Source organism: Rattus norvegicus, chromosome 2 (genome assembly GCF_021556685.1).
Source record: "Rattus norvegicus strain SHRSP/BbbUtx chromosome 2, alternate assembly SHRSP_T2T, whole genome shotgun sequence".
NCBI classification, from domain to species: Eukaryota; Metazoa; Chordata; class Mammalia; order Rodentia; family Muridae; genus Rattus; species Rattus norvegicus.
This window is the reverse complement of record NC_141535.1, coordinates 61677922-62254637: the sequence shown is the minus strand read 5'-3', so window position 1 is coordinate 62254637 and position 576716 is coordinate 61677922. Positions and strand designations below refer to the sequence as shown.

General features: G+C 41.9%; 6 protein-coding genes, 3 long non-coding RNA genes, 1 other non-coding gene and 1 pseudogene across 18 annotated transcripts; 6 read left to right on the top strand and 5 right to left on the bottom strand.

The window, feature by feature from the left end:
* Positions 1-13407: 13407 nt before the first annotated feature.
* Positions 13408-14137, bottom strand: Setd3-ps2 (SET domain containing 3, actin histidine methyltransferase, pseudogene 2; annotated as a pseudogene).
* A 64820-nt stretch (positions 14138-78957) lies between these two features.
* On the top strand, positions 78958-97779 carry Tars1 (threonyl-tRNA synthetase 1). 2 transcript variants are annotated; one of them, NM_001399216.1, is given in 19 exon segments: positions 78958-79119; positions 81027-81107; positions 83821-84011; positions 84904-85027; positions 85251-85372; positions 85812-85929; positions 86125-86189; positions 86267-86345; positions 86934-87080; positions 87687-87785; positions 89112-89278; positions 90727-90889; positions 90971-91108; positions 91409-91486; positions 91614-91714; positions 91804-91908; positions 93256-93328; positions 95210-95324; positions 97330-97779. In NM_001399216.1, coding segments are annotated over 19 exon segments (2169 nt in total). In that variant the 5' UTR covers positions 78958-79065; the 3' UTR covers positions 97479-97779.
* Positions 97780-101830: 4051 nt separating this feature from the next.
* Positions 101831-107722, top strand: LOC147996118 (uncharacterized). Its single transcript, XR_015674197.1, has 3 exons — positions 101831-102014; positions 105861-105980; positions 106446-107722. It is a non-coding gene; the product is annotated as an uncharacterized LOC147996118 (long non-coding RNA).
* Positions 107723-119662: 11940 nt separating this feature from the next.
* LOC120101289 (small nucleolar RNA SNORA17) lies at positions 119663-119794 on the top strand. The gene has a single exon (XR_015679351.1). It is a non-coding gene; the product is annotated as a small nucleolar RNA SNORA17 (small nucleolar RNA).
* Positions 119795-122449: 2655 nt separating this feature from the next.
* Positions 122450-137532, top strand: LOC147996117 (uncharacterized). 5 transcript variants are annotated; one of them, XR_015674185.1, is made up of 5 exons: positions 122450-122715; positions 126427-126588; positions 127061-127091; positions 130536-130607; positions 137188-137506. It is a non-coding gene; the product is annotated as an uncharacterized LOC147996117 (long non-coding RNA). The 5 variants fall into 5 exon arrangements; XR_015674186.1 differs by lacking the exon at positions 127061-127091 and having other exon boundaries at positions 137188-137532; XR_015674187.1 differs by lacking the exon at positions 127061-127091 and having other exon boundaries at positions 126427-126604; positions 137188-137517.
* Positions 132607-440432, bottom strand: Adamts12 (ADAM metallopeptidase with thrombospondin type 1 motif, 12). Of its 2 annotated transcripts, NM_001106420.4 has the most exon segments (24): positions 132607-136319; positions 153551-153710; positions 158306-158449; positions 161651-161830; positions 177764-177916; positions 185854-186960; positions 197127-197337; positions 205359-205485; positions 211257-211395; positions 212316-212560; positions 223135-223255; positions 237980-238113; positions 245037-245206; positions 249379-249524; positions 250301-250393; positions 251523-251667; positions 252850-252993; positions 266564-266713; positions 269698-269822; positions 282494-282577; positions 284691-284887; positions 349394-349544; positions 433504-433871; positions 440067-440432. In NM_001106420.4, coding segments are annotated over 24 exon segments (4800 nt in total). In that variant the 5' UTR covers positions 440194-440432; the 3' UTR covers positions 132607-136140.
* LOC120100741 (uncharacterized) lies at positions 440329-456887 on the top strand. Its single transcript, XR_015674194.1, has 3 exons — positions 440329-440709; positions 440880-440949; positions 456605-456887. It is a non-coding gene; the product is annotated as an uncharacterized LOC120100741 (long non-coding RNA).
* An 11810-nt stretch (positions 456888-468697) lies between these two features.
* Positions 468698-470128, top strand: Rxfp3 (relaxin family peptide receptor 3). Its single transcript, NM_001008310.1, has one exon. It carries the CDS (start codon positions 468698-468700, stop codon positions 470126-470128), a length of 1431 nt encoding a protein of 476 aa, NP_001008311.1.
* A 6923-nt stretch (positions 470129-477051) lies between these two features.
* Positions 477052-511501, bottom strand: Slc45a2 (solute carrier family 45, member 2). The gene is given in 7 exon segments (NM_001107653.1): positions 477052-477770; positions 481369-481580; positions 483839-483962; positions 485160-485303; positions 495365-495690; positions 509212-509388; positions 511008-511501. Coding segments are annotated over 7 exon segments (1593 nt in total). The 5' UTR covers positions 511393-511501; the 3' UTR covers positions 477052-477545.
* Positions 511502-516953: 5452 nt separating this feature from the next.
* On the bottom strand, positions 516954-528990 carry Amacr (alpha-methylacyl-CoA racemase). Of its 2 annotated transcripts, NM_012816.2 has the most exon segments (5): positions 516954-517717; positions 521879-522065; positions 525713-525873; positions 527127-527270; positions 528714-528967. In NM_012816.2, coding segments are annotated over 5 exon segments (1149 nt in total). In that variant the 5' UTR covers positions 528961-528967; the 3' UTR covers positions 516954-517307.
* Positions 528991-535627: 6637 nt separating this feature from the next.
* C1qtnf3 (C1q and TNF related 3) lies at positions 535628-558154 on the bottom strand. Of its 2 annotated transcripts, none has more exon segments than NM_001134436.2 (6): positions 535628-536762; positions 539634-539733; positions 544808-544937; positions 548817-548971; positions 551435-551546; positions 557741-558154. In NM_001134436.2, coding segments are annotated over 6 exon segments (960 nt in total). In that variant the 5' UTR covers positions 558044-558154; the 3' UTR covers positions 535628-536602.
* Positions 558155-576716: the final 18562 nt, after the last annotated feature.

Below are 576716 nucleotides of genomic sequence, written 5' to 3'. Positions count from 1 at the left end.
GACAGAGAAGATATTGTATCTTGTGTCATGGTAGGACAAAAAGTAGATGGAGAGGCAATTCCCTGCAATCTGTATTAAGGAAATGGAATATAAAATGCACAGTCAAACAAATGAAATGAGAAAAAGACACTAAGGATAAAAAGTTGGTACATCATCAATACTTTCCCATTAATTTTGCTTATCCCTTCACAAATACCAACAACACTTGTGCTATTTCTGTGCCATGTGTTTTTTAAGGACAGATTCTGTCAGCTATAATTCTTGCATAATTACTCTGACTTCATTACCTAGCAGAGTGTCTGGTATGTGGCATGAGTAGAGCTCATCAGTCTACTTGAACTGAATTCAAAGTCTGACCTAGAGTTGTTTGGAAACTTTCTGGATAATATGGAGCACATATTAGCATAACTTCTCGGTGTACAGCCAATTACCGTCAAAGTAAACTTGGTGTACAATTGTTTCTTTCCCAGATCTTTCAACTAATGTGCTTTAAAAAGGATGAGTTTTGCATCTTTCAAGCAGCAGGAGTAATCTCAAGGGGTGGGGGAAAATCATAATGAATTGCCTCTTAAGCTTTTACTTTTTTATATTTCACTGATGCAAAGTAGATATGTAGTATCCCAGAAACTTGGGGAGTGGGCATCAACTATGCCCTTGAAAGAAAAAACTTTATGACGTATGACCCTGGACTCTGCCGAAGTTCACATCCTGTAATGTACACTAAGGAACAGCTTAGCTTTATTACTGACTGCATCTTATCACAGGGACACAGGTTGGAAGGGACGTCTCAGTGTTAGAGAGCACTGGCTGCCCCTCCAGAGGACCCCAGTTACAGTCCCTGCACCTGTGTGGCCTGGAACTTCAGTTCTAAGGATCTGACCCCTCTTCTGACATCTTCAGACACTGCACGCACAGAGACACCGACCGCATAAAATAAATGAAAAATTAACCCGGTTTATTATTTTTGACCGTAGTTAAAAAACAAGGCAAACACCATGGGTTCTATAACTTGGGAAGATTTGTGTCATTTGAAGGTTGGGGCCAATATACAAGACTAACTTGGTTATAAAAGCAGTTTAAATAACAACAAAAAAGGTGTCCATATAGAACCACAACTGGGAAATGTGCAGAGGACTATGCTCTCACTTTCGAATAGCTCGTGCACGTTAACGGTAATCAAGAGAGGGAAAAGTATAAAAATACCTGTTTCTACTAATGCAAATAGTGTTTACGATCTTATTCATAAGCTTTTAAAGACGTTGTTAGCACTGGGTACCAAGTCCATTTCTTGCCAGGTCCTGGCAGCGAAGTAATTCTCACAGTTAATAAAATGCATAGTGAGAACAGGATATGAATTGATGCCTCCTGAGAATTATTGCACTCACGAATGAGCGTGCCAGCATAGCAGTTTTGGGCACCTCCAAGGGCAGAAAGCACCTGAAGGCTAGTTTAACAGAGGAAGAAGCTGCGGAATCACATAGACCACCTTCCGGGTGGCTGGCATGCTTTGCTTTCTTGGGGAAGCCAAAGGTCCCTGAAAGGAGGGGAATATGCCAGGAAGGCATGTGGAAATGAAGGGTTTGTGCGTGTGTGTGTGTGTGTGTGTGTGTGTGTGTGTGTGTGTGGTGTGTGTTTGTAAAACTGTAGTTTGAGGTCATAGCATAAACTGTATAAACTAAACGGACCCAAAAGAATAATATAAATGGGAAATTTTTACTCATTCTTGAGTAACATCGTAAACTCTTTTCCTGTTCTTTTCAGTGTCCCCAGAGGTGACGGGGCACTTCGAGAACCATAGATTCTCACATTTGCTTACAGTATATTTATCCTGGGGCTGATTGTGTCAGGTATTAATCCAGGACAAGTCAGGAGGAAAGGGTGAGGAGATGACCAAACCCTTCCCAAAAGAGCAATGAACACCGAGGAAAACAAAGGCTGTGAAATGAAGGACGGAGACATATGGATCGCAGAACTTGTGGATGAGAAATCGCTCCATCACTACAAACACGCTAACTGTCATGCTACCAGCAGTGTGGAAAACATAAGGAAGAAAAGATCCCAGTTTGTTATACTCTGTACAAGAGAACATACCAATGGGTAAATTTCCATTGAAAATATGCAAGTGACAGAAACATCTAGAATACTGAGAAAATCACCACTGAGAGGTGGGACTCGAGTGGAGAAGAAACACCACACGAAGGCTTCCATTGTAAGCCTCATAGAGTTATGTCATCTTAAAAATGCTTCTCCGAAAACGACACCCTTCATAATAGACCCAAATAATATAAAGTACCTCGGTGTGACTTTAACAAAGCAAGTAAAAGATCTGTACAATAAGAACTTCAAGACACTGAGGAAAGAAATTGAAGAAGACCTCAGAAGATGGAAAGATCTCCCATGCTCATGGATTGGCAGGATTAATATAGTAAAAATGGCCATTTTACCAAAAGCAATCTACAGATTCAATTCAATCCCCATCAAAATACCAATCCAATTCTTCAAAGAGTTAGACAGAACAATTTGCAAATTCATCTGGAATAACAAAAAACCCAGGATAGCTAAAGCTATCCTCAACAATAAAAGGACTTCAGGGGGAATCACTATCCCTGAACTCAAGCAGTATTACAGAGCAATAGTGATAAAAACTGCATGGTATTGGTACAGAGACAGACAGATAGACCAATGGAATAGAATTGAAGACCCAGAAATGAACCCACACACCTATGGTCACTTGATTTTTGACAAAGGAGCCAAAACCATCAAATGGAAAAAAGATAGCATTTTCAGCAAATGGTGCTGGTTCAACTGGAGGTCAACATGTAGAGAATGCAGATCGATCCATGCTTATCACCCTGTACAAAGCTTAAGTCCACGTGGATCAAGGACCTCCACATCAAACCAGACACACTCAAACTAATAGAAGAAAAACTAGGGAAGCATCTGGAACACATGGGCACTGGAAAAAATTTCCTAAACAAAACACCAATGGCTTACGCTCTAAGATCAAGAATTGACAAATGGGATCTCATAAAACTGCAAAGCTTCTGTAAGGCAAAGGACACTGTGGTTAGGACAAAACGGCAACCAACAGATTGGGAAAAGATCTTTACCAATCCTACAACAGATAGAGGCCTTATATCCAAAATATACAAAGAACTCAAGAAGTTAGACCACAGGGAGACAAATAACCCTATTAAAAAATGGGGTTCAGAGCTAAACAAAGAATTCACAGCTGAGGAATGCCGAATGGCTGAGAAACACCTAAAGAAATGTTCAACATCTTTAGTCATAAGGGAAATGCAAATCAAAACAACCCTGAGATTTCACCTCACACCAGTGAGAATGGCTAAGATCAAAAACTCAGGGGACAACAGATGCTGGCGAGGATGTGGAGAAAGAGGAACACTCCTCCATTGTTGGTGGGATTACAAACTGGTACAACCACTCTGGAAATCAGTCTGGAGGTTCCTCTGAAAATTGGAAATAGTTTTACCTGAGGATCCAGCTATACCTCTCCTGGGCATATTCCCAAAAGATGCCCCAACGTATTACAAGGACACATGCTCCAGTATGCTCATAGCAGCCTTATTTATAATAGCCAGAAGCTGGAAAGAACCCAGATGCCCTTCAACAGAGTAATGGATACAGAAAATGTGGTACATCTACACAATGGAATATTACTCAGCTATCAAAAACAACGACTTTATGAAATTCGTAGGCAAATGGTTGGAACTGGAAAACATCATCCTGAGTGAGCTAACCCAATCACAGAAAGACATACATGGTATGCACTCATTGATAAGTGGCTATTAGCCCAAATGCTTGAATTACCCTAGATGCCTAGAACAAATGAAACTCAAGACGGATGATCAAAATGTGAATGCTTCACTCCTTCTTTAAAAGGGGAACAAGAATACCCTTGGCAGGGAAGAGAGAGGCAAAGATTAAAACAGAGACTGAAGGAACACCCATTCAGAGCCTGCCCCACATGTGGCCCATACATATACAGCCACCCAATTAGACAAGATGGATGAAGCAAAGAAGTGCATACTGACAGGAGCCGGATGTAGATCGCTCCTGAGAGACACAGCCAGAATACAGCAAATACAGAGGTGAATGCCAGCAGCAAACCACTGAACTGAGAATAGGACCCCTGTTGAAGGAATCAGAGAAAGAACTGGAAGAGCTTGAAGGGGCTCGAGACCCCATATGTACAACAATGCCAAGCAACCAGAGCTTCCAGGGACTAAGCCACTACCTAAAGACTATACATGGACTGACCCTGGACTCTAACCTCATAGGTAGCAATGAATATCCTAGTAAGAGCACCAGTGGAAGGGGAAGCCCTGGGTCCTGCTAAGACTGAACCCCCAGTGAACTAGACTGGTGGGGGGAGGGCAGCAATGGGGGGAGGGTTGGGAGGGGAACACCCATAAGGAAGGGGAGGGGGGAGGGGGATGTTTGCCCGGATACCGGGAAAGGGAATAACACTCGAAATGTATATAAGAAATACTCAAGTTAATAAAAAAAAAATGCTTCTCCGAGTCAATATTTCTCAATGCTTTTAATAAAACACAGTTTACCAACATACACTGAAAGCTTAGCCACCATGAAATGAGACAGAGAATTATGCAAATGAGTTGGAAAAGGCATGATTACCATATTCAAAAACAATTGCTCTCAGTGCTAATTAGAGGGCAGAGCACAACTGAAAAGAAGGAAGCAAATTTCTTGCAAAGCTGCATGGACATGTATAACTGTTTTTGGTTCTTTTTTTTTTTTTTTCGGAGCTGGGGACCGAACCCAGGTCCTTGCGCTTCCTAGGTAAGCGCTCTACCACTGAGCTAAATCCCCAGCCCCAACTGTTTTTATATGTATGAATGTTCTGCTTGCATTATGTCTGGGGAGCAACTGTGCCTGGTCTGGTGCTCATGGAGGCCAGTACGGGGCGTTCAATCCCCTGGAACTGAAGTTACAGGCAGTTATGGGCCACCATATGGGTGCTGCAAGTCGATTCTGGGTTATCTTGAAGAGTGACCAGTGTACACACACACACACACACACACACACACACACACACACACACACACTATCTTAGTTAGGGTTTTACTCCTGTGAACAGACACCATGACCAAGGCAACTCCTATAAGGACAACATCTAATTGGGGCTGGCTTACAGGTTTAAGGTTCAGTCCATTATCACCAAGGCAGGAACATGGTGGCATCCAGACAGCTCTGGTACAAGAGAAGCTGAAAGCTCTACATCTTCCTCTGAAGGCTGCCAACAGAATACTGACTTCCAGGCAGCTAGGATGAGGGTCTTAAAGCCCACACTCACAGTGACACACCTACTCCAACAAGGCCACACCTTCTAATAGTGCCACTCTGGGCCAAGAATATACAAACCATTGCACACACACATACACACACACACACACACACACACACACACACACATGCATATGCACACATACACAGTGAAAAGTGAAAGGGTGCTGGCCCAGGGACAACATAAATGCCTTCCCATGCTCCAGATCAGACCCACTTTATCTGAGTCTGTAATGTTGACATCAACATGTACACATGTTCCTACAGTTTTACAAATAATTCTAGGGATACCACTGGGTGGGCACCATGGTATGTATGCACCTGTAAACCCAGTACTTTGGAATGGGAGGCAGAAAAATTACAAATATAAGTCTTGCCTAGGCTACATATAAAGAGCCGGTATCAGAAACAAACAAAAAAGGTAAAAAAGAAATTAAAAAAAAATCACTTAAGGCCATGTAAGGTAATCCCCGGATATAAGTATACTGAAGTCCATGTTAAGTATGTGGGAGTGAAGCCAGTACTTGACCACACGTTCTCTAAATGACGTTGAGCAAGTTCCTGTGGATCCTATGGGAGTCTTTCTTTCCCTGCTTGTAAAGTTCACATAACAGTACACCTCCTCACTCACAGGTTTATATGGATTAAACAGCCATGTAGCATGCCAGAGAGATCAGACAAAATTACTTAAAATACTATCTGCTTAGAACTTACCAACTCTGGACCGCGCTGTTCTCGTTAGTCCTAGTAACTAAATGAAGAAGGGAAGCATAAGTTCATCAACAACCCGGGTAAGAAAATTACTAACATTAAGCTACTTAACTTTCTAATACCTCAATCGAGAAGGTGAGGAGGATGATCTAGGATAAGAAACTAAAATATGAATTCCTTCACTCTAAAATGAAAGATAATCTAGTTGAGAGTGCTTTTAATACTTAGTCTACATGTTGCTAAAAAAAAGAAGGGAAGAAAGGAAAGAAAGAAAGAAAGAAAGAAAGAAAGGAAGGAAGAAAGGAAGGAAGGAAGAAAGAAAGAAAAAAAGAAAGGAAGGAAGGAAGGAAGAAAGGAAGAAAGAAAAAAGAAAGAAAGATTAAGAAACCTATCTGAGGGGGGAAAAGCACGAAGATCTAAAATCTGCCCGTCATCACGTTAACACCACCGAGTCAGGGGAGTACTAGCAAACGTGTGAGTGGAGCGGCTGTGTGCAGTAAATCCTTGGAGGACCGATCTGAGGGGGAAATAACCTCGGACATTTATGAAAGTGTTTTTCTTGGTTTGGTAATAAATGTTTATAGCGCTGAGTGTTTGCCAGCCTGGCTTTCCTTATACAATAGCTTTGTGACCATTTTTTTAAAACTACCATAGGAACCGGTGCTAGGAAGGAGCCGGGAGGATAAAACGAACAGTCGGTAATATTCTTTCAAAGGGCTACATGAATATTTCCAGATTTGATTGCTGTGAGTCACAAATTCCAAAGGCCTAATCCTTCTCCCTATCACAGTGCAGTCAGATTTCACCAGTCCCTGCGGAGAGATAGAGAAGCAGCGTTTTGCAAGCACTGGGAATAAAGCCATCTTCTTAGTCTCATAGGACGTGAAGACCGAGTTTGGTACCTGAGCGGAAACCATAGGAAAGGACTGCGTGCAAACCGGCCAGACCCGAATCTGACAGTGATTCCTAAGGACAGCTTTGGAAAACAGGAAAAAGCGCGACTGTAATGATTCATATTTTCACCTAAGATGGAATTTTTAAAGCAAACTGCTTCCAGCAGACTTCAGAGTATAACAATTCTTTTGGCGGATGCCAAGGGGAAAGGGGAGCCAATTGAAAGCATAAGTCTCGATGCTAACACGTGTCGTCCTTTCTAGACTTTGTTTTTCTCAAGAAAGGTTGAGGTGAAATTCTTTTTTAGTTTCCTATGGAAAGTCCGAGTTAAAGGGGCGATCCAAGCCTCACACTCCGAAGAACCGTCAAAGGAAATTCTAAAGGAAAAGAAAGTAAAGTTTAGGAGGAGCATGCATAGCCACGTGGACAGACTGTATCTTCCAAACTTGAAGCATGCTCAGAGCAAGAGGAGCGAGTATTCACAGACCAATCACGGAGCTGCAGGCTGTAGTGTGCTGGGTTTTACCAGACTGTAACCAGTGACAGTCTCAGAGCTTGTCTTGAAACCTGGTTCCAGAAATCCTGAGGATAGGCAAAGTGTTATGTGCTTATCTTGAAATGTCTAACACAATCTAATGTTCTGAATCCTCCTTCTCTGATTGTGGCACTCTTCTGAGGGATGTGGAGCCTTCCTTCTAAGACATGGGAGGCCTAGCTGGGGCAGGCAGGGTATTCTGGTGTCAGTCTGTTTACACTGCTTCCTGGTCTGCTAAGATATGAAGGGTTGCTCAACCTCATGCTCCTGGCACCAGGGACAGATGCACTCAACTGCCCTTGTCCACTGTGACAGACTGTGCCTCTCCGAAACCGTTAGTCAAAATTAAGCTCTGCCTTAGGTAGTCTCTGTCAGGCATTTTGGTGTTTGGTGACATATCTTTCCTTATACAATGGCTTTGTGGACATGTTTTTTAAACTAGTGGACGAACTGGTGCTAGGGAAGAGTTGGAACAACAAAACAAACACACAGTGATGTTCTTGCAAAGGACTGCATGAATATTTCCAGATTTGATTGCTGTGAGTCACAAATTCCAAAGGTTTAATCTTTTTCCCTACCACAGTGCAGTTAGATTTCACAGGTCCCTGCAGAGAGACAGAGAGAATTAATTCTTTGCAAACTTTGGAAATAAGGAACACAGAAAACCAATCCCAGAGAAGTAGGGTGTGGTGATTTAAATAAAAATATCCCCCTCCAATTAGGCTCATATGTTTGATTGCCTGATCTCCAACTGGTGGAACAGTGTGAGAAGGACTAAGGGGTATGGCCTTTTTGGTGTGTCACTGAGGCTTTAAGGTTTCAAAAGCCTCTTGTCATTTCTAGTGTGTTCTCTCTCAATACTTGCAGATCAAAATATCTCTCAGCTCTTCCTTCTACCAAGCCTTTTGTTCCACTGCCATGAACTATATGCCAAAATTAAAACTATAAGCCAAATTAAACACGTTCTTTTATAAGTTCCCCTTGGTCATAATGGTGTATCATGGCAATAGAGGATACATCTGTGTACTTCATGGACACATGCAAGTACTGTGTGGATGTATGTGCAAACGTCCAAGGATGAGATCAGAATGACCATGAGAGCACCAACAGTAAAATACATTCAGAGTATCAGTTAGGAACGGAAATAGAAGCGAAGATTCAGAGTTCAGAGTTTGCCCAGATGATTTTTGGATTTGCTTTAGTCCAGCTTTTCCTCACTAGGCTCCCCTTGGAATAGTCATGAGTAGACTGTGCCACTGTGAGCTGGAAGTGTGCGATCTGCCTTTTGATTTTGATTTTACGGGGGGTTACAGTTAAGAGATCATCTTGAGTCTCAGAAGAGACTTTGAATTGTGAATTTTTAAGCAGTGTTCAGACTGTGGAAGTCCATGGGGACATTTGAAGGAGGACTGAATTCAGTTTTGCATTGTGATATGGCTACAAGTCTGTGGGGGCCAGGGACAGGAATGTGATTGTTTGAAAAAGAGTGGGCCCCATAGGCTCGTATAATTGAAAGCTTCAGGACTGGGGCTATTTGAAAGAATTAGTGGGGGTGGCTTTCTTGAAGGAAGCATGTCACTGGAAGTAAGCTTTGATGTTTCAGAAGTCCAAGCCACCAGGCCCCAGAGTCTGTCTGTCTCTCTGTCTGTCTTTGTCTCTGTCTCTCCCTGCTGCCTTTAAATCCGTATGCAGAACTCTGCCAGGTTTGGCACTGTGCTGCCATGTTCACTGCTATGAGGATAATGGACTAAAAATGAAATGCAAACACCAATTAAATGTTTTTTTAAGAGTTGCAAAAGAACATGCTTCCTGAATGCATAGAGCTTCAGGACCTAATGTTTCCACTACGAGGTTTTGTATCGGTTTGGTCCAGTCTTCCCTTTCTGAATGAAAACGTCTATTTTTCTATTTTACGTTGGAAGTGTGTACTTTTTTTTTTTTTTTTACAAAGTCATAGAGAAGAGATCACCTTGAGTTTCTGTAGAGACTGTAAACTTTTAAACAATTTTGGCAATGTAAAGATTTGGGGGACTCTTAAAGTTGAAATAAATGCATTTGGCCAGGAGTCTTTGAAAGAATAGAACTAAAATATCATGATTTAAATCTGAAATGTCCCTCTGTGCTTAGATGTTGAAAATTTCGAACTCTTGGCTCCCACCTTGTGGTAGTAGTTGGAAGAGTACATAGATTAAGAGACAGCGCCTGGCTAGAAACGATCAAGCAAGCAAGCAAGCAAGCAAGCAAGCAAGCAAGCAAGCAAGCAAGCAAGCAAGCAAGCAAATGAATGTATGGGGCTTCGAGAGTTTTGCTTTCTCCTTGTGCTCACACACCTCCTCTGCTTCCCAGCCTATGCTAATGAATGAACATCCACTCTGCCTCATATTTGTATTGCCAAAGTCAATCTTTCTTGTCTTCCATATTGTAATGATGATGGACTGTAACCCTCTAAAACAAATCAAAATATACAGTTCCTCCCTTAAATCCTTCCTGCCAACTATATTAGTTATGGCAATTCAAAAGTGAGTATCACGGAAACTGAATGAATAAAGCAGTCTATAAAATCCATGTACTTCTTGCTGTCTTATATTATCCACTCATTTACGTCAAGCCTTCAACACCACCCCCTTTTACACATATTTACACATAAATGAGGACTCGAAGTCCTAAATAGAAGACCCTGTGTCTATCTCTATGGAGTTTTATCTTGTTCAATGTAACTGTAATTGTTCAAGCCAAAGGTGACTTGTGTTAGTTTGAAGGAGGATACTACCCATTTCCCTGATACAAATGCTATACCCTAGAGAAGTCTTGCTTTGTTTACTTCCCTCCTGAAATTTTGCATAGTGGTCTTCCAGATGATGGTTACTTTGTCAGGACAGATCTAGTACAGGCAATATTGTGGTGCAATAAAGACCTCTGGTGACCTATGGTGGATAAAGAGTGAGAATAAGAACTCATTTGCTGTTGGAAGTCACTTGTCCTTTCACGTGACTTATTGCTGTAGTCTAGCCTAGCCCGCTGAATCAAAGACAGCAAGTTTTATGACATAGCAACTGACATACAACAGGCCAGGTTGAGCAGTTCATTTCTCATAGATAATTTTAAAGCTAAATAACAAAGAGTTTCTCCCGTATTCAATGTTGGAAGGAACACTTTGGAACTCTTGCTTTAATTTGCCATTTCTACCCTCAAATTATAATCCTGCCAAAGATAACTGGCCTTAAAGTCCAAGATTAAACTTTAAAGACAGAGGCACACAGTGATTCTCAAAACAGCACATTACAGAATCATGTAGACGTCCAGATATGCCGTTTAATTATAAGTAATGTTATTTTGTCCTCAAAATACCATCACCACACAAAAGAATCCTGTGTTGTATTTTTTGTGGGTGGCCAGGGTGGAATTACATTATTGGGGGGGAAAAAAGAAAAATGTTCAAATAAAAATTACAGATGGAATTTCTAATATGTGGTAGGATGAATTTGGATTACAGTCAACTAGCAAGTCCAGAAACATACCAGCATAGTGATTTAATTTAACAAGTGTATCAAGAGCCACAAGGTAGAGTTCTCCTGCACTTAATACTCATTTCTTTGCCCATAGAATGATTGATGGCATCATGAATCATTAACCACTATGTGCTGACTTCTCTTAATCTCATCTGTAGTTCTATAATTTTCTTAATAAGATAGTAGGCAATTAAAATGCAAAAGTGTCTTAGGTTTTTTTTTTAAGCCAACTACCTCTCCTGGTAACACTTTAAAGCACATTGTAATGGGAATTCTGCCATCACCAACTAATTTACAACACAGTTAACTAGAACACAAGCAAATCTAAACTAAAGAGAATGTTAACAAAACTGAGCTTTTAATATATTAGCTCTAAGGGTGGATTTATTGTCGTGTCCTTGTAACTTCTTTCAAAGTAGCAATAAACACTGCTTGTTGGTAGTCACAAACTAAAATTAATATTTAACCCTCTACTATTAGGGGAAATGAAAGTTTTGATACACATAGTGACTTTACATATATCCAGGAAACACTCAAAAATATTTTAGCTCAATATCAGATGCCACCAAAATTAGGATATCTGGCTTTTTTCCCACTGGTTTTAAGAAAAATTGTATTTCTCTTTGTGTCCCAGCAACACCAGTATCATTATTTTCCTTTTCCCAAATAACTAGCTAGATGTAAAAAAAATATTAAAATGGGGCTAAAAATGAGCTTACATAATGCCAGAAGGTATTATCAGGTTGCTGAGGAAGAAAATACATCAGTGGTCTTACCTAGAGCCGTGCCAACATATTCTAATGCTGACCCACTAGCAAGATGTATCTACTGTGTAATAGTAGCATGATGGTTGCAGGGGTAACCAGCTACATTCTGTTTGGATAGAAGGAGGAATCTTACCACCCTGGTCCTATAAACCTGACCAAAATCCCATGACTGGGAAGATAATAGGCCCTGGGAGAACCTATTGCTGTCTTACTAAATGGTCATGCTATAAACATGCTTTCTAAATATTTGTGCTTGTTCTCACAGATGTCTGGTGTTCACAGCATGTACAGTGGGTGGTGGTGAATGCAGAGACTCATGATTAGTTAAAGTGCTGAGACCAAACAACTCTGAGTGCTCATCTGTAGATGGTCGTCCCACCATTCAAGGCTCAGGAGACTGAGAAGAGCGGAGAACAGAAAGACTGTAAGAGCCAATGGATGGGGAGGAGAGCACAGTGCTGATCTCTGGACATGACATGAACATATCTCCTAGAGCAGCTGTGTTTACTTGTACAAGACCCACTCAAGAGTCAAAGTTCCTGTCCAAATTCCAGCATGGATGGGTAGGAAACAGAGAGGCCCTAAACCAACAGAAGAGCTATTCAAAGCTGATGGTTAGATGGTAGATATATTTCCAGCTTTTCGAACATTCTCCACATTGATCTCCAGAGTGGTTCTATCAGTTTGCAATCCCACCAACAGTGAATGGGGGCTCTCCCCACCCCATCCTTGCCAGCATTTATTGTCAGCTGCTCCATTGACCTTAGCCATTCTGACTGTGGCCAGATGAAATCTCAAAGTTGTTCCAATTTTCATTTCCTAATTTATAATAACGACGAACACTTTGTGAGATGTTTCTTAATCATGTTTATTCCTTTGAGAACTCTGTTTAGACACATAGTCCAATTTTTAATTCAGTCATATGTTTTCTGTCTTTTGTGTCTTTTTTATTTCTTTATACACTTTGTATATTAATCATCTATCAGGTGTACAGTTGGCAAAGGTTTTCTCCGATTTTGTGGGTTCCTTCTACACTTGGTTGTTCCTTTGAAGTACAGAAAGCTTTTAATTTTATGAAGTCCCACTTGTTAACTGTTAGCATCTGAACGTGGCAACCAGAGGACCATCTTGGGTGTCCGTCATCAAGAGTGATTTACTTTGATTGTTTTGAGGCAGGGTTTCTCACTGGACTGAAGGTAGCCAAGTAGGTGAGGTTGGGTAGCCAGCAAGTCTGAGGGATCTCCCAGTCTCTGCCTATTCAGCACTGGGATTAGAAGTGATGAGAATTACCTGAAACAAGAAAAGAAAAACAGCTGGACTCAAAGGATGGTTTAACAAGTGTAATAGCTAATCGTGACTGTCAACTTGGCTGCATCGGGAATTGACAGGGACCCGACTTGTTAGTTACTCCTGTGTGAGAACTTTCTTAATCAGATCATTTGAAGAAAGACCCACCCCAACCTGGATGGCACTTTCTGGTGGTGGCTCACATAAAAAGACATGAAAGAAAAAAACTGTTTCCTTCTTGCTTGCCTTCCCTCTCACTAGCAAATCCACTCTCTTGTTGCTGCAGTTGGTATTAAATCCAACTTCTTCAAGATTCTGACAAGACCAGCAACTCTCCAGGAACCCTCAGAGACACCCAGCCTTGTGGACTGAACAACTACCAGACTCTTGCCTTTTCTTTTCTGTTGTAGGATAGATGTTGAATTCCTTGAAAACCATAAGGAATGACTTTATAGAAATAGGCGTACTGGCGTGCTGTGTTTTTATACTGGCTGAAGACAACATGGATGGCTTGTGTCGACTGAAGACAGTAGAGAGGGGTGTCATGTTCACTGGTGAGGGTCTGAGTGTATGGCTGCCAGAAAGAGTTGGGGCTGGCTCGCTCACACGGCAGATGAAAGGCCAGTGCAATGTTTCCCATAGCTTGGAGAATTCGGTCTTGGGAATACAGGGACCCCAATACTGAATTCTTAGCAGATTCAACAGTCATTAGTAACTTTCGTGGAACCCATAAAAATCATTCTTCTGCCTTGATGTCTCTTGTTGCTCTCAAACCAAAGCCCTCTTCTTTGAAGTTAACCATTTTAAAACCCTCAACAGAAGCCTGGTTTTCAGAGGCCCATTTCATTAGATCAGGGAAGTAATCTCCTCTTTTCCCATCAAAAGTAACAGACAGACCTTTTTGCTTCTTTCGTATTTTCTCAACCAGAGCCCGGATCTGTGTGTACGCTTCCCATTCTTTTCCTGGGCCGGGTGCAGGACTGCTACATTTCTGCAACAGTTCACATGTCAGGTTCAAGATTTCCTTTGGTGACAGGGTGGCTGTGGCTCCATTACCTGATTTCTGAGTTTTCACTCCACTCTTCTTATCCATTTTCTGACTGCCCGCTGTGCCTACACGCAGCGGCAGTGCCACACTCCAGCCAGGACCCCACTGTCCACCTCAACCAACCCCCAGGCGGCCGGGGCAGCCGGACAGAAGGGGCAGGACCTCGTTTGCATGTTTTAATAGGCTCTAGGGATCCGACTCTGGACCCTGTGCTTTCGTGACAAGGACTTAAACAACTGAGATATATCTCCAGCCTTGGAAATGTTTTCAGTAATCCTTGTTACAGTTTGAGTATGAAAGGCACCCGAGGGACACACACACACACTGGTCTTCAGCTAGTGGCACCCTTTTGAGCCGTTAGAAGGTAGAGCCTGACTAGTGGATATCAGCAGGGGTGGTCCTCAAAAGTTATACCCAGTCCTGGTTCTTATCTAGCACTCAGCTTCCTAATGCAGTGCCCTGTCACCTACCACGAGTGCCATGGGTGGAACTGCTCCCAAGACCATCCCGGGCTTCCCCACCACGATCGACTGAAATCTCTGAAAGTTTGAGCTAAGACTAGAACTTTCCTACTTTTATGGGTTTTCTTCCTGTCAGGTATCCTTGTCACAGCACCACAAGAATAACTATAGGATTTTATCATGAGGGGAGAGATCACCTTTGTGGTAAAAAATTAGAAATTGATCCCTTGATCATTTTTATATAAATAATGTATGTATTAAGAGATAAAAGAGACAAAAATAATGATATAGAATGATGGATATTTCAGTGAGAAGGTTAAAGGGGAACCAGAACTTTCTTCCTGTGTTTTTTTTTTTTTTAAGTTTTTTTTTTTTTACGTATTTTTTTTCTTTATTAACTTGAGTATTGAGTATTTCTTATTTACATTTCGATTGTTATTCCCTTTCCCGGTTTCCGGGCCAACATCCTCCTAACCCCTCCCCCTCCCCTTCTATATGGGTGTTCCCCTCCCCATCCTCCCCCCATTACCGCCCTCCCCCCAACAATCACGTTCACTGGGGGTTCAGTCTTGGCAGGACCCAGGGCTTCCCCTTCCACTGGTGCTCTTACTAGGTTATCCATTGCTACTTTCTTCCTGTATTTTATTCTGTTTTATTTTATTGAGATAAGATTTGGGTTGGCCTTGTTCTTGGGACCTTTTTGCTTCCCATGTGGGATTGCAGGCATGTATCTCCATGGTTAATTTTTGAGTCTAAGATTCTTTTAAAGTGGGTTAAAGATATAACAGTGAGTTGGTTTTATAACTTATTGCTAGCTTCTGCCTCCTTTCACCAAGTCTACCATTCAGGGACTCCTATAATGCACCATGTATAAAGAGCAAAGCCACTCTACATGTTCTACTACCACAGGTCATGTTAAGATGCTATGGGGTTGTTCCTGTCTAAAGAAAATGCAGAGACAGAAATGGAGCAGAGACTGAAGGAAAGGGCACCCAATGACAAGCCCATCTTGGGATCCATCCCATGGGCAGGCACCAAACCCTGACACTATTACTGATGCTATGTTGTGCTTGTAGACAGGAGCCTAGCATGGCTATCATCTTAGAGGCTCTACCAGCAGCTGACTAAGACAGAAGCAGGCACTTACAGCCAACCATTGGACTGAGGTCAGGAACCCCTATGGAAGAATTAGGGGAAGGACCAAAGGAGCTGAAAGGGATGGAGGCAACCCCATAGAAAGAACAACAGTGTTAACTAGGACCCCTCAGAGCTCCCAGAGTCTAAGCCACCAACCAAAGAGCATCCATGGGCTGGCCTGTGGCTACATATGTAGCATAGGACTGCCATATCTGCCCTCAGTAGGAGAGGATGTGCCTAATCATGTAGAGACTTGATGTCCCAGGGAAGGGTGATGCTGGGAGGGTGAAGTGAGGGTTGGTAGGTTCATGACGGGGGTTGGAGGGGGAGCACCCTCTCAGAGGTAAAGGGGAGGGGGTTAGAGTGAAGTACTCTGGGAGACGGGACTGGGAAGAGGGGCAACGTTTGGAATGTAAATAAATAAAATAATTTAATTTAAAAAGATGCTTCCGGGTTTTAATTTTACATATATACTCTCTGTAACTGAGCATGATGCAGGGCTCAAAGTAGACGACTGCCATAGTAGATTCTCTGGCTCCCAGATGGCTGCCTTCTTTTATCAGTGAGCCTTTTCCTAAAGCAAATAAGCAAAGAAAGAAATCCCACAGAAACTAAGAACAGCGTGGAGCTTAGGGAATCCAGGGAGTACTCAGCCTTATCCAGACAAACTAAAACACACTCCAAGGAAGAGATAAGGTTTGTGCAAAGGAAGCTAACACAATCACTTCAGAAAATCACTTAAGCTAGGTCACAGGAAGGTGGCAAAAGATCCAAGGTCAACCCTGAAGGAAATTCACACGAACTCGTGCCTTGATTCTACTCTTTTGTTTCTCTGTGGTCGGTAGGTATGGGAAGGGGCAGCAGGCACAGGTCACAGCCTATGTTTCTCCTGGTACTGAGTACTGCAGCTCCTTGGCACTCTGAGAAGGGGGTTATGAGAGGAGTCACTATAAATTAATAAATCTGGGGATTTTAAATATATGTTAAGTAGCAGGTTTAATAAAGTCACCAGATTAGGAGAAAAATAGTGTCTTTCTTAATTTCAGATAAATCTGAGTTTCATAAAAATAACAAATATTTTAATACGAGTATGTCCCAATTATTGCATAACAATCTTTGGTTATGTATTTAAAATTCAGATTTAATTGGGCATTCTGTATCTAATTTCTTCAATCTGAAAATCCTGTTCTTAATGCTGTTAGCCATACTACTCAGATTTAAAAAAAAAACTTTTAAATTCTCTCACTGGGAATGGATCCAAAGATAAAGAACATCCTTTCCCTAATCTCAGTAGGGTGAAGTATTCAAACTTGTAGATTTGATTACATTTCTGGAATAGTGCCATGTGTCCCAAATGAGAGAGTGACCTGCAGTGACTTCATTGGAGACCACGACGTGAGTTATAGCTCCGTGCTGATGAAACCAGTGTCCTTGTGATGCTCATTGCCCTTGCTCTCTGCTCGTCTTTGCTTACAGACTTAACATTTTTGGTTTTGAAATTTTAATGCACTGTGTACAAGGCATCCACAGAAACCTGTGTGGCTAGCCGTGGGTTGCATCCAATTTTGTAGACAGAAAAGGCTACTTATCAGGAAGAATGACTCCTCCTGTTTTTACCTCACCACAAAAGCCCTTCCTGGCCTTCCTCACTTGCCCCAGGGTCTTCTAAAGCTCAGCATGCATGACAACTTGCAACCCTTCCGAAATATATGGATGGAAGGTTGAATGATTGGCAGATGTGCAGATGACCTTAAACTATTAAATTATTTTATAAAACGTTCTGTTCTCCAATCTCAGCACCCAGGGAGTGGCTTTAGATCATGGTCTGTATAGTACTGCAGACCTCCACCCTCAAAATCAAGTACTAATTCTGTGATTGAGCATATATGTGGGTGTGGCCTGGGGTAAAAAAAAGTAACATAAGTGAACTCCAACCCTTCACTTCTAATGTCGGGACAATAGACTCCATTTCCCAAGGGGTTAAGGGAACAATTAAATTACAGTACAAAAAACTAAACTCATAGCGAACATTGGATAAATTGGAGCTTTTTTTTTAATAGTTATAGAAGAGAGGAAAGATTCCCTTCTTTTTTTTTTAATTAACTTGAGTATTTCTTATATACATTTCGAGTGTTATTCCCTTTCCCGGAGCTTTTTATCTATCCAGTGTTATTCCTTTCTTCACGTCCTCTCGGGAACCCTGTACTAGAGAACTCTAACCACTCTACTGCACTTAAGTGTTTAGACTCCTCCAAGACAAGGCTCACATATTACTATTTATTATAGAAAGAGATTTACAACGTGGATCAAATTGTGCCCATGTAAGAATCTGGGTGCATAGCTCAGTCATAGATTATGGTAAGATTGTGGAGTCTTGCAGATTGATAGATGGATAGCTAGATAGATAGAAAGTTGAGATGGATCTAGGGATGAGAGATCTGAAATAGAGATAGAGATAGGAAGAAACTAAAATTTGAAAGCTCAGCGATTCTTTTACAGTTCCAAGGCAGCCCACTGAAGAAGCCGGGATTCATCTTTAGACCTGCTCAGTAGCAGCCTCGACACACCACCCATATAACATGGAGTTTCTTTACCTTTCCATATCAATCTCTTGCCAAGGTCAAGGTGGGTGACTCCGTTTATGAAGAGAAGTGGCCGATAGGTCAGATACCATGAAAGGAGCAAGGGGGCTCATTCAGCATGAAGTGGGGACAGCTACCTCACACACATGGTGTTTTCCTCCCTTCAAACTGTTTCATATGGCGTTTAATAAATCCTTAATTCATCATATCTAACTTAATGACTAAGACTCTCAACTATAAATGAAAAATTCCCATTAAAAAGAAAGCAGAATGCTGCAGAAAACAAAGTCATCTTTACCTGGTCTCCTGTTCTATTCCAAATTACTGTTGATATTTTAGCTGTGTCCCTGGCCAATACTTATAAATATACATAGGCATATAAGATATACAATGTTACCATGTTAATTAGATAATTGGTGACTTTTTAAAAAACATCCATACATAAATACAAAATCTCTGTTTACTCCTCACAAACATCCTAACTCCAAAATAGGTCTTTCCAGACTTAATATCCATCAACCAAAGGTATTTCAAAGGGTTCATTTGTTAAGACCCACAAAGAAGCAGTTTTTTTCAAACATTTATCTTAATCATGCATGACAACATGTACCTATAATCTCAACAACTGTGAAGCTAATGCAGGGGCATCGTAAGTTCAGCACTGGCTACACACATCCCCAAGCTAGGAAGATGTACACAGTGCGACCTCGTCTTTGTAAGAAAAGAAATGGAAAGTGACTGTGCACTTTCTCCATGGCTGTGTGGAAATCGTCATTTTGGTGATATCTTGGCAATCATGAAGCTTATTTATTACTTGGTTTTGAGTAAGTCTATTGAAAAACTGAATTCCAAGAGAGAGTCTATAGAAGGAAACTGAAATACAGAGGAGTACCATAATCAAGAATGGTTCACATTTTTCAATGAAACCCAAGCCAAACATTGGCAGAATAGTTAAAATGTCTCCCTGTGAATCCCTGTGGAATGTAGTTTGAAATCATGGGCCAGCCCTCCTCTAGCAGTACATTCACATCCAGACCATGAACAAAAGGACATAGCTCTCTGGACGCCTGCTCAGTCTCAGAAGGCCTAGGTCTATATACCTCACTGAGGTTGAGTTTACTAGGGTCAATCTGGAACCCAGAGAGTTCCTTCCTTCAATACAGACAACATCCTGTTGTTGTTTCTTCCTGCTCCAAGAAAAGGTCTTCAAGATCAGTTTCCTCATGGAGACTGGGCCCCCCAGTACAATGGAGATGTCTTGTTGAGAGCTATTCATAGTAATTTCTGTCAGTAGTGATATGCCCTCTATTTCTGTCAAGATCAGAAAAAAAAACCCACTGGCCTCTTCATGGTAACCTTTTGATGTTTACTGAAGAATATGACTGACAGAAATGGATCACATATGAGCTAGGACAGTGGATGAGAAGCCCAAGAAATGGGAGAAACTGGGTGGATTATACTTTGTTCTCTGAAAATGCGTCTGCCCATCTTCTTTGTATGAGACAGGAAGTACGAATATACCTCTGTCCTCTGCTCTGACCTTCAAAGCTATCTTGCCCTTTTTGGGGCAAGAAAGGTTTCAGATTGAAGACTATCTAAATAAAATAAGTGATCTCCAACCCTAAGCTGTTGACACAGCTGCTTCTCTTGCAGTCTTTCATCTGTCCTTTAGTTGGCTACATCTGAGACATATGACCCCTGGCAAGTAGATAGAGGTGTAATGAAGAGAAGGGAAATTTGTCACTTTCGCACAATGCATCTGAGCTGGGTCGGAAGATGACATTACTTGTCACTAACCTCTATCAGGGGCTTCGAAACCACAAGGGCTTTTTTTTTGTTATTTTTTATTTACATTTCAAATGTTAGCCCCTTTCCCCCAGCCAACCACCCACTTTTTCCTGCCTACCCACCCCAATCTGACATTCCCCAACACTGGGGGTTCCAGACTTGGCAGGACCAAGGGCTTCTCCTCCCTTTAGTGCCCAACAAAACCATTCTCTGCTACATATGCAGCTGGAGACATGGGTCTGTCCATGTGTAGTCTTTGGATGGTGGTTTAGTCCCTGGGAGCTCTGGTTGGTTGGTATTTTTGTTCTTATGGGGTTAAAAACCACCTCAGCTCCTTCAATCCTTTCTCGAACTCCTCCAGTGGGGACCCAGTTCAATGGTTGGCTGTGAGCATTCGTCCCTGTATTTGTCATGCTCTGGCAGAACCTCTCAGGAGACAGCTCTATCAGGTTCCACTGGGGCTTTTATTGCCTTTGGAGGCTGAGGTTTAGCTTCACGTAACCAGGTGACTTGGTACTTCAATCTTGCTCATTCTTTGTCATCTACAATGCATTGCCTTTTATGACTGGGGGATTCCTTAAAGACTTAGAGGTGTGGGTGGTAGTAAGGTAGGGAAGGGGTAAAGTGAGGGAGTTATTTGCACAGGAGATCTGTTGGGAATTGGGTTGTTTATCTTTTCAGGGTTCTTTTTTAATTGGCATTGTCTTAGTTAGGGTTCCTATTCCTGCACAAAACATCACAACCAAGAAACAAGTTGGGGAGGAAAGGGTTTATTCAGCTTACACTTCCACATTGCTGTTCATCACCAAAGGAAGTCAGGACAGGAACTCAAGCAGGTCAGGAAGCAGGAGCTGATGCAGAGGCCATGGATGTTACTTACTGATTTGCTTCCCCTGGCTTGCTCAGCCTGCTTTCTTATAGAACCCAAGACTACCAGGCCAGGGACAGCACCACCTACAATGGGCTAGGTCCTCCCCCCCTTGATCACTAGTTGTGAAAATACCTTACAGCTGGGTCTCATGAAAGCTTTTCCACAACTGAGGCTCCTTTTACTGTGATAACTCCAGCTTGTGTCAAGTTGACACACAAAACTAACCAGTACAGACATGATGTTTTTAATTGCATTTTGTATTTACATTTTAAATGTTATTCCATTTCCTGGTTTCCCCTCCAGAAACCCACTATCTCGCCCACTCCTGCTTCTACAAGGTTGCTCCCTCACCCACTCACCCCTCCCTCCTGCCTTCCCACCCTGACATTCCCCTACACTGGGACATCAAGCCTTGACAGGACCAAGTGCCTCTCCTCTTCCCATTGATGCTCAACAAGGCCATCCTCTGCTACATATGCAGATGGAGCCATAGGTCCATCCCTGTGTTTTCTTGGGCTGGTGGTTTCGTCCCTGGGAGCTCTGGAGGGTCTGGTTGGTTGATACTGTGTTCTTCCTATGGGGTTGCAACCCCATAAGAAGGGGTTTTCAGAGGTTCTTAACATTAAGCTTTTTTCCCAGCCCATTGACCCTTATGCTAGCCCGGATGGCTCTGTGTTCTAATTACATGAAAGTATCCTAGGAGAAACCTTTATCATAGTGCTAGGCTCTGAAATATGATAGCTACACACTACATGTTGTCCTCTTAATAGCGATCATCTCTTGAATATGTTATGTGTCAGACACTGGATTCCCACAGTTATCTTACCAACCTTGCACTGTAACCCTTCCTCAGCACACAAGAAAAACAAAGCTAGCAATCTGAGCTGCAGAAGAACAGAGCAACGGTCCACACTGAACTCAAACTCCTGTGCGCATTTCCTAATTCACACTTCCCGTGGAATTTCCACGATAAGAAAACTTTAACAATTCCTGCTTCCTATAGAAATGCCAGACTTCTGTGACTCCTTTCTAAAATATTAAATTAAAATTTTCTGGGCAACCCAGTAGTATTGTCTCTTTCAAATTTTCTTTTAGGATTGAGAATTGTCTCAATGACAAATGGCTGAGTCTGTTCACTCTATTTTCTGCCCAGCTCTAGACCCCTTAAAACCAGCCTTCATGAACCATGGTATTCAGTTGCCTCCCCTCTGGTTGTCAGTCTGGTGTAGCCAATGGGAGGTACTGAATGGAGTTGAGGGTTGAAAGACACTGCTGATGGTAGTATGTATCTTGCCCTCAGATTCAAGCACACCTAGACACAGCTGAGCTACCATAGTGAGTTCCTCTACAACAGTGGCTCCCAACCTGTGGGTCACGACCCCTTTGGGGGGGTCCTATTTCAGACGTCCTGCACATCAGATATTTATATTATGATTCGTAGCAGTAGTGAAATTACAGTTATGAAGTAGCTATGGAATAGTTTTATGGCTGGGGGTCACCATGACATGAGGAACTGTATTAAAGGGTTGCAGCAGTAGGAAGGTTGAGAACCACTGGTCTAAAACAACCACAGTGCTGTCTAAGACCAGAGCAACTCTCTTTAAGATGAGGCCCCTCCCTTCATTGCTCAGTCCCATGGTCTCTCCACCATTTCTAGTGTCAGGGCATTTTACTATCCCTGGTTACATTTCCTTAAGCGTAAGTCCACCTATTTCCAACTATAAAATAATTGCTAATGCAGAAAAAGCCACAGGATAGCTTAAAAATTTATATAATAGAAAGGGGTCACCAAACTTTGTCAGATACAGGGTTAATTGTAGTTACAAAATAATTCTTAAATATTCCTGATCTAGTCCATTTAGAGACCTTATTAATTTCCTGCAAGGACTCTGGTTGATACAACATAAACTGAAATCTACTCTTTGAATCATTGTAAATACTTGATTTCATGTATGCATTTATATATTCATCAAATATTCATTCATTTATTTATTGAGGACCTATTGTTCACTCCATATTGTGTTTACAATGATTATAATATTCTATTTCCCAATAGATAGATCTCCTATACAAATGATTCCTTTGTCTTTATCCCTTCCTTACCTTACAACCTCCCACACTCCTAGTTCTTTAAGTAATCTCCCAGTCATAAAAGGTAGTGCCTTGTGAACAACAAAGACTGAGCACGGGTGAACCACCAAGCTACCTAGTTACATGAAGCTAAACCTACTAAATACCTACTAAGAACCTATTGTGCACTATATTTTATGTTCACAGTGTTTGACAGATATAACCATTGCTTCCCTAAAGCATAAAATATAGTAAAGTAGATGAAGATCAAACAAATGACCATACAGACAAGTGGGTAACTTCATTGCACCATGTGCTTTGAAGTCGTCCATGACCAAGTGGCTTATGTGGGGTGTCAATCCAGTTAGGGAGATCTGAAAAGGCTTGAGTGAAAAAGGAATCTGGGAATATCGCAAAAAAAAGACAAGTAGGCAGGGAAATGGTTAAAATTTTTACATGAAATGAAAGAGCAATGTTTTTCAGGGCAGAAGATAATATCATGAGAAGGAAAGCCAACTGACCAACAGAGCATCATGATCTTAATATTCTGATAAGCACTAGGGCTCTGGCAGGGACTGTCATGCCTGACTCTATCTGCCACGCTGCCACGTGTGTCTTTTCTGAGTCTATTGACTCTAAGTGACAAAACTGGGATTCAAATCTGGTCTTCCATAGCCAGGGCTTGAGGTGTTTTCTCTCTGTCACAGTTGTCTTCTCTCTCTCTCTCTCTCTCTCTCTCTCTCTCTCTCTCTCTCTCTCTCTCTCTCTCTCCCTCTCCCTCTCTCTTCCATAAGCATGGCAGCATTACTCACTGACTCAGACTGAGAAACAAGTACTGTATTTGCAGCACAGGGCTTCTGTTCAAGCCTTACATCTGTCATTTAGTCATTGTGAGTCCTTGGATAATTCATTCGCCAGATCCTGTGAAATGGGGTGCCTGCCTTCATTCTTGGCTATTGTAGCAATCAAATGTGCTTATCAGGACTTTTAAAGATGTTAGTCTCACTTTTTTTTATAGATTGTCATTTTCATCTAAAACGATGGCATTTAAAACTGAAAGTCTCTTCCTATATGAGAAAAAATGAGATTTTTTAGAGAAATTAAATGATATGTCCCTAGTCATACAGCGAGTGAATACAGGACTGATTTCACAGCACTGGATTTCTGCTTCAGGGCCGTTTGCTGCATGCCATCTAAACTCACATCATACTCTTCCAACAGGGAAAGAAACATGAGTAACCTTAAATCTCAGCGCTGCTGGCAGGTCACTGTCACCAGTTCTGTCCAAGTTTGCAGAGAGGTCTTGCCGCTGACCTAGTACAGACAGTCTGCAGTTCAAAGAGCACCTAGCCAAGTTTTAGATTGCTTCATCGGCTCTGGGGTTACAAGTCACTCTGCTACTATAGGGCTGGGAGAACAGAGAAAGAAGTGGAGGCAATTTCTGCTACAGATCCAACCGGGGCAGGAGCCAATGGCGCGCATACTCAGTTGAGGTCTTATTTGCAAGCTCTCCATCGGAGGCCAAAGAAATCGTGCTTCCATGCATGGCAATTGAGGAAGAGAGTTACTCTGAGCCTGTGAAGATTCAGGGAGAAGGCAACCTTCACTGAAGAATTACAAAAAGGCAAATGTCATGTATATTTCCTGCTCTCGGAGCTCTGGGCAAACTGAGCAAAGCGATGTGGTTGATGAAATAAAGCTGGCTTTGAAGTCAGACATTTTGGACTGGGAAACTAAGTCTTCCACTCACCAACTCCAGCATCTCTGCTCAGCCTGGCTTTAATCTCCAGTCCCATGATAGAGCAATGATCCCGTGTCCGTGTACGGGTCAAAATTGTCGCAGGACTAGTTCTTCCCAATGCATTGTGGGAAGAGCTGCATGTCACTTCAAATCAAGCGTGTATTGCTGGAATGGCACCCTTCAGAGATGGCATTTTCTCCGGTATGGCAACAGTTGCTCCGCAGACTGGATTCTGACGGCCGCAGATGGCGCCCTTCACCGACTCAGCTTGAAACAAACCTGAATTTGAATCCTGGAGGTTACAACTGCTACATGCAACAGACTAGCAACGAGGAAGATTTGCTATGCTGTTCTCGGGAAGTCACAGAACCTCTCCGCTAATGGCTCACGTTTATAACAGGGATATGCAACTTTCTCTCAGGGTTGTAAGAATTTCCGACAGTCTCAGTAAATCACCCCGCAGTTCTTAGCACATAGTTGGTCCACAAGCAATGTTATTAAAACAATCAAAAAGAGACCCAGATAGAAGCAAGATATCCTTAACCAAATAACCAGTTTGCAGGCTCTATCCCGCCATTCACCTCAGGTCTGACAGCCAGGGCACACAGTCAAAAGATGGAAGAATGCCGTGACTGCCTGTAGTCATATTCATTCCCTCTCCCACAGACAGAACACGCGCTATGGAACAGATACTGTCCTAGCATGGGGAATTCACAGGAGTCCTCTGGACTTTACCTGTTCTATCTAACACGTTTGAGGGGCTACAATCTTCAGATTACTTCACTAAACCCTCCCAGAGGATAAAGAGCTTAGAATCTTAACTCATCCCATTTTAACTTTTGCCAATCCTGGGGACAATTTGTGCATATATTAAAAGACTTAATTCCTAATGTACTCTTGCAAAAGAGATAATGTTGTTCCTATATATAGCCATAGGGAGAAGGATCAAGTCTAGGAAGGGTTGTTTGTTTGTTTGTTTGTTTAGCATTCAGCTATTCAGTGGCATTGACAGACCTAGAATCTGCATGCACTCAGAGATTCTTAGTTCTGCTCTCAGATACTGAGGTTTTGCTTCCCCTAACCTCCATTTGGCAAAAGAAATTTGAATCGCCACCTTAGCTGGCTAAGTCCTCTGTGAAAGTTGTGCAGCCAAACACCTGGGAGTGAAATCATGTTGTGACAACAAACACAGTGGGATGAACGGGATGCTCCCCGCGCTGCCGCACAACACGGCTTCTCCGATCGTTGTGCTCTATAACTCCACATATGCAAAGAGACCCATGAGCACGTCTAATGTGGCATTTGATTACCCTGACCAAAGGAAAGACCAAATCAAGTGGTACCTGGCTGTCCAGGGCTAGATTGGATTGAGTCTCCTGGCAAGCTGAGCCATATCTAACTCCTTATTCCGACTTTCCTCTAAGCCCATATACTGAAGTTGAGCCAGTAAAAACTATCAGAAACCTATTTTTTTGTGGAAGCTTCTCCTGATGTCCTATTAAAATCTGCCTGCCTTTGTCTCTTGTTTGTCTATTAACCTACTATCTTCTGTACTCCGAAGTCCTATGGGGTCCCATGGCAGGGCAGCCTCAGCCTGAGTAAAGATAAGAAATGACAAGGTAATACAGGTGGAAGCGAATCATGGAGAACCCAAAATGTCAAAGAAAATGTTGGTTTTCCTCTGTAGCCCAGTGTGGTTGCTGAAGAACGTGAGACACAAACCTGAGTTTTAATCTCGGAGGTTGTGTAGGAAGGTTTGCTGTACGGTTCTCGGGAAGTCACAGGGCCTCTCCGCTAATGACTGTCTCACATTTTTCTCAGGGTTGTAAGAATTTCCGACAGACTCAGTAAATCACCCCACAGTTCTTACTTAGCACATATTTGGTTTACAAAATAAAATACAATCACATACTCATCTGAGTTATTAAAATAAAGAAGTATACTTAGAAATCTGTATTTGACAATGCGAAGTGTCAGGTAAACTGCCCTGCTTCTATTTCTAGCTCTGTGGTTCACCACTTAGATTTGCTTCAAACTCCCAAAAGAAGCTGAACTCTAGCTGCCCACACGGCTCATGAGACAGGGAAATCGTCTTTGCAGCATCACTACTTATAAAATCTTTTGGGAATTCTTCCAAGCTGTTACACTCATGTAAGATGACCCCTGTGCTCTTGTAAACCAGAACAAAAGTACTCTGAATTACGTAGTACTCCTTCCACAGAGGAGTAGGTTTGATCAAATATTTGCTGGACTAAGAAACTGAGATGTATTTTAGTTCTCCTTTCTGAAGCCAGGAGACCCAAGGTCTCCATAGTTAGCAAATCCACTATTCATTACGACTAGCTAACAACATCCTTTTCCTGAGTGGCACGTGAAATTCTGAGCTGTGTTTGATGTTATCTGTAAGGTATAAACTGTTCTGCAGGAGTTAAAGAATGAGTGGTAAGGAACAACCTCTAAGTATTTCCAAAATGACATCACAGTCATTTTCTACCAGTCTTGACTCTGACTCACCAGCTGAGCTTGTCAGGGACTTTGCATCCCGCCTGGCTGTCCCAAGCCAGTGTGAGGTCAATAAATCTAGGCAGCTCTTTGTAGACTAGGATGTCTTGAAGAAATAGTCACCATTTGTTTTTCCCTATGCTTGCCCCATGAGCCACTTGGCCCCTGGTGAGCCTTCTTAAGTTCTTTCTGACCCTCAGTCTCCCAACAGCCCTTTATGGCATATCACGATTACTTGTATCACATATGAATTTCCCCTTTCCTCTCAATTCCTCCCCAACTATTATTTGTAACCTACTGTATGTAGACCATCAACCGTACCAAGTCACATTTTGCATGTTCTCTGTTATAGTGCTTCTCAAAATTTTTTCTTTTACTTACACTCAAGAATGTGAGAACTAATATCCATTCACAATGTTAGCCATCCCCTAAGTTTTTATGAAATAATTCCAAAGAATGGAATTTCCTTAGGTTGTAAATTATGCTTAAAACTAAAACTATTTCATAAATTACTGATAAATTATTGAATAGAGTCTAATACCACAGAGATTTTACATCCATCCATTTAAAAATAAATAAAAAGTCATTTCTTCATCTGATATACAATATAGAAAATAACCTCAATGAATTTGCCCAAATTAAGTATATCTTTATGGGTTTTTTTAAATTGCCCTGTAAGAGTTTTCTACAACAAAATTGTTTGTGACCAGCATTTGTTTCTAGATTCTTGTATCCATAAATTTTCTTATATATAATTTATCTTAGACTAAAGAAGTCATTACAAATATGAGCAGTACATGAATGTATCAAACAACATAGATATTACTATTTTATAAGTAATAAACATAAAGAGTACATTTTTATTGACCAAACACATATAGATAGATAGATAGATAGATAGATCTTACAGTCTAGTTATTCTTTCCTCCAATTTTCTCTTTTCTCCCTCTTAGTCTTTCCTCTTGACATCTCCAGGATTTATGACTTTTGGGATCTTTTGTGATCCATTTAGTTTATTCATGACCATTGAATTGGTACTGTCTTTGGGACCTGATGTCATTACCAATGAGTACACAACTGAAGGCAGTGACCTTCCCTTTGCCCTGAATCCATCTACCTGTAAAAGATAGCTCATCTGTGAGAGATAGCGCTCCTATAGCCTTCCCTATCCACCTTGGGTACCTGTGGATAAGCTTCTTCTTACGCAAACCCAGTGCATTCATCTGCAATTATTGAGAGTCTGAGGTTGAAGGCTGTGTGTTGCCTGTATGATGGCATTTTACGGTCCTTCTCTCTATCTTCTCCCTCTTACATCCTTTCCAGCCTTCCTTCCACAATGTCCCATAAGCCTTGGAGAAGAGAGTCTTATTTAGGGATATACACCTTATAGTCCCTTGTGCTCAGCGTCTTGTCCAGCTGCAAATCTTAGCATACACCACAGTTCAATGGAGAAGAACTTTTCTTAATAAAGCTGAGAGTGGGACTATAATATATGGGCTGTAAACCCATGTATTTAGAAGATGCTCAGATGTGTCAATTTAGCTAGATGATAGAATTATGTTCTCTCCTAAGGCCTATGAACTCTCCCACCATGAATTTTTGAGGAGGTTTAAAGTACCAGGCATGGATTCTGTCCTGTGGAGTAGACCTCAAAGTTAACCAGAGGGCAGTTGTTTACCCCAGTACTCTTGTGTTCCTATTGCACAAGGGAGCAAATTTCCCCTGGCAGGTTGATGTTGCAGTTCATAGCGTTCATACCTAGGGAAGATCACCGCTGTCTCTCTTCCCCCAGCAGCCTTTATAACACTGTCTGGAACTATGAAAGCTAGCTCCTGGGGAGGAACTGTACCATACAGCTTTTAATAAAATAGGAATCGTTCAAATGAGTTTATAATAATAGACATTATTTTAGTAAGATTGGGAATAAATTTTAGTGCTATAGTTTTTCACTGTTATAAATGTAATCACAGAGAAAACAGCTATATAAATACATATGGAAGGAATTTTATTATACCGTCAGAATTAAATTATCTAGACTTTTGGGTTACATAACAAAATTTTATAAAGATCAATAATTTATCCACTGACTGTTTAGTGTTGAAAGGAAAGAATTGGCAGCCAACCACCTGAAGTAGCAAAAACAATTTTTTTAATCTGTCAGAATAATCTGCTTTCTAGAATCTGGGCAGCACATCAAAAAAGCATTACTCAAAGCAAGTGAATAATTGATGTTCTTATTTGAATTTTAGGAAATCTAAAAGGTCTGAGAAAATAAGAGTAACGGTGGCTCAAAATTACATTTCTACACATCACTTAAATGAATTTTATATTCCTTTATGTTTAAAATGCAAGACCTTTGCTATGGATATTGCTGTCTTGAATATTCACCCATTTAGAGCTTAGGCACTGAGCACTTACTCTGTACCAGTGTCTAGTTCCTGAATATAGAAACGCCTAAATCATGTCTTTGACAGGAAGTACTCCAAAAGAGGTGGAAATCATGGTGGTCTGAATGAGAATGGCCCCCACAGGCTCAACTATTTAAATATTTAGGCATCAGGAAGTGGAAGTGTTTGGGAAGGATGAGGAGGTGTAACCTTGTTGGAGGAGGTTGTTTCACTGGGGCTTCAAAAGCCCACATTAGGCCCAGTCTCTCCCTTTCTACTTGCACCTTATAGATCAGGATGTAAATCTCTCAGCTACTGCTCTAGTGACATGCCTGTCTGCTTCCTGCCATGATGATAGTGAACTAAGTCTCTAATACTGTAAGCAATCTTCCAATGAAATGTTTTCTCTAAGAGTTGCCTTGGTCGTGGTGTCTCTTCACAGTAATAGAACACTAACCAAGGCAGAGGTTATAGGTAAAGTAAATTGAGGAGGAAAATTAAATCGCCTCTTGGACATTTTATTTGAGATATCTTTTAGACATTCAAGGGAAGCTAAAAGTATCCAACTGAAGTCTAGAGTCTCAGTAAAACTTCAGTGCTGATTTGTAGATAGGAAAATTGCTCTGGACAAAATCACAGGATGAATGTAGACAGGAGACACTAGAGACCAGTGACGTGTGGTGAGCAAGATGAAAGGGAAACATGACACAATGACAAATAGACAGGACGTTTCCAGATGGCGGTGGTTTTCATCTATGTCATATATTTCAAGTGCAAGTGCACAATAGCTAGAATTGCTTCTGCCTTTAGTAAACAGGATTAGAGAAACATTGACAAGAACAGCTTCAGATCATGCAGGGGATTGGTCCAGGATTTCTATCACAACACATGGCATCTGGGCATTCAAAGAACCAACAGAAAGTAGAAAGATTCTCGTCTTTACTTCTCACTCCTGCCCTGAAGACACCATAACTGGTTTCTCTGACCTTCCTCTAAAAGTAATAGTGGTCCATCTCAGGGGTGTCCATGCTGAACCTGGAGGGAAGCAATGTCTTTTCCTTTGAAGACATGGAGCACACAGAGAGATTTCAGCCATCTTTTCTAAATCACCCCTGGTTTATCGCCACCAGAACGTATTTCCATCCTCTAACCATATTTCTGTGTTATCTGAATGAATACCCAGACATCCTTGCTTCCTTAGGTCTTCATTTCTAAATTTTCATAAATCTTTTAAAACAGCCTTTACATTTGTATGATTTTCTCATTTATATGTGCATTGTTATAGGAGTTGTGGCTGATCATCATGATCATGAGGAAAACTTCTAATTTTTTTCTCCTCCTATACAGAAAGATTAAATGGAGTGATTTAAGGGAACAAAAGAAAAGAAACTGGAGACAATAAATGAAGCCAGTTTTTTGAGAAGTCTGGCTATAAAAAGGAGCTGAAGAACGTGGTAGAACCCAGTAAGAAATAAGGAACTCAGAGATGTTCTTTTTAGTGTTTGGAGCATCAGAAATAGAAGTACATTTATATACTCATTCATTTACATACTCATTAGAAATAGCCTGAGAGTTGAAAACTAGGAAGCTGGGAAAGAAGAGAGAATTCTTGGAGCATTATTATTGCATGGACTAAGGGGTGGGATCTTTCATATATATATATATATATATATATAACCTTTGGTCATCCATTTGGGTGTGGAGAGCCTAACAGCAATGACAGAATGGTGACACACCAGCAAAACGATGTCAGTAGATAGGTCAACAGAGAACTTGTAAGAGGTTATGAAAATTCACCTAGCAGACTCATCACTGGCCTTTTTGGTGATTTGTTGTGTTGTTGTTGTTGTTGTTGTTGTTGTTGTTGTTGTTGTTGTTGTTTTGGTTTGGTTTGGTTTGGTTTTGTTTTGTTTTGTTTTTGAGAATAAGAAAGATACCAGTGATTTGAAGACTAAGAGAATGTATGAAGCAGTCATTTGGGAGAATGAGATTTTGAAAAGACTAAGAAAAAGTGGATTATGTGGCATGAAGTCTTTGGGGATGCTAGAAACTCATGGGCATGGCTGTAAACTGATGCCTGTAAGCAGGAGTGAGCCTTTCTCCCAGTGTGTTAGCCAACTGGATGTAAGCACTAAGTTGAAGAGGAAGTAGACTTACAGCAGCTGTGATCGTGACTTGTATAGAAAAGGCATAGAAAGGAGACAGGGTGGGGAGAAGTGTTGGTAGCATAAAATAGAGAAAAATGACTGTAGGCTAAAGCACTTAGACAGTTAAACACTAGCAATATTAATGTGCTTAGGTTAATATTTTCTTGTGTTTCCACCCCAGTGTTTTGCTCTCATGTAACTGTGCCAAGAGAAGAATGGAAGGACTGTTCCTCACACCCACTCTGCCGCACAGTTAGAAGCAAATCATTTCAAATGGGTCAAAAGATTCAGTTCCAGCCTCACATTTAATTGTTCTATGACACAAAAGTCACAGAAAGAAATAAGGGGAAATCTACAAGAAGAGAAATCTAGTCAATGTTTGGCAGGGATTGGAAGAGAAAGGTTTGGCTGCAAAGTGCAAGGCGGGAGGTTTTGATATAGCAGACATGTTGCACACTCTGAACAGTGTGATTGCTCCAGAACGTAGAAATGTATTCGAAATTCATTGAGCTATACAGGAAGACTGACAGGTCAGCAACCCTAAAATGAAAATAACCCTGCTTGAAAAACATATGTAATAATCACATACAGAGAGAGAGAGAGAGAGAGAGAGAGAGAGAGAGAGAGAGAGTTATGCGAGTGCACACAGATGTGCACACTCACAGGCACAAGCGCACACACTTGACTAATGTAATAAAGAGACACAAAACATTAGAAAGCCTCTCGTGGAAGGAAACTACAGTCTCCAATATTTCAAATCGGCCCCTTGCTGAGTCTACAGTTCAAACCAACGACGTAATTTGGTGAGAACAGAAATGCTGAGAAAGTCGCCCTTCAGTTATCAAATAGTGGAACAACATTTGAAAAAAAAATTTTAAAAGGGGGTGGGTACAGTACCCACCTCTCCATGAATAATTCTATCTTAACATAGTAAACATAGATCAAGAAACACTAGGAATCTAGAAATTAATTCTCTGAAATTTCCTCACCCCATTGAACCACTGAAAGTCTGTGTGCACACTAGTAATAAGATAATCACTTATTGACAGATGGTCTAAACAAGGGTTTCAAATGATTTAATGCATCGACCATGCATCGGCGTTTCCTGAATGCAATGTACAAAGGAGCAGGTAAGGAGAGAAATGTGCAGTTTGTGGAGCCTCGGTTGTGCGAGGATTAGACTAGGTGCCTTCTCACACTGCCTGACTTCAGTCCCTACACTGATTTCTAAGAGGAAGAAAGAACATGTTTACACTCTCCTCACAATGAAAGCATGCAAATGGTACCACACTCGTAGTTTTTAATTTAGATAAAATTTGGCTTAGTCTCACTTCAGGTGGGTGGAAGTCAGACATTACTTAATTCCTCTTCCTTCCCAAAGCAGTCCCCAACTTCTATCTATGCACAGCTCTGTGCAGGGGATTGGTCAGGGACTCCATTGTGCAAAGAAATGCAACTCCTGTGTAGAGTTGAAGCACAGAGGATGAGACACGTAAAGAACAGTGAGAAGTGTGTTATAAAAAGACAAAATTACCTCTTAATCTTCCATTGTTTGTAGCAATAAAAACAAAACAAGAGGAGTCAAAGCTGAATGAAATGTACAGGTATAGAGACAAATCTTACACATAGTTTAGAGGGAAAAACTTAAAATTTGGGCCAGACACCTTTAACTCAGCATTTATGAGGCAGAGGCAGGTAGATCTCTGTAAGTTCCAGTCCAGCCTGGTCTACATAGTGAGTGCTAGGACAAGAAGGACTATGTAGAGTAGCCTTATCTCAACAAGAACAACAACAACAAGAGAAAGAGAAAGAAACAAAGTAAAAAGAAAATGAAGCAAAGAAAACAAACAAACAAAAACAACAACAAAAACACAACAAAATTAAAATTCAAGGGGTGGAAGTAGTTTGACCAAAGATATATATATGGTTTACTGGTACATAATGCAATTAAATATGGAATTGGGATCTTGATAAAAGAAAGGGATGTCTAATGAAACTCATTAGTTCTTGAATATTCAGGTATCTCATGGCAGGCCTTGGAATCTCCTGCAATATTGGCTCAGAACAAGGTAGAGACTGTACTTGACCACACATAGCTGGAGAAAGTGGAAAACAAGAACCCAGAGCGGGATGTAAGTCAGTGGATGCAAAGTTCCTGAAGGAAACTTCAGAGATAATGGGGATTCTGGGGAAAGTGAGCTAACAAGATTCTTACTGAAGATAAGCAACAATAGGTTATCACCAGGGAGTGAAAGAACACGAGGAATCTTACCAGACATTGAAGGAGATCAGTAACCAAGGTTAGCCATTTTTGCCAAGCTAATAAGGCTCTTTGGTGAACCTAACCGTTACAGAGAATTGCATAGACCAGCCTAGTAGGTGGTTCAATCATTTAGTTAAGAGCTTGGCCAAAACAAAACAAAGAGAAGAAAAGCACACAAACATAACCTCACATCCAAATATGAATATAACAGGAAGCAATAATCACTATTCCTTAATATCTCTCAATATCAATGGCCTCAACTCCCCAATAAAAAGACATAGATTAACAAACTGGATACGCAATGAGGACCCTGCATTCTGCTGCCTACAGGAAACAAACCTCAGAGACAAAGACAGACACTACCTCAGAGTGAAAGGCTGGAAAACAACTTTCCAAGCAAATGGTCAGAAGAAGCAAGCTGGAGTAGCCATTCTAATATCAAATAAAATCAATTTTCAATTGAAAGTCATCAAAAAAGATAAGGAAGGACACTTCATATTCATCAAAGGAAAAATCCACCAAGATGAACTCTCAATCCTCATCTTCGGTTGGTTTATATACAAGTGTGCAATTTCTAGGCTTGAAAGTAAAATGATGCTATCTGGTGCTGGATAGAGGAGCCTTATTTTTTATTATGGCAGCTTGCTATTTTTGTAACATGGTGATTTGGTTGAACACAATAAAGTACAGTAGTAACTGATAAAAAAAAAAGAGCTTGGCCAAGTAAAGAGTCTTTTTTATTAGTCTCCTCCCAATAGTTCTGCTATACAACTTGAAGGGACCAAAAGGCAGCTTATTAAACTACAATACCAAATGAGTAGCTCGACTAAAGTTAGAATTGTATACACAATCGCCTGCCAGTTCCACTGTGCAAAACTAAATTGACCATTGTTCAGTGCTGCGACTCATGACTGCCGTACATAATCACATGGTGCTGAGTTTTTTCTAGGCCACCAGAAAAACAGAAAGCTTTTGAATACCATGACAACCAAGAGCCCGGAATGGCAGCAATTTACATGGCCTCGCTCCAATTTTAAATATCACAGTAATTAAGCACGCAAATGTTCACATTTTTTCTCTGATTTCTCAGCAGCTGTCACCCGTGAGTTCAAAAGGGCAAGGCAGGCCCTCTTAGTGGATATCAGGTTGTATGGTCATTAAGAATACCCTGAAGAGTTGGGGGTGGCTGGGGAGATAGTTCTATAAAAAGATGTAGTATGGATGTAAGAGACAGGTGTCTGATAATGGGTGGTTGTAGATGTGCTATGATCTGAATGGTTACTTCCTCTCCAGAGTTCATGGAGAAATTGACTTCCTCCTTTCCTGGTTGTAGTAAGAAGTGAGGCCACTATAGTGAGAAGACGTTATGTGTGTAGCTCTCTGAACAACACCAATAAGAACAGCATGTGCTATCACTTGACGTTTTTCATCTTAGCTACTCTTATGGATGTAAGATAGAACCTCAGAGATTTTTAATTTGCATTTCCTCAAGTGACAGCACATGCTGGTGAGGACGTGAAGCAAGGGGAACACTCCTCCATTGCTGGTAGAAGTGCAAACTTGTATAACCACTTTGAAAATCAATTTGGTGGTTTCTCAGAAAATTGGCAATAGTTCTATCCCAAGAACCAGCTATGCTACTCCTGGACATATAGCCAAGAGATAGCCTACTATACTACAAGGACATTTGCTCAACTATGTTCATAGCAGCTTTATTCATAATAGACAGAAACTAGAAACAACCTAAATGTCTCAACTGAAGAATGGAACTTTCAAATAATATACTTTTTAAAAAATGAAAGTGCTAGTGAAATTAGCTAAAGGGGTACTCAATGAAGGCAATATGAAAGACACAAATAGAGCGTTAGCTCCAGTTTAGGAAAGTGATTCCTTCCACAGACAATATATTCTCAGACCTACTTAGAGAAAAACCTCATCCTTTAGGCCTAAGAGAGTGAGCTTAACAAAGCAACTATGCCAGACTGTAATACAGTAACATGTGCATACGTACAATCTACACAAAAGAGCAGGAGACGCTGGGAAGGACATCTACAGCAAGAGAATGCAATATTTTTATAGCCTTTTGTCCATAGCATTTTATACCTGCTGTGCCAAATCGCTTCTCTCTCTCTCTCTCTCTACTAACCATTGTTAGAATTCTAGTTTGATGCCATTTTATCTGGATTTTGCATTTCTAAAGCTTTTTCCATATTCATTTCTGTTACATTATCATAGATACTTATCTTCATTAAAAAAAATCACCTATAAGAAAGGGCCAAATTTAACCCAGGCTACTACATTGGCAGTAGTGCTTGGGTATCTTGCAGAACTCATCTGAGCCTCAGTTTCTCACCTGAGAATGTTCCTCTGAACAAGGAAAGGCAGTTTTATTAAAGAAATGGTCAGGGCCTAGAGAGATGGCTTAGCACCTAAAAGCATTTGCTGTTCCTGCAGAGGACCTGGTTCGGTTTCTCAGAACCCACAAAGTAGCAAAATATTATTTTAACATTTATTACTTATAACATTTTATATTGTGAACTATGTATGTTAACTTTTCTTCTAAAAAATCCTAATCCACACTAGGAATGCCTTCTGCATTTGGTGACCAACGGGATTCTTGTGGGCAGGACTCTAAATTCCATATTTGTTTGTTTTTGTTTGTTTGGTTGGTTGGTTGGTTGGTTTTATTTGGTTTGGGTTGGGTTGGGTTTTGATTTTTAAGATAATGAAAGACAGGGGCTGGAGAGGTGTCTCAGTGGTTAAGAGCACTGACTGCTCTTCCAGAGGTCCTGAGTTCAATTCCCAGCAACCACATGGTGGCTCACAGCCATCTGTAATGGGATCCGATGCCCTCTTCTGGTGTGTCTGAAGACAGCAACGGTGTACTATATATTAAATAAATAACATTTAAAAATAAATATGCAAGACAGAGTGTAGCCTTGGCTGTCCTGGAACTTTCTCTGTAGACCAGGATGGCCTCAAACTCAGAGATCTACCTGCCTCTGCCTCCTGAGTGCTGGGATCAAAGGCACTGATGCACCACCACACTTCTAAATTCATTTGTTTTACAGGATATTTTATTTATTTACATTTCAAATGTTATCCCCTCTCCTGGTTCCCCCTCTGGAAATACCCTATCTCATCCTCCCTCCCCCTGCTTCTTCTATGAGGGTGCTCCCCCACCCACCCATCCACACCCACCTCCCTGCCCTCACATTCCCCTACACTGAGGCATCAGTCTTCCCAGGACCAAGGGCCTCTCCTCCATTGATGTCCGACAAGGCCATCCTCTGCTACATATGCAGCTGGAGCCATGGCTCCCTCCATGTGCACTCTTTGGTTGGTGGTTTAGTCCCTGGGAGCTCTGGGGAGTCTCTTAAAGGCACATTTTTTTTAATGTATCTGTGACTTTGGATACAGAGATATTTAGATATTCACAGCTTTGTTGTTAATTGCTCTGTTGTTAGGGGATCGTGACCCTCCTACTACAGAAATACTGTCCTTTAAAATGGTAGTTCTGTCTTGATGCTCTGTGGGCCTTCCTAGTCCAGGAAGTACTCAAAGTGTTTGTTGCTAAGAGCAACAGGAAGGATCTAAATAAATGTATCAAATTCCCACATTACAAACTGGCAGTAGAAGAGTCAGACAGACAGATGGGGAAATGCATGGTAACCGAGAAAACAAGACCTTCCTATGGCATCAATAAACACTGCCTTCTCACATAGCTTGGATGCCTACGCCCTTGGCAGAATACAATTTAGCTTTCTTTGTTCTTTTTTTTTTTCATTATTTTTGGGCCAGTGAGTCATAATTACTATGGTTCTAACACCTGTCACTAGAGAAAGGGCAAAGGCACCAAAGACAACAGAATGGTTGCCTTGGGCGTTCTTTTAGTGGTTTGGTATTTGGTTGAAGTAGGTTCAAGAATGCAAGTGATGGTTTTCTAATGTATGGAATGACTTGAGTTGCTCTAAGTGCTGAGCTCTCTGAGTTTAAGGGAGTGGGAAGGAGAGAGGAGCTGGGTTATTATTACTTATGGCAGAAAAATCAAGTCATGGAAGACTTATTCTGTGATAGTCAAAGTCAGCCCCAATACCAACTACTGTAGTCAGCATGAAACTATGAAAAAGAAACTCACCTAAGCAGTGAGTAACTGGAATAGAGGAAAGGCTGAGAACTGAAGGCCTAAATAGAAATGTGAGATGACACTTAATAAGACAAATCATACAAGAAGATAAGTCCTTAAAGAAGCATACTGTTTCTATGGTAGCATAGAGACCACAATTCATTGGTCATGATACTCTGTATACACCATGCCACTAAGTCACTAAAGGCTTTATTGGGTAGCTAGACTAGATTTAAATGATAAGCACACAAGCAATGCTGAACAGCCTCAGAAAGTTACATTTATATATTTATGTGTTTATACACATATAACAACAATTATCTAAGAAACATGTCATGAATTGGAGAGAAGAGGGGGCATGTGAGGGGTCAGAGGGAAGAGAGGCATGGAAGAGGGTATAGGGAGGGCAAAGAAAGGGGAAATATTGTAACTGTATTTTAATTTACATTTGTATTTTTATTTAATTAGTACCTCTGACTCTACGTGGTAGTACTAAGAGAAGTCGGTGGAGGGTGGTTACGGCATGAGGGTGAGGCTTGGGGAGATGGTTCATTGCAAGTGTGAGAACCTTTGTTCTCATTGCTAGAACTCAAGTAAAGGCCTGGTGTGGTAGCAGGCACCTGGGAAGCCATTTCTAGACAGGAAGGGAGAAACAGCCCAACCCTGGCCTCTAGACTTCATGGTTGTATGCACAGGTTACTGTAAGCATACACGTGCATGAATACACATGCACATACATACACACACATACATACATACAGAGAAACACATATATCATACATACATATACACATATACACACATACACACATACATACATACATACATACATACATACATATATACATATATACATAGACTGTTTTTAAAAATACGAGTGTGAAGCCCTGTGACCTGATTGATTTTTGTTTTGTTTTGTTCTGTCTTTAGTTTTAGTTGGACTAGAATCAAATCAATTTTTCCACATCAGATGTAGGCACCACATTCCACTGCAGGAGATGAAGTTAGTATTTTCTTCATCCATGCTTTGGCACAGGGTACACTGTCATGGCATGCAAGCCTAGACAACTAGATGGTTCTTGCACAGCATTTGCAGTCAGACATGAGGCCAGCGGCTGTAGCTCAGATACCCAGGTGCTCCGGTGGCTGCATTATTACTTGAATATTCATAGATTAACAATAGACAGTGTTTTCCCACTAAACTTTCTTGTATCATTCAGTAGGGCTGAGTTAGCCAGCCAATGAGCAAATTAATTCAAACTTTCCAACTTTCTTCAACAAAAGGAATTTTCTAAAATTCCAAATACATCCCTACCTGGCCGTCTAAGGGTTGCTTGTTTGGAGACACGGTCTCAGCATGTATCCATGCTGAACTCAAACTCGTTTCTGATCCTCCTGCCTCAGCAAGCGCTGGTTTTACAGGATTTGCCACTGTACCCGGCAACTTTCTGGTGGCTTGATCTTTCACTTTTTCAAACTCAGTGAACACAGAGAAACTTGAATTCTTGCTGCAGGTCTGCTGGTATTTCGCTTCCTGCGAACGCCAGAACCATGGAATAGTTCTAACTAAAACACTCCAAAGTCTCGTGTTTACTAAAATCATAGCAGGGAATGACAAGCCATCGTTACACAAACTCAAGGTGTAAAAACTAAGCGTGGATAGAGACTACACAGACGACAAAATCCAAACAGGAACCCTCATGGATGCTACAGGGAGATGAATAAAACGCCGTCCCCAAGTCTGTTTCTATTCCTCTGGTTTTACAAGTCTCCTTACAGATTTCTTGGGCTTTATTCTTTGGCATCAGACCTTCCCTGTCCCTGCCTTGTCTCATGGCCTGTCAGTTGCACAGCAATAAATAATTGGTGGGTTGCGAAAGAAGCATGTGTTGGATTGAGCCGATGTGTCTGCTCTCTGCCCCCCCCCCCCAGAGAGGATAGGGGAAGCTTTGATGTCTGAATGAGTTCCACGTTTTGACCTGGGGACCTCTCAATTCCAAGTAGGCCCCCTTGCCAAGTATATGGAACAATTATTTACAATTAAAGAGGCATTCCATACCTCTTTCAAAACTGACACGATGGCCTCGTTTCTAAGGGAAGAAAGTAAAAGCCCACGTATTAAATTCTTAATCCTGAGAAATAGAGTGGGGAAAGGAGTTGCATTGAGACTTATTCTTCATATACTGTTGCGGTTTAAAAACAGAAAACGAACACGCTAAGTAAGCTGATTTCTATCCTCGTGCAGACCTAAGTGGATTCCCGATGGAGGAAGTCACGGTGAAATATCGTGAACCCTCCTCACACAGCACTCAGCAGCCTGCTCAACTAGGACCCCAAACCAAGGATGTCGACTCTCTTGGGCAAGAACTTCACGTGGTTTGTGAAAGTGGTTGTGTATGGGACACAGAACACAGAACTTTTGTCACACGAGAATTATTACTTCTCTTTTCCCCTCACAGACTGTCAATCATTTCCATCGGTGGGCCTTCTCCCATACTCTCGATCCCTTCAGAGTAAGACCAGAAGTTTTTAAAAGGTGTCCTGTGGAACTCTAGTTTGTTTGTTTGTTTTTCTTTTTCCTTTTTTCGGAGCAGGGGACCGAACCCAGGGTCTTGCGTTTGCTAGGCAAGCGCTCTACCACTGAGCTAAATCCCCAACCCTCCTGTGGAACTCTAATCTTGACCAATGAACAAAGTAACGCGTAGGCTAATGAGGTTAGGATGTGCTACAGAATATTTCCTCAGTCAGTTAGCTGTTCTGCTTTGCAAAGTCCTGTACACAGTCAAGGATTCCCCAGGGCCTTTTTTTAGGTACAGTTTGCATTCTACATGAGTTTGTGTACTACAGGGCTCTTGTCCACCATGATGGTATTCAGAGATGGCAACATTTGGTACCGTGGTACATACCTATAATCCCAGTACTTGGAAAGCTAGAGGGAAAAAACTACTTTGAGCTCAGGAGCAACCTGGGCTATCAGTGAGTTCCAGGCCAATCTGAGCATGAGACACTGCTTTAAACAAACAAACAAACAAACAAAAATAAACAAATAAATATTTTTAAAAGAACTTCTATGAGAAAGCTTCTCACAGAAAAAAAATTCAACCTAGTTCGTCACTTTCAAAAGAAATGAGAATAGTCCTCTTACTGACTGTTTGTTCCAAGAGTGGTTTGGGACAAGATCACCTTAGCTGTTAGCTCTCTCCCTCTCACAGGTTCAGCAACCATAAATCTATCCACTGTGACGCAGCTAGCAGGGCTCATTAAAGGCTCAACAGATGGGATCATATGTCTGGGGCTTCCGGGTTCAAAAGCTGTGAGCTAAGTCAACCTCTCTAGATGTGTATAGAGTCTGGTATTTTGGTATAGTGAAAGAATATAGATTATTTTTAATTTTCTTTTATTATTGTATGTGCTTAAGTAGTTTGCCTGTGTATATATTAGTGTGCATGCTGTTCACAGAGGCCAAAAAAGGGTGTCAGTTCCTGTGGAACTGGGGTTACAGATGGTTGTGAGCCACCATGTGGGTGTTGGGAAACAGACCTGGGTCCTGAGGAAGAGCACACAATGCACTTAACTGCTGAGTCCTCTCTGCAGGCCTCGGGGGTCGGGGGTCGGGTGGAAATGGATTAATATAGGCGGAAGCAGCAAAACCTTTGGAACCAAAAAGCTTGTCATGCCATCTTTATATTGCTTGGTCTCAGACTCCCTCCCTGCTTTTAGAAATAAATTTATTTATTTAAATAAATTAAACCAATAATTAGATAATTTAAACAATTTTTAAATTAGTTGATTTAATTAATTCACTTAATTTGAAACAATTAATTAATTAATTGGTTATTCTCACAGCCTGACCACCACAGTTTTCCCTCCCTTCTACTTTTCACTCAGTTCCTCCCTTCTACTTTTCCTTTCACCCTCCCAATCCATTCTTCCTCCACTTTTCTTTAGAAAAGGGCAGGCCTCCCATGGATGTCAACAAGCCTTGGCATGTCAAGTTGCAGTAAGACTAGTCACCTCCTCTCCTGTTAAGGCTAGGAAAGGCAGACCAATAGGAGAAAGGGGTCCCAAAGATAGGTAACAGCTTCAGAGACATCTTGCTCCCACTGTTAGGGTCTGACATGAAGACCAAGCTACACAACTGTAACAATGTGCAGAGGGCACAGGTCAGTCCCATGCAGGCTCCCTCATTTGTCCCTTACATCTCTATGAGCCGCTATGGACCTAGGTGAGTTGATGTCGTGGCTTTTCTTGTGATATCCTTGACCCCTCTGGCTCCTACAATCCTTCCTCCTCCTCTTCTGCATGATTCTCTTAGTTCCACCTAATGTTAGGCTGTGGGCCTCTGAATCTGTTTCCATCAGTTGCTGGGTGAAGCTTCTCTGATAACAATTGGGCCTGCAAAAGGGGATATGGAGCCTGAACTGTCCATATCCTTGTAGCCAGGCAAGACTTCCAATGGAGGGATTAGGACACCAACACAGCCACAAAATCTTTAATCCACAATTTGTCTTGTTACAAAACTCACTGAGGTAAAGGTGGTACAGAAATTGTGGGAGTGGCCAACCAATGACTAGTCCAGCTTGAGACCCATACTATGAGAAGGAGCCCACCACCCCTGATACTGCTCAGAGAGCCAAGAGCCAGAGGCTTGATAGCCCAGAGACCTAGAATAGAACTAAATAGAACTGGCAAAAAACAAAAAAGTCAATGAAGTGATTCCTAATGATGATACTCCACTCTACTCATAGATTGGTGTCTAAGCTCCCTGGATTTTAATCCTGCACCATGATCAACAGTCAACCATCATTTCTCCTCCTCTGAACCACAGTAGTTCTTTATTTGCATTTGCTTATAAACATTTGTGATTCCCAATTAATGTTAAAGATGCAGACAGGTATTGTTATTATTTCTGTTTTAGTTTTTTTCTGTATACTGCTACTGAACAAAATCTTGGTTCCTTGGTCTTCAACTCCCATAGGAGATCTGTTGCATGAGAGCAAACTAGAGGTGTTTGATGTACGAACAAAGAGGTCAATCAGTTTAGGTACCAGTAGTTTTTAAATATCTGTACAGTTGTTTGAAGAAAAAAAAACCCAAAAGATTCTTAAGTTGTGTTTTTTAAATCTAGTGCTCAAAGTTAGAGTTTAGAAAGTAAAAATAGTAAAAGTGGACACACCATTTGTCTCTACTTTTGTCTTTGCGAAGTAGACAATTCCTGAGAAACTGCATGACATCTCCCTTTCATCCTCACATCTGGAACTGTGTTTCAGATATTCATGTGACTCATATACTGAAATTAAACTTGACTTCATTGGAAAATATCAATTTCAAGAAAGTTCTTATAGTGTGAGTGTAGGACCTTATGAATAACAGTTGGAGACCCAGTGTGATGCTACAGAGTCTGGTGCAAAAGTTTGTTGGCTAAAATGATTGTTCTGTTCATTAAATATTCTAATTATGTTTGAAATTTTACAAAATAAAAGCTATATACAAATGGTTACTTTTCAATGAATTTTAAACCCATAAAATGTAACCAATATAAATTTTTTCCAGGGACAAGTTCCCAAATAGGATATCCTATCCAAGATGGTCATCCCTAAAGATATGTACATATTAGCAACACTAAATGGACTCAATAGGTGAGGTGCATTTGTGTGTGTGTGTGTGTGTGTGCGTGTGCGTGTGTGTGTGTGTGTGTGTGTGTGTGTGTGCACGTAACTACAGAAGAAGGCATTTATTTGAGTAGGAAAGGAAATAATGTGAATACAATGCTCATGTAAAATTATTAAAAATAAAAATATGTAAATATGATTAATATTAGCACCAGGATACTGTAAAGACTTAGGTCTGGTTTTGGAATATGTGACAAGCAAGTACTGATCCTTAGGGGAAATATGAGTGATCCATAATTTGTACCTTCTGTAAGGTTAGAAGGCATTTACTCACCTTACACTGTTAACATTCGGAGCCGTACGATTCTGTTGCAGGAGGCTGTGCTGTATACTCAAGCGTGTTTAGCAAGATAGTCTACCCTACATCCAGGTTGTTCATTTTTAAACTCAAAGGCAAATTTATTTGAGGTGAAAAATGGGCAACAAGCTGCCAACCATGGCAGCTACAGGAGGAGGAAGATGAAGACGAGAGACGTGATATTTGACTTAAGCTGGCAAGAAGGTCAGGCCCATGTTGGGCAAACAGTCAGATGAAGAGGAGGGGAACGAGAGAGAGAGACAGAGAGAGAGAGAGAGAGAGAGAGAGAGAGAGAGAGAGAGAGAGAGAGAGAGAGAGAGAGTGTGTGTTAAGGAAAATGCACTTAGAAAGGAGAAAAAACAAAAGTTATAAATTTGTATTTCAGAAAATGGGCAGACTTATTGGGCTGTCTGGCTGTAGCTGTAGTGACTACACAGAAAGCAGGAATTCTGGGTAGGAAACACCTATTATCCCACTAAACTGATAATTAGTCCTCCTGTCTCTTCTGAGTATCATAAAGGTGTATTATCCTTCTGAGTGGTTGGCCTGCTCAACTGGAATAGTAGATCTGCACCCAGAGCAGAGATTTCTTTCCCTTAACAGACTCCAGTTTTACCTCAATATTTGCACCTCTGAACAGTTGACTCTATATTCATTGAGGGGTTGACATTAGTAGCCTATTTCTACCATTAAAGTCTGGAGACCCAATTCCAAAGCTGTTCACCAGAAGAGATTAGCATCTGGATACGATTTCCATTCCCTAACCTCACATACAACCTAAAGGTAGGGTGTTCTTTTAAACCAGAGCTTCCTTCTGACATTTCTGACTAGAAAAGCCAGGGCATTTCTGGAACTGTTGCTTCTTGGGGGGTGAGGAGAGTCCCTGAACTGAGCGGCCTGTCCAATCTCCTGTTCTCATTAATCCCTTTTGAAGAGGTAATCCTAACTTCCATTTAGGGAATAGATATATGAATTTATCTAGCTTCTTAGAGCTGAGTAGGGTCATAGGGTGTGGCATTTGGAGTGTCCCTCTAATAGAGATCTCTAGGGCACTCTGAAAGTCTAGACATGTATGTGTGCAAGAGCCAAGTACAGGGAGGAAAGAGAGTCCTTACCTCGCCCTTGCATAGAGTCATAGATCCTCTAAGTTCAAGCTTCAATTTTCCAGTTATGAGCACTGAAAGGTCTAGTCAGTGGTTCTCAACCTTCCCATTGCTGCAAATTTTTAATACAGTTCCTTATGTCGTAGTGACTGTAAGCACAAAAGTATTTCATTGATACTCCACAGCTGTAACTTCACTAGTTATGAATCATAATCTAAATATCTGATATTAGGATATCTGTTATGTGACTCCAGGGGTCATGGCCCACACATGGGTTGAGAACCTCTGGTCTAGTTAGTCATTTCTGTGTATAACTTGTGGAGAAGAACATATACCCAGTTGTAAACATTTTCTTCGTAAGAAAAGACACTGGAATTGTATAGTTTCAGATCTTTGTTTTACAGTCCTACAAAACACCACAAATACAGGAAGCCCTTGCTTATTTTGAAGTTAGTCCAAAGTATAACAATAAAAGTTCAATAGTAAGTCCTATGGTAATAGACAAAGTAAAATGTGAAGTATTTGCTATCTGTGAGCATCTTAATCAACCATTAAATATTCACGAATTGTTCTATTCTTTGCATCCAACTCCTGGGCATGAAAGGATAAAATGTTAGGTGAAAGCTTATATAAACGACAAATACAGTAAACAGTAAAAGTGGAACAATAAAGTTCTACCCACTTCTCCACAGTTTCTGCAATAATTGCTCTCTATAGCCCAGGCTAGGCTTGAACTCACCATGTAGCCCAAGCTAGCCTGAAATTCAGAGTTCTTCCACTCTGCCTCCTGAAGTGCTGGTATCACATATGGATGCGCCACAGTTGGTTCCATTGGGTTTTCATATAAACAAAGCAAAACCTGGGAAAGTAAGGCAAGCAAGACAAACTATGCCAAGACAACCATCTTTTTAAAAAGTCTGAGATAAAACATGTATGTATCTTGACCCTCGGTCAATGGCTTTGTCCAGTATGGAATATCAACTATCTGCCAAATACTGTGGTGTATTCAGAAGGAAAGAGAACTCACTAGAAATTATAGTGAAGAGAAAACCTGGAAAAGGAGGAAATTAAGCCAGGCCTTGAAGAACACAGATGGCTTAGGAGGGTCTGAAAAGCCATTCTTGTATCTTTGGCTAGGTCTGGTGCTAGCTGGGGATGACCTGAGGAGAGTCCAAGCCTGGAGACATGCCTGATGCAAACCAGCAATGAGATTCTTCTGTGGAGAGAACACAAGTAGGATTTGGGATGGTTTCCAAAATCTTTGCAAGGATTCCAGTTTACTTCCCTGGGTACTGTTCCTACTTTCCACCTCATTGTCCAACCACAGAACTCCCTACTGACCCAGAGAAGACCCTTAGGAGAGGCTTTGCTGGAAAGTTAGGTCCACATGATCATTCATCATGAAGCTGTCTATCCTCAAATGGCATTATCTTGATGCTGCAATTGTGAATTCCCACATAAAAGTCCCGGGAACAGAACCATGACTGACAAAAGAATGGAATTCAAGGTTTTATCCATAGACTCTTCCTTTGCCTCTGACCTTAAATGTAAAACAAGTCCTGGTTCCTTTCACCTGGTCCTCTAACTTTTTTTCTTTCTACTAGAGATAAATTTGATATTGATGATGTGAGTGAGTACACCGCACAAAACTAACAAGTAAATAAAACTAAAACACTCAGATTCCTTCAAAACCCTGAAGGAAATCTGTTGGCAGTCTTCTTCAGGAAGGAGCAGAAAGGAGATAGTTCAAAGATCATGGCAGCTTCTCAGCAAGATTGCCTAGAAAAAAAAAAAGAAAAGAGTGGGTGGAGAGAGACCTGGTCTGTATATAGATGTGTACACACATGAATATGTTGTGCCTTGGGTAGTAGGGAAAAGGTATTTTAGGATGGAGGACAAACATAGATTCTAGAAAAACAAAAAAGAGGAAGAGGAAAAGAAAAACGAGGAGGAGAAGAAAGAGGAGAAGGAAGAGGAGGAGAGGAGAAGGAGAAAGAGGAGGAGATGAGGAGGAGGAGAGGAAGAGGAAGAGGAAGAAAAGAAGAAGACAAAGAAGAAGAAGATGAAGAAGAAGACAAAGAAGAAGACAAAGAAGAAGAAGAAGAAGAAGAAGAAGAAGAAGAAGAAGAAGAAGAAGAAGAAGAAGAAGAAGAAGAAGAAGACGACAGCAGCTTTACACCATCTAGTTGAGGTTTTAAATTTTTTTCCAAAATTTTCTACAGTCAGATTTAATACATCAGGTAGAGCCACTGAGAGTACTATTATTTCCAAAGCAAGTAAAATGCCTTGCCTTTACCACTTTCTCTGGCTTTTCTGAGACGTTACAGTATTATAGTGCTACACTCACTGTGTGTGTGATCTAAAAATGCTTGCTAAATATCAACTATGTAACTGTCCTTACAGTAGCCAAATTTCACTTGTATAAACACATTTAGAGAGGAGAGCAAGGTCACAAACCTGAAGGAGACAAGATCCAGTCCCTAACTCAGTCCCTAACTCTAGGGACTAACATCTGGGTCAAGAGGAGAGGGAACTACAGCTTCAGGGAAATTTTTTCAGAGGAAGTCTATGAGACATAGTGACAGATAATTTGGATGAGAAAATATGCCACAAAGCACAGGAGTGTGGTTCTTCCCCCCACCCCCACCCCGTAGGAGGCACCCCTCCATTACTGTGAGCACATTAGGAAGTGTACAAGGGAGCTGCGCCCTCTGTCGCACAACAGAATCCTAGACAAGCTGGAGAGATTTGTTTTGGTTTGGATTCTTATTATGACCTCAAAGGTATAAGAATAGTGCTGTAAATGTGTGTGGATAAGTCTGGGAGGAAAAATGCCAGAACAATAACAGCAACTATTTATGGCTTTAGGATGAACCAAGTTTTATATAACCTCATGGACTGTCATCTATTTCCAAATGTTCTAGAGTGAACACATATGACATTTAGAAGCATAAAAACTTTTTTATTTTTTGGAGCGACAAGGGGGTTGTAGTCACACTGTCATCAATTTGTTTTGGACAGCATGAATCCTCTGTGGAAATGTTAGCTTTGTACTTTATCTAGAAGTGGGTTTGATGATCACCAGGCCAAAATGATACACTAAAATGAAATCTGTTTCTAATTAGCAAGTAAAGGCTCTTGTTGCCAAGCCTAGGGACCCAAGTTTAATCCCTGAGACCTAAACTGTGGATGAAGTAAATTTACCCACCATGTTATCTGATCTCTGCTCTTCTCTTTGCTGTGACACATGCACACACACACACACACACACACACACAGGCATGCTCGAGTGTACACACACACATACAAGCAAGCATACACTCTCACACACATAACATGTGCATACACAGCTAAGTAAATAAAAATATAATAAAACTAGTTTAAAAAAACACGAGATGAGTTGACAAATTTATATTGCTGGTATAAAATTACAATTTTTTTTTATGTTTTGCTTTTTCCAACAAAGTCCATTTTGCCAGAAATGACAAAGAAGACCATAATTATCTCTCTCTGGGAATAATCATTAAAATTAGTGCTGTAGTTTCCTAGAATATCAGTTTTAATTCAATAAGTGGATAATTGATCAACTCTCCAGACAATCTGGGGATTCAAATGTCACATATTTTTGCTCTGGTGTCTCTAAAGAGAGAGGAGATGGATTACACATGGAGCATGCTGTAGACCCTGCAGTCACTCATCTGCACTTTCTACTTCAAGGAGTTTCCCTTGAAATATTTGCTTTTCAAAACTTCAGTTTAATTCCCATGTAGTCATGTGTCTTAATCTTATATATTTAATTGGTTGTCCCAGAGAACTATAATTTAATGTAGTATCTGAAACATAATCTAGTTTCCCCCTCAAGTTGGACCTAATTGCAGTTTAAAAAAAAAAAAAGATTCCTCTTTCTAAAGCGATGCAGTAAGACGATATCCAAACACAAGTGGTGGTGTGGGCCCCCCAGCGTTAGACAAGTGAATGAGGCGTGGAGACAAACAATCTCCGAGAAACAGAGCTTGAAAGGCAATAAAACTCAGAGCGTGGTAGAGGATGGCAGGATGTGGGAGCTCTTAGGAACGAGAGCTGCTAGAAAGAGCAGCAGATATTTAGGAAGCTGTTGTCTCCAGTGCGCTACCCAGCTAAACACGCCTTCATGATGTGATGTCAGCGGCAACCATGCTTTGCATCAAAACCACCAAACCAACGCCATATGTTGGTTTCACTGAATCAGAACGACATTCATCCAAAAGACCGAGTTTTAATGTGATTATTTTTGCCCATGTCCCCCTCCCCACAAAAGTGACCCAATCTAAAACCTAGGGCAAGCTTTAGAAGTCTAATGACTCCACCGTGAAGATGACATACGAGGCTCCGTCTTAGAAGTTCATACCTGGTTTTATCCTGGAAGCCAGGACTTGGCATGTGTTTGCACCATTCAGATCTGACCGATTAATAGGTGACCACTGAATTGAAAATGTTCAAGTATCTTAGGTCTAGTTCATTTGGAATCTCTGATATTTAACTATAGCCTTGCCTTAGGTCCCTGTATTCTTTCAGAAGCCTTCTGTGGAGATGGCTTAGAGAATCTAAGAAGGGAGTTTTGCAAGACCCCTACATCATAGAAAATCTCGACATTGAAAATGTGGGCAACTCTCAGACCAGCTATTCTTCCATTCAACCTCAGTCAGAAGTATCAGGCAGGGTCAGCTGGAACCTAGGGACCAAAGCGTGAGTATCCCTTCCTTGATCAAATGAATGGTTCCGGCTGAGTACTGATCCAGCAGTTGTGTTGTAAGACTGCATATGCTTTCCACATTATGAACACCATCCAACCAAAGGTAAAGCCCCTGAGAGTTTGTCAGATCTATAGAGAGTATGGGAATGGCATTCACAATGCATTTCTATTCTCCACCTACGCCCCTTTCCTAAGTTTTCTTTCTTTTTCCATTTGCAAAACCCTACTCTTTCATTTCATTGCTTGGAAGGATAGTTGGAACAGGAAGTAAACACTGTGAGGGCTTTTTTTTTTCTAAGAAAGAGATGAGGAAAGGGAGAGACAGAGAGGCAGACACTCAGGTATAAGTACATAATGCCAGAGTAGGGGGGAAGAAAGAGAGAGAGAGAGAGAGAGAGAGAGAGAGAGAGAGAGAGACAGAGAGAGAGACAGAGAGACAGAGAGACAGAGAGAGAGACAGAGAGAGAGAGGAGGGAGACAGAGAGAGAGAGAGACAGACAGACAGACAGACAGACACAGAGATAGAGTCAGACAGACAGACAGACAGAGACACAGAGACTGGGATTTTAGTAGTCAATGCCCCTGAACACTTCTGTCTTTGCTTTCAAAGGGAATAAATGAAATGAAAATGCTACTAAATCCATTTGTAAAGTAGAGAATCCAAATCCTACCTTTGACATAAAATACGAATAAAAATGTAATAGTAAGATTTTTTTAAAGATATTTTGACCCATACTATCAAACTAAATCTAAGAACCATTTAGAAAACCTGCTTTGTCAAAAATCTTTTAATTTACAACGCTCACCGGTTAGAGTGATTAAGTTTTTCATCCTGTTTCCCAGCATTCTTGTGGAAGTTCTTAGATAGAAAAGCAAGTTTAAAGCATAGCATGACACAGCCTGAGGCAGATGGTTTGCATGCCAAAGTTCATCTGTGTTTACTGTGTGACTTTAAGCAGATTAACTCCTCTCTCTGAGCTTCATCTTCCTCATCCATTAATAGACAATGGTAACTGTCTCTTCCTCATTGTCTGTTCCTAGAGCTAAAGCAGTGGGTTCGGTTACTGGATGTGTTAAGTTTGCGATAAACCAGGAATCAGTAAATAACAGCCTGGGCACCATCCATGGATAAATTGTTCTGAACGTCAACCACCTCCAGTCCTTTACTTACCACGTGGAGCTGCTTCTGTGCCTTGAGGGCAGAGCTGGCTACTGTGAGAGAGATTCCGAGCTCTACAAGCCTGCATGTTTGCTAGCTTCTCATTTCCAGAAAGTTTTGTGCGAGCTTGGAATAGTGGTGCATAGCTGTATCCCACATTAGAGAGGCTGAGACAGGAGGGTCATGGGTTCCAGACCACCGTGGGCTATACAATCAAACCTTGTTTCAATGAAATAGAAAACGAATAAAGTTTTCCAATTCCTACACACACAAAAATTTTAAGTATTGATATAATAATTACTGTCTTCTGTATGCACTGCTACTAGAATCACCAAGTAAGGTGTTTGGGGGAGAAGGGGTTAATTCTTCTTCTCAAATTTATTCCCAAATCCTTAACTATGCTAGTAGAACAATAAGTAGCATCAACTTCAAGGAGTATGTTTGTTGGGGGAGGAGGAACCTCTCTCTCTCTCTCTCTCTCTCTCTCTCTCTCTATATATATATATATATATATATATATATATATATATATAGTCTCCACGATTGTCTTTAAATTAAAAATAAATTTGCTAAGAACCATATATTATCAGTGGTTCATCTTAAAACTGCTATCTCAGATATTTCTTAAAAATCATAAACCTTGGCCCAATGATCCCCATCTCACTTCCTTCGATCTGAGGTTGGTTTTCTTAGAAGTTGGTGAGAATAGAGAACCATCCTGGAGGGGTTGTGTCCCTGACTCAAAATTCACCAACAGCCTGGGTGGGCACTCAGCTTACCTCAGAAGGAATCTTTTCGGTCCAAGGGGAAGAGTGCAAACAAACTGGCCTCTGACAGTTAAACGTTTTCCAGAAAGGCATTCAAAAGAAGAGAAAGTAGGTTCACTTCCACTACACCCTGGTTTGCTTACTGATAAACACTGTGAATTTGACGTCAAGGTGTAGGTGTTTTCTGTTGACTACTAGCAGAACACGTTTTATACTAAAATAAAAGGTGGAAAGGAAAAGACTCCTGGCTGTTTTCTTTCTGAGGATGAAGCAAACAATATTGGAGTAAACATTTGCCCCTTCCTCTGGAGCCCTCGCTATCCTTTCTTCCCTTTGGCCGCGTATGGGTTATCTGTTAGGGTTGCAAACAGCAACCAGATTTGAAGAATTAGAGCTCCCCCCCTTTTTTGATTCTTTAACATTTTATTTCATTTAAAAATAAGGTAATTTTCTTTCCTGAGTGACTGGAGTTGAGGGGAAATAGAAGACCTGAAACACAGTTTTACAACCGAAATAGAAAAAGTGTTATGGAGTTTACTATGGGAACACACACACCACCTGAACCCAGTAACACGACCCGTGACCTTCTGGTGTAATCAAAGTAAGTGGGATGTAAGTGTTGTGTTCCCCAGCAATGAACAAGTAAACACGAAATTCTCACATTGAAAAAATGCACATGTTCCGGTTATTTATTGTCTCTAACTCCATTAACAATTTTACAAAACACAGGCTTGGCTTGAGGGGGATATAGAAATTCAATCGGCGTACAGATGTGGACACAGGTGATAGAGAATTTCTCTAGCTCTGGCTCTCTAAAACCAACTGGGAACTTCCTGCTACACGCAAATTACATTGTCCAAAGACTAAGTTCATCGAGAGGATCAAGGAAAGAAGGAGAAAGTCCTGACGCCAGATGACATAAGGGAAAAAAAAGAAAGAAAGAAACAGTTGAGCATCTCTGTTTCCCCCTCGGGAACAGACTGATAATAAAAGTGGAGCGCAGTGAAGTCTCTATTCAAGTTCTGGCCTCCTTCATCTTGCAAACTGAGTAGGAAAAGCAAGACAGAGGGAGAAGAAACACAAAAGCTGATCCCTTAGACTCGTAAACCCCCTTGCAGCTGGAGATCTGTGCTCTTAAATGCACTCGTGAACAGTCATGGCCGGAACTCCACATTGCTTCCAAGACTCCTCCTTTTCTCACCCATGGAAGAATGTCTTATTTCTGTTGTGGGTATCACTGGAGAAGACTACTCAGACACAGGTTTAAGCCAATAGAAAGTCTTTATTAGCTGGCTGGCGACGACACTAGGTCTTCCGGATCCCAGTGTACCCCCGGAGCTGTCTCAGAGTGAGGTTTTAAGCACAAAAATCAAGCCCTGGGCTGATGTACTTCAGTTAACAAGAACAAGTAGCCAGAAGTGAAGATACAGAAGCCAAAGAGCTTAGTGCATTTAGAAATGTTCCCAGAAGTCCAGTCTTTGATGGATTAGGGCTTTGATTTCTTTTGGCTGACTATGCTGTCTGAGTGCTGTTTTACAGCCCGAATGGCACGTCTACCATGGAGTCCGTGGTGCTAAAGACGTGAGGGCCTTCTAAATTCTGGGGGCCTGTTATAATTTCACAATCCACGGAGAAGTTGACCACAAGGAAACTTCTTGTGGTTCACGTCTGCCATCTGAGAACGCAGGAAGTCCGTTGTTCCCACTCTGTCCCCTCTCCCTTAAGAGCACGATTGTCCATGGTGGCCTGAGAGGGGAAGCAAGGCGGGAATGGCTGGGCCGTGGAGAGCACAGGCAGTGAGTGAGTGAGCAGGAAGCAGAACAACTGCTCAGGAGACAGACTTCATCGAACAGCCCATTTAATTGGCGGGAACAGAGGCTATTTCAGTCTTTGGGGTGGGTGGTGGTGAGTAGGGACTATGGGGGCCAGGGTGCTGGGCATACCTCATTTACATAAGGAGGGATCCCAGGTGCTGCCAGACATGGCCTTGTAGCAGGCTACATGAACTCCTCTGGTGGAGTAAAAGTAAGAACAAACACGGGTCTGGCAGTGAGGGCGGGGATGGGGTGGGGTGGAGGGCATGTGTGCCCTACTGACCTCTAGCCCACTCCTGCTCTGAACCGGCTCCTCCCAGCTCCATGGTGCCCTGGCCCCACGAAAGTGAAGGCAAGAGGATCTTTATGAGTTCAAGGTCAGCCTAGACAGTAAGTTCCAGGTCAGTCCAGACTACAGAGCAACACCATCTCTCAGCCCCAAAAGGAGGAAAAAAGGAAGGAAGGAAGGAAGAAAGGAAGGAAGGGAGGAAGGAAAAGAGCCCTCATGTACTCCCCCGATGTTCTTACATTATTTTATCTCTTCAGTTTTAAGCACTTTAGTTTTCTCAACTCATCTTCACCAGGGAAGGGTTTCCCGGGAGGACGTGTGCACTCCCTTTTCTGTCCGTCATCCCCTAAGAGCTTCAGTGCCATACAGCACTTTGCATTTTGTGTAACTCATTCATCATAGAGCCCCGTATACTTTTCTATTATTCCCCGCTTACTAAGATAATAAAGCCAGTGTTAGCACTCATTGTTTCTATTGCATGATCCATTCTCAATCCCACTGTGGGAAAAGAATTATTGTCAATTCACACATGCATGCACTGTTTATATGACTCTCCTATAAGCAAAACTTCCTGCTTTGGATACCAAAGCGTCAATTTAACCATTTCATATAAAATTGTTCTAAATAAAAACTCACATATCACAAAGGACAGACAGTGCAGATGCACACATTCTTAAACATGTCTGCAATATCAAGGTTCTAATGATAGCATCTGTATCTTTATATGATGATAATGAGGTTTTATTGTTTTGAGGTTACTTTTGTTTGTGGGTCCTGTTACTTTCTCAGATTCCATCATATCACTAAATTACTGTGAAACAAAATTAGATACCTGTATTTATTTTAAAAAGATGAATAGCATGAAAGCTAATGTTAAATCGTTTGATGAAGAAATACTACAAAAAAAGTATTTCCTTTCTCAAAGAAAGTCCTTTCCAAGTTTCCACCCATGGCCTCATTACAAAAAAACAAGAAGCTCCCAAAATCTAGACCTCAGATTAACCAGGTGTTTGTGAGATTCAATTCAATATCCAATTTCAATATCCTGCCAATTCCTAGCATCTCCAAGAGAATTTGCCCCTAACAAGTTTCAAGGAAGAAGAGTAATTCGTGAATAGCATGACTTTTGTATCCAGCGTTGTTACTGTGTTACTTTGATCTTGTTCATTCTTTCATTTGTTTTTAACCTCTGAGCCATCTCTCCAGCCCCTTCCATTTGTTTCATTTGTTTCATTTGTTTTATTCATTTGAATGATGCTTTGGCTTGCTTGAGACCGGATTTTGCCAAGTAACTCAAACTGGTTTCAAACTGTCAATTCTCCTACCTTAGCCTTTAGGATGCTGGGATGCCCAGATTCTAAGTGCCTGCCACCATGCAAGGCTGGAGAGTGCCTTAAGTCACAGATATTTTGAGCAATCCTTTTCCAAATTACTGGGGGAAAGGAGTAAAATGATCAAACTTGATAACTTACACACAGACTCAATCATTTCTCTCCAAGCATCATTCCTTTAAAGAGAGGCACATCCAGTGAAATACAAGTCAAAGTCTTGTACCAGGTACAAAGTGTTGGTACTAAGTAGCTCTGAGAACTTTTGATTTGCCTAATATAAATAGCACATTTTCTACAATTAATTCATAAAAACTGAAAAAAAAAACCTAAGTTTTTATTCAACTAGTCAGGTATTTTGACATTTAAAATACTGGCTGAACAGCAAAATAACCTGTGACAGGGGCGCCATCTAGTGGTCTCTTCATGAACTAATGGCCTAACTAAAGATCATCAGGATAATCCACTCCACAGTTACCAGTAAATCCACTCCAAGTTACAGTAAATGTAGGCTAACACTTAGGACTGTAACTAACACGTATCTGGGGGATCTAGTCTAAACTTCTGTAGTAGTTTTCTTCCTATCCTGTGACTAAAAAAACGCTTACAGAAGACAGGGTTTTATTCGTCTTACAATCAGAGCCCGTGCCTGAGGGAACTCAGGCAGAAACTCTGGCAGAAGTGGGAGCCACGGCAGGATACGCTCCACGACTTGCTTAGCCTGCTTTTCTATACAGCTTGGGACTACCCACCTGGGGTGGTGAGCTGAGTCCTCCCACATCAATCATTAACCAAGAAAGTGTCCCCCAACTTACAGGTGAATGCGATTGAGGCATATTCTCAGTAAGTTCCCAGATGATTCTAGTTTCATCCCTTTGAGTCGATGTAAAGCAAACTCCGAGCACACTGTCTCATTTTGTGCCTGGGAAAACTGAGAACTCAGGCGGCATAGATGTCCACCTTGAAGTTACTTGGCTTAATGACTCCAAATCAGGGGCACTTCATGTTTATAATTTTTTTGTTCCTCACAAAAAGACACACACACACACACACACACACACACACGAACACACACAGACACAGACACATAGACACACAAACACAACACACACACACAAACACACATACACACACACAAACACACACAGAAACACAAGACACACACAAACACACACACAAGACACACACACAAACACACATACAAGACACACACACAAACACACACACAAGACACACACACATTTGTGCACACACGTATGCACACGCACAAACTATATATTATATATAATGTGTGTGTGTATATATATATATATGTATATATATATATATATAGTCTTTTAAAAGCACACATATAATACCTGAGTAATCTTTGACTTCTTCGGGTTGCCTATAAAATATAGCTTCTGGTTCAGTAATTATATATGCATTGCTGCCTTTTGTGTTACAGGATTTTATTTCTTCAAGTGTACTGGAAACTCCCTCAAGTACAAATGACAGAGAAGCCTTGGGCAATGTATTAGTAAATGTTTGTTCCTTTAAGGTCATGACTGCACCAAACTATCAAGAATAAGGGTAAGGAATTCCTTGGTCAAGTGAAATTTGCAATAAGAGACAGAACCAAGTGACTTTCGGGGTTATCTGATGCAGGGTTGCTTCCCTTGGGCAACGGTTCACAGTTTCCCTCCAGATCTGATCTGCTAAAATGAAAGCAACCATGAAGGTGTGTAACCACTAGGTAGACGGTCTTCCTAAGCACCATTAGCAACCAAATTTGACAAAGGAGACCCCAAGACACTATGTGCCCTTCTGAGTCTGGACTTTAAAATGCTTGAGATGTGAGTTCTGCTACACCTTTCTTTTTCTTGATGCATGGAGGGGGGATATCTGTCAGCTATTGTCTTTGTTTTGTAAATAAAGTTTTATTGGAACATAGCTACTTTCATTTTATTTCCGTGTTTGTAGCTGCTTGCACACTACATCAGTTGAATATTTATAATAGTCTGTGTTGTCCTAGAACTCTGAATATTTATTTTATCCCTTTCAGAAAAAAAAAGTTTGTCAGTTCCTTCAGTAGTAATGGCATAAAGGTGGCACAGGAATAAAAAGGAAATTGTGTCACTAAAATAATCATTTTAGTTAATGACAAGAAAAAAAAGCCTAAATATCTACCTTAATATATTATATTTAGGAACCCCTTTCCTATGGCAAGTAAGGCTTTGCTACTCACATTTTATGAGCTGGATTTCTGTGTGTCTTATAACTCTTTACCTAGGCACTAATTTAGCCAGGAGATAGCAGAAATGTAGAACCTCGGGTGCTGTTGGGCTCAGAGTAAGTTTCACCCGGAGAGGGCTCTAGTTGACCTTCTAATCTGTCTCCCATTAATGAATTTCCCCAGCTATGTGCACCCTGGAATAATATCAATCCTCCACTGAAGTTCACATCAACTTTGCTAAAATTAGTTATCAAGGACATAATTAAAGGTAGCCCAAAGTCAGTAGAGGGAATGGAATGGGAGTGGAGTAGAGTGGGATGTGAAGGCTAATTCATGTGCCTCTTTGACTGTTGAAGAGACCGGCTTACTGTTCAGTGTTCCTCTCTGGACCCTGTATTAGGCACAGACCACACCCAGACACTAATTCCAAGCACAAATCAAATGTAAAAAAGACATCCTTTATCAATCAGGGCAAAAAGACAAGGTAGCTGTGGTGGTTTGAATAGAAATGGCCTCCATAGATTCCTGTGTATGCACGCTTGGCCATAGGGTGTGGCACTATTAGGAGGTGTGGCCTTGTTGGAGGAAGTGTGTCACTGTGGGGGTGGGCTTTGAGGTCTAAGAAGCACTTGTCTGGCCAGTGTGTCTCATCATCACTTCTGCTGCCTGAGGACCAAGATGTAGAGCTCTCGGCTCCTTCTCCAGCACCGTGTCTGCCTACATAGTGCCATGCTTCCCACCATGATGAGATTGGACTGACCCTCTGAACTGTAAGCCAGCCCCAATTAAATGTTTCCCTTTATAAAAGTTGTGGTGGTCATGGTGTCTCTTCACAGCGATAACACCCTAACTAAGACAGTGGGTGCTGAATCTGAATCGGGCAGAAACAGCAACAAATGGTTTTGTAAGTGTTAATGTTAACAGGTGAAGGTATTTGTTAGAACGATCTAGGACCTGTTGGCAAGTTCTGACTGAGTATTTTAATTAGGGCAGTCAAATTAATGGGTTTTGGTTGCTGAACCTTGATGACCAGTCTTAGGAATAAATCAGTGGCCATATAAGGGGCCAGACCTTGGTGGCTTTAGGAATGTAATCAACGGTTTGGTGAGGAGGAAAAGGATTGGCCCCATGTCTGCCATGCTTGGCCTGCTACAGCCTTTCAAGTGGGCCATGGGCTCTCAGATATTTTGCTAACCATTTTTCAGGGAATGCTTGCTTAAGACGAGATCAGGCAGGTAGAGGATAAGAAATTGCCTCCACTAATATAGCTGAGCTTCATGCAATCAAAGGAAGATACCCTAGGAGGGGAACTGAATGAAAGGAAAGTTCAGTTTGAGTAACAGAGCCAGGACACCTGCCTTTTCTCACCTCAAGTTTTGAATTGAAGCGGAAGTTCTTTTTGGGTTTTGAGTACTGGCTTTTGTACTGGAACTTGCACCACGAGGTCCCATGTTTCCAGTTTATTCAACCGCATAGTTACACGAACCAATTCTTTATATTAATATCTCTCATATATATCACATATCACATCTCACATCTCATATGTCAATCTTATATCATATATTAATTATATACAATATAGTATATATTAATTATATAATTGTATAATTACTATATAATATATTTTAATTGTATATTGTATAGTAGATATTGCAAATTATTTGTAATATATTATATAATGTATTATATACAATGTACACTTCCATCTACATAGGCATGAATAATATATAAATGCACACAAGTGTATGTGTCTGGATGTGTGCATGATATGTTCACACATAAAACAACTCCCATTTCAAAGGGAATAGCAATTTATTCTAGATCTACATATGAGTGATTGTGGCTCAGAGACAAAGATACTCTAAACACCATGTTATGACGTTCTCAACACGACAGTTTCATGAAATTTTATAAAAGAACAAGAGAAATCATAAATGAAAATACTTTGGAATGCCTTGGTGGAAATATCAAACAGATTGGACAGAACAAGACAGGTTAATCTCCATCACAGACCCTGGGTACCATCTGTCCGCATTCCTCGACTTTGCCGTCAGCATGTCTGTACATTGCAAAGAGAGGATCTTTACCTGATAGTCACAAGGATGTACAGGACAAACAGATAATTGCTCAATAAATGGCTATCCAGAAGCAAAGCTCAAGATCACTCGCTCTGGCCCTGCAACATTCCAGCTTTGCGCAATCACCAAAGGTGGAGTCAGTCTCTCAGCCTTGGAGAATGTTTAACACTGGTGTCACTTCTCTGGAGGGGGCAGGAGGCGGGGAGTACAGTTGACAGGTTTTATTGAATTTTTCTGGGGAATTCTCCATCCCCAGCTGCCACCTTTCCTTCCTCTCTGTTCCACTCCCAAGGAACTAAGCAGTGCCTCTCCCACAATCTTTTCCTCACGCCATACCTTTGTCTCAACCCTTTACAGGCAAAAGGACTCTCTTGCAGGACAACCCTTAGGCCATGGTAGCCATGAAGTCAGATCCTTCTAGCAGACTAAGCTTTCCTTTTTTCAGTGGGACCTCTAACCCTCCCCCTCCCCTTCTAGCCCATCCCCACCCCTAAATGTCCACTCCCAATACCTAGAGATCCCCAGTGGTCACACGCAGCAGGGACACTCCCTCCCAGGCAACCCACAGCTACCACATACTCCTAAGATCCGGAGAAGACAACAGAAACCAAGGGATGGAGAAATCACTTTACAAAAACAAGACCAGATATCAACACAAGGAGTTACAATCATCCCAAACCCAGATGCCTGGACAGCAGCATCAAAACACAGCCAACAATAACCAGGACAATACAACTCCACTAGAGCCCAGCAAACCCTACCACAGCAGGCCCTGGGAAATGCAATACGGCAAAAGCACAAGACAAGGACTTCAAAACACTATCGAGAATATGATCAGGGGCCTTAACAAGGATATGAATAATCCACTAATGAAAACTATGAAAACCCAAACAAATGGTGGAATGAAATGTAGAAAACCATTCAAGACATGTAACTAGAAATAGAATCAATAGAATCTATACAAAGGAAACTGGAAATGAAAATAAAAACTCAAATAGGAACCTCAGAAGCAAGCCTCACCAACAGCATGCGAGAGATGGAAGAGATAATCTCAGGCACTGAAGACAGGATCGAAAAAATGGATATCCTGGTCAAATGAAATATTTATATACATACGTACGTACATACATACATACATACATACGCACGCACGCACACACGCACACACACATACATACATACATACATACACACATACATACATACGGGACATTGTGAAGAGACCAAATCAATAATAAGAAATAGCAGAAGGATTTAAAAAAAAAACAGGTCAAAGGCATAGAAAATCTTTTAGAGAAGAAATTTCCTTGTTCTAAACAAAGAGGTGCCTATCATGGTACAAGAAAAATGCAAAATACCAAGTAGAATTTCCCAGGAAAAAAATTCCCAAGACATATAATACTCAAAACACTAAGCATATAGAATGAAGAAAGAATATTAGAAGCTGCAAGGACAAAGATCAAGTAACATATAAAGGCAAGCCTATTAGAATAACATCTGACTTCTCATTGTAGACTCCAAAGGCCAAAAGGGCTGAATGGATGCTCTACAAACTCTAGGAAGCACACACGCTAGTCCAAACTATTATTTCAATCACAGTAGATGGAGACAATATAGATCTCTCCTGAGAGATACATCCAGAGCATGGATCTCTGTAGATCAATGCTATCAGCAAACCACCGAACTGAGAATAGGACCCCCTTGGGGGAAATTAGAGGAAGTATTGAAAGAATTGAAGGAGCTTTCAACCCCATAAAAACAACAATGTCAACCAACCAGAGCTTCCACGGACTAAACCACTACCCAAAGACTATACATGTGCTGACCCATGGCTCCAACTGCATATGTAGCTCAGAATAACCTTGTTGTGGCACCAGGGGAAGGGGAAGCCTTTGGTCCTGCCAAGGTTGGACTCCCCAGTGCAGGGGAATATGGGGGGCAATAAAGGGGATGTATAGGGAGAACCCTATGATGCAGGAGGAGCTGAGAGCTCTACATCTTCATCTGAAAGCTGCTAGCAGAATACTGGCTTCCAGGAAGCTAGGATGAAGGTCTTAAAGCCCACACCGACCATGACACCTACTCCAATAAAGCCACACCTCCTAATAGTGCCATTCCCTGGCCCAAGCATATATAAACCATCACATCTATCTATAAATCCAGTTGTACAGAAAGTGCTAGAAGGAAAATTCCCACCTAAGGAGTTAAACATACCCAAGAAAACTCAAGTAATCTTAGACCAGAATATCAAAGGAAGGTAAAAATAAATAAATTAATTAAATAAATAAATCCAAAACCAAGCCAAACCAAAACAAGAACAAAACCCTTCACACTATATATAACAATGAAATAACGGGAATCAACAAACTTTGCTCATTGCTTATTTCCAACATCAGTAGTCTCGATTCCCCAATAAAAAGTCACAGACTGACAGACTGCTCTCAAAACCAGGATTCACCTTTGCCGCATCTGAGAAATGCACCTTAACGTCTAGGATATGTATCACCTAAGGGTAAATGGATGGAAAAAGATATTCCAAGCAAATGGATCCCAGAAACAAGGAGGTGTATCCATTTCAATGTCTGACAAAATAGACTTCAAACTAAACCTAATCAGAAGACATAGAAAAGGATACTTCATACTCACTGAAGAAAAATCTACCAAAAGAATGTTGTAATCCTAAATATCTATGTACTAAACACAAGGGCACTCAGGTTTATCAAAGTAACAAACACTATTACAACTAAGACCCTCAAGCAGAAATAGTGGGTGAATTCAATATTAAACTGTCATCAATGAACAAACTATAGGTAGGTAGAGAAATGATGGAGCTAAATGACTAAGTAAACCAAACTCAAACAGTATAATTGGTCCAGCGTAAACAGAGATAATTGTCAAACTCTGATGGCCACTAGAATTCAAGATCTCTTTTTACAACACTCTCAGAGCGTATTACACTCAAACATAAAAGAAAGAATTTACCTTCTTCTTAGCATCTCATTGACCTTTCTCCACAATTGATCACATATTTGGATATAAAACAAGTCTAAGCAGATACAAGAAAACTGATATTGCACTCTTTAGTCTCCCTGATCTCAATTGGGGCCCTTCCCTGGCTGTTAACAGGAAGGGAGGAGTGAGTCAGGTATGGAAGTCAGGAGACTCTTGAAACTCTGGATTACTAGTCATCAGGTCATCTCTTGATTTATAGAGGCTTCACAGAACAAAGACAGATTAATAATTATCCAAGAAGTACACATTACATTATTTATTATTCTGGGCATGGGTTTGATTGTTTTATGACATGTGCAGGGTTACAAGTGTAGTCACAATCAGAAAGTACCAATAGGACAGATTTTATTTTTATTTTCAACCTTGTAACCTAAATGTAGAACAATCTAAAGAACGTCTCCAGCAATGTGAACACATTTACCATATGACCGCCTGGTTTTAGGCTGGCAGTGTTTGCAGTTTCAAAGCACTCCAGACAGACAGCAAATATGTGAGCTGGTCTTTTTGTGACTAGCAAATACTGATACCTACTCCTTTTTACTATATTGTTCATCATCTATACTACAAAGAAGGAGAGGCTTATATAGTCAATCTATCTTATTTGCTGAGCTCTGTTCTTCCAGAGGTGTATCCCATATGCCCCCCTCTCTTTAACCTACATTTTTGGAGAGATTTAAGTTTATTGTGAAAGGAAGTCTTGAATCTGTTATCATTCCAGTGGCCATTCAGTTTGCCAATTATCCCTATTTACCCTGCGCCAATTATATTGTTTGAGTTTGGTTACAGGTAGACACCCCAAGAAGATTCCTGGAATCATTGCCTAATTTAGAAATTCCTAGCTTTTGCTTATTTATCCTAGCTGTTAATTTATCACAATTTCCAGGGAACAAGGTAGACTTCCAAATATGACCAGATAAAGTTATTTCACTAAAAGCAGAAGGGACAGTAAGCTTAGGATGTTCCTAAAAAGACTCAGATATAATTTTCTCAGGAAAAGATAAAAAAATGAATCACAATGCAGGAAGAGCCCAAGAATGCAACACCCCGAGAACAAAACCTAAACGTGAGAGATAGACTGACAGAGATTGCAGAGTTCGGCTCAGCTTTGCTGGAACTGCGTCAAACCTCTATGACTTTTGCCATTTGCAGCAGATATGACCATGCCAGACCACCATGAATACCAACATGGATTTCAACAACAGAAAGCTTACAAACTTGTAGAAACTGAAAAACTCACTACTAAAAGAAAAGTGGGTCAAAACAGAAATTAAAAACATTTTAAGAACTGAATGAAAATGAAAGTGCAGAATACTGAAACTTGTAGGACACCATGAAGGCTATTCTAATAGGCAATTTCACATTAAAATTTTGGAGAGTTCCCATACTAGCAACTTAGCAGCCCACTTGAAAGCTCTAGAGCAAAACGAAGAAATCATACTCAAAAGAAGTAGATGGCAATAAATAATCAAACTCCAGGCTGAAATCAATAAAATAGAAACAAACAAAAACCCACAAAGAATCAATGAAACAAAAAAGTTGGTTCTTTGAGAAAATTAATAAGATTGGCATACCCTTAGCCAACGGAACTAAAAGGCAGAGAGAGAAGATCCCAATTAACAAGATTAGAGATGAGGAGGAAGACATAACTTGCGGGAATCCAAAGAATCATAGGACATGCTTTAAAAAACTCGTACTCCACCAAATGGGAAAACCCATGACGTGAGTGATTTTCTTGAAAGATACGGCCTACCAAAGCTCAATCAATATCAGATCATTCATTTAAGCAAACCCATAACCTGTACTGAAATAGCAGCAGTTGAAAGAGTTTCAATCAAAGAGTCCAGGGCCAGACGGTTTTAATGTAGAATTCTATTGGACTTTCAAAGAAATATTAATGCCAATGTTCCTCAAATTATTTTATATAATAAAAGCAGAAGAAACATTGACCAATTATTTCTATAAGAACAACATTAATCTGATACCTAAACCATGGAAATAATCAACAGAGAAGTAGAATTGGAGACCAATTTCCTTTATGAACATAAATGAAATTTTTCAATAAAATACTTGCAAACCAAATCCAAGAACACATCAAAACAGTCATCCACCATAAAGTGGGCTTCACCTCCCCAAATGCAGATGTGATTCAGCATAAGTAAATTGATAAATATAATTCACTATATAAGCAAACAAGAAAAACAAAACGAAACATAGAAGATAGAAAAGGCTGTTGACAAAATCCAGAACCTTTTTTGGATAAAAGCCCTAGAGAGACTAGGGATACAAGGGACATACCTCAAAAGTATAAAGGCAATTTACGGCCATCTCACAATCAACATAAACCTAAATGGAGGTAAACTCAAAGGATTTCCACTAAAATTGAAAAAAAGACAAGGTCGTCCACTTATTCTCATCCCTCTTCAATATATCACTGAAGCAATAAGACAACTGAAGGAGAAAGGGGGCATACAAATTGAAGGGGAAAGTTAAAATATCTTTATTTGCAAACGATATGATTGAATACATAACTGACTCAAAAAATCCCACCAGGAACCTCCTACAGCTGAGAAACACTTTGAGCAAAGTAGCAGGATACAAAATCAATTCACCAAAATAACATTCCTCCACACAAACGGGCTGAGAAAGAAAGCAGGGAAACAATACAGCTCACAATAGTTTCAAAAACACAAACTATCTTGGGGTAACTCAAACCAAACAAGTGAAATATTGTGTAAGAAAAACTTTAAGACATCGAAGAAAGAAATTGAGAAGATTTCAGGAAACATAAAAATCTTCCACGTTCATGGAGTAGTAGGGTTAATACAACGAAAATGGCCATCCTACCACAGGCAATCTACAGATTAAAGCAATTCCCACTGAACTTACAACACAATTCTTTACAGAATTTAGAAGGTTAATTTTTAGATACACAACACACACACACACACACACACACACCAGACATACATACCACACAAACCCAAAGGAAACAAAACCTGATAGTTGAAACAATCTTGAATTTAAGGAAAAATGTTGAAGGTATCGCTGTCACCAATTATTTTGAATATACACCAAAGAAGGCCTTTCAAACATGGGTTTAAGCCAGTAAATGTCTTATTAGCTGGCTCGTGATGACACTGGGTGCTTGTGATACCAGTGTAGCCTTGAGCGTTTTTCAGGGTGAGCATTTAAGCACAGGAATCAGGACCTGGGTTGATAAGAGCAGTTAGCCAGAAGTTGAACTACAAAATCCAAAAGCAAGGTTAGTATATTTAGAGACTTTTCCAGAACTATGGACTGATGGATTAGGTCTTTGTTTTTGTTTTTGACGGGTGGTACTGTCTACATCCTGATCTTTACAGTCTGAATGGTACTTCCAACATGGAGTCAGTTGTGCTATGGTCTGGGGGACTGTTAACAAACTCAAATTGTACAGAGTGTAATAATAAAAACATCATCATGTTATTGACAGAAAAACAGGTACTTTAATCAATGAAATTGGACTGAATACCCAGACATAAATCTACACACCTATAGAGACCTGATTTTTTTTATATAAAAAAGTCAGAAATAAACACTGGAATTTTAAAAAGTATCTTCCATGAATGGTGCTGGTCAAATTAGATGGTTACATGTAAAAGAATCCCAATAACTCATGCCCAAAACTCAATTTCAAGTCCCGAGTTGATATATTTCAGTTAATCAGAACAGTTAGCCAAAAGTTGAGCTACAGAAACCAAAAAAGCAAGCATAGTACATTTACAAACTTTCCCGGAACTATGGACTTTGATGGATCACATCTCTTGTTTTTGTTTTTGGCAGGTGGTGCTGTCTACATCCTGAGGTTTACAGCCTGAATGGTACCTCCATCAACATCAAGCTAGACACACTAGAAGAGGAAATGGAAACTGATCTTGAACTTAATGGCACAGGGAAGAACAGAACACAGCATAGGCATTAAAAGCATCAATCAGTAAATGGAACCTTATGAGACTGAGACATTTCTGTATGGCACAAGTCACTACCATTTGGACAAATTGGAAGGTTTCAGAAGTTGGGAATAGTTCTATTCCCAAGAACAAGCTATACTAACTACCCTTGGGCATACACCCAAAGGATGCTTCATCCTGCTACAGAGATACTTGTTCAACCATCTTCATTGCTACTCTATTCATAATAGCCAGAATTTGGAAAGAGCCTGGATATGCATCAACATTTGAATGCATGAAGAAATCGTGGTACACTTCCACAATGGAATATTACTCAGGAATTAAAGAAGTAGAATCATAAAATTTATAGGTAAATGGATGGAAAAAAAATCATGCTGAGTGAGGTAAATCAGACCCCAAAAGACAAATGCAGTGTGTACTTGCTTATATATGGATCTTAGCTGTATATTTTCAACAAACAGACTATGCTTCATGTAATCACAGAGGTTAGGTATAGAGAAAGGGAATCAGGTAAGGGATGGATTTCCCCAGGAAGGGGAAATAGAATAGATAGTTATGGTTGGGAAGGAAACTGAATTGAGGATCAAATGAGGGGGCTAGGGGTGGGACAAGAGGTGAGGGAAAGAATTTGAAGATAGAAAATTAAAACCGAGGTCCATTTGAGGGGTTGTATGGAAACCTAATATAGTAGAAACTCCCTACATATATGTAGGAAGGTGGTGTAAATGGAATCTCTAAATAACAAAGGAGATGGAATCCCAACTGGGCATCTTTTTATCGTGTCTAGTACTGGGAAAGGATTATATTCAATTGACTTGTATGCCTTAGGGGCACCATCCAAACCCCATCCAAACAATCCAGGACATTGATAAGGCTGCTGGGTTTTCCCCGTGAATGGATGGTAAGGCCCTACTGCCTAAGACAGCACCCAGACGATTCATTAAACATGGAGAAGCTGGTGTCAATCTAGAGCCCTCACCCCTGTTCACTGTTCATGGTTCTGGAAGGTACTCTGCACACTGTCATGGGAGAAAAGCAAACACCAGCTCAGCTACAAATCCTTTGATCTACAACGGTGACCTGCATACAAGGTATGCTAGTATGATTGTAGCACAAATCTTCAGGGAGTAACCAATATCCGATCGGATTAAAGGTCCACTCTGTGAGATGGAACCCATCACTGACTCTACTCAGGTGGACAAGAACCTAAGGTTAGATAGGCCAGGGACCTAGGGGCAAACCAAATACTATTCTGCTCCAGGAACTTACCTTCAAAATGTCTTCTAACGACATTCCACTGTATTTATATTCCCATGTCTTGCTCAGCCATCATCAGAGAGGCTTTCTCCTGCCTTATATGGAAATACATATGGAAACCCACAGTTGAACAAGGTGTGGAGAGTGAGACACCTTGAAATACTGGGCCCTAAATGGGATACCTTCATCTATTCCCTGCCTTCAAGGCTCAGGGAACCCTGTGGAAGAGGAGGCAGAAAGAGTATAAGACCCAGAGGGGATGGAGAACACCAAGAAAGTAAGGCCTTCTGAACACAGCAGGGCTGAGGCACATATGAACTTACAGAGACTGCAGCAACATGTACAGTGCCTCCTCAGGTCATGACCAGATGTGGGCCTAGAACTGAAAGGAGAAGTGGGTGTGTGTGCCCATCACTAACAAGGAAGCTATCTCCTATTGATAGCCAAATGAAAAATTAGTTTTCTCCAGTGAAGTCTTACTGGGTATACAAAGCCCTCTTAAGACAAAGTCCCCCTGGCTGCGGCCGCCGCGGAGAGCTCATAAGCAACACCCCACGAGCAAACTTGAGCCTCGGGACCACAGGTAAGACCAACTTTTCTGCTGCAAGCGACCTGCCTGGTGAACTCAGGACACACAGAGGCAAAATTCCTCTAGGACTGGACACTTCCGGGGTTTACCGGGAGTCCCAAACCGGCGGATCCCGGCCTGCAGCAGCTCTCTGCTCCCAAACCCCGTGGGAGAGAGCCCTCACCGCCTGGTCAGGTGGGCACTCCTGAGGCTGCAGAGCGGAAGAGACCACCAACACTGCCCACCCCTGACCACATCCCTGGCCCAAGAGGAAACTGTATACGGCCTCTGGGTTCCCTTAGATAAGGGAACAGCAGCAGCGGGTCCCCTGCGTCTGAGACACCGCTGGAACCTGAAGGGACCGACCGGATAAACAGTTCTCTGCACCCAAATCCCATGGGAGGGAGAGCTAAACCTTCAGAGAGGCAGACACGCCTGGGAAACCAGAAGAGACTGCACTCTGCACACATTACTGATTCCAGAGGAAAACACCAAACGCCATCTGGAACCCTGATGCAGGGAAGCTCCCGGAAACGGCAGCGCAGATCTACCTGGTTGCTGCCAAAACGGAGAGCTCATAAGCAACACCCCACGAGCAAAATTGAGCCTGGGGACCACAGGTAAGACCAACTTTTCTGCTGCAAGCGACCTGCCTCGTGAACTCAAGACACAGGCCCACAGGAACAGCTGAAGACCTGTAGAGAGGAAAAACTACACGCCCGAAAGCAGAACACTCTGTCCCCATAACTGGCTGAAAGAAAACAGGAAAACAGGTCTACAGCACTCCTGACACACAGGCTTATAGGACAGTCTAGCCACTGTCAGAAATAGCAGAACAAAGTAACACTAGAGATAATCTGATGGTGAGAGGCAAGCGCAGGAACCCAAGCAACAGAAACCAAGACTACATGGCATCATCGGAGCCCAATTCTCCCACCAAAACAAACATGGAATATCCAAACACACCAGAAAAGCAAGATCTAGTTTCAAAATCATATTTGATCATGATGCTAGAGGACTTCAAGAAAGATGTGAAGAACTCCCTTAGAGAAACACAGGAAAACATTAATAAACAAGTAGAAGCCTACAGAGAGGAATTGCAAAAATGAATTCCAGGAAAACATAAATAAACAAGTAGAAGCCCATAGAGAGGAGACACAAAAATCCCAGAAAGAATTCCAGGAAAACACAATCGAACAGTTGAAGGAATTAAAAATGGAAATAGAAGCAATCAAGAAAGAACACATGGAAACAACCCTGGATATAGAAAACCAAAAGAAGAGACAAGGAGCTGTAGATACGAGCTTCACCAACAGAATACAAGAGATGGAAGAGAGAATCTCAGGAGCAGAAGATTCCATAGAAATCATCGACTCAACTGTCAAAGATAATGTAAAGCGGAAAAAGCTACTGGTCCAAAACATACAGGAAATCCAGGACACAATGAGAAGATCAAACCTAAGGATAATAGGTATAAAAGAGAGTGAAGACTCCCAGCTCAAAGGACCAGTAAATATCTTCAACAAAATCATAGAAGAAGGGTTGGGGATTTAGCTCAGCGATAGAGTGCTTGCCTAGTAGGCGCAAGGCCCTGGGTTCGACCCCCAGCTCTGGAAAAAAAAACTAAATAAATAATTTTAAAAAATCATAGAAGAAAACTTCCCTAACCTAAAGAAAGAGATACCCATAACCATACAAGAAGCCTACAGAACTCCAAATAGATTGGACCAGAAAAGAAACTCCTCCCGTCACATAATAGTCAAAACACCAAATACACAAAACAAAGAATATTAAAAGCAGTAAGGGAAAAAGGTCAAGTAACATATAAAGGCAGACCTATCAGAATAACACCAGACTTTTCGCCAGAAACGTTGAAAGCAGGAAGATCCTGGACAGATGTCATACAGACCCTAAGAGAACACAAATGCCAGCCCAGGTTACTGTATCCTGCAAAACTCTCAATTAACATAGATGGAGAAACCAAGATATTCCATGACAAAACCAAATTTACACAATATCTTTCTACAAATCCAGCTCTACAAAGGATAATAAATGGTAAAGCCCAATATAAGGAGGCAAGCTATACCCTAGAAGAAGCAAGAAACTAATCGTCTTGGCAACAAAACAAAGAGAAGAAAAGCACACAAACATAACCTCATATCCAAATATGAATATAACAGGAAGCAATAATCACTATTCCTTAATATCTCTCAATATCAATGGCCTCAACTCCCCAATAAAAAGACATAGATTAACAAACTAGATACGCAACGAGGACCCTGCATTCTGCTGCCTACAGGAAACACACCTCAAAGACAAAGATAGACACTACCTCAGAGTGAAAGGCTGGAAAACAATTTTCCAAGCAAATGGTCGGAAGAAGCAAGCTGGAGTAGCCATTCTAATATCAAATAAAATCAATTTTCAACTAAAAGTCATCAAAAAAGATAAGGAAGGACACTTCATATTCATCAAAGGAAAAAATCCACCAAGATGAACTCTCAATCCTAAATATCTATGCCCCAAATACAAGGGCACCTACGTACGTAAAAGAAACCTTACTAAAGCTCAAAACACACATTGCACCTCACACAATAATAGTAGGAGATTTCAACACCCCATTCTCATCAATGGACAGATCATGGAAACAGAAATTAAACAGAGACGTAGACAGACTAAGAGAAGTTATGAGCCAAATGGACTTAACAGATATTTATAGAACATTCTATCCTAAAGCAAAAGGATATACCTTCTTCTCAGCTCTTCATGGTACTTTCTCCAACATTGACCATATAATTGGTCAAAAAACGGGCCTCAACAGGAACAGAAAGATAGTAATAATCCCATGCGTGCTATCAGACCACCACGGCCTAAAGCTGGTCTTCAATAACAATAAGGGAAGAATACCCACATATACGTGCAAATTGAACAATGCTCTACTCAATGATAACCTGGTCAAGGAAGAAATAAAGAAAGAAATTAAAGACTTTTTAGAATTTAATGAAAATGAAGGTACAACATACCCAAACTTATGGGACACAATGAAAGCTGTGCTAAGAGGAAAACTCAACGCGCTGAGTACCTGCAGAAAGAAACAGGAAAGAGCATATGTCAGCAACTTGACAGCACACCTAAAAGCTCTAGAACAAAAAGAAGCAAATACACCCAGGAGGATTAGAAGGCAGGAAATAATCAAACTCAGAGCGGAAATCAACCAAGTAGAAACAAAAAGGACCATAGAAAGAATCAACAGAACCAAAAGTTGGTTCTTTGAGAAAATCAACAAGATAGATAAACCCTTAGCCAGACTAACGAGAGGACAAAGAGAGTGTGTCCAAATTAACAAAATCAGAAATGAAAAGGGAGACATAACTACAGATTCAGAGGAAATTCAAAAAATCATCAGATATTACTATAAAAGCCTATATTCAACAAAACTTGAAAATCTGCAGGAAATGGACAATTTCCTAGACAGATACCAGGTACCGAAGTTAAATCAGGAACAGATAAACCAGTTAAACAACCCCATAACTCCTAAGGAAATAGAAGCAGTCATTAAAGGTCTCCCAACAAAAAGAGCCCAGGTCCAGACGGGCTTAGTGCAGAATTCTATCAGACCTTCATAGAAGACCTCATACCAATATTATCCAAACTATTCCACAAAATTGAAACAGATGGAGCACTACCGAATTCCTTCTATGAAGCCACAATTACTCTTATAGGTAAACCACACAAAGACCCAACAAAGAAAGAGAACTTCAGACCAATTTCCCTTATGAATATCGACGCAAAAATACTCAATAAAATTCTGGCAAACTGAATCCAAGAGCACATCAAAACAATCATCCACCATGATCAAGTAGGCTTCATCCCAGGCATGCAGGGATGGTTTAATATACGGAAAACCATCAACGTGATCCATTATATAAGCAAACTGAAAGAACAAAACCACATGACCATTTCATTAGATGCTGAGAAAGCATTTGACAAAATTCAACACCCCTTCATGATAAAAAGTCTTGGAAAGAATAGGAATTCAAGGCCCATACCTAAACATAGTAAAAGCCATATACAGCAAACCAGTTGCTAACATTAAACTAAATGGAGAGAAACTTGAAGCAATCCCACTAAAATCAGGGACTAGACAAGGCTGCCCACTCTCTCCCTACTTATTCAATATAGTTCTTGAAGTTCTAGCCAGAGCAATCAGACAACAAAAGGAGATCAAGGGGATACAGATCGGAAAAGAAGAAGTCAAAATATCACTATTTGCAGATGATATCATAGTATATTTAGTGATCCCAAAAGTTCCACCAGAGAACTACTAAAGCTGATAAACAACTTCAGCAAAGTGGCTGGGTATAAAATTAACTCAAATAAATCAGTAGCCTTCCTCTACACAAAAGAGAAACAAGCTGAGAAAGAAATTAGGGAAACGACACCCTTCCTAATAGACCCAAATAATATAAAGTACCTCGGTGTGACTTTAACCAAGCAAGTAAAAGATCTGTACAATAAGAACTTCAAGACTCTGAAGAAAGAAATTGAAGAAGACCTCAGAAGATGGAAAGATCTCCCATGCTCATGGATTGGCAGGATTAATATAGTAAAAATGGCCATTCTACCAAAAGCGATCTACAGATTCAATGCAATCCCCATCAAAATACCAATCCAATTCTTCAAAGAGTTAGACAGAACAATTTGCAAATTCATCTGGAATAAGAAAAACCCAGGATAGCTAAAACTATCCTCAACAATAAAAGGACTTCAGGGGGAATCACTATCCCTGAACTCAAGCAGTATTACAGAGCAATAGTGATAAAAACTGCATGGTATTGGTACAGAGACAGACATATAGACCAATGGAACAGAATTGATGACCCAGAAATGAACCCACACACCTATGGGCACTTGATTTTTGACAAAGGAGCCAAAACCATCCAATGGAAAAAAGATAGCATTTTCAGCAAATGGTGCTGGTTCAACTGGAGGTCAACATGTAGAAGAATGCAGATCGATCCATGCTTATCACCCTGTACAAAGCTTAGGTCCAAGTGGATCAAGGACCTCCACATCAAACCAGATACACTCAAACTAATAGAAGAAAAACTAGGGAAGCATCTGGAACACATGGGCACTGGAAAAAATTTCCTGAACAAAACACCAATGGCTTATGCTCCAAGATCGAGAATCGACAAATGGGATCTCATAAAACTGCAAAGCTTCTGTAAGGCAAAGGACACTGTGGTTAGGACAAAACAGCAACCAACAGATTGGGAAAAGATCTTTACCAATCCTACAACAGATAGAGGCCTTATATCCAAAATATACAAGAACTCAAGAAGTTAGACCGCAGGGAGACAAATAACCCTATTAAAAAATGGGGTTCAGAGCTAAACAAAGAATTCACAGCTGAGGAATGCCGAATGGCTGAGAAACACCTAAAGAAATGTTCAACATCTTTAGTCATAAGGGAAATGCAAATCAAAACAACCCTGAGATTTCACCTCACACCAGTGAGAATGGCTAAGATCAAAAACTCAGGTGACAGAAAATGCTGGCGAGGATGCAGAGAAAGAGGAACACACTCCTCCATTGTTGGTGGGATTGCAGACTGGTACAACCATTCTGGAAATCAGTCTGGAGGTTCCTCAGAAAATTGGACATTGAACTGCCTGAGGATCCAGCTATACCTCTCTTGGGCATATACCCAAAAGATGCCCCAACATATAAAAAAGACACGTGCTCCACTATGTTCATCGCAGCCTTATTTATAATAGCCAAAAGCTGGAAAGAACCCAGATGCCCTTCAACAGAGGAATGGATACAGAAAATGTGGTACATCTACACAATGGAATATTACTCAGCTATCAAAAACAATGACTTTATGAAATTCATAGGCAAATGGTTGGAACTGGAAAATATCATCCTGAGTGAGGTAACCCAATCACAGAAAAACACACATGGTATGCACTCCTTGATCAGTGGCTATTAGCCCAAATGCTTGAATTACCCTAGATGCCTAGAACAAATGAAACTCAAGACGGATGATCAAAATGTGAATGCTTCACTCCTTCTTTAAAAGGGGAACAAGAATACCCTTGGCAGGGAATAGAGAGGCAAAGATTAAAACAGACACAGAAAGAACACCCATTCAGAGCCTGCCCCACATGTGGTCCATACATATACAGCCACCCAATTAGACAAGATGGATGAAGCAAAGAAGTGCAGGCCGACAGGAGCTGGATATAGATCGCTCCTGAGAGACACAGCCAGAATACAGCAAATACAGAGGCGAATGCCAGCAGCAAACCACTGAACTGAGAATAGGGCCCCCGTCGAAGGAATCAGAGAAAGAATTGGAAGAGCTAGAAGGGGCTCGAGACCCCATATGAACAACAATGCCAACCAACCAGAGCTTCCAGGGACTAAGCCACTACCTAAAGAGTATACATGGACTGACCCTGGACTCTGACCTCATAGGAAGCAATGAATATCCTAGTAAGAGCACCAGTGGAAGGGGAAGCCCTTGGTCCTGCTAAGACTGAACCCCCAGTGAATGTGATTGTTGAGGGGAGGGCGGCAATGGGGAAGGATGGGGAGGGGAACACCCATAAGAAGGGGAGGGGGAGGGATTAGGGGGATTTTGGCCCGGAAACCGGGAAAGGGAATAACACTCGAAATGTCAATAAGAAATACTCCAGTTAATAAAAATAAATAAATAAATAAATAAATAAATAAATAAATAAATAAATAAATAAAAGAAGTCAGAAAAAAAAGACAATGTCCCATGCCCAGCCCTAGATGGCCAACACAAATGAAATCAATTTTTATTGTTGGAGGTTTGTTTAGTTTTGTTTGATTTGGTTTGGTCTGGTCTTAATACTTTGGCAAGGCATCTCCCACCGTATTCTTTTGCTTGTATTTCTGATCCCCAGTTTTGAGTTTTTAGAGGATTTTTCTGTGCATGCCATATGCCATGCCAATGTGTGTGTCTCCTTTCTTTTCTTTTTTTTTTAAGATTTATTTATTCATTTATGTATTTTATTTACAGCATTCTGTCTGCATATGTGGCTGCACGCCAGAAGAGGGCACCAGATCTCATTACAGATGGTTTGAGCCACCATGTGGTTGCTGGGATTTGAACTCATGACCTCTGGAAGAGCAGTCAGTGCTCTTAACCACTGAGCCATCTCTCCAGCCCGTGTGTCTCCTTTCTATATGTGCCTCTTATGCTTTTTCTTGGCTCTCTGTTTTTCTGTTTGTTTTCTCCTATTCGGGTTTTTTGTTTTCTTTTTTCTTTTTTTTTTCTTTTCTATTTCTTCCTTTCTTCCTCTCTTTCTCTCTCTCTCTCTCTCTCTCTCTCTCTCTCTCTCTCTCTTTCTGTCTTTCTTTTTCCCTTTTTTAGATGCCTGATCATTTTTTAATGAGAGCAAGAAAGGATATGGACTTGGATGGATAGTGAGGTAAGAAAGACCTGGGAAGGGTTGTGGTATCAGAATACATTGCATGGAAATTTTATTTCCAATTAAAAACTCTCATGAATACAGAAGGAATTTCAAATACAGACGTCGTTGTGAAACGAGCTCCTCTGAAGAGTTTACCTCCTAAGATCTTGCCAGATTGACCTTCCTTGGATAAGAATTTCACAGTGTTATAGGCCAAGGCTAAAGTTCTCTTGGGGTGTATTTGGTTCCTTTTAATAGCCATTTTATAGCCATTTTTGCATCCAATCTGACATCTTTATGACTTTAGATAACATTCTGGAATATGTCTCTAAGTTTGATGATTATCCTTCACTAACCCTAAAGGTGAGACTGGGATAATGACAATGTCTAAACCCTACCAATCCCCTGCCTTGCTGCAGCAGGTCTACCTGAGGAGGCCCCTGTGCAGATCGTAATAGAGATTGTTCTCGACTTTCTTTTCTTCCCTAGCATATGTAGGTCCCTGGGTTTTATAAAATAAAATAAACTTCATATAACTTTTCCATGGTGGGACATTTCATTGTGTGTAACTTGAATCCACATTTCTGTGTTACTGTCATTCATACTTGACTCAAAAATGAAGTATATTCTATTTCTTAACTGAGAATGGAGTCCCCAGTGGAGGAGTTAGAGAAAGGATTGAAGGATCTGAAGGGACTTGCAACCCCAGAGAACAACAATGCCAACCAACCAGAGCTTCCAGGGACTAAACCACCATCCAAAGAGTACACATAGACAGACCCATGGCTCCAGCTGCATATGTAGCAGAGGATGGACTTGTTGGGCACCAATGGGAGGAGAAGCCCTTGGTCCTGCCAAGGCTAGATGCCCCAATGTAGGGGAATGTCAGGGTGGTGAGGTGGGAAGGGGTGGGTGGGTGGGTGGGGGCGCACCCTCATAGAAGCTGGGGAAGAGGGAATGAGATAGGGTGTTTATGGATGGGAAACTAGGAAAGGGGATAACATTTGAAATGTGAATTTAAAACTCCAATTAAAAAAAGAAAAAAGTTGTCTTAGGTCAACATTAATCATTCTTGTATTTCAGGGCTGGAAAGATAGCTCTGTAGTTAAGAGCACTGGCTGCACTTCCAGAGGACCTCAGATCAATACCCAGCACCCACATGGCAGCCCACAACTCTCTGTAGCTCCAGTTCCAGGGGATCTAACACCGGCACACAGACACACATGCAGGAAAAACACCAATGCACATGAAATTTAAAAAGCAAATTTAAAAATATTAAAAAATCATTCATATATTTCTACATGAAACACAGAAATGTTTTCATTGATAAGCACAACTCACTCTAAATACAGGAGTAAATGAATGCTCATCAACAGTGTGGGTGCAGACAGACTTACTAGGATAGAAAATGATGTGACCAGACAAAGAAAACTGGGTCCTCCTTTACACAATCATGCACGGTCCATATTTCAGTAGCACCTCTAGTCCATTTTTCCTTTGATGATGTCCAAAGATTGCACATCTGAGACTTAGTTCTTTATGCTAATATTCTCAGTTGTGATTTTTGGCCCAGCGAGACATTTGTTAATGGCTATTGGCATATGAGGTTATCAAAACTATGAGAAGGAAAGTATTGAGTCTGTGCGAGTTAGAGCTAGAGAGTTGTTTTAACATCTTCTAGCGCACACAATAGTCTACCACTCACAAACAGTTACTTAGTCTAGATATGATAGCGCTGAATTTGAGAAAACTCTGATCGTAGGCTTTTGAGACCTAGGTGAAATAACATATTTAAGTCTAGTCACCATTTGTTATTGAAAATAAATCCGGAGACTTTTCTAAAATCTGAGACCAGTGAGTGGAGAAGAAGCAATGGCTTCCAAGTACTTTGAAAAATGGTAAAGGTTGCCTGCAATGAGGAGGAGAGGGACAAATGCAAAATTTTACTAATTTAACAATATGAGTTGGAAGATAATATGTTTCTTGGAAACAGAAAGCTACTCCTTGAAAAGTTACTCAGGAGGTATTTGTCACATGCAAGTGGATCGCTGAGTTCGAGGACAGACTGGTCTACATAGTGAGCTCTAGAACAGCTGGGCTATACATAGGGTCTCACCACATCTCAACTCCACCTGGGTGGGCATGGTGGCAAACACCTTTAATCCTATAATTTAAGTGGCTATCGAAGAAGGCTCCCAGATTAGCCAGGTCTATATTGCAAGTTCGATGTTATCCCTGGCTGTATAGTGAAACAAACAAACAAACAAACAAACAAACAAACAAACCCGAACAAAGAACCACCCAAAAAGTGATAGTTGCTATTAGGATAAGCGGCCCAACTAGAACTTTTTGTTAAGCATTTTGCTTAAATAGTAAAAGGCTAATCTCGAGATCCCGTGATATAAATGACTTTTGTGTGCAGTCAGAGGTTATTTCCTCAAGTAAAAAGTTAAATTTGGGCTGGAGAGATGGCTCAGAGGTTAAGAGCACTGACTGCTCTTCCAGAGGTCCTGAGTTCAATCCCCAGCAACCACATGGTGGCTCACAGCCATCTGTAATGGAATCTGATGCCCTCTGCTGGTATGTCTGAAGACAGCTACAGAGTACTTATATATAGTAAATAAAGAAATAAATCTTTTTTAAAAAAGTTAAATTTATTTGTGTGCTGTCTATGGGAAAACTCCGTGAGACACTGAGAAAAGTTTGAGCAATGGCGCTTGTCTCACAAACACCAAATCAGTACCGTTTCTATGAGGAAGGCTGAGTCATTGCTTCAAATTGTCAGCCAACACTGCCAGGTAGAGTGCATCTGAGATAAGCCGGAGCCCCTATCCAGGTTGTCCAGTAGTTCCCGGAAACACAGCTCAAACGGCTCATATTCCTACGGTGGCCGATAAGGACCTGCAAGTGACAGTCAGATGAGCAAGAGTGCGCTTGCGCGCCTCACTACACACTGTGGAACTGAATAATAGGATTTCTTGAAGGGTTCGACACTCAGCTATTCTATTGGCTGAGAAAGGAGAGGACCCGCCTCTCGGCGTGGTTCATTGGCCTTGTGTCCATGCCGGGCGGGGCCTGGCGTCCCGTTGCATCAGCTGGTTAGCTGGTTCCGCCTGGGCCACGTGGCGCACGCGCAGTGCAGAATTGCAGGTCTTCCCCCGCCGGCTTTAGGGTCTTTTCTGCCGTGTAGTTCTTGGATTTTGTCTCTCAGCGGTCCTTCTATGTCGGAGGAGAAGGCTAGCAGCCCTTCGGGGAAGATGGACGGCGAGAAGCCGGTGAGTAGGCACGGTGGGGTCCACAGTGTGGTTTTGTCCTGGGAGCCGGCACTGCCCAGCGGGGCAGGAGTGGAGAGTAGCGGGGAGCCGTCGGTATTGGGGGCCTGGAGTAGTAAGTTAGAAACTCTTACCGGCAGGATGGTCAGAGGGTCGTCCTCGTCCTAGAGATCTTGAATTGAGACTGAGTGGCTTGCTCAGAGCTAAACAGTAAGCATTTGGGGCTTACACTATCGCACTTGTATTTTTATCCCTAAAATAAGCATGAAGAACATTGAAGAACTTTTTTAATCCTAAAACTTTGTGGAGCAAAAAGCTCTAGTTAGGAAGGAAAAGCCAGTCCCCGAGATCAGATCCAGTTTGCCCAAGATTGGGAGCTTTATAAGGTTGGATACCCCATTAACAGTCTGCTTTGAAATTAAAACCTTTGTTGGCCAGGTGCTGGAAGCGTCCTAGATAACTTCATACACATCCCCTTTCAACTTTGATTTGGGCTGTCATCCACTGCTTAGGAACATCAGTTTTACACTGACGTGTTTTCTGCCCCACCCGTCTTTTACAGCCAACTGTGTATTTGTCCCCTGTGTATTTATTTGCCCTGGCACTAAGCCAGGCAGCGCAGGTATCGACACAAGTGAGATCGATTCCTGACTTTGGGGGCTCCCAGAGAGCCTAATGTGCAAGACTGGAAAGTCATAGTTATCTGATTATCTTAGTTGAGTTATAGAGGAAGCACAGAACTTGTACAGTCAGACTGATTTATTGGATCTGGAAAAATGAGGTCAGGTAAATCAGACAGAGCAGGGCAGGGCTGTCCAGGTACAGGGGATGAATTGCGCCTCAGCTATATGGGAAGAGACAGGAAGGAAGTACAGGGATTGAGGGTATCGGTATTCTCTACATACGGCAGGGTTTTAAGTAGGAAGATTCTGGGTATGGACTGTATTGTCAAAAGTGACATGGCATTAGGGTTAAGGAACATGGGAAAGAGGTGAGGTTGTATGACAGACCTTTTCAATAGTCCAGGTGACCATTGCTAGGGTCTTCAGCAAGAGGAGTTTCCATCCCGAGAGGGCAAACCAAGGTGATGAATGATGGCTATACATAGACTTGGTTTCTATTTCCTTATGTTTTTTAAGGTGTTTTACAGTTTTATAACTTGGGTACCCCTTTGCTTCCTTCCTTCCTATCCTTTAATCTACTCCTAAACCCACCTCTGTTACTTCCGAGCCCCACTGGGTTCTGAAGAGTTATATGAGGCTGGAAGTTCCTTAAGATAATCACCCTTGAGCAGGCTTATAAAACTTCAGACTGGGATTTTGTGAATAAAATCACTTGAAATGTAAAACGTGGTGTTACTGCCTCCGTACTAATCGGGCATCTTTAACTTTGAAAGCTTACTCGGTGAGCTACAGAACCTCAGAGTTCTTGTGTCGTTGAGCTGCATCCTCAGCCCCACGGGTCACAGACCTTTTTTCCTTTCACACATAATCTTCACAGCATAAGAGGGAGAACTGAGCCCAGAAGAGCTGAAATGACCAACATGTGATTACCCAGTCCACATGTGTGCTTTAGTCTCCCTGGAGATAGCTGGTGGCTGGGTAGGTAGGTAGATAATCCCCTCTCCCCTCTTGAAATAACTCTTATTGAATAAGTTGCATTCTTTTTTTGTTTTTTAATTGCTTTATAAATTTGAGGAAGTGCACCTTGACAGGCGGTTCTCTCCTTTGTTAGGGCTCGTTTTTGTTGTAAGTTGTGTAACTTGACTTTACCAGTAATGGAATTTCCAATCTTTCAAAATGAGATTGTTCTTTTTGATTTTTTTTTTAAGACGATAACTTTCTTAGCTGCAGTTTTGGAGAAGATGTCGAGTTAGGCTGAAGTATGAGTGTTCTCTTTTGCTTCTTCAGGTGGATGCCAGTGAGGAGAAGCGAAAAGAAGGAGGCAAGAAGAGGAACAAAGATGGAGGTGGAGATGGAGGTCGAGCAGAGGTAATACAAGCCCCTTCATGGATGCTTGGGTCTGGAAGGCTGCCAGGGAGCAGGGGCCTGTCTCAGACGTGCTCTGCGTGAGGAGTGCACGTGCGAGCTGTGCCCACGTACAGGCATTCTCTCTGCAGTCTGCATGCTACAGATGGAGCTCAGATGTTAGGCCTGCTGTCCCCTATGTAAGGGTTCTAATGGTCACTGAAGACAGGAAGGTAGCACGAGTTGGAAAACCCAGGAAAAAGAGTTTGGTTTTTTTTTAAAAAAGAGCCTGAGAAGGAAAGAGGATTTGCAGGTACCTGCCAGTGCAAAGGGAAGTGTGTATGATGGTAAGATGACCTCAGGGTGAACCTAGACAGAAATGTGAGAGATGACAAGTGTACAGGAAGGGCTGCAGTTGTCACTGAGCTGCCAAGACTGGGTGCTGACTTTCTGCTCCCTTAAGTGAGGGGTTAAGGGGTAGAGACTCCATCTGGGTTCCTACAAGTACAACCAGAACCAAACAATCCAGTTCCTTCATTCCTCTTTTATTGCTTGGATCTGTTTCTATGGTCTGGTTTACTTGTATCCAGAAAATTATATAGTTTCTGGGCTCACATGACATGGAACTAGGAGTTTAAAAGCCGTCCCAGAGTGCACTTTGTTCCTGGTGCTTGAGGAGGTGGTTGTACGCCTAGTTCTGCTGGGTTTGAATTCGAACTGCGGTGAACTGGGCTTTGCTCTTTTGCATTTAGTCATTGCAGTTTTATGGGGACCTTAGAAAGCTGCCAGGATGTCGGAGCACAAAGGACTAAGCTTTTTAAAAGTTACCCAATAAATGGACTTTAAAGAGTGGGTTGTTATAAAGCTGGAGTAGTGATACACACCCTCGATCCCAACGTTTGGGAGCTGGAGGCAGGAGAATGCTGAGTTCTAGGCCAGCCCAGGCTGCACATTGAGACCTTGTCTTAGAAAAACAAAACACAAACCCTGCTTTTATAATGAGTGCCGAGTTGCTGAGCTGAGAACCGATTCAGTTTACAAAGGCTGGCCGTACAAGTGATGACAGCCTGTGATCAGCCAGTCCTCCCCATGTCACTGTGGAGAAACTGTGGGTAGTGAATCCTAAGATTTGTAAGTAATATGGCTGTCTCTTAATTTCCTTGTTATACTTTGGATTTTGGTGTATTGCCCCATCACAGATTGAAACATGGGCTAGAAAGGGAAACAAGCAGTCCAGTGACTGCTAAGTAGAGAATGTTAAGTGAGTCTTGTGATTATTATGTGTTTTAAATTATCTACCAAAGTATAGAGTGGACATGATGTGTCCACGACCTTGCTCTGGTCATTTGCAAACTTGTCTTGGTGCCTAAGGACAGAATGCAAATTTTTACCCGTCTGTACTTTGAGAGCCTGGCATGGAGCACAGTGCTCAGTTAATAATGAGTAAGTGTAACTAAGTTATTTTGTTTAGAAAATGCCAAGTCTATACAGAAGTAGGCTGTAGTAAGGCATGGAAGTTTGGGTGGGAAGAGCTAATCGGGGACACTGGATAGACGGGGTTGGGCCCGTCTCTCTACAGTGATGGGCTGAGGCCATTGTTAGTGTGTTTGTTCATCATCAGGAGTTATGACCACTGTGATCATCTGATGGTATTGTAGCCATGTGCCATGAGGCCTAGCAATAGTAGCTGATCTATATATATACGCACATGTAGAAAGTTGTAGCAGAGCCAAGCCATTTCTTCTTTATTGCTGTTAATGACCACGTTATTACCAGAGCATGGTGCAGCAAAACCGTATTCTCAGTCTTGGGAGGCTGAGCCAGGTTCATGAGTTCAAGGCTGGAGAAGGCTACATAGTGAGTTTGAGGGGGTAGGTGCTGTGGGGAGAATGACCTGTGTTGCCGTCATCTGGAGATGTGGTTATCAGATTCACTATTTGCTTAGACAATAGAAGCAGTCTTTTGGTTAATTCTTTGTCAAACTTTTGGGAAACTTTGGTGTTTTATATAAGATATTCTGATTAATTATATCACATATATGGACTAAAGTGATATGTGCTATTTTATTTAAATAATCTAAGATGATTTTGTCATCTTTGAATTGGGTAAATATTTCCTTTTGTAGGATCCTTTAAATCAAATACATTTTTGGTTGGTTGTGAGGAGACATAAAAACCCGTCAGCCACACAGACCTGATTAAGATTCAAGCCTGTGGTCCTTTATTGTCTCTCTGTGCACTGTTGCTCTTAGCTGAAGCTACACGCTCGGTTAGAGAAGACCTTGAAACTGACCATACCGGGTATGCAGTTGTTTTGATAGTGTGCTTGTTAAGCATGCTCGAAACCTTGACCCCCAGGAATGCCTAAACCAGGTATGGACGCATATACCTTTAATCCTAGCCCTCTTGGTGTTAGGAAGATCATGAGTTCAAGGTCATCCTTGAGACCTTAGGAGGGCATCCTAAGAGAGAAAAGGTCACTGGAACAAACTAAATTACAAAGTGGTAATTGGTTATTAATTCAAGGTGTAGGTTATTGTTTATGCTTTTTTATTTTTGAGTAAGCATTGCAGTGACTCATTTTCTTTACGGTAATTTAGGGCTAGATCAATGCCAGTGATTATTGGGATCCATGAAGCAATCTGAATTAGTCATCGTGGATTATTGTGCTGTGTGTTATTATTTCCTCTGAAAGCAAAGCAAGTGGTGCTGATTCTTCTTCGTCTGTTCTTTCACAGTTGAATCCCTGGCCGGAGTACATTAACACACGCCTTGATATGTACCACAAGCTCAAAGCAGAGCATGATTCCATCCTGGCTGAAAAGGCAGCAAAAGACAGCAAGCCGATTAAAGTCACCCTGCCCGACGGCAAGCAAGTGGATGCTGAGTCCTGGAAAACCACGCCGTATCAGATTGCATGTGGCATTAGGTGAGCCCTACATCTCCTTCTGTCTTCTGTGCTTCTACAGTATTTAAGTGTTCATTGTCCTGCCCGGCGCATCCTGATAGTATTCTTATGTTTCTGCTCAAGGCGTTTCATTTGCCGTAATTGAGATCCTTGAAAATCAGGGTGATCCAGACTCTGTTAATTTGCAAAGGCGCGTGCATACCTTGCTCTTCTCTCAGGACGTAGCTTGGTAGTCACTCTGGGGTCATAAAGCTGCAGAGGCAGGGCGGTGTCCGCTAACTTTGACTTCCGTGTCTCAGATCCGAGCTTATTTCTGAAGGTGGGTAACCTCACAGGGAAGTTAAAAACCTGCTGTGTATGCTCTGTGTGTATAAATGCAGTGATGAACTTTATATTCTTAAAGCTCCTTGAATTGGCAGAAGTAGGAAGAGCTGAGAACTGGACTCCCGCTCTGTGACAGCGGGAAAACTTTCTTAGTCTTGATCAGAGGCATAGGTGGTCACCTCATCTGGACAGGGTAAAATAGTCATGCATCTAAAGCTAGTTGTCAGCAAACTGATGACCGGCAGCAGCCTTCTGTTGAAGGGACTGAAGTAAACGAACAACCACGAAGCACAACCACGAAGTGCACACAGCGTAGCGCTCTCGTACCCTCGCAGCGCAGGGTTGTAGCCTGCCTCAAGTTTGACAGATTTAAATGTGGAAAAATGCTAACTGCTCCCTAAGTACATTTGTAGAGCCCTGGCTTAGAGGGTCTGTGTTGCATTTTAATACCTACAGTACCCAGCCCGGAAACACTAGAGAAGGAAGTGCTAAGTGTGGACACCTCCACTCCTAACACCAGTATTTTTTAGTTATTACCGTTTATCAAGTCTTGCCAAAGACTTTATTCTTTGTTGTTCTTGTATTTCAGCCAGGGCCTGGCTGACAACACCGTTGTTGCTAAGGTGAACAAGGTTGTTTGGGACCTGGACCGCCCGCTGGAGACAGACTGCACTCTGGAGCTGCTCAAGTTTGAGGACGAGGAAGCACAGGCAGTAAGTTGAACTTGGAGCAGAGACTGGACCAGGAGCTGATGAGGGGAGACAGGTTACGTGGTGTAATTGTGCTGTGTACGTGGATCCCTGGGTTTCAGGTGGGACCTGGAGGCCACAATTGTTTATGAACATCTTTCCCCATGATGGGATTCCTTCGGGTGCGCTCCCAACTGCCATGTATCTCCTGAGGCTGAAGCTGTCTCATTTTGCTTTCCGTTTTCAGGTATATTGGCACTCTAGTGCCCACATAATGGGTGAGGCCATGGAAAGAGTCTACGGTGGATGCTTATGTTACGGCCCTCCAATAGAAAACGGCTTCTATTATGATATGTACCTTGAAGAAGGGTAAGTTAAGAAACTGGGGAAGGGGAAATCTGAATGGCTTCAGGTCTGGTTCTGCATGTTACTTTTAAAGCACTGTCATTGAAGGAGAAGGATCAATAACTCACAGTATAAAGCTGCTTGTGACAGTTACTGACAAAACTGAAATATTGAGAGTTATATGTAGTGAAATCTCTGGGATAGATGGAAGCGTGCCCAGAGGCATGCTGAGAATTGAAACAGGTTCTCCTTTCCCTTTGTTATGATGGAGCTTGGGCAGATGTCGCTTGTGAGAAACTTCATAACAGCCGGGGTAGAAGCCAATGAAAACACAACTATAATTGATGCACAGTTTAATGTTGAACTCTAATATATGGTGCAAAGCTCTACTGTAAATACTAGGAAAGCAGTCCCTGCATTGACTCATGGAATATGCAAAGTTACGCTTTTTTTTCTCCTTCAGGGGTGTGTCCAGCAATGATTTCTCTTCCCTGGAAACTTTGTGTAAGAAAATCATTAAAGAGAAACAAACTTTTGAAAGATTGGAAGTTAAAAAGGAAACATTACTAGAAATGTTCAAGGTAATGTCGGTCATAACCACTATGATTTTATTAGCCAGTCCTTCAAGTAATGTACAAAGTTTCCTATAGAAAAGCTGAAATATCTTCAGAACATGAAATATCGGTGTGCTCTCGAAAGTGTTTTGAATGCACTATAGCTGCATGTTTAAAGATGAATGTGAGAAGCCATCGGGATGTCTTCTTTCTCATTTCCAGTACAACAAGTTCAAGTGCCGGATATTGAATGAGAAAGTGAATACTCCGACCACGACTGTCTATAGGTGAGAGTATGAAATGCTGTGGGACACAACTGCTGTGTTAGTCTGCCTTCCTTGACCTTCTTTAATTTCATCCTTAGATGTGGCCCCTTGATAGATCTCTGCCGTGGTCCTCACGTCCGACACACTGGCAAGATTAAGACTCTGAAAATACACAAGGTAAGGCATGCTGGGAACAGGGCAGAGTGCTGGTGCCTCAGTTCCCGTTGCCTTCTCCCACTTTGTGTTCTTGTCCCTATACAGAGGGTCACTGTTTCGTGTTTAGAGCTGCGTCCTCTGTGCCCCAGTTCTCATTACCAGAGCCAGCAAATGGGGACAGGGGTTTGAGATGTCACAAAATCCGCAGTCATAGGCCATGGTAGCTTCAGAAGCCTTGAGACTCAGTGTTGGAGTTTATCCAGGTTTTTCATAAGCAAACCCTGCCCATTTATGCTAACTTAGACGTGCTGACATGCTGTACTTAGGAGAGTTGTCTCTGAGTCCTGACAAGAGTCAGTCAATTCCACATGCCTTTCATTGTTTTTATGGGTTCCTTTCCATCTGTGAGGAGCCCGGGTGGTTGGAATAGTGTTGATGAGATTGTGATCTGTGGGAAGAACCTTCTGGAGAAAAGCAAGCAGAGAATACCATGCTGTGGACGAGTCTACCCACTCAGGGTAGACCGCAAAACAATGAGACATTTATTAGCACTGTGTGTTTAGACGTTTACAAGTTAAGTGCTGTGTCATTGTTGGTCCTTGCTTTTAGAATTCCTCCACGTACTGGGAAGGCAAAGCGGACATGGAAACGCTCCAGAGGATTTATGGGATTTCATTCCCCGACCCCAAACTACTGAAAGAGTGGGAGAAGTTCCAAGAGGAAGCCAAGAACCGAGACCATAGGAAGATTGGGCGGGTATGTGAAGGCCAGTCAAGTGCCTCATTAGGGTTTTCCTTCAGCCCCTTTGAGTTGAGCCTACAGCACTAAGTTTCAGTTAGAAGAGGACTGTGCTCTCTAGGAGCCGACTGAGAACAGTGCTAGGCACCCACGGCTTCCTGCAAGCAGCATTTCAGAGCTGGCAGAAGTAGACTTTAGAACCCGTCTCACTGGCTCCCCGGGATGCTGCCGAGTCTGAATCTGAGGGGTCAGCCTACTCATGCTTCAGGACAGTTAGCCCGTCACTGTGCGTTTGCCCCGGCCTGTCCTATATCTCTCTAGCTGCCTGTGACTGTCCTCTTTAAAGTTACATTTGATTCTTCACAACTTTTTTGTCTGTAAACTGGAGTTTACTCTAAAGGCCTGAGATCTGTCCTGCTGCTTTGACCACTAACAATAGACCACAGCAGTGAGGTGGCTGATGGCGATTGGGGGGGTTCCCTGAGGTGGATTTTAGCTACTTCTGTCTTCCATGTTTTCTTTAATGCTCGCACACTTGAAGTTTGAAAGACAGTGGCAGAACTCTGAACTGAGAGTCATCAATCATTTATACATTTATAAACAATCTTCCGCTGTTTTATCCAGGACCAAGAACTATATTTCTTCCACGAACTCAGCCCTGGAAGTTGCTTTTTCCTGCCAAAAGGAGCCTACATTTATAATACACTGATGGAATTCATCAGGGTAAGCCTTATTTGCTAACTGTCTTCTCAAGAGTTAGGATATAATTTTATTAGCCAGGGTCTGGTAAAAGAAGATAAATATGCATTTGATAGAAAAAGGAAATAGAAGCTTTTTTAAGTTGAAGTTTGTGATTGCAGAGATGGGCAGTGGTCGCTCTGGTTTGAGTGACTGCTGTTCTTCTAAGGACCCAAGTTCAGTTCCCAGCACCCACATCACATGCCTCACCCACCTCCAACACAAGCTTCAACAATTCTGACACGTTTGGTGGCCTCTGCAGGCACCTGCATACACATGGCCTTCACTCAGTTAGCACATGTACATGCATGCATAAAAGTAAGCTTCCAGGAAGTTGGGGCTGGAGAGGCTGTTCAGTGGTCACTTCCTCTCTTCTGGAAGACCTGCCGTTTGATCCCAGCACCCAGTCACCAGCGCACACAGACGTAGCCCCAGCTCCCGGGGACCTGTGGCCCCTCCTGGTCCTCACAGGCACCCACACTCAGATGACACACAGCCACGGCCATAGAGACATACACACGGATAAGCCGGACACACAACCACGGCCATAGAGACATGCACACGGATAAGCCGTTTCAAGTGTTAAAGGTCTCATAAGTTACTGAGTCATTCCAGTGTGGCTCTCTTCACGTTCATAGAGACACGCGGGGAAAAGCTGCTGAGCGTGAGGGGTCTGTAGCCGTCACCTGGGAATGTTTCTTGTCTCTTGAACCCTCTATCTTTTCTTCTTAAATTATGAACTATTTCTAGCATGTATTCAAGGAAAGCAATAACCCCTGCTACGTTTGCTTGTTGCCAGCTTTAATATATTTGTACTGGGCTATATTTGTCCACAGTTTTTGTAAAAAGAAAAAGGGACACATACTGTGTTTTAGGAGAGACCCCTTTGGAACTGTTGTGAGGTTGGTACGCCCTCTTCCTGTGTCCCTAACCTCTCCCTATCTCTCTGTCTTTAACTTGTTTTGTACTTGTGTGCACTTCAGCCCACATGAATGGTCGCATGTGTGCACATTAGATAACATGCTCCAGCTGTGTCTACTTGCTTCATACCATATTCTTCCATGCCTACTGTGGAGCGCTTGTTCCCAGTACAGCAGCTTATGCTCTTGCTAATGCACAGCCCTCCACAGCCTGGGTCCTGTACTGGGAGCCATACCGTGGTAGCATTAGTGCACCTCCTACAGACGGAAGTCCGGAGTCATGATATATGTGACTGTCGGTCCCTAAGTGGGACAAAGTTGCTCTGTATGTTTTTATTCCTTCTGCAGAGGTGAGCACTGATCTCCTTGCATGTGTGTTCTGCTCTAACAGAGTGAATATAGGAAAAGAGGGTTCCAGGAGGTCGTCACCCCCAACATCTTCAATAGCCGGCTCTGGATGACCTCTGGCCACTGGCAGCACTACAGTGAAAACATGTTCTCCTTTGAGGTGGAGAAGGAGCAGTTTGCCCTCAAGCCCATGAACTGCCCAGGACACTGGTACCAAGCAGCTTTGTGCTTTCCTTTCTTTTTGCTAAACCTACCTGTGTGTCCATGTTGAGTAAAGGCCAAATGTCTGGATTGCTGCAGGCTTCAGATGAGGCTGCTGGAGCTGGAGTTGCATGCGGTTGTGAGCTGCCCTGTGTGGGTGCTGGGAACTGAACCCGCGTCCCCTGGAAGAGTAGCAAGGCTCTTAGCCTGTGAACCGTCTCTCCAGCCCTGCAGCATTGCATTCATAGGAAAGGTTTTCTTGTGGCTTTAGCCCTTTGTGTGTGTGTGTGTGTGTGTGTGTGTGTGTGTGTGTGTGTGTGTGTGTGTGTGTATATATATATACACATACATGTACATATATGATATCAGTGTAGTAAGGAGACTAAGAAAGAGGTCTGAAGAGCCTGCAGAAAACAGGAATATCCATGTGATGAAAGAAGAAGGGAAAAGTGATGCTCAGAGGAAGGCAGGTGAGGTAGACATGTGAGGGAGAACACAGCGCAGGGCCCTCTACCTTTGAAAGTGTCATAGAAACCCAGTTCAGATGCTAACAGGAACAGCAGAATACTTGCTGATCATAATAAGACTTGCATGCACGATTGGTGTCATAATAGCTTTCATACTGATTAAATCCCACCCTTGATAGACATTCAGGAGTGGTCCCAGGGTTATAGGAGCAAACAGGCAGAGTATATCAAAGTGGGACATAGAAACATATTCCTACCTTTTCTTCCTTCTTGCTGAGAAATATATTTCAGCAGAACCCACCGTTGCTGAGTTACTGTCCTTGGAAATCCTTCCCTAGGCCTCTGCCTTGGATTGTGAAAGGCAGATGAAAAGTGACCTCAGGGAGGTCTGGGGGTGTAGATGAGGATGTGCAGCTCCGTGATTCAGGCAGGTGATTCAGGCTAAGAGGAGAAATGCCGGTAAGAAACCGGCTTGTGCATGTCAGGGAAACAGCAGTTCACTCAGTTTCCACAGCACTGGAAGCACCTGGGCCTTGACTAGAGCAAGTCTGATATTAGTGTCTGGTGTTAGTGTACAGCTAAAACTACTTCTTCATTAAGAGCCTTTCACTAAGTCTTCCTAGTAATTGACTGTAGTCTTCATATTAATGGGATGCTGAGTACAGGGTCTGGCTTAGACCTTGGCAGGACGTTGCCTATGCTCTCTTAGCCACAGCTGGCTGCATTGTAACTCACGCGGCTGCTTCTGTTGCTCTGTGACGCTTGGGCCTTGAAAGATGTTGCTCGTGGCTAAGATCAGTGGCTTTCTGGGAGCCTTTCAAGTTCTAACATGTAATGTTTGAGGAATTTTGTTCTTGTGAGGTTTTAAAATTGCTATTTTTATTGTCACCCGTGATTCACGAAGGCCTCACAGGCGCTAGGCAAGCACTCTGCTACGGGGCTGCTCCCTCACCCTGGGCACTTAAGGCTTTGCCTTGCTTTCTCCTTCAGCCTGATGTTCGATCATCGGCCGAGGTCCTGGCGAGAGCTGCCCCTGCGGTTAGCTGATTTTGGAGTGCTTCACAGGAACGAGCTCTCAGGGGCTCTCACTGGACTCACACGGGTCCGAAGATTCCAGCAGGATGACGCACACATATTCTGTGCCATGGAGCAGGTACAAGGCCGTGTGGAGCAAAATACTCTACAGAAGGGCTAAAAAGTGGAGGAAGATAACCATTGTTCTTTCTTTCTTAAGATTGAAGATGAGATCAAAGGTTGTTTGGATTTTCTTCGCACGGTATATAGTGTCTTTGGATTTTCATTTAAACTGAATCTTTCTACTCGCCCAGAAAAATTCCTGGGAGATATTGAAATATGGAACCAAGCTGAGAAAGTAAGTGATGTTTTTGGTGTATTTGAGAACTTACATGGCGCCAGGAGGCCTTCTGAGGTAGACATGAGCAAAGGAAAGTGGTGGTGCTTCTGGTGTCAAGTGGGCAGGTGATTTTTCTAAGGTCTTCAGAGAGGACCAGATGTTTTCATGCTTTGGCTACCAAGTCGTAGCCTTCAAGCGTGCTTTGGTTTGATAGGAGGAGGCTGTGAAATGCCCAAGAGACATTATATCCAAATCAGGTGGGAAGCGGGAACGTTGCTGGTGAACAAAGGGTTCAAATCCTTTCTGCTTTCTCTGTAGCAACTTGAAAACAGTTTGAACGAATTTGGTGAGAAGTGGGAGCTAAATCCTGGCGATGGAGCCTTCTATGGTCCAAAGGTTAGTACCCAGCACACTCAAGTAATGAGAGTTTTAGTTGTGTGTAAGAAACATTACTTTAAATTTAGAAGAAAAAGGAAAAAAGTTGAGAATGTCTGATCATCACTGATCAGCACTTGCTTTGCAGATTGATATACAGATAAAGGACGCTATTGGCCGCTACCACCAGTGTGCGACCATCCAGCTGGACTTTCAGTTGCCCATCAGGTTTAACCTCACTTACGTCAGGTGAGCTGCTGGTCTGCTCTGGCTTTCTTCAGGATTACATATACATATATGTAATCAAACAAGTAAAACAAACTCCCTTTCTCCCACAGCCATGATGGCGACGATAAGAAGAGGCCAGTGATCGTTCACCGAGCCATCCTGGGGTCAGTGGAGAGAATGATTGCCATCCTCACGGAAAACTATGGGGGCAAATGGTGAGGCCTGCTGTTTGTTTTCCCACCAGCTAAACCATCTAGAAACGTCTCCTAAAATACACCTAGGAAGGTGGAAGGGAGGGGATTCTAGTCAATCACTTCTAACCAATGACGTCTTCACTAGAAGGAATCAGAATCCAGCCCTTGGTTTTAGAATCAGAGTACATGTTTGGGGCTGGAGAACTGGTAGTTCTGAGTGGGACGTTACGTTAACCTCAGCACACACATACAGCGGGACACTTGCAAATTGGTTTTTATTAAACACTTGATGCATTTGAATATTGCATAAGGGGCTGGAGAGATGGCTTAGCAGTTAAGAGTCCTGGCTAGTCTTGGAGAGGATTTGGGCTCTGTTCCTAGCACCACACAGTGGTTACAACCATGGGGTCCAATGCCAACTTCTGACCTGCACAGGCACCAGGCGTACACTTGGGGTAGACATACAAAACACTCATACACGTCTAAAATTTTTTTAATTAAAAATTGAATTTGTAGAACTTGGCTATAAGCAATTGCTGTTCAGTGAGACCCATACATAATTTGTTTTTTGATAGCTTTTCCTGGCTTTGTAGGTTTTTTTCACTTGAATGAGTGAGTAGATTTTGAATTATCTTGTTTCATTTTACTGGTGAGAATAAGCCAATATTTTGCCATATTTAAGAAGCCAAGCAGTTTTTTAATTGAAAAAGAAGCAAAACAGGCCAAGCGAGCTGGCAGTTCTCGGTGATTTTCATAAATGTGCGATGCAGTTCAAGTGAGCCCAGGGCTGTCAGCGTCATGGTGCGGCCTTCTGTGTGAATAGGTGTGGTTCAGGCTTCTGTAAAGTTCCGTCGTGTGCTACTGTCACTCAGTAGAAAAAGTGGGTTTTCTTAGCTCCTGTATTACATTTTTCATACTTGTCAACAAAACGATCCTGTTTCAGTTAAAGTTCACAAAATTCAAATGGAGCCCTGTGCACATTCTCTGTGTGCTCATTTTTAACCCACACTCGGGTAAATTGGGGAAAGCCGACGTTTAATATAGACTGTATTGCTCGCTGCAGCTTACTTGATGCCAGAGGCGGCACACGGCCGCTGTGTCAGCCATGTGACACAGGGATTCTGCTGTGGCCCTTCCTGTACCAGTCTGCTGTACTGAGCGCTGGGCAGCACAGTGCTTACTTACTTACATACTTAGGACTAGTTTTCAACTTCCAGGCCATCTTCACTTTAATGGTTTTCCTTTAAAAGCCAAGTTACGACAGCTGGAGCAACCGACATGCCTCAGGAATGGACGGTGCAGGCTGAGCGCAGCCTTTCCTAGTAAATGTGCCCAGGCCCTCGCTCACTGTTGTTCTTCCTCCCTTAGGCCTTTCTGGCTCTCTCCTCGCCAGGTGATGGTGGTCCCAGTGGGACCGACCTGTGATGAATATGCCCAAAAGGTAATCCTTAAGTGGGGTTTTTCTTATCCTTTGAATCTGTTCTTAAGCTTTCGCAGTGGGAATCTTATCATATAGTTAACGATGGCCTCGGGCTCAGCTTCTAGTCCTAGTCCCTCAGTAGTTGTTATGGCCACTGTGTGCCACACACCCATTCTGCAGTGTGCCACACTGTGCTTTTGAGCTGTTGAACTGAAGTCACGTATTGTCAGAGCAAGGGCTCACAACATCAAAGACTGGAACTTCTACGTCTGGTAGGCCTGACTGTTAACATCTTTAGAGCTTTGTATGGTTCTGTGACCATGTATTGGCTTAGTGTTTCAGATATACTTGTATATCTTAATGTTTGGTGTTCTAAAGAAATGAATTCGGAAACATAGCCTAAACTGTAGTATTATCTTAGAATTGCATATCCCATTGAGGTGCCTGATATGTGCTGATTTATTCATTTGTTAATGTAAATTTCTTCAGTGGCTTGAATTTTTTCATTTTACTGTAACGACTGGCCAGTGTCTTGCCCTTCTAACAAGTGTGTAAACATCAGTGTGAACTTTGCACCTTAAAGACCAGAATAGTCATTCTGCATTAGTGATTACTTCCTACTAAAGAATTAGACATGTTAACAGCCGGTCAGTGAAGAAGGCTGGGCATGGTGGTAAGCCTATATTTTCACCGCTGAGTGGGTGAAATAGGAGTGCACACTTTCGAAGTCAGCCTGGAGTATATAGTGAATCTGTGTTAAAGGTGGGGGGTGGGCAGGCAGTGGCATAATGGCTCAGTGAGTCAAAACACTTGCCGAGCAAGCCTAGCAAATGAATTCAATCCTCAGAACGAAGGCACATAAAAAAGCCCAGGTGCACACACACATTTGCAATCCCAGCACTCCTGTGGTGAGATGGAAGGCAGAGGCAGAATTGCCTGCGAGCTCACAGGCCTCACAGTCTAGAGGGCACAGACTGCAGAGACAAGAGAGACCCTGTAGAAGTTGCTGGCAAGGAGGCCTACTATAAAGACACCTGCCACCTAGCCTGTGACCTGAGTTCAGTCTCTGGAACTTCTAGAGCAAAGAGAGGACATTGCCACAAGTTGTCCTACCAGAATCAAGGTGAAAGACAGCCAAGTCTTGAAAATTGTCCTCTGCTCCCATACATGTACATGACTAAATACAGTAACAATAATAAACTTTCTAAATAAAACTAAGTTGATCATTGAGCAGTATCGTCAACGTCAAAATAGACTGTGATTCTAGATTATCAGAATTATGCTTTAATCTTTTTTCTTTTTTGGAACCAAGGTCTCTCTCTTATGTAGCACTGTGTGTCACAGAACTTTCTGTGTAGATCAGCCTGGCCTTGAGTAAAGGCATATACCACCATGCCTGGCTGTGTCCTCTGATCCCAACTATATTTAAGAAACACGTAACCATTAAATCAGCTGATGAACAAAGCTTTCTAGTAAACCATTCCCTGTACTGCGTGTGGGGTTTTACATGCAGATGATACGCAGCTGGTTTCCTTACAGCCGTGTAACTGGATGAGACTGTAAGGGGCTTCTTTATCTTTATTTCTTTAAAAAGCAGATTTGATTTTCTGAGTTCCGACTTTTGAGGATTTTGTAAAATATGTTCCTCACAAGAGAAAAATGCCCCTTCTAGTTCAAGTGCTGGGAATCAAGTCTGTGCTGTGGAGCTGTGTTCCACCACCCCTAGCTCCAAACTTATGGCCAGTAGCTTTCAGAATGCGAACCTGAGTCATCATGTTGTGCTCCCAGATTCAGTATTTGTATTAGCATTAATTTTTAATGTTTACATAATTAAATTCATGACATACGTTCTGTAACAAAGTAAATATAGTTTCTCTTTTAACTCTGTCGGGTGGTTGCTAGGTACGGCAAGAATTCCACGATGCTAAGTTCATGGTGGACATTGACCTGGATCCAGGCTGTACCTTGAATAAGAAGATCAGAAATGCACAGTTGGCACAGTATAACTTCATCCTTGGTAAGAATCAAAGGTTCCTGACCTCCTAGGAAAACCTGCTGACGTCTTGAGACTTAAGAGTAATGAGTCTTGTCATGAATCTATTCAGTTCCTGTCTTAGGCACTATTGCTGGTCACTGCTGTGAGAAGACACCATGACCAGGATAACTTAGAAAAGAAAGCATTTAACCAGAGGCTTGGTTACAGTTTCAGAGTCTTAGTCTGTGGTCATCAGAGCAGGGAAGAGTGGGTGGGCAGGCAGGCAGGCACTGCAATAGCTGAAACCTTAAATCTGATCCACAAGTTGGGTAGAGAGGGAGACAGCTGATGTTGGCTTTTGAAAGCTCAAAGCCAACCTCAAGTGACACGCCTCCTCCAAGGCCACACCTTCTAATCCTTCCCAAACACTGTTACTACCTGGGGGCCAAGCAATCAAAAACCACACAGTTTCTTCTTGTATTTTTTCTTTTCTTTTTTATTTATTTACTTACTTATTTTTATTTGATATATTTATTTACATTTCAAATGTTATCCCCTTTCCTGGTTTCCTGTCCATAAGCCCCTATCCCCTCCCCCTCCCCCATAAGGGTGTTTCCCACCCATCTGCCCTCCCTTAACCCCCCTCACCACTCCCCTGACGTTCCCCTGCACTGGGGGTCCAACCTTGGCAGGACCAAGGGCTTCCCCTTCCATTGGTACCCAACAGGGCCATCCTCTGCTACATATGCAGTTGGAGCCCAGGGTTAGTCCATGCTTACTCTTTTGGTAGTGGTTTAGTCCCTGAAAGCTCTGGTTGGTTGGCATTGTTGTTCCCTTCAGTTCTTGCAATCCTTTCTCTAATTCCCCCAAAGGGGGTCCCATTCTCAGTTCAGTGGTTTGCTGCTAGCATTGACCTCTGTATTTGACATGCTCTGGATGTGTCTCTCAGGAGAGATTTATATTCAGTCCCTGTCAGCATGCTCTTCTTAGCTTTATCAATCTTCTAGTTTTGGTGGCAGTATATGTATGGGCCACATGTGGGGGAGAATCTGAATGGCCATTCCTTGAGTTGCTGCTCTAAACTTTGCTTCCATATCCCCTCCTATGGATATTTTTTTCCCCTTTTAACAAGGAGTGGAAGCATCCACATTTTAGTCATCCTTCTTCTTGAGCTTCCTGTGGTCTATGGATTGCATCTTAGGTAATTTGAGTTTTTGGGCTAATATCCATTTATCAATGAGTGCATACCATGTGTGTTTTTCTGTGATTGTGTTATCTCACTCAGGATGATATTTTCTAGTTGATTCCATTTGCCTATGAATTTCATAAAGTCATTGTTTTTGATAGTTGTGTAGATGTACCACATTTTCTGAATTCATTCCTCTGTAGAAGGGTATCTGGGTTCTTTCCAGCTTCTGGCTATTATAAATAAGGCTGCTATGAACATAGTGGAACACGTGTCTTTGTTGTATGTTGGAGCATCTTTTGGGTATATGCCCAAGAGAGGTATAGCTGGGTCCTCAGGTAGTTCAATGTCCAATTTTTCTGAGGAATCTCCAGACTGATTTCCAGAGAGGTTGTACCAGTCTGCAATCCCTCCAACAGTGGAGGAGTGCTCCTCTTTCTTTGTGTTTTTTTCTTAAACTTTTGCAGCCCTGGGACTTGGGCCCAGTGATGCACTTGCTGGGTTCCTGTGAGATTGATTTTAAATGTTCAGTGTGCTCACTTTACATGGTAGGGCAGTTTGTGGATGGGAAAACTGCTGAAGGGCAGTTCGATGTCTCCCTACACAGAATTGCCTTTATATGATGATTTTTTTATTAGGTTCACTCCCTTAACTACTCGGGACAAAAGTTTTAGGTACTTACAGTAGGTCTGTTTTAAAAATAACTAGAATGTGTTATAAGCCGGAATGTATGTGATCATTTGTCTATCTCAGTGTCTCTTCAGAGAGGTGTGGGTTTATTGGGATCACTTCCGTTGCTCAGGACAAATCCTCCCAGGTCCATCAGCCTAAGTCTCACAGAGCTTTGTGTCTTTGTTTCAGTTGTTGGTGAAAAAGAGAAAGCCAGTGGCACTGTGAACATCCGCACGAGAGACAACAAGGTCCACGGAGAGCGGACTGTGGGGGAAACAGTGGAGCGGCTGCAGCAGCTCAAGCAGTTGCGCAGTAAGCAGGCAGAGGAGGAGTTTTAACAGGCACATGGCCCGAGCTGGCTCAGTGTAGAGGAAGATGGGTGCCCATCACGTGACCTTGTGCACTGGGAAACATGGCTTCATGATGAGCAAGGAGTGGTTCTGCCGAGTCTTTGTGGATCAGCCTTTCTGGTCTGGACAAGTCTTAGAGAATGCTGTTAGATGGGGGCTAAGAAGAGAACCATTAAATGTCTCTCTCCAAAATGGAAAATCATGGAGGATGTTTTCTGTACCCAGGTTATTTTGTATGAATTCAATCAATTAGAAAATAAAAAATTTTTAAATGTGCCTAAAAAAAAAAGAGTTGAATTATGATAAGAATTTAAATTTGATACTATAGGTATCAAGACCTCTGTACTCATGTTTCTATAGAAGCAGTGGTCCATTGTACCCTTCAGTCTCCGTCTGAGGTCATAGCATGTGCTGGTTCCCTAATCAAAATGGGAGCTGGGTAGTGGCTTGTTAGTAACATTTTTATTTCTTTTGGGGGAAGACAGGTTTAAAATAACTTAAAACAATGATACTCAAACTTTTAAGGATGTGTCTTCAATGAAATAGCTGTGTACGGAAGACTATTCCGTGTTAAATAATCTATATGGTGGTGAATAATTTTCAAATATCTTTACTAGCAAATTACTTTATGGAGAATAACATAAGAAAGGGATTTCTTGCATGATTTTATAGTCATTTTCAGAAGTCAACGAAGATGTTCAGGTCTATAGCAACCCCAGAAAGTTTGCTGGTAATGGTTACGTCAAAGGGAAGCTGTTTTACACAGGTTTATCCCTAATGAAGGAGAAAATACCTTTGCTCTTAGTTTGTTCTTTGAAACTTCATCTGCCACACTCCCAAGTACCTTAGCGGTCACCTTGTGGTTGGCTTGGAATTTATTTCTGTGTCTCTTGACAAAACTTAACATTTAAAACATTTCATATTGTGTGAAGCCACCATTTTCTGGTCTGTTTATTGATTTGTCTTTGTTCAGTCTGATTATTAAAAAGTTGGTGTTCAGAGCTGAGGATGAATGCTGGGGGCATGCACACTTTTCCTCTGGACCAGTCTGCTCTGCCTGTCGTGAACCTTCCAGCAAATGGTTTGCTGTTGGTCTCTATGGGCCTGGCAGAGCGCTCACTGGTTCCCTTTCCCTTCCATGTGTGACTGAGTGACAGTGTGGTGTGTCAGACTCCTTCCCACAGTCAACTTCCTCAGCTTACATTCTATCGAAGGAGCTGGTGTGCCGAGGAACACTTGAAGAATGATCTGGATGGCCAGATAAAAGCAGAAGCCTCTGTGTGGAACTTTAAAAACTTGACACACTCCTTAGTTTTGTAGGCCTAAGCATGCTCTCTGTTTGTACGGTTTCAGCTCTATTAAGAAAATACATATTTACCAATGGAACTGATGACATTTAATTTCTTCTCCATGTTCTCAGGTTTTAAATTTATTTACTTGATTTTCCATAGGCATGAAACTAGAAGAAACACTGATTTCTAGTGTTCTGGGACGTTCATAAAGACAATTGTGTTTATTAGTTTAGATACTGTGTGACTCCATAGCACACTGCCCTCCTTTCAGGTATTGTTTGTGGCTGCTTGCCCACCAAAACAATAAGTAGTTTTACCACCTTGTGCGTGAGACTTGAAAGAATTTGTCCTTTTCCTGCTATGCTTGCTGCCTTATGTGTGCATAGGAAGTAGTCTGGCAAACTTGTTGCAATCTTGAATTGGCTGTGAAAATGAAAGGCATGTTAATGCAGTGAGGAGATACAGGCATTTGGGTCAGCTGTGTGCACTGGCATGTGCATGCGTGTAGTCCCATGGGTAGGGACAGGAGGACCCCACAAGCTTGACCCATGTGGGCAACAGTGAGATTCTAAAAACAGGCAACGTATTTGATGGTCTTGATGAACTTGTGTGGCCTGCCTAACTGTGGGGCAGAGGGAACACATGGGAAGTCCATTTAATTAAATTACTGTGGCCAGATTGCTGGTTTGGTCCCTGCTTACACACACGGCTTCATTAAAGATGGCCACTTTTCTGCCTTCTGTCTTCCTGCTTTTATGTGCTGTTGGATCTCACAGAAGTTTAGCTTCCTAATTTCACCTCTCAGCATTTCCTACCCCTGGCTCTTCTTATCGATAGACCTTTCCACCAAAATTCATTTTGCGTGTGTGTCCTCCTTATCCTATTGGATAAATAGTCATCATTTTTTTTCCCGTCCTAAAGGTAAGAGACCAGTCCTGGGTGAGAAAAGTGCTGTACGGAGTGGGAAGAATTGAAGCCACTTTCTTTGGTGATCGCCACTCCCAGCAGCTCCTGGTATATCCCACAGGTATAGCTCAAGACTCACTGAGGAGTACATCTTCAAATCTTCATACTTTCTGTGCTCCATCAACTGACTTGGCTTAATGCCTTAAATGTAGCTCATACTGATGCTACTTTTCATCCTTTTAAAGCTAACCATTTGAAAGCTCCTGGCCTTATGACACAGACTCACAGGTATGATCTGCAGGTTGCTATTCTAACTGCAACTTCCAGCTGAATGACCCTGAACACATGTAACTCCTCTGAGCCTCTTTTTTTTTTTTTTTTTCCCCATCTTTATTAAATTGGGTATTTCTTACTTACATTTCAAATGTTATTCCCTTTCCCGGTTTCCAGGCCAACCTCCCCTAATCCCTCCCCCTCCCCTTCCTTATAGCTATTCTCCTCCCCATCCTCCCCCCATTGCTGCCCTCCCCCCAACAATCACATTCACTGGGGGTTCAGTCTTAGCAGGACCCAGGGCTTCCCCTTCCACTGGTGCTCTTACTAGGATATTCATTGCTACCTATGAGGTCAGAGTCCAGGGTCAGTCCATGTATAGTCTTTAGGTAGTGGCTTAGTCCCTGGAAGCTCTGGTTGCTTGGCATTGTTGTACATATGGGGTCTCGAGCCCCTTCGAGCTCTTCCAGTTCTTTCTCTGATTCCTTCAACGGGGGTCCTATTCTCAGTTCAGTGGTTTGCTGCTGGCATTCGCCTCTGTATTTGCTGTATTCTGGCTGTGTCTCTCAGGAGCGATCTACATCCGGCTCCTGTCGGTCTGCACTTCTTTGCTTCATCCATCTTGTCTAATTGGGTGGCTGTATATGTATGGGCCACATGTGGGGCAGACTCTGAATGGCTGTTCCTTCTGTCTCTGTTTTAATCTTTGCCTCTCCCTTCCCTGCCAAGGGTATTCTTTTTCCTCATTTAAAGAAGGAGTGAAGCATTCACATTTTGATCATCCGTCTTGAGTTTCATGTGTTCTATGCATCTAGGGTAATTCAAGCATTTGGGCTAATAGCCACTTATCAATGAGTGCATACCATGTGTGTTTTTCTGTGATTGGGTTAGCTCACTCAGGATGATATTTTCCAGTTCCATCCATTTGCCCATGAATTTCATAAAGTCGTTGTTTTTGATAGCTGAGTAATATTCCATTGTGTAGACGTACCACATTTTCTGTATCCATTCCTCTGAGCCTCTTAGCGCTTGTCAGATGTGCACACTATATCCTATGGCGTGTAAGTGTTATGACAAGTCTTCCAGCTGTGTGTTACTCCTGCACCTGTACTTCTCCCCTGCATGTCAACTTCTCCACTGCTGCTGACCTCGGAACTCAAAGTACTATCATCTTTTTTCTCTAGTACATTCAGTTTCTGTTAGCGTTCTGAAATCAGCTTGCATAAAAACCACTCAAACCCTGCTTTCCAAAGACCCAAAAGATCCTGTGTGTTCATTGCACTGAAAGCTCAGGCTCTAACAACAGAACTGGTCTTAACAGTGAACGAGCTGGGTGTGATCCTTGCTCATCCGAGGAGGAAAAAGACCCCAAAGCACTTGCAATCCCAAGGCCTAGTTCTCAGGAGTGAGCGTTGGCTGTGGTGGGAGCATGGAGGCTGGGAGGAATGGACTGAGAGGTGTCCAGGGGAGAGGTACCTGGACCAGTGGAACACAAGCCGCCGTGGGTCTGGTGGGATGAGCAGACTAAGCAAAAGAATGGGGAGCTCAGTGCCAAAGAGAAAACGTGATTCTGATCAGATTCACGGCAGACTGGATGTGTGTTGATTTAGAAACATGAAGTTCTTTACTGGAGGCTTCAGTAAAGCTGGCTTCCCAGGGAATAATTTTTGAAGTGTGTTAGGTATCTACAGCAACATTAAGCTGTAATTAATTTAAGTACTCTGTACTCTGGCTACTGATATCCAGCATCAGGGACCCTGAGCGATTAGGTATTAAAAAATAAATTAATGTAAAGCTTACCTTCAGACAGCAGAGGGCAGTCTTGCCCTCTTTAGCCAGATAGATGCTGGCACCAAACAAGGTTGGTGCAATCAGTTTAAAATTACCTAATTAGTTTAATTAGCTCGAACTGCCTTGTCCACTCACTGGAGATGAGTAACGGACTCATCGTTGTATCATGTTTATAGCTTGAATTGGGGCTTTCTCCGATCACTCTCAGTAGCCTCTCACCATCATCAACCATGGAAAGCACTTAAGAGGCAACAAAGAGAAGGTAAGGGCACTGGGACTGTTCCTGTCCCTTCTGACGTGTCATGGATGAAGGAGAGTGATATAGCAGGGGTCCAGGGACAGTGGTTTGTAAGCAGAGAAGCAAATGCATCTGCAGAATAAACCTGGTGCTCAGTTCATAGGAGCAAAGCTGTCACAGAATATGGAGATACAACAGTTAACAGTGACAAAGGATCCCAGGAAGAATGCTGTGTCATTCGGTGAAAATAGTCCAGCAGAGAGGCCTATTTTCGGAGGTCTGTGGAGTGCTAACAGTGAATTATCTGGATCCTGTCCAGCAGAGCACTTGTAGTACCGATTGCCGCAAAAACATAGGAATCTACACAATGAAACATTCAGATGACAAGTCCAAAGGTCTCTGTTCTCCACTAGAATAAAATATTTTTTTCCACACCACCACCCCACCTTTTGGGGGTGGGATTAGTTTGAAACTAGGGCCCCTTGCCTACTACCCATGCACCGGTGAGCTATCCTCTAGCCCACTTTTTGCTTTGAGACAGTGTCTCATTAGCTTGCAGAGGCTAGCCTTGAGCTTGCTCTATACCAACGGCACATCTCAAACATGTAACCTTCCTGCCTCAGCCTCCTCTCAGATGGCTAGGAGCGTGTGCTTACGCTTCGGCTGAACCTTGAGGACCATTGTTTTCAGGGTCTCCCTAAGCTGTTCATGGTTGATTAAGATTGAGCTCTGTCTCATTGCGGGCACAGCTCTCATAATGGAGTAAAAGAGGGCACAACTTTCAGGTTAATGGATATAACTGGGTTTTTAAAAATTAGCTGCACAAAAATTCTATGACTTTATCATAGCTTAGTTCAGAAACTATTGGGAACTTCAAGTTGGCATTTTTTTTTTTTTTTTTTTGGCTCCTGTTCTTTGTGATTTTGCTTTTGTTGCTCTACAAACTATGCTTCATGCATTCCTATGTAATTCCCCTCACTTACAAAGAATAGTTCCACAGAAGTGGGATTGCGAGGTTAGAAAGATATCATTCTTTTTAGTTTTGTAAGCTCTATCTTACATGATATGGCGGTTTGAATAAGAATGACACCTATAAGGCCATAGATTTGACTGCTTAGTCATCAGGGACTGCATCTGTTTGAGAAGGATTAGAAGGTGTGGCCTTGGTGGAGGAAGTGTGTCACTGGAGATGGGCTAAGCCTGGTCTTGCTCTTTCTGCCTGCAAAGGATGTAGCTCTCAGCTACTGTTCCAGAGCTGAGGGCTGCCCTGCTCCACTGCGCCCCCACCATGATACTAATGGACTAACTCTCTGAAACCGTAAGCAAGCCCATCATTAAATTCTTTTTAAGAAAGGACTGGAAGAGCTTGAAGGGGCTCGAGACCCCCTTATGAACAACAATGCCAACCAACCAGAGCTTCCAGGGACTAAGCCACTACCCAAAGACTATACATGGACTGACCCTGGGCTCCAACCTCATAGGTAGCAATGAATAGCCTAGTAAGAGCACCAGTGGAAGGGGAAGCCCTTGGTCCTGCTAAGACTGAACCCCCAGTGAACTAGATTGTTGGGGGGAGGGCGGTAATGGGGGAGGATGGGGAGGGGAACACCCATAGAGAAGGGGAGGGGGAGGGATTAGGGGATGTTGGCCTGGAAACCAGGAAAGGGAATAACAATCAAAATGTAAATAAGAAATACTCAAGTTAATAAAGAAAAAAAATTCTTTCTAAGAGTTGTCTTGGTCATGGTTTCTCTTCATGGGAACAGAACAGTGACTAAAACAGATGGTCTGATAAATTCGTGGCAGAGTGCCTTCGTTCCACTTGCTCACAAATGCTACTAATGGATCATTTCCCAAACAAAACCTACTTTCCCAATCAGAAGTAAAAGGTACCAAGAACCAGTTACACTAAGTATTTTTTTAAAGATTTATTTATTTACTTAATGTATATAAACACACTGTAGCTGTCTTCAGACACACCCAACCCCATTACAGATGGTTGTGAGCCACCATGTGGTTGCTGGGAATTGAACTCAGGACCTCGGGAAGAGCAGTCAGTGATCTTAACTGCTGAGCCATCTCTCCAGCCCTACACTAAGTATTTAATACTGTGACATAAAACAAACATGCTGAGTGACAGAAATGTATATATGTTACTACAATTATAGAACAAAAAAATCACAAAAATTTCATTTAAAGATATTTTAGCATTTCTTTTAGTCTAGACTTGGCAGCAGTTCATTTCATAAAACAGAATAAATAAGACAAGGAGGAAGGCTCGAGTCTATAGACAGACAAAGGCTGAAACAGAAAACAGAAGGCTCATCTCAGTGTTAAGTTTCTTGTAAGGTCAGCATAGGAGACAGAACAAAAGGAAACTACCTTCCAGGTAAGGATTCAGGTGGCGGGAACTCGGTTACCCTGACAACTCCCTCTGATCTGTTTAGGAAAACTGGCTATTAAATGATAATCCTGATTTTCTCTACAACCATATAAGCAATTTCAAGAGGTGAAGGAATATCTAGTCTAAGTGCCTCTGCTTTGGTTTTAACTTGATCTGTTAGGGCTTGAAACCATTTGGTCCAAAAAAAAAAAAAAAAAAGTCTCTCTGTTATTTTTACTCAATTCCAATCATCAGACAAGAGATGTCAGGAACATGGCTGTTCTTAGAGTCTGATATTTATGATGGATTGCTGTCAGGAAGGGGGGCAACAGGGAGTGATCTGCACTATGTCCCCAGCCTCCCTGCCTGGCATAATCCTAGTGGAGTAAGGAGGTTCCTCCTGGGTGGACACTGCGGGATGTGAGCGTTCATCCACACACCCTGGGTACCAGGCTCTACCCTGGTGTGCAGCTCCCACACCTCACATGGGCACACACCTGGAAGAAGAACAATGCCAGCTGATTTTCATCTTGCACAGAAAAATATAGCAGGTCGTACAAATGTTTGTGATACATAATACTGCTAACTGGAAGAGAATATTGACTGTATTTAAAAACCATCATCCTCTAAGGAGGGGTCACAATGCCCCACTGCTAAGAGAACTTGCAAGGATATTTCAGTGTGTTCACTTTAGTTAAATAAGTGGCTAATAGGATCAGTGTTTGGGGACAACCTAGATAGAGATGGAGCTGTAGAGAGTTTTATAAGAACACAACAGACTCTAGTTCAGTAAATCACTGCTTTCTCACCCTTTCCTGGGCATGAAACCAACACACACACACACACACACACACACACACACACACACACACACACACACACACACACACACAGAGAGAGAGAGAGAGAGAGAGAGAGAGAGAGGTGTCGCACATTCACTTAGCTTTCTGCAGATCAACCAACCTCACAGGTCAGAAACATTTTCATAAGTTTGTATATAATTATAGCATGTATTCATCTGGAACTGCCTCCTGTAGCCCCCTGACCCTCCCTAATGCTTTTGTACTTTCAGTTACCAGCCCACTGAAGACATCCTGGCCCCTCTTAGAGTAACCATCCAACCCTGCCCATATTTCTTTCTGTCAGGACCTTCCATTTAAGCAACCCCCGTGCAGTTCTACCATGAGTCACTGCAGATGAGCCAAATTAACAGAGCTGTCACTTTATACCCCATGCACACAGAGGGAAAATGACCACCAGTAATAGGGTAGCACAGGCAGAAACCATACATACCTATTCTAGAACTATAAATGTATAGGAAATGTCCAGAGTGGATTTTCATTTTGAAGGAAGACAAAGGATGGGAGATGATAAACTGAGAGCTTTAGTTTCTCCTGCCCTCCCAGTTATTTCTTCCTTAACTCTCTCTTTTTCCAAAGACACCCCTTTTCACCTGTTATTTTCTCTTTATATTCATATGAAAATAGTCTAGGTAAAAAGACAATGAAGATCTGGGACCAGAAGGTCAAGATCCAGGCAGGAGATGAGGAGAGAGACAAGATAACATTCTGAAGAGAAAGACCTTACCAAGCCCAGAGGTGTAAATAGTGAGTATGTTCCATTCTTTTTATAGTTACTTCTTTTATTTTTGGGATTATGAAATAGTTACATCATTTAGTCGTCTTTTTTAATCTCTCTGAACCCAGCTGCATATCATTCCTTTACTTGCTCTCTTTCAAATTCATGACCTCTGCTTTTATTGTTGTTATGTACATGCACACATATGGATATTCATACACACATACATTATATATACGTATATATGCATCTTTATCTCTAAATACAACCTGTTCAGTTTGTAGAACGTTACTGACAGGTATGCTTTTGGAGCCTACAGTTTGGCATTGGATAAACAGTTGGCCCACTCTTCCCTGAGGAGCACTACTTATCCCACTCCTGTCTTTCCTGTTGCCTTTAGTGCTTCATAGGATTGAGATGACTTTAGGGGTGGTTCTGCTGATGCAGCTGAAAGGGTCAAAATGTCACCTTGGTTTTTTTTTTTTTTTTCCTAGAAGCCACTAATTTTGAAAACTTCTACATCTGGATCTAAGCACTCACAACTGGTCATGTTAACAGTAGCCCAAGGCCTTTGCTTATGTAATCTGGAATGAGTCAATGTTTATGCTAACATGCCTTGACATCACTCAAAGATCAATGGAAGAAACCAACACTTTCGTGGTTAAATCTTCACGGAGGCCATATTCTGTCAATGTCTCATGGGCACGAAAAAAGGGGGGTCGCTGAAGCTGAGGGTATAGATCTGACCTCCCAAGTCCCCCTCTGTCCCACGTATAAGCAGTTGGATCCTCTCCCTTCCTTTCATTTCCTGTATAGAATGAAGGATATAACAGTGGGTAAAGCTATAAAAAAAAAGAAAGGCAATTTGGGGGGGTCATGAAAAGAGAAAAAGCAGAGAGACACCATTCTATGGATCTAACTGAAACCTTTGGCATTGGTATAAGAAGAATAATCGGCAGCTGCTTGGGGTTCCTTTCCCTTCCCAGCCATGAACTTGCCATTGTTTAGAAATGTCAGCCGAAATTCTATTTACAGAGAAAGGACATGAACTAAAACCTCCTGTATAACCCCAATACCTTCCAGTTATATTTCGGCAGTTTTTAATTCCATTCAAAGTATTCCTGGAGCAACCTTGTATTCCTCTTACCATGAAGGGAAAGATCTTAGGAACCTGTGAGCTGCCAAAAGGGTATATGGGGCCAATGCTAACACAACTGTTTATTCTCTTTCCTGGTTTGTTTCCAATTGCTATGAAAAATATTATGACAAAAAAGAACTGGGGGGTGGCAAGGAAAGGGTTTATTTGACTGACAGGTTGAATCAGTCTATCACTGAGAGAATTCATGGCATGAACTTAAGCAGGGGAAGAGATGGGAGCCATTGAGGAACACTATGTCCTGGCTTGCTCCCCATGACTTGCTCAGCCTGCTTTCTTATATAATTCAGGATCATCTGCGTAGGGATGACACTACCCACAGTGGACTAGCCATATTAATCATTAATCAGCACACCACAGATATGCCTATAGGTCAGTCTGATAGAGGCAATTCCTCATTTGAGGTTTCCATATCCCAGGTGACTAGCGTTTGTGTCAAGTTTACAAAAACTAACCTGTACTCACACTGGGGCACATCTTACTTTCTGTGACCTATTGGAAAGCTCAAACTCTCAGACACATCTTAATTTCTTCTAAGAGTCTCTCTTTCTCTTAATCTTCATGATTAAGACTGTATTAAAATATCTTTAATAAAAAATCCCAGCTCTGCTTCCCAATACTGGCTAGTTCTGAAATTCTTTTCAACTTTGAAGCCACAAATCTTTCTTTGATTGGATAAATAAATAAATAAAAATTTTCAAAAGAGAAGAGGAAAGGACACAATCTGTAGGAGGAATGTAGAAACACATAGAGAAGCTATGAAAATGGCAACCACTCCCAGCTGGAGACCCAGGTCTTATTATGTGTCTGGGCCGTCTCTGCACATGCAATGGAATTAGAAACATGGGACACGTGCTCATCTTCCAGGACACTGAAATTCAACACACTACTGGATGCACTTGATTCACACACCTGAACTAGCACATCCTGGGTCAGAGGGTCACCCTGTGTTAATTTGCCATCAACCATCCCTTAGTAAATAATAACTTTCCAAAAATCCAACCTGGAAAGTACAATCCTTGCTTTGAGCATTGCTGTGAAACTGGACATAGCGTAGAGTTGGTCCCTGACTATGAATTCAGTTAGACAGGCTAATCAGTGAGATGCTCTTGGGATGACAAAGGGAGGTGGCTGGACAAAGCTCAGGCCCTTCTCAAATGTCTTCCAAACGGTGGTCCTTTAAACCACCGTTTCTTTTTTTCTTTTTTCTTTTTTTTTTTTTGGTTCTTTTTTTCGGAGCTGGGGACCGAACACAGGGCCTTGCGCTTCCTAGGCAAGCGCTCTACCACTGAGCTAAATCCCCAACCCCTAAACCACCATTTCTAAATCACTTTATATTCTTCTTCAAATTATAAGCTGATCCTTGACATAAAAAATTAATATCTGGGAGATAACTCTGAAAATTATTTTTAACAAGGTCCTTACATGATTTCTTCCATTTATAGAAACAAAAAACAGAACAAAACAAAACAATTACTTCACATGGGAATATAGATACTCGGCTCACAAATTCTACAGTGAAACACCTTTCTTTTATGAATACATTTGAGTTTCATATGCCTAACATTTCCTAGTGGTCATTAATGCTCAGTAATTTTCTAGGTAAATAGCCACGGTCAGAGCACAGCCTCTTACTTAAGCCAGTAAATCATTGTCTTTTTAGAACTGAGATTAGGGATTGCTTTCCAACTTCTGGGCTTTAGTCTTTAACTGGAATTTATTTCTTTTTAAACTTTTCTTTACTTTTGAACTTTTCACAATGAATACAATGAAATATGATCATATCCTATTTGTTCCTTCAAATCTCCCCAAATCTCCATCACACCCCTCTAGACTTCATGTGTTTCTTATTTGATAACCTACTAAGTTGGTGTTGCACAGAGGTATATACATGTGGGGCCTTGTAATGAAGCGTGGGAAACCGACAAAGTGTCCACATCGTCAAAAAAAAAAAAATCTCCCTCACCCAGCAATGACCTACTGCCAGCAACTCCTCAGTATGGGTGGGGCGTCAAGGTCATGTTCTATTGCATTTTTTTTTGAAACTTGAAAGTCACCTTTCTTCAAGGAAAGTACGTCATCAACTCTTCCCATTAGGAACTCTTTAGAAACACCCTTTCTTAAAGGTTTTTGGGCATCAGGCTCTTGCAAAGGCCACTAATCCAGCGCTCTGGGTTGGGGGTAGATATCTCGACTTTTCTTACTATCCCAGTGGATGTTGCTACAGGATGCACCCTTCAGACTGCCTGGACTGTCCCAGCTCTTCAAGTTGTGATTATCATTCTATATAATCATAATGAGGGCAATTTAATTTGGCACCAAAGATTGGAATGAATTAGTCTAAGGTTCATGAAGAATGCAGACTTGTCAGGGTAATCAAAATGTTGCATCCAGGCAGACAGAAATTCCAGGAAGTACAGATGCATTAGCTGGGGAGATGACGCAATGGCTGTTCCTCTTTCCAGATGCCCACTCGCTCACTGTATTAGTCAGGGTTCTCCAGAAAACGGAACTTACGGAATGAATCTATCTATGTGTACATAGAAAGGGGCACCGGGCCTGACATGGCTGTGTAACAGGGAGCATGACGCAGTTCCTGCCCCTGGAACATTGTCAAGCTGTAGAGCCCCATGTGTACTAATGGTTGCTGTTGCCCTGAAGTGGAGCTGCTGTCTCTTCTATTTGTTTTGCTTTCAATCTCTCTCTCTGGGAAATATATCTCTCCCATTACTCAGACCTAATCACTCCATAATAAATGAAACAGATGTGATTCTCATCTGTTTGGAGGTGGTCATGAGGCTGTGGGGGATGAGGAACAGGCCTTCTGCTTGGCCCTTAGAGCCATGGGAAAGGACCGAGACAACATAACCACAGAGCCCCCTCCAAACCCCCCCAAAAACCTCAAAACCCCTAAAACCCCAGGATGGCTCTTTATTGAAATTGCTCATTAAATGACTCAGCCTTAAATTTGAAATTATATGAGGAGATACACATCCTCCAGTCCAATGACTGCTGCATCAATTAGCCAGGGTGAACTTGGGGACATCAAAGTTAGAGAGTTAAAGTGGACTCAAGAAGAAAAGGCAAGGGGTTGGGGATTTGGCTCAGTGGTAGAGCACTTGCCTAGCAAGCGCAAGGCCCTGGGTTCAGTCCCCAGCTCCAAAAAAAAAAAAAAAAAAAAAAAAAAAAAAAAAGAAAAAAAAAGAAGAAAAGGCATGGATAAGAAAAGAAGGAGGAATCTATAAAAACAAACAAACAAAAACAAAACAAAAACTAACAACAGAGACCAAGCAAATGATAAATGAGTTTATCTTATAGAAGAAAGACTTATATATGATCCTGAAAGACCCCAGCTTAGCAGCAGTAACGCCATTTTGCAAGGCTGTACTTAAGATGACTGGTTCAGGGAAAGGTTAGAACACTGAGTACACAGCGGCTGCCAAGCAGGATGTGTTTGGTTGAAGGCCTGGCAACAGGACGACTTCGGTTGAGCACCTGACAATGAAAAAAAAAGCCCCGGGAGAGGTCCCACACCCTGGTGGGGGGCCGAGTCAGTCGTTATGTTCCAAGAAGGTAGCTAAGAAACTTGCCCCCGGGCTGAACCCTTGGGGGGCCGAGTCAGCCGTTATGTTTCAGGAAGGTAGCTAGGAAACTTGCCCCCGGGCTAAACCCTTGCCATATTAGAATCCACCAATTATATCCCTGTAACCATGCATCTGCTTCTGTATGCTTGCTTCTGCTCCCCAAAATCCTATAAAAGCCCATCCTTGGTTCCGTGGGGCGCGCCAGTCCCCCGAGTGACTGAAGCGCCCGCAGGTGCCTGTGCCTGTGTATCCCGACAATAAACCAAATCCTCTTGCTGATTGCATCCTGTGGTGTCTCGGTCTGGTCTTTGGAGTTAGAGGATCTCCATCCCGAGGGAAAGTTCTCCCTGAGAGCTTTTCAATCCAAGAAACAAATAGTATTAGAAAGGGAGTATGTATGGTTTAGTGGGAAAGGACAGGGCTAGTGAACTAAGCTAACGTTTATCAAGACTGTCAATCTTGGACACGAGGCCGTGGAATTGCTAGGATAAGGAAACAAAGATTAGAGAACTTAAACGATGATCTACAAGCCTATAAAAAGTTAGTACTTCGCTCTCCTGGCTACTTGAAGGGAATGACAATGTGTAGAGAGATATCAGAGAGTGAGCTAGCTGCTTTACTTTCATAAATTCTAAAACTTCGTAAGACATTATTGTAAACTCAGCAGTTTGTTACCTTTCTGTTCTTGCATGAAAACAGTCACTGTGATGTCTGCTGTCTGCTGCACCAGGACACTCAAGTGCTGTGCCCAGCTGCCCGTGAGGAAGAGCAGGCTGTGTAAAGACTTTGAGGAAATGTGCTGCTGCCTTGTGTTCAGTTTTATTTTAAGAAATTGGGGGTTGGGGATAATGATCTGGGATTTTTAGAACTTTTGTAAATTAAGGGCTTTATAAGGCTATTAACCATGGTTAAAGCCTTGATGATGAAGCTTTAGTGAAGGAAACACCGGGTTCAGGATCTTGGGTGAGAATAATGAGAATGACCAGCCAATGAGAGAGCACTTGAATTGACATCCTGCATCCACTACTGACTCGAGTCATCATTGAATCAACGCTGCTCCCACCCACCCCATTCCCAGGAACCTCCTCACTCTGAGACTGGACCTCGGCAAAGGGAGTTTATTAGAATGGCTTACAGGCTGTGCTCCAACAATGACTGGCTGTGAACCAATACTCTAAGAATCTAGTAGTTGCTGTGTTTATGAGGCTGGATATCTCAGCTGTTTTTCAGTACACACTGGAATCCCAAAGAAGCAGTCTCTAATGCCAGGGAAGGAATGAACTTGCTAGCAAGGCGAAGGCAAACAGGGAGCAAGAACTTCCTTCTTCCAAGTACTTATATAGGCTTCCAGCAAAAGATGTGGCCCAGATTAGAGGTATGTGTCATTCTGCCTCAAGATATGGATTAGAAGTGGATCTTCCTATCTTCTATCAGGCAAGATGCTCTCACTGATGTTCCTATCATGTTTGGATTATAGTTAATTCCAGAGAGAGTCAAGGTGACCACCAAGAGTAGCCAGCCAGCACGCTCACCCTCACTGCTCTCCTGCAAACAGAGCCTGCTGAGGAAAGTGAAATCAAACCAAATTTAATACAAGGCGTTAGTGCTCGATACTTGTCCTTATTCTTGACAACAGCTGAAGAAATCCGTGTTGTTGCTAACTGAAGGTCAACGAGGTTGGTCTGCTAAGGGTGACAGAGTGCAGGCAGTCATGCTTTCTGCTGTCTCATAGTCACTTGGCCTCTTTTTTTGGAGAAGGGGCTGACGCCAGGGGAACTCGATTCAACAGAGTGCACAGAACTTATCCTCTGGGGCTCTTTCCCCGTGAAGATTGCATCTCTCAAGGTGGCACACAAAGCACTCTGAGAGCTGCCTAGCCCTGGAGCCGATACCCTAATGAGGAATGCCCCAAGGCTGATGGAACCTTCAAGGCTCTGCACAGATTTTGATGAGAACAAGAGTCGTTCACTGGGGTCTTCTGCATGGACCTGAGTGCACTGGATGAAAGCAGAACAGGCTATGCCGAAGCTGTCTCTCTCATGGCATCTCAGCAGCTCCCTCACTAGAGTTCTATTCCCCTTGAGGGGTGGGGCTTCAACGCAAGGTATTGCTCATGTCAGGAAAGCACTTCACTGCTGAGCGACAGCCTCAGCACGCCGCCTCATTTCTAATGTTCTTAGAAAACATTACCTCAAGTGACCTCATACCGGGTCCTATGATATACATTGTGCCCAAGCTCTGCTGGTTTTATAGACATCCCAGGGCACTGGCTCTCATAGCTTTCCAAGCCACATGGTTTACTTTCTGGTGAACTGTCTGATTATTCTCGCTTGTTTTCTGGTTTAAATGCATGTACAAAGGGAGTTCCGTGTTCACAGCAACACCCGAAGAGGGAATGCTCTACAACTGCAAGAAAGTGTTCCAGCTCAGGCTCCTCTTTCCCTGGAGATTTAGAATGTAACACAGAAAAAAAATAATAGTTGTAGTAATAATAATAACAGTAATAATAATAATAGTAATAATAATATCAACAAGTGTTCAGTAGACCTCAGATCTTATTATTACATGCTATATTAATAAATAGGTCAGTATTATCATAAAGTAGTTACATATCCATTTTAAAGGTGCTGAAACTGAGGAACAGAACATTTAAGAGCACAGAACAAGGAGCAGAGATGGAATTCCAGACAAGGTCCTCTAATTTGAGCACCAAAAGCTAACTGGGAAAAGCTTCCCTTGGCTCCTTCTCACTCACTGCTTCCTCCTGCCCACACCCACATTCTTCACCTTTAGTCATTCCTTGCTAACGTTGACACCTTCCAGACCTGGAGTGGCAAAATCATTGAATGGAGGTTACTTGAAATGAGAGTAGAAGGATTTACTGACAAGGTTGAAAAAGATCTTGGCATTGTTTTGATACTACAAACAATCATCCCCCAGAGGATACTGGCATTTTGAAATAGCAGGGCATTAGACAGGATTATCTGTAGCCACATTTAAAGAAGCCCCCGGCAAGAAAAAGTTTGTTAAGGCAGGGTCTCACTTAGCTAGCTCTGAACCTAGTGTGTAGGTAAGGCTGGGCTTAAACTCACAGAGATCTACCTGTCTCTGTCTCCTGAAGGCTAAGATTAAAGGTAAAGTGCTATCAAGACTACCTTTTTTTTTCTCGACAGTGTCTTAATTTCGTATTCATGCTGGCATGGAATTTGCAACAGTCTTCCCAGCTCAGCCTTGTAAATGCTGGATTACAGATGTGAACATTTTGAAGATCAAAACGAAGAGAACTGCAACAGATATTTTGAAACAATAGTTTTTGTCCACAATGTTACAGTGTAATAGGAAGAGTACAGTCAGTTTGAAGTTGGACAGCTGGTGGGCAGATGTCTCTCTGCTTTGTGCTTTGTGTACAGGTCCAGAGGACCTCTACATAAGCTTGTGGTTTTAGAACTGTGTGATGGGTATTACCAGGCAATGGTGGATAAGAATCCTTCCTTATAATCCCCTGCTGTGTTTACTTTTCCTTGATAGGGTTGACATAGACACAGATGACTCCACTTTGATTCTGGTAACACTCATACAAGTGCAAAGATCTACTAGCCCCTCTAGCTTGATGGAAGTCAGTATGTTGTAAGATTTTTTAAAATGTCTTGGGGATTGGATGTTAGTCTGAAAGCCAAATGTCACACATGTCAGAGAACAGACAGGAAAGAACAAACAGCCGAAAGCTGTGTCCTAATAAATGGTAAGGATGGGGAACCTTATTGTGCCTGGCGTATTGAGATGCTTGGACCGTATATCTGGACTCACAGTGCAGATGACAATGCTTAGGTGAGAGAAACTGAGCTGCTCTGACAAGGGCAGTGGGGCCTCTGGTGAGCTGGAGTGGGATGAGGTGTTGGATGGATTCCTAGCTCTTTTATTTGCAAGTGCTCAATGAGAGGAAAAGACATCTCATCCTGTCATTCATGGGGCTGTAGGCTGTCAGCTGGCATAGGTGGATTGCATTGGTTCCTAAGACGCACTTTGACCAGATAGATCAATTCTATGTGGTCAGCATGTGTTAGTCAACTTAAAAGCAGCAATTCTTTTAAACAATGCCGTTCATTCACAGTTAGTGAAAGCAGAGTTTGGGAACTTAATTTTTGGGTATTGCTAGCCTTTTTATAAGCAGTGGGGCTGGGGAAATGGCTCGATGGTTAAGAACATGGATTCATTTGGCAGAGGGCCCAAGTTCCATTCCCAGCACCCACATCAGGCACCTCATACCTGCTTGTAACTCTGGCTCCAGGGGGATCCTTAAACCCAAGGCACATGCACACATTCCGACATACACACATGTACACATAAGTAAATAATAAATATGATGGTCTTAGTTCACAATTAGTGAAAACCATCAAGAATATCTCAGTTTGGAAATTTAACTTTTGGGTACTTTTCGCCCACTTATATGTTCTTTCTTTTCCTGGAGTTCCAGTGTGGAAATTGGGGGAGTTAATGATCACTGAGCAATGGAAACTGGCCCAGGACAAATGAGAGGTGGGTAGATGATGGCATGATAGAATTAGGGGTGAATAGAGGTTCTCAATGTCACTCAAAGCCAATGGACCATATGAACAAACACAAAGAACCAAGGATGGGCTCACAACTCCTAGCTCAAGGGGTAAGTGCTTTCTTGAGTCTGAAATGTTCCTGGTTGATTAATATGAATGGGAATCTTATAACCTTTAACCCAGAGATACTGGAAAATAATCAAAAGATTGTCATTTGTTCTGTGAAGACACTGTCACCATATCTGTGATATGGACAGTGAAGTGTAGCTAGCAAAACAATGAGGCTAATTAACAGAAAATCGTTGACAAAGATGCTTTCAACTTTCCAGCTCCTCGAATTTGCCATTTAGAAGACAGGCTTGACTTCTAATTAGCCTTTATTTCTAGAAAGTTCCTCCTTTAAAGTGAAGTGCTCAATGAGAAGATGATAACCCTTTAATCCCTTTAATACGTTAGCATATTCGTGTGACTTACATAAACAAGATCTTAAGGGTCTGTGAAACTGTCTCCCTGTGACAATGCAGACAAAGACAGGGGTTCATGTATTTCTTTAAGCTTCTCATCAAATCGACCCTGGGTTAGAAACAGCAAGTTACCAAAGCTACTTTTGCAAAAGCAAGGGGACAAAAGGAATCCTGGGTAAGGATACATAGCCCTATTATGATCAAGCACAAACACATAGATGTTCTCACATGTGTACCTGCACCTATGCGTGTACACACACACACACACACACACACACACACACGAATATGTATACACAAAACAATCTGCAAACAGCTTCCAAAGAGGAAAGCTGGTGAGATTTTTTTTTTCCTTTTCCTTTCCCTTTTCTGTAGCTCCAACACCAGCTGTTGGCCTGTTCATCATGTGGCTGGATGCCAAAATCATTCTGTTGCCTCTTCTTTATAGTACAGAGTGGGAGAGTTAGCATGAGAAGGGCTCCAAACTCCAATGCAAACTGATTCACTTTGGGATATCTGCATTATACCTCGGCACTAGTAGGCATTGGGTAGTTGACCCACTTACATTGCTTACTATGTCTTCCTTTGGGATTGTATAACATGGTTGTAGGGCCTTGGCTTGAAATGAATCATCGAGACTGACTGTGGACTGTGGTAATTGAGCAACCCAGTGGAGACAGTCAGATGAAAGCAGTTAGGATGTGTTTTGACAATAGGCTTTTATACTGACCTTCATCAGAAGCAACAAAAATAGGATTTATCTCAGGCCAGAGAGGATCAGTGGCAAAGGATTTTTGTTGCTGCTGCTTTGTTCTTGTTTAAGATTTATTTATTTATTCATTTATTCATTCATTCACTTATTTATAAGTGCTCTATCTGCATGTATATCTGTACACCAGAAGACAGCATTCGGATCCCATCATAGATGGTTGTGAGCCACCATGTGATTGCTGGGAATTGAACTCAGGACCTCTGGAAGAACATCCAGTGCTCTTAACCACTGAGTCATCTCTCTAGCCCTAGTAGTAAAGGCTTTTGGTCCCCTTCACAATAACAGCCCAGCGAAGATTAGACTCCTCAAATCATTAGTCAATACAGACCTTCTATCCCTGTGGCACCATTTCAGTTGCCCTCTCAAACGTTTCTCTTGTTAAATAGCTATGTGGCTACAACTTCTCTGCAGCTGCATCTTCCCTTCTTTGAAGGGTGCTGGGAAGCTATGACATCCTCATAGGGATCTAGGGAAGACAGGTATCTGCAGTAGTCAGGTAGTGATCACAGGAGGCTGGGCTCCATTCATCTGGAGTGATGCTAATGATCACTTAATTAAGAAGCCCGACACTGTTGTCACATGCTTCTCTGTTCACATCAGATCTGACTGACCAAGAAGAAGAGCCCGGGGGTTTCGCCAGCTGTTCATTTGTTAATTAATTCAAGAGATGTTTATTGTATGCCACGAAGCCTTCTATGCCCTGAGGATATGAAAGTGAGAACAGTCCATTGGCATTCACAGTCTCCATTCCAGAACTGATAACTGATCAGAATAAATGCTATGGAAAATACCGCAGGAAAGGTTGACAGAATCCTAGGGGATTAGTCAAGCTTACAGTTTTATGTATGGTAGTGAAAGAGGCCCCATTCTGAGGTGAGCCACCAAAAAACTCAAAGGGAATGAAAATCAGAAGGAGCCGAGGAGACATTATGTACATATCTGGGTAGAAATCCCTCCTGGGAGACAGAATGGGGCTTGCAATGATTCACTTATCGCCAACTAAGAAATGTTTGCATCACATCCTAGCCTGGTCTCTGGGAACAGGGCCACTCTTTGAATGAGACTTTTGGAGTTTGGACCATTTCTGCGTCTTAGCTCCTGCTACACTTTGGATATAGTTAAAATATGGCTCCCGAGGGCTCATGTCCGAGACTGTCCCTGAGGGGATGTATGAAGAGGGCAGAAACTTAATCTGACTGTGGTACTTAGAAGGGTTTGGATGCTGGTTGGGAATACAATTCTTTGCATGTGTTGCCTTGGAGGTTTTAAAAGAAGATCGCTAAACTCATTATGCACGTCTTAGCATCTTGCCGTGCGATGTGCTGTGCTACCTGGTCTTTGCCAGGAGTAAGGCCATCACTTGACGCTCCTCCACATTGGGTCTTCAGAACCCTGAGTCAGAATAAACGTTTCCTTATCATCAGCTATCCAGCCTCAAGCATCTGAGGGGAGTAATGAAAAACAGTTCAGTGTATGTTCCCAATATGAGGTATCTATTTCTTAGTACCTCAAATATTAGTTTCAGCCATATAAAATTACCAATAGGAAGCATTTTTTTTTTTTGGCTTTTGAAGTAGTCACTTTATATGAATTGACTTTATTTGGCAGAGCCATTAGGCATAATGAGAAAAAAGAAAAGAAAAGAGGTTTCTTATGCAAGCACCCATGTGTATATTGGAGGAAGGATTGGGTACATGTTAGTTCTCAGGAAAACTTTAGTTTCCTGAGAGAGTTTTAGCAGCTGATTCTCTCACACACAATGTGTAGGGAACTCATGTTTGTCCCTTTTCAATAAGTGGGCTTTGATGTCAGTCACCTTAGGTGAAGGGAGAGAGATGCTTTGAAGACAAAAAGTTGGGGTGTTCTTGGAGTTTCACAATGGGCTGGAGCAGCGCCTTCGGGTGGAGCTGTTCCGTTCTGTCACACCTTCCTTGTGTGGTTGGTTTGTGTGGGTATCCACGACACAGCTACTGATGGAAGTGTGCTTTGAACTTACAGGTCAACCATCTGTTCACCTTTAAGGCATGGATCACAAATGGGGCAGGTGATGTTGCCATCACAGAGCAGCTGTATGCAATGTCGCCATTTTTCTGTCTGAGTCACTTGCCAGCTCTGGCGCTGGACCCAAGATCATTCATTCAGTCTGTGGATGTCAGCTGCCATGGATATCAAACTCGCCAAGGCTTCAGGTTGTTCTGATAGTTTGTTTTAACGGCATCAGAAATGCAGACAAACACATCTGTGTCTATCCACAATGTCAGACTTTACCAGATAATAATAAAATTCATAATGGTAGCAATTTGCCAGATGCTCCCATTTTCCTTCATAATCCTGGCCAAATCACGTACAGGTCCCTTTATTCCAATATTAATTGAAATAACTCTTTTCCTAACTAACAGACACTTACATGTGAAGGGGTATGTATGTGCATGCCGTGGCACACGTGTGGGGGTCAGAGGACAACTTGTAGGAATTCGTTTTCTTTTTTCTACCTTGTGGGCTTCCAGAATCAAACTTAGTTTGTCAGACTTGGTGGAATGTGTACTCATACAGTGATCCATCTCACTGCCCTCCCCCATCTGTGAGGCAGAGTCTCAAGTAAACCAGACTGACCTCAAACTTCCTATGAAGCTGAAATTGACTTAACATCCTTAGCTTAGCCATCCAGTGCCGAGAATGCAAGTCTTTCAATTTCTAACAAATTGTATTTTCTAAAAATACAAATGCCCATGCTCTATTCCAGACCTCTGAGAGGTTCTGGGACACTTAACTGACCACTGGGTCAAGAATTCTGGACTCGAGAACCTCTCTGTGATCCTTAGATCCATCCATAGCAGGATTAAAAAAAAAAAAAACAATATCTGAGGTCCCCTCTGGAACTTCTGAGTCATAATTACTGGACCTTAAGGGGGAAAATATCTCCCCATATAACTTATGCAAATTGAACTCTGTGAGTGGAAGACTGGAAGTTTGCATCATTAAACATTTCCTTAGAAAAATTGTAGAACCAATAAATGGAAAAGAGTGGAAGCATACAAAAGGGCAAAGGCCAGACAGTGTGATGTTGACCCACAGTCACCAACAATTTGACCAGAAGACCCAATTCTTATCTAGAGTAAACAACAGAGGAAATCATCTTCCTGTAAGTCAAGATGGCAGACAGTCAAAGTGAAAATAAACAGACCTCTGCTCCCAGAGGCATTGCAAGTGGGGCTGCTGGGTCACATGGGTGTCAGTAGGTGGCAGAGAGGAGCGAGGCTCTGTCTACACTCGGTGTTCTGACCTATGAACATTGGAATGATTAGTAGCCTAACAGTCCCTTCAAGAAGTGAAACTGAGAGGACCTCCAGTCCAGTCCACTGTGCAGACCTTGGGGTGGGGTGAACCATGCTCAAGATAACCCCTACCCAGTGCCTTGATGCACAAGTGGAGCACAGCATTTCTGAGACCACACCTGAGATGACCCTAGATACTCAGAGACCCCAGGCAAGCAGAGTAAGTGTTGGAGAACTGGAAGAGAAAGAGAAACAGAAGGATGTGGGCACAATGAAGAGAGGCAGAACTAGAGATTCAAGGGTAGTGAGGAACAGCCTGATGTGAGTCACCAATGATGCCCCTGGGTCCTGGCCTATGTCACCACTGGGGACCATGATTGGGACCATGGCCCTGCAACAACAGCTGGAGGCTTAGGCAATGGCAGATGTTCCAGGTCTGGGCTGTTACCCAGTGACACATTGATGTATGAGGGCTCTACAGAACTGGCCACACCCGTTACCTCAGCATTATGGGAGAGCTGGCCCAGGGGGTATGAATGTAGGAAAGTTGACCCAGGCAGCTGCAAGACTTAGGAGAGTGGGCCCAGCACACTGAGGGAGTTGTAGAGCCCCAGGGATGTGAGCGTGGGAAAGCTGGCTCCACAACTTGTCTGGTATGTGGCAATGTGAGTTAGTGAGAGATACTGCCACTCAGCTGCCACAGGATGCTGGAGGGCTGGAGAGCAGGCCCTGCACCTTGCTTGCCTGAGCTGCACAGTAGAGCTGGTCCTGGCTGTGGAGTTGTAAGTGAGCCTGTCCTGAGGGTGTGAGGATAGGAGAGCCAGCCCTGTCTCTTGTCCGGTGTGTGGTGGCACAGATGAGGGAGAGGTGCCCTGCTTCCCTCCTTTGTCACTCACTACCTATGACAGGTGGGAAAGCTGGCCCCAGGGTCATGAGAGTGAGAGAACTGGCCATGTCGTTCACAAGCTGCAACACTCAGTCACAATTCTACTGCCTTCCAGGCAGGCCCTGCTTCCTTGCCTGGGGAGTAGGGTAGAGCTGACCCTGGTTGTCGAGATGGCCAGAGAGTGAGGGAGGGAGCAGGAGGCTGACTAGGCCCAGGTCCAGGGCTTTGAACTGGTCCACCCCATCATCTACCCCATCGATAAACTGCTAGAAGTCATGAAGAGGCCTGTCCTACAGATTTAAAACAATAGGACACTGGGCAACAACAGGATATCTTAGAGGCGTTCCAGTGAGGAGATCCAGTATGATAGTGTACGAGAAGCCAGAGTCCTCAAACTAGACCAATGACTCATTACAATGAATATTTGTAAGGAAAGAAGTGTAGATAAAGGGGTATACTGTGTGACACGCTTTGCACACTATAGATTCCACAATGAGATTATTTTCTTCTCTGCAATGGTGGAGGACAAGTACAAGGGGGAAGGGAGATGAGTGAGATTGGGGTGCATGATGTGACATTCACAAAGAACCAGTAAAGTGGTGAAAAAGGTTTTACTGTTATTTAGTTGGTCTCTATTTTGTCTACAGGATGAAGATTGGACCAGAAGCTAAAAGGCTTGATTAATGCGAGAGAGCAAGAGTGCCTTTAGCTTTTGCTACTCTGGCTGACAGACACAGTTGATGAGACATGCTGGGTGGACAGCACACCTCTGGAGGAGCCAGCATCCTGTGGCAGCTGAGTGACAGCAGGTGTATCTTGGGCCAAACATCTCTATCAGGACTTTTTCCTTTCCTTTTTATTTTCTTTTCTTTTTCTCAAACAATATATCCTGACTATAGTTTCCCCTTCCTCTAGTCTTCCTAGTTCCTTCCTATCTCCCCTGACCTCTGGATCTACTCCCTTTCTGCCTCTCTTTAGAAAAGAACAGGCTTCTAAAAAGATAACCATCAAGTATGACAAAATTTAAAAAAAGGTATTAAGATAAAACAAGAACTATCAGATATAGCAACGCAGCAGGGTGAAAAATGTCCCAAGAACAGGCACAAGTGTCAGAAACTCATCTTTTCTCACACTCAGCAGTCCCATAAGATACTAAGCTAATAGTTATAATATATATCAGAGACATCTCAGGCTCCTTTTAATACATCAGTTTGCATAGAAATAAAGAGGTTTCTATGGAGGCCAAATACTGTCCACACAACATCTTGCCAATCGAGACATAGATAACAGATGCCCTTGTCCCCTGGTCCTGAGTGTCCTTGGCATCTTATTCCTTGGTAACCCTTTAGAGGGTAAGAAGACACAGCACACTCCCACACAGTAGAACCACCCATTTGGTTTTATTGATATTTGAATCCTCAACTCTGCACATTATGCTTGATGAGTAACTCCTCGATAAGGAGGTACTGATTAAGTTTGGCTTCCTACAGTGAAATGTGAAAGATATTTGTGAGTAAATGATTCAGGATGACCTGTAATTGGGCTGCGAATTAGCTTCTTTGCCTGAGTACAAAGGAACAATAATTGGTGCTTTGAAATAGGTTTTACCCACATATGGCCTTGGCATACAAATTTTGCTCCTGGGATTATGGTGAGTCACATTCTTGGCAGTGGACAGAGCTGGTAGGTGGGAACAGAGACTCAGGGCCATGAGGTAGGTTGAGAACATATGTCAAAACTTGAATTCAAGATACATTGGTCCTTTTTTTGCTAATCCTGTTACAGCTAGTCATAGCCATGGTTTTATAGCCAGTCTTCTTGGATGGTCTCTGAAACCCTGAGCTGAAGCATGCCTTGCTTTTTGAGGCACCACTTTTCAGATAGTTCACCTTCAAAGTGAGCCTAGGTCCTATTTGGCAACAGGTTTCCTCTCCTGTGAGAATCTGTGCTCATGGTTGGAAGTTCTCACGATCCTCAGTCATCCTGAAAACAGATGAAGCAGCAGAGGCATCTCTTCTATGCCTGTTTTGGGAGGACTGGCATGCCAGAAGCATGGAGTACAAGCATCCATGGTCTGGTAAGAGCTTCATAATTATCTGAATAAACAAGGATGGCTGGGGTGTGTTGTAGGACATACTTAATCACACTTGGTTCCCCAGGCTAGAGAGGGGTATGGCCGAGAGCCTGTGGAGAATTGGGTCCTAGGAAGCCAGAGAAGGTGTTGCTTAAAGGTCTCTGAGGAACCAGGCACACACCAGATTCCTGGGTATTTCTATTCTTTCCCCTCATTCTGCCCAATGGTGGTGACTGATTTCCACAGTCTATTTGGAGCCAGAATCAATTAAGAGATGTCTAGGCACATCTGGTTTCTTGACTAGGTCCACTAAAGTGTGGAAACTCAGCCAAAATGTGAGCAGCACCCTGCACAGGGAGTTCAAATATGAAGAGGTCAAGGGGAAAAACTTTTGCATTTTGCCTGATTGCCTTTGTGTCTCACTGGTGTAAGTTCACCTACTCTGTTGCTGCCACCACTACTACCTTCATCATCAGAACCCAGATTCTTCAGGTTTCCAATGTGGACTGAAGACTTTGTGGCTCTGCAGGACTCTGGCAAACCTTCAACATCAGAAGTGGGGTAGTTGAGATCACCAGCCTCATTCACTGAGCTGTGATGGGGTCTCAACCTTTCCAGAGTGAAGACAGACAATGCTGTACTATCCAAACCATACTGTATAAGCCAACATAATAAACTTCTTTTAAGTTTATATTAATTCCATGGGTTTGTTCTACCCTTCTGAAGAACTTAACATATCATGTGATATGGTTCTGAGAATTACAATGAATTATGAATTTGAAAGGCGATGGGGCCAATGAACCAACTTGTTGGGAATCTCAGCTGGATGAACTTCCATCCTCCCATCATGCAAATGCATCTGCTCACCATTCAGGAGTCCTGAGCCTGTCTACCAGGTGCTTATGGGCAGTGCTAGCTTGGTTAGCCCATTAGCTTTGGGGGAAGATGTAGGGAGTGCTGGACAGCAAATAGAAGCTAGGTCTGGGACCAAGGCTGTTCTGTGACTTTTAAATCTCCAGCATACATGGACCTTCCATATCATCTTATCCTTAGCCTCACAACTGCCCAAGTAGTCCAGAGCAAGCATTGTTCAAAACTCAGAATAGGTAGGAGGCTGTCAACCTTCTGGAGGCACAGTAAGTAGCTTTAGAAAAGTCTGGAACATTCCTTTCTTCAATTCCTAGGCTGCAGAAATCTGGGATCTGCAAAGATAAGACCAGCACTCAAACGAGACAGGGCACAAGTACCCATGCTAGTCCACCCAGATGTGAAGCTGCCATGTCCTCAGACTCTTGTCTTGGTGACCAGACACAGCAGAATACTGGAATAGTACTCTTTTATATCTCTGGCACTTAGAATCCCAAACTCACTCTTAACACAAGACCATTACTACCATTTATATAAGCACATCCTCCATCATGGATAGGTTACTCTCTTATCGTGAAGCATGACATCTGCCTTTTCACCTTTACCTTTCCTTTGGTCTGTCCTAGTCCATAGTGAATATTTCCTCTCTCACCTTCAAGTTCCCATCTTTGTTTACTTGGCTGCAATTAAAATCTTCTTACTTGAGGTATCAACTGCCACAAGGAATAACTGACCAAATGATCTTGAGGTAAAGCTGGACCTCAGAATTGTGCTATGAAAAAACAGAAATATAAGCATAGGACTGCACTGCATAGATTAATAGCAGGGTTTTTAATTTGATATTTATCTAAGGAAATAAAATCTTCACAGGGGAGGCACCCAATTATATCAGCATTATATCAGCTTCATTTCAGATTCCTCTGCTCCTAGGAATCTAAGAATTTAGCTTAAAGTTAACCTTTCACTCTTCCAGAGCTAGGTCACTCTTTTTTTTTTTAATTAACTTGAGTATTTCTTATTTACATTTCGAGTGTTATTCCCTTTCCCGGTTTCCGGGCAAACATCCCCCTAATCCCTCCCCCTCCCCTTCTTCATGGGTGTTCCCCTCCCCACCCTCCCCCCATTGCCGCCCTCCCCCCAACAATCACGTTCACTGGGGGTTCAGTCTTAGCAGGACCCAAGGCTTCCCCTTCCACTGGTGCTCTTACTAGGATATTCATTGCTTCCTATGAGGTCAGAGTCCAGGGTCAGTCCATGTATAGTCTTTAGGTAGTGGCTTAGTCCCTGGAAGCTCTGGTTGCTTGGCATTGTTGTTCATCAGGGGTCTCGAGCCCCTTCAAGCTCTTCCAGTTCTTTCTCTGATTCCTTCAATGGGGTCCTATTCTCAGTTCAGTGGTTTGCTGCTGGCATTCGCCTCTGTATTTGCTGTATTCTGGTTGTGTCTCTCAGGAGAGATCTACATCCGGTTCCTGTCAGCCTGCACTTCTTTGCTTCATCCATCTTGTCTAATTGGATGGCTGTATATGTATGGACCACATGTGGGGCAGGCTCTGAATGGGTGTTCCTTCTGTGTCTGTTTTAATCTTTTCCTCTCTATTCCCTGCCAAGTTTATTCTTGTTCCCCTTTTAAAGAAGGAGTGAAGCATTCACATTTTGATCATCCGTCTTGAGTTTCATTTGTTCTAGGCATCTAGGGTAATTCAAGCATTTGGGCTAATAGCCACTGATCAATGAGTGCATACCATGTGTGTTTTTCTGTGATTGGGTTAGCTCACTCAGGATGATATTTTCTAGTTCCAACCATTTGCCTATGAATTTCATAAAGTCATTGTTTTTGATAGCTGAGTAATATTCCATTGTGTAGATGTACCACATTTTCTGTATCCATTCCTCTGTTGAAGGGCATCTGGGTTCTTTCCAGCTTCTGGCTATTATAAATAAGGCTGCGATGAACATAGTGGAGCACGTGTCTTTTTTATATGTTGGGCCATCTTTTGGGTATATGCTCAAGAGAGGTATAGCTGGATCCTCAGGCAGTTCAATGTCCAATTTTCTGAGGAACCTCCAGACTGATTTCCAGAATGGTTGTACCAGTCTGCAATCCCACCAACAATGGAGGAGTGTTCCTCTTTCTCCACATCCTCGCCAGCATTTGCTGTCACCTGAGTTTTTGATCTTAGCCATTCTCACTGGTGTGAGGTGAAATCTCAGGGTTGTTTTGATTTGCATTTCCTAGGTCACTCTTAAGAAGAAGAGGCCATGATACTTGAGCATATTACTTGAGCACAGTGGTGGAATATGTTCTTAGCTCATGCAAGACTCTAGGTTTGATTCTCATATCACCAAAATAACACACACCCACACATTCCCCCTCCCACCCACCCCCCCCAAATTGGAGAGACAAATATTAATAATATTGTCATTTTATATCAGCCTCCCCAACCTTTTTCGAGGTTCAGTGCCTGTTAAAGCAACCACCAGACAAAAGCAAGGACCTGTTCTTAATGTTATGTGCATCAGTAGTTCTCAAAATATTGCAGCAGAAGAACTACCGATTCCTGAGGCTGTATAACACATCCATTTCCCAAGCCACATGGGCTAAGGGGAATCTCTGGCTAATTTAATCTCTGATTCCTTAGCTCATCTATTGTCTGTAATCTAAAACGGATGCAAGACAATCAGCTGAGGACACACTGCCATGTTATGCAGCCTCTGTTTTTCGCTGGTCCCCACAGCTCTGTGTATTGGACTTGATTCCCAGCTACCCACACCAAGCTGGAGAGAGGTGCTCCTACTCATTAGGTGATCACCACTGCCATTGTTCACCACTCTGGTTCTTTCTCACAGGTCCTCGCTTCTTTTCCTGCTGAGACTCCATGCTGACTTTAAATGAGAAATGGCAGCTTTGGTTGGCAGGAGAACAGCCTATCTCCACTTCAGGGTGGCCACCTGGGTGCAGCTCATGAGTAGTTGGATCCAAGTTTATAAGCAAGACTATGAGTATGACAGGTACGTGTGGCATGAGGTAAGTTGTTGAAGATGTACATGAAGCTACACTAGGAGAGGCCCCATGCAGAAACCATGGATAAGTGATCTAGCTGACAGTTCCAGCTCAGGTACCAAAACATGTAAGTAAAATGACATGAAGATGATTTCAACTGACAGGAGCTCAAACCGTGAGGGTTTCCCAGAAAATCATCAGACATTATTAAAGATGAGCAAAGTTTGTCATTAACAAAGAAAGAATCTAAAGGCCATTGCAACAGGGGAGAGACTCGATTGTCATCCATGTACCCAACGTTCAGCTGTTTCGTTTGGATGTTTCAAAGAGGCAAAGTGGGAGAGTGGGAAATGTTGGAACTTGCAAGAATTCAGAAACTGAAAAACATTACAAAAAGCATGTGGAGAGGGGCTCCCTGTGAACTGCTATGTGTGCATGCTGACTGGCAGTTAGCAGAGTCACATTTCTGTTCTCTTCCAGGCACTGAAGAAGGTGAGCCCTATCCTTCCAGGTGATTACACTGAAAAGGAATGACTTTCAGGTCCCTGAGACCCCTGGGCTGTAGGAGACAGCCAAAGGCAAAAGAGAAGACCTCTTAGTTCTATGCTTTCAGTAAATACTCTTAGAAAAAGATTTATGCTAGCTGTCTTAGAACAAATAATAAATTCCCTTGAGTCCTTGAGCTTTGCTAAACAGTAATTTGGGTGCCTGGAGGTGTGGTAGCATACTTCCTTAGGCTGCTAGAAACCATCATGGAGTTTGATTATAATGAGTACTGCAGAGGTTTGGATGTTGCTGTTGCTCCTCCTCCTCCTCATCCTCCCCCTCCTCATCCCCCTCCTCCTCCTCTTCTTCTTCTTCTTTTCCCTCCTCCTCCTCCTCCTCTTCCTCCTCTTCCTCCTCTTCCTCCTCTTCCTCCTCTTCCTCCTCTTCCTCCTCCTCCTCTTCTTCTTCTCCTTCTCTTCCTCCTCCTCCCCTTCCTCCTCCTCCTCCTCTTCTTCTCCACTTCCTCTTCCTACTTCTTCCTTTTCTTCCTCCTCCTCCTTTTCCTCCTACCAGAGTAGTCTTCACACTACAATCCAGGCTTGCTTGGAACTCATGGGGATCTTCCTGCCTTAGGCTCCATAGTCCTGGCTTTGTAGACATGCGGCACCATCCTTAACTTCAGTGGGAGGATTAGTGTCAAGAGCTTTTGCCATTTTCAGCATCGTGGGGAAGAAATAAGCTGTCACTCTGTGTTCTGAAATGTCCTGCTCCGTTGAACACATGGCCACACAAAGTGATGGTTGATCTTACAACAGTAAGCTTGGGACTAGTTTATGCATCAGTTGAAACATAGGTTTGTAAAGTAAAAATCAGCCTGTTAAGGAGCTGGGATGTTATAATTTTGGAGCTCTAGTCTAAAGAATGCTCAGTGACTGGCTAAATGGGTTAAAAAAGGAAGACTTCCTCTGTTTAACTTGACAGTCTGCCTGTGCTCTAGGTTAGTGTTGGGTAGTGAGATCAGGGGTCTTATGGTGGGAAAAGCAAATCACTACCCACCAAAATTGTATCAACTATATGAGGAAAAGCTTAATTGGCTGATAATGAAGCTCACAGGGAGTTGTAGCACAGAACCATGTAGTACAGAAGGGCCAATAGGGGTCTACTGTGGGTTACTCCCACTGATTAGAGTCAAAGAAGTCACACCACAGAATGTCAGCAGATCAGATTTTGGATAGTCCTTATTTCAGCACCAATAATTTACACACAAGAAGCATAAAGCAGAGGGGACATGCATGCTCTTTTGAGCAGTCTCCATGATGGAGGAAATGCTTTAAAGTTTCATATTTTACAATGAATACTTTATACCTCATTGACTTAAAACCATTTTTCAAGTTAATGAATCAGTGCCACTTTCTGCAATCCTGACTCCATAATCCAGATCCCCTCACATCTCTTATATGCCTTTGTCCAACATCCTTGCAAGGCATGAAGGGATTAAAAACAAAGAAGCACATCTTTGTTGCAGAGTTGACCAAAGCCCATAATTTTCTGTGGTAGAATTGAGGCGTCTGCTCATTTCTCTGCTTCCAGTTTAGACTAAACAGACCATTTGCTTCCTCGGCACTCTATGTCTCCTTTAAGCACAGGAAAGAACTCAGGAAAATGATTAATATCAGACATTGGCTGAGTGGAACCTGAGCTCTTTGGGCTCATCTGACAGATCCTGTGTGAGTGGGCACCTTGCAGGGACATTTTGTTCTTAAGCAACATTAATGATTCCTGAACGTTGTGTGGCTGTTGCTGGAACCTGCAATGGGAGTTGAGCTCTGTGTCTTGGGTCTGAGTAGCTCATAAAGTTTAGCTTCCACAACACTGTTTTTCATTTGCTAAAGCTTCATCTGCTCTTCCTGCTTCTTAACGTTGCATTAATTATTTAATTAACTTGTTTTATTATAGTACAATAAGTTCATACCCAGCTCCCACTTTCCTCTTTCAATTCTCCCTATAGTTCATTCCAACATATCCTGCCCCTAGCCCCATGTTCTCTTTTCTTCAAAAAAAAAAAAAATCCACGAAGTCCCAATTAATACTGTCCATATGTGCATGAGTTTTGGGGCCATCCACAGGAGCACAAAAACACACCAATTGGAACACTCTAAAAAAAAAAACCTACAAAAAAAAATGACACCACCGACTACCTCCCCCAGCAGCTATCAACGGCCTGCAGCTCTTCAGTAAGGTCTGGGGCCTGGAGAGCAGCATCCCTGCTATGATGGAAATTTTGGTTGGTTTGTCAGTTTGAATCAGACATGACTACTCACAGTCTTGGGCATTTCAGCTTAGCCCCCAGCTGCTGGTGCTGTATGGGGAGGCTTAGGAGGAAGTGTAACACTGGGGGTGGGCTTTGAGAGTAAAAATGTCTTGTCTCCTTTCAGTCTTCTTTCTCTGTTTTGTTGTTGCCATTCAGGATATGAGCTCTTAATTTCTTATTCCTTCCATCACGACTGCAGTCTGCTGCCACACTGACCCCCACCCCCCAGCAACATGGACTCTACCCTTTGGAACCTTAAGCCAACACAAAGGCTCCTCAAGGTTGCCCTGGTCATGTTGTTACACCACAACGGAAATGTAATTCATCCAACAGCCAGCCTAGTACCTTCCTATACTGGGAAAGCTAGCCAGTAGGCAGGATATTTCTTGATCAGTTAGAGGCTGATTTCTCTGTGTCCTGTAGCCAAAGTATGTGGTGCCTTCAGCAACAGGCTCTCACCATTTTGCTATGGTGGGCTACCAGGGGTAAGGTAAGAGCCTGTGCTGTTTTGGGACTTCTGGGTCTGCCCTGACCAACAAAGAAGGCAACCTGAACCTCACACTGAGATTTTCACTTAATGATCCTTGTTCTCTGGGAGTGACCTTGTCCCTCCACAGAGGGTAGTTCTTCTTGAACTCTTGTTTAGAGTTGCAATTTAGAATTAGATTACTAACTAGAGAATTTTCAATAAGATTTTTATATACATCCTTGGTTTCAGTTGACCCACATGCTACTCCCTTCTCCACCCAGACTGGGTTTAATACCTCAACCCTCAAACTCAGGCTTCTTCCATATTGTATATATTCTACTATCCCTCTAGTGTATATGTTTAATTGAATTAATTAATTGAGGTCATAGGCTTTCATGTTGCTTTTATAAACCCTTCCTTCAAGTTAGCTCTTCCTATGCCTCCAGTATCCCCCACACTCCCACAACCTTTCCTACTTATGCCTCCTTTTCTCCAGGATCCTCCCTCTGTGCTTTTGTTTTGCCTATAATCTATGGTCTTATCTTCCTTAACACAGTCCTCCTGTTATTATATAAAGTACACACTACGTGTCAGTCAGGGGACTAGGATAGGAAATAAGAGATATGTCTGTTGAGGTTAATAAGCCATGTGCTCCACTTTTCTCTTCTTCTCCCACTTCCCTTCCTCAGCTCAGCACACCTCTATGGGGAAACCTTCCTCACAGACTCCTGCTGCTACTGTGGAGGCTGGAGATATGAAAGGTAGGGAACCTTTTGCCATCAGCAACCCACACATATTCTTCAAACCAATGTCCCCATTAGTAAAGCTGGTGTTTTGAACTGACTAATCATGTGTACTTTCTGTTTGATTAGAGACCTCAGTTGCAAGAGGATGATTAATTCAAACCCTTAGCATATCACTGTATCACTGTTCTATGTTTTTTCCTTTTAGTTTATTGCTCTGAGTTTAAAACCGAGATATCTCAATCCCTAGGCTAGTCCATGAGATCAGGGGCAAGCTCATGATTACAGCTCCCCTCTAATGTCAAGATGTTCTTTTCTTTTAAAACTATGTCTTTGATATTTCTTTGAGTATGTTAAACATACACATAGTGCATTTTCATTATATTTATGCCTGGCTCCTCTCTCTTAACTCCTCTCGGATCTAACTCCAACCTTTAGTCTCCCCCCCACCACACACACTTCCTATCCTTTTTATTTATCTATTTATTTTTAGCATATAAACCTCTGGTTCACTTCTCGCTTTCTATCAATCCAAAGTACTTTGAATCCATATGCAGTTTCTTGCTTTTGAAGTCTTTTTGATCTAGCTTATCAGTCTTTTCCTGGGGTCTAGATTTTAGAGTGCATTCATTTTTTTATTTAACTCCAATCTCTGTTCCTAATTCTAAGGTGATAATTGTCTTAGAGCAGTTTTTTTCCCAACTTTAAAACAGTGGATATTTTGAGATATGTTTGGTAAAAGGGAGGTCACCATTCTGTAGGATGCCCAGCAGCATCAGTGACCTCCACTGACAAGATGGTGGTAGCATTTCATTCATCTAGTCCCACTTGTAAAAATACAACACATTCTAGACATTGCCACACGTTTCCTGGGAAACTAAATTTCTAAGAGTGCAAGATGTGCAGGACACAGCAGGAGCAGAGTATGCCTTACTCATCCTAACAGCGTCAGGGGAGCCTTCCTAAGGACAGAGACATTTGGTCAGAAAATTGAAGGGTAAGAAGAGTTCCCAGAAAAAAAATAAAGAAAGAAAGCGTTCCCAGGTAGTCAGGAAAAGTTTTTTAAGGCACAAGCATAGAAGTAACCATAGTCTGTAATGCCACATTGATCAAACTTACCTTTCCTACCACCCAAAATACATCCTCAAAATTTCTAAGGGGTCACCTATCTAGTCCAGCTGTCTCTTTTTCAATGCATTTGCTTAAACAACTAGTAGATTCCTTTCTATATGAGCAAATTTCACCTTTGCTGCCTAAACTTAGCCCTGCACTGTCTCTGAGCAATGATTATCTTCTTCATGTAAACTCCTCTAGATGTGAATTACCTTTTTAAAAAGCATCATGTCTTCCCTTAGGACACCAAGAAAGGAACTCGTAGTATAAGCTGAGGCTCTGACTACACCAGATTGGGTATTTCACTTCAAATTGTCATATTTTTTTTCAGTTCTTGTATGTGCTAGTCTGAATGAAAATGACACCCATAGACCCATAGAGAGTGGCACTGTTAGGAGATATGGCCTTGTTGGAGTAGGTGTGACCTTGCCGGATGAAGTGAATCACTTTGGGGTTTAAGATGCCCAAATCAGGTCCAATGTCATTCTCTTTTCCTGCTGCTTGCTGATCCAGATGCCGAGCTCCCAGCTGTCCCATAGAGGTGTCTCAGCACCATGTTTACATGCATGTCCACCATGATGATAATGAGCTAAACCTCTTCACTGTAAAGCATTCTCTACTAAACGCTTTTCTTTGTAAGAGTTGCCATGGTCATGGTGTCTCTTCACAGCAGTAGAAACCTGAAGATACTGCACATTCATGAGAATAAACTTATGTTCTACTCACCTGGGTTATGACTCATTGCATAATGTGCTTGACTACAGGTTGAGGAGGAGGGGATCTGGGAGGAGTGTAGGAGGAAGAAATTGATAGTAACTTCTTCCAGTTGCTAAACTCCATGGCAACACTGTGGGGGTGGCGAGTGTCTCACAGTAGGAGTAAATGAATCACAAGAAAACATCAATGGGTTTGGCCATTTATTGATGCCACACAGAGACAGCCTGTGATTACAATCTGGTTTTAATACTGAGGTACTTACTAATGGGGTACAGGAGGAGTGTAGGAATCAGCTGGTGAAGCAGCAATATAGAAACACAGGGGAGACAATGAGTTAGCCATGTTATGTCACGCCATTATTTTGGAGGACAATGGTAGGGAGAAATGCATTTTCCCCCATCACATTATTTTTAGTGACAGAACTTAAAAAAATACTTGAATTAAAAAAAAATACTTGCATTAACAACAGGAGTAGCATCAAATGTATTAGATTGGTTATAGCACCAGGAAACTCAAGACATGTGGCCTGTGAGAGTGAATCACTGTGGATTGAGCACCAGAAAAGCTGTCCCAGAGCTTCATCTTGAAGTGAGAAAGGAGAAAACTAAGACTTTGCACTTTTCTAGGTTTGCAATATGTAGCTGTCAGAGAACTTCAGCTAACTGGATGGGAAATTAGGGTCTGAAATTATGTAATCTCTCAAATTGCTTCAGATTCTTGGTGGCGGTTGCTCAAAAGACTCTCAGAGCATTGCATTGGACAGCCAGCGAAGACATGCTGTCTCAGGAGACCAGAGGAAAGTGCCTGTGCTCTTGTTTAGGAAGACCTATGACTCAATAGTTATTCCTGCAAAGGAAAGCAATCCTTTGTTACAGGACATGATTCATGACTTGAACAAAGTGTTCACTATAAAGTTTCTAGGAATATTGTTTTCTTATGGCATAACACTTTTCTGATGTTAAAATTAAGTAGCTTATAACTTTTTGGAGAAGAACTAAGTCTATCACTCTGAAAAGCAATGTAAACCCAACATGATGAATGTAAGTACAAGGCTCCATGGTGGATCTGTCTGGCTCAGAGTACGACTCTAGTGTCTCTTGCTGAGCTTCTTGTTCACACCTTCAAGGTGTTGATGTGAAGGAGGAGATGGATGAAATAAACCAAGCCTTCACATTTGACCCCGTGAAGATACTATCCAGCTCTTGCTGTCAGTGTCATCCTGCTATTCAAGGTTCTTCCAGCATCTCAAGCATTAAAGATCCATGGAAACACTGATAGCCCACAGCTGAGCAGCTGACCAATGACTCCTACAGCAAACACTAATGACACATGGCATAGGACAGTCTCACCGTGGTAGAAGAAGAGGATGTCCATGATGCATGATCAGAGACCTATTTCCTGTACTTAAGAAAATGGAGAAAGATCTAGAATGGAGCACCTGGCCAGACTCTCCCCCGAGGCTCATGTTGTGCTCAACCACATGGGTCCCAAATGACATGGTCTATTTTTTTTGCACTGGAAAATCTGGCCTACTTTTAGTTTGTTGAGGTCAGTAGAAATCCAAGTTTGTTCCTGAGTTTTGTAAGCCTGGTCATACCCAGGACTCTGGTGTCATGTTCTTTATTCTGCTGTAGAACAGTACACATGGCTTATTAATTAACACTTTTGAAAGCCTATACTACTAGCCCTTGCAAAATTCCTCATTAGAAGGTCAAGTTCTCCTCTACTTTTTTCTCCATTTCTGCCACTAACAGATTAATGTAAGCATTTCTCTAAAATAGCTATTTCATCAGAGATTGTCATTGGCCAGCAATGTGTTTATGTAAAGACAGAATGCAAGAATGTATGCTTAACTATACATAATTCCCTGGCTTCAGTAAATGTGTATTTTCTCCTATTTCTGGTATACCTTGAATTTTATCCAAATCCCAGTGTTTTACTTTCCACAGGAATCGATCAGAATAATCCATGCTAGTGTCTTGAAAGAGTTTAAAAGTGCATCCTATATAATGCTATGTTCATGGTCTCAGAACAAATAAAACTGGCATTGGCCAGCAATACCATCTCACACAAAGCATATGTCTATAAGGAAGTTCATAGACACCTAGCCTTTCACATGACTATTTGTTAACATTCTGTTAGCTTTGCCACCATCTAGATATTAGCACCAAGTTCAATAGCACCATTCTGCTGAATGGACAGATAACTACAGGGAGCTGAGGGACACTGCACTCCAGAATGAAGATTCATATTGGTGCATAAGCCTTGAGTCCCACCGGAAGACATACATTGCCTCCTATCCTGTCAAGAGCTGGTTCTGGGGTCTTTCCCTGGGGCTTGCATCTCTCCACACATCCATTTTTCACTCAAGGTTCAGTCTACAGGCTCACCTGGAAATCTGCTCTGCGTTTGTGCTCACAGCCTACTGACATCAGTGAGGCGGGGTGATATCTAAAACAAGCATGTTTTAGTGTTCTGTTTCACTTCTGTTTCAGTGTTCTGGACCCTCTTGACTTGCTTGCTCTCCATAAGGTTAGTTAGCCTCCATTTTTGATTCTGTGTGTATGTGTATACGCATGCACGTGTGTTGCTAGACACCAAACTTACAGCCTTGCACAACTGTGATAAATATGCATTCTACCCCAGCTCTTTATCTCTTTTAAAAGTTACTAATAGACACACTAAGGCACACTTTTTAGAACTTTTTTCTTCTAAACTATAAATTTCTACTAAATTCCTAGACTTAGTACAATTTACCTGATTTTTAAAAGTGGTTTGGCCTATAACTTCACTTTTTCTCTCAGAAGAGAAACAGGGTGTGCAGACAGCCCTAACCCTACTTGTAGCAGGTTTGTGTGTAATCTTTCTGCACAGGGATGATGGGAAGACCTGAGGTCATGACTCCGAAAGGGACAGGGCACTGGCAGACAGGAACACACATTTGTTCTGTGACAAGCTAACAAAGCCAGTAAAGTTTGAGGGACAAGGACCATTTTCTTTCTTATGCTAGCTAGAAGTTGATTCTGTTCATTTGCATTTTAAGGACTTTTAATAGAAATTGAAGTAAAGTAAAAAATGACTTCTTGACCGCCAATCTAATGCCCCTAGGCTGCATCTGATGCCCCTGTCTCCTTAATCTCAAATCTCCATGGTTTGTCCCAAGATTCTAGGTTTCCAGTTGTGAAGTCCTACAGTGATGGAGAACAGACAGGGCACCATAGCTAGCATCTTTTTCCTGTCCTTATTGACTACTGAGATAGATGGTCCTAAAACTTGCCTCATGGCTTTTAAACAGTGGCTACCCAAGGCACCTAAGGGGGATATATTCATGAAGACAAATTTAAAAGATTATCTGTTTCCTGGGTAAGTGTGTCTCTGTTTCTTGAGGTAGTTTGGGAAAAAAACAGGTTTCTATTTTCATCTTTAAAGGGGGAAAGACATATTTTCACAGACTTGCCTAATCTGGCACTTTCCCAAGGAACTCATCTCAACTGCTGCAGCATCATTCTCTCAAATACTTCGTCTTCCTATTGGGGAGCAGCCAGCCCCAAGCTTTCTGTGAGAAACATTTAGTGACTAGACACACACATTGCGTTTTGTTTTGTTATGACCCAAAGTTGAACCTAGAATGTACAAAGTGAAATATTAGTGAAGTGGCCTTCTGGACCATGTTCTTGGGTATCAGGCTGTGGAAGCCCATGATGGTGGCTTCTTTCTGAACCTAGATCGTGTCATGATTTTGGAGCATCTGCTGTTTTCTTTGCCTCTGGGTGTGGATGCTCTGTGTCTGTGGACACGAGAGACAGCACTGGACTCGTACTGATGGCACCGAGCACTTCTTCATGGATTTTAGTGTCTGGCAGAAGCTGGTTGAAAGTCTGTCCTTCGTGCAAGTTAAATCTGTGGGAGAAGAGGACAGTAAGAAATAAATCATGAAGGCCATCAACACAGAGACCTTCAACTGGTCATCACACAGAGAATGAGAGGCTTTGGAGTGCTCAGCCCTCAACAGAGTCATACATCTCACAGTCCTTCCCACAAGGCTTAACGATATTTGAGGAAGAGAAAGAAGAAAACTAGGATCAGAAGGGATGGGAAACAGTGGATTCTGTACACAACAGGGCAATTGCACATTGAATTCACAGCATCAGAACAGCATGGACAAACCCTGTGCAAGCTCAAGCCAGAAAAATCCCTCAGGGTAGAGACAGGAAAAGGACATTAAATCTTAGCATGAGCTGAGGAGCTATTGACTTTGATAGCTGCTGGAAAAGAGACAGTTTTCTTTAATGATGTGATGCCTCATGGTTTGGGCACAGGCTAGGGTAGGTTCCCACTCGCAAGACCAGTTGGATGTTAATATACAGCTGGGTTCTGAAACTTCACAAGGGCAAAGTTAAATTCAAGGACAATTTGTCTCTCTCTCTCTCTCTCTCTCTCTCTCTCTCTCTCTCTCTCTCTCTCTCTCTCTCTCACACACACACACACACACACACATACACACCACACCATACCACACCACACCTCTGTGGAAAACTGCTGGGCAATGTGATGGCCAGAAGAAAAATGCTTACAGGTGTGGTTTTGGGGGGGAAAGTATGATAGCTCTGAGCCCTTATGATCTCTAATGTTGTAGATAAGACCTAGCACTCCTAGTAACCCATGTTCTACCCTTTAAATACACCAAACAAGAAAACAAAGCTGTTCTCTTTTTTTTCAGTAAAAGGAACCTAGACAGTCTGTGTGTCTCTCTGCCACTCTCTTTCAGGAACTCCAAGATTTGACATTTGATGCTCCAGCAGTGGCAGTTGGGCAACATGAATTGGACTCAACAGTGAAGATTAAAAGAAGATTAAAACTTAGGTGAGGGGAAAGGGAGAAGTTAATGAGGGAGCAGCTCAGGGAGAGAGGGTAAAAAATGTTCAAAGTATATTATACGAAATTCTCAAAGAATTTCTCAGTAAAACCAGTACTTTAAAACGATCAAAGGCTGTCCTTTGCAGGAGAAAGAGTGTAACTTCTACTAATGTAATACTTTGTGTGTCTGACAAGAAAGGATCCATAGCAGCTCATAATAGTAAATATTCAACAAATCATCATGTATCAGGCATTGTAGAGTGTTTATGTTAATCTGGCGTCATTCCTGTGTGGTCATGTTAGGTATTCCCATTGTACCACGGCTGCCTGGTAGACCAAGGATATCCACTCACTTTTTGTCTTCGGGTTCAGCTCTATGACTTGATTAAAGATGTTAGTAAATAAGATTCCTAGAGGGCCACTGGGTGTACAGGAGGATAAGCCTGTCCCAATAAGAATCTTGCTCACACAACTACCAGACAAAGAGGATGAGAGACACTGAAGCAAGTCTCCATACAACCTACAGCTTGCAGTCAGAAGTAGCCAGGCTAAATGGATACAGCATTGAATGGCTCAGTTCAACTATGAGTACAGAGGTGTTTTGCTCTGCAGCATTGTCAGGGAAACAACTGGACATGGCATTTTACACACTTCCCTGCATTTCATGTGTATCAACTAATTATTCCTTCCATTTCACAGGTGACAAAAAATATTCTATAGTAGGTAAGAACTGGCAAAGTGTTATCTAACTGGCAGGGCCAGATCTGTGCAGCAGACAGTGTTACTTTAGAACCCATTACTGCACTATTTAGAGTGCCCAGCAGTCATCCAGCACAGTTCAGTAGAGAGGGGGATACAAATACACAGTGTCTTCTCTTCTATCTAAAACTATGTAGGTGAAGACATGAGGCATGGCCAAATACCCCCATTATCCATATGCATCTACTGCCTCAGTTCTAACTCCTGTCCTAGAGCTTCAAAGACTCCACTTAGTTTTCTTCATCTTGTTTTTCTCACACACTCAGAAAGTTAGAGTAGATTACATAAAAGGTCATTCATATGAAGTCATGTTGTCTCTCTTCTTTCCATTAGACAAGCTTTACTGGTCTTGAACTTGAAGAGCCTCCCTCCCAGTGCTAATAATATAGATACATGTCAGTCACTGATCCCAACTTTTATGCACACACTTCTCTAGGTGATTTTCCAAACACATTGGTCCACATACTAACAGTAGTGCTAGTTCTAGAAGGAATTCATTTCTGGAAAAAACCCAGTGAGTCCCAAATCACATATTTTTCTCTTTAAACCACCATTCCAAGAGTACACAGGGATGAATCGATGGCTCTGACCACATATGTAGCAGAAGATGGCTTTGTTGGGTATCAACAAGAGGAGAGGCACTTGGTCCTGTCAAGGCTTGATCCTCTAGTGCAGGGGAATGTCAGGGTAGGGAGGTGGGAGGGAGTGGGTGGGTAGGTGAGGGAGCACCCTCATAGAAGGAAGGGGAGAGGAGATAGGATAGTGGGTTTCTGAAGGGGAAACTGGGGAAGGAGATAACATTTAAAATGTAAATAAAAATATCCAATAAAACATGTAAAAAAAAAGAAAGTGAAATTGTCTCAGACTTCTCTCTCTCTCTCTCTCTCTCTCTCTCTCTCTCTCTCCTTCCTTTTTTTTTGTAACAGAAAACTTTAATATACTAATAGTAGCCCTTCAGAAAGATGTTTCCACCAACAGATAGTGTACTGTGTCCACACATTGTCCTGTGTAGACAGAAAAGTCAATAACTAGAAATTAAGGTCTTCTTGACTCTGAACCTGTATTTTTTGCTGCTCTGTTTTTTTTTTACCTTCTGATTATAGAGGCACACACTGCTTTTTATTTCCTTAGAAATTATTTTGCTGACTGTGCCCCCCCCCCCTTTTTTTAAATCTGGGAAAAAATAGCTGTCTCTGTTAACTTTGTGAATCCTAATGTTTTTGTAAAATATAATACAATAAAATATAATTAACACTATCATATCAAAGTTGGAACAGGAAATAAAAGAACAAGAGAAGGAAAAGATCCTAAGAGCAGAAACAAGCATTAGAGAGCCACTGTTCACTCAGGAATCTCAAGGAAACACTAAACGGCCAGCCATAAACACACATTCCAAAGACCCGGTGCAGACCCTTGCATGTTTGCTGCTTCAGTCTCTGAGTTCGTAAGAAACATAATGATCTCAGAAACCCCAATTTGTCTTTATTGTTGAATCTTTCTTTTCTCAGCACCCCCTAACTTAAGCCTCTTATTAAAACTCTGTCTCTCCTAGATGGCATAGAAAAATTGTCCATGATTTTTCTGAGTAACACTACTGTAAAATATCCCTTCGAGTTCATCATCTCCCATGTGCACACCAGAGTCACAGGCATTCTGCATTGGGGCAGGGCTATACATCAATGGGCTACTGCTTAGAACAACCCATGTTTCTGTTTGTAGAACAGAGTCCACAATGAAAACCCAGAAGTCACAGAACTTCCCAAATTTCTTAGCATCTAAAGTCCTTGCTGGTAGTAAATAGGAAAAATGTATATTGAAGTGCTCTTTGCTACACGTTCTTTCCCATAACTATGTTAGTTCTCTGGAGTTGCTACAAGCAAGGGAGAAGACAGAAAAGGTGTGAAGGCTTGGGGCTTGCCTTCTACCTTTCCACACTACTTCTTCGGGCCATGTTGGCTCACACAGATCCTTTCTGTCTCAGTCTCCCAAACTTGGGTTAGTATTGTGTTATTTGTTGAGTCAAATGGTGGGTGGGCCTTTTCTCCTGACGGTTAGTATGGCACCTTCCTGAAGAGGTGTCTGTGATAATATCTCTAGGAGGCCTCACAAGTCTGAAGTTTAAGGGCCTACTAGTTGAAGTACTACCCTGTGTACTGCTGAATGTGGTTGGATCAGGGAGTAGGGCACTATGGATGTAAGTACAATGCAAATTCAGACAGAGGTGTTCTGCAGTAGAGTAGGCTCTGCATCAAACATGATTAATAATGTCCTTTTGAGAAGAGAAGAGAGGAGGGGTGGGCAGGGGAAGGGAGGAAAAGGAGAGGAGAGGAGAGGCATGGGAAGCAGAGAAGAGAAGAGAAGAAAAGACAAGTGAGGCAGGCATGCATAGAGAGAAGACAGCCATGTTGAGAAACAGGCACCAAGAGGGAGGATATCAGAGGTGTCAATCAATATTAACACCCGTGAGCCAAGGAAAATCAAGCATTACTGAAAAGCACCAAAAGCTAGGAGAGAGAGCATGGACCTGGTTATAACTTGATCTCAGATTCCCAAACTGCAAACATTTAAAAGAAAAAAATTCATGTTGTTAAGCCACTCAGTGTATTGGGAATTTATTGTAGTAGTCACAGGAGAATTAATACAACCTTCACTGTTAGCAACAACAATGACAACAGAATTCCCTGTGTTCAAGGAGATCTGTGCTGCATGGATTCATTTTCAGAGGAGTTTGTTTGCAGGCACATCTGTTCTTCCCTTTAAATTTTTTTTTTTATTTCTCTTCCTCTTCCTTCCTCTAAACCCTCTCATGTACCCCTTCCATGTCCTCCTTCCAGTTCATGGCCATATATACATATATGTATATATATGTGTGTGTGTGTGTATAATAGCTAATTGCTGTCACATTTCTAAATATAACCTGCTCAGTCTGTATATTGTTACTTCTGTATTTTCAGGGCTGACCTTTTTTGTACTGGACAACCAACTGGAATGCTATTCTCTGGGAAGAGCACCTCTTTCAGTTTTCCTCAGTTGCCTATAGTTCTTTGTGTAGAGCTGAGGACTTGTGGGTTTTTCTGTTTTCATGCTAGTATGTCCATTGGACTTGAGACTTGCTCAACAAGAGGGAAACTGTGCCTGGTACTGAAAACCTAGCTAACTACTGTTAGTGAAATTATGGTTATTAGAGGAGAATCTACACCACTAATTTAGTAAACCAGCATAAACCCTTAACAACAACTTATAAACATTTGTCCTGATACACACAAGTAAGTGCAGTCTTCACCCCTCATTGAGGAAACTTCTATTTTCAACAGATAGAGATCACTGCAGAAATTCACACCAAATCAAAATCCAGAATTGTCGAGCTCTGCCCAAATGGACAAACCTACAAACTACTCCCATATCTAAGGCTCAGGGAACATTGCAGGAGAAGGGACCAGAAAGACTTTCAGAGCCAGATGATCAGAGAGTTTGCTGTGAGATTAAATTTCTTAGCAATATCAGAAGCAACACCCATAGAGTGTAACCAACATGACAGGCCAAACATGAGATGAACAAAGATGACACCAATATCCTTTCCTTTTAATAACTGAGGGCTCCAAGGAAACTAAGCAGCCCAGTATCATGTGGCTGGAATATGGTGTCATCTCGGTGTTTCTGAAGCCTTCCCTCCAGGAGAATGAGTCTCTTGTGCTGGTGAGGCAGAATTGGGGGATTAACTTCGACAAGTGTCCCAGGCCCAGAAAACTCTCATTTGCTCAAAAAGAGCCTACTTGTCACATTATATTAATAGCTAATGACTTGAGAGATTTACTTAAGCCTGGTTCTGTTGCCTGATCTTGAGAATCCAAGCTGTCAGAGTCCTGAAAACACATCAGCTTCTGGAGTCTTACTTCTTCAGAGAGGAGATCCAGAAGTAACAGTAGAAGACAGAGAGGGCTGGTCCTGGTAGTTTGTTTCTGGTCTATGTCTAGCAAGTCATTTAGGCAATGACCGTGAACCTCACATCACAGCAGGGTTTAATTAAACCAGCTCTCTTCAATACTGTAAAACAATGAAGGCTTCTGTTCATCAGCCAATTGGAGCCCAGCCCTGAAGTACACACAATGCTTGTAATCATGGGGAGCTTGGAGAGCAGATCTCAATTTTCCTCTCTCTATTCAATAGCATACTTGGATATTTAAAAGGACAATTATCTGCCTGTTCTCCTGCAGGCAGCTGGGTCTAAGTTGATGAAACCGTATTCTGCCCATGAAAGAACATTTCAATGTTACTGATAGTTTCCATAAGAAGGGGTGCTCCCCAAAGACCGGACATCTTAGTCATAGCATTCAGCACTTGTGAGAAGTGTCTTCTGACCAACAGTGTTTGTGGAAGAAGTGAGTGAAATGAGTCCTAGCTAACTGGAAAATTCAGCAGAACGTTTACAGATTCAAATGTTGGGTTGTTATATTATTATTAAATCTTTTGTAGTCCTCATTACTCAAACTGAACAGGAAGAACAAAAACTGTAACAAAACTCTGGAATGTGGCCAGAAATATAGTGGTGGTGTGTTTGCCTAGCATATGGAAAGACCTAAGTTCAATATTTCTCACTCCAACAAAGAAAAAATTAGCTATAATAATTTTGATTAAAAAAAAACAGCCCATAGCTATTTGTAAAACGTTTTATAATCTGAATTTGGACATGATAGTTTTAATTTAGGTTTTAAGTTATACTCTATTGAATAGTAGGCATCCTTGTCTAGTCCCTGATTTTAGTGGGATTGCTTCAAGTTTCTCTCCATTTAGTTTGATGTTGGCCACTGGTTTGCTGTATATTGCTTTTAGTATGTTTAGATATAGGCCTTGAATTCCTGATATTTCCAAGAGTTTTATCATGAAGGAGTGTTGAATTTTGTCAAATGCTTTCTCAGCATCTAATGAGATGACCATGTGTTTTCTTTTTCTTTGAGTTTGTTTATATAGTGGATTACATTGATGGATTTCTGTATATTGAACCATCCTGGCATCCACAGGATAAAGCCTACTTGATCATAGTGAATCATCATTTTGATGTATTCTTGGATTTGGTACCTAGAATTGCTCCTGTCTAAAGGAAATACAGGGACAAGGAATGGAGCAGAGACTGAAGGAAAGGCCATCCAGAGACTGTCCCACCTGGGGATCCATCTGGAATGTGGCCACCAAACTCAGTCACTATTGATGATGCCAAGAAGTGCTTGCTGACAGGACCCTGATATGGATGTCTCCTGAGAGGCTCTACCATAGCCTTACTGATACAGATGAGCATGCTTGCAGCTAACCATCAGACTGAACATTGGGACCCCAATAGAGGAGCTGGAGAAAGGACTGAAGGAGCTGAAGGAGTTTGCAATCCCATAGGAAGAACAATATCAACCAACCAGACACCCAGAGCTCCAAGGGACTAAACCACTAACCAAAGAGTACACAGGGAGAGGACTCATGGCTCCAGCCAAATGTGTAGCAGAGGATGGCATTGTCTGGCATCAATAGGAGGAGAGACCCTTGGTCCTGTGAAGGCTCGATTCTCCAGTGTAGGGGAATGCCAGGGCAGCAAGGTGGGAGTGGGTGGGTGGGAGGGAGAGCATCTTCATAGAAGTAGGGGAAGGGGGATGGGAGAAGGAGAAACCGGGAAAGGGAATAACATTTGAAATGTAAATACATAAAATATCCAATAAAAAATTAAAAAGATGAATATAACCTCTCATATTTTGAGGAGATGTTGTAATCTCATAGCCAGCTCTAGCTTCTACAGCTTTCTTATCCCCTCTGACACTATGAATATGGGGAAGCAAGGGAGGACTCAACCTTACACAAAGAACTACAGGCAACTGCAGAATGTTGAGAACAGGAGAAATAGTCTTCCCCAGCGAAGAGAAAATCAATATCACGTGGTCAGTCCTGGAAACATGTACGTTCAAGTGCCATCATACAGACTGAGAAGGTTGTATTTATGTATTTAGGTATACACACATGTGTGCATATATATGTATGATACACACACACACACACACAACAACAACAACAACAACAACAACAATTTCAAAAATGGTGGTGAATTTGAAAGAGAACAAGGGGTGTACTTTGGAGGGTTTAGAGAGAAAAAATGGGAAGGACATTATATGTCATTATATTAACCTCAAAAATATTCTAAAATTCAGATAGTACCTAAAAAAAGTAAAATGTCCTATAGGAAAGTGATGTGTCTTTTGTGAATTCATCCTAGGTCTTACGTGATGGATATAGGGTATTTGCTGTGACGCCTAGATGGAGGAAAACTGGTATTGAATGATTTGGTTTCAAGCTTCTTGGTATGTAAGGCATCAGGCTAGGTGTTTGGCTCCTTAAATCAAATGATTTTTTTTTGCAACTGTTCTTTCTGGTTGCCTCTCTATAAGTAAGCATGAAGCTAGTAATTAACTTTTGTTGCCCTAATAATTACTGATGACGACAATTCATTCTTATTTACATCAATTTCCAGTTGTTAGTCATGATCTATTCCGTGTGAGATTTCACGATGAAAAATATAAGCTTTACATTTTGTTCGGTTTTAGTCATTGAATATTTTATTGTCTAGCAATAGAACAGTTAAAGATAATCTATATATAGTTAAAAGTAACCCATAATAACAGGCATAATTGAAGTAGACCGGATGGCTGGTTCAATTTCATAAAAACTACATCATGGGAGAGACTACATAGTGTCTACATCTTAAAAATCATGGTTTAAGAGAAAGTCATAGGATGAAGTGAAAATATCATCTCAAATGTGGCTTTTTGAGCTACAGTAGAATGCCCTTCAGATTCCAATAGGCACCTGGATCATCTATGGGATGTTTAAGGGCACAGTCTAATTCAGTAGGTTAGGGGTGAGGTCTGTGATTGGCTATTTGTAGCAAACTCTTAGGAGATATCAATTCAGCTTGTCTGGGCACCACACTCTATTGTAAGAGTTTGGCACCTCTGGAAATAAGCCCTCAGAGGTTTCTTTTCATATTTCCAGTGAGGACAGTGGAATCCACCCACAGGTGCAAAAGGTCAGAAAGCTACAGGTGACAATCATAATTTACAGTATTTCTCCCCAGCACATTGTGATCAGGATTACCAACCCGGGCTTCTTTCCCGGACTCCACACCTAAGCATGAAGCAAAGCACACGCCACTTGTAAGTGATCTGCAAAGCCCTTCACAAACATGGCCTACCCTAAGCTCGTGACTTTCTGCTATTCCCAATCCTACCCCAACAAGGTGACTTCATCATCTCTGCCACCTGGTTAAGAAATACAGGAACACTTCCTGGTTGCTGCCGCCGCAGAGAGCCCGTGGGCAGCACCCCGCGAGCAAACTTGAGCCTCGGGACCACAGGTAAGACCAACTTGTCTGTTGCAAGAAAGCTGCCTGGTGAAATCGGGACACATAGAGGCAGAATTCCTCTAGGACCGGGCACGTCCTGTGTTTACCGGAAGTCCCACACCCGCGGATCCCGGCCCGCAGCAAATCTCTACTCCCAGACCCCGTGGGAAAGAGACCTCACTGCCTGGTCAGGTGGGCACTCCTGAGGCTGCAGAGCGGAAGAGACCACCAACACTGCCCACCCCTGCCCACATCCCTGGCCCAAGAGGAAACTGTATAAGGCCTCTGGGCTCCCGTGGGGGAGGGCCCAGGAGCGGCAGGACCCCTGCCTGAGACACCACCGGAACCTGAAGGAAACAGACCGGATAAACAGTTCTCTGCACCCAAATCCCATGGGAGGGAGAGCTAAACCTTCAGAGAGGCAGACAAGCCTGGGAAACCAGAAGAGACTGCTCTCTGCACACACATCTCGGATGCCAGAGGAAAACACCAAAGGCCATCTGGAACCCTGGTGCACTGAAGCTCCCAGAAGGGGCGGCACAGGTCTTCCTGGTTGCTGCCGCCGCAAAGAGCCCATGGACAGCAACCCACGAGTGAACTTGAGCCTCGGGACCACAGGTAAGACCAACTTGTATGCTGCAAGTGACCTGCCTGGTGAACTCAAGACACAGGCCCACAGGAACAGCTGAAGACCTGTACAGAGGAAAAACTACACACCCGAAAGCAGAACACTCTGTCCCCATAACTGGCTGAAAGAAAACAGGAAAACAGGTCTACAGCACTCCTGACACACAGGCTTATAGGGACAGTCTAGCCACTGTCAGAAATAGCAGAACAAAGTAACACTAGAGATAATCTGATGGCGAGAGGCAAGCGCAGGAACCCAAGCAACAGAAACCAAGACTACATGGCATCATCGGAGCCCAATTCTCCCACCAAAACAAACATGGAATGTCCAAACACACCAGAAAAGCAAGATCTAGTTTCAAAATCATATTTGATCATGATGCTGGAAGACTTCAAGAAAGACGTGAAGAACTCCCTTAGAGAAACACAGGAAAACATTAATAAACAAGTAGAAGCCTACAGAGAGGAATCGCAAAAATGCCTGAAAGAATTCCAGGAAAACATAAATAAACAAGTAGAAGCCCATAGAGAGGAGACACAAAAATCCCTGAAAGAATTCCAGGAAAACACAATCAAACAGTTGAAGGAATTAAAAATGGAAATAGAAGCAATCAAGAAAGAACACATGGAAACAACCCTGGATATAGAAAACCAAAAGAAGAGACAAGGAGGTATAGATACAAGCTTCACCAACAGAATACAAGAGATGGAAGAGAGAATCTCAGGAGCAGAAGATTCCATAGAAATCATTGACTCAACTGTCAAAGATAATGTAAAGCGGAAAAAGCTACTGGTCCAAAACATACAGGAAATCCAGGACTCAATGAGAAGATCAAACCTAAGGATAATAGGTATAGAAGAGAGTGAAGACTCCCAGCTCAAAGGACCAGTAAATATCTTCAACAAAATCATAGAATAAAACTTCCCTAACCTAAAAAAAGAGATACCCATAGGCATACAAGAAGCCTACAGAACTCCAAATAGATTGGACCAGAAAAGAAACACCTCCCGTCACATAATAGTCAAAACACCAAACGCACAAAATAAAGAAAGAATATTAAAAGCAGTAAGGGAAAAAGGTCAAGTAACATATAAAGGCAGACCTATCAGAATCACACCAGACTTCTCGCCAGAAACTATGAAGGCCAGAAGATCCTGGACTGATGTCATACAGACCCTAAGAGAACACAAATGCCAGCCCAGGTTACTGTATCCTGCAAAACTCTCAATTAACATAGATGGAGAAACCAAGATATTCCATGACAAAACCAAATTTACACAATATCTTTCTACAAATCCAGCACTACAAAGGATAATAAATGGTAAAGCCCAACATAAGGAGGCAAGCTATACCCTAGAAGAAGCAAGAAACTAATCGTCTTGGCAACAAAACAAAGAGAATGAAAGCACACAAACATAACCTCACATCCAAATACGAATATAACAGGAAGCAATAATCACTATTCCTTAATATCTCTCAACATCAATGGCCTCAACTCCCCAATAAAAAGACATAGATTAACAAACTGGATATGCAACGAGGACCCTGCATTCTGCTGCCTACAGGAAACACACCTCAGAGACAAAGACAGACATTACCTCAGAATGAAAGGCTGGAAAACAATTTTCCAAGCAAATGGTCAGAAGAAGCAAGCTGGAGTAGCCATTCTAATATCAAATAAAATCAATTTTCAACTAAAAGTTGAAAGATAAGGAAGGACACTTCATATTCATCAAAGGAAAAATCCACCAAGATGAACTCTCAATCCTAAATATCTATGCCCCAAATACAAGGGTACCTACATATGTAAAAGAAACCTTACTAAAGCTCAAAACACACATTGCACCTCACACAATAATAGTGGGAGACTTCAACACCCCACTCTCATCAATGGACAGATCATGGAAACAGAAATTAAACAGAGATGTAGACAGACTAAGAGAAGTCATGAGCCAAATGGACTTAACGGATATTTATAGAACATTCTATCCTAAAGCAAAAGGATATACCTTCTTCTCAGCTCCTCATGGTACTTTCTCCAAAATTGACCATATAATTGGTCAAAAAACGGGCCTCAACAGGTACAGAAACATAGAAATAATCCCATGCGTGCTATCGGACCACCACGGCCTAAAACTGGTCTTCAATAACAATCAAGGAAGAATGCCCACATATACTTGGAAATTGAACAATGCTCTACTCAATGATAAACTGGTCAAGGAAGAAATAAAGAAAGAAATTAAAAACTTTTTAGAATTTAATGAAAATGAAGGTACAACATACCCAAACTTATGGGACACAATGAAAGCTGTGCTAAGAGGAAAACTCATAGCGCTGAGTGCCTGCAGAGAGAAACAGGAAAGAGCATATGTCAGCAGCTTGACAGCACACCTAAAAGCTCTAGAACAAAAAGAAGCAAATACACCCAGGAGGAGTAGAAGGCAGGAAATAATCAAACTCAGAGCTGAAATCAACCAAGTAGAAACAAAAAGGACCATAGAAAGAATCAACAGAACCAAAAGTTGGTTCTTTGAGAAAATCAACAAGATAGATAAACCCTTAGCCAGACTAACGAGAGGACACAGAGAGTGCGTCCAAATTAACAAAATCAGAAATGAAAAGGGAGACATAACTACAGATTCAGAGGAAATTCAAAAAATCATCAGATCTTACTATAAAAGCCTATATTCAACAAAACTTGAAAATCTTCAGGAAATGGACAATTTCCTAGACAGATACCAGGTACCGAAGTTAAATCAGGAACAGATAAACCAGTTAAACAATCCCATAACTCCTAAGGAAATAGAAGCAGTCATTAAAGGTCTCCCAACCAAAAAGAGCCCAGGTCCAGACGGGTTTAGTGCAGAATTCTATCAAACCTTCATAGAAGACCTCATACCAATATTATCCAAACTATTCCACAAAATTGAAACAGATAGATCACTACCGAATACCTTCTACGAAGCCACAATTACTCTTATACCTAAACCACACAAAGACACAACAAAGAAAGAGAACTTCAGACCAATTTCCCTTATGAATATCGACGCAAAAATACTCAACAAAATTCTGGCAAACCGAATCCAAGAGCACATCAAAACAATCATCCACCATGACCAAGTAGGCTTCATCCCAGGCATGCAGGGATGGTTTAATATAAGGAAAACCATCAACGTGATCCATTATATAAACAAACTGAAAGAACAAAACCACATGATCATTTCATTAGACGCTGAGAAAGCATTTGACAAAATTCAACACCCCTTCATGATAAAAGTCCTGGAAAGAATAGGAATTCAAGGCCCATACCTGAACATATACAGCCATATACAGCATATACAAAAAAGCCATATACAGCAAACCAGTTGCTAACATTAAACTAAATGGAGAGAAACTTGAAGCAATCCCACTAAAATCAGGGACTAGACAAGGCTGCCCACTCTCTCCCTACTTATTCAATATAGTTCTTGAAGTTCTAGCCAGAGCAATCAGACAACAAAAGGAGGTCAAGGGGATACAGATCGGAAAAGAAGAAGTCAAAATATCACTATTTGAAGATGATATGATAGTATATTTAAGTGATCCCAAAAGTTCCACCAGAGAACTACTAAAGCTGATAAACAACTTCAGCAAAGTGGCTGGGTATAAAATTAACTCAAATATATCAGTTGCCTTCCTCTACACAAAAGAGAAACAAGCCGAGAAAGAAATTAGGGAAACGACACCCTTCATAATAGACCCAAATAATATAAAGTACCTCGGTGTGACTTTAACAAAGCAAGTAAAAGATCTGTACAATAAGAACTTCAAGACACTGAAGAAGGAAATTGAAGAAGACCTCAGAAGATGGAAAGATCTCCCATGCTCATGGATTGGCAGGATTAATGTAGTAAAAATGGCCATTTTACCAAAAGCAATCTACAGATTCAATGCAATCCCCATCAAAATACCAATCCAATTCTTCAAAGAGTTAGACAGAACAATTTGCAAATTCATCTGGAATAACAAAAAACCCAGGATAGCTAAAGCTATCCTCAACAATAAAAGGACTTCAGGGGGAATCACTATCCCTGAACTCAAGCAGTATTACAGAGCAATAGTGATAAAAACTGCATGGTATTGGTACAGAGACAGACAGATAGACCAATGGAATAGAATTGAAGACCCAGAAATGAACCCACACACCTATGGTCACTTGATTTTTGACAAAGGAGCCAAAACCATCAAATGGAAAAAAGATAGCATTTTCAGCAAATGGTGCTGGTTCAACTGGAGGTCAACATGTAGAAGAATGCAGATTGATCCATGCTTATCACCCTGTACAAAGCTTAAGTCCAAGTGGATCAAGGACCTCCACATCAAACCAGACACACTCAAACTAATAGAAGAAAAACTGGGGAAGCATCTGGAACACATGGGCACTGGAAAAAATTTCCTGAACAAAACACCAATGGCTTACGCTCTAAGATCAAGAATCGACAAATGGGATCTCAAAAAACTGCAAGGCTTCTGTAAGGCAAACGACACTGTGGTTAGGACAAAACGGCAACCAACAGATTGGGAAAAGATCTTTACCAATCCTACAACAGATAGAGGCCTTATATCCAAAATATACAAAGAACTCAAGAAGTTAGACCGCAGGGAAACAAATAACCCTATTAAAAAATGGGGTTCAGAGCTAAACAAAGAATTCACAGCTGAGGAATGCCGAATGGCTGAGAAACACCTAAAGAAATGTTCAACATCTTTAGTCATAAGGGAAATGCAAATCAAAACAACCCTGAGATTTCACCTCACACCAGTGAGAATGGCTAAGATCAAAAACTCAGCGGACAACAGATGCTGGCGAGGATGTGGAGAAAGAGGAACACTCCTTCATTGTTGGTGGGATTGCATACTGGTACAACCATTCTGGAAATCAGTCTGGAGGATCCTCAGAAAATTGGACATTGAACTGCCTGAGGATCCAACTATACCTCTCTTGGGCATATACCCAAAAGATGCCCCAACATATAAAAAAGACACGTGCTCCACTATGTTCATTGCAGCCTTGTTTATTAATAGCCAGAAGCTGGAAAGAACCCAGATGCCCTTCAACAGAGGAATGGATACAGAAAATGTGGTACATCTACACAATGGAATATTACTCAGCTATCAAAAACAACGACTTTATGAAATTCATAGGCAAATGGTTGGAACTGGAAAATATCATCCTGAGTGAGCTAACCCAATCACAGTAAGACATACATGGCATGCACTCATTGATAAGTGGCTATTAGCCCAAATGCTTGAATTACCCTAGATGCCTAGAACAAATGAAACTCAAGACGGATGATCAAAATGTGAATGCTTCACTCCTTCTTTAAAAGGGGAACAAGAATACCCTTGGCAGGGAATAGAGAGGAAAAGATTAAAACAGACACAGAAGGAACACCCATTCAGAGCCTGCCCCACATGTGGCCCATACATATACAGCCACCCAATTAGACAAGATGGATGAAGCAAAGAAGTGCAGACCGACAGGAGCCGGATGTAGATCGCTCCTGAGAGACACAGCCAGAATACAGCAAATACAGAGGCGAATGCCAGCAGCAAACCACTGAACTGAGAATAGGACCCCCGTTGAAGGAATCAGAGAAAGAACTGGAAGAGCTTGAAGGGGCTCGAGACCCCATATGTACCTCAATGCCAAGCAACCAGAGCTTCCAGGGACTAAGTCACTACCTAAAGACTATACATGGACTGACCCTGGACTCTGACCTCATAGGTAGCAATGAATATCCTAGTAAGAGCACCAGTGGAAGGGGAAGCCCTGGGTCCTGCTAAGACTGAACCCCCAGTGAACGTGATTGTTGGGGGGAGGGCGGCAATGGGGGGAGGGTTGGGAGGGGAACACCCATAAGGAAGGGGGGGAGGGGGATGTTTGCCCGGATACCGGGAAAGGGAATAACACTCGAAATGTATATAAGAAATACTCAAGTTAATAAAAAAATAAAATAAAATGTAAAAAAAAATAAAATGAACATGTAATCATATGCAACAGAATACCATCATATTCTCTTCCTCATAAGACATGACATACTAAGCTTTTCTCTCTTCCCTACAGTTTTGCTGTTTTCCTTGACATAATGCAAACAGAACTGTACACTATATAATCTTTTGAGACTGGCTTCTTTCACTCAGCGTAACATCTTAGAGATTTATCATTTTTCTATATTATTGTATTGTCACTACCGTGCTTCTTTATATTGTTAAGTAGTATCTCATTGTGTAGATATATCAATTTATTTTCCAGTTTCTTCCATTAAGGAACATCTCATTTATCTCTTGTTTAAGGAGCTTGTCGATAGCTATTTTGCAAGCATCTATATATAGATTTTGCAAAGAATATAAATATTTTTTGTCTAAAGTAAACACTTAACAAATAATGCCTTCACTACACAGTAGATATAGACTTATCTTTTGAAGAAACTGTCAGTGATTTCTAAGATAACTGTATGATTTTGTAGTATCATAAGGAATATAGCAAAGGTCTAGTTGCTATACAGTCTTGTCAGGATGTGGTATTGTATTAGTTTTTCATGGTTGTCATTCTAAATGGTAATATTTTGCATTTCTCTAAAAACTCATAATGTCAAGAAGGTTTTTCTGTGATTAGTTGTCATTTGTTATATCTCCATTCGTGAAATATAGGTTAAATCTTTTGCCTGCTATGAAAAAAAAAAGAAATACAGGAACAGCGTTTATCTCCTTCCTCTGCCACAAAATCCAGACTCTTACAAGTAGCACCTGGATCTCGTCTCTCGACCTTCGCCTCTGTCCTTGTTCATCTCCCTTTACATGAATTAACTGCAGTCTTCTACCTTTAATTTCAAGATATCCTGACTCGTAGAAAGACTGTCACAGATTACCAGAGCACCTTTGTCTTTAGTATGGAGCTTTAAATGCTGGCAAATTCAATTCCCCTCAGGTAGCCCAAGAGAGCTTAGTGTACTGGGCCATCCTGGCTGTGCCTGTTTTTGTGATTTTTTTGTTTTTTTTTTTTTATGTTATGCTTCTTCCCTTCTTCCTCTCCCTAATTATCTTCCCTGAGATTATGTCCTTAATGAAATTCACTTCAGAGCTTGCTTCTGAGCAACCTGACCTAAGACAGTATATTTATTCTGTACTTGGATGGATTCCTGAGAAAGGGTAGAATATCAGACATCTGCAAACAAAGGAAAGAAAAGAAACCCAAAGTAATTCTTATCTGTGTGGGATGCCATCAGCATAAATATGCTCTGAGACAGGAGATCAGATGTAAAGATACAGTAACTCATCAAAGAATCAACCAAAATTTATTAAATCATATCACTTCCTCTGAAAGTTGCTGTCTAGCTTCCTCTGCATTGAGATTTTCTGTTCAGCCAAGGGGCCAGAGAACTATCCTCAAGCTGAATTGTGAATGATGCCTTACACAACGCAGTCTCCACCCCTGCAGCCCTGCTCCACCTGAGCAACCCAGTCACCTACCAGCACTCTTCCGGCAGGCTTGCTGGTTGCAGTTTTGGAATTCTGGGGGTCTGGCTTGGTGGTCACAGAAACACTGGTCTTGATCTTCAGTTGTACTGTTTTCTGAAGGGATGCAATGAACGGTCCTCTTCTGAGAGCCACCACCACAGGAAGTGGTGCACTGAAAGAGAGACACAGAAAGAGTTGAACTTCTTCCCCAGGACTGCTGAGGGAGCATCCCACCATAGTCAATGAGAGAAATCTAAATTCCCACGAGCCATTTGGAACTAGGTTTGCTGGGAGACTAAGCTGTAATAAAGTACTACATTGCTGTAGTTGAAATCCAAAGCAGTCCAAGACGTGCGTTTAGGAAGAGCCCTGCTTTCAAGGCTGTTGGGATGACTGTGGCCTCACATTATGGAGATGAGTTCTCTGTAAAATGTGTTCCTTTCCCCCACATTTGAGAATGCCCCAATGCTCCTATGACACAGCTACAGCATAGAGGTTTAGATGCTAATGCTAGTGCCGCAGATCCATGCTTACTATACCGTTCTTGACTCATCTAGGAGAAGGTACTTCAGCCAAGATGAACCAGTTAACCACTTCCTTGGAAATTTGTAAGAGAGACACAGAGAGGGATTCCATTTGAAGGTGAATGACGCACAAGAAGGTATGGTCGGTGGCTATGCATTCTGCCAACCATAGAGAATGAGAAACCAGATTTTCTGTTGCATCATGCAAAGTGAGTGTGATGGAGCACACATGTATGGAGGAATGAGGATGAAAGATGGTGTTTAGAGGGTTTATAGCCTTGATTCTGATGAAAACTCTCAATCTAAGCACTCCTCTCGACACCGTGAATGCATGAGAAGCATTCACCTTGATACTATGAAGACATGATGTGAACCATAAGAAGACAGGTTGAATTGAAAGAAAAAGAGAAGAAAATTCACTATTTAAGTCATAGTGTTTTCTGGTTTCTCTGGTATTCGTTTGGGTCTAGAGAAGAAGGGATGGCATTGTTAGGAGGGATAAGAGTAGAATGAAAGAAGTTGGCGAGAGATCAACCGGAAATGGACATAGGGCTGAATAAAGACTTCATGTAAATAGGGCGGGAACGGGTATATGGGCCTTTGAGTTTCAGGCTTGCTGTCCCATGATTGATCTCCAGCTCTACTCGTATGTCAGATGCTATACAACACCAGGGCTGGGCACATGCAGTAGGAGGGTTAGTCTCTGGTTTGTTGAAGCAACTTCCTTGAGGCAATTCTTAAGAATGTAAGAAATTATGACTATTTTATAAATTCTTTTATTTGTTGCAAAATACAAAGATCCATAAAAGTTCCTATTGTCAGCCTGTGCACAACACACACACACACACACACACACACACACACACACACACACACCCACACACACTTTCTGTTTAGTTTTTGAGACAAGGTCTTGGTATGTCGCTCTATTGATGATTCTGTCTCCTGCTCCCAGGTACTGGCGTTCCAGGTGCATGACACCGGAAACAAGTTTATTTTAATCTTTGTTATGCACATACTGTAGCAGCCTCAAGAACCTTCTCAAGGGTATACCAAACATCTATTGAACATTTTAATCTTAGCAAATTGAAACTGTATTTTTAAACCATTTACCACCACCGTCCATCTATATTCCAGCTCCTGGTAAACATATCTTTTGGATGTCCTTTGATCTCTGTAGGAATCTTACTAAGTAGAAGCACACAGTAGCCCATCCTCGACTAACTTATTTCTGTTAGCATAATTACTGCTAGTTCATCTATGATGCAGTGTGTAGGCTTCCTTTCTAAGGTAGAATGATGTTCTGTTTATGTTTGTTCCATGTCGTTTTTACATTCATCCACTGAGGGACCTTTATGCTGGCTCCATGCTTTGTCTACTATGAGGCAATACACACTTATGGTTTTTTCATTTGTTTAGCTGGTGGAAAAGGTGTGTATTTAGAATTAGCCAGTTCTCCTCAGTGCAGATGATCCCAATCTTCTTGGCAACATACAGAGCATCACAATGAGGAGCCAGTCAAACATACACCTTCTGTCTGTCAGGCCTTATCAGGGTATTGGCTTTGACCACATCAATGTCATAGAGTTTCTTCACAGCCTGTTTGATCTGCTGCTTGCTGGCCTTGATATCCACAATGGAGTGGCGTTGCTGTCTTGTTGCTGTCTTCTTTCTTCTTCATGGCTGACTCAATGGTCAGGGGGGATTTGTTGATAGCATAGTGGTCAAGCTTGCTTCTTCCGCACATGCCCTGTCAAGGGTGTTTGGGCTACCTCTAAAGCCACAGGGACTTGGGCTGTTGGGAGTTGGGTGATGTGCAAAGGTCTTTTTGTAGCCTGTGGATGCCCTTCATCACTACCTTCTTAGCTCTTAAGGCCTTCACTTGACTTTGGAGGGTCATGAGGTTCCTCCTTTGCTTTTGATGCCACCTTGGTGGAAGGTGGTTTGTTATTTCTTAGGCTTATCTTTCTCATCCGAGCAAAAGTTTTCAGAGTAGAATCAAGTTCCCCATTCTTTAGGTTTCACAGCAATGAACATGATGTTCCACAAATGCCCACTGACTGACTAGCTCAAAAAGTTGCTAAATGGGAAAGTCATTAAGCTTAAAGGACTCATTTGCCACTTGAAAAATGATTGGAGGCTCAGAACACTAGATAAGAGAATTTTCATGCAGGAATACTAGCAATCAACTCTGAACACCAAACCTCACACCTTACAGAGACCTCACAGATGACAGGATGGCAAATGTGACTCTTTCTTCATGTCTATTTGTCTATTTTATTTTACTGTACATAAAGCATGAAGCACGGGGGGGGGGTGATGGCTCTTGTTTAAATGTAAAAGAGTTTTCTGAGACTAAATCTGAATATAATTTTAATCAAATCTTCCACAAGTATTGGCAAGGAACAATGAAACAATGCCTACTCAGGTAAAACATTCTGTATCAATAAGTCTGTAACAAAGGTCGGAAGGAAGAAAGAGAATAAACAAACAAGAATCTGGGAAAATCGTGGACTAGCATTTTGGGAATTTGGGATTTCTGGCTTACTGTTTATCATCCTAGATCATTTAATCCCCCTTTCTTTTTCTTTACTCTAAGATAAAATTGTTGCATGAAGAGTATGTGTATTAGTTTGTTTCCTCTTGCCATGGCAAACACTGACCACAGTCTCTGGGGAAAGGAAGGTTTATTTGGCTTCTCTACTCATCATCTAGGTAGATGAAGCAGGAACCAGGAGGCAGGAATTGAGGCAGGAGCCATGGAAGCATGATGCTCCCTGGATTTCCCTCCAGCTTACTCAGTTATATAAAGAGACCCACTTGCCCAGAGGTGTGGGCACTGTTCACCATGGACTGAGTCCTCTCACATTAATCATTACCCTATTTCCTGTAGACCTCACATCGGATAAGTCAGAACACTGGCAGAATTTGTCTATGGGATGTGGAACTTTTATCCCATTTTGTAATTAATGCTAGGATGATAATCTTTCTCTCACTTATAGTTTAATTATTTTGTTTACTTCACCATCAAGCAGGTTGGCCATCTGGCAAACTGCTTTGTGGACAAAAGAAAGGCCTAAACTCACAAAGTCAGACTAAGCCTAAAGCTTCAATATGTGACTATAATTAATTCTAAGAAAGGAACCCAAGGGCTTGAGGGCCAAAAATAACCTTTCTATTGGCCTGGAGCATCTGGAATATTTTTGTTATCTGATCTTTTCCCTTTTGAAAGTATTTTTTCCACTCTCTTTTAAACTCCAGATAATGAACCCAAACTCCCAGCAGCTATGAAGCAACTTTTGACACACCTGGAAGTGAAACACACGGAAACACATGGCATATCAGTTACATGTAAACATGTGACATGTCAGGTAAAAGTAGTGAAGGCCCACCACGCGTCCAAAGGAAAAACGGGTAGGGAAGCTAAGGTCGAGGGGCTGGAGAGATGGCTTAGCAGTTATGGGCGCTTCCCACTCCTCCAGAGGACTCAGGATTGGGGCCTAACACCAACATCAGGTGGCGTGCAATCTAGCCGTAGGGTATCCCGTCCTTCTGTCCTCCAAGGGCACTGCACTTAAGCTTGCACACCCATACAACATGCATGCAGATGCATGATTAAAATATAGGACACCATTGCTATCAAGGGGGAAATGGAAAAATGGTTGGGAGAAATTTACTGGGGTTCAGGGCAGGAGGGCAACACAGAGGAAGAGGGAAGAGGGGGGACAAATGGCACCAAGGACATCTGAAAATGACATAGGGAATTATATTATTTTATGTTTATCTAAAATTACATATAACCAGTCAATGAATTAATAAGCACATGCACATATACCTATGTAATGTAATTGAAATAGTGTCCATCCAGCTCTCCCTGAGTCCCATTGTCCTTCTGCTCTGCACCTCCATCTGAACCCTTGGCAGATTGGCGTGCCTGCAACCCCCGCCCCCACCAGCCTACCTGTCTCACAGGAGGTCTGCCATAACTAGAGACACAAGTGAGACCCCTGCCGCAATACCCACACCACCTGGGGCACCAACAGAGCCCAGCAGACATGGGTTCTATCCCCCTATGTCTGAGCCCCATAGTCCTTTCAATCTGAATCCATGGCAGATTGACATGCCTGCCCCTGGACCCCAAAGCCAGCCTGCCTCCCAGGAAATTTAGAAATTTTAAAAATGTGCTATAAATTTTCTTTGTAGAAAGCCAAGGTGGAACAAAGCACCTATAACCAACTCTTACCAGTTCCCAGTTCCCAGTGGCCCAGTGACAGCAAAGGTGTCTGTTGCAGGGCACAGTGGATGCAGGTCTTTTTGTCCAGTCGCAGAGACCTCCTGGGCAAAACACTCCTCTCTCCTGAACACCGCCTCCACAGGACCTAGAACACTGACACACAGCACAGGCGGTTGGTAAAAAGTGGGTGTCGGAGCACTCAGTGATACGGGCAAACATCTGCTCTCCTGTCAGCTGTGTACTAGAGAACACAGTATTGACACGAGAACCTGGAGTATCTTCGCAGGTTCCTTAAAGGAGCGGTTTCTCAGTATAGATGTTAGGGTACCTGCATATCCAATGTAAAAGAGCAGACATGTTATCAGTTTTGCCCTGTGGCACAAGTTTTTGATAACAACAATGTAACGTTTAGGTTTTTAAATTTGTGATTATGGGGCTGGAGAGACGGATCTGAAATTAAGAGCATTGGCTGTTCTTCCAGAGGCCTCAGGTTTGATTTCCAGCACCCATATGGTGGCTAACACTGTCCACCTCAAGTGCCAGGAGATCTGATGCCCTTTTCTGGCCTCTGCAGGCACCAGGGACACCTATGCTGTAATACATGCAGGCACTCATATACATAAATACACTTTTAAGTTAATTTTAAAAGCAAGGAGACACATTGCTTACTTCTTAATGAAATATGATGGTCTTCCTTCTGCAATATATAAGATTTTAGAGTGGAAGTTTCCTTTAGTTAGTAAAATTGATGGGTTTGCTAAGAAATGTGATATACAGATTATAATATTCACACTAGAAACTCAAGTTAGCAAGGTGGATTGTTGTAGGGATATGCTTCTAAAATGTCAGCTTGTTGCTTATCAGAATGATTTTATATGATACATGGTCTCATGTGCATGATAATTATAAGCAGAAATTAACATCACTAACACACTGAAAAGTAATGCAAAAACAATGAGAAGACCTTGAAAATGTCAAAATCAGGTCTATCACATGAGTCACTATACATATGGCAGTGTCACAGAAAACAGGAATATTATATACACATAGTTATGTATGTTTAATAAATGCCCTGACATGTTACCTTCAGAAAATTCCAGCTTTGAAACACAACCTACATTCTGCCATCTTTTATTCAATCTGTTTGTAACCCCATGTGAGGAACCAAGTATTCCAGCTTGGGAGTCCATGGCTCTGCATATGTGCAGATGGGTTCAGGGCCACTTGACCAAGTAGATACCACCAATCCATCCTGATTATTTTTACCTTCTTTTCCTTCTACTTGGTCAAAATACATTGTATATTCCAAGCTTCCCAACTGAGACCCCCTAATTGGACCCTCTGGGGATCATCCCATCCCTCTATATGTTAACAAGATGATTTGGAAATGTACCAACATTTGATTGCCACTGATGTAGAGGCATTGCCATAGCTAAAATACATTGGCCCTTTAATTAGTCTGAGATGTCTGACATTTCCCAAATGGGCCCAGAATATTCTCAGGGCAACAAGCCATTAAATAGGGCAGCATTAAGATAGGTTAATGAAAAACATCTAAAGGTGTTCAATATTTGAAAAGCTCCAGGAGTTACCGTTCCCATATCTATTGTGTCTTCAAAGAGATGTCTTCCAACGATGTAGTTTTCTCAGGACAAAGACATTTAGAAAAGTTGGTGGTAGAAAGCCTTTGGGGGGACAGATTAATATTGGGGCTCCCCAGTTACTGAGGAAATACAAAAATAATATCTTTTCCTTAAGAAAGAAGACCTGGCTGATCATCATTGTGAGGACTGACTCAGGGTCTCACTATACAGCCTGACAGGTCTGGAATTTACTATGTAGACCATACCGGCCTCCAACTCACAGAGATTTGCAATCCTCTGCCTCTCCACATGGCAAGCTTAAAGGTGTGTGCCACCACTACTGGTCTTTGACTGATCATCTTTGATAGCCTGAAAATGCTATTTCTCTGGCCAGTATATCTCAACTTCTTTGCCTAAGCAGGTCCAAGTTAGGCTTAGTTAGCGTATGAGAGGAACTTGGAGGCCTGGGAGGTGTGGGAACAACAGGTACTCCATTCCAGAGTTTAGAAAGAAAAGGAAGGAGGGGAAACAGGGAACTAGAAGACAGTGTCTTAATGTCCCACACTAACCCAGGCAACACCACAGGGTGGTTCTGATACCTAGGCATCAACATGAGTTAGTGGCCCAGAGTGAAGTACAAAGTCCCAGTGGAAGTCAGTTATCTGTACTAAGTCTGTGTCTTCAGGCTCTGAATCTGAAATTATATGGGGTGAGAAGAACCTGACCATTATTGTCAGCCTGACTGCAGAAGGCTTGGACAGTCTATTATACATTGCCCATCAGAGTAGTCTATTTTGAACAGTTTCACTATATTCATATCTGTTACCTTCCTGTATGCATTGCAGGTACCCATAAAAGAGTTAATGACTCGGTCCTACTCCCTAGTTATCTCTCTGCTTAATGCTCATTGAGTCAAGTTCTATATAGGCACTGACTGCTGCTTGAATAAGTACTTTATCATTTATTTTCTAGTTGTGGAACCTCAGGTGTATTTCTTAGCCTCATTGAGTTAAAAAATCTATAAAATGGAATGAGTAAGACCTACTGCCTAATGTCATTGTGAGAATTAAAACAGGCAATAAAATACCCCATGTACACACTCACAGTGCCTTATAGTTTTGGCTTCTCATCTTTGGTGCGTGGGCATACTTGGGAGTATGTTTTAACCATTGGTGTGTTTATCTACTGGGAAATGAGACTATCATACTTTACCAGAGGAAAATAATCTTGTTTTCACATTCTAGACACCAAAATCCAGCAGAGATAACCATCCTACAAAAGAGACATGCACGCTTTCTTTTATTTGTGCAAACAGTCTTCCATGTATTTAGCTGAGATATAAATCTAAAATTATATGGGATGAGAAGGATCTGACCATTATTCTCAGCCTGACTGAAGAAGGCTTAGACAGGTGTGCAAGGCTATTATTATACATTGCTCATCAAAGTCGTCTATTTTGAATCATCTCATGTGTTCATATCCCCAGCAGGGCCTCTGATTAAACAATATGTCCATTGTGAGATCACGTTCTAATAAAGCACTTCGCTGTCATAGTTGAAAACGTACCATATCATTTTCCCAGTGGAATTTTTTCAGCTCCTGCAAGGTGGCTGCTTCCCTCATACAGGGTGGGGTCACTAAATGGAACTGAATCTTTGGCATGATTCCAGTGTGGTCTTCTGTAACTTCTAAACTCATGTGTTAACACAACAATTCATGGTCTATCAGACTCAGTCTCTGAGATGCTGCGTGTCCCTACTGAGCAGCATACCTGGCTCCAGGGTTCCACTTTCCACTCTTCGCAAGGCTCCAGATTACAGCTCATACTCAGCGGAGGAGGAACGCCGGCCAGGAACTGACAGTGAAATGGCCTTAGGCTCCGGTGATGGTCCACGCCGTCCATGCACTGAACCTCACGAATCTTGAAACCTCCACTGCAGTTTCGAGAGCACTGAATGGAGAGCAAAGTCACAGGTAACAGCTGAATTCTTGGCATCAAGGACCCCACACTCCATCACTGCAGAAGTTCAGGCTCCTAGCATGGGCTTCAAGCCCAGTCTGCATGTACCCTGCTTTCCTTCATATTTATGGAGAGGCAATCATATAAGCAGACCTCTTACATAGGGTCTCCTGGTATCAGAAACCAGAGTTTCAAAGTGTGAGAGTTTGGAAGTCTGTCAGCAGTGGGTGAGTACCCCAGTTTTGTCCCTGGCTGATTATGGATACATAATTTCCCACTGGATAGCTTTGAGCCTCAGAGGGCATATTTGTAAATTGGGATGTTTAACTCTCATCTCACAGGCTACTAGAAGATGAGAATCTGGAGAGGCCAGCACAGGTTATGGCCTAACTCAGATGGTGGCCATTTCTGCTAAATATCTGTATTTGCTTCAAGCAAATCAGCATCCAAGGCCTTCTGGGATAGGGCATTTTGGTCCCCAGGGAAGGACCACTCTGACAAGTCCCCTTCACTTCTCCCTCAGAGCTCCACTACAGAACAGTTTTATCCATGACTCAGAATATAGGATAGGTTATAATGCCTCTTAGGAAGGGATTATATTTTAGAAACAGACTGAGTAAGAGTTCAGTGATTTGACTCACAGGAGTGAGCAAAGCTGTCATTACCTGCCTCCATCACTGAATGTTTGCCTTCTGGGCACATGTTCACAGAAAGCCCACAAACCAGCCCTATTATAGCCCCTCCCCCTGGACTCCAACCTTTCGAAACAGTCCCTGCATCCTGCTCTGTATCTGCAAACTGCAGGGTTCACCTCCCAGCTTTCCATGTCATTTGGACCAGGGTAGCACTGGTAGCTTAGGCTGCCTGTGGCCACGACTTAGTCTCTCATCTGTCTCCCATTTGTTTTGAGCGCTTTCCTGATCCCTCACCATTTGCATTTGCTGTGTGTTTGGACCTGAAATGGGAGGACAGATACCTGGACTCATCAGTAGACTCTCCCAGTGTAACAGTGTGCCCTAATGGTCCTTACATCCTAGATGTCCCTTCTTCTGCTTTCCGAATTGTGCTACCACTCTTTCCTTTGTTCGAGCATCAGATTAAATGAGAGCATTTTTAACAGACCTTACTTACCACAGTGCTTCCTATGATTTGTGGGTATCAGCATGTGTCCACCACTGTGGCACACATGTGACAATCTGGGAACAGCTCTGGGAAGTTGATTCTCTACCTTTAACTTAAATGCATTCTGGGGCTAAAACCCAGGCCCTCAGGCTTGTGAGGCAATCGCCACTTCCCACTGGGCCATCTCACTACTTTTTAAAGCCAAGGTCTTCCTTAAACCAAACATGCTCTGGTTATTTGTTTCCACTTCTCCTCTCTCCATGGCATAGCATTTGAAACACACACAGAAACCTCAGTTATTTTGTCCATAGTTTCTAACACTGTCACCACCATGGAAGAAGTGCCCTAAGTGTCCATTCAGCACTGTACCACAGGCACTCAGCATGGGGCCAGACAAGCATGAATGGCCAAAATGGATTTGTTGAATCAAGAAAATGAATTCTGAGAAACTGCTAGTTTGACCCCCAAAGGGAAAGCCAATGTCTGCCTCCTTCCTTCCTTCCTTCCTTCCTTCCTTCCTTCCTTCCTTCCTTCCTTCCTTCTCTTTTCTTTCTTTTTTGTTTTTGTTTTTGTTTTGTTTTTTTTTTGTTTTTGAGATAGGGTGTCTTGCTATGTGGCCTAGCCTAGTCTGACATCCTGAACATCCAGCCTCAGTCTCCCGAGCACTAGGATTCCAGATATGTGTGCCTCTCTGCCCAGCAAGTGTCCTTACCTCTCCATTCTTCACAGTGATTTCATTGACAGTCTTGACTGAGAATGTATCACCAAGAAAGGACATATACTCCTGGAGGGTGTCTGTATGTTGTCCTCTGACCCTCCTCTCCAATCTGGAAATATGACACACTCCTGGATTTCCTAGAAATCATCATTGTAGGGTTGCGACTGAGTAGAGAAAATTCCTCACATCCCTTTCAGTAGAAGATTCCAAAGCTACGGCTCCACCTTCTCCCACTGTCCAGAAACCTGCACCAAGATACCTGGTAAAATCTTGACCTGTGTCTTTGTTTGTTTCTATTGTTATGATTACAATTCCATGGGGAAAAAGAGCAATTTGAAAGAATTTATTTTAGCTACATTTGTAGGTTATAGCCCATAATGACAGGACTCACAGTGTCAGGATTCTGAGGGAGCTGGTTACGCCCTATCCTCCGTCAAGAAGAAAGAGGAATGCTTGTGCTTAGTTAACTTTCTCTTCTTTCATACAGTCTAGGACCCAAACCTAGGGAATGGTGCCGCCCACAAAAGAAAGGGCTTCCCAACTCAATTAAGCTAATTAAGATAACCTTTGTGAGCATGCCTAGTCAGCTGGACCCTGTCAAGTTGTCAACACTAAACAGCATCATCTGTAACATGGCAAGACATGGGCTCGCTTGCCCAAGAGGTAGATGGGTGCTCTAATGTTTTCACAAGTCAAGTGTGATCAACACTAGCCTGACAGCTCCAACAAAACACACACACACACACACACACACACACACACACACACACACACACACACAAATCTTTATCTTCCTGTGTGTTAAGCACATGTAAAAAAAAATAAAAGTAGCTGCTAATTTATAATAAGCTCTGTTAGGAGAAGGAGGAGAAGAAAATTTCCCAAGAAATAAGTGTAAAATGAGATTTTTATTTTTTCATGTTCTATTTGTTGCTATAAGCCACTATTCCCCAATACAATCCTCAAATTAGCATTATTCTATTGTTGAAAGTTTACACATATTCAATGGGAAGTGACATTTACTAACATGCCGCAGGCAGTCACAAGGGAAGATGCTCTCTAAATCCATCCCTCTGTTTTGTTTTCATAGGGGTCTTAAGTTTCCATTAACAAGGCAGAAGTGGCAGCATATTGAAATCACTTCACTCCTAATGCCGTTTCGCTTTTGTGTGCAGGATGCCAATTGATGCACTCATTTTCTTCTTGCCCCACTTGCATTGCCTAGTATGGAGCCTGTCGGCCAGACTGAGGACAGGAGTCAGAATAAGGGAGCAAGAAAACTAGCTAATGCTCTGTCAAAATCAAGTAAGTCTGATGGTTCTCCAGTTACAGTGTCAGCCACAGTCACTGAAGTGTTTTGCAAACCAAATCAAAGTAAAATGGAAATAAATTCCATTCTATCAAGGATTTTCTGTTGTTTTGATGGTGGATGAGTGTGAGATATTTTAATCTATTTGCAATTTTTTATATTAAGTTTATAAAATTAAAGAAAGTAAAAATACCTTTATTGCTGGATTCACTAATAGAAAGAAAAGGAAATGCTCACCTCTTCTTCTTGGGGATGCTTTTGATATGTGTTATCTTTTCACACTAGATTCATACAGAGTCTTCAGAAACATACAATGAGGAAGTTAAGGAGCACAGGGTCAGGGGTCATCACATGGCATTCATTATAACCCTGGCACCAAATGGCTGCATGAGCTTGGATAAATGACTTCCCAAAAACTCCATTTTTTTCACTGATATCCAAATAAGGATAAGCTGGGTGATTAAATGGTCCCAACATTCCCAAGTGTGAGAAGATCACCTCAGTTATACTGTGTTGTGATTTGAGAACATCCAAAGCTTCAGGTCAAATATTAAACTAGGATATAGAATGTAAAAGGAAGTCTTGCTTTTTACTCTTTTTTTAAATGCTAAACACATTCACAAGACCTTTAAAATCCAGTAGTGACCCAAGAATATGTGAATGGCACAAACAGGACTTGTACGAGTTAAGAAACACAAGGACACAAAATTAGATTGGTACAGAAAGGGGTCTGTATCTGGAGGAGTCTGGGCACGAATAAGATCAAAATACAAATTATGAGTTTCTCAAACAACTAATAAAACTATTTGTAGTGACGTTTTTAAAAGTTATGGAATCTTTTTCTTTTAAAAACACAGAAATACTATAAAAATGTGCTTTCGTTTTAATACCAGGTTTGGAGATGTGGGGATGCTTCAGACAGTCCCCAGCATCTGACTATGATTTGCCTAGTGCTCTAGCAGAGGTGTGGTTTTTGCCAGTTGTAGATAGTTTCTAGGATTGTGTGATGTTCTGAATTCTGGGGACTTTCAATAGCATATGTGAATGCTAGGTCCCCGAGGGAGGACTGTTGATGTTGTTAGTAATTCAAGGGGCATTTGATGTCCTTTGTTAGTAGTCCTGCTCAAAGAAGAAACAAGAAAAGAAATACTGGGATCTCTCTCTCTCTCTCTCTCTCTCTCTCTCTCTCTCTCTCTCTCTCTCTCTCTCTGTCATCTTTTCTCCCCTATGTAGTGATGGGGCATGAAACTGGGAGGGTAAAGGGCAGTAAGAAGAAACCACAAAAGTAGCAAAGACCAGCTACAACTATTTCTAAAATTCTAATTGTCCCTCTGTTCCCTTACTTTCCTTCTTCCCAGTTATTGAAGTGTTGCCATGTTCCAAGCTCTGCATCAGAAAAGCATCAAGTGCTTTGCAATGGTATGCTGAGGGGATTCACCTAAATAAATGCTAGATTGTATTCCACAAGTCACTCAAGACCTTATGATGCTACAAAGAGGGTTAGTTAGCTTCACTGTGTAAACTGAAGAGAAGCTTTAATAAAGGAGGGGAGTGAAGGAAAAACGGGCAGAGGACAGAGAAGTAGAGAAAAGGGTATGTAGAAAGACTCAACAATTTGATACAACATGGCTTGTCTGCAAACAACACATTGGACAGAATTCAACAAGAGGGGTAGGGAGAGTAAGGAAAGGTAGGCAGAGGCCACCACGGAGGGCCTTGTGGTCTGCACATCAATGGTCTTGGGTCAAATTTTCTGTGTCCCAATTGCATGAGACAACTAGGTTGATATCTTGTTGCTTCCATTTAATTGCCATTCCTGTAACTACCTCTTCCTTATGGATCTCTGAATATAAGATGCTTAGTGGTGTAAAAAGAGTCTGGTGCTTTATTTTAACAGATTAAATTGTTAATACGCTCAGGGTCAAATAAATGAAGAGATTCTCAGTGTATCATCTGCCTTCTTGCCACTCAGTTATGCTCCTTGGGGGAATGGAGACACCTCTCTAATATAGAATTCTATGTGCTGGCTTTTATGCATTAAATTTTAATATGTTTCTAGGAATGTGCTTCGGAAGGGAGTAGGGATCTATGTATATTTAGTAAAAATCAATGCTATTTCTCATTTTATCCATTTGTAGAACTTCACGTTTATAAAATGTAGCAAAGCCATAGAAAATATGCAAACTTACAAGACATAACACTTGGACTAGATTGAGACAGAGTAGCTAACAAATATATGAGACCCGATGGTTTAAGGACAGTGTGTAGTCTCCTCTTATTTTTCAGCAAAGCTACAGATAATAAAATCAACTCTTGCTAGAAGGAAATTGCAGTGTTGCATATGTGGGAAGACGGATTGTCCCATGGGAAAACATATTTCTGATTCGTTTCAGGAAGAAATACGATTTGTTTGACTTAATTCCAAAAAGGACAGTGTTCAATCCAAGAACCAGGGAGACTGTCAAATCAGGAGTTTGCATAATTGAGGTGACACAAAAAGCATTCTTTTAGGAAGTGTATGGAGCTGAAAATCGGAAGTAGTTTGGGTGGCAGACCTACTGGAGGGGTTTTCAAGAGCATCTTTGTCATTTCTTGCATTTCTCTCACCATAAGAATAACTTCCTCTCCCCTAGGAATTCATTCTGAAATTGGTGCGTGTCACCTCACTGATGTGCACATTTATTACGCACCATTTCCTTCCTCCAGAAATGCTCTAATTGGAGGGATGAACTGTCCGATGAGCTATCCATTAGTTGATAATTTCTTGTAGCTGACACTGTGTAGAGCAAGCATCATAAACAGCCACTTTAAACCTCATTTCCCTCAACCGAGTGTATAAATTCCTTTACTATGTTAATAATGGCATTGCTTTTTTTTTTGAAAGCTTCAGCACCAGGCACCTGACGGTATAGGTGACTGCTGTCTTCTGCAGGCAGTTTAAGTGATCTACACTTCATGAACAGCTGGGCACTTTGGTTAGCACTAGGAACAAACAACTTCTCTAGTCAGCACTCCTCTGACAGGATTCACCTGTCCACCAACCCTTGTTCCAAGTCCAGGAAATCAGAGGTTAGCAAATACCTACCAGCCACTCTGACCTTCAATGTTTAGCATAAATCTTGCCCAGAGCTCCCCCAACCCCCACCCACAAACAGGCTTTTGCCACTTATGGATGTTTTGCACACTGCTTTAGTTTAAATCTAGAATGTTTTCCAAAGATCCATGTGTGAAAGTCTTGTTCTTCAGTATGATGCTAATAGGAGGTGGTAGAAGTTTAAGGAGTGGTTGTGGGCACAGGACCTTGAAAGGGATTCTCCCTTATCGGTTCTGTATGCGCCTCTCCACCAGCAGGTGGCAGCATTGCTTCACTACCTACTTCCTACCATCGATGTCACAGCCCAAAGCAAAGAGCTCAATCGTTCATGGATCGAATCCTCTACATTCACCTTTTCTTTTTTTATAAGGTGATTATCTCAGGTGTTTGTTGTAGAAATAAAAGCTATTAAATATACACTTTGACCCTTACACAACCCCAAAGGTTAAGTAGAAGCAGTATTATCAATTTATTTCTGACACACGTACATTAGTCCTCCTAGGCGGCTGGATGAATAAACACTAGAGAGAGGGCAAGACTACCAATCCAGATGTGCCTGATTATCAGTGCACCACTGCCGCTAGGATGGTTTTGTTTTATTTTATGAGACAGAGTCTTGCTATACAGTCCTAGTACGAGGTTCAGGCTGGACTTAAATTTATGATAATCCTGGAGCAGACTGAGGAGTACAGCTATGCACCACCCTACCCAGCTTGCCTCTAGGGCTTACTAAATTCTATAGAAATATCCTGGGGCAAAGTTAAGACAAGAGCCTTTACTTTATTTCAGCCAGATGAATTCAGAGAGGAAGAGCCATTTTTGTTATCTCTAGATACCAGGAAGGTAGAAATCTAAATGAGTGACCCCGTTTCCTGTCAAACATATGAAAAAAATGCACACTAGAGCTACTTAATTCAGACTTAACCATGAGAAGGGCACACTTAGAGCCAGAAGTCAGCCAAGTCAACCCAGCCAGTGATTATGATGGTGGGGAAATCCCTGGAGAGTAACTGGATGCCTCAGGCCTGATGCTGGTGGGCTCAGGGAACACTGCAGTTTAGCCTGGACTGTTAGACATTTAAGTCTTTATATTTGGGTAGAGATTTGAAGACTAATGGAGAGGTAAAGTTGAAATCGTAGTTTTGAGAAACTCTGAAAAATCAAACTGTCAACTGGGAAAACCAAACAACAACAACAACAACAACAACAACAACAACAACAAAACCAAACAAACAGAAAGAAACCTCCCTGGTTGATAGAGGAGAAAGAATTCTTGTGAAATCCCAGACATGAGTTCTGGAATCCTTCATCTGGACACTTTCCATTGGCTAGAATTCCCCAGGCCTGACTTGACCTCCTTGAGGGACTGTCTTTTCAGTGTTGTGTCATTTCTAAGGAAATTATTATCTTCAATTATAGGCATATGGAATTATGGGACATGGGCAACACTTGGCAAAATCTGAAAAATACTCTTTAGGTATTTTTGGATATGGAAGATGATCATAGAGAGGTGGTTTGTCGTTGTTGTGTTCTGGATTTGCTATTCGTTGGAAGGAAAAGAAACCTCAAAGGGATATGAATTCATCTTTTAAAAACTTATAGTACCAACACAGAAAGAGGGAGGCTGAAGTGTCATTAGGGCATGTCTCAGGGAGCCAGCCCTCTCTTTCCCAAATTCAGACTCTTCCTTTGGAGGAAGGGTCATTCAGGGCAACAATGATGTTTTATGCTCTTGTCTGAAGGGAAGTCTACCTAGGGGGTAAGTCAGTCTAGTGAAATACTACATGGTCTTCTGTTGAGATACAGACTTGCTACCAGAAAAAAGAGCTAACACTTAGACTTCAGAGGCTCCTGGGCCTCTCCAGACTTTCTAGCTACTTTTCTCTTTTGCAAAGTCTCTATTTTCTCTATTGTAGAAAATCTCGATCTCTGTAGAGGTGACAGACATTTAGGGAAGCCTAGTGTTGGGAATTTATAAAACACAAAAGGGGTACCCATAGCTCACACCTTCTCTTGCTCCCTGCCTGGCCCCAAACTCTGCTGCTGACTGCCGTGTCTCCCAAGGTCTGACTCAGTTTCAATCCAGGATGGTAGATGGCCTGATGAGGTGTCTTCAAAGCATCTGGATTAATCTGAAGACTTTACCTGTCCCTTTCTCAAGGGACCTTGTAGAACAAGGTTGTAAAATGCATACTAATATGGGGAACATACCTCTGTTTGTTTGTTCTTGAGAGCAGGTTTGGTATAGCCCAGCTGACCTAGAACTTAGGCTATAGCTCAGGATGACTCTTTTTTTTTTTAAAGTAGCAATGAAATAATTTTATTGGAGGGTATCACTACAAGTTTAGGAACTGCATTAAAGTGTTGTAGCATTTAGAGTTTGAGAACCATTGCTCTATATCCTACCAACTACACTTCTTCAAACTATTCCCATGACACTTCTGAAAAGGGTCCCACTTCTGAAAAGATCCTACTTCTTCAATACGTTCCCAATAGTAGCTCAGGATGACTCTTAACCCATGATTATCTTCCCTTGGATCCTGGGATTACAGACATGTACCATCATGGAAGATACTTTTTTTTTTTTATTAACTTGAGTATTTCTTATATACATTTCGAGTGTTATTCCCTTTCCCGGTTTCCGGGCAAACATCCCCCTCCCCCCTCCCCTTCCTTATGGGTGTTCCCCTCCCAACCCTCCCCCCATTGCCGCCCTCCCCCCATAGACTAGTTCACTGGGGGTTCAGTCTTAGCAGGACCCAGGGCTTCCCCTTCCACTGGTGCTCTTACTAGGATATTCATTGCTACCTATGGGGTCAGAGTCCAGGGTCAGTCCATGTATAGTCTTTAGGTAGTGGCTTAGTCCCTGGAAGCTCTGGTTGCTTGGCATTGTTGTACTTTTGGGGTCTCGAGCCCCTTCAAGCTCTTCCAGTTCTTTCTCTGATTCCTTCAATAGGGGACCTATTCTCAGTTCAGTGGTTTGCTGCTGGCATTCGCCTCTGTATTTGCTGTATTCTGGCTGTGTCTCTCAGGAGCGATCTACATCCGGCTCCTGTCGGTCTGCACTTCTTTGCTTCATCCATCTTGTCTAATTGGGTGGCTGTATATGTATGGGCCACATGTGGGGCAGGCTCTGAATGGGTGTTCCTTCAGTCTCTGTTTTAATGTTTGCCTCTCCCTTCCCTGCCAAGGGTATTCTTTTTCCTCATTTAAAGAAGGAGTGAAGCATTCACATTTTGATCATCCGTCTTGAGTTTCGTTTGTTCTAGGGATCTAGGGTAATTCAAGCATTTGGGCTAATAGCCACTTATCAATGAGTGCATACCATGTATGTCTTTCTGTGATTGGGTTAGCTCACTCAGGATGATATTTTCCAGTTCCAACCATTTGCCTACGAATTTCATAAACTCGTTGTTTTTGATAGCTGAGTAATATTCCATTGTGTAGATGTACCACATTTTCTGTATCCATTCCTCTGTTGAAGGGCATCTGGGTTCTTTCCATTTTCTGGCTACTATAAATAAGGCTGCGATGAACATAGTGGAGCACGTGTCTCTTTTATATGTTGAGGCATCTTTTGGGTATATGCCCAAGAGAGGTATAGCTGGATCCTCAGGCAGTTCAATGTCCAATTTTCTGAGGAACCTCCAGACTGATTTCCAGAATGGTTTTACCAGTCTGCAATCCCACCAACAATGGAGGAGTGTTCCTCTTTCTCCACATCCTCGCCAGCATCTGCTGTCACCTGAGTTTTTGATCTTAGCCAATCGCACTGGTGTGAGGTGAAATCTCAGGGTTGTTTTGATTTGCATTTCCCTTATGACTAAAGATGTTGAACATTTCTTTAGGTGTTTCTCAGCCATTCGGCATTCCTCAGCTGTGAATTCTTTGTTTAGCTCTGAACCCCATTTTTTAATAGGGTTATTTGTTTCCCTGCGGTCTAACTTCTTGAGTTCTTTGTATATTTTGGATATAAGGCCTCTATCTGTTGTAGGATTGGTAAAGATCTTTTCCCAATCTGTTGGTTGCCGTTTTGTCCTAACCACAGTGTCCTTTGCCTTACAGAAGCTTTGCAGTTTTATGAGATCCCATTTGTCGATTCTTGATCTTAGAGCATAAGCCATTGGTGTTTTGTTCAGGAAATTTTTTCCAGTGCCCATGTGTTCCAGATGCTTCCCTAGTTTTTCTTCTATTAGTTTGAGTGTGTCTGGTTTGATGTGGAGGTCCTTGATCCACTTGGACTTAAGCTTTGTACAGGGTGATAAGCATGGATCGATCTGCATTCTTCTACATGTTGCCCTCCAGTTGAACCAGCACCATTTGCTGAAAATGCTATCTTTTTTCCATTTGATGGTTTTGGCTCCTTTGTCAAAAATCAAGTGACCATAGGTGTGTGGGTTCATTTCTGGGTCTTCAATTCTATTCCATTGGTCTATCTGTCTGTCTCTGTACCAATACCATGCAGTTTTTATCACTATTGCTCTGTAATACTGCTTGAGTTCAGGGATAGTGATTCCCCCTGAAGTCCTTTTATTGTTGAGGATAGCTTTAGCTATCCTGGGTTTTTTTGTTATTCCAGATGAATTTGCAAATTGTTCTGTCTAACTCTTTGAAGAATTGGATTGGTATTTTGATGGGGATTGCATTGAATCTGTAGATTGCTTTTGGTAAAATGGCCATTTTTACTATATTAATCCTGCCAATCCATGAGCATGGGAGATCTTTCCATCTTCTGAGGTCTTCTTCAATTTCTTTCCTCAGTGTCTTGAAGTTCTTATTGTACAGATCTTTTACTTGCTTGGTTAAAGTCACACCGAGGTACTTTATATTATTTGGGTCTATTATGAAGGGTGTCGTTTCCCTAATTTCTTTCTCGGCTTGTTTCTCTTTTGTATAGAGGAAGGCAACTGATTTATTTGAGTTAATTTTATACCCAGCCACTTTGCTGAAGTTGTTTATCAGCTTTAGTAGTTCTCTGGTGGAACTTTTGGGATCACTTAAATATACTATCATGTCATCTGCAAATAGTGATATTTTGACCTCTTCTTTTCCGATCTGTATCCCTTTGATCTCCTTTTGTTGTCTGATTGCTCTGGCTAGAACTTCAAGAACTATATTGAATAAGTAGGGAGAGAGTGGGCAGCCTTGTCTAGTCCCTGATTTTAGTGGGATTGCTTCAAGTTTCTCTCCATTTAGTTTAATGTTAGCAACTGGTTTGCTGTATATGGCTTTTACCATGTTCAGGTATGGGCCTTGAATTCCTATTCTTTCCAGGACTTTTATCATGAAGGGGTGTTGAATTTTGTCAAATGCTTTCTCAGCATCTAATGAAATGATCATGTGGTTCTGTTCTTTCAGTTTGTTTATATAATGGATCACGTTGATGGTTTTCCGTATATTAAACCATCCCTGCATGCCTGGGATGAAGCCTACTTGATCATGGTGGATGATTGTTTTGATGTGCTGTTGAATTCGGTTTGCCAGAATTTTATTGAGTATTTTTGCGTCGATATTCATAAGGGAAATTGGTCTGAAGTTCTCTTTCTTTGTTGTGTCTTTGTGTGGTTTAGGTATAAGAGTAATTGTGGCTTCGTAGAAGGAATTCGGTAGGGCTCCATCTGTTTCAATTTTGTGGAATAGTTTGGATAATATTGGTATGAGGTCTTCTATGAAGGTTTGATAGAATTCTGCACTAAACCCGTCTGGACCTGGACTCTTTTTGGTTGGGAGACCTTTAATGACTGCTTCTATTTCCTTAGGAGTTATGGGGTTGTTTAACTGGTTTATCTGTTCCTGATTTAACTTCGATACCTGGTATCTGTCTAGGAAATTGTCCATTTCCTGAAGATTTTCAAGTTTTGTTGAATATAGGCTTTTATAGTAAGATCTGATGATTTTTTGAATTTCCTCTGAATCTGTAGTTATGTCTCCCTTTTCATTTCTGATTTTGTTAATTTGGACGCACTCTCTGTGTCCTCTCATTAGTCTGGCTAAGGGTTTATCTATCTTGTTGATTTTCTCAAGGAACCAACTTTTGGTTCTGTTGATTCTTTCTGTGGTCCTTTTTGTTTCTACTTGGTTGATTTCAGCTCTGAGTTTGATTATTTCCTGCCTTCTGCTCCTCCTGGGTGTATTTGCTTCTTTTTGTTCTAGAGCTTTTAGGTGTGCTGTCAAGCTGCTGACATATGCTCTTTCCTGTTTCTTTCTGCAGGCACTCAGCGCTATGAGTTTTCCTCTTAGCACAGCTTTCATTGTGTCCCATAAGTTTGAGTATGTTGTATCTTCATTTTCATTAAATTCTAAAAAGTCTTTAATTTCTTTCTTTATTTCTTCCTTGACCAGGTTATCATTGAGTAGAGCATTGTTCAATTTCCAAGTATATGTGGGCATTCTTCCCTTATTGTTATTGAAGACCAGTTTTAGGCCGTGGTGGTCCGATAGCACGCATGGGATTATTTCTATGTTTCTGTACCTGTTGAGGCCCGTTTTTTGACCAATTATATGGTCAATTTTGGAGAAAGTACCATGAGGAGCTGAGAAGAAGGTATATCCTTTTGCTTTAGGATAGAATGTTCTATAAATATCCGTTAAGTCCATTTGGCTCATGACTTCTCTTAGTCTGTCGACATCACTGTTTAATTTCTGTTTCCATGATCTGTCCATTGATGAGAGTGGGGTGTTGAAATCTCCCACTATTATTGTGTGAGGTGCAATGTGTGTTTTGAGCTTTAGTAGGGTTTCTTTTACATATGTAGGTGCCCTTGTATTTGGGGCATAGATATTTAGGATTGAGAGTTCATCTTGGTGGATTTTTCCTTTGATGAATATGAAGTGTCCTTCCTTATCTTTTTTGATGACTTTTAGTTGGAAATTGATTTTATTTGACATTAGAATGGCTACTCCAGCTTGCTTCTTCTGACCATTTGCTTGGAAAATTGTTTTCCAGCCTTTCACTCTGAGGTAGTGTCTGTCTTTGTCTCTGAGGTGTGTTTCCTGTAGGCAGCAGAATGCGGGGTCCTCGTTGCGTATCCAGTTTGTTAATCTATGTCTTTTTATTGGGGAGTTGAGGCCATTGATATTGAGAGATATTAAGGAATAGTGATTATTGCTTCCCGTTATATTCATATTTGGATGTGAGGTTATGTTTGGGTGCTTTCATTCTCTTTGTTTTGTTGCCAAGACGATTAGTTTCTTGCTTCTTCTAGGGTATAGCTTGCCTCCTTATGTTGGGCTTTACCATTTATTATCCTTTGTAGTGCTGGATTTGTAGAAAGATATTGTGTAAATTTGGTTTTGTCATGGAATATCTTGGTTTCTCCATCAATGTTAATTGAGAGTTTTGCTGGATACAGTAACCTGGGCTGGCATTTGTGTTCTCTTAGGGTCTGTATGACATCAGTCCATGATCTTCTGGCCTTCATAGTTTCTGGCGAGAAGTCTGGTGTGATTCTGAGAGGTCTCCCTTTATATGTTACTTGACCTTTTTCCCTTACTGCTTTTAATATTCTTTCTTTATTTTGTGCGTTTGGTGTTTTGACAATTATGTGACGGGAGGTGTTTCTTTTCTGGTCCAATCTATTTGGAGTTCTGTAGGCTTCTTGTATGTCTATGGGTATCTCTTTTTTTAGGTTAGGGAAGTTTTCTTCTATGATTTTGTTGAAGATATTTACTGGTCCTTTGAGCTGGGAGTCTTCACTCTCTTCTATACCTATTATCCTTAGGTTTGATCTTCTCATTGAGTCCTGGATTTCCTGTATGTTTTGGACCAGTAGCTTTTTCCGCTTTACATTATCTTTGACAGTTGAGTCAATGATTTCTATGGAATCTTCTGCTCCTGAGATTCTCTCTTCCATCTCTTGTATTCTGTTGGTGAAGCTTGTATCTACAGCTCCTTGTCTCTTCTTTTGGTTTTCTATATCCAGGGTTGTTTCCATGTGTTCTTTCTTGATTGCTTCTATTTCCATTTTTAATTCCTTCAACTGTTTGATTGTGTTTTCCTGGAATTCTTTCAGGGATTTTTGCGATTCCTCTCTGTAGGCTTCTACTTGTTTATTAATGTTTTCCTGTGTTTCCCTAAGTGTGTTCATGTCTTTCTTGAAGTCCTCCAGCATCATGATCAAATATGATTTTGAAACTAGATCTTGCTTTTCTGGTGTGTTTGGATATTCCATGTTTGTTTTGGTGGGAGAATTGGGCTCCGATGATGCCATGTAGTCTTGGTTTCTGTTGCTTGGGTTCCTGTGCTTGCCTCTCGCCATCAGATTATCTCTAGTGTTACTTTGTTCTGCTATTTCTGACAGTGGCTAGACTGTCCTATAAGCCTGTGTGTCAGGAGTGCTGTAGACCTGTTTTCCTCTCTTTCAGTCAGTTATGGGGACAGAGTGTTCTGCTTTCGGGCGTGTAGTTTTTCCTCTCTACAGGTCTTCAGCTGTTCCTGTGGGCCTGTGTCTTGAGTTCACCAGGCAGCTTTCTTGCAGCAGAAAATTTGGTCTTACCTGTGGTCCCGAGGCTCAGGTTCGCTCGTGGGGTGCTGCCCAGGGGCTCTCTGCAGCGGCAGCAACCAGGAAGACCTGTGCCGCCCCTTCCGGGAGCTTCAGTGCACCAGGGTTCCAGATGGTCTTTGGCTTTTTCCTCTGGCGTCCGAGATGTGTGTGCAGGGAGCAGTCTCTTCTGGTTTCCCAGGCTTGTCTGCCTCTCTGAAGGTTTAGCTCTCCCTCCCACGGGATTTGGGTGCAGAGAACTGTTTATCCGGTCTGTTTCTTTCAGGTTCCGGCGGTGTCTCAGGCAGGTGTCCTGCCGCTCCTGGGCCCTCCCCCACGGGAGCCCAGAGGCCTTATACAGTTTCCTCTTGGGCCCTGGATGTGGGCAGGGGTGAGCAGTGTTGGTGGTCTCTTCCGCTCTGCAGCCTCAGGAGTGCCCACCTGACCAGGCGGTTGGGTCTCTCTCTCACCGGGTCTGGGAGCAGAGAGCTGCTGCTGGAAGATACTTTTTAATGGTAGATTATTCTTTAAAGTATCATCATCAATCTTCATCATCACCACCACCACCACTGCCACCGCTGCCATTATTATTATTATTTACTATGCCTGTATGTTTATGTGTAAAGGTTGGAGGTTGGGATCAGGTCCCCTGGAGTTTCAGCCTCAGGTGGTCGTGAGCCACCCTATGTGGATATTGGGAGCCAGTCTCAGTTCCTCTGTAAGAACAGAAAGCATTCCTAACTGCTGGACCATTCCTCAGCCCCAAATTATTCTTAATGCTTCTGCTTTCTTTTCATTTTAGTCAAATGAAACATTCTTTGTGAAGAGCCATCGAGCCATGACTTAATTATATATGTGACAATGTATAATTATTCATTATACAATTATAATTTTCATGCAATGCAAAATCGAAATAATTGAGAAATATTGAACTGCATGCTAGACAAAGCAACTAATTTTGAGAACGTTTTCTTGAGCTTATCTCAAGACAGTAATGACACGCAGGTAAAATTTTGCATACTTATAACAAGTCTGACTTCTAGGTCTTCTATAACTTAAGAGTAAGCCAATGGTCCTTGCTTTCTAAAAGAGACATACAGAAGGGAGGCAGGGAGAGAGAAGGGAGGAGAACAGATGTTTGTGTCAAGGGTTCACATACCCCCCGCCCCCTTTCCCCTGAAAATACAGCATCAAAGATTACCTTGCTCCAGTTTCCCACTCGCCAGCCAGCACAGGGGCGCAGGTGGCACTTCTTAGCAGGGTCTGGCCTCTGAATGTCGGCGCAGTCAGCGTTCATCCCGGTGCTACACTCCACACTCCTCCAGTAGGCCCCCAGCCCACAGGTGGTAGAGCACTGCAGCAGGGAGAAAGAGAAGACAGACTGAAAGCTTTTCTTAGGACCACCCACCACCGTGGCCCTGGAGCCACAGGTTTCTGTCCCGGGTGCTAAGGTTGTCCCAGATATAAATAAACACGGAATTTGAATGTCTAGCTTTAATATCTGCAGCTGTATACAAAGGAAAGCAAATGAAAATACACTTTTCCTTGATACATTTATTGATACAAATGCCTGGGCCATAGGCACATGGCCACACTACTCCAGTTCAGAAAGGATGTCAGATGTGAGATGTGGCAATGACTTTTATCTACTTTCTTTCAATGGTAACCTTGTGGTACTGGTTAGTCCTATTATAGGCTAGACAATGACACTGAAGCTTAACACTGGCTTGCCCATGGAGGAAGATGGGGTGTTCTTTCCTCAGAGCCCATGTCATATATTCTGTAGTGCCTCTCAAACTCTAGAGTCTCTAGGTAACATCCAGGAACTTGCTCAATGCTTATTTGAGATTCTACATTTTCACAAAGGCCAAAGCATGCCACCACTGTTGACTCTGACCACTGAACTAGCAAAATGCTACCCTTCACTCCTTGATTCAGTGGCAGAAAACATGGTAGTGACCTTTTTCATAGGTAGAGTTTATTTTCCTCAAGGTGTTTCCTTCATTATCACAAATTTAGCTTGCATTCACCTTGAAGAGTACATGGTTTGTCCCATTTTATCCCCCCATTTCATATCCTCTTCTCCTGCTCACCCTTAGGAAAGGGTTGTTTCTGAATACATAAAAGAGGGATCTAAGCATATTTAAAAGAAAGTTTCTTTTGATAAATTATATACATCAAGAGCAGCCTTATGTTTCCTTGGCTACACATTTGCCCTCTATACAACTTGATGCTTCATCTGATGTAAATTTTGGTATTATAATATATATATATATGTATATATATGTATATACATGTATATATGAGTTTGTGTATATATCTACATATATGTATGTGTATGTATGTGTATATGTGTATGTTTATATACATATGTATAAATACACTTAAATGTATAGTCACATGTATATCTTAGGCAAATTACAGTCACAGAATGGGAAAAATAAAAACACCCAATGTCATAATCTAATTTCAATTTTCATTTATAGAAGCAATTTCTTCTCACCCTTACAATCCTTTAGGACTTGAGCTGAGTCTTTCTGGATTCTCTTTGAGCATAATTACACATCTGTCTAGTAGAGACAATGACAGCTAACATGCACTGACCATGTCATGGACTAAACTCACTAATGTTCTCCGTCATTCACCCTCGCACTCTCATCAGCGATGGAATCCAATTAAGGCTGTTCTTGTGTCTGCTTTTGTCTAATAGGACATGGTGGCAAATGCTATGCTAGTTACCAGGTTTTGCTTTCTGCTTTTGCTCTGGACTCTGCTTTTGCCGTGAGCATAAGCCTGGGCCACACATTTGAAGACAAGAGTCAACATGAAACGTAATCAGGCAACTCAGCTGAAGCCACCTCAGGCCAGCTTTCAGCTGACCCCAGCAGGGACCTAAGAGAACATGATGAGGTTGATAGAACCTCCTGGTGGAGGATACAACTGTGCAGTGAATAATCACAGTTTGGTTATTTGCTAATGGTGTGAGCGTTTGCAGATGATGGACTCCCCCGAGCCTGTAATCTGGTGACAACTGTAGAATCCCTCATGTTGAGTTGCTGTCAGGATGGAGGATCACTCCTGCACACTGCCCCGCACACGCTCACACAGACAGTGTGACAGCTTAATATTGTGACGTAGAAGGAAAATGTAACGTTTAGGAAAGCCTAAGGAAGTTGCTAATGAGACCACATTGCCAGACTAGTAATGATCCCATTAAATCTCAAGAGAGAGCCGTAGTCCTCTGCGCCATATTTATGTGGCAAGTCATATGTATTATTTCCGGAGCTTGAAGTTTTATTCTCCGCACCAGAATTGGTTTAATTTTCTTTGACAGTTTCTATTTAGGCATCCTGCAACGGTCCAAAAGTAAATCTGACAGAGGAAACCCACAGAAAATAGAAAAAGCAAAACAAAAATTGCATTCTGTAGATTAGAGTCTTTCTTAAATTTAATTGCTTTCAAATTGGAAGTAGGGGATGGGAGGAAACAAGAGGACCTGGAGGAGGAGGAGAAGGAGGAGGAGGAGGAGAAAGAGAGGAGGAGAGGAGGAGGAGAGGAGGAGGAGGAAGAGAAAAGGAGGAGGAGGAAGAGAGAAAGAGGAGGAAGAGAGAAGGAGGGAGAGGAGGAAGAGAGAAGGAAGAGGAGGAAGAGAGGAGGAGGAAGAGAGGAGGAGGAGGAAGAGAGGAGGAGGAGGAAGAGAGGAGGAGGAGGAAGAGAGGAGGAGGAAGAGAGGAGGAGGGAGAGAGGAGGAGGAAGAGAGGAGGAGGGAGAGAGGAGGAGGAGGAAGAGAGGAGGAGGGAGAGAGGAGGAGGAGGAAGAGAGGAGGAGGGAGAAAGGAGGAGGAAGAGAGGAGGAGGAGGAAGAGAGGAGGAGGAGGAAGAGAGAAGGAGGGAGAGGAGGAAGAGAGAAGGAGGAGGAGGAAGAGGAGGAGAAAGAGGAAGAGGAGGAGGAGAAGGAAGAGGAGGAAGAGGAGTAACTTCATTCTGTCCTGGGGCTCTGGTAGCAACGTGGTTATCTTAGAAGACAGACAACCATCACCTTCTTAGAGACATAACCAAAGGAGTGTCAGGATACAGTTACTCAGGATTCAAGTCCAGCAAATGCATTTTCAAACTGCATGCTTTTTTAAAAAATAGGGTCAGCCTAGCTTTTACATCAGTTATTAATTCTGAAACTTTAATTAGTAAAAGAGATGTGTTATGTACAGTGAAGGCCCTGGGCAATCTTTTTAATGCAGGAGAGAAGCTGACAGCATATCCTACAAGAGATTTCAGATCAAACTCTTGGAAACTTTAAAAATGATTTCCAGGTTAGGGATCAGAAAACTTTACAGAAGAGGAAGCTAAAACTGACCCCAAAGGACATGCAGGATGTTGAGGGCAGAGTGGGCAGGGTAGGAGATCCCAGGCAGAAGCCGCATGGATGAGAGCACTAGACAAGGACATAGAGGATGGATAAAGGAGATTGGGCACCTTAGAGTTCTGAAGTGTAAATTGGACACAGAATAGCATCAAGATTAGAAAGTCAGCTTCTGCAAAGATCCAACTCCAATTTGATGTTTCCTTAGACCGTTTCCTTTTTTTAAAATCACCCCCCTTATATTATTGAGCCAGTGCACAGATCATCTGATCTGTATGTATTAAAAGACAGAGGTTCGTAAGCAGGACATTGACTTAGTGAGAACAAGCCTCTTCCGTCTCTTGTAGTGATGTGTTGAAAGGGTCAGGAAAGGGATGCACAGGCCAGCAATGAGGTGAAGGCAGGTGTCTTGGGCGAAAGTACTCACCAAGGGTCCTGGACTCCTAACTATTGAGATGCCATTGGTTCATTTGGTTTGGGGATCCTTCCTTACACAAGATTTCCTGAATAATGTAGGGATTTTTATCATTTTTGTCTCTCATACATTAAGTGTGATCATTATTTAATAACAAACAAAAGTGCCTCCTGGCCCCCCCCCCCCAGCTTCCAAACCCTTCGTATTGCCAGCCTAGGAACCACCCAGCCTTCAACTAGCAGGAGACCAAAAGGAGATGACTGAATTGATGAGGTCATCTGACTTCAAACACTACTAACGCTTGTTCCAGTGAGGCGGAGTTAGATTAGTATCAGTAGAGATTCTTAGGTTTCTGAGACATTGTAATTGAGAGATAAATGATCTGTTTACAAGAACGGGCAGATATGAGCATCAGGGGTCCTGAGATGCTCAAAAACCCAAGGCTTCCACTCTGAATTCTGACTTTCTCTGGTAAATCCATATATGATGCATTATTTTTGTAAATAATACATGAAAGGAGTAGTTACTAAATCCTGTCATGTAAGGAGCCCCTGCCAAGTAGAGAACTCTAATTTTTATTATATTCTTGTTGCTCTAAAAGGCTTAAATGATCCAGTTGCCTTTCTAGAGCCAAACTTCTTAGGAAACAGCAGTTTTGGTAGCTATAACACTATTGCTAACCTTTTGGTAATCGTGACAAATTAATAAGACAATTATTTTTGTCAAAGTTGAATGATAACATTTGAGTCTAAATGAATTAAGTCTTGATTTATTATAATCAAAATGTTTAAGCCCCTGGGACCAAAAGTCATTATAGTTTATATCTACTCTATTATGCTTTCATTTTCTTGAACATAGTAACTTGAATTTTAGTTTATCGAATTAATAAACATTTGTCAACTGAATAGCGTCTATTGAACTTCATTGGGACAAAATCACTACTACATGCTTATATCCAGAAATGGCACAACTGTCCTGGGATTTGAGCATGGATAAAAAGGTAAGAGGGGGGTTAATCCCCAAACAAATACTTATTTAGTATTTCGTTACTTATTCTGAGGATGTCATTGAACATCCAGGATGATCTGGAACTAGCTATGCAGCCCAAGATGGCTTTGAATTCACAGTCACCAGGGCCTTTGCCTCCTGAGGACTTTTAATTAAACCTCCCATACTAACTTCTGAGCTGAGGAGGGCTGTCCACGCTTATTAATAGTCCTAGTGTAGGGCTTCCCCACAATCACTGGGATAGTCTCCTAAAGGGTCCTCTCTTCCTACTGCAGCTTCTGTCTAAGTACTCAGTACTAACAGGCTAAGTACTCAGTACTGTCCTCCCCAGTGTCACCAGAGACCTGCCAATGATCAAGTGCAAAGCTGACTCACTCCTAACTACAAACGGTGTCTTTGTATACGTCTTACTTATTAGATTATTCCTTACCAGACTTCCCATGGGGTATCTTTTTAGCCATCTATTTAAAACATGGGTGTTTCCTAGTTTTCCACTCTTGGGCTACAGGTCTCTGCAGTGTGCAGGTTGCTTTTGGGTAACCTCACTCAATTTCAAAGCTGTACCTACCACCCATTCTACCTCTGGTTATTGTCTTCCTCAAGAATCCCAGACCAATACACACTAAAACATGCTAGCTATGCCTAGACATCTCAGAGGCCGGTAAGGCCACACCCATTGAATTTCTTTGACACATCTGAAGACAAGAGCCTCTCTCTTTGCTTCTTAGGGATAAGGCATGATTTTATAAAGAAAAATACATTTTGAGAGTATTATTTGAAAGAAGTCATTCTAAGAGATCCCGAGAAAGCCAACTTTTCTTTAAATTTTCTACACTGAATCAATGGTGTTGATATCAGAGGGAATATTTGCTTTTTGTGAATTCAAAAGTAACCAGGGGGTGCCCTCTGTGTCATTATCAAATGTACTCTCGTGGGATTCATGATTTTCTCATCTGTCAACTTAGGGCTGTTACAAAACTGACTTTGCTTTTATATGTAATACGAGCAAAGAAACATCAAGAAAAAACAAAGACACAGAGGATGGTAATGGTTTCTGCTTTGCAAAGGAAAGGATTGTGGTTCTCAGCTATCCAGTCAAGTTCAGATCCCTGGTCCTTCAGTTGGTGTGATTCTAATAATTTCTCTCAGGCTCACCTGTAGTGTGTCATCAATGTTTTTGGGCTACAGTAAGTATTGCAGTAGGGAACTCATGAGAATTAGCTTGAAATCCTCTTCTAACCTACCTCCAGGCTTGTCAGTTTTCACTGTCAGCTCTTGTCACAACAATACTTTCAAATTTGTCACACATGAAATATGACTAAAACCTTGGCCTATGAGACTCATTCATCTCCTTTCAATAAATGAGATCACTTTGAGCACGAACATCTTTTTATCTCTGAAGCTGGAGTTTTGTGAATAGAGATAAGATGTTGATTCACCAGTGGAAAGAAATGGGATAACTCCCTTTAGAGCATAAACCCATGAGAAGACATAGTTCAAATGGAAATAATTACAGACTTGGCATAGAAACCTTTGCAGTTTTGAATTTACCCACATGTTGCGGGTAAAATCAATACCATGATCCACGGAGGTTAACTTACACAAACGAATGCTTCACTCTTAATTTGTAAATTGTTGCCAGGAATCAGCATAGAGACAGTAGGTTACAGTGAATAGAGAAAGTCCATCAAGCCCCTGAATGTGAGTCCTTGGACATTTACTTAGCCATTAGCATCTGAGGTTATCTACTTGTCCATCAGCATGCATGGGCTAGACATCATCTACTCTCTAGGACAGCCAAAAGAAAAACCAGAAGAGTTGATACATGAGAATGTTCTGGAAATTAGTATGCCTTTTAAATTGCTCTATGTTTTGTTATTATATTAATAGCTATATTATATTAGAAGCTTAATTAACTGCTGTAGTTTGCCTCTCTTTAGAAAAGAAAGTAAAAACAAAGTTAAAAAACTTGAATTATTTGTGTGTGATTACATTAATTTATAAATGCATAAACTAAACTTATTAAATTTTCAAATTAAAATAGGTAGGAAATCATTTTGGTATCTCAAAGGATTTAGAAATAGAAAACCAACTATCTAAAGCTTGAAAGTAGGGGCTAACATTTATAATGCATAGTTCTTCTTAAATATTACATTTTTTCAGTGAGCTATAGTGAATTTCTTAATGAGGCAACTCAAAACGAGCAAACAAACAAAAAAAAGAGAATTAGATAATGAAGTTTGGTAAATAGCTCTGTAAATAGATAAGGTTCATAATATGCAATTATATATTAGTAAAGCAGCTTACCTCTGATAGGTATTTCCTGTCAAGCTTATTATGACCACAAAAATAAAAATACTAAATATTCATATAAAATCAAAGAATAGATCTGTCCCTTTTTGATATATATCCCAATATCTTTTGATATATCCCTTTGATATGTATATATCAATGCATGTATACATACACACACACACACACACACACACACACACACACACACACACCTTGATAAAAGAATGTATTACACTTGGGTATAAAATTTTTTTTGACACAGTAAACTATAGAATTGTTTGAGAGAGTTTGTCTCAGACGTCCATTCCAATTGTGATTATTTTACAATTTTAAACAAATTCTGAGATTTAGCTTTCTGATGGAAATTTGAAGACAGATTCCTGTAGCTGTAACTCATCATAGGACCTCTGGAGTGCTCAGTTGAAGGGACACCAGAGATGTTCCACCCTAGACATGTCAGCCTGTAGCTTAAACACCAGACACAGAGAGGTGATGGATTCTCCATGCTCACATAGTAAGTGGTTCAGGTCTCCAAATAGACACTTCTTCTCATTTGTGTTTTATCATATATCTTTCCTCTAGTATTTATAAATTATATATAAATATGTACTTGCATGTACACATTGTTTTATAAATAATATGTTTATTCTTCTCCTTCCCATTTGGGGAGCTGGAATAAAGATGGTTGTAATTGTCATTACAAATGTTTTTCATCTATGTATCTATGTATCTATCTTCTATCATTCTACCTACTTATTTATCATCCCTCTACATCATCTATTATCTATTTGTCCACCTATCAATCATCATTATCTACCTACCTACTTATAACCTATCTACAACCTATTATCTATCAATTATCATTATCTATCACCTATCTACCACCTATCTTTTATTCCCTCCCTTTCCTCTCACCCTTTCCTTCCCTTCTCTCTCCATCACTTCTGTTCCTCCTTTCTTTACATTTCCCTTCTCTTTTATTTCAACAAAATCTTTTTATGTAACTGGGCTGCTTTCCAAATCTGCTCTGCATTCAGGTTGGCATTCAATTCACAGTCTACCTCTGTCTTAACCTCCCAAGAGCTAAGATTACAAATGTGTACCTCTGGGCACAATTAGACGTTTTAATGCAAGTTCATTTTGGAATTTGCACAATATACCATTCCTAGACATTTTTCCTAAGAAATCAGGTCTAAGGAAACAGAATCTCTTACTTTACTCCAATTTCCAACAATCCAATGTGCAGGGCTGTGGTCCTTCATGAGATGCTTGTAATTGGAAGCATTTAGCAAAAATCCCTCCTCAATCAGAGTGGAGGCATCTTCCTCAGTCAGGACAGGCCCAGAGCCTTGGGTTGGATTTGTACTATTTGCTGATGCCAATTGGTCATTGTTTCCTAACTTCTCTGGGGATGTTGTCTGGTGGTCTCTTCCAAGAGGGAGTGGAATATTCCCTGATTTTTCAGTGATCATCCCCTCATCCCTGGGTGTCTCATTTTTGAAGGATGAGGCAGGTAGTGAGCTTTTCATCATTGTACTGAAGGGAGGCCATGAGGACTCTTCTGTCACATAAGATGTTGGTGGAGGTCCAAGTGGTATTTCTGCATCCATCTCCATGGGAGCATCACGTTCAGGTACTCTGATCTTGTTCCATAGCACAGAATTTTTTTCCTCCTTGTTTAAAGGCTGGTCACTGTCTTCCCCTGAGCCACTATGTATCTCCACTTCCGGATCTGTGGTCGCAGTGCTATAAAATGGAGTTACCTGCCAAGTCATAGCATTGCTAGATGATAAGCCAGAATCACTTGTGGTTGCCCAAAAGTCACTCTCTGAAGTTGGACCTATAGCTGAACTGGAAACGTTTTCATCATCGGGCTGCATACTCCAAGACCAGGAAGTGAGGGGAGTCTGGGAAGTGCTTCCAACAGAAGTAGGGATGTGGGAGTCCTCTTCAGCTTGGGTTGAATTATTCTGCCATCCTATCCCATCTGGTTCTTCTTGGGATGTTATGGTGGAGCCAAGGCTGTTGATTGTGGGGGTACTTGTGCTCACAGACTCAGGCACTGTGGGTGTGGACAGTGGCGTGGGCCTGGATGTAGATGCTGGGATGGGCTTGAAGTGGTCATGTTCTGATGTTGTTGGATTTTTCCCACTGGGAACTGTATCTTTATTGGGTTTCAGAACTCTACGGCTGAATGGGCACTGCTGGAGGCCGCACAGAGCTCGACTGTTGGGTTTCCGTGTCTTGTCACAGGGTTCATTAAGGTTCTTGGCACATGTGACACTGCGAATCCGCACTCCACCACCACAGGAAACAGAGCACTGGAAAATAGAGATAGCTATTAGCTTGGTGGGAAAAGATGCCTTCCTTTTCATGGTCAGGCCTAGTGGTGATTGAATTATGAAGTTGATGCCCTAGCACCATTTGATTTCTATGCTTTTAGTTTTCCATTGTCTCCTAGAGACCAGCCTGGGCCCAGAGCCAATCTGAACAGTGCCCATGATAGAGTCAAACTGAAGGCTTTTTGGGTCTTGATAACTGGACACCACCATTTATAAGAAGTGCAATGAGTTAAATTGCTCCCCCATTACACCTCAGTGAGAGACTATGAGCTCTTCTTAGGGCTACGATGCTAGTGAATTGATACAAAAAATGTTCCCGGATTCTCAGAATCATACTAAGCTAGCTTTTGTGAAAAATTTTATATTTAGAAAATAATTATTAGAATTCATGTTTTTTTCCTCCCAGGTGAAAGTTATTTATCTATGGCAGGTAGAATTCTGATAAAAGTCAGATACTCACCATACTCAAATATGCTTAAGATCTAAGTGTTTTTCCCACTGAACTTGAAAGACAAAAAGTTAATCAAATGTGGAAAATACACTTTCTCAAAGAATTGGGTTCTTCCATCAATAGGATAATAATATGAAAGCTGGGAAAGTCCCGTGTTTCCCATTCTAACTTCCTTTTACATTCTGGAAGGTTTGCTGAAGCACAGGCATCTAGATTCCCCTTTTCGGGGCCAGGGGAAATCAACAGGGCACTCCATCCTCTGAGTTTAGTTTAAAACCTGTTTCATCCACTTCTATGCCTGCTAATTATACATGGCTGCTATGTAGCACAGGAAAATTAGTTATTTTGAACAGTCCATACTTTTGCCAAACTTGCTCCATTTTTACTTTTGCCAATGACATGCTAATTGAACCAACAAGTAGCTGGCACTGGAACATGGCATACTCAGGTTCCCTTGGCTCTGGAACATGACGTACTCAGGTTCCTTGGCTGTGCATTTTATATTGATTTTTATTCTCTATCTTGTATCACTGACATCAAAGCAGGCTTCTTAAGGGTATGCCTGCCTAATATCCGATGGATTTCACAGGGCCTCATAGCCATTATTCTGTGTGATATTTGCAACATCTCTGCAAGATTTACAAGGCAGGAGTGATTATCCCACCCCCACACCCCCAACACACACACACACAAGAGAGGAGCTGAAGGCCCCAGGACTCACTTGAAAGGCTGCGAGTCAGTCAGCTTCAATGAAAAATCAGGTTTATTTATACGCTTTCTTCACCAAAGCCATGCAACACAGGGTGCTTTTGATTTTGGAAGAGTAACCCTGAGGTGGGGTCCATTTTGTATTCATAATTACATGACAGGATAATTCTTACAATATTTGATCACTATATATATTTGCCAAGGGGTTGTTTTATTTTCTGGGAAAAAATAGGAATGGGGAAAATGGTACCTACAAGCTTCTGCATTTTTTTTTAGCTCAGCTTCCTTGCTTCCTCCAGTCCTATTGGTGTAAAAATCTCCTCCTTTATTTTGTTTCAATCAAGCACAATCACTCAGACATGCATAATTGCTCTGCAAAATCAGTGCCTTTGAAAACAAGAAGCTCCGATGAACGCAGGAGATTATAGACCAAGGCAACAGCCAAGTATAGCCTTAGGTTCATGATGCTGTCCACGAAGCACTCAACTGCCTGGTCCTGGGACTGGCCAGTAGTCACAGGGCTAATCCTCAGTGGGGACTATGCTTTACTCCCAGGACACATGCTATTTTCCCAATAAAGATGAGGTCATCAATAGAAAATATTATCTTCTGGTGCTTCAGTGGCCCCTTCTGCAATTCACCAGGAGTCCAGAACAAGCAAGTTGTAGGTATTTATTTTTCTGCTTTGTCTCGGATCTCTGTCACTTTTGAGCATGAAGAAACTTTATAGCTCATTCAATTTAGTTACCTCTCATTACATCCTAGTCTGAACTCCTTGGGTTTTCAAATCTTCACACTGTAAAATTTATAAATGCAACAAAGTAATTCTCAATGTGTGCCTGAACACATTTTCTCAAAGTCTGGCTTTGTTTTTTAGATAGGATTCGGAAACAAGGCTAATGGGCCCCTCTTGAAATTTTTCTCTCCAAGAGGCATCAGAATACCTAATGACCTAAGGTCATTATGTCTTCCCCAAGCTTCTGAATTGTTTTGACTTATAGGATTTGTAATGCCTATGGGGATGTGAAAGTGCATGATACATTTCAAATTTTTTATTAATTAAAAAGCTTTGAAATATGTGTTCTCTGTTTCTACCATATTGAATTATGAAAAAAAGCAAGGCCTATGAGAAATGGCTTAAGTTCTTCGATCTGCATATATATATATAAAATTTTAACTCACTTTTCTGGAAATTGAGAGAAATTGATACCTGCTTTTCAAGGCTACTGTGGGGACTATGTGATCCCAGTGAAGAAGAACACACATACAAAACAAAGTCACACACACACACACACACACACACACACACACACACCAGTCAATATTTATAGTATGAGCATCTGTAGAACAAATATGAGGCAACTGGTCTTTAGAAGTCATTGTTATTCTTACAATAATAACGATGCCTTTGATAATATTGACGATAACAATGACAACGGGCATTTCTACCACTCTTTTGGATTATGGTACACAACACTATCTTCTCAGAGGAGTAAACTAGACTCAGGCACACATCTAGAAAACTATCTAAAGACTGCATGATTTTAGGCTCAGCTACCCTGGGAAAACCAAAGCAGGCAAAATATGATCCTTTGTGTTTAGAGATTTGCTTTGTTTGTTTGTTTATCACCATGTCTGTCTGTCTGTCTGTCTGTGTACCTGAATTTTTATGTGTATGTCTATGTGTGAATGCTTTCTACAGAGGCTAAAAGAGGAAGTCATATCTTCTGGAGCTGGTATAACAGGAAGTTATAAGCTGCCTAACTTGGGTGCTAGAACTAAACTTGTGTCCTCTGGAAGAATCGGGGGGAGCATTATAAATCACCGAGTCCTCTCTTCAGCTCTGCACATGTGACCTTTTAACCTACAAAGAACTCAACAATCTTATTAATTGTGAATTTGGTAAACATACAAGAGAAACGTGAAGACAAGTAATAGCCATTAAGTGGTTTCTTGAGTTGAAATAGATGAGGTTTTGGTAGTTAAATATAGAAGAATTTTCTTAACTAGTAATGGTCTACAAAGGTGGGTTCTTTGGTCTACTACATCTTAAAACATCAAGATAGATATATAAAAGCTATAACAGTGGCAAATTTTTAAAAGCTAGAAATTTCTTATTAATTAAATTCTGGATGCTTGGCTATCCAATTCAAACATCAGTCATGGAAACCAAGGATTGGGATGGACACAAATGTTCTCTGGCATAGCCTTATGTACTTTCCTTTCCCAGGAGACACCCACTCTGTCAAGTGACCTGCAGTGGCCATTTCTTAGCCATCCTTAGCATGGGGCATGTTGTACCCAACAGGACCATGCTATCTATCAACTAGGCTGAGCCCAAACAGGAAGCTGCCTTTTCTCTTTGTCAACAGAACAAACAGTTCTCTTTGTATTCAACCTGGAGCTCCTTCAACTATGTTTATCTCCTCAGGAGCTGTCAAGCCGTTTAGATGAGATAAATGCAGCTTCGTGATACATACTTAAAGCCCATCTCAATTGGTACTTTTGGAATTCTCACAACCAGCTTCAGCTATGATTATCATATGCCCTGACCTTATAATTTTGAACTCTGTACCAGGAAAGCAGCTTGCTACTCATTCTATTTGTGTGCTCTCTGGGAGATCATTCTGCCTATCTACCATCCCTGGGTTAAAGCCTCTGGGGAAAGCCTGCTGAGAAAGAGGCCTGCTGCTAAGTTGGCCAACTCCACCTACCTGAGGTTCATAGGAGCAAGAGGAACTCACTGTTGGCACAGAGATACAGCACTGAGCTAGGTTATTCAAAACACAGCAGGAACTTATCAGAGGTTTGAGACTAAAGAGGCTTTGTAAGAAACGGCCAATATTTCACACATAAAACATTTCTATATGTTTCAGGAAGTTGTAAGTGAATGAGTGAGGTTCATACCAAAAATTATGTTTGACCTAAGCTAAAACATTGCCTGTTATTAGTGAAAATGTGTCCCCTCTCCTCTCCAAATGTAGGAACATCAGAGTCCAAATGACTTCTGCCTCAGACTGTGATCCAACTTAGAGACAGTTCTTTTATATGGAAATCAACTTAAAATGAGGTCTTTTGAGTAGGTGCTAACCCTGTGTGATCAGTATTCTTTTTTTAAAAAATACAGATTTATTTGTTTATTATATATAAGTACACTGTAGATGTCTTGAAACACACCAGAAGAAGGGATCAGATCCCATTACAGATGGTTGTGAACCACCATGTGGTTGCTGGGATTTGAACTCAGGACCTCTGGAAGAGCAGTCAGTGGTCTTAACCACTGAGCCATCTTTCCAGCCCCATGATCAGTATTCTTATAAAATTTTAAACAGACAAGTATCTTATAGGAAGAGTACTATAAGATTGCAGTGGTGTACTTACAAATCAAGGGACCCCAAAAATTTTTAGGCAACTACCATATGGAGGGAAAGGGAGTCATGAAATCATGCTCCCTTACAGAACTCAGGAAGTTAGCCTCTTTAAAAATTGATCTAGGATCTCTGCCTTCTAAGCTATAATACAAGAGATTTCTCACTTTTTGGACAGTTAGTTTTTGAGACTCCATTATGGAAACTCTAAGAAAGTAATTCCATATCTTAGATGAGTAAAAACAGCCACAATAAAAAAGAATTGGCAGAGCTGGGAACCAGCTTTCTGAGTAGTTCTTGCAAATAGGAGTGCCCAGGAACATTCCCCAGGAGCCAGAAGAACACAGGCTGCCATATTTGGAAAGAACTGGGATCCTGGCACTTGTAGAAGCTTCATTCCCAAAGAAGTAACACAGGTCAGAGCATCAACTCACGGGAGACCCTAAGTGAGAATCCTGGAGGTAAGGCTCACGAATGTCCCCTGTCTCTCTATGCTTTTCCTTCAGTTTGCAGGAACTCCTGCAGGACTTCACGGGTACTTTCTTGGCACTGTGTTTGCTCCCATGCCTTCTTTTTGAAGAGCTATTGGAAATTCATCTCTGTCAACTAATATCTGGTCTGTTTGGGTACTCTGTCTTCGTTACTGCTTGGATCTGAAGTGATTCTCTAGAACTATCCTCCCTTAAAGGCCTGATCCCAGCCTAGTGAACCATTCACTACAAAGTGGTCAGACAGCAGACACTTTATCCTAACCAATGGATAAATACCCTGATGGCTTATGGTAGGATAGCATCACTGGAAAGTGGTATTGAGCAGAAAGTCTTGTTTGTAGGAAGCAGATCCCAGGCCCAGGATTTGAACCGTGTATTTTTCCTTAGCCTTTTCCTATCATTGTTCTATAAGTGACATAAAGTGAATACCTTTCTCTCACCATGCACTTCCTCCATGATGCTGTTCCTTGCTGTGGGCAGAAAACCAGTGGAGCCAACAAGAAATATACTGGAAACTGAAGCCATGAGCTAATAAAATCTCCCTTTAACCTATTTTTCTCAGTTACTTTTATATTGTGATAAGGCACTATGACCAAGTCAACTTATAAAATAAGGCGCTTGCTGGGCTCACAGTTCAAGAGGGTTTGCGTCTATGACCATCATGGCGGTGAGCATGGTAGCAGGGAGACCGGGAGACCAGCATGGTGATGGGTAGTAGCTGAGCATGAGAACAAGGCAGGAGAGGTGATGGTGAGAGCTTTTAAAGCCTAAAGCCTGTGTTCAGTAACATATCTCCTCTATCAAGGTCATGCCTCCTAATCCTTCCCAAACAGTTCTAACAACTGAAGACCAATCATTCAAACATATGAGCCTGTGAGAGCCATTCTCATGCAAACCACCACATCTCTGTGTATGTATCTGGCTGCCATAATACTAGAACACCTTTACTAACAGATTTTGCTTAAAAGATTTCTAGAAACTTGGTTGATTGATTGTTTTGTTCATTTGTGCATTTTGTTCAGGCAGAGGAAGGGCAGATTATGGATATTCCTAGACCCTAAGCACATTTGTTTTTGGATGGTTTACTTTATGTCCCCTCAGATGCACTCTAGTGCACTTCTAGTCTCAAGTGAGAGATGGTATGTTGCTGTAGAAACCAATTGAAACATTTTTTTCTTTTGATTTTTGCAATTATTTGGTGAGACTAAGTCATTTTGTTTTGAGAGACTCAGATCTCAGCAATCATTATGTATATTGTGAATTCCTGCAAAGCGAGAAAAGATGACTCTCAAACTGTTTCCAAACAGAATATGTTTCTGATGAAATTTAGGAAGTGCCACATTGCTGTATTTCACAGACACTCGAGATTTATGGCAGTGTTCAAAGTAGAATCTTTGCTGCCTACATTCAAAGCCTCTACCACTGGGTCATATCCAGCTATATGACTGGAACCGGTCTCTAAGCATCTTGATGTTACATTCTCTTCTCCTGAGAAATAGGGATATTTTGCTAATAATAAGAAATCAAATATGATAGACTTTTGAGTTTTTGAAAGTAACATGTTCATTTGTTTTTAAGTCTAACACATTTCTGTAGGATTTTGAAAAACTGGCAGGTACTCTGAAGCATGTCTGTAGTGCTTTCTGAATTAAGGTGGCTCTGAGCTAAAGAATGGAGTAGTTTAGTCAAGTCCTTTGGGACTCTGGATACTCTGATGGACAAAAGAGAAAACTAGAGTATCACCGAAAGTCAGACTTTGCCTTCTCGTCAGATAACAAAGTCATCATTTACTGGTACACACTGTTTTTCAGGCCATCTGAGAAGTGCTTTTATGGCACATTTTATTCAACCTTACAAAACAGAGATGAGGAAAAGGATTAAGAGTTAATAGTTGCTAGAGATTACACAGGGCTGGAAAAGCTGAAAAAATATTACTAACCTTACAAAGTTCCTCTAATGGGAGAAAAATGATACTGGGTTATAGATGATGAAACTGAAGCCCCATGGAGTGAGACAGTTTACCTAAATTTTCCTGTGAGTTTATGCAGGATACTTGAGTCTTCATGGTTCTTTGGAATATTTTCTGTTCCCTTTCTTGTCCAAGGTACATTAAGCCAGACACATTTACTAATTCCATGGTGATTTCAAGGGTTTCCTGTTCATCAATCCATGAAAAAATATGACACAACTTTCTGCTGGGCCTATAAATGAACCATTCTCTATGTCTTGGATCCAGGACTAAAATCCTCACATAAGATGGGTATAGTGATATATTCCCAGATACTCAAGAGGGTGGTTCAAGACAAGAAGATCAAAAGTTAGAATCTAGCTTAGATCACTTAGCAAGAATTAATTTTAAAATAAACTTTCAAGTTTTGGAGATATGAGCTAAGTAGGAGAGAGATTGGTTCATACACACAAATAGACACACACACACACACACGCACACACACACACACACACACACACACACACACACACACACACACACACACACCAGAGAGAGAGAGAGAGACAGAGACAGAGACAGAGACAGATATAGAGAAAGAACAAATATGAAGCTGAGTGAGTTGGGGGTAAGGGAAAGAATAATATTAATATATATGTTAGTTTTGTTCTATTCTGCTTTGTTTTATTATATTTTTAGATGCCTGCTTTTTAAGGAGAAAGGGTATAGATTGGGTGGGAGGGGAGATGGGAAGGATATGGGGGGTTGGGGAAAAGGAAATTGGGGGAAGGGTATATTTTATGGAAAAAGACCTATTTTCAATAAAAAGAAAGCTAGATAAAATATATATGTAAAATGTTAATAAACAATGAAAAACTACACACAAATAACTGCCTAGTGATATTTTGGCATAGTTAGAATATCAAAGACATTAATTTTTGTCATATTTCAGCAAAGCTCATTGAGGGTTATTATCAAGACAACAGAAGGAGGGAAGAAGATTTCTCCAATGAATCTGGATAAATCAGCATCAATTTATCCACTAATGCTGATTTAGCTACATAGACTTTGCCTAAATACATCTCCTAACGGTGGTACCAGCTTGACTTTTCCACTCAGCTCAGCAAGAGGACGCTAGAAACTGGATTCCACATACGCTGTCAATCAATTACACAACGGCCTGTTTAGGAACTTCACACACTAGTACTTGTCACCTTATGCCAACTTTTAGGGTATTTCTTTCCAGCTAAGGCAGGTTATTGTGTGCTGTACCCATGGGCTCAGGAAGGTTTCCTCAGCCAAATCTGTAATCATAGTCTTTTGAGAAAGCCCTGGGATTCTGGCAATTAGTAAATTCGACTTGACAAGAATTATTAAGTGTTTTGGGTGCAGCCAACACATTTTTTTTTGGTAAACAAATTTAATGGATCTGTCACAATACCTCATTCAGCCTTATTTTGACAACACTATAATTTATAGCAGTCTAGGTTGGTGGTGAACAGGTCAGGACAAATACATAGTATGGTTGCTCCTTCCCAAGAATAGCGGGAAGGATATTCTGACTTGGCATTGATGTATGCAGATGTGTCAGTGCACAAATTCACAGTGCACTTGTATTAACTTCTAGATACATTACCTCTGCATGCATCCTTCATGATCTTTCTCCACTGCCCACCTTCCCTCCCCTGCCCGAATTTTCCTCTCCCATTTGATAGGATGTTTTCACAGTCTAGGGAAAATAATTTCCATTTCTTAACTTTAGCCCATATGCCTACCAAGACATCCTACTCAGAACTAGAAGTTAGATGATCTCAACTATGATTTCATGTTAAAGAAACTGTCTTGGGAAAGTTATCAAAGCTGTTTTGTTCACATGAGTACTCCGCTTTCAAATAAGTATCTTCAGAGAAGATAATTTTATTGGTGCAAAGTTTAGGATTCTTCTTTAGTTAATGTTTTCAGAGCATCTTTATAAGCTACACAAGAAATCTTTATGCATAATAAAAGAGTTGCTAGACACAAATGTTCTCTCTCTGTTTAGTACACTGCTTACTTATTCATCATTATTCATTCTGCCTATTTCCTAGAATGTTCTCCTGAACCAAATATGCTTCCCATTTGCCTGAAGGTTCGACCTCAGAAAAGCTTCTGAAAATTTCTAGCCATTGTTATGGGAAGCCTGTAGCTTCTCAAGAAATTGCACAGGGATATTTCAGTGGATAAAGGCACTTTCCCACCAGACCTGGGTTTGATCCCTGGCACCTACGTGGTGGGAGAATAGAACTGACAATGTTCCCAGTTACCCTCTGACCTCCACAAGTGTGTCACAGCACATGTGCACACATACACAATAAAGAAGTGCATTAAATTGTGTTTTTAATGAGAAAGAACATAATGAAGTTATGATAAAATCAGTATTGTCCTTCAAATTCTGATCTGTTCATTCCTAAAGGCCATTTATTATCTGGTCATTCCTTAGGTCATAACTGAAATGCACACAGAGAAGTATAAACAGGCCTTTGGAGATACTAAATGTCTTGAGGAAAGAAGAGCTTGGCTTTTTTTCAATCGCTCTTGTTAACAGGCAGAGCAAGGCCTGACAGACCCAGACTCCATAGTGACATAGAACATTAAAACCTGTTTTTTATTTGTTTTTCTCTTCATAACCTTCGGGGGAAAATGCAACGCTAATTTGAATGTATGGACTACTAACAGATATTCCAAACACGTTCTGAATGGATGGATGTTTTGTATGGTTTCAGAATCAATTGCATTCTTTATTTCCAACACAGCAACACTCCTTTGGGTTTTGCTAACTACAGCAATGAGCTTTCCAAGTGCTTTACAGACTGGCTTTGGGGGCTGTGATGTGTGTGGCTTTGGGGGCTGTAGTATGTGTGTATAACTTTGGTTTACTAGAACAGCATAACAATGGGCCAACAATGAATTGATTAGCTGTCATGAGCCCAGATCAGTGAGATCCACCTGATCCCTGGTTAATAGACGCTCACTCTGCAAGGGAGGGTAAACTCCTGTGAAACCAGAAACAGGAAATTCAGGAAGCAAGCCAGACATAATGGATGTTGTATAGTATGCAATTTTAGGCTGGGTCATTTGGAAGAATGAGTAAGAGGCGGATGAAGCAGGACTCTCATTGTCCCTTCAACCCTGGAGCTTACCTCACTCCAGTTGCCTACTGTCCAATCTGATGGACACAGAATGTCTCTGTTGCAGGAAACCAGTGTCTTGGGCTTCAGCAGGTGCTGGCAGTCTGTAGCTGGGAGAGCCTGCTCATCAGAGCCCATGGTCTGGATGCACAGCACTGTTCTCTTTTTTTCTCCGTACGGCCCACATGTCATTGAACATGCTTCCCACTCTCCGGCCCACCACCTGCAGGCAGACACAGAAGTGTGAAGACATCAGCAGAAGTATTCCCACATTCATTCTATCACAGCTGGAGAAGTAGGTAAGTGCGTATTACAGCGCCTGGAGGCTCTTGGAGATGATGCAGACTCTGTAGATGTTTTCTACAGACAGGGCCAGTTCAGTTATAACTTATAACCAGTTCAGTTATAAGTGTGACTTGTTCAGTTATAAACCCCAGAGCCCAGGAGAGACTCTGGCATATATAGTTGCTAAAAAAAATGGTTGGGGCATTTGCAAGATGGCTCAGTAATTTAGAGCATTTGTTGCTCTTTCAGAGGACCTGGGTTCAATTCCCAGCTCCCACATAGTAGTTTACTATTACTTGTAATTCCAGTTCCAGAAGACCCAAAGCCCTATTCTGACATCTAAGGACAAAAGGCACATAAATGCTGTACATACATCCTGACAGGTAAAACATTTATACACATAAAATTTAGATTTAAATTTTACTTTAAAAGAATGGTGTCTTTTAATGGAAAAAGTCGCTTCCCTTTTAAGTCAAGAAAACTGAGGTCCAAGGTTCTCTCTGTGAAACTTCAACCAAATTTAAGCTTCCCTTTCTCGTCCACTGGGTGAGGGTAGCAGTAATGACATTATCAGTACCACGGGTTAAATGAAATACCAATTCATGCAAAGTGAGGAGCACAGACCCCCCATCCCCAGATCTCAATTTCTTGTGACTCATTGGTGCTTTGACTGGAAGTGTGAAGTCATAGCGTTCTCTAGACTCCTGACTTTTAACCTAATGTTTTTCTATACCACTATGAGACAGATACAAACGCCACATCTTCATTTACCTAGCAATGTCAGATCTAGCTCATTGCTTTTATTTTGCCTCTGAATCTTCAACAACCTGCATGCTCAGTTACTCATTTGATAAGGGGGGGGGGCAACTTGAAGAAGACCATTTCTTCCATTTCAGAAGCGCCCGAGAAGTTAAGCAGTTGGATACATTAATATTTTCTTTTGTCTTGTCTGAGGACGAGTTGGTTGGTAAGCTCTTTGTTTCTGAGTGATTCATTGAACATTCCAGGGTAGACCCAATGGCTGCACCACTGAAGCGCTTTGGGGAAATGTCAGCGATTCCTACTGGAACCCACACATTCTTCCTTTCTCATCAATATGCAAACCTGTTCCAGCTTGGGAAAACAGAACTAGTCTCTTGTGCCAGTGTAGTTTGGCTCCATCATTGCTTTGTGGACACTCAGTGCTCCCATCTAAGTTCCCATGCAGTAGTAAAACAGGACATTTCTGGTTTTCACAGCACATGATGGGAAGCTTTCTGGTCTTGACCTGGAGACGGACACCCCCAGCCTTGAGACAGGTACAACCCTCTCCGACTCTCATAGTTCTAATTTCAAGTTAGAAAATGTAGAAGAAAGCTCTTTCTTGATTCTACTATTTTCTTCAGTAAGCAAGTAATTAAGAGCACCAGTTTATTCTTTGGTGTTTAATTCTGGTTGCCTTGTATGAGCAAAGAGCTAATACTTGACAGTGTGATGTGGAAGCAAATTAATGCCCACTGTATTAGTCTAATTACTTTGCCCCACCTCTGACATTTCCAAAGGAGGCCAGGCAGACCGCTGAATATATAAAATGTCATTCTGGAAGGGCCCTAATCTGAGCTGACTGAAGGCCTAATTTATCTAATTACTTGCTACAGGGCTTTCAGTTGTGTTATAATGAAGTGATAATGGCCCTTCCTGTTTTCCCTTTCTGGAGTTTCTTCCATGGTCCTCATGGAGTGATCATGTGCTAGTCCTGTGATTAAAATGTGTCACCTAGGGGGCTGGAGAGATGGCTCAGTGGTTAAGGGCACTGGCTGCTCTTCTAGAGAACCCAGGCTCACAACTGTCTGTAACTCCAGTCCCAAGGGACCTGACACCTTCATACAGATAAGAATGCAGGCAAAATTAAAATTAAATAAATTATTTATAAGAGAAAGTATTGCTTAAAGTTCATCAGTTAGAAAGTCTTCTATGCCCTGGTGTTGGGAGGTGGGACCTAACGGGGAGTGTTGAGTCCATGAGGACAGAGGCCTTAGGAATGGATTAATGCTACTGTTAACTGCTGCCTGTGGGCATGGCCTTGGTCTCCTTTACTCTTCTGCTGCATGGGAACACATTTCCACTCCCTTGGTCTTTCAGGTGTTGTATGAATATGGAACAAGAGGGACCTCACTGGTGCTACCTTGAGCCTAGAGTTCCAGTTTTTAAAATCATGAGAAATAAAACTCTGTTCTTTATAAATCACCCAGTCTATGGTACTCTGCTACAGCAGCACAAGCCAGACTAACACATCTTGTCATCTTAAAAGGAGACCTATCTACTTTTCGTTTCTCCTGTGAGTGTCTTCCAGGCTCAAGCTTCCACTACTGGCTCTTAGTACTCCCATGCTGGTTACTTCTTGTTAGCTTGATACAAGCCACAGTCATCTGAGGAAAGGGAACCTCCATCCCCATCCCATTGGCCTGTAAGCAGGTGTGTGGGGACATTTTCTTGATGAGTGGTTGATGTGGGAGAGCCCAGAATACAATGCTCCCCAATCTCCGGACTAGTGGTCCTGAGTTGTATAATAAAGCAGCGTGAGCAAGCCGTGGTAAGGAATCCAGTCAGTAGTATTCCTCCATGGTCTCTGCTTCAGTTCCTGCCTCTCAGTTTCTGACTTGGCTTCCTTAACAATTCACTGTGATGCGGAGTGTAAAATGAAATAAATCATTTCCTTCTCAATGGCCCTGTTAAAAACAAGACTCGGCTTGACCAAATGCTGTGCACTGCCTTGCAACCTCCATTTTTAGCAGAGACTTCAGCAAAGTCAGGTTAAGAATGTCCACCCAAGTAAACCATTATCCCTGATATCTGCTTGAGTTCCAAGGACTCCATTTTCCCCTATTATCACCCTGCTGTATCTTGGGAAAGAATACTACAAGGTCAGTTCTTTAGTCTATATTCTCTATATTTAGTCTATATTTGCCCTATATTCTTTAGTCTCTTTTTCTCTTAGTATTTACCCATCTATTGACCCGTACCCTGATACTCAAATACAGACTCCCACTTGTCCATGCTATAGTTGGTATGGAGGCCAGTATCTTCTCCACAGCAAATTTCCATTATAGTGGTCCCTATACCCATGATGGTGTTGAATAAAGAAATGATCCGTCTAACAACTATGAATGATGTTTTTTAACAGTTGAATCACGTTTTCTTTTATAACACTTAGCACACAACTGGTCAGTTGAGCATGTATAGTGTTCTTTTATCACTAAACATTAGTGGATCTCTTACCTGTTATGATGCAAAAATCCTTAGGACTGAATTTTATATCTCAGATTATTATTGTATCAACATTAGCAGAGCTTTAAAAGAAGGTCCATCTCTGACTAAACTCAGAATCTCATGTAGGGAGGGCCAAGATATCAGTGCCATGTAAGAACTATCCAGTGAATTATCTCAAGTCAGGATTAGAAAGTACTGAAGTTCTTGATGCCAAATAAATGGATATAAGTTTATATGTCTAAATTTTACCCAAACAATGGACTTTATTGTCTTAGTATGAGTCATAAGTTATATAGATATAGATATATAGAAGTGCACTCTAAGTGTGTGTGTGTGTGTGTGTGTGTGTGTGAGAGAGAGAGAGAGAGAGAGAGAGAGAGAGAGAGAGAGAGAGAGAGAGAGAGAGACTTTTTAAGAATCCTTAGTTATCTTGGCAAACTTTTCTCAGCTTTAGCTGGACTCCCACCCTGAGAAGGGGGCAGGATGGGGAACCACTGAGCCCCTCTGTTACCTGCAACTTCCCTGCCCCACTCCCACTTCCAGTGCTTGCAAGGGCAGCTCTGACTGCTATGAGCCAGGTCACACCACTCTCTTGCCCTCACTACTCAGGCAACTGAGACCAGAAACGCTGCGAAATTACCTATAATGCCGTGAAAGGAGTCTTGCACAACAAAGTGTAATGCAGCCTAAGCTCGAAAGTGCTGAATAAGGGAAAGCTTGATTGAAGTTGCATGCTGTTCTTTCATGCAGCGAAGCCTACGCATAGCTGCTGGGGTTGAGTGACTTGCTGTGATGTTTATCGGATGCTTTGGATGTGTGTGCTCATGGCTGTGACCTTGCAGCGCTCTCCTTTGTGGAGAAGCAGTCAGAGTGAAGTCAGCTAGAGAGAGGGAGCACAACTGACTACTTTCTGAGTCAGATATTCCAAAGAACTTCTTTTTTGGCAGCTTTGGTCCTCAAAACCATTGGCTGCCTCCTATTTGTTCTCAGGTATAGATAATTTGACACTTTTATCAAACATTAAAAAAAATCTCTCTCAGACAATTTTCTGGGGAGGGGAAGATCAATAAATGCTGAAATTGGACTTAAAACCAAGATATTATTAAAGAAAAACCATCTTGAGAAAATGAGAGAGAGAGAGAGAGAGAGAGAGAGAGAGAGAGAGAGAGAGAGAGAGAGAGAGAGAGATTAACTTTGGAGGGGGAAATGACAGCTGTGAGTGAAGAATGAATGAGAGTTTTTCAGACATCACAGGAATCAGGTGACCAAGGAAGGTGATGCAGAACTTCAGGTCAAGGGACTAGCTACTGTGTTGAGTTTGTCAAAATGCATGCTGCTAACCAAGCAACTTTTGTTTATTATATTTATATTTTTAAAGCAACTTAATTTCATTTCTTTAAGAAGTAAATTCCTTTAAGCCCTTTGAGAATTTGCACACAAAAACTTAGTTCTTATAGTGAGACTTGCCTGTTTGCTCATCAATTTTTATTTTGTTGATTTCATTGGCTCTTTCCTTCCTTCATTTCTTTCTCCTTTCCTTCCTGTCTTCTCCTTTCCTTCCTCCTTCCTTCCTTCTTTATTTTCTTCCTTCTTTCCTTCTTTCCTCCCTCCTTCCCTCCCTCCTTCCCTCCCTCCCTCTCTCCCTCCCTCTCTCTCCCTCTCTTTCTTTCTTTCTTTCTTTCTTTCTTTCTTTCTTTCTTTCTTCCTTCCTTCCTTCCTTCCTTTCTTCCTTCCTTCCTTCCTTCCTTCCTTTCTTCCTTCCTTCCTTCCTTCCTTCCTTTCTTTCTTTCTTTCTTTCTTTCTTTCTTCTTTCCTTCCTTTCTTCCTTTCTTTTGGGGGACTGTAAGTCTTGCTATGTAGCCCAAACCACCTTTAAGCTCATTCCTTTCCCCTGTCTCCTGACTCTGGCAATTACCGGAGTGTGTCACCATGCCTTCCCATATGTCACTTTGTTACCCTTGGTAAATATTTTAGACTATATAATGAAGTAAACAAATACAGTTGTAAGAAAAGAATTATATGTATATAGCATAGCAACAAAGAATTTTTATATAAATTACAATGTTCTCAACTAGCTGGAGTCAAGTAACTGCCTAAATGTCTATATCAACTGATTTTAAATATATTGTGTACATGCACATGTATGTATATGTGCATGTGCATACATGTACATGTATATTTATATGTGCACCTATTCTTGGATATAAACTCAGACTTGACCTGTTAATTTTGTTGATCTTTAGCAACTACAAGTTGGTCTCCTGGCATCAACCATGCATAGAAACAGTTTTCACAAAAGGAAAAACCCAGTGATACCATAGGATATAGACACCCATAAAAAATGTAACTTAAATTGAAGAAAATACACTGTCCAACGACAGGATCTTCAAGGACTTGTCAAATTGCTTATGCTTCTCTCTTCTTCCTCAAGTATAATCTTCTAATTGTTTCTAGAGAATTGGAGGAAATTACGTTTCCCACACAATGGCAGATGCTGGGGAATCTCTATTCTCTCAGATGTGTCCATCCAGGTGGCAGAGGCAGCACTGGAGGCAGACAGATCATCTGCTCATCAAGAAATCCTGGCTTTAGATGTCACCTTTGCTCTTGCTGCCCCTGTGCCACGGCGGTCTGGTACTGACTGTCCAACCCCTGGTTCTTATGTAGCTGCACCAGCCCTTCCGATCTAACTGCCGAGGCTGTGAGTATGAGAGGAAGCTGGAGAGCTGGGCAGTTGGAACATTTCTAAGTGTTTTGTGTATCAAGAAACAGAACAGCCCTCTGAGAGGCTCTATGCAGCAACTGACTGAGACAGCGAAAGATGCAGATACCCACAAACACTGGATGGAGGCTGGGACCCCTGTGCAAGAGTTAGGGGAAGGATTGAAGGCCTGTAGGGAGATGGCAACCCTACAGGAACTCCCACAGAGTCAACAAATCTGTATGCCTGGGAGCTCCCACGGACTGAGCCACCAACCAAGGAGCATACACTGATGTGTAGCAGAGGGCTGCCTTGTCTGGCCTCAGTGGGAGAAGATGTGCCTACTCCTACAGAGACTGGATGCACCGGAGTAGGGGGGATTAACTTGGGCGGTTGCTCTCTCAGAGTCGAAAGGGAGGGAGATTGGGAAGAAACATAGTGAGGGGGTATTGGGAGGGGAGTAACATTTGGGATGTAAACAAATAAATAATTTTTAAAAGTGGAAGTTCCATCTATAAGCACATCTTAAGAAGCATTGGAGAAGGAGACAAAGTTTAGAGCAGAAACTGAAGGAATGGCCATTCAGAGCCTGCCCCACCTGGGGATCCAGCCCATATACATACAGTTACCAAACAGACAATATTGTTGATGCCAAGAAGTGCATGCTGACAGGAGCCTAATATATCTGTCTCTGAGAGGCTCAGTCAGAGCAAAACAAATACAGAAGTGAATGCTTGCAGGAAACCATTGAACTGAGAATGGGACCCCCATTGGAGAAGTTAGAGAAAGGATTGAAGGAGCCAAAGGGGTTTGCAACCCCATAAGAACAATAATACCAACCAACAAGAGCTCCCAGGGATTAAACCACTATCCAAAGACTATACGTGGATTGATCCATGGCTCCAATTGCATATGTAGCAGAGGATGGCCTTGTTGGGCACCAATGGGAGGAGAAGCCCTTGGTTCTGCCAAAGCTGGACCCCTCGATGTAGGGGAATATTAGGGCGGGGAGGCAGGAAGGGGTGGGTGGTTGGGTGGGGAAAAGGGGATAACATTTGAAATGTAAATAAAAAATATCCAATAACAACAAAAAAGAGAAATAACATAAACATACGTCAAAAGAAGAAGAAGAAAAAAAGAACAGGAGAAGGGGAAGGAGGGGGAGGGGGAAGGAGAAGGGGGAAGAGGAGGAGGAGGAGGGGGCGGCAGCATTGGAGGAGAAAAGAGTATCCTTTCCTGTGTTCTGGCATGCTACTTTCAGATCCAAGAGATGATGAGATGCCAGGTTCACTATAAAGCTTCAGTGACAGAAAGAATTCTCAGTGTAGTAGGTGGGAGACCAAGCTCTGAATGAAGCTCTTGACTGCAAGCCCAGACCTGACGCCCACTTGCATTCTAACTGCCCTCTTTGAAAAGCCTGAAGCAAGAGTGGACACAGACAGTTCAGAGTATGGATATGTGAAAGTTCTAGATTCAGTAGGAGACACGCTGTTGGAGAACTAAACCACTTGGTGGTTAAACACCTTCTCAGTGAATGCTGTGAACATTTATCTTCCACAGTTTGAGACTGAGTCTTAACAAAGAAAAACATACAGTGTATCTGCTTTGTAAGAGGAATCTTTGGAAAGAAAATGTCGGGCTGGAGAGATGGCTCAGTGGTTAAGAGCACTGACTGCTCTTCCAGAGGTCCTGAGTTCAAATCCCAGCAACCACATGGTGGCTCACAACCATCTATAATGAGATCAGATGTCCTCTTCTGGTGTGTCTGAAGACAGCTACAGTGTACTCATATACAAAATAAATAAATATAAAAATAAGTGTTAAAAAAAAGAAAAAAGAAAATGTCCTCACAGCTTGCCACAAGCTGACAGCCCAGTCCAGAAACCTCTCAAAGCTTTCCTGCATTAACCAACAACACAACTCACAATTACCATGGAGTACTATTAAGTTAGGTGTCTGGCCAGGTGACACCTGTCGTCAAGGTCAAGCTTCATGTTGTCAAGGGTTACCTGGGTGGACAGTCCTTTTCATAGCACTTTTTCTGTCTCACGCTGGGCTGTGTTTCTGGGTTGCAGAAGGTAGTTTTCACTATTCCCTGGCCCTTCTTGACACAATGAGCAGTCTGCCGGCGGATACCTGGAGAAAGGACCACACAGGTTGAATTCTGAATATGAATGCTACTGTACAAGAAGCCCACATCCTCAGAGTGGCCCTGGGTAAAGACTGGAGGTGATAGTTCCAATCCAAAAGGAGCCTCCAGATTGGTGCCAGTCCCCAAGACATTGAGTGACTTCGACTGTAGTCTTTGAGTCTTCCTAGCTGAGAGACCCAACATACTGGAGTAGAGGATTTTCCACCCTTTTAATACCCTTTACAAATGCCTGTCTCCCAGGATCTGTGAGCATGATGAAGAGGTGATACTTCCTACGTTAAATTGAGAGTGGTTTCTCACACTGAAGAAATAACTGCATGGACTGAATGAGTTCCGGTTCTCTTCCCTTCCACAGTCAGGACCAATCCAGCTTAGCCTCCTTAGTGTACAGAGCATTGGCTCTGCCAAGGAGTTTTCACCTCCTCCTCTCCTGGGCTGCTGTTCCTTCCTTCCAGATCTACTCCGTTCCTCCCCGTTCCCCGCTCTGAACCCTTTGGTTGTGATTTCTATGGATAACTGTGGTTTCAATCGAGGTCTGGAAACTGGACTGCTATCTTTTTGTCTAACTGCTCCTTCTAATTCTCCTGGCCTAGGGACTGTAGCCTGGTTTCCATAACATTCCAGTGTTTGTGGGCAGTATTTACCTTCCTTGATTTCTCTAAGCCCTCCCATACCTGTCATAGCCAAGGTGGTGAGTGCCAGTCTCAGAACTGTTTCCTGCTGGAGCTTCTGAAAGATATCATGTCCCTTACAGTAATGAACTTAATCATTTAGAGTAAAATCCAAACACTATTACTCTTCAGTGGCACTCTGGTTGGTCTGAAATCCAATTTTGGAAGAGCGGCAGCTCTCTTTAATATAGGCCTGTTGTAAAAGCTTTAGTGGAGGGGTCAGAATCAGGTCACACTTTTAAGAATAATTACTATTATGTAACACTGCAAATTCAGAAAGTATGAGGTTAGACTGTATCTAAATGACTGTGATTTTCTGGGAAAAGGAAAAAAAATTATGGCTTGCCATTTGTTTTCTTGTTTTGTTTTTTCAAACCGGACACTGCCCACAGGGAACTTTCACTAATTAAGGCTGCCAATAAACCTGTGTGATGTCATAACACTAACTTATTTGTCATCTGGAAACAATTGTGTGAATTTTCTGCTTCTAAGATAGAAAATCAGGAGCGTGAGATAGCTCACCCGGTTAGCCCACTCTCAGCCATGCCTGACAACTTGATTTCCAGAGGCCACATAGAGAAAGGAGAAAATCGATTCCTGTTAGTTTTCTCTGATCACCATATATTCACAGTGACATCTGTGTGCCTGCATACAGACATGCATGTACATGTGTGTGAACACACACACACACACACACACACACACACACACACACACACACTGCTATTCCCAGAAGATTGTACATTCCTTTTAACTTCTTAATAAATTGTACTGGATATTGGTGGTATAGGACCAATTAAGTGCCTTAATTTAAACCTGTCACCTGTGCTTTAGAATTGGTCACCTTGGAAGGGAATGTGCCTTGAAGGAAGGAAATGTTAAGCTCCTTGTGAAAAACAAGTTCAAGAACAGTGACAGCCTATGGCAGTCTCCACTCCATATTGAGATTTTTTTCTGGTATACAGTTAGTTTGTTTAAGATGGTTTACATTTAGAATTCGAATTAGGATTTGTTAGATAGAACAACCAGAGACAGCTTTGCAAACAGGAGCGCAGCATTTCTGAAATGTCAAAACTTACAAGATCAAGGAAGCTCCAGGCGGTGCCTAACCACATCATCTGAAAGGACTCCAAGGAATTTCACCTCAGTCTGTGAAGGACTGAATAGATCTCTTTCCTTACACCCACTCAAGTGACAATGATATCAAAACATGGTAAAGTTCATGTTAGCACAGAAATTATCATTCTCAGGCTGCACATAAAAATGTTTTAATAATGTAAAATGATGGCAATTTTGTGAATTGATAGATTTGTCAGTAAAGTCCCTTCATAAATACCGGGACACAGAAATAGCACTACCTTCACAGGAAGAAGGAACAGGTGAGGGTTGAATATTGTTGATAAGTACAACATATCCCACCAACTTTCAACTTCGGTTCCCAGGGGACATTATTTCCTTGGCTCCCTAGGTCCCTTGGTTCCAGTTTCTTCAACCAGTGAATTCATAGCTACCCACCACAACACAAACTCAGTCAAGGAGAGCTTGCATTCCACTACTATGGTGGTGAGGGTGGGGGGGGGGAGAGAGAGAGAGAGAGAGAGAGAGAGAGAGAGAGAGAGAGAGAGAGAGAGAGGAGTAGCAAGAGCAGGTACCACATCAATCCCACAAGAGTCACACTGGATTTGAGTGTACCTTTAACATATATTTACTGAGTATTCTTTGGCAATCTCTGTAACTCCCAAGCCTTAGCTTCTAGCTTCTTCATCCTTAAAACACTGCCAAGATTATAATAGAGTGCTGTGGGAATAATAACTCTGCATACTATATATATATACATATATATACACACATATATATATTTAGTTATAATGCAAAATATATTTGATATATTATAATTTATAAATATATTTATATATCATATTTATTTATGGGGTATCAACTCCCTCTAAAGTCACTCCACTAAGCAGGTTTTGAGACCAAGGTTGAACATACACACTCTGCGTTGGGATATAGAGGAGATTTTATTTATCCAGTCCCCTTAAACCTGTTTCTATACTCTGTATAATTCGAATTTCTAGGTGGTTGAAACCTCAATGCTACAATTCTTCTTTTCCAGCTCAGAAACTTTTCAGACTTATTACTGACTCCAACCATTGATTAGATACAAGTAAATGTGCCCGACGTTATCACTTGCCATTGCTAACACCTTTACATATCCCAGCAGTAAGTCTGAAAGCCAATACGATTTCCCCATGGGGATGCCAGGGACCTGATAACGTAATTTCATAAATTGATTGTTATGTTAGATGAAACTTGGGGGGGGGGAGAAGGTATGAAAATTTGTCCAAGTAAAAGAATTGGCTATGCCTGAAGAATGTTTAACAGTGTTAGAGAAAATAAGTGTTTCTTTCCTGTGCAGGAACCGTTCACAAAATTAAGCAAAGTCAGTTTTCTGATGCAACTCCCTTCCTGTAGCACCTCTGTGCTAGTCAGGCCACCCGCACAATTAAGAAAATCAGAAAAGCCTGCAAAATCCCACGACACTTAACAGCCAGCAGGTGAAGCAGGCATTCAGGCAATCCAGTCTTTCATGGGGCACACTCACTAAGCATGGCGCAGACTGAGAAACTGCAAGCAACGGCAACATTAGAGAACAAAGCTAAAGGCTATAAATATGAGAGGGCGTAATCTCTGCAATGGCACAGGGTAGAAAAGCAACGTGGCGTAGGAGAGCCGCGCGACGGGAGACCACTGCCTTAGGCACTAGAGACGCACAGCTGAGAGGCTGATCTCTCTGCCCTCTCCTATGCACATGGTAAACTATGTGCCACCTGCACTCATTCGCATGTGTTAAGCCCACCTTGATAAATAGTTTTATTCTTTATGAAGTCTTGCACCGAAAAGTGTCTTCAAGATTTTGTTTAAACAAAATTAAATAAAACATTGTTCAATGTTAACTACCCACTGTTTTCACTTGGGAGGCACCGACTTAAGGGGCCTCAGGGATGCTGCTAGGGTACCCTGGTTTCCGTGGTACCCACTCTCATCCCGTTTTTTTTTGTTTGTTTGTTTTTTTTTTGTTTTGTTTTTTAGTTTCCCGTTCCACCTTATGGTCCCTTGTGTTTTCTCTCCTTTTCTCATGTTACTCTATATTTTTATAATGTAGAAAGTATTCACTTAAATATAATAACATAGTTGAACGGTTCAGTTTTCTGTCTTCTGTCTTACATTTTGCACTGTGTGCACTGGGTGACTGGGAAAATCCCACTAAGGCAGGGCAGTGCTGGAGGATCCAGCTTTAAAAAAAACCAATGTCTAATTGACATCAGTTAAGGATATTCTATTTCCTACCTACCTTCAGATGTGACTTTATGGTCATCGCAAAACCTGATACCGAGGTACGATACCTAAGCTCTTTATCTTGAAACACAACAGGGTGGAGGCTGCTCTCTTTTTTGGCGGAGTCTCTGATAACTAGCACTTATCTAAGTTTTAGTCTGTGTGGTCTGGGACAAGTAATTTAAGTGTAAAGTTTAAACATGAATTTTACTGAGAGCCAAGAAGAGGGAATCACAGGTCGAAAATGTCCTTGGAACTACATTCACAGTGACTTCATTTTTCTTATGAATGATCCTCAGGGAAAATATTTTATCTCCCCATTTATCTCCTGCTAAAATATCTCTGGGATTCTGGCCCATATTGGACCATAGGCCAGTGCAATGCTAGAGACAGCCAGGATAATCAAGGATGGATTGCCTGTGAACCCCTATGTACCATCAGCCAGACTGCACTTCTGGCCTAGATTGAGTTCTACTTTAGTAGTTTAAAAAAACTTATATATGTGCACATGCATGATCAAAATACATTATGTATGCATATAAAATATATACAAGCAAAACATATTTAAAAATGACCATTTTAGGGGCTAGAGAGAGGGCTCTGCCTTGTGTACTGCGCTTGCAGAGAAGCCAAGTTCAATTCTCTGCGTCCGTATGAGGCGGCTCACATCCGCTTTTACAGATCCAGGGCCAGCGAGTCAACACCTCTGGCTTCTTCAGGCACTTGTACAAATGTGCGCATTCACCATATTCACCAATATAAAAATAAACGTTTTATTCTTATGAGTACTAAAAGCTATATCTAGTTCTCCATGCTAAATCGAAGGAAAGCAGAATTGTTTAGGAACTAGATTATGTACAACCCAATTTCCGACTCCGAACTGTATTCTGTGATTGGTACCTGGGGTAGGGAAGTAAGAGAAGAGGCCAAGTAGCATTAAGAAGGAAGTTCGTGGAGAAGAATGACTTTCTGGTGCGTGCTGTCCTTCATTTTGATTCCCCTGGCTACATTACACATCGTGGCTGTCTGCTATGCAGGCGCTCTGGTTTCATAGGCAGTAGATCCAGGAAAGAGGCAAGGAGTTCCGGAACAGACTCAAGTGTGTCCCAAAGACTGGCTCAGAAATAAAACTTCTGTGTATGACATTATTTCTAAAGGTACTGAAATAGTAGAGAATAGACTTGTTGGGGCACCAGTGGAAGGGCAAGCCCTTGGTCCTGCCAAAGTTGGACCCTCTGTGCAGGGGAATGTGGGGGGGTCGGTAAGGAGGGTGGATGGGGGGAACTCCCGTATGGGGGAGGGGGTGTGGATGGGGGGTGCTTATGGAAACCGGGAAAGGGAATAACATTTGAAATGTAAGTAAAGAAATATATCCATTAAAAAAAAATAAAGCTACTGAAATGAGCGAGCCCCCCACATACCAAGAGGCCTGCCCACTGGCTTCAAGGGCCTTGGCAAACTTCATGAATCATTTAGGCAAAGCCTGTGCTCTCTTGCCTTCCTATGCTCCAGTCTCCCTTGGTAGTGGAGTGGTACCCACGTGATGAAAGCAGACCAATGAGATGCAAGCAGAACACCTATTCCTTTAAGCCACACCTACACGCTCACTGTTTAAAGGGATCCCTTGGGATGACTGAAGGTCCGCAGATACAGAACAGACACTGGCTTAGATCACCTCCTTCTCCTATTCCAAAGCTCAGGGGCGGCAGGGGTGGGGTTTCCAATCGGAAGCAGCTGTTTCTCACCTGTTCCACATGTTACACTGCACTCTGTCCAGCGGCCAAATTGCCAGAAGTACAGCAACTTCTCCACATCATTGTCAAGGCCATCTTTCCGGACTGTGTACTCATACTTGATACCGGGGTTAGTCACCTGGAATAGTAGCTAAAGTTCGAGAGAGGAGTTGAATTTTAAAGTCTGTCATGAGGATCGATTATAACGCAGATATTTATAAAATATACCCAGAGGGTAGGGCGATGGATAAGAAGGTAAAGCGCTTGCTGTGCACCTGTGGAAAAAGGCAGGCATGGGGCATGCACCTATAATCTTAGCACTAGGGAACCAGAGACAGGAGGATGGTCCCTGGGGTTTGCTGGCAAGCTAGTCTAACTGAATCAGCAAGCTCCGGGCTTAGTGAGAGACCTGTCCCAAAAAAGTCAAATAAAATAAGGCAAGCAACTGAGAAAAATATCCCAACAGACACTGAGTTTGGGTATATATATTTTCACACCGGCACATACATGTACGTAAATTCATGAGCACACGTACATAAAACAATACAGAATGCCTCTCACTTAGAAGTAGTTACAGAAATATTTGTTACAATGGATGCCACTAAAAGGTTCTTCACCTGTCTTTGTCTAGCTACACCTACTTTTGCTTTCTATATTTATACAGTCTCCTTCCGTTGTTTGTTGGCTAAAATACCATGGACATTTAATAAATAGCACATTTTAATCAGATGATCATTACACTGTGGAGTTCAGCTAAAAGGAGCCTTGTGTACTTACTAACTTTGTGGAAATGGGTAAATGCTTTAGTTTCCTGACAACCACACAATATCACCTCAGTTTGTCACCACTGCTGGGAAGCCACACTAAACACATAAAGAGTACGTCACCCTGAGGACTACATTCAAACCTCCCAGTGGATGGTTTTGAGGTCCTAAATGTTGTTCCTGGGGCTCTGAGAGTTCTAAAGAACAAAGAAGAAACCACACAGGCTCTCTGTCCTAATATCAATGTCCGGTTAGAGGGGGATGGTACTAAGCACAGGGCCAGCAGCTCCCTACCCCTCCGTATTACCTGGAGCCACACTGACTCGTTGGTGGGGCCTGGAGCCATAAGTCTCTCCAGATCTCCTTTCCTGTCATACTGGAAGACGGTCCCTGCCAGTTTATAGTTTCCATTCCACTGGATGATAAATCCTCCGTTGAGGTAATATTTTTCCGGATCTTCACTCCTAATGGCCAGGAAATTGCCGGCTGCCTTGATTTCCATCACTCTTATATCCCTTGCACCTTTGGGAATAAGTCCGATGTCAATGTAACCTAAGGACAAAAAGAGACGGTAATGAAGGAGGCGTGCTGGCTTCTCAGCTAACACAGCCCGCTATCATCACCTCAGCATCTCCGTTCTTCCATGCCCGTGGTGAGACTAGTCAGTGGCAGAATTCTCCAGAGCTTCACAACTTATTGTGTAAATGGCTCTATGAGGACAGGTGAGTAGATCCAGGTGGGACTTGGAAGGCTTGTGGCCCGGGCAGCATTGATTTCCTTGTGTGAATCTGTGCGAATGGTTCAAAATGTCTGAAGTCCAACCTAGCTTCCCGTGGCATCCCTCCCTTCCCTTCTTATTCACGTTACCAGGTTACCTCTCCCAAGCAACGCACAGACTTTTCTTCCTCATCACTGACATCATGTCAAAAACAGCTTCTTACGTATAATTTAATTCAAGCCGCTGTTCATTCAGACCTTCTGGAAGGGACCTCAGTTCCATTGATTGCCCACCTGGCTTGCTTCAGTCAGCCCAGGATGAACACCTCAGTCCAGAGCCCCGCTTTTTACACCATCACACAGTTCTGTCCAGCCGGAAGCCTTCCCTCCTCCTTCCCTCCTGTGTTTTGCAAAATTACAAATTTGTGACTTATTTTCAGGGCTCTCCTCCCGGCTTCTGGATAACCCATATCTATTTTAAAGCATTGATTGACTCCGGCTGCAATCTTCTCCTGCTTAATGGTTGCCATGGTGGGAGGCACACTGGTGGGAGAAACTGACACTCAGTGGTTGGCCCTGCCCACGAGCTCTTTATGCTTCTATGTCACTCATGCTTCGTAGGAACTGTGGCTTTATAGGAGGGAAGGAAAATGGTCTCTAAGTTGGCCTTGGATCCCAGTTGGGTATTGCTCTGAATTTCAACAGTTGGTTTACCTCCCTTGACTCTCATCTGCACAATGATAGGAACTGAAGGATGGTGGGTGAGGAGTCTTTCAGACCCACCATTCAAAAATTTCCTTTTTTACAGGTTGGTTTTAAGGCATGTTTAACCCTCTTAATTTTCCATGTGTGCACCCCCCCCCCCGGGTGTGCAGGCTCATGTATTATGGGCTTGAGTTTGAGTATCAGCTCATAGGCTCAGGGAAGCTATTGGATCCTAAAAACTCTTACCTAATCTGATACCATTATCGGGATGTAGTGAAAAGGGCCTTGTAAGAGTTAGTAGGTTACATGGGATGAGGTAAGTTAGTGGGTTACATGGGAAGTACTCTGAAAATCTGATTGTCATATGTAACATATGTCTGTAGCATGTTTCTCTGGGCCCAGAAACAATAGAGTCTGAACAAGCATGAACTGAAATCCCTAAAACCGTGAGCCAAAATAAGTGTCTACCCCCTTAAGTAGTTTTCTCTTGGGTGTTTGTAACAATAATGGAAAGCTGTGACTAATATAATTCCCATCTCTGTCATCTGAGCATGCCCATGTTGCTTTACTCTGGTAAGTCAAAACCTATGTGAGTCTTAAAATAGTTGGTTCAACTCCATTTGGCTTTCATGAATTTATCTGATACAGCTCATTAATACCACTAATTTGGGAAAAAATTAATCACATGTAATTAGAACTAATGAAAATTTGAAAAATGCCTTTGGGATATTGCTCTCTGCAACCATTGTCTGATTTAGGATCTTACATGCCTTCTCACTGCAGAACCAACCAAGGAAGAAACATGGCATTTAATATTACATCTAGCACCTTTGTTCCTGGCTTTAAATAACAAAGGAAAGTACAGAAATTATTTTCTAAGTTTGATTTTTTTTTATTTTTCCACATAAGTGAAATCTCCAAAATGGTAAATAACTATCACAGACAAACTAAAACTGGAGGAACGCTAAATGTCAAATAGAAACACGTAGTGATTATCTGTGCTTCTTCGGAATGTTTGGAAAGAGAAAAGTAATTGGTAGGGGACACATCTTCTTGCACCTTTCCCATAGTCAACATCCTCAACTTAGAGAAAACCTGAAAACATGATCTGACCTGAAAGAAGTCTCTGGATCCATGCAGACCACCCAGAGAAACTGCCCATCACATCCCCACCTACAACACTCAAAGTGTTGAGGAGAGGACAGAAAATCAGCCACACTTCTGAAGATATTTTTATCTAATATGTCATCTTACTGACCTGTTTTTGCAGGAGGGGGAGTTGATCTACTGGCCTGCTTGGTCCCTGGTCATTGGCATTTCTAATAAACAGGTGCTCATAAAGAGGCCACATGACTGAACCTCGGTGAACCCTCTACAGTGGTTTGCCTGTCTTTCATAAGATTGATGGTGTCTGCTAGTGGTAACTAGTATGACACTCACTGAAGGCTTGATACTCACAACATATGTGAGGAGCTTCCTGAGGGAACAGTTAAGTTTTTAGACGCATCTTCTGTCACCTCACCTGAGAGCAGTGGCATGCAAGTGTCTGGCTCAGATACAGTTCTGTGTTTCACATGAGTTGCAGGGTGAGGAGGAACTTCAGAAAAATCAATGTTCCTAAAAGCTTGCTCTGCCCTAGATTTGGAGCGCTAGTCTTCATTATTTCAAAAGTGTGACATTCTCCTAATACATAGCAAGACATCACAAGTACCTTACTAGAAGCTAGGAGGAAGGAAGGGTCACAAATGGATAGTACCTTCTTGTTCTTACTTTTAGGGCAAAGGGTTAGAGTAGTATTTAGCCCTGGAAGTATTTTAGCCTGGATATGAATATTCTGGAGTGTCTAACTACTCTCCCCTTTCAAACTAACCTAAGGCTTCCTGGGGGAAGCAACAGTGTAGGATGACTATGTCTAGTCCCCTTGGGTCCTTTGGTTCTAAGACAGTTACATTCCCTCATATCTCCACTGGAATGTTTTCTCATGCAATTCTATCTACTTGCAATTCATTCTCCAGGCCTTTATTCCCTTAATTTGAATTAATGTTATGGCTGGTAACACTGAGTTAATCTATAGCAAACAATTCTGTTTTTAGAGACATAGACTTGCTAAGATGTTGATCTTGTAATATTTTACCCATTCAAAATTATACAACTGTCTCTGTTCTATGTCAAAGCAAAGACAGTGAACATTGTGGTATAGCAGTCAAGTAACTTTAACCCTTAAAGCAATGTGATTTCTTACTAAAAGTATCCCCCCAACCCTCAATAGGCATGTTACTTATTCCTAAACCGCTACATCCTTTCTCCTTATGCCTGCACAATGGATGTACTTGCAGGGCTCCCCTCATTCAAATCTTCAGAATAAACACTGCTGCAGAATTGGGCAGATAGCAACAGCATGAGCTGTGTTGTCTATCTCTAATGTATACTTCACTTCCAACCAATCAGATGGGTGACAGAGACTAGTGAGAGATTTCTGTGAAAACCAAGCATATGTCTAGTAGTAGGTGGGGTCTGGTGGGAGGCTGGTGGGAGCTGGTGGGAGCTGGTGAGGCTGATGGCAGCTGGTGGGATCTGGGCTGCCAGGTACACACAAATTTCAGGAAGATGCTATTATATGCCAAGAATCTATCATTCTAAACATATAAATGCCAGCATCAAGAATTTCTATAGGGGGCTTCCTTTGTCTCTTTTCTATTTTCTAAATTGCAGATTTATTGTTTTTATTTTCCAAATTTTTTATCCAAATGATATTATAAATGGTGTGTATTCATCAGAGAAAACTCAGTTAATTTAAATATTGTGCTCTGAGTTGTATAATGTTACTATATGTAACAACAAATCTACTAAGTTTATATATTGAATGTGTATGTGTATGTAATTAAATATTCATTTTAGGGTTCCTGGTCTAGTTCAAAAAGTTAAGATGCAAATCTAAGAGCACAGTGATTACGATTAAATGAAGGAGGCAAGAGTCAAGGCCAATCTTGTAGGCACTGAGTTAAGTGACTCATTTAGCTATATGAAAGTCTTGGGGTGCTCAGCGATGGTGGCCCCTCATTCCCAGCAACAAGACAAAGAACGCAAATATAAGCAAGGCCAGAACTTAAGTGGCTGCAGCTTGGAACAGAAGTGTAGAGAAGCTAAAGAAGGGGAGAGAAACAATCAAGAACAATGATTTTAAGAAGTCAAGGATAGTAAACATGGTAGAAAAGAGAGCAGAGTTCAAAGACAAAGGAGAAGAAGAACCCAACATCAAAAAGCTTAAGCAGTAGAAACAAATCAAGGCTGAGGAAGCTGGACTCCATAGGGTCTAAGGGAATGAAAATTGATGATGAGGTTGGGGATATGGTTTAGTGGTTAAAAGTACTGCCTTTCAAGAAGCCTTGAGTTTCAAGCAGTATTACAGAGCAATAGTGATAAAAACTGCATGGTATTGGTACAGAGACAGACAGATAGACCAATGGAATAGAATTGAAGACCCAGAAATGAACCCACACATCTATGGGCACTTGATTTTTGACAAAGGAGCCAAAACCATCCAATGGAAAAAAGATAGCATTTTCAGCAAATGGTGCTGGTTCAACTGGAGGTCAGCATGTAGAAGAATGCAGATCAATCCATGCTTATCACCCTGTACAAAGCTTAAGTCCAAGTGGATCAAGGACCTCCACATCAAACCAGATACACTCAAACTAATAGAAGAAAAAGTGGGGAAGCATCTCGAACACATGGGCACTGGAAAAAGTTTCCTGAACAAAACACCAATGGCTTATGCTCTAAGATCAAGAATCGACAAATGGGATCTCATAAAACTGCAAAGCTTCTGTAAGGCAAAGGATACTGTTGTTAGGACAAAGTGACAAAAAACATATTGGGAAAAGATCTTTACCAATCCTACAACTGATAGAGGCCTTATATCCAAAATATACAAAGAACTCAAGAAGTTAGACTGCAGGGTGACAAATAACCCTATTAAAAATGGGGTTCAGAGCTAAACAAAGAATTCACAGCTGAGGAATGCTGAATGGCTGAGAAACACCTAAAGAAATGTTCAACATCTTTAGTTATAAGGGAAATGCAAATCAAAACAACCCTGAGATTTCACCTCACACCAGTGAGAATGGCTAAGATCAAAAACTCAGGTGACAGCAAATGCTGGCGAGGATGTGGAGAAAGAAGAACACTCCTCCATTGTTGGTGGGATTGCAGACTGGTACAACCATTCTGGAAATCAGTCTGGAGGTTCCTCAGAAAATTGGACATTGAACTGCCTGAGGACCCAGCTATACCTCTCTTGGGCATATACCCAAAAGATACCCCAACATATAACAAAGACACATGCTCCACTATGTTCATAGCAGCCTTATTTATAATAGCCAGAAGCTGGAAAGAACCCAGATGCCCTTCAACAGAGGAATGGATACAGAAAATGTGGTACATCTACACAATGGAATATTACTCAGCTATCAAAAACAACGAGTTTATGAAATTCGTAGGCAAATGGTTGGAACTGGAAAATATCATCCTGAGTGAGGTAACCCAATCACAGAAAGACATAAATGGTATGCACTCATTGATAAGTGGCTATTAGCCCAAATGCTTGAATTACCCTAGATGCCACAGAACACATGAAACTCAAGAAGGATGACGAAAATGCGAATGCTTCAGTCCTTCTTTAAAAGGGGAAGAAGAATACCCTTGGCAGGGAATAGGGAGGCAAAGATTAAAACAGAGACTGAAGGAACACCCATTCAGAGCCTGCCCCACATGTGGCCCATACATATACAGTCACCAAACTAGATAAGATGGATGAAGCAAAGAAGTGCAGGCCGACAGGAACTGGATGTAGATCGCTCCTGAGAGACACAGCCAGAATACAGCAAATACATAGGCAAATGCCAGCCGCAAATTAGTGAACGAGAACAGGACCCCCGTTGAAGGAATCAGAGAAAGAACTGGAAGAGCTTGAAGGGACTCGAGAGCCCATATGAACAACAATGCCAAGCAACCAGAGCTTCCAGGGACTAAGCCACTACCCAAAGACTGTACATGGACTGACCCTGGACTCTGACCTCATAGGTAGCAATGAATATCCTAGTAAGAGCACCAGTGGAAGGGGAAGCCCTGGGTCCTGCTAAGACTGAACCCCCAGTGAATGTGATTGTTGGGGGGAGGGTGGTAACAGGGGGAGGATGGGGAGGGGAACACCCATACAGCAGGGGTGGGGAAGGGGTTAGGGGGATGTTGGGCTGGAAACCAGGAAAGGGAATAACAATTGAAATGTAAATAAGAAATACCCAAGTTAATAAAGATGGAGAAAAAAATAAATTACAGAAACCAATTTAAAAATGTATTATCTAAGAGAAAAAAAAAGAAAGGCTTAAAATCTATATTATATCTTGGCTAGCTTGTATACTATCTGATAACTATCTAATAAAATACATATTTCCAGAATTAAAAAAAAAGAAGGCTTGAGTTTAGTTCCCTGAAACCCTCTTTCAGCCTTTGTGGGCATGGCACTCAGACCTACACACACACACACACACACACACACACACACACACACACACACACACACAACCAAAAGGTGAAAATAAATCTTTTGTTTTTTATTAGGCTGTAAATTTTTATGATGAATATTAGCCTGGAACAACTTTGGGGGGGGGAACCCAGCTTAATGGTCCATCAACTTCCTTTTGAAGCAGAAATTCTGTTTAATTTGTATCTACAGGTCAAATGCCAGAGCAGCATCCTTTCCCTGTTTCCTCACTGATAGAAAACAGGGATGGTAGCTGAGTCAAAGTTATATTTATTATTCTTCAGCACATACTCAGTTGTTTCTCAGTTAATAAGTAAATGAATGAAAAAGTCAGGCAATTTTAATATCTGGATGTAATATCTAAGATTTTGCCCCAGGTGAAATCTTCTAATTCCAGATACTTATTTTTTCTTATTGGATATATTTTTTTAAATTTACATTTCAAATGTTATCTCCTTTCCCAGTTTCCTGTCCATAAACCCCCTACTCCCCCCCCCGTTTCTATGAGGGTGTTTCCCCACCCAATCACCCACCCTTTCCTGCTTTCCTTCCCTGACATTCTCCTACACTGGGGAGTCCAGCCTTGGCAGGACCAACGGCTTCTCCTCCTTCTGGTGCCCAACAAGGCCATCCTCTGCTACATATGCAACTGGAATCATGGCTCTGTTCATGTGTACTATTTGGATGGTGGTTTAGACCCTGGAGCTCTGGTTGATTGGTATTGTTATTATGGGTTTGTAAACCCCTTCAACTCCTTCAATCCTTTCTCTCACTCCTCCATTGGGGACCCTGTTCTCAGTTCAATAGTTGTCTGTGAGCAACTATTGCTTCTGTATTTGTCATGCTCTGGCAGAGCTTCCAATTTCAGATATGTCTAATAACTGCAATCACAGTGCTACCTCACCATGTTAATGCTTTTCCTTTGCCATGAACAATGGAGGTACTATGAGGTGTTATAAGAAGAGGGGCCTTATGTACCCCAAGTCTGGCATGAAGTTGAGGTCAAGATGGTATCATCTGGTACATGGCACACATCTACTGAATAAGATATCTTTGCACAGAGATAGATAAGTATTTGGTTGTTGGAATGTCATTCTAAGGAGGTAACAGATATGGCCACTTTTTCTTAGAGATTCTGCAACTTCAAGTACAAAGATATCCTCATATATAGTCAGCCCTCAGGATATCAGGACTACAAAGAGAAAAAAATATCACTCAGGTGAGTAGGGACTTCAGAAGTTGAGGTTTGGGGGATGGCTTCCTTGAGGCTAATGGTGGTCAAGATCCCAACCCCATTTCTTGTCTCCTGAACCATACTAATTCTGCATCATCCTTTCTCTTTCTTTAACAACAGACAAAAGAAGTTGGCCAAGATTTCAGGCCTCCACAGCTGAAGGTAGTAACAGCAGCTACTTCCCCATTGAGGAAGAAGAGTGTGGAGAAAGAAGGATTGGGTCTGACTATCACAAACATTTTAATCGGAGACTACATTTTAATTGAAATATGTTTAAAATAATTCTTTAAGAAGAACTGTGAGTAAAAGAAAAGCACTGAAGTGACCAATACCCGAAAGAGTCGTTTTCTTTCAAAAGAGTTAAGAAATCAAAGCAATTGTGGGGGTGGGGGGGTGGGCTCTAACTTAGAACAGGCAATTGGTTGCAGTTCTCTATTAGCAAAAGGGTTTGGGATCATTCTTAAGAAAGAAAAAGCCTCATTTCACCTAAATTCCTATGAGCACTTGGCAAATACATACTCCAGATACAGCTCGTGGTCATCTGGAGTTGAGCCAGGTAGAGACAAAAACCAAAAGACAATTTTGTTCCTAGCTAATAATTACATTAAGTTAAAGAACAAAACATAAGGCGAGATGTGGCAGCAGCACAGGATGCCTGGAGAATAAATTCAGAGAACTATCTAATAAATGTGGCTTCCTCTCTAACTTTGAATGCCCCATGAATCCCCTGCACCAATTCAATGTAAATATATTTTACTACTCTTTTGCAGATACTCTTGTTTCATCTTCATGGTGGAAGAGTGGTAGGCAATATCCTTTTGCCCCCTGTGCCAAACTTCATTAATCATATAGCAAAGATGGGGTTTGTTAAGTATCCTATGGTTTGTGGGCTTGGACCTTTTCACTGCATGCTGCAGTCCAGAGAGACACTCAGTGTACATTCCCGGTGCACTGGGGAGCAAGTCTATGAGAAACCCGTAGGACCAGGCACTGTGAAGCTGCCACTGATTCAAGGGCGCCAAATACCCCCCAAGCATTTCAAGCAACAAATGGAAGAGAGAGAACTTAACACACAGGCTCAGAGAGATATCAAATGCTCAGCGATAACATGTGGCCAGGAGGACAGGCCAATCTATTGCTGCCCCTTACCCCTTTGTCATCTCCAAGAGACTAGGGAAGAAGAAAAACAAACAATACAATAAAGCAACAGCGGAAGAAGTCTAATTCACTAGTATATTAGAAGATTAAATAGAGAAAGTTTAAGAATGACAACTCAAGTCATCATGTGAGATGGGAGACAGGTAAGAGACCATAGCATAGCCAAGACCAAAGCTACAGATCTTTATGGAGAAATGAACCTGATGTTAAAAGAAACATGATTTTAGTTTGAGTTTTTATAGTTTAGGTTAATAAGACCATTTCTAAATAATAGAAAATATCTACAAAATGCCTTTGTTTAGATAAAAAAATACTGCCACCACATGAGCTTAATTATAACTTTAACACATACTGGATTATCATTTGCACCCCCAGCAAGTAATTAAAAAGATGTGTTTCATTATATAAAGCTATCAGCGAAGACAGGAGGTGCAGTCTACCCATGGTAATACTTAAAGGGAGGGAAAGAATCATTTTACAATTTGACATTAATAGGTCAACAGTCAAAATTGAAAAAATAAGAATAGAACTTAGGCGAATTTGGACTATCTGCTACTATGTTTACTATGGGGCAATGGTTCATGTAATCAACTGAAGAAAACACTCAGTTCTCTTGGGATCACATTTAAGCACTTCATCCTGAGTAGTTTACATATACAAGATGGGGGGGGGTTGATGTTTAGGACCTAGAAACCAATCTCCTTTTATATCTGACGTTGACTATCATTTCCAATTCTGATATTACTTTTAGGCAGCTGACAATGCTTCTTTCTTATCCAGGATGTGGATCCAAAACCCTGAGAATTAATTCCCACCACCACACCCTGATCCGTGAATCATCCACTTCAACACTCTACAGGTGGGAAAGGCAAATGTGCCATGTACTATGTCTGAGCACAGCTTGGTGACCTGTCCCTTCTTTGGAGGGCCTTCCCTTCCCTGATGTTCCCCGATTCTCCTATCCCCTAAATAATTATTTATATCTGAATTCTTGTTCCAGAGTCTATCTGCAGAGGCTTAATTAAATAACCCCGAGTTATCTTCATCTTAACTTAGGACTTTAGAAGCTAGAGATCATGACTGGTACGCAGTTATCATGAGGATTCCTGCTGACAGAGGTAAACCTTCATGGTCATAGGTGGTTTTAAAGTCGCGTAGAGTCTCACCACACTCTCCTAGCTCACTGGTAGTTCAAAGGACTGCACAAAGAACTCTGAATACAGGAAAGGAATAGTGAAACATGGGTAAAGGCAGGATGTTAGGTAGAAGAGCCCTCCTGAGACTCGTAAGAGACCACTGTGTTGGGTGCACAGGCTACAGATGTGAACAACTCTGTCTTGCCTCTCCTTTGACCTTGAAGGTACACCTCAGTACTTCTGCCTTCCCCCATATTGCTGGCTTCTCTGTCCTCATACACAGAGCCGCCATCTTCTGTGTATGTGAACTTATCTCTCCCTGGTTCTTGGTGTATTTCAGTGTCATTGTCTTTATCCTGTTCCTCTTATGATGTGTGTTCTCAAGTAGAATGCCCTCCTAAGGACTACTCTTAACAGCCACCAGCCTTTTTAGATTAGTGTGACACTTCCCTGTATTTTTTTAGTAACAGTAGTCCCTCTAACTACCAAAGGGAACTGATTCCTTGAATTTTTACAAGATACTTTTAAAACAAGAAAATTAATTTTGTTTGTTTGTTTTTTGTTTGTTTATTTGCTTGTTTGTTTGTTTCTCCAGTGTCCCTTGATACTTCAGTTACTTGGGGTTGTCTCTTACCGGATCCTTCCTTCTGTCTAAACACCTTCTTCACAGTCTGGCAGGCAGAGCCATCTCCAAGGCACACGCCACAGCGATCCTCTGTAGCATTGGAATCAATCTCATAGTCACAGCCAACCCTCTGCAAGGAAGACCAGACTGGGATGAATGACATAGCTAGAAGACATTATACCTGCCTCTACCTGTGACTTCTTTCCCACTTTATTACTCATAGTCTGAGTGTTTGTTTCCTTGTCCTGGTGACAAGCACAGGGATTACCAAAGCACCCTATGATTGATACAAGAAATAAAATCATCCCTCCTCAGCCATGGGAGAATTACTTCAGGACAATAAACACTTTTAGATACTCAGATGCTTTAGATAAAGGGCATAATGTTTGCATATAACCTGTGCACACCTTATATTCTTTACTTCATCTCTAGGATAATTAACTCTAATACCTAGAGGCCACATCTACCAGAAAACTACTTCTGGAACTCTCCTCTCTCTCTGTTCCCCCGAGATGCCATCTCCCAGTCTCATCCTTAGGGCTGCAACAGAACACCAGCTATAGGCATTAATGAGCCCTGACCACACCACCTGTGGATCCCACAGACTATTCCCTCCTAACCTCCCTCTTCTCACTTGTTGCTGTGTCCCAACCCCAACTCTAGCAGGTACCCTTGTTAACCACAGGGCATGCCTGTTTGCCAGAAAACTAAGTGGAGTACCCAAAGACCTTCTCCCTTTTTCCCTCTGCCCCTTGGGACAATTTCCAGGTTTAGGCACCAGTGCTAAAACAAAACATCAGCCGCAGCCTATCCACAACTCCTGTGGATCCCACAGACCATCCTATGCTAACCCCCCTTTCCAAACTTGTTGCTTTGCCTCAGACACCAACTTTCTGGTAACCCAAGGGTTGCTCCAGGACAACAAGTAGGCTGAAGGTAGGCCCTCAACTCTTCTACTGCTCCTGAGATCCAATCTCCCCAGGCTCATGTCCAGCCCTGTAGCTAGAAACCTGCTATGATCTCCCTTTCCTCTCTGGTCCCAGAGCCATTTTCCAAACTTCCTTTCCAGAACTCATCCTAGTATCCTAGCCTCCAACACAAGAAGGTACTCCCTTTAAACACACCAGCTGAACAGGCCAGAAAAACAAGCAACACATAGCCATCATATTCTCTGAAAATCCATAGAGGAACAGAAGTCAAGGAACAAAATATCCACCCGACAAAGCCAAACCCAGAAATCGCACCTAGACCTGTAATGAGCCCCAACCCAGACACCCAACCCACCTTCAAAATTTTTGACTCAAATGGTTCCCGTCTAAGAGAAATTCAGGGACAAACATGGACGAAGATGGAAGGAATGGCCAACCTGTGATGTGCCCAACTTGGGATCCATCCTGTGGGTGGGCACCAAACCCCAACCCTATTACTCATGCCATGTTATGCTTGCAAACAGGAGCATAGCACAGCTGTCCTCTGAGAGGCTCTACCAATAGCTGACTGAGACAGAAGCAGGTACTTGCAGCTAACCATTGGACTGAGGTCAGGGACCTCTATAGAAGAGTTAGGGGAAGGATCGAAGGAGCTGAAGGGAACACAACCCCACAGGGAGAACAACAGTATCAACCGATCCAGACCCCCTCAGAGTTCCTAGAGACTGAGGCACCAACCAAAGAGCATACATGGGCTGGTCCAAGGCCCCTAGCACATATGCAGTAGTGGAAGACCTCCGTGGGAGAGAGATGTGCCTAATCCTGGAAAGACTTGATGGCCTAGGGAAGGGTGAGGGGGACTTCACCTCTCAGTGGTGAAGGGGAGGAGGGATGAAGTGAAGGACTCTGGGAGGGGGGGCTGGGAGGGGGCAATATTTGGGATATAAATAAATAAAATAAATAATTTTTTAAAAACCACACAATTAATAACAGCCAAGGCAATCTGTCTCTGCTGGAGCCCAGCTATCCTACCACAGCAGGCCCTGACTAGTCAAACAACCTGAAACACAAAAAAAGACCTTAAAACTGCCTTTATGATTATGATAGAGGTCTTTAAGGAGGAAATGAATTAACACTTTAAAGAAATCCGGGAAAACAGAAACACAGAGTGTAAGAAATAATTGAAACTGTTCAAGATCTGACACTGGAAATAGAATCAGTAAGGAAACACAAACTGAAGGGATTCTGTAAAGTAAAAATTTAGAAATTTGAACAGAAACTACAGACGTGAGCTTTACCAACAAAATCTAAAAGATGGTAGAAAGGATCTCAGGCACTGAAGATATAATAGAAGGAATGGATACATTGGTCAAGAATGTTAAATCTAAAACCCTCCTGACATAAAACACCAAGGAAATATGGGACACTATGAAAAGACCAAATCTAAAGGCCCAGAAAATGTTTTCAGCAAAATCATAAAAGAACAAATTTCTAACCTAAAGAAGATGCCTATAAAAGTTCAAGAAGCATACCGAACATCCAATAGATGTCCTCTCACCACATAATAATCAAAACACTAAATATGCAGAACAAAGAAAGAATATTAAAAGTGCAAGGGGGAAAAGCAGGTAACATGTAAAGGCTGGCCTGTTAGAATTACACCTGATGCTGGTGAGGATGGGAGCATGGGAGACACTCTTCCATTGCTGTAGGAACTTGGACAGCCATTATGGAAATCAACATGGTAGTTCCTCAGAAAGATGGGACCCATCTACCTTGAGTTCTAGCTATACTACTCTTGGGTATATGTCCAAAGCATGCTCCATCCTACCACAAGGACACCTGCTTAGCCATGTTCATCAGAGCTTTATTCATCATAGCCAGAAACTGGGAACAACCCAGATGTACCTCAACAACAACAACAACAACAACAACAACAACAACAACAACAACAAAACAACAACAACAAAAAAAAACCAGACAGATAATAAAATGTGGTGCATTCCCACAGTGGAGTATTACTCAGCTGTTAAGAACTGCGACATCATGAAATTTGCAGGCAAATCAATGGAACCAGAAAAAAAATCATCCTCAATGAGGTAACCCAGACCCAGAATGATAAATATGGTATGTACTCACTTATAAGGGAATATTAGAATTTTTATTCATCAAAAAAGTAAGGGAATATTAGTTGTTAAGTAAGTGATAACCATGCTACAATTCCTAGACCCACACAGTTAGGCAAAGATAAAGCTCTCATAGACCTTGTGGACTGTCTTGGGGTGGGCGAGGATGGGAACTAGTGGATCCGGTTGGGAGTAAGGAGATATGGTGGAGGGAGAGAGGGCTGGAATTGGGGGGATGCCTGTGTGGTGGGGTGGAATCATGTACAATGGAAATTTTCTAGAATGTAGAACTCCTAGTAATGGGTGATATGGAGTCTCAACCGGCCATTTCTTGTCTCCAGGCAAGGATTTCCATTAAGGGATTGGTTTGCATTAAATTGAGTTATTAGCCAAGTGGAGTCACATGGAAATTTCCAATCAACACAAATTGTCGCTAAGACAAAAGTTTTCTCTCTGCAAACCTACAGCAGGGCCCCATTGCCAAGGACAGAACCCAGACAACCACTTGAACATGGAGACATTAAGCTGGTGCCTACATGGAGTGCTCACTCCTACATCCTAGCATCTTTGGTGTAGGAATGTACGCTGAAGTCTACCAAAAGAGAAAGGTGGGCATAATGCTGGCCGCAGAACCTTTGACGTACAGTTTGTTCTACTCATAAAATACGTTAGGGCAATGGTGGTCCAGAACTTGTAGGATTAGCCAACCAATGTCTGATTTGACTTAAGTCCCACTCCAAGAGAAGGATCTCATACCTGACACTGCTTGAATAACCAATTACTAGAGACTAGATAGCTCAGAGACCTAGGACAAAACAAAAACACTACTGATCTGGAAAAAAATTAATAAAATGAATCCTAATGACATTTTGCTATACATACATGGTTATCTACCTCTTTCTCTCTCTCTATCTCTCTCAATCTACCTATCTAATCTATATCTAATCTAATCTATATCTATATTACATATCTATCTATCCTATTAACTAGGATTTTTAATGGGATTTCTGTCTGGGAGAACAAGTGGGTCTTTGAGTCTTGTGCCTTCTCTTCAGACTCTTTTTCCCCTGTTGCATTGCCTTCCAACTTTGATATAGTTTTTGCTTCGTCTTACTATATTTTATATTTTATGTTTGGTTGTTACGCTTAGAAGCCTGTTCTTTTGTAATGAGAGACAGAAAGAGAGTGCATACGGAAATGGAGTGCATATGGAAGGGAGGGGAGGTGGGAAGAAACTGGGAGCCATGGAGGGAGGGGCAACTATAATCAGGATATAATGTATGAGAAAAGAATCTATTTTCGACAAAAGAATAAAATTTAAAATATCCAATACAATGTAGATGCCATATAGTTGTTATACTGTATTTTCCAGGAAGTAGTAACAAATAAAAGGTGCCTACATGTTTATTACAGATACTTTTCCCCAAATATTCTTGATGTAAGGTTCATTGAATCCTTGACTACAGTACCTATGGAGACAAGGAGTAGCTGCACTTGTTTGGAAGGGAGGGAAGTACACAGTTACTGAAGCTTCAGGTTTCCCTTGGTCAGAGTTAGAATGGAGCACAGTTTTGAAACACTCAAGTACAAAAACCATTTTTGGACCAACCATCTGGAGCTGGAGTTCGTGTAGCTGCAAGTCTGTGTGGATAGGCTCATTTATACTCCTCTGCTGACGTCCCCAGGGTGATGTAGTTGCACAATCCCTCCCACCTTACTACAGATATTCTTTCTGGTTCTTGACACAGGGTATCAGGAAAACCAGGAACCATTGGATGCATGAAATCTTTAACCTTGAGAACCATCATCAGACCCTAGTCCTGCTTTCCCCCACCCCCCCCCACAGGCCATGACCCATGCTTCTTACCCTCAGTGGTATCAGACATATTTTGTGTCCCTCCACCCAGCTTTGGAGGGATAATAACTGTTCCTCCTATTGATTAACTCAATTTTTCTCCTGTACTCTTTATGCAGTTCATTCCGTGTTCTGCACAGTAATCCTTTGGAACCATCTTCCCTCTGTTTCACATTTATTTTGTTAACATTGTCAAACCTTTCTTGTTCTAAAATCCCCAGGATGGAAATGGGTCTGAAGAAACCTGAGGATTTTTGTAGCCCCAAATCAGGCCATTAAGTTTGAAAATTTGTGAAACGTGAACTTCAAATAAGCGTCTCTGATTCAGGCTTTCTCTCATGACAGTATGAGGAGCACTATGCCATACTCTATACTTTCTTTCATGTGGGGTCTAAGGACTGTGTTTAGATAGAATATTTTTCTTCTCACAGGTAGTTTTCTTTCTAATTTTAAATCCACCCCAGATCTACTGGAAGGTTTGAGGCTTTATACCCTTGGCCAGCTAAGCCTTGAGACAACTCACTGACATCGAATCCTCAAGTTAACCAACTCCAATTGTCTTGTTGGTGCAAAGACTATTTGCTGCTTGATTTAGTTGAGGAACAAAAATCACTAAGAGATCTTCAGAAAATCAAAACTTAATTATACAAGTCACAACAGATAGAAGAGTGTTTGACATAGATGTTTGCCGTGGCTAGAAATAAAATGCCAACTCTCACACAAGCGATATGCTTATGCCAACCTTGTGCAATCTCTTATAAGCTGACCTTTATAAAGCATATTCCCAGTGACCTTCATTCTTCCACTGACTTGGAGTGAGCCAAGAAAACATATACTGAGACATGTTAATTTTAATTTTTTTAAAAAAAATTTCCACCAGAAGAAATACTCCTAATGTGAATAATAAAGTAAGACAAGCCAAAAATTATATACAAATGCCTCAAGTCCATGTGTTTCTACTTGAGTAGGTGGCCATGTATCCCCATCAATGCTGTTGGCATTTAGTCCAGGCTCCGCCTCGCAGTTATCTGGCACCAATCAGGTGTGCCTGACTCACTATAAGAGGGGCTCCTTGCCCCTCCTCACTCTTTTGCTCTCTTGTTCTTGCTCCTGCTCCCTATCCTCTCTCTCCCCATTTCCCTCTCCCCTCTCTCCACATGCTCAAGGCCAGCCTCTACTCTACACTCTGTCTGTCTGTCTGTCTGTCTGTCTTTCTCTTTCTTTCTTCCTTTCTTCCTTCCTTTCTTTCTTTCTCTCTCTCTCTTTCTTTCTTTCTTTCTTTCTTTCTTTCTTTCTTTCTTTCTTTCTTTGTCTCTTATACCCTCTCCACTCTCCTCACTGTGTCCCGAATAAACTTTATTCTATACTATACCATTGTGTGGATGGTCTCTCAGGGTGAAGGGTTGCCTCAGCATGGGCCCACAGAGGTACCCCCTTCCCCTACCCCTTAGTGCACTTCCACCAAACACATTCTTGGCTTTTCCCTTATTATTATTATTTTTAATAAAACACAACAAATACCAGTTTACATGACTAGAGGGCAAGAGTTGTAGTCATGAGACCTGCATATTTTCTTAGTATATTATGCTATGTTATGGTACATTAAATAGATTACTGAGGGAACCTTACTTTTTTAGTTAGCTTCAGATGTCTACTCAACCCAGCCCAGAGTTATCTGAAGGAGTATCACTTTGAGGACTCTTCTCATCAGATTGACTTGAGGGCACATCTGTGGGGCATTTTCTCCATTGCCAATTGATGTAGGAGGGCCCAGACCAGTGAGGGTAAAGTTATCCCTTATGGTACTAGGGGTTGTAGAAAATGTTAGCTAAGCATGAGATTCAGGGAGCAAGCCTGCTCCTGCCTTGTTTTGGTTTCGTTTGTAACCTCTAAGCTGAAATAAATCTTTTCCTCCCCAAGTTCTGTTTAGTCATGGTGTTTATCACAACAACAGAAAGCAGACAAGAACTCTCCCCTATCCCCAATTTGCTTCTCTATGAGCTAAAAATTGAAGGTAGTCTCCATCTAACATGAGTTCTCCCTGTTGCATATAGGCAAAGGGGGGCTCTGAAGAGAAAGAAATAGATTTGAGTCTGACAGCATGTGTTTGCCACAGGGTCCACTGTTGTTTGGCCTTTTTGTGGAATCAGAAGTGGCTATGCTGCTACGAGCAAACATGCATCATGACTTCATGATGGCCTTTCTCTAGTGCTATTACTGGGGAATAGATATGCACCCTGGTGGGCAGTGCCCTTAAAAATCAACCAGAACCACTTAAATCCCCTTTTCTGTCAGGCCTTGAGCTGGAAGAATTGTAAGGCAAAAGCATTATCCTGGTTATTAATTGGGAAGAATAGGTTCCTAATTCACCAGATGTTTAGTCTTCCATGTACTAGCAACTAATAGCAACCTACCCATTTTCTTTTTCTTCATAATATTATTTTATTATATTATAAAATAATAATATTAATATAATATTATTTTGCTTTGCAAAATTTCAAATAATCTATAGCTTAAATACCAACTGGTACTTCAACATAAGCCACTGTCAATACCACTATTCTTTTTCAAAGTTCTTGGGAAAATGTAGAGACTAGAAAGATGCTTATTCTAAGATGATTTTGTTCCCAGCCAATGAAAATGTGAGTATGAACAGAGCTTGCTTAGTGGAGAAGAGGTGCATGATATTTCACTTAATGAAAAGAACAACAACATAAAGCTTCCCTCGCCTTAAGTTCTCAAGGTTGATTCTTGCTGAATATTAAATAATGCCCCCCCCACTTGCACATGTTGCAATCTTTATCTCTGGTAGCTGTGAATGTGAATTTATGGGAGAGAGAGAATCATTGCAGAGCTATCAAAAGAGAAAGCGGCCATTCCACATCACACTGGCTCTAAACCCAAACACTGGTGCCTTGATGGAGAGTGCTGCAGACAGCACACGGGGTGAAGACAGTTCTAGTGAAGATGGAAACAGAAAGCAGGATGAGGGAGCTACAAGTTAGAACTGACGTGGGCTGTCAGTGATCATCAGATGTTTTGGACATCAAAAGAAAGAGTCTGGACTGAAGCCTTCAGAGAGAACTTGGCGATAGATATCTACACTTTGTTTCAGACTTCTAGCTCCTAGAATCCTCAGGCAATATTTCTTTTTGTCTTAAGTCATTGAACACTTTATAATAGCCCTACAATATAGTTTCATTTTTCCTGTTTTAGTTGTAGAAATAGTTCAAAAACTAAGTAGTTTCCCTGGTCATATCTGAAGCTCTTCTGCCTTAACTCTTTGATAGCTCAGCACTGCTGTAAACGTAGAGCCAGAACATTATTGTAGGATCCATGTCCCCACCCTACTCCTGTCTCCACCCATTGCTGTCCCTCCAGGCTCACTGTGCCCTTCTGCACCTCATACTACATCTTCCCCTCTCCCAAGGTTACTTTATACTTTGTTTCATGACACTCTCACAGGAGATCTCTAGGGGACCGTCCCCTCCCCTGTCAGTGGGAAAGGCATCCTCAGACCACCTGCCTTGAGGATACTAACAGGTTGAAAGATTCCAGAAAAATCTTTGTCAGAGTCTTCAGCCACATTGTAGCCACCTGCTCATGAATGACTTTGTTCCCAGAGCTTGAATTGGGACTTCTTGGTGGCAAAGCTAATTTTGAAATGGTGACTTGGTGTTTCCTGCTTTATGTTGGAATGGCTTGCCATCCCCTGTATTGTATGAAGATGTGTCCCTTTATTATCAATTGTTAACTGCTGTGCCCACTGCTGTGTTGTGCTCTGTGGTGTCAGGATTTTGGTATTGGCATTTCTAGTCATTGACTAGTGGTGGTTTTCTGTATGAAAATGCTTGTTTTTCCTCATCTGCCCAAATGGCTGTTCTGAGAAATTATCATATTAAAAAGCAGGTTGCTTTTTAAGAAACTGGATAATAAGGAGGGCCCAAGGAAGGGTATGTGAATCTCACTTAGAAGGGGAAACAAAGAGCCATCAGATCTGGATGGATTGGAGAGAGGGAATGGTGTGGAAAGGGTGTGAGAAGGGGAATGGGGATGGTGATCAGGTGTAGGGAGAGGACAGGATGGGAGAGGGCTGTGTGTGATAATGCAAATCAGTGGAAACTGTTTCTGGAACTAGCTGGAGTCCTGGGATGGGGGAGAAACCCTAGCTGAGATTCCTACCCATAGGGGATACCTCCTGTAGCCAGGCAGGACTTCTTGTGGAAGGAGGGGTACATCAACTCATCCACAAAACCTTCAACCAAAAATTCATTCTACCTACAAGATGCACTGATAAAGAGGGAGCCAAGATTGAGGGAACAGTCAATGACTTGCTCAATCTGAGACCCCTCCCATGTGAGAGAGCTAATCCCTGACACTGATAATTGTATGCTTGCAGACAGAAACCTAACATAATGATCTCCTGAGCGTCTTCATCTAGCAGCAGATGGAGCAGATGTAGAGACCAATAGCTAAACATTGGTGGAGCTTGAGGAGTCTTGTAGAAAAGTGGTGGACAGGATTGAGCAAACTGGAAGGGTCAAGGACACCACAGGCAGACCTACAGAGTTGACTGAGCCAATGGGGGCTCATGGATACTGAACCACCAACCAAAGAGCATTCAGGGGCTCGACCTACTGCCCTTCTGCCCCCCACACATTTGTAGGAGATGTGCAGCTTGGTCTTCACTGGGGTCCTCTAAGAAATGGAGTGGGACTGGACTGTCTATGACTCTGTTGATTGCCATTAGATCTCGTTCCTCTACCTGGACTGGCTGTGTGGGGTTCAGTCGGAGAGGAGGTGCTTGGAGGTGCTTGGCCCTGCTGGGACCGGAAGTCCTGGAGTAAAGTGGTACATGAGGTGGGAAAAACGGGAAGGGTGGCTTCCCCTTCTCTGAGTAGAAGCAAAGGGCTTTATGGAAAGGGATTTGTTGGGTAGGACTGCGGGGGGGGGGCTTTGACTGGGCTGTAGTGTGAATTAAAAAAATAATGAAAAATAAAGTAAGAATAAAAATAAAGAGCAAGCTACTGAGGTAAAGGTCAAGCAGGCCTAGGTGGCAAAGAGCAACCCAAAGAGGCGGATCAGGAGACTTCCTGCTGCTGATTGGTTCAGACTAGAATGTGGCTTTTTGCATAATAAACAGCTGACAGCCCAAGCTGGGGCAGGAAATACAGAGGTGGGACTTTCAGGCTGGTGGAGATTGGGAAGATTCAGAGAGATGCAGAAGGTGGTAGTAGGGAAACTGAGGGAGCTGGAAGCAGGCAGTGAGAACTACTTGGAGAGATGGGATGGAGGAGAAGTCAGGATACATTTAGATAGATAGCTGAGAGACTGTCCCAGCAAAAGGCTCCCAGCTTTAAAAAATGTAAATGGCTCTGTGTCTTAATTAAACTTCAAGAAAGCCCCACAATAGCTATATAAGAATCAAGGGCTTACAGTTTGTATCTGTAAGGAGACTTGTAACTTGTAAGGAGACGACTATTACTACTACTACTACTACTACTACTACTACTACTACTACTACTACTACTACTACTACTACAACCTAGATCTTGGGAGGATAAATTGTATGTAGGCTATATTTTATTGGACCAAAGCTTTTGACTATTAAAAACTTAGTGTGGATCTACATAAAGTAGGCAGTTATAGTTCATCAAAAGGACTGACATTTAGGAAGAGAAAGCCAATTGACAGAATTTGGCTTATTCTATTATGTTAATTTAGTTGATTTCAGTAGAGACAACCAAGACTCCTCATGTTTTGCTCAAAACATTGGTTTTCATATGCAAAATAAAATGGTATTTTTATACATGCAAAATTACTCAGGTCTAAAAGTCAGATTTCACATTACCTTTCTGGTGACTACAGTTCTCAGTTCTGGCTGTGTATGCTAATGAAGCTGGGAGCTTTTAACATATCAGTGTCTCTATCACAGGATTCTGAATTAACAGATTTGATATAAAGCCCAGAAATCAGTAACTTTAAAAAGCTTCCCTGATGCTTCTAAAATGTAGTCAGCACATCTATTTTAACTAGATTTCTGGCTTTAGATTTGGTCCTGAATTATCTTAACTGAAACATGTTTTGGGCTCTTTGTGGCTTCCATGAAAATTAATTGGTTTAACAGAAAATTTTGGGAGAATGTTTCTAAAATTACAGTCTGATCATAGCTTGTTATTAGCTTACTGGAACCTGGAAATCACCATCTTGCTTCCTGTGTTTTGGTCTCCATTCAGGTAAATGCAAAAGCAATTTCAAGGAGGGAAATATATCTTCTTGGGACACTAATCATTTATGCAAGAATTTTTCACTTTTCCCAGTGAAAAACATAGTTAAAATATTTGTAACATAAAATGTATTGAATTTATTGTATTTACTAGCACTTCTGTTAAAAAGAAAGACACCCAAGATGATATAGATGATAAATGATGGTGTTGAATGAATTCATGGACTTGACCATTAGCGCTAAGACATTGTGTCATGGTACCAATTTCTTTTACCTAACTAAAAGCATCTCCTCTTTAAACAGATTTATTCTTGGACATTAGGTCACAAGACTTATTATTTCCCCATTCCTTGCAAAATTAAATACAAGCAACAAGAAATAATTTTTAAGGGGCTGGGGATTTAGCTCAGTGGTAGAGCGCTTACCTAGGAAGCGCAAGGCCCTGGGTTCGGTCCCCAGCTCCAAAAAAAAAAAAAAAAAAAAATTTTAAAATGGCTGTAGTCTTAATAGCCTTTACAAATCAGGTCTAAATAGGTAGAGACTGAGTTGAGTAATAGGATACCAGTCACACTCTCTCTTTTTGAGTCACTTTTGTTGACAACAAAGAGGCCTTATAGAAAGCATTGTTAGGATCAGTTTTTTTCAAATGTAGTATTATGAAGCAGTCTAGGCTGCCTTTTCCTATAATGCCTCCTTCAATTGGACTCTTCAGTTTCTCTCTGCTCAGTGTGTGAAGCTATATCATTGTGATCATTAGGACATCAGTGAATTAAATATCAGGTGAAAAAAGTTATTCAGACTAAACTTTGGGTTTAATGAGTGCTGAGAGAGGTGTTATCTCCTTGTGTGTCTGGTTATTTATTAATAAAAACCAATTAGATTCAAGTAAATGCCATAAAAGTATAAATGTAGAACATCTGACTTCATAAATTAAGAAAAAGACATCAGCGCCCAGAGCCTGGGGTTTCCCACAGCCCTCAGACACAAAACCTGCCTGCAGAAAGCTGGTCTGCTAGGAGCGCTCTCACTCCAAAGATCACAGGCTCACAGGCTCATGGGTACACAGGAGGGACAAGTTCTAGTCAGAGACAACAAGACCAACTAACATCAAAGATATCCAGACAGCAAGAGGCAAGCAAAGGAACCTAAGCAACAGAAACCAAGACTACTTGGCATCATCAGAATCCAATTCTTCCACCAAAGCAAATATTGGATATCCTAACACACCAGAAAAGCACGATTTGGATTTAAAAATCACACCTCATGATGATAACAGAGGACTGTAAGAAGGACATAAATAACTCCCTTAAAGAAATACAGGACAACATAGGTAAATAAGTAGAAGCCCTTAAAGAGGAAACACAAAAATCCCTTAAAGAATTACAGGAAAACACAACCAAACAGGTGAAGGAATTGAACAAAACCATCCAGGATCTAAAAATGGGAATAGAAACAATAAAGAAATCACAAAGGGATACAACCTTGGAAATAGAAAACCTAGGAAAGAGATCAGGAGCCACAAGCACAAGCACCACCAATAGAATACAGATTGAAGAGAGAATTTGAGGGGCAGAAGATTCCTTAGAAAACATTGACACAATAGTCAAAGAAAATGCAAAAAATGCAAAAAGCTCCTAACCCAAAACATCCAGGAAATAATGAGAAGACCTAACCTAAGAATAATAAGTATAGAAGAGGACGAAGATACCCAACTTAAAGGACCAGTAAATATTAACAAGAAAATTAAAGAACAATTTACAAACTCATTTGGAAAAGGAAAAAACTCCAGCTAAAATTATTCTCAACAATAAAAGAACTTCTGGGGTATCTTCATCCCTGAATTCAAGCTGTATTACAGAGCAACCATGATACAAACTGCATGGTATTCGTACAGAGACCGGCAGGTAGATCAATGGAATAGAATTGAAGACCCAGAATTGAACCCACAGACTTATGGCTACTTGATCTTTGACAAAGGAACTAAAATTATTCAATGAAAAAAATACAGCATTTTCAACAAATGGTGCTAGTTGAACTGGAGCTCAGCACATAGAAGAATGCAAATTGACCCATTCTTATCTCCATGTACAAAGCTGAAGTCCAAGTGGATCAAAGACCTCCACATAAAGCCAGATACACTGAAACTAATAGAAGAGAAAGTGGGGAAGAACTATGAACACATAGGCACAGGGGAAATTTTCCTGAACAGAACAGCAATGGGTTATGCTCTAGTATCAAGAATTGACAAATGGGACCTCATAAAATCGCAAAACTTCTGTAAGGCAAAGGACACTGTCAATAGGACCAAATGGCAACCCACAGATCGGGCAAAGTTCTTTATAAATCCTATACTAATCAAATAATCACAATAAAAAAATGGGGGACAGAACTAAACAAAGAATTTTCAACTGAGGAATATCAAATGACCAAGAAGCACCTAAAAAAAAATCGTCAACATCCTTAGTCATCAAGGAAATGCAAATCAAAACAACCCTGAGATTCCACCTCACACCAGTCAGAATGGCTAAGATCAAAAACTCAGGTGACAGTAGATGCTGGCTAGGTTCTGGAGAAAGAGGAACACTCCTCCATTGTTGATGGGATTGCAAGCTAGTGTAACCACTTTGAAAATCAGTCTGGTGGTTCCTCAGAAAATTGGACATAGTACTACCAGAGGACCCAACTATACTACTCCTGGGCATAAACCCAAAAGATGTTCTAACATATAATAAGGATACATGCTCCACTCTGTTCATAGCAGCCTTACTTAATAGCCAGAAGCTGGAAAGAACCCAGATGTCTTTCAAAAGAGAAATGGATATAGAACATGTAGTACATTTACACAGTGAGATACTATTCAGCTATTGAAAACAATGACTACATGAAGCTCTTAGGCAAATGAATGGAACTAGAAAATATCATCCTGAGTGAGGTAACCCAATCACAAAAGAACACAAATGGAATGCATTCACTGATAAGTGGACATTAGCCACAAAGATTGGAATACCTAAGAAAAAACTGACAGACCAATCATATGAAACCCAAGAAGAAGGAAGACCAAAATGTGGATGTTTCATTCCTTCTTAGAAGGGAGAACAAAATACTCAGAGGAGGAAATACAAGGACAAAGAGAGGAGCAGGGACTGAAGAGTAGTCATCCAGAGACTTCCCCCCCACCCCCGGGAGCCAATTCATATGCTGCCACCAAATATAGTCACTATTGGTGATGCCAGATATGGGTGCTCCTGAGAGGCTCTGCCAGAGCCCTAATTATACAGATGAGGATGGTTGCAGGTAACCATTGAACTGAACAAGGGGACCCCAGTCGAGGATTTAGAGAAAAGACTGAAGGAGCAGAAGGAGTTTGCAACACCATAGGAAGAACAACGGTATTGGCCAATCAAACCACCAACCAATGAATACATATGTAGGGACCCATGATCCACATATGGATCAGAGGATGGCATTGTCCAGCATCAACAGGAGAAAAATCTCTTGGTCCTGTGAAGGCTTGTTTCCCCAATGTAGGGTAATACCAGGGTGTTGAAGCTGGAGTGGTTGGATGGGATCATTCTCACAGAAGCAGGGGGATGGAGTATGGGAGGGGTGAAGGGGATAACATTTGACATGTAAATACATAAAGTATCCAAAAATACTTTAAAAAAAAGTAAAAGACATCATTTTGTAAAGTTGTAGATTAAGGAAACATACCCAATACCTTACATATGCCATTAATACAGACATTTCTGCTGTTGCCACCTTCAAAGCACGGGGTGCCATCAATGACGGCTTCCAGCATTCTCTCAGAAAACTGTTCATCTATGGGTCTGCAGTACAGCTCACAAGGATGTGCTGAAATGAGAAAACAGATGAATCCTTTTGACTTAACTCTGTAGTTTCAACCCTTCCCCCAGATTCCTCTGGACTCCTGACCTACAAATATCATTTACGAACCCTTCTGTGCCTTTCTGAGACAAATGATAAAATGTAGACCTTTTTGTTCCTCTTTTTGTCAATAAAACTTTTATAATGGATTACATTTGTAAGGTTGGATGAAAAGACTATATGCCTTCTGTTGTAAATGAGAAGAGCTTTCAACCCTACACTGAACTGTGCACCTAAAAATAATAAAGCCTAGAGCGTGTAGTATTATCTATCAAATCAATAATGGTAAGTGATAACACAGGATCCAAGCAAGTGGATCCAAGCTGTCTGTAGCAGGCAAACTGATTCTAGGATAAAGGCAGTCCTTTGTCAAGGCACCAGCATCATCACCACCATCTTAACACATTCCCTAAAGTAGACCTATTTTCCCCAACTCCAAGAAGTGCTTAGACACAAATAGACAACTACATAGAAGGATATAGAAGCAAAGAGTATGAGAACTGCCAAATTGGAACTCCATCTGATCAGCACAGGAACCTATCCCTCTAACTTGGGTCCCACTTAGAAGTCATTCTGAGGTTCAGGATTTCATTGCCTTGAGAATGAAGGCAGGAACGTGTAATTAAATGGATCCACCTACAGATGCATACATGATACTCAGAAGGACAATGACTTTTAAAATATAACTGCCTCAGTTTTTTAATGATTAACATGTGAAACGGTATTTTTCTTTTGAATGTTTTATTTTGAGTGTTATATCTTATTGCAGTACTAGGAATTGAATTCAATGCCTCTCACATGCTAAGCTATACCATGAAGCTATACTCCAAGCCGAGAATTTACTTTAGGTGACTCGAGACTGTCATTAGAAATTCTTTTGAGAGCTCTCTTAGATCTGTGTGTTATGGGCATTTGTTGGCTTCTTGTGGCTGAGACCAGACTTACTCTGAATGGATGAACACACCAGATGCAAAACACACCTAGTGTGTTGGTTTAAGGATGTGGTGACCTATGTGACAAAAATTAAAGCGTACAACTCAAGCACAGATATCTGAAGCTAAGCATCTGAACACTAAATACTTAGTAGTTTGGACAAATTGGACAAAGACATCAGATACATCTATATAAAGCTTAAAGGCTGGGGTTATGTAAATAAACAATACAAACTGATGTCACGGTATTTAAAAAGATAGACAAAGTCAGAATATGTCAAAGAGATTGCTTTGCAAAAATCCAGAGAATAGAAGTAGAGACTAGCACTACTAATGACCAAACTGGAGTAGAAGCACATAGGGGCAGCCACATGGGAGTAATTATGCTTTCCTAGGGATGAGAATGTCTATTCCTATGTCCAATCTAGATATATGTGTGTGTGTGTGTGTGTGTGTGTGTGTGTGTGTGTGTGTGTGTGTATGTATATATATATGAAATGGTATTTTTCTTTTGAATGTTTTATTTTGAGTGTTATATCTTATTGCAGTATATATACAATAGCTCAACAAATGATTGTCATCATTAGAATATATATTATATATTATATGTATGTGTGTGTTATATACAATAGGAGCTCAACGAATAATTATCATCATTTCCATAACCTCATCATTGGCTTAAGGATTTCTGAAGTTCATTAAAAGTAGACTTGACATTTTATGCTTTTCATTTCAGTTTCTTCAAATTGTCAAGAGATTGGTAACTGCTGCTCGGGTCTTACTACAAACAAACACAACATCTCTCTTTAGATTATTCATTACCAGCCAAGCGTGCATTTAGTTCATACTTTGTTTTCCTATTTTCTAAGTCACTGACGTCTTGTCCATTTAGCATAAGGAAGATAGATCTTGCTCAGACAGCAAGTATCTCCACACTTTGTTTTACTGTAACTGTGGACCTTCATTCAATGATGCTCTGGTCATGTTTTAGCTGCAGAAGTCCTTCTGTTTACAGTTCTAAGGCTGTGGCTGGACAGTGTCCCCAGGAGCAATCTTCTCAGGGACATTCAGGTCCTGCCAGCTACTGATCAGTTATTGCCAGTAGAGTGTGGGAAGGAGTATATGCTCAATAAAATGCAGAAAGAAGTTCAGGCTTGGGGATCTCCTTCACAAAACTCTGGACTTGAACCATTATTATACAAATTTGATCCCCAACTCAAAGTACTGAATTTAGTCTTCACAGAGCGGGCTGTTAAAAAGATAGTGTGATTGTAAGCATTAGAGCATTAACTGCTGGCAGAGAGTGATTATTATTGAGCAACTACTGCAAGAGAATTTAATTCATTGTGGCCAATTAAATGCATTGGCATGATCAATATTGTTAGCGGAAATCTTCTGTACAGATCAACACAGTGTCATTTTAATCATGAGACATTAACTCAGGTGGTCACAAAAATAAATATTATCCTTGGCGAGAGAAGTCAAGAACATCCATTGAGCAATGGAATGTTTATCCAGAGAGAAACGCACAAATTAACTAAAATTGCATTTCTATAATGAGATGCTGTGCATTTATCTGAGAGGAATATGTGAACTTTCATTACACAATCAATGCCTAGAGAATCAAGAATGTTACAGAATTGACAAGGACAATCAACTCTTGTGCAGACAGAAATGCGCTATTAACAATGGTTACTTCTTGGAAATAGAGTATGTATGATGATGTAATGAAATTTGTTTCTTTTTCATTTGACTGTGGACATTAACAGCTTATAAAACATATATATTCCTTCCTTTCCAAAATAATGTCTCAGCTCTGAAACAATAGAGCTTGAGCACTCTCCTTTATTGCATGATAATCACAACACATCTCCATGCTGAGAGGTCCTTATTTCCAAACGTCCCTGCATTCTGCTTTTCCAGTATGGAATTGATACAGTTTTTAAAGTTGGACTATATGAACATACATGAAGTGTGCTGCATATACAAAACACAAATGTCTGTTGAGTTTAAGTGTGTGGTTGTGAAATCTCAAAAATATCCATTGTTATTTGTGGCAAAAAAAGCAGGTAGCATGTAGGCCAGCTACTGAGTTTTTAAATTTATTTATCTTTAAATTAGGATATAGCCTACTATATAACATTATGGCATTTCCAAACCAGGTGTGTCGTAGTAGATTTTCCTGTCCCCTTTTCTCCACTTCACTCTTTATCTCTGCTGCTTCCCACTGTAACCTCTCCCACTCTACTCTCCTTTCCACTTCACTAGACCAACTGCTTTTATCCTTTCAGAGTTTATATATACTTTAGACTAGAGAGAACCCTGATTGAAGAAGGAAGCGTAAATGGAAGGCTTAGTGCCCCTTAAACAATTTGCAATGCTGAGTCAAAAGTTCCATGTGTCTGTCCTCATCTTTTCTAGCCTTTCTTTCATGGTAATTTGAGGGAGTCCGTAGATATCCTTATCCCATGACATGGCATTCTAAATAAAGAGGCAAGGGTGACAATGGATGGTCTTCAAGTGTAGCCGAGATTCAAGGACACAGATGTCAACCTCACAGATTCTAAACCTTGAGTGTTGAATATTGTCATTGTCTCACATTATTCACTTGCCCTGTTGCATGTTTGTCAGAGTCATGTGATGTTTCACTATCGCTTTCAGAAGCACTTATAATTTGGCTGAGTGAAAGCACTAAAAACAAGTTACAGATGACTTCTGTCCCTCGTGCTATCTGGCTAACCTTATCAGCAAGCTCAGGTGACTGAGTGAATTTACTGAGCCAAAGTTTGAATTTGGTTCTGCAGAAATGCAATCACTCAATACGTTTTGGCAATGATCCTAAGAGTGATTGTTAGATACAAAAAATAAATAAATAAGATTTGTTTTTATAGACGAACTTATCTTCAAACTGTGTGATTCATCTGCTCTCCCAAAGAAAAGCTCAGGTAATGGAATGTAATTATTGAATCAAAGGTTACACTTTTGATCCTTCTAAAACAGGATGGCTCAACATTTGAGGGAAATAATCTTTAAGAAGTGATCATTAGATGTAGAAATGCCAAACTTGAAGTGAAAGATAAAAATAAGATGAGGAAAAGTTTGGATGTCTTTTATGTGGGTTGGGGGAGACAGCAATTATTCAGTTGAGAGAGTAAGTCACAGGTAATGGAGAAACCATTAGGCTAGATGACCAGATGACCGATGCTTCGATCCCAGATAAGTGGCTAGTGCATCCATCAGCATATTTCAATCCCAGTGATAAAAGCCAGTCACCCCAAATCACATGGAAGCTTTGTCAACTTTTATGACTTTAATGACTCATTCATTTAGTACCTACAGCCATCTGGGCAAACAGTAGGCACATGAGAATTGCTTATATATCTATGACAATCCAAGTTGAAATAACCCTTTTTATTCCTACTCAAGTTATTTGACCTAAAAGCATTCATTACATACATATACACATACATACATACATACACATACATACATACATGCATGTATACTATATACATATACAGTATAAATATTCATGTATACTACATACAAGTATGTATATTTTATATTGTATGTAGTGTAAGGTGGTGATGGGTGAGGGCGAGGGTATGGAAATTGTGTCCCTATTACACTAATGGAGCTGTTTTAATATGTTAGTCCTAGGGGTCCATAAAATCAGTGACCCCAATAGCTCCAACACAGTACAAATATGCAGGACATAGATATAGATGGCACTGCCTAGATGTACCTTAGTCATTTGTTATATAATAAGATGTCTCAGTTGCAGCAATAATCAATTGTCTCACCCCATCCAGCAAGAACCAGGGAAGGAAAAATGATAGCTATCGAGATGCTTTGAAGACTCAAAGTTGGCAAATCTCTATGGAGCTTTTCTTTCCACAGCTTTGATTATAATCGTCCTGACAGCCAACTGTCAGGTTCTTGCGTCTGTGACTCATGAGTCTCAGCACACTGGCATTTCAAGAATCTAATAATCACATAAAAGTTAGGTTAGCTATTCTTTTTAATTCCCTTGCCTCAAATACCCTTAAGTTAGGCAAATTTTCTGTTTTCATTCTTTGGTCAACATTGAAACCTAACATGAAATAGGATTTCACACTGCTCTGAGAAGTCAGCCTCCTTGCATGTGGGCTCCCATGGGGGAACTGGTGACAACTCAGCTGGGCATGTGGCACATGGTCTGGGACAAGATCTCTGAGCAAATGCAGTCTTGCTTAGGGATATTCTTATGCACTAGACGGAAAGGGAAAGTTGAATATAGAGAAGGATAGTGAGAGAGAAAAGAGGTAGAATAAATAAATCCACATAGATAATAATCTGGAAGGAAATGAAAAGACAAAAATTGATATAAATGTTTTCAAGGGTACATAAACATTGAACAAATAACCTCATGCCTTTGATCTCAGCATTTGGAAGGGAAAGACAGAGAAGATAGGTTCCTTGTAAGTTGAAGGCTAGCCTAATCTACAGAGCAAATCCAGGACATCCTAGGCTACACAGAGAAACCCTGTCTCAATAAATAATAATAAATATATGTCATTGTCGAGAATATTTGTACAACACACTATCATGTTTTACCTTATCGAAGTGAATATAATTACATGTTCAATGGTAAGGGGGGTATTATACATCCTCTTTGAGAGAGGTCAAAATGGAGCAGACCTAGCTAGAAATGGGGCTGCTAGATTGGTCTATACTTTTAGTGACTTCAAACTGCTGGACAAAGGATATGTTAGGTTGGAAGAGAGGGTTTATGTTTATGTCAACGGAAAAGGAGAAAAAGGTTTCTATTCCATTCGAAATTATAAAAGTCAGATTTGACAGAGGAAGACCTCCTGAAATTCTGGACTACAAGCAAGAAACACATCAAGACCGAAACAGGTAAGAAGGCGTTTCTCGGGAACAGCTCTGAAACTGGGAGACAGAAATGTCTCCAGTCAAAACTTCTACTTGTATAGCCAATAAATGTGTTGACTACATAAATCTGCTGGTTACAGAACCCTCACAACTTACTATGGCAAGGTGTCCTTTCTAATGGGATGGATGGAGATTTATATTGTAGTTTGATTATATGATCAAACTAACTTCTCAAGGTGGGGTTTTGGTTCCCTGGGCTTGGGGTCTGGGACAGACCATGAGGAAGAGGAGAGAGGAGAATAGGGAGGGACACCATGGACTAGGTGGATTGTGAGAGCATGGCCATGAGGGCTGGCCCGTCGAGGTAGAAACAGCCCAGGCTTTCACGGCAAGTTATTGACAGAGAAGAAGACAAAAGAGCATAGAGAGTTGATGTGCTTTTAAGACTTATAAACATAGAGGTTTGTGTCTCTTATTTGGGAATTAAATAATCTCAGGTGAGTAGAAACTCCCAATAACATTTACCACAACAGCTACCATTACATTCTCCAGTTCAGCTACGCCTCCATCCCTTGACATGCATCCCTTAGATCTTTGATTTTACTTTATAACCTGGTCCTATGTTGCACATATGAAATGTTGATCTCAGGTTTGGCATTAATTTCTGATGAAGACAATCTGACTATCTTTTTTGAACTCTTCTCTCAATATGGAATGACCTTCTAAACTGCCTTCCTTTTTTGTTTCCTTCACAGAAAGATCTATTATACATAAACTCATTAGCTACTTCCATGGAAGGCTCCTTTGAAGTTACTCCCATTCCACCTCTTTGGAATATTTACTGTCTAAATTCCTCCATGGCCCAGTTATTGAAAACCAGCCCCCATGTTTGAAGAATGTCATGTTCATCTCCCACAGGGAAGACTGGACATACCCAGACTTTACAATTTAGTAGTCGGCTTGAACGAGTCAGTGTAAGTGTCTTCTACAACTGAGAAACCCTGGTGCTACAGTTCTCTCTGTTGACCTTTGCAGGGCTTCTGAGAAACTGCAGACCTGAGATGCACATTTAGGGTCCCTTACCTGGATTAAACACTGGGAACCAGCGGTAGAATTGGTTTTTGTAGGGGACTGTGTCAAATTCACTGCACTGCATCTGTCGGAAAGTTGGAGTGTCTGAGCGGCAGGGGTGGACATTGCATAAGCGATAGCGTTTTCTTTCTCCGGTGCAGTATTTCCCTCCAAACTTTGGTCTATAGATGAAAGAGACAAGCTGTTCTTTACATTTCCCAAGAAGTCAACAATTTCCTTTTAAAATCCACCTAGTCATGCCACCTAGTCATGGCTATTCCTTATCAAAACATTCCTGTTTCTGACTTAAGAAACAGATAAATCAATCTAATTTCATATGTTTGGGGCTGTATATGTTTCTTATCAGCCTTTTTTTTCTTTTGGTCCCTATTTTAACATTATATACATGTATATGCCTGCTTTAATTAAATGAATACTCATTTTAAATGATTTATATTTTAATAGAAATATGGATTTCTATTAAATTTTATATACATTATTATAGAATTCTAGAATATTATAGATTTATAGAATTATTATGGAATATATGTTTTGAATGGCAAAATCACCAGAAAAAGTATCTGAAGAAAATAGAAAAATTTTACTTTCACGATGTATTCCCTTTCTGATTTGTTCTTAGCAAATAACAATGGTTACATTGCAGAATCATCCATACTTGGCCAATCTTGGATCTGGCTACCAGTTGTTCGCATTTATTTGTTTGTTCTTGAGACAGTGTCTTGTTATGCACTCCTGGCTGGGAGTGACCATGCTAGGTGCTAGGTTGACCATGCTGGTCTCAATCTTACAGAGATCTCTCTGCCTTCACCTTCTGAGTGCTGAGATTAAAGCATTCACTACCATGTCCAACCTACCCGGCTGCATTTTTATACGTGTTTTTTCTTTTTCAGTTACACAGCTATAAAAGCAGTCTGATCATTATCTTCATTCTTATGTTCCCTATGCCAATTAAAAAAATTCAACCCCCTGTGCACAATGTATACTATTAGATTATCTTAAATATGTTAGTTTCTTGTTTAAAAGATTTTTGAATGTAACCCAGTGCCTAAAAATGTCAATCAAGTCTAAGTTCTTGTGATTGGCACTCCAGGCTTTCATGGTTCTGTGGTAAGTGACTCTGTCAAGTCTTGCATAGTTTTTTGTATATGCTTCTTACTCCCTAGTGTTTTCCTATGCCCCTGAATGGACTTCCTTATTTTTAAGTCTTTCCACGTCTATATGCTGTCTTTCTTTGAGGAGCAAATAAATGCTACCTGCATCATAAATCCCCTCTGGATGCCAACCACAAGTGATCTCTTTCTCCTTTTAAAAGACACTTCATGTTCTAACTGTATTTACTGGCCTTTTTCTGAAGATGGTTCTTTAATGACTCAGTTCAAGTTCTAATTCCTTTATAGAATTTGTATATTACTGTGAGTACAACAACATCTTATGGTCATAGAGACGTAAACTAATGTGAGGATATAAGAATTTCTCACTCAGTATCATGTATATGGGAGAGCAGTATATCAGATCTGCTCTGAAAGAAGCAGAGGACAGCTGATAGATCACATTGAAGGTTCTCCAGTGACTCATCATGCCTTCTTACTTGCACCTTATTGTACCCAAGAGAGATACTATGACTATCACCGCAGTGTAACATCATGGGTCCAAAGACTGGAGCTTGTATCAACTTGACTTTCTAGTAGTTAGATGAATCTAAACAAGTTATCTTATTTTTCTGAGCTCCAGTTGTTTGTTATTGTGATTGTGAAGTGAGCATGCTAATCGTTGTTTTACAATAATTTTCACGGCTCAATGAGATAATGCATATAAATATTTAAAAAGTTGTGGTTAGTGCATTATTAGAACTGAAGGCACAGTAGACTCTTTAGGCATTATGAATACAAAGCAACCAACACTGAAATATAATGATGTTCTCAACAGATGCTATGAGGAAGAAAGCATCAGTACAAAGTCAACATAAGTCCTATGCTTCCTTGAAATTTTACAATTTTGTTAAACTATTAAAGTAACTTTTGGTTGTAAGTCTTGCCATCTCTCCAGCCCTTAAAAACTGCACAGAAGTGAGAAAATTTAGGATAGCAACTAAGTAGGTGTGTCTATGAGTACAACAAGGGTTTGGATAAGGTAGAGCATTACATGGAAGCAAAGTTGACCAGAATGAGTTCTTGGAAGGGATAGACCAAGAGAACAGTCTCAGAGAAAAGGCTGAAGATAGGATACATGAACAGGACAGATGCAACTATATGCTAGGGACAAGAAGTGCATTTCCCAGCTAATAGCAGCAAAGCCAAGGTTTGAGTCATGTGTTCTAATCTGTGGCCTGAGTTCTTATCCATGTTCTGTCTAAGCTGATTGGCAGCCCTGAGGGACAATCCTGCCAGTCTTAGTTGTATTCTTATTCTCTTTGATATTTGTGAGACTTACTCTACCTGCTCCCCATTTTTCATAGTGCAACTTGAGAGCTCAGAGCAGCTCACATAGCAGGCTTTTCATTTGTCTCTTCTTTGTAGGAGGTACTAAGAATTACCCTTACCTTCTGAATGCTAGTCTGCATTCAATGACAGAGACTCTGTGACTTGGCACCTGTCCATCTCATTTTCCTCAAACAAATATTACCAAGAGTCTCATCTGAGCCAAGATGTGCCAGTGTTTCACTATCCCTATAGTTGGTCTCACGTGACCAATGTCAAAGATAAGGTCAGGAAAGGTATCGACAGAAGAATACATTTAAAACACACACACACACAATTGCATAGTAAGTGTGGTTGAAGAAGGCTACAGTCTTCAGCATAAGTGGGTAGTTAACTCATACACTGACCTGACTTTGTGACTGGAATCACGGAGATCTTTATACACAAATTACCATTAACAGTGGTCTCAAAGAAGTCAAGAAAATGAGTTATGGAATTAGATGTCATTACTCACCCAAGGAGGCTAAGAAATTGCAGTCTTGGAGATGGGCACTAGGACATTATGTCCTCTAATGCTGAGCTAGGGAACCATTCTTCAGTTCCTCAGAGAGACCATCCATTCGCTAAAGACTATAGGTTATTAAACAGCTTCCCAAGGTTAGGGAGTGGTGCCTCTATACATACCACAACTTATTGCCTATATTTCCTGATCTCTAAAAGCACATTTCTGACCAAACTGATAAGAATCTGCTTTGTAAATAAAGTACTGTGTAAGACATTCCTGCTGCTGAATTTCTTTTTAAAATAATAGAATTTTATCAAAAGGCAGAATTTTAAGACAATTACATCATCCTCCCTCAAACAAATACTTACATGTATAAGTGATGACCTTATAAATAGTGTTTATTTATAATTTATAATATCATAGGTATTATATTAAGCTACACATAATTTTAAAATCCTCAGGAAAAATTTTATATATAGCAAATTGTATGTATATATAAAACACATGCACATATATGATTTACATATAGTACTATGCTTATTAATAAAAGGAGAAGGTTAAGATTTGGAACTTAGATACTGAAAGGCCTTGTAGCCACTTTTATCACTTGTCTTTTAAAATGTAGTTTTTATTCTTCACAGCAAAGACAACTCTAGGAAAATGAGCTTAGTCCCATCCCCACTTCTGGGCAGCATCAAATGCATCCTCAAAGAATGTATACTTAGAAACTTGTATATGAGGAAGTAATGAAACCAAGAATGCAATCTATCTATAAACATGACAATATAAACTTAACTTACACACATATGTAACAATATAAGATTACTATGTGAAAAAATAAACATTGGATTAAAAAGGGAAATTGAATTATGAAACCCTACATAGGACACATGGAACCCTAAGATTAGATTCATAAAGATATGTTGCTAGAACTTTAACAATAATTTACTCCAAAAACGTCCATGGCCAATTTTATAGTTATAAAAGGGTTGAATACTCTTATGTAATTGTATTTTCATTGTGATTGAAATCTAGCTATAATCATATCAACTGAGTTTTACTAATTTACTTTGTACTGAGAGAGCACAGTTATCTGGAAGGATTTAATTGCATAAGCCCCTGGAGAGTTTCACATACAAAGAAATTTGTTTCCTCATTTAAAAGAAGTTTCCTTTGCTCTACCAAAATGAAGGAGTAAACTTACTTAGATGTTATTAGGACTCCAATGCCAAGTTAAAACATTGAAAAAGAAGTACATTTTTTCGCCCTGTGTGAACCTGCTGGGTCTTTCTGTCTAAGAGAATTGATCAACTCTTCCTCAGAAACCTTCAAGAATGGTGTCATGCCATTCAAGAATAGCATCCTAGCATTTAGAGACAAAAAGATAGCAAGTGCTCAGGGCAGGCCTTACTCTGGGTTGTTGCAGAGCCTCTCTGCGCTCTGAGCTCCTGCCCCACATGTCCTCGAACAGTGTGACCAGGGTGACCAGCGTCCCCAGCCTCCAGGGATGCTCTCTGGTTTCTTCCCCACTGTGATACACTTTCCAGCCATACACCACTGCAAAGAAATGTGATAGGGAGTTCATGTGTCAGGAAGATTCTGTAGGAAGTTGGGCCAAAGACTTTCTAAGTCTAAACCCAATCCTTTCCAAGACAGAAGACTTTCTATGGCAATACAAAAGGGGCCACATAGAAAAGGGTTTAGACAGCCTCTTCAGATAAATTGGGTTTCTAGAATCAGATTTATCAGGCACTGTAAACTCAGGGACAGATGGTGCCAAACTCCTATACCCACGATGACACAACCCACTTAACGGGTCAGCATGAGTCACCATACCCTCCTGCAGTCTAGAGGAGATCTAATGTCTGTGAGTTGTGGATTTAAGACTTTTCTGCTTAGGAAAATAGAAAGAACTTTAAAATATTCAGTTACGCCAGACATCATGAAGGAGGATTATAAATGGACCCAATCTGATGTTTTGGGGGCCACTTGCCTGAGCTTTTCAATCTTCAATATTGAGGGAGGAATATCTAAAATGAAAGTTGATAGCACATTCAGAAGAAACCAGAAACCCTACAGAAGTTCCTCAGAAGACGGGCCTGATGCTCTGCAGGTAAAGTCCTTTCTCAGGGACTAAGCATAGTTCTGAGTCCTTTCTCATCGTCCCAGCAATGGCTGGAACGGAGAAGGAGATATGTTTCCAGTGTCTGGTCTGACTCTGTGAGTGCCATTGGGTGCTCCTCACATCCCCCAGCGCCTTCTTCCTACCTCTTTCCAAGAACTTCAGGCCAACTGCCCTCCCACCTTTCTTTCTCAGACCAACAACACATCACCTTCTTCTCACCACAACGTGTCCCATCTGCAGCAGCATCCAGCTTAGAGCGACAGAAGCCTTTCACTGAGCACCACAGTGTCTGGCAAACATTCTGGAAAACAAAGGAGAGTTTGCATTCTGTTGTATTTTCAAATCCTGCATGGAAGCATATCTGAAAAAGACCTAGTAACTTAGAAGATAAAAAGATAGCATGCACCAAGAATTGACCAATAGGGTTGCAGAAAAAGTTTCTCCACAGCCAAAGAAACTATGAGAAAGTGAAGAGACATACAGAATGGAAAAAAAATCTTTGCCAGCTATACGTCATACTGGTTGTTCATATCCATCTGTCTGTCATATATTTATCATCTGTCTATCTATCTATCTATCTATCTATCTATCTATCTATCTATCTATCTATCTAGCTAGCTATCTAGTATGTATCTATATATGCATCTATGTATCTATTTGTCTGTCTGTCTGTCTATGTATGTATCTATGTATCTATCTGTCTGTCTATGTATGTATGTATGTATGTATGTATGTATCTATCTATCTATCTATCTATCTATCTATCTATCTATCTATCTATCATCAATCTACCATATATAAAGTATTCTAGAGTAGACAGGGTCCAAATTGTAAAAGAATATGACATAGGGAGTTAGAATTGCATCCAATGGATAGTAGTGACTCTAAGAACAGAATAGCAGCATGATTGTATTTATGCTTTTAAGATAAGAATAGCAATTTGAATATCAAAAAAGACAAACAGAATAAACACAGTGGTGCTAATGAAGAAGGCAAGACAGAGATGTTAATTACACAAGAGCACAATGTCAAAACTTGACTTATCAACTACATATTGGAAATAAAGAAGACTGACTGGAGATGAATCTTATTCCTACCGGGGGATCTCCTACTCTTCAATAAAATAGGAAATATAGAAAAGGGGCAATTTTAGGGATTAGATTGACTGCTATGGAGCTTATAGGTGTTAAATACTATGAACTCTATAAATCACCATGGAACTGCCTCCATGCTGTATAGAATTTGTGGCTCCACACAACCCCAAGAAAGTGGAATCAAAGATTTACATAAATATAAGTAATTTCAAATATATCTTTCAGTTCTGGGCCTGATCCTCCAGTTTCCAAGCGTTTTCCATGCTTTCTCCAGCACACTGCAGATCTCAGGCCCTGCACAGACCCCCTGAAGGCATCAAGAAGTCCAGTACTCACTTCCACTTCCTGGCAGAATGTAGCATTTGGGCCGTATTGGAGCTGGCACTGGTGATGAACATCATAAATCACTCCAGGGGCAATGACATTGGACTTTAAGCCTTTCTTTCTGGGGATGTCATCAAGACAGAACCCCCTGCCTCGGCTGTAAACAAATCAACCAAAACCAGATCAGTTGCATATGGATCTCTCCCATCATCCAACAGACATTTTCATCCTAGCAGTTTACTCCTCATCCTTCCAGACAGCCTTATTCTTATAAGCAAGGGAACCCCCTGGGCCTTGGAAGAAAGTTAATAAAAGGAAATGCGAATCACATTCAACAGAAAAAGTTTAGTTGTTATCTAGGAAATACAAATAGTAGGTGTCCTAGTTAGGTTTCTGTGGCTGTGATAAAGACCAATGTTCCTATTGCTTCTTGTATTTCCAGGTAACAGACAATAAGTGAGGGAAGCCAAGACAGAAACCAGGCAGCAGAGACTGAAGCAGAAACCATGGAGAAGTGCTTGTTACTGGTTCACTCCTCATAGCTTGCTCTGCCTGCTTTCTTAAACAGCTCGGCACATCAGTCAGTAGTCAAGAAAATGGACTACAGCCTAAAGGAAATCTGTTGGAGACATCTTCTCAATTGAGGTTTTTCTTCCGACATAAATCTTGTTTGTGTCAAGGTAATAAAAACAAAAAATAAAACACAGGACCATGGGGCAATGGACAATCATGATATTATTGTTAACAGGCTTGACTGAACATTTCTGACCTGTCAGCCTCCAAGAACTTAATTTGAAACAGTAGTGGTTTAAATATGCTTGGCCCAGGGAATGTCACTATTAGGAGGTGTGGGCTTGTTGGAGGGCATGTCTCATTGTGGGCGTGGGTTTTAAGACCTTCATCCTAGCTGCCTGGAAGTTAGTCTTCTGTTTGCCTTTGGAACAAGCTGTAGAACTCTCCGCTCCTCCTGCACCATGGCTACCTGGATGCTGCCATGTTCTCGCCTTGATGATAATGGAATGAACTACTGAACCTGTAAGCCAGCCCCAATTAAATGTTGTCCTTTATAAAAGTTGTCTTGGTCATAGTGTCTGTGTACAGCAGTAAAACCCTGACTGAGGCAACACTTGAATGTAAAAAGCAGGTTGCGCACTTGCCTGTGGATAGGAACAGTAGTCAGAAAGAAAGCAAAGAGGGCATCCATTTGATGCCACCATGACACTATAGACTGGAAAATGAAACTGAGTCTTTCCCAGGCATTAATTTCTCTGTGGAAAACTCATCGACATGTATGACTTAGAGACCCAAGGGAGGCTGTCATGAAAGGGACTTCACTTACTCCAAGAAGCGAGTGATGTACTCCTTGCTGCATTTCGACCATGTCAGTGGAGTTGGGTCATACTGAATTTGTTGGGACATGATGTATGGGTGTCTGCCCACGGGCTCGCAGTCATTTTCCTTCCCATCATGTTGGATGCCGAAGCTGACCCAAAACAGAAGAACAGAAGCAGACGGGCATTAAACAGGCGAAACTCACAGGCTTGCCAAAGTGATTAAAAGCATAGGAAGCCACTTTTGTTCCTAAGGAGCTGTTTCCAAAGTGAGACTTAGAAGTTGGAAGGACGTAGCTAATTTTGGACTCAGAAGTTCAGGGAAGATGAGAGGCATGCCCTTAACCTCATTACATAACCACAAGAGCCATATGGAGAATTAAAAACAAACTTGTGCTTGGCAGAAAGCCTAAAGCACTCAGTCTGGCTCCTTATATTCTGAAGTCAGAAGGGTAAAGCACACCCCACTACACTCGCCTTCTCTACTGAAGCAATCCCAGAATCAACAAATCGAGTTTCCCTTCTCCCTTTCATTCAAGAGGAAGCAGGAAAGCAGTCTCAGGGAGACATTGGCCCAGGCTCAGACAAGGAAGAATGGATTTCTTTATTCCACTTCAACAGGTTTCCAAGGCCAACCCAGTGGGGAGGCCTCGCAGTTCAGTGGTTGAGATCAGAGGATTTGAAGGTAGAGATTCTGGACTGAACTTGAGCTCTGAAGTTAGATGACATTTGAATAACTGCAACTTGCCTTCTTTTTGTTTTTTCCTAGAAAATTGGTAGTCATGATAGTGCTAGGATCTGAGTGAGGAAAGATTCGAACGCCATTTAGCAAGGGCTGGTCTATAACAAGAGATTCATAAGTGACAACACATTTAACCTTGAAAAATAATTTTTCTAGGTCTGGGAATATGTCTCAGTAAAGCAAAGTTGGTAAACTCAAGCATAAAAACATTATTCTATCCCCCCACTCCCCTAAAAATGGTGTAAAAAGCCAGAACCGATGATCCCGGTACTGGGGAAGAGTGCTGGTGCTTACTGGTCAACCACACTGGCCTGCAAGTTGAGCTCTAGACCTCTGAGAGATCATGTCTTTAAAAAAATAAAGTGGAGAACAAATGGATGAGGAAGGTGTAGTTAACCCAGTATTGACCTCTGGTCTCCACACACATGTGTACATGCTTACACATACATTTACAATGTACATTGGTGCACACACATGTATGCACACACATGTGTACAATGCAAATAATAGTATTCCAGTTTAAAGTCCTTCTTTTAAAGAATAATTTTACAGGTCAAAAGACATACATACATCTTCTTGCCTTAAACGGGTATCTGTGTGTTTTCAGCTCATTTATTTGTTCCCTGGTATACTGTTACGGTTGACCAGGAAGACAGCTCCTAAGGACCATAATATGTAACTGCCTGCAACGCCAGAGGGTATCTAGGAAATAAACTGACCCAGACTTTTCTGTTTCCAAGCAATGTCCTCAGGACCATCCCAAGACACCTTCTTAGGTTCCTACAAAATTTTGTTCCCATGAAAGTCTGGTTATGAAACCGTTAGAGCCCAAAGATATTAGCTTAAAGTTCTGTTCTGAAATCAGGAAAGCATAACTTTTTACTCTTCTCATTCACGTGACTGAGAAACTTACATTTAACTTTAATAGAATACAATTGGTATTAGCAACTCATGCACAGAATAGACTTTGGGGATTTAGAGGTTTTCTTGTGTTTTATGTATTACAGTATTAGAAATGTACTTCCAAACTTAAATCACATTCTATGAATATAAAACTCATAAAGGAACCAGAGAATTAGTTAGCAAAGCTTTCACCATCCGTTTACAAAGGAAGTGAGATCGGGTAAAAGTCTCCTATACAGGCTTCTCCAGGCTGCTCCCCATTAGTCCCTCCCAGCTCTTGAAGTGCTTGCTGTACAAGGTCATGTATCAGTAGCTAAGGCACACACCATACTACGAGCAACAATCAAAAGACATTCACAGAGAAGGTAATTTTGAGGCAGGGTCTTACACAGCTCTGGACGCCCCCCAACTTGCTATTTTGCTAAAGATGCCCTTGACCTTGTGGCTCAGGTACCTCTACTCCTAGGTGCTGGAATTCCAGGTCTGTGCCTGCATGCTTGGTTCATGCAGTCCTAGGATCAAACTGAGGACTTCATGCTGTTAATTAAGCATTTTACCGACTGAGCAGCACCCCTGTCTCAAAGGATGATCTTTTCAGCAGAGAGAATTCTTTGTTTGTTTTATTGGATATTTTCTTTATTTACATTTCAAATGTTATCCTCTTTCCTGGATTCCCCTCTGGAAATCCCCTATTCCACCGCCCCCCCCCCCCCGGTTCTATGAGGGTATTCCGCAACCCACCTCTTCCCACCTCCCTGCCCTGGCATTCCCCTACACTGGGGAATGAACCTTCACAAGGCCATTCTAGCAGAGGGTATTCTAATGTACAAAAATATATGCCTGAAGTTTACTTTTTTCATATTTTCTAAGTACTGAAGCCTGAATCTTGTACATGCTAGGAAAGCACTCAACTACAGAACTACATTTTAAGCCATTTGTTTCTGAAATAGAATCTTTCTATTGGAGCCCAGTCTAACTGGAACTCACAATCCACTTGATCTATTCCTGCTGACATTATTGGTTGCTAGTCACTGACATCATGCTCCTAGTTACTGGCCGTTCTATACTTTAAATGTAGATGTTCTCACCAGGATCTCGTTTTTGTTTTCTGACATCTTTTGCACATTACATAACTTCCTCTTGATCTCTATTCTTGTTTTATGAAATGAAAGAGGTGCTATGAAACATAGCTGGTGGAGTCGTCATATGGGAGCAGTGAGTCAATAATACTGAAGGGTGAGAACACATGGGGATGTAGCCATTAATCTCCAAGTGATGGAGCCATTAATCTCCAAGAAGCCATCTGGGGTAGAAGTCAAACCGTAGTTTGGAGTAGGCACAGTGTACTTCTGGAACAATCCCTAGGCTTGCCAGGTTAGCCTATTTGGGGGAAGAGAGGTCTTCATTGTTTCAATTCCTTTAAAGCGGGTTGACTAAATTATAGGCTGAAGTAGCCTTGAACGTAAGCACTTACTTGGGTCTCACTAGTACTTTGTGAGGCACATCTTCTCTTTAACTCATAATGTTTAATCATTTTATGGAACTCGAAGAGAACATAAGCCGTGAAGGTGAAAATATAAATTTTTTTCAAGTCTTTCAGAAAATACTAGGTATGAACATTTAGAGGGAACATTCCATAAATGAAATAGATTACAATCTGGAAGCTGGAGTGATGATATTGAAACAGTGTGTGTGTGTGTGTGTGTGTGTGTGTGTGTGTGTGTGTGTGTGTGTGTAACCATTGTGTTTGAATTACTGAAGAGAAAAATATTTTATGGATAATCTACTTTAAACACACAAAGCCAAATTTCATACACTGCACTTACATATGAGAAAGAACATTCGGCATTTTCTCTTTCTGGGTCTCAGTTGCGTCTGAGTGATTATTACTAGCTCCATCTATTTGCCTCTAAATCTTATCTTCTTTGTAATTGAATAATAGTCTGTTGTGTACATGTATATTTTGATTATCCATACAATAGTTCATAGACATTTAGGCTTACTATCCATAAAGTCATGGAACGACTAAGAGGGCATGGGGGATTTCAAGAGAAGGTTGATAGGGAATATGAAGAGGGATAACTAACATGAGAAATCTTTGAAATGCTATGTGGAGACTTATTAAGGTAGGGACTTCCTGAAGCATGTAATATATGTTTACAAAAGGAAATTAAAGAGTTATTCTATAACAGAGGGATAATGCTTCTCCCCCAAACTACAGACTATTAAATAAAAACCCCAGTCTAGGTATGGGTTACTTCTTCACAAGTCTCTCAGATTCCCCCCAAGTGATAGGCTAGTAGCACTGTTCTAGAACACCCCCAGAACTGGATGGTAAGACTCTTCTGCTAAAGATGCCACATATTGGAATCATAGAGCATGAAGAAATCAAGCTGGTTCTAACCTGCGAGCTTTATTCCTACTATCTAATTTTCATGGCTTTTAATTACACAATTGAAGGGATACATTATTGAACAATTTACTTAACTGTGAGCTGCAAGCTACAATAACAACTGGCCTGGCAAGCTATGCCCATTGGTGCAACAGTGATGTGGATGCTCTAGGCATAACCGACACTTTCTGATTGGATTGAAAACCCACTCTATACGACAGAACTTATACTTGGCACTGTTAACTGGGATGACTAGGGAATAGGCCCTAGGGGAGAACCTAATACTATTTCCTGTTAAATGGACATAGAATTACCTGTCACCTAAGTTCTTATCTTTATATCCACAGTCCATTTCCTAACTCTCATTAAGGAAACATCCTTTTGCAGTAGATGGAATGGGAATTAGTATACAAATCCACAATGGGTCAACATGCACACATGAAAAGACAATGGAGTACTCAGCTCAAAATAGAGCATCTATACCACATCCCTTCACTCTGAAACTAAGGGACCATTGCAGAAAAGAGAATGGAAAGATTAGAAGAACCGGAAGTAGTGGATGTCTGCTGTGAAACGTTTTTTGGATATGACAGGGCCATTTTACGTGTGAACTCTCAGCAGCTCTGACCTCATGCACAAGACCTGTGCAACACTAAGCCAGCCAAAATATTTGCATGGATTGTGAGAATGGGGGTGGTGTAGACACACATGTAACTGAGAAGCTCTTGGCAACAGAAGGCTGCTGAGGAAAGGGGAGTCAGTATTCTTCAGAAACACAGTTCCTCAAAGGTTCCTTGTGTTCCAGCAATGTGGTCCTGCATTCATGCACATTCAGGCAGCAGTAAGTGGACTCAGCGGGTTAAAAAGGAAGAAAGAGCACATGACATTGGGAGGAAAATGTGGGAGGAGGCTCATAAATAGGGGAAGAATTGCAGAGGAGAGGATGGGGTGGATTTACTTAAAACACTTTATATGGATGCAAATATAACATATCAATTTAAAAAACAATAGAACTAAACTTTAAAAACACAAGCAGGACTAATACAGAGACCCAGAGACAGAGGGAGGAAGAGAAGGAGAAGGAGGAGGAGGAGGAGGAGGGGAGGAGGAGGAGAAGGAGGAAGAGGAGGAGGAAGAAGAGGAGGAGGAGGAAGAGGAGGAGGAGGAGGAGGAAGAGGAGGAGGAAGAGGAGGAGGAGGAAGAGGAAGAGGAGGAGGAGGAAAAGGAGGAAGAGGAGGAGGAGGAGGAAAAGGAGGAAGAGGAGGAGGAAGAGGAGGAAGAGTATCTAGGGAGCAGAAGATGCTAGTTTTCAAAGAGGATTTTAGGATTGTTTCCTTTTTTTTTTTTTTTTTTTTTTTTGCTAACTTGCCAACAGATCTAAGCAAAGTGGTGTTAAATATTAGATACAGCTGATTAGTAAACTCTAAGGTGCTACCAGTACACCACATTGTTTTACTGTCTGTCTTACTGTCTTACATTATACATTAAACACAGCCAGGAATGTAACCAGAAAGTCTCTAAGAAACAGTAAGGTATTTTTGTTAATATTTTTTAATAGACTATAGTGAGGTTGCTATTCTGGTGATGTAATACAGAACAATGCACAGAGATGATCATGTGCATCACCTGCTTTCTCTCAATAAGCATATCTTGCAAGATAATAATAACATAACATCCAGATCAGATTACTGATGTTAAACACAGAAAAAGCAGTATATTTTTATTACCACAGAAACCCTCATGTGACAACTCTGAAATTAATAATATTTTTATTCTTGAAATTAAAATATGTTGTGGTTTGCCCTGAAGTTATCTGTATTTTGATGCTAATTCTACTGCCCCAAGACAGCTGCCTAGTCACGTACTCAGGAATCAGGTGACTTCACCAGAACCTCCCCATTGAATTTGTAAAGTACAGGTGAGGCAGGTACAGAATAGAAGGAGGCCTGTCATTGGAGGAGAAGGAAGGATGGGCGGGAGAGAAGTTTGAAGGAAGAGGAGGAGACTAGAGGAGAAAGGAAGAGAGGAGAGTGTGAGAAGCCATGGCAGGTGATGTTAAGATTCTGTTCTGTGTATTTACAGGTTGTTATTAATGTTCCTAAGGGATGGATGGTACCGGGCTTTGTATGTTTAAGTGGGCAATTATATCTTACCATTAGGGTCAAAGGTTATTGTGTTGTGTGTTCTTTTATGTGATGGTTTGAGTGTAGGAAAGTGTGTGGTGGCAAGAGACACTGGGCCGCTATGGAGTTGGGATGTGTTTCTGCCAAGATATCTAGCAGATATCTTGGGGCACTGAGGTGCCGGACCTAGCGGGGTAAAAGACAACTATACATTTTATTTATATATTTTTACAACAACAAAAATATAATTGCATAATTTTTCTCCTTCTCCTTTTCCCCCTAACCCATGTACCCATCATGTTCACTCTGGATTCTTTCCCTCTAACTGTTGATATATATATATATATATATTTCTAAATATGTACATCCAATCTGCTCACTTCATGCAGTGATACTGGTATGTACACGATTTCAGGGCTGACCACTGTATGGGGCAACCAATCACCTACCTCTTCCCTTTTAATTCTGTCTTCCTTTCGTACAATTCTGTTTCTCTGCTTGTACAGTTCTGTTTCTACAGTGCTGTATAAATGGAATGACAGGCGCGATCCTTCACTAATCACCGTTCTTTAGAGATGTATTGAGGTTGTTGCATGAATTAGTAGTTCATCCTCCTCTTGCTAACTACGGGTATTCATCAGGTTCTCAAGCATTCATCTTGGCGGGTTCAAATGCCACCAGGTTCATTTTCAATTTGGATCTAAGCTTTCATAAACATTCATGAACAACCTTTTATGTGAGCACAATTTTTCATTTTTATTTTCCAGATGAAAACCCGGGAAAATAGCTGCTGGGTCATATGGTAATTGTGGGCTTCGTTTTAAACAGCCTGCCCAAGCGTTTTGCAGAGTGCTCGGTATACTCCATATTTCTACTAGCAGCAAATAAGACTTCCTCTGCGTCCTCACTAGTATTAGGTGTCATCGCTCATATTTGTTCCTTATTATCATTAATATTTACTAGTCATTTCCGTAGGAGTATACTAATACACTGCTATGGCTTTAATTTGCATTTCTCTGTAACTAATGATAATAACCATATTATTCTAATGTTGATTTCACATCTGTGTATTCTTTTGGTGAAATGTCAATTGATCTATTCTGGCCATTTTCATTTCTTTCTTTTATATGTAATATATGTAATTTATTTGAGTCTTTACAGATATCAAATTGTCTAGACAATTTGTTTTGACTGAATGAATGAGCTTGGGGCAGTTTGACTATTTATTATTCTTTTTCATTGCTATTTTATTTATTTTTTTACTTGGAAATAGCAGGTTTTCATATGGCATTTTTATATCTTGTGGGTTTTGGTCAACCCCTACCCCGACCCCTGTCCCTGTTTCTTCCTCTCCCACACATCACTGCCCTGCATCCTTAAAATTTCCACCTTTCTATCGTCCTTTAACTTCCATTTCATATTGTTGAATGGTTGAGTTTTTGAAAGTTTTCTTTATATTCTAGATTTTATCCCTTTTTATGACACACTGTATTATTTTCCTGGGGAATCCAAAAGAATTACTGAAACCTTAGTAACTTAGTAAGAGAAATCCATTCTCCCAAAGTTCTAAAGTCCAGAAACCCAGAATCAAAGGTAAGGTGACCGTGCAATGGGATTAAACGTACAGTCTCGGTGTCCATTTGCTCTAGGAAATAGGATTGTGATTCCCTTCTAATGTTTATGCCTTATCTCATCATTTTAATGAACTCATGTATTTTACTTTTTATATGTGTGTAAATTCCCTGGCATTCTCTATTCATAAAACAATCCTATATCAAATACGATGATTTTTATTTCTTCCTTTTAAAATACATATCTTCCTCATTTTTCTTGCTTTTTCATATCCACTAAAATGTTATTATATATTATCTTGAATAAATCTGATGAGAATGGCATAGTTACCTTCTTCTGAAGTTAGAACGAATTTATATAGTCATTCATTATTAAGTACAATATTAACTGTAAATTGTTTTGTAGATATGATTTATCAAGTTAAGAAGCTTATCTTCATTTCTAAGCATTTTAAAAACTGGGGCTAGAGATGTGGCCCAGCAGTTAAGAATGCTAGCTTTTCTTCCAGAGAACACAGGTGAGATTCCCAGCACCCACAAGGCAGCTCCCAATGTATAATTCCAGTCGAAGTAGATTTGAGGCTCTCTTCTGGACTTTATGGGATCAGGCATGCATGTGGACACAGACATACATGCAGACAAAATACACATCTACATAAAAAACAAAATATTAATAAAAAGAAATCATGATTTCCATTCATTTTCATGGCCATCTAGCCACCAGACAGAAACCTGGGGTAAGGGAGGCACCCAAGAATCAATGGCAGTGACCTTAGTTGTAACTCACTACATTGGGAATATGGAACTTGAAGAGGCCACTTTCTGTTGCCAGGCAGGAACCCCAGTAGAGAAAAAGAGACACCAATCCACCTTCAAAACCTTCAACCCCCAAATTATCCTGTGTACAAGAAGGGATATGAAGCAGGGATATGCACGGGAGACGAAGCAGACACTAAGGGAATGACCAACCAATAACCGGCCCAACTTAAGACGCATCCCATGGGCAAGCACCAATCCCTAACACTATTAATGATACTCTGTTATGCTTGCAGATAGGAGCAAGTTGGCCTCTAGGAGGCCCACCTGTCAGCTGACTCCAAGAGATGCAAAGACCCACAGCCAAACATTGGATAGAGCTTGGGAGTCTTATGGTAGAATTGGGGTAGGGGGAGCAAGGATTGAGGGCCGGAAGGAGATAGGAACTCCACAGGAAGACCAACAGAGTCAGCTAACCTGGACCCTTGAAGCTCTCAGAGTCGAATCCACCAACCAGATAGTAAGCATGGGATGCACCCAGGTCTCCCTGCACATATGTAGCAGATGTGGAGTTTGGTCTTCCTGTGGGTCCCATACTGGAGCGGGCCTATCCCGAAAGCAGTTGCCTGTAAATGGGATGCTTTCTCTAGCTGGGCTGCCTTGTCTGGCCTCAGTGGGAGACGGAGTGCCTAGACTTCCAGAGACTTGAAGTGGCAGGGTAAGAGGACACAGGGGGAGGGGAGGCTTCTCTTCACATGCCATATTGACCTTGGGAATACAACGGATCCTTTCTTTAAGCACAAAGAGTATTTGCACTTTACTATTATCGAGCTACATCTTCTCAACCTGCTCAGAGGAGAAGGGGAGGAGGATAGGGGAAGGACTGTGGAGGGTGACCGGGAGGGGGACAGTGAGTGAATGAGAATGGATACCTGAGTTCTAAGGGAGAGACTCTTGCTAAGGGCCTGAAGCAAGAAGAATTTCCTGTTACCCACAAGGCCTGCACTTCTACCACATGTCTGTAGTAAGAGGAGCACTCCCTGCTGCCCTGCAGGAATCAGAGTCTCCAGGAATCTGTGAGGCCTTCCTTTGTGGCACTGCCCAAATGCTGGGTATTGACTGCTTCTTTATTTTATCAAGTGAATGAAAGTCTAAGTTTCCTTCTTAGACTTTGCCAGCACAAGGAGGCATAAGGCCACTACATTCCTTCCCCATAAAATTTAGCTAAGCTATAGTAAATGAATTACTGTCTAATGTTTTTATGTCTCATTATAGAATGCCTTTCAGAGTCCTTTGGAGAAAGAGAATAGGTTTATTGGCACTGAGCTTTTGCATCTATTTTCAGGTTGCTGGCTTTATTACCCTTGAGCCTGAAATGTGAGAAACAAAGAAAATTTACTGTCATCTTTTGGTCTTTGTGGTTCTAATCCTAGCTTCCTTCCATCTCTTAGAATCTTCACAGGTTTTAAATGGCAGTACTTGCACAGGTTTTCTGAGAGCTTTCCTCAAGGTCACATGAGAATGCCCTGCCTTTTCCTACTATGCTGGGACTTAGAAGAAATACAGTCCCCCAGAAACAATATTTGACAAATGATTTAAGGATATTTTATGTAAAATGTTTCAGATTTTTCTTCTTCTTGTGTGGAATAACTCTAAAGCACACTTTTTTGAGAGTTTCCCCCATGGAATTAAGGTCCAGAAAAAACTAAGGTGATTGATCTGGTACAACTTCCTCTCCCCTCACTATTTTTCTCCGTTGGTATTTACTTTCCAAGTATTTCCTCTCAATTCTTCATCTCCAGTCAGTTCCTGCTTGACTGCACTCCCTAGATCCCCCATCAGGTGGTCTTTTGTTTCACAAGACTTTTTTTTACAAAGATTCATTTAGAGCAAGACCCTCATTTTCCCTGTAGAATATGGAAGAGAGCATCACCAGCAGTACAAGCACTGGATACAGAATCCCTGAGTTCAATTTCCAAACGCGCTGACCAGCTCTGAGCTAGCGTCCAGTTTAATCCATGTTAGTACAATAGCAAACTAATTCAGACAGTAACCAGTTCAGTCTGCTAAGCAGGCCACCATTTCTGATGAGCAGTACAGTAAACATGTACAACCTTCCTCATAAAGGTGTCAGACATATGTCTAGCTAGTTGTAACCAATGACTGCCTCAGAACTGGGGCAAAGCTGCTGTTGGAAGACTGACTTAGGCTTCCCTTCACATGCCATATTGACCTTGGGAATGCAATAGATCCTTTCTTTAAGCACAAAGAATATTTGCACTTTCCTATTATTGAGCTACATCTTCTCAACCTTCCTTCACATTGGATATATGGTTGCTAAGAAGGCTTTAAGCAATTACTTCTCAGCTTGACTTTCTATATTCACTTACCAGAAGGTGCTATTACACCGATGGTTCCTTGGGAGGCTTCATGAACTTCATCACCCTACATAGCAGGATTGAGGAGGCCTGTGAATAGCTTTCATTTTTCTAAGACCAAGATTGTTGCTTGTTTTTTCACGATTAGCATTTTGTTGTAGCACCTCCAGATCACAATCATGATTTAATTACAAGAAGTCCTCTATGTTCTCTGTCTGTGAGTTTTTGGCAACCAAAGATATTAAAAGATACTCCACTTGCCACTGGGGCTGTAAAGTGCAAATTCAAGAAATCATAGGATCTAAGATTTTGCCTGGTGCTGCCGATTCATTTAACAGACAGAGTTAAGTGTAGCAAGACAAAAGAAACTGTCTGGGGCCATACTACTGACTGGTGGAAAAGTCAGAGAAAGCATTCACCTTCTCCAATCATGGGCAAATGCTCTGGCCTTGTTGTGCAGGTAAAATTATTTTGCAAAGTTATCTGCTTTATGAGATCATGGTGAGTGAGCCCAGACCAGAGTCCAGGTGAGAGGAGAGGCCTCACCTGATATAATAGTCTTTAGGGTTATTCCCAATTCTGACTCTTTTCTAGTGCTACACTGAGCATGCCCTGTGTTTGTTCTTCTTTATAGAAAGGGGATCCCCATAGAAATAGTGGAGTGGATGGAAAACCGTGCAGGAGAAGGGGTGGTTTAACTGTTTATGGAAGGCCTCACTTCATGTCTCCAGTTAGACAACGCTCTTTCACTTGTGGTTAGCACATACACTGATAAACAAAGCCATAATAAGCTAAGATCTTTCCCTATGGGAGACTTTGAAGTCTCGCAAATCTAGACTCTTTATCAGGCCTTCACTCAAACATTCGCAAACCTGACTTCATGTGACACATCTAGTCAAAACATTTTTTTTGAAGTAACTTGAATGCTCTAACTGGTGTGTAACTAACTGGCGGGCTAACAATAGTGTCTAGGTCATCTGACTGCTGAGATCCCCTGTAGCACAATGAAAAGTCCAATGGTATAAAAAGGAGCTCAAAATGTAAAATTTGTATCTTTTTAGTGACATTAATATTATCATTCCACCAGCATACCAACTATAATCAGATTAAAGGATGTTGTTGTTTTCCTTAACTAGAAACAATATTTTATATAGTTTAAAATCCAGGCAGAATTTCAACTTCTAGTCAGTAAATTCCTTTAGTAGAGGCTCTAAAACTCCCTGCCAGTTACCCTGTAATGCCCTACCACTGGCCAGTCAAGTTATTCCTCATGATGATCTCCCAAGAAAAATCTCTTCAATTCTATAAAGGCCCTTTATTTTTTCAGGTCCCACTGTAGCTAAATCTCTGGAAATCAGATATTTTGCTCATTCCCTGTCCTCTGGAAAGATAGGACATGTTGTTCAGACTCTAAATTCTTTTAAAATGTTTTGCTAGAAGTTTCATCCTACGTGGAAGGAATATTAACAATAACCACCCCACTTAGGGCACATATGCCTGTCTTTCCCTTCTGCTGTTGTAATAAAATGCTCTGACAAAAGCAACTCAAACAAGAGTGGTTTCACTTTGGCTTACAGTTCAAAACTACAGTCCCTCATCACAAGGATATCAACAGAAGGTCTGATTATTATTATTATTATTATTATTATTATTATTATTATTATTATTACTTTACTCATTGCTGTTACAAGTACCTGAGAGGAGCAATATGGAGATGGAGGCATTTAGTTTGAGTCATAGTTTGAAGACCATGACGGGAAAGGCATGGCGGCAGGAGCATGAGGCAGCTGATCACTTGCACCTGTATCTGTGAAGTGGCGCTAAATGGGTGCCGCTGCTCAGCTCACTTTACCCTTTGTATCGAGTCACAGAGACTGTATGGGATGGGGCTGCCAACGTTCAGAGTGGATCTTTGCTCTTGAATTAATACTTTCTGGAAACATCTCACAGACACTCTGAGATATTGCCATGGTGATTCTAAATCCAGTCATATTGACAAGAAAGAATAACTATCATAGCATGCCATCCCTGAATCATTGTTTGACACTTTGGAACAAACATGGCTGCTATTGTGAAATTATATAGGGGCTGAAGATGATTTAGGTCTCTATTTTTCCCAAAGAGTTTTTAACCAATAAAGGGAAGTAATATTAGTAAACATAAAAAAATAATTTTGTCTGTTACGTATATGTAGGAGGGCATGCTCTCTGGTTGGTTATTTAATCCCTGTGAGCCCCTATGGGCTCAGGGTAGTTGTTTCTATATGTTTTCCCGTGGTCAACTATGTCAAGACAGGTTGGGAAGCCTCCACTTCTCTGAATAGAAGGGGAAGGGGAAGGGGAGAGGGAGGAGGTGAGAGGGTGGACTAGGAGGAGATGAGGGAGGGGAAGCTCTGATTGGAATATAAAGTAAATAAATAAACTAATAAAAATTATTATTCCAAGATAGATATAGAGATACATGCCTATAATTCTAGCATTTGGGAAGCAGAGACAGGAGAACTATAATGAACTGGAAGCTAGAATGAGTTAAACAGCTTTGAGTTTGAGGCCACTGTGGGCTATCCAGCGAGACTGTGTCTTAAACAACCTCCTCCCCGCAAAAAATGGATAAACCTTGCCTTTTTTAGGGAGTCTAGCTGATTCTAATATATAATAGCTATAAGTGGTAAAGATGAAGATTGTGAAATATACCATTATTCCTACATCTCTAGGATGAAAGTACAGAAGTCATGTGGGCAAGCCTGTGCCACACGCAAACTCAATCTTGTGACACTCAGTTTAAACTGCTTTCTACTTCCTTCAGGGCTACTGTCCCATGAACTTGGAAAGTGGATTTCTGCTGCTTTAACCTTTACCTGTGCCCAAGTTCATGCGCAATGGTGAAAGCCAGGGGGAGACCGGAGTCTTCGTTGATGTTACAGCTCCTGTGAGGCTGGCACATTCCTGACAGCTGGGACAGCCCCAGAGTCTCACAAGGGCGATTGACACCAGCACAGATGTCCTTTCTGAAAGCAGAGAACAGAGATGTTTAAACAACTCCATGAAACGTTTGAGAAAACTTCTATAAAAATCCATCTGTATAAATTGCTGTCTTTGTGTCTTTAGAGTGTGCTCTGAAATAAAGTCCATGTGGAACCAGGGATCAGCTTTGAGTTCATTGAATTTGTTCCCATTTTATCTGTTAATTAACTGAATTTTTCAGACTTCAAACATTTGGGAGATATGTAAAGCATTTTATTTTGAGTGGTTTTTGCTCATCATCTTGGGAGACTAATATGATTAGGCCAACAAAAGACCTCACTGACAATAAAAGTTAATTTGAACTTTGAATATGGAAGAGATAATTAGCAATTTTCTTTTCAAACATGAAACCCCCTTTGGTCTTTCTGAGGTCTACTCTCAAAACTCATTTTTTTTTCTTTTCCACAAAAAATGCAATTTCTCCCACTCTCCAACAAAGAGAGCAAATCAATTATCTATCTAGTCACACTCCACTAATAGAACTTTCACATTTGCACATGTGTATTCATGTAAGTGCATATAACATGTGTACTGTGACATCTAAACTCCCCCCTTTCACCAGGAATTAGCTAGAAAAAGGGAAGGAAAGATTCCTAGGATCTCAGAAAAAAAGTTCAGCTTTTCAAGAATAAAAGCGTGCTCTCAGATTCTAGAAAGGTTATTTCAATCACTGAGAAGAGTTTTGAGAGACTCATTAATTAGTCTTTAGACCTTCTTCAAGCAGAAGACTTTTGATTCCAGAGTTCAGCTGCAAAGGCTATTAGCTCTTGGGTTTTGCCTGGGCATCATCTACAGCAACAAATGGTCTCTTGCTTTTCATGTCTTTTGGGTAATAGAAAAATCCACACTTGGAGAACCTGTTAGATTTTAGTTCCCTAAATGGCAGTGGGTAGGGCTAGGGAGCAAGGGAAGCATCCATCTTTCAGAGCCACCCTAAATATAAGTCATATGTTCATTGTCAGCTTCTGTTGGAGGGTTGAGTGTTATAGAGATAGATCACGTGGTCTCTAGCAAAATAAACTACAACCTTGGCTGCAGGGTATGCTTTTTATTGTGTTTTCTAAAAGTGCAGATCTTTGGGAACCTGTTGAGGAAAATGTGTATGACACCCATTGCTCATCTATTAATAGTCTCAGCTTGATATGAAAGGACACTTGCATCTGTTACATAATTTTTATGGAGTACATACTGAGTGCTTAGAATTAAAGAAGGGGGAAATGAGAGATAACAAAGGAATTGGAAAGTATGATTATTGGGGTCAAGGAACTTTGCATTGCAAATGATTGACTTTATCTCTATCACACCCTGAAGACATATACAAGAAACTTTGTTTTGGAAGGCAGTGTATGTGGAACATACATGTAGTATATTCTTACAAATCTACCCTGTACTGAATGTAATTCTACAGCACACTGCCAATGTGGGTCTCAGAATGGTCCGTTAGTGGTAAAACGTAGTCTCACAGCCATTCCTCCCTCCTCTTAGCTAATTTTTTCAGTCCAGAATTTGTCAGTGTTGGTTTGCTTAGGGTGAGGAGTAAAAAATGATTTTGATCTTACTTCTTTCCTAAGGGACTTTTGATAAAGTCTGGAAATAGATTTTTTTCTAATAAGTTGTGTGTATGGGATACTGTTCTCATGAGTAAAGATCAGAAACTACATATTATGCACAGAAAAAGCTTCTACAACAAAGAATTGTCAAGCCCAAATAGTAAGTCCTAAGGTTAAAAACTTAAGGCCCTTGGAATGTGGTGTACTGTGAAAAACAGGCCACCCAGAAGAGTAGCCCTGACAATTTGATAGGACCATCCTAATGTAGAAGATGATAAGAAATCATATGTAATACATATGTCTGCCTTACTCTTAACTGATACTTCAACTATCAGTATCCTGCTTTTGAGTGAAAGTACTAAAACATAGTTATATGCAAATCTGTTCCAAGAAAAGCTTTGGGTATAAATCAGTAGCAGTGGATTCCTAGAATATACTGTATGTCAGGTTGACCAGTAGTCCCATGTGGGGTAGGTTTGTATGATGTAGAATATTAAGTACACAAATTCTTGTTCTCCTTAGCAGTAAAAGCAGGTCTCTTTTATTACACATCCCTAGATTTTCAGATTCTCTAATTTCACCTAAACTGCTTAGTAAGAACTAGTCTCTCTTATTATCTGATTCCTTATTATAAAAAAAACCTATAGCAGTAAGTCAATAAATATTTACTGAGCCAGTGACTAATAACATATTTCAAAGATTTTGAATTGATTAGGAAAATTCATTAGCTTTTCATAGTTTTGGATCTTGAAAATTTGGATTTTTTATAGTACCAAAAGATCCATCTGTACTCACAACAAAATCATATCTTTACAATGCTGTGGGCTGAACTGAGGGCCTCACTAATACTAGATAAGTGACATACTATTGCACTATATCTTCATATTAAAATTATGAGGGTAGAAAGGATATAGGGATAGTTAGATCACTCTGCTTACTCCAAGAAGGATGTGTGCACTGTATCCTTCATCAGTCAGGAGTAGGTTAGAACAGGTAAGTTCCTGTCCTATTGCATCTTGTAAGTTGTAGAGGAGAAGATGAAATAGAAATAAAAGAATTGGAAAGTTCACCGGCTGAAGATTATAGAAGTCTTCAATCAAGGATTTGAAATAGATTTCTTGGTACAAAAAGAACAGGTTAAAAGACAAAAATCTTTGTTAGGATAGTAAAAGAGACTTGTTTGCCAACAGATGTAGTCTTTAAGAAAGGAGAGCTCTATCATATTAACAAGCTTACTAACATGCCCTCTCCATGGTATGAGCCAGCAAGGGGCTCAAAGATCATAATTGCTGCTTTCACAAATGACCGAGAGCAGCAAAAAATAGTGAGAATCCCAGGAGAGTGAACACCTGACAAGACTTTCAGCCACTAGCCTTCCTTGGCCAGTTACCCATCTTTCCACAAAGCCTCTGAGCTACCTGGTGATAAGGACAGCCACATCATGATGGACAGGGTTGAGGTCACTCTTGGGATTGATGCTCTTCTGCCACTTGCAGAAGCTGGACAGTGTCTTCTCTGCATGGTGAACTATTTTCAATCCTTGCTGGAAAAAGAAGAGAAAGAGACTTGGCATGAACGATCTCTCTGCAATCCAGCTTATAGTCCCCAGAAGTGCTTCACAGGGGATGAACTCGGGATGGGTGCCCCAGGTATTTGGAAGATAGATAGCAGAGGCCAGTATATTCCCTTTGGAATGACACTCTGCTCTGAATACTGTCACCCCCTAATTTTATGAAAAAGACTTAAATGGGGAACCTTAGGACAGAAATTGTGACCATATCAAGTAGCCTTTAACCATAGATTTGAAATATAACAAAGACCCACACTAATTGAAGTTCTATTTCCATGGGATTTGTGCATCCTAAGCCACTACAGTTGCAAAGCAGCCCCCCTCATTTCTAATAGTAAATGAATACATTTTCCACAAGCTTCCATTTCTTATAAGATATCTGTGAAGCTGGATGCTGGATTCTCTCACATGTTACCTCATTTAATTTCACATCTACTCAGTGTTATCAGCAACAAAACATCATTATGTTCATTTTATAATTAAAGGGAATTAAATCTTAGAGATGTGAAGAACTAGATGAAAGTCTCTCAGCTTAGATGCATTGAGATTCCTAGTGACACTATGCTTGCAGCAGTCATCAGCCTCACAGAAAAGGTGTCTTGGCTCTGCCTCCATTATACAGGATGCTAGATCACCCACTACTTTTAAACAATTTCACAGTAGTGTTTATGGTTTTTTAAAAACAGTGAAATACTCAGTAATAAAACTACCAGCTATTCACAGAATTTGTATCCTGAAAATGTCAAAATGTAGATATAACAAATTAAAGAGGTAAATAAGCAAACTGATGTTTATGGAATCAAAGATTCAATCTAGTGACGATTCCGTCTTTCAAACAGATGCACAAACACAAAGACTGCAGCTTTGTGGCAATTCATGTTAAATGAATATTTAATGACATATTTAAGGTCATCATAAAATGTACATGAAATACACAGCCCTTAGGTTGATAAAAAGAAATCTCAGAAAAGAAACTCTGCTAATTAGTTGCATTCAATTCTAAGGTTTACTATATAGGTTCATAACCATGACAGTGTGATGTAGGGGTATGGTTAGACACAGATCAATAGAAAGAAAGAAAATTGGATCCTCCTAAACGTACTTAACTGTTCTTGTTTTGGTTTGCTTGTTTGTTTGTTTGGCAAAGGTAAAAAGGCAATTCATTGAAGGAAAGATAACTTTTAAAATTAATATCTCTGGGTAGCAGGAAAACAACTTGGTAAGAAATGGGAAAGAAGAGGCCATGAGTAAGCACAGGTCAATAGAAGACACAAACAACCAATGAGCACATTGAAAATACTCAAGGTTGAATATTTTTACGTATGGTCCCAGAGTTGGGCAACTGAGGTAAAGGAAAACCTTTAATTGGAGCAAGCCTATGCTACATGGCAGTGAGTTCTAGAGCAATTTGCGCCATATAGTGAAATAGGGAAAAAAGGAGACAAGAGGTACTAATTAAATCTATAAAGCCCTACCACCATGCACCTGTTAGGTAGTAATTGACAAAAAGACAAATGATACCAAGCACTATCAAAAATTAAAAGTAGAAGCTCTTGAGCAGTTTGTAGAAATATAAACTATTTGATTGAAAATAGAATTTAAGTTTCTCAACAAGTAAAAAGAGAACTGCCATTTGGCCTAGCAGTCTGTCTAGTGGACAAATACACAAAGTTATAAATTCTGTATGCTAAAGAGATACCCATCCCCAACCTCATTGCTGTAACAACCAAGATATGAAATCAGTTAATATGAATGGACACAAGGAATCTGCACAATGGAATAGTTTTCAAATAAACAAACCATTTTCTTCTTTGTAAAAGTATGGATGAACCTGAAGGACATCATGTTAAGTGAAACAAGCCAGGCAAAGAAAGACAAATATCACATGACCTCACTTACATGAGGTCTCTGAGAACATAGACCTTAGAATAGGATAACAAGGGCTATAGTAGGTGTATGCAAATACATTGGTGAAGGCTTCATGTTTCAGTTTGGGTAGGAGAAATAAGTTCTAGAGCTGGACTACATGATGCAGTTGGTCACCATTGTCAATAAGAGTATAAAATATACATGAGACTCACCATCAGAATAGATTTTAAGTGTTCTCACTGTGGGTAAAACATGAGGTGGTACACATTTTGATTCACTTTGTTTATTTACTCCATATGCTTAAATATTTTAAAATATTATGTTGTGCAGAATGCAGATATACAGTGGTTGTCAGCTTAAAGTTTAATAAAATTACACACACACACACACACACACACACACACGGGGAGAGACAGAGTGGAGAGAGTGAGAGCAAGAAAGAGAGAGAGGGAGGGAGAGAGAGAAAGAGAGAGAGAGAGAGAGAGAGAGAGAGAGAGAGAGAGAGAGAGAGAGAGGAAAAAAGCCATAGTCAAAAGGCAAAAAGACAGTACATCAAATTTGAGAGGAAATTTTCAAGTGCTATTTTTCTATGAGTTCCATTGAGAACTATATTTTTAAAAATTCCGCCCCTTAGACTGGAGGTTCATTGGCTAAAAGCCCACATTTCTCTTCAAGAGGATTTAAGTTGGTTCCCAGCTCCCAGGTCAGACAGCTCTCAACTGTCTGTAACTCCAGAGGAGTCTGATGCCCTTTTCTGGGCTCTGTGGCCCCTGCCCTCCTCTGTACATACTCACACAGGGACACATACTCATAAGCATAATTAAAAAGTAAAACTAAACAATCCACACACATTATAGCATATTAGGGATCACAGACTACATCTCCATACTTCACAATGGCTAATCTACAATTGGGAAGAATCTTCACTGTAGCAATTAGAATTGGTATCAATAAATTTTAAATGCAAAGCCACAGATAGATCTGAAGGTTACCTCACTTCCCAACACATGCAGTAGAAATCACATTCAAATGACATTACTCTGAATATTTCTGCATAGTTCAACTGATTATGATGATGATTGTATCTACAGTATTGTTTTGTGGGCTGTAGTCTTTCATGAATCTTTCATTATTTTATAACCTCAATGAAAACTCCATTTTCTCTGTAACTCCTTACTTTGCTTTAATGGGCAGATGAATACTGCTGATTAAATAGACTGGAAACTTAGCAAGGTCCTTCCGGTCCCCAAGAGTGTCTAGCATGGCCCTGGACACCTGTGCTTCCTATGAACTGCAGCTCTCATTAAACCATGGCACTGTCTTCTAAAGACAGAACTAAAAGCCTCACCAGCTCCAGGGCACATTCTCCTGGCAGCTGTCAATTGAGCTGGAGGGGCGCTTGGCAACTGTAAAAAAAGTCACACTATTGCCTAAAGGTTCAAAGGGAAGTCTGCAGACATCTTTAAGTTTGCAGAAGGCCTTTGAAAGCGTTCACCATTTATCAACACTTGGCCATTGCTCTGATCTCAAATATCTTTCCATACCAGCTTTGTTGCACGGTGTTCAAGATGTGAGGAAGTGAAGGCAGCATGACAGACCCTCAGTCCAGGGACCCTGAGATGAATGAGCCGTGTTAGGGGATTTAGTGATCTGTGTCATGATGTTCGAAAGTGGCCCTGGCATCTACTTATACTTAGGGTCCTTGATGACCATGATTATTTCAGAGTTAGAGGAGCCCTGAAGGATTCCAACAACATAACTGTAAGCTGTGTCCTCCTTGCCCTGCGGATCAATCTCTACTCATCAAAGTGCAGCTTTCCCACTGATTACTCAGGGGAGTTGAAGGACAAACAGTTTAATTCTGTAGCAACCCAAGTTCTCTCCTTCTTTGCTTTAAGGACAGAAACTAGGGCCAACTCAAAATAAAATCTAGTCAGGGTAAACCAATAATGAAATGTAGATTCTCATAGGTATAAAGAAAACCAATAAACAGATTTTAATATTAGTTTGAGGATATAAAAGCAATTATGTAAAGGTAATTGCTATAATTTAGTTGGTATTATGTGCTTTGAACAAGTAAAAATGAATAGGTGGGTGTTCAGATAACAACAACACTTTACAGACCTTACCAAATTATTATGTTCATTTCTAAAATTCTCCACCAAAAATAATAATCTTTCTTCTCCCAGACTCTTTTTATTGTTAAGTTTTTGTTTATTTGACACAAGATCACATTATGTAGCCTAGGCTGGGAGTGATCCATGATCGTCTTGCCTTAGCCTCTGGAGTGCTAGGATTACAGTTGTGTACACTTGGTGATTCGACAATTAAACACACCTGGTGATTCAGCCACAATGTCTTTCTTTTTATTAGCTGTAGTGACCATACCATCTAGTTTTAAAAATCTTCTGACAGTGTTTGCTACTGCTCATGGGTAACCCTTACCCAGCCAAATTTAACCAGTGACACTTTCCATAGCCATCCCTGTACCGCTGGATCAAGTCCTGGCATCACAATGGATGTGCAGTTACATTAGGCATGCTTATGAGAAATAACTCAATCTGAGGAAAAGTTCTACATGTGTGCAAATGTGTATGAGTGTGTATATGTGTGAGTGTATATGTACATATACATATACATATCAACATATTTAATAAGTTTTAATGGAATTATCCTACAATAGAAGAATGATACCACAACTAGACAGCACATGCTAGCAAAAGTAAGAAGAAAGATTGAAAGAAAGAAAGAAAGAAAGAAGGGAGAGAGGGAGGGAGGGAGCGAGGGAGGGAGGAAGGAAGGAAGGAAGGAAGGAAGGAAGGAAGGAAGAAGAGAACAGCACCAGGAATAGGGTTTTTTTTTAAGTCGTTTGTTAATAGGTCCCCACAGACCACCAACATTACAGGGTATTACCAGCACTCTCCGTTACCCCTGCAGACTTGACTGTAAAATTCTACATCTGAAGACACCACATAACTTGAATCATAGAACAGGGAGATGCCAAGCTGATACTGACCAGGAAGCTTCATTACTACTGGTAAAGTTTCAGAGGGCTGGAAGGTGCTATGCAGGCTACTGAAGGAGAAAAGAGGCATCAATGTCACCCAGGGAGGAACCCTGTGAGCTACAATCAACCTGAAAAATATGCCCATGGATACAGTAGTGTCATAAATATAATAAGAGTAATCTAACACTTTTTGGTTGGATCTAAGGTATTCCCCATAAAATGTAACTCATGCTTGGCATTGTTAGTGGGGCCAAGAACTAGTGGCTAGATAGACCATAGGCCCTAGGGGAGAACCTAATATTATTAGTTTAGTACATAGTATTAAAGTGACTTCTGATGACGTGTATTGTTATATTCATAGATTGTGCATTTCTCAGCTTTCATCAGAGATGCCTCCACTTACAGTAGAGGGAAATCAATATGTAGCGCTTCCTCTGGTCAATGTGCATAGAATAAGAGTCTATAGGGCACTCAGCCCTAAACGGAATATACATATCACCCCTCTCACCCCAATGCTCAGAGATTTGCACAGTGCCCTGGTGGTCTGTAGGGACACATTAGCAAGCAACTTAACGGAAAAAGAGGTGGCGGAAAGATGTGAAGAGCAAGAAAGGGAAGATAATTTAAAGGAAACAACGTTCCACAGACACAACAGGACAGTTGATCATAAGAACCCACAGCGACTGCAGCAGTATTTGCAATGTCTGTGCAAGGGCTAATGGGAGAGGCATGGTGGGAGAGGGATGCTAGACACGAAGTCCCACCCCTAGCAGAAAAACTGCTGGGAGAGGGAGCTTTAGTGTTCTTTCATAGTGTAGCCCTGACAAGTCAAGCACTCTTCAGCTGAGCAACACACTCTGGACTTGATGAGTCTTTTTAGAAAGAGGAAAAACATTCTAAACTGGCTGGGTGGGGATGTGAGAGTGGAGAGGATAGATCTGAGAAGAGCTGTGGAGGTAGCTGTGATCAAAAACTATTGTGTTGAATTCTCAAAGAATTAATAAAAATACTGAGGCTCAGCCAGAGCGTGACAAATACAGAGGTGAACGCTCGCAGCAAGCCATTGAACTGAGAATGGGGTCCCCATTAGAGGAGTTAGAGAAAGGATTGAAGGAGCTGAAAGAGCTTGCAATCCCATAAGAATAACCATACCAACCAACTAGAGCTCCCAGGGACTAAACCACTACCCAAAGAGTACACATGGATAGACCCATGGCTCCAGCTGCATATGTAGCAGAGGATGGCCTTGTTGGGCACCAATGGGAGGAGAAGTCCTTAGTCCTGCCAAGGCTGGATTGCCCAGTGTAAGGGAATGTTAGGGTGAGGAGGTGGGAAGGGGTGGGTGGTTGGGGAGGGGGGACACCCTGATAGAAGAAGGTGAGGGGGATGGGATAAGGGGCTTAGGGATGGGAAACCAGGATAGGGAATAACATTTGAAGTGTAAATAAAAATCCAATAAATGCACACACACACACACACACACACACACACACACACACACACACACACAAAGAAATCTAGAGTAAAAAATTCATAACTAGTTATACCATTATTATTAACATTTAGGAAATAATAAATGGTACAGAAACAGCTGGATGGGTATAAGCAAAGAAAGAAAGAAGGAAAGAAAGAAAGAAGGGAAGAAAGAAAGAGAGAAGGAAAAACAAAGAAAAATCCAAGAGTAAAATACCTTTCTCTTTCAACTTCAAATCTGCTGTAAAAATTCACTCCATAGAACCATACATAAATGTAAAATGTGAAATTATAAAACTTGGAGAACAGGGTTGGGCATGGTAATGTATGACTTTAATCTTGGCACTCAGGAGACAAAGGTGGGTTATTTCCATGAGTTTGAGGTTAGCCATGTCTATACAATAAGATCTCAACAAAGCACAGAACAAAAAGAAGGGAGAAAATCTTCAAAGCCTTCAGGAAGCTTTTCCCTCATGTCTGTGCCCTGGAAGCTTACACTCCACAAACAGTAAGTTGCTTGCCGTTAGCACTCTCCCAATTCATACTGCACAAGTTTTAAAATTTCCTTTCTTTAAAAAGTTTTCTCTTCCTAAGATGCTTTTCTCTAGCCTCCTACCCTTCTTGAACTGTCCAGTCTCCAAGCATCCTTTGACATTCAGTCGGGGCATTTTCAGAAGGCCTTCTGTTCCTCCTCCCTAATGAGCATGAGCTTCCTAGAGATAAATCTAAGTCACACACGGTTCAAATCACCTGCTAGGTCAGGTTAAACTTAGCAGATTCTGTGCCTGTTTTCTTTCTGAGTGTGTCTAGGATTAGGGACTTGTTCCTTTCATTTCTCAGCCATCTGGTGTATCCTAATAAACATTAAGTTTATTTGAAAAAATGAGGAACATATGCCATCTATTAAATAATGAAGAAAAGGTAGAGCCTGAAATGAAGTAAGAGTGGTCGGTGATGGGATCTGTGGTGAGGCAGGTGAGAAGCCTCTCTGTTGAGTATGAGGAAGAAAAGAGCTAGGAGCAGACATTTGGGAACAAAGCAGAAAATCTATAGTAACAGTCCCTTCTCGGGACTAGAGATTACTGGGAGATGATTCTGCATGGCCATTTCGTTCTTCTGCCTATCCTCTGAGCAAGGGCACAGAAGCTCGGTTCTTCTCGAGGAGGTTACACAGAAAGTGTTGCTGATTTCACTGGGGTATTTTGCATGATTATATGTGTACATGTGTATGCATGACCGCATGTGTATGTGCACATGTATGTGTCAGGGTATGTGCACATATGTGTGTGGAGACCTAAGGTTCTTCTTGGGTTGCTGTCTACCTGATTTACTAGGGCAGGGTCTCCCAGGTAATTTTTAGATGGACTTTATGTGATAAGGACTTTAGGATACCATCCTGCTTTTCTACACGTCAGAAGTCTCCCAGAGACTTCCACTTAGCACATTTTTTCTAGTCTTTTTAATCTCTAAGTCTTGCATTAGGTTCCATCCTAGAAATACCTGGTCATTTAATTTCTTGACTGCACTTCATAGGAGACTACGGAAAGGTTATTAGTTGTGCATTTAAGACCATGTGGTTGTGAGCCAGGTCATCAAAATTAACATCATGTGTTCTCATACAAGTTGTTCTCTGACCGTCCCATCTACACAATAAATAGATGAATAAAAATTATAAAAATATCATGTGTCCCTAACCACATATAAGATATAGTTAAGATTAAAATAGTTTAGAATAAGCATTGAGATATTTGTGTTAAACATTTCCATAAAACAACTTGTATGACTTATTATTTGAACATAGTAAATTAAAGCAACCATTCACCCATAATCTCATTCCTTATTTCCTTTGTAAACAAAACCAGATTTTGCTTTTGCTCATTTCTTTGAACCTCATCGTCTCAAACTGACCCCGATTACTTCCTGCCCTCCTCTTCAGATACCTTTGATCACATGAACCCTGCAGGAGGGCGAGCTAAGCTGGAAAGTCCCAAAAATGGAAGACAGGAAATGATTTTTTGCAAGAGCACTTTTGTTATCAATTGTTTTCTTTCTTTGTGAGCTCTCTGCTAAGAGGGAAAAAACCAATCTTGTACTAATCTCCCTAGGGATCCCTGGTAGCAGCTTTGGTATGCTGCGCTCTAACCACACTCTGCTAAGGATGCTTAGGCTGCTGAGAAAAAAGATGATGGACAAAGAACAGGCAGAGGACCAACATTTGAATGCTTGTTATGCCTAAGAAATAAATCATGTTACTATCAGAAGGAACCCTATTAATCTAAGCAAATGGGTCAAAAGTTATCTGCCAATATATTGGACATTTATCATGAAAAAATAAGTATATTGGTTATTGTAACTCCACACAGCCACCAAGTCAAATGTCTAAAAGTCAATAGGCTATTAACACCACAGTGAGCCTAACACAAAGTCATTTAGTAGATCAAGAGAAAATTCTCCAGGAAAGTAGTCATGTGCTACTCTGCTTCTCGGTCCTCCCCTTTCTCAGTCACAAGTCTTGACACCTGCAGGGTTCAGTCCTCATTTGATAGTGACCTGGGATCCAGGTGACTTCATCAACTTACAATATTCCATCTTTGTCATTGTTGCATGCCCCCTCCACCATGACACCTCTCTCCTTTCTTAGAGCAGGAGATGGAACCCTGACCCTTACAGACAATTGGCATGTCCCCCACCACTGAGTCTCTAACATCTTGTAATCCTCTCAATTTTGGGTTTTTGTCTTCTTTCAAGAACTTCAAGGTCTTTATAAAATATAAATAATAGTAAAATACTTCTATGAGGAAGAGGAGGCAGAAACATTGTGAAAGTAAGAAATGGTGGTTGTCTCCAAAGAAACAATATTTTCCAGGCACCACAGGACTGGAATACATACGAACTCACAGAGTTTTGGAGAGTATGCACAAAACCTGCACAGGTTAAAACAGGGAGTATATGTAAAGTTTCACGCCTAACCAAGAAGCTACTTAAAATTAATTTACAACTTACTACTAATACACTGGGAAATGGAAAATTAGTTTTCCTTAACAGAGTATCACTAGGTATATCAACCATCTTTTAGAGTTGGCCCCATGGCCAGGAGTAGTTGGCCAATACACCACAAAACAGACTCCATGTTTTGGTGTGTGTGTGTGTGTGTGTGTGTGTGTGTGTGTGTGTGTGTGCTTTTTGTTCTGTTTTGTTTTGGTATACTTTCTTATTCTTGGTTTTCTTTCCTTTTAGTATGTTTTTCTGTTTTGATTTTCAATTTTTTGCTTTTTGTTTTCTTCTTGTTTATCTTGAGGCTTGTTTTTGAAAGAGATGGGATGGGGAGAGCACTGAGGATCTGGGAGGAGTTGAAGGAGGAATTTTTACAAAATCAGAATTGGAAAGAGGAGAAGCAATGTGATTTTGACCAATGCAAAGGTGTAATGGCCAATAGGAGCAATTTCACTGGCAGCGGGAAGCCAGCACTCAGGTATTCCAAGGGAACTCTTTCCTGCCTGCATCCTGGGTCCTTTATCCTTGAAGCCACATTGTTAAAGTCCTGTCTGTAATTCTGCTGGCACCATAGAGGGTGAAATTTTCCCTTCTCACAGCTAGAGAAGCCTTTCTTTTAATGATTTAAAAATCTCCGGCCACCAGACCTATCTGTATCCTAGCATGTCCACACATTCGACTACTATGAAGGAGTGAAAATTGGTACTCTAGAATATCAAACTGCAATTTTCAAAAGGTTAATAGTAGAAGTCTTTGCTGTTTGTATGTTTGTTAAGATAAGATCTCACTTCTAGCTTAGGCTTTGAACCCATGGCAACCTTCTTCCTCAGCTTCACAAGTGCTAGGATTCGTGGCATGACCTACTGTGTCTGCTAAAATATAACTCTTCTATGAATACACGGTTAGCATATGTCAAAAATTTATTTAACTGGCAGATAAAGAGACAAGTGAGATGGTAAAAACTGGTGCAAAGATGCAAGAAAGTAAGTTAATGCAGCTACAACCAGTGGTGTACGTGCTAGACTGAAACTGCTAAATGAATACAAGGTCAGTTAATGTTGACCAGCCAGTAAAGGCATGTGCTTAAGGTGACTTTCGTTATTGGACGTGAATGTACTTTATCTCTTCTGGTCAGAAAATACTGTGTAGCATCCTACCAACTTTCTACAAACCAGCATTTAATTCCACCACCTCTGAGTCCCCATCAATAGCACAGAATAACCAAAGTCCCATCCATAGAGGCTTACACAGACACAGGTAGGCATTTTGCTGGCTTTCCAAGTTTTGAATGAATATTGTTAAGAACAGGATCACAGAAAAAGAAATATTATATGAAGTGGAATTCCAGGATGCCCAAAACAGGCCCCAAGTAATGAAGTAAAATGGGGAAGGGGGTGGGGGAGGAAAGAAATCAAGGATTCAAAGGTAGTTTACAAATAGCCTGTTAACTGATGCTAAAGATTGGTAATGTTAAGAAAATAATAGGACTTGTCTGACATTTGGTGCCTGGTCTCTTGCTGAAGTAGATGTGACTAGGGTTCTTCTGACGAGATTAATTTGTACAATTCGAAAGGCATTTCATGTGCTTGCTCGTTTCCTTCATTCATTAAATTTCACTTTGTAGCTTTATTCATGTTCTGTGTACCATTTTAGGTACTGGAGATGTCATGGAATCAAGACACATCGTTTCTGTACTCACACTGTTCACATGTTATAAAAGTGGAGATACACAAAAGAATGAATAGATATGAAGAATCTTCATGAGTTATAAGAGCGCTACCATTCTGTGAAGGAGAAGGAGGAAAAGGAGCTAGTTTTGAGTAGGATGGACATTGAGGATTCTCTGAGGAGTCAGTACTTAGACAAAGGCTTAAGTATCTAAAGGGTGTCAGCATGTGCAGAGCCAATGGACGAATGTTTGGGATCAATAAGTATAAATACCATAATGTTGGAAAATGCCCACTGTATTCTAGAACTCATTCAGACTCCAGAGTGTAAAGGCTGGAAACAAGGGAGTGAGTGGTCCAAGGAAGATCTGGAAAAACTGAAGAGACAGGTGGCTCAAGATTATGATGAGCTCTGTAGACCAAAGATTATGATGTAGACCAAGATTACGATGAGCCCTTAGACCAAAAGCATCTGAATCTACGTTTTTAAGAAGTGGAGTCTTTTATGGGTTCTTGAAGTTACTATTTTAAAACCTCCACTATGGTTATATATAAAATGATCTTCCCAGAGAATGCATTATGGAAGTAGTTGGAAATAGGAAAAGCACTTGAGAATTCACTGTAGTTGTTCAGGCATAATATGGGAAGACTTGAGTCAATGTAATGGCCACAGACATGATGAGCCCTGGGTATGTTTAACTACGCTTTGGAGGTGGAACCACTACGGGCTTTGTCGTTAGATTTGGATGATATAGTAAATAATTGCTAGACAGACAGACAGACAGATAGTTTGATGAATAGATTATAGATAATAGATAAAATGAGGTCAGTATGATAGGGCACACACTCAAGAAGGAGACAAACAAGTTTCCGTGAGGTTGAGGCTAACCTGTTTTCAGAGTGAGTACTAGTCCTGCCAGAGACGTATAAGGATATCCTGTCTCAAACACAATGAAAACAACAGTAAGAAGAGTGACTCTCTGGTATATGCTGCTCGTGGAAGCCAGAGCATTTTGACTGAGATGGGAAAGACAATGGTACCAGGAAGGAAAGGCAGGAAGTAGCCATGAAATCTACTTTGGAACTGACCATATTCCAATATTGAATGAACTCTGATCTAGGCATACCATCCCAGCATGCTGATGGTACGTAAGTATGAGACTATTTGAAATATCCAACAACAATACAAACCAGAAGGCTCGTATCTGGGAGATGTATGTTGTATACCACAGATAAATTAATGGCATGGGAGATATGCATCACTGCACATGCTTCCTAACTTCCACTGAATGTCTCCATCTGTGTATGAGTTACACTGCTCCCATTGCAGAACAGTCCTAGTGCCTGCTGTATGGCTGTTTGTATCTTATTAGATGCAATTGTAATCAGGTCATTTTAACACCCACACACCCCTATCCCCCCCCCACATACACATACAATATTTGGAAAATGTTCCCCATCTCCCACTCAAATATTGCTGAAGTCTGAACAAAATAATACAGAAATGAGATTTTTCTTCCACTTGGACTTCAAAAAGCCCGTGGAGAGACCTCTTGCTTGCTTGTCAAGAGTTTTCTTAAAAGAGGGAGGAAATGGGAAGGCATGGGAAAGAATAGAGGGAAACCATTCCTTACCTCCTCTTCTTCAAGTAGAATGAGCCGAACCACAACAATGTGCACTGCGTTTCCAATGCTTGGGTTATGAAACAACCCAGTGACCTGGGGTGAGAAACAGAAATCGTTAGCTTTCTATGCAGACAGTGCATACCTGTCAGAGGCATGAATAGCTCCAGAACACATAAACACCACAGCATAGAATATGGATTCTTGGTGCAATTCTGAGAAGACTAAATCTCAGTTCACATTGTAATATTTAAAGGCGCCTCCTTCAGGGTGATGGGTTGGACATGTGTTTGAGAAATTCTTGTATTTTATTCCCTGTTATATTGACATCATCATTAACAAAGATAGAAAAATAAAAATGGATTAAAACATATTTTTTTCAAGTAATAAAATAAGAATTTCTGCAATCAAAACGAGGATGGTGTGAATAGAAGCATAAAATGTAATTTTCGTTTATAGGACATTCAAAATATTGTGACTAGTAGAAAACTGCCTATATTCATGTATCATCAAATAAAAGTAAAAGTCATCTATAATTCTCCCATCCAAGATAACCTATGTTAAGTGGTGTTTATATCTCTTTTTAGTTGTAAACACTCACCTACATGCAGAATAGACAGTGAGAGAGAGAGAGAGAGAGAGAGAGAGAATCATAAATAGAAACACACCAAGTACTTTTTTTAAACTTTTCTGTGATTATTTTCATAACAACATTTTAATTCTCCTCACCTGTGACGTGAGTTTTAATTGCAACTAATGGGTTTTTTCTTCTTTTTTTCTTTTTTGTTTTAAAATTTAAAATCTAATGGCATCATTTCCTCCCTACCCCTCTTCTCTTGTGCCCCTTCCATGTCTGACCTCCTAACCTCAAAGTCCTAGCCTCCACCTCTTTAACCATTGTTGTTTCTTTAATGATTGCTACTATTTGTATATGCAAGCAAATCATCACACATTTACAACCTGATGGATCCACATATATGTCTGCACATATATGTTTCTAGGCTGCTGACTTGGTTTGGATAGCCAATGTAGGGTCTTATTCCTGTGAAGATGGATTCTCCTGCTTTGAGCAACTATTATTTGTCTATAGCTATTCATGGCTACCACTTTAAACCTCCCTAACCACACGTGGCTAGTGAGGTCAAGGATAGTAGATGAAATCCTTTTACCCGTTACTTCCCTTAACCAGTGTGATTTCTAACTGCATTATTTATACTAACTACCTAATCTTTAGACCCTCAGAGACATGTAACTCTTGATCCTCATCAAAGAAGCTTCTTTTTGCAGCAGACAGAGACCTTAACATAAAGCCGTAACTAGTCAAAATGCAGAGAACCACTGGTCATGGTTGTGCAACCCCAGTTGGTCATTCTACAGCATAGTTCTTGTATCAAGGGTCAGAGAACATTTTGGAAAAGAATATAAATCAGAGCACCAGGACGTCTGCTGTGAGGTTGTGTCTTCTAACCATGACAGGCAAGTTACACCCACAAAATCCCAACAACATGGCTCCCTAAACAAAGCCTTTCTTTTCTTTGGCCTTTTTCTAACCCTGGGTCTGCTTTCCTTTATCAATTAATCACAGAATTGATTTTTGCTATCTCTGTGGGGTAAGCCACCTGTTTGGAAAGTAAAGCACAGCAACAGTGAGAACAGGAAGGTGAAACTTGGGATGGCAACGTGCACCCACTCCAGCTGGAGCTCTTGCTAGCCTGAGGAACTCATGCTCAGTTTTGCTTGCCCAAGTTTCCTCATAGACTAAGACTAGCGGGAACTGAGGGACCAAAACCATTCTAAATGTATCAAGTCACTAGACAAGTAACTAACAGATAAATGCAAATGATGAATTATAAATTTTCTAAAAGTACATATTTTAAGGAACAGAGTAATTCATCCCAAATTTCCATTAGTATGTACTTGGAAAAGTAATAGACTTTGTGCATGTGCGTGCATGCCTGTGAGGTGCGTGTATGTTAAAGAACAACAACAAAACATTTATTCTTAAATGTTGTTTGCTTTTGTCATTTGAGACAGAATAGCACTACCTAGTGTAAGCTACCCTCAGACTTGGAATCCTCCCTCACTGGCCTGCCAGATTTGGGACTTACAGGTTGGTATCATCATACCTGGCAAAAAATTTTTTCGATGAGGAGGAAGAACATTTTAAGGACATCTCTTTGGTCATTGCTGTCCCCTCCCACAGTCATACCATATTCATGATAGTGAGGATGTACGACTCCACGTTCTCACTTCCATGGTACTCTACCATCTTCGTGTCAGCTACCACGAGGGTCTCCACCCATCTCTCCTTGCTTATGGAGCGTCGGGAGAGGCTTCTGCTTGGCCAGTTCTTCCTCTCCCACTTCTCCCGCTGGAGCTCTTGCTTCACAGAGTTATCAAGGCTGTCTGAACATTAAACAGAAGACACAGTGAAAAATCTAATTGTTTAAATTTAATTATTTTGCATATAAAACATTGACTTATATTCTTAAAACTTCAGGGCTGTGTGTTTGATTTATACTTAATAACTAGTGAAGTGTTCTCGTGTACATGTGTGAAACAGAAGATAAGATCAACTCAAATGAGCCTGAGTAAAATTAGTCAAGCTGGAACCTTATGGGGATGTTCAAGAAGTATTTCTTTTAAAATGTTGACTCGTTTCAGTGACTAAATCACTGTGAAAGCATATTACAGTCGGTCACAGTGGGTACATTTGTAATCCTGATTACCAAAAGTTAAGGCAGGAAAATTGTGGATTGATGTCTATAAGCAGATGAGGGCAGGCACAAGATAAGGCAAGGCTTGTGATTGGTTAGTCAGTGAAAAAGGAAGGCAGGGACAGGGTTTTTGTGAGGTAGGAGAGATGAGATGAAGAAGAAGGAGGAGGAGGAGGAGAAGAAGGAGAAGGAGGAGGAGGAGGAGAAGAAGGAGACGAAGGAGAAGAAGGAGAAGAAATGAAGGAGGAAGAGAAGGATAACCCATGCCCTGTGGCTTTAAATAGCCACAGGTAGCGATAAAAATCTTATAAGGGATGCATAATTATAGGGCAATTTGTCTTTTCTAGGTGGGCAGTTTATATCAATATCAATTGGCTCTGAGTTTATTGTATGGATGTTTGGTGGAGTGAGAATTTATTGATATAAATCTGATTGATAAATTAACAAGCTTATTGAGTTTTGATTTTACTGGGATACTGGGACTTGTGACTATAACTACAGGGGGAAAATCCTGGGAATGTGAGCAGAGTTCACAGTAGAGAGTCTCAAGAAGGTGGCTGCTGTCGGAGCCAGAGAGTAGCCTGCACCAATGTGAGGCTAGCCATGGAGGCGGAGAGACCACAGAGATAGAGAGTGACAGGAGGTAGCTTGGCATGGTGCCTGGTGCCCTGAATCTGTTTTTCTTGATTACTACTACAGAGAATGGCATTTTCAAGGCTATCTCAGGCTATCAAAGAGAGTTTCTGTTTCAAAAAAAAGGTTTAAAAGGCTAGGGGTATAATTCATAAAGTGTTAAAAGGCTAGGGGTCAGTGGTCAAACGCTTTCTTAGCATGTGTGATGCTCTGGGCTCTAAGGGTGCATTCTCTCTGTCTCTCTGCCTCTCTGTCTCTCTCTCTGTCTCTGTCTCTCTCTGTGTCTCTCTCTGCCTCTCTGTCTCTCTCTCTGTCTCTGTCTCTCTCTGTGTCTCTCTCTGTCTCTCTGTCTCTCTTTTTCTCTCTCTCCCTCTCCCTCTCTCTCTCTCTCTCTCTCTCTCTCTCTCTCTCTCATAGGAGTTTTTTCTTCCTTGTTATTTTTTTCTAAATTATTCATTGTTTACTACAGGCAAGGCAGTAAGTATACTAGGACTTAAATGTCAAATTTTAGTCTCATGAATATTTGACATATATATTCCTCTTTCCATTTTACAAGTGAGAAGGCTGATGCACAGAATAGCTGGTTAATAAATTTACAAAAATTACAGTGACCAGTCAGTCAGTAAATGACCCAGGATTTTTTGTCTCACATTAATGCACTTTCACGTTTAATACAGTGTTCCTGTGGCTATAAATTCCTGTAAAACTGGAGACGACGTAAACTAGGAAAGTGCAGAAGGCTCGTGCATTCTGAGTCGAGAAACCAAAAAGGATCCAAGGAAGCACAGTGATGTTATCAAGGTGACTCAGGCTTTCACGTGGGAACATTTGGTATGTGAGGATCACAGTCTAGAAAGCTTAATCTAAATGAAGCTGTAGATTAATGGGGGAAATTAGAAAAAGGCTGCATAAATCAGCCTTGAATGACAGGATAATGCAGAGATCACTCGATAACAGAGAGGTCTACAGAAATTCAAAATGGAGTAGAATCACTGCTTCACCCACTGGGAAATAAATGCTAACCCCAAGTGATGGTCTAGTCTAAAAAGCTACCATAGATGGTGGATTTAGGCAATTGAGGAAAGATAACATGATAGGGGACATGTAAAAAGGGGCTGGGCTAAGCAAGAGGTAATGAATGACCCAGTTTTCTTAGTTTGGGTTTCTACTGCTATGATGAGTCACTATGACCACAACAACTTGGGAAAGAGAGGGTTTATTTGGCTTCATACCCATGTTGTAGTTCATCAATGAGGACACCAGAACAGGAACTCAAACACATCACGAACCAGGTGGCACGAGCTGATGCAGAGGCCATGGAGGATGCTGCTTACTGCATTGGTCAACATGGCTTACTCTGCCTGCTTCCTTACAGAACCCAGAATCACCAGCCCAGAAACAGCACCAGTCACAATGGGCTGGACCATCCCCCATCAATCATTAACTAGGAGAATGCCATACAGACTTAGATACAGCTTAATCTTATGGAGGGATTTTCTTAATTGAGGTTGCCTCCTCTCGGATGACTGTCATTTGTGTCAAGTTGACAAAAAGCTATTCAGCACACTAATCTTTGAAGATTCCTCTTAGGAAGACATTCTCACCTATCTCTTGCCTCTCCCTTATGCACACTCCATAGCCCCAGAACGAACAGAACATGAGAGTCAAGAGGCAAACCTCATATTCCCACCTTAATCTCTGGTGAGCCTCAGAGGCTTGACCGGAGCACCCCAGTGTGTGAGGAGCGCTTACAGGCTCAGGTTATCTCGTTCTGCTGGGAGAGTCTCTCCTGCCATGAGCTAAGATCTGCTTCTCTGCAATTTCCACTCATTAGTGTTTGGAAGCATCTAGCATAAGCTGCCACCTGAGGCTGTGCCTCATACTTTTAATTGAGACAGCTAAAACCAGCTTCTCGACTTTCTCCCCAGTGCTCATTAAGTTGGCGTTGATTCCTTGGCTTCACTGTGTATGTGAAGGTGGTACACATTTAAACAATACTGATAAAAGACAGGAAGCACCACCAGGTCTCAGTAAGCCCAGATTCTGTGATTTAGGGCTTTGCTTAAGACTGACAAAGCTATACTCTTAGAAAAACAATCCAAGGTTATGTAAACATGGAGGGGAGTCCAGTAGAGGGTTAGAAGCAGGAACATAGTTAAATTCTTATCTATGGAAGAACAATTTTTTATTTAATTTCTCTGACTACTTTGCATGGTGAAGTATGGGTTCCTAAAGAACTCTCGAGATGATCACCGATTTCTAACCTTTCATACCCGTCCTTATTCCCTGCTGGCCTCTCCTTTCTTCTTGGAAGCTCATGAGAATATTTTGGAATGCTATTTTCAAATCCATGAAAGCCAGGCACTCAGCCACAAAGCCTCTCCTACCTCTTTTCTTTTTTGGAAGAGGTTCTAGCAGGGTTGGTTAAGTAAAAAAGAAAATCCTACCCACAAGGGTTAGATGTAAGCACTTTTCCTTGATTCCCTGCCCCATCCTTAGGCACATGCCACTAAACTGCAAGAGTGCACAGGGCTTTTCCACTGAGCTTAAGTACTGGAGTGATGGAGGAGATTCTCTTTGTTACTGCTTTTATTAGAATTAATTAAGTGTAAACAATACGAAGTCAATTAGGAACTTTTCATACATGTATGTAATTAATTGCTTGCATTAACTCTCAAAATTTCTTGTCCCCCTCACTCCTACTGGTCTACTTCTGCTTCCTAACCAGTTTGTCATCACATCTTCTCTCCTCCACTCCCTCCCTCTCCCTCCCCTCATCTCTTCTTTTCTTTATCAGCATTCTTCTCCATTATCCTCATCCATCTAGGGAATAAGGCTTGACACATGGTCCACTGGGGGCCATGCCACACCCAAACTCTGATAGCCCATTCCTTGTTTCTTCAACTTCCTGGTGAATCTGCTTAGTAAGAATTTTAGTCCCAGTAGGAGACTAATCCCCACAAGGAGAGGCAACCCCTAAAAGAAATCTTGGGCTCCTCGAAGAGACAGGTAATAGGTGCCTCCCATCAGTTATAAATAGGGCATATTCTTCATTTTCATTTAGCTCACTCACAGAGAGCAGGCATCTGTAAGAGACATCAGCAGTAATTTAATAGCTCCCCCCTTCACAGACTGTTATGTCTGGAAAGCTGCACTTCCCCCAGTGACATGCCATGTAGCACTGTTGCCACTAAAACCAAGCAAGTCTCGGTGGAAAGAGAAGTTTGTAAACCATGTACTCGGTTCTCTACTGAAGACTTGCAACAAGGTTGTCTTTCATATACTGACAACTCGATACTTCACAGGAAAGGAAATTGTGCAGGATCAGATTAGTTTTGCAATCAAGTTCAGCAGTAGACATTTATTGATGAGGACGAGAAGACCATAGGAAGCTTCTCCTGCTCTCCTGGGTGAAATGTGAGTCTCCGAGTTACTCAATAGCTCCCCAGTCACTGAGTCGAAGGCAGTGTCAACAGGGTTTTGTCATTGTTTAAGCATGTGGGATTCATTACCCACTTGCTTGACTATCTAGCTCTTTGTCTTTATTCTGCCCCCAGCTGCCTTCTTCACATCTGGTCTCCATTGTGAGAACTGTGTCAGCACATTTCTATAAGAGGGTAAGGACGGGGGGAACACGTGTGGGACAAGATATCAAATCAGTTGAGTTGCTTTTCGTGTCTAGAGTTGGCGATGCATGAGATGGGCAATTTATAAAACAATAATGTATCCGATTGTTCTATATTCTCATCTCCTTCTGATTATTGACTATATGAGGGCTCTTAAAATGTCTCTTTTGTCTGTATTCTATTTAAAGTTGCTACGTTATGAAGTTTCCTAGTGTCCATCATTTCCTTCTGCCTCTGAGATGTATTCTCAATGAAGCATGGGCAGCATCCAAACTTCTGAGCCCTGGAGGACTTCATTTTGTTTTCCCTGATGCTTATACAGGCTCCTCACCCCTAAGTCTAGGGGACATCTGTTTGGGACATCTACGAGCTGCCAATGCTTAGGCTTACAATGCCGTATTTCTTCAGACAGCTGTAGTCACTTCAAGGAGCAGTAAGTACTTAATGCTCCATTACACAGAGAAAGCAATGAGAAAACCTGTCAAGGTGGAGGGTCTCCTAGGTGTTGGAATTCATCAGCGTTCCAGGTTACACCTACAGGGATTCAGCACAATAAACAGTAAATATAGAAAGGTGCCAGCCAGCTAGCTCCCAACAGGCCTAAATGCCCTTCCTTTATTCTTTTATCCTAAGATTGGCTCTCTTCTACCCAGAATAGCTCCCAACGCTGGGGTCAGGACACCTTCGAGCAGTGCTTGTTTTGGCTTTACAAGACCAGGAGGTTGTCTCCGGAAATTCACAATTAAAGGGGCATTTGCTACGGATTGAGCTGCTCCAGGACAGTTGACCTTCAAGGGCATTGTTCAGGATGGTGTGGATTAAGAGGGCTGAGATTCAGTTGCTTCTCACTCTAAGTCCTTCCTTGGGTAGTTGGGAACTCATTCTTTGAACTCTCACACACATCACAATTTGAGGGTAGATTAACTCCCTTCCCATCTCCAGGCCACCAACACAATGAAACTTGTCATGGATCAGCTAAAATGCCATCTGTGCTGCCTGTTTTCCATGCTGGTACTATGTCTTATCCACAAATCCCAGGTGCCTTCTTCTTCACCATAGAGCATTTGACCTTACCTATCTGTCTCCCTCCCTCTCTTCCTCATGACCTCCTAACTAGTGTACTAACTGCATTCATTTATTAGAGGTGCTTAGTTTAATTTTTTTACATTATTCATTTACTTATGTATTTTGTGCACATGCATGTATAAGGTGACACTCCTTTGGAGGTCAGAGGACAAATTGTAGAAGTTGGTTCTCTCTTTCTACCATGTGGACTGGGGATGAAACTCAGGTTGATAGTCTTGTCCAAAAGCACCTTTACCTGCTGAGCCACCTTACATCCTCAAGCACTGTATATATACTTTTATCTACTACTAAACATGGTAAATATAATTAGCTTTGCCACTGCTAATTTCTTTTTTTTTTTATTAACTTGAGTATTTCTTATATACATTTCGAGTGTTATTCCCTTTCCCGGTTTCCGGGCAAACATCCCCCTCCCCCCTCCCCTTCCTTAGGGTGTTCCCCTCCCAACCCTCCCCCCATTGCCGCCCTCCCCCCATAGACTAGTTCACTGGGGGTTCAGTCTTAGCAGGACCCAGGGCTTCCCCTTCCACTGGTGCTCTTACTAGGATATTCATTGCTACCTATGGGGTCAGAGTCCAGGGTCAGTCCATGTATAGTCTTTAGGTAGTGGCTTAGTCCCTGGAAGCTCTGGTTGCTTGGCATTGTTGTACTTTTGGGGTCTCGAGCCCCTTCAAGCTCTTCCAGTTCTTTCTCTGATTCCTTCAATAGGGGACCTATTCTCAGTTCAGTGGTTTGCTGCTGGCATTCGCCTCTGTATTTGCTGTATTCTGGCTGTGTCTCTCAGGAGCGATCTACATCCGGCTCCTGTCGGTCTGCACTTCTTTGCTTCATCCATCTTGTCTAATTGGGTGGCTGTATATGTATGGGCCACATGTGGGGCAGGCTCTGAATGGGTGTTCCTTCAGTCTCTGTTTTAATCTTTGCCTCTCCCTTCCCTGCCAAGGGTATTCTTTTTCCTCATTTAAAGAAGGAGTGAAGCATTCACATTTTGATCATCCGTCTTGAGTTTCGTTTGTTCTAGGGATCTAGGGTAATTCAAGCATTTGGGCTAATAGCCACTTATCAATGAGTGCATACCATGTATGTCTTTCTGTGATTGGGTTAGCTCACTCAGAATGATATTTTCCAGTTCCAACCATTTGCCTACGAATTTCATAAACTCGTTGTTTTTGATAGCTGAGTAATATTCAATTGTGTAGATGTACCACATTTTCTGTATCCATTCCTCTGTTGAAGGGCATCTGGGTTCTTTCCAGCTTCTGGCTATTATAAATAAGGCTGCGATGAACATAGTGGAGCACGTGTCTCTTTTATATGTTGAGGCATCTTTTGGGTATATGCCCAAGAGAGGTATAGCTGGATCCTCAGGCAGTTCAATGTCCAATTTTCTGAGGAACCTCCAGACTGATTTCCAGAATGGTTTTACCAGTCTGCAATCCCACCAACAATGGAGGAGTGTTCCTCTTTCTCCACATCCTCGCCAGCATCTGCTGTCACCTGAGTTTTTGATCTTAGCCATTCTCACTGGTGTGAGGTGAAATCTCAGGGTTGTTTTGATTTGCATTTCCCTTATGACTAAAGATGTTGAACATTTCTTTAGGTGTTTCTCAGCCATTTGGCATTCCTCAGCTGTGAATTCTTTGTTTAGCTCTGAACCCCATTTTTTAATAGGGTTATTTGTTTCCCTGCGGTCTAACTTCTTGAGTTCTTTGTATATTTTGGATATAAGGCCTCTATCTGTTGTAGGATTGATAAAGACCTTTTCCCAATCTGTTGGTTGCCGTTTTGTCCTAACCACAGTGTCCTTTGCCTTACAGAAGCTTTGCAGTTTTATGAGATCCCATTTGTCGATTCTTGATCTTAGAGCATAAGCCATTGGTGTTTTGTTCAGGAAATTTTTTCCAGTGCCCATGTGTTCCAGATGTTTCCCTAGTTTTTCTTCTATTAGTTTGAGTGTGTCTGGTTTGATGTGGAGGTCCTTGATCCACTTGGACTTAAGCTTTGTACAGGGTGATAAGCATGGATCGATCTGCATTCTGCTACCTGTTGCCCTCCAGTTGAACCAGCACCATTTGCTGAAAATGCTATCTTTTTTCCATTTGATGGTTTTGGCTCCTTTGTCAAAAATCAAGTGACCATAGGTGTGTGGGTTCATTTCTGGGTCTTCAATTCTATTCCATTGGTCTATCTGTCTGTCTCTGTACCAATACCATGCAGTTTTTATCACTATTGCTCTGTAATACTGCTTGAGTTCTAGAACAAAAAGAAGCAAATACACCCAGGAGGAGTAGAAGGCAGGAAATAATCAAACTCAGAGCTGAAATCAACCAAGTAGAAACAAAAAGGACCATAGAAAGAATCAACAGAACCAAAAGTTGGTTCTTTGAGAAAATCAACAAGATAGATAAACCCTTAGCCAGACTAACGAGAGGACACAGAGAGTGCGTCCAAATTAACAAAATCAGAAATGAAAAGGGAGACATAACTACAGATTCAGAGGAAATTCAAAAAATCATCAGATCTTACTATAAAAACCTATATTCAACAAAATTTGAAAATCTTCAGGAAATGGACAATTTCCTAGACAGATACCAGGTATCGAAGTTAAATCAGGAACAGATAAACCAGTTAAACAACCCCATAACTCCTAAGGAAATAGAAGCAGTCATTAAAGGTCTCCCAACCAAAAAGAGCCCAGGTCCAGACGGGTTTAGTGCAGAATTCTATCAAACCTTCATAGAAGACCTCATACCAATATTATCCAAACTATTCCACAAAATTGAAACAGATGGAGCCCTACCGAATTCCTTCTACGAAGCCACAATTACTCTTATACCTAAACCACACAAAGACACAACAAAGAAAGAGAACTTCAGACCAATTTCCCTTATGAATATCGACGCAAAAATACTCAATAAAATTCTGGCAAACCGAATTCAAGAGCACATCAAAACAATCATCCACCATGATCAAGTAGGCTTCATCCCAGGCATGCAGGGATGGTTTAATATACGGAAAACCATCAACGTGATCCATTATATAAACAAACTGAAAGAACAGAACCACATGATCATTTCATTAGACGCTGAGAAAGCATTTGACAAAATTCAACACCCCTTCATGATAAAAGTCCTGGAAAGAATAGGAATTCAAGGCCCATACCTAAACATAGTAAAAGCCATATACAGCAAACCAGTTGCTAACATTAAACTAAATGGAGAGAAACTTGAAGCAATCCCACTAAAATCAGGGACTAGACAAGGCTGCCCACTCTCTCCCTACTTATTCAATATAGTTCTTGAAGTTCTAGCCAGAGCAATCAGACAACAAAAGGAGATCAAAGGGATACAGATCGGAAAAGAAGAGGTCAAAATATCACTATTTGCAGATGACATGATAGTATATTTAAGTGATCCCAAAAGTTCCACCAGAGAACTACTAAAGCTGATAAACAACTTCAGCAAAGTGGCTGGGTATAAAATTAACTCAAATAAATCAGTTGCCTTCCTCTATACAAAAGAGAAACAAGCCGAGAAAGAAATTAGGGAAACGACACCCTTCATAATAGACCCAAATAATATAAAGTACCTCGGTGTGACTTTAACCAAGCAAGTAAAAGATCTGTACAGTAAGAACTTCAAGACACTGAGGAAAGAAATTGAAGAAGACCTCAGAAGATGGAAAGATCTCCCATGCTCATGGATTGGCAGGATTAATATAGTAAAAATGGCCATTTTACCAAAAGCAATCTACAGATTCAATGCAATCCCCATCAAAATACCAATCCAATTCTTCAAAGAGTTAGACAGAACAATTTGCAAATTCATCTGGAATAACAAAAAACCCAGGATAGCTAAAGCTATCCTCAACAATAAAAGGACTTCAGGGGGAATCACTGCTAATTTCTTTACCCCAAAGCTCTGTGCTTTACTTAAAGTTCTTCACCTTGCATCAGCCTATTGATTGAACTGAGGGAGCAGCTCCCTGAGAGGAAAGACTTGGCAAGAACTGGATCATGTCTCAGGGATTTTTTATAAATCAAGTTTCAGCATAGAACTAGGAAGCTTTAAATCTACAATAGGTATCTGAAGAATGAGTATGTGGGCTTCTTCACTTCTCCACAGCAGTGGAGGGGGCACATTTGAGTGATGCAAGACTCACCAGTTAAATAGTTCAACAGCCAGTTAAGCAGGTGTCCTAAGACAATGGTGGCTGGACTGGACCCAACATAGTCCTGATGGCTGGTTTTAAAGAGACCTGAGTCTCCCTCACACAGGCCAGCTCAACTTGGACTGGAGGGTGATAAAGTGCCACGTTGTCCTGTAGCAATTTCCTCTGAGATATAACATGTCATTTTGAAGGGAAGATGCTTAAGACTCAGGGTGTTCTAAAGGGAGATGAAGCATTCCATCCTGCAGGGAAGCACCGTATACTTCAGGAAATGAGCAAATTGAAAGCTATGAGATGCTCCTGAATCTCACTCACCAGGTATAAAGGTTTTTCTGTACCTAAGGTTATGTAAGCAGTAGGGACCACAGGAAGATACTCTCTGTACCATCTGAGCTACCTGGAAGAGGCTCAGGACAACTCAGCTTCCTGGAAGAGATGGTCTCTAACTGGTCTCGCTCCCTGAAAGTTGTGCAGTGAACTCCAGGTTTCCAGCTTTCACAAGCTGCCATCCATGCTGGGGTGGGCTTTCAGGGATGCAGCTGCCTTAGAATCCTCTTTGCTCCTGTAAGTAGCCCTAATAAACTCACTGACTCACCAAGCCGTACTTTGAGGGCATCTTCGCTTTGTTTTGTGTCCATTCTCTGTTGGTGGGAAGAAAGGATTGTTCATGATACCCCAGAAATAGTGTCACAGTACACATCAGCACTAGGTGTGCCCTGAGACTTTATTCTCTTTGTCTCTCTACCTCCCTCTGGGGAGGAGTTACTGACAGAATGAGAGTGTGTATTTCACTCTCAATGGGCAGATATATGCAGTGGTCTGGACAGTCCTCACATAAATGTCTTGGTATGGGGAGAAAACCATTCAAAGAGAAATAGCCATATTATGTCAACCAGAACATCCACATAAGATATGCCAAGCCCATAGGTTAACAGTCAGGGGTTGGCTATGATGGACATCTAAATTTTACATTGAGCTGGCCCCATCTTCAACTGTCCTGAAAGATCCTTCAAACCACTCAGGAACACCTATCCACCATCTAGGTTTAGTGAGCTAAATGTTTTCTTAGTGAGTAAACCACTTCTCCTAGCTAAAACCATGCTTTCCGTGACACAGTCTCCCACCTCTGAGCCCCAAGTGCTAAAGAAAGCTGACAATGAACATCCCCACCTGTCAAAGTCAGGCAAACTCTGTGTTCAAAAGGAAATGCTATTCCATAAGAGACTTCCCTGGAGAAGGGTACTTTTGGGGGTGATTAGCATTAGATTAGCAAATTAGTATCAAAACAACATAATCTCTAAACTTAGGAATGGCAATAAAAGAAACAACAAAGATATGAAGAGAATATGTAACATATCAAAAATAAAATCATGCCAAAAAGACATGTTGACATCATTAGCTAAAAGGAGTGTGTGTGTATGTGTGTGTGTGTGTGTGTGTGTGTGTGTTGCATTAATATCAAAGGAAAAGAGACTATCAAATTGAGAGTGTGCAAAGGAACATGGGATAAGTGGGAGGATGAAAGGAAGGGGGAAAGTAATACAGTTCTGTAGAAGGTTAGCTTAATGCTGCTTGTATCCTAGTGCTAATATGGGTTCCTCAAGACCTGGTTGCCCCAGAAATGAGAGAGTCCACAGGTAGACTGCTAAGTGACCTTGCCCCAAGTTATTTCTGATGGGTGAATAAAGATGCTGACAATGAATAACTGGAAAGAAGAGACATGGGTGGGGTTTAGAATTCCCTAGCTGGAGGTCAGGAGAGGGAGAAAAAGGTGAATGAAGGCGAAGCCAACATGGGTTAGATGAGCTCAAGAGAACATAGCCCTAAGGGCTGGCCAATGGAGTTAAGAGCAGCCTAGATGAAACATGGCAAGTAATAAATTGGGGTTATCTATAGGAAACTAGATTCGTGTGCTGTTTAAAAGGCTTATTGTAAATAATAAAAGTTATGTGTCTTTATTCATGAACTGAATAATCAAGGCTGGGTAGAAAACACAGATTGGTGGGTTCAGTCCCCAGCTCCGAAAAAAAGAAAAAAAAAAGAAAGAAAGAAAACCCAGATTGGGATTAAAAAGTTCTACAACATTGTTTTAATTCAACTAAGACATAGTTAGAAACACACACACACACACACACACACACACACACACACACACACACACACACACACACTGAGATATTGCTACATATCTACCAAAAAGGCTAGAGACAAAAAGAAAAGATGCAACATCAAATGCTACTGAGGACGTGGAAACTGGAGTTTCTAACACCCTCACACACTGTGGGTACAAAATGGTGCAATTATTCTGGAAAACAGTTTGGTAGTATCTTATGAAACTACACATTCAATTGCCACAGGTTCAGTAGAGTCTTGAACATTTATTCCAGAGAAATGGAGATGTGTGCTAATATAAAAAGAAAATAGTGAATGACTATAGCAACTTCAAGCATGATAGCCAAAGCCAACCCTGTGATTGGGGTCTAAGACATTGTAGTGCATAGGAGACTACTGTCCAGAAAATGATTATGAATGAAACAAGCCAACTCTGGAAGATTCTATGCTATGTGTCTGTTTAAACAATATTTTAATGACCAAATGTTATACATTAAAATTAGTGATTTTCAGAAAAGAGCACAGAGAAATAAGGAGCTGTGGTGAGAAGACCAGCATAGCTTTTCAACGGGAGTCTTGTCAGGGTAAAAGCTCAGTGTCTGGACTGTGGTATGAACAAAACTACATATTGAACAAAACTGTAAAGAGTTAGTTATACACGTGATCCTAGTGGGTTCTATCAGGGTCAGTGTCCTGACTGTGAGACAGTATTGTTTTATAAGATGCTGCTACTGGAATAAACTCTAGAGGGTCCATGAAATTTCTGTATTATAGTTATGACTGTTTTTGAGTCTATAATTAGTTTAACAAAATTTTCACTAAGAAAGCTCCAAGCTCATATATTGATAGCAAAATCTATGCCTATTTCAACTGTCCCTAAATATTCTAACTATCCTAATACTAATCCAGAGCCAATGGTTCAGCACTACAGCTGATGGCAAAGAGTCCTGACCTTGGGTCTATATTTCATGCTTAAATAAGCTGAACGCCAAGAATAGCAACCTCAGGACTGAAGAGGTGATGGAGAAAGTGTCGTGACAAAGCCACTATACAAAATATAATCCCAGGCCTGGTAAAGTAAGTGTGTGTGTGTGTGATGTATTGATAATTTAAAAGAAGATAAGTTTAATTAAATATAATTTGGCTACAAATACCCTGGCTGAAACAAAATTTTCCAGGGTCGATTTCCCAACATCTGGCTCTTAGAACCTATGTTCTTTTCTGGGTATTCCAGTGAGAAGAGGGCACAACTCTTTCCAAAATTTTAATCTTCCTTCCCACCATTTTGGGCTTTTAAAAAATGTAATCTGATGAGTCCCTCTACACCTCCACATCAGCATAGGTCACACAGACCAGTAATCGCTTCCTCTGACAACTTGACTATACAGACTAACGCTGGAAGCAGCTCTGATAAGCCATTCAATTCTCAATTTTAGAGTCACCAAGAGGTTTTCCTCAGACCTTAATGTTGCATATAGCTTAAACCTAGTGTGTGTGTGTGTGTGTGTGTGTGTGTGTGTGTGTGTGTATGTGTGTGTGTTTATACATACATATACACACATATACACATACATATATGCTTACGCAGGCCAGGGCAAAGGCAGTTTATGATTGCCACACACCATGGGACCGACTACTACATCTAGACCTTTCAGATGGCCAGAGTTAGAGTTGGACCTACTCACCTGGGCACTTTGCAAGCTAGAAACTGACTTGTGGGAACTCAGCTGAAAAAGGCACAAAGCACATGTGACTGACGGCACAATTCCCCACAGCCCAGCTTAAGCCCTCTGAAATGAAGATGGAGAAATCTTCTCAGCCACAAATCCTAAAGCTTGTCCCTTCCAATACCCCTATAAATGTCAACTGACAGCAACCTTTCAGGGGTTCTTTTGCTTGGATTGGCTCCAGTGGATTTTCCGAGCACTCACAGAAGGCTAAAAACCCCCACCCTACCCCACCTATGCCCCACAAGAAGTGTTATTAATGTAACACTGCAAGAGGACAAATAAAGCATGGTGTTCCAACTAGTTAACCTATTACCCTTTATGGGAGAAAGAAAACTGGCCAAATAGTAAAGGTATTGATTTATGTAAAACAATGTTGAGCTTCCAGTCTAGAATATGCCAGCTTATTTGGTTTGCCATAGAATTTCCTGAGATTTGCGCTCTCTCTCTCTCTCTCTCTCTCTCTCTCTCTCTCTCTCTCTCCCTCTCTCTCTCTCCCCCTCTCTCTCTCCCTCTCTTCTCTCTCTCTCTCCCTCTCTCTCTCCCCTCTCTCTCCCTCTCTTCTCTCTCTCTCCTCTCTCTCTGTGTCTCTCTGTGTCTCTCTGTGTCTCTCTGTGTCTCTCTCTGTCTCTGTCTCTCTCTCTCTCTCTCCCTCTCTCTCTCTCTCTCTCTCTCTCTCTCTCTCTCTCTCTCTCTCTGTGTGTGTATGTGTTTATGAGTATGTAAAGACTCATGTATTCTCTACCACCCAAGAAGCCTGTATATCTTTCTTTGAATGAATTAACTCACTCAACAAAAGAAGCGACGTTATAAAGACCCAAGAAAAGTGGCCAAATATATTGTATTTTTTTAACTCAAAAATGATAAACTCTACTAGGCAGGAGGAGTTTCTTTTCCACTAACTATGCGGAGGTTTTTCTACTACAAATACCAACCTTTCATTCAGCAAACACTCCTTTGAAAAGCAGACCCAGACCACCTCACAGAAAGCTCCGAACTTCATGGATTCCTGAACCCCCCCCCCTTCATACAGATGTGAGACTCTGGTGTCTCGGAGTGGGCACTTATCCACCAGAAGTCCTCACCGCCAGCTGGTCGCAGGTTTTGCCATCTTCAGTGCATCCCTACAGCCTGTTCAGCACATGTGGGAACATCTTGGGATACAATTTCAGTTCCCCTGGCAGCGTACTCAGAAGCCAGCTTGTTGAATCAAATTGCAATTTGACTTTTATATTTTTAAGAAATTACAGTGTGATTTCTGCAGAGACTGCCATCGATTTACTTCCCCACCAGCTGTGTAAAAAGTCTCCCATTTCCCCCCTCTTCTTTCCAGCACTTAGTAGCTGTTTTTCTTTTGATGAAAGCCATTCCTAGATGTGCCAAGTGGTATTTTAGTATGGCTTTGCCTTGCATGCTCCTGATTACTGAGGCTGTCTGCTCTTTTAATGTATTTATTGGCCACTTCTGTGTCTTTAGATGAATGCCTATCAAAGCAGATTACCGGGTTCCTTAAATGATGCTCGTTGGGGATTTTCTGTCTTCTTTCTTTTGCTAGCGAGCTGTGGTTCCAAACATTCTCCACCATTGCTCTGCTTGCCTTACTTTCCTTTCCATTGCATTCACATATTACGTGAGATGAAGTCCCAACTCATTCTTTCCCCATGGCTTTCCCGTGTATTTAACGACATAGTTCACCCAGGACTATCTCATGGAACTCTACAGTGCATAACGCCATGGCAATAGTGTCTGTGGAGCACAGAGTGAGCTGGGAGCAGCAGTTCTAGATGATGCTAAAATGTGACTTGAGTTTTCTGGTAGCTGAGGTTAGCAAGATGTGCCTAACATAGAACCCTGCATACAATACCAACTCAATGTCAAACCCATGCTTCCCCAAAGCCTACACTCTCCTTTAAACTAACCGTGACTTCTGCCCACTCAACTCCCCAGCCCTATCTCCTTTTTCCTTCTCTTCTTCAGGCTCTTAAATCTGTTTATTTTTATTTCTTGACTATTTCTAGATGCTGCTTGTCCTGCTTGAAGCACCCCACCCTTCCCATTTACTGTATTAATTTCCGGCCTCTTATCACTTGATTAAGCAAGGCTTGGCAGATTTCTCTGCTGTAAAGTTGCTATTCGTCAAATTATAATTAGTGAACACTTCATAAGGAGACTCTGAAATTATTAAATTATTAAGAACACTTGTTTCTCATTATTTCCTTTACACAATAGTCTCTGTCAAAATGGGTGATCCTTGCTTTCAAAGCTATAGCCTTGCTTTTTATAATTGTTTGTTTGTTTGTTTTTGCCATTTTGTTTATATTTGTTAATAGGAATCCCAGTGTAAGGAGTAACTGTGTCATCACCATCATTCTTTAAGTGTTGCATTTGTAAAATATGAATACTTATTATCTACATTTATTTTATTTGATAGATTATAACTCCATCTTGCCATTTGTTTTAATTTCATTGATTTCGTAGCCTGTGCTTTGGCTGCTGGGGCCTCACTGATTTGACCCTATAAAATGTCAACATGGTCCATAGCCCTGCTGCCTGGTTCCAGATTCCTTTTGTATGTTCTATGCCAGCCCTCAAAACAGGTACTTCTATAGCAAGGGGGTTTCTTTTCATAGAGAATGGCATTCGAACTCGTTATTTTACTGCCTTTGCCTCTTTAACCTATCCAACCAGTGTGTGCCACCACAACTGACAAGAAGTGCAGTAGAAACCAAGAGCTGGAGAGATGGCTCAGCAGTTAAGAGCACTGACTGCTCTTCCAGAGGTCCTGAGTTCAAATCCCCGCAACCACATGGTGGCTCACAACCATCTGTAATGGGATCTGATGCCTTCTTCTGGTGTGTCTGAAGAGAGTGACACATACATAAAATAAATAAATCTTTAAAAGGGAAAATAAAGATAAATAAAGAAACCAAGATCTGTGCACCAGGCTTGCTCATGTAACTGAATGAAAACAAGGTTTTTACTCTCTCAGTAAAAAGCCTGGGAAAATACACACACGCGCCTCTGTGTGTGTGTGTGTGTGTGTGTGTGTGTGTGTGTGTGTGGTATTCACTCTATAAAATATATATAAGGCATGCCATGTCATCCTTACCCATATAGCACCATTGGAAACAGCAATTTCAGATGATGATAAAATGTGACATCAGTATTCTATTTGTAGTGTGGGGTTAGCAAGGTGCATCTACTGTAAAACTCAGCAAACAATAAGCACCAAATACATGTGAACTCCTTGCCTCCCAAAATCCTACACTCTCCTCTGAACTACCTCTGTCTTCTGCCTACCCAACTCCCCAGCCCCTCCCCTCTCCTCCTCCTCCTCCTCCTTCTTCTCTCTCTCTCTCTCTCTCTCTCTCTCTCTCTCTCTCTCTCTCTCTCTCTCTCTGCTCTTATCTACATTGTTCTTATATACATGAATCTGTACTGTCACCTTTGATTCTTATCCGTCACCAAACAGTTTACTTAAGGCTCCCCCTTTTCTTTGCATTTCTGTTCTCTGCTGTTGCCTCCCCAACTCTTGACATCTACAATATATTTACTTATTTCTTAGTCATTTGGCACTTTAGGTTTTAGAATTGCTAAGTGACACCTCTACACAAAAGCAAATCTACTGACTGGAGAACACTTTATATACAGCTTCCTGTTGGCTTCACAACACAGTCAGAACCACGTGAAGCGAGGTGAGTTCTTTACTGCACTGTGCTAATGTGATTTATTTATAGTGCACTTAGATGTATCTGCCCCTGTTTGTTTTCCATTTTCACTCAAACAATACCCTGATGTGCTTTAATTGCCTTTTTAAAGAATGTCAAAAAAGAAATAACTCTGTGGCTGTTGAATTTAAACTTATCCACAAATGAAATGTAGAATTATACTCAAAGAGGAAAAGAGTATAATTGAATTGTAGAGTAGTTTAGTAAGAGGTCACATAGAAACGTAAGCCATATTGAAATTAATCTACCACAAAAAATATGTGAAACAAGTATTGGGGGCTTGCGGGGGAGTGGAGAAGATAGAATGAGAGATTCACACAAATCAAGTCTTAGATACCAGTCCTTCCCATTGACACTGAGAAAAATTTTAAACTCTCTGGAAATAATTCTTCATTTTTAAATTGAGCTAAAATTTTGTGTTCTTCTCTTTCTTTTGTGGTTATATAAATATCTTATTAATCAATCGCAAATTTTAGATCGATGTGCTGAAGACCAAGTACAATGAACTTAGTATCTTTAAAGTCTTGCAAAGGAAAAGACTTCTAGCATGATCCCTGAAACAGGTCTTATCTGCATCTTCAACTTGCCTAATAGGTTTTTCTAATTCATATTCAGTTGCTAGTGCTTCTTAATCTTTAATTATCAACTAACTTATGCTCCTTTCCATCTGCCTTTCGTTTTTCATTGATTAATTTATGTAGTCATTTTACATCCTCAAATCCCCCTCATCTCCTAGTGTCCCCCTTTCACAACTCCTTCCTCCATCCCCTTCTCTGAGTAGGGATTTGCCCACTGGGTATCACCCTTACCCCTGGTGCATGAAGTCACTGCAGGACTAGGTACATCCTCTCTCACTGAGAACAGACGAGGTGGCTCAGTTAGGGGAATGGGATCCACATTCAGGCAACAGATTCAAGGACAGCCCCTGCTCCAGTTATGGGGGAACCCATGAAGACCAAACTGCATATCTGCTACAAATCTGTGGAGGCCTAGTTCCAGCCCATGCTCACCTTTGGTTGGTGGCTCAGTCTCTGGGATCCCTCAAGGATCCAGGTTAGTTGATTTTATTGGTCTTCCTGTGGAGGCCCTATCTTCTTCAGGTACCTCAATCTTTCCCAGGAGTGTGTGTAGGTGACTAGCTGAGACTCCTAGCAGTGGGGATATGGAACCTTAAGTGGCCACCTCCTGTAGCCAGGCAGGCCCACCAATGGAGGAATAAGGACACCAACTTACAAAAGTTTTGACCCCAAATTTGTTCTGTCTACAAGAGATGGAGGCAAAGGGATGGAGCTAGAACATATCATTCTGTGTGAGGTAACCCAGACCCCAAAGGGCATGGATGGTAGGTACTCACTTATAACTGGATATTAGTCACTTATCCTCATTACAATCCTCAGACCCAAAGAAGTCAAATAATAAAGAAGGGCAAAGGGAGGGTGGTTGACTCTTTCTCAGAAGGAGAAACAAAATATGAAATAGATGGAAGGAGGGAACTGGGTGGGAGAGGAGGTGGGGCAAGGAGGCGGCAGGCATCAGGTGTAGGGAGAGCAGGAACAGAAATCATCAGTGGAGGGCATCTCTAGGATGTGCCAAGATGGGGGGATGAGGCCCCAGGGTGCTTATGGGGCTGACTCTAGCTGAAACTAGAGTCTAGCAATGGGGAGGGAATATGGATCCTGAAGTAGCCACTTCCTATAGCCAGGCAGGACTCTAAATGGAAGGATAAAGATAGCAAACCATCCACACAGCCTTCAACCTAAAATGCGTCCTGCCCACAGATGGGTAGGGTCAAGGATATCACAGGGACAGAGGGAAAGGCTAACCTATGACTGGCCCAAATTGAGACCTACCCCATAGGCAAGAACTAATCCCAGACACTACTGATGAGATTCTGTTATTCTTGCAGACAAGAGCCTAGCATAACAATGGCCTGAGAGGCTTCATCTAGTAGCCAATGGAAACAGATACAGAGACCCACAGCCAAATGTTAGATGGAGCTCGGGGAGTCTTGTAGAAGTGTTTCTTCTCTTTTCTAACACATGACTGTGTCATGGAAAGTTCTGTGTGACTATGAAAAATTTGGATCTGACATCAGAAATGTCCTTGATGGTTTGTGGGGTGGAAGAAAAATCAATAATATCTCAAATGGCCGGTTTCTCTGGCACTGTGTGGAAAGCATGATGACCTGTGTATTCAGCTGATGTTGAATGCAATTTCTGGGACTGGAGCAGCCTGTCAAGCAGTCTTTATTGAGCATCCACCATGGACCAGTCATTGTGCTTAAAATGGAAGGATAACAACAAGAGTGACACAGTCCTTTAAAGCTTGGTCCTAATTGGAAAGACCTGGGTAGAGGAAATGGGCCAATTTGCAAAATACTTGCAGTACAAATGGGAGAATCTGAGTTCAGATCCTCAGTAATGATGTAAAAAGTCAGGCTTGGCACTGTGCATTTATAATCCCAGCACTGAGGGTATGGAGACCTCTGGGGTATGCTGGCCAGACTGTATAGCCAAAACAGTGAGACAGAGGTTTATTGAGAAACCTTATATCAAAAAATAAGGTAGGGAGTGACAGGAAAGTTACTGGACATTGGCATCTGGTCTACACACGTACAATATGTCACACACATGAAAAATACTCACTAAAAGCAAGTGAGAAAAACAGAACATAAATTATAGACTAGCATATATACTATCAAATTCAGAAAGTAACTGCTTGAATAAATAATAGTAGAAGGACGTGTCTTGAGGAGGGTGATCAGGAAAACTCACTATTGAGAAAGTGACATTTAAGTGGAGATCCAGATGAGGAGCCCATGTGAGGAGGCCATTTCTACCTCTTCTCTCTTGTGCTTAAGATTCAATTACAGACCTTTAATCTCAACACTCTAGAGACAGAGTCAGGCAGATCTACAAGCTCAAGGCCAGCCTGGTCTACAGAGCAAATTCCAAGACAGTCAGGACTATGCAGAGAAACACTGTTTTGAACCAAACAAAACAAACAGGTAAACAAATAGAAAAGAATCTATTAAAACTGTTACCTTCCATACTTTCAAACAATACTATCTCCAGAGATGGATCCCAGATGTCAATGTTCACAGCCACATCCTAGCCTGGACCAATTGGCCCCATTTGGGTTATCCACAGAATATTGAGACTGACCCCTTTCTAACCATGCCCCAATTTCCCCATCCAAATTAACAGAACTTTTCAAGACAGTATGTAACCAATCCCTCCCAAGGGGGAGGAATCTTCAGTGACCTGGCCCTGCTGCTAGATATCATACAAGCCTTTCTAGCTGACTTGCTGTTTTTGCTTCCTTTCCAAACACATGTGAACTATTTTGGATCCACAAATGGCTCAGGATGCTCCAAATTAAAATCTCGGTGAGGTCCAGCTGGCCTGGTGGGGACTGCAGACCTCAGGGTTTGTGCAACACAAACAGATCTCAGTACTTTCCAAACCCACTGCAGGCTCCAAACACTACCCCCTGCTGTCACTCTCCTGCAAAATGGAACCGTGTCAACAAATAATACACAAGCACATCCTTCCACAGTTGAGAAATGTACACGTGAAGCCAGTAATAAAATACAACAATGTCCTTCCGACATCCTTTCTGAAAATGTCGGCAGTTTTGGGTTTGTTGCTCTTATTAACATGATTCTCAGAGAAACAAGTAGTGCTTGGTACAAAGATACTGTAGTGAGGGCTGAAGCAACCAAGGTCTTCATCCATGTTTTGGTGATTAGCATTACCTAGGAAATTGTGACTCTGGGTATTTTAGGAGCTGTATTTTGCCATGCCTCAGTTTCTTTATCTAGAATAGGATGATATATCATTTTCTGGAATTTTTTCAAGTTGTTTTCTAATTTAAAATATCTTCAAACAATGTCTTTCCCCTTCACTAACTCCTCTTACCCAACAAACTCCTCTCTTTCTGTGTCTCTGTCTCTGTCTCTGTCTCTGTCTCTTTCTGTGTCTCTGTCTCTGTCTCTGTCTCTCTCTCTGTCTCTGTCTCTGTCTCTCTCTCTCTGTCTCTCTCTCTCTAAAAAACAAACAACAAGAGAAAATTGCAACAAAGTATCAATAGGACAAAAAAATACCAACACAACACAAAACAAAAAGTAGACACAAAAATTATGGAGCCTGCTTTATGTTAGCCAGCTCCTGAGCATGGGTCTGACCTAGAGTAGAGTTGATATGTGTGGTGACTGGAGAAAACTGATTTCCCCTTGCCCATCAGGCATAGCTTCTTGGTTAGAGGTGGGACTTAGTGTCCACTTCCACTTTCAGTGTTTGGATTTTGCCTGGTTTGAGCCTAGCAGTTTTATGGATGCCATCAGTCTCTGTGTGCTCATGTGTGTATCAGTCTTATGTACTTATAAGGATTAAATGTGTTGAAATATAGAACTAGAATGGCGCATACTACAAACATTCCATTAGTGTTGATGTAACAGGACTGGAGAGATGGTATTGCCTGCAAAGTGCTTGTTGCACAAGCCGAAGTCCTCACATACAAAACCAGGCATGGCCCACAATCCCTGAGATGCCAAGGCAGAAACAGGAGGACCTGTGAGGCTTGCTCACCAGCGTTTTGATCTGAATTGCTGAGCTCCATGTTCCATGAAGGACCCCGTTTCAAAAAGTAAGGTGGAGAATGGTCAAGGAAGAGATCTAATGTCAACCCGGGTTCTCCATACACATGTGAACGCATGCAACAGCACACAGATACATACATTTAAAAGGGTGAATAAAAGGAATTGGATAAAATGTAAAAGAACCGATCTAACAAAGGTTGGGTAGAACAAAGAAAAGCTGCAACATTCTAAAGGCAGTGCCTGGCTCTGGGTGAGGACAGAGGGCCTCGGTATGTCATCCGAGTCCTGGCAGAAAACGTGTGTTCAAATGCTCTTGGGAGGAAGGCTTCCAATGCCGACATTATACCCTTGGGGATAAGAAGACCTGCACAAGGCAGAGAGGAAGAGGATAGCCTCTTTAATGGCAAATTACCTCGCTTGGGATGGAAGGATAAGGGACAATCTCAGTAATGTGATTTGTGTGAAATAACTTTACATGTGAAAGATAAGAAAGATGAGGGAAAGACTTGGTAAGGAAAGGTACAAGAAAGATAAGGAATGACTTGACTAGGTAAGGAATGGAGGTAGCACCAAGTCTAGGATCACGTAGTAGCTGAGGGCCTGTGCTTACTCACCTAGGTCACTGGGAAGGATGGGGCACTTGGAACTCCCAGCTCATGGGGGAAGAGTTTGGTCTCTCTTGCACAGTGTTCTTCTGCTTGGCACTGTGTGTGGCTTGACCTAACTCATGGAAAAGCAGAGCTCAGTCTCACTTTCAAAATAAGGTGAAGGCTTGGTAAAGACTTCTGTCTTGGTTTAAACAACTTCTAGCCAAATAATCAAAATTCCAAACCAAGGATGTAATCAAAGGCTCAAACTCTGAAGCTATATTAAGAAGGGGGAGGAGTCAAGTCCTGAGGACCAGCAAAATGAATGGAAATATTCAACCTCAGGAGGTGGAAGTTTGGGGGACCCTCTAGAATGTACCAGAGACCTGGTAGGTGAGAGACTCTCAGGACTCAAAGAAGGGACCTTAGATGAAATGCCCAACAGTGGGGAGAGGGAACTTGTAGTCTACCTCTAGTAAAAAGACAGGGCATCAAGTAGAGGAATGGGGTGGCTATCCCACAGTCAAAAAAAATTGATCCAAAATTGTTTTTGTCTAAAAGAACTTCAGGGACAAAAATGGAGAAGAGACTAAGGGAAAGGAGGTCCAGTGACAAGCCCAAATTGGGATCCATATCAAGGGGAGGCTCCAAGGACTCTGGTACATTCTAGAGGGTCCTCTGACCTCCCACCTCCCAAGGTTGCATAGCATTACTAATATTATGGTGTGCTCACAGACAGGAGCTTACCATGGCTGCCTTCTGAGAGGTTTAACAATCATCTGACCAAGACAGACTCAGATACTTACACCCACCCAACCAATGGGCTTAAGTCAGGGGTCCCTGTGGTTAAATTATGGAAAGACTGAAAGAAATTGATGAGGAGGATGCTCCCATAAGAAGACCAGTAGTCCCAACTAACCTGGACCCCTGAGATTTCTCAGACACTGAGCCACCATCCTGGCAGCCTACACTAGCTGGTTTGAGGTCCTTGAAACATATACAGCAGAGGACTCCCTGGTCTGACCTCAGTGAGAGAAGTCACCTAACCCTTGAGAGACTTGAGGGCACAGGAAGTGGGGGTCTGGCTGTGTGTGGGGGGAAGAAGAAGAAGAAGAAGAAGAAGAAGAAGAAGAAGAAGAAGAAGAAGAAGAAGAAGAAGAAGAAGAAGAAGAAGAAGAGGAGGAGGAGGAGGAGGAGGAGGAGGAGGAGGAGGAGGAGGAAGAGGAAGAGGAAGAGGAAGAAGAGGAGGAGGAAGAAGAGGAAGAAGAGGAGGAGGAGGAAGAGGAAGAAGAGGAGGAGGAGGAAGAGGAAGAAGAAGGAGAAGAAGAAGAAGAAGAAGAGGAGGAGGAGGAGGAAGAGGAGGAGGAGGAGGAGGAGGAGGAGGAGGAGGAGGAGGAGGAGGAAGAGGAGGAGGAGGAAGAAAATTAAAACAAAAATCTGAAGCTGTAAGTGCTGAACTAATGCTTTAGAAACCAGGGAGTATGTTCCCAGGATTCTCAGTTTGGAGCTTGATGTGAACTGCTGCAAAGGGAACAGTCAGCATTATCAAGAAAGCCAAATCATGAGCTATATTTACCCCCTTTAGCATACATTGTTTTATCAAGATTGATTGTAGATGGGGGTACAGTCAGCAATGGCAGTAATTGCTATTAGCTGATTGCTGAGGAATTCAAATTCCACAGAAACACAAGCAGACCTCAATAAATAGAAACCAACTGAGGTCTTAATTAGTTCTCAAGTTTTAAAGAGAGATTTAAAAATATATACACTATCTTTAATAGCCTGTATTAAAGAAGCTCACCTGTAGAACCATTTGGTTTATGGTTTATGTTCAGTGTTCAATAAATTAAATGAGCAAGTCCACACCATGTTCTGCTAGATAGCTGTGCTAATTCAAATATACAGGGCATGTCTAATGCAGAAGGGCTAAGCTAGTCTTCAGTAGCTTTAGTGCATTGAAAGTCTTCTCAGCTTAAGGTATCTCAGAACTATGATCCTTGGAGCATTACTCAGTCATAAATTGAGAAATATGGTTTGGCTACAACTTGGAGTTGTCTATAGCTCCTCTGGGAAGAAATGGTGAATGCAGAGACTTTGAACTGATCAATGTGCTGAGAAAAGTGCTCTGCCTTACCTGACATCTCTACCATCTTTCTGGGAAGATGGGGCAAGAAGAATGTCAGGACTAGAGCACAGACATGAAAGGTGTGAATCGCTGTCTCGTGGATGTGGACATGAGCTAGTGAGGCTGTCATAAGATGGGGAGGGTGGAGGAAGGCAAGGGTCAACTTTCCTGGACATTTCTCACTCCAGGGAAGCACCTACATCATCTAGCCTGGTCATATCTCTCCTTCAGATGAGAATACGATAGATTCTGCTAACCTGTGCTCCAGGCAGAGAAAACAAGAGGGAGGCCTGCTGAACTGCATGTTTACATTTAAACTTTGAATTATTAAAACGTTAGTCTCCAGGGTATTTTGGTTTCCTTTAAACAACTTCATAAATGAGAAACCATGGACAGGAGTCAAAATAATAGTCTGCCTTTGGCACTATGTTATCTCAAAAGAGTGGGGAAGAGATGTTCCAACATTTAAAATGGTTGCTTACTCATATTCATATGTTGCCTTTTCAAGATAAGACCCTAAACTTACAGAAATGTCATTGCTAAGTCATTTTAAAACATTGAATTATCTTTGGTATTTACTATTTATAGACAAAATACCAACAAATTACCTCTTTATCTTGGCAATGCTTTTCTATTGCTACCATACAGGAAGGATGCTGGGATGGCTGGCCCAGTTCTGCATGATTGGCATTACTTACTGGACCAATGGTATTGTTAGAATCCCTCATTATGGGTCAAATCAAGTCGTGTCAAGACGGCATCCATCTTTTGCACATGCATGATGTTTTTAGTATTAGCAGTTGCTAATGTAGTCATGAAAATGATTTTATGATAAATGTTACTGATGATGCCATGGCAGTACATTATATTAAGTCATGCAATGTATTAGTTGTTGTCAATACAAATGCCTGAGAGACAATGCAATTTGTATCATACATGGCCCAGGATGCTTTATGGCTTCACTGTCCAGTTTAGTTTTGGAAGTTATTATAATGTGCCAGCAACGTGTTTGACTCTTTTGCACTCTTACATTGTTGGTCATCATATGATTGAACTTCCCAATACAGTAGTTTCTGATTTCCTTTCACACTTGGCTAAAGCTTCTGAGAGATGTATAGAGCCACGAAACTGCATTTTGAGCCAGGAAAAGTCTTAGAGTTTGAGTAGCAACAACTCTACCATGTACACTTACCACTCCTCTAGCTAGGTGCATGGCTTCTCACCACATATGAGCTGATCTGGCAGAACCCAGACTTGGACCAAGGACCAGATGGATCCTTCTTATTTCAGAATCAGAACTCTCTTTAAAAAATTGACTGACGTAGAATTAGTTCAGTCATTCAGAAATTAACTACACAGGACCAAATGAAATCAGGAAATCAATTGATTCTGGTTATTTACAAATATATACTTTGAGAATAAAGCTTTTTAAAATAATATTATTTCCTGACAAGCTTCTAAAAAGCCTCTCTGTGTCTTTGACGCATTTTGGAACTTCATGCTTTTGCAAACTGAAATGGTGCCTTTGTTAAATGGCAGTTTGTTATACATAGCAGCTCAGAATTTTGAAGAACTAGTTTTGCTGAGTATTTTTACTTTATGTAGCACAACAGGTACTTACACTTGCTCAGAATTATGACGTTTTATGGAGCTATAATTGGACAGATTGATTTCCAAAGCTAGGTCAAGCATGAGATGTTAATATCAAGTTAAACCACTTTTTATTCAATATGATTTTATTAAATTTATTAAAAAGAAAAGGTTGGCCTAACTCTGTGGAAGTGATGTCTTCAAAGTCATGTTGGTGAATAGGTATCTAGTTAATGACTGACAGGGCTCCAGACTTACAGTCAGTAGAAAAGACAATTTTGGCAGTCTCCAAACTTCAGTGGTTTGGGGAACCCTGCAGAAAGGATAGTCCATGTGGACCCTCATCACGGAGTGAGTGAGACAGGAACAGCCTTTCCAGAACTCAGTGCTTTGCAGATGTTCGCACGTACATGAACTTTGGGCTAGTAACTGCCTTTCTACACATTTACTTTTAAAGTCATGATATAAATTATCAATTTCATTTGAGACCAACAATAAAGTCAGTGGTCAGATGTCTGAGGAGGCTCTATGAACCACAGACCCATCAACTTCCAAGACTCCCAAGAAGGTTCATCTTGCAAAGTGGCTTTCAAAATTCACCAACATAATATTTCTGCACTGGATAAACCTTCCCCAACTGAGTTTTGTTACCTTTACTGATTGAAACCTAAATTAATGTATGATCTTTCTGACATCTGTGAAAAGCAGAAATATCTCCAGTTACATTAAAAGAAGTTTGTAGAGCAGGAGAGACGGCTAGGCAGTTAAGAGCCCTTCCTGTTCTTGTAGAGGAGTTGGTCACAGTTTCTAGAGCACACGTGATGCCTCTTAACTATGTAGATCTAGCATATGGTCTCTTTGGTCTCTGAAGGCACAAAGCACTCATGTGGTATACATATTCACATTCAGGAGAACCTCTCACACACATAAAATAAAATAAATAAATATCTAAGGCATTTTATCAGTAGACATATAAAAATAACTACTACTTAAAACCATTGAAAATTGATAGTCAATGAGAAATACTTGTGGAGAGTGGAGGAAAGGGGAGAGTGAAAGTCCTTACATAAGTCCATTTGAAATGTTGAAATGGTATTTGCTTACTGCGAATATGATGACCTTAGCCATCTGTGTCCACAGCATCAAACCCAGTATCTTTGTTAAACACATTTGCCAAACATTCCACGGTTAACTACACTACTTATAACAACAAGCAAGCAAACATTCATGGTGGAAGCTAGCCAGAGGCTTCTACAATTATAAATAATCCTCACTGCTGAGAAGAGAATAGACTTTAGTTTATGGATGAGAATAGGAAATATTTTTCTGGCATCAATATTGTCAAGACTTTTGAATAGACTCCTAATAGCTTCCATTCCCTACCACTATCAAAAATAAATAAGTAAGTATGTAATTTTGAATTGATTTTACTTATTACCCAATTCCACTTTAAGTGTTTCTGGAATTAGAATTATATTTTCAAAATGTATTCCAAGTTTATCTAGAACTAGGTCACTGTGATTTGGCTCTTAGATGGCCACCATCAACAGTGCAGGTAGGGCAGAGCGCTACTATTTTTTCAGTGCTAGAGACAACACAGTGTGAGCACGCTTCTAAATAGTTCCAGAAAAGTCAGAACTAATTCTCTGTTTAAACCAGTGGAAATTGGATAGTTCAAGGAAAAAAGGAAGCCGAGGTAATTCTTGTCAGCCAGACAGAAGTGGATAATAACAATTTTGCCTCTGCTTTGAAAATCATCTTGTATCACCTCTTTGCAGGGAGTTTCTATGCTCCTGCCGTGGGCACATTTCACTTGCAGTCTCTCATTCTGGTTCTAGAATATAGGGAGATGACTTTTAAATGGAAAGTGAGTAGAGCCCCACACAGAGCTGGTAGTGTCAAAGTTGACAAAAGCTGAACATAGCCACTGCACGAAATATGTGTTTATCCTCCAGAATTTGTGTGTGGCCTCATAAAGATATATAATAAGACAGAGATGACATTAGCCAAGTAGCCCAAACTACTCATTGCCTATCAATCTTAGGATAGAGAAATCAAATATAGAGAACTCATGTGGTATAATTCTCTACAAGGAGAATCTGAAACAGTGTCCAACGTGACAGATAAATGTGAGAAAAAATTATCACAGCCACAGAGGTGTTTTGAATTATTCCAGTTACTTTAGGTAAAACCAATCTAGTCTGTTAAAAGTCAGGGTGGTGGTCAGCTCTAACGAGATGGATGTCCAGGTGAAAGAGGCATTGTAAGGCCTTGAGAATCGGTTTGGCCTAATTGATATTGTTTAATCGAGATATAATTACACTGACCACCCCCTCCCCCAAAGCCCTCCCATCCCTTCTTTCTTTTCAAATTTATAACTTCTTTTTCTTTAATTGTCTTACACAAATGTGTGAATAAATAGAACATGATAAGCTGTTTAGTGTAGTTATGTGTATGCCATTTTAGGGTTGACAACTTGTTATTGGGTAAACATCTCTCTCTCTCTCTCTCTCTCTCTCTCTCTCTCTCTCTCTCTCTCTCTCTCTCTCTCTCTCTCTCTCCAGTCATTTTCTGTAACTCTTTAACTAGGGCATGATCCTTTGAAACGTCCCCTATCTGTATTGACATGCCAAGTGCTGGTGCCCTTGCTCAAGTTTTCTTTAGGCAGCCATGTTGCTGAGATTTCACGGGTGTAGGTTCCCTGTCTCACCAGCCTCACAGCCCACCTTCCCTCATGTTCTCTGAGCCCTAAGTGTAGGGATTTTGTTGGAAATAGAATGTCAGCTGGGGTTGGACATCCCACCATCAATTATTGCATTTGGACTAGTTGTAGTTTTCCATAATGGTCTTTCTCTGAGTAATAATAATAATAATAATAATAATAATAATAATAATAATAATAATAATCTGTTTGATGAGAGCCAAGGGCTGCACTCATCTATGGTTACGAAGGTAGGTATTTAGAATGCAGTTAGGAAGCATACTGGTTTAGGAACATGGCAGTCATAGATCTCCTCTAAGATCCATTATCACACTGGCCACTTATTTCCCTCTTGTTAGAAGGTCTTATGTCTGATTTTATAGCTGTTGGTTATCTCTAGGGTGCAAGTGCCACTATTGCACCCTAAGGAACATCTTGTCCCTTTCACTTGTTGTAGTTCATGGGCATCACAGCTGGGTAAGAATATCAATTGTTTCCCTTGCTTAGTAGTACAAATAACTCCTTATGGTATCATAAAATCTAGTCACTGGGAGGGGTCTTTGTGGTTAGATCTAGCTCAATTCCTGTGTGCTTTTTGTCTGAATTATGAGATATCTTCAGGGATTTCAATTTCCAGGAAGCAACCAGGGGCAATTTGAATGCCCCTAACCAACAATTCGAGAGGAAGATTCATAAGCCTGATACAGGAGTTTTGTTAAAGACTCTGTTTTCCATGGTTACTAGCTCTAGGAGTTTTTAAAGAAAATTGTATACTGTGCACTTAGCACTTAAGATGTAACAGCGATGCAACTGAATAAAAAGAAAGTTAAAAAACAAAACAAAACAATATGGTATTGTAAATAAGAACTACTCCCTGTCCCCACAGGCTCATGTGTTTGAACACTTGGTCTCTGGTTGCTTCTGCTGTTTGGGAAGGTTGTGGACATTTGGATATGGAGCTTTGCTGGAGGAAATGTATCACTGAGGGCAAGCCTTGAGTTTGCAGCCCTGCAACACTTCCAGTTTACTCTCTGATTCCTGTGGATAGGCAGACTCGATGTCTTTCTTCTCCTGCCTTTCTTACACTTACTGTAATCTTGGCACTCTGAAACTGCAAGCCAAGATCGATTCCTTTAGCAATAGTAATATATTACAGCCACAGAAAAGTAGCTAACAGAGCAAGCAGCCAGCTAGCCATCCAACCAACCACCAAACCACCAAACCACCCAACCACCCAACCAAACAAATGCCCACATCCAATCAGTGACCTGAAATGTGTGTTTGGATAAGGAGACAGGGTAAATGATGAGGACTCTGACTTTCCCTTCCCTGCAGGCCTGATATGGATACAGAACAGCACTCTGTGGTCTTTTAACTTAATGGGACCCATTTTTAACATCTGGTTACTAGCTGCTACAATATAAAAGTTGGCATTTCTGAGGCTTTAGCCATGGAAGAATATGTGAAAACACTGATGAAAGAGAATCTCATCCACGGCCATACCTGTCCAAAGCAGAATGAGACTTTTAATCAGGCATCCTGAGCTGGGTACATTTCACTGTTTTGGGTCCATTCCACAGCCTCTCCCTTCACCACCTGCCTCTTCCCTTATTTATTTTCAAAGAATAGCCTCTCCTGAGAGTGAACCCTGGCAGCTCAGCCTGCCTCTTACATTGAACTGGCTTTCTTTCAGTGATCTTTGGAGTCTCCAAAGGTCTCAAACCAAATGCTGCAGTCTCCACACACAGGGATCCCAGCCTGAGATTTCATTACATAAACAAGCAGCAAGATCAGTGGGCGAATATTGTTCTTTTCATTCTGCTGGCAACAGAGCACGATTTCTCCTGTGACCTGGCTTTGATAAAACTTTCCTTTAAAATGAGATGAAAGCATGTTGTTCCTGGTCACAATGTTTCCCCTGGGGAGGAGCACAACGCTGTAACACGGCTAACACTGCAACCACATTTCCACTAGGCTTAAATAGTATATTTTTATGTTTGGACCCAAAGAAATATTATAACCAAAAAGGGCTTCTGAGAGTGCATAGTTCTTAATACATCCAATAATTACCTGGGTTAGCTTTTTGGCCTTCAACCTTGCTCTTAACCTAATAGGATAGCAGAGAGACAAAACCACCTATTTTAAGTCAGATGATCTTTAGTACTAGCGGTGGCCACATATGTTTGAACCCACATGATTTGTGTAGGTATCTTCATTCCTACTCTGGGATTCTATCTTTCAGGATTCAAAGTTCAGAACAGCACAACAAGTATATAAGATGCCAAGTCCTGGGGCAAGGCAGAAATAATGAACACTTGTCAATGATTCATGAGCTACCACAACTCTCATTTTACCTAAGGGCCATGCATGGGTGCCTGCGTGTTTACCAGACTCTTCACCTCTTCCTTCCCTATTTTTCCTCACTATGTTTAAGATGAATGACAAAGAAAACCTGCCTGGCTTCTTCAGACACGATGTGAGAAAGACAGACACTGGAGTCTGTCTGGCTGGAGTCACTGATATTTTATTGGTGGTGTGTGGCCATCCTTTCTCCAACTCTCCCCGAGCATGAGACATGGAGTTGGAGTGAGTATTCATACAACACCGTTCCTTTCCTGTGACCTCCAGTGGAATCGTGGACTGCTCTGCTGGACCTCAGTATAAATGCCTGGAGGTGGTCAGCATCTTCTGAATTCATAGGTAAGATGAGTGATAGGACTCAGGACACCTTTGCAAAGAAGAAACCATATACCATCAACAACACACCACACTTGATCTTTGTGGACAAAGAATGGATGGAGATTTTGGAAGGTACCTTGTAGTGAGACCTAAATATCATAAAGTTATCTACTTGAAGTAACTCCCATTACTAAGCCTGATGCTGTGGGTGCAGCTGAAGGTTTTCGTAGTGATGGTCACCATGTTTTGTTAACTCTATGGTATGTGGAAGTTTGGTGGGACAAGGAACGTGTTGAATAAGTAAAGGCAGACTCATAGTGTAAATACATATGCCTGAATTAAAGCTATGGCACACTGAAGAGTGGTTAACAGAACTGCACTAATAAGTGTAGTTAAAGCAGGTGTGAGGTCGATTGGTGTTAAACCAATGTACCTTTCCCAACTAAGTCCAGAAGTAGATGACTGGCTTTTTCTGTAGCTTTGAATTTTAAGTCCATTCTTATTATATTCTTTTTTAGAGTTAAAGTTTTAATGTTTTAAATATAGTGCTTAAGAATTTCAAATATGTACAGATTGAATTTTAATCAACTTCACCCCATCCTTGCACCTCCAACTCCTCCAAGATTCCTATCACCACCGTTTTCCCTCCAAACTTCATGTACTCTTAAATCCATGGAGGTCCACTTAATTAATGCCAGCAGTGCCTGCACAGGGTGAGCCACTGGAGCATCTATGGGGTTTGCATCTGTGAAACAAACTGATACTCTTCCTCCCCCAGGAACCATTAGCTCTTCACTTAGGTGTAAGCTATTGGCATGAGCCCCTGCCCCATTCATGCTGAGATTTTTGGCTAGCTTGGTTTTGTAAAGGTCTTAGGAATGTAGTCACAAGCACTGTGAGTCAGGGTTCAGATCCTGTCATAGTAGGAAACATTGTTTCCCTGTAGACCTTTTGAGCCCAAATGAAAATACAAGGTCTATCCTACCACAAAACTGGAATCAGAGGGTCCAAACAGAAAATGGAAAAAATCTGATGACGCTCCAGCTAATGGGGAGATTGAGGAACACTGGAGCTCCACAAGACCAGCCCTTCCCTTCAGCTGCTGAGAATTAAAACCCACGTAACATCCTCTACTTCTTTATGTCAAATAAAAATGGAAAAACGAACATTTCTAATTGCTATTTTAGCAATAGATTGCACTATCCTATTGCTTCAGACCAAGCAAGAGTGCTTCAGCTGAACTCTCTGGACATGTATGGCACTGGAAGCTATGCCCGAGGACCTCATAAATAGTTTAGTGTTCACACCTGGAAGCGTGCTCGTCAGAATTTGTTTCAAACCTTGCCGAGCCCACTGACGTAGAGCTACTACAGTATCAAACAACCTTCCCAGTGCAAGCCATGTCCATACCTAGATCACCAGCCTCAATACCACCCAGTCCAGGTCCCTAAAGCCCCATCAGTACCTTTCAACCTCCTGTGATGTGATGCCCCTGAGACTCATTGGCCCCAAGTTCTCTCAGTTTAGCTGTGAATCATCAACTCCTTTCTCTGATGGGTATGCACTCTTGCTTGTTTCTGGAAGAGCTAATAACTGGCACCTCAGGGCTGTGCTTCTACAGAAACTCTGCCTTTAGGATCCACAGTTATCTGCAACTGCTTCAGCTGGCTGCTGGTAGCTAAAGACCATACATGAGCAAACATGTAGCAGAGGGCTGCCTTGTCTGGCCTCAGTGGGAGAGGATGCGCCTAATTCTTTAGAGACTTGATGCACTGGAGTGGGCAGGGAGGGAAGGAAACGGGGAGTTACTCTCTCAGAGGCAAAGGAGAGGGGATGGGGGTCGGGACTCTGTGAGGTAAGAACCAGGAGGGGGCAGTGTTTGGGATGTAATTGATTAATAAGATGCAGAGTTGGAAGCTCTAAAGCAGTGCTTCTTAACCTGCGGGTCACCACCCCTTTGGGAGTCCAATAATCCTTTTAGAGGGGGTATATATCAGATATCTATGTTATGATTCTTAACAATAGCAAATTCCAGTTATAATATAGCAATAAAGATAGCTTTATGGTTCGGGTCACCACAACATAAGGAACTGTATTAAAGGGTCATAGTATTAGGAACCAGTGCTCAAAAGCTGCACTCTCTTTACCATTCAACCTTAAAATCCACCCTCACATATTTCTAACGCATCCTCTCTGTGGTCTGACTCTTTAGAGACAGCTTCTTGTTCTCCGATTGTTTAAGGCCAAATATTTGTTAAAAGCTGTTTGTGCAAGATTCAGCCTTTTCTCCTCTGTCTTTCCTCCAAAGAGATTTTTCTCATTATATGGAAATGCCATGTACAATGTCAAACTGCTGCCTTCCTGGAGCTGAGAAACTCTCTGAAGTACATCAAGCTCTGCTTTATGAGCTCTTAGGAAGCATGTATGTATACACACGCATGTCAGCCAAACAGCAGAGGCAGGGGACAGGTGCGAGCTGGAGTCCCCAAGGAAGACAGCGCACAGCTGCAGCTATGCATGGATGACCTTACCAGATGGATCGCTGAACAAGCCTGGCTTTGTCAAGTGCACCAATGCTGTTCCAGCACATTTTGAGCACATCCTTAAGAACAGCCTTTCTCAGAGTGGGCTCCAGGAGCAACAGCAGCAGCACCCTCTGGGACCTTATTAGAAACACAAATTCTTGTCTTCCACTGGAGACCTACTGAACCAGAAAGCACAGTAATGGGGATGGGGGAGAGCACCTGGCAATGTGTATTTTAACAAGCTCTCAGTAGGATGCTGGTGAATCCTCAAGGTCAACAACTACTGCTGTTTTAGACAGCACACCCTTAGCTCTCTTACTTTGCAGATGAGGAAACAAAACAAGCCCAGAGAAGTTGGGCCACTTGTTCAGACCACACAGCTTCTAAGTGTTAGGGGAAGGCTTTGAACTTAAGCCCTATATCTTATTATAGGTGACTTTCAATTCTGAGACCTGAGAAATGGCTGATAAGGGGTCAGTGGGAAGTATCCATAGGTTACTTTTTTACTGCACCTTTGAGGCAGTGGTAGGTAGGAAGAGGAAGTAAGTGTGCCTGGGAATAATCCACATGCCCCCTACTTCGTGAGCTCATCATGCCACTCATACTGGAGATTTTCTGGGTGAGACTAGGGCACTGGGCTATAGATAAGAGCTCCTTTGGCTGCTGACTCACTACTCTAAAAGTACATGTGCCTTGTAAACTGAATAAGTATCTGTTTCTATTCCAGTCTTTTGGTGAGATGATATGGTCACTGGGTGAATGCAGTCCATTAGATTCACAGTCAGTTCTTGACCTTGAGTGAAGGCACTGATAAATGTCTGTGGACTAAGCCACAGCATCAAGGCTGAGGCTCTCCTTACAGTTCGCAAAAAAAAGAATGCTGAACGGAATGAGCTCGAGGTCCTGGTTGCTCCTGAAGTGTACGGGCAATGATTAATTGAATTGTGGACATTTCATCTCCCTGGAACAGCCCTGAGATGGTGCTGTCCCCAAGAAAGAGACTGGCTGTCTTCTGTGCTTCAGATTCCCCGAGACAGAACTTACTCCTGAACACATGTTTCCTACACATCAGTCCAGCTGGAAGCCCACAGTTTTCAGAGAAGCAGAAGACAGAGGGGGCAGAAAAAAATGCTCAACGTGGAAAGGGCATCAGAAGCAGCCTGGTTCCTGCTGTTGCTGTGTACTATGGAATGGATGAGACCTGAGACCCCAGGCTTCAATGACAGATAAGCATCCCCTCCAGTCTGTCAGCCCCTACTTCTGCCCTGCCCTGTCTGCATGATTATGTACTTACATTTACAAAATCCCCAACTGGCGGTCCTTATATCCTCTGCTCCTCATCACAGTGTGTAGTGAGTCATCATGCCCAGGAACCTCTCTGTCAAGCCTATGGCCCTTTAAATCTCCCTTCTCACCGAGGGAGAGGCGATGTCCCTGCTGTTAGGTTCAACTCTAAAACCCTTTAAACCCTGTTTCCACCCCAGGCTGTAAAATGGCTTGTTCACCCCTGTGGAGGCCTCCGACAACATGTAAGGAGAAAAGGCCAGTCAAAACAGAAACTGGAAAGATTTCTGAATCAGATGTGATTGAAAAATGCCAACTAAGATCTTCACGATGGTTTCCCTTATAAAGTATCACTTATAACATATCATGTACATGTATCTGTATTTATTTGTATGTATGCATATACATACATACATACATACATACATACCTGACACATGTGTACATGAGTAGGAAAACCCATGGACACCAACTACAGATGCTAACAGTCGTAAGTCTGTGTGAGACAGTATGAGAGTAATTCATATTCTTTGTACTTGTATGATATTTCCAAATGCTATGTTATGCAATGTGTTGAAGGCTAAACAATGTAATTATTAAAGCATTTGTTTGGACATATAGCAAATCACGAATCAGGTATTGCCTAACCAGTGTGATTTGGGAACTCCATGGGAGAAATGCAACGAACAGGCTTTGATTGAAAGAAGTCTCATAGAGAAGTAACTTGTCCTATTTGGTCTTCCCTGCTAGAAAACCCAGAGTTATAGTTCAAGTTATTTGGTTTAATCTGATGAACTTAGGTTCTGTTTTTCTCTATAAGTGTTTATGATGAGTGGCTTCCTATTAAATTTCACTTATGTTTGCCATTTAAGCAATGTGGAAAGCCCCATTTTCAAGTTCTAGCTGCCCTTTTCAATTTGCTTTAACTGGATGGACACAACAGGATCCTGAGAGCTGGCCATTTATAAACATTATAATTGTATTTCCTTTTGTTCTGGAGGCTACAAAACTAGAATAAAGGGGAGACACATCTGCTGAGGGCCCCCCATGCTGTGTGCTCCATGTCAAAGGGTAAAAGAGCAAAGGATGATGCTTGAGGCTTCAGCCCTGTCATGATCAGTCCACACATGAGAGTAGATCTCCCTCCTGTGAACACCTCCTGTCGTTAGGCTCCGCCTCCCACAGCTGCTGTTCAGAGACATGTCAGGTGGGAATCCTACTAGGAAGTGTGTGATCCCTCAGAAACCTGGATGTCCAGGACTCCGTTGAGCAGGATGTGGAGATGGTGTCTGATGCCATATAGAAAGATAGCCTCGGGTTCCCTGTAAATAAAGAGACACTGCCAATGTCTGAGGCCTTGGAGAAGTGCAGTTCAGAGCCTGTGTGAGTGTGTGAGTTATAAGCTAGTGGTAAGGAAAGTAGCTCTTTTAATTATATATTTAAATACCCAAATGCAGCGGTCAATTTTGATTGTCAACTTCGCACGACCTAGAGTCTCCAAAGAGGCAAACCTCTGTGTAAGTCTTTAGATTATGTGATTTGGGCTGAGAAAATGAACTCTAAATATGGATGGTAGTATTCTACAGGCTGGGGTCCTGGGCTGAATGAAAAGGAGAAAATAGACTGAGCACAAGTGTTCAGTGGTCCCTGATCCTTGATCGTGGTCACAGGGTCATCGGCTGCCTCACATTCCTGCTGCCATCTTACCTCATCGTGATGAACTACACTTTCAGTCTGAAAGCCAACAGAATGCTCCCCCTTTTTTAGTTGTTTTTTGTCAGATGCTTTGCTATAGCTAAAAGAAAAACAACTGACACATCAACTTTTACCAAATATTATAATAATTTTTTCTATGAACAAAAGGTCCATTCTAAATCTTCAAGCAGAAATCATGGAGCAGAAGGTGCCTTTCTCCCAAACTCCTTTATTGTCCACACTAAGGTGTGTGTGGGGGCGGGGGGCAGCCTTTCAGCAACAGCTTTGGGTCTGGGAGAATATTTGTGTACAAAGGAGTATATACAGTGTATGCCCAAAGCTACGGAAAGAGCCTATGACATTATCTAAGTATGAATATCATATAAGACCACGTGTGTGTGTGTGTGTGTGTGTGTGTGAGAGAGAGAGAGAGAGAGAGAGACAGAGAGACAGAGAGAGACAGAGAGAGACACATAGAGAGACAGAGAGACAGAGAGAGACACATAGAGAGACAGAGAGAGACAGAGAGAGACAGAGACAGAGAGAAATAGACAGAGAAACAGACAGAGAGATTTCCTGTTTAGAGAAAAAGGTAGGTGGGGGAGCCACAGAATCCTTTTCTCAGTCTCCTCTGTATCTCTTCATCATGTTCTATGTGGTTTTCACCTGGTTAGAATACAGGATTTAAATGTCCAACTTCACCTTTCCTCTAGAGCCTTGCTCCTTTGTCCTAGTCACTAATACGGTAAATTGAAAATGTATAGTCCTACTTTATAGAACATGATGGGAAAATACATTAAAAGTGTTGATCTGCCAAAGGTAGATTTTTCTTGGAAACTATTCAGAAAAGTAAGCTAAGAAAAAATTCTAGCTAAGTAAAAATTCTTAGCTCAGTAAAAAGGCAGGCATCCTGAGCAAGTGTTGGAGAGGCAGAAAAATTTGCATACACATTCCAACCCCACAGGCAGCTGTGAATGCCTCTGGCTCGCTTTGGCTTTTGTTTGTTTTTTCCATGCATCATTAGGAGTATAAGATGTGAAGGCTCAGGACATTACTATGAGACATGAGGGTCATATATAGAGATGCAGCTCAATGCCACACATACAACAAAGGGACTTTGTCGTTATTCACATCAACAAATTCTTCCCTCTGCTTGATGTCTTTTTTCTTCCTTCACAGCAAAGTGGATATTGAAACCATGGCTACACACAAAGCACAGATGCTTCTGCTGCCTCATCCCATAGCCCTGATCATCCAAATGTGCTCAGACATGGTCCTTCTCAAGGGCCTCAGAAGGTAAGTGTGGTAAGGAAGCAAGATGACCCACCACAGGAAAGAAAATGCTAGAATGCTGGGGTCTGGGACACAGACGGTGTAGCGATTCAGCCCCTTGCCATTTTTAATAATGTGAGTTTGAGTGATTTGTTGAACTTCTGGGAGCCTCAGTTTTGTTAGTTGAAAAGCTATAATAATAGTGTGTTCACATAAAGTGGCTTTGTACCCTAAATAAGAGCATAAGAGCGATTTGAATCCTAATACATATCTAGTCCCCACCCCCCAACCCCCACCCCAAAAAACTTTGGCAATCAGCCTAGAACAGACTCAACTCAGCCAGTGGGTGTGGCGTCAACACCATCCGGTTCTTATACTCCAGGCAAAATCCAAGGTAGCTCTGTACCATTGGCTTCAGTATTGGCAGGTGGCATCCTTGTGAGGGAGTCCCCAAGAAATGGCTGCTAATGACATTTTCACCCTGGCCAAGAGGTTTATCCAGAAGCTCCTAGCATGAATAATAGAGGTCGGCTTGTTCTGAACCTTCCCGTCTCCTCCTTTTCATATAAAAGCACTGAGCCAAGGCCATGTGCACTTGTTCACCTGAGGTAACACTCAGGATTTACCTTAGGATCCGTGCCCAGATCCTGGATACTAAAGCCTAGATATCAACACAGACACAGACACAGACACAGACACAGACACAGACACAGACACAGACACAGACACAGACACAGACACAGACACAGACACAGACACAGACACAGACACAGACAGACAGACAGACAGACAGACACATGCACACACACTCACACCCTACATGACACACAGAAGTACACACAGAGAGACACATGCACCACACAGTTCTTAGCTCCCAAAGGGAACTGAGCAGATAGGGAAGGAGACCCCAATAAGCCAAGACCCAGCATCAGTGGAGGCTGTGATTTCCCTCCTTTCTGTCCCACCCTTATTCACAGGACATGCTATCTGCTGTTAGCAATCTGAGAAACAAACCCTCTCAATGCTTCAATAGAAAGGGCCATCCCTTTGCCAACACCAGGACTTTGGAACCAGGACTGGGTCGGGGGAGAAGACACTGCTCTGCAAAGCCATTCTTGGGAATCATATCAACCAAGGACAGCAGCCCAAGCCCTGCAAAACAGCAGTGTTAGCCTGACAACAGAAAACCTAGGAAATGCTCAGCATCTCTCTGTTGTAATTGCATTGAGACCCAGTTTTCCGAGTTTTTGAATAATAGTCATAAACTTTAAAATATTTAAAGACTGTTAACATCTTCTGAAGATTTGATTTATGGCACTAGAACGTAAGCCGCACTTTGAGTCCTGTATAAAAACTCAGCCCTGTGTGAATTTTCTTTTAATGAGCCATTTCCCTGATTCATGAATAAGGTTTGCTGCTTATGTTCAGGAATAGCATGGACATGGGGAGCCACTGTACGGGACGAAACCACAGAGAGCTGAAAGCAAGGCACCCGAGTGACTAGGGGAACCACCCACTGGGGGTCTTGTCAGTCTTGAGAAACAATTTGGAATTTGGCTGAAGGAAGACCCCAGGGTCACCAGATGACCCCAGTTGCTATAGCAGCATTTTAATATCTACCTGGCCTTGGAACCTTGCTGCTAAATAACTCGATTCCTGCTAAGACTTAATGTTACTAATGGCTTCTTTTCATTTTAATTTTTAATTAAGGCATTCTATTGATAATTCCTTAATTGACACACAGTAATTTTAAATATTGGTAGGTTACAGTGAGCTATTTCAACACATGTATACAGGGTGCAGTGGTTAAATCAGGGTTAAACCTGCACGTCCAGCGTCTCATTTCCCACTTGTGGGGAACAGTCAAATCCACTCTGCTAGGCATTTTGAAACATACAACAAAATACTAACTAGAGTCACTACAGTGTTCTATTGAATACTACACAATGACGTAATTTTCCTCTCTAACTCTGTTCTTGTAGCAGTTAACTGCCAACCCTCTTGTTATGGCTGCCCGCGCTGCTTTTTAATAACAAATTCAAAATAACAATAATTACTGTATATTGTAGATTTGCTTTAATATGTTTTTTACATCCTTTAGTTCTTTAATTCTCACAAACATTTACTGATAAGAAACTTAGGCACTGAGAGGAAAGTACTTTTCCCAAGGTCCTTTTTGATTAACAAATAATGGACGACATAAAGAGTGATTAGAATATGTGTCTAGATCACTGGTTCTTAAAACTTTGCATGCAATATGATTATAAAGACAACTACTTACAACAAAATGCTCCTATCCACGTCCAGAGTATTTGACTAGGTACCATGGGGGTGAATGTATCTTGAAAATCTGCTATCAAGTGATTGCTGACATCACTGGCCCAGGACCACATTTGGACAACCAGCGATTTAGACTAAGAGTCAGAAAGGTTGTCAAAAAGGAGTAAGTGTGCTTTGCTGTCTTTCAGAGTTTGCAGACTGAGGGTAAAAATTGACAATATAATATATATCCTTATGCAACAAGTTAAAATGGAGCTGTCTTATTCAGTGTTCTAATGTAAAAAGACCACGGCAACTCCTATAAGAGAAAACATTTAATTGGGGCTAGCTCGCAGGTTTAGAGGTTTAGTTCATGATATTCATGGTGAACACATGGCAGCACACAGGCAGACATGGTACTGGAGAGGTAGCTGAGAAATCTCCAGACAGAATGACAGGCAAAGAGAGACACTGGGCTTGACCTGAGCATTTGAAACCCCAAAGCCCACCCACCAGAGACAAATACTTTCTCCAACAAAGCCACACCTCCTAATCCCTATCAAGTAGTGCCACTCCCTAATGACCAAGTATTCAAAAATATGAACCTATTTTAAAAAATATAAAAGCCACTCTTCACTATAAGACAGTATAAAACAAGGACCATGCAGAATTCAGCAGGCTCGTGATTCAGGCTCTAGGTATTTTCAGCCTTGGTTCCAACTAGTCCCAACCCAGAGCCCATTTTCTGTCCCCCTGAAAGATAAACTTACCTAACTATCTAATGACCTTAGCTTCCTGATATTAGAGCTTTCATTCCATGTCAAGTATGGGTGATGAAATACGAGAGTGCTAGAGATGGCGCTAAGGACAGGGAACCTCTTCTACAGTATGTGCTATACTGCAACGACCCAGGGCCATCCTTGCCGCTATGAAGTTTACATGATCTGTGTGGGTTGATGATGTGGAAAAACTTATGATTCGCTTCATCTTTCCCACCAGAAACATTAGAAATGATTGATCTAGCTCAAACTCCTTCTTCATAGCCAGCATCACTCTAATGCCAAAGCCAGAAGAAAATACAACAGAAAGAGAGAACAGCAGAGCAATATCTGATGAACACAGGTGCAAAATTTCTCAATGAGTTCCTAGTGAATGGAATACAGGTACATAGCGAAAAGGTAGGGTAACCGTGCAAGCTGACTTTACCTCACAAATGTAGGAATGATTCAACAGATGCAAATCCATCAGTGAAATAAATCATAGCAATGAAGACATAAGTCACACGATCATGTCAGTAGATTCAGGAAAGGCCTGTGACAAAATACAACATCCCTTCATGCTAGAAGTCCTAATGAGAATAGAAATGAAGGGAATATGCATCAATCTAATAGCAGTAAACGATGACCCATCCGTAGCCATTTTCGTCATGGAGAAAAATCTTAAAATAACAAGATAAACAACTGACAAAATGAGTTCATTAAAACCAAAAAGCGTCTGAACACCAAATTAAATAGTCCAGTGTAACTGCAGCCCACAGGATGGGAGAAAATCTTTGATAGCTATGCATAAGAATAAGATTATTATCTAGATTCACAAATTCATTAAAAAAGATCCCATTAAAAAGACTAATATATCAAGAAAATCTGGCTTACAGATCTGAACAGAGAGTTCTTAAAAGAAGAAATACACAAGAAAAATAGGTCATCAGTTTGGGAGGAAGTTGGGAAAAGTGGGTATGGGAGAGATTGGAAGGAAGGGACACACGGGGAGGGAGTAGGGTAAAAGACGAAAGTCGTATAATTATAATTTAATTAAAATAAAAATATTGATGATAAAAAAGAAATACAATGACAACACTACATTTTTTAAAAGTGATAAACATTGTTAACCTTCAGGAAAATACAGATCATAACTACTTTGAGATTCCATCTTATATTAGTCAGAATGGCTATCATAAAGATATAATAACAAGTATTCGTGTGGATGTGGGGGAAGAGGAATGCTCATCCATGTTCATAAAACAGACTGATGCAGCTATTAGAAAAATTAATATTGAAATTTCTTTTTTCAGACTCTTATTGGATTTTTTAATTTATTTACATTTCAAATGTTATCCCCTTTCCTGCTTTCCCATCCATAAACCCCCTATCCCATCCCACCTCCCCCTTCTATGTGGGTGCTCTCCTACCTATCTACTCACCCCTTCCTACCTCCCTGCCCTGACCTTCCCCTACACTGGGGAGGGGTCCAGCCTTGGCAGGTTCAAGGGCTTCTCCTCCCATTGGTGCCCACCAAGACCATTCTCTGCTACATATGCAGCTGGAGCCATGGGTCTGTCCATGTGTTCTCTTTGGATGGTGGTTTAGTCCCTGGGAGCTCTGGTTGGTTGGTATTGCTGTTCTTATGGGGTTGCAAACCAAAAGGAGCTACTACATGACCTGGCTACAGCTTTCCTGGGCGTATATCCCAAATAATCTATGTTCTATTAGAGCTCCTTCCTCACACATATTCATTGAAGAGAATACTTTAAGGTAGAAAAGATGGATCACACAGGTAACATGGCATTGGAGAGGGGACGTTTAGGGGCAGATGGGTTTAAGTGGTGGGAGGGGTGGAATGAAGGGACATAGGATAGGAGAAGGTGAGGAGAGACGATCAAGATGTATGAAAGAGTCATAGTGAAACAACATCTTGTAACCCAATTAAAGTTTCTGTAACATTTTAAATAGTAGGTAATGGTTAATACAGACATTCGTAATAAGAAAAAGTTCATGGAATACATGATTCTGATGAGTAACTGTAGGTGGGTCATCCCTATGAAGCTCTCCCAATCCAAGGCTCAGGAAACATCATGGCTGAGGAGGCAGAAAGAATTAAGAGCCAGAGGATGGGGAGGAGAAGAGAACTCTGTCTTCTGGACATAGAATAATCATCTCACATATGAACTCCCCGCAGTTTGGCTCTTGAACAAAATCCCAGTGTGAACCTGGAGAGCCTGGAGGCAGCTCCACGAGCTGATTTTTATTGCCAGCAGATGATGATTAGACTAGGGACCACTTTCCTTTGAGAGTGACACACACACACACACACACACACACACACACACACACACACACACACACATGACGTGCTTATAAGCAGCACTGATTGGATTGAGTGGGTTATTAATTATTGAAAAGACCTGGAGGGAGCCATGTTTGAGGACCCAAGAAAGTCAAATGACGTGACAATGGGGTGAAGTTCACATACCATTGTACCAGCATATATGTATATAGTTCATAAACTATATATGTTGATGAAACTTTTAAAATATAAAAGTATTATTGAAAATTTAAGCTCAAAAGTAAAGCAATAAAACGAAAGCTCTTTACTTGGTGTTATTTTAAGAATTAATTCTTGTGGCTTTAAAAAAAAAAGTCATGTCAAAAGTTAGGACAGTCAAACTAATGTAATTTGTACTTGAAGCATGCACCTCTTAGAATATTTGAGATCACCCAAATGTGGACTCTGCAGGATGCTTAGAAAATAAGAGATGTGAGGAAGGCATTCTCCCAGTGATCCTCACCATTGTTGGGTTTTTCAGGAGAGAAGTCCAAGGTCCCATAGTCCCAGACATTATAAATAATTTCTGGTCTTATTCTATTCATGGAGAGCATTGCTCACACAGCCTCTGTACAGGGATCCACTGGGAAGCAGCAGCATAACTCTCACTGCCTCTGCCCACATTCCTAGAGTTATGGCCTCAGTGGCCTCCAAGAACTCTTACATGCCTATTCTATTGGCACCTTCACACTGCTTCATTCTGTAAGATGTATCCAGTGTTTTTTCACTAGAAAAGATTCTATATCGTATTCCAGCAGATGGAAAAACAAGTCTCATAACCAGCTGCCAGTATGTGTCCCTCTAGGTGCTAAGAAACCAAGGGAACAACCGAAAACAAGACAATCTCTTTGCTAGGGCAGACTCAAATGGTCCTTCTTCTTAGCACTTTGTAGTCTCGCACAAATGTGGGCCTGATGTGAGGAAAGAGCTGCAGCAGAGAAGAAAGAACATCAGAAGAACTTGCCTTTCCTGGATTGTCTTGTAAGACACTTTGTGAAACATTAACCATCCTGTGCTAGCTTAAGCCTTCAGTGCCATATGCAAAGCCGTAGGGTCTGTATGTGATTTTTGTGCTTGCCCTTAGAGAAGGATGGTTACCTGGGTTGGAGAAAGAGAGAGTAGGAAGTTGTTCACTGGGTAAAGAGTTTCTGGTTTGCAAGACAGAAAGGATTCTGTAGATAGCATGCACAGCATTTTGAATATTCACTCTTTAAAAAGATCAGAAGATACGTATGTGTTTGTGTATACGCATAGTTTTTCACCACAGAAATCTAAAAGTCATTTTGCTCACATATCTGCATTTCAGAATACCCACAGTGGTGTCTCTAGTAGCTTGCTGAAATCAAACTCGTGTTTCTGCAAGTGAAGGAAAACCACATTCTAAGTTAAACTCTATTGGCTGGGATGGATAAAACAATGACCAGCTTCATATGACTCTCACCAACAAAGGAGTTTGTCAGGTAGGCATGAGAAGACGTTGGATTATATAGGCAACTATAATTAAGAACAGCAACTTGGAAATTAGGAGGCCAAGTCCTCCATTGACCCCATCTCACCTCCTCTATCTATGTTAGAACTGGAAACAGTTCATTATCCACAGTGTAGACAGGAGAAATCACTATAGGGAGAAACAGGTAGGAAGTTCATCTGGTTCCAAGATCCTCTAAAGTGTGGCTTTGAAGTTCTTTGTTTCCACCTCTGAGTCTTCGTGCCAAGCTACCATGCACTCAGCTAAACTCCTACAGCTAGAGGTCTCCCAAATGCTGCAGAAAGCATCTGAGAAGATGCCTCTCAAGCTCAGTGCTAGGGAGAATTGTATAGAATGGGATCACGTACATGTTTGAAACAGCTGTGCCCCTTTGGACGATGCAAGCTCTGGTCTGCTACTTCTGAGCAACGTTCTCAGACCCTGAATCATGAGGGAGAAAAAAAACCCGGCTCTGTCTTTAGCAGAACTGTCCTTTGATCTTTTTGGTACTGTGGTTTAAAGATTAAAACATCTTGAGCCCAGGAGCTAGAGGAAGCTTTAGCCTCCCTTCTCTCCAAAGCTGATAGTGGCCTTCCATTTGAGTTGGTCCCAGGGATGCATATGTGCAACTTAAAAGGGACTTTGATGCCTGCTAAACATGCCCTGGACTTGGGAGCAAAAGAGAGTTGAGTCCTTAGAGAGCTAAAAAGAGAACTTTTGGTTCTCACCTCTTGAATATTCCATGGTCTGCCCTCTCCTGGATTCCAAATATATTCAACAGACCCATTTCTGTCCCCTGCATACTACTGAACACCTAGGAAACATCTACTGTGTCAGTTTTTATGTCATGGTGTGCACCTTGCTGAAGAAGCATGGAGTGAATCCTAGGGACCCAAGGGTTGCAAACCCCAGATATGAAGAGCTACTCAAAAGCAAGAGTTACAGTTCTAGAGGATCTGGTACCAGTAGATGGAGTGGGAAGGAGGTAACTTCTGGACAATAGGCTCTGGTCTTTTCCCTTGTCAGTTCAGCAACAATGAATCTTCAACAACTGCAGGCCAGGGCTAACAAGAGCTGCATGGTTGCATGGTTGACATTGGCATTAGTCTTAGCACAATCCTGCAGCCAGGGAAAGTCTTTCTTTTTAGGGATTTGCTCTCTCTCTCTCTCTCTCTCTCTCTCTCTCTCTCTCTCTCTCTCTCTCTCTCTGTGTGTGTGTGTGTGTGTGTCTGCCCTGTTAGATTAAACAAAGAAGTCCTGTGTCAACTGGGAGACCACATGAGGCTTTCAACATGATGCATTCAAACAGACTTTGCCTAAAATCCTGAATCATCACAGCTGAGCAAGCCACCTTTGCCTTCTGGAGCCACAGATGTGATGTGCTAGGACGTGCTTCTAAATACATGCGTGCACATATATGACATACATTTAAATGTTAATGCATATGCCATGCATGGATGTACACATCAAATATAAACACAGTAAGACACATTCCACACATATTTGCACACACAAGTATAGATCCCTTAAAATACACACAAATAAAGACATCCTGATAAGCAAGTAGATAAGCACATATACCTCATACTAAAAGCATATAGCATACATATAAACACACATACCACATGTATACATCCATATAGAAGCATAGCACATTCACACATATCTCACTGGGGTAAAATTTAGGTGAACCACCACGTCCGGGGTGTCAAATAGCAGTGCCACTGTATCTGACTCAAGCACATACAAGGTCTTTTTAAATACTGGACTTCAAAACTTCTAAAGAAATCTGGTATTTGTGTAGGGGTCAAGGGAAATGGGCACATAGTCTGACAGAGATAAGAAGAGATGCTCTAAGAAGCGAGCCTCTGTGGCTGCAATCCCAGGCTCAGACTTCTGGAAGAGCCTGAAAGCATGGCCTGCGCTCCTGTTTTCAGTGTGTGTTTGGGTTGAGCTAAGGGTTTGATCTAAGTTGGCAGCAGACCTAGGAGTCAGATATGTGGTTCTAGGAGGGGTACTGAAAGGTATAAAGAGCATTGGCCATTACAAATCCACTTTATACCACACTAGCTTGGGTGAAGTGTATCAAGACTTTGTTTCTCGATACTGCAGAGTAAAAGCAGAAAGTCACGACTTATCATACTTAAGAGAATCTACCTTTCTACCTTTCATATTACCGATGAGGACATGGAAGCCAGGTTTTATACCATTTACCTAGGGCAGAGAATGGCTGAGGTGGCACCAGGTGTAGTTCTCACAATTGCCAGTGCATTTAGGAAGCTCTAAATGCCTGTGTCTATACATAGGTAAGACTAACTCTGACTATACATAGGGCTATATAATAAGAATCACTTTCTATCTACGGTTAATCACATAGCAATCTCAGGCATATCATTAATGTCCATTAAATATACTTGGGTTTTTTGTAAGTAAAGTATTGATGGGGGAACCATCATACAGTACGCAAAACACAGTGCAAAATAAAACACAAGGCATGACCAGGGCAGGAAGTCAACCAAGCAGTGGGCCACCCTGCAAGCCAACAGAGACAACCTTCAGAGATATTCTTATTCTTATTATTATTCTTATTCTTATCCAGAATGTACCTTGACAGAATTCAGGTGAAAGGTGAACCTAATTACCTGCTACATCCTAGCCTGTAATGTGTGGAAATGCCTGCCATGCCTTGCATTAAGACACAGAGGAACACATGTTCAATCTTGACCCTCCCTATATGTGTGCCCTGGGACCTTGAAAGACCAATGATACAACACAGACTGCCTTCTTTGAGAGACCTGATCATTATCCTGGAGTGTTACCAGGATCAGAGCAGAGAGGAAGTGGCCAACATGAACCAAGAGCCAAAGGGCCACATAGAAAATGCTTGAGAATCTGACTTGGGAAAGCAGGGGAAAGCAGAAGGCGGATGATCTAGACGTATAGCAACCTATTATTTGGTCCATAAAACGCATGATTCTCCAAATACTGAAAAGTTCTGCAGGCGTGATCTTAGGCAAAATGACTTCCTCAGAACCAGTTGTCTCTTTTATTCGAGGTCCATGTCAGGAAAGGACCGCACTGATTATATGTAGCCCTTTAGATACACACTCATAGCTTGTCACAAGGTTTTCTGTTTGTTTTTTATAATGTGTTCTCCATTCTTTCTCAGTCATTGTTAAGTCTATGAGGGCAGGATCACACTGGACATGCTCAGGGCTTTTGTTCCCAGCTAAATCAACATTTCTTGAAAGAAAAGTCAATCGATGACAGAAAAACAAAGTAAAAATACTGTAGAACTTTTTAAGCTTTAGCAGGATAGTTCAGAAAGCGCCCTAAGAATCCATTACTTTGTTTTTGTTCAGCAAGTTTAGAGCATAAAGCACTTTGATAATATTCTTAAATATTTTTACCTCAAATCTAACAAGTAAGCTTTCCTCCCTCTGAAGAAATAGTTTCATGGTGATTTATGAGATTTCCAGCTGCTCCACAGAACAGGATTCTGTGGGGGTGGGAATGCTTGTTTTCTCAAACACTGTCATTAATCAGACCATGGGACAAGCACACAGTTAACATTAATTGCTGCCAAGAGACCACTGCTGCTTTGACTTGGGGACTCATAGTAGTCTTGTAATGTTGGGTCCCAGCTCAGGCATGATCTCTGTCTATTCACACCTGCACCCTCTCACTACACATACAGACCCATGAGTCATCTGGTGAACAAACATGTATCAAAGAAACAACAAATAGAAGGCCACACTCAGCGCAATGATGTGTCTCAAGGTGGAAATTAAATACAAGTTCAGAGGTATGATCATTAATAAAGTATCATTTATTCACTATTTACTCATTTGTCTAACATTTACCAGGTGTGTAGGATGTCAGGCTTTGTCCCATAGCTGAAAATACTGCAGAGAACAAAAGGAAAGAAGTATTCTCCCACACAAAACTAAATTCTAGACATTAGAAGGTCCCATGAGCAAAGAGCATTGGGTAATCACTAGAAATATTACAGTGTAAAGGGTTTACAAAGTGATGGAGGCAAAAGTATCTTGGGTAGTGATCAAGGAAGGCTTCTCTGACTGGGTGATTTTGAGAAGGCATGTGGATAGCCCTAAGAGTATATAGGCATCTACAGGAAGGGCTTTTGCAAGCAGAAAAAGCAGCCAGTGCAAGATGAACACTGGAGAGGCAAAGAAGAAGAGGAAAGTCATCTGCGAGGAGATAGAAGATGACTAGAATGCAGGAGGGACTGAAGCAGGGCCAGCAGCAGTCCTCCTAGGCAATCGATGGGGACAGCATTTGAACAGGACTAGAAGCATGCTAAGATGTTGATGGTGATACTAGCCCTGGATGACAATCTGTCCTATGGCCCACAGAAACCTGACAGCTATGCATAGTCTAGATTCAGAGGTCATTACTATTTTATAGGGTTGCCATGGTCAGCAGCTGAGCCACCAGGACCTTCTAGTTCATCTTCCAAGGTTCTTCCCGAGACACACACACACACACACACACACACACACACACACACACACACACCTTTTCCTCTGTGTTGGAAAATGCTCTTGAGGTCTCCTTTTCATACTTCTCTGCCTGGCCCAGGATTTCATTCACTGGGTATCTTAAATGTCTCATACTAGGTATAAATAGAAGCTTGCAAGTACATACAGTTACTCATTTTTAATCTATCTGATCATCCAGACATCCAACTATCTCTCCAAAGGTTTACTGTTTCTTGGCAAAACAAAAATCATAATGTCTCCGGGATTGTTCAGTTGGTAAAGTGCTTGTTCCAAGAGGAGAGATCTGAATCCCAGCTCCCAAACCCATGTAAAATAAGCCAGGGGTGGTGGTGATACATTTATACTTTCAACACTGGAGAGAAAGAGACAGGTAGATCAGTGGTTGGCTAGTCCAGTATATTCAGTGACTAAGTCAGACAACAAGTGACTTCATCTCAGAAAAGAAAGCTATATGACGTGTAAAGAATGGCACTCAAAGTCATCTGTTGGCTTTCGTGAGTACGTGTAGACATGTGCACCTACACACACACACACACACACACACACACACACACACACACACACTAAAAAAATCTTAAGTTGGTGGGTGTTGTTTCTTGTCAGGCTCCAAATATCATGGACACTTTCTTCAAGAAAATGTGGGCTTTTTTCAGAGTTAAATCAGTTCCACACAAAGAAAAATGTGTATGTGTCACACCGGTTAAGTGCTTGTAAGTTCAATACTCTTTGGTTCTCTTACTAGACAAAGGTTCTGCTAGATCTTTGGAACATGTGTGGGAATTAGCAAATGCGATTCCTGACTCAGTGAGCTTACTGTATACAGAAGCAGACAGACTCATCACCTGATGGAGTCTGTGATAGGAACAAAGGGGCTGGCGTTGAGTCATTTGGTGTGAAAGCTTTTCTAGTGGATAAATAAAAGTAATCCAAAGAACCAGGCTTAGTCAGAGGAACTCTAAGTGCAAGGCTGGCAGACAAGCAGAAGCTTTTGGGTTTTGAGTAAGGAAAGTAAGTTCAACATAGCACAAGAGATGAACCCAGAAAGACAAACGGGGCACCACTGAGATGCACCTCCTAAAACATTTCCAAAAGCCGTTGTCCTAGACAGGTGGAGAGGCCTCTTTGGCGATGGGAAGATGATCTGATTCATGTTTTAGAAACTGGCTTGTAGTGAGAGAAGTCAAGACCAGAATGATCAGTTTGGAGGACAAGGACGTGTTTTAAATGAGAGCCAGAAGATGCTGAAGCACACTGTAAGGCTCTGGGGAAGGGAGTTCCTTGGAAACCTATTAGGTAGTAAAAATAATAGGACCAGGTAATAGTAGGGGTTGGCTGAGCAAGCATGTGGGCGCTACAACGAAAACCACACTATTAGGTTTATTATACCACACTATAAGGCTATTAGACACAGTTTTCAAGCTAGAAACTATTTGAGTAATTTGGTTTGGTTGTTTTGTTGGTTGTTTAGGATGATGTGGTTTTCCAAGTAGGGTCACTGGTGGCCTCATGACTAAGCAGACTTGAGTACTATAGAAAGACCAGATTCTGTGTGAGAGCTAAACATAATTGTCAAACTGATTGTACCGGGAATAACTCTCGACAGTAAAGCACACTTCAAGGTGTGGCTATGAAGGCATTTTCAGAGATGGCGGAGGCTCTGCCCTAATGATTGATGTCCAGATAGATTCATGCTGTGATGTTGGAAGGTAGAGAAAGGAAGGGAGCAGGGCTTCATTGGAGGCATATGACCACCAGGGCTATGTCCGTGAGGGCTAGGGCTATGTCCGTGAGGGCTAGGGCTATGTCCGTGAGGGCTATCTCTTGTTCTGACTCCTTCCTGTGCTCCTTGATGTGCTTCCTGACTACATGGTGTGGGCTGCTCTGCTCCATCTTGCCTTCTCCTCCTCATTGACAATTCTGGAACAGAACCAAGTAAATCTTTATTCGTTTATATCAAGCACAACTGGCTGCAAATTTAAGAGGCACTGCTGCATTTCTATTCACAGTTAGGGAAGTGCCAAACTGGTCAGATCGCTAATCTTTCAGGTAGTATTTCTTCAGAATTGGGATGACTTACGCTTAAAAAGGACCATCCATCAGCCTAAGTGCTCTTTGTGACACTGACTAGGAGAGACTCCTTCCAACCCAGAATGTACCTCTGTGCTCCCGGCCTTTCCAAAACCAGCCCTTGAGTACAGTCCCAGTCTCTCTGACAATGCGTGTCCAGCATAGCTCATCTTGGAAGAACAATGAGTAGAGCAGCAGGGCTTCTATAGGAACTGTTTCCTTCATGGAGCCCAGAGACCTTGACAGCTGGGAGGATGGAGAAACAAGGCAATGGGCTGACCAGCACTGAGGGAACGTAAAGAGAGAATTATCACTGTGGGATCTAGTTAATGAAGAAAGCTTGTACTTCAGAAATCAATATGTCAGCAGTCTTGAGCAACTCTGGCAGAGCCTCTGGTTCTCTGAGTTCACATAGTCTTGGCTATGGGGCTTGTTATCCAAACAAAACCACCAGAGTTACCATCTAATCTGCCTACTATGTGGGAAAATAAATAGTAATATTGTTATGAACTCATGAATTAAATATTTCTCAGTCTCCTCATTCCTTTTATTAGCAAATACCACCCCCCCAAGTATTTTCCCAAAACTCCTATTAATTCTTAAAGCAGATCACATGTATGGATCTACGTGCATCTACAGACTTAAAATAGCCAAGTGCATAAATAAAACTTACACTTACAGCAACTCTCCTTCATCTGCGATGCCTTAATAAAGCAAAACACAAGCTGCTATGGATCCATTCCTAATGGATGGATCCTCCAGAGACAGAGGAGGATTTCTCCTCAAGAAATCCATAACAAGAATCAGGGAGGGTGTGTGAAAAAATTGCTGTCATGCAAGGTAAACTAACTGTGCTGCCCAGTGAGACCACTTAGTCTCCACACAGAATCCAGAGGTCATTTAGAGTCTTGAGCTCGCTGCGGATCCATTCGCTCAGAACAAGATATAAACACTCGCAAGTTTAAGGCTTTTCTCTGATCTATCAAATTAGGTATGCACGGTAAATATCACAGTGAGCTATTGTTAATATCCACTAGTTATTACTTGTTAGTTAACACTTAATAGTGTCTGTACATATCATTTTGAAAAGACGGCACAAACACTTTCAAGTAACCACTCGACTTCAATGTCTTACAGTAAGGTGGGCTGGATATTCTGAAAAATCCTCCCCAGCATTAAGCATGTCACGACATTAAAAGATGAAAACAGGGGTAATTTCCAGATACAAAAATTAGAGAACAAGAAGAAATATCAGTTTACAAAAACTTTAGAGAGAGACACAAAAGATATAGTACTATGAACATCTTCTGTATCACCATGGCGAGGCACTGTCTCCAGACCAGCAACCAAGCCTCACTCTCTGTGTTGCCATGAAGGCATCTGCAGCCGTGACTAAGGCCCATAATCAGTTAAGGCTAAGTCGATGATCCTCCATAATCTAGTGCTCTGCTTCAATGAGATGAAGGGCCTTACAAATCGAGCTACAGCTTCTCTGAGGAGACGTTCTACATGTGGCCAGCTGCTTCCAGCTGAGCACAGCAGTCCCACCCTGCCCTTTCTGCTGGCTTGTGCATAGACTGGCCCTTTACAAGACTCATGCCTAATGTTGATCAAGTCATTTCTTCTCAACAAATAACTCAAGACACATTTCCTGATGGCTTTGTTTCTCTGGTTAAATCCTGACTGACGCATGGCGTTAGCAGTAAAGCTGGGATGTCTACTGCCCCATACTTCTCTGGAGAAATGAGACATGTTTAAGCCCACATAGTAAGTCGGATTAGAGACTGTGAAAAATGAACATGAAAAGACATAAATATGTGTCCGACTGGGTAATGGTTCTTAGGACATGGAAGAAAATGACCAAGATGCCCCAGTACTGCAGTTGTTAACCTCCCTAATGCTGTAACCTAATGGTTCCTCATGTTGTGGTGACCCCAAACCATAAAGTTATTTTTGTTGCTACTTCATAACTGTAAATTTGCCAGTTATGAATCATAATGCAAATATTTGTGTTTTCCAGTAGTTTTTGGGATTATGACCCATAGATTGAGAACCAAGGTAAATATATTTATGTATATATATTATATAATATATTTATATTTTTTGTTTGTATATATTTGTACAAATATATAGCTGTGTATATATGTATATATGTGTTTGTAACTACAACACAAAGCACTTCCTATCCAGCAGACTGACACAATCCAAAAGAGAGAGTATCATGAATTTGACAAGATACAGGACACAAGACCATCTTACTATTGTTCTTAAACATCAACTCTAGAATGCATCATTGGGTGGAATCTTAGCTCTAGATGTTCTGTGTGTATTGATTTCATCCCACTCAGTAAGAGAATAAACTCATGGACCATCTACACAGGTGGTGTGAAATCCCTATCAACCTACACTAGGACGTATGAACAAGAGTGGTCTATGCAACATAATACACACACATACACACACACACACACACACACACACACACACACACACACACACACACACACACAACCTGCAAGCAGTTTGGAAACACTCAAGACTGGATCGAGTGTGGAAGGCTTACAAAATGGAGTACCCTGCTACAGAAAAAAAAAAGATTGATGGCTCACTGTTCTGGCACAAGTATCATGTAGAGTTACAAAAACCTAATATGTGTCCTTATATTACACATCTCTTTTAGGTTATGAAGGTAAGGCCAGGACTGTATCCCTCTTTACTAGAACCCTTTATCCAAGCTTCCAGCTTTATACCAGGAGCTGTAAACTATTCACAACTGTATCCACAGAGCCCAGGAAAACATCTGGCATAAAGGAGATACCCAGCAGACACTTGTGGGATAATTGCCTGCATTTGAAAACAAGCTTGCATGCCAAGAAGAAACTTAGGTGAAGCCCTAATGAGCGAAACTGAACTCTGGTTTATCTGTCAGGAAGAGTTCCTACCACATACAACCCTGTAGCTATTGTCATCTGCTTAATAACAGCTCCTCCAGCTTCACAGACATTTCCTCCCATCAGCCACTTGCACCCCGGTGTAAGCACATCTCACCAGTAATGCGAAGACAAAGGAGTTCATCTTTACTGATTGAAGGAAGGCAGAAAGCTTGCATATTTCCCACTATTTAGCATAGATTCCAGAAAGCTGAGCTTGGAGAAAATATGAAATACAGTAGGACTCAGCAAGAACTCAGAAAAGTCAGACAACTCCAGCACAAGAGATTGAGGAAGCAGTTACCATGATCAAATCAAAACCAGGCTACCTTCACATTAAAATCCTGACAGGGACTGCGAAAACCCCACAACTTTCTATGTGGGAAATTTAAAAAAAACAAAGGGTCAGACTTCAAGGTAGAAGAGTCCATCCATATTTCTGTAGAAGCACATTAGACTCAGAAGGCAACCATTCAGCCTTGTGGCTTCAGTCAACCTAAGCATAAAATGTATTTTAATGTCAGCCGAGGACACCACTACCCACAGTTAACTCCATCATCTCCGTAGGACAGCATGGGATAAGAAGACTATTGTTGTCAAGTCCAGCAAATACCAAGTACATTTCACTCTATCAAGATTATAAGAGTCCTACTATCTATATAGTGTGAGGCTGTGTATGAGCTCACTAGGTATTCCTGAATCACTTTAACTATCATTTAAACAGTACTGTTTCAGGTAATGTTAAGACAACAATTACATCTTCAATAGCTAGAAAAGACTCATTTACTTTCTCCTTTCTATTAGTGCTACCTGCAGCATAAACTGATACATTCTGGTTTCTTCTTGACCCCAAATGCTGTCTATATCAGTTTCACTTCAACAGTTTACTATCTTAGTTTACACCTAACACACTTGGTGGAAAGAGTCTGCATGTTCCCTAATAAGGCTTGCAGGAATGGCTGGTGAAGCAAGATTCATACTGACAGAAAGCTTAAAGTTAAGTACCGACAGAGCCCAAAGCCTGGAGAATAAGAAAACTGTGGCTTATGAACCTGGCTGTGCTCTGATATTAACCAGTTTGTTGCTTTTGGAAACCATCCCCCTTCTCTGAGCCACAGCTGCTGCCCCTTGGAAGAGGCTTTGGTGGGCACTGTCAAAGTCCCTGTGACACAGCTGATGGATCCTGACACTCTGAGAAACCCTAAAGCAGAAAAAATGTGTCCTTTCCAGACTTAGAATATCCTTAGAGACGTTCACAGTAGAAAGATAAGATCAGGAGAGAGAGACCCAACCGCCTGGTCAGGTGGGCACTCCTGAGGCTGCAGAGCGGAAGAGACCACCAACACTGCTCACCCCTGCCCACATCCCTGGCCCAAGAGGAAACTGTATAAGGCCTCTGGGCTCCCGTGGGGGAGGGCCCAGGAGCGGCAGGACCCCTGTGCCTAAGACACCACCAGAACCAGAAGGAAACAGACCGGATAAACAGTTCTCTGCACCCAAATCCCGTGGGAGGGAGAGCTGAACCTTCAGAGAGGCAGACAAGCCTGGGAAACCAGAAGAGACTGCTCTCTACACACACATCTCGGACGCCAGAGGAAAAAGCCAAAGACCATCTGGAACCCTGGTGCACTGAAGCTCCCGGAAACGGCGGCACAGGTCTTCCTGGTTGCTGCCGCTGCAGAGAGCCCCTGGACAGCACCCCACGAGCAAACCTGAGCCTCGGGACCACAGGTAAGGCCAAATTTTCTGCTGCAAGAAAGCTGCCTGGTGAACTCAAGACACAGGCCCACAGGAACAGCTGAAGACCTGTAGAGAGGAAAAACTACACGCCCGAAAGCAGAACACTCTGTCCCCATAACTGACTGAAAGAGAGGAAAACAGGTCTACAGCACTCCTGACACACAGGCTTATAGGACAGTCTAGCCACTGTCAGAAATAGCAGAACAAAGTAACACTAGAGATAATCTGATGGCGAGAGGCAAGCGCAGGAACCCAAGCAACAGAAACCAAGACTACATGGCATCATCGGAGCCCAATTCTCCCACCAAAACAAACATGGAATATCCAAACACACCAGAAAAGCAAGATCTAGTTTCAAAATCATATTTGATCATGATGCTGGAGGACTTCAGGAAAGACCTGAACACACTTAGGGAAGCACAGGAAAACATTAATAAACAAGTAAAAGCCTACAGAGAGGAATCGCAAAAATCCCTGAAAGAATTCCAGGAAAACACAATCAAACAGTAGAAGGAATTAAAAATGGAAATAGAAGCAATCAAGAAAGAACACATGGAAACAACCCTGGATATAGAAAACCAAAAGAAGAGACAAGGAGCTGTAGATACAAGCTTCACCAACAGAATACAAGAGATGGAAGAGAGAATCTCAGGAGCAGAAGATTCCATAGAAATCATTGACTCAACTGTCAAAGATAATGTAAAGCGGAAAAAGCTACTGGTCCAAAACATACAGGAAATCCAGGACTCAATGAGAAGATCAAACCTAAGGATAATAGGTATAGAAGAGAGTGAAGACTCCCAGCTCAAAGGACCAGTAAATATCTTCAACAAAATCATAGAAGAAAACTTCCCTAACCTAAAAAAAGAGATACCCATAGACATACAGGAAGCCTACAGAACTCCAAATAGATTGGACCAGAAAAGAAACACCTCCCGTCACATAATTGTCAAAACACCAAACGCACAAAATAAAGAAAGAATATTAAAAGCAGTAAGGGAAAAAGGTCAAGTAACATATAAAGGGAGACCTATCAGAATCACACCAGACTTCTCGCCAGAAACTATGAAGGCCAGAAGATCCTGGACTGATGTTATACAGACCCTAAGAGAACACAAATGCCAGCCCAGATTATTGTATCCAGCAAAACTCTCAATTAACATTGATGGAGAAACCAAGATATTCCATGACAAAACCAAATTTACACAATATCTTTCTACAAATCCAGCACTACAAAGGATAATAAATGGTAAAGCCCAACATAAGGAGGCAAGCTATACCCTAGAAGAAGCAAGAAACTAATCGTCTTGGCAACAAAACAAAGAGAATGAAAGCACACAAACATAACCTCACATCAAATATGAATATAACGGGAAGCAATAATCACTATTCCTTAATATCTCTCAATATCAATGGCCTCAACTCCCCAATAAAAAGACATAGATTAACAAACTGGATACGCAACGAGGACCCTGCATTCTGCTGCCTACAGGAAACACACCTCAGAGACAAAGACAGACACTACCTCAGAGTGAAAGGCTGGAAAACAACTTTCCAAGCAAATGGTCAGAAGAAGCAAGCTGGAGTAGCCATTCTAATATCAAATAAAATCAATTTCCAACTAAAAGTCATCAAAAAAGATAAGGAAGGACACTTCATATTCATCAAAGGAAAAATCAACCAAGATGAACTCTCAATCCTAAATATCTATGCCCCAAATACAAGGGCACCTACATATGTAAAAGAAACCTTACTAAAGCTCAAAACACACATTGCACCTCACACAATAATAGTGGGAGATTTCAACACCCCACTCTCATCAATGGACAGATCATGGAAACAGAAATTAAACAGTGATGTAGACAGACTAAGAGAAGTCATGAGCCAAATGGACTTAACGGATATTTATAGAACATTCTATCCTAAAGCAAAAGGATATACCTTCTTCTCAGCTCCTCATGGTACTTTCTCCAAAATTGACCATATAATTGGTCAAAAAACGGGCCTCAACAGGTACAGAAAGATAGAAATAATCCCATGCGTGCTATCGGACCACCACGGCCTAAAACTGGTCTTCAATAACAATAAGGGAAGAATGCCCACATATACGTGGAAATTGAACAATGCTCTACTCAATGATAACCTGGTCAAGGAAGAAATAAAGAAAGAAATTAAAAACTTTTTAGAATTTAATGAAAATGAAGATACAACATACTCAAACTTATGGGACACAATGAAAGCTGTGCTAAGAGGAAAACTCATAGCGCTGAGTGCCTGCAGAAAGAAACAGGAAAGAGCATATGTCAGCAGCTTGACAGCACACCTAAAAGCTCTAGAACAAAAAGAAGCAAATACACCCAGGAGGAGTAGAAGGCAGGAAATAATCAAACTCAGAGCTGAAATCAACCAAGTAGAAACAAAAAGGACCATAGAAAGAATCAACAGAACCAAAAGTTGGTTCTTTGAGAAAATCAACAAGATAGATAAACCCTTAGCCAGACTAACGAGAGGACACAGAGAGTGTGTCCAAATTAACAAAATCAGAAATGAAAAGGGAGACATAACTACAGATTCGGAGGAAATTCAAAAAATCATCAGATCTTACTATAAAAACCTATATTCAACAAAATTTGAAAATCTTCAGGAAATGGACAATTTCCTAGACAGATACCAGGTATCGAAGTTAAATCAGGAACAGATAAACCAGTTAAACAACCCCATAACTCCTAAGGAAATAGAAGCAGTCATTAAAGGTCTCCCAACCAAAAAGAGCCCAGGTCCAGACGGGTTTAGTGCAGAATTCTATCAAACCTTCATAGAAGACCTCATACCAATATTATCCAAACTATTCCACAAAATTGAAACAGATGGAGCCCTACCGAATTCCTTCTACAAAGCCACAATTACTCTTATACCTAAACCACACAAAGACACAACAAAGAAAGAGAACTTCAGACCAATTTCCCTTATGAATATCGATGCAAAAATACTCAATAAAATTCTGGCAAACCGAATTCAAGAGCACATCAAAACAATCATCCACCATGATCAAGTAGGCTTCATCCCAGGCATGCAGGGATGGTTTAATATACGGAAAACCATCAACGTGATCCATTATATAAACAAACTGAAAGAACAGAACCACATGATCATTTCATTAGATGCTGAGAAAGCATTTGACAAAATTCAACACCCCTTCATGATAAAAGTCCTGGAAAGAATAGGAATTCAAGGCCCATACCTAAACATAGTAAAAGCCATATACAGCAAACCAGTTGCTAACATTAAACTAAATGGAGAGAAACTTGAAGCAATCCCACTAAAATCAGAGACTAGACAAGGCTGCCCACTCTCTCCCTACTTATTCAATATAGTTCTTGAAGTTCTAGCCAGAGCAATCAGACAACAAAAGGAGATCAAAGGGATACAGATCGGAAAAGAAGAGGTCAAAATATCACTATTTGCAGATGACATGATAGTATATTTAAGTGATCCCAAAAGTTCCACCAGAGAACTACTAAAGCTGATAAACAACTTCAGCAAAGTGGCTGGGTATAAAATTAACTCAAATAAATCAGTTGCCTTCCTCTATACAAAAGAGAAACAAGCCGAGAAAGAAATTAGGGAAACGACACCCTTCATAATAGACCCAAATAATATAAAGTACCTCGGTGTGACTTTAACCAAGCAAGTAAAAGATCTGTACAATAAGAACTTCAAGACACTGAGGAAAGAAATTGAAGAAGACCTCAGAAGATGGAAAGATCTCCCATGCTCATGGATTGGCAGGATTAATATGGTAAAAATGGCCATTTTACCAAAAGCAATCTACAGATTCAATGCAATCCCCATCAAAATACCAATCCAATTCTTCAAAGAGTTAGACAGAACAATTTGCAAATTCATCTGGAATAACAAAAAACCCAGGATAGCTAAAGCTATCCTCAACAATAAAAGGACTTCAGGGGGAATCACTATCCCTGAACTCAAGCAGTATTACAGAGCAATAGTGATAAAAACTGCATGGTATTGGTACAGAGACAGACAGATAGACCAATGGAATAGAATTGAAGACCCAGAAATGAACCCACACACCTATGGTCACTTGATTTTTGACAAAGGAGCCAAAACCATCCAATGGAAAAAAGATAGTATTTTCAGCAAATGGTGCTGGTTCAACTGGAGGGCAACATGTAGAAGAATGCAGATCGATCCATGCTTATCACCCTGTACAAAGCTTAAGTCCAAGTGGATCAAGGACCTCCACATGAAACCAGACACACTCAAACTAATAGAAGAAAAACTAGGGAAGCATCTGGAACACATGGGCACTGGAAAAAATTTCCTGAACAAAACACCAATGGCTTACGCTCTAAGATCAAGAATCGACAAATGGGATCTCATAAAACTGCAAAGCTTCTGTAAGGCAAAGGACACTGTGGTTAGGACAAAACGGCAACCAACAGATTGGGAAAAGATCTTTACCAATCCTACAACAGATAGAGGCCTTATTTCCAAAATATACAAAGAACTCAAGAAGTTAGACCGCAGGGAAACAAATAACCCTATTAAAAAATGGGGTTCAGAGCTAAACAAAGAATTCACAGCTGAGGAATGCCGAATGGCTGAGAAACACCTAAAGAAATGTTCAACATCTTTAGTCATAAGGGAAATGCAAATCAAAACAACCCTGAGATTTCACCTCACACCAGTGAAAATGGCTAAGATCAAAAACTCAGGTGACAGCAGATGCTGGCGAGGATGTGGAGAAAGAGGAACACTCCTCCATTGTTGGTGGGATTGCAGACTGGTAAAACCATTCTGGAAATCAGTCTGGAGGTTCCTCAGAAAATTGGACATTGAACTGCCTGAGGATCCAGCTATACCTCTCTTGGGCATATACCCAAAAGATGCCTCAACATATAAAAGAGACACGTGCTCCACTATGTTCATCGCAGCCTTATTTATAATAGCCAGAAGCTGGAAAGAACCCAGATGCCCTTCAACAGAGGAATGGATACAGAAAATGTGGTACATCTACACAATGGAATATTACTCAGCTATCAAAAACAACGAGTTTATGAAATTCGTAGGCAAATGGTTGGAACTGGAAAATATCATCCTGAGTGAGATAACCCAATCACAGAAAGACATACATGGTATGCACTCATTGATAAGTGGCTATTAGCCCAAATGCTTGAATTACCCTAGATCCCTAGAACAAACGAAACTCAAGACGGATGATCAAAATGTGAATGCTTCACTCCTTCTTTAAATGAGGAAAAAGAATACCCTTGGCAGGGAAGGGAGAGGCAAAGATTAAAACAGAGACTGAAGGAACACCCATTCAGAGCCTGCCCCACATGTGGCCCATACATATACAGCCACCCAATTAGACAAGATGGATGAAGCAAAGAAGTGCAGACCGACAGGAGCCGGATGTAGATCGCTCCTGAGAGACACAGCCAGAATACAGCAAATATAGAGGCGAATGCCAGCAGCAAACCACTGAACTGAGAATAGGTCCCCTATTGAAGGAATCAGAGAAAGAACTGGAAGAGCTTGAAGGGGCTCGAGACCCCAAAAGTACAACAATGCCAAGCAACCAGAGCTTCCAGGGACTAAGCCACTACCTAAAGACTATACATGGACTGACCCTGGACTCTGACCCCATAGGTAGCAATGAATATCCTAGTAAGAGCACCAGTGGAAGGGGAAGCCCTGGGTCCTGCTAAGACTGAACCCACAGTGAACTAGTCTATGGGGGGAGGGCGGCAATGGGGGGAGGGTTGGGAGGGGAACACCCATAAGGAAGGGGAGGGTGGAGGGGGATGTTTGCCCGGAAACCGGGAAAGGGAATAACACTCGAAATGTATATAAGAAATACTCAAGTTAAAAAAAAAATAATCTTTAAAAAAAAAACAAAAAAAAAAAAGAAAGATAAGATCATTCTAAGAAGGGAGTTATTGAGGGAGGACTTACAAGTGCAGTGTCTTGGGGTTTCCTAGAAACACTATGTGAAGTAATTTGACAAGTTTCATAATTGTATTATTGTCTGTGAGATAATAGTGACTATGATGTTTGTAAATCTCACTCTATCCTATCTTTCCTTCTGCCTGCATAACCAAACATTTGCTATAATCAGTTCATTGTTTAAAAGATTCATTTTATTATATATATGTATATGTGTTATGTATGAAAGTATGTATGTATGTATGTATGTATGTATGTATGTATATTACATGTAGAAGCCAGAATAGGGTACAATGTCCCCTGGCACTGGAGTTATGAACAGTTTTAAGCTACCATGTGAGTGCTGGGGGCTGAACTTGGGTACTCTCCAATAGCAGCAAGTACCTTTACCTACTAAGCCATCCCTCCAGTCTCTCATTTGTAGTTAGCCCACTTCTCAACAGGGAGTTCATGTGTTCAAGGTGGGTAGGAGAGGTACAGTTTTAACTCATTCACTAAGCAACTGTCCAGACAAATTCACCTATTGCACTAGTTACGAACCATCTAAATTTACCTATTGCCCTACTAATTATCTTACTCATTCTGATAACCTAGACCTTAGATTCGATTTTAAAGCTATAAATCCATGCATGCAATACATTCTCCTTTACCTAAAACATAATAAGAGTGTGGTAATTACCCTGTGATTGGGTTTGTGGCAAACAGCATCCTAAATTTTGCATCGAGATTATATGGATTGACACTCTCAGCAATCCAATCAGCCACATGATTGGTGTATTCCTTTCTTGTCATGCTTGCTACAAGGTTTATACAGTAAATTATGTAATGTGGAACCCAGCTGCAATCACTTACTAGGGTTAAGGAATTGAAGCAGCCATTTGATTTTATGCACATAAAACATTCCATATTTAGCAGTTGCCCATTGCTTACATGCACTACTGCGACTATAGAAAGAAGTCCCAGGAATGTTTCTATGAAGCATGCACACGTTCCCCTTATCCTTCTACACTGTGTGAGGCATGCACATGTTCCTCTCGTCTTTCTGTGCACTGACAACAAAGGTGCAGTCCTTGGTTGCTCTGTCCAAGAACCACTGCTTTGACCTTATCATTCATTTCCCCCTTTGAGGCTCCCACATATTTAAGAAAAAAAATACTAGACTTTTTTGTTCCTTTTTTCTTTATGGCATTGTTAGTTTTCCCTCTGAAGAAACAGACCATATAGTATTTGAGAAACTGTTCCAATTTCAGGTAGCCCTTACACATAGTTTTTATTTTCGACACATGAAAGAAAACATGATGTTGCAGGAAATTACTGGGGTTAGTTTATCTGTGAAAGACATTTTTATTTTTCTATATTTTGAAAATAGGAAGGATAAATGCTCATGCTCAGAACAGGGGGCATGCGGCAGGAGGGCAGAGCACAGCAGGAAGGGAGCAGAGGGACATGAGCAGAGAGCATTGAGGGGAGTGGATTGGGCAGGATGACAAGGGACAGGGGAACATTGTCCCAGGAGAGCAAGAAGGGCAAACAAACAGAGGGAGTAGACATGGCTCAGTCAACATCAGACACAATACAGTGTAGCGAGAGGCATCACTGTCTTTATCATCTAATAACTAATAATGTGTTGATAAGCATTTTGGTCTTTCTTCACACATCAATATCAAACATTTGTATCTGTCTTCCATACACAGGCCTGATGACCTGCCAGCTATTTCTTAATAGTTTACACTAACACTAATGGAATATCATATTGTCAATGTTTAAAGGCATCGCTTTTTTAAGTTGTTTATTTCTGGGATATTCTGGAGAGGATTTTTTCTTAGTTTCTTTAACGCAGGATAGAGCTGGAAATCTATTCCTTGGACAGACTTTGAATTCATGATTATCATGCATACAGTCATACCTATCAGGCCTGGTTAAAGAGGTCATGCTTACAAATAAAGTAAAACCAGAAAGCTCCTTATCTAGGAAGATGCTGAAGTCACAGTACCCTTTAATCCGCAGGTGGGCTCCTTTGTCTCTGGAACTCTGTAGCTCTGCCTCCTGTATATGACATGAGGCTGGTAACCTTCCTCGGTCAGTGGATGCTTTTTAACAGGCTCAATGAAAAAGTCTCCATGTGGTAGATGGAAAAATCCAGTCTGTAAATATATTCAATGAGAAGGTTTATGTGAATCGAGTCTGCAAAGGAAAGTACTAAAGTGAAACATTATACAGTCCTTGGTAATCTCTGGAAATTCCAGAAACGGCACTCTCAAACTCTGCCATTGAGTGTTAGAAAACGGATGCTCATGGATGTCTTTATAATCATAAGTATTAAATGATCGGTCACAGATGACTTTGAGATGCTAATAAATATGTCCACATATTTACACAGACCCAAAATGTCACACACAGTTGTTCAGGTTCCTGGTTCCTCCTTAGCACCACTGCTGGGCATTTTCAGGTTGCAAGTAGAGGCATTGGTTCTGCTTGTCCCCATGGAGTCCCTGCCTATGCCCTCAACCCATTGATAACAGAACATTTGTCTGCATGGGCTAATAGATCATACAATCACCCAGTTGCTTTCCTGAGTGTGTTTAATGCCTCATTCAGGAAACAAAGAAACACAAGATTGTCTCATCCATTGGATAGTTTATCACTTTACAAAGAGAGCATTCTTATTCCCACTTATGGGGATCAGTTGTATATCTGAAAATGCTGGTCCATGAGAAATTCAATCCAAGGGGTTGATCTGGAAGTATATTTCTTTCTAGTCTCTTGTTCCCTAAGGAAAACTTCCTAGTATCCATTTGAGGTGCTTAGCAAAGTCCTAGCCAGACGGGCACAGTGATGCTTGTCAGTTTTACTTAGCACTCTGAAGGCATACACAGAAGACTTTGATGTTATCTGGGCTTTAAAAGAAACACTCAAGGTTCCAATCCCATCCTACATGAGACAAAGTCTTCACTCCGGGTGACCCGTTTGGAGTTTTCTGTCAAGCCACCTATTCAAGAACACCAGACTCTAGAATGAAATGGGGTCAAGCCCAAGTGGTTCCTCACTTCCGATCTTGAGTAAATGACTTGCTCAGCTTCTCAGATCTCATCTGAAGCACAGGGATAATTACAGGTTATTGTGAATGGCAGATGAGTTCATCTATATGGGAGTTTTAGAGAAGGTGGAGTTCAGAGTGCTGCCTAGCATTAGGCTCTTTCCAGACTTCTGTGTCATTTCACAGAATTCACAGAATCAAAATGGCTGGTCATTAAATATTAGCTCTCTAATATAAACCTGGACACTGGGACTTGAAGGAGACCTGGAAAGAGTTCCAGGTTCCTCTTTCCATATACCTCAGCCTAATGCTACTCAGTTCTACAGCCAAGACTAGCTGACCTGTCAAGGCAGACAGGAAGCATGGGAGGCTCTTCTCAATTTGGGTGTCCTTCTAAATACCTGCGATGACTATTCTTGGTTGTCAACTTGACTACGTCTGCAATGAACTACAATCCAGAATTTATAAAGCTCTTGTGAAAAGGGAAAGAAAAATCTTTCGTCCAGGTGTGGTTGTTCACACCTTTAATCTCAGCACTCAGGAGAGAGAAACATGTAGATCTTTGAGTTCAAGGTCAGGCTATAGAGCAAGGACAGCCAAGCTTAGGCAGTGAAGGAAAACATTGAAAATTGAAAGCTGGTGATAATGAAATAGAAACAGGGGGCCATGGTCCAGCCCTAGCAAGCAGGAGAATTTGCAGGACCATGTGGCTCAAGCTTTAGAGCCAAGAGTAGAAGGGGTTACTAGGACAATTGATGCTGGTTAGCTGAAGCTAAGAAATTAGTGGTGATTAAGAAAATAACCATTGTGGGTTGGAGAAGTGGCTCAGTGGTTAAGAGCACTAGACTGCTCTTCTAATGGTCCTAAGTTCAATTCCCAGCAGCCACATGGTGGCTCCCAACCATCTGTAATGGGATCTGATGCCCTCTTCTGCTGTGTCTGAAGGCAGCAACAGTATACTAATAGAAAGAGTAAATAAAATTTAAAAAAAAAAGATAACCATTGACCTAAGAACTGAGTCCCCAGTAGAGGAGTTAGAGAAAGAACTGAAGTAGCTGAGAGGGTTTGCAACCCCATATGAAGAACAACAATATCAACCAACCAACCCCCCCAGAGGTCCCAGGGACTAAACTACCACCCCAAGAGTACACTGGGATGGATCTATGGCTACAGTTGCATATGTAGCAGAAGATGGCCTTTTCAGGCATCACTGGGAGAAGACGACTTTGGTCCTATCAAGGCTCGATGCCCCAGTTTAGGGGAATGTCAGGGCGGGGAGATGGGAGGGAGTGGGGAACACCCTTATAGAAGAAGGAGAAGGGGAGATGGGATAGCAGGTTTCTGGAGGGGAAACCTAGAAAGAGGATAACATTTGAAATGTAAATAAAAAATCCAATAAAAATACTAAGTATGGTAAAAAAGAAAAGAAACCTAGAACAAGAAGAAGAAAAAGAAGGAGGAAGAGAAGGAGAGGAGGAGGAAGAAGAGGAGGAAGAGGAGGAGGAGGAGGAGAAGGAGGAGGAGGAGAAGGAAGAGGAGGAGGAGGAGGAGGAGGAGGAAGAAGAAGAAGAAGAAGAAGAAGAAGAAGAAGAAGAAGAAGAAGAAGAAGAAGAAGAAGAAGAAGAAGAAGAAGAAGAAGAAGAAGAAGAAGAAGAAGGAGAAGAAGGCATCATTACTAAGGTGAAATCTTCTGGAAAATGTTTTCCGAGAGCACGAAGAAGCTGTGTTCTAGAGGTGGCCAAGGTTGTACCTTGTGCTAGTAGATGAACTAGGTGATGCCTAACAGTCAGCCAAGTGGTACTGGTTTTGAAGGCATGTATGTGTCATGGAGAGCAGCTGCAGCCTGGCTCTGTGAGAAGACATGGAAGGCCATTGGTCAAGGTTCAGCCTCAGTTGTAGTTGATGGCTGAGGACTGAAGGGGTCATGTGAAAAAATTAAGGCTTGACACCATAAAGAGAGCCTAGGAGAAGCTATTAGTGAAGCCCAGTTGCAGTGGAAGATCTCAGTGTATTGGAGATGCCAGTACCATGGAATGATCACCAGGAACAGCAGCAGCACCAGAGTGGATCAACCTGAACTTAGAGTGCTACAGAGGGCAGAGATCAAGAAGTGACCCAAGCCCTTTGGAGGAGCACAGAAGACCATGTGTGGATCCCAGATATTAGAACAAGAAGCCGTGAAGGTAAAGTGCCTTGGAGACCCCAAGATGTAGAGATGCCAGAGTCATGGGATACCTGTCAAGGAAAGCTGCTACCGAGAAGGGGAATGTGGTAGTTTGGATATACTTGGCCCATGAGAAATGGCATTATTAGGAAATGTGGCCTTATTGAAGGAGGCATAGCCTTGTGAGAGGAAGTATTCACTGCGGGGTGGGTTTTGAGGTTTCCTCCTATGCTCAAGCTTCATCCAATGTGGAAGAGAAGATGCCTTCTGGATGCCTTCAGAAGAGAGTCTCTGCTGGCTGCCTTTGAATCAACTCTTGGTTCCTCCAGCACCATATCTGCCTGCATACTATCATGTTTTCCTCCATGATAATAATGGACTGAACATCTGAAACTCTAAGCCAGCCCCAGTTAAATGTTTTCTTTTATAAGAGTTGCCTTGGTCAAAGAACATAGTCAATAAGACAAATCAGCATCCTACAGATTGAAGAAAAAATCTTCACCAACCCGCTATCTGATAGAGGGCATATATATATATATGAACTCAAGAAGATTACCACCAAAAAACACCCAAACAAAACAAATAAAAAAATGGGATATAGAACTAAACCAATTCACAAAAGAGGAATCTTGGGTGATTGAGAAGCACCTAAAGAAATGTTCAGAGTCCTTAGTGATCAGAAAAATGCAAATCAAAACTACCTTGAGATTCCACCTTACATCAGTCAGAATGGCTAAGATCAAAACCTCAGGTAACAACATATGTTGGTGAGGATGTGGAGAAAGAGGAACACTCCTCCATTACTGGTGGAATTGCAAACTGATATGACCAATCTGGAAATCAATTTGAAGGTTCCTCAGAAAATTGGAAATAGACTTACCCAAAGATCCAGAAGTATCATTCTTGGGACTCTATCCCCAAAGATGTTCCATCATGCCACTGGGACACATGTTCCACTATGTTCATAGCAGCCTTATTTGTGATAGCCAGAAGCTGAAAACAACCCAGATGTCCCATGACAGAAGAATGGATACTTAAAATGTGGTTCATTTACACAATGGAATACTACTCAGCTATTAAGAACGAGGACATCCTGAGTTTTGCAGGCAAATGGATGAAACTAGAAAATCCTGAGTGAGGTAACTCAGACCCAAAAGGATATGTACAGTATGTTCTCACTATTAAGTGGATATTAGCCAAAAATATAAAAAAAAAGTACAGCATACCCAAGATACAGTCCACAGAATTCAAAAAGGTCAACAAGCTTAAGGGCCCAAGTGAGGACGACTCAGTTCCACCTGAGAGGGAAAAGAAAGCAACCACAAGGGGGAAGGAAGGAAGTACAGGGGAGGGAAAGGGAATGGGGTTTGGGGAGAGGGGAACATGATCTGGTATGGAAAAGGACTGAAGCCCTGAGGGCCAGCAGAAAGAATGGAAACAGGCAACCTCAGGAGGAAGGAGGTTAGGAAGACCCTCTAGAATGTACCAGAGACCTGGGGAGTGAGAGACTCTCAGGACTCAAAGAGGGGAGACCCTAGATGAATGTCCCTAGAGTGGGGAGAGGGAACTTATTGAATCCACCTCCAGCAGAAAGACAGGGCATCAAGTGAGGGATGGGGTTGCTAAGCTCTGAGCCATAATTCTTCCTGCCTGAAAGAAACGCAGGGAAGGAAATGGAAAAGAGTCTGAGGAGAAGAAAGTCCAGCAACAGGCCCAAAGTGGGTTCCAGTTCTAGGGGAGGCCCCAAGACCTTGACACCATTACTGAAGCTATGCGGCATTCACAAAAAGGGACCTACTATGACTGATCTCCGAAAGACCCAACAAGCAGCTGAAAGAGTCAGATGCAGATATGTGCACCCAAACAACAAACAGAAGCTGCTGACCCCTCTGGTTGAATTAGGGAAAAGCTGGAGGAAGCTAAGGAGGAGCACAACCCTGTAGCAGGACCAGCAGTCTCAGTTAACCTGGACCTCTGAGATCTCTTGGACACTGGATCACCAATCAGGTAGCATACACTAGCTGAGATGAGGCCTCCAACCCATATATAGCAGAGGACTCCCAGGTCTGGGTTCAGTCAGAGAAGATGCACCTAATCCTCAAGAGACTGGAGGCCCCAGGAAGTTTAAAGGTCTGGTGGGGTAGGTGGGGTGGGGACATCCTTATGGAGACAGGGGGTTGGGGGGAGAGTGCAGGGTGGGGGAGGTATGGGATGCGGAACCCTTGGGGGATGGACGAGGAGGGGAATAAAATCTGGAGTGTATAAACAAACAAACAAACAAATATAAAAAAGAGTTGCCTTGGCCATGAAACCCTAAGACTGTACCTATTTGTCTTCTGCCACCTATCGGTGTAGACAGTAATGTAGCTGTACCTTAACATTGCCATTTGGGCTTCTTAATTTGATTACTAACTGCAGAATATCTTAATACAAGAATAAAAGAAAGATAAAGAGTTTTTACTCTGACTTGTGAAAAATAGCTATGTGACCTTCAACAGGTTGTTCACACCCTTGAGCCACATTGCCCTTCCTCGCCAGCAAGAGGCAGCAATGTTGACTACTTAATAGGCCATTGGAGAATCTAGCAAGAGGAGGCGTGTGGAAGTAGCCTACAAGGTATTTTACTTTTAACCTCAGATTTGTTTTTACTCTGACATTTCCTAGGGGATGTGGCACTTTTTTCTCTGCAGCTTTGTTTGAGAAGAACTTCTCTGACAGAAAGGACTGATGAGACCCAGAGAACAGAACCAAGTAATTGTAATAAAATAGTGGAAACACACTCCATGCATTACGGAGATTTGGTTCTATTTCTGCTGTAAGTCAGAGACCAACAAGAGAGAGGAAAGCCTGCCTGCTGTTAATGAGGCTCATTTGTGCCATAGAAACCAAGCAAAAGGCCAGGGCTCCTCAGAGAGCCTGGGCCCTGTGGTCATTTGTGCAGTTATCAACCTAAATATTAATGTCCCTCAAGGAAACGATTACAAAATCACCAAGAAGGGCTAATCGGGGACTCTTCAGATTCAGATTTTGGGCTCAACTGGTGGAGAAGAAACAAGAAGAACTCCACTGGAGAGCCTGCATATTTCGTGAGCAAGATGGACAGAGGGGCCTGAAAGTCACAGGTTTTCCTAAAAGCTTCCTTACAGCTGCGCTCCTCCACAGGGTCATCCCTATAAGCACGCACATAGAAATCTATCTCAATAGTTCACAGAAGCTGGAAGGAGACGCCAGAGAGCAATAGTGGAGGGCAAGGAAAGAACCTATGAGAGCACAGGTAGGGCAGCTTGCTGCAAGAGCCCCTGGGATCACGGGGAAGGGAATACACAGGAGAGAAAACAGCATGAAAGTGATATGAGGAAGAGTGTAGGTGTGTTTTCAGATTAAGCTATGTACCTTTCTTTTCCAAAGCATAAACACAGATTTGTGCACATACGGTGCCAGGTGGCAGTGGCCCAGTGGTCTGTGCATTGAGCTCTTCTTAGTAAAAGCCAGATCAGGATGGACGAAATCACACACAGTTTGCTTCCCATGGGAGAGCTGACAGCACACTTAGCCTGAAGCAAGCTATACTGGAAAATCATCTTTCCATTTTCAGCTCTCACTTGGAATTAAACAAAACCACCTTCATCCCAGTCTTCCCTTCAGCCCACTCCCTTCTCTTACCTTTCAAGAAGATTGGAGGGAAGAATTGGCAGAAGGCTCTCACTAGTTAGAGAAACTCACACAGAATGAGGCTCAGGTTGAAGCATACAGCAGATTCATTCTCCCTTCCACATCCTCTGCAATCTTTTCTTCTTCCTTCCATATCTGCCAAGCTCAGGACACTGCTAACTCACTTTTGGAAATAAACTCACCTACCTGTTTTGACTAACTTAGAAATATCTATGAACGCTTCCAAACACCACTACCCTTTCAAGGTAATTTTAAATGGGGTTTAAATATTTGTATAGCCTTACAAGCATGTAAAAGTATGCACAAACCATAGCTGGAAATGTCCTATGTATGTTTCATACAGGGAACCCTCACCTGGAGGAAAAGAAAGTTACCAATCAGCCAAGAAGTTCCCTGTTCCACTTTGTAATCAATAACATCCCCCAAAGGACTCTGTTATCCTGCTCTCTAACACTAATAAATTAATTCTCAGTCTACACTTACTTTCAAATCACAGTTCAGATTCAGACCTTGGGGAAATATGACGGAGGCATCGTAATGGACCTTATATCCTACAACCTAGATTCACATTACGGAATCTAATTCTCTCCACAGATCTGGAAATGGCTTTTTTTTCTGATCTTTGTCCTCCACGGAAAGCCCTTCCCAAACATCTAAGACAAGGCAGGGGCTAGAAGACACCATGCTGACTGGTAGGCAATTTGTGCTGATGGACACACAATGGAATAACTGCAAAAGTCTCAGAGGAACAGAATTAATGCAAGCCTCTTATTCCTTGCTTTAGAGTCCTGAAGTAGGAGCATCTCTCTAATTAACCTTGGGCACAGGCTAGAGGGGAATTTAAGGCATGTCCCAGGACCAAGCAAGCCAAGTTCCCAAGATTGACATCTTCAGTTAGTTTCCAAGTTTCCAGGTCTACCAAGTCATGGCCTTCTTTTGTTCCTAGTAGAAATACATTCTGTATCACTTTGGGTTTCTTTTTCCAGTCAAAGAGCCAGACTTTGGGAACAAGCAGGTCTGAGTTCACCATTCAATTCCAGCAGGAACAAGTAATAGGTCTTTTTACAAGTAATCTGGTCCTCTGAGTCTCAGTGACCTCATCTGTGACTTCGTGGTGTGATAGTGGCTTTCTGCTGAGGAGTTACACTGGGGAAGGACTGAAGTAATGCATGTGAGTTATTCCAAACAATCCCTGTCCTCTAGCTAATGTCTCTCTGCAGACGTTCTTACCACAGTGGCACCTCCTCTGTGACGAAGTCATTCATTTCCTCGTCCTGGAATGTGTTCGACATGGATGTTTATTTTTGAAGCCAGTTTTTGGTTCTAGAAAAATAAATATCCTGCTCATATAAAGGAAGAAAAGCTACCTCTTAATTATCTTTGTTTCTTGCTTGGTAATACATGAAACTAAATCCATTTGTCCCATCATGATTCTTGAGAACTCTTCCTGAAGAATCACTGTTGTTCTTTCATAAGAGAGAGAGAAAAAAAAGCTGTGGATCTTAACACCCATTCAGTCACTGAAGTGAGTCCTCAAGAGAGCAGGCTCCAAACAGAAGCAGATGACAGAAGGTGAGCTTCTTCCATTTTAGCATGCAAACAACTCTTACGGAATGTTTTCTAATTGTGTGAGTGGGGCTGCAGAGACTATTCAGGGTTTAAGAACACTTGCTGATCCTACAGAGGGTCCAGATTCCATCCCCAGTGTCTATGTGGTGGCTCACATGTGTAGCTCAAGTTCAAAGGGATTCAAGTTCCTGCTTTGGTTTCCATGGGCACTGGGGACACACGTGGTAGATACACACATGCAAGTAGAATACATGTCGATGAAATAAATAAAATATTGAAAAATATTTTAAATGCGTATGCCTATGAGCCTGTCCCAGAACATGCCCTTGGGGTTTTTTAATCTCCTATAATTCCATCTGGTATAAAACCAAGGATGTGCATATGTACAGTTTGCTGTGCTTTGGATCTAAAAGCTGCCCTTAACTTGTTCTTGAATACCTGTTTCCCAGCTACAGGCATCCTTTGTGTGGTCTGGTCTGGAACTTTGGGAGGTAGAAATAAATCCCTGGAGGTAGATCTTTGAAGGTTATCCTCACCCTTGGTGCTTGCTGTTCTGTCTTTATAAGGATAGCCTCTGTGCAATTTCCCAGCATGTTCGTGTAACCAGCACAAACTCATGTGGTTAACTTTGATTATCAACCTCACACACCTGGGAAGAGGGAATCTCAGCTGAAGAACTGTCTCCATCACATTGTCTGTGGACTAGTCTACCTATAGAGGAATTTTAATACAGCAACATGGCTGTTCTGGCAAGAGATCACATCCAAAGATATGATCTGGTCAGAATGCAGTCATGTCCTGGGTTACAGTATGATCTGGTTGGTTACAGTACTAAGAGATTGCCTTAGTACACACCTTACTACAATGAAGGTAAGGTTAAGTTGGTAGAAGGAGGCAGCCATGTTTGAAAGTGACATCTAATTGAGGAGTAGACAAAATGATGAATCAGAAAAATTTGACTGAATGAGGCAGAGATAGGATATGTCCAATTCATACAAGAACAGCAGAAGAGGGATTACTTAAGAACAGGGAGAGAGAAAAAAAGTGGTGGTATGATATGATGTGGGGTGTATGTGTGTGTGTGCATAGTTGCTTTATTGGAACAGTTTTAAAGAGCCAGGTAAAAAAGAAAACAAGCCAGAGAATGAGAAAGAGCCATAGATACGAACAGATTGCTCAAGTTAGTATGTGCTGAGGCAGAGCAATTCAGTCAAGAGCCACGAAAAGCTGGATTGAATCAGTCAGCTTGGATGATTAGATTGTATGAGGCTACAAGTTTCCAGGCCTGTGCCTAGGTATAGTAAGAAAAGAGAAGGAGTGTTCTGGGCTCAGTCCAAGCTGTGTGTTTGCACACCTTGGGCACAGTTGTCATCTCATCACCTCATCCAACAAAATAAAAGTGACAAGTGACATTTATATCTATGAGGGCATTATCTTGATTTTTAATTGAGAAGACAGCCCAAGCCACTGGGAGCAGTACAATTCCCTAGGCAGATGGGCCTGACTTGTATAAGAAAGAGAGCTTGGCAGTAACAGGATTCTCCATGAATTCTGCTTTAGTTCCTGCCTCCAGGTTTCTGCCTTGAATTACAAAAACTAAACAAACCTATTTCTATCCTTAGTTGTTTTTGGTCACGGTATTTATCAAAACAATAGAAACAAAACTAGAAGTGTGTGTGTGTGTGTGTGTGTGTGTGTGTGTTTGTGTGTGTCTGTGTGTCTTTGTGTGCCTCTGTGAGTGTGTTTGAATGTGATTGTGTGTGTATGTATATGTGAGTGTGTGAGTATGGGTGTATTGTGTGTGTGTGTGTATTTCCCTCCATAAAGTTGTTTGTGTTACCCATTCTGTCGAAGTAACATAAAATTGACAAATACCATAATAATAGCTCAATTAAAGCGTTAGTAGGCCTCAACTACAGAAAATTCCAATTATGGCAATAGTTAAACACAAGTTGTAAAGAATACTCCACAGATGTAAGACTGGAAAGCATAATCACAGTATCTTTTGGGTCAAGACAGTGCAAAGGTGTTCCTTGAAGGTTGGGAAACAACCCAGTAAATAGATCTAGCTGACTAAGGAATCATTTCACATAAAGAAAAAGAAAAAAATTTGAGAGAACTCTGCATACAAAAGCTGAAGTGACCCTCTAAAATTATCCCTAAATTTGTTTCAAAATTTTGTTTTGTTTTGTTCTTTGCATTGCAAACTTCATTTCTAGAACTCAGTAGACCTGCTCTCAACACTGTCCTGGGGAGGCAGGATCTTCCCGGGCAGCTCCGCCATACGAAACTATCTTTCTAGTTCTGAACAATAGATGATGTCAGAGACTTACAGTCGCCCAGATATACCCTTTTCTCCAATAATGAATCCATCACAATGGTTTCTTCTTCTAAGAGTTTCTCTGTGTATAATTTTATTTTTAAACCATCTCAACTAGTAACCCCTGCACCCATTTACCATATCTCCCCAGAAAAATGAAGATTCCAATAAAAAAAAAGGAAGGGAAGAACTTGCTAGCACACTGGAAGCCAGAGAAACTGGTTATTAGAGAGAACAATAGAAGAAAACTACCCAGGTAAAACCTCGCTCTCTCTCCTGTGGGGAACAGAGAGCCATTAAGGTGATTTCAGCTTTGTGACACAGCAGGCTATAGTTTTCAAATTAGAAGCCGCCCTTGCTATGAGAACACAAAGTCCTTGCTGGGATATGAAGAAAATAGCTCTGGCCTGTCTTCGCCCACCCTGATTTCGAAGGCTCCCACCCTTGCAATGAAAACCACAGTAACCATGAAAAGCAGCTGCTGCTACCACGGGGCAATTAATTGTCTTGCTCCCTGGGAACACTGGAGTCCTGGGAACACGGCACTCCAGGAGGTTGAAGGATGACCTGGACAGAGGATTCCCTTTGATGGCTTAGTGACGGGTAGATGGGCATAAGCTAACCCTGAGGGGATCTGATAGCACACTCATGTCACTATCACAGAAGCGAAGAGTGACATTAATGAAGAGGATGTCTGAGGTACAATATTATTCCATGATGTTACATTAGTGCCCTGTTAAATATTTATGCCCATACGATAGGTACAGAAACCAAAAGGAAAATCTTTCCTTTTAAGGGGCTGCTTCTTTAGAGAAAAATCCCACTCAGTTTCCCCTTTCCACAGCCCACTCCTGTCACAGCTGTAGAAGAACAAGTTCAACATAATTAAAGGTCATCCTCCATAGTGCTATGGAGAGAATAGATTTGAGTCATTATGCTATTTTTTTTTACCAAGCACAAATTAAATCTTCCTACATGGTTCAATATTTCATGAGCGCCAGAAGACAAGATTGAAGTGCTGGAGGTAAGGGGATAGCAGCTGAGAAGGTCTTAAAGTGCTCCGAATTCACCTAGGTGTAGTCAAAGGGACGCCTGGGGATAAAGAAGCACAAGAGAAAGGGCAGAAGGAAGAAGCCACACTCACTGAGGGTGAAATGAGAGCCCTGAAGGGGGCAGGTGGGGATCTTTCCATTTGGGGCTGGTTGAAGATGTGTACTGTAAACTCCTTTATTTGTTCACCATGGAATCTTCAGTGAGATACATATTGCTTTCTTGATATCTTTGTGTAGCTAACAATACTGGGTCTTATGTCAAGAATACAATGGGGGAGAAAACAGAACAGTAGCTGAATCAGTATGCAACAAGAACGTCTTTCTCCCATTGAGAAGGTAAAATCCTTTCCTTGATCTTACACAGCACAATCGCCCGGTGCCTTCATTTTGCTTTCCATTCCTTGATATGACACCTCAGTTAAGGCAGCACAAGAAAGAAAGGGTTCACTTGGCTCACAATTCCATGTTACAAACCATCACTAAGGATAAATCCACATGGCAGGAACTTGAAGCCACTAGTCACAGTGCATCCATGGTGAAGAAAGGAGGGCAGTGAATTAAGGCGTGAATGTTTGGGATCCACCCTAAGGAAGTTCAGGGTTCTCCTGACTAGAGAATGGTTGTACCCATTCTCCAGTGGTAAAGTTACACCCCTCAATTAACTAACCAAGACTATCCCCCGTAGACATGATCAAACACCAACCTGATATAGATATTCTCTCATTGAGATTCTCTTCCATGGTGATTGGAGATGTGTGGATATTCATTAACGCTAACCATAATATCTAGGACACTGCCATGAGGCTGGGAAGAAGGAGCCGACCTCTCATGGAGTTGGACGAAATAAAGTTGAGACAAAGCTAGCCATTGTGGAGAATAAAGAACAAATGGAGAGCAAAGGGTTGTTGGAAAAGAGAATGCAAGGACTTACATTAGTGTAGATCTAGTGACTAGTGACTTTTGAGTGGAGGAATGATTTATCCTAGCCCACCACCTCAAAGGAATTCAGTTAGTCATGGCAGGGAGGACACTGTAGATTGGCTCAGTTCATGGTGATGGGATCACGTGGCACAGGCTGTTCACATCACGGCAGACTAGGAAGTAGATCGTGGGACAGGAACCAAGGGCAAGTTCATAACCCTAAAAGGCCCTGCACGTTAAAGGTTTTACAGCCTCCCAATAGGAAACACGTGTTACAAAATAAATCTACGGAGCATAGTTTAGATTCATACCATAACCATGTTTAATCTATGCTCAAAGCAAAGAGCAATGAATTCCTGCATGGGTGGTTGAGATTCACTTTGGCACAGTTTACGCTTCCTCTGCCTAGAGAATGATGCCACCCACAGTTAGGTAAGTTTACAAACTGTACAGAATTTGCAAAGCAAGCATGATGTTTATGATAAATATAGTCCTCAGAGGCAGAACATCCTACTCTCCTGAACCTGCAAATGTTGCTTTATATTGCAGTAGTTTGCTGGTATGGTTAAAAAAAGATCTTAGAGAAACTTCTCTGGATTGTCAGCATTGATCGGTGTGGTCAGAAGAGCCTTTACAAGACAGGGACAGGCAGGTCATAGTGCACACATGGAGAGAGTGACAGAAGAAAATAGAGTGAATGTATTTTATTCAGTGCTTCTATACTACAGGTAATGTTTTATACCCTAGAAGAGTGAACAGATCACACAAGTAAAGTCACACAAAGAGAAGTCTGGAAAGGTTATGTGTCCTTGAGGCTAGGACACTGGCTATAACCCACAATCCGCAGCCAAAAGTAGTTTTCACACTCAAACCCCAGTATACAAGGATGTACATTCTAGGTCACTACAGCAAAATGTCCAATGTTGAAGACATTCAAAGACTTATGTTTTGCTATACATCAGCTGTTCTCTCCCCTCCTAACACCACTCCTCCAGGGCTGAGGATGCAATGCATCCTCACATGTGCTAGGCAAGAGCTCCACCACTGAGCCACACTGTCAGCCCAACATCCTTTGTTTGTGGTCACACCAGGTCAAAGGGTGAAATGTAGATTTGCTGCAGCTGTTAAGAGTGAGTGGCACATTGAAAGGAAACACCTGTGGCAATAGCTGATACCCAGCATGGATTCAGAAACAATGCCTACCTCCGATGAAGTCAGAGAGACTTAGCATGACTAGCGTTTCGGAGGCTCCACTTGTCAGCTGTTCAGCACCTAGCTCCTCACTCCCACTCATCCAGGCCCAGGAGTGCATGTCTAATGAAGACCCACACCCTTTAAGTCACCATCTTAGTCCTTCTGCCTGGAATGATGCCACAATGGGCCCATCCTTTGGGATGTAACACCAACTGACACACACGTGTGCCTCAGAGTGTTCTCTCCTGTCTCAATGCTTCCATTCCCTTTGACAACTTGTCACCGAGCTATTGTGTTGATGCTTCAGCAGCCTTGTTTTTCTCTACACACCATACTACAGCTTGTCAATAATTCTTTCAAAAGAGCACCAGATTTGGAGACAGGGAGTCTAGCATACCGACGCCATCAACTTCAGAGAAATTAAAGAGTGGAAACTGCTTTATTCTTTAGGGAAGAATTGGTATGACAACTATTTGATTTAATCAGAAGGACTAACTTCATCCGCTAACAACAACGACAACAACAAAGAATCTATTTTCTTTACCAGACTACCTGGGATCCAGGAAATGAGCTTCGGAATTGGAGAAAATAAATACTGATGGCACTCAGAGTGGAAAGTCTCATGCTACCTGAAACTTAGTGATTTTTTTCCCCTGATTCTCACATTGATTAGTATTCAGCAGGGTTTAGCTTTCATGCTATTCTTACTGTTCTGTCAGCATCCAAGGAGGCCAGCCTATGAACAGTTACAGCTGGACCCTTTGGATTATGAACAAGTACCACAGAGCTAGCCCACTGCACAGTGGTTACACCTTTGCAAGCATGGCAGGTGCCACATACAAAACTCTAAAGGGGAGAGAGGTCGAAAGAGTGCACAAGGATGATTTCCCCCTCTTTCTCCATTATATTATTTTGAAAAATTTCAAGAGCAAATATCATCCACTTAGTATAACACACACTCATACACACTTAGATTCAACAAATAACTTAGCACCTTTGACGTATACAACTATGCTGACCCATTTGAAGGTTATCTGCAGATTTTACGGCAATTTAACTTAACATATATCAACATGTGCACCTGACGATGGTCGTCCCACATCTAATCACCATTCCATCGTCTAAGAAAACTGGTCATAATTCTACACAGCAAATATGCTGCATCCCTCAGCAAAGAAGCTTCCATTAGTAGCAAATGGAGACCATCCCAGAAATCACAACTGGACACAAAGCAGAAATGAATAGGTCAGGGGCAGTTCAGCCCCATTGCATAGGTCTATACTACAGTCCCTGTATCTGTAGCTCAGGAAACATCACGGAAGAGGGCAAAGGATTATTTTAAGAGTCAGCACGCCAGGATGTCTGCCATAGAGTAGTCTCTCATGGAATTGGGTGTATAAACAAGAATGGAATAATATCAATAGATAATGCTAACATAGAAGGGAGAGAATATCATGGGGTCCCACCCAAAAACAAAGAGCCATAGGCAACTAATGACTGCTGAGAGGGAGAGTCAGCGTCTCTCCAGATGAGCTCCTGATTTATTATCTAATACAAAGTGGTCAATCTTGAGGCTATATGCACACAAACGATAAAAACAGACTCAGCAAATTGTACACATTTATATACATATACATGTACACATATATACATATACACATATGAATTTATACACATACATATACACATATACACATATGAATTTATACACATACATATACACATACACACACACACACACACACACACACACACACACACACACACACATATAAAATAAAGAGGCTATCTGCCTGACTGTTGATCCTGTTCCCTAACTGAACCAACTTGTCTGGTCTCAGTGGGAGAGGATGTGCTTAGTCCTACAGTGACTTGATGTGGGGGTGGGGACGATGTTGGGGGGTGAGGAGGAAGTAGGGGGGGTGTTTGAAGGAGTGGGGTGATACCAAGAGAGGGGCTCTGCCTTCCCAGAATAGATGGGAAGGAAGAAACAAGGGGAGGATCTGCAAGAGGGGGAACTGGGAGGAGACGGGGCTGATGCTGTGATGCAAAGAGAATAAATAAATAAAATTTAAAAAAGAAAAAGAAAGTACTGATTTGAGGGTACTCGGAAGGAGTGGGAGGGAAGAGCTTGAGAAGGACTTGGGGGTGAAAGGGAAGGGGGAAAGTGATGCAATTATATTTTACTTAAAAATATTTAAAATTTCAAGTTTCATTACACACACACACACACACACACACACACACACACACACACACACACAGTCACATTTCCAATTGCATCATTTACTAGAGCTCCCCACACAAAGTGACTGAGTCTAAGCCAGAAGGAGAGGGGGGGTCACAATAGATGAGAAGGAAGAAATTACTCTGGACAACAGAGAAGGGGACAAGGAAAGTAACTCAGACAGTGAGAAAGGCAAGAGAAGAAAATATGAAATATATTTCTTTTTCGTTTTTATCATTGTATTTTACTTGTGTAAAGCGATGGGTTTGAGGAACAGGCTCTAAATCCATATTATAGAGCAATGATAGATTGGGTACCTTAAAAAACGGGTAAGAAACATCTTTTCCAGCTTTAATAGAACACTTGGTGGGGGGGGTTACTGCATGCACAGCCCAGTTGTTCAAGAGCAAGCCTGAGTCCTGTGGGAAGAGTAGAGCTGGCAGCTTCCACCCTGCCAGAGTGGACTGTCCTGACGTTGCTCTAAGTCTTCCACCCCTTCCTTCAGTCATTACTCTTGTACTTCATGGAAGATGGGAAGCTGGGACATTCAGATCGTTTTTGAAAAATACATCTCTTAAGCCAAATGATGATTCTTTAAAAAAAAAAAAGAACAATGGCTAGGCACAGGACAAATAATAATACCACTAAGCTTTTGGAAGCTTTGACGTGCTCACTCCCATTGCAATGATACAGCAGAACTGTATTTTGCATGCTTTATGATTTTAAGTATGTGAAAATACAAGACATACTTCCTGTACAGAACACAGTCATGCCTTTTTTGTAAGACTCGCCATTACGATCATTATTCCAAATTACCTAGTCTTAAAAGTCCATGCCTTTTCTTTTACGACACATTTTGAGCTTTAGCTATGATTTATTCGATGCAAATGATCTGTGTGGGAAAATAAGATTCTGTTCATAACAGTGGTCAGAAGCGTTCAACGGCGCGACAAAAAGCTGCACCAATCGTTATATAGTCAAATGCACCATAATTAAGAGACAACGAAAATGCAGACAATATGTGTGTAGGAAAGTATTGTCCCTCCTCTCATGGGTATTAAAGAGGTCCATGCTCTGGATGACTGTACGTGGAGGAGGTCAAAGGAACAGAGACACCAAAACAAAAGCTAGACTGGGAAAAGCCAGTCCAGTGTCACTGGCTTTGTAGGAGGAAGACTGGGTCATCGGCCATGGGATGAAATGGCCTCCGAATGCTGAGAAAGGCCATGATTATCTCCAGAAGCCTCCCAGAGCAGTGTTTTTATTTTGGTATGCAGAGACCCACTTCAAATTACTGACTTGCAGAACTATAGAACACCAAACCTGGGTTGTTTGAGTGACACTTGTGGAGCCAGTTAAGTGGCTGATAGGAAACCAATGGAACATGGATCAGATACACTGGTTCCAAAAGGAGGGATGAGGCCACCGGGAATTAAGTATCACCAATTGTGGTTTTCTGTAAGACCTTCTCAAGATTGGTTCAACCAACATTACATTATGGATAGAGAAGGGGCCCATTAAGAACCCACACCCCTGGAGGGACTCGTGAGAGTTAGTATTGTTGGAAGAAGGATGTCCTTTTCTTCAGTGTTGTAGCCACTGGTATGTCACCCTCATTCCAATAAACAACCTCCTTGCCATGCTCTGACAAGAAGCTCTAACGAACCCCAGTGAGTCACACACACGAATAAGGTAAGAAAATAAATGGAGATCACTGAGACGTAAGAGGTAAGAGGGGAATGGGGATAGAAAAGACTAAAAGTCATATGTAAAAGAATAAAACTATAGATGGAAACCAGTTTTTAGATCACCTAAATAAACCTAGATAAAAGCTAGTGTCCAGTATCCAGCCTTGAGACTAATGGAACAGAGTGACGTTGCCCCTGGAAATTGTATCTGCTTGAAATAGGCCAGATGTTTGAAAGAAGTGAAGAGAAAGCCGTTCAATTCACCTTAACAATCACAAACAATGATGTTTTGGGTTTGTCTTATTTAGGACTTCTATTGCTGGGATAAAATCGTGACATAAAGCAACTTGGGGAGGAGAGGGTTCATTTCATCTTACAGACTCTAGTTCATCACCCAGGAAAGTCACCGCAGGATTCTGGAGGCAGGAACTGGTGCAGAGGACAAAAGGAGTTTTGCCTCCTGGCTTTTTCCTCATCAATTGCCCATTCTGACTTCTTATGGCACTTAGGACACCATCTCAGAAGTAGCACCGTGCACAATGAGCTGGGCCCCCGCAGATCAATCATCAATCAAGAAAATATACCACAGGCTTGCCCACAGGTAAGAGCTTTCTCAGTTAAGGTTTCCTCTTTCAAGATGTCCAGTTGACATAAAACTAGCCTGCAGAGTTCATCTCAAACCCAAGAATTTTTTTTCTAAAATCATCACCATAACTACTAAGAAGAAAAAGGCAATGTTGTCAATTTTGAGTATAGTTCTTTATCTTCTGGAGAACAAAATTAGAAAAAAAACCCCAAGTAGTTGAGTTGGTACATTTGCTAGATTTGAGGGATGAAAAGGAATGACAATTTGGGCAATTTCCTAATTTCAGAGTCATGCTCTAGTATGGGTCTCTCAAGTGTTATCAGCACCCTTGGATCTTGGGCTTGTAACGGAACCATGCAAACTGGAATGCCTGTCCTACTGTGGGGTATTTATCTTGCTCTAGTCACCTGACTTGGTCCTGACAGTCTTACCCAAATCAAGCACCCTTCCCCCACACCTCACAGTTCCTCCCACCAAGCAGTCAGGGCAGTACATATGTAAATCTACAAGTAATATATATGTGTATCCTTCCTTTTATAGCTTAATAATCACAAAAATGCATTTCCCACAAGTCACAAATATCCTCTAGTAATTGTTTCCTCTCAGATAATCTCATTCATTGGGAGTGGCCGACATTTGCTTTCTTTTTACACTATGACAACCATCTGACAAATTCTCATCCTTGGCCAGCATGATCATCATTCCAAAGACTCCAGAGGGACCTTTCCAGAACACTCTGATTGGCCTCAAAGGCATAAAGAGGAAATGTCTTATGTGATAGTCCTTGATGGTTTCTAAGTTTGAAATATATACGGGAAAACTTGCACTCTTTGGGGAGCATGAGATCTCATTCAGATCAAGTGACAACTTTCCTGGAGCCTCTAGGGAGACTCTGAGACTGCACAATCTAAGGGGTAACTTTCCGACTGCTACAGGGGCGGGGAGGATCCCTCAGCACCTATGATTTGCTTGGTATGAAGACACAGAGAACTCCAAACCTCGTAATTACATTCTCAGAGCTTTCTAGCAGTTTTATGGTAACTCAGAGATGTTTTAGAAGCATTTTTTTAAACCTATCTGAAGTAGGGATTTAGATAAGTTCCAAGGTCTTTGCAAAGAATATTGGGTCAGGAGGTAATGGAAAAAATGGCATTTCAGGTTCTTGCCCTCAAATTCTACTCTCTTCCTCCTACTTGTATACGTGTATACATTTGTGTCACTGTAAAAGTGAACAGCGGTCGCACCAGGGCAACCTTCTGTCATGACCCCCTTTGGAGCATCTCCTACACCGGATAGAGCAGCATATGTTTGTCAGAACAATCCTGGTTAATACTGCTTTCTGTGCCAAGACTTCAGTTCCATGGTGGTTGTTTTTCGCTCTTGATTCAATGTTGTCTCTGTGTTGCTTAGCAACCTTCCTAATACATTGTAAATGGTCAATTCATACTCACTCAGTGATTGATGCTGAATTAATGACGAAAAATATTAATTCTATTTCAATCCTTGTCTTAGAGGAAATAAGGAATTTGAAACTAAGGCCTGGGGCAAGCACCACACTAAGTTTTTTGATCTGAGTGAATGGTGGGTCCTAGTCACTGCCTGGCCGCCCATCTTGTTAAACCACAGCAAAGGAGCTTGGGTCCTCAGTGATACAGTAGAGGAGGTTTCACAGGGAAATTAATCTCTCCAAAATATCTAAAGACTTTCTTCTTTGTTATGTTCTTTACTATTTTAAATGTCCTAACATAATTAGTTTGCATCGTCTGAGAATCTACTTTGAAAAAGAAATATCCATCTTGTGTAAACAGGGACAAAATTGACCAGGTACAGTGCTTCGGTTCTGAAAGATGGGAACAGTGTGGCCACCACACTGCCACCTGCCTCATTTACACAGCTCCTTGTTGTGTCTCAGCAAGCAGGGTTAGCCACATTTCTGCCCACCCCACAGGCCCTCTCAACATGCAATCTGGACAACTGCTTCTAGTTCAGTAAACCTGGCACAGTGAGACAACACGTGTTGACCCCTCCATTCCAGGTGTTGCTTGTCAGCCTTGCATCAGCCACACCTGAGCTGGGAGGTCAAAGCCTGGCAAAAATATAAGTTATAGAATTCAACCTTGACTCACATCAGTTGTACAAAGAAAAATGTGATAAATATATGTCTATTATTCAGCCTCCAACATAAAATGCTGTAATTTACAGCACAATCAAAGGGGGACAATGTTAAGTGATGTGTCAGATACAGAAAGACAAATGTAACATAGTCTCTCTGATATTGTGGGTGTTTTTAAAGTCTGTAAGAGAACATAATGGTGATTACTAGAGGCTCGGAAAGGTTGAGAGAGAGGGAGGTTGGACAGGTTGGAACTAAAACCTCATTAGAGAAAAATGAAAAGTTCTAATATTCTATGGAACATCAGTGTGTACGGTTCAAACTAACATATTTTATGAAAAATTAAAAGAGGTGCTTCAATGCTCGAAACACAAAGTAATGAGATAGAAATGTTAATTATCCTAATTTAATGAGTACATACTGTATTCATGTATTAAAATATTGAAATGTAGCCCACAAATATGTCTAATTATGTGTTAATGAGAACAGTTCTTGGATGCTTAAGGACACAGAAATAGTATATCTCATTATTGCAGACTATATACATGTCTTATTATACATTGCTCATACATCCATACAATGAAGATAATTTTCGAGTGGTGAGATTAAAAAGGACAAGGAAACAGTTTTACAAGGGCCATTTGCTCACATGACAAAACACAAGTCTGAATGAACAATGAAAGCCTATTTTTTCTGGGAGCTGCCAAGCTCTGATAGGGGAACCTTGTTGAGTGTTCTGTGTCGGGGCCAGGCCTATCCCAGTGCTAAGAACGGAGCTTAACCTGGAAAGCTTTTCTTTTTTTTTTTTGGTTCTTTTTTTTTCCGGAGCTGGGGACCGAACCCAGGGCCTTGCACTTCCTAGGCAAGCGCTCTACCACTGAACTAAATCCCCAACCCCTGGAAAGCTTTTCATTGGATTCAATTCACTTTAAGCACCAACTGCCTTCAGCTCATTTTAGATAAGCCCCACCACATAGGCTGAGCGCATAAGAAAGGCTTGGGTCCTGCTTTTACATGCAGTCATGAATAACTCTAAAGCGAAATAGCCAGTGAGAACCAATAGACCCTTTGCTTAGGATATCCCATGAGACCAATATCAGTTCCATCTATGTAGGCAATCTTAGAGTTTCTATTGCTGTGATGAAACACCACGACCAAAAAGCAAGTTGGGGAGGACAGGCTTTATTAAACTTAACTTCATATCACTTCATCATTGAAGGAAGCCAGGACAAGAAATCAAGTAGGGCAGGAACCTAGAGGCAGGAGCCGATGTAGAGACCATGGAGAGGTGCTGCTTACTGGTTGTTTCTTTATGGCTTGCTCGGTCAGCTTTTTTATAGAACTCAGGACCACCAGCCCTGTGGTAACACCATCCACAATGAGCCAGACCCTCTCCCATGTGTCACTAATTAAGAAAATGCCTTACAGGATGATGGCATTTTCTTAATTGATCTTTCCCCCTCTCAGATGACTTTTGGTTGTATCAAGTAGATATAAAACTATTAAACACAGTAGGTCTCCTAACAGCGATGTCTGTGATCTGGGCTTGGAAAATGAACATTACTTTAAAGTTTGAGAATAGAATAATATGGAAATCTGAAAAGACTTTGAAGGAGATGACATCAAAGGCAAAGGCATGTTTAAGATTCCTGGACTAAAGTGCTGGTCTTGATTAAATCCTCACTGACTCGACTCATCTTCTTTGTTCTTCTAAGAGCAGCATTTGCTACTTATTTTTTTGCATAACAACATTTCAGGATCCAGGGCTTGTCTTTTCCTAAATTAAGGCTCAGCGCAGCATAGGAACTCTTGGATATGCCTCAGAAACTGTTCTGTTGGGGACCGGACGTCCGAACTAAGCAAAGCTAAAGAGAGCCCTGCCCTGAGCAGATTCCTGAGAAGGGCTTGACCTTTTCAAAGAACTTGTCCCCGGAAGACTGTTGCCTCAGTGTCTAAGGAGAATATCTTGCAGTTTAATGATTTACCTTATGTCCTTGGGCACTTCCCAGTACTCCCCCGCCCTAAGCTTCAGTTCCTGCTTCAATTCCTGCTTCAGAGCTTTAAATGCTGTACATTCCTCTCAATAAACGAGACCTTGACAATAGAACCTTGCTTTGTCTCCTTCTTCTCTCCTCCCCTTTACCCTCAGGTAGCCCCTCTTCGGGACCCTGAATAACTGGACCTGCTGGATGGGTCACTGTTCTACTTGATGCTACCACAGATAGTTTAGTGGAGTGAGGTTTTCACTTTCAGTTTTAAGAATCATGGTTTCTTCGTTTTTTATTTTTCCCATTCAAGAAATTTAAAGTAAGCAGTAATATTAATTCTATAATAGTAATAATAATAATAATAATAATAATAATAATAATAATAATAATCTGTTCCTTATGAAATATAAACCCTCTGTCCAATAGTTTATGGCCTGGAATAAACTCTATAGAGCTTCCTCTATGGTTTACTAGAGCCCCAACAGCAAAAGAGTTCAGGCCTCTTTTGCCCTATAAATTCATGGTCATGGGAAAGAATATTACAATGACTCAGATGATAGGATGTGCCTAAAACTGAAAGAAGAGAAGTCTCATGTGCCATCTCCTTTGTCTCACTTCCCTTTTTCTCTTGTCTTGAGCCCAAACAGGTCTTGATGGTACTCAATGATTTCTTTCTAAAAGCCACCATAGTGATGGGAGTTACAAGGACCTTCAATTCTCCCAGCTATGGAAAAAGAAAAACTGATTGGCCCTTCACTGAAATAAGCATGGACAAGATGCCCATCAAGCATTCTTCGGCAGTAGCTGCCTCTGCTCTGAATCCACCACCTGGACTTTTGTTTGCCTCCCAACTCACCCACTCTGCAATCCAGTTTACTCACCCATCAAAGAAGCGCTTGCTTAAGGTGCTTCCTATGTGCTAGGATCTCTTCGGAGTTCTGAAAACACAGTGGTAAATAACCCCAACACTGTTGATCTCATGAGATTCACAGTCTAGCAGGCTACATTAGAGAATCAAACAGGAAATTAGAACATCACTGTGGGGGACTTGTGACATGGCTCCATGGATAAAAGCACTGGCTGCTCTTACACTGTGTCTGGATTCCCAGCACCCACATGGCAGTTCACAACCATCTACAACTACAGTTACAGAGGATTCCCCTTATCTTTTTCTGGCCTCCACAGTCACTTCATGCAAAGAGTTCGTAAATGTAGCATGCAAGCAAACCACTGATACACATAATTAAAAATATAAAAACATCAGTATTGCCATGGTTGTCCAAGTCCAGACATTCTACAAAGGGTCACAAGTAGAACCGATATCTAAGGTAATTTAATACTTCCTTTTGTATGTAAAGTATGGTTATACCTAGTATAATCTAAATATGTTAACCTAGTGTTATGAAAACATTTCCAGAATGTTAAATAAGGTAAAAGGATGAGTTCATGCCCTTTGCTCTTCCTTCTCAGTGTCTAACATGCTCAAAGAAAGGCTGTCTAACTCTCTAACATTCTCAGTTTTACTTATAACTACTTTTAAGGAGGCACCAGCCTGTAGAGTTACAAATAGTAGAAGATGGAAATGATGAATTACTTATATAAGGAGAAATCACATGGCTACTGTCCAGGAGAAAAGGACTCTTGCTTATCAAGTGTTGCCATGTTTCTCCTCAGCGTCCTCTCCCTCCATTCTCTAATTGCCCTACATTAACTATCGTCGACTTCCTTTTTAACCAGCTTTACTTTGCTGGAGGTTCAGTCTTTAGTGAGTTAGTTAATTTTTCTAACTTCTTACTTCATACGTTTTTGCATGAGAATCATGTTTTCCTGTTTTTGAAATGATCCTCTGATGGTGAAAAACACTGGAGGGGAGGAAAGGAAAAATGTTGTAAGCAGAAACAATCCAGTCTTTGTCCCTAGTTCAAATTACTGTCTGGACTAAGACATTAGAATAAGCATTGCACGCCTAGATTTTGTGAACACCCACTGGTATGAATTTGGGGAGAGGTGATAATCAATCTGGGATTTTATGTTCTGAGGTAAGGAGGAAAGCCTTACTACACACACACACACACACACACACACACACACACACACACACACGCATGCACACACACACACACACACACACACACACACTCTCCTATTTATACACCTACTCAAAAACTACTGTGCATATGCCCACCCCCATAACTTCACTGGATCTTAAAATCATTGGACTGAGGTAAATGCCAAGAGGTTGTCTAACTCAATGCTTCACACATCCTAAGAATGTGAGAATCACTCAGGAATCCTATTGAATGTCTGTCCTGATTCTGAATAACTGGGTAGGCCTGGAAGTCTGCGTTTCTAACAAGCACCAAGGGAATACCATATGACAAACCAGGGACCACACTGAGTAGCACGGGTCAGTATGATCTGAAGGGTGAACCTAAGTAGAGGAAGGGGATTAGCTGCCAATCCTCCAGTAAGAAGCCAGCAGGACCGCTGCAGCAGCCACACATCAGAAATCAGAATCTGTGGAGACACCAGGGGTCTGAGACTGCAGCAGATTGCCACCCAAGATGCCCATCCTGCTTGCTTTTGCTTTCTTATCAGCTGGTGAACTCCTACACGACTATTAGAGCCTTGCTAAATGATGGCTTCCTATCTGGACAGCTAAATTTGCTTGGATTATCTCTGCTTGAATTCATAGCAAGAAATGGAAATGTGAATTGATTAACAGAAAAGGTAGTTTGCATTTCTGCCTTTCATATATACATATATATATACATATATATATATGAAGTAGTTGTACAAAAGGTAGAGGGAAAATGGAATCACACAAAAGTGAAGTTATAAGCTACTGAACTATATATAAACTATATATAAAACTAACCTGAAAATATAGCTTGAATCAACACAGAAAATTAAGCAACAGATTAAAATTTGTTTATGGGATGGAGTATGACTTGGTGGGTTAAAAGTGATTTCTACACAAGCATTAAGACCTAAATTTACATCCCTGGCATCTACATGGAAACCAGATGTGGCTGTGCCCAATGACTCTAGTGTTCTAGATAGAGAAAGAGAATGGCTGGGATTTGATGGTCCAGACTAGCTCCAGGTTCAATGAAATACATTCTGGAGAAGGTAAAACTATGTGCTAGTGTAGGATACAGTGTTCTTCTACAGTTTTGGGTCTCACAAATTGGCACAGATACCTGTATATCACAAATACAACACACACACACACACATATACAGAGAGAGAGAGAGAGAGAGAGAGAGAGAGAGAGAGAGAGATTTCATACAATACAATAATAAATGAGGGGTGAAAATCAAAAATGACATGGGATATTAAGAAAACATGGATCTTTAGAGAACTGGACTAAGAAAAATGTGAACAGAATGTAGACAATATTAAAAACAGATGGGGGGACTACTTGGGGGAGGGGAAAAGACCAGCAAGTGATGAGGAGAGGGGATGAGAGAGGACCATGGACTTATGTTTAAAACCCAGTCTTAATTGCTTGTTCCTAGACGTGGGTCCAATGGCTAAAAAGAGTGATTTGGATCTTTGTGATTCAAAGATCTAAGACCAGACCCTACTTTTCCAAAGCATTGTGTTTCCTTGGAAGCATCTTCAGTCATTATTCCATGTGATTTTTTTCCCATCCTCTGAAGGGCGATGAGCTCATGGCCCTTTGATTGTTGATAGGGTTCCTAAACTAGCCTAATAAAGTGCTTGAAGATGGTGAGAACACCATCCATCTTCAGCCTTACTGACAAAAGCTTCACTATTCCCATGGAGTCTGGTTCATAAAGAGAACAGTCATCCTAAGGGAACATGCTAGGCTTGGTAGCATATGCAATCCTAGAGTTTGGGAAGCTATGACTTCCCAAGGATTGTTGTGTGGTTGAGGCCAGCCTGGATGCACACTTCAAGGCCAACCTGGGATACATAGTGCAAACCTTTTCTTAAATGGGAGGGGGGGTGAAATAGCTACAATCATGACAATACAAACCTGGTTTGGCAATATAACATCAGCAGCTGGAAGCCTGGCTCCTGGAGAGAGCCAGATGCAGACACAAATGCTGTAGAAACTGAGTGTCGTCACGCAGGGGGCAGGCTCTGAAGCCACTGTGGTTCAGAAACTATTTCTGGTTTCTGCAGCAGCTGCACTGATATGATAGTAATCATATCTTAGGCCCTGGAGGACCTCAGACATTCACGATTACAGATGAGTGTCCTATGTGGAGAGAATGTGATTCTTACCCACTACCCCTAGCATTATATAAACACAAAGCAAAGCATGATGAGGAAGGAGTGGCTTTTTTTCTGTTAAGGTGAATATGCCCTGGTCATCTACCATGCTTGAGGGAGTTTTCAGGATACTGACACCTGAAAACAAACAATACAGCCTGCCTGTGTGCAAGAAGCTCACAGCCTCATTCAAGTGAGGGAGGAGGAACTCTTCATCTCAGTCAAGATGATCTTAAGGATACAGTGAGTTCCAGAACGGATGTGTACCCTTGCTCTTGTCTCAGTCATCGAATGTGAAGGATCAGTCACCACTCATACTACTGTTGTGGACTACAGCACCTGTCCACAGATGACCCTTTCTGAACAGCCAGTAGTCATTCACATCACTTAATAGACATTAGAATGACATCACCTCCTAATTAAGACAAGTGACTTTGGGAAGGACCTGGATTTCCTCTTGTATTCAATATTTTAAAAATTCATAAAACTTGGCAGTGAAGTATTAATGGAATGAAAATACACTGAGAGAAGTAGAAAGAAGGAATTGATGGGAAAAAAGAGAAGCAAGAGAGAAAAGGCAAGATTGTTCAGATATACCAGCTAAAGGTACAAGAGAGGTCTTCATCTTCCTCATGGGGGACATTCTTGTGTTCAGATGCAGAAATGGGGCTTCATTCAGAGCTCCCTGCTGCACCCGCAGTGATCAGCAAAGATTCAAGATTGTGCGAACAAAGGAGCTCATGTAGACTGGAGTCATTGTGTAACTTCCCCACAAGACCGAAAGGGGGCTCACCCTAGCCAAGGGACAGGATGGCAACTGTCAAGTCTAAAATCCAGGGCCTCATAGCTTAAGAGAAACAGCGTTGTCTCTTGGTAGGAATCCATGGAATAAATCCATGGTATACCTGTCAATCAAACCCTAGCAACGCTGCCCAAGCATTTGGTCCCCCAGGGCCAAGAGATAGCCCTAATCAAGGAGTGGACAGAAATGGATTAACCTCCATTGCTTATACCTCACAGCCTCATAAGTGGAACACTGTTAGGGACGTGATTCTATAAGGGAAAAGCTGAGGGAGGAGTTTCAGCCTCTCTCCCTGCTGTCTCAAGGCAGAAAAGTGAAAATTAATAATTCTGTCCAGGCAGGAGGGAATTTCCTGGTGGCTAAGAAGAGTCTGTCAGTAGCATCCCCAGCAGGTTTGAGAGCAGAGGACTGTGACAACAACGGTGAGGTTTTGATAGTGAACATGGAAACAATGTTCACAGCCGCATGCTCCAGCCACTAATGTTGAAATTACTTGGTGTTCCCAACTGACCAACCCAGAGAAAACTGAAAGAATATTTCACTTGCAGGACCCTCTACTCTGTCCTTGGAGTGGAAGGATAACTACAGGGGGCCTCTCCCTTCTAACTAGATACCACAGTTAGTTCTGTGCCCACACCTTCCTTTTGGCTAAGACTCTTGAGTAAACCCCTATCATCATGTCATTACCCCCCTGTACTATATTATGAATCTCTTCAAATTGTGGACATTTTCACACATAACCACACTGCTATACCCACTGGAGTTATAGAATAATTTCTGGATGCTATACAGTAAATAGCAGAGTTTTAAGTTTTTTCTTTCAAAAGAGTTCTCTTTGTGTTCATTTATTTGAAGTAGATGAAACCAAGAACCACAGCGTATTATTTAGGTATATTTTTCTCGTTCTATTTCATTTCTCCTACAGCAAACACCTTTCTCCACTGCCGCTGGCTTACTATACCCATATATGTGGAGATGAGAGGACAGCATGCGGGGTTGGACTCTCTACTCCCACCATGTAGGTCTTGATTTGGGTCATAATTTCTCACAGACACAGTTGGCCCTAACTTCTACTCTCAGCATGACTCAGCTTCTGTTAGATATTGCATTGAAATAGCCCTCGGGTTATCACCAGGCCTAAAGTAGAAAAATATCCAAATAAGACAGCATGAACCTCATTGTGCTGCCACAAAGTCAGAAAAACTAAACCTCAACACTACCATTACCACACACACAGGCACGTACACACCCAGGCATATGCACACACAACACAGTCGCCTTGGCCAAGTTACTAAACATTTTTTCATCTCCAACCTTAAAATAAGAAAGTCAGTTTGACGTCTCCCAGGTCTAAATTACTTTATAGCATCTTACTAATCCTTTACACATACAACCTTGTTATGTCTAGACACCTTAAAAATAAATGTTTCAAAACCCCAAACGAACACAAAAGAAAACCACAAGGAGTATTATTAAATGAAGCAACAACCACAGGAATGTCCACCTCGGCAACTTGATGCTTTCCTTCTGGAAATTAGACATGAGCACATGTGTGCAATGACTGTATCATGAGTAGCTGGGCCACTTTAGTAAAAAGTATCTGGAGAAAATGTCCACAAACACTACCATGCAGCCCCTGAAATTTCTCAATCACGGCATATGTCTCTGCTTCCCTGATCCTTTCCAATTAATTCCTTTTCCTTTTTTACTTATGACAGCCATGTTTCTGCTCTGTGTTAGCAAAAGAGCCTTTACCAATATATCACCTGTCCCACCCAATTCTCATGCTTGAGGATAAGCAATTTATGGCAAAAAAAATGACCTAGAAAATCAACAAGGACAGGAATGGGTGTCAGAGACTCTAAATTCCAATGAAAGATATTTGAGCATAAGGAGACTTGCCTGTGTCCTTATTTGTAAAGGCCAGAACAGTCGGGTGGAGGTGTCTAAACCAAGCAAGTGGGTGCTGACCTGGTAAGGAGGAAACCATAGGCCAACTAGGAAGTAGGCCATTGATTCCCTGGCCTTAGTCTGCCCTGTGGAATCTCCAGGAAGTACAGACACTCAGCTAAGTAAGTCACAGCAGATAAAGAACGGAGCGGGTGGGTAGTCTACCTGATCAAGTCCCTTCTTCTTGGCTGCCTTCCTCAGGACCTGCTGCCATGGTAGCTCATTAGTAGTGAAATTTGAAGCAGCTATCATTACAGATGTGTGTGTGTGTGTGTGTGTGTGTGTGTGTGTGTGTGTGTGTGTGTGTGTGTGTTGGTAGCCTCCAGGTAGGTGGAAATATGAGCAGACACCTGAGTGTTTCCCTCTCTGTCTGCAAGGGCCAGGGTGGCGTGAGACACGCTCCAGAACTCAAGGAGAGAAGTAAGAAGCAGAGCAATTCTCAGCACCATGAATCACATTCTGGGGTGGGAGAGACGCTATGAGCAGCTTGACATGTCTTTAAAAGGCTGCTATTTAGCTGTGTCCTTTCCTTCAAGAGACACGATAATTTACATCTTTTAAAAATCAATTACAAAGTTATAAATGCTTTTTTTAAGACACTAGAAAAGTTTAATTTCAAACAGCTGGTGACAAGAACAGACTCGAGAGTTCAGCAAAGCTGAGATTTTATTTGAAATGTAAAAGCTGGGGTTTTATTCAGAATCTATAAATGCACCAAATTCTGTGTAGCGCTGAGGATCTACAGCAGGAAAGGACTAACAGGCTGAGAGGGCGCTGCAAATGGAACCTGTGAACATCTGCTCTGGCGCATGGCTTGCTTGCAAATGCTACAGCCTTGGCATTAAATGGGTGGAGCTCACTGACCAGCAAAGTCATCTACTGGAAATGTCTCAGGATACTATAGTATATCAGTATATCAACCCAAACAGCAATCACGGCGGGAGCAAAATAAAAAGTACATCTCCTATCAGATGTCCTGAGATGGAGAACACTAAACATACAAGAGACATCTGGTAAAGGTGGGGACAGAAAGCCTTTAAAGTTACCAAGCTCAGAGCTGGAGAGTTCTGAGATCAAACCAAATGTCATTTAGAGCCTGTTATTTAGGTTCATAATGAACAGACTTCTCAGTCAATCTATAACACGGAATGTGCAGTCTACTTTATGCTGTAAAAGTTTTCAGGGTAGCCACGCTGGGAAACAGTAGATTAAGTTCAAGTTCTACGACTGGCCGAGCTAATAATGCAATGCCCAGATGTGGTCCACAAGCATGAAAGATAAAGAGCCACACTGGGGCCTGGCTTCCTTCTGCCAGTATCTGAGCCAATACCAAGAGCTTCCACTTTGCCAATTAGCATAATGGATTAAAACATTGTTGGGGAAAATAGCCCATTAATCTGTCTAGTGAATATTAGAAATTCTATCCCACTGATGAAATCCAAGATGTTTAAGAAACATCAACTGCTAAGACAATTTGACAATAGTGCACATGTCAAGAAGCAAGAAAAGAATATAGTGAGGCAGAAACCTGCATGGAGCACCTGAGACCTAATCCTCCTTGGATCTATATCCAACCGTAGTTTGAATTAGGAGGAACATTGACTGCACTGCAGCCTGCCTTCTAACATGCCTCCATCTGCATCAAATAAGCAGTTTCATACACAGCAGGGTCAGAACACCTACTGGGAGAGAAAGAAAAGGGTTCATCAAGCTTACAGAGCACAGCTCTGCACTGCCTGATGCCTGCCTTGATAATGAATGTTTGTGTACTAACGTCTCATGAGTGGCAGACAAAAAAGGCTATATATAATATGCTCTTAAAAGTCTTTCTCTAAGTTGAAGGGAGAAATGACTTGGATTGTAGTCTGTTGAAAATTGGGTGTTTAATAAGTATCAACCTACAAATTGGGTAATTTTTATAGTTTTAAATATGATACATTAATATTAAAAGAATTTGTGCTTTAGAGCTACACATATTCTAGTCCTCCCACCTACTACTTACAGATCTTTTTGTGAACCATATCTTACTCATGATAGAGTACACAGGATAGAGTATAATGAGATACTGCAAAGTTTTAGGAAAACTTCTGGATTTTCTTTTCCTTAAATTATTGTTTTATGAGTGTGAGAGCATTACCTGAATATATGCAGGTACACCGTGTGTAAGCTTGCTGCACACACAGGCCAGAAAAGAGTAGCAAATCCTCTGGAACTGGACTTACAAGCAGTTGTGGGCCACCATGTGGGTGCTGGGCATGGAACTTGGGTCATCTGGAGGAACAGCCAGTACTCTAAGCCACTGAGCCATCCCTCATGTGCAACACTGAGTTTTCAGTGAACATTAGTTCCATTTCTTCATTTCTCTCCTCATTTCCAATATGCAAAAGTCACTAATGAGCCTAGAGATGCAATCAGTCTGCACAAAAGTACATGGCTACTAGAACCATAGCCCAAAGGATAGCAATACCAATTAAGAGGGGCATCTGCTTAGTCTTCTTACATTAGTTCATACAGTGGGACAGTCTAGCCTGTTATAGGAGAAGTGATTGTCAATGGTGCTATTCTTCCACAGAAAGTGGAACCATCAGCAACTGTAGCTGGCATTGGTTACTGGAATCCAAGTCTAGGAGATCTGGTCCAATGATGTAACTGGTGCTAAAACATCTTTTCTACCTGAGTCTTGCCAAGAGTGCATTGAAGATATCTTGGCAAAAACTCAGAATTTTCACCTTCTAAGCATTTTAAAAGAAACTTTGGGTGTACGTGGTGGTGTGTGACTTTAATCCCAGCACTTGGGAGGCAGAAGCAAGTAGATCTCTATGGGTTCAAAGCCAGCCAGATCTACATAGAGTTCTAGGCCGACCAAAGCTATAGAGTGATACCCTGTTTCAAAATTAAACAAGCAGAAAGACTGGATGAGAATAGAGTTCAGTTGGTAGAGGGCTTGCATGAAGCCCAGTGTTTTATCCCCAGCACTGAAGCAGGAATTGTGGAACACACCTATAGTCTTAGCACTTTGGATGAGGGAGTGACATTGTGAAGATTGGGAGTTTTGGGTCATCTGCAGCTACATAGTAAACTAAAGGCCAGCCTAGGCTACATGAAACCCTGAAGCGAAAGAAAAAAATGGAGGGGTGGGGAGAAGAGAATAAGAAAGAGAAAGAGAGGAGGGAGGAGAAATAGAAGGATGAGGGAAGGGAAGAAAAGAAAATTTAGGGTTTTTTTTAAAATGTAGCATCTGGTTTTATACCCTCTAAATATATTGGTAGGTCTAGAACTAAATAAAAAGAAATCCCCACTTTAAAAAAAATTAAATCCCTTACATTGCACACCTCCATTGTGTCGTATTAATTTGGATCCTACCTGCATAGGGAAGCATGAGTTGTGTGATCTTGCTCAAGTCATCTCCCTGTGTAATCTCATTGTTTCCCCTTGTACAACAAAGCTTTGTCATTGTAGAGGGTGTCTCTCACGGAACCTGTAGGTCACTGATTCGGCTAGACTTCTAATTTCCAACAAAATAAGGTGATTGATGTCATACATGATGTTCCTTTCACCACAAGCATGACTAGCAAAATGTCTACATGTAAGGCTTGGAACATGGCTCCAGTCACATGCTTGATACACAAACACAGCCTTAACTTCAGATCCCTGTTACCCATGTAAAGTAGCCTCCACTGTGACACTGTCTGCAATACCAGTGCTGCGGAAGTGGAGCCAAGATAGTCAGCGGGGCTTGCTGACCAGAAGTCTAGCGGAATCAGTGACCTACAGGTTCCGTGAGAGACACCATCCCAAAACCAGTAAGGTAGAGAGTGACTGAGAAAGACAACTGACCATTTGACATCAATATCTTACTGTCACGCATATGTGCACGTGTGTGTGTGTGTGTGTGTGTGTGTGTGTGTGTGTGTGTGTGTGTTCACAAAAACAGACAGAGATAGGGAGAGAAAGGAAAGGGAGGGAGAAAGAGAGGAAGGGGAGGAGGAGGTAAAAATGGCTCATGTCTCTTTTGCCTCTTCAATCTCAATAGACGTTTCTCACTGTGAATCCCACACTGTTTGCTATTTGCCTTCATCCCAGTATAGAGCTAATGTTCTTCCAAGTGAATACAATTCACTTTGTATTCATGAGGTAGTCTATTGCTCACAATAAGTTATTTATATCATTTTATGATCACAATAGATTTAAACCTAAAAAAAACCAAACATGCCAATCAATGGTGGTGATAAAAATTACATGCACAGCATAATACCAGATTTCTGTGTGGTGTATTACATTTAATGTTTGTCAGTCTCTGAAGTAACCAGTTCCCATTTGCCAATTCAGGTCCCCCTCACAGGTGTGGAGATGGGTAGAGGAAAATGAGGACTGCAGGAGAGGTGGAGCATTTGACTAAGTTCACAGAGATAATAACTGACGAAGCTCAATGCCGAAATTGAACGTAAGTCTAGCACCATGCTATTGTCTCCCTGTAGTGCACTCAGCAATGCACTTTAAGGGACAGCTGAAATGGTTGCAAGTCACTTTCTCTGGATCTTAGTTTTCTTATCAATATAATAAATGTTTCTGGGGTGGAGTTAGCAAATGCAAAAGCCCGGATGCAGAAGAGATGGTGGAAACCCAGGGACTGTGAAAGCTAAATAGTTTTCAACAGAAAAGGAAGGATAGAAATGGTGATGGGAAAGGGGCTATGGGAGTCTGAGAATGTGGGGAGCTAGAGATGCTGGGTAGGAAGCATGGGGAGGCATGTACTGGAATACCATGGAAACAGTAAAGTGAGATTGAATGAAATGGGTAGAGCATAAGCAATGATGGCATCAGCAGCTGTTAGGCTGCACAGGGATGGATGACAATGACAGGGGAGATGTGGGGCAGAATCAGGATGTAGCATCTTACTGTACACGGGAGATGACAGTCAGAGGCTAGGCAGAGTCCTAGATTGTGTCACTGGGCCATCCTGGTGTCTTATAAATACAAAGTCAGAAACACTGGAAAATTACACACACACACACACACACACACACACACACACACACACACACACAGAGAGAGAGAGAGAGAGAGAGAGAGAGAGAGAGAGAGAGAGAGAGAGAGCTAGAATGAATTCTGCTTTGGACAGACTATGCTTGTATAACATCCATGTAAAGGTCATTGAGAATCAATGGAAATAAAAGCAATGATTTGGGAGAGGGGAGGAAATATTATTTCATAGATGAAGAAAGATACAGTAAAGACTATGTCATGAAAAAGAAATAAAAGAGAAAGAATGAGAGACATAAATATAAAACAGCAATTAAATTCCTAAGCCAAAGTGGGAAGAGCTTGGAGGAGAAGGGCTCAGTCAATATCAATGAATGCAGAGCTATTAAGAGTTCAGGTAATTCATTGCTGAACTATGTCTCCCAATTCAACGATGCAGGGGGCTCAGATGTGAGTAGTGTGGGTAACACTCAAATATGGAGAGCAGTCTGTGGAGGGCTGTAGGCAACAGTAACGTCTTGTAGGTTGAGATCTGCACAATCACTGGGAAAGAGAAAAGCAAGGTAAGATAAACAAAAGATGTTCTTTTTCTCCGATGATTAGGACATGTTTAAATATCCCTGGATCTTACCTAGCTGTAGGTGGGCAAGGTTAACATGCAGGGCTGGAAGGTGGTAACTGGTTCTTCCTAGTTTCCAAGAAGTAAACTACAAGGTCTAAGGGTCAAGGGAAAAGTCAACATGAAACTTGGATGGGAGTTAAGAGTCTGCAGTGATGTAACCAGAAGGAGTTAGAAAATTGTCCTTCCACACTCCAGAGCAAATTTTTGCAATGGCTGTAGGGACACACACACACACACACACACACACACACACACACACACACACACACACACACACATGCGCACACACACCTGAGAAGAGATATATTCGGCTGCCGAAGTGGTTCCAGCACACAGGAGTCTCTACAGCCCTTCTCAAATGTCACTAAGCCTTGGGCCCCTTGGAAGCTTTTCAAAATCCTGATCCATTTATTCTCCACACAGTTAAACTCGCATTTCTGTGGTAGGACCCAAGTTCCAGGGATTTAAAAGCAGAAACAAGAGATTCTAGTTTGCAATTAAACTTCAGCAGTAGCTATCCAAAGATATTGTATGAATCAATTGTGTGTCAGGCATGGTGGCTTACACTTGTAACCTTAGCCTTTGGGAGCTTGAGGGAGGAAGATTTCATGTTCAAGACCAGCCTAGACTACATAACAAGGCCCTTCTTGATGATGATGATGATGATGATGATGATGATGATGATGATGATGATAGAAGAGGAAGAGGAAGAAGAAGAATTGAGATGGCTGGAATGTCGAAAGGCCTTAAAGAGTCTTCAGTTGTGTGTTTTTCAATCAAAAACCAATAAATTATAGAAGAAGCAGAATAGGAAATGTCAGAGCTCAGGAAGTCATAATGTTAAGATTTCTGACTTATACAGGTTCATATAAATGAACTGGCCTAATAAATGTAAATTGTTTTTCACATATGGGTTATAAGCAAAAAAAAAAAAACCCATTTTTTTAAATGAGGATTACTCATGGAATAGAAGATTTGGGTGCTCAAGAATTTGAAGCCCAACAGGAAATAGGGCTTAGAGCACTGGAGAAAGAGACATACTGCAAAATGCTAACCTGCAGAGTGCTGAGTGCCTAGGGAGGGGACAACCCTGAGGCACAGGTGGTGTCCACTGATGCAAAGCAGCCATTCCTGACCCCCACACCACCATTCTAACAATCCTTAAAATGTATCATTGGATAAGTAGAACCCTCAACTGAAAGAAGAAAAGCCTAATTTTGAAAAGAGGCCTGAAAAAAAAATCCACTAATGAATTTTAGCATCTCAAAAGTGGAATTTGAGTGATATTTGATGGCCTCATCTTGTCCCTGTAACAAACTTTCATCAGATCATGGCAAGCTTTCATCAGACAATGGCAACTTTTCACTTCCTCTTCAGCTTCCAGGCTGATTAAAAACAAATGCTTCAACTCTAGGAAACTCACCAGCCAAACTCTGTTGGTCCATTGCACCCCCCCATTCCCACATACCATATTTATCTTTTGTGCTCATGCTACCGAGCCTATTAAAGGGCATCTCAGTGTATGCTCCCTCGCATCTGCTGAGAAGGGAAGCTGGTGGAAAGAGCACAAGGGCTGTAGAGTGATCTCTAGGATCAGGGTTTGTCCTGGGAAGCTGGAGTAGGTGAACCCCTCCCAGAGCTTGAGCGCCTGTTGTGCAAAGGGCACAGCTTCAGAATCCAGGAAATGAGTAACTGTGGTACTGCAGAATCTGCCTCTCTCCTGCTCCACGTTGAGCCTTAGGACGTGGTTAATGCTGGGGCTGTCCTTGCTTGACTTCCTTATCATAGCCTCTGGGGAGAGTGGGCTAGTTAGTTATTTCTAGCCAGTTCTGATATTCTGTCCGCTTGCTCCCAACTGACCCCCATTTTCCTTCATGACTAAATTAAGTTCTGGCCACCCCTTTTGCCCTTTGGCCTGTTTCTTTGCTGAACCCTGTCCAGATCTCATCTGCTGCCAAATGGGGTGATATGTTGCAGTTGAAACAGCACTGGCTGGCCTCAGAGTCAACTCTTAAAAGCCAAAACACAATTCTTTTTTTTTTCATTAAGAAAAGGATTTTCATACAATATATTTGATCATGTTTTCCCTCCCTCAACTCCTTCCAGATCCTCTCTACCTCCTTACTCAATCAACTTTGTGTTCTCTCTCTCCCTCTCCCAAAAACAAACAAAACTACACACATACACATACATGCACACATACATACATACATACATACATACATACACATACACACATACTCAGATACATACACACATACACATAAGCACACACACACACACACACACACACTGAAAATCAAAACAAACAACAAAGCATCAAAAGAATTTTTTTAAAATACCAAAACAACAAAATTAAATAAAAGCCTATGCACAGGCATGGAGTTACTTTTAGGTTGGCCAACTGTTCCTGGGCATGACGTCTGCCCTGGGGCATTGCTGATATACTCAGTGAGAAGCTACTGGAGAGAAATGGTTCGCCATTTGCAGTAGTTACCAATTGCAAAGAGCTTCCTGGTCAGGGAAGGGACTGGGGTCCCCTATCTCTCCGTGCTGGGACCTGTCTGGCTTGAAATTGCAAAGCACAATTCTTGATGCTGTCCGTGTGTCTAATTCTATGCTGTAGTCACCTCGTACTGCAAACAACAGGATGGGGAGATAGTATCTACCCCAGCAACTCACAAGATGAAACTGAACTCAGGGGTGGGGACTTGGATCTGGAACCATCTTGAGAATCTCTAGCTTCAAACATTTTCATGAAGCTTGTGTTAAAAAGAAAAATTGATAAACATAAGAACAAGGAAAAGACACAGACTCTCACGTGACAGTAAGAGCAACTAATGTAATATACACATATATCAAATCATCCTCTTGTATATTTCAAATATACACAGTTTTCAGTTATACTTTAATAGAACTGAAGAAAATAATTTGAAATTATTAAATACATCCAAAGACATCATACTTTTAAGTCAATTCTGCCCCTGAGAACAGAATTTCTTCTCCATTGTGACAGACAAAAAAGGAGCACCAGAAAGGACTAAGAGATTGCATCCCATATGTTAGATAAGGTTGATGTGCTTAATGTCTCTTAACCTACACTCATGTAGCATAGGCCAACTTTAAAACGCTAAAGCTGTACCACCAATGAGGCCAGGTGACAAGAAAGAGGCAAAATAAAGTGATTTGTGGATGCATAGTTGCCCCACAATCAGCCTTAAAGGAAGACCCCTTCTCTAATAAAAAACTGTTTGACCATTCCCTTTAAAAGAAACTGTTGCCAGGTTTTGCATTTTTTGCAAGCTATAGAGGAGCAATTTCATCAGTACAGATACAAGGATGAACAGACATAATTATGCCCTAATAGACCTTTGCACTCCAAGTAACTCAGGCCAGAGGGCAAGCAGGAGTGACACAGGAGGAAGAGAGAAGGCTGGTCATTAACTCTGAATAGCCCCATGGGACAGGCCATCCATTCATGAGCATTGGTGAGGAACAAAGGCTCTGGATGCTCACAAAATAACATTTGCTCTCTCTAGGCACAGAAAACTCCTTCATCCCCAGGTTCCCCACTCTGTGCCTCTCTCTCTCTCTCTCTCTCTCTCTCTCTCTCTCTCTCTCTCTCTCTCTCTCTCTCTCATACACACACACACACACACACACACAGAGGGAGAGAGAGAGAGAGAGAGAGAGAGAGAGAGAGAGAGAGAGAGAGAGAGAGAGAGAGAGAGAGCGCGGTAGGACCATCCTTCAGAGGGCCCCTAAAATCTCTTAGGAGAGTCCCAGGCAGCAAATGGAAGCTGCTCAGTAGTGTGGGAAGTGAAGAATCCAACCCAAGGAAACCCCATTGAGGTCAAGCCATTCAGGAAGCCAGCATGGGCTGGATTACTCTACTCACTTTACATACAGTTCTAACTATATGCCAATCACCCTTTCTTCTGGCCACCCCCACCCCGTCTTATCACAATAATTTGCAAAACTTAGTTGTGCACCAGGAGCCTCTCACTTGCTCCAGTTGGTTATTCGGTGGCAAAATCGATCTCTCATCATTGAAGGAGAGAGGTGTGTCTTGTCCCGGGCTCTTGCTGAGCTGGGCCATTAATGGAACTCTGCCTGTGGGACACTTTTAGGGGGGACTTTTTGTCTTCCTATTTTCATGATTTCTGTAGGAAAGAAGCCTGTGGGGGTTGGGGATTTAGCTCAGTGGTAGAGTGCTTGCCTAGGAAGCGCAAGGCCCTGGGTTCGGTCCCCAGCTCCGGAAAAAAAAGAACCAAAAAAAAAAAAAAAAAAAAAGCCTGTGACCAGTACTAATCTTGAGTGTGCAGGATTTTTTTTCTGTCCTCAAGGAAATTAATGCCTGCTCCAAAATATCATTTATCTATTCATCTCTTCTTGGGGGAGAAAATCAGATATCAGTTCTAGCAGATGTTGGTGGTAAATTGGCAGCAAGTAATAACTATAACTCAGATGATTAGGAATTTTGTGACAGAATGCTCTGCTATGTTTTGATTTTTACATATAATTATGATAATTAGCACATCCACCATAAGACTATAATCCTCTGATTTTTAAAGTTGGTTTTATTCTTCATCTCTGCATATTGTACCATTGACTTCATGATGTAAATATTATTCATTGAATACATTAAATGCTTTATTATTACTGTAGTTCATAATAAGACTGGGGCTTTCAAGTGACTAGGTGCTTTTTCAGTTAACATAGAGTTGAATTTTATAGGATCCATAGTATTTATACTCTCTTTTTATCTGAAGCAATAAATAAGTATGGGCTTCTTCCAGGGTCAACCAGACAGGATCCTAGCAAACTGTCCTCTGAGAATCTCCACCCAACAGCTGACTTTCTGAAACAGATGCAGAAACCCACAGCCAAGCATTAAATGGAGCTCAGGGAGTCTTGTGGAAGAGTCTGGGAAAGAGTCTGGGGAAGCATTGAGGACCCAAAATGATAAGGACTCCCCAGAAAGACCAAAAGTCAACTAACTTAGACCCTTGGGGACTCTCAGAGACTGAATCACCAACTAAACAGCATACACAGACTGGATTGGGGGTCCCTGCATATATGTAGCTGATGTGCAGCCTGGTCTTCATGAAGGTGCCCCCAACAACTGGAATGGGGGTTGCCTGCCTGTGGATCTCACTTCCCCCAAGTGGGCCCCCTTGTCTGGAGGGAGGGTGATACCCAAGGGAGTCTCCCCCTTATCAGAGAAGAGGGGAAGAAAGAGGGGAGGAGCTGTGAGAGGAGGGGGACTTGGAGGAGAGAGGATATTGATATTGGGATGTAAGTGAATAAATAAATACATAAATTCATAAATACAAAAATAAATAGATAACTATGAGGGCTAGAGGGATGCCTGAGTCATTAAGAGTCCTTGCTACACCAGCAGAGAACCCAAGTACAGGTGGGGTCACAGCTGCAGAGAATACAACATTCAATTCTAGCCTCCACATGTACCCACACACACACAAGCAAACACACACACAGACACATACATACACACACAAATGTACAGACACACACTATTATACGCACACATGAGAAAACACACACATATATACACCTACACATAAGCAAATACACACACATGAGCAAACACACACATATACACACAAAGTCACACACATGAGCAAACACACACACATAAGCATGCATACATATGAACATACATAAACACATACATATGAGTAAACACACATACACACACTCAAACACACTGAACAAACAGCAAACACACACAGACACACACATGCACAACCATACATAGGCTCACACTCATGTACAAACATACACAAAAGAAACACACAGAGACACAAACATGCACACAGACACAATAGACATATATACACACAGACACACAGACATGCACATACATACATACATACATAAATACATACATACACAAACATGTACACACATACATACATAAATACATACATACACAAATATGTACACACATACAGACACACATACAGACATACACAAATAATAAAAATAGAATACTGCTTAGTGGTTAGAAGCACTTGTTGCTCTTCCAAAGTTCTCAGGGTTCAATTTCCTGTCCCCACATGGTAGCTCACAACCATCTACAACTACAGTTCCAGGGGACCTGATACCCTCTTTGGGAGTCTGGGGGCACGAGGCACACACATAGTATATAGACATACATGCAAGCAAAACAAGGATATACATAAAACAATGGAAATTATATTAAAATGAGTCTTCTAAATTAGTGAACGGGTAAAAGTAAGTAAACAGACCACGAAGAAGAACGTAGACGAAGAAACTGCACGATCGATCAGAAGGAGACCCATTCTTAGGAAGGGAATCATCTACAGCAGATACTGCCCTGATGTGCAGATGATACAAATGGGCAATGGGTTTGATTGTGATTAGCCACAGATGTGTCAGCTCAGGCAGGCACAGTGGCTCATGTGTGTCATCCTCACACTCAAGAGGCTGAGGGAAGAAGATGGTACATTGCGGCCAGAAGGATATACACTGGGAGACCCTGTCTCAAGAGAGAGAGATGAAAGAAAGAAGGAAAGAGAGAAAGAAGGGAGGGAGGGAAGGAGGCGAAAACAAAGCAAGCTGTGTGCTAATTTGTAGGCAAATGCTACCCATTTCCCAGGAAAACTTCCCTCCATGCCACCCAGCACTCCCGTGTTCTACAAATAGTCACCAGGCTTATTACTAAAGAAGCCCCAGCTAGGACTCCACAAAACTTTCTGAGCATCCCCTCACCTGTATAACTAATCAAGTCACTTCCTGAAATGTCAGACAAGCACCTCTGGCCACACAGAAACAGAAAATGAATGTAACCAGAAAGCATCCAGGCATCGACCATACCCCTCATTAGCTGCCAGCATCATTTCACTGGACTAGAGTTGGAGACAGCAGTTAGACTTTCACGAGAGTACACCATGAGGAGCTGCTACCAAAGCTCCTCCCCAGAGCAAATGCCTACAGTTAGGATTTGTGTTTCAGATGCCACACAAATCCAAAAGGGGTTTTCAAATCATTCAAGGCTCTAAGCTAAAATACAAAACAATTAGACTGAGATATAGCACCCTGAAATCATTTTCCACATAGAAAGAGCAGATAACTTGCCTTGGATAATTGTATGACGAATGAGTTTTGCTCCGCTTACTGAGGAAGGTGTAATACTCAATTATTTATAGATTTCTTGGAAATAAAAGTGTTTCTTTCCTGCACATGCTTTTTCTCTACTTTGCACAGAGATCTGGCGGGCAGTGACACTGTCACAAAGGTGCTCAATTATGTAGCCAGGAAAATGTGACTTCAAACTCTAATCAGACTTAGAGAGTGTGGCTGCACCGGGTCACCTCGGCAAATTAGGTTGACAAAACACACTGTGACGGTCCCTCCCTCCTTTGACACAGTAGAATGGGTTAGACATATCGTTTGACTCCATTGTCTCCAGTGCAATAGGTGTTAAAAATCTAAGCAAAAGTCTTTGGAAGAACAAGATAGATGATAATTTTCACTTGGAACTCTTCCATGATTTGCCGGTGACAAGAGGAGAGATGTTTCTGAAAAAAGTCAGAAATAAATTGGTTTTCTATTTCTCTACTTTGAAAGTTTTATATTCAATTTCTGCCTTTTGATGAGGCTACAGCAGTGTGCCTGAAAAAAATAAAAATAAAAATAAACAAACCATTCTTGTTCAGTTATAGATTTTAAACTTTTTTTTTAAGACAGGGTCTCACTTTGCAGCTCTAGCCACCCTGGAACTCACTATATAGACCAGGCTGGCCTTGAACTTACAGAACTTTTCTGGTTCTAAACCAAAAGAACCAAAGACTTCCAGCTAATTAATCTGTGTTTTGTTTATCTTCTTGGGAAACATGGTGATGATATTATCATAGATAAAGGAGACACTACATGAAGGTTTGAGCAATAAAACATGTGTTATTCAATAGGCACCTCAGCACATATAAATACATCCGTAGTCATATGCATATGGGTGTATTTGTACACACATATAGAAGCCTTTTGGACTAATTATTTTAAAATGTGTTTAAAACTGTCTTGATTAAAATGTGAACCACCAAGCGTTAGGCAATTAACCACGCAATAAATAACAAACTAAATTAATGAGTGTACCCTAAGAAACTGGTAATTAATACAACAATAATAGAAACAAATAAAAAGAAACAGCTTGGTTTAACCCTGAGGGCAAAGCAGTGTGAAGCTTCTGAGCTCTTGCTGTGGAATAGCACCATCCATGGGTCTGGCTGGCACGAGGGACCTCAACGATGCTGCCAGGCCTTGCAGAGCATCTGAACATTTAAGTCAAATACCAAGTTAGCATCTCTAATAAGCTCCAGTAATGCACTAATTATAGTTTAAAGCAGAATAGATTAGCAATCCTTAACTCCGATGACAGGTTGCTATCAAATAACTATCAGTCATCTTCAAAAGTGACAATTTATAGACTCATTTGTCTGATTTGCCTCATAATGGCCTAGACTTTTACTCATCTCTTGAAGTTGAGCCCTGGTTCTTCCTTCCAGCCCTATGCTCCCAGAAATAGTACTCGGACTCAAAGTATATTTACAAATAACCTTACACATATAACTAAGCCCTTTTGTGACTAGATATAACTTAAAATATCTCATTTACTCTGACCTACATTCTGCCATGTGCCTCGTCACCTGTGTTCAGGTACCATGTGTCTGTCTTGTCACATCTTTCCTGCAAATAACCCACCTGACTCTATCCCAGAATCCTTTCTTTCTGCTGTAGGCCCCACCTCTATTTCTTGCCTCAGCCACAGGCCATAGGCTTTTTAATTGACAGGTAATATAGCTATATAATGCACAAGATATTCTTTCTACCCTTGTATCAGGACAAGACTGCCCAAAGTTGACAAGGGGACCTGGAATAGCATTTTCAGGTTCAACTCTGAAATTACCACAATCTGGAACATCATCAACTAGGGTCAAATCTTTCGGGAAGTGGGAGAGGAAGAAGGCCATGCATCAGGATGATTATCTTGTCTAGTCATCTATGGCACTAGACTAACTCCCATGAATCCCCTCTGAGTCATTTCTCTTGTGGTAACCAGAACTTATAGCTCATAGACTGAGAACTGGGCTCTGGAGTTGTACTAGGAAAGTGAAGGCTAGGTTTTCTGCTTATCTTCCTGGTCTTAGATATGTTAGATAAGCCTGTTAGGTACCAGATTACTCATCTTTAAAAGTAGGATGATAATTTTTATCTATAGGAATGCATTTCCGCAAAAACAAAAGCATTAAAAATAAGACCTAGAAGGTAGATCAATGGGTAAAGCTCTTCTTGTGAAAACATGGGGACCCAAGTGTAGGTCTCCAACATCCATGCAAAAGCAAGGGAGGCAGTATGCATGTGTAATTGCAGCTCTAAGACTATGCAGGGAGATAGCTCCCTGGCACTTGCTGGCCAGCCAATCTAACTGAATAATGAGCTCCAAATTCAGAAAGATATCCTGTCTCAAAAATAAAATTGGATAGTAACAGAGAAGGATGCCCAACATCACACTCTGCCTTCCACCTGTGCATACCTTTCTACATACACACACATATTGCATGCATCATACCACACATACACACAAACCACATACGCTTTTAAAGATCACTTAAAAAGGGTTTTTTATATAATGCATGTCAAAAGGCCTTAGAGAAACACCACACTACCTTTTATATACAAATTGTATGTATACCTTGAGCCTTTTAGGAATTAGTATAAAATGTGAAGTCCAAAGCCTGAATGAAGGATGACTTTCTCCTTGCTTATCACATGCCACAAAAGCAACTAAATTCCTAACATTCCCTCCAACATGTGTAGAAATTCTCAGATGGATCCTCACGTTGAGTCTAACTTCTTGGTAGTCTTTTCTTTGGCTTATGGATTCAATCAATTTTCAAAGGGTCTACTTTGTAAAAGCTGAGGTGGGCAGATAGAACACTTGTTTGACAGTTCTCAGTGGTGGAGTTGGAGAGGAAATGTTAACATCTCAGGCAGTGTCTGCCTTCTGCACAGCTAGGTGTCTGCATCATCGATTGTGAACTAGGTACAACACCAGTACATAATGCAGGGAAAAAAATGGGTGCACTGAAGTTCAGCAAAACAGCCCTGGGCTAAGAACACTAGAGAAATGTAGATAAACAGATATTCTTAAAGCCAGTGGTGAAGGACATCAACCCCATTCTGGAAAAAGTTAGTGCACCTGCTGTACTTGGCAGGCTGTGGGGAATGAATGAGGTGGCCTGACAGAGTCAAGACACCCACAAGAACATGATGTTTTTCTGTCGTGTTTGGAACACTGGCTTCAGCTAGATAAGCCTAAATTGCTTCCTCTGCAGCAAGAATTGCCTGTTGCTCATTACACTCATGCCGGTGCCGGGCTTGTAGTGACGCATGCGGTGTTATATTTACTCACAGAACAAGTCAAGATATAAAAGGGTTATGAGGTCTCTGCAGGGAAGGAGGTTTCACATGAGCACAATGAACCAAAACATCTGAACCTCTTTCCTATAACTCATGGACACTGAGACAGAAAATTATTTTTTTCCATAAGGTAGTATAGTAAGCAGACTTCTGATAAAATTCCCAAAGTTTTACCCTGATATAGGGACATCTGCTCTCTTATTCCTGGGAACTCTATTCTGGGTGGTACTGTGAAGGGTTTGTGGTGATCTAAAGCTCCAAATCAAAGTGTGTGCTTATCAGGGAAGCCATGACCTATTAATGTGAGTCCTTTAAGACCAACATTCCCACCCCTAGTCACCAAGGAATGTGTCACCAATCAGAAGGAGGGGAAGAGCATATCTGGGGGAAAATGAGAATCATGTGACAAGGAATTGAGGTCACCTCCAGAAGCCAATGGTGACCCTGCCTTGTTTCAGGTGAATAGGAAATTCATCCCCGCAAGCTCAAGGAACTGAATTCAGATGCAGGTTCATGCTAAGAGTTTCCAGAAGATTCACTCCAGCTCAGAGCTTAGTATCCTGAGATACTTGTATTTTACCAATTTCTAATCACCAGAACTATGGTCTGATAAATGGTTGTAGGTGCGAAGTTGCTTGAGTTTGTAATAATTTATTATGTAGTAATAGAAAAATATCATCAAAGCAAATTTTACTTTAACCTCACTTTCCTGTCATAAACCCTTTACCCCAAGACAAATTGGTCAACTGTTCTAGTCATGAATCTTAGAAATACATGTGTGTGCTCTTGCTTTACATGGGTAGTTAAATTCTTACAAATAGTATTGTCCCACAAATGACATGCTATTTATTTCTCTTTTGATTTTACATGCAGATATATCTTTTTACAACTGTCTACTCACTGGGGTGTAGCTAGTGTTCTTCTGTTATATAGGATGTAGTCAATGAATTTTTATTCACACATTTTTAGGTTTACCTTCAACTTTCAATGTTAAAATCATCAGTATAATGAACATTCTTCATTGATATTTCTTCATAAACATGTCTGCAAGTTCCTAGATAGAAGGGCATCTGGTCCCTGGCCTTGAGACTGCCCCTACCTATTTAATAAATAATTCTGCTAGAGGAATATTGTTTCCTGGGACCCTTTATTCCCTTGAACTCATTCACTGCAAATAATTTCCCTTTACATCTAAGAACAGATTCTACCAAACTGAGCAGCCATGGTCAGGAAGAACCAAGACTCAGTCTTACTAACATCAGTCTTCTTTTCAAAATTTCAAAACATTCACCCTCTCATTACTAAGGAATCCTTCTGGTATCAATACGACGATGTCTTAACCGTAGCCCTTAAGCATGCTGGTTACCAAGCCTGACAACCTGAGTTTGATACTCAGATCCTTTAGATTCACATGCTAAAAGGGAAGAACCAAGTTATCCTCCTCAGAGGCATGCAGTGACACCACACACACACACACACACAGAGAGAGAGAGAGAGAGAGAGAGAGAGAGAGAGAGAGAGAGAGAGAGAGAGAGAGAGACAGAATATGAAGTAAGGTAGGAAAGTTGTGCTGGATAGTTTTACCTCAACTTGCCACAAGTTAAAGTGAGAGGAGGGAACCTCAATTAAGAAAATGTCTCCATTGATGTTTCAGGGTTGGGTGATACCCAGGGATGGGTGATACCCAGGGATGGCCTCTATCTTCTCATAAGAAAAGGGGGGATGGGGAGAGAAACTAAGGGAGGACTTGGAGGAGAGGGTGGCTGGCATCCCTGGACAGAAAGCAGGCTGTGTAAATTATGAGAAGCATGCCAGTAAGCTGTACTCCTCTATGGCCTCTGCATCAGCTCCTGCATTGACAGGTTCCTACCTTGACTTCCTTCAGTGTTGGACAATCATCTGGAAGTGTAAGGCAAATAAACCCTTTCTTCCCTAACTTGCTTTTTGATCGTAGTATTTTATCACAGCAATAGGAACCCTAACAGAGACCCAAGAAAAATCACAGAAGAACACAGGGCAGAGTCAATGACAAAAGCCAAGCTGAGGACAGGGAATGGGATGATCGTTTCTAGCCACACTACAGGACTGTGGTTCTGACTGACTAAAGAACAAAGGTCAGGACAGCTTTGGGAAGATATGTAGGGTATCAGGATGGTGAAATTACCCAGTGAAAGCTCCCAAGATCCACGGAGCAGCCACATCCCCTAGAGTAACACGAAAGTGTAATATGAGGGATGAATGGTAGCAAGGGACAAAGACAACTAAAGCCTAGATTGTCTTCTAGATAAATAGAATGTAGATAGCCATGTCTCCGTTTTTACATAGAGACTGAAGAAACGATTGGGTCCATCCTCAAAGGGGAATATGACAGGAAAACTGTGACCTTACCAGGAAAGCTTCTGGTTGCTATGCAACATAAAAACAGTCAGAGAGCAAGGAATCCTAAAAATCTGAAAACCACTTGTTATGTGTTTCTTTTTGGCTTCAACAAAAGAAGCCCATACTACAACTGCGGATGCTGGCTTAACGCCTCTTATCTCTGATTTATTTCCATTTTGCAAACGTTTTCTATTGTGCCTGCAATATGAACAGACTCTTAGTTTGTGAAGTATACCCTCACACATGAGTACACATTTGAGTCAATAAGGTGCATTCAGTAAGGAGTAGGAGACTATAACGATAGGAAAAGAACAATAGCCAATAATCACTATGTGCCAGAAATCCTTCTGAATAAGCAGCATATCTGTACTCACTGAACCCATGCCCTACAACATAGCTACCATCTGTATCTATAGAAAGGAGATCACTGAGGCATAGTCAGATTGAAGACCATGGCCCAAGTCACACAGTGAGAACAGGAGCAGACCTCATATTGAAGTTTAAAAGCATCCCCACACCAGAGTCCACCAGTACTCATTCCTGCTATGCTGACTATAAGAGATTTGACTACCTCCCTGCCCCTCCCCCCAAAAAAGAGTGAAGTCACCTGCAGTATAGCTTTTCTGTGAAAGGCTCCTCACTACTACCCAAACAGGAATTTGGTTATCAAAGAAAAAATATTTCCCATTTCTTTCTCAGCCCTTTGAGATTTCTCTGTTGTGAATTCTCTGTTTAGCTCTGTACCTCATTTTTAAATTGGGTTATTTGGAGTTTTGGAGGTTGGCTTCTTGAGTTCTTTATATACTTTAGATATTAGTCCCCTATCGGATATAGGGTTTGTGAAGATATTTTTCCAATCTGTAGGTTGCTGATTTGTCCTATTGACTCTGTCTTTTGCCTTACAGAACCTTTTCAGTTTCATGAGGTCCCATTTATCAATTCTTGATCTTAGAGCCTGAGCCATTAGAGTTCTGTTTAGGAAATTTCCCCCTGTGCCAATGAGTTCAAGGCTCTTTCCCACTTTCATTAAATTTAGTGTATCTGGTTTTACATGGAGTCCTGATCCACTTGGACTTGAGCTTGTGCATGGTGACAAATAAGAAAAATAATTTCATATTTCTACATACAGACCACCATTAAGACCAGCACAGAAGGAGAGAAGTTTTCTTTTATCCATTGTATATTTTTGGCTTCTTTGTCAAAGATCAAATATCCATAAGTGTGAAGGCTTATTTCTGGGCCTTCAATTCTATTCCGTTGATTGACTTGTCTGAATCTTTACCAATACCATTCAGTTTTTAATCACTATTGTTCTGTAGTACAGCTTGAGATCAGGGATGGTAATTCCCCCAGAAGTTCTTTTATTGTTAAGAGTTGTTTTCACTATCTTGGGTTTCCAGTTTTTCCATATGAAATCGAGAATTGCTCTTTTTGTGTCTGTGAAAAACTGACTATGTTGGAATCTTGATGGGGATTATATTGAATCTGTAGATTGCTTTTGGTAGGATGGCCATTTTTACTATACTAATCTGACCAATCCATAAGCCTGGGAGATCTTCTGAGGTCTTCTTCGATTTCTTTCCTGAGAGATTGAAGATATTGTCACACACATCTTTCACTTGTTTGGTTAGAGTCACTCCAAGATATTTTATATTATTTGTGACCATTGTAAATGGTGTTGTTTCTATATTTTTCCCTCTCATCTCATTTATCATTTGTATAAAGGAAGTCTAATGGTTTGTTTGAGTTAACTTTTTTGTAAAGATTTATTTATTTATTATATATAAATACACTGTAGCTATCTTCAGACACACCAGAAGAGGGCATCAGATCTCATTACAGATGGTTGTGAGCCACCATGTGGTTGCTGGGATTTGAACTCAGGACCTCTGGAAGAGCAGTCAATGCTCTTAACCACTGAGCCATCTCTCCAGCCCTGTTTGAGTTAATTTTATATCCAGCCACTTTGCTGAAATTGTTTATCAGCTACAGAAGTCTCAGGTAGAATTTGGGGGGTACTTATGTATACTGTCACATCATTCATAAACAGTGATACCTTGATTCTTCATTGCCAATCTGTATTCCCTTGATCTCCTTTTGTTATCTTATTGCTGTAGTTAGAACTTCAAGTACTCTATTGAATAGATATGGGAGAGCATGCAGCCTTGTCTTGTCCCTGATTTTAGTGGGATGGCTTCAGGTATAGAGATACCTGAATTTAATTTGGTATTGGCTGTTGGTTTGCGGTATATTGTTTTTTATTATATTTAGGTAAGAGCCTTGAATTCCTGATCTCTCTAATACTTTTAACATGAAGGGATATTGTATTTTTGTCAAATGCATTTCCAGCATCTAATGAAATGATCATGTGTTTTTTTCTTTGAGTTTGTTTATATAATGAATTATGCTAATGAATTTCCATATGTTAAATCATCCCTGCATCCCTGGGATGAAGCCTACTTGATCATGGTGAAGGACACTGTAATTAGGACAAATCGGCAACCAACAGATTGGAAAAAGATCTTTACCAATCCTACATCCGATAGAGGGCTAATATTCATATATATATATATATATATATATATATATATTTCAAGAAGTTAGAGTCCAGAGAATCAAATAACCCTTTTAAAAAGATGGTGTATAGAGCTAAACAAAGAATTATCAACTGAGGAATATCAAATGGCTAAGAAGCACCTAAAGAAATGTTCAACATCCTTAGTCATCAGGGAAATACAAATCAAAACAACTCTGAGATTCCACCTCACACCAGTCGGAATGGGTAAGATAAAAATCTCAGGTGACAGCAGGTACTGATGAGGATGTGGAGAAATAGGAACACTCCTCCTTATTTGTGGAATTGCAAGCTGGTACAACCACTCTGGAAATTATTCTGGAGATTCCTGAGAAAATTGGACATCTTACTACCTGAGCTATACCCAGCTATACCACTCCCAAAAGATGCTCCAACATGTAACAAGGACACATGCTCCACTATGCTCATAGCAGCCTTATTTATAATAGCCAGAAGCTGGAAAGAAACCAGATGCCCTTCAACAGAGTAATAGATATAGAAAACGTGGTACATTTACACAATGGAGTACTACTCAACTATTAAAAACAAGGACTTCATGAAATTCATAGGCAAATGGATAGAACTAGAAAATATTATCCTGAGTGAGGCACTCAATCACAAAAAAGCACACATGGTATGCACTCTCTGATAAGTGGATATTAGCCCAGAAGCTAGGATTATCCAAGATACAATCCACAGACCACATGAAGCTCAAGAAGAAGGATGACCAAAGTGCAGATGCTTCAGTCCTTAGAAGGTGGAACAAAAATATTTATAGGAAGAGCTATGGAGACAAAGTTTGGAGCAAAGACTGAAGGAAAGGCCATACAGAGACTGCCTCATCTGGGGATCCAGCCCATACACAGCCACCAAACCCAGACACTATTGTGCATGCCAAGAAGTGCACGCTGACAGGAGCCTAATATAGCTGTCTCCTGAGAGGCTTTGCCAGAGCATGACAAATATGGAGGCAGATGCTCACAGCCAACCACTGAACTGAGAATGGGGTCCCCAATGGAAGAGTTAGAGAAAGGATTGAAGGAGCTGAAGGGGCTTGCAACCCCATAAGAACAATACCAATCAAACAGAGCTTCCAGGGACTAAACCATCATCCAAAGACTACACATGGACAGACCCATGGCTCCAGCTCCATATGTAGCAGAAGATGGTCTTATTGGGTATCAATGGTAGGAGAAGCCCTTGGTCCTGCCAAGGCTTGACCCCCGCCAGTGTAGGGGAATGTCAGGGTGGGAAGGAGGGAAGGGATGGATGGGTGGGACACCCTCATAGAAACAGGGGGAGGGGGATAGGATAGGGGGGTTATGGATTTTAAATGGGGAAATGGGATAACTTTTGAAATGTAAATTTTTTAAAAATCCAGATGTAAAAATGAAAAAAAAATTGTTTGAGGGTGGGGGATGCAACCCCATAGGAAGACCAACAGTATCAACTAACCCAGATTCCCTGAGAGCTTCCAGGGACTAAGCCACCATCCAAAGAGCATTCATGGGCTGATTAGTGGCCCCAGGCATATATGTAGGAGAGGATTGACTTGTTGGGCCTCAGTGGAAGAGGCCTAATTCTGTAGAGATTTGATGCCACAGAGAAGGGGTATGCTAGAGGGTATGTAAGGTGAGGTGAGATGAGGTGGGGTATGGTAGGTAAGGGTGGGTGGGGTGTGGGTGTGGGTGGGTGGGAGGTAGGTGGGGAAACACCACCTCTTAGAGTCAAAGGGTAAGGGTGAAGAAGTCTGGGAGGAGAGGACAACTTTTGGAATGCAAATTTTAAAAAAAGATGAACCTACCTAATGTTATTTTTAGGAAATTGGCAAAATCCTGTTAAAATGATGTGTGCTACAGACACAAAGAATATCAAGGTAATCAAGGGTGATTTCCAAGTTATAAACCTTGAAATCGTGTTGCAGAATGGAAAAAAACCCCAAAGTACTGTGGAATGTACACCTAATCCCATCCTAGGGATCTTCACATAGGCCCAATCAACACTTCCTCCAGGAAACAACTGATGTAAGAGAATTGTAGTTAGACCTGCCTCTGAAAGACCCTGGAACTGTGATGGTGTCCCAGAACACTGACAGAAGTGAAGAGTTGAAGAGTCATATAAGGAAATAAAATAAAAGGAGGCAGGGAGCAGGGCCTTCCCACTGGATTACATGAGAATCTAGAACATTCCCTAGGAATTTTTTCTTACTAAATTTTAAGACATTTGTAGTCCTCACAGACAATATGGTTTACTGATATATATAGTGATGTAATTCTTTTTTATCACGAGTACATCTAAGCTGTTGTACAAACTTTGATATAGGCTTAATTACACCCAAGAAGCATAGAATGTATTTAGAGTACCAAAAGTTTGAGGATGCCTCAAAAATATTGGCATTGGGATAAAATAATCTAAATGTATGATCTCAGATATTGTAAGCTACAATGGAGTAAAAATATATTCTTTTAGTGTATTTATAGAGAGTAAGCAAGATCAACCTTTATGAAGACTTGCTTTTAATAAATGTAAAAGTTTTTGACAATAAAGAGTCTAATATAGCAAAGCTATAAATTACTCGGAAGTCATAATTAAATCTCTTTTGTGGTTCATCTTAACATCTTTCACATTTTAAGTAGGAACTCACAGTTCCATAAAAAATCATTACAAAGGAATTCCTTTAACATCTCATATAAACATAAACAGAGATCCAGCTTTTAAGACACCCAACCTTATGAATCATAGAACTTATTTAGTTTCTCAGAACCACAGCACAAAAACAAGCACTGACAAGAAATTATGACATAAGAGAAATAAAAAAAGTCCAGATTAAACGAGATCAAGTGTACAATACTTGGGAAGCTAAGGCATGAGTGTTTCAAGGTTTCAAGTTTGAGGCTGGCTTGAACATCTATCTCTCTCTGTCTCTCTCTCTCTCTCTCTGTCTCTCTCTCTCTCTCTCTCTCTCTCTCTCTCTCTCTCTCTCTTTCCCTCCCTCCCTTAAAAGAAAGAAAAGAATTATAAAACACAAAAGTAGTAAGAATGTAGAACTAACAGGAAGGGGGAGGATGGAGGGAAGAAGAAAGGAATAAAAGAGAGAAAAAAATCTAGAGTGAATGGAAAGACCCTGACAAGGGAGTGAGTAGACAGGAGTGTAGAAGAGGGAGAGGGAGAGAAGAGCAGGCTCACTGAAGAACAAATGAAATGATTTCCAAGAACAAATGTGTCCTATGCTAGACAATGTACTTTACTTAGAAATGCCTGCTGGGTAAAAAAGAAAAATCAACTGAATTTGAATGTTGCATCTGCAGCATTAACCTGAGACTCTGTTCACATCTGTGTCCAATCTCCCTCCATCACAGTTCCCTGTCTATTAAATAAAGCTCTTAAAACAAATCTCAAGTTGGAGTCTCTTAAGCTGAAAAGGAATGAGCAGTATAGAAACATGAACTCCAAAAAACTAAGGGCAAGCTTCTCCATTCTCTCTTCTTCAGGTGCTGTATTCCAGGTGGTATCTCAAGCTCTTGTCTGTCAGTTGGAAGGTGGTAAGAATATTCCAGGTGGGCCTCAACTCCCTTGTCTGCAAGTAGGATGGTGGTAGAAATACCTGGCATTGTGTTTGAACAAGAGCTGAGTGAATCAGAAGTCAGAAGTCATCTGTCTTGGTGTCCTCTGTCCCAGACACCAAGTGTCCTCCATAGGCTAACCCACATAAGGAATAGTGGAACCACCACATTTGGGATCAGAATTTTGCTATACGCTACCACCAGACGTTTTTTAATCATGCTAATTGACATGTGCTTGTTCCACATCTCTATATTTTTGAACCATACTGAGGCAAGGTATTTATATAGGCTTCCAAGCTATATAACCTCCCTTCCTGTTTGGATGTATAGTGGCCACTATGCTCTGGCTGCAACCTGGACAGGGAATAAGGTTCACACATGTGAACAGCCCTCCAGCTGAAAGACAGACTAAAGAGTCAAAACATTATTTGTTCCCACCAAATCCAAGTGTTTGCCTTCTATGTTTGACCGGCCACTCCAAAAGCTCCTTCTGAAAACATTGTGCTGTCTCTAGTCTTTCCCTTAACTCCCCATCTCATGCCCACTGAGACAAAAATGTAGTCAAGACAATGCACTTCTTTACTAAAACACCTCAGCCTTTTTCTCTGATTTTATCTAAGCCATCTTACTTGAATGCTTTGTTTTATAATGTCATGAGATAGAAAAAAAAGGACAATTTCCTGCATTTTCCTAGAGTAAAATCAAAGTGGCTGGGAGGAAAAGGCACAACAAAAAGAAGATGCCCTGGGCCGTTTAAGAAGCTAAGGTTATTCTCCCAAACATGTTTTGCTGAAAAGCTGAATATTTCTAAACAAAACCATGCAATTTTCATTCACTGGCATTCCTTGAGAAAGCATAATGTGGCTCAATCTGCAGAAAGATGTCAAACTTCAAGCAAGGAATAAGTACCCTAGAAACATGTTTACAATCAGATACTTTCTTCCCCCAAGGCTTTATAAATGCAGCCCATTCAAAAGGTGGTGTTGTTTTTATTCCTTCCTTTAAATCTTCCCTTCCGCTTTATAAGAGCTTAGGCAAAGACAAAAGAGCACACTCTAGGGACAAACTAAATACATTCAAATTCTCTCTTCACCAGCAGAGTCAGGCAAGATTCTGAGTTCTACAAACCTCTCTCCCCTACTTCTGACTCTTACACAAGGGCTAGTGTTGACATCGTCGTGAAGAGCACAAGTCAAGTCCACGTGACCTTGGATTATACTGAGTCTCAGTGTAAGTCCAACCTTCATCCATTTACTTGGTCCCTCTGTTCCGTTTCTTCTTCTGACCTGGCACGGCTACCTCAAAGGCTTATCATGAAGGCCCACAAAATAAAGGAAGCACAGCTGATAACATTCATAGGTATACGACTGACAGCATTCTGTGCTATGTCCAAGGTCTCATTGCACCCTCAGCTTACCACCATATGAGCTCCTGGATTTCCAAGGTCAACCTGCAGGGATAATCTTCAGTCTGTGACCTCAGCTCCTGTTCAGTGTCTGGATCTGCCAGTGAATTTACCATCCTCAGACCTCTCCCATGAGTGACTGAAATGTCCAAGGCAGTGACATCTAAATCTAGACCCTCTCAAACTAAGCTGCCCCCAGCCCCAATTCAGCAATCTCTTGGTTTCTATGAAAACAGTGCTAAGACTCTTAGTCTACTCGGCCTAGACTCGATGTCCACAGCACTTGACAAGCAAAACAAGACCAGAGCTCCATCTGCCCCTTGCCTTTGAAGCTCATGATTTTCTGCAACAAACCATGCCCTTCCATCATTGCTCTTTGTGTGGAGTTCTTGCTCCTGCCTAGAGCAGAGTCTTCTCTGGAATTTACCAGAGATAGGATCAGCAAAACATCCTGTCTCGACGGATGACTCCTGTGGAATGACAGTTAAGGTTGACCTACACACACACACACACACACACACACACACACACACACACACACACACAGACAGAGGCACACATGCACACGCATACAGGCACGCACACACCTGTTGAATTGTTGTAGCTGCTGTTGCCATACAGATACAAAGTAACTATATGAGATGATGGGTATTTTAATTTATTTCATATTTGGACAGATAGAGAGACATAGATGTACATACACACATTTATGTCCCTTAACATCTTGTCAACTTCAAATACCCACAATTAAAAATACTTAAAACTAGTTGTGGAGAGGAAACTGGAGAATGGCTTACATGCTTTCTACCTTGGCCAGGGCGTGGACTCTAGAACAGACTCCTGGCTTCGTTCTTTGTGTTCACCGTCATACTCCACACCTGGCACCTCTTCGTTTTCCTCTTAGGTGCTCTCCCCCATTCTGACTCAGATAAATGACAGTAATGTGTCAGTGTGTTCTCCCTAACTAGCTCTTGCGAAGCCCTTCCAGTTCTCTGGAACAAAAGCACCATGGCACTGGTTTATGAGATTGCCTAGGCAAAGGAACAAGGGCTGACTGGGAACGTTCATCAGTAGCTCACATCAGAAAGGAAGCAAGGAGACTCGGACAGAATCCTGAGCTTTTAAAAATCATCCTTCAGTACATGTTGCCTGTCCCCATTTTTCCTTCTCAGCTTTTATACAAATTAAAAAGGGAATGTTTTGCTTGGGGATATAGTTCAAGTCAAATTACAGCTGAGTATATGATAAGACATTTTGCTACAGGGATGTCCCTGCTGTAAGCAAACTTACAAGATTGCAGCTACCCACCAAGGGCAAGTTAACAAAAGCATAAAAGCTTTGGAAAGCCAAAGAAATTTACAACTAGAGCTGTCCACGCTGCAACTTTTAGGCAGACCTTTTTGTGCTGAATTTAGCACAGAATTTACTTGATGTCTACAGTGCTACATAAAACAAACTGTTGAGAAAGCACCAGGAGCAGATGTGAAAGCACAGGAAAGTCGAGGAAGATATAAGCACAGCTCCAGGTTCTGGGGCAGCCTTTCCACCTCAGCCTGCTAACATTTAGAGACAGGACCCTGAGAGTCATGCATATACGGAGACCCCAGGATACCAGTAAATTTGGGCATTCCACCAAAACCAGGGTCACAGCCGACTGTGCACAGAGGCAGAAAAGTAATACTGTCGAATCTACAATAAGCCAGGTTTGATGAGCATCAATTTGCAGCTAAGACTGTATAACCGTGGAAGGATAGGGTCACAGACTGTATGATTGTAAGAGCCTCTGCTGATCTGGATAAAGGCAGTACCCTCTGCCCCAGTCCTCCCTTCCTAGACAGCTCAGTCTTAAGTTTCTAAATAGAACAAGAGAAAGAACACATATATGAGAGTTGGGGTAGGAAGGTTGAAATGGTAGAACTAAGGCAGCATTCACCAGAATATCAGAGCTTCACGTGGACATGAAGGAGTGGTGTAATGCTGAGTTTCAGGGCCTTTATGAAGTGAAGTAGAAACTCCAAGGAAGCACCACAGCTGGGAAAACAAACCCCCATGGCCTTGAACTGCTGCTACAGCGCCCCAACCGGGTTAGGAGGGCACCCAGGAATGGTCAGCACTGATTACAGGAACACATCGATGTGGCCAGGAAGCTGGGGTACTAATGCAATGATGGCAATGGGATGGCAGTTTTAAACAGGATTGCTGCTCAAAATCTAGGACAAATGAGATTTTTCCTTGTCAAAGAAAATACCTTTACCCCTATGGAAAAAAAGGAAATGAATTCTCTGTTGGGCTACATTAAAGGTAGCTATATAAACTGACAAATTCCTATTTGTATAAATGCACTAGGACTGCAGAATTTTGTTATGATTATATGCATGTATGTACATATCTTACGCACACATAGACACAGGAATACCTATACACTTTACTTGCATTGTCTAGCTCTGCCCATCGAGAGAGAAATAGCCACAGCTTTAGCAATGATTACATCCAGAATTTGTATCTTTGCCCCTAATACTACTCTCTATCAGTCAAAACGAGCACAGATTTCAAAAGAAATGGCCTAATGCTAGACAAGTACCAGTGAGCTCTGAACATGGGATGGTCCCAAAAGCAGGAGCTCAAAGGATGATGGGAATGCAGAAGAATTACAGCACCAGACTGAAGAGGTTCCTACCAGCCAAGTTAAAATGAACGGAATATTACTATAAATAATAAACAAGGAAATAATCACATACATTGACCATTTCTATGGACATGAGCTTCAGAACATACACTAATAAATGTATGAGTAAAACTAAAAGATTGACAAGGAGCAGAATGCTTATATAGTTTCAAATATTTTCCCTAAACTTTTATGAATTAAAAAGAGTCAAAGACTGGAATTTTGGCAAGGAATCCTGGTACATACCACTTGATCTGGATCACCTGAAGTGACCTAAATGAGGATTATCCACAATGAAGCAGAGCAAAAGTGACACCAGACAGCACAGAATGAGAAAACATGGGGTCACTGCTGAATATTTACATCACAGATACACAATCCAAGTCAAAGCAGGAGCAAAGGCTGGACGTGTTTCAGCAGGTAAAAAGTGCTTGCAATGCAAGACTGATTGATGAGTGGGGTCATGCCCCTGGAAGCCAGGTAAAAGGCCAAATGTGGCGGCATGCATCTGGAATGCCAACACTCTTATGTCGAGGTGCTAGACGAAGATAGGACAGCTGTCTGGACGCTCCTAGGACAGCTAGCTCGGAGTTCACATTGCAGCAGGGAAGACAATAGAGACCCGGTCTCAGAAGCACAGGCACAGCACAAATTGAAACTAATGAGTTATTAAACTTAAAAAAAGGGATAACACAAAGTTGGTGATTAAGGGAAGTGAGAAAGATCTGGGAAGAGTTAAGGGGAGGAACTGGGGGTAAATATGTTCAAAATATGTGTGAAATTCTCAAAGGATCAATAAAAATGGACTTAAAAGCTAGGCCATAGGCTCTTAAAAAAAAGGTAGGAGATGATCAACTACTGAAAAGCTTTTCTCTGACCTACACACACACACACACACACACACACACACACACACACACACACACACACACACATACATATACACATACACACATGTATACATAGGCACACATACTCACACACTCACAATACACATATACACACAGATACATGCAGATACACATACACACACTCACATATGCACATATAAAGACACACATACATGCACATACACTGTGGAATGCATGTGTCTACATTTACAAACACACACACATATTAAATTGAAACAATATGAATGAGCAAACATAAAACAAATCTGAATTTAAAAGATTCTAGAGATCCCATTCTGTACCAATGAATAGCTCCCTTCTCATGCTGACACAGAAGGTCCTGGCTAAACCAGGTGGTCACAAAGCAAACCAACAATATGTAAATGTGGGAATGGGACATTAGGAAGGTGCAGTTTTGGTGGTTGGGAGGGAGACAAGAGAGGCTCAGGAATGAGAATAGCCAGAATGCTCTACACACATGTTTGAAAGTGCAAAGGACAAATGTAACCTTTAAAGATTGCCTGATAATCCTCAGAAGGGTCAGGGAAGTAGGAGGAAAGACTGAGGCATTGTGGTAGATTTAAGAGACCATCAGTCTGACAACCAGGTGCAACATCTAAATCCAGATCTTTTTTTTTCATACAAATAACAGTATAAAACAATTAGTAAACTCTCATGGGGCCTGAAAGTTAGACAGTGTTAGGTAGCACATCATTGGTAGCCTTCTGGTTTTGACAGTTAACGGTTGTTTTTATGGAAGATTTTCCTTGTTTCTATAAAATGCATGCTCAATTACCGACTTTCATTCCCAGTACCAGGCACAATTTCCGATGCTTACAAGATGTCCTGTGGGTTTGTTGAACTGGATTCATCTAGACCTAAAATAAACAACCACTAAGCACAGGCTTGTGTCGTGACTCACTCGTCCCTCTGTCTCTCCACTCTCAAAATGAAACCAAACATTGAAATGTTGTCATAGCCCCACAACTAGTAAAGCAACTGAGCTTGGAAAGTTTCTATTTTCTTTCATCTTTCTGCTTACTTTTTTCTAAGTATGCCTTAAGTTGTACAATTGTACTTGCCTGAAAGATGGCCTCCTCAATGAGCCCTCCGGGTCTTCCATTTATACACACACACACACACACACACACACACACACACACACACACACACACACATCTAAATAACAATTAGAAAGATCCCAAACCAGCCATTCAGAAGTAAGTCATGTAAAGCCTTTGCAGACCAGGCTTGGTATCTTACCAGTGACGGAAGCTACATGTTAATTCTATTTCTCTGTGTCTCTAATGGCCACTAACACCATGCAGAATACACAGTAGAACCCAGTGACTACTTCTTTATACCTCTCAGCAGCCGAATTAAAGAACTATCTGAACATTGGGGTTTAAAAGGCTTTTGGACAAAGGCATGGAACAGCAAGTTCTACAAAAAATAAAATGGAATGTACCCCCCTTAGCTCATTTGGAAGTCAGAACCCACACTCTCACTCTTCATAAAGCTGAACCAACATTCTTGTTCTCTTCTGGTAAGCTTCATTACCAACAGTAGCTTCTCTTGGCTACCAAGATTGTCTTGCTCTCCACTTTCCCCTGAGCTGCTCTCCCAGACAAGATACCAGCCAATAGCTGTGTCTGATCACGTTCCAGAAATGGAAAATAAACAACTCTTCAGAGGAGCTCTGTAGTACAACAGCACTCCCACGTTGGCTCTGAGGAGCAGTAATAGGGAAACCTTCATCCTGCATAGAGGAGGCTGAGGGAGCAAAACCACATAAGGTCCATCTCATACGCATGCAGATCTTCGCACCTCCATAAGTATTACCCACTTATCTCCAGATTTGTAGCCATCTTCTCTTGGGTCTGGGCAAGCCATGTGCTGCCTGTGAGAAGCTCATACATATAACTTAGGAACTTTTGAGGACTAGATCAAACCTAGATGGTTCTATCCAATAGCCACGTAAGGATTACTCAGCTGCCAAGAGAGTACAAGTGGTGTGTGAGGTGAAGCTCCCTCTTAAAACCTTGGAGAGGCTCAGAGAGAGTTGTTAGAAGGAAACCAGATTCCTGTGATGAGCGGGTAGAGGTCAAGATGAGTAACACAGAAAACTGTGTTTCTAAGACCTTTCAGAGAAAACAACTGTGTCTAGGTATGCTTTCTTCCCTCTTCTAGAAAGAGTGAAGCAAGAAATGCTTGAGTGCACCTGAGAGTGCCTCCACTGAGCCCTGCTTCAATCGCTGGAGTAGCAGTTGCCACTTAAAAGCAGCCAGAATGAGGACGTACAATGTATGGATGAAGAGAAAGAGTGAGGCACTGAGTGTCGCAAAGTGAAGGGATTTCAAAGGGTTTCATGAGTGTCAAGAAAAGAATGCTGTCTATGGGTTTTAAGAACATTTTCTGCATGGAGTTTCCTAGGAGACAAATGTTCACGTCTGAGTAATACGACTCTGTAGTCACAAGAAGTAGAGTATGTATTTTTCCCACCCAGGGATTGATTACAAAAATGGAACCTTGGGCCTTCTGCACTTCAATAGACTTTCCACAGCTGTTGCGATTATTAACACATGCTGCTCTGAACAATGCCCCGAGGAAATGTTAGGAGAAAGTCAGCCCAGGTTCTACTCTTGGTAGTGTGTGAGGCACCTGTCGTCCAGATGTCTGCAAAACTTAAGACTAAAATATGGAATTGTCGGGGCAGGCCTTGGGGCAGCAAACAAAAAAAAAGCTGAATCTAAAAACTAAATCATTTGTTTACAATCCAAATTCTTCTGAATGTTTCTCTAAAATACCTCAGTGACAATTTGCAAAGGCAGAGTTGAAAACCCTAGGCTTGCTTTTGCAAGTTCCTCCAGAAGATTCAGAAGCATGGCCAGATTTCATCTTGACTAAGATCTAAGAGGCTAGGTGGCTTTTCCAGGTTAGTAAATGGCACCCATTCTTACATCCAAGAAAGTGATTGGCTGGAATAATCTCAAGGTCCTAAAAATCAAGCCATAATCCACAAGCCAGGCAAGCTAGAATCTTAGTATTTAAATTTATTTCCCTTCTCAAATCTTTGAGACCTTAGCCATGTCTGGTTACAAATTATATCTGTATATATTATTATAACTGTAACCAGATATCCCTCTAAGTTCAGGGTCATATAACTACAATTGGCTTTTATACATTAACAGTCTCTCAAATTTAGGATTAAAACTAAATCTCTCTCTCTTTCTCTCTCTCTCTCTCTCTCTCTCTCTCTCTCACACACACACACACACACACACACACACACACACACACTTAACAGTATCTTAGTGTTTACATTTTAAATAAATGCACCAGCTATAAAAGCCAGAAACCACCCTTATGCTACCTTAATTCAGCACTGTCTCCACTATGTTAAGCAGTCTCCAGAGCACTGGTCACTATGTCAACTGACTAGCATCTTGGCTCAATTTAAATTCATCTTTCATTTGGTCCAGGATGAAGTTTCACAAATGGGCTCCTATCTGCCACACTCTCCAGTTTACAGTACTTTCGTTTCCTTTATTTTTATTTTGTACATGGATATTTTTGTCTCCATGTATGTCTGTATGCATGTGGCTGCCTAGTCTCTGTGGATATCCAGAAGAAGTTGCTATCTCCTCTAGTAGGACTTGAACCTGGGTTCTCCTGGGAATCCTCTTTACTACTAAGCTCTTTCTCCAGCACACAAAGAACAACTTCTAAAACACAAGTGCAATCACATTAGATTTGCTGAGTTTTGTTTTGTTTGTTTTGTTTAAGACAAAGTCCCATTAAGTAAACCTGGCTAGACTGAAGTCCATTATGTAGGCCACACTGGCCTTGAACTCATAGACCTCTCCGCCTACCTCTGCCTCCCGAGTGCTGGGATTACCAGGCCAGCCTTTCTAAGACTTCTCATTGCTTTTAGAGTAAAACTCAAAACCACAGGGCCTGAGGTGCTCAGCACCAATTTCCTTTCAGCCTTTCTCCCTGATTTCTAGCTGTATTAACCAATCCTGCACCCTCCATGTTTTCCTTTGTCCCTCTTGCCTTACAAACCAAGCCTCTGTTTCCAAAATAGTCTCCCTGGTCTTTTTTTACTCATCATTCAAACCAGTACAAAACGTATTTCTACAAAAATAATTCATTGAGTTCCAAAGTCCTTTTATTTTAATAGCAATCATTAACCACTAACATCCTAAATTGTATGTATATGGTTATATAACATACGATACCGATGGCTAGATACAGCCTCATCGTTATACTGTACATGTTAGTTAGAGGTAACAGAAAGATGCCTTCATGTTATCATAAATGCAGGATTTTCTGGAACAGACATTTAGGAAATGCACAGGACTCCTGTAGAGGAGGCCCCAGGGGTTCCTTCACAGGGTTTGGCTATGGCTACCATCCCTGTAAAGCAAGATACAGTCATAGGAAGACTTAGACTACACATCTTCAGGTGTCAAGTCCACAGCCTAGCCCTACTGTATCACCAGATTCCAAGATGTCTTGTTTCTTATTTTGTATTTTCTATAGCTCCTAGGGACACTCAGTCTTTGAAACTCCATAATCAAGGCTTCTTTTTTTGTTTCTCCTTTTCTCTGTCTATTTCACAATGTTAACTTAAAGTGTGTGTGTGTGTGTGTGTGTGTGTGTGTGTGTGTGTGTGTGTACAATGCCTGAAGCTGCAGTTACAAGTACATGTGAGCAGCCCAGCATGGATGCTGAAAACTGAATCCCAGTCCAAAGCCAGAGCAGTGCTCACTCTTAGCTGCTGAGCAATGCTATTGCTTCTTACTTTGTGGCCTGTGCTAAACAGATTCCGCTATGAAACTGTGACTCATCCTCACCATGAAGGCTTAGGTGTCCAAATGAACAGTAGTCCCCCCTCCCTCAGGAACCACCTGGTGACAGCAGGCCAAGGGAGACTTCCTGAGTCAGAATCCCTGATGTTCAGAGGCCTCAAAGTTCCTGACACTGCCAAGCTACACTGTTTACAAGGACGGGGGAGGGGATCAATCAGACCTCAGGGTGAGCTGCCTGCAAAGACTCCTGGGAATCAGTCCTGTTGCCTTTCATCAGAGACTCAGTGCAGTACCTTGCTCTGTCACACGCATATCCCACACACAACCAACATGTAAAATAGGTATTGTTAGCCCACTCTCCAATTTTAGAGATACTTTGCCCGAAGTCACAATGCTAATGATTAAAGCCTACATAGTAGGCTCTTTACACTGTATGTCCCTTTCATCAAAGGGAAGGTTTTTCATGCTGACATCATCATCCTGTCACCCACTCCCATCCATAGCAGCGGAAATGTCTTGATGAAGGTAGTCACCCCATGCATATGTGTGAGGTAGACTATTACATCTCACTGTGTATCCACTCTCGGAGAGCTTTTACCCACACGCCAATAAAACTATGACAACCATGTGACTGTTTGTACATTCATCCTCTCATGAGAGGAGAGGCCTCCAGCCCATTTGCTGAGTTCTCTGAGATCTTAGAAGTCATTCAACCTTTACTTCACAGCATGGAAGCTGGGACCCTGATTGCTCGGAGGGTTCCCTTGGAACTCTCATCTACATGGGAACATTCACACGTAACGTCCAGATCTCACGATTCCAAGAAAATAGGAAAATAGCAAAAGACTTGTGTCCTAAGCTTAAACCACAACAGGCTAATTTAGAAAATAAGGAACAAAAGTGTACTCTTAAAACTCGTATTTCTTCATTAAAACAACTTAATTAAAAGAATTAATTGAAATAAAAACAATCCTTACCAGAGAAAACGTGTACATGAAGCAATATGTCCCTAGCTTTTCCCTAGTTGTTTCCAAGGCAACAGTCATGGCAGCCTTTCAGATAAAAGACTATCTGCAGAGAGAGAGAGAGAGAGAGAGAGAGAGAGAGAGAGAGAAAGAGAGAGAGAGGCAGAGAGAGACAGAGAGAGAGACAGAGAGACAGACAGACAGACAGACAGACAGAGACAGACAGACAGACAGACAGACAGACAGACAGACAGACAGACAGACAGACAGAAAGGATATTCCAGATGGGAAGTTGAACCATTGCTCATTTCCTCCTTCCCATCATCCATCCTTTAAGTTCATCTGAACACTTTGCCCCAAAACAGTTTCAAAGAAATGTCTCCCAGGGATGTTTCTGCATCTTTCTTAGTAACACCCAAGGCTTTGATTCATTTATGGTGTACCATAGATTCAGGCAAAATTTTCTGTAGACTCAGTCTATCAGTCTATATTAGTTTACTCCTCCCTCTATTCCTGACACACATATGCACACAAGCAACTCCATGGGAAAGGACCACTGTGTGCACAGTCAGGCAGAAAGAATTGAACTGAACCCCAGCTAGTGTGGAAGGTTTGGCATAGCTCCCAGCTATTCAGAGGCTAGAGGAAAAAGTAAGAAATTATTGACTGTCCCTAAGATTTACCTTAACCTCTCAACTACCTAAGCTTCTTTTACAAGTATACCAAATGTAAAAAAAAATAAGGAAAGGGCAAGTAAAAGGAAACCAGAAAGTCTAAAAATCTTCAATCAGAGAGAGAGGGAGATTCTGTTGTAAGAAGATCCATAGTAGGAGTGGGGAGAGTCTGTCTAAAGGGTGCAAGGATCAGAAGAGAACATTTCAAATACAAAGGCAAATTGAAAGAACTTCCAAGAAGAAAAGAAGAGTGTTTAAAAGAAAGACAATGCTACCTCGTGACCCAGTAAGAATTGATGAGTGTTGTTAAGTGGGATCATTTGGTAATGCATAGTTTCTTTATCTTTGATGGCTTTGTTTCCCAAAGTACTGTTTTTCTAGCTGTTATAGTTACAAAATTATGAAGGAATGTCTAAAAGGGAATATAAATTCTGAAAGTCGAGAGAACTAAGTTTAGTAAGAACTATTATTATAGTAAATAAATGCTTGAAATATTTAAGAGTATGGAATGAAAAATTCCAACAACACATACCATTCATAACAGTCATATAAAATCATGGCTTTTTATGTGTGATTCTTCAGGAATTTTTGGTGCCTATTTGAAAGATCTTTTAAAAAAACAGACATGATTACAGCAAGAAGACGGACAAGTTAGCTGTGGAATTAACAAGTGCTTTAAGGAGACACGGAAACGGGAAACACAGATACTCCATTCATGTAGCTAGGGATATAGAACTCAGGTGAAGTGAGGTGGCCATATTCATTATCAGAGGCCACTACCTTACTGCCTACCAGGTATGCTGCCACTGGCAGCACTGTCTACAAGGAGAGTCTGTATCTAAGGATGTCTGGCTCTTGGTTTGCCACCCTCCATTATACCCAGACTTGATTACAACCTTGGAAAGTCCTAAACTTGCACTCTTAAGAGATTATTTACAGAACAAGCATTCCCCCATGCTTAACCCAAAGTTGACATCAACAAGGCCCACCATCTCTCTGGCGGTGGGATGAGAATAGAAACAGTGACAGCTGTCAGTGTCTGTCCTCAAAAGCCTGTCTCTTCTCAACAGCCGGCTTAGATGAAGACAACAACACGGCATTGTTGCTTGGCACACCCACACGTTAGTTGAAAATGAAAGACTCTAAGGAACAGAAGCCGCTCTGGCAAAATTTGTCCACATAGCAAAACAATATGATGAGCAGGAAAGAACTGCAAGTAGCAGATACACCTGGTCACGATAATCACTCTTATTTTGATGTACAATGCTCTGTATGTCTTCTCAGTCTGTGCATATATTACACACGAGTACATCATGTTCCTGTGTATGTGTACACTCATGTATAAGTGCATGCACATGCATGTAGAGGTCGGAGGTCAATGTTGGATACCTTCAACTTTCACTATTTAACTTATCTTTTGGAGAGTAGGTCTTTTATTGAGCCCATAGATTTCCAATTCATCTAGATTCTTTAGCCACCAAGCCCCTAGGATGATCACCTCTCTACCTTTCTAATGCCAGAATAAAAGGGCATGCCACCCCATCCCCATTTTTTTACATGAATGCTAAGGAGCCAAACTCTGGTCATCATGCTTGCACTGCAAGTGCTTTACCAACTAGACCAGCTCGCCAGTGCCCTGGGGCTATCTGATCACACTGAATCGCTAAGATTCTTTTGTTATGATTTGGATTCTAAATATACCTCAAAGATTTGCTGATGTGCTAAGGGCTTTGCTTTCCATCACCCTGAGAAAATACCTGAGTCAATCCATTTGAGGGGTGGGGGGCATCGTTTTAGCTAATGGAAAAGGTTTCTCGGATCATGGTGGCCAGTAATCAGAAAGAGAGGATATCACATACACCCTTTGAGGGCACACTTCTAACGAGGAACTGGCTTTGTGTAGCTAGGTCCTACTTTCTAAAAGTCCACTCACTTATTAAATTGTCAATGAATTCACCCAGAAATGAGGTTATAACCTTCATGGTCCCAAAGGCCTAAGACCTAGCTCCCTGCTAAGCGTGCTCTTGGGAGGGGTACATTCCATGTCCAGATTTTAACAAGCTTAGTTCTCCAGCAATGACACTACTGAGAAATGGTAGAACATTTAGGATACCAAGCCTTGTGAGGAAGCTGGATCATCGGAGTCAGGATATACTCCATCCCTTCCTCTCTTTCTTTGTTTCCCAGTTAGCGTGGGGTGAGCAATGTTTTTCCACCATGATGCTCTGCTTTGCCACAGGCCCAAAAAGAGCAGAAATGACCAGAGATTGAAATTTCTTCCCCCCTTAAACTGTTCGCCTCAACTCATAGCAAAGCACGCCAGATATGCAGCTTGCTCAATGTCACTTCCCGCTACAGTCCATAAGTATCATCGGACTTTCAGAAATATAATTTGCCAAAAGATGCAATCCACAAGAAGTAAAATAAAATAGCATTAGTATCTCTGGGTTGGTGGGTTAGTATTCTTTATATCCTTCTACGCACAGAAATTGCCTGGGGATCTTGTTAACTTTTAAGTCAACAGGTAGATATAATCAAAGAATGCACATATCTCACGCATTCCAATGAGATGCCCATCCTTTTAATCCATGGGCATCAAGGCCCTGGTTCCCCTAAAGTAGCAAACACCAAAAGAGTCTTTTGTATGGGGTGAGGACATTAGTATACAATTCAGCTAGGTCTTGAGCTCTGTTCCTGACTCCCAAATCCAGTGGAATTATTTCATACAGACTGTCTAATAACTACTCCAGTAGTCACTAAACGATGACCTCCCACAAGTAACTAAAACTTTTAACTCTCAATTACATAGAACTTAAAGCTTAATCCTCCTGTTTGTCCATTTTCCCGAATCCTGACTGATATATGTCACTCGGAGGAAATATTGGGAAAGGAACTAGCTATTTCTAAGATTTAAGCTCCCGGAACCCATGATTCACACAGGGGCAAAAAGAACTGAGATAATAAGGCAAGGATGTTTAGAGGAGACTCTGGGCTCAGAGTCTTCAGTTCCTGGAATGAAAACAGCTATGATAGTGTCTAGAGTAGAGGCGTCCATGAGAAGGGAGGCATGTCCAACTAATAAATCTGTATAAACATTTAAACAAGGTTGTTTGCCCCATAATAGGGTGTCTGGCGTCCTATGTCCCATAATAGCAAAGACTCTTTCTTCAGATGCCAGGACCCAAGCAGTGGAGAAAGCAATGCTACTTCTCCACTTCCTGGTATCTTGGGTCTCTCCCTCCCACTTGCAGTCCATCATGATGGGAACCTACAAGGTGAAACCAATGAATGAAAAAGTAGCCAACATGAAAGGGAGGCAGGGGGCTCACTGTGTTTAAGAGCCTGTCCCACAAAGCATCCGCAGTGAAGCTAGGAATTTCCAGCAGCCAGAGGCTCAGTCTAATGTCTCATTCTGAGTAAGCATGGGCTTGAACAGGCAACCCCAAAGGTCAAAAGTCAGGGGAAATTCCTCAGCCTGAAGCAGAGGCAAGGGATAAACAGAGCATTTGTTTCCCTTCCCCTGGGAAGATATAATGACTCCTGACACACAGGCAACCACCACGAAAATGAGTTGTTTTTAAATATGAATCCCCACATTCGTGATCAGGAATCAGCAAGAAGCCTGGAGGAGTGAGTTTTCCCACACTCCTAAGCTACATCTGTCTTCATCTGGAGTTCCAGAACATGAGCTCAGAAATGTAACTACATTCTTTCTGTGTGTGGTAAAGGAACCAGTAGGGCTTTGCAACTGGCCCAGAATTGGACTGCCTTTGAGGGTGTTCATAGTCTGAAAGATCCTTCCTCTAGCTACACTGTCATGTAGTGATACATGGGTAGTTTAAATCCCATGAATCCTCACTCATAGCATTAACACAGCAAGAAAATGCTTAATGCTTGTGTTGGGGGAAATTAGAATCTAACAAGTTTAAAGTATTAAAAATGGAACAGCATTATCCCCACTAATTGAAAGCTTATTTGTTAGAACCTGCTAAACTCTTCCACAGCTCCATGGCCTCCTGTACCACAGAGAAAGAAGAGGACTAAATTTCTTCTCGGAGCACACGTTTCATTTGTTTCCATGACAGAGACAAAACTCTTGTAACAGCGACATGGCAGACAAGGAAACAAAGGCTGCCTTCCTAAGTGACTCAAGTATGTATTTCAGCACTGTCACTTCCTCAGCAGCTTAGATGAGCCACAATGATTTTTCTACATACACTTATACAATCTGAGCCTTTACATAACTGCTCCAAGTCATTCTTCACTAAGGAGCAGAAATAAAAGAGCCCAACACTTCAGGAAATAAACACACTCACTCTTTACCTTGAATTAAGTGAGATATTGGGAAGAGGAACTAGTGAGTGTTTTCTTCAGCACATTGGAAAAAGTCTATTTGATTTAATACACGTATACACATACTGCACACACACAACACATGAATGGACAGTGCACATATACACATATTACACATACACTATACGTACACACATACCACACACAGGCGCGAACGCACACACACACACACACACACACACACACACACACACACATCTCCTCCTCCTCCTCCTCCTTCTCCTCCTCCTCCTCCTCCTCCTCCTCCTCCTCCTTCTCCTCCCACTATTATTTGAAAATAAAGGACTCAGGCTCTGGAAAGCATGCTGACAGTGGATTATTGTGTGCCCAGGTGATTATCATCTCAGAACCGCAAAGCTGGGATGAATACTGTGGATAAAAGGGCTCAGAGAGTATGGCAGTTGAACAATTCATTTTTTGAAAACTACAAGAAATCACTGGAATGAGGTAGGTAGAGGCCAATTTAAAAGGCTCCTCTGCAAAGAAATGCATTTTTAAAAAGCTCCTCATCCAGGCAGACAGCCACAATGCGGCCTATCACTTTAAGCAAAGGTGTTGTATGAAAGCTTTCTTTCCCTCCGCAGGCAGGCTCAACCTTAACCAGATGCTTTGCTTGTTTCCTCTGGCAGAGCCAGAGGTGGAGCTCAGCTCCCACTACTCTGTACAGGAAGCATCTTTGTGAGCACAGGTCCAACCTGCACAGTGAGACTCAGAGCCTAGACTTGGGGTTCCCTTGATGCAAACTGTCCAAAATGTAAAGCTAGAAAAAAACTAAAAGCAAAGAAGGCCTTACATTGACAGATAAAAGAGAAACAAGCAGCTATTTCCACCATTCTCAGAGGCTTCATGACTGGGTTCAAGACTCAAGAGAGAAACGCATACTGTATAAATCTTTTCACTGGGAGCTTTGCTCAGCTAGACTGTAAGCTAGCCTAAGTCGACTGGAGCTAGACTCTAAAGCACAGCCTAAACTCAGCACAGCCAAGACGAGTACAAGGTACACGTGGTGTTGCATTTTCCTTCTATCCCTGAGAAATCTCTTTAAAATTCTGCCTGAAGCTTAGAGTTAGGACTCTGCAGTTCTTTGAAGGAAATGGCTGGACCAGTCTCAGAACTGTAAAGGTGATAGCTACCCCCTTCTGGAGTCACTGCTGTCATCATCATGGTGGAATGAATGCACTATACACTTAGATCCTTGAGCTGAAAAGGGTCACAGAGCAGCAGCAACAGTCTGATGCTACCATGATTATTGGATGTAGCAAACAGTCCAATTGCACTGTGATAGTGCACTGTGGGGACTAAGACACTGTTTAGGGAGACAAGGAAATGGAATCCAATTTTGACCTGGGAAGGTCTGCCATACAAAAGCTCATCCACTCAAGCATAAATTACTGAATGTATTCATATTACTGTATTACTACTGCATCATGGAACATACTTAGACACACATGAGCATGACAAGGTAAAGGAGACGGTGAAGTGGAATGAAACAAAATATCAAATACTACGAGGGTTTTCAGAGGTTTGGTGGACATAGTCTTACTCGGGATAACCTGAATTGAATGTCTAGATCCTACAAGGAAGTAGAAAAGAACAGATTCTTGAGAGTTGTCCTCTGACCATCAAGAACACCATGGCATGAACATGCCTGAACACACACACACACACTAAATTAACAAATAATAAATTTGTAAAGAAAGCAAAAACAGAAAGTTTCTCTTTAAAATGAAATAGGTTGTGTAAGTGAATACTAGAGAAGTTCACCACAGTCTAGATTTGCAAAAATGACTTTATATTAGAGTTCTAAGGATAAAGAAAAAAACTAAGAAGAAATAATAGCACCATCTGGGGTGGTGCTCTAGAGAGAGACGAGCATACCCAAAGGCCATGAGGCTGGAGTGTGCTTGGTACATTTGTAAATCAGGAAAAGGGCATTGTTCAGGAGGAAAATCTATCAGACAGAAGGCTGGCAGTGGGCCAGTGGACACCCTGGAACCCAGAACAAGGAATTCAGATTTCACTTTCGTTGGTGTACAGCCAGCAGAAGACTTTAATCGGGGTAGTGTTGCTGCATGCAGATGTGAAAGACTAGGCTGAGCACCGTGGGAAATGACACGCAAAGAATCAGGAGGAGAGTCAAGGGGAGCACTGGGGAGGGCAGAGAAGGGTCCAGATGAAAGGTGATAATTAGGACTGGTAAGGGCTTCTCAACCTCACGACTCCTGACATCTTGGACACCCCGATCTTCTGTGATAAAGGCAGTATCATCCTTGGTCTCTTCTCACCAAACAGTAGACAGCATTCCCTCTTTCCCAGTCATGACAATCAAAACCAATTCTCCAGATATCACCAAACATCCCCTGGAGAGCCAAACTATACCCGTTGAGAATAAGGGAGCTGAAGTGTTAGCTGATCTGGTGACAGGAATTCAGATTCCGAGAATATTTTAAGACAGAGTTGACAGGGTTCGCTGACAAGAACAGATGTAGAGTGTGAGAGAAAAGAGGAGTCAGTGATAAGATATCCCCCAGGGATTTGAGGCTAGACCACTGAAGAGTGGAGGTGACAAGTACAGGGATGAGAAAGCTGAAGGAGGGAGAGAATAGCTATAGAGTATGTAAGATTTGGGGTCCCTAGTAGTTTTCTATACAGCAAGGGTAAATTGACTGCTGAGGTTCCAAGGAAGTATCAGAGCTGGATGCTGAACTTCAAAGATATGCATACATCTATATAAAAACAGATTCAGGGGTATATGATCATGAGAGGATAAATGTGACGCACACATAGATGACAGGTGACATCTGAGAGTATGACTAGGGAACAAGAGTAACACAGGAACACTTGGATTTCTGCAGCTCAGTGTATGGTAAGAAGCAAAAGACACTGAGACACAGCTGGAGAGGAATCGTAATGTTACAGCATTTTAATGCAAAGAGGGATGTATTTCAATTGACATTAGCTATGGAACAAAGCAGAGAGAGACATCAGGTTTAATGAGAACAGAAGAGAGCACCAGCAACACAGACTTCACCAGAAACTTTTAAAAAGCAATCTTCGTGTAGCATGCGAACAATTTAATAAAGACACCCAACTACTCTCAATAAGCCAGTGAATGAGCCACTGTACCTTCATAAAATGTTTCAAAGTTGTTGTCCAAAATTATGTGGGGCAAGAAGAAGCTGCAAATATGATTGCCCATGCTTTCCACAAAAGAATGGTTTGCAGAGGGCTAGTTAGGATTAAGGCAGTCACCAAACACAACATTTTCCTTACAGCTTTCCAAACAAGTTGTCAATTTGAAAATCTGTTAAGGCAAGAGTTAAATGAAAGGGGGGCTAGGTTTCTTCAAACTGAGCAGAAACCACTGTTCATACTAGCAAAGCACAAGAACCAGTGAACATCACAACAGGCCCTTCTCCAAGCAGGCCTGCATCAAGCATCCAAGTCTCTCTCGTGAATAAAAGCAGCCATTCCAACAGGTTTGCCCTGTTGCAATGGGATGAGAGATAGCTAGCCTTCTCCCACAAGAATTTAGAATCTTAGCACTCTCCAAGACTACATAGACAGAGAATAAATATGACTGAGCAAACTAAGTATAGTTTTGCAAATGGTTATTGAATGATTCTACCCAGTATACTCTAACTCAAGGGAAAGGGGGGGGGAACTAGAAAGCAATTAATTTTCTCTGCTTGAGAGCTTCATTTTCCAGCTACCTAACTTCCCCATAGGAAGGAAATACCTAGCAGCCAACACACCCAAGCAACCCAATAGGAGATCCGAATATTACAGTATTAAATTCTCCAAGAGTAAATTTAATGAAAGTTATTTTTAAAAAGAGTAATTGGCTGGGAAGTATCCTTTGAGAAATGTCATTTGGGTGGTATTCATAATCCCTTCCAGGAAGACTATAAAAGTCTCAGCATGGTAGAGTGTAGAAGGCCAGTGATGACGGAACTTTTGGTTCAAATAATAATCTGGAAAGATATTGTGGACAGAAGCGAAGGTCCTGGAGCTGCTGTGGATCAAACATCTGAAGAAGAGGAAACAACTCACTCAGTATATCACCTGAGGGAATTCAAGTCATAGTATTGAAGCCTTGAAATTCCTGGCATTGATCTGCACAGTAACTTTAATATTTTATGTATAGTACTAAAATCACGGGCAACAAAAGAACTGCACAAGAGCATAAACCAAAGGCTACAACAGCAACAGCAACAAAAACCAACAGACCAGAGAGACCCTGTGCAGTGGGAGAAAACATTTGACTCTTATCTGTCTAGTAAGGGCTTAAAACTGAACCAGAGTGAACACAGAACTCAACAAAGAATTAAAAAAGTGTTTTTCCAAATCAATCAATAAATAAATAAATAAGTACAGGCCAATACAAAAATGCATTTAATTTCACTAAATATCAGAGAAATGTAAATAGATAAATAATGATACAATCACATTGTTCCCATTAGATTACATCATACATACACATACATACACATACACATACACACACACACACACACACACACACACACACAAATACACATACACATACATATATCTTTCCTTTCAGGAAATCTTCAAGGAAATATATAGTCAAAGGAAATGAAATTACTATTTAGAACATTTGATATATAGAAAGAACTCAAATTCCTAAGCAGGGTTAACACATAGACCAACCATCCCACAGTGTCAAAGAATTCCCACCCTGTAGAGATAACAAGGCACATGGTGCCCTGAGCTATTACATACAGTTTCTATATAAACTAAATGCATAAATAAAAATCCTGGAAACTACAAAAAGCTGCTGAAAATCAACGTGGAAGATCTTAATAGAGTTGAAAATACCATTCATGTCCAGAAAAACTCAACCCAGCAAGGATGTGCTTTCTCCCCACATCTATATACAGGTTCAGAATAATTCCTGTCAAAATTACATTAAGTTTAGGTAGACAAGATTTTTCTAAAATTTCTATGAAAAGTCAAAAGAACTAGAATAACTAAGATACTTACAAAAAATGAGATAAAGTAGAAGCAGCCAGTCTATATATATGAAAAATGTAGGCTATTAGAGCTACACTTAGAAAAAGGCTCAGAAATTTGTCCAGGCAATTTTTGTAAAGCCAGGAAAGCAATTAAATGGAGGAAATACAGACTTCCAATAAGCGTATCTGGAGAATTAGATAGATTCTCATTAGGTAAATGAACAAGGGGGGTAGGGGAGTGGGACAAAGGAAAAAGAGGAGAGTGGGGGTGAAAAGAAGAGAGGAAAGAGAGAAGAATCTCCACTTAAGCATCGTGCATCATATTAGAAGGGGTAGTGCACTTAAATGTAATTATAAAAGGAGACATGGGAGGGTTTAGAGGGTGACAGGGGAAATGACTTAATAAGGAAGGAAATAAATGGTTATAACTACAAAGGACAAGAGGGAATTCTTGTGATGGAAATGCTTGACATGTTGACTACATCAATGTCAAAATTCTGTGATTTTGCAAGATTGTCACTATTAGAGGAAAGTGGGCCAAAGGTACTTGGCATTTTTTTTCTGTACTCTTACAACTACACATAAATCTACAACGAACTTAAAGTTTAAAATTTGACTCAAAAAAAAAAAAAAAACCAAACTAGGAAAGTAGTTGGTTCCGATTTTAGTACACATTTAAATCTAAACCAGCAAGCAAATCTCAGGATACCAAAAGAGAAAAGGACTGAAGGCTGGGGCTGAATGAAGTCACAGCTGGGTGGCTCTAGGGAGACTCTCAATCAGCCAGCCCTTCCCCAGCAAGGGCTGGAACAGATACAAGAATTGACTGAGCCAAGACCAGCACTCAATTTAACAAGACTGTATGGAAGAATGGCTGAGACCAAGAATCAAATAACCAGTTCTTAGTTAGGAGTAAAACACATTTAGTGACCAAGAGACTAAGGAAAACATATGAATAAGCAAAGAGATTGGCAGAGTATTGTGCCCCATAAAATTACGCACTCGATTTTAGAGGAGGAATCTAACCCTTTTACTGCCCTTCCAGTGCAGAAATGTGAATTGAAATACAAGGGACTCATTTGAAGCCCGTCCCTTAAGATTCCCGCCAGCAGCAAGCCCCAAACCCTGCCCACTGGGATATTCAAACTCTTACTGAGGCTGCATTCAGAATATAACTGAAGAATAACTATTTGCATTCCCATCAAACAGCTCCGAATAAAACAAATTCACTAAGCATTTCAAGCAGAACAAACGCCACCATTTCACAGTTTATAAACATTCGGTGTACACAGGATGGGTGGTTATGATAGACAGATTCTACTCAGCAGAGGATGTGGATGAACTTGGTCTGGACTCAGCTCCCATGGTGATAGAGACCTGGGCTGTGTGGCAGAGTGTCACATGAGGAGAGCAGGCCCACAGATTTCTATGAGTGACTTTCTGAAGGTCTTCACTTTGAAACCATTTAGCCCTGCTCCAGAGCAGATTAAGACACCTCAGAGACAACTTCAAGAAAACCAATCTCCCAAGCAGTACACAGAAGACCACACCTGAAGCAATCAATCAATCAATCAATAAAAATAAAAAATAATGTGATTGCTGAGATCCTGGAGTGAGAAGCACATATTCTGGTCCCCATGTTAACTTCTGTTAACAAAGACAAAAAACAACTTGAAGAAGAAATGGGTTCTCACATGACAGGTCACCATCAAGGGAAGCCAGGGCAGGAGTTAGGAATGCAGAGGCAGTAACAAAAGCAGAGAGTGTGGTGAAATGCCGCTTAATGGATTGTCCCCCATTGCTCGCTCAGGACAACCTATCCAGAGGTAGACTGTCAGCAGTGGTCTGGGCCCTCCTGCATCAGTCAATGATCATAAAAATTCCCCACAGAAATTTCCTTAAGGCAAGTCTGATAGGAAGCAATTCTCTAAGTGAGGTTCCCTCTACTCTGGTATCCTTAGTTTATGTTGCGTTGATGAAAATTAACTGGCACACCATGAAAGTGGCCCATTCCCAAGAAAGGCTTCCCAAATGCTAATTCTGCCCCTGGAGTGGTATATCCTAAGCCTTTCACTCCATAAATGATAAGACTCAGTATGAGGGTCATCACTGATTGAAAGAGAGGACAGATTCTAGACATGTGGTCAAGTAAAGTCAGACCCAAGTCCATCCATTTCCTTCTGACCAGGACCACTATAAGTGGGCGTTGATAAACTTTGTCACATTATTTCACAAACTTAAAGCCAGTTGGTGGAGTGTTTATCAAAGGGAAATATTTACTTGTCTTTTGGTATCTTTTTATAGTCACCCGTTAATTGCTAAGTGATATGTGAGAATCTCCAAAACAACACGATTAGAGTATTTCTGATAACACTACTCAAATGACTTGGCTCTAATGCTAAAAGTTTTGTCATCGTGACTATTACTTTGGCCTCCTGCATTTAGTATGAACCTGAAATCTTATTCTGAAAATGCCAAAAAGATGGGATTTATTCACTGTGCCTTGAACACTTGAAAGTTAAAAGGATTCTAGCATTTTATTCCTAAGGCAGGAAGGAATAAGGCTCAGTAGGCAATTTCCCTTGAAAACCATGGGATGAAAGTAGGGACACTTAGAGCAGCAATTCTTGCCCCAAGCTGCTGGTTAGAATACTCTGGGGAGAACAACTACTTTACTGCTGGCCAATATTGCTAATTAAGACCCATTCTCTTGGTAACACTGCTTGACTACCCTCACTGGGAAGCTTTGCAAAGGCCAGGAGCCTGGCTCCACTATCAGTCAAATCACAACACCTCAGGCAGAAAATGCCAGGCAACAGACAGTTTATCTATTTCATTAATATTCTGTCAGCACACAAGAAATGTGACCTTTTCCTCCGCACCATAAGAGCTCTTGGGTGAACCCAACCAACATTGACCCAGGCCTCAGATCAAATGCTCCAGATCAGGGTTCTCAGATTTTCATGAACATAAGTCCCAGAAAACAGGTTAGTGATGCAATTCAAAATAGGAAAATCTGTGACGTAATAGTCACTTGACATATTGCTTGGCCAGAGTGTGCAGACAGAAAGGTCTAAATTATGCAGAACAGAAATTGTCAGTGAAAGAGTAGTAATGGAAAGACAGGACAAATGCTTTCTGAGAGAATGCAGATGTCCAGGTGATTTTATTTGGCAAACCTCAGAGCTGCCAAAACCCTCAAACTTAATGAAATAACAGCTCACCACAGTGTGTCACCCCTTGTTCTGAGCCTGTTTTAACACTGTCTCCAATTTATAGATGAGAAGAGGAGGAGGGGGAAAAGGAGGAGGAGGAAGAGGGGAGAAGGTAGAGGAGGATGAGGAGGACAAAGAAAAAGGAGAAGGAGGAGGAGGACAAAGAAAAAGGAAGAGGAGGAGGAGGACAAAGAAAAAGGAGAAGGAGGAGGAGGACAAAGAAAAAGGAGGAGGAGGAGGACAAAGAAAAAGGAGGAGGAGGAGGACAAAGAAAAAGGAGGAGGAGGGAGAGGAGGAGGACAAAGAAAAAGGAGGAGGAAGAGGAGGAGGACAAAGAAAAAGGAAGAGGAGGAGGAGGACAAAGAAAAAGGAGAAGGAGGAGGGGGACAAAGAAAAAGGAAGAGGAGGAGGAGGACAAATAAAAAGGAGGAGGAGGAGGAAGACAAAGAAAAAGGAGGAGAAGGAGGACAAAGAAAAAGGAGGAGGAAGAAGAGGAAGAGGAGGAGAAGGAGGAGGAGGAGGAAGAGGAGGAAAGCAACAGAATCCACTGACACCAGGGCCCCACAGGAAGTTTCATGACAGTGTGCATATAGGCAACTAGGCATACACTATGAGTGCTGGTGGCCCTGCCACTCGGCCTGAGAGGAACCTAGGCAAACCTCAGCATGACTCCTAAGCCATGTCTTAAGCAGTAGCTGTTTGGGCTGTCACAATGTTTGCAGCTAGAAGTAAGTGGATAAAGAAATCAACCTTTTACATTCTTGTATTTGTCTACCAGTGTTAGAGATTGAACCCATGGCCTCAAGAATGATAGGTCAATACTCTACTATGTAACCCCACAGCCCCAACCATGTGTAAACATGAGTTCAGAGTTTGAAAAATAAACTTTGCCTCATTTCGACGTGCAGTGTATAATAATGGGAATGTACATTTACGTTAACCAGGACAAGAAACCTATGCAGCATTTCCAAGCTTCCTCATGTGTTTGTTCAAAAAAAAATGGAGAGAGAAGGACTTTACACAAAGCACATCACAAACCCTGCATTTTAGTAATATTAAAAGAATGCAGTCGGCTGCAGGAACCTATTGGTTCCTGCACCCAAAACTGAACTGAACCAGTCCCACAGCTCCCTGCACCCAAATCCCATGGGGGAGAAAGCTGGACCATCAGAAGTGCGGACACTCCTGTGAACTCGGAAGAGACAACTATTTTGTGCCCACATTCCTGACCCAACAAGAAACTGCCTAGTACCCTCTGTGCCCTCTGGGCACAGGGACCTAGGAGCAGTCAAGGGCAGGACCCTTTGGGTTTCTGTCTGTACCTAGAGCTGAAAGCCAGTCACCAGGAGCACCTACATACCTGAGAGCAGAGGTAAGACCAACTCTTCTGCACCAAACAACCTGCCTAGGGCCTTCAGGTCACACAAACCCAGGAGCAGCTCTCTGTTCCCAGATCCAGCAGAAAAAAAAACAGGTCTACAAGAGTACTGACACAAAGGCCTAAAGGAGGGTCAAGTCAGTGTCAGAGACAGCAAGACAAGCTACCTCCGGGACAACTTAATGGTGAGAGGCAAGTGCAGGAACCTAAGCAACAGAAACCAAGACTACTTGGCAATATCAGAGCCCAGTTCTCCCACCAAAGCAAATACTGGATATCCAAACACACCAGAAAAGTAAGATTTGGATTTAAAATCACCTCTTAAGATGATGATAGAGGATTTTAAGAAGGACATAAATAACTCCCTTAAAGAATTACAGGATAACACAAGTAAACAAGTAGAAGCCCTTAAAGAGGAAACACAAAAATTTCTTAAAGAATTACAGGAAAACACAATCAAACAGGTGAGAGAATTGAACAAAACCATCCAGGATTGAAAAATGGAAATAGAAACAATAAAGAAAGCACAAAGGAAAACAACCCTGGAGATAGAAAAGCTAGGAAAGAGATGAGGAGACATAGACACAAACATCACCAACAGAACATAAGAAATAGAAGAGACAATCTCAGGGGGCAGAAGATACCCTGGAAAATATCGGCATAACCATCAAATATAATGTAAAATGCAAAAAGCTCCTAGCCCCAAATATCCAGGAAATCCAGGACACAATGAGAAGAACAAACCTAAGGATAAGAGGTATAGAAGAGAGTGAAGATTCCCAACATAAAGAGCCAGTAAATATCTTCAACAAAATTATAGAAGAAAACTTCCCTAACCTTAAAAAAAAAGAGAGAGAGAGAGATGCCCATAAACATACAAGAAGCCTATAGAACTCCAAATAGATTGGACCAGAAAAGAAATTCCTCCCATCACATAATAGTCAAAACACCAAATGCACAAAACAAAGAATATAAAAAGCAGTAAGGGAAAAAGGTCAAGTAACATATAAAGACAAACATATCAGAATTACACCAGACTTCTGGACAGAACTATGAAAGCCAGGAGATACTGGGCCAATGTCAGACAGACCCTAAGAGAACACAAATGCCAGACCAGGCTACTGTATCCGGCAAAACTATCAATTAACATAAATGAAAAAAAACCAAGATATTCCATGACAAAACCAAATTTACACAATATCTTTCTACAAATCTAGCCCTAAAAAGGATAATAGATGGAAAACTCGAACACAAGAAGGGAAACTACACCCTAGAAAAAGCAAGAAAGTAATCTCCTTGTAATGAAACAAAAAGGAGAGAGAGAGACACAAACATAATTTTACCTCTAACAACAAAAATAACAGGAAATGACAATCACTATTCCTTAATATCTTTTAATATCAATGGACTCAATTCCCCTATAAAAAGACATAGACTAACAGACTGGATATGTAAAGAAGACCCAGCATTTTGCTGTATACAGGAAACATACCTCAGAGACAAAGACAGATACTACCTGAGAGTAAAAGGCTAGAAAACATCTTTTAAAGCAAATGGTCCAAAGAAACAAGCTGGAATAGCCATTCTAATATCGAATAAAATCAACTTTCAACCAAAAGTTATCAAAAATGATAAGGAAGGACATTTCATATTCATCAAAGGAAAATTCCACCAAGATGAACTCTCAATCCTAAATATCTATGCTCCAAATTCAAGGGAACCTACATTCATAAAAGAAACCTCACTAAAGCTCAAAGCACACATTCCACCTCACACAGTAATAGTAGGAGATTTCAACACCCCATTCTCATCAATGAACAGATCATGGAAAAAGAAATTAAACAGAGACATAGAGAAACTAAGAAAAGTTATGAACCAAATGGATTTAACAGATATTTATACATTTTATCCAAAAGAATATACCTTCTTCTCAGCACTTCATAGAACCTTCTCCAAAATTGTGTTATCCTGTAATTCTTTAAGGGAGTTATTTATGTCCTTCTTAAAATCCTCTATCATCATCTTAAGAGGTGATTTTAAATCCAAATCTTACTTTTCTGGTGTGTTTGGATATCCAGTATTTGCTTTGGTGGGAGAACTGGGCTCTGATATTGCCAAGTAGTCTTGGTTTCTGTTGCTTAGGTTCCTGCACTTGCCTCTCACCATTAAGTTGTCCCGGGGGTAGCTTGTCTTGCTGTCTCTGACAGTGACTTGACCCTCCTGTAGGCCTTACCTCTGCTCTCAGGTATATAATCGGTCACAAAACAGGCCTCAACTGATACAAGAAGATTGAAATAATCTCACGCATCCTATAAGATCACCACGAACTAAGGCGGGCCTTCCATAACAACAAAATTAACAGAAAGCTCAAATATACATGGAAGTTGAACAATGGTCTACTCAATGATAACTTGGTCAAGGAAGAAATAAAAAAAAGAAATTAAAGACTTTCTAGAATTTAATGAAAATGAAAGCACAACATACCCAAACTTATGGGACACAATGAAAGCTGTGCTAAGTGGAAAACTCATATCTCTGAGTGCCTCCAAAAAGAAACAGGAGAAAGCATAAATTAACTTGACAGCACACCTAAAAGCTCTACAACAAAAAGAAGTAAATACACCCAAGAGGTGTAGAAGGCAGGAAATAATCAACCTCAGGGCTGAAATCAACCAAGTAGAAACAAAAAGTACTATACAAAGAATCAACAAAACCAAGAACTGGTTCTGTGAGAAAATCAGCAAGATCAATAAGTAAACCTTTAACTAGACTAACCAGAGGGCACAGAGACAGTATCCAAATTAACAAAATCAGAAATGAAAAGGGAAACATAACAGAATCTGAGGAAATTAAAAAAACATCAGCAGATCCTACTACAAAAGCCTATATTCAACAAAACTGGAAAATCTGGAGGAAATGGACAATTTTATAGACAAATAACAGGTACCAAAGTTAAATCAGAATCAGATAAACCATCTAAACAATCCCATAACTCCTAAAGAAATAGAAAGTTATTAAGTCTCCCAACCAAAAAGAGCCCAGGACCAGATAGGTTTAGTGCAGAATTCTATCAGACCTTCATAGAAGACCTCACACCAATACTGTCCAAACTATTCCACAAAATAGAAACAGACAGAGCACTACCAAATTCCTTCTATGAAGCCACAATTACACTTACACCTAAACCACATGAAGACCCAACAAAGAAAGAGAACTTCAGACCAAATTCCCTTATGAATGTCGACACAAAAATATTCAATAAAATTCTCGCAAACTGAATCCAAGAACACATCAAAACGACCATCCATCATGATCAAGTAGGCTTCATCCCAAAGATGCAGGGATGGTTTAATATTCAGAAATCCATCAACATAATCTACTATGTAAACAAACTCAAAGAAAAAAGTCACATGATCATTTCATTAAATGCTGAAAAATCGTTTGACAAAATACAACACCCCTTCATGATAAAAGTCCTGTCAAGAATAGGAATTCAAGGCCCATACCTAAACATAGTAAAAGCCATATACAGCAAACCAGTTGCTAACATTAAACTAAATGGAGAGAAACTTGAAGCAATCCCACTAAAATCAGAGATTAGACAAGGCTGCCCACTCTCTCCCTACTTATTCAATATAGTACTCGAAGTCCTAGCCAGAGCAATCAAACAACAAAAGGAGGTCAAAGGGATACAAATTGGAAGGGAAGAAGTCAAAATATTAGTATTTGCAGATGAAATCCCAAAAGTTCCACCAGAGAACTACTAAGCCTGATAAGCAACTTCAGCAAAGTGGCTGGATATAAAACTAACTCAAACAAATCAGTAGCCTTCCTCTACTCAAAGGATAAACAGGCTGAGAAAGAAATTAGGGAAATGACACCCTTCACAATAGTCACTAATAACATAAAATACCTCAGTGTGACTCTAATAAAGTCTGTGAAATATCTGTATGACAAGGACTTCAAGTCTCTGAAGAAAGAAATGGAAGAAGATCTCAGAAGATAGGAAAACATCCCATGCTCATGCATTTCCAGAATTTATATAGTAATAATGGCCATTTTGCCAAAAGCAATCTACAGATTCAATGCAATTCCCATCCAAATTCCAACTCAATTCTTCATAGAATTAGAAAGAGCAGTTTGAAAATTCATGTGGAATACCAAAAAACTCAGGGTAACGACCGTCTCCACCACAGGGCTCAATTAGCATGTGTCCAGTCCCCTGGGGACCTGGTAGCGACCGTCTCCACCACAGGGCTCAGTTAGCATGTGTCCAGTCCCCTGGGGACCTGGTAGGGACCGTCTCCACCACAGGGCTCAGTTAGCATGTGTCCAGTCCCCTGGGGACCTGGTAGCGACCGTCTCCACCACAGGGCTCAGTTAGCATGTGTCCAGTCCCCTGGGGACCTGGTAGCGACCGTCTCCACCACAGGGCTCAGTTAGCATGTGTCCAGTCCCCTGGGGACCTGGTAGCGACTGTCTCCACCACAGGGCTCAGTTAGCATGTGTCCAGTCCCCTGGGGACCTGGTAGCGACCGTCTCCACCACAGGGCTCAGTTAGCATGTGTCCAGTCCCTGGGGACTGTTACTATAGGGTTTGCAGGATAAGGCATGGGGTGTAAAGGGACATGAAGGGCCGGATACTCACCAGTCCTTGGCAGGCACTAAGAGCTGCTGTCCCCATCCTGATTGTGGGGCCCTGTTGCAGAACTGTGCCCCTGAGATGGCAGGGCTGCCCTGAGGAAGCCGCCATCTTCACATGGGAAAGGTTCCCATATCTCCTCTCCACGACATAGCCATTGGAAAGAAATTCCCAGTTGACTGTCAGATTGAAAAACAGGTTTTTTTCTTCGTGTGAAATCCTGTAGTACACCTGGTCCCCAGAACCACCTGCAGCTCTCTTCTTCCTGCTGCCAGTGACAGGGTGATGCAGGCCATAGGACAGAAAGTGGCCACTGGCATCTACTTGGACAGGACTCACTATGTGGTATTCTGGCAGGGACTTGATAAAATGTTCTGAAAGAAAAGGAAACAGAAGAAAACTCAGAGACCCAGCCTGAGCGTAAGCAAGACAAACCTACTCCCATTTGGGCCTGAGATTGCAGCTCGCTGCTTGCAAAACCACCACTGACTTAAAGCTTAGAGACTGTTCCCACTGCACTAATACTGTCACCATGGAACTCTCTGAACATCTGACATGTGCATGGCTTCTGTCCTCAGTGTGTGTGGCAGTCTGAGCTGACCTACGGTAGAACTTTGGATATCAGCCACTCTATCACAGTCAACTTAAGATGCACTTTAATTCAAGAGGAATATTCTGAGGAAAGAAGCCAAATCAGTGTGCCGAATAGGACATTGCCAGGGCAGGGCTCACTAATGTAAACTTCAGAACTTTACAGAGCTGAAGTCCTCACGAACTTCCTGCTAGGTATGTCAGGTCACAAAATTTCTAAATAAACATCACACATAATCCCCGATAATGCTCAACAAACATCACACGTACGACGACATCAGAGTGACCTGTGATGCAGCAGGGCACTTATGTGGATGGGGGGGGATGTTAAAGTACAATTCATAAAAATAAAGAGGAAACAACACACTTGGATCTGAGGCTCAAACAATGAAAACAACCACTCTGGAAATGCTTCGTTGGTGGTTTGCAGAATGACAAGTCTCTACTAATTAGATCCATTATTATTTGAGACCATCCACGTACCAGGATGTACAAGGATTCAAATGGGCGCAGCTGGTCCTGCAAAGCACCTGAAAACTCACTTTAGCCCAAATTTGATCTTTTGCAAAAGAATAAGGGGAAGAAAGAGGAGATGGAGAAAACAAGGAAATGGGAAACAGGAAATCATGGAGGTGCGGGGAGGGAAAAGAAGGGTAGGGAAGGGAAGAGAAGGGGAGGGCAGAGGACCCATGGAAGATTCAACCTGAAACTTTCTAGCATTCATTACCTTGTTCATATTATTCTCATAATTATAAAGCCTTTTGCAGCCCATCACAATCCCATTTGTGCTTTAAGACCAAAGAGTGAAATCCAAAGCACTAGATATAGTGGCCCTGCAGGGGCTGAAAACTTGAGACAATTCTGAATGACACGGCGAGACCCTGACTGAGAAGAAAAGACAGACAGTCTATCCCTCCTCTATTCTCCTACCATCCCAGACAACTGAAGCTCCATGCCCTTCCTCTGAAGGCTCAGCCCCTTACTTGCTTCTTTCTGCACTGCCTCCTCTTCATTGTATCATATGTCCCCTGATACTTCCCGTAATGTATGAGGCAGAACCTCAACATCCCAGGGTGTGTGTTCAGTACTGACGAGTCCATGAGTATCCACACTGATGGTCACTGAAGGAACTGGACTTGATGGGAGTCGAGAAGGCTTTCCTCACAAACGAATCCCTTCCCACATAATTTTTTTTTGGACCCATTCTTCTCAGGCTTCGATGAAATAAGAGTCAGAGCACAGACTGTCTGCTTCCAGAAAGTACCAAAGAGTCTTAACTTTTTAAGTGTGAAATGTCCAGGCCTGCTCTAACTGCAACATTTAAGCACAAACCAACCACACAGGGACCAATCCTATAAACATTGTTTAAAGAAAAGTAAGAAACAAGAAAAGTTCGCATGGGGCTGCTGGTATTAATGGAAAACACACACACACACACACACACACACACACACACACACACACACACACTAATCCCCACACACATGAACACTATTAAGTTCCCCAAAACATATGCAAACTCAAGCTACATGTGGAACGCATCTGAAGGAATTCCTCTGGGGAATGAGCACCCCCCTCCCAAAAAAAGGAAGAAAGAAAGGAAAAGAAAAAAGGAAAAAAGAAAAAAGAATGTCAGCAATTTACTGATAATAGCACAGTGGTCTGTGAACCAGGTAGGTTAGGATAGATACAGATGGAGCATTCCACAGCACAGCTCTTAACTACTGCTACGTCAGCAAGGCCATGGCTGTAACTGTCACCTGGCATTAGTGCCCAGATAGGGTCACTATGAAGATTCTAACCACTTCTCTCAAAATGAGTTCCCCGAGGGAGGGGCTCTAGGGAGTTCAGCAGTTAAGTGCTGGAAGACCTCCAGCATCGACGTAAAATTGCTGGTATGGCAGCGGTATCCACTTACTACCCTAACACTGGGGAGGAAGAGACCTGAAGATACCTGAGGTTCCTTAAGGAACCTTAATCGATGAGGTCTGGTCCAACAAAGGATGCTGCCGTGAGTCAGATAAACCTCTTTGCTGTGCACATCAGCCAGCTCAGGTACTTTGTGATAGAAACAGAAAAGGAGCAGTACACTTTTCTTGGCTTCTCCTTTCATCTAAGCCAAATAGGAAAGGCTTGGATTCACACCTGTGAAATCTGAGCTCAGAGCTCACTTCTAAGTTCTGTCCACACTGCTGGGGGATGGTGGGGAGGTCTACTACAGACAACCAAATACTCACTTGGTATCATTAAGACTTGGGGAAGGGCAGGGGACTGAGAGAATAGAACTCTACCACAGCCTACACGGGGATAAGGCTTGATTAAAATTAGATTTGAAAACCTAAACCACAAGCTTCAATTTCTTGAAGTGTATAGTTTAAAATAACAAAAACGAACAAACCAAAAAAAAAAAATCGAAACCATGAGAAGCTCCGAGAGCAGCCTGTGGGTAGACTCCATTTTGAAAAGACAGAAGAATACCAAGTAGTCATTTGCCTTCAGCTTAGGAAGAAAATCGAATGATGTGAGAATGTTTGCCTGTTCCCCATGGGGCTTAGGTTAAATCTATATATTGCTTTAGGGACTAACCATGAGTTAGTGCATCATCTCTGCTAGGCAACTGTGCTTGTCTTTTCTGGATAGCTCCAATTTCCGTGTGACTGCTGCTAAAGAGGACAAGCACATCTACATATTCTCATTGTTTCTCTTAATCATAGCTGAATGTCTTAGACTATTTTAAAGATCTGTAAAAAGTACTGTTACAGAGGCTTATTTCCATAACTAAATTCCACAGGTTGCTCTCCCTGTACAACTATTTTATTATAGAAATCCAATTACCTCGATAGGTCCTCTCGGAACTGTGAAATATACCACAGGAGGCTCACTTTGCTCCGTAACCGCATAATAATGTATGTACTGACCGGATAATTTATTATAAACTACACGAAGTGACATAATTTTGAAATCATTTCCTACAATAACAGCACTAGAGTAATTTCCTTCTTGTAGATTTGTTTCCACATAGCAGAAATGAACTGTAATAGATTTTCTCCATGATCTTCTATGTACCCAGAGCTCATCTTCAACATGAGATAAAGTATATGCTTCCAGGTGTCACATCGTAGACAACAGCGTAGAACATGGAAATGACCAGTGGCTTGAAGACATCATAGGTGGCTTTTGATCAACAAACCTTATTTCTGGTTTCTCACTTTATGTTACAAAAGCAATTAACTTTGAATTCTGATCCTTTCTTGGATGAGATATATTGGGTGGGCTACTTTAATGGATCTTGGCAGCAGGAGTGAGATCTAGAAGTCAGTCAGCCACAGGGTGACTGCCCGTTGTCTACATTATAGCAGTATGGCTCTGCCAAGTTGTAATGTGCTGTAAGTCAGGTGTGTTAAGGGGTATTTTAGACAATAGTGCTTTCAGCTTCTGATCACATCGCACGTCAGGAAGCATCTGTATATAGAAAACTAAATCCGGGTGCCCTTGTTGGCTGTGGAGGAAAAACAGCATGTTGTGGACAAAACCAAGTGTCTTCTTGTTTTGATATTTGGTTGTAAATCAGGAAACACTGAAGAAGTCACAACACATCCTTACACCAGCTGACTGCTGTGGGAAAAGAGTTCTGCAGAATTAGTTCCGTCTGTCCTGGATAGGATTGGAATTGTCATCATACTCTTTCTGGGTACCAAAACCTCTAGTAATTTACGTCTTTGTGATGCTGGAGTGCAGGGCATTGCACATGCTCACTAAGCAGGTGTTCTAGGTCTGCACTATAGATCCCAGCCCAGAACTATAGTCATGATCCTGTGCAAACCTGAGAACTAGAAAGAACACACAGGTTAACTAGTGTGTAGACCCCTTCCCAACTGTAAGCTGCACCACGCCTCCCTTCGACCTCCCGACTAGGTAGAATTTTGGAAGTGTTCAATACGCACATGTAAATGCACCTGGTGTGTGAAAATAGGGATGAGTGGAATGGTCTCTGAATTGGCAACTCTGAAAATTTAGAATGTGGGCGCAATTCAAAACTCCTGTCAGAGCAGAAATGGAAGGTCATCTTGGTGTCAAACCTAGATTTACTCCCAGAAAGCTTTAGAATGTCTTGCCATTATTCCTCTTCTCTCTGGCTCTCCTCACCCTCCCCTCCTCTTTCTCCTCCTCCCTCTTCTCTTTCTCCCCTCCTCTTTAACTCTCCTTCCCTCCCCTCCCTTCACTTCCCCTCCCCTCCCTTGCCTCTCAGTTCTAATGGAAATCCACAGAGAAATTTCTTCTTAGCTTAAAGAATGAACTACTTGTAAATGCATTAATGAAGGTTGATGATAAGATCGATGCTTTTAAAAACTTAAAGTCTTTTTTAACCTAAATACATCCTGCATGATTAATAAGCCTAGTGAACTTTAAAGCTACTTTGGAATATCAAATACTCTCAGCATATCCCCAAAGGTCACGAGAGAAAAGAGTCATAGCCCACTTTCCAGAGCAACAAGACAGGCCCAGCAGTGTCTGCTCTACACCAGGATGAATTTCCCTTCACAAATATGTGAAGCAAGCAGAGCCCGAAAGCTCACCCAGGAGAATGTGTCTTTGAAGGAAATCATCTCCGCATGCCCTGGGAAGTGCTGGCGGGCTTTGTTTGTGCTGCCTCAGAACAGGGACCTTTCACAAAGGCACTGTTTTTCAAAGAACAACAAAAGCTGCTATTTTAAACTTGGGGGCTTGAGATTGTATCTGGACCGTTTACACAAGCAAGTGCTGGCTGATTGACATCTAACCTCAGTGTTTGCCCACTCTGGCTTCCAAGTAAAGCAAAGGGAGAGAGGGATTTGCATCTGGTTGCTCTCTAAGCCACCGCAGAGGAATTCTTCAGCAGTGTTTCACTTTGCAACGTGGGCAAAACGCACTGCCTAGCAATCCCTTAAACAAGGACAAGTGCGTGTATCTCTCTCTCTCTCTCTCTCTCTCTCTCTCTCTCTCTCTCTCTCACACACACACACACACACACACACACACACACACACACACACACACATATGTGATCTCTGCTATTGCTAGCATGCTAGCTGCATGATTATAAGTAGGATACCTGGTTCAAAACTGGGGTTCACAGTTAAGCTCATAAGATCCCCAAGTTCCAGTTTCCCCATTTGTAAACTAGGCATGGTAGCCACAGTACGGGAATCCCAGAAGGGCATTGTCAGTAGTGGGAGGGGCTGACAGGCCATCACTGGGCTCAGACACCCTCCATCTCCCCAATCCCCCAATACCCTCTGCTCTGACAACACCAGGAAGTTGTACTCCTCTCTGAACTGGAAACTCTTCTAAGTTCAATTTAAAACAAGCAAACAAAAGCAACAGCACTTCTTTGCCCTGGGCATCACGAATGATAATAATAACAATAATAATATCATAATAATAAGAGGAGGAGGAAATACAATTATAGACTATCTCCACAGTCTTCCAGTGCATTCTCTCAGAATGCACGCACGGATCACTAAATTTAGACAGAGGAAAAAGTCTGCAAAGCAGGACAGACAACCGCGAGTCCCCAGGAGGTAAATTTCTCCCCAATAGGAATGTCATTTGAAAAAAAAGCAAAACCCTAAATCTTTCCAGGAAACAAAAACACAGCCAAGTGTGCTCAGCAGGAGGCCCGAATAAAATTTCTACCTTCCAGACCCGGAGTTTAAAATTAAGAAAACATTGCCATGAGTGCCTGTGACCAGCTGGGGCTCTTCAATAAAAATAATTTTCTATGTCACAATCTGCAAAGGGGGAAGCTGAAAGCAGGGGGAGGGGTACTGGGGAGCGCACTCTTGGGTCTTTCGAAGCGGGGTGTCACCCCCCAGTGGGCAGAGAAAATCCTTAAGCCCTAGGACGGAGTTCAGCCCTGCCGGGTGGGGGAAGGGGACAGACCAAGTTCCACTGTCCTAGCACATTGTTTGAAAAACAAATAAAGAAAAGCCACTAACCTTGCTTCGGGTCTGGGAAGCGAACCGGCCAGGGCTGAGCTTGTCTCCCATGGCAAAAAGCCCCAAAGTTAAGAAGCTGGGCCACCATGGAGAGCTTTGCCATCCAGTTCCCCTGAGCACATGGCATGGTTCGGTTGTTGGGGAGAAGAAAAGTCAAAACAGTGTTAGCTCTCAGCTGCAGATACCGAGTCCTCGCCCGTGGCCGCGCAGGAAGCCGCAGCGGAGCATGGTCCAGGCGTGGGAAGGGAGCGGCCCGCTAGCTGCCCAAGAGCTCTAGTGGCCTTTTGAAGTAGACAGGACCAGAGAACTTCTCTGCTCTCCCTTTCCTGAAAGGGGAGTGAATGAGCTGACAGCTTCTGCTTTCTGAGGGCCAGAGAGTGGACTGGGTCAGAGCCAAGGGGCGCAGCCCACCCCAGATCCCCACCCCTCTGTTTCCCCACCCGCCAGGCCTCCAGCCAGCTAACACATTTTCCTTGGGGACGCCCTCCTCCCTCAAGCTCCTCCCTCCGGGCTCAGAGCCTAGGCAAGCGGGCCAAATAGGGGAGACCCCAGACAGCTGGCCAGGAAGACACCAGAGTTAAGAGCCAGTCAGAGGCTCCTAGGAGCAATCTCCCCTACACAGGATGAAACGTACTCACAAATAGTGAGTTATGACCAGAGGGGATCCTACTCAGAATCTTTCTTAGCTCCTCTCAGACCCCAATGTACACTATTCTGTCAAGACTCCCCACCCACTAGCAACCGCTGGGCTCTTCTTCCAGTGCAGGCTATGATTTCTACTTAACAACTAATAAGCAATTTTTCTTTGCCAAGTCACACAGGAAATGATCCAAGCTAATCTGCTATCTTGACCCTGGACAAGTCTCTTCTTCTGCAGGATGGGGTAAGTGGATCAAATGCCTGGGAGGCCTTCTGTGGCTGCAGGTCAGCGCCTGCTTTCTCCTTTTCAAAACCAATCTCTCTCAGTTCCCTTCCACCAGCAGTGCATTAGCAACATAGAGAAAGATTTCAGCCCAAACAGGACAAGCCTTGAGGCACATGCAGTTTACCAACACAGGATGCCCCAGTGTGTTTGTGTTTGCGGGGGGGGGGGGGCAGTGTGTGTGTGGGGGGGTCCATTCAAATTCTCTGTTTCTCCTCAGTGCTCTCGAGAATGCCACAAATCAGGAGTTGCTAGGTATCTTGAGAATTTTCCAGGATAACCCAGCCAAAATTCTTTACCTCTGGGTAAAGACCCCTTACTCCATTCAGAAGGAATTTGGCCTCCTATATGGAGGTCTCTTTGGCTGACAGCCAATCACTGCCTTCAACAAGATGTCTGGATACTAGGTAATCTTGCATTGGGCCAGGATAGCCACACCATCCCTCAGGGCCCCAAAATGCAAGGCCTGAGATGAAAGGTCCAAAGGACTTCACAGTGGGAAACATAGCTGTCAAGACTTTCTGAGGGACACAGGTTTCTGCTTTTTCTAGTGGAAATTTACAAACTTACTGTCTTAAAACAACACAGATTTGCCTTAAGTTCTGGAGATCTGCAGCAGAATTCACTGGGCTGAAATCAGGGAGCTGCATTCCTTTCTGGCTGTCTTAAAATCTATTTTCTGGCCTCTTTCAGCTTCAAGCTCCTGGAATTCTCTAGCTCCTAGCTCTTCTTTCCTATCTTCCAAGCCAGCAATGGCTGGTTGACTCTTATCCATGTAATGTTTCACTGAGCCGCTTCTATTTTCCTCCTCCTCTGCGTTTCCAAGAACGCCGGGTACTACCCTCATCACCTACATGCAGCCTTACGCTCTCCTTGATATGTAGTATAGCCTTGATGTAGTAGCTATGACATAGTATGTCATGATAAGAAAGACAGAGAACTGAGTCGCCTAGCCTCATTCCTATCATGTACAGGAGTTCACGTCCTGAGCTAAAACAGATGAAATTTAGTAAGCACCATTGCCCGCCAGATATGCATTTATGAGGTCATTAAAAAGCACTTAGGACTGACCTCATTGTGTGCATATTTTTTAATTCTCTCTGTCTCTGTCTCTGTCTCTCTCTGTACACACACACACACACACACACACACACACACACACATCACATCACATCACATCACATCACATACACATACACACATACTTTTAACTCCTCTCTCTTCTTTTTATTTTTTCTTTCCTTTTTTTTTAAGAGCAACCAGATGTTTTCTGAAGATCCAAAATCTACTCTGGCTCCCATGCCCTGGATAACTGGAATAAAGATTTGTTTCTTAAATGAGAAGTCAAAGCACTCTTGCATGCTTTTGAGCCCTACCTAGGTCAAGGCAGAGCCACTGAATTCTGGCTTTGCAGATTAACTTCTTCAACTCTATAGATTCTTCTCCCCATGTATTTTTCAAGACCATGCTAAGTCTGAATGTGGACAGGATTCCTTCGAGGTCCCCCATTTCTAGAGTAGTAGTATTAGAAGGTACTGTGAACCTTCTAATTTGGTGAGGCCTTGGATAAGATCATTGGTCAGTGGGGATAGGGTATCAAAGAAAATTGTAGGGTAACTCCAGTATGTCAGTCTTTCTGTTTCTTAGCATGTTGTATGATCCATTTGTTCAGACATGAGCTTTTGACTCTGCCATCTGGTAACCTTACAACAGGTCCAAAGGTATGGACTGTGGTCCCTACCATGAAGTCATGGGCTGAAATCTCAAATCCGGCCTTTCTCTTGATAATTTTTAGCTGTCTCAGGGAGTCCACTGCGGTAAGATAACTAAGGCAGATCACCAATTAGCAACATCACTCATTTAGAAGTCATCCGAGACTAAAACCTTCACATACAAAATCCCACTAAAGTCTTGTATTCTGTCAGCTCATCCAACCCTTTGAAGTCAGGTCTAGACTTCCTACCTTCGCCTCTTCATCTTAGGCTTTCTAACAGCCATAAGCTCTGTCTGGCTCGTTTCCCTTTTTGCCCAATGATACATGGTGACCTACTTCTTTTAAAAAGTACCTTCAGGATTTCACATTTTCCTCATCAAAATACACCTGTGATCCTCCTCAACTGCTGAGTTCCTCTGCCCTTTGTTAAAGAGTCTCATCATTGCCTGCAACAGAGCAATCAGCAGTGCGTTTCTCCAGCCTTCACCACGTGATTCAGAACAAGCTTGTCTTCTGTTAACAATTCTGTCACCAAGTTCTTCCCACTCTTTTCAGCTGAAGTTTGAAGTTTTCTCAAAGAAAAAGCCCTATCGGGCCCCAACTTCTCCCCTGCTCAGTGGTGACTTATATTCAAGTTTTTCATTGCTGCAGACTACTTTAAAAAGCCAACTACCTTTCATCACCACTCTAGGGAAGAGAGCTCTGAATCACTATATGGGCTTTAGACATCCACTGAAGGAAAATTTCAAAATCAAGTGAGGTCCCAGAGTAGAATGTCACCTTAGGGTAGAGAGCATCCGTTGATGCTGACCATTCTTGGTGTTGTGCTAACAACTCTACCTACATTGCCCTGTCTAATCACCACAAAAGCCCTACTAGGTGAGTACTATAAGAACCCTCATGTTGCAGGGAAATAGATATTGAATTGTTAAGTCTCTTGCCTTTATGGCTATGAAATAAACGTCCAGGGGAAAGAGTAAAGTCAAGACATTGAGAGGCTTAACCAGGTCACTATGCAGAACCAAAGGCTGCTCCATCTTTACTAGTAAAATGGTGTCTTGGAGTGTCCTCACTCTATGGGTAGAGAAACTAGGAATGCTAAGACATCTTCAGAGTACCTTGAGTAGTATCTTAGTTTGCTTTCTATTGAAAGAAAATGAGAGAAGAATGAGTTTGAGTTTGTTGTTGTTCTTGTTCTTGTTTTGGCTAACACATCACAATCATGTCCAGTATCGAGAGAAGTCAGGAGGAAAATAACAAGGCAGGAACCTAGAAGCAAAACCTAAAGCAGAGCCCATTGAAGAAAGTTGCTTTCTGGCCCTGACTCATGGCTTCCTGATCTTTCTTTTCCATACATCCACGAGCATCTCCTGAAGATCAGCATCCCCACCATGAGCTAGCTGGGCCCTCTCACATACATTCTCAATCGAGAATATGTCTCACATACATTCTCAATCGAGAATATGTCCCACATACTTACCATCAAGCCATTGAATACATGCATATATCTTTTCAATTGAGGTTCACTTTTCCCAGATAAATCCAGCTTGTGTCAAGTGGACAGGTAGTTAATTCATTGTCTTAAAGTATTTTCAATATAAGCATATAAATTATGACAAAAAAAACTTAGGGTACCTTTCAAAAGCCTCCTCTGTTCACACTTTTTAATAGTCATATGATATGGCTGAAGGACAAGAAAATTAGCTCACTCTATCTTTCAGATTTGTCATGGTCCTTAACCATGGAAAGGCAAAGGAAACTGATATACAAACACACACATGCACACTCACGTGTATGTGTACGAATGCTTGCGCGCACACACACACACACACACACACACACACACATCATTAGCAGCAGCAGCAGCACCACAACGTGGCCCTTAAGTATTGCAAATGATTATGCCACCAGACACTTCACATCTGCCAACACCACCAGCACTGTCTCAAACACTCTTTTCTTTTTAAACCTCTCTACAGTCCTTGGAAGGAGGTGGGGAATTGATCTTTGTAACCTTCAGGAATGTCAATTCACTTTTTTTCCTTCGACTAATTGTTTTGGAACAGGTAAGTGAGTCAATAACCAACAGAAACCATTCTGCACACTCCCAATGCCAGAGAGTTTGTATTCCCAAATCAGCTTTAAAACCCTATAATCTATCTGTTACAGGTTATATAAAGCTTCTGGTCTTCCCAGTTGAACAGTGCCATTGGGAATGGATCATCCTTTTGATGCTACAATTAATCAGCCTAATTGATGAATCAATGCCATAGCAATGCCCTTTTGAAAGGCATGGCTAAAAAGGCTATGGGACCCTGATTAATGAGACTTACTGTTGGCTTCAGGAAGCAGCACACTTCAAATAGAATGCGCAGCTCCAGGTACCTGCGGTATATTGAAGCCAGTGTCTACTTGCACATCATCAAGACTAATCAAAATAAACTGTAGCTAGGCTGGTCAGGTGATAATGCCTGCAGAAAAAAACTGTTTTAGTAAGGATTACTGTTGCTGTGATTAAAAAAAAAAAAAAACCCACGCCATGATCAAGGCGACTTGGGGAAGAAAGCATTTGTTTGGCTTTCACTTCCACATCACTGTTCATCATCAAAGGAAGTTAGGACAGGAACCTAGAGGCAGGAGCTGACACAGAGGCCATGACAGGAGGGGATCTGCTTACTGGTTTGCTCCTCATAATTTGCTCAAACTACCTCCTCCTCCCCCTTCTTCTTTTGGAAAGGATGGGTTTACATTGGCTCACATTTGAGGCAACTGTCCATCAATGAAATTTTTATATCAAACCGTAACAGGTACATTCTATGATACATTTGAATAAAATAAATAAAATGAGGATATTCAGAAATGGTACAAATACAGGAAACACTTGTGGAAACACAGGAAACAAATAAAAGAACACACTTGTGATGATTAATCTTTAATGTCTACTTGGTAGAATTTAAAATGACCATAGAAACCACTGGTGTATTAATGAAGATGATTCTACAAAGGTTTAATTAATCAACCTGGTTTCTATAAAATAAATAAATAAAAATAGTTATTAGTTGTCACTTCAAGCCCAGGGATGGTACTACACATAATGGACTATGCCCCCCCCCCCCCCATATCAGTTACTAAGAAAATGCCCTACAGGCCTGCCTACAGCTGGATCTGTAGGGCATTTTCTCAGATGAGGCTCCCTCCTCTCCAATGACTCCAGCTTGTGTCAAGCTGATACAAACCAAGACAGCACAGAGATAAGTCAGAAGGCAAGGAAGGAAGACAAGGGGAAACCTGTGGGGAAGGGTCAGAGTCTGGGCAATGTGAATGAGGCAGCTGTCCCAACACAATGCAGGGTATCAGGAAGTGAAGCAGAGTGAGGAGAGCATCCATCAGAGGAATGTCTGGAGCAGGGGGAGATAGGTGGGGTCATGGTGACAACTGATAACTGTGATTAGTTACATACAGGGAGACGGATGAAGTAAGGATATATAATAGGAATGGCAGGAACCAACTTTCTCCTGGACAGTGAAAAGAAGTAGAATATGAGCAGAGGGAAAAGAGAAATGAGCCCTGAAATGGAAACACAGGTACTGATATGGACTAGTAAATAATACCGTGCATATAAGAGCACATGGAAATAAAAACAGGGGTGTGCATAGTGTTACATGCATGTGTGTATGCGCAAGTATATCCCCTAAGCCTGTCTACTTAAGATCATCAGAACGACGAGTACACGGGATCACAGATCCTAACTAGCATTCTCTTCTGAAAGGACTGGTCCTCCTTGGAGAGGTGTCAAACACTGAGCCTTAGAAAATGGATGAGTCTGCTCAAAAGCTCAAGAATCTTTCCTGAAGATGAGATGATCTCGGGGCAAAGGAGCCAGTATGAAAGGGATGCCATTTGCCAAGCATTAGAAAGTTTCAGGAGACAGTTCTCTGCACCCAAATCCTGTGGGAGGGAGAGCTAAACCCTCAGAGAGGCAGACACGCCTGGGAAACCAGAAGAGACTGCACTCTGCATACACATCTTGGACGCCAGAGGAAAACACCAAACGCCATCTGGAACCCTGGTGCACTGAAGCTCCCAGAAACCGCGGCACAGATCTTCCTGGTTGCTGCTGCCACGGAGAGCTCTTGGGCAGCACCCCGAGAGCAAACTTGAGCCTCAGGACCACAGGTAAGACCAACTTTTCTGCTGCAAGTGACCTGTCTTGTGAACTCAAGACACAGGCCCACAGGAACAGCTGAAGACCTGTAGAGAGGGAAAACTACACGCCCGAAAGCAGAACACTCTGTCCCCATAACAGGCTGAAAGAAAACAGGAAAACAGGTCTACAGCACTCCTGACACACAGGCTTATAGGGCAGTCTAGCCACTGTCAGAAATAGCAGAACAAAGTAACACTAGAGATAATCTGATGGCGAGAGGCAAGCGCAGGAACCCAAGCAACAGAAACCAAGACTACATGGCACCATCGGAGCCCAATTCTCCCACCAAAACAAACATGGAATATCCAAACACACCAGAAAAGCAAGGTCTAGTTTCAAAATCATATTTGATCATGATGCTGGAGGACTTCAAGAAAGACGTGAAGAACTCCCTTAGAGAACAAGTAGAAGCCTACAGAGAGGAATCGCAAAAATGCCTGAAAGAATTCCAGGAAAACATAATTAAACAAGTAGAAGCCCATAGAGAGGAGTCACAAAAATCCCTGAAAGAATTCCAGGAAATCATAAATAAACAAGTAGAAGCCCATAGAGAGGAGTCACAAAAATCCCTGAAAGAATTCCAGGAAATCATAAATAAACAAGTAGAAGCCCATAGAGAGGAGTCACAAAAATCCCTGAAAGAATTCCAGGAAAACACAATCAAACAGTTGAAGGAATTAAAAATGGAAATAGAAGCAATCAAGAAAGAACACATGGAAACAACCCTGGATATAGAAAACCAAAAGAAGAGACAAGGAGCTGTAGATACAAGCTTCACCAACAGAATACAGGAGATGGTAGAGAGAATCTCAGGAGCAGAAGATTCCATAGAAATCATTGACTCAACTGTCAAAGATAATGTAAAGTGGAAAAAGCTACTGGTCCAAAACATACAGGAAATCCAGGACTCAATGAGAAGATCAAACCTAAGGATAATAGGTATAGAAGAGAGTGAAGACTCCCAGCTCAAAGGACCAGTAAATATCTTCAACAAAATCATAGAAGAAAACTTCCCTAACCTAAAAAAAGAGAAACCCATAGGCATACAAGAAGCCTACAGAACTCCAAATAGATTGGACCAGAAAAGAAATACCTCCCGTCACATAATAGTCAAAACACCAAACGCACAAAATAAAGAAAGAATATTAAAAGCAGTAAGGGAAAAAGGTCAAGTAACATATAAAGGCAGACCTATCAGAATCACACCAGACTTTTCGCCAGAAACTATGAAGGCCAGAAGATCCTGGACAGATGTCATACCGACCCTAAGAGAACACAAATGCCAGCCCAGGTTACTGTATCCTGCAAAACTCTCAATTAACATAGATGGAGAAACCAAGATATTCCATGACAAAAACACATTTACACAATATCTTTCTACAAATCCAGCCCTACAAAGGATAATAAATGGTAAAGCCCAACATAAGGAGGGAAGCTATACCCTAGAAGAAGCAAGAAACTAATTGTCTTGGCAACAAAACAAAGAGAAGAAAAGCACACAAACATAACCTCACATCCAAATATGAATACGACAGGAAGCAATAATCACTATTCCTTAATATCTCTCAACATCAATGGCCTCAACTCCCCAATAAAGAGACATAGATTAACAAACTGGATACGCAACGAGGACCCTGCATTCTGCTGCCTACAGGAAACACACCTCAGAGACAAAGACAGACACAACCTCAGAGTGAAAGGCTGGAAAACAACTTTCCAAGCAAATGGTCGGAAGAAGCAAGCTGGAGTAGCCATTCTAATATCAGATAAAATCAATTTTCAACTAAAAGTCATCAAAAAAGATAAGGAAGGACACTTCATATTCATCAAAGGAAAAATCCACCAAGATGAACTCTCAATCCTAAATATCTATGCCCCAGATACAAGGGCACCTACATACGTAAAAGAAACTTTACTAAAGCTCAAAACACACATTGCACCTCATACAATAATAGTGGGAGATTTCAACACCCCACTCTCATCAATGGACAGATCATGGAAACAGAAATTAAACAGAGACGTAGACAGACTAAGAGAAGTCATGAGCCAAATGGACTTAACGGATATTTATAGAACATTCTATCCTAAAGCAAAAGGATATACCTTCTTCTCAGCTCCTCATGGTACTTTCTCCAAAATTGACCATATAATTGGTCAAAAAACGGGCCTCAACAGGTACAGAAAGATAGAAATAATCCCATGCGTGCTATCGGACCACCACGGCCTAAAACTGGTCTTCAATAACAATAAGGGAAGAATGCCCACATATACGTGGAAATTGAACAATGCTCCACTCAATGATAACCTGGTCAAGGAAGAAATAAAGAAAGAAATTAAAGACTTTTTAGAATTTAATGAAAATGAAGGTACAACATACCCAAACTTATGGGACACAATGAAAGCTGTGCTAAGAGGAAAATTCATAGTGCTGAGTGCCTGCAGAAAGAAACAGGAAAGAGCATATGTCAGCAGCTTGACAGCACACCTAAAAGCTCTAGAACAAAAAGAAGCAAATACACCCAGGAGGAGTAGAAGGCAGGAAATAATCAAACTCAGAGCTGAAATCAACCAAGTAGAAACAAAAAGGACCATAGAAAGAATCAACAGAACCAAAAGTTGGTTCTTTGAGAAAATCAACAAGATAGATAAACCCTTAGCCAGACTAACGAGAGGACACAGAGAGTGTGTCCAAATTAATAAAATCAGAAATGAAAAGGGAGACATAACTACAGATTCAGAGGAAATTCAAAAAATCATCAGATCTTACTATAAAAGCCTATATTCAACAAAACTTGAAAATCTGCAGGAAATTGACAATTTCTTAGACAGATACCAGGTACCGAAGTTAAATCAGGAACAGATAAACCAGTTAAACAACCCCATAACTCCTAAGGAAATAGAAGCAGTCATTAAAGGTCTCCCAACCAAAAAGAGCCCAGGTCCAGACGGGTTTAGTGCAGAATTCTATCAGACCTTCATAGAAGACCTCATACCAATATTATCCAAACTATTCCACAAAATTGAAACAGATGGAGCACTACCGAATTCCTTCTATGAAGCCACAATTACTCTTATACCTAAACCACACAAAGACACAACAAAGAAAGAGAACTTCAGACCAATTTCCCTTATGAATATCGACGCAAAAATACTCAATAAAATTCTGGCAAACCGAATTCAAGAGCACATCAAAACAATCATCCACCATGATCAAGTAGGCTTCATCCCAGGCATGCAGGGATGGTTTAACATACGGAAAACCATTAACGTGATCCATTATATGAACAAACTGAAAGAACAAAACCACATGATCATTTCATTAGATGCTGAGAAAGCATTTGACAAAATTCAACACCCCTTCATGATAAAAGTCCTGGAAGGAATAGGAATTCAAGGCCCATACCTGAACATAGTAAAAGCCATATACAGCAAATCAGTTGCTAACATTAAACTAAATGGAGAGAAACTTGAAGCAAACCCACTAAAATCAGGGACTAGACAAGGCTGCCCACTCTCTCCCTACTTATTCAATATAGTTCTTGAAGTTATCGCCAGAGCAATCAGACAACAAAAGGAGGTCAAGGGGATACAGATCAGAAAAGAAGAAGTCAAAATATCACTATTTGCAGACGACATGATAGTATATTTAAGTGATCCCAAACGTTCCACCAGAGAACTACTAAAGCTGATAAACAACTTCAGCAAAGTGGCTGGGTATAAAATTAACTCAAATAAATCAATAGCCTTCCTCTACACAAAAGAGAAACAAGCCGAGAAAGAAATTAGGGAAACGACACCCTTCATGATAGACCCAAATAATATAAAGTACCGCGGTGTGACTTTAACCAAGCAAGTAAAAGATCTGTACAATAAGAACTTCAAGACACTGAAGAAAGAAATTGAAGAAGACCTTAGAAGATGGAAAGATCTCCCATGCTCATGGATTGGCAGGATCAATATAGTAAAAATGGCCATTTTACCAAAAGCGATCTACAGATTCAATGCAATCCCCATCAAAATACCAATCCAATTCTTCAAAGAGTTAGATAGAACAATTTGCAAATTCATCTGGAATAACAAAAAACCCAGGATAGCTAAAACTATCCTCAACAATAAAAGGACTTCAGGGGGAATCACTATCCCTGAACTCAAGCAGTATTACAGAGCAATAGTGATAAAAACTGCATGGTATTGGTACAGAGACAGACAGATAGACCAATGGAACAGAATTGAAGACCCAGAAATGAACCCACACACCTATGGTCACTTGATTTTTGACAAAGGAGCCAAAACCATCCAATGGAAAAAAGATAGCATTTCCAGCAAATGGTGCTGGTTCAACTGGAGGTCAATATGTAGAAGAATGCAGATCGATCCATGCTTATCACACTGTACAAAGCTTAAGTCCAAGTGGATCAAGGACCTCCACATGAAACCAGACACACTCAAACTAATAGAAGAAAAACTAGGGAAGCATCTGGAACACATGGGCACTGGAAAAAATTTCCTGAACCAAACACCAATGGCTTATGCTCTAAGATCAAGAATCGACAAATGGGATCTCATAAAACTGCAAAGCTTCTGTAAGGCAAAGGACACTGTGGTTAGGACAAAACGGCAACCAACAGATTGGGAAAAGATCTTTACCAATCCTACAACTGATAGAGGCCTTATATCCAAAATATACAAATTACTCAAGAAGTTAGACCGCAGGGAAACAAATAACCCTATTAAAAAATGGGGTTCAGAGCTAAACAAACAATTCACAGGTGACGAATGCCGAATGGCTGAGAAACACCTAAAGAAATGTTCAACATCTTTAGTCATAAGGGAAATGCAAATCAAAACAACCCTGAGATTTCACCTCACACCAGTGAGAATGGCTAAGATCAAAAACTCAGGTGACAGCAGATGCTGGTGAGGATGCGGAGAAAGAGGAACACTCCTCCATTGTTGGTGGGATTGCAGACTGGTACAACCATTCTGGAAATCAGTCTGGAGGTTCCTCAGAAAATTGGACATTGAACTGCCTGAGGATCCAGCTATACCTCTCTTGGGCATATACCCAAAAGATGGCCCAACATATAAAAAAGACACATGCTCCACTATGTTCATCGCAGCCTTATGTATAATAGCCAGAAGCTGGAAAGAACCCAGATGCCCTTCAACAGAGGAATGGATACAGAAAATGTGGTACATCTACACAATGGAATATTACTCAGCTATCAAAAACAATGACTTTATGAAATTCGTAGGCAAATGGTTGGAACTGGAAAATATCATCCTGAGTGAGCTAACCCAATCACAGAAAGACATACATGGTATGCATTCATTGATAAGTGGCTATTAGCCCAAATGCTTGAATTACCCTAGATGCCTAGAACAAATGAAACTCAAGACGGATGATCAAAATGTGAATGTTTCACGCCTTCTTTAAAAGGGGAACAAGAATACCCTTGGCAGGGAAGAGAGAGGCAAAGATTAAAACAGAGACTGAAGTAACCCCCATTCAGAGCCTGCCCCACATGTGGCCCATACATATACAGCCACCCAATTAGACAAGATGGATGAAGCAAAGAAGTGCAGACCGACAGGAGCCGGATGTAGATCGCTCCTGAGAGACACAGCCAGAATACAACAAATACAGAGGCGAATGCCAGCAGCAACCCACTGAACTGAGAATAGAACCCCCGTTGAAGGAATCAGAGAAAGAACTGGAAGAGCTTGAAGGGGCTCGAGGCCCCAAAAGTACAACAATGCCAAGCAACCAGAGCTTCCAGGGCTAAGCCACTACCTAAAGACTATACATGGACTGACCCTGGACTCTGACCTCATAGGTAGCAATGAACATCTTAGTAAGAGCACCAGTGGAAGGGGAAGCCCTGGGTCCTGCTAAGACTGAACCCCCAGTGAACTAGACTGTTGGGGGGAGGGCGGCAATGGGGGGAGGGTTGGGAGGGAAATACCCATAAGGAAGGGGAGGGGGAGGGGGGAAGGGGATTTTTGCCCGGAAACCGGGAAAGGGAATAACACTCGAAATGTATATAAGAAATACTCAAGTTAATAAAAAAAAAAGAAAGTTTCAGGAGAAAATTCATAATAGCGACAAAAAGGGAACCATATAATAAAAACGTTGCTCACGATCCATACTGATCCAAGTACATGAGTGAACAGAAAAGCGGTTTACGATTGGAAAGTCACATGATATTAAGATATATCCTTTCAGATATTTATTAATTAACTAGGCCATGTACATACATGTGCATAGGCCATGTGCATAGACAAAGAAGTCTAGAAGACATGGCCTCCAGTATGTTAACGTAAACATGGTCAGGAATGCAGGGAGTTGAAGCAGCATTCTACCTGCGGGATTGCCCTGAGGAGAGATCAGAATCAGGAACATACTCTCACTACCAAAGACACATAACCCAAACAGGGAGGAAACATTAAATGTACCAAAATCGCAGGACATTGCACAAAATGGAATTTCTCTTTAAAGGCCATAGAAGCCAAAGAAAAGATTGGAAACTCAAAAGGAATTTTTCCAGATGGGAGAAGCTAAGAGATTGGACAACTAACTGTCACCCATAACTATGAATTAGGTGCTCTTGTCACAAAGACCATTCTTGGGACAATTAGTGAAACTTGTAAAGAGACTAAGAGGACAGAGGACAGGGTGAGAGTTACATCACCATTAAATTCCTGCTTGTGATAAACTGGATTATGGAGGAATATCCTTGTTGATTTCTGACTTGCATTAAGACATTTGGGAAACGCTGGGGTGTTTAGTTGACAGCATACTTTCAGATTGGCTCAGAGCACAAAGGCTTCCTTCTCAATTTGATCCCAAGCTTTCTGCAATCTTGTGCCAGTACCAGATTCCTCACTTTTTGTAACAATCTACCACTTGATGACAATGGCACAGAGATGGCATTAGAGAGCACTGTTCATGAGGTGTAGACGTTCTGGAAAATAGCATCCACATCTACATCAACATATGGCAGTGTCTAGGCTGGGAACCAGAAACATCGTCACCAGACTGCCCTGTGCTGCTCTTGAGCCTAATGACCCCTTCCCTTCGTTCTGCCATTAATATTAAGCGTTGCATTACGAAGTGAAGAATACATATACTGCTGCAAAAGAGAAAGAGGAGTAAGGTGAAATGTGTTGGGAGCTTTGGAGTGCTATTGTCATAGCAAAACCAATTTATTCATTCATTTCATTTACTGCTTCCTGTGTTCAAACATCAAGGATACAGCAACAAATAGCAAAGACTTTTAAATTATGCTTACATATGCACTTGTTTGGGGATGTGGAAGACAGAAGAATAAAGAGTAAACATTATAATGTGTAAGGCAGTAGTAACAGCCAATGAATATCAATACCAAGGCTAAACATTATACAAAGAATGATTGAGAGATTACATTTGCATCTTACTTAAGAGGGCCAAGAATCTCCTCTCTAATAAGATATGAGCAGAAACCTAAAGGAAATAATAATCTGAATTAAATAGGGATCTTAGGCTGAGGAAACAGTAGAATCAATGTAGGGAGAAGCTTGGATACGGTAAAGAAAAGCAACAGTTGGGTGTGGCTGCACTGCTTGGGCAGGGAGGCAGCAGAACAGGAAGGTCATGGAGACTTTGAGGTTTACCTTGAGCACACTTGAACACCATTGAGAGATTTATAACACGTGAAGAATTGATCTAAGTGAATATAAGATGGAAGGGAAACCAAGAAGTCAGGGGTGACCGAGAAGTCAGGGGTGATTGTAAGGTTTCCAGTTATCAGTAATGGAGATGAGAAAGACAGGAGGTGTGAGATGACGTGGGGAACATAAAAAGTTCAAGGTAAGGCTCAGCCGTCTGGAAAGAAACATCAGCTGGCCTGGTGGATGTTCATAATGGTTCTCAGAGGAAGTTCTGGATTTGAGGAACATATTTGAAAATCATAATGGGAATGTGGGCAATACTGATATCCATGAATATTAGTGAAATTTCCAAATGAGTTAAGCTAACAAAAAATTAGAACACGTGGTGACTGACCCAGAAGTATTTTCTTATTTTCTAACTTACTTTTTCAGGTCTTTGTGTGTGTGTGTGTGTGTGTGTGTGTGTGTGTGTGTGTGTGTGTGTGTGTGTGTGTGTGTAAAATGTTTAGCATGCTTACCATCATGTTCTCTACATTTATGATTTCATAAAATCTAGAACTGCAAATACTAAAAAATGAAACATACAATATTGTCTTTCTGCAGTTGCATTAATTTGCTTAATGTGATTACCTCCAGTTGCATCCACTTTCCTGCAAATAGTATGACTTTGTTCTCATTTGAAATGCTGAGAAATTAAAAGAATGGTAATGAAGACTGCAGATTGGCCAACGAGATAGGTAGGGGATTAATGTACCTTGTCAAGAGTTAGAGGACTTTCTAGCTCACCAGCTCTAACAGATAGGCAGAATGGAAAAAGCCTCCCTCTCAAGACCCAGAACCACGACTGACAAAAATGGAAACTACACCAGAGATTTTTTTTTCATTTAAGAAACAGTAAGTTCACCCACTAGTAAATGTAGCACAGTCAGTGTCTCAGAAATCCGAACAGATGAGAAGCTCCATCACAGAGGGGTAGAGTGTAGGACGAGATGGAAGTGTGTGGAAGGTCTCAGCCTTACTTTACTGCACTTTTAATGTTCTCTCAACATGTTGCACTGAACCAGAAGCCTTGGAGTACTATGGGACTGTGAGCAGAATCCTCAGAAGAGGGACCAGCTGAGGATCAGAACATCCTGTCCTGGTCCTGGAGAGTTGCTCCCTGGTATTACTGGATTTTGATATTCCCCTGGGATCCCTGAGAACAGAATGTTAATTGTGTCCCCAAGAAAGTTGAAAGCTTAGGCAGCAATAATAAGTTTAGTAAATATCCACTTTGTAGATAATATGATTCGAGCAAATTGTCAGCCTAAGAAACACTAACCCTAAAGTACACAACTTTATATGTGTTGAAAATACGTGTATAGACCTGTGAGGCGATGATCACAACATTGATGTGGTTCAAGTAATAATAAAAATATATGCATCGAGCCGGCTCTTTCCTTGATGGCTTCTTTGGAAGATGTTCCCTCCTGTTTCTAGTTAAATCATCCCTAACTTCACACAGCTACTGTTCTGCTTCCTGCCACAAACATTTACTTTCTGGTGCATTTGCAGAATTCTGTATGGATGCAGTCCTCATAAGTCCTCAGTCTCATTTGTCTCATCTCACTGGGCATTCTCTTTGAGATGCATAGATGCTGTGTGTTTCGATAGCTCTTTCTAATTCCCAAGTTGCATCCTATTATATGGCTGCATCACAATGAGTCGACTGATTCTCCTTAACACTAAATATAGAAAGGATGAAAATGGGCCCTAATGACAGAGGCATTTGTGCTACTGCTATGTGTTGGAGATCTTCCCCTGGAACTGAGGATGCGTCTGCCACAAGCACCGAGATGAATAAGTTTCCATAAACAGTATTTTTCTTCTCTGAATAGTATAGTAAACAATAAACCTTGAAAATAACCCTAGATTAAGACTAAAGATTTCTCTCTGTTTTTTGATGAATTTCAACATTGTTTGCCCACACTGCTGGAGAGCAATGTGATTTATCTCCATGGCCATGAGACAAGCATTTGTGATGCTTTAATTTTTTTTTCCCACAGCACAGAAAGGCAGCATCCTTTCATGAGTCCCATGAGACAACTGTGGAGGACCAAGAGCTAACATCTTTATCCATCTTGAAGCCCGATCGATGGCCCGCCTGCCAGCTGGGGATCTCCTTTGTTGTATCAGACCACCCTGTCTGTTGCTGATAACACTCAACTATCAGTTATTTGTTTTGCAGTCACATAAAATCTGGACGGGGTCACCTGCGAGGCCACTGGATCAAAGAGTTGTATTGACTCACCTATGGCTTCCTAGAGTAAAGCTGTATCTGTGATCAGATTAATGTGATGTTACTCATCTTTAAGGGGGAGAGGGTTCGTCTTTCTATGAATAGACTTGTGGTGCCTTTGAAACTGAGTGTAAGAGAATCAGGAGTGCAGGTTACGTCAACAGAGCACAGACTCGTGTGTAAGAGTTGGGAAGGTCTTGCTAACTCACTTGAGAGTGAGTTTGAAAGAGGGCCGCTGAGCCACATTTCATGCAGAACGATTCATGTTCATTAGGTGGCTTTGATTGGTTTCCCACTGATTATAGACAGTGGGTGTAGAGACTATGTTTTATTCATTTCTGCATATCATTCAAAGATGAGCCTGCTAAATATTTGATCAGAGGATGGGTATATGGATGGATAACTTAGCAAGGAACAGTATGAGAGATGTTTGAGGCCCACAGACAAAAGAAAAAAATTGGATTCCTCTCCTAACCCCCACCTGACCTTGGAAGACAAATTCTGGCTTCAGTATTAGACTCTTCCCCTCTTCCTTTGCCCAAAGAAATATTCTCCTTTAGAGATTTACTGAGAGCAAACATAGCTGGTCACATAAGTGTGTATGTGTACTTACATATACACACATGTACTATATGTAATATGTACTCAATCAGTAGATGGAGCAGTGGTCTATTCAAAGGGCCACCATAGTGTCATTTCTCCATATGGTCTGACATGTAACCTCAGAACACAAGCAAAAAAGAGAAATCAAGAAATCAAGAGTTGTTTCTCCACTAGTGAGGTTTGGAAACTGAGGCCCATCACAAGTCCACCAATGTTTCCTCGGAGACCGGATGGTGTTTATTATTTATGTCACAATGTTTCCTTGTGAGTACTAGTATATATTATGTACACTCTTAAAATGAGCATCAATCTTAAGACTTAAGAGCATATTATCTTAAGATAATATGTTGTCGAAATCCCACACTACAGCAGCAATTTAAAGGACTTCAGCAATCTTTCCCACTAATAACACCAGATGTTTCTGAGACTGCTGAAGATATGTGGCTTCATTAAGATATTGTGAACAACAATGCCAACCAACCAGAGCTTCCAGGGACTAAGCCACTACCTAAAGACTATACATGGGCTGACCCTGGACTCTGACCTCATAGGTAGCAATGAATATCCTAGTAAGAGCACCAGTGGAAGGGGAAGCCCTGGGTCCTGCTAAGACTGAACCCCCAGTGAACGTGATTGTTGGGGGGAGGGCGGTAATGGGGGTAGGTTGGGGAGGGGAACACCCATATAGAAGGGGAGGGGGAGGGGCTAGGGGGATGTTGGCCTGGAAACCAGGAAAGGGAATAACATTCGAAATGTAAATAAGAAATACTCAAGTTAATAAAGAAAAAAAAGGGGGGAACAAAAATATTCATAGGAGGGGATATGGAGACAAAGTTTGGAGCAGAGACTGACTGAATGGCCATTCGGAATCTGCCCCACCTGGGGATCCAGCCCATATACATGCAGCCACCAAACCCAGACTATTGCTGATGCCAGTAAGTGCATGCTGTCAAGAGCCTGATATAGCTGTCATCTGAGAGACTCTGCCAAAACATGACAACTACAGAGGGGAATGCTTGCAGCCAACCACTGAACTGAGAATGGGGTCCCCAATGGAGGAATTAGAGAAAGGATTGAAGGAGCTGAAGGGGTTTGCAACCCCATAAGAACAACAATACCAACCAACCAGAGCCCCCAGGGACTAAACCACCATTCGAAGAGTACACATGGACAGACTCATGGCTCCAGCTGCATATGTAGCAGAGGGTGGCCTTGTTGGGCACCAATGGGAGGAGAAGCCCTTGGTTCTGCCAATGCTTGACACCCCCCTGTGCAGGAGAATGTCAGGGTGGGGAGGTGGGAGGGGTGGGTGGTTGGGAAGGGGGAATACCCTTATAGAAATAGGGGGAGGCGGGATGGGATGGGGGCTTATGGACAGGAAACCGGGAAATGGGATAACATTTGAAATGTAAATAAAAATAACCAATAAAAAAAGTGAAGGTGAAAAAAATTAAGAAGAGTTGACAAACAAACAAACAAAAAAAGATATTGTGAAGAGACTCCCCAACCTTGTCTAGACAGTATATAATATCTACAAAGGGTATATGAATCTTGAACCTTGACAGAGGAACAGAAGTACAGTCTTGCCTTCCTGTGTAAACAAGACAATGCAGATAGTGACATTGGGTAAAGAAATAAAATGAGGGCTACTGTGACCCAGCTACTGTCAAAAGAAACTTTATAGATTGCAATGCAGATGAGAGTATGGGCTTCAAACGCATCACTGATCTGTCATGGAGAGAGCAGTCAAGAACCGGAGCTGGCCATAGTGGCTAGGGGTGCACAAGAAAGGCTATAGGAGAGGAAGAACCTGCCAAGAGAGAAGGTAGGTAGAGAGTTCTAGAAATTTATAGAGGATTCATCTCCATTCCTTTTATTGAATCCTAATCATCCTATGCGTGTAGTAAAATTTCCTGAAGCAAGACAAGAAGTAACATGTTCAAACTAACAGTGCCAGCAGTGACACGTAGCTGTGAATAGTTTGCTTTCCCCTGATCAAATTGGAAAACACTTTATAATGTCTACAGTATCAGACAGATCTTGCCCTGAGAGGACGGCAAAATTTGACTTGGTTTCACACAATAAAAAAGCAAGTGATCAAATGACTGGACTGTAAGTTACTAACATGTAATCACAAATTAACCACCCATGCTCATGCACGCAATCTTAATGAAATTCAGTGGGACACACACACACACACACACACACACACACACACAGAGAGAGAGAGAGAGAGAGAGAGAGAGAGAGAGAGAGAGAGAGAGAGAGAAAATAGGAAGAGAAATTTAGGGGGGAGAGAAGAAGGGGCATGAGGGAAGATACTGGGGTGGAATGACTAGAATTTCTTATATGCATGAGTAAAACCAGCCAAGGATTTTAAAAGGAATATTAAAAGAATACCAAAGGAGTCATTATCCAATAAGGTAAAGTTTACCCTATGTAACGACAAATTTAAAATATTACTATATGAAAGTGATTGAATGAGGAGAAACAGACCCCAAAATGATATTGTTGATGAAAATTACTAGTAAAGAAGGATATTTTGAGAGTCAAGTGACTACATTATTTAGAAAAAGACAGGAAGTATAGGCATGATTAGGAAAGACCTGCAAGACGTGAAAAAAACCAAGTGGAACTTCTAGGAATAAAGAAAACACTGTCTATATTACATGGTGTTAGTCAGTTAGACACTGCAGAACACAGTATTTGAAACAAGAAAATATATTATATATTATATCAATGTATTATATTATATGTAATTTATCATATATATTATACTATATATAATTACACATCACATATTAAATATTGTATATTGTATACCATATATTGTATATTGTATATTACATATTACACAGTATACAATATATATTATGTTTGTTCTCAATGTTTCATCTATATAAAGTATAGAGAGGGAGAGAACAAAAGAATCAAGGGAGGGTTACAGAAATTATTCAACAAAACGTAGGCCAGCATGTTGCCAAATCTGAAAAAGATGTTCAGTAAATTGCAAACCACAAACGCAGAAATGTATAAACTACCCAAGGCCACGTCACAACTCAAATGCTCAGAACAAATAAGAAATGGGAAATCTAGCATGTAACTAGAAAAATAAGGTAAGGCATTGTACACATAAACGAAGAACAGAACAAGACAAACGTTTCTTCTGAAGCAAAGAAAGCCAGAAGACAATTGAGCAATATTTCTAAAGTCCTGACAGAGAAGGAAACACTACCAACCTATTACATACAATCAACAGAAAGCATCAGTGTACTGGAGGCTGAAGCATGTAAGATCAAGACCTCGGCAGATTCATTGTCTGCTGAGGGACTGCTTTCCACCTTACTTACTGTTATTCTCTATTTCCTTCCATAATGAGCCGGGTTCTAGGGTGTCTTCATGCCATTTGGGAAGGTTGAGCTGGCAACATCCACTTTAGGATTCCAACTTACCGTTTAGAAGGATACCAAAATTTAAGCATGTTACGAACAGCTTACCAGTTTCTTAAAATTGTACCTATCCACCTGCCATAATGTAATTCCATTCTTTAGCATTAGCCAAATGCGAATGAAAGCAATTGTGTATCCACCCAAAGATCTAAGCACCATCAGCTCCAGCAGCGTCTCCAGTGATAGCCCTAATTGGACAATAATCAAAACCTGTCAGTAGTTGAATGCATAAATAAGCTTTAGACCCATCTTTTAGAGTAATACTCAGCCATAAAGAGGGCAAACCATACTTGGCAGCACAGATAAAACTACTAAGAGCAATGAAGCCAGACCCTCGCCCCTTACATATAAACGACCATGATATATAGTGTGCAGTTGCAGTGGAAACCCTTCTAGGACAAAGAAACTATGGTGACAGAGGCTCACCACAGTGAGCAGGCCAGCAGGAGGCATCAATCACTAAGGGACAAGAGGGAGCTTTCAGATGTGTTGGATTCAGATTCCATGTCTACTACCTCAGTTTTAAACATGCGTCTAAATTAGAATCTAATACATAACCTGTCCTCATAAATGTCCATTATTTGTCTGTAGACCTCTGATTCCTCTCTGGCTTCAAGCTCTTTGATTCCAACTAGCCATCCAGCCACGTCTGATCAAACTTTATTTCATTTTTCTCATATGAGTGAATATGGTAGAGGCTGACTGAATTCATCAAGCTCCTGGAACAAGTTATGTGTTTCTCTTATTTCCTCTCACAGAGATATGTGGAAGATGAAGTTTGGTGTGAAGTACACTTACTTGAAACCTGGGAAAGAAGTGTAACCTTGAGTAACTATTGAAACAGTAAAAAGAATCTAGGGGTCAGAGAAGGTGCTTCTCAATGCAAGCCTGGAGACCTGAGTTTAAACCCTGGAACCCATATAAAGTTGTAAAAGTAGAAATGTTTCTTTCTGTGGCTTAAGAAATACCTCTGACTGAAAGAAAGAACACAGACTGCTCTTTCAGAGGACCCAGGTCCATAGAAGCTATGACCTTCTAAAATTCCAGTCCTGGGGATTGAACACTCCATTCTGACCTTTGCTAGCTCCAGGGATGTACATGGTACACAGATTTACATGCTAGCAAAACATTCATACACATAAAGTAATCTTTAATTAATTAATAAGTTGGCCTCTGACCTTCAGTTGTACTCCATGTCATACATGCCTTCCACATAAACCCTTGATGTACACAGTCACACATTCATGCACACAGACAGGAACTTACAAGCTGTACATGAAAATCAAGCCAGGTTAGTTAAGCCATGTTTGACTGATTTAGAACAATAGTCAGATTGACATTTTATTCTGTCCTCAGAGTGCTGTGGAAGTAATGAAAACCAGTTTCAATATCTTCGACTGGAACGAGTCCTCATTAGTTCTTTGACTGGGAGTCCTGATTGTTAGGCAGAATGTAGAAGTTTGCTTTCTGCTAATAAGACCCGTGTAAGGCTCTCTATGCAACACTAGCTTCCTATCCATCGAAAATGACAGTTTTCATGTTGTGCAAGGCATGAGGAGGAGACCCAGAGAAGTATTTGAAACAGAACTTCCTTATTACTATAGGGTGCTCTAATTGGAAATGGCTTTCTTATTGTTAATGGATGTTAGTGGTCAGGGAAAAAAAAAAGGAATGAATGGCTCATTTGTGCACTCAACCTCCATGTACCATTCCAGGTACTATGTCAAGAGCTGGGGATACAAAAATGGATTAGAGATGACTAGAGTGCTCAAGATGCACCCAGTTTAGAAGAGTTTATTGCTGTGGCTAAGTGAGCAGTAAGCACAATAGTGTATGTCCACACAATGTCCTGTGAGAACACAGAAAGAGTGGCCAATTCTCTCTTAGGAACACAGAGAATTACAAAGGCGTACAAAAAAACAAAAACAAAAACAAAAACAAAAACAAAAACAAACAAACAAACAAACAAACAAAAAAACAACTAATGTGTGAGTCGACTCTCCAAGACAAATCAGTAGGTCAAGGTCAAAGTGTTGGGAACATGTGACTCTGGAGTGCTCAATCCTAAATGAAACATCTCTACCAACCCCTCAAAGGCTCTTTGGACATCAAGGAAGATGGGCAGAGATAATGTAAGAACCAGAAGATGGAGAAGAACGCTGGGAAACCCCGTCTCCCCAGACACTGTGGTCTGGGATGTGGCAAGACATCCTCCAACGTCCCCTTAAGGACAGTTCATGCTTACCAGAGCTCACGGCCCCTCTTCTGTGGAGCGGCCACTGATAAGTCGCCAGTGTGCTATGTCTGAGATGTGCTCATGTAGGCAATCACAGTTCATCTCAGTGTGGGGCACGAGAGTACGAACAGAGCAAGAAAAGCATCAGTGGGTGAGGGTCAGGGAGGGTAATGCTTGAGTCTGTTTTTAGGTTGAAGATTACAATTTAATGCTATATATGTACTCTTGAGAATTAAACAGCTGAACTCTGCTGAACCCCCCAGTGTAAGGGAATGTCAGGGTGGGGAGGCAGGAAGGGGTTGGTGGATGGGTGGGGGAGCACCCTCATAGAAGAATAGGGAGGGGAGAAGGGATGGAGGTTTTATGGATGGGAAATGGGGAAAGAGGATAACATTTTAAATGTACATTTAAAAAAAATCCAAGAAAAAAAAGTAAGAGAATTTGTGGTTCAGTCTTCAGGAATAGTGGAGTGATGCCCACCCAAGCAAAGAGAGCAGAGAGCACGCGTCAGACAAAGAAAAGGAGAGGAGTTGCTGCGAGATGTGGTGAGTGGCCTCTGATTTACTATTCCTGTAGCTCAAGGCACTGCACTGACAAGAGAACACACAACACGGTGAGGTCTCTCTGCGTGTTCAGATGGCACATACAAACTCGAGGTGTGTGTGTGTGTGTGTGTGTGTGTGTGTGTGTGTGTGTGTGTGTGTGTGCGTGTGCATATGTATGTTTATCTATATTCCTATTAGCCTCTTTCCCAGGACCCCACGCAACCCTCTCCCCAGATGCTATGACCCTCTCTTGCAACCTTTCTACCTATCTCTCTATGACCTAGCAGCAAGAAAGTCAATTTCTAATACGACCGAGGCTCTGCCTGCACAGTTCTGGTTCTACCTCCTGGAGGTCATTTATTGATTTTTCCCCCCAGTAGCTTAAGTTGGAGGCTTAAGTCATTAATGTTAAATCTTTCTTTTTTTAATGCATGGTTTGTGATTATGAGCTTCAAGGGGGGATCATAACACACACATTCCCAGCAGGAAAAAATATAGAGAAAAAGCTACAGAATCCGTTATGTGGGGTGCGTGCCTTAAGAGAAGTGCTGAGGAGGTGGGAAAGATGCTTCTTTTTCAGTGAATTAGGGAACCTTTCTTAAAATGCTAACATTTTTGCCTAAATGTGAAGTGTAAGTAAGACGGAAACTATTTGATGAGAACAAAGAGAGGAAGCATTTGCAAGGCCATCTTTAACAATAGCAGTGCCTGCCAAGGAAAACAGTTTGATATAAGAACACCTACCGTGATAAAACTTGATAATCCAAGTAATGGACTGGAAGTGGGGCTGGGCCATGGCTGACGTAAAATCAAACTGGCATCCTTTCTCTTCTTTTTTCCACAAGGTTTATACTCTTGAGCAATATCAACAAATCACATACGGTCCAACTCTCCATTAGGGATTCATAAGGCAATCAGGTGATACAGTGTCATTTTTAACAGCACACTTGATGGCGTTTCACCCTGGCAGGCTTTTCTCCCTCAAGTTCCTATATGGTGTCTGAGCAAAACAGGGTCAGTGATTTGCAGATAAATGGTCTAAAGCTGAGTTTTCTCTGATGGCGAGTTTATTTGGAAAGGGAACTTGCCCTTCCATACGTAATACCCTTAGTCAAAGAGAACTATAAATCCTTACACATTATCTGTGATGCACTTGGGAGAATAGACTGAGAAATGAGGATCTTTCTAGGCATGCTGGCACTTTGGCAACATCCTGTAAGAGTGTCACAGGGGAGCAGCCATTCCTAAGGGTTCCCGCTGAGTCCTGTGATAGCTAGTGCTCACAGCCCCTCTGCAGCACTGCCCTTCAGGTCACCAAGGGCTCAAACTGTGAGATCACAGCCTATCTTCTCCATAGCCCCTTTACTGTTACTCAAATCAAGTATGTAGTGAAGTATGACTGGAGGACGTTGTTTCCAATAATTCAAAACTATTTACCTAGAGGTTTCGAATGTACATGGAAATTAGTACAGAGGTTCAAACTTAGTCTCCTGGTAGATGTTCTCATTGTAGACCTCTGGGCTCCTTCTCAACCCCTTTGAGAATCAGAATCTCTGTAGATGGTGTGGGATGTGAGAAGGTATGGAATATGAATTTTAACAAGCCCCCCTGCCCGGTAACTTTGATGTTGCATGCCCAGGAACTACCTCAGGCTCTTCTGAAATGTGAGTTACTTCCTTACACAGGGCATGTGAGGCTAGATGGATCACTTGACTGTGGAAGGAAATTGTTATCCGACCGCTTGGGGTCAACCCAAAGATGACTCACTTTGAAGGCCAGGAGCCTTGGGCCTCCCTTCTTCATCTTCTAAACTTTGGAATGCCTGTTTGAGGAGTGTCATCTGGAGCTTCACTGGGAGGTGTATAAGAACCAGGTTGTAAAGACACAAACACTTGCCTTTTATACTCTTCCTCACTTCTAAGACGGCCCATGTACAACTAGCAGCAGAGTATCCTGTAGCTATGGTTACAGCCCCTGGGAGGCCTGAAACATCCCTTCCTACAGATAGGGCCCAGGAATCTTACCCAGCACGTATGAGACAGAGCTTCTGACTCCCTAGGAAAATCTCCCAGTTTGAGCAACAATCAGATTCGATGCCCTTAAGAGCACTATCAACGCCACTGCAGTTTCACTGAGGAGCATCAAGGAGAGACAAAGCTCTCAAGTTGGGGAGATGTATAGCATCAATGCTGAGAGGGCTGCGTACCTAGCCTAAGACAGTATACTGTGGTACTTCTGTACACACGCTTTGAACTCCTGCCTGAAGGCAAGGCCCTTTGAATTATAGAAATGGGAATGAGGTCACAAAGGATTTCCCATATCCTCCAGTGCACTGCTCTTCTGACAGTGTCTTTAGATCGTGGGTTCTTAAAAATAGAAGGAAGGGGAATGTTTGCTACAGGCTACATCTGGCCACTTACTGAGACATTTTGGAATACACTGCAGGAGAGAGAACCATTGCTAATATCTAGTGGAGACAGGTCAGGAATGTTGGTCACCTGACTCAGAATGTCAACGTTTCCACAGTCTGGAAATTGTACTTCAGACTAAAATGACTTCTCAGATGCACAACACACACCGAGGAGCCCAGAGGCCCAAATTCATGACTTCATACTTTCGCTTTGACAGCTAGCTAGGTGAATCTCTCAGCCTATACCACAACTTCCAAAGAGCAGAACACTAGTCAGTACTTCTGAGTTCTATCTAATCCCCTTGGCTCCATTTCTTTAGTGTCCAGAAGTCAGTGAGAATGTCTTCTTGGTAATCTTAGTAGCCCCTTTGCTCAGTGTCGGCCTCCTGAAGTGCTACTGGGCACCGAGGTTCTCAATGCCTCCTGGACTCTAGAGATGACTACTACTTCTGCATTCGCCTTCCTCCATTCTCAGTGGCAATGGGCACAGCCTCTCCTTTCCCCTTACATTCAGCCTCTTTCTTGGCTTCCATGACACACACTCTGAATTGTCTCCCACTCTTTATTCCTCCTGTTACTCTCATATCTGGGTCTGCTGTCTTCTTCGATTATTTTATTCTGAAGCTCCCACCAGACAGTGTCAAACCCGAGACTTATTGTCAAACCATGTGCTTATTGACTCCAAGAGCTTTATCTAGATCTAGATTTCAGAGTTGCAAACCCACACATCCAACTACACTCCAGTTTCTCCTTGGTAGTCCTATAGGCCTTTGCAAGGCTATATGTCCGATCTGAGTTTGCCATTTTTCTATCACTTCATCTCCCAACCAACGCAGACGCAAAGCAGAATCTCAGCTGTCTGTGTTTCCTGCTGGCTTGTCCCCCTTGCGTGCTGTCCACCAAGGTAGTCAGCTTTCAGAGTATCTATGTAAATTTCATCTTGCTCTTCTCCATCACAGGTCAAACTACAACCACCTAGGTCATGCAAAGTGATTTAGCCTCTTAATGGGCTAAATGTCCCTCTGTATTGCCACAGGTTTCCTTGTTTTTTTCAATAACTCTTGAAATACAATAAAAAAGAAAAGAAAAAAATTGTCAGAGGAAGAAAAAGCTCATTTTTAGAAATGAGAGCGTGAGCTTGAAGATGAGGCTGTAAAGCCAGGATACAAGGAGAAGCATGGGCAGGGAAGCCTCTTCAGATTAAAACTGATCAAAGGCCGGTTGGTTTGATTTTTTACTGAAGCTCTGGCGACCTCTCTTGGTAGAATCGAGAAATGCAGCATCTGCTGCGAAGTGCCCTTTTAAAAATCCATTTTGGAATTGAGACTGTTTAAGGCTGCTGAGTACCTCTTTCTTTTTTATATTGTTTCTTTGCCTGATTACATGTCCTTATCTCTCCAGCTCCATCTGATGGTATATCCCTAATTATTGTTAGTAAGGTCAAGTATTATCCCAAAAGTGAGGACAATTACTGCGTGCTTAGCACACTTGGGTTTCATTTTAGTTCTTCAGGCAAGAAAGCACTCCAAATTCCTTAAATCCTTCTTTAAAAAGTAGTTTACATCAGAGCAACTAACCTGGCATTTAAATAAACTACAAAGCTGAGAAGTAACCCCCACCCCAGCTTCAGTCCTTAAAATATACCCAATTCCAGGTAAACTTCAACTTGGAATTCTGCCAATCTGACACCAGGTTCAGCGAATTAAATGGGAGATGGGGCTTACTTTTGAGTATTATGGAAAGATTGGCTGTTATTTGATTTAAAGAAGAAAGGGTGTCATTGTTGTGTAAGTCGGATGGTTTCACTAGGTAAAGTGAGAAGGAGAAAGGAGGAAAAAAATGGGCCATAATAACAATAAGAAAGGAAGAGAGCAGACTCACTCCAGCCACACGAGAAAACAAAAGACTAAGACCGCTCCTTCTGCAACTTGAAAGAAGAAAGGGGAGTGAGTTGCCAGTGGACTCTACCTCCCCTGGGTGGCGCGCGGGGTTCAGCACCTCGGAAAGCACCCCCTTCAGGCACGGGGATTACGCAAGCTCTTTTGGGGCTCTCAGCAGAGACTCTCGTGGGTGCCAATGTTAACTCATATAACTCTAGTAAATCACTGGAGGGTTGACAATATCGGGCAAACAGAAAACACCAACGGAGTTCCAGGAAGTGATGGCGTGAATCAACCCTCAGGCAGTCAGAGCGAGACGCAGAAGTCCAGGATCTGTTTTCCTCTAAAAGGAGGGAAAGTCCTCCCTCCGGGCAACCGCAGAAGCCACCAAAGGCATTGGGAAGAGAAGCGACCGGTGAACTGTGTCTCTGAGCTGAGGACTGCGTCTAAGTGACAACGGGGAAGCGGAGGGGTAAGACTCGGTCTGATAGTGGATAGCTGGAAAGTCAGTCCTCACCAGTAGGAACCTTGATCCCCAGCCATTTCCTCCCTCTACTCTAAATCCGTCAAAACGGATGCTGAGTGCCGACAACCCCTGAGCCCGGGGCGGTTGGTGCGGCTCAGCGTCCAGTTTCCAGGAGCGGTCTTCAGCCTTCTTAGAAAGCTCGGGCACCTGCTCTGCGCGCCAGCCTGGGTACCACACCCGGAGCAAGCGCTGACTCTCGGGCTTGCAGAACATGCCCAAAGCGCACCTGAGCATGCAAGTGGCTTCTGCAACCACCGCAGCCCCCATGAGTAAGGCAGCTGCGGGTGATGAGCTCTCCGGATTCTTCGGCCTGATCCCAGACTTGCTGGAGGTTGCCAACAGGAGCAGCAATGCGTCGCTGCAGCTTCAGGACTTGTGGTGGGAGCTGGGGCTGGAGTTGCCCGACGGTGCGGCGCCTGGGCATCCCCCGGGCAGCGGTGGGGCAGAGAGCGCGGACACAGAGGCCAGGGTACGGATCCTCATCAGCGCCGTTTACTGGGTGGTTTGTGCCCTGGGACTGGCTGGCAACCTGCTGGTTCTCTACCTGATGAAGAGCAAACAGGGCTGGCGCAAATCCTCCATTAACCTCTTTGTCACTAACCTGGCGCTGACTGACTTTCAGTTTGTGCTCACTCTGCCCTTCTGGGCGGTGGAGAACGCACTAGATTTCAAGTGGCCCTTTGGCAAGGCCATGTGTAAGATCGTATCTATGGTGACATCCATGAACATGTATGCCAGCGTCTTCTTTCTCACTGCTATGAGTGTGGCGCGCTACCACTCGGTGGCCTCAGCTCTCAAGAGCCATCGGACCCGCGGGCATGGCCGTGGCGACTGCTGCGGCCAGAGCTTGGGGGAGAGCTGCTGTTTCTCAGCCAAGGTGCTGTGTGGATTGATCTGGGCTTCTGCCGCGATAGCTTCGCTGCCCAATGTCATTTTTTCTACCACCATCAATGTGTTGGGCGAGGAGCTGTGCCTCATGCACTTTCCGGACAAGCTCCTGGGTTGGGACCGGCAGTTCTGGCTGGGTTTGTACCACCTGCAGAAGGTGCTGCTGGGCTTCCTGCTGCCGCTGAGCATCATCAGTTTGTGTTACCTGTTGCTCGTGCGCTTCATCTCCGACCGCCGCGTAGTGGGGACAACGGATGGAGCAACAGCGCCTGGGGGGAGCCTGAGTACAGCCGGCGCTCGGAGACGCTCCAAGGTCACCAAGTCGGTGACCATCGTAGTCCTTTCCTTCTTCTTATGTTGGCTGCCCAACCAAGCGCTCACCACCTGGAGCATCCTCATCAAGTTCAACGTAGTGCCCTTCAGTCAGGAGTACTTTCAGTGCCAAGTGTACGCGTTCCCAGTCAGCGTGTGCCTGGCACACTCCAACAGCTGCCTCAACCCCATCCTCTACTGCTTAGTGCGCCGCGAGTTCCGCAAGGCGCTCAAGAACCTGCTGTGGCGTATAGCATCGCCTTCGCTCACCAGCATGCGCCCCTTCACCGCCACCACCAAGCCAGAACCTGAAGATCACGGGCTGCAGGCCCTGGCGCCACTTAATGCTACTGCAGAGCCTGACCTGATCTACTATCCACCCGGTGTGGTGGTCTACAGCGGAGGTCGCTACGACCTTCTCCCTAGCAGCTCTGCCTACTGAGACCTGCCAAGGCTCAAGAAGGTCTTTCAAGGAAACAGAGACTGGAGGGAGAACAGTTTGGGGGCTGGAAGAGCAGAGATGGAGAAAATGATAAAAAAAAAAAAGGGTGCAGGGAAGAGCACTGTGACAGGACCAGAGGCGAAATGTGAGCAGAAATCAGGTTAAGAGAGGAATATCTGGGACCGGATAAAGCAAGCAGCCTCTCCTCCTGCTTCCCACTCTCTGCCCTCTGGTCCAAACCCCATTCCTGCCCGCGACATGCTCGCGCTGAACACTGTGGGACAGCCGGAAGCTGGGAAAGGAACAGAGAAGCAGAAGGATTGAGTTGTGTAGGAACTGATGCCCGTAAAGCCTTTCATATGCTCTTTGACCTGGGAGAGTGTCCTAAGCAAGCATCTAACTTGTTGTAAGCATCTGGAAAAGAATGAAAGTAAAGCCTCGGTATCCTTTATCGTTCTGGACAGGGCTAATGTGTCGCGCATCTGAGCACAAATGTCACCGGGAGGCTCTAGGCAGTGACATGAGGTGCAAAAGAGAGCACTGTGATTAAAGGGTACGACCGAGGTGTAGAGACTTCTTTATGATTTGTCCCCTGAAGGAACCTGGGGACTGGATAAGCGAGAATGAAGTGTGGTGTGTCCTCTGGAAGCCTGGGTATCCACATTCTCTTGAGGGCAGTTTGGAGACTCTGGTCTATTGCTGGAGATGAACCAGCAAGCACCCTGAAAAGCTATGCTGAGAGTGTGGGCGCTTTAGCAGCTCCCCCTTAGTCTTTGCAAATGATAAGCTGGATTGGCAGATAGAGGGTTGGTTCAATGAGGTTAGGAGAGCACGAGATGCTGCCTCGCTGTTCTCTAGAAGCAGGAGATGGATCTTTCAAAGTGGGAGAGAGGATTCAAGTGAAATCTATCCTAAGGGTAAGATTTCAGTTTTCAAGGGCTTCGCCAGAATTTTATGGGTAAAGTTATTGCTCGTGTAACTAACAAAAGAAGGCGAGCATCGGATCTTAAATAGACCTAACTAACCAAGTTCCAGGGACTTGGATGTTTTACTCATCTGAGTATGCAGGACAGCTGCAGGACTGTCTCTGCAGAATGAGGCCACTCCTTGTGACAGCTCAGCTCTAGTAACAGTCTGAGATCTTAAGATCTTCTCAGCGTCTTGTCTTGAGATTTTTCTGAGAACAGAGATCAAATAGTAACCTACCATCCATCAACCAGGTTCAATAGAGAGACTGCAGTTCTATTTGGCTTGGTCTGGGGTTAAGAGGCTGGTGAAGCAGGTACCTAGAATTGCAGTGAGGTCACTTTACTACAATAAGGAACCATTTGAGAAGCCTGGCTGCTTCTATGTCCTCCTGAACTATGGGATTTGGTTGGTAATTTTGTCAAAATCGCACTGTTAGGTGTGAGAGTTAGAGCTTGGGATGTGGGGTCTATATCCTGTCATCAAAGCCACGATTTCTGTGACAGAGTCACGAACACTCAGATACCTTCCCACAAAGAGCAAAAGATCAGAACATGTCCTGGGGCATTGTTTCGAAACAGCAACATTAGTCCTCCATTGCCCTTTGGTGTGACTGGTATTAATATTGACTAGCTGCCGGGTCAACAAAGGTTGGAATGTGAGCCCCTAATGCTCGCAGCTGGGTAGTTCTATGTCAATTTGACAAAAGCTAGATGTTATCTGAAAGGGGAAAATCTTGATTGAGAAAATACCTCCATAAAACCCAGCTCTAGGACTTTTTGATTAAATTAGTGATTGAATGACAGGAGCCCAACCTGTTGTAGGAGGGGGGTTTCCCTGTCTGGTAATCCTGGGTTCTATAGGAAAGCAGGCTGAGCAAGCCATGGGGGAGCAAGCCAGTAAGCATCACTTTTCCATGGCTTCTATATCAGCTCATACTTTCGTGTTTCTTCCCCATTCCCATTCTCACTCCCTTCAGTGATGGACTACATTACAGAAGTGCAAGCCAAAGAAACCCTTTCTTCATGGACTTGCTTTTTGGTCGTAGTGTTTCGTCACAGGAACCCTAACTAAGACAAGCTCCAATATATAAGATAAATAAAAGGGTCAACATAAGAGGAAACAGACAATACTGTGTCCATGGACAGCACTGGTATTGGACTCTTCCTGGGAGATCAGTCACTTACGATTCCAATTTTGACAGGTAACACTGTTTGAAGGTAGCTCAGAATCAGTACCCTTAAGAAGGGGCACTGACATGTGTGCATCTGCTATGAGCGTTACAGAAGATGCTGGGCTGTGACCAGATCTGCCTGCACATCTGTAAAGGTAATCATTTTATCCAAATCCGAAGAGGGCTTCAAAGAACACTGCAGGGGGGATAAATAACTACGGATTCTGTTTACTCAAAGACAGAACAACAGGAGGTGGTGAGGCAGGTGAGACAGAGACAGAGACAAGTCAGAGGGATAGAGATTGCTGTAGTTTCTTACCTCACCTCAGCTCTGCCAAATGTTGCAAAAGCAACAGTGTGCATGGATATTGTTGTACCCGTCTCTTCTCATGTTAGCCTTTCCCCCACCCTGAGACAATGTTTGATTGCCTGTAATAAAGGCCTTGCCCTGTGGCCGATTACTCACGCCTATGCTTGATTTCTTTAAGGTCCAAGTCGATGGTCTTCTGCTGTGGAACATTCCCAGCTCATCCATTCTCTTTCTAAATTATTTTATTTATTTATATTCCATCTGTCTCCCTTCCCAGTGCCCCTTCCTTGAGTTCTTTGCCCCATCTCCCCTCCCCTTGGCTCCTGAGAGGGTACTCCCTCATTCACCCCCACCTCACCCCCTCCACCAGCATCCTCCTTCTCTGGGGTCATCATGTTCCTATAGGATTAGGCCCGTCCTCTCCCACAGAGGCCAAACAAGGCAGTCAGTCCTCTGCTACACATGTGCCAGGGCCAGCCCATGTACGCTTTCTGGTTGGTGGCTTAGTCTCTGGGCACTCGGAGGGGTCCAGGTTAGGTGACAGTGTTGGTCTTTCCGATGGGGTTGCCATCCCCGTCAGCTCCTTCAGGCCTTTCCCTAATCCCATAGGGGTCTCTAACCTTGGTCTAGTGGTTGGCTATCATTCTTTTATTCTATCCCAAGTCTTCAAAGGCTGAAACAGTCCTTGGAGTTATGCTTAAGAATTACGTGGAACTCTCGGGGCTACACATAAGCCTTATAGGGGTGAGTATGAGTAGGGAGAGCAAGAGAAATGGCGTGGTCTGTTTCTCTCATCATGCTGGGAGCTGACACAGGATATTGGATAACTTGCTCATCTCTGTCTCGTGCTACAGAGTTCAGAGCAGATGCTTTCCACGGTCACATTTCTAGTCTGTCAGATTTTCAGTTCAGCACAGATCGTGATGATGGGAGGGATGGACACTAGGACAGTTTTGGTGATTTTGTATATGCCCCCTAAGAAGACAGGATGATTTTATTTGTGAATTAGCACAGTGATGGAATGCGAATGGTAGTCATGTGGGGAAAGAGAGGCCCAGAAGACATGAACACTGAAACAACAGCTCACTTGGATCCCAGAAGCCCTGGGAAACTAGGATCTGAAGAGAATGAGCTGGTGTGCAGAGAAGCCCGAGGTCCCCAGCACCTGGTAAGAAAGCTGTATGTCTCCTAGGTGATGAGGGAGAGCCATGAGAGTGAAGAGAGGCAGACAGGAAGTAACGTTAGCATAAACTCCCCTTGTTGCTTTTATAAAAAGGGAAGAGGTGCAGTATGGTGAGGTGGAAGGGGGTGCCTCTGAAAGCCCATGCTGAGGCATCCCTTCCCCCGAAGGTGTCAGCCATATAGTAGAGAATAGAGTTTATTTAGAGCTTGGGGGAAGGAATGGAGGGGGAGAGAGAGCAAGAGAGAGAGAGAGAGAGAGAGAGAGAGAGAGAGAGAGAGAGAGAGAGAGAAGAGAGGGGAGGGGAGGAGAGGAGAGGAGAGGAAGAGAGTAGGGGCAGCCAAGGAACACAGGGAGGGGGGTGGGGAGAGAAGGGACAGAGAGAGTAAGAGGGTGAGAGTGAGCAGGGGGACAAACAGACCCTTTTATAGCCAGTCAGGCACACTTGGCTGTTGCCAGGTAACTGTAGGGTAGGTCCTAGAAGGAATGCTAACACCCCTACCCTCCACCTACTGTCCACAATTTCTGTGCATGCAATAAAACTGGCCAGAGACACAAGACTGTTCCAGGTCTCTGCTTTGTTCAGCTATGGCTACAGAGCAGCAGAGGAGAGCAAACTCTTCGAATACAAGGGAGACCTTTGGAAGAACTGCAGCAACGAGGTAGATTTCCAGACAGTAGCAGGGAAGGAGAAAATGCATGCGTGTAAGACAACAGAAACCCAGCAGCTATTAGAGAACTCAGAGAGACAGGGAGAGGCACAGAAGCACGGCACATGGTGACAAAAGGATCCAGGGCTGGTGGTCTTCAGTGCTGCCCTGTGGGGCCAGGGAGTCCTGTGTCCCCTACCTTTGCCTCACCAGAGGATGTCACATAGCTGGTAGCCAAGTTAAACTTTCTTTTCCCTTAAAAGGTAATGTCCAGTACTAGCTGGAGTTCATCTCTATGCAAATGAGGTATCCCCCTCTTCCCTACCCCACATCTTGGTTCTGGCCAATGCTATATGCTCACCCCAATAGCCCCCAAAGTTTAAATAGCCTTTGTTCTTTCCTCCTCCCAATTAAAAAAGCTGTCTCACTGAAGTCTGTCTCCTGAGAGTATGTTCTACCAGTACTGGACACTTGACACTTAAGGATTCCATCCCCCCAACGTTTCCTGCCATCTTCTGCATCTCCTCTCAGGACCCACCCACCAGTGGTCACACCATCACTTGCCAGTGGGGACAACACTGCCTTCATACATAGGCAGTCGGTGTCCACGGCCTGCCCTTCATCACTAGAGGACTATGGTCAGCTCCTAGCCCACTAGTCAGGCCTCACCCTGTATGAAATGAAATGTCCTCAGTCCATGCTCTAGACCCTGAAACTCCCCCATGGAAACATTCCTCGAGTCTTTGAAACGCCTTCTCGGGTGTCTACTGAGTTCATCTTCCAGAAGCAAAGCACACCACTCAGTCTATGTGCCCTTGGGTGTGAGGGGAGGCCGAGATGGGAAGCTGTTGCAGTGGCTAAGGTGGGTGAAGGAGTATAGGTGGCCCCTGGCGCACTAACACTGCAAGTGTTAGCATGTGCGAGGACTGTTACACAGAGATAGAAAGAGCAATAGAGACTCAGCTTTGGGCCATAACATTCATCCCGTGGCTCTGATCTCTGAAAGCCTTGGGTGTGATCCTGTGCCCTCTACACACATGACAAATGAGTAAAGGAGGACACAGAGCCCTCTGAAGGACAACCTGAGCACACCTCCCTTTCTCCAGAGTGCTATCCCAACCTGACCTGACTGCACATTTATCCAGTAGTCCCCGGGCAAACAAAAGCTATATCCCACCTCCCAAATAACCGCTCTGAGAGAGGCAGCTCATTGCCTTTCTCCCATTCCCTTCCACCAGGAAAAGACTTGGTCATTGGCCAGGAGCAATGGCTCAATCAGACTCCAGGATGAGAGAGGAAACATGTAGCTTTACCTGTCACATCTGAAGGCACATGGACAAATGTCCTTTCTGAGAGCCTCAGGCACATCTGGAGTCGTACAGATGGCCCTTAACAAAGGCTGCAGAAAACTTAAGGAGAGGGGCTAGTGATGCCAGCAGTGATCATGGCGTTCATTGAGCACTGGGCATGTAGGCCACCTGCCTGCCTGTGCTTGCTCTCCACAGGAAGCAGTAGAGCCAAAGTCCTGGATTGAAAGCCCAGCTCTGCCACTTACGACTTGGGTGGCTTCGGTGAAGTATCTAATGGCTCTTTGCTTTGGATTCCTCGTCTAAAAGTGAAGATCAGCTGTAGTATTCACTGTCAAAATGGCTGTACCAACAAAGATTAAGGAAAGACCAACCAGAGACTGCCCCACCTGAGGATCCAGCCCATCTACATCCACCAAACCCAGAACAATATTGCTGATGCCAAGAAGTGCAAGCTGGCAGGAGCCTGATATAGCTGTCTCCTGAGAGGCTCTGACAGAGCATGACAAATACAGAGGCGGATGCTCGCAGCCAACCATTGGACTGAGAACAGTGTCCCCATTGGAGGAGTTAAAAAAAGGACTGAAGGAGCCGAAGGGGTTTGCAACCCCATAAGAACAACAATACCAACCAACCAGAGCCCCCAGGGACTAAACCACCATCCAAAGAGTACACATGGGCAGACCCATGGCTCCAGCCACATATATAGCAGAGGATGGCCTTGTTGGGCATCAATGGGAGAAGAAGCCCTTAGTCCTGACAAGGCTTGATGCCCCAGTGTACAAGAATGTCAGGGTGAGGAGATAGGAAGGATTGGGTGGGTGCATGGGTGGGGGAACAACCTCATAGAAGCTAGGGGACAGAGAATGAGATGGGGGGCTATGGATGGGAAACCCAGAAAGGGGATAACATTTGAAATGTAAATTTTTAAAAAATGCAAGGAAAAAAAGACTTTTCAGTAAAGGGAAGCATTTCACGAGCAATGTGTCCTCAGGGTCGCAATGTTCTGAGAATGGAATTCCTCATACCGATGCACACATAAACATGTATGGTTCAGGCTGTTAAATACTTCACCCTGAGTACCAAAAGGGGGTTCAAAATTTGCCAGGTTCTAAAGCTTGTAGATGGTTTCTCTACTAAGTGGTCTCTCAGCATGGTCTCAATACAATCTCTTCAGGCTGGTGAAAATTCCCCACATGGGAGCCCATGAAGGTTTTAAGCTAAAGCAAATTTTTAAATGTGCTTTATTGAGGGTGAGATAGAATATCACAGGAAAGACCCAGGAACTGCTTCTTGAAAGTGCCAGTTTCAGAGGATGAAGGGAAGGTACAGACCCAAGAAAAATGTGCTTACTGCATCAATGAAATGGATGAACATGTTTGAATCGCAGAGCTTGCAGAATGAGACATCCAACTCAGGTTTGTCGAGAATGTCATACATTAATGGGAATTAATTATGAGCCAATTAACTTTATATAAATCAGCACGATAAAAAAACTCAGCAATATTTTAAGTACTTCTGAATTTGGTGAAATACGTGATTTCCCTATGGTGTATAAATTGTTCTTTTATAATTACATTAGAAGCATCGCAGGTAGGATGCATTTGTTCCTCAGAGGATATGAAGGCTTGAAATCCTCTTGAGAAGCCGAACTTGACTCTCCCATTGAGGGACAGTAAGGATGTGATGCAGGGGGCAGGCAATCCCACCACACATGCAAGCTGCAGTGCCAGCATGGGCATACAGTCCCCATTGCCGAAGAGTCCGAGAAAAGAGCGATTTCTTGCTGTGGGCTTCTTTTGTCTGAGGTTTGAGGTGATGTTTATGAATCTAATCTACATATCTTACAAAGAGAGCCACAAAGCAACAGCCTATCAGTGCCACTGCAGAGGCTGTGATCACCACGACAACGACACTCCCAGCCATGTTGACCAGGAAACCCAGGCCACCTCCAACCAATATCTGAGCCAGCTGCACCATGCAGGTGAGAGCAGCGCAGTCCACACCTTTGCCTCGCCCGTGGTTGTCAGGGCCTCCTGGGACTTCCTGCTGCTTCTACAAGGGAAGCACAGAAACAAGCATTCGTCTACAAGGTACTTGCACACAGGGTCAAGAGTCCGAAGGTAAATACTTCTGGGCTTCATAGGACCTTGGCCGTAACTACTTGACTCCACTCTCACACCTCAAGAAAGCTTTCGTGCAGGAACACACTGCATTCACACGCAGCCTTAAGCACACTGCTGTTAGGTTTCCTGTTATTTTCAGGCATCTCAAAACAGCATCCTTCTTTAAACTTTTTTTCAACCTTTTGCAAACCTAAAAGGGGTTCTTATCTTATAAACTGTTGAGAAGCAAGCAGCAGGCTGCCTTTGACCAGCAGGCCACGGGTTGCTACTTTCTAATTGAGGGTCTCAGGGAACTCCATTGATGCTGCTTTCCTTATGTGCAAGGAAGCCTTTTCCTTCACCTTTGATGAATACATGGATTAAACATTCATATAGTCAGTTGTAAGAAGTAAATAAATGCAATGTTGCAGAAACTCAAAGAAGCATCAGTTCGAATCCTTTTTCCTTCCCTGGTGTTAAAAAGTCAAACCTTTTCAAAAGGATACTAAAGTACTTTTAAACATAGGAGAAGCAAAAGTTTAACCCCTTCATAGCAGTGTGGTTATTCTGTTACTATGCTAACACTTGATAGATATTTAATATCTGGCCCCAGTTGGTTCGAGTTGCCATTTGGTGTCTCTTACGTGCTAGGTGTTGTTGGCAAGGTAGCTTTGTAGTTAGGACCTTATTCTGTCATTTGCACCCACCTAGGTGCAGGTATTACTGACACTGTCCCCAGGACAACAATAACACTGGCTGTCATGTTTGAATTCCTGTGAGCTCTTAAGTAGGCACTCTGCTCAGCACAGTTTATATCCCTTCATGTTTCCTTTCCCACTGGCCTTGTGTAGTGAGTGTTGTCATTTTCCCCTGACCGAGAAGGATGGCTGCCATCTGGATGACCATCCCTTCTGCTCCTAATCAAAGAAGCATCGTGGGGAAAGAGGAATATTGTCTTTTCATTAAAAGTGGGAAAATAGGAAAACACACTGTTCTGGCTGGTTCTGTGTGTCAACTTGACCAAACTGGAGCTGTCACAGAGAAAGGATCCTCCCTGGAGGAAATGCCTCTATGAGATCCAGTTGTAAGGCATTTTCTCAACTAGTGATCATGGGTGGGAGGACCCAGCCCATTGTGGGAGGTACCATCCCTGGGCTGGTGGTCTTGGGTTCTATAAGAGAGCAAGCTGAGCAAGCCAGGGGAAGCAAGTCAGTAAGTAACATCCCTCCATGGCCTCTGCATCAGCTCCTGCTTCCTCCCTGTGTGAGTTCCAGTCCTGACTTCCTTTGGTGATGAACAGCAATGTGGAAGTGTAAACTGAATAAACCCTTTCCTCCCCAACCTGCTTCTTGGTCATGATGTTTGGTGCAGGAACAGAAACCCTGACTAAACACTCATGTTTGTTTGATTTTCATTTTAAAACATTGAAAAGATAAAATTTAAAAATCTAGCAAGATAACATAGCCTGCTTAGGGTGGGGGTGTGGACAGAACAAATATAGAGGGAGCTAGTTCACGAGAATACATCTATATATTGTTATTAAAGAATCTCATGAGACTAGAACCTCTTGCGAAAGTGAACTCAGTTTAAGTGCTACATAATGACTAAATAACATGGTTCACATCATGCAGCTTCAAGGAGGCCGGGAGGCAGAATTTCAGGATAGTTTTCTTGAAGTGCAAACATTGTCTGGGTTTTGGTTTTTGGTTTGGGGTTTTTGTTGTTAGTATTGTTGTTGTTTCTGTGTCAGATCCAAAGAAAATGCCAAATTCTGGGATTAGGCAAAAGCCAGCATTCCTCAGGAACTTGAAAAACTAGTTCTCCTCTACCAAAGGAGCCTTTCTCTTACCACTGTCAGAAGGAACAACAGGCTATCTATGGCGTCCATTAGCATACCAAAGTGATGCTGACCACCAAGCTCCCTGAGTACCACAAATACCCGTCACACATCACAGAGAACAGGCTTTTCTTCTCACCTCTTCCCCTGCCCTAAACTCCTCCAGCTTCCCCCCTCCCTCCCCTCAGGTCCTCCCTCTCCATAGAACCCTGCCATCTTGACCAGGCTCACTCCTTTACTTGCTCCCTCCTCTCTCTCTCTCTCTCTCTCTCTCTCTCTCTCTCTCTCTCTCTCACTGCCTACTACTTTCTCTCTCTGCTCTGGATGCTTCCAGATGCCTCTGGCTGTGCTCCCTCTTATTTGTACAATAAAAACCTCCCCCTTAACCACTGGTCATATCAGTTTATACATCTTGATGCCAGTAACTCTTTCCAAAAGGAGGCTTTTCTGGTGACTGGTTTTTTTGTTTTTGTTTTTTTTTTTCCAACAGCAGCCCCTCCCCGTGATGCACTGCAACTTTTACTAAAGGATAAGGATAGTTGTCTTGTGTACTTATGAATAAGGACTTGGAGGGTCTGGACTCCCGCTGCAGCTCTGCCTTCTTGCAAGTACCAGATTGAACGATGCAAACAAACGCTGAAATTAAATCACACTGACATGTGCTTGGGGTCACACTGACTTTGACTCGGTGTTTTATGGTTTCTGGCTGATATGGATTGAACTCATGGCTCTCACTTAGATTTTTCATCATTGCTCCATTTAAGGGAGCAAAAGTCAGCTTGCATAGAGCAACTGTTGTACGTTTATAATCAGAAGAGGCAACCATCCTAGAGCAAAACTACCCACACTTCTCATTGTCAGGTCCAAGGGAAATTCTAGCTCCCCAAACTCCTAAAGGCTGGCCATACACATGTCCAGAAATGGCAGTCTAGTCCCAGCTCAGGCCTGAGTACAGAAGAATTTCTGATGGTTAGATAAAAGCCAGCATTCCTTGTGCACTTGTGAAATGAGTTTATCCTCTGCCAAAAGGAGTCGTTTCCCTTTTTTCTGGAATAAAGGACATATGGCTCTCCATTAACATACACCTGTGGTTACATATTGGAGCCCATGCTGTCCTCTAGGCTCCTACCATCATTATTCATAAGTACATATCATATATATATATATATATATATATATATATATATATATGATAGGATGACTCTTTTCAGTGGTTTCTTTACTGTACTCCTCAAATACATTCATTAGGACCACGTAAGGTCCTGCCTTGTAGTTTGAGTCCCAAGTTATAGGTGGACAGCACCTCTATCCAGGAACCATGTCATGGGTCAAGTCACAGATCCCCACTGTAACCTCAAGAAATGCCACCATGCTTCTCCATACCTTAAAACAGAGATGGCATCACTGTGGCATCTAGAAACGCTGGAGTGAAGTTGAAAGCCCTGTAGGTTGGTTACAGAAGACTCTGGGCCTCTTTTCTTTGTCTCAGTCTGATCAATGACTCATTATCATCATCAATGAGCCTACTTTCTTTAACCAGATATTTGGGGGTCACTATCATTGCCCTAAAGGTGCATTGGGATTCATCAGCAAAGAGAGAAGAGCTCGACTAGGTTTATAGTCATGGCTGCATGGTTATAGTTGTTTAAACCCCCTTCTGCCAAATTCCTTCCTTCCCCGATCCTTTAGGTAAGTTCCCTTTGTCACCCACCTCTTTCTCCTCCTCACGGTGGTACTCAGCGATGAGGTTAAAAGGCACGGTGTATAATGTGCTGGACATGACCCCAAACATAGAACAGAGGACCAGGGTAGAGTACACATTTGGAAAGAGTCCTATGAATCCTGTTCCCAGGCCAAAGAGCAAGTATCCCATGAAATAAAGGCCTTTTAATCCAATATAGGAAACCATAACTTTCTGAAAGTCTGTAGAGAGAATAAAGGGGAAAAGATTACGACTGGTAGTGCCTCACAATATTTAATAACGTCAGATAATCTTTTTTTTTTTTTTTGAAGATGCACTTTTCTCTTTTAGACGACTTCCTTTAATACTGAGTCAGGAACAAAACATTTCCTTATCTGTGCGTCAGAAACAGCTGGCTTTGGGGAATCAGTTTTAAATCCTTTGCATAAAAGATAGCATGAAATTGCCTTGCTGATTTTACTGTCCACAGAGGAGAAGAAGGTACGGTTGAGCAGACAGCCAAATATCAAGAGAATGTAAAAAGAAGAGGCAGAAAGGAGAACCTTGATGTTGTGACCCAGGGATGAAAGACATAGAAGAAGAGTCATGCTCATTCTGATGGGAGAGGTCTGGCCCAAGAGTACCCAAGGACACTGTATGCTTATCCTGATCCAAAATTAGGTTAGTTAAGGATATTAAAATAGCCAAGCTTCCCAGAGTGATCCAAGTCATTATTAGTTTATTAGCCCCAACATGAAGGCAGTCTGTCTGTCCAGGTAAAAAAGATTTGAGGTTCTCTGCAGACATTGCCCTGTCTTGTCAAACTTACAAAAGCTGTTTCCCACACTTTCCCACCATTGATTCTTCCACTGAGACAAGTTCCTTACTTGTTTATCATCTCAGCCCCCTTACCTAAAAAATAGGAATAAAATACAGTTCTTTATAGTGTAGGCTGTTAGTCAGAATAAGAGGTGGCAAAACATATGAAAAAAATTACCCAGACCAATATAGGTCACAGTGACGATGTCCAGTTAGTGTGGCTACTGCTATTTTACTGACTTCGGGGACAGACAAGGACAGTTAACTTTGACTTTGCTTCTCTTCTCCTCTTAACATGTATTTGCACATACAAATATAAGGAAAGAGTTATCTCCTCTATTTTAGTGTATTGGATCATGTGAACCAGAGAATGAATGGCACGTGCTTGAGATGTGCCTATTGAGAATGAAACATTGCTTTGCCACTGGAATTATTATTGGACATCATAGACAAAAAATAAAATCTGTATTGTGTTTGAATCAGTTATGAAACAAAACATTGTTTCGGGTCATTGGATGGAAGACAAGCTGTAGAAAAGACAAGCAGACAACATTACTCCCCTTATGAAATGCATCCCATGTCTGGAATGCTGTTGCTAAGGCAGTGCCGACTTAGGACAAATTCATAGTAATCCTTGACAAGCTTGTTTGTCTCATGATTTGTATGTATGCAGAACATTCAGTCTAAGGTGTCTTGCTGCTCAACAGAGATCATCAATGCACAGCTCTTATCTGGGTGTGCAGGTAAGCCAATGAGAGGCGAAGAAAGAAAAAAAGATTTGTTCACATCTATACCAACCATATAAAGTTGAAAATCTGGTGAAAAATGCTTCATTCATGAGGAGAAGTCAATACACTTCAAGATCTAGAAATTCCCTTGGCTCTGCTGCCCATGACACCCAGAGTTGGCCCCCTCAGCAGTGCTGTCTTTGCAGTAGAAGGAAATTACTGAGTTGAATTTTAGGCATGAATGCTAGTATAGGACAGGGTGGTCAGCTCTATCTCAGAGCCCAGAGTTACTGTAGCAATGGCTACAAGGCTGTTTCTTGACTGTGCAGATGGAATTCTCTCTGACTATTCTCTACCAGGGCATCCGGGTTGCCCTGTGGCACTCTACGTAGCTCGAGATGCTAGATCTTTGCCTGATGCTGTGTGGTGAACTGAGAGCAAAGAGTAACAATATGTCCTGAGGTGAAGTAAATGGTGGCCTCTATCAAGGGTGGGTGAAGAAGTAGGAATACTTGAATAATACCATGAAGGAAGCACAATTTAAGATAGCTATGGGAAGAATTGGAAATCATCTACAGATTTGCTAAATCATCTATGAACATAGGCAACCATGAAATGGTCTTGCTCCAGCAGACCAGGAAGTTGTTGGACTCCACATCTCATTCATCCAATATTTCACTATCTTATCCACAAAATTCCCTTCTATTTTCTAGCAACTGTTTCCCAGAAACCACTGGTTACAAGTACAACTCAAGTGAAATGACTCCTAGAATTGACTATGAAAAATGACACCTCATGGGATTATCTCAAAAGGAATAGGTGGGTTTTTTTCCCCGTCTCCTTAAAATGATCAAGAATCCAATCTCTGAAAGAGAAGGGAATAGGCTGTGAGGTATAACATCTGGGTCCCACTGCTAGCTGTTTGAAGATGGCCTTAGGAGAAGAATACTTACAAGAATAAACTGAAGAAAACACCGAGTTGATGCACAAGCCCCAACATCCGACCTCAACTCCTCTTTCATAGATGAGAAACTCTGTGGAGTTGTGTGCACCGTAGGGATCCCCATGGTATACGATCTGAAAGAGAGGTCCGGGTGATTGTGTAACTAGTGCAGTGTACTGGGCAGCCCTTCTCATGCTTCTCTACCCTTGAGGGAAGGGGTGCCTCCTAGGGCCTACGTTCAAGCAGACAGCACTAGACTCTCCTTTCATCCAGCATATCTCCATTAAGGACCTTCATCAAGCAAAGTATCTAATTTGTAGCAGGACATTTGGTTACTTTATGGGTTCCTTTTTCTACAACCCTCCCCACCCCATCCACCCTTCCAATACCTGCCTCTATTCCAGTAGGAGAGAAAGAAGGAAGGCTAACAGGTACAGGGGGAATTCATATCTTTAGACGACTGCCTGCTGATTAGAATCGTTGGGTCCTTGGGGCAAGTTTGGTCTTCTCTATTGGGATATTCAGTTTCTTTTTCTCCTCTCTTTGTGCATGGCCACTTGACAAATCACAATAATGGGACCAGTAACCAGCAACCACCACTTCCAGCAGCAGCAGGCACAGCCCCTCTTGGGGCTCTAGCATTTACATACCCTTTCAAGAGTCCCCAGAATTCCAAACTTGCAGAAACTAACTGCAGCTGGCCAAAAAAAAAAAAAAAAAAAAAAATCACACCCCTGCTAGAGCATGAGGCAAATCATAGTCAGCTGTTGTGGATAATCTAAAGCAGCTGCATATCCCACACCTGGGATTAAAACAAAAACACATTCCCATAACATTTCTGTGCTTTTGAAAGAAACCAAAATTCTCACTACATGCATCAAATATAAGTAACACTTCTCTGGAGTGATGTTAATGGTCCCCCTGTCAAGATAACACCTGGCCCTAGATGATTTAGTACCATTCTCTGGTACAACTAACAGACTTCCAACTCATTTCAGCACATGCCATTCCTGTTCCCACTTAGACTTCTTTCTTGCCCTGTCTTATCTCTAAAACTCACCCTGCAAGACCAGGCTGCATACCCCCTTTTAATGAAGCTTGCCACAGCTCTGCAGCTCAAAGCTACTCTTATGTATTTGTCCCATTGGATTAGGTTCATTTGTTGTATTTGATTGAGTGATGTTAGATCTCGCAGTGTTTCATTTTACAGGGTGTAGCAGCCTATGTCTAGAACTGTACCTGTAAACCAGTTTCCCGAGGGCACTCTTTGCTACACCTATTGCAAAGGGACAAGAGAAGCTCTGATGAGTGTGGGCATATACATTTGTTACCTGCCCCATGAAATCTGTGAAGAAGAGCATGTTTGACAGGAAGGCAGTCCATCCAATGAGGTGGCTGATGCAAAGGCAGCGATAATGGGAAGGCATGTTCACTAGTGCCCGAAGAAGTGACTTCATCGACATTGTCCTCTGACTCTGATAAAAGAACAAAGGTGCTCAGTGTAGGTACACGGCCATCAGCAGAGTCATACTGCATCTCTGTCACTTGTCTATCATATGACATCCCACACTGGTTTCCACGGGACAAACTCACTGATAATGTGCTGTGTGAAATGAATGACTACTGAGTAGTCACAGGCCCATAAATAACTTTCATCATCTAAGGTTGAAGAGTTTTGGAATGGAGCTACACTAAGTCCAAGATACAAGAAATAGCTAGCACTCTGTCTTTAAATGGTGCCCCTATAAGAGGTCAAGGCTCACAGTTCTAAACAATCCCTTAGGTAATTATTATTCTTAGTGCATGGTAGGCTCATTCAAGAGATTGATGACCTCTTGTCTCTATGGAACCCAAGCTTGTGTTTTGTTAGATGTAGAGAGGAATCTGGAAAATACAATTAAGGTTACTAGGTCGTGGACCTTGAAGGAATTAAAAGGAAGGTTGCATGGTTAATACTAGTTGAATCACACAGTCCTTAGAAAGCATTCTTCCAGCTGAGCAACTTAAAGCTTGAGGGTTGCTGCCTTGGAAACAGAAGGAACCATGTGGAAAAGAAACTGAGAGTGGTCCTTCAAAGCTTAGAGCAGTTCCTGGACAATAATCCACAAGAAAACAGGAACTTCACTCTTTCACCACAAGGAACTGGACTTTGCCAGTGAACCTGAATGAGTTTGAAGACAGGTTCTGTCTAGCTGGATCCTGGATGAGAAAACAGCATTGTTGACATCATGATTGCAGTAATGTCAGACCCTGAGCCGAGAACCCACTGGAGCCCAACAACACTCCCGACCCCTAAAACTGTGTGACGATTGATGGATGTTATTTCTTTTTTTTTTTTTTAATTTTAGGAATATGTTCAGTTTTTCTTTTTTTTTTCTTTTCTTTTTTTTTTTTATTAACTTCTCCACATCCTCACCAGCATTTGCTGTCACCTGAGTTTTTGATCTTAGCCATTCTCACTGGTGCGAGGTGAAATCTCAGGGTTGTTTTGATTTGCATTTCCCTTATGACTAAAGATGTTGAACATTTCTTTAGGTGTTTCTCAGCCATTCGGCATTCCTCACCTGTGAATTCTTTGTTTAGCTCTGAACCCCATTTTTTAATAGGGTTATTTGTTTCCCTGCGGTCTAACTTCTTGAGTAATTTGTATATTTTGGATATAAGGCCTCTATCTGTTGTAGGATTGGTAAAGATCTTTTCCCAATCTGTTAGTTGCCGATTTGTCCTAACCACAGTGTCCTTTGCCTTACAGAAGCTTTGCAGTTTTATGAGATCCCATTTGTCGATTCTTGATCTTAGAGCATAAGCCATTGGTGTTTTGTTCAGGAAATTTTTTCCAGTGCCCATGTGTTCCAGATGCTTCCCTAGTTTTTCTTCTATTAGTTTGAGTGTGTCTGGTTTGATGTGGAGGTCCTTGATCCACTTGGACTTAAGCTTTGTACAGGGTGATAAGCATGGATCGATCTGCATTCTTCTACATGTTGCCCTCCAGTTGAACCAGCACCATTTGCTGAAAATGCTATCTTTTTTCCATTGGATGGTTTTGGCTCCTTTGTCAAAAATCAAGTGACCATAGGTGTGTGGGTTCATTTCTGGGTCTTCAATTCTATTCCATTGGTCTATCTGTCTGTCTCTGTACCAATACCATGCAGTTTTTATCACTATTGCTCTGTAATACTGCTTGAGTTCAGGGATAGTGATTCCCCCTGAAGTCCTTTTATTGTTGAGGATAGCTTTAGCTATCCTGGGTTTTTTGTTATTCCAGATGAATTTGCAAATTGTTCTGTCTAACTCTTTGAAGAATTGGATTGGTATTTTGATGGGGATTGCATTGAATCTGTAGATCGCTTTTGGTAAAATGGCCATTTTTACTATATTAAGATGGATGTTATTTCAAGCTGCTTCATTTATAGTATTGTTTTAGGAAACTAACACAGATTGTTAACCAACTCCCTGTCCTTAGCTAAGTTAGGTACCTGCTCTCCAGTAACTTCCCCAGCTGTTGCCAATGTTGGACATTAAGTGAGCTTTGCATTGAGTTAAAACTGTGAAGAGTGTAAATTGACACACCTAAAAGATGAGTACTCATCCGCCAGATTCCTCACTTCAGATTCATACATTAACATCAGGGCTGCAAATCATCATCATCATCACCATCACCACCACCACCAGCAGCACCACCACCACCACCATCATCATCATCATCATTACTATTATTACTATTATTACTATTATTTGGTTTCAGTAAGCTTAAGAGAGCTAGAATTTTTTAAACATCCACAAAACTGAAAACAAAAATGTCTTTGGCATCTTGTCATCTAAGAAAATAAAGAAACATTGGAACATTAAGCAGTCAGTCTCCCAAAGGACAGTGAAAATATGAATGTCCACTGAGAGTGCTGATGGTTCCTTCTTCTCAGTGGTTTTAAAATTCTGAGTCTTGACATAAGGAAGTTGAGGCCTAATTAGTAGATTTATCAGACAGTATCCTGAGATTGCCTGTTTTCACTATAACAGCATATTGTTTTATAACTTACAGCTATCCAATTTTTTTCCTTTGATGAAGAAATCAGATTTAACAATTTTAGGTTCATCCCATAATTGACACTTTCAGTTTCATCGTCTTTGTTTCTGTTTTGAGACAGGATCTCATGTAGCTCAGGCTGGCCTTGAACTTGCCACATAGGCGAGGGTGAGAGGATGACCTTCTTGAACTCCCAGTCTTCTTACCTTCCCCTCTAGAGTTCTGGGATCACAGACGTGCACCATTGCACCTAGCTAACTTTACCCATCTTGCAGTATTTGGCCCACTGATGGCAAATATATTAATCTTCTTACACTTAATTAGTATCAAAATACATGCATTCTCTTCTCTTATAGTGAGGGAAGATGCCAATCTTCTGCATGTAGAATACAATACCTAAAATAAAAGGTGATTGTAACAACGGCGTGACATTACTTCTAGGAAAACGTAGATATTGTCCAGGGAATGGCAGCTGATTTTCTTGCTTCAAACTAAGTGCTTTCTCTGCATTTTATTTCTCCTTCCCACAAAACTGCATAATTGGGAAAGTAAACCTGGCAAGCACGAATTCTGCCTCGCTGCAAATATTAATGTATCCTTCTGCCTCCTACATGATTTTCAGCCTGCTTCATTGTTAACCTAATTTCTCTTCCCTTCTAAAAACAGAAAATTGAGCCTTCAAATTGAGCTTAGTATTTCCAGAAAAGATGGGAACTTAAATATTCAGTGTTTTAACTGAGAATGAAAATTCAGCTGGCACCTTACCCCTGACTCACAGTTCCCTGGGAGAAGCCCTTGCAATGGGTTCTAGCCCCTGGGAGCCAGTACACTGCACAGACAGTGCTGCACTGTCACAGCTGCTGGCCGAGAACGGATGGATTTGTGAGTGAACAAGGTTCAGGATCCTCGGGAGGAAGAAACACAAAGGTATTCGAAAACACAAACGCTGAGAAGGAAAACTCTTTGGCATGCAGGGTTAGGAGATGGGTTTTTATGGAATCCAGTTTGAACTCTAGAGTTCAGGTCTCTTCCCATTCAAAAGACTTCTCGCTCTCAACTGCGCAGGGCCTTCCGTTTGGAACTATGACTGTGAGGAAGTATAGTAACGTTGACCTTGGTTCTGATCCTGCCCTGGAGGCATCCCTAGATGCGCACGGAGAAGAGCCATACACTTAGCTCTGACCCCACGATGCCTTGCTCTGCTCCTTATTCTTATATTTTTGGTTGTGAGCCTAGCCTTTAACGGCTGAGCCATCTCTCCAGCCCTCTGCTCCTTATTCTTAATCTGCTTCTTTTACAATATTTTTTCCTTCTTTTATAGCTTTGTATGCTTTAGTACATTTTTTCTTTATTTTTGAGACAGGGTACCCAGAACTGATACACAAACCTGGATGGACATGAACTCATGGAGATCCAGATTCCTCTGCCTCCAGTGTGCTGGGATTAAAGGCCTGGGACACCTGGCCTAGCTTGTCTCTTAGACCAGCCGACAGAAAGGATTCCAATTCTAAATCCTGTGTGACACATGTTGATATTGTTTTATTGTTTGCTTCATTTGTCTTTGTGTTGTTCAACTGGAAAATAGTTTGAGATGTGTTACAAATATGTATATATTGTGAAATGACTGCATAGGACTAACAGAAGTCACCTCTCTCTCTCCTCTTCCCTCTCTCCCCTCTCTTGGCCCCCACTCCCTCTCTCTCTCTCCCCCTCTCTCTAAAAAAAACATACAAACAAACAAAAATCAACACCAATATAAAAATAACAAAGCCCAGCAACATGAAGCAAAAAGTCCCTCCCCTTGCCCCATATACACAGACAAAAACCCCAGCCAGCACAACAGAAACCATGAAGCCCCTCATTTACTTGCTGGCTTCCTCTTGGATAGTAACAGCTCGCCAGAATAGAGTTTGCAAATTCACCCTCTGTTGATAGCTTCCTTTGCTGAACATGGATCCGTCAGTGCCATGCAAGCCCGTGTTTCTATCCTCCTTTGTACTGTGAGACAATGACAAGCATGTCATCCTCTCTACTCCTAGGTAAAGGTCACGCCTCCCCTGCTGGTTCCTTCTAGTCCTTCCACAGTTTGGGGCATATATTTAGGTCTGTGATTCATTCAAGCTGGTTTTTTATATGCTACGTCATGATCATCTAGCTCCATTCTTCCTTGTGTGCATACACACACTTTCCAGCCCTAGTCATTGAAGACTGTCTTTTTCTCCACTGGTTGTTTTTGCCAGATATCAAATCTGAGGATTAATCCTTGGTTGTTTATTCAGTTCCATTGATCCATGTGCTGGTTTTCATGCCTGTACCATTCTCTGTTGATTACATAGCTTTGTGGCAAAAATAAAATAAATTGCCCTGACTTTGTTATTTTTGTTCAGGCTTTGGATATCTGTGGTCTTCATGGCTTTAAAAAGATTTTTCTATTTCCATAAAAAACATTATTGAAATTTTGATAGAGATTGCATTGAATCTGTAGATTGCCTTGAGTGATATATTTAATAATGTTAATTCTCTCAATTTCCATTTAATTATGTGCTCAGTACCTCTGAAGTTTTTAATTATGAATATTGGCTAAACTTATTTTTAAGTATTTTTGCAGCTATTGTAAATTGATTTTAGTTTTAGATCGTATCTAACACTGGTTTGCTTTCCACTGCTCTGTTAAAGCACCACGAGCAAAAGTAACCTGGTGTGTCAGCTGGTTTTATATCAACCTGACATTGGCTATAGTCATCTGAGAGGAAGAAACCGCAATTGAGAAAATGCTTCTGTGGGATCCTGTTATCCTGTTGTAGGGCATTATCTTAAGTAGTGGTTTGTGCAGGAGAGCCCAGTCCACTGCGGGTGGTGCTATTCTTGGGCTTTAGGTTCTATAAACAGCAACAACAACAACAACAACAAAATAAATAAATAAATAAATAAATAAATAAATAAATAAATAAATAAATAAAATAAAACAGAACAGAACAGAGCAGAACAGAAAACAGGCTGAGCAAGACATGATGAGCAAGGCAGTAAGCTCTCCCACTGCCATGGCCTCTGCATCAGCTCCTGTCTCTAGGTTCCTGAGTTCTGACTTCCTTCAGTGATGGGCTATGCTATGGAAGTGCAAACCAGTAAACCCTCTCCTTCCCAGTTGCTTTTGGTCCTGGGGTTTCATCATAGCAATAGGAACCCTAACTAAGACACTTGGGGGAAATGGCTAATTTGGTTTACACCAGGTTCAGGCCAGTCACAGTCTGTCACAATGCAAAGGCAGGCAGCTCAGGCAGACAGGGTGAGGGTTGGGGGTGGTGAGGATCTGAAGCAGAGGCAATGGAATAAGGCCCTGCTGCCTTGTTCTCCTGCTTTCTCACACAACCCAGGTCCACCCGCTGGGGATGACACCACCCACAGTGGGCTAGGCCCTCCCCCATTAATCATGACTCCAGAAAATGCCCCTGCAGACTTCCTCACAGCCAGTCTGATAAAAGCATTTTCTCAGTTAGGTTCCGGCTTCCCAGAAGACCCTAGCTTGTGTGAAGTTGAGAAAAGACTAACCAGCACAATATGCTGTCAATGAACACGAATATACTGATTTTTTTTATATCCTCACTTTTACTTAATTTACATTTGGATCTGACAAACTTCGCATTGCCTTTTAAGAGTTTTATAAATATCATACTCCACTCTCAGCAAACAGAAGATGCAAGTTCTTTGTTTCCACTTGAACACTTTTTAGTTTCTTTGCCTTCACTGATTGCTCCGCTACGATGTCACACAGAACTGACAGATATCCTTAGCCCAAGTTTCTAGGAGGTTTTTCTTTTTTCTTTTTTCTTTTTTCTTTTTTTCTTTTACAAAATTTATTTTTACATTTAATGTTGTTTTGCCTGCATCTATGTCTGTGTGAGGACGTCAGATCCCCTGGAACTGGAGTTACAAACAGAAGTAAGCTGCAGTGTGGGTACTGGGGATTGAACCGGGGTCCTCTGAAAGAGCAGCCATCCCTCCAGCCCCTACACAAAGAGTTTTTCATCATTAAAAGATGTTGAATTTTGTCTAATGCTATTCGCACATTTCTTCAGATAATCACATGGTGTTATCCCTTCGCTATTAATGTGCCGCAATTATTGACTTATACATCGTAAACAATTTCTGCATTCTAGGAGAAGATCTCCCTTGATCACGGTAAATAACCCTTTAAACTCGTTGCTGGTTTTGGTTTGCTAGTGTCCTGAAAGGATCTCTGCATCAGTGCTTATCAGGAAGGTTGGCTTGTGAGTCTCTCCTTGTTTTACCGCCAGCGTCTGCCTTTGGTGTCAGCATAATTATGATTTTATAGACGTGTTTGGAAGTGTTCTCTCCTTTTGGATTTCTTTAAAAGACTTTGAAAAGTATTGGCATTAGTTATTTACATGCTTGGTAGACTTCAATAGAATTTTACTCAGCTGTAAACACAGCATGAGGTATTTTCACATTTCTTTTAATCTCTTCTGTGATCCATTGGATGCTTAGAAGAATGTTATTTAATGTCCGTGTATTTGTGAATAGTCTGAAGTTTCCTGTATTATCACTTCTAGTTCTCCACTGCTGTATTGGGAAGGCCCTCAGCATCATGATTTTTCTTTTATTCTTCTTTCATACTTTAGATCCTGGCTGCAGTTTCCCCTCCTTCCACTCTTCGCAGTCCTACCCTACTTCCTCTCTCCCCATGATCTACTCCTCTTGTATCTTGCTTGAGAGAGAGAGAGAGAGAGAGAGAGAGAGAGAGAGAGAGAGAGAGAGAGAGGGAGAGAGAGTCTCCCAGGGATGTCAACTGTATATGGCATATCAAGTTATAATAAGACTAGGAACAAACCCTCAAATCAAGGAAGGATAAGGCAAGCCAGTAGGCAGAAAAGGAACCCATGAGCCAACAAAAGAGTCAGAGACACCCCCACTCCCACTGTTAGGAGTCCCACAGGAACACCAATCACCAAGTTTACAACCATAGTTTATACGCAGAGAATCGAGCTCAGATCCATGCAGGCTTCGTGGTTGTTGCTTCAGTCTTTGTGATTCATTCCTAAGGAATATTCCCCAGAGTGTTCAGTGGAGGAAAATGTGTATTCCGATGCCATTAGGTCCATAGAGTGTAAAGTGCAGTTCAAATCCCACGTGTCCTTGCTGATCTTCTCTGGACAGTCTGTCCACCCCGGTGAGTCTTGCTTCAGTGCCTGTGATCTCTACTGTAGTGTAATCTGTCTCTTCAGATCTGTCAACCATGGGTGCTACTGCTGATGGGTGTTTATCTTTTGGCAAACTGATCCTTTTGTCACATGCTCTCCTAGTAAACCCTAGTTTTTATGAATTTAACTGAAAGCCTATTTTATATAAGCGTGGCCAAGGTAGAGTTTTTGCCCTTTTCCCCTATACACATTAAGGGAATTTTGGAGGTTTTTGTTGTCTTTACTCTATGGCATTGCTGTTACCCCCTTCTCTACCAGGAGCATTCTTCCCTAAATCTCCACTTCGAATCCTGACCATCATTCAAAGCACCAGGCTGGGGTGACTTTTCTTTTAAGTCCTAAAAGACTCTTTGCTTAAGATCAATTTCTCCTCTTTGCAAAACTGATCGTAAGTTTTGCTATGAGAATCGTTACCTTCATGGAAATGTGCTGTTTTGATCCCTTGCTGGTGGACACCGGATGAGTGACCACCTAAGTGCTGCCTGTAGATTTACCACCCATTCTTGACAATGGCTAGGCAAGACGTAAGGTACCAGTACCCGCTCTTCTCAAGAGACTTGGACTTACCAAGGGCCAGTTTGGTTGGAAAAATCTTCTGAGCTGGCTGAAGCTCTTAGCACTGTGGTGCAGAAGAGAGACAGAGGTGTCCCACTCTGTCTCCAAACCTTCCTTCCCCAGGTGTTTGACCTTTATCTTGATAGGAAGACACTATTTTCTGCTTCCTCTTCTCCCTTTGTCTTTCATGCTGCTTTACCCAGTGAATCTCCTGAATTTGTAATTCTACCCAACACACCTGCTGTCTAGAAAATCCGCAGTGGAAACATTGCTGTTATAGCATCTTCTATTCTGTTCCTCGTTGTGATGGTATAAATGGCTCATGCCCACTTATAATTTGCCAGGCAAAGGGACTAGCTTATAGATTACTAGGAATAGGATCTGGTCTTTAGTCAATGCAATGATCTCAGTATTCAGATACTCAGCATCCGGAGTATCCAGTTTGTTAAATGAATAATAATTCATTTATATTAATAGCATGCAAATAAGCTTATATACTTAATATAAAGTCTAAAAATCACCTTTCTTTATATTATTTGTAAAATCCAATAATTCTGGCAAATCCCTAAGCCAGCAGCAGAAGCTGACCTTGGGAAAGCTGTGAAATACAGGACTGTTTATAGGACTTTAGAGAGTAGATAACACTCCCTGTTTGTGTTTAGAGCACTCAGCATTCTCACAGACTCAAAAGAACACATTACTATCCAGTGCGAACCATACTGAGTGAGTTACATTGAAGTGCATGCTATCCCTTGCTGGTGGATTAAATTACTTTCTCATTCTACAGAAACATAAATGTCCAAGGTCATACATTTAAAAGGGTAGTAGTACCAGGATTTGACACATCTCTAAATCTTTAGGCTGCTCTAAAGCCACCCTGTCAGTTATTTGTTGAGTGAATAATGCAGGTCAGTCAAGTACAAGATCTCTATGTGGACCCTTTGTACTAAACCTCAAGAAATGGATATGGAAGGGTAGCTAACAGGAAAGTGTGCTTACTGGATCAATGTGGTTTAATCTGTCTTTTTATTACAATGGAAAGGCTCTACACTTGTGCCTTGGAAGCATTTCTGGTCCCATGTGGCTTTGGGCTTTCAAAATATGGCTAATGAAACTAATGGAACCTTAATTTTATTTCATTTTAATTAACTTCATTTAAGCAGTTATGCAGGGTTAATGGCTTCTATATCGGTCAATATAATTCTAATTCTAATCTCTTCGCTGACCCTTTCCTCTGAACCTTGATCCTTTTTTTCTGGCAGGTGTTTTTGTTATTGTTGTTCTTATTTTGTTTTGTTTTGTTTCAAGTTGAAGCTAATGAACCTTTAAAATGGATTGACAGAATTATCCAACCAAGTCATGTTATCCAAATTCATGCGTCTACTCCAGTCATTAACTCAATGGCATTGTTGTTTGAAGGAACAAAGTTGTAGAGTATAATTCTTATCTAAGAGACCATTTTCTGTGACTGGAGGGTTCTCCCCTGGTCTAACTGTTACAGTTGACATTACCTTCCCCACTTTGATGCTTTGAAAGGAATAAGAGGAGAGAGAACACCTGAAGTACAAGATTCTCATTCCAACAGCTAACGACTAATGAAGGTTTTAAATGTTCAAATAGACTTCATAAAACTTTATATCAGACAAGCAAATACGACACTTTTTCACAAAGAAAAGAGTGACTAAGCAAGAACACTTCCCTCGTGTGGAGGAGAAGAAAAGAGAATTTGCATCTTTACCTGTCCAGAAGGCTTCTTGTTTTTCCCTCCCTGCACTGGCAGTCCTGTGTCTGCATCTCCATTTTTAACCTTCTCAATGGAACCATATCGGGGCATCCCATCTGCTGACAGTGACGAGCCCTGAGGGTCTGGCTGTAAGGGAGGGTCTGTTGCATCATCTCTGAGTGGGTCTTCAGGGATACTGCACAGGTGCGTGATGAAGCACAAGGTGAGAACCAGGGCAGAGAAGAAGAACATGACCTGGAATTCAGTGCCCAGCAGTTTTCCCAGCTCTAGATGCATCCAGTCTATGGCACCCAAAAGGTAACCAAGAGCACCTCCAAAACCTAGAAAGCAAGAGAGAGAGAGGGAGAGGAAGGGAGGGAAAGAGGAGGGAAGAAGGGAGGAAGAGAGAGAGAGAGAGAGAGAGAGAGAGATTAGCATATTCAATAGACATGTTTGTTTCCCAGCATGCACAGGCCTTCCCCTTCTGTAGAAAAGCTTTCTGTAGAGACCAGAGACTGACTGGTAATGACAAGACTCAACATGGCAAGAGGCTAAGGCAGTGTGAGTTCAAGTCCCAGCTCTAATATTTATTTGCTGTGACCTTAGTCCTGTGTGCCTATTATAGGGTAATGACATACAAGTAACCTACCAAGATGGTCATGATCTGGAAATGAAAACTGTTCAGGACAGCAGTGAACGCACAACACGTTGACACACCCTTGGAGATACCGTGGCCTTCCCAACCGGCATCTTCTATACTACTTAAAAACAACAAACAAACAAACTAACAAAAGCCTCAAATTCTTGACCCAAATGAGTCCATAAAAATCACTTTCTGGCAGCAATAAAAATTTTTATTATCATCTTTCCACCGTCAAGCTCCACGAGAAGACAAACTAGCTTGGGAAGGTCAAAGAACCTTGACATTTCTCTTCATCCCTACGGAAGTTCTAGGTGCATGCTTGCTCTCAATAGCTACAGAAATTCGAACGCACATTTAAACACAATTTCTTTTCCAAGTTTATCATCATCCTATGGGATTCTAACGAGACGGTTTCCTGGTTCTTGCTTTAGGCGTGTGGTGTGAACAAGGTGTTACTGAGACTCTGAGTTGGGACTCGTCAAAAGTGATTCCTCCCTAATTCTGACATTTGAAAAACTGTTATTAGTGATCCAATCTCTCCTCTTGACTTCCTGCTTTAAATACAGGCATTCCTTCTGTGAGTAGAACCTTACACAAATTAGCAACAAAACAGTACTGTGACTCAGATGTCCCTTCCAGTGCTGACATTGGCGATTTCTTTAAACCCAAGGCTAGAAGGGAGACACACCAAGAGATTTGAAAATGTGCAGTAAATGGCCGAATTCCTCTACATGTGTTACATGTTTGTAAATGACGGAATTCCAAATGCATTGTCTACCTATGTCACAAGTTTAGCTAGGGCTGCTTCTTCTGTCCAAACCTTTTCAGCATCAGCCACTGAGCATGCCTTAGCCAACACGGGTTGTTTGCCTTAGTGGGCAGATTTGCAGTTTTATTTGTTGAGTGAACTCCCATCTCAGACAATGACAATATCCTTATCAACCAGGGGACCAGGAAGAAAGCACAACTCAGAGTCCCAGTCCCCCACCCCCTGCCCCACACTCTGAGATGGGACTCAGATGATTGGCGATGGCTCCACTGACAGTGTGACTGCCCCGCAAGCATGAGAATTGGAGGTCCAATCTCCAGTGCCCACAGGAAATATCTGGCACAGAAGCATGAGCCTACTCAGTGTGGGAAGCAGACACTGTGGTACATGCATCTGTTAAAGGGGCCTTGGCAAAGAAGCAGAAAGGTAAAGAGTCACATGTGGAAGGTGTGAAGTATGTGGAAAAGCTTCACTGTAAGAACAACCCACTTTGGACCTTCAACTGGTGGTTCGGGGAGACGTATCTTCCACCTTAGACCATAGCCAAGTTCATCCACTGTCAATGGTGGCTGCTGCCGGGACTTATTCGAAGCCTCAATTGGCCACATTTTGTCACTATGCCAAGGTTGAGCTGGTTCACCCCCAACCCCTGGTGAAACCCCGTGAAGAACTTTTTCAGAGTGTGAAAAAAAAAATTCAAAGTGCTAAAACTGGTAGCTTCAAACAGCTTACAGTTAAGGAAGCCGTGCTGAATGGATTGACAGCCACTGAGGTGTGGATGTGGTTTTATATCAGAGAGATCATAGCAAACGTGGCATCGTTGGCTATGATGTTCGAAGATCAATGTTTAACTTCCAATTTGAGTTCTTATCTGGACGTACTTGGACCATGTGTAATGAGACTGCTATGTGAACAAAACTAGCTGTTAAAAAAAAAAAAAGAAGAACCCACTTCATTAAGAACTAGTCCAGCTTCCAAGGCTTCGAGGTTCCAAAGGTATTGCTTGTAGATTCAGTAGAATGTTTTTTTTTTAATTTAGAGAATACTTTATTAGTTTTTGTAATCAAACCCACGTATATAAGACCTTACATATTTAATACAGTGTGTTACCCCTGTACAAATGGAAAAAACTTAAGTTCAACATTTCTAGACCAATATGGCTGTTAATTTCTGTACAGTGCCAACTCAACACAGTAAACGGGGATACTTTTTTCCAAAGTTGACAGCACAGGTAAAGTTTCAAAAAATTCAAATTATATATCTGTATATATACATTTATATTTATATAAAAAGACCAATAATAGCAGTGTGTTATGCATCAACAGCAGCAACAGCTTTTCCAGGTTCTGCAGTCATCTGAACAAAACTGTAGAGACATCCAGCATACTCCATTAAAAAAAAAAAAAAGTAAAAAAACAAAACCGGAGAAAACAGCACAGTTCTGTTACTCTTGTGGTACCTGGCACCATTTTTTTTTTTAAAATTAGCTTCTCAATCATCATCTGGAAAGAAAACATTCTGAGCAACATCATTAAAAACAGCTCTGATAAAGCACGGTCACTACTACGTATCATAAAGCAGGTACAAGCTATTTTACATCCACAGAGGTATGATACAGTACTGTCCTACATCTATAATACTAGAGGATACAATTTAAAAGGCATTATTTGAGACTTGATTCTACTTTTCCAGCAGAGGGCCAAAGGATGGTGTGACACAGCTTTGTAAAGAAACATACTCTAGACAGGATTTCCTTTCACTAGTGGCACAGTTCTAAGGATTCATTCTCTCCATGAATGTCAGCTAAAACCGTTATTAAAAAAATGAAATATCCCTAGAACAAAACCGTATAACCACCGGATTCACATGAAGATGACCTAGTGGAGACAAGCTGGACCTCACCTTACCAACAAGCTATCAAATCTGTTATGTTTAAACAGTGAGACCACCAAGGAAGGAGATGCCAAGTGGTGCTTCAAAGCTTCGGACCACAATCAAACACAGCATCCTTTTCAACAGAAGCAGAAGCTCATCTGAATATGCTCATGAATGCTGACATCAACATTTAATCATCTCCTCACTCATCCAGGAAGAGGGGGAGATCAGTTACTACTGTACTTTATTGTGTTCAACCAAATCACCATGTTACAAAAATAGCAAGCTGCCATAATAAAAAATAATGCTCCTCTATCCAGCACCAGATAGCATCATTTTACTTTCAAGCCTAGAAATTGCACACTTGTATATAAACCAATCGAAGATGAGGATTGAGAGTTCATCTTGGTGGATTTTTCCTTTGATGAATATGAAGTGTCCTTCCTTATCTTTTTTGATGACTTTTAGTTGGAAATTGATTTTATTTGATATTAGAATGGCTACTCCAGCTTGCTTCTTCTGACCATTTGCTTGGAAAGTTGTTTTCCAGCCTTTCACTCTGAGGTAGTGTCTGTCTTTGTCTCTGAGGTGTGTTTCCTGTAGGCAGCAGAATGCAGGGTCCTCATTGCGTATCCAGTTTGTTAATCTATGTCTTTTTATTGGGGAGTTGAGGCCATTGATGTTGAGAGATATTAAGGAATAGTGATTATTGCTTCCTGTCCTATTCATATTTGGATGTGAGGTTATGTTTCTGTGCTTTTCTTCTCTTTGTTTTGTTGCCAAGACAATTAGTTTCTTGCTTCTTCTAGGGTATAGCTTCCCTCCTTATGTTGGGCTTTACCATTTATTATCCTTTGTAAGGATGGATTTGTAGAAAGATATTGTGTAAATTTGGTTTTGTCATGGAATATCTTGGTTTCTCCATCTATGTTAATTGAGAGTTTTGCAGGATACAGTAACCTGGGCTGGCATTTGTGTTCTCTTAGGGTCTGTATGACATCTGTCCAGGATCTTCTGGCCTTCATAGTTTCTGGGGAAAAGTCTGGTGTGATTCTGATAGGTCTGCCTTTATATGTTACTTGACCTTTTTCCCTTACTGCTTTTAATATTCTTTCTTTATTTTGTGCGTTTGGTGTTTTGACAATTATGTGACGGGAGGTGTTTCTTTTCTGGTCCAATCTATTTGGAGTTCTGTAGGCTTCTTGTATGCCTATGGGTATCTCTTTTTTTAGGTTAGGGAAGTTTTCTTCTATGATTTTGTTGAAGATATTTACTGGTCCTTTGAGCTGGGAGTCTTCACTCTCTTCTATACCTATTATCCTTAGGTTTGATCTTCTCATTGAGTCCTGGATTTCCTGTATGTTTTGGACCAGTAGCTTTTTCCGCTTTACATTATCTTTGACAGTTGAGTTAATGATTTCTATGGAATCTTCTGCTCCTGAGATTCTCTCTTCCATCTCTTGTATTCTGTTGGTGAAGCTTGTATCTACAGCTCCTTGTCTTTTCTTTTGATTTTCTATGTCCAGGGTTGTTTCCATGTGTTCTTTCTTGATTGCTTCTATTTCCATTTTTAATTCCTTCAACTGTTTGATTGTGTTTTCCTGGAATTCTTTCAGGGATTTTTGCGATTCCTCTCTGTAGGCTTCTACTTGTTTATTAATGTTTTCCTGTGTTTCCCTAAGTGTGTTCATGTCTTTCTTGAAGTCCTCCAGCATCATGATCAAATATGATTTTGAAACTAGATCTTGCTTTTCTGGTGTGTTTGGATATTCCGTGTTTGCTTTGGTGGGAGAATTGGGCTCCGATGATGCCATGTAGTCTTGGTTTCTGTTGCTTGGGTTCCTGCGCTTGCCTCTCGCCATCAGATTATCTCTAGTGTTACTTTGTTCTGCTATTTCTGACCGTGGCTAGACTGTCCTATAAGCCTGTGTGTCAGGAGTGCTGTAGACCTCTTTTCCTCTTTTTCAGTCAGTTATGGGGACAGAGTGTTCTGCTTTCGGGCGTGTAGTTTTTCCTCTCTACAGGTCTTCAGCTGTTCCTGTGGGCCTGTGTCTTGAGTTCACCAGGCAGGTTCCTTGCAGGGGAAAAGTTGGTCCTACCTGTGGTTCCAAGGCTCAAGTTTGCTCGTGGGGTACTGCCTAAGTCCTCTCCGCGGCGGCAGCAACCGGGAAGATCTGCGCCGCTCTTTCTGGGAGCCTCCGTGCACCAAGGTTCCAGATGACGTTTGGTGTTTTCCTCCGGCATCTGGATGTGCACAGAGTGCAGTCTCTTCTGGTTTCCCAGGCGTGTCCGCCTCTCTGAAGGTTTAGCTCTCCCTCCCACGGGATTTGGGTGCAGATAACTGTTTATCCGGTCTGTTTCCTTCAGGTTCCGGCGGTGTCTCAGGCGCAGGGGTCCTGCTGCTCTTGGGCCCTCCCCTACGGGAACCCAGAGGCCTTATACAGTTGCCTCTTGGGCCAGGGATGTGGGCAGGGGTGGGCAGTGTTGGTGGTCTCCTCCGCTCTGCAGCCTCAGGAGTGCCCACCTGACCAGGCGATGAGGTCTCTCTCCCACTGGGTTTGGGAGCAGAGAGCTGCTGCGGGCCAGGATCCTCGGGTGTGAGACTTCCGGTAAACACAGGAAGTGCCCGGTCCTAGAGGAATTTTGCCTCTGTGTGTCCTGAGTTCACCAGGCAGGTTTCCCGCAGGGGAAAAGTTGGTCCTACCTGTGGTTCCAAGGCTCAAGCCCGCTCGTGGGGTACTGCCCAGGTCCTCTCCTCGGCGGCAGCAACCGGGAAGATCCGCGCCGCTCTCTCCGGGAGCCTCCGTGCACCAGGGTCCCAGATGGCGCTCGGTGTTCTCCTCTGGTGTCTGGATGTGCACAGAGTGCAGTCTCCTCTGGCTTCCCAGGCGTGTCCGCCTCTCTGAAGGCCTAGCTCTCCCTCCCACGGGATTTGGGTGCAGAGAACTGTTTATCCAGTCTGTTTCCTTCAGGTTCCGGCGGTGTCTCAGGCGCAGGGGTCCTGCTGCTCCTGGGCCCTCCCCTACGGGAACCCAGAGGCCTTATACAGTTGCCTCTTGGGCCAGGGATGTGGGCAGGGGTGGGCAGTGTTGGTGGTCTCCTCCGCTCTGCAGCCTCAGGAGTGCCCACCTGATCAGGCGGTGAGGTCTCTCTCCCACGGGGTTTGGGAGCAGAGAGCTGCTGCGGGCCGGGATCCTCGGGTCAGAACAGAATGTTTTAAGAACATGGCTGTGCATGAGTGAGAGTGTTCATGGTGAATGTGCGTGTGTTAGTTAACCGCTTCGGCAGTGATGGCCCGAAGTCTTGGCAGACTTTCTTGGGGCTGGAAAGTGAGAGGTTAAAGTACATCTCCCTCCTCTCAAGGGACTTCAGAAATGTAACTCTAGAAGCCCCCCACCCACCCACCCATGAGGCAGTAAGACTTCCATGAAGGAATGACTGGGCAATGAATCCGGACAGATGAATTTGTCCTGTGTCTGACTCGTTTCTGCTTGTGACACACTGCCATGGTCAGTCCTCAAGACAGTGCTTTGAGGAAGTATGCAAGTTATTCACAGTGGCTACAACCTATGGAGTTGTCACTGGCACTGAATACATCAGTGCATGAACGAATGCAGGTACCACTGCTCATGGGAGAGATTCAGGATGCAGTTCCTGAGAGCTTCTCTCTCTCTCTCTCTCTCTCTCTCTCTCTCTCTCTCTCTCTCTCTCCTTCCTCCCCCCCCCCCAAGATCAACACAGAATTTCATTTAGTGTTTCTGTTTAAAAGCACTTTTACTATAGTCCATTGATACCTCAGCCTCCTTGGACTTAGAAACATCAGACAACATTTCATCACGCCACTCAAGGCCATTTCAGTTTCCTTTACGATAGGATCTCTAGCCTTGAAATGGTGATCCTCCTGCCTCTTCCTCTTCAGCGATAAAATGATAAAAATGATAGTCCTAAATAAATAAAAATGATAGTCCTAAAAAGTCACACTTGCCTATTTTGGGGTCAATTTAGGCAACAAACTCTCTAATATGGGGCACAAAACTGTGAAGTACATGGCACAAGATAATCGTTAAAAACTCCCTACTATATGAGAAGCAAAATAAGGAGGATGAATGTAATGTCTCCTTGTTTAAAGACACCTCTCCTACAATATTCTATTTATTAGCCTGGGAACTCAGCTGGCAATGTGAAAATTAGGTGACTGAAGTATTCTTCCATTCTATAAAGGTCCTCGATGTAGATATTGGTATTACAGATGACATTCTGGAGTGGACAAACGTGTGAATGGACTCCAACAATCATAGGCACTGAGTGTGTTTTATCTTTCTGCTGGGATGCAGGGAAGGACAGGTATAGAGAGCTTGAAGCTCCGAGCTGATCTCCCACCATCCCTGTGTGTGAATAAGAAAAGCAGATGGCCTGGAGGAAGCTGAGGATTCGTGGTCTGAGGGAGCCTTGTAAATAGAAAGAAAGATGATCGGTGCTGACTGTTCACCCTCACCACTAAGGCATGGCAGGACAGTGAGCAGCCTAGCAAATGCCATTGTGGGTGGTTGTCACTCAACCTACATATTTTCCCTCCCAAACCTTTGGTCTCTATACCACTAAAGCTTGGACGCAGCCCCTGAGGGGGAAGGGGGCATTCCAATCTGATTGAGGCCAAGTTCCCCATGCTGTGGAAACCTCCTTAACATAGAAGCAATTAGACTAAGCTTCTGACTTTGCAGATTCACAGCTGTTTTAGACACAAAATGTCATCCAGAGTTGTCCTATGCTGGGTGCTTCCTGTGCTGCAAGCTAGAAAGTGTACACTAAACCAGGGTCAAAATCATATTGTTCTTACTTAGCCAAATACATGTAGTATTTGGACAAGTGCCTTTGTCCAACAGTACAGATGCCCTCAGATGGGATGTTCTATTCCTGACAGATGTCTCTAGTCTGTGCTAACATGCCTAATCCACTAGTGGTTCCCACAGAAACACCTACTATAAGCATCTCAATGTTTTTATAAAAATGAGTTTCTCAATTTAAGCACAGAAAGTGGCTCACTAACCTAGGTGAGAAACTCCCCGTTTTCTGACAGGACTCATAAAACCTGACTCCGGTTTCTTCTCTTGATTCAGGATTAGAGATGAGTGCATTTCAGGCTCATTAATTGGTCTGGTTCCTAAACCATAGTTCAAGTCTACATAAGGTGAATAACGCTCTTGCGCCTCCTAGTGGCCACAATACCTGGTCGGTGCATTTGGAAACATTTCCCTTCGTCTCCAGGAAATCCACCCCAAATAAATAGTTTGTCCAGATTCCTTCTGCTGAACTTTTACAGAACTCAGGTTCCTGGGGGCTCATCTTTAACAAGAATCTGAACTGGGACAGACACCACATCTTCAGTCAACTGTTGTCTTGTTGATTGTTACTCCTCCTTTACGTCCTGTAGGGTGGCCTTGGGTTAGCTGCTTTACCTCCCAGCAATACAACGTAAGCAATGTGAAAACAGAAGATGTGAAGATAGCATATCCGTCACATCATATCCCTCCCACATTTATGCTCCAAGCAGTGGCTCAGAGCAATGAAAAGGAAAGATATTCTTGCCAGTAGAGACGTGTGTGTGTGTGTGTGTGTGTGTGTGTGTGTGTGTGTGTGTGTAGCCCAGGCTCTGAGGTCAGAACAAGAAGGCTGAGGAAGTTGGTACCCAGACTTCCAATACAGAAGAAAGTATAGAAAAGCTCTCTCCTGGGGTCACTGGAACCAGTAACAGTGACAAGCATAGAAAGGTAAGCCAAAACAACGAGCTCATAGAAATATAGGAGGGAAGGAGGGAAGCTTGGCAGTAGGCAACACAGCACAGTTAGATGCAAAGAACCAAGTCTAATAGTCTATGGAACTCCAGCTACCAACATTCCAAGGTTTTGTGTGACCTCGAGTAAGCAGAGGAGAGTTTGAAGGGTCTCCACACATGGAAGCCGTGATGGGTGAGACGGGGAATGCTAATGGGCCTGACTGATCACTGTACACGGTACACATTCACTGAAGGCTTCGTCACACCGAACCCTGTAAGGACGGATGGTACATGTTGACTTAGAAACTAAAATAGTTTAAGTGAAGTGGGGGGTGTTCTTGCTTTCTGCTCTGGCTTGTCCTTTCTAAGGTACCTGAGGCGGCAGATGTGAAAGTGTCCCATGGGCACAAACTTCAAAGGGAAGCCAGCTAATGAAACAAAACCGTTCATCCAACAATTATTCACAAACAGAAAAGGTTTAAATAGCCCCAAACATGAAAGGTGGTTCTTTGATACCGAATAAAGTTTGGTTAAAGGGGTTCTATCTGAAACTCTATTTTTAACTCTCTTCTTAGTCTTTGATTATTTGCCAAATGGAGCATTTTTTTTGTTTTCACATTAGCATTTTTTGGGCATACTTTGAAGTACTTTTCTGAAGTAAAAAGACACCAAGCCTAATGTGTTTCCCCCATCTTCTTCTGAAGGAAAGCAGTTCTTTTGCCCTGAAGCACTCGGTACAGATACAACTTTCCCTGGGGGAACCATCGAGAAAGGAAGTGAGCATACAAGTCTTCCCTTTGACCCTTCACACATATCTTCGTTCTGTACATGGAGCATTTGGCCAGTTTGTTTGCAATTACTGTTATAGACTCCCAGGTCTGCGGGGGGTGGGGGAGGATGACAAACTTGAGACATCCTGAGCTTGCACTGCAGCCAAGGGGAGGCAGGGTTTTCCAATGTCTGGTTCAAGTTTGCCACCAAGAGATAGTCTATACTGCCCACTGGAGTTCAACTTAGCACAGATATACTGAGGTAGGAACTCTCAGCATAAGGAAGAAGCTTCCTACCAAAAAGTGTGGGTTTGTTGACTCACTGGGTACAAAGGCCTCTCTACGGATAGATGTGCACATCGAGTGGCTATGAGTATGTCTACCACACCCAACACGGCTTCTGCTAACCTAGGGGCTGGAGAGATGACAGTTTTAGTGGGAGAGACAAAGGGAGGAATAAAATTGTTCCCTGGAAGCCAGGAGAAAATTTTTCTTTAGCACATAAACATACACACAAAAGCAGGCTGGAAAATATTCACAATGAATTCTTTGACACATTTTGCAAAGCATTTAGAACTGTTGATCTAAACAGTTTGGAAACAAATAAAAAGGACTTCAATTTACTGGGATGGCTAGATTGCCTGTGTGAATGTTGTTTATGGAAATCCGAATGGGCCCTGACATTGAATATGCCTTTGTCAGAAAATGCTTGCTTTGAGTATATACTGGAGTCATCTGTTTTATTCAGACAGAGCAGAGCAGAGTGATAAGGCATTGCTTCTGTCTATCTGTCTGTCTCTGTCTCTGTCTCTCTGTCACACACACACACACACACACACACACACACACACACACACTGTATGTGCTGCTTCATGTACACAGAACAAGGCATGCACATTTTGTGAATGGCCCGTAGTGATCCACGATTGTTATGAGCAGTGCAGGGGACATCATCAATAGGAACTCTCAACATAAACTCTCAGAGCCTTTAGAAACTAAGCTCAAATCGGGTGGGAAACCGGTGTACTGCCCTAGAAGAGGAGGACTTTTGAGTTTGCTCTTCTATCAGGGAACAGACTTGCCTGAAGCTGTCCACATTGATCTTCCACAGGACCAAACACAAACACTAGAGACACTGCCTGACATCCAGAGTTTGGTCCTCATAATGAGACAAAACAAAGAAGAACAAAGAAATCAAATGTTTCCTTAAGGCCAACACACAGTTATGTCTATTTTATTTAAGTATTTATTGGCTTTCTCCTATTTAATAATAAATGTCCCTTCTTCCTTAGTAATGGATCGCAGTTTGCTCCAGGGAAGTAAAGTGTTCCCATCCCTAAAAATGAAAAACTAAACAAGCCCTCACTTTTCAACCTCAGTAGCCTACTAGATGATCTAATTATGCTCAACAAGAAACAAATAAATATCTGTGGGGAGTAGAAAGTTCTTTTCTCATTTAAAAAGACCATATCTCTTCCCTTTCCTTCTTCCCTGACTCTTGTCTCCATTCCCCCTCTTACAAGAAACATGAGGGAACTATGGCAACCAACCATCATGTATCCAAGAGGCAACATAGGAGTCAAGTAACCAAATAAAAGTTGAGTTGTTACTGACATGGATGCTGACCAAACACCAGCATGTTTTTTCTCCCCTCAACTCTTGTTTAAGAAGAATAAACCAACAGAGGTGTTTGAGTCCCTGTCCTGTGAGAGTTGTCATGATCACCCCCTTTCCTCTGCCTTGAGCACCTGACACACACAGGAGTCAGGTGGAAGAGTCAGGATGTGGATACAATAGAGGGACTCCAATGGGATTGCGGACTAAGTAGCAAAGCAATGCGCACAGGATGCTGTTCGCCTCTGCATCCTCTCTCTCTCTCCGCTTCTCACTCATTCACACACACATTTTCTGCCCATACCTCCTTCTTTCATGAAATGTATGGTACAACTGGAGTGGTTAGAATGTTCTAAAATAGGAGGCAGAAAAATCACCAAGGCCAAGAAAAAAATTATATGGTAATTACCCTTTGAGAACAAACTGAGCTTTTATATTGAGAAGTTCTGGAGAGTTTCCTCATAGGTAGACTGAGCTTTTCCCTGTCATCAATTGCTCTTCCATCAGCAGAAGGGGCTGCAGGGATTTTAGGAGGACACAAGACAACAGATGTCTGCAAGTCAGGAAGAGAGGCTTACCCAGTCTGACAACACCTTGATCTTGGATTGCCGCCCTCCATCACTGTGAAGATTACCTTTCTGCTATTCAAGCCAAGCAGGCAGCAACAGTCCTGTGGCATGGCAGACCAGGCTGACCAGAGAACCCCCAGGGGCTGTGCAGCCCACCTCTCCCTGCTCAAGGAATCCGTTCACTAAACATTTGTGCTTTGATTATTTTGTGGATTGAGTCCAAGGCTAAGTTAGAAATTAAGTCTAATTGCAAATTAGGAAAGAGTTTGAGACCTTCTCCTTAGGAGGAGGGTGGGAATTTCAGAGTATTTTTGATTTCCAAAGGGACATTCTGAGTGAAAAATAGACCTTGAGTCCAGAGAAGAAAAAGGGGGAGAGTATGGGAGGAAGGGAAATAAATACGATCAAAACATGGCGTTTGCAATTCTCAAAGGATAAATTAAGACATTGTTAATATTAAAAATGGGAGGAAAGGGCAGATTCCCTCTTGCTTTGCATTAGTCTTTATTTTGATCATCTGTGATGTGAGTGTCGATGGTGAAAGATCCAGGAGACAGTGAATGAAACAGCCCTGAGGTCTGCCCTGGAAACACGTTGAGAGTTTGGGGGCACAGAGAATGTGGAGAACTAGTGGGAGGCAGAGCTTGAGGTGTGGGGTGAACACAGCCTGTGGGAGTGGAGAGGTGGCTCAGTGGTTAAGTGTTGTGCTTCATAGCGAGGATCAAGTATCTATGGGAGGTAGGCGCCCAGGTGAGGGGATGGGGTTGCAGTAAGAGCAAAGGTGAGACAGGGATCTTCTCAGACCCTGGCTTTATTCTGCAGCATTTTCATCTCCAAGCACATGGAGGTTAGGGGCCTCCTTCCACCCTCTGTGTCATGGCTGTCCTTCTGCCTTCTTTAAAAGCGGTAGGAATAGTTTGCTGCACTAGGTAGTCTCGTCTCTTCATAGTTTCACTACTCAAATATTTCCAGAACGACGAGACTAGACTAGATGGCTTCACATGCAGGAACTAATACTGGTTCTGGGGGTAGGGACCCGCATGGCCATGGATGGAGCTAGGATTCCTCAACATTTAAGTACACGTGGCTTGATTATGAGGACAATATAATTAAGTGGTCTGATGGGGCCCAGCAGCTAGATATAAAAATCTCCCTGACTTGGGGTCCTGCCCTCACTTAAAGTGTTAACAGGGTCTAGCTCCTACCTGGTGTGCTACTGCTTGGGAAATACCCCAGTGGCAATCAAGGCTGAAAAACAGCCTCCTAGGGATTGAAAGAGCCCAATGCCCACCCGGCATGGACATTTATAAGTGAACAGATTGATTTCTTTATATACTGAAGAACTCTTGAAGGTGGTGGAGTTCCGTTTGCTCGATTTAATTCTAGTTTTGGTTTCAAATGTATCTTTTAGGACACCTGGGGTCCTTATCAAACAAAATGCCAATTCCTGAGATGGACTGAATCAGTGTAAGAGGAGGAAGGACCCAGAAACCTGCATTTTCAACACATCCCTAGTAAGCTGACGCTGAGTGACAAATGAGTGCCCGAGGGTCACCGCTTTAAAGAGAATGTTCAGTGCATGGGGTGCCTTTCTTCTGGACACGTTTCTACAGTGTTCTGAAGAAACTCTTTATGTAAACTTCCTTCTCAGGAACTCTGTAGCCCCAGTCATGAGCTTACTTTGTTCAGAAAAATGAACCGAGACGGAGCAGAGCGCGTGATAGGCACTTCCTGTCAACTGTTCCATTCATTCAAAAGGTTCTAAGAGCAGAGACACTGGCTGCTTCCGCTGGCTGGATTTCTCCCTGTCTGCAAAGCTGGTGGAGAGGCTTTCTGGAATATTCCCTACCTGTGAAGAGGGCATGGTAGTGGAGGCCCTTCTCCTTGTCCTGGTGGGAGCAGACATCAAATAAGTAGGCTTTGATGGGCCCATCGATGAAGTCAGCAGAAAAATCGAAGAGAACCACACCTATCATGGTGATGCTTATGGCCCAGACCAGTTTCTGCCTCGGGTTAGCAACCAAAGCTAAAAGAAAAACAAACATTGGTCTTCTCAATCATGTTTTAGAACAACCCATATATTTTTTAATTTCACTTAAACTCTCATCGAACCGCCTTGCTTTTGGTTTCGTTGGCTGGGTTTTACATCTAAAAATGGTGCTTTTTTTCAAGTTAAAGTAGCAATTGGATGCCTAGGAAAGACAAACACATAGGCAGAAAGTAAGTTAGTGGCTGCCCAGTTCCAGTCCATAGGAGAAAATAAGGAGTAATGACTAGTGGTGACTTTCTTTGGGGAGGGGTATGAAAATATTCTAGAAATAGAGCGGTGATGGTGACTCATTCTCGGGATTGTTCTAAAAAGGACCAGGTTACACATTTTATCAGAGTATTCTGGGATTTTAACAACATCTCCTTAAATTAAAAATAATAACAATATGAAATAACCTGAATAAAATTCTTCAGATCCCAGCTCTGGTGATGGTTACTCTCCGGGGCATCCCCTTTATGCATGTGCAGACCCACAGTTGTACAGAGGTACACAAACTCTGGAGTTCCTGACTGCCATCCTAACTGTTTTGTCAAAATACACATTGCTGGCCTCATTTCCCAGGACTCTGACTTGGCTGGTATAAGGGACGGAGTAGGAGAGCTTGTAGCCCTGTAGCCCTTGGATACACACTTTGGAATGACCCAGACTATTGAAAACCATGTCCATCTTCAACCGACCCTCTCCGGTTCCTTTGGTTTATGGAGATAGCCACTGTGGTACTTTTAACACATAAGATTCACTCTATCGGTACACTCTATCCATCTACCTAATCTGTCAGGAATGACATAGATGTTTCCCTGGCCTACAGTTTGTTAACCTAAGAGTGGTGTGTAGGATACGAACATGTTTGAAGCATTGCAGTATAAAGGTAAGTGAAAAATAAACATATCCTCTCTTTCTTACCTCCAGTACATATCTTATATTTCTTATTTATATCTTACATTTCTGTACATCCTCCTAAATATAGACAAATGGTACCTGCTGGTGCTGTATCATACTCATTCATTCTGCTGGCATAAATGGTCTTAAAATATGTGGCCCCTCATGATTTTTTTTCCCAATGTACTGCCACCAACTACATAGACGTTAGTAGCTGATTTGCAGCTAGAAATATTGCTTTAACGCCAAATTTGGTGTCCAGGATTTGCAATGCAAAAATGCTCCCAGAGCTGACAGGCCTGTGTCCTGCACCAATTAAAATGTTAAGCACCCAGAATTAAGCCTTATTTTACGTAGCAGGTGGTGTGTTACAGAAGCTTATAGCTGGACAATTTAACAAAGTCTTCCATGAGGCATAATAGGTTCAAAAATCCTTCAACTGATAAATAAGTAAAAATAATTTTAATAATATAATTCGATGAAGTAGATATAAGTTCAATCCTATTTAAAAACCTCACAATAATAAAAGGCAGTGTCGTGATGGTTCCGGAAGCAAAAGTCCCTCAACCACAGGTTTGGGGTCATTCAGAGGTAGGAGGGAGGTCACTGCAGGCTGGACGAGGTCATTAGTTCTAGCCATTTTCTATTAGGCATTAAAACACGCTGATGGCATTTTAACCCAGCACCTAACTATTGGGTCTGTCCGATCCACTTACCTGATACAGCAGCATCTCCATTGAGGTACAGAGCCATTCCCAAGAGCATCATGACACCCAGAGTCAGGATGTAGGGTCTCCGGCGACCCCACCTGGCTCTGCAGTGATCACTAGCTGACCCTACCACAGGCTGGAGCAGGAATCCCAGGATGGGACTAAGGAGCCACACCATGCTGTACAGACTCTTAGGCAGGCCCACGCTGAGCAGAACTGGAGTCACGTAAGCTGCCTCCACCGCATAGCAAAACTCTCGGCCGAACATGGCCATGCTGTGCATGACGAGTCTCCCCGAGGATCTCTTGGGTTGTTCCGCAGACCCAAAGGGGCAATCCTCAGCTAAGGATTGATAGGCACGGGTGTCAGTTGGCCCATTGCTTCCACTCATGACCACGGAGAGGGTAACTTTCCAGCGCGGTCCTCAGATTTGTGCTCCAAACCGGGTCTGACATGAAGCCTGTCTGAGCAGCCAACGGAGATGGGGAGGCTGGAGGAGGGGCTGAAATTCTTTCATGCTCCAAGATCACAAGTTACGATGAGAAGCAAAGGGGGCGTTGGCACTCAGAAGCATGACAGAGATTAGCTGTTGTGAGCCCTCTGGGTCCTTAGAATGCTCGCGTTTTTCTAAAGATTGTTCTTCACTCGGCCTCTCTCTCTCTCTCTCTCTCTCTCTCTCTCTCTCTCTCTCTCTCTCTCTCTCACACACACACACACACACACACACACACACACACACACAAAATTGCACACTTCTTAGTTTCATAGTTTTAAAATAATAAAGTTTCTTTATACAGAGACTAAGTTAAAATGTAAATAATTGAATAATTTCTATACACTTCTTTCTAGAGATCTGGATATTTTGTTTTCCTGAACTCACATTTCTGGATATTCTGTTTTCCTGAATTCACATTTTTCTGGATATTTTGTTTTCCTGAACTCACATTTCTGGATATTCTGTTTTCCTGAATTCACATTTTCTGGATATTCTGTTTTCCTGAATTTACATTTTCTACCCAGGGCTTAAAAGACAAATTAACTAGAGTTAAATCTGCGGGGCACCCTAGCCTTCACTCCAATCATTAGCTGCCACATAACTCTCGAATGTTTCTCTCGAACTTGGTGCATTTTCTGTATTTTTACAAACTTTATTAACTAGCCTTGCTCTTCAGGACAGAGATAAGGTCGATTTTGGTCATTATGGCATCTCCAGCATCTAGCCTGGCACTTCCTAGCCCCCCCACCCCAAATATTTGCTAATAAATAGAAGTTGAATGAATAGAGTATATATAGTCTGTTTTGTACCAGTCACTGCCTACTTTGCTTGGCCCTATGGGACTACATTTCCCAGACTTCCTTGTTCTCTGACTTCTAGGTATATTTGGGCAACAAGAAGCTTTGGTGAAAAGCCAGGGGCAGAAGAGAGAGAAAAAAGAGAGTATATCCCAATTTTCTTCATTCTGGGATATCTTTGGCATTAACTGAATGTTCATCTACCATCTATTAGCCACACTGGACTGCTGGGTCTCCTTAACTCTCCATTGTTCCTGGAGCCGTAGACATAGTCCTGGCTCCTTGATTCTCGGTTCTGCTCATACCTGGATGACCTCACTATGTTACTATATTTCTCATAATGGTGTGTGTGTGTGTGTGTGTGTGTGTGTGTGTGTGTGTGTGTGTGTGGAGAGAGAGAGCCTGTTACTATATTTCTAATTACTATATTACTAATGTTACCGTATTACATTGATTTTTTTTTATCATCAATGCATTCTTCTAATTAAATTTTCTCTGTTTTAAAGACCAAGTGAGTCACATTTACCTTATTGGACCAGGCAGGGAAAATCTTTTAGGAAAAATGAGGCCTTTAAAAATAGTTCAGGAGTAAGACATGGAGTCAGAACCTTAAAGATTAAATCCTTGGTGCTCCTCTTCTTTGCTCTTTCTAGGTATGATCCTAATTTGATGTTCCTCAAACTGTGTAGCAAGGCACCCACACATTATTCACAACTCAGTTGCATAGCTCAGAATATTTAAAATTTGAAACCAAATCAACAGTAAAACAATGTCTTGGCAGCAAATTTGAGGCAGTTCAAGCTTTCATGGTGAGACCACTCTATAATCCTGCAATTTCTTTTTTGTGAAGCTGGGTTTCCAGGTTTCCTAAAGTCATTGTGAAGAAGGAGGAGGAGGAAGAAGGAAGAAGGGAGGAAGGGAGGGCGGGAGGATGGAAGGAAGAGCAACCTATACATTGTATAGGAGTGGCCTTGTTGTCTGCCTCCCCAACATCCATTCTCCATCTTGACAGAACTTGGGTTAGATTCTAGAACTGTGTGGCCCTCTCACACCTCAGTGTGTCAGGAAGGTGAGCCTATAGCAGCTTTAAAAACTGGGCGGTGTTACGCAAGGATTATCTTACTGATCTGCCAAACATTGGTGTAAGAACGCCAATGATTGCACCCGTCAGCACACAGGACAAGGTTGATTCAGGGTCCCTGAGACCTTCTCTTCAAGGCTGCCGGCACCGGCCTACGGAGGGCTAGGCATAGAGGGTGCAAAGCTTGAAGAATGGGAAACTGCAGGGAAATGGGGCTGGAGGGACTCCATGCAGCTCACCTTAGAACTCCTTGTTTCCCTGGACTCTGTTGTAAATCAAAGGTACCCATTTAAACACACACCACACACACACACACACACACACACACACACACACACACACACACACACACAGCATTTCCTGAAGCTGAAAGCACCCTGATTTATGCAGGGAAAAATTTTGCAATTTTGTAAACGAACAAATGCAATGTCCTTGTTATTGAAGTCTGGGTTAAACCTGAAAGAGTATGGACACAGATAAGTGGTCTGGATGCACCTGTCACCTGTTTCATGTGATCTGTCCTTGTAATTTGGGGTACCTCATTACTTCTCACATGGTACCAAAATATATATTTAATAATACATTCAGCAATATAACTCCTTTCCCCCAGGTTTCCCTATCCTCGGTTACCTGCTTCTTTCCCATTCTTCTCAAGGCTCATGCCTCTTCTTTTCTGACCAGACTCTTATAGATAAATCTTCACTTTTTCACAAAGACAACTTTTCAAAAAAAAAAGATATAAAGTATAGAAATTTCTGCACAGAGTTTTAGATTGGCAGAAAGCAGAAATCACGTGTTATTAACATGCTACTAACTTTACTCATATAGTTATTTTTTTTAATTCACAATCTACCAAAATAGTTTCTCACTCACTATACATAGTCACCTAAAGACAGAAATCAACATCTCACCTAATTTAATCACAGATTTTAACCAATTTGCATTTATTGTTTCCCTAACTAATCCACTGAACAGAATCTTTTCTGGGAACATATTGTAACAGTAACCACGATTTGATGGCCTCTTACCTCTGAAACTTAGCAAAAGTAAATCCTCCCCATATTACCTATCTCAGTATTGTGGCCACAACAGGAAGCAAAAGCAACTAAGTAAGGTGACATCTTGGAGTTTTTTTCTCCATCTTTATTAACTTGAGTATTTCTTATTTACATTTCAATTGTTATTACCTTTCCAAGTTTCCGGGCCAACATCCCCCTAGCCCCTCCCCTCCCCTTCTATATGGGTGTTCCCCTCCCCATCTTTCCCCCATTATCGCCCTCCCCACAACAATCATGTTCACTGGGGGTTCAGTCTTGGCTTCCCCTTCCACTGGTGCTCTTACTAGGCTATTCATTGCTACCTATGAGGTTGGAGCCCAGGGTCAGTCCATGTATAGTCTTTGGGTAGTGGCTTAGTCCCTGGAAGCTCTGGTTGGTTGGCATTGTTGTTCATATGGGGTCTCAAGCCCCTTCAAGCTCTTCCAGTTCTTTCTCTGATTCCTTCAACGGGGGTCCTGTTCTCAGTTCAGTGCTTTGCTGCTGGCATTCGCCTCTGTATTTGCTGTATTCTGACTGTGTCTCTCAGGAGCGATCTACATCCGGCTCCTGTCAGCCTGCACTTCTTTGCTTCATCCATCTTGTCTAATTGGGTGGCTGTATATGTATGGGCCACATGTGGGGCAGGCTCTGAATGGGTGTTCCTTCTGTCTCTGTTTTAATCTTTGCCTCTCTATTCCCTGCCAATGGTATTCTTGTTTCCCTTTTAAAGAAGGAGTGAAGCATTCGCATTTTGATCATCCTTCTTGAGCTTCATGTGTTCTGTGCATCTGGGGTAATTCGAGCATTTGGGCTAATATCCACTTATCAATGAGTGCATACCATGTGTGTTTTTCTGTGATTGGGTTACCTCACTCAGGGACAACTTGGAGTTTTAAGCTATATATAGCCATGTGGATGCTTTCTAAAAATGCAAATCTGTAGTAGCGCCTTGGCTCACTGCAGTCAATTTTTGGGAGCAGGGCACAGATTCTGCATTGGCAAATAGCGTTTTTGAGAAAACAAAACCAAATAATGTTTTTGAACTAGATATAAATATTAGAGCCATTATCCCAAAAGGTCATGGGCTTAACAAAGAATTTGTAAGCCATAATAAAAAGCAATTCCTATTCTTGGATATATAAACAAAGTTCAGTCGGAATATAGCAAAGATCCTAACAGAAAGAATGAATAATTTCTGAGCCTTTACAATGTGTCAGGCATTCCAACGCATTGAATTAGATGTCATAAGGGACAGTGAACTTTGAACACATGGCCTTTCTGACCTCACAATTCATATTCACTGTACAAAACCATTCTAGGGTGAGAAAGGCAGGAAGTTTGACAAAGAAGGCTGCATTTGAGCCAGCGTGAGTTTGCTAATGAGTGGCAGGAACAAAGTGGGTATTGTTAATTCTGGAAAATGATGCAGTGCAGGGAAGAGAAGCAAGAGGGACGGAGACATACGGACATTTCGGGTGGTCGATATAGGGAGCTGCAGGGTAGGAGTTGGGGATGGTATTGGTGATCTCAGGAGACATTTTATTGGTATTTATTATTGTTGTTAAGGTTGTGTTTTATCCTATAGGAGAACAAAACCACTATTGCAAAATTCTGCAGGGCTAGAAAGGCTAGTCATGGATCAAAAAATTTACCAGAAAGGCAGCAGGACAGAAATAAAAGCAAAGTAATGGTGTCAGAGGTGAAGACAAACGGAAGTGAAGACAAACCGTTGGGAGGGAGACGAGCGGGGCGGGTGTTGGAGATGGGGAATGAGGGTGGATATGATCAGGATACATCATGTACACAAATAACAATTTTAAAGAATAAATACATCTTTAGAAGAAACTGAGCATTTCCAAAGACTTAGGGAGCCACTAAGTGACGAAGGCTTAGGTTGCTATGGAAATCTCTATCGCTGGGGAGGGAAAACCATGACCCCTGACCCAAGGCCAAGTCTGACAAAGCCATCAGCATCCTTTGAAGCTGTAAAGAGATTTCCAGAGATGAGCACCTCTCGCTGCACCTGGAGCTCATCACAGCTGTCAGTCACGGCTGTCACTGATGTCACTGATGCTCAGAACACTGTCTTCTGGGTACTGGCTGTGCTCCTTATTGCCTATGGATACCCCCTTACTTATCTGCTTAAAGGCACTTTTCCTTGTGGTTTTCGAGAGGTTAAGCAGGACTTTTGGGAGTAAATGGAAACATGATCAGTACAGAAGCTGACACTGGTGGGGAGCTGAGCAGATCTGCACTGGGTATAGGACGGTTAACTGAGGAAAAGGCCTGAGGCCAAGTGATGGAGAACAAACCTCCAGGATCTCGGCCACAGCAGCCAGATCAGTGATTGGAAGCAGGGTTTATAAAGGAAACTTCAAGACCATTCGCTAACATCGAGCAGTGAATGAAAGGGTTTGACTTTTTTTAAAAACATTTTTGTTACCAGTAGTGCCCCGATATTTCAAATGCATTAGAAATGTTATTTAAATAGCATTTAAAGGGTTTTCTAGAAAGCTTTTACAACTTAAAAACACTGTTCACTTCAAGGAAAAAAAAGCTTTATTTATTAAAGTTATATTAGTTCATTTAATATATTATCAGAGTTGCATTTACAAAAGGGTTTTAATCAGTGAATGCACTTCACCAAGTAAGCTGAAAGGCAGAAAACTGCCACAAGTTAATATCAGTACACACACAAAAATACTCCTCAATCAGAGGCTCGGATGAGCAGTGTGAGAGCACAGTCATTTCTCTGTAATCAGTCTTTCGTTGTGTCTTGATTGGAATATTTGGATTACTTCATTACTGTTCATTCACATTTCCATACGGACAGTGGTGGGCATCCTTCTCCAGTACAGATACAGCCTTCAGATTCACTTGAGCTGTGAACCTGAGTCAGAGGTTGGCTTTTAGCTTATTACTTTCAATGATTCTATCCGAGTGCAGCTGATGGATCTCTTCCTGACTGAATCCATAGTCTTTAAGCACCTCTACAGTGTGCTCTCCCACAGAAGGGTCCCTTTTGGCAGAAGGAACAGCAGGGGTTCTGGAAAGCTGGGGTGCAGGACGGGGGCATGCATGCTGCTCCTCATCAGTGATGAAGGAGCCCCGTTCTCTGTTGTGCTGGTGGTGGAGGGCCTCCTCAAGAGTCAGCACTGGGGTCACACATGCATCTGTCCCGTCAAAGATCTGGCACCACTCTGCCTTAGTCTTCCTTGCAAACACATCTGCAAATTTCTTCTTCATTTCTGGCCAATCTTCTATGCTCATCTGGCTGGGGAGTTCCTCAGACTCAAGTCCAAGTCCTGAGGGGAAATGCAATGCCTTAAGTTATTATTCTGTTCAGGGAGTGACTATAATCAATGAGGAGCCCACTATGACAATGGTATCAGAGCTTCTATATCAAATGGGTGACAAGAATAACATGAATCCGTTTGAAGTTCGAGTCAACAGTGGCTTTGACACACCACAAAGCCAGCTTGTCATTGTCAAGACCTTTGTACTAACATTTCAGGAAATGGGGTCTCTTTTCCGTGACCTAGTTTCTAGAAGTTGATTTGTTTCCTAAGAAGGCGTTCAAAAGAAATTTCCTCAGGATGTCATTATCTGTCTAGTCAATTTAACAAAACCCCACACTTTGTTTAACATTCCCAAACACTTTAAAATAACATTTTAAATGTGACACATGACTATCACCATTGCCAAGAATGAAGCCTCAGGATAGATGACAGCACACAGGACTATAGTCCTAAAAAATAAATTCTTCTCTCTTGGGGTAATTGGCAAATTATTCCAGAGTCCCCCAAAATGCCTCAGCAAATTAAGAGCTCAAAGGTCTTTTGAAGTAGCCAATGTCTAGGCAAAGACTTTTTGGGCCTCACACTGGGGTGAAAGTTTGTCAAATAACTATTATTTCTCATTGTCAGTGAGTACACAGAGTGAGGAGCCCAGAGTGGGCTGAGGAAATCGTTATAAATAAACCTGAGGGGAACTCACCTATCTAAACTAAGGAACAGAATGTCACATTAATAAAGAAATATAGACAATGTAAGACGCTATCAAATTTACAAACGCATTAAGTGAGTCATAAAAAGACAGGAGAGAAAGGTCAGAAGAAAATTGCTGAGGAAATATCTAAAAAGTCCCAAAACTTGATGACAAACCTTAATCCACACATGTAAGAAACCACTCATGACAGAAGGAATTCCAATCACAGAGCATCACCAAGGTCACAGCTGTAAGTGGAGGAAGGTAAGCAGCCCATGCAGGCGGCCTGGGACACTCAGTACTGCTAGGACGGTACCCCCAGATCAGGCGTGCACTCCAAAGAACATCCAAAGAACGCATATCACAATCTCAGCTGTGAGCTAAAGAGACGGCTCAGTGGATAAAGTGTTGTCACTGAAGCAAGAAGGCCAGATTTCACATCCACAGAACCCACAGAAAGCCAGGGGTGCAGTATGTGTCTGTAACCCCAGAGCTCTTACAGTAAGATGGGAGACAGACAGAGAATCCCTAAGAGCTCTTGGGCCAGCCAATCTGGAATATACACTAGCAAAGAGCTAGAGAGACCTTGTGTCAACCAAGGGGGAAAGCAAGAACTGGCCCCCAAAGTTGTCCTCTGAACTCCTCACAAGTGCTATGGTATGCCAATGCCCATGCGTGTGCACACACACACACACACACACACACACACACACACACACACACATACCTTCTTTGTTGAAATTGATAAACTGATCCTAAAATTTACACAGAAATTCAAGGAAATTATAACAGCCAAGACAATGCTGAAGAAGAACACGCACACATCTCAATTTCAAACGTATTACAATATGCAAGGCACAGTGACATAAGGACAGACAACATAACAGAGCTGCAAGTCTAAAAGTAGGGCTGGTGCTACAGCTGAGTGGTGGGGTCCTCCCTTCATGTGGGAGACCTGCAAGCAATCCCTCACACTGGCAAGAGAGAAAAAGAAAAGTCCTAAGATAAACCTGTCCTTGTATGGTCACCTGAAGTCAAGAAGGATGCAAATAATATTCTATGTAGGAAGAAATGTTTTTTTAATTAATGATACTGAGCAAACTACGCAAAAAAAAAAGAGTTAAATCCTAACTCACCCTGTACTTAGATATTAATTCAAAATTCACCAAAGGTGAAATGTGAAAACTGTCACCAACATAGCCTTCAGAAGAAATAGTTGGGCTGACACTAAATAACTGGGAGGCACTTGTACTAATTTCTGGGCAAAGGAAAGGGGAAATGTACTAAGATAACTTTCAAATAAGTTTCCAGAACTCAAAAGAAGCTACATTTAACAGTTTAGGCTACAAAATATTCTCAAGAAAAATAACTTCACTTTGAAATGTGAATGTTGATAAGAAACAACAAACTAAAACTTATGTAACTATATAAATACGTTTTCTGTAGATAACATATACCCATGGCTGTTATCAATATGGTGTATCCTATCCCTGCTGGTCCCAGAGATCTGTGGCCAACACACTCTGCACCAACCACTTGCGGTTGTCTACCAGCGTTAAGTCCAGAAGTCTGAAGTAAGTCTCTAAACATAATTTCAGGTTGGGCAGGGATGCATCATACTGGATCTATGCAAATGATCCTGTCCTACAGTTTAATCAACTATATGTGAGTTAGCAAAGTTAACATACGCGATTATAAAATGCTTTGGGATGTTTGTAGAAGCAACCATGACAAAAGTATATACAATGTACAATGCATTTGAAAAGCTACCAAACACTGAAACTTTAACGTAGGAAGGTAACTATACTGTATCACCTTTTTTTTTTACACAATTGAAGAAATCACCAAATAGGTATTAATCCTACTTCTAAAGCACCTGCATCCTTAAAGTGTTCTGTTCTTCAAAGGTGTTAGGAAGGACATTTAAGTTCTTGCCTGTGGAAAACTCAGCCTGTGGGACTGTGGGGTGATGAAAGTCAACACTGAGACCCACAGCTGAACGATGTGCACACAGTGCTCCCACTGTCTCAGAGCACTCTCCCCTAAATGGGGTATCTTTATCAAATTCCTCCCTCAAGGCTCGAGGATCTAAGCTGAACATCTATGCAGACTGTGAAAGCCAGAGGTGATGGATGATGCCAGGGAAACAGCATCTTCCAGACACAAAGGAACAGGTGGACCCATAGAGACTGTAACAGCATGCACAGCCAGGATTCCAGCGCTGGGAGTGGGAAGTAAATACAAACCACACCTTTAACCAAGAAGGTATTTGTAACCAATACCTGCTGAGAAAGGAAAAATCAGTTTTGTCCAATGAGGTGACAGTGAGAATATCACGTACACCCCAAGGCAGGTCCCATGCCCAGGAAGGTAGCTGTCTAACACAGCATGAACTGTGTGTGTGTGTGTGTGTGTGTGTGTGTGTGTGTGTGTGTGTGTGTGTGTGTGTGTGTGTGTGTGTGTGCGCGCGCACGTGCGTGCATGAATTTATGGTTTGGCATTGTTTTGGGCTAGGTCTCTTATTTGGGTTTTGTTTAGTTTGATTTGGTTTTGAGACAGAAAGAACATAAAGTTGGTTGGGAGGGGAGGTGGGGGGAGAACTGGGATGTCTAGAGAGAGGAAACGAATATGATCAAAATATACTCTATAAAATTTTCAAATGGTAAATTTTAAGTAATAAAAAAGACCTACAAAACAAGATGGAGAGCAAATGAAAAAGACGCTTAGCATTACCCTCTAGCATCCACAACCATTACGTACGTAGCCAAGTCTAGCCTGGGACTTTTTATGCTGCCCCATGAAGACCTCTCTGTCTCCTTCCTGAGCTGCTGGGATTACAGGTCTGTGCTACCGTGGGCAGCTTTACTTCAGTGTGCATCTGAAACCTCGGGATTAACTGTGGTGCCGACTTCAAACTGAAACACTTCACATAACAAGACAATCCTAGCCCAATTATGTCACAGGGAAAGATGAGATCCTAAAATTCTATGTACAGCAGTGTGCCATGAAGACAAGAAGACCAGATAGGTAAATCTCCAAGGTACCGAGGGGTCGCGACATTGTCCAACTGAATCTCACTGCACTCAGGTGACTTCACACCATTCCATACCACCATCAGAGATGCCCACGAGGGGACAAGAGCTAGCAGAACCGACACACCTCCTTTGGGAAAATTAAGGAAGGTCTGGGCACACAAAGCAGGGTAAACATCCATCCGTGTCGTGCACAACCAAAGCACCAGCTTTCCAACCAAACAGACCGCCAACGTTTTTGAAGCCTGAGTTATTTTTTAGAGTATTAAAATTGGCAATTTAAAAGACAGATGAAATGTCCCACAATATGCTGACAGCTATTGTTACATTCGCTGGAAAGATGGTGTATAAAAAAAAAAAAAGACACCGTGGTGTTCAAAAGGCCTCACAGTCAAGATCGAAGAGCTCGCAGTGACGCAGGACACAAGACTCGGAAAAGTTACTTACCTTTAAGCAGCAGTGTGTAGAACTGGGGTTCTATTGCACCTACAGCCATGAACTCCCCATCTGCGGTCTTGTAGGTTGTGTAGAAAGGTGCCCCGCCATCTAACAGGTTTTGCCCTCGAGGCTGTGCCCACAGACCCATGGCCTGAGTTTTCCACAGGAAAGTACTTAAGTATGCCGTTCCTTCCACCTTGGAAGAAGCAGGAAACACTGTGCTCAAGTAAGGAGAGAGGAGGCAGCATCGGGGGAGGGGAGGTTCGCCTTTTCATAACTGCTTTATAGTCCATGACAACTACATCTAGTCATACAGTTTCTCTGACATTTCTGCAAGTTGAGGTAGAGGTTTATGGGAGAACGCCATGGGTACATTCTCCAATTCATGAAGTATTTTGGGACTTAAAGGAACGACATTTGTCTTCCTTTCAAATGCTGACAACATGTCAATGATATTTGAAGTCAGGTAAAGGTGCAAGGCTGATCCCTGAATTCCTCTCTCTACTTTTGTTTGTGAGTGAACACAGGGGTCAGAGGTCAATGTCAGGCGTCTTTCTCAATTGCTTTCTGATGGTCTCCTACTGAACCTGGAACTCACCAACCTAGCCTGGCTATCCAGGAAACCCCAGGGATCTCTTGTACCTGCCTCCCCCAGGGCTGGGATAGAGAAATAAACTGTTTCTGCTGAGCTTCATTATAAATGAGGAACACGACATCACAGGAGGCCAGAGAAAGAGAGACCCAGGGCTAGCAACTGTCACCTCGTCTGGAGGCCTCGCAGTGACTACCCCAGCACACATCTCTCTTACTCTTTTACCCACATGCTGTGCAAGCGCTGGACAAGAGCAGCCTCAGGTTCCCAACTCTGTCACCATGTGGGCCAACAGCCTGCGCGTGACTCTCAGCAAGAGGTCAGGGGCACTACTCCCTACAGAGAGCAGACACATCGCAATGGGCATTTCCCGCAGTTACCTTGGCCCCACAGTTTTCAGGGGACAGCACTGTGAGAAAACAGGCTCTGTCTCATTTCTGGCCTGCCAGGACCACAGATTCTGTTACTAAACGGCAGGAAGCTACTGGCCTCTCAGAAAGACGCCTGCCTTGCCTCAGTAAGTCAGTGTCTGCAAGGGCCCACAGGGAGAGAGAGTGACATATGAGGTTTAGTGACCTTATTGACTTGAGTTCTTAGCCAAAAGTGACTGTTCCCTAATGTAAGCATGAACCCCTTAAGGAAAGGTCAGACCCGCCTTTAATACACTCGAGCTCACTGTTGCCTACCAATCAGGTGAGTCTAATTAGATATATTCTGATGAAAAGTGAAACCATTTTCTACTTCCATTTAACTATAAAGAACCAATTATGCGTAACAATCCATGATTCCTTACAACTCCCAAGGCCACATGTTTGTCCTTTGTTGGTCCCTTTTGGATGGCATACACGGTGCCCACAAGGGGGCAGTGAAGGGAAGGTGTTCAAAGGCCTTGCTTTGGATCAAATTGTGCTATGGTACTGTTAGAAAACTGTTCCTCTCTGGAGCCTACAGATTTCCAATAGCTAACGGAGAGAGCCGGTCTCCTTTAGGCTGTGTGGCTCACAGGAAGGCAGGCACAGGGGAGCCACTGAGCCTTGCACTTAGTGGGACAGTGTGAACTTTCTACTGCTGCTGCTTTCTCGCCCGAGGTGGTGCGGTCTAGGCCAGGATCCGGGGTTAAGTGGTAAACCCCACGCTACACCTCCCAAAACACACTACAGAGAGGGGCCAAAAGGGCAAGGAGAGCTGTGCCCCATGACAAGAAACAGGCACAGCACAAGGCTGAGCATCATCTGTGAGAAGCAAAGAGCCGGCCAAGGCTCAAGGCGAGCAGGTCTAGCTCAAGAAGAACTTTGTAAAGTGACCCAGTGGCCCACAGCAATTTACATTCTCAATGTTGGGGTGTCCACAGGCCTCTGACCCTCTGGCCATTAGAAGTGTCTTCTCTTGAGCTTTTGTTACCTTGGTTTCCATGGTGACACGACACTCCCTTCTTGTTCCAGGCTTACTGCTCTCCCCCTTCCTTCTACTCAGCCCTACACATTAGCATTCTGTCACCTGGCTCCCGGTTTATTCCCAGATGACTGCAAAAGCTCTTACTGGTCCCAGCTTTAATACTCTCCCTGGATACTGAAAAGCTACTTCAAATCTGAAATGAAGACTGAATTCCTTTTGCTCTGGGAAGAGAGACTCTCAATCACAAACCCTCACAGGGCCAATTCGGGGCACTGCTCACACAGTACACAATGATGGACTAATTAAATTCCCTAACAATTCTGACAGGTTACCTTGGCATATTATTCATTTTACTAATTTGACACGGTTGTAAAGTAACCGCCACCCCCTGCTCCCGCCCCCAGATGACAGAGCTGGCAAACTGCAGAGGAAGGAGGAAAGAAGCGAGCTGTCAATCTCCCGCTGCTGCTTCCTGCTGTCCCTTCCCTCATCAGTCTGCCCCTGGGAACCAGGGACACCACCCCTTAGCTCACAAGCTAGAAATCTGTCTCTGCCTCAGTTCCTCCTTCTTTCCCCATTGCCAGGGCATCAGCAACCCTCTGTACCAAATTTGCACCTAGCATTCCTTTAATCAATCTTACACTCATATTAACTGCTTTAACACGTACCCTCATTTGCTAAGCAAACACTAGTTAACTGGTCTCTCTGCTGCTAGTCTCGCCGCCCTCAAATCCATTTTCCACTCGACCTCCAAAGATCTCTCAGCAAGCCTTCATGTGGCAGCCTTGGATCAAACTCTTACCAGGGAGCTGTGAGACCTCAGGGGACTGTCCCTGCTTCATGACAATGTACAGGTCTCTCCATTTATATGCACTTTCCCTTCCAATACCTACAATTCGGATTAACCACAGTCTGAAAATATTAACTAGAAAAGTCCGTAGGTAAACTTTATCAGTGCATATTTTAGACTGTTCTATTTTTAGTATTGTTGCTAATCTCTTACTGTGTCTAATTTATAAATTTTGTACGTAGCTACATCTAGGTAAGATACAGTAACATAACGTTTAGAATTATCTGCAGTTTCATGCATCCAGTGGGAGCCGTGAATCCTACCTGTGCCAAAGGGTGGGGAGACAGTACATTCACCTAGGCTGGAGGGAGAGATCACATGCAGGAAGGATTCAGCTGGAGGAAATGAGTGTTCACACAGAGAAACACATGAAACTGAGGCATCTCTGAAGAAAGGCAGCAGGAGATCTGAACAAGAAGTCCCACCTTCCTTAGCGTCTTTGAGAACCTGTTCTACTGGCTGAAAACCACCACCGATGCTCAGTTTTGAAGGATCATTACTTGGCAGCTCTAGGTCAATCACAAAAGGCAACTTGGAGACAAATATTGAGCATCACCCAGGAATCAGGTGATTTCTCTAGCGCATGCTGAGAGCGATGGCTTGGCAGATGAGGATGCCGCCATTCCTGACAACCGGAGTCCCCAGAAGCCACAAGATAAAGAAGGGTAATGACCCTCAAACCTGTCCTGACCTCCAGATACGTTCTTACACATGTGAACTACATAAATAAAGTTTAAAGTGCCCCATAGGTGGCTCGATGTGGCCTTCTGGTGCACACAAAAGGGTGAGGCTGATTTAAAGGAACTATCTTTTGCCAGACATGTTGGCACATATCTTAAATCCCTATATTCAGGAAACAGAGGGAGGTGGATCTCCATGAGTTCCAGGACAGTCAGGGCTACACAGAAAGACCTCACCTCTCTTACTCAGAAAGATTTGTGGCAACCACACGTGATACTGAGACACAATGGCAAGCCTATCATCCCCGCCCCCAACTGATACTCACCATGTTCGCATCAATGACCTGCCCTAGGCCAGACCGCGTGCGTTCGAAGAGAGCCAGCAAAATGCCCAATGTGCACATGAGGCCACCGCCACCAAAGTCGGCCAGGAGGTTCAGGGGAGGGTATGGGTTCTCACCGCTCCTGCCAATCTTTGACAGGACACCTGCACCAAGGACAGCAAATTGAACACCCCTTTTAAGTGAGCTCTAGAATGCCTCAGAGGACAGCCATTTTTATAGTCATTGTCCTAAGTGGAAACAGGGCACAATGCTCTTCAAACTATGAACCCGCTGTGTCCACTCACAAAAGGCCTTTCACACCTGCAGTCCCAGCACTCAGCCGATTTAGATTTCCAGACCAGTCTGGGAGATACAGTGAATCCTCCCCACATTAAGGCCAAAAAGGAACATCCCCCAAAACATTTTCAATATTTTATCAAAGTCTTCACTTATTACTAAGTTTTAAAGAAGACGTAATTACTATCCATTTGTTTCCTGGCTTTAAAGCCATATAATGCACTTGACTTTATTAAAAAGAGATATGAGAATATGATCATACGCAAGAAGGAAGTGGAATTAAGTTTTAAAGATATATAGAAAGCCCGCTTTATAGTTCGGCAAGTTGGGAAGGTTTATTCTCGACCTTTTAGTGTCTTCTTAAAGAGGGCAGGACGTTTGCTTTCATCAGTAACATACAGTTCTTAGATGTAACACAGCCAGGCCATTCAAAAGCCCGTACTCAGGGACAGATTCTAACAGAGTGGTAGCAAAACCTGAAACCGTGGGCTTTTAGCTGTATTCACAGATGTCTGAAACGGCGGCTCAAAATGACTCCTGGTGAAGGAACATCAGAATCAAACTAAACCACCTTTCCCACTAAGTGGAGCGACCAGCCATCATATAACCTACCTTGTCTCTCACCTCTAGTAGGGGCTTCCTTAGGACTAAGTTCCCAACTGCAGAAAATCAGTGTTACTAGTGACTCAAATGGGTCGGGGCGGGGATAGAGCTTAAGTACGGCAGTCCCGGGAACTCAAATCAACCCGTTTTCTACAACCATGTTCTCTCTGCCAGTTCCCATATGCATTGACATCTTGGCATTTTTAAAAATTCATGTTAATGAAGGCTGGGCTGGAAAGATGTCTCAGTGGCTCAGAGTATGTACGGTTCTTGCAGAGGACCCAAGCTCAGTTCCCAGCACCCACATAGAAGGTTTGCGACCCGTTGTGGCTCCAGCTCCAGGTGATCCAGAACACTCTTACTGGTCTCTAGAGGCATACGCACTCACATGCATATAACCACACACATACACATAATGAGAAATAATAAACATTTTAAAGCCCTTGTTAATCAGTGTAACTGCACTTCTGACTTTGGAGCCAATCCAAACGGTTTTAGAAAAACCTTTCCAACATACCTGACAAAGCCACATAGTTGATGTCATGGCCAGCTACTTTGGAGAAAATTCCCGACTGGCCAAATCCACTCAGCCTGGCATAGATGAGCTTTGGATTGTCCTGCCGTAGAGTCTCTGGCCCAAGCTGGAGTTTCTCCATGACACCTTTAGAGGAAAGCAGTCAATGGTTTTGTGGGCTTTTGTTGTTGTTTTTGTTTGGTCCTGGGACAAGGGACTGAGGTGCATATTTTACAGATCAAAGCAGACTTGGCTCCAGGTCCTCCCAGCATCCCTCAGTCCCTACCTGGCATACCCTGTCCTCAACTCTTAACTTTCCAGCCCTGCCCTGGGCTGCCCTTCCCCAAGAGGTTCTCCCCTATATAATTCAGACATTTTGCACTCCCTCCTCTTCCTCTTCCTCCTCACTCCTCTGTTCCACTTCTCAACCTTCTGTTCCTTTCTTCTCCTCCTCCTCCTCTCTCTGCCCTTTCTCTCTTTTCCTCTCCCTCTCCTATCGCCCCTTTCCCCTGGCAACTTCCCTGGTTCTTGGGACCAGTGAACTCCCCTGCCAGAGAGCAGTTTCCCAATAACCCGGCCTTTAATATAATCTAGTGTGGCTTGAACTGGTTCATTTCACCAGTAGAGAAATTACCTGTCAGTTTTGTTTTTACAGAGAGCATGAATCACAGACAGGAATAATTCCTACTCCAGGGCAAACTAAAGGACAGACACTTCCAAGTAATACTAACATTGTTAGTTGTGATTTTGGTGAAAGTTGTCAGAATTAAGAGTCACTTGGAGAAACTACTTAACCACAGTGACCCATGCTCATTTTCAAATGGAGCATTTTAACATTGCGATTTAATCCTAAACTCACTGTGCTCAGGTATGCTTGTGAGAACTAAGAGAGTTAAATATAAATGTGCCTGGTGACCCTCTCCTGTCCCATTTCATTGTCAAACTTATTGGCTTACAATATTAGTAAGGAGCAGGTCGGGGTGAATGCTCTGAGTTAATACAGGAGGAAATGCCTTCAGACTTGGTTCAGGGTTTGTGACAGTTGGAAGTGCATGTCACCAAGCATGCAAATGCTCAAAAAACGGATTCTGTTAACGACTTGGTCGTTTGTCTACAGAGCATTAAAACAATGTTTTCGTACAGCCCAAAGTAAATGAAGTGATCTTGAAGATGGAGCTTGGGAATACCAGCCATTTAGGGGAAGGGTTAGCCATGGTCTGTCATTGGCTTTAGTGCAGAGGCACATTGCATATCAAAGGGTCAGTGGCTACATTCAATTGAAGTTTTTCAATCTGTCTCTTGCACTAGATTCTCATACGGTTCAATATTCCCCAAATAATTAATAAAGGCAAATCTGAAAGAGTGCTTGGGGGTGGGGTGGGGTGGGGTGGGGGGAGCAAATTAAAAGTCTTAAGAAGGAGTCAGAGAGGGGGTTGGGGATTTAGCTCAGTGGTAGAGTGCTTGCCTAGCAAGCGCAAGGCCCTGGGTTCGGTCCCCAGCTCCGAAAAAAAAAAAAAAAAAAAAGGAGTCAGAGAAGCTTGGAGTAACCCGGCAGGAGAGAATGTCATCTTTCAGTGCGGCAGGGCTCACCGCAACGGAAGGGCTCCAGCAACACGTCCGCGCGTGCGCACATGCGCCGCAACACCGCGGCTCCCGGAGACCGCTTCAGGTCCAGCGCCAGCGAGCGCTTGCCTCGGGCCAGGTGACTGGGGTGGTTCACGGAGCCCAGTCTGTCCACGAGCACCACCTCGGCGCCGAAGTCCGCCAGGATCATCCCGCAGAACGGCCCTGGGGCCAGGCCTGCCAGCTCCAGAACCCTGACGCCACGCAGCGCCATGGCCAACCCTACGGTGACATCCGCGGGACCGCAGTTTATTGTACACACCCCGCCGCCCGCCCTCTGCCCGCCCTCTGTCCATCCTCCACCCACTCTCCTCCCCACACCGCCGCCCCCTTCATGCGCCTGCGCACCACCTCCCCGGAGGCTGCGCACTTGCTCACTTCCTGCCCACCCTAGTCGTTTAGCTGCTGACCTTTGGTCTCCGGTTTAGGTCGTGAATTGCATCCTGGACCTTGACAACCCCGTGTTGTGCGGGTCCTCTTCTGACACTCTCACTGCGCGGCCTGAATCCTTACTCTCACCCCGCACTACGTGACTAAAGGTACCCAAGCACCTCACTACTTAGACCAAAGTAAGGAGGCAAGGACGTTTGCTGAGCTGTGGTAGTCCACTGGGTGTCTCCCTCGCAGCCCTGAAAACTAGTTTCCACCCTGCAACACTTTGAAACCTGTCCTAGATCCCCTTCGTTTTAAGAGAAAGGGCCAAGGGTGTGTAGATCAGTTGCTAAGTTCGTGCATGGAGGCCAGCAGCACTTAAAACACCGGTGGTATGCACGCGTATAATCCCAGCATTTAGAAGAGTCTGAAATATCAGAATATTAATCTTGGGTTAAATGAGAGAACTTTAGAAACTAATTTGGTTTGTCAGCTGTCAGTTTTATGGACAATTACAATTTTTGAGTTAGAAACCTTTTTCAGCCTTTAAAGTACAACAAAATAATCACAAATACCCATCCACATTTACAGGTCTTTTTTTCTTTAACTTCTCAGTAATGGGTGGAGCTTGTGTATAGGTGGCCAGACGCAGTTTTTAAAAGCTCTAGGAAACTGAACAGAGGTAGGTGTGAATGCTAGGAATCTCCCGCACCAACTATTAACAAGTGGGGCAGATAATAAAAGCAAAGGCGGAATGCTACATAGTTGTAGCCAAAACACTTTTAACCAGCTACTGAGTTTTAAGACACTTCAGGGTCAAGCGGTCTGTGTGCTCTCTCTGAATGAGGTGCCTCCTGCTAGAGGTAGACAACTTCCACGTGGTCCCTAATGCTCTCTGAGTGTCCGATGCTTCTCAAGTGGCTACCCTTGCTCAAGCCTCATTCTATCCAATTCTTAGGAAAAAGAAAATGGCACGGAATGGTACGGCTGACTTCCACATAGAGACATTAACATTTTATCAGTTGCTTCCTTTCTATTTTTCTGAAACAAAACAAAACAAAACAATGGGACAGATGTGATTTGAGCTTACATACAGGATCATAGTCACAGGACTCAGGTCCTAGCCAGCATCATGCTTTACAAACCGTCTCAGAGCACCGAGTTACCCAGAGGCCCAGACAAAGCAGACACTGGTAGGAGGTCTCAACACTTCGGATCTTTCCTCTGGCACAAACTGTCTTCTAAAAGCTAATCAGGAAACAATAATATAAACCCTACATAGGCAGTTGTGTTCAGATATTTTTTAAACAAAGGATATCCAAAATGCATTATTTGTTAAAAAAAAAACAAAAACAAAAAAAAACAACAACAACAAAAAACCAACAAAAAAAAATAACAAACCTGGAACTTTTGGTACATGGCACACACTGCTATCCCAGACCTTGGGAAGTGGAAGAAGAACTATCAGGAATTCAAAGTCAAAGTCATCCTTGCCTATACAACAATTTCAAAGCAAGCCTGTGCTACATAAGACCCTGTTTCAACCAACAACAACAAAAAAATATAAAGAATCAAACAAAACCTCCTAAAGCAAAACTATTAAATATGCTTTGAATTTTTAAATTAAATTTAATGTCTATGCCTGGTGCCTGCAGAGGCCAGAAGAGGATGTTGTATCTGAGGGCACAACAGTTCCCTGAGGGAACTGGAGTTATGTAAGGTGTATGGTGCATGTGAACCCTGGGAATCAAATTCAGTCTTCTAGAAAGCAGCCAGTGTCCTCAACTGCAGAACCATTTCTCCAGTCCCAAAATTACATCCACAAGTGGTTCTAGACAGCAAATGAGTTGGGTCAAGATAGCAAACTATGTAGGGGACAAGTCAAATGGTGTGTGTTGTTACTATGCTTAACAAATGAAAGTTATAAATCGGTTTAGGTCAGTCATAAGAGTGTTCATGCTTGAGGTGCTGGGTTTGACTCCACCCCCCACTCCCAAACCACAAAGCAATAATAAAGCCATGAATATCCACAGGAAAGGACCTGGTCCTTTGCCATCTGTGGCTGTTGAAAGCTCACACTTGCTTTTACTTTACTATCCTTTGTTGAGAACTCAGAGAAGGCAGAGGTTTTAATGGTTAAGCAACACCATATCTTCCAGTAGGGAGATGTTTAGCAACTCTAGCCATGTCCTTTGGGACTTTGGTTCTCATTGGAATATACATTTTCACTGGAATATGCATTCACTTTGGCTTGAATTTGAGGGGGATTTCTTTGCATGTATGTGTTTGTGTGTGTGTGTGTGTGTGTGTGTGTGTGTGTGTGTGTGTGTCTGCATGTGCGTGTGTGCATGGGTGCGTGTGTCAGTGGGAATTGGACCTAGAGCCTGTGTGTTAAGCAAGCACTTTACCACCTGGAATATATCTCAAGCCCTGTTTGTACTTTGTAGTTTGACTCAGGATCTTATCGAGTTGCTTAGGCAGTGTGGAACTTGTGATCCTTCTGCCTCAGCCTCACAAGTAGCTGGAATTACAGACTTACATGATCAGGAATGGTGTTTTTGCTTATTTGTTTAATTTGACCTCAAGGGGTTTTTTGCTATTTCAAATGACCCAAATAGCATCTGACAATGCTCTTAACACATTAGATCAAACCCAGAAGAATGTATTTGTGTGTGTGTGTGTGTGTGTGTGTGTGTGTGTGTTTATTTCTATATATGGTTATGAAGTTTTTCTTGCTGCTGTTTTACCTAAAGATAAATGAAAATCTTCCTCCAAGACACTAGATTAGTGGGTACTCTATTCCCTCCAAACGTGTATCTGTATAATGTTTCCTATAGGTACATGCACAAATGTAATGTTTCTTCCATTGCATTCACTCACTTATCAGGGGTTGTGACTTTAACCTATGCACCTTGAAGTAGAACAGCAAAACTGCTACCAACTTTTCCCATTGTATGGTTTTGGCTTCTTTGTCAAAAATCAAGTGTCTTGTAGGAAGTGTGGGTGTATTTCAGCGTCTTCTACTCTAGTCCATTGATCAACCTGTCTGTGCCTATACGAGTACTGTGCAGTTTTTATCACCATTGCCCTGTAGTACTGCTTGAAGTCAAGGATGATGAGACCCCCAGAAGTTCTTTTATTGTACAGGATTGTTTTAGCTATCCTGAATTATCTGTTTTTCCACATGAAGTTGAAAATTGTTCTTTCATGCTCTGTGTATTGTGCTGGGATTTTGATGGGAATTGCATTGAACCAAACTGTTTTAAGGTCAAAATAAAAAAAATATCATTCTTGATTGTGTCAGTCTGTAATCCCAACTACTTGTGAGACTAAGCTGACCACTTTTACTATGTTAACACTACCGATCCATGAGCATGACACACCTTTCCGTATTCTGACATCTTCTCTGTTTCTTCTTCAGAGACTTGAAGTTCTTGTCATACAGGTCTTTCATTTGCTTGGTTAAGTATAAAGACATATTACTTATGGCTGTTGGGAAGGTTGTGAAACTGCAAAGCCTCTGTAAGGCAAAGACCACTGCCAATAGACAAAACAGCAGTCTACAAGAGTGGAAAAGGATCTTCACCAATCCTACATCTGACAGAGGGCTAATATCCAAAATATATAAATACCTCAAGAAGTTAGACACCAACAAGATAAGTAACCCAATTAAAAAACGAGACACAGAACTAAACAGAATTCTCAACAATGAAATCTCTAGTGACTGAGAAGGACTTAAAGAACTGTTTGACATCTTTAGTTCTCAGGGAAATGCAAATCAAAACAACTCTGAGATTCTATCTTATACACATCAGAATGGCTAGGAAAAAACTCAGGGGACAGCACATACTGGCGAGGATGTGGAAGAAAAGGAACACTCTTCCACTGCTGAAGGGAGTGCAAACTTGTACAACCACTCTAGAAAGAAATGTGGAGTTTCTCAGAAAATTGGAAATAGTTCTACCTCAAGACCAAGCTATATCATTCCTGAGCATATCCCCAAAAGGTGTTTCACCATCCCACAAGGAATTTGCTCAACTATGCTGATAGCAACTTTATTCATAATAGCCAGAAAGTAGAAACAACACAAATGTCCCTCAACCAAAGAATGGATAAAGAAAATGTGGTTCATTTACACAATGGAATACTACTCAGCTCTTAAAAACAAGGACTTCATGAATTTCACAAGCAAATGGAGAGAACTAGAAAATATTCTGAGTGAGGTAACCTAGACCCAAAAAGACATGCTTGGCATGCACTCACTTATAAGTGGATATTAGCCATAAAGTATGAGATAACCACACTGCAATCAACAGACCCAAAGAAGCCAAATAACAGCAGGGCCAAGGGAAAATGCTTGAACCTTTCTCAAAAGGGGAAAAAAATAGATACGGGACAGAAGGAGAGACCTTGGTGGGAGAAGGGATAGAGGGGAAATGGGGCATGGGGATCAGGTATAGTGAAAGCACGGGAAATAGGTGGTGGGTGGCTACGAAGGGGAGGCACTCTAGATTGTGCCAGAGACCTGAGAAAGGGGGAGACCAAAAAAAGTCTATGAGGGAGACTCTGGCTGAGACTCCTAGCAGTGGGAGAGACAGAGCTGAAGCAGCCATTTCCTGCAGCCAGGCAGGACTCCCAGTAGAAGGATGAGAACAACCAACCCACAAAATCTTTGACCCAAATTGTGTCCTGCCTTCAAGATATACAGGGACAAAGATGGAGTAGAGGCAGAAGAAATAGGCAAACAATGACTGGCCCAAACTGAGACCCATCCTCTGGGCCAGAACCAATCCCTGACGCTGTTAATGATACTCTGTTATGCTTGCAGACAGGAACCTAAAGTAACTGTCCTCTGAGAGTCTCCACCCAGAAGCCGATGGAAACAGATGCAAAGACTCACAGCCAAACATTAGATGTCCCTGTGGGAGTATTGTGGAAGAATTGGGGGAAGGACTGAGGGACCCAAAGAGGATAGGGAATCCATAGAAAGACCATCAGAGTCAACTAACCTGATCTCTGAGGCACCAACCTAAGAGCAATCATGGGCTGGACCTAGGCCCCGTGTGTGTGTGTGTAGCAGATGTGCAGCTTGGTCCTCATGCCGGCCCCCAACTGGACCAGGGGCTGTCCCTGAATCTTTCGCCTTCCTGTGGACTCCATTCCCCTAACTGTCTGGCCTCAATGAGAAAGGAAGTGCCTAGTCCTGTAGTGACTTGATATGCCAGGGTGAGGAGATATCTGGGGGGCAAGGTTGGGGGTGGACTCACCCTTCTTAGAGGACAAAGGAAGGGAAAATGGGGGAAGGAGGGAGCTGTGTGAGGGGGGACTCGGATGGGGTGTGCTGATATTGGGATATAAAGTGAATAAATAATGAAAAGAAGATTGTGGGTGTATGATGAAGATCATCCATTCGGAGATACCCAGGTCTGAGAAGGGACCCTCTAGTCACTGTCGTCTTAAATGATTGAAGGTGGAGCGTAATTGCAAGTGGGTTCTTGTGCAGACAGTGACCTCGCTGTTTATGTGTCTTCTGTGTCTCTGAGTTGTATGGCTGCCAGGAAAATATTTCACTCTGCATTATCCACATGACAGTCAGTGTATGACCTTTGTAATTATTAAGAACATTTTTAAAAACATATAACCAACAAACGTGCGTTTATTTCCACATAGGCTTATGCAATTTTTCTTGCTACACTTTTATCTGCGACAGAATCTTCCTCCAGGTCACTTAATAGATAGGGGATAGGCTTCAGATATGATATCTCCTTGGTTATTATATAACACCAAATATCCTTTGCACTTTGGTGAGATGTTTGTGGTATATGCAGACTTAGGAAGGCTTTAAACACATTTGTGGATAAAAAGGATAAGGTCAAAGGTTGGACTAAACACGGGAGCCAACGAATAGGACTTTCTTCACTTTCATTACCTCTAGATGGAGGGTGATAAATTGAAGGAAATCTGTGGTTCAAAAGCCTATGCATACGTTTAAATTGCTGTGGAAGATAAACCAAGGACTCACTAAAGAGAATTGATTATATGCTATTTTTCAGATAAGAATTTCCCTGGTGAGTTTTATATATGATTTAACATCAGGGTAAATACATTGCAATTTCTTCAATGAAACAAACTTGGGTACTGGGAATGTAGCTCAGTGGAAGAGCTTATGCCTAGCATGTACAAGGCCTTAGGAGTTTGAGCCTCAGCACTGTGTGTGTGTGTGTGTGTGTGTGTGTGTGTGTGTGTGTGTGTGTGTGTGTGTGTGTGTGTGTCCTTGTATGTGTGTATGTGTGTCTGTCTGTGTGTTATGTGTGTATGTGTCTGTGTTTGTGTATATGTTACTATCTGTGTCAACTTATGGCACATTCTATAATGGTGTTTTGGTAGAAAATTTAATCCTTTTTCTTTGTAGATTCTGGGGTGGGGAAAGTTAGGCAAAAACCAACTAGCACCTTCTTTAACACTGTGGCATATTAAAGTTGATTTGTGAACGTTAGTCAAGTATGATCTAGAGAAAATAATATCACTTTTATTGAAAACATTTAAGACATTATTATGGATCTCATACATGGAATACACTTATATTTTGTATCCATTTGTCTGCCAGTATTTAATAAGTTTACAGCCCATTCAACATAACATGGTGTATATAAAAACTTTGGGGATAATTCCCAAATTTAAAAAAAAGTGATAACATCTATACTATATCAACTTAATCTTACCTCAACAGGTTGTGCAGAGTCAAGAGAGCTCTACCACAGCCCCAGTAATGCAATGGCAAAGAGAAGGTGTGGCAAGCCAAATGTTGAGAAAAATTTTTATCTGAAAGTCTAAGCCAGTAGAGCTCAATATTATCTACATGGGATTTTTTTATTTGTTTGTTTTTTAAAAGAGGAGCCAATTATTTCTGAGCACTGTAAACAATTGTACTATTTAAAGGTTCTCTGAAATGACTAGATGTATTTTATTAATGAATATAAGAATAAAACCCACAAAAGCAAATGCTATTTCCCAGTCTAGACTTCAGAAGTGTCTCTCCTATGTAAGTAAGTACTCTTATTCTTGCCCTAGCCCTGTCCCAGTCAGGCTAGTCTCTGAAATATTATGAAGAACAGTGAGCTCAAACTTGGCTGACTCCAGAGCCACCACTACATTTAAACAGAGCACCAAAACTCTTTGCAAATGCATTCTTTGAGGTGAACGCTTATTTCCAACCTGTATCAGGTGGCGATCCCTTTAGATGTAAAGAGTAACAAAAATGCTGAGTATTTCCCAAAGTCGTCTGGGAATATTACCTTGTGGTCTATTCTTCCTAGCCCCTAAAGTATCCAACATAATTGGTATGCCATTAGAATGAGTAGCAGTGTGACCAATGTAACAGTTAAATACTCCATAGAGAAGCCCAACTCCAACACCCCTCAGATCCTAACAACCCTAGCTCACCTACAAATCGCCCTTAGCATGGAGCTATCCTGACTTCCTCATCACTTAGTTTCAAAAAGCAGAAAGCCTGCGAAGGTAGAGAAGCGCTGGTGGTCCCCATGGAGGGCACCGTTGCCCATTCTTAGCCAGACTTCATCTCCTTTGGCCAACTTCAGCACTGCATGGTTGCTGGATGTATCTGATTTTCCCTTTGTTTCATAGCTGGGAAGAGAAAGAGGGACGCCCTAGTTAATCTTTGCAGTGCAAACCCCTGCCCTCAGCATTTTCTGTCTGTATCTTCCCCTGTGCTGTAAGTGTAGTTGTGTGTTCTCGAAATGACATGCATTCCTAGAACTGTCCAATAAAACCTTCCTTCTTCTTTCCTTTCCCTTGCCTCTAGATTACCAATTACTATAATAGGCTAGAAAGCCTTTCATAAACATCTGGGTTCTATGTAGAAGAGAGCTAGCTCTCTTACCTCTGTTCAGACTGGGACCATACACCCAGGAATATCTTTTTTTTTTTTTTTTTAGTTTGTAACTTGCATTTTTATTGGTTATTTTATTTATTTACATTTAATTTTTTAATTTACATTTTTTATTAGATATATTTCTTTACTTACATTTCAAATGTTATTCCCTTTCCCAGTTTCCTGTCCATAAGCCTCCCTATCCCCTCCCCCTCCCCAATATGAGTATCCCCCCCCACCTATTCCCCCTTACTGCCCCCCCCATATTCCCCTGCACTGGGGGTCCAACCAGAGCTTCCAGGGGCTAAACCACTACCAAAGACTACACATGGACTGACCCAGGACTCCAACTGCATATGTAGCAGAGAATAGCCTTGTTGTGGCACCAGGGGAAGGGGAAGCCCTTGGACCCAGTAATATCTTATCAAGCCTCTGTGAACTGTTAAATGAGGAAGAAGGAAAGCTCTACTATCTTTGAACCTTCACACAGAGTCTTTATTATGATAATTTATTTCCTTCTTGCAAATCTGGAATCTGATATTCAACAAAGATTCTGTCAACAGTTATAATGAAAATATATTACATTTGCTCACAGCCAGACAGTAGGCAATGTGGAATTAAATGTTGTGAGCTAGAAAGATAAAGACTAGTGTGTGGTGGCTTGAATGAGAATGGCCCCCATAGGTTCATATATTTGAATGCCTATTCCTAGTTGATGGACTGAGAGATATGGCCTTGTTGGTGATGTGTCACAGAGGGACGGTTTTGAGGTTTCTAAAGCCTGTATCAGTCTCATTCTTTCCCCCACTCCTCAAACTTGTGGACAGGATGTTGTTAGGTCTCAGCCACTGCTTCAGGGACATGCTTGCCTGCCTGCTGCCATGCCCCCCACTATGATCTCCAGGAACTTAGCCTCTGAAATGGTAAGGAAAGCCCGAAATAAATGCTTTATTATATAAGATGTCTTGGTCACGGTGTCTCTTCACAGTGATAGAACAGTGACTAAGACATCATGTTATGCTTAGAAGATATTTGAAAAGAATATAGTGACACAGACTACGTGGTATACACATGCCACCTAAGACAAAGTATTCCAAAGAGGCAAATACTGTTTGCAGCTTTTAGAAGACGTTTCCTGAGAAGATGAGTTTGGAGAATAATAACATGCTTGAGAGACAGACTGTAAACAATTGGGGCCCTAACAAGGCTGAATAATAAAACCATGTACTTTTATACCTGGAAGAGCAGGGATAGAACTGGTGATGTGTTCCCATTAAGAACTCTCATTCAGGGGCTGGGGATTTAGCTCAGTGGTAGAGCGCTTACCTAGGAAGCGCAAGGCCCGGGGTTCAGTCCCCAGCTCCGAAAAAAAGAACCAAAAAAAAAAAAAAAAAAAAAAAACTCTCATTCAGAGTCACATTGTTCTGTATCTCATAAATAGAGAATGTTGCCTTTCTAACCAAATCTACTATTGTAAAATGTCTTTGGTAATAGTAACTATATTTAAAAAGGGGCAAACAACAGGCCACATGAGTAACAGGCTAAAAATGGTCCAAAAGTGTACTGGATGTGATCCACCAACACGTGTCACTGACTGGGAGCAAGCCGAGCAAAAGCCATGTGTGTGTCTGTGTCTAAGGAAACTGCTGCTGAAGACCCAGTCTTGTTATAAAGACTTGGGATATTTGACTTAGTTCTTAGAGCTACACCAGCAGGAAGTGGAACATGAAAAAAAAATCCCTAAAACTTACCACACCACTTTGGATGTGGCCACAGAGAAAGGTAAAGAGGAAGTATTCCCCCAAAGGATGGAATCAGAAGCCAGAGAGAAACCCAGATGAGGACTTGGTGTATGAAAAAGACTACTCATCTCTGAGTTCTAGCGTTGAACTGGTTTAGGGTCATCTCCCACGGAGACTAAGACAGAGAAGTGTGTCCTATGATAGGGAGGAGGAAGAACTAGATGGATATTTGGAAATCAAGGACTTGGAGCAGGTTAGATGTTCACCAGTATTCATTCTCTCCTTGTTATGGTTTTGATGGAAAATGTCTCCCACCAACTCCTGTGTTTGAACACTTGGTCCCCAGCTGGTAGAATTTCTTTTTTATTGGGAGGCTGGGATGTGGAATCCTTAGATGGCAGAGCCTAGTTGAAGTAAGTAGGTTAAAACAGTGCTCTCTTGAGTGAACATCACCCCTAGATCCTTCCTACTTGATTTTCCCTATCCCTTGTCTACTGAGACATGAAGAACTCTACCATATGCACATCCAACAAGGAACTCGTTCATACCTTCCAGGCTGTGCCAGGCTGAATCCTCTCAATCTAATCTATTAGACAAAAATAGATCCTCCTTTAAGTCACTTCCTCCTGGGTCCTTGGTCACAGAGATGAGAAAAGTAGGGACCGCCCTCCTGCACACTGACTATACTGGTTTCTTACTGCTCCTGGGTTGGTTAGCTGAGGTGGGGAACAAGGTGAAAATCTGACCTAATACAGGGGCTCTCATGAAGAACGAAACTGCTGCATTAGGCTGTTGATTCCTAAACTCTTCCCTGTCTGTAAGACTTTCTCTGTTCAAGTTACAGCAGCAGCTGAGAGACCTGTAATAGAAACCATCACGTACCTGTACATGCTGAACACCGTGTTACCATTGTGCATAAGGTACACATACACTTCCTCCACGTCCTCATGCTTCATCATGCTGAAGGTGAAGAAATACACGCCTGGGAAGGGCAAGGATTCACTCATTCACCTGTACATAGGTGGTAAGTCACGTGATCTCACACCTGGCTTCGTTATTTTCTGGGTATTGTGTAGTTTCTTCATGGCCTGTTTGTATGACCATCCTCTCATCTGCTTGTCTTAAATGTGCTTTATTTTGAGCTTTCCTAATGTATTTCCTGTTTATATTTAGTAAGATTTTAAAAGTTATTAATCTAATAATGAGTCAAACATGACATTAAAATAGACCGCTACACCCCACAAATGTTGGCCAAGGTAATGAAATATTGGAGCACAGAGTAAATGTTTCATAGTTCTAAAGAAACAGTTCAGGAAACTTCTCACGTGGCTGTTATAAATCAGTCAAGTATGTGCAAAGGAAAATATCCAACTTTAACTCAGCCACAGCACTTTGTTACTAAAGGTATATTCTTACTGATTTCCATGTTACAGTTTTTGTACTACTGGGTATACAAGAGAAACCCCCAGAAATATCTACAAAAGAAAACTAAAGGAGCAATGGGCCATTCCTATTTCGTCTCAAATACCTATTTGCTTTCTATGAAGATTTCAGCTCTTAAGGCTGTCATAATTCTTCCTCTGATGTTGACCCAAGTTGTAGAAGAATAATTATGCTTTGTGAAGTGCCAGGGATGTATATTTGATGGCAATCAGTGATGTCCATTTGTACACCTACAGATTGGGTCATAGATGAAAGGCAAAGACAGATGAAAACTGTCTTTGTAGATGTTGAGTGTTCTATATTTTATAAGATTTAATTTCATACACACATAACAACTTTCAATACTTCTAGAAAATAGATTTATAATCAAAATGACATCAAAATACATTAGTCTTCCTTCCTTAAAATGATGCTATAAATAAAAATAGATTGCAGAAACACTTTAGAAAGAGCAGATTAAGAATCCAGATAGCAAACAATGAAACTCTTAGAATGGCAGAAGTGAACCTGTATTACGTGAGCATGGGGCTTTCTCTGCCAAGAAAGGGGAGGGGCCACCTTTGTGCTCTGGGTTCCAGGCCTTGTGTGGTTGCAACTGCAAATATCAGCTTTCTCTGTCTTACTGATCTTAAAAATGAGAAAGATGGCCATCAGTTGGTAATCACTAGTGAGGCTAAGAAACAAGCAGTCCGTTTAAGGAATCAACTGTTACCATCAGGATGGTGTCCAACCAAGGGAGCTCCAAAAGCCTTTAATCCTTACGCTTTGATTATCACATCACTAAACTCAGTGAGATTATTAACCCAGGATGGCCAGATCATGATTTGCAAAAATTGTTAGAAGAAAATTAAAGCCCTCAGAGCAAAAAAAAATCGCAAAAATTAACACTGATGTTATTGCAGCTATCTCTGTAGTCACATGCCATAGGCCATGTCTCACTTCAGTGGAATAGAATAAACCAAAGCACATGTTAAAAGCATGTGTGCAAGCTTAACACAGACACTTCATCCATTAGAATATTTTTATTTTTTCTATATATATACCCTGAAGGGGAAGAAAGAAAACAGAAAGGCAGAAACTGGAAAACTGTCAAATTTACACAAAGCTAGAACACTGAAGAAAATCAATAAAGTTCAGCTCTGTAGAGGCAGCAGGACGCTGGGCAGGGCTTCTGAGACTGGTGGAGTTAAGAGCTCAACTCCTCCCTGATGGAGACAGGACACACTCAAGTGCTAAAGGAATGGTCCTGGGATCAAGCCTACACAGGCAGTTTGCTGGGAAAGAAATATAGGATGCTAAAGTGTTTCTATGGCAGTTAGGATGTAGATGTCAGGATTTGTCAGTCTCCTGAAAGCTGGGAAACTTCAAAACTGGTTCAGAAGTATGCAGAGGCAGAGGAACTGTGGTCTCAAAGGAGAAGCACATAGAGGAGGCCCACTTAAGAATTTGTTATGTAGTGTTCGGTGGATATCCCTGGGAGGCCTGCTCATTTCTGAAGGAAAAGTGGATCTGGATGAGGGGGCAGGTGGAGGGTTGGGGGTACTGGGAGGGGGGAGGAGAAGGAGAGGAAAACAGTGGTCGGGATTTATTGTATGAGAGAAAAATAAATACAAAGAAAAAAAAAGAATGGGCTCCTCCCCTTGCTAATAGCTGATCTAGGAGGAGCCAGTTCGTTCAGGAGTCAGCTACTTTTCAAAAATAGAAACAACAGCAAGAACTACCCAATGGATGACTAGTACTGAAAGGAGATGTTGCCACATACTAGATGGATGATGTCACCAAAAGCTTCATCATCCTGAGTCGTAAATATACACATGGCATTGTTATAAAATAGAATTCAAGAGCCTGTGGGAGAAAGATCCAGACAAGACAAGGAACTGAAAACAGGGACATTGGGAAATTCTGATTATATTATTTTCCCAATAGGTGTGACCAAATACCTGACAAGAAGCAATTCAAGGAAGGAAAGGTTAATGTTAAAAAAGGGCTGCATTCTATCATGGTATAGAAGGTATGACATCACCAGCATGTCATGTGACTTAGTGGCTCTGTAGCCAGAAAGCAGAAAACAGACAGGACGTGGAACCAGACAAAACCTCTATGCCTGCGGTAGTGACCTACTTCCTCTAATAAGGCTCCTACCTAAAGGCTTCATAGCTTTGCAAAACAGTGCCACCATCTGAGGACCAAGTGTCCAAACATGACCTTACAGGACACATTTTATGTTCACCCTACACAGTCTGCTACAGGCCTTCACAGTCTTATGGCTGTCTCACAATACAAAATTCATTCACTTCAATTTTTAAAGCCTCCACTGTCTTTTACGTCCTAATTCTGGTCACAAGTATACAGCATCATCTAAGAATCAAGGTATTCTCTTAACCGAGTCTCTGCACAGGTCAAAACCAAATTACATACTCGCAGCATATGGCACAGAGTAAATATTTCCATTCTAAAAGGGAGGAATGGAAGCAAAACCAAACCCTACTAGGGCGAGCGCCAGAATGTCCTACAGCTCCCTCCCCTAGTCTGGGGTCTGGGATCTGGGGTCTGTGGTAGAACTGTCTGGCTCTGAAGGGCTTTGGCTGCTCCACCCTTCCAGTTCTGCTGCTTACGGAATACATGGCTCCTCTCTTAGAGCAGATCCACTCTATGCCTGGAGCTCTCCTTGCTGGAGAACCCCAACTTCTGTAGCCAGTCCAGCATCTCCAACGTTCTAGGGACTGTTGCAATGAGTTGCACTTCCATAGCCTCAAGAAATGGTCTATCGGGGGCTGGGGATTTAGCTCAGTGGTAGAGTGCTTACCTAGGAAACGCAAGGCCCTGGGTTCGGTCCCCAGCTCCGAAAAAAAGAACCAAAAAAAAAAAAAAAAAAAAAAAAAAGAAATGGTCTATCGAATCCTCCTTGTAGGAGCCCTGGCCCTGAACACATTATATGACTTCAGTGGCCTTCTATATATACCCTTGGCATCAGACCACAGAACATTTCACAACCCCTTCACTCTCATTTCTTTAATGTCTGGTGGGGAAAAGCCATGAGAATAATGCTCCCAACTTCTACTGCCCCCTCAAAGTGTAGGTTGGCTCACCTTGCACCACAGCCATTGTAGCCTTTGTGTGCCTTTGAGGCTGACCCTGGGAAACACTTCTCCAAGTGGCAGTATTGGACCAAGAACCTCTTTAGCTCCCCTGTTAGCTCCCTCTTGAGTTCTATGTTCTTGCAAGCATTCTGGCCTTCCAAACTGCCACCAGGAAGCCCCACTGAGTCCCACTGACATCATTCTAGGACTTTTGTGACTTGCAATTCCAAACTCTTCCACAGTCCTACAAGAAAGCTCCAAGTGCTCGAGAATCATGAAGTCAGGCTGATTGCAGTAATGGCTACCCTTCCAAACCATTCCAATTTTCTGAATACCTTTTCTCATTGCTTTTAGCTAACACTTGACAAGAAGCAGCTTAACAGGGGGATTTATTTTGACTTACAGCTTAGGAGAAGATACCATACATTACTGTTTGTAAAGCTAGGTGTCAAAAGCATGAGGCAGATGTCACATTGCCTCCATAGTAAGAAAGCATAGAACACATAGGAAGTGAAGCTAGACCTGTCCTTAGTGGGCCTCTTCCCTCAGCAAGACCAACCTCCTAAAGGTCCCACCGCCTTCCAAAACGGCCACTGGTGGGGACCCAGTATCCAAACATACAAGCCTATGGTGAGCATTCCACATTCAAACTACAACACCAATGGATCCTGAATAAATTCCAAAATCAGTGGCAGTGTTGTGCCCAGTGGATTTATTTATTTTGGTAATCAGAGTTTAGTTACCTTAAATCTAAACATCAGAGGAAACAGACTAAAGTGAGTGTGAAAATTTGGCAACTTTTTGTAACTTTTATAAGTCTAAATAACTTCAAAGTTAAAAAGAATTAAACAGTGGGGTTTCTGTTTGTTTAGCTTTGCTTTTTAATCAGTCAGCTGTCCAGACTTTTCAAAGACTTGTTTTTAAAAAAGTCACCACATGGAAAGATTTTTAAAATATTTGGTAAGTCTTTCTTTAAATAAAACAAACTATAATCAGAATATAGAGTATGCTAGCTTTTATGTAATAGGATTAAATATATTTTTATAAACTAATTTTTTTTGCATTTTCACTCAATTTTTAATATTAAAATAGGTAAAACCTTCTTTGATGTAATGACAAAGGAATACAATTACCACACAGTCAAACTCTTAGAATTATGTTCTGGGGTCTTTAAAAATCGGACGTGACTGGGCTCTCTCTGGATTACTTGGTTCCATCTAAATAAATAATCTTTGAAGTCATAGTCATTGTTTTGGTTCTTTTTTCTCCATTCAGATTTTAATAGGTTTACCTGGCATTCGGAAGACTATATGAGCTGCTTGTTTCCCTTCCTCTTTTCTTTCCTCCTTCCTACTTCCCCTTCCTCCCTCTCCTCCTTCCACCCCTCTCTTCCTTTCATCCATTTTCCCCTTCCCTTCCTGCCTTTCTTCTTCCCAGTTCCTCCTCCCTCTCATCCCACCTCCTCGTCGTCCTCCTCTCCCTCCTGCCTGCTTTCTCTTTACAATGGCTTCATCCATTGACTTTGCATCTCACCTGATACGGGGGCCCCAAATCTACCAGTCATGACATCGAAGAAGTTTCCAATGTTGGTCTCAACACTGCTGAAGATAATGCCACTGTTCTGATTGCTGAAGTGAGTCGCTAGAGAAGCCATGAACGCAATCTAAGGATAGAGCTGGTGGTCAGTCCATAGGCAATTTGTCATGAAGAAAAACATCCTTACACACGTAAATCTGTTTCAACATTACCTGTGATGGTAAGCGTCATATAAATACCAAGCAGTAGGCAAGTAAGTAAGTGAAGTATAATAATTTAAAGTGTTTTAAGCTTTGTGATATCAGTCTGCATTAGCAATTCTAAATACAGCTCAAAAACTACTAACGTTTAAAAGATACTTCTTTAAATATCAAAATTCTGTTATTAAGTAAGGCTGAAAATTTTTGCATAAAATTCTCAGACTGTAGATTTTAGAAGCGCATTTGTACATGAAGGGATTAGAGAAATTGACAATTGAGCAACTTCTTAATTTTGTTAACCCTAGGAAAGCCTTAAAAAGTAGGAAACACAAGATTACTATGACTTAATATCAGACTTGTTATGTGTGTCTTTATAAGTGGGGTTGTTCTGTAGTCAAACTGAGAAATGTGCACGAATGGCTAGTAAGAGGGCGGCTAGTAAGAGGGCGGCTAGTAAGAGGGCGGCTAGTAAGAGGGCGGCTAGTAAGAGGGCGGCTAGTAAGAGGGCGGCTAGTAAGAGGGCGGCTAGTAAGAGGGCGGCTAGTAAGAGGGCGGCTAGTAAGATGGCAGCTAGTAAGATGACTGCACAGGCAAAGGTGCTTGCTATTAGGCATGACGAACTGAGTTCGGCTCCCAGTGACCCCACGATAGATGAAGAGAGCCAGCTCCTCCACAGCTGTCCTGTCCTCTGACCTCTACCCATGTGCCATGGCAGGAGAACGCCCCCTCCAAATAAATAAATGTAATTTAAAAACATTTTAAAAGAACACCCACAAAATTACTACTGGCTGGGCTCCTGGCATAGTAGTTCCATGTGAAAATGTTTCTTTCTTATTACAAATACAGTTTTTGCATGAGAATGTGTCAGTTTTTTATCCAGAAAATATATTCATTTTAATGTTATAGAGTTCTATTTATTTATATGAGTAGAAGTGTTCTTTGAAATATTGCCATTCATGAAACAATGATAAATGACGCTGAATGCTCATGTATGTTTAAGAATAGTATCTGGACTTGGTCTAACACATGCTGTAATTCTAGCAGCTCATGAAGTTGTAGCAGCAATCCATGCCTGTGAGTTTGGGGTCATCCTGGCAAGTTTCAAGTCGCCCTCTGTGACTGTGGTCCTTGTGCCACTGAGGGCCTCCTTTTTTAGAAAAATAATTTAGTTAAGTTACTTGACTGTATGCTATAGTGATTGTCTCTGAACTTGTTTTATTTCGCACACCTATGTTTTATTGATTATTTTTCTTTACAATAAAAGGCTATTGTATGGATAATCTTTAAAAAGCAAAAGAGACTTTTGCAGTTATCCAAAACACAGGAAAAGTGGTTAAGTAAAATCAGAAACTTATTGGGAAAGCAAATTTTCTGAGCATAACTTTGCATAAAATAAATATCAAATAAATTGGAGCAGAAAATTCAAGAGAACCAGAGAAGCAATTAGTGTGAGCAGCCCCGCCTGTGGCCTGTGGCTAATCCCTTGTGTGGACAGCCTCAGCTCAATCTGTGAGAACAACTGTTCTAAGAAACCTGCTCCCAGCTCCAACCTCGTGATCCAGGGGATTGGGGTGTACATATCTATTTGAAGATATGGTATTGAGTCCCGGCTTACATCTGAACCTCAAACTTTCAGTTGAGAATGAGTCATGATTATTTCTCCTTTACTGCTGCTACCATTGTTACCATTACTGGTGTTTTAAAAATAGAATTTGCGTAACTAAGAGGGCTTTGGAACAACTCTGTCTATCAAGAAATTGTATTACTTGATAACAGTATTGGAGAATATTTGAAAGCCAGTGGTGATCCCTTGAAAATAAATAGAAGAACAAATTCTTTAACATCCAAAGGATGTCCAGTCCCCTTCTTCACAAGCTTCCTTTTCAACTAACTTTTAAATTTGCAAATTTTGAAATTAAAATGTGATTGCCATCCCCTCCCTCCAACTCTTCCTATGCTTCCCCTTCCCTCCTTCTCAAATTCGCCTTCCTAAATTATTATTGTTGCATACATAACTGTGCAAAGGCATAACCATAATCTGCTGATTCCTTCCACTGTTGTTTGACTGTATATCTTTTCAGGACTTGGCATTGGTGTCTGATAACCAGTTAGGGGCTCATCCCTGAAGGACGCCGAGTCTCCCTGTGTCTGTGGTTAGATGCCTGAAGCTCATTGTCTCGAATGAGAGCCTACAAGATTCGTTCCTCCCATGTTAGCTTGTTGTCTGTCAGAGCTGCCATTGCTCAGGCAGCAGTATGGTTGAGGTTTCGTAGGTGTATCTTTCCAGTTATTTCTAGGAGACACAGTCTAACAGTACACTTCCTGGTCCTCTGGCTCTAATAGCCTTTCTGCCCCTCCAGTGATGTTCTCTGAGCCTCAGGTGTGGGGGTTGTGTTGTAGATGGGTCAGCTGAGGCTGGGCAGCTCAGCAACAGTGGCTCTCTGCACTCTGACCAGCTGCCTTCACAAACATCTTAAGTCTGTCTTCCACAAAGCATGAGAAAGCAGCATCTCGAATGGCTGTATCGTCGTGCTAAAGTGGTTAATAGATGAAATATAATGACTGCTCCGGGTGTTCTCCATTAAGTCACCCATTCTACAAAAAGACCATCTATATGTTCTGTGTTGCTGGTTTTCATCTATCCCTAGACTGTCATAGAAAACACCTTAGCCGGGACGGTCTCCCTCCCACTTGTTAATTTGTACTGGCATATGAAACCCAGCATGCTGGAATGATTAAACAGTATTTGTTACAAGTTACCCCCAAGCCCACAATAAGGTCTAGCAACACACAGGACATCTTGGTTTGCACTTGAATAAGAGGAGCCCAGAAGAATTACACAGTGTGTCCAAGAGTAAACATCTCTGCCTTCGCCCAAACAGCACTTTCCTCTGATCTTTCAAACAAGACCAGCTTTATTCGCTGGTTCTCACAAGGTCTCCTTTGCTACAGAATTTTCTCCCAGATACTTAACTTTACCCATTAATTGCACTTTAAGGAAGACTTGTTAGCCACACACAACCTGAATAACAACAACAGAACCTGGTTTACCATGTTGATACAGATGCCTTCTAGGAGAACTGTCTAAATATTAATAAACTTAGACTTCATCATTTTTCTGGGTGACCTAACTTCAATATTAACGAATTGTAGATGTTGCAAGAACTATAAAGACGAGTTAGAAAGAGAAATAAAACAATTCATACAACCATAAATGGGTTATGGTCATAGTAGATTTTTAAAACCTCACGCTGAGAGGAAAAACAACCTAGTCTAGCAAATTTGAATAACTAAAAAACAAAATGTCCTCCATGGACAGAAGAGTCTGATGCAAAAAAAAAAATTAAAGAAAAATTGAACTACAAAATCTGACTGAAGAGAAACAATGTCAATCTGCAAAGGTGAAATTTTACCACATAAAGTGGCAAATCAGCAAATAAAATATAAGTAGGTACTTAGCCCTCCATTTACATACTTAACTACGTCAGTGTTCAAATTGGCTAAAACCCTCTTCTTGTTGAACCCACTGTCTTATCTGGGAAACAGGATATGAGGTCATATTTATGGTTGCATGGTACTTGGTCCTGTGAGAGAGTTGGATTTCACACACGCAGTAGATACCCTGTCCTAAGAATGCCCTCAAATCTGTGTTTGACAGCACAGGCTCAGTGCAAACATCCTGTCATGTAGATGAGCCTACCAAAACTGAGATTTCCTCACCATGAGCAAGGCTTGCTCACTTTAACCTTTGTTCCCTGGTCCCTAATGGTCAGACAGGGTTAGCAGTCACCCGGAGGGTGGTTTACCTGCAGCTCTGGTGGCACCCCTGGGTATCCCTTCTCTCCTTTGGGGCCATGCTGCCCCCGTTCCCCTCGAGGCCCCAGGTCGCCTTTGTCTCCTTTCTCACCCTTGGCCCCTTCGTGGCCAGTGGCTCCGTTATTTCCATTGTTTCCATGGTTTCCTTTAAAAATCAGAAATCACATGAGAAACCTTGGTCAGTCGTCTCAGAATATATGTTTTATACAGACACAACCCTTCCACTCAGTTGTACAAGGAGAGCATTTATAACAACCCTGACCGGAGTAGCCAAAGGGCATCAGATGGACTCTAATAGATTCTGAAAATAGCATTAGAAACTAAGACAGCAAAGCATGCTTTTCTGTAAAGTAAGGGACGAAGGAAAGACTGTGCAGAGAACTCAGCACCCCATCATCATTGAACACGGTGAAGATTTTTAAAAGCACATACCCACCAATGGCAGAATGTCTACCCCTTTGCAATGGTACATTCCTATCAAGTTCTACAAACATTTTAAATGATCAATGTTATAATAAACCTCAGTGACATCTTTAGGTATAAAGGTTCAGAAATAAATAGAGGTGGCATGGCACTTTTTCAGTGTGGGTCATTATGTATTTATGTATTACATCCATAGAGGGAAAAACTAACCTAATTTATCCGCAATAATTTATGTTTTCTAAATGGATGAGGCACGAGTGATTTTGTGCTATTATGTATATTTTTCCATCTCCTTCAAGTTTTCTACCAAAGGTTTGAAGCAATTTTATAACCAGTAGTAAAGCTCATAAAATACAATCGTTTTAAAATCAAGAGTCAGGTAGAAAATTCAAGGGTTCAGTGAGTCTCACGGAACAATCCGCAGTTCCTTCTTGTTTTCATATTCGCTAACCTTCAGGTCCTCTTGTATTATACTTTGTATGTTACCTTTGACCTGTCGCTGGGCTAGGTTTGCAATGCTTTCAGACCAATGAACTTTGACTGTTAGGTTAAAATGTTCTGTCACAAGGCACTTTCTACTGGGAAACATTTAACCAAAGCCAGCTTGCCCTGTAACTTCAAAGGAGGTCAAACAAAGGTTTCAAAAGGGTCAAAAGACGATTTGCTTTACATCATTGACCCTGTGAATCATTGCCTTTGATGGACAAGACAAAGGGCAGGGTTTTGTCTCTTGTTTTCATTATACATTTGGCGTCACATGAGAACTTATCTAAGAGTGTACAAAAGTTAAAATTTTGATAAATATTGACATCAATGAGGGAAAAGGAAACAAGACAAGTAGACCTTGGCCCAACCCTTTGTCAAAGGAACTCAGTAAAACACTGAATAGTTTTGGACTCTTCAGGGGTGGGGGCAGGTAGGAAGTGTCCTTGAGTGTCCTTGAGCCTAAGCAGCTGGAACAACATAACACAGAAGGCTGACCTTCTAGGTTAGCAGCAGTTCTCAACCTGTATGTCACGATCTCTGTGGAGTCAACAGACTTTTTCATGGGGGTCACCTAACACCATCGGAAATATTAGATATTATGTTATGATTTATGACTAGCAAAATTATAGTTACAAAGTAGCAATGAAGTAATTTTAAGTCAGGGGCAGGGGTCACCATAGCATGAGGATCTGTATTAAAGGGTCACAGCGTTAGGAAGGCTGAGAACCACTGCTCTAGAGGGATCGGATGAGATCAAGAGCCTTCACTGCCTCTGCTGCTAGAGGTCGAAATGCATCCCTGAGACCAAGTAAGGCATGAAAATCAGCTGAGGGACAACAGAGATTGGTGAAATTATAAACAAAAATAAAAACAGACAAAAAAACAACAACAAAAACAGCCTAAACCTAAAATGACACAGAAAGTTTACACTCCTCAGTAGGTCAGAGAGAAACACAGCAAGCTTCCCTCTATTTACTAAGGTCTAAGAAAGTTATAGAGCGCTGTGTAGAATACACTACAGAGTGTTATGTAGAATGCACAGAAGTACTGACTGCTGTGATTTAGACTTAAACATCTTCTCAAAGGCCACATACTAGAGGCTTGTTTCCAGTATGGTGCTGTTGGGAAGTGGTCTGGTCTAGTTGAAGATTAGAGGTCACTAAGGCTAAGGATGTGAGGTGTGAGGGGAGGTAGTAGGAACCTCTTCTCTTCTGCTCTCTCACTTCCTAGCTGTCGAGAGGGGAGTGGCTTTGACCCACTACAGCTCCCCCATCCTGAGATAGTTCCTCATTATAGTCCCAAAAGTAGGCTTAGCCAGCCAGAGGAGAAACCTCCGGGATACAGGAGCAAAACAAACCTCTTCTGTAAGTTAATTATCTCAGGTATTTGCAACAGTAACAGAAGGGGACTGTGCGTAGGTGCTGACGTGTTTCCATTCCCAGTAAGTGGGTCTCTCCCCAAGTGGTGAAGATCCTCCCTTCCTGAAGCCCTTTGGATCCTTGGAGTAATGTAGCAATTATGTGCTGTAAAGGAGTGTTCCACTTGAAGTAACCTAAAGAACCAACTCCCCTGACAAGGTCTTTATCATCGCATCTTCCACACATACTGGTATACTTAAACCCGTATTCATGTTTACTCTTGGCTCCTAGTTTTGACCCAGTCTGCTACTGAAATAGCAGTGCAACTTGTGTGTCCTTACCTGGAATGCCAGGAGGACCTGGGGGTCCAGGGGGCCCTTGGTAACCACGGAATCCATAATCTCCATGGCAACACTTGCTGCAGTCTGGGGGCAGTCCTCCAGCTTGTGGAGACTAAAAAAAAAAAAAAATATGATGGAAAAAGAAACTTCAGGCAAAGATATTTGAGAGCATTTAAGAACGTTATAACTTCCTCTGGCCTTCACCCTTAGGTAAATTTAACTCACAGTCACATTCAGAGAAGATCTGAATGCCCGAATAGCATGGGGGCTGAGGAGTAGTTAAGACCAGTGGGTGATCAAAGATACAGGAAACAGAAATTCCACAGCAGATGTGCTACGATGTAAGTGTGGCTGTGCAGCAGCTGCCCATGTCAGCTTTTGACAGCAAAAACACGATCTCATTCCGAAAAGGACACAGAAACCTCCTCTCTCTCAATACCCAGAAGTCTTGGGTACTGAGTTAACTCTCAATGCAAACAACCAGCAACTTCAATGGAACCCTTAAACTCTGCATCTCTCATCCTGGCTTACGTGGTCTAAAAAGTCTGTCTCTCCACTTCCTCATACCTCTGAAGCACACACAGTGCTGAGAAACAAAGTGTACATCTGCTCCTTTATTTTTTAATTGAGAAGTAGAAATATAACTATCTTACACAGCCGCTGTTTTGAGATTTGCGTGTGCATCCTTGTTGAATGGCTAGTTAACGTACATCTTACTTCATTTGCTCTCCCAGAATGAGTACGTTCAAAATCTACACTCTTGATAGTTTTCCAGAATACAATACACTGCTATTAGCTGCATCTATCCAGTGGATTTTTATCATCTACACACGGAGCAATTTTAACTTCAATATAAGTATTTAGCATCTCACACATCCCTCTTCTAGATTCAAAGTTATTACCTTACTGGACTAATATTGAGTGAGCACATACAGGTACTAAGTATGCAAAGATGCGACTTCCAGTAAAACGTTTATTTATATAGAAAGAAAACATTTGAAAGTGTGTGCTTGCTGTGAAGGAAGACCCAGGGGACTGACTGGAGGGAGAGTCAGAACTTGTAAAATCTGGAATCTCGTCTGCACTGGCAACCTGCCTTGTGATTGTGTCATGCAAAATACTTGCGGAAGCTTTCCTAGACACCAGCTATAACTCAACCGTTTTGAAAACAGCACATTGTTGCTAAGGGATTCATTATGAAAAGAAGAAGGTAGGGAGCTATGGAGGGAAGACTTTAACATTTCTGTTCTCTCCCCCACTAGACACGTTCCCCAAAGAAAGCCAGATCGCTTCGCCTCACTGCACATTTACGCCTCACTTTTAGTAGTTGGTCTTATGGGCATGGTCACTGTCCTCCCTTTTCCCTAAAGTTTTCCATAAAACTGGTCCACACCTTCTATGACACAGCTCTGAAGGCAGTGTTGAGGGATGGAGAGCTCAAAGCTGGAGAAAACTCTTAGCTTTGCCTCTGCCAGGACAAACCACAGACAGAGAGAAACGATTAATGGCTAAGGAAAAAAGTCAACTAATGCACATGGTCAGAGGTGACAACACTTGGAAATCAAACACCACAGCCAGCCCCACCCACCACACATCTCAGAAGGGTGATCATCTCCTGCGTGCTTTGCTAATGAGAACTACAGCTTCGAAACCCTGGGAAAGCCAGAGTTTGGCCAATGATGGATTTCGTGGATAGAGAAAGGGGACAGGGTATGGAAATCCTTGTGTAAGAACATAGTGAAAATACTGAAATGCTCAGGACTGTTAGAATAATCACCACACTGGGACCAGTGTTCCTGCTCAGTTCTTGGTGGCCTTAGAAGAGTCCTCACTCCCAGACATCAGTCTGAGTTGGCCCTGAATTTGTTTTCCAGCTCTAAGATGCAGGCAAAGATATTATTTTGTTTAACTCCCCAGAACGACGTCAAAAGAACATTAACTTTTGTTATGTTTAAACAGTTTTGTTACATTTATTTCTTCATTATATGTGTGGGACATGTGATGTGGCCATCAGAGGACAAACGTAAGAGTCCTGGGTAATAGACAGTTGAACTCGGCAGCAGGTGCCTCTGCCTGCGAAGCCAGCTCGGACAAGAGAGAGCCCTGATGCTTGCATTTCTAAGTCTAGCATCCAAACACACAGAGGTGGTACTCCTCAATACGTAAGCTAACAAGGATGAGTGGTGAATGTACCAGCTAACAGGGGTGATCCCAGGAGCACAGATCCCTGGCTCTCATGGCTGGGTGCCTTGCAGGAACCCTCCTATGGTGTTCCATTGCATGTTCTTTCCTCTAGCCTTGCCTTTCAAGGTCTAGTTCAGAGGGAAAATGGAATAGTACAGTGAGGAGGGAGGGACAGACAGAGGGGTGGACAGAAGGACGGATAGACAGAAAGAGTGGCAGGAGGAGAGGTATTTGCTGGTGTAGATGTGTGCTCATGGGTGTGCATGCGTTGGGGACCAGAGATCAATGTTTAGCATCCTTCCTCTGCCTTGTTTTCTAAGACGGAGGCACTGAACCTGAAGCTTGCACATCAGCTAGGCCGGCTAGCCAGTGGACTTAGGGATCTGCCAGTCTCACCCAGACTCCACCCACCCCTGGTGCTGGGTTACAGGTGCACAGCCTCCAGTGCTGGAAAGCTGCACTCAGGTCCAATGCTCGCACAGCAGGCGGACCAAGCTGTTACATTTTTGATGGACTCAGAAGTTGGACAGGACGTAGTTTAGACATTTTACTATCACTGAGGAAGAATTTGCATACGGGAAGATATTATCCACACTGTCTTTATTATTATTATTATTAACTTGAGTATTTCTTATTTACATTTTGAGTGTTATTCCCTTTCCCGGTTTCTGGGCCAACATCCCCCTAATCCCTCCCCCTCCCCTTTTTTATAGATGTTCCCCTCCCCATCCTCCCCCCATTGCCGCCCTCCCCCCAACAATCTAGTTCACTGGGGGTGCAGTCTTAGCAGGACCCAGGGCTTCCCCTTACACTGGTGATCTTACTAGGATATTCATTGCTACCTATGAGGTCAGAGTCCAGGGTCAGTTCATGTATAGTCTTTAGGTAGTGGCTTAGTCACTGGATGCTCTGGTTGCTTGGCATTGTTGTACATATGGGGTCTCGAGCCCCTTCAAGCTCTTCCAGTTCTTTCTCTGATTCCTTCAACGGGGGTCCCGTTCTCAGTTCAGTGGTTTGCTGCTGGCATTCTCCTATGTATTTGCTGTATTCTGGTTGTGTCTGTCAGGAGAAATCTATATCCGGCTCCTGTCTGCCTGCACTTCTTTGCTTCATCCATCTTGTCTAATTGGGTGGCTATATATGTATGGGCCACATGTGGGGCAGGCTCTGAATGGGTGTTCCTTCTGTCTCTGTTCTAAACTTTGCCTTCCTATTCCCTGCCAAGGGTATTCTTGTTCCCCTTTTAAAGAAGGACTGAAGCATTCACATTTTGATCATCCGTCTTGAGTTTCATGTGTTCTAGGCATCTAGGGTAATTCAAGCATTTGGGCTAATATCCACTTATCAATGAGTGCATACCATGTGTGTTTTTCTGTGATTGAGTTACCTCACTCAGGATGATATTTTCCAGTTCCATCCACTTGCCTATGAATTTCATAAAGGCATTATTTTTGATAGCTGAGTAATATTCCATTGTGTAGATGTACCACATTTTCTGTATCCATTCCTCTGTTGAAGGGCATCTGGGTTCTTTCCAGCTTCTGACTATTATAAATAAGGCTGCTATGAATATAGTGGAGCATGTGTCTTTGTTGTATGCTGGGGCATCTTTTGGGTATATGCCCAAGACAGATATAGCTGGGTCCTCAGGCAGTTCAATGTCCAATTTTCTGAGGAACCTCCAGACTGATTTCCAGAATGGTTGTACCAGTCTTATCCACGCTGTCTTAAATTTGTCATCCTCCTTGCCAAATCTGGTCGTTAGACAGTAGAAGCGTGAGCAGCATAAGAAGAAAGGGATGTCTGTAAGATAAGCTCCACCCATTTTGCAGGAGGCCCGGAGGCAGAACTGAATTATACTATTTATTACTGAAGAAAAAGAACACATAATTCCTTTGCTGGGAGGAGGAGAAGGGAAATGGGAAGAGGAGAGAGGCTACAGTGAGAAAATGCCAGGTAAAGGAAAATGTAGACATAAAGATCTCTTCCACCTCCAACCCACCATGGATGCTATAGCCAGCCCCTTTCCTGGTACACAAATCTTATCATGTCACTGCCCTACTTTAACAGACAGAACTTTCTGGAACAAAGTTGTGTCAGAACTCTTTCACTAGTTAAGAGTCCTCCTTTGCAGGACACTCAGATCATCTGCAGTCTCCTTGCACAGGACAGGCTCCAGTCACATCAGCTGCTCATGGGCTCCTTCAGTCTTCAGTGAAACACAGGTTTTTATCTACTGCTCTCTAAGCCTCTGCTGCCATCTTTTTTTCTCTTTTTACCTTATTATGCCTTAAAGACCCAGTGACCAACACGATTCTTTTTTTCTGGGTGCTCTTTGTACATTGACCTTGTTTACTGCACAGAATTTAATCAAACTTAGTTAATAAATTAACAACAAAAAAGATTGGGTGACTGTGAGTGAGGAGGAATTTTAAAATGTAACAAAAACTTAAATTCGAGTAAGAAGAGATTGAAGAAGAATGAATGAATGAGTGAGCGAACAAATAAATACTGACAAAATTTTGTTTCCAATAGAAGGTGGCTTGAGTGCGTTTCTGGTCTCAGTCTACATCCTACAACTTGGAAAAGGTAGAAGCTGGGAAATGCTTGGGGAAGAATTGTTGGGGAAAAATAGAATTAGCATAAGGAATAGGATAGGGGAAGTAGGGAGGGAAGGAAGAACTTCTCATGGTCCCAAACTCAGTCTTGGCACTGGTATCCACTTGTAGAGGAATGGTACTGGAAGCTTCCAGGATGCTATCTCCTTCAGGCTCTGAACCTCCTGAGTAGCTCAAATAGGTCTTTATATGAAAATGCTTCAGGAACTCAGGGCTGGCAGACTGGAATGTGGAGTGGAGCAGAACCATAGTTGGGATTTCGGCAGCCCGGTTGGTGTTGGTTGCCAGGAAATAAGGAAAGACAACCTGTAGCGCCCTAATGGACAGCCAGGAAAGACACCGTCCATCCACCTGGAAAGCCCACCAAAGCTGAAAGGGGCACTCTGGTTACATCTCCCTTGACAAGGCCCCCTGGAGGGACTCGGGAACTGCACTCAGTAATCCCGTTAGTTACAGGTCTCAGGCTGTGTGGCATTCTAGTCTGGCCACAGGACCAGATGATCGACTGATGTGGCTAGGTAGGGGGGTTAGATTGCAACTATGTGAAAAGAAGTTGCAAAGCTCTACAAATCAGACAGGCGACTGGTTTTTGTGGTAACGTGCGCCTCTTCAAAGATCGTGCAGTCTGAAGTAACCCTAATTGCCATTCCAGCTGACTTCAGCATTTTTTTCTTGCATGCTTAGGCTCCAAGTACAGAGACCTTGCTTCCTGGTTTTGGCTGCTTTTGATTAAGTTGAAGTTTGGCGATTTGCAACTAACTACACCAAAACCTCTACTCACCCCCGTGCTACCAAAAAAGTTAAAGATTAAAGCTAATGTTAAAGCTGAGATGCTGAGCTTCTGCCCCAACAAATAAATCAAGTTTTGTCATCCAGAAACACTGTATGATACAATACAGCTTGTAATTTAAATATGCTGTCTTTTTGGATTCCTTTCCTTTTAATGTTTTAATTCTGTCTTTACAGAAAAAAAAATGTTAAACAAGAAGTCCTAGCAACCTAGACCACTCCAAAACAAATAAACAAAACTGGAGAAAAATGTTACAGAAAATTCACAAATCCAAGTAAAGCAGGCTTAACGGTTTTTGGCAGAGGCAAAGAGCAGCTTCTCCCTGCTGGAGAGGATTAAAAAGAAACCAACTCTCTTGGAATCAGCAAATAATTATCTACAGCAGTGCATCTATCCATTTAGGTCAGCCCATTTTTTCCCCTGCATAATCAGAGCAATTTAAAAAAAGGAGAGAGAAAAAAAGTCCCAACACAGAAGGAAGCTAACTCCTTTGTCCCCCTACTCTCCTGAAATAGTGCTATGGCCCCTCGGTCCCAGAACATCATGCCAGCGACTAGGAGTCCCTGCTGGATCCCAGGACACCCCGGCGACACTCCCACACAGTTCATCAAACTGCTCACAAGCCCCAGTCCTACGAATCTTAGTCAAAACCACAGCAAACAACAGCAGGCAATAAGTTTTCAAAGAAAATCCTTAGAAGAGAATTCTGAGTACCTGGCCCCAGAATGGGTTGATCTGGGCTAGGTCCTCTACCTCAGGGTGCGGAAGCTCATCTGGTCTCAGGGATTTTAGGTCTGTAGAAGTGTTATTATCCACAGTCCCCGTTTTAGCATGGCTCTGCTCTCTCACTTTCTCCCTCCTGGAGCCGCTACGGCCAGTCTGCTGGTGGCTCTGGACTATCCTGGCCACCGCTTTATTAGCTCTTCTGCTCACCTCCATGTATTCATCTTGACACAGGCAAAATGGGAGGAAAAGCAAAGCCAGCAGGTGCCACCAGACGAGCTGCCTCCTGAGCATGGCTCGTGACAAATCGGCAGAATCTCCCCGGGGAAGCTGATGGGGGCTGTAGGCACCCGGCACCCGGCACCCGCACCGTAGTCGCCTCAGGCAAATGCCAGGTTTGGAGATGAGAGCTGCAGCCGGCTGTGTGGTTTTATACTTTTGGTGTGTAATAAATAAGGCTGCAGTCATGCCAGAGTGACAGCAGCTCCCCCCCACCCCCGACAGACCAGCCCCCATTCATCACATTCCTGCACCGCAGGCAAGACAGTTTGTGTGCTCGGCGTCCAGTTGCTGGGGTTCATAAATGTCACACCTTGGCATTTTTTTTCTTTTGGTACAAGACTGAAGGAAATATACCCAACCAGCTGGAAACAGAGTGTGTGCATCCAGTGGTTTGCCTTCATGATTAGACACGGAAAGGCTGTGTGCATTTGTGGTCTAAAATGACTCTTGGAAAAACCTTCCCTTGTGCTTGCCAGGGAATTCAGCTCCAACTGTATATCAGTTCCTGCAATCACAGCAGGATCCCGTTCTAGTCAATAAAGGGAGGTCTTGCTTTGCACGGTCCAGATACCCTTGGACCACTGCAAGCAACTCATTTTCCCTCCCAGATACCAGCAGCAGTCTACGGATGGTTGACCAGGAAAGACTGACCTGAGTTCTAGGGTAAAAGCTGAGTTTGACCAAGATAATTCCCCGTGCTACGCTCCATTTTCATCTTCTTTGCATCTCTAAGAGCCAACGTTAGAAACCAGCTGTTTCTTGCATCTACATACTTGCAAGATGGGAAGACAACCTACGTCCTTGCGTCCTTGCTAAGAGACATTCTCCTCTGGCTGCTCTCTACCTATGCAGTGTTGCTGCACAAAACTAAAGAATCATGGGAAACACCAGACTAGACGCACTATTCCAAAAAGCTCAAGATTGGGAGAATTCTATCATGTTACAGTTCCTATGCGTTTATCAGAGAACAAAAGGGTATTCCTAGCCTCTCTGTGATAATAAATTTAGGGACTTGGTAGCCTTGCTCTTAAAATTGCTTTTGTTTAGAGATCATTCTGTCACTACTCCCTGGTAAGAGCATTATTAGCCCCACCCCCTACCATTGAGACTTGCTGTGATCCTAAGCTCTTAAAGAGGTTGAGTGGACTAGTGTCTGATTCTGGGTGCTTGAGGGAGGCTTTAGAGAATAGTGGAGGGATACAGAGAAACCATGGCTTCATGACGGGCAGCCAGATAGAGTGAGGGAGGAACTGTACGGCTGTCCTGTTTCAACAAATAGGACTTGAGAACCATATGCTGCCCCTGAACTGGCCAAACTGGCAAATATTACCTTGGCCACTCCTGACACCCATCACCTAACCAACTGCCTCCAGAACCCTCATGAATCCAAAGACAGTGCTGGGGGCCAGTGACAGTCTTCCCATGAAATAAAACTCCCTGGGTCACAATAAGGGGGTTAGGGTTCATAATTACTCAAAGCAGGTCATTCTCACCTTCTGGGCAGAGATAAGCCAGTTAGTTCACCAGTGTGCCAGCTGTGTCTCAACTGTCTTCCACAGAAGCTTCTTTGACCCACCCCCCTGACCACCACCACAAGCTTTGGTTCAAATGTAGGCAGCATATGAGCCTGTGGTCCAGCTTGAACTATCCCAAGAATCCTCTTCACAGGCCAGGAGGCAGTTCTGGAGGACCACAGCCTCGCTGAGGACCCATCAGTGATGAAGACTCAACTGTGGGTCCGAACAGCCCAAGACCTCATCTCAGTGGAGGCTCCACCTTCAAGGAGGCTTGGGAAGAAAATGTGACAAAGCAAGAAAATTGTGACAAGTGGGTCACCTGATGCCCTGCTGTTCTAAAAGCTGCGCCTGGCCTTGTCTATCAGGCTTGAGCTGTCTTCTCCTTATCTGTAAACCATCCTCTCTGGACTTCCAGCCCCATCAAACTCCTAACTACCGTTTCATTCCTACCATCCATTCTGGTACTTCCTAAACCTAGCTTCCCGCTAAAATAAACCAAGAAATATCAGTGCCTCAGTCCCATCTCAGAGCATTCAGTCACAGTGTCCAGGACGCTGGGGCACCAGAAGCTGCTAGGAGTCTCTACCAGGATGAGTGAGGGCTAGAGTCATCGATCCATACTCTCCACAACCTGAGAGCATGATTTGTTGATACCTCATACCACATGAGTTAGTTTAGCTCAGTGACTTCTCTCAGCAAACCTATCTTCTCTATTTTACAAAAATATCAGAAGGGTCACACTGGGAAAGGGGTCAGATCTCATCAGTCTTCTAGTTTGTACTCTCTGCCTTCCTACAAAGCCACACAGGGAGGTAAGCATGGACCACCCATTCCCCAGCCACCAGGGAGCTGTTGATAACAAGCAAAAGTCCCAGAGTGTCATGTGTTGATTGTGTGCATCTCACAGACAAAGATAGTGTGAAACCCCAACCTTTGTGAGTATGAACTCATTTTGAAACGATGTTTTCATACATGACATGAAGAAATTCTTGGAGAAGACAAGGATGAGGATCAGGTCGATGCTTTTACAAATAGAGAAACACCGGAGATTGCTAGCAAGTTGCCTGGAGTTGAGCAGAGGCACAAGACGACCATCCATCCCCTCAGGTCTCTTAGCAGGAACAACTTCACCGACATCTTGATCTCTGACTTCCTGTTTTCAGAATGTGACAAGATGATTCTTTCTCTGTGGCACTTTACTGTGGCAATCTTCAAGTGAATAAAGATGTCATCTGTGATAAGTTGGAAAAAAACAGATAGGAATAACAGTTCCCTGTTATATAGCACAACAGGCTAGCTATGGTCAGCAGCATTTAATAGTCGATTTCAGAATAGCTAGTAGAAAATATTTTAATCTTTTCAACATAAAAGAAATTATAAATGTTTAAGATGATAGACATGTCTATTGCCCAGATATTCATTCATGGTGTGCATATATTACATTTTACTCTATTTCCTAACTATACACAATTACTAAGTGTCAATTGAAAATTATTTGTTAAAACCTGTAGACTCCTTGGAAGATGCTGTACCCAGATCCAGTCCCTGCATAACCAGCTTTGCTGGGCACTGTGCTATGTACACATCTTTAATCCTAGCATCCAGGAGCCAGAGGCCAACAGATCTCTGTGAGATTGAGGTCAGTATGGTCTACAAAGTGAATCCCAAGGCAGTCAGAGTTATGTAGAGAGACCTTGTCTCACAGAGGAAAAGAAAAAGAAAGAGAAAAAAGGAAGGAAGGATGGATGGAAGGAGGTACAGACGGAAGGGGATGTGAACGCATGCCCCTGTCCCTAACCCAGAAGCTATCTCCAGTTGGTAACCACTTCAAAGGAAAGCTTAGGTTTCTTGGGGGAGTCGCAATGGAGAAACAAATTACTCTTAGAGTAGGCTGCCTGTCCAGTAGTAGAGGGCCCACAGGAACTGAACTCAACTGCATCTTTGGGACTTCCTTGTCTCAGAAAGTCAGGTCCTTTTTAAAATTAATTTTTATTTTATTTTATTTGTATTTCTCTCTCTCTTTATCTTACAGGTCTCTTCTATGTATATTCTGATCTCCAGTTTAGCACTTTTATAGGATCCCTGAGTGTGCAAATAAGGTCTCTGTGTGTATAGTGGTTTCTTGTGCATTTTCTTCAGCTTTTTAAATTCTGTTTGCTTTGTCCTATCTCCATAGATTAGGTTTTGTTTTATCTTATTATATTTTATTATTATCACTAAGAAGCCTGTTTGTTTTCTAACGAGAGAAAGAATGAGATAGATCTGGATGGGGGAGGGGACAACTGGGAAGGAGTGGAAAGAGAGGAAACCATAATCAGGATATATTACACGAGAGCATACATTTCAACAAGAGGAAGGAAACAAGCCCCTGAAGACTGCCATCTTGTACCCGAGGAGACAGTAGGTTGATGATTTAGCCAAATGCGCAAGTTTAAGGATGATGGAGGCAAATGTGCTTCAAAGGGTACCTGGTATTTCAATTCAGTTCTTTTTTTTTTTTCTTTACCCTCGTATTTCCCACTAAATTGGCTTAACCAATTTAACCTGAGCTTATTATTAAATATTACTTGTGGTTATCATGTCATATATCTTCCAGGATGTCTCTTGCATGTAGTATTCTTAGCTATGAGTTCTAAGTTCGTCTATGGTTTAAGTATCAACATCTGGAATCTTCTACCTCCCTGTAAAAGATGGAGTCCCAGTTATGTCTTGCTGGCTTGGGCTCTGAGAGGTCTCAGAGGATGTATGTGGATACTGGGCTCCTAAAATATACAGGACTACACGCCCCCTCCCCGCATCCTGCTTGTCTTTCCTCCAGGATTCCAGCCCGGATGCTGGTGCAGCCTGCAGTAGAAGCAGCAATGATGTAGGTGTATAGGAGTGTCTGTGTAAAATCCCAGTGCCATAGCTCAGCTTTGCATGTTGGAGGCAAATATTTGTTTAGCCTTACAAAGAAGGCTGTTGTAGGATGTGTAGGTGCCCTGTGGCCTCTCCTGCTGTGCTCCAACATGGTCTGGGTCCAAAGAGATCAGTTATGGTCTGTCAGTAGACAGTCAAGAGTTGTACTGGATTCAACGTCTCTTTATATCAGGGCCAACTTAAAGAGTAGCTAATGAAGGAGACTATTTGGACAATTTTCAGAAACACTTGATGAGTAGCCCACATTTCCCTAGCCCTGTTGAATAAAAAAAATACTTCTTGTACACAGCTGAGTGAATTCAGAGATTCCACAATCAAGGCTTTGTCCCTTCTATTGAAAATATAGATGTATTAAAGTACAAACAAAATTAAAATCATCCCCCTGAAGAGGTCATTTAACTGGGTTGGTCATTTATACCTAAGCCTTCTCCAGATCTTTTCCTGAGAAGTCTTCTTTAGAGGAAATTTTAAAGAAAGAATTGGATCAGGAAACTGGCATTGTCTCTCCATAGGAGATATTGCCATTCGCAGAAAAGGCAATCCGTGCTTGCTGGAAGACTCTCACAAGCGTGGTCTCCGTTTACTAATACAAGACAAGAGCAGGAGAGGAGCACGGAGGCATGCTGCTCAGTGAGTCAAAGGTGCCGTCACCTTGGTTGAATTACATGGTTCAGGGAGTGAGCCTGATCTGGTCAGCATCAGAATCTGAGTAATGATCTGTTTCTATGACCAAAACGGGGCAATGAGAAACCGATGTGCAAAGACCAGCCCTTGAGTAAATCTTTTACAGTGAAAAGCACAACTTCATGTTGATTACATAAGTTATACTATTAAATAAACAACACCTTTTCAGTAGGTGATAGACAAGAAGCCAAGTCTGATGAGAGAAGTTTCGATAGGAGTGGGTGTGCCTATGTGTGTGCGTGTGCATGTGCGTGAACGTGTGCGTGTGTGTGTGTGTGTGTGTGTGTGTGTGTGTGTGTGTGTGTGAAACTGTTGAATGTCATCAAGCGTTTGTGTTAGTCAGTCAAGGATAAACAGAAAAACCGAGCCATGCTTGCTATTTCAACAGAAAGAATTTAATAGAAAGAACATGATCTACGAACACAGTGCTTTATGTTGTCTGAATTTAGAAGCTGAGAGAAGAGGCCCTGTGGAAAGGTTTGTAGGGGAGGACCACTATCCAACTAAAGATGCCACCTCTGCTGGGACCCAGTGAGACACTGGTGCTGACTCGGAGCCAGCAGCTGCCAAGATGAAGGCTAATGCTCTAATGGCGAAAACAGTAAACAAAACAAACAACAACGGGTTTTGAACCTGGTTACTCTCTAGCGTTTTCTGGTACTCCATTAGTACCAGACTTCAATAATTAAATAATTATGATTGAATAATTGAAAAAGATTCCAATAATCTTAAGAAATCCAAGTCCCTGCATCTGAGAATATCATTTTGAAGGCTGGGTTTGAGCCAACCGATACTGTCCAGTTTCAGTGATGATGTTCCAGCCTCTCCCCTGGGAATGTCCCTACTACAAGGAACCCATGCTCTGGTTCTTGGGAAAGCACTGGAGACACATCTGCCAGGTTTGTTTGTCCTACTTTCTTTCATAAATTCTATTTAGGTTATTTCTATTTTCCTATTAATTTGTTTCTTCACACAGAGGACAGTGTAATCATTTATATAAAATTTTTATTTCTCCTGGAGTGTTGTCCAAGACCTCCCTCAGAAATCAGGTCTACAGTTCCCCTTCTTTTAGCTTCTAAATTCAGATAACACTAGCATCTCCCTGTTCTTCTTCCTTAAGGTATTGGTGTTTTTTTTAGTCACTATGTTTGTTGAATGTACCTTATAGTAAATTATCTGTTGAAATGCCAAATGTGACTTTGTTCTTCTGTTTAGTTCCTAATGGACACAAATGCTTGAAGACATCAGCATTATCACTAAATATGATAGAATTTGAGGTGCTCAAAAACTATCTTGTGGGTCTTATTAACATGACCTATAGGTACATATTGGACACTCTAGTTTTTTTTTATTGTATTGAAATAATTGTAGTGTACCACCAAAACAATTTAAGGGAGGATGGGTTTATTTTGGCTTATAGTTTGAAGGTACAGCCCATTGTAGAGAGAATCTCTTAGAAGCAACACCTGTTAATGAAAAGGCCTATGGCCAATGAGCTGAAGCAGGAAACGGGAGGTGGAACACTGGAAGGAAAAGAGAGGATTCTGGGAAATAGTAAAAGGTGTGAGATTCACCAAGGAACAGAGAGGTGGTCAGAAACTTGGGAGCAGAGGTAACCAGCTACATAGATGAACTCAGGATAGAACAAAAGGAGAGATTTGCCTGGGAACACTGAGGAGACAGACTTAATTCAGCCATGTAGCTGAACTCAGATGAGAATAAAGAGAGATTTGGGCTGGAAGGCTGAGGAGATAGTTGTAGACCAGCAGGTAGAAGAACTCAGGATAAATAAAAAGAGAGATTCACCTGGACTTGGATGAATGAAGTTGAGGAGAGGTAACTAACCATGTGCAAGACCTAGCATAGTTTGAATGGGTTGAGTAAGTTACAAGCTAGTTAGGGAATGAGCCACAGATTGTGGCTTAGGCATTTATTAATAAACAATTAGTCTCAGAGGCGTCATTCTGGGAGCAGGGGTATGGGGAAAAATAGATTTTTTTTTTACAGTCCATCATAGTATGGAAAGAATAGCAGCCGCAGGAAGAAAAGAGAGACAATTGCTGGTATTCAGCTTGCTTCATCCTTTATTGTTTATTATTTTAGTGTGTGTGTATGTGTGTGTGTGTGCATGCGCGTGTTTGTGTGTGCAAATAGACACAGAGGCCAGAGGCACTGGAGTTCCCTGGAGCTGAAGTTTCAGTAATTGTGATCTGCCTAACACAGGTGCTGGGAAACAAACCTGGGTTCTCTGCAAGAGTGTTGTGTGTCCTAAATCGCTTGGCCATCTCTCCAGCTCTCTTTCTCCTTGTTATTCAACCCGGGATCCCAGCCCATGGAATGGTGCTATCCATCCATGTTTAGTGTGAGTCATCCCATTTCATTTAACACAATCTAGGAACCCCCTCACTAACATGCCCTAGGTTTTTCTCCTAGGGGATTCTATATCATGTCAAGTTGACACTATTAACTATCACAGACACTAACATAACCTTTCCAGGGCTGGCCTATTCAGTGCTACTTCACTCACTGAGAAATGGAGATTCACTTCAATACATAGAAGCAAATTAGTGTGATTCAGTCTTCAGTTAAGTTAGAGGTAGAAAAACCATGGACACTTAGTATCCTTATTTCCCAGAAGAACTAGCACCCTGGTCATTGAAAAGCAAACTGTATTCACAGTGAAGGGGAGACAAGATCTTCCTTCTCTACAGCAAGATCCAGAAAGTTCCAAGCTTATGCCTCAAAATGGTAGACTGCTGTCATCAGAAGTCTTATATTAATCAGGTTTTCCAGTGAAGATGACACAAAGATACATACACATAAAATACAGATGTACATATACAATATATACATTTTATGTGTGCAAATATAATTGTTCCTTTGAGAGAGAATTGTGTATGTATGTGTGTAAAATCTCTGTGTGTATATTATAGAAACGATTTAGTGAGTTAGGAAGATGGCTCAGTTGGTAAAGTGCTTGCTATGCAAGTATGAGGACCTGAGTTCAGTCCCCCAAACCCATGTAAGAAAACAAATCCCAGTGTCATGGTGCATGCTTTAATCTCAGCACTGGGGAGATGGGGACAGGTGGATCCTTAGGGATTCTTGGTCACCCAGCTCAGCCAAAACAGGTGAACACTGTTCAGTGCTATCTCAAAAACAAAGTGTAAAGTAAGCACCAGAAGTGGCCTCTGGCTTCCATATGCACATACAAATATGTGTATATGTACATACATACATGTGTATGGGCACATGTGCACACACACACACGGGAGGGGGGGAGAGAGAGACAGAGAGAGAGAGAAAGATCCACTAGATTGATTTATATTGGTAACTACACACCAAAAATTCTGAGAATCTTGTAATTGTTCAGTCCACAAAACATCCAGCACTCTTAATTTGGAGCTGAAACTCTGGAAGATTACTGGGAAGACACTGGTCTTCAGTCCACATTAGAAAGCTGAGAAGCTGGAGTCTGATGTCATTGGAGGGTGGTAACAACAGTAGCAGCAAGGATAGATATTCACCAACAAGAAGCAGAGTCGGGCAAGCAAGCAAGAAACATGGACTTTTCAGAACTTTTCATCAGGCTCACTCACTAGAGAGTGATACATGTTCTGGATAAGAGTCTTCTCCTCCAGTTAATCCTTTCTGGAAATGACCTCATGAGCCTACCCAGAGGTATTAGTTGATTCCAGATCTCATTAAGTTGACAACATCAATCATATATTAGACCTAATATAATTATGAAGGCTCTCAAGCCTGATGCTGTTGTGAGAAGCAAGCAGGCTACAAAACACAAATCACTACTGCAGTGTTGAGTTCACAGATAGCCTTCAGGCTGAACCTCTTACTCGTCAGGGACCTCTGCCTTTCTCATAAGGCCTTAAGTGATTAGATGAAGCTGTTTTTGTTTCATTTCTGCTGCTGTGACAAAACTTACTGATGGAAGCAACGTGGGTGAGGAGTCAGTTTATCTGGCTTACAGTTTCAGGTTATAGGTTTAAGAATGATTGCATGGAGGTCAAGGAACTGAAAACACCAGGTCCACAGTCAAGAGTAGAGAGAAAGGAATATCCCCATGCTGCAAGCAAGCTGCTACTCAGTTAGTTCTCACCAGTCTTTCACAGTCCAGGGTTCATAACCAGGGAATGACACCACCCACAGTGGGCTAGGTCCTTCTATATCAGTCAACAATCAAAACAGTCTCCCACAGACATGCCCATAGGCCAGTATGATCTAGGCAAGTCTTCATTCAGGTATTCTTCCCAGGTGATTATAGGTCATGGAAACTGAACATTTAAAACTAACCATCACATAGACTTATTAGATTATGAAGGTGTCTTAGTCTCTTTTCTACCACTGTAGTAAAATAGTGACCATGGCAACTTATAAAAGAAAGTTTAATTGGGTTTATGATTGCTAAATGTTAACGTTTATGATGGCTGAGCAAAGGCATGATGACAGGTGGCTAGAGCAGCCACTGAATATTCACATCTTGATCTACAGGCAGGAAGCACAGACCACACTGGGAATAATGTGCTTTGAAGCCTCAAAGCCCATCCCTAGTGATGTGCTTCCTTTAGCAAGGCCACACCTCCTATTCCTTCCCAAACAGTTCCACCAACTGGGAACCAATATTCTACACATATGCTTCATGAGCCTGTGAAAAATCCCTTCTCATTTAAGCCGTCAAAGAAGAATAAAGTAATTTATCCAAACACTAATAATTTAAATGTCAGTCACATTGATTGGTGTGACCAAACAACTGGACACTATAAGCTAGCCAATTTGTCACATAAAATTCACATTTTAAAATGTAAATCAAGGGCTGCGAAGATGGCTTAGCTTCACAAGCTCAAACATCCTTAGTTTCAAACACACTTTCATCCGTTAGGCAGGTCTGTCTATGAGCCTTCTTTTGTTTTTGTTTTTTTTGTTTTGTTTTGTTTTGTTTTGTTTTGTTTTTTCGGAGCTGGGGACCAAACCCAGGGCCTTGCGCTTGCTAGGCAAGCGCTCTACCACTGAGCCAAATCCCCAACCCTGTCTATGAGCCTTCAACCCTAACATGTTCCTATCTCTTGATCATTGTCTCCCTGGCCAAAGTATTTCTCATTCAATAATGTTTCTTCACATCGCCAGTGCATTTTCCTGATGTTAAGATACATTCCCAAGCTGTTCGTTCATAATTTAGCACCATATGACAGATTAAATGAATTTGGGGCCTGGTAAATATAACCCTTCCTTGTAAAAACAATCTCATTCTCATTCTTCTGTCTTTCAGAGGTAAGTCATGGTGTGTGTGATACTCTGTGGTATGAGAGACTCCATCAGGGTGTCTTTGAGATGATTCTCCATGACAAAAATTGAACATATAAAAAGAATGTACCTTTCCTGTCTCTTTACTGAATGCTATCATATTTACCTGTAAAGTGAGACAGTACAGAAACTATAGGATTCCAGAATAAGATGATGGGAGAATGCTTTTCCTGTTGGCATCTATAAGTCACTGAACTAGCCGGTCCTAAACCCACTCATTTGTCTCCTGTGTGAGACATGCGGATTCTAATTTGAGATGTATTAACTCTGTCTTCACCATCTTTTTCCTGAATGCTCTTTATATAGCTGTCCTTTCAACTGAGATATTGATAGGAATAGAAATACCATGGCTGTCATGGTGCCTTGTTCTGCAACTAACGCATTATAACACATAACACGCATGTCATCAATCCTGATCAAGAGAACATATAGAAAATATAAAGTAAGTTTATTGATTAATAATGAACTGGTTAGTTAATTAAAGACTGCCTAAGGGTGTTTGAAAAACTCAGTTATGGAAACAGCCTCCAAAGAAACCCTAAATTTTAGAAGTTATCCTTTATTATTTTCAGTTTTTCTTTTCAAATCTCAATCAATAAAAACTGAATAATTCAAAAAAAAAAAAAGACTGCCTAAGGTTTTTATAGGACTTATATATTTGTAGTATAATCTCAGGATCCACTCTGTTTATGTATACACACACATATATGTATGTGTGAAGAAAATCCTTCCCACACTTTAATACCCCCAAAATACTTCTGGCAGAAGCAGAGCAATTTCTCAATATGTCCAGTCACTATTTATTCCCAGAAGCCTTCAAAAGTTTCTCCCCACGAACACAAATCTCTGCCTTCGGTCAACCATTTTCTTTCTGCACCCTTCCCTCCCAGCCTCCTCTGAGGTTACCCTGGGGCCACAAGGCTGAGTTCTAGCCAGTAGACCTAAAGGGCAAGCCACTTCTGAGGCAGGCCTTCAACAGTATGCTCTGTATTCCATAGGGTGGAACTGTGCTGGCAGCGCCTCTGCTGGCCTAGGTTCCTGAGAGACTAGCTGGAAATGATGCTGGGCTGACACTAGAAGACATGTACTCTAGTAAAGGTACTCTTTAGCATCTTCGTTAATTTCTCACTATAGCTAATATACACCCTTAGCTAACTGTCTTGTCTCTTGGGTGCTCTCAGAGTACTAAACTTTTATCATAAGATTTCCAAGTTGAAAATTGTATTTATCTGTTGTATTCTTTTATTATTTTTTCTTACTGGTATGTATATGCCATAATAAAATTTTTTTTCTCATTACTGTACTTTTTTTTTTGAGATGGGGTCTTATGAAACCCAGGCTGGTTCCAAACTGGTTATATAACCTAGGCTGGCTTTGAACTCCTGATCCTTCTGTGTCTACCACATTATTGATATAGGCATTAGATATCACACCTGCCTCACTATTGTATTGTTAACACTCCACACAGTGCTGGATATGATAAATCTGGTACGCATTTGCTAATGGATAAATGGGCGTATGGACAGATAGGAATTGATTTTAGTTTCAGAGCCACCAGAGTTTGAATACCAGCTCCTCGATGTTCTATCCTGATTACCTTAACCAATCTAAGCTTCTTTTTCTCATTAATAAAATGAAATACATAACTTATAAAATTGCTAGGAAGACTTAAAGGGACATCTAAGGCATTGTTAATTCGAAGTTATTAAGAAGACCATGTCAGGTCAATGTAAGTTTTGCTATGCTTCACACAAATGATTTACAAATTGTAAAGCAAATCAAGAAACAGAAAAGAGAAAGAAAATGTTAATTTAGTTCACAGAATAAGACAGCTTCTTTCTGTTTATTTTTGTAGGCAGTGAGAAATTTCACTTTGCCAAATTCATTTTTAGATATTACTGGTGTCGGTGTTCAATAAACAGTTTGGGAGCCTAAGACAATTTAAAAGTATGTCCTTATCCACTTTATTTCTTAAAGTTGTATTTGAAAAAGCAGTGATGGCTCTCTGGATAGAAACAAAGACAAACATCCTGAGGGGATAAAGCTAAGTTTATGGAAAATCCATATGAAACTTTGAGTCTGCCTTCAGAATTAATCATCTGATTCTGTCAATAATGGCGCAGCCCGGGCCTGCCTGCTTTCGTGGTTTGCCACAGTCGGTTCCAGGACTTTGCAAGTAAGTATTAAGGAGCGGAATGTTTCCACATGAGTAATGCTGGTGCTAGACACCCCACCCGAACCACAAGGGGAGCAGATCTGGGGCTGGCGTCCCAGATACATTTCTTTATTCCCAGCCTTAAACTAGACAGTAAAGGAAGGGCTCTTGGATAGTGAACCTGGAGTCTCCCCAGCTGTGTCCCACCGGCTCCTGTCTGCTGGTGTGGCACACTGCTCTCATCTTTCAGCTCCGACCCCCTCATTTGTCTGCATACTTTTCCACAAACACAGTCAAGGTCCATCTTCCAAGACAGCATCCCTGGCTAGCCCATTAAGGATGGACTCTGGTGCAAACATCGGATGATTTTTATACACTTAGTGGAAATGTGCACTGGCTGAGAGGTTACATGTTTTATAAGCAGTAACGGCACCCAGGGATTTTAGGAAAAGCTGCAGTTCACTTAACTGAAGCCTCCCACCTTATTGGTTTGAACAAACAATGGCACAAAAAGGAGGAATAACATAGCCTAAGATACAGCTATTCGGTAGCAGCACCAGCATTAAAGCATAGGTCTGTGGACCACCAGGTGAGTGATCTTCACGATTCATGCTAGATGTGGTTTGTGTGCACTACAATAAAACATTGCTCTTCAAGTCAGCTCTGGGCTGACTCCCAGACACGCAAGTCCTTTATATCCAATGCATGGCGTTTTAATATTACTTGTAATTATCACCCCAAACACTTATACCTCAATGACTCATGGTGTCTAATGCAATGCAAAAACAATATTATTTGCTTTTACACTGTACTGTTTCAGAAAAATTCTTACCTTTCAAAGTTTCTGTTTCCTGTTTTGTTTTGTTTTGTTTTGTTTTTTTCGCCTTTTCTGTTTCTCCTCTCCTGATTGTCTCCCTCACTGCTGAGCAAATGTAGGCCAAATCCATGTGTATTAATTAGAGATTCAGAGATAAACAAAAGGCTTGCCCTGGGAAGTTGCAGGGATTACAGAATTACTGGAATCGAGAAGCTCAGACTTGAAAACATGTGAGAAAAATAGTTTGGAGAGTCCTGCACAAGAAGTTGATTAGTTTTCCATAGAAGCTGTCAGGCTGTAATGTGACATCCATGGAGTCGGACGCCACATACCCCTGTCCACTCAGGAAGCTGTCAGGACTAATTCTGAACCTTTGTTGACTGACCCTAAATAGCATGCCCACGCCATCATTACTGCTTGAAAAGAATAAAAGAAATCACCACGCTCCACGGTGGAGGGTAGGTTTTGAGTAGTACAATATGAGGAGGAAGACTCACATAGAAAGGGGTCAGACATTGGATGACCAGCAGGGTATCAGAAGGCAATGAGCAAAGATAAGAAATTCAAGGGCTATGGGGGAAAAAAATCCGAGGCTGACATACTAGGGGAAATCTAAACTGACCGCCATCTTATTACTTGTGTTTTGCTTATGCATTCAGGCAAAGGCGAGAGGTATGTATTGTCAATGTAATGAAATTCACATTGCTACAAATGGATTTTCAAGATGCGAATGGGAAGTGTGAGGCTGATGAATTGTCACTGACGTGGATTCCTCACCGTGACCCCTCAGTGCTAAGACACCCGAATCTGTTGTCTAAGCCCAAGGCTTTGCTAATAAGTTAAGCTCCAGAGAGAGATACAATTCTCCGGCAGTCATGCCAATCAATGTCTCATATTTTCCAAGATGCACTGGGAAATCTGCGTGCATCTTTCTTCAGCTCTGAAGCACACAACAGCTGTGGGACAGCTGTTCAGCCTTGAGAAGATAGGGTTCATTGTCCCCTGGTATCCAAACTCTGATCCTTCCGCTCAAACAGCTACAGCTCTAGATAACAGAGACCCAAACAACAGAGTCTCCAAAGATTAGCACATTTGTTCAGAAGTATTACAATGGGAATCTGTATGGCATAGTGAATTATGCACATCTTCAAGGACGGCGAGATGATGGGAAACTTATAAAGGGGGAACGGGGTCTACAGAGGTCGACATAGAAGAATAACACATGGCTATTTTAAGGCTAGTAACAAGGGTGGGGTCCAGCTAACCAAATAGATGGCTCTTGAGTAGAACACCTTGACAAAAGATTGCCTGTGTAAAAGGCTGCTGCAAGGTGGTGGAATTGCGGTGATACTCAAGTGTTTAGTGCCAGGTCTTTATATCATTCATAAGCATAAGTTCCCCTCCTTCATACGTTCCCAGGTTCATTTGCCTATTTATGGTGATGGCTTGAGACAAGTGGTTCTCTTTTGATTCTGGCAATTCTCACAGAGAAGATCTCCTGTGGGATGCATTACACGACTTGGTCATTGTCATCAGAACTTCACAACCTCACTTAACAGGAGCAACCTCCCTCACCTTTACACGAAATGTGTCATTTTACTTTTTTTAATGAGTCAATTTTTTCCCTATATATTATATAACATTCTATTTAAAATTATTTTTAAAATCTCGCCTTTTGCATTTAGTTTTCTTAATTCCTTTTTTTTGAGATCTTATTTTTTATTCACTTTACATCTTACTCACTCCCCCTCTTCCCCAGTCACCCCCTCCCCTTTCCCTCTGAGAAGGTGGAGGCCTCCTTGGGTATCCCCCTCACTCTGGCATATCAAGTCTCTGTGGGGCTAGGCACATCCTCTCCCACTGAGGCCAGACGAGTCAGCCCAGATAGAAGAACATATCCCATGTACAGGTAACAGCTTTTGGGATATGAAGACCAAGCTGCATATCTGCTACATATATGCAGGGAGGCCTAGGTCCAGCTCATGTATGTTCTGATTGGTGGTTCAGACTCTGAGAGCCCCAAGGGTCCAGACCAGATGACTTTGTTGGTCTTCCTGTGGAATTTCTATCCCCTCCAAGGCCCACAATCCTTCCTAATGCTTCATCTACTCTTTGGTGGTGAGTGTCTGCATCTATCGGAGTCAGCTTCTGGGTAAAGCCTAAGGACAGACATGCTAGACTCCTGTCTGCAAGCATAATGGGGTATCAGAAATAGTGCTAGCGATTGGTGCTTGCCTGTGGGTTGTCTCTCAAGTTGGGCAGGTTATTGTTTGGCCACTCTTTCAGTCTCTGCTCCATCCTCTGTGCCTGTATTTCTTGTAGACAGGATAAATTTTGGGTCAGAGGTTGTACGGGTGAGTTGGTGTCCTTATTGCTCCACTTGGGTTCTGCCGGGCTACAGGAGGTGGCCTCTTAAGGTTCTATATCCTCAATACTATGAGTCACAGCTAAGGTCACCCCTATTGATTCTTGGGCACCTCCCCTATCCCAGGTATCTGTCACGTCTTTGAGATGCCCCCACCACCTCCCCATCAGTTGCAGATTTCTATTCATTCTCATGGCCATATGGCCATCTCAGAGCTGATTTTTTTTAAAGTGTTTATTTATTGCACTCAATTTACTCTTTAATGACATCCTTGACCTGAGCTTCACTGCTGAAGTCATTAGCCATTTTGCAACTGTAATCAACCACTTTATGGGTTTCCTTTGTCAATCATTGGTGCAGAAACCTGCTCATCAACCCAGTGTCTTACTGTCATCATCCTTGAATAGGCTGACTTCTTGCTCACCACAATGGCTTCCCAGCTACTTGGCAGGCATACAACATGACATTCCATACACTTAGCAGTGCTCCTCACAATTGGTTGCAAATGCAGAGATGGATCTGGTGCTTATGTAAACTTTTCACAGCTCTGTGAGCTCCAGGTGCTAGGCCATCAGGGATGACTGTGCTCTTTAGCATATCTGTAACGTTAGCATTAGCATCCATTACATATCCAACAGTGATGCCTTCCTCAGCCAAGGCAATGGGTTAGGATGAAGCCTAATTGTCACCATTCACTCCATGGAGGGGAAGGCATGACTTATCTTGGATTGAGAAAAAAAAAAGTTGATTAGTTTCCCAGAAATCAAAATTTGAATTGATCTTCTGCTTGAACAGAAAATTGTGCAGTTACACTGATTTAGTTCCAGGACGTTATGTTTGGTTACACAACAAACCTCACAGTAAGGGAAGGAGGAAGCATCAAAGCCATGATGACATCCTTGAACTTTCTCTTAGTTTGCTTATACTCATTTTTCCTTCTTGGCTTGGGCTGTCTGTGAATAATACCACATGGGCACTGGACTCTTTGTTTACTTTCCTGGATAATTAAAAAAAAACATTTCAGGCAGTATAATATCCTTACCTAATGCTGTCATGCCATTTGTATTCTAATGGCATGATCCAGCTAGAAGATACATTTTTTTAAAGTAGAGATATTACTCAGACAGAAAAATTAACAAGGATAAGTGCAAATTTGACAAGAGCAGACAATAACTACTAATGTTACACTTTAATTTTTCCCTTAGCTAATATGAATGGGAGCAAGAAAACAAATGTGTTCCTAAGGTTGTTCATTAAAAATTATAAAACTGATGTGGGGCTGGAAAGATGTCTCAGTGGTTAAGAGCACTTGCTGTTCTTGCATAGAACCTGAATTCCGTTGCCAACACCCACATCAAATGACTCATGCATGTAACTCCAGCTCCAGGTAATCCCATGTTTCTGGATTTGGGGTTGGGAAATATCTATATTCACATGAGCATATCCACATACAGATACATATATCTACCGATGAGTAATAATAAAAACAAATGATTTCTTTTAACGTTGAAAACTTTCAGAAATTGTCTTGAATTTCTGGGAATCCACTTAATTTTAAACTTTAAGCTTTTCAATTTTATATCTCCTAACATGTTTCCTCTGAAACTGTCAAGCCATGGTGGTCCAAAATAACACTGCAAAACAGCCAGCGTTTGCAGGATGTGAAACAGTAGAACAGTTGGAATAGGAATGGTAGAGCCTAGAGTCATTGACATTTTGGTCAAGATGAACTAAAGAATTACCAAATGTGGGTTGATGTCACAGGTGAGGCAGGTACACGATAGAATGAGGCCTGTCATTGGATGAGAAGGAAGGATGGGTGGGACAAAAGTTAGAAGGAAGAGGAGATGGGAAGGGAAGAGGGGAGGAGACAGAGTAACTGGGGACAACATGGAAGCTGACTTTAAGATTGCATGCTGTACCTTTCCAGGTTGTTATAATGTTCTTTTTTTTTCTTTTTCTTTTTTTTATATTACTTTTTTTTATTAACTTAAGTATTTCTTATTTACATTTCAAGTGTTATTCCCTTTCCTGGTTTCCGGACAAACATCCCCCTCCCCCCTCCCCCCTCCCCCCTCCCCTTCTTTATGGGTGTTCCCCTCCCAACCCTCCCCCCATTGCTGTCCTCCCCCCAACAATCACGTTCACTGGGGGTTCAGTCTTACCAGGACCCAGGGCTTCCCCTTCCACTGGTGCTCTTACTAGGATATTCATTGCTACCTATGGGGTCAGAGTCCAGGGTCAGTCCATGTATAGTCTTTAGGTAGTGGCTTAGTCCCTGGAAGCTCTGGTTGCTTGGCATTGTTGTTCCTATGTGGTCTCGATCTCCTTCAAGCTCTTCCAGTTCTTTCTCTGATTCCTTCAACGGGGGTCCTATTCTCAGTTCAGTGCTTTGCTGCTGGCATTTGCCTCTGTATTTGCTGTATTCTGGCTGTGTCTCTCAGGAGAGATCTACATCCGGCTCCTGTCTGCCTGCACTTCTTTGCTTCATCCATCTTGTCTAATTGGGTGGCTGTATATGTGTGGGCCATATGTGGGGCAGGCTCTGAATGGGTGTTCCTTCAGTCTCTGTTTTAATCTTTGCCTCTCTATTCCCTGCCAAGGGTATTCTTGTTCCCCTTTTAAAGAAGGAGTGAAGCATTCACATTTTGATCATCTGTCTTGAGTTTCATGTGTTCTAGGCATCTAGGGTAATTCAAGCATTTGGGCTAATATCCACTTATCAATGAGTGCATACCATGTGTGTTTTTCTGTAATTGGGTTACCTCACTCAGGATGATATTTTCCAGTTCCAACCATTTGCCTATGAATTTCATTAAGGCATTGTTTTTGATAGCTGGGTAATATTCCATTGTGTAGATGTACCACATTTTCTGTATCCATTCCTCTGTTGAAGGGCATCTGGGTTC

What these genes read in the sequence shown, in the direction of transcription:
- Amacr (XM_087616338.1), bottom strand. Translation starts at nt 528,960, where the DNA reads ATGGCGCTGCGTGGCGTCAGGGTTCTGGAGCTGGCAGGCCTGGCCCCA. An exon ending in CAACTATGTGGCTTTGTCAG is followed by an intron (nt 525,874 to 527,126) that starts GTATGTTGGAAA and finishes TCCTTGGTGCAG; the next exon opens with GTGTCCTGTCAAAGATTGGC. An exon ending in AGGTCATTGATGCGAACATG is followed by an intron (nt 517,718 to 525,712) that starts GTGAGTATCAGT and finishes ATTTCCCCTCAG; the next exon opens with GACTTGGACTTGAGTCTGAG.
- Rxfp3 (NM_001008310.1), top strand. Translation starts at nt 468,698, where the DNA reads ATGCCCAAAGCGCACCTGAGCATGCAAGTGGCTTCTGCAACCACCGCA.
- Adamts12 (XM_087618470.1), bottom strand. Translation starts at nt 238,080, where the DNA reads ATGAACAGTTTTCTGAGAGAATGCTGGAAGCCGTCATTGATGGCACCC. An exon ending in CAGTAGGCAACTGGAGTGAG is followed by an intron (nt 186,961 to 197,126) that starts GTAAGCTCCAGG and finishes TCTATTTTCCAG; the next exon opens with TGCTCTGTTTCCTGTGGTGG. An exon ending in CCACTGGGAACTGGGAACTG is followed by an intron (nt 153,711 to 158,305) that starts GTAAGAGTTGGT and finishes TCTCTCTTTCAG; the next exon opens with TGCACCACTTCCTGTGGTGG.